This window comes from Pogoniulus pusillus, chromosome 26, assembly GCF_015220805.1.
Source record: "Pogoniulus pusillus isolate bPogPus1 chromosome 26, bPogPus1.pri, whole genome shotgun sequence".
Lineage (NCBI taxonomy): Eukaryota > Metazoa > Chordata > Aves > Piciformes > Lybiidae > Pogoniulus > Pogoniulus pusillus.
In genome coordinates this window covers 5,472,101-5,977,451 of record NC_087289.1, presented here as the reverse complement: position 1 = coordinate 5,977,451, position 505,351 = coordinate 5,472,101, and the positions used below count along the sequence as shown (strand labels likewise).

Below are 505,351 nucleotides of genomic sequence, written 5' to 3'. Positions count from 1 at the left end.
AAGAAGTGCATTTTTATTTAGAAGAGAGGTAAAAATTGGCAGCAAGTTTGGAGATAAGCTGCCTTTTGTTGACACAAAATAATACTTCAGGCTACTTTGTAGCAAGCTTCACATTGACAGGCAAATTAGACTTAGATTAAATATAAACTATTTCTTTGCCTTATCTTTGGTATGTTCATTTTGGAGTTGTTAGAGTAAGATTAATGCAGCAAACTAGTTTTATTTAAGCAGGTGCTAAGAGATGAAGTTACCTTCTTGATTTTGAATATAAAGGCTTTTTATGTGATTGCAGCCTTGAGCATAGTGACACAGGACCTAGAAATACTACTGTGGAAAAGTTCTGAAGAGCCAAACTCTTTAATAAAATGGAATATTAATAGCAATTTTTTCAGCAAGCAATCGGCATGGCGGTCAATATGTTAGGTATGGTTCTTGTTAGCTGCACACATGACTCCATTTTGCTTGTATCAGTAATTTTGCTGCTATAATCCATTGCTTGATCCTAACCATGCACGCCATTAACCAAGAACAGTTCTAGCAAACACCTCAGACGTTCTGGTTCAAACAATGTTTTCTCATACTGCAATGACCTTGGCCATTGCCCTTCTCAGATAACTCAAGATCTTCTGTATGTCTGTACTGAGCACATGTGCTGCACAATTCACTGAGGTCAAGTCTGCTTTACCTGCCTGTGTTTGTCCAGAGATAAAACAGCACAATATAGCCAGCACCTGTAAATCCCATGACACTTGTTTTCACGTTATGTACGATAGATTGTTAAAAGCTGAAAGCCATTCTGACCATAGCAGGACTTTGTGCATAAAAGAAACTACAGCAGAAACCACACTGAGGGTTTATCAAGCCACTACCCCCTGAGACTCAGAATTACTTTTCTGTTAGAAGGACCCAATTGAAATGACACTAAATTTGTTGAAGCTCCAGGTAAGTTCAAGCTTTTGAATACATGCATTCCTACAACTGCATACCTATTTTCTAGTTTGGATTTGTCTATTTTCAATATCCACCTCTGGAAGCTGCTGCTTTGTGAAACAAACTGCTTACTGTTACTAACCTCTCTCCCGTGTAAATATCTTTTAATTCTTAAAGGGAATGGACTGAGCTGTTTGCTTTCTTGCTGCAAGGTATGTCCTCCCACACAACATGTACTGCTTTGGCTCTGGGGTGGAGCATGATGTTTCAGCATCCTTTTAAAGTGGAAATTGTCCATTTTCTCAAAGACTACCTCACATGCTGCTGTGTATTCTGCAACATTCACTTTTGTGAATGTAGGGTATTTATCTTGATTTTTCCTGGGAGCCAGTGAGATGTGTCTTAAATGGATCTGGCAACCTTTTCTTTTATAGATGAGGGTAGAAAAGCTATTCCATACTCTGGAGGTGACTTTCCAATCTATACAGAACTAACTGGTTGCATTGAATGATAGGGCTTGTGTGACCACTTCCCCTGATGACCTTATATGCATGCACTTTCTGCACTGAAATATTTATACCTTCGAATAAGAGGTCAAGAGAATTAGGATTATGTTGAGCTGCATGCTCCCCACAGAAGATGTTCTAATACATTGAAGAAAAATCTCTCTAAAATTTAAGAAATGGCATTAATGAATTTTGCAGAGCATTGGACCACTTTCCAAAAGCATACTTACTGGGATCCAAGGTCTTAAGGAAGAGCAGGAGGTGACAGGAAAGAGTGGGAGATGGGATATTCTTAATATTCCCATGATTTGGTGGATAGTGTCATGAGGGTTAAGTCATAACAACTGGTTGACATTCCAGGTGTATGACTTAGGCAAGCATCAGCTTTATGTATTGCTTTAATTTTGGGGTCTGGTATCACCTTGTGATTCCTGCACTGGTTTCTGCTAAAAAGGAAACTGACAAGCGGGGTGTGTGTGTGTGTGCTGTTGAGAACTGTTGAAGTTCCCGCAGGGGCAGCTGCTCTCAGCCGTTTCACAAACAGCGATTCTTCAGTTGGAGTTTGTTTTGTTTCTTAAATTAAGGACCTTTTCACAAAGTGAGACAAATATGCCAATTAGTAGATGGCTATGCCTTACCCTTTAGGTGTGGCAGATCTTCCTTTTAATGCAATGATCATAGCAGATACCAGAATTTAGTGGAGTGCTCTTCAGAAGGTAATTGTAGTGAAATACAAGGAGTTGTTTAGAGCTTCTAACCTTCCCTTATTGTTCAAGTTTCTAAACATCTGAACTTAATATCCTTTGTAAGTTAGCTGTCCTTTAGCGTAGCTACACTGAGATGAGAAGTGCCCTCTCTGAGATCTGTATTCTGATAGTAATATTCCATTTGGGTTGTCTTGTAAGCCAGGTTGGATGGGGCCTCAAGTAACCTGATCTAATAGAACCACAGCAGTTGGTTGGAACTAGATGATCTTTAAGGTCCCTTCCAACGCAAACCATTCTGTGACACAGATGAGAGCTGCACTGTTCTTCAGACAGAGGCCTTTTTTTCCCGTTTCCCTCCCCCAACAGACCTCTCCTGTGTCAGCTTGCACACAGCCTGCACAGCTGCAGCTCTTGCATGAACTGTAGACAAGAGGAGTCATTCTTATGGATGGTAATGTTTCTTCTACTCCTGAAAGGGTTGAAATTCAAACGTAGAAAGTCTTGTTTGTTGATTAGCTTTGCTGTATGCAGGGGAGAAGCCTTGTGTGTCTGTCCAGCAAGCATAAGCAAGGGGCAGAGAACGTCAGTGGTTGGACAGATGCTGCAGTGACCTCTCAGTGTTTCTACTCTGCTAAGATGCAGGTTTGAGAGGATTCCTGAACTGGAAATCCCCACTCTGCTAAGGTGTAGGTTTGAGAGGATTCCTGAACTGGGTATTCCCACTCTGCTAAGGTGTAGGTTTGAGAGGATTCCTGAACTGGGTATTCCCACTCTGCTAAGGTGTAGGTTTGAGAGGATTCCTGAACTGGGTTTTCCCACTCTGCTAAGGTGTAGGTTTGAGAGGATTCCTGAACTGGGTATTCCCACTCTGCTAAGGTGTAGGTTTGAGAGGATTCCTGAACTGGGTATTCCCACTCTGCTAAGGTGTAGGTTTGAGAGGATTCCTGAACTGGGTATTCCCACTCTGCTAAGGTGTAGGTTTGAGAGGATTCCTGAACTGGGAATCCCCACTCTGCTAAGGTACAGGTTTGAGAGGATTCCTGAACTGGGTATTCCCACTCTGCTAAGGCATAGGTTTGAAAGGATTCTTGAACTGGGTATTCCCACTCTGCTAAGGCTTAGGTTTGAGAGCATTCCTGAGCTGGGTTGCTGGTGAAAAGGTAACAGGGAAGATCTCCCTTAACTAAAAGACAACTTCTCCACTGAGGGACTCTGTGACATAACCCTTAGACTCAAAATCATCTTTGTGAGCGTGAAAAGTAGCCTTCCAGACACCCCTCATGTCCTCCCAAACTACCTCAGCCTGTTTGTCTCCTTTTGAACTTACTGAGAGACACTAACATAGGAGATCTACGCGAGAAGGCAGCCTGTGTCTTGGCTCCACAACCTGTGGCAACGAAGGAGGGCCAGTAAGGGGCCTTGCATTGCTGCATGTCTTTCCTTTGCTGTTGTTGTTAATAGTGTCAGTAACTTTCGATGTTTTTCTCTTTGGGCAGTATCAAAGTATGAGAGCTGACTTGTTTCCTCTATCCGCCTAGCCCTTGGACAGCGCTTTAGCGATAAACTCTTCGGAAACGTGGTCTTTGGCGTTGTTTCAGGACACTGCTTTGTGAGGGTCGGCAATTTCTCCGACGGTTTCCGTCAAAACCATCGCGGAGACAGTTTGGTTTCGTTTTCTGTGGCTTCCGAGAGCTGCTCGGGTGTGCACGTCAGAGCTGACCGCTGAGCTTTCCTCCCCCAGCTCTTCTCGGAGCCTGTGCAGCGCCCGTGGGCGCCACCGCGCCCCAGCCTCCCGGCGCCCACCCCACAGGGCCGCCAGGCACGCCGGGACCTGCCCCCTCCCCACTCCGTCGGCCGCGGCGGATTGGTGGAGCGCATATCACGTGCCCAAGCGTCGCCTCTTCATTGGCTGGCGGCGCAATCCGTTACCTGTGGGCTGGGCAGGGCTTGAGGGGCGGTCAGAGGGTGTCCGGCGTTGCCGCGGTAACGGCCGCCCCGGGCATGGCGGCGGGGCGAGCCCCGCGGTGAGGATGTGGCGGGGAACGGGGAGGCTCCAGGGTGGTGCGGCATGTGCGCAGAGGTGGTCTGGTCGAAGCATATTGTGGCGAAGGGTGTCTGCGGCGAGGAGGGGGAGGTTGGGTGGGAGGAGGGCGTGTGGAGGGGCCTAGTTGTGAAGAAAGGGGTGTTGATAGAGGGGGCTTTGTGGGGAGAGGTACAGATTGCGTTGGGTTGGAAAGGGCCCTCAAAGATCCTATTGTCCAGCCCCGGTGCAGTGAGCAGGGACCTCTCCTCGAGGAAGAGATCTAACTGGGTTCCTGCATGTAGGTCACTCCTATTTTCCAGCAAGCAGGGAACCTCTAAGGTGTTATCGGATGCTGATCAAAGACAGCAGTGGCGTGGTTCAGGGTGCTCCGTGGAAGAAAGGAGAGGTCTCCTGTTACTAAATAAATCTGTCTTGCCTATTTGTTTCCTGGTCATAATTCTTAAGTAATGCTTGCTTATATTATAGGTTGGTGGTTGGCAATATAAAGTGGAAATAGCAAAGCTACTTAGGATTGTGCTGAAAATGCTGGGAGAGAAAAATCAAGACATTGTGAAAAGAGACCTTTACATAGACCCCACGTTTCCAGCCAGTGATACCTCTATATTTTTTGACTATTGTACCCCACTTTCCCAATTCAGAGGTGAGATAAGTTGGTTGAGACCTAAGGTGAGTTGTAAGATGAAAATACTGTGGTTTTAGCAGAACTTCACTTAAAAATGGTGTTGAATGCTTGCTTTTGGGTGGTTTTAATTTTTAGGAATAAAGAAGTTGTGAAGCCAGTGAATGTCAATGTTAAATATATTAGTAATGTTAACAATATTTTTAAGTCTGAGTGCTTTGTAGGTTTGAATTAAACCCTGTGGTAGAACTTCTAAATTTCATGACACTAGTAGCAATTCAGGTATTTTTTAATGGATATGTTTCATTAGGCAGGTAACTTGCATACCAGCTTAAAACCCAGCATTGTGTCATTCCAAACTTTCAGATATATTGTGTAACTGTCTTGAAGAACAAGTAGCTGGATTTTAGAGTTTTTCAGAAGTGTGTTGCTGTTTGTGTGTGTGATTGTTGCTTTCTTTTATAATGAGACAAAACTTCTAAGATTCTAACTTTGCTCGTGACTTGCATTGTATTTTAAACATAACAAATGGATTTCAGAGTAAGCCAGGTGAGAGCTGAAAAGTTTAGAATGCATTTCTGCAGTGCTTTCTTTTCAGGTGCAGTATTTATGGTACTGCCTTTGTGTAGAGGGGAAATTAAAAGGTGATAAAAATGTAAGGGGGAAAAAATGCCTTGTCTTTTGTGGCATTGTTTTTATGCCATGCATCTGGGGATGGCTGTAGAACAGTGATTGAGCTGTTGGTTGTCAAATAGAACTGGCAAACAAATGACTTCACAAATCCCAGTGTGCAATTTTCTGCCTTTGTACCTCATACCTTGATTACTACTGAGGACTGAAAGTCTCCATCTCTTGCAGTGCTTACAGGTGAGAGAAGAACCATTTAAAAGACTCATTTTCAGGCTTGATTAAGTGTTCAGACTTTGCTTTTGAAACTACCTCTTTTGCTACAAACAATCTATTTTTATTGCCCTGGGAAAGGTTTTTCTCTCATGCTAATTTGGAGATTTTTTTTGAGCTGGAGATGTGCAATTCAATGTGAATGACATCAGTTCTATCAGCTGATCATGCATCTATCAAAGAGCTGATGGATTATGTTGCGTTCCACTTATTGGTGCCTCTGCTACAGCTGTGTTTGATGGTAACATTTGTGTGCTGAAGTTCATGTGGGAACTAGAATTGCCTCACTTAAAGTACTTGTAAAATAGCTGCAAGGCAGTAATTTCATACTGTTTGCTTAGGCTCTATCGGAAGAGGAAATGTTCTAGAGGTAAAAATTCCCTGATTTTGTGGGAGGTTTCTGGAGGCCTCCCATTCCCTGAAACACAGACTTCCTTGGAATGTCATGCAGGATTTAGCTTAACTTGTTTTCTTTTAATTTTAGGACATTTGTTCTAGCCCTCGGTTATTTTCAAATGACCTGCAGGATGTGCAAGTAAAGCAAGGGATTTTGGGAGACTGTTGGTTCCTGTGTGCCTGTGTAGCTTTGCAGAAGAGTAAATACCTATTGAATAAGGTATAGAGAGGTTTCTTGTTTCACATTTCAGAATTCTAAGCCTCCATATGAGTATCAGTTTTGTTATGATTAGTTTTACTGGTTTTGCTGTGGTTTTTTTTTCCTGTTGTTATTACATATGGTTCATATTCACCATATTTTATACTGGCTTTGTTTAAAAAAATATAATAAAATTGCACTATTTCTCTTGATTTTTGGCTTTTGGCATCTAGGTAATCCCTCCAGGTCAGCCCAGCTGGACAGATGAGTCTTATCAAGGCTGTTTCACCTGTCGAATCTGGCAGTTTGGACACTGGGTAGAGGTGACCATCGATGATCGCTTGCCTTGCCTTGGTGGGAAGCTCTGCTTTTCCCAGTGTCAGACAGAGGATTTGTTTTGGCTTCCACTACTTGAAAAAGCTTATGCAAAGTATGTGAATACAGTTATCAAGAAAAGGGAGTTAAAATACTTGTAGTCCTTCTGCTTACTTTTCTCTGACTACTTTGAGCATGGATCTGTGGATTACTCCATATTAAGTACAACAGCTGATATCATTCCCACACTGGGTTGTGCAGAAGTCACTCTTCAAATTGTAGGTCTGTAAGATGTGTTCCCAGTTGCACGTGAGGTATGATAGTCTTAGGAAGAGAATTATGGAAAGAGCTGCAATGAATTGCCAGGATTCAAGTGGTGGTCTTCAAGTCACTACCCATTGGTCAGTTAATTTTGTTATGGGAAATATTTTACTGGTGTATCTTTTGAGGGCAGCTGAGGGCTCAGTGAAAAATAGACAGCATACAAGTATTTTCATGGAAAGCAATGATATTATCTAAGTTTATGCTAGTAAAACTCCGGCTGTATATGAGTTTCACTGCTCTCTTCTTTGATTGTTAGTTTGTTTTTTAAGAAGAAGAAAACATGTAGCTGCATTTTCAAACATATTTATGTTTTACAATATGTCCATCAAAATGCTCTCCAGATGGCCACAGCAATTTGGAGGCAAAGCACACTGGAAAAGTAGCAGATGTCCAAAGAGCTTGGACAAAAGATTGTGTGGTTGTCAGCAGAGGGCAGAAAAAGACTTTTAAGTATGAAGTAATTGATTCAAGTGTAGATACGTTTTGCTGAAGTTGTGAAGCAGCATGGTAAAGCTTCTGTGTAGACTTGAAAAATAATATTTGCTCTTTTTGGAGATTTTTATCATTCTACCATATTTTATAATTCTGTTAACAGTTTTGGGTTCTTTTGCATCCACTGTGTTGGATAGGGTAGTCTCTTGATTTAATTAAATTATTGAAGGAAGCACCATTCTGGTTTGTCATGTGTGGTGAATGAAGAATAATTGAAGAAGAGGAAGAAATGTCATTTATTTATACAGAATGCAGTTAGTATATGAGAAACCATGATGTGCTATACAAATAATAAGGTACAAATGACTAGCAGAAGACTAGAGCAGTTTCTGTATAGAATGGAATGAATTGTAATAGAATTCCCATCAAACAGTGGAATGTCTGATGGCTTACATAGTTAGATGCTGTATTCTATATGAATAAAAGAATATGTGCTTTCTCTTGCCTGCTTGGAAATAAGAAGTAGGGCATAGTCATGATGGTGATGCAGGGTAGGGTTGAAAGTGATGAAGAACCATATTTCTTTAGTTCTGCTGTATGTAGAAACACTTTTTGGTTGCTGGGTTTATTTGTTTGTCTTCTTTTTTCTTAAAAATAGAGTACATGGGTCTTATGAACAGCTGTGGGCAGGACAGGTGGCAGATGCATTGGTTGATCTGACTGGAGGAATTGCTGAAAGGTGGACTCTGAAGGACCCTGGAAGAAATGCAGAGAAAGAGAAGACTGGCTTGGTTTTGGAGAAAGCAGTGTTTAGAAGACTGATGAATCTGAAGGAACAGTGTGTAATAAGCTGTGCAGTCCTTAATTCCAGACAAGGTAATAGTAAAGTTCTAGAGATTTTCAAAGTAAACATTCCTATTTAACAAGGTTCAGAGCACAAGGCAGCCAGCAAGTGCATAGTGCTGATTGTAGCACTCTACTAGTTTCATAGTGCAATTTGATATAACCTTGGATAAATAAAGATTTAATGATGATACTTGGTTGAGGTTGAATGATTTCTATATTTGATGCTGATACGGTCAGTTCTCAAAAACAGATGCACACTCCCCACCCTTTGAAGAAGCACCTTAAAAAACGTGATGAATTACAACCCTAAGAATTTGTAGATGTTTGAGATCAAATAGTGAGTTCTTCCAAATTTTCATTTGCTGTGTTTCTGTGTAGTCACAAATAAAGTGAACTGTTTGGGTTTTTCAGTGCTAAATTTCCTTTTGTCTCAAAATGGCCTTCTTTCATAGGCTAGTTTAATGTCTATCATTGTAGAATATGGACCAGACTTTTGTTTACTCTCAAATACCATTTTTTTTTTTCTATTCAGGTACAAGTGAACTAGGAGAATTTCATGCCTTCATTGTGATAGACACGTTGAATCTGTCTGAAGTGTCAGGCAAGGAAGTCTTTCTACTACGAATACGAAATCCCTGGGGGAGGCGGTGCTGGAAAGGTCCCTGGTGTGAGGGGTGAGTAAGCTTATTTTCATCTGGAAAATGGAAGTTTTGAAACACAAAGCACATCTGTGAATAGACAAATACTGCCAATAGGCTGCAGCAGAGAAGAGACACTTCAGTTAATGTGCATCCATCAGAGAGAATCACAGTATCAGAGAGGATCATCCAGTTACAACTCCCCTGCCATGGGCAGGGACACCCTACCCTACATCAGGCTGGTCAAAGCCTCATCCATCCTGGCCTTAAGGACCTCCAGGGATGGGCCTCAACCACCTCCCTGGGCAACCCATTCCTAGGTGTTGCCACTGTCATGGTGAAGAACTTCCTCTTCACGTCCAGTCTGAATCTCCCCACCTCCAGCTTTGTTCCATTCCCCCATTCCTGTAATTACCTGATATCCTAAAAAGTCCTTCCAGCTTTTTTGTAGGCCCCCTTCAGATACCTCCTTCAGAGAGGTCATTAGTTTATACTTCTTGTTGGTTCTAAGGCTAATAATTTTAATATTTACTTCTAGAAATTTCTGTTTTCTTTTCATATTTTTTTTTGTTTTATCGAAGCATCTTTTTGTAGAGGTAAACTTAAGACATTGATTTATTTTCTTTCTGTGATTTTTGTGGTCCTTTTTTGTTTTGCAGTTGATCTAAATATTGCTTTTGATGTTTGTGACATAATTAGTCACTTGGCTTTACTCAACTTTTGTCTTTTGAGCTTGTTTCAGTTGCTGAAGACAGAGAAGTATTCTTAAGACAAAATACAGCGTAAGGAAGGATGCCTATTTTTTGTACTTCTGTGCTTTTGTTTCTGTAGATTAATATGAGTAGGAGAAGCTGGAATCCATTAGATACATGAAGAGATCTGTGTGAAAGGAAATGCTGAAATATGTTCAGCTATTCATATAGCAAAATAACAGGAATGAAAGGGCAGACCCTACTAGCTTATTTTGAAAAGCATTAGCATATTTTGACTGTACAAAAGAACATTCAATTCTTGACCCAAGGAGCAAGCTTTCTGCATTCAAATATGGTAACAGTAGGATCCTGCTAATAAAACATGTTAGAGAAATAGGGTAGATTTTTTTGGTTTCCCCCCTGAGTTAGGAAGATTGCTTAATCACATTAATGGAGACTTCAGTTTGGTGTTTTGCTTTCAGCAGAGTTTTGCTTATGCACTCTGTCTATTGTAGTTCCGTTGCCAAATGGTAAGTTGCCATGATGTTGCAAGAGGGTAGCATTGCACTGGGTGGCCTTAGAGCCCAGTTTTATTCAAGTGCAGATCTGTTGTTTGCTATTAATGAAACAAAAAAAATTGAGAGTATTAGCTTTTAATGGTCTCTAAGCATAATGAGGTGTTTTAATTCTTGGTTTATCAGAACTTAGCCAGCAGATTCTTGGGGTTAACCAGCTGCTTCCCACAAAGTGGGCTTTATACTCACTGTGCAGCTTTACAATTCTTTCAGTTACTGTACAGCTTTTACTTTTTTCATTGCTTTTTAAAATAACTGTTCAGATTTTTATTTTCCTCTCAAGCTTCAGACTGCACTGTGTTGTAAGCAAAGTATCTATTTCACCTAGAATTAGGCTGCTGTATCCAATCTGGTGTTAGGTTGTTTCTAAGTTTTCTTTGATATGTTGCAATTTATACTTCATTATCCCTCTCACTGCCTAGCAAAGTACATACAGAAATATTCAGTTCAAGTATTTGACAGTAAGATAAGGAAGCTTCTTTGTTGCCCTACTCCATAGGGTATTTGATGGAATGTGCTTATGGAACTTTATTGGGCAAAGAACTAAATGTTACGTTTTGCCTTCTGTGCCAGTGGTCAAGGATGGAATCAGCTAGATCCAGTGCTTGCCTCACAACTGCTCTCGCAGATCCAAGAGGGAGAATTCTGGGTTGATGAAGATGAGTTTTTCAGGGAATTTGATGAGATTACCATGGGCTTTCCAGTCAATGAGGAAGGACAACTTCAGAGCCTCTATACAGGTGTGGTATGGAAAAACATCTCTTTCATTCAGTAATATGTCAGTAGGAAAGACCAATTTGAATTGCGAATTGATACAACTAGACCATTATTTCTCAGTCCTTCCCTCTGCTACAGACCTGTAGGCCTTTTCTGTACCTGCTGTGAAGAATAGAGGCACAAGAGAAACTGAAGGTCTGTACAGGGGTCTGTGGTATTTCTCTGAGATCTGGTTACTTGCTAGTTTGTTAGTGTTTTCTATGTAGAAGGCTGCTCTTTTGGACACCTTTGTGACATTTTTTTAAAGGTTAATGTTTAATTTTAAAAAAAATCTTATTTCTAGAAACACTTTAATTTTATAAAGATGATATCAATCTGCCATTATCAGTTGGGACATTTAATTCTCACATCTCTTAAAATCTTGGTCATATCTGCTTGGAGAAAGTTTCAGGACTACCACAACATGATTTCTTTGGCTGGGGGATCTCTGTCATGTATCTGTTGTATAAAATTAAGTAGCCCTTAGTGTCTGAAATCTGTATTGTGTTTTTCTTCTTTTGTTAGAGAAAGTGCTGCATCACTCACAGAATCTTTTTGGATCCTGGGTGAGAGGCCAGTCTGCAGGTGGCTGCCGTAACAACAGCAGCTTCCCTACCAACCCTAAGTTCTGGCTGAGAGTCTGTGAAAAGAGCGAAGTGTGCATTGCTCTGCTGCAGAAACATAGGAAATACAGTGCCGACTGGGCTGGAAGGATTCAAAAGCTGACTGACTTAGTAGAGGAAAATCTGTCTTTGACTGAGGGCAGACAGAGGAAGAATTACCAGGCTGTGGGACTGCATGTCTGGAAGGTAATAGGGGAGTGACTTTTTTGTTGTGGCAAACGAGTTTTAAAGCATTAAGAAACATCTGAGTAAAATCATTCACTCCCTGTAGCAGTGACGTGATTCTGCTGTTCACTCATTTTATATCTCTGATTTACATGGAGTGATCCTGTTTTGCTATGCAGCTACTGTGTGTATGAACTGTTAGTGGGCAAGTACTTTGTTCTTATTGTTAAGTGCCAAGTAAGGGAAGTTACCAAGTTCAACTTGGCAACATAAGTGCAAAGTTCCAAACCAGTGCATGACGTTTTGGGCTGATTGTTTGATGACTATAACTGAATTAATTTCTGCTTCTCTCTGATGTTCCTCATATCTGCTGATACTCTTCTCCTTACTTGTTCCATTTAGTAAATATGTGCATGCCTGAAAATGTTTTAAACAATATTTGATCATCTTTAGTTGTATTAAAAACTCCTTATTTTTCCTAAAACACCACACATCATTATGCGTCTATTCTAGGTGGAGAAGAAACGATTTAACCTTCCAAAGACCCTCTCTGCTCCTCCAGTTGTAGGTACCGTCTGCCATTCCTATGATAGAGAAGTGCATGTGTGCTGTGACCTTTCACCTGGCTTTTATCTTGTTGTTCCCAGCACTTTTCTGAAAGATGCTGTAGGAAATTTCTTGCTTCGTGTATTCTCAACAGGAAGGATCTCTCTCAGGTAGGTTTAAAAGAGAACAGAAAATCTCTCGAGTTGTTGCTATAAACCGGTAGATGAGATATAGCCCAAAGTGTAAATATCCACAATGTTCTGAAGGGTTGTGTCAAGCTCCAAACAGCAGCACTGCTTTGTCATTTAATTTACCTAAGTAGTGTTCTATTGCCTTGACTTTTTTGTGAAGCTGCTACTACCTCTTGTTAAAAGTCATAAGTAATCAGTTGAGTAACTTCTTGACTCTGAACTGCAGTGTTTTGAGAAAGTGCCTGTTTTGTAAAAGCACTGAAAAGATTTCAGCAGAACATGTTTCTCAGTGTGTGGGAGTTCTAGCTGGAATGTATTGAAAAATTGAAGATGTACCACAGAGGTTAAAAGCAGCTGTGGTCATTATTGCCCCCAGTGACAGAGGAGGAGAGGAGTATTTTATCAGGTATGCTGGAAAACAAATGCTAACAGATCGTGTGACATGTGAGCATTAAAGCTTTATCTGCAAATAGTGTCATCAGTGGACTCATGGCATAATGCTCACAGCTCATTTTGGAGCAGGTGTACAAAATAACACTGCTGTTTTTGCTGTCTTCTTCAACTGAACCAAAAATTGGTTTTTGAATTAAAGCATTCAGTGCTGACAGTACAGCTGAACGTCTTACTTTTGAGTGCCTCAAGAAATTTTCCAATATTATTATAAAATTCTTGGAAGGATCTCTGCATATTGTGTTCTGGTTGATCTTTTCTTATAACTTCTGACAGAAAAATAGACCTTTATAATACATAGGGAAGATTGTTTCTAGTCCAAGAATGCCTACTTATCCAACAGAAAACATCAGCAGCGTCAGTCCAGAGCTTCTGATAACTTGAATCTTTTTGAACTGTAGCAGACTCAAACTTTAACCATCTCAACATTTGAGTCAATTATTTGTGAGCAATTCTGTGCTAGTGGCAATGGCCCTGAAATAAATACTTAAGAAGATATAACAATGAGTAGTTGTGTGCAGTAAGCAAAGTTTTACCTTTTTTCCCAATAAGCCTGTAAAAATCTGCAGTTTTCTAACAGCTCATGCCAGGTAAGCTGTGTACAGAGATAAAATGTACCTTTGGCAACATGTTTCAAAGCTATTCAGATATTTTTATATTCTGCTAGTACACTATCATCTCCTATCTCTTTGGAGAGAACCTAGCAAATCACACTACAGAGACAGATCATACATTAATCATTTACTCTCCAGAATTTGGGAGCAAGGTGGCATCAAATTTTAGACTCAATAGAAATCTGCAAAATTATCAAGGCTAGTTTTGCTGTTTTGGTGCAAATTGTGTACTTTTAGCATGGCTTCTGTACATGTTTAATCTGTAGGACATGTTATATCTTCAGTGATGGATACTGGAATGGGCTGCCCGGGTAGGTGGTGGAGTCGCCGTCCCTGGGGCACTTCAAGGCAAGGTTGGACGTGGCACTTGGTGCCATGGTCTAGCCTCGAGCTCTGTGGTAAAGGGTTGGACTTGATGATCTGTGAGGTCTCTTCCAACCCTGATGATACTGTGATACTGTGAAAATTTCTATTATTGCTGTTAAGTACAACACGTCTTGGACTAAAACAGAGGTGCCAGTCTGGATGTGTACTTGGAATGGGCAGTTGCAGAATACCCTAACAGCTGTTTTGTGTTCTTAGCTGAAGCTGAACTGGCAATAAGAACAGACAATCTGTTTGAATTTATGCTTAAGTATGGTTCCAAAAGTTGCATAACTGATAATGATGCTAAATGGTTCACATGGCTGTGAAATGCAGTGCTGGGCTAGGATTAAAACAGGGTTAACATTACAATGATCAAGTTGTTAGGTACAATGGTAGTTTCCTCTGACTAAAGACAGAGGGAATACAAAAAAGAATGCAATGTATGCTTTGGATTTGCTGAAGTGCTCATGCCTACTCCAGAAGTCCCTGCCAGCTATGTTGCATTCAAATAAGACAAGTGGCAGAAAGGTATTGAGGAAAAAATGTGGAGGCTGCGTTGCTTCATCAGTGTACAAAAATTTGAGCTGGTTGTAGTGCATGGTTTGTATGGGCTGTGTTCTTGTGGAGTGTTCTGAGTTTTCTAAGGACTTAGAGCTGTAGAACTCTGCTTTTTGCTGTGTTGAAAATTTGGAAGAATTTAAGCTTATGCACTAATCGTTATTTTTTGTGAGCTGTGTTCTAGATTTAGTGAGATTGTGCAGGGTTTGTATGTTTTATTTTCTCTTCTCTTTTCCACTTGGTAGTGAGCTAAAGCTGCCACCCACCAACGCTGCTCTCTGTGAAGAACTCCCAGCAGGTGAATGGGAGACAGTGCAGCTGCACGGATGCTGGAAAACTGGGCAAAGTGCTGGAGGTAGCAGGAACTTCCCCTCCTTCTGTATCAATCCCTGCTTTCCCCTCTCCATTCCTGCAGGACAAGGAAAAAGCAGTGTGAAAATTACCCTCCGTCAGCACTGCCAAGATAGCAAGTGTCGTCCTATAGGTTTCCATATTTTCCAGGTAAGACCTGTGGCCAGTTTGCTGATTTGCCAGGGTGTGAAGGTGAGAGCCTGTCATTTCTGTGCTCCTTGAACTTGGCAAGGGACTTGCTGCTTCTAGGAGAAACACCGACTGGTCCTGTGTTGCATAGCATAGTAACCAGATAACTGGTTCCACTGGATTCTTCCAACTCTATAAATTAGTTTTAGAAACGATGAACTCTTCTGAGGATTGGCAAAGAATTTTCAGTGTCTTAGCGACTCAGGGTCAGACTTCACCATCTAAAAAACTTATATTTTTTCATCTCTAATTCGTTCATTTGTTCATTGGCAAATTGTGTTGGAAACTTAGACAAGGTTAGAACTCAGAAGGACTGTATATGTCGAGCATGTGATCTGACAAACAAAATATGAGTTGATCTGGGCAAGTGTAGGTTCTACATGTGTGTGCCAGTGATCAGCTGCATGAATGTAGGATGGGAAGCTTCTGGTTAGGTGGCTGCTTTGCAGGGAAAGAAAGTTTAATTTCAGAAAGAGTGCTTCAAAAAAAGTGTGTCTTAAATAAGCATTCCTATAGCTTCAAATAAATGATATGTGGAGAATGATTAGCATTTTTCCTGCTTGTAGAGACTGAGAGAAGCCTAATATGATTTTTTAGTACAGGAAATGCCACTGGAAGGAGGAGGAACATAATGTTCACCTTCTCTGTGAGGTGAGAAACAAGGGCAGTAGGCTGTAGCAAGGAAGAGTGAGGTTAGACAACAGAAAAAGCTTTTAAGCTAAGTGGGTAGTGGGTTGTGTAAACTGTCTACAAATATGCTAGGAATGGTTTATCTGTACTTGATACTGCCATCTGGGTTTCCTGGAATCCTTCCCATTTCTCTTCTGTAGCTCTGTGCAGCACAGTGAGTATTTGAAGGTGGAATAGATATAGAACTTACCATGCTATGGTACACCAGGCATTCATTGTTGTGGAGACTGAAATATATGAAGAGATAGGAATGTTCTTACTCCTTTTTTGTAGGTGCCTAACAGCAGTTGGAAACCACATACTTCCTCTTTTCTACACTTGGAGCCACTGATTAGCTGTGTACCTCATTGCTACTCACAGGAAGTGAGCCAACTTTGCAGACTTCCTGCAGGAAATTATGTAATTATACCTTCTACCTACTTGCCCAATACAGAAGGCAATTTTACAGTGACCATAGCAACCAAAATAGACAGGTAAAAATATGTTGCTGTCAGTTTGCATTTCCAGTATTTCTAGTGCATGTATTACAGAGTATTTGGAAGCAATAACTGTAGTGATATGTTATATCACTATCATTATTATATCTGGGTATTAGGATTTATGCTGAAATCTTCCTAAGCTTTTTAACAAACGCTTGTTTCTGAGAAAATGCAGTGAATAGCAGGCAGTATTCCAGGCAGTTCTTCCTGATGTGCATAATAACAGATCCAAATCAGAGTTTTGTAGATTCTAGATTGCATCAAAATTCCATAAGAGAAGGGATGTGGAGCAAAGCTTAGCATATAATGGTCTACTTCTCTGGAGACTTTCACAGCCAGCCTGGACATAATCCTGTGTGGCCTGCCCTAGGTGATCCTGCTTTGGCAGGGGGGTTGGACCTGATGATCTCCAACCCCTAACATTCTATGTTTCTGTGATTCTATGATACTGCTTTTGAAGTGGGGTAAATTAATAATGTTTACAAGATCATTACATTAGAAGTAATAAATTTGGTTTGGGTTTTCAACAGGAAGCGGATTCACAGCCGGGAGACACTTGGACAGGTATTGCAAGAAGTAAGTGATAATGTTTTTAACTTTGAGTGTTCTAAAGGTGCTGCAGAGGCATCTTCAGGTATTAATTAATACTGAGAATTGTACTGGACTGGATTGGAGTGGACTGGACTTTGAAAATACACCATTACTTGCTGCAAACTGATAATCAGTGAAGTAGGTAGTCTTTGATGTTTTGTTTCTCAGCCAGAAAAGTAACAATTGCTATCAGCTAACAAAATTTGTCTTCTCACGCCACTCACATATGAAAGCTTCTGTGTGGCTGTTTTATTAAGTCATTATTTACTCCCTCAAGTCATTCCACAGTACCTTCTTCTGCTGTACCATCTGTGAGAAGTTGGACTATTAGTGAGTAGGTGATAGTACTTGACTTGTACATTCACTTTCAAGAGTGTAAACACTCCTTATGCAACTGGATGTGTGTATTCATTCTTGATGTCAATGTAGAACTGCCAGCTTTCATTATATATTGTATTATTCCTCCCTCTGATTGGCTTTGATACTGAGTTCCTACACACTGTGATTTAGAAATTTTAGTTAATAATATGATGTTGTAAAACTTAAGAAAACACCACTAAAAGAGAAGAGCAGAGGAACAATCCAAAGCTTAGCACTCACCACGCTAGAGCTTAGATTTTCATTTGTTTTCTCACAGCAAGCCCATAAAGCATCCTACCCTTAGAATCCTTCTCAGTGTGTGAGCCATTCTGATCAAGTTAATGCCACCTATTTACTGTTTTGATGTTGTCTTTGCTCATTTAAATGTGCATGTAATAGTGAAGGGATGGATGGTGATTGCTGGGTGCCTAACACTTAAAGTGTTTTTACTAGGTAGGAAGGAGACTATTGAGTGTATTATTTTAACAAGTATTTATGAACCTGATTTGGTTCAAAGCATGTCCTTGATGATACCCTGCATATTAGGTGAGAACAAGACCACCCAGATAGTTGGCTCTCTTATTTTGAGGTTTTAATAAAAACAAACCAAAAAACTTAAGGAAAAGCTTTTCATCCAGGATTAGAACTGGTTTACTAATTTTCTCAATGTAGGTCATTGACCAATGACTACATTTTGTCCTTAAAACCACACAGTGTGGATTTTATGTGCTTTGCAAAAATGGGTGATGACCTGAATGTGCTTTCCCCATGGTGGTTATTTAAATATTTAGGAGCTGAAGTATGTCATGAAGTCCTTCATTGCTCCTGTTTTGCAAGTCCATTATTGCTTAAGGATATATTGAAAGATAACACTTATGTTATCCCATGAAAGTGGTTGAACTTGGACAAAGGGTGCTTTTGGCAACAAGGGAACAAGCGGATTCTTTCAGACTTGAAACTTTGAAGACTTTGGAAATGGCAGTTACAGTTGTCTCATCAGAGGCAGAAATTAATATCTGAAGCTAATCTTCAACAGCATAGTCTTTTCTAAAAGTTGGATTTTAAATCATTCTTGGGACTGGCCCCAAAGTGTGAAAGAACTCTGCCTTACAGAGCAGCAGGGCAATTGATTCCTAAGGGGTGATGATAACAGGGCTGGATATCAGTCTGTTTTTCTGAGAGGTAGTCTATGTGTTTTCTGTTGCTGAGATGATGGGGTTTATGAGGATTAGGGTGTTTTAAGATGTTTCATAGGAAAAGCTTGCATTTTTGCCTTAATTTCTAAATCTTCCTTTTCTCTCATTCACTTTGGTTCCTTAGGACTTTCTTTTTTCTTAATGAAAGAGTTAATTCATGAAATGTGGTGGGTTTTTTTTTTACACTGCATTGTTCATTTTCTTACAGATTTCGTTTACAACTGTGATGAAAAGATAATCTGGAAATCTCATGCTGTCCTTTTGAGAAACATCAGAAAGGTGAGGAATGCCTCACCTCTCACCATTGTCAGTTTCAAATGGAATAACAAGATGCTTTCAGCCCAGCTGATTTTTCATTGGTACGAACTATCAGGCCTGCAGTCACTTCTTTGTAAAAATACCTCCTTAATCATGTAAACTCTGCATACTTGCTCTTTGTGTGGTTTTTATGCAACCAGCATTTTACAGTAAATCTTCATAAGGTACCTCAGTTCTTTAAAAGTACAGGTGAAGAATGCGTGCATGTTCCAGCGGTTTTAGAAGAAACCCAGAAGACATAGGTGCATTATTAAATAATCCTTGGGGAAAAAAGAAACAATAATAATCAAGCTGACAGAATAACTTCAGGGGACACAAAGGAAAGAAACTGGAATCTTTTTTTTCAGGTAGGACTTACCTCAAGAATGATTAAAATACACTGGAGCAGAGAAAGTCCAAGTTTGTATTTTACACTGCCAGTCATGCTGCTGAGCACTTTATTATATGGGCCTTTCATTGAGCCATGCAAATGGTGAGTTGAAAAGAAGGATTTTTTTGGGGTGAGTTTTTCTTTGATGAACACCACAAAGGAGTAAGATAAGACTTGAAAAGTTACTGTTTATGAATTATCCCATCAGACTGCTTTTGTAAATCTGCAAGAATGTTTTCTGCAAGGTCTGCCCTCACCCTAAGAATATGAAGTTTGAGAGTTTTTTCTTAATTTATGCTTGAAAATATTTCTTACTCAAGGAGGATTTTTTAGATGTTATATTTTCCTCAATAAAAATGGAGTAATGTTGAAAGCTTTATGGTGTCTTTTATTAAAAAGGTGAAAGCTGTCAATGATGTCATCTGCATTTGTCCTGCATAGCAAACTTTACTGTGTTAGAGGGAGGGAACAAATGGAAATATTTGAGAGGAGAATCAGGGTTTATGTTCAAGAAACATAACATTTTACTTCTGCTTTTAACTAAATCCTAGCATAATTTATGCTTGCTCCTGTTGAAGTTTGAAAATTCAAAGCATCTGGGATGCTTGCAGCTGAATTTTAAGTGATCAAAACTTTGAGCATCTCTTGTGAAATGATGAGACAACAAAAGAAAGCACTGTAATAAATCTTTACTGTGCCTGCTCTAACAGCTGTTGGCATCTTTGTTTATTTGCTTCATTTCGTGATAGGCTGTTTATTTCCTTTCCAAGAGGGAGTGTATAAAAATCATTTATATATAATAATATATTAATTCCTTCTCTGGACACACTCTGGAACCTCAATATCTGTCCTGGGCCTCCTCTGGTAGACTCATTTACCACCTGTGATAGGAAGTTATATTCCACACACTCCAGGAACCTCTTGGATTGTTGCTCCTCCACTGTGTTGTATTTCCAGCAGATGTCTGGTAAATCCAAGTCCCCCATGAGTATAGGAGCTGGTGATTTGGAGACTTCTGCCAGTCACCTGTAGAATGCCTCATCAGCTTCCTCATCCTGGATGGGTGGTCTCTAACAGACTCCCAACAGGATATCTGCCTTGTTGGCCTTTTCCCCTAATCCTTACCCATAGGCTCTCAGCCTTACCATCGCAGCTGTTGAGTCTACACAATGCAAACACTCCCTAATGTACAGTGCCACCCCACCGCCCCTCCTTCTCTGCCTATCTCTTCTGAAGAGCTGTTCATTGCACTTAGTCCAGTCATGACAGTCATGCACCACATGTCCATGATGGTAACTGTCGTAGCTATCCTGCTGTACAATGGCTTCTAGTTCCTCCTATCTGTTGCCCATGCTGTGTGCACTTGAGTTGGGCTTTTGATTTCACCCCTGACACCTCTAGTGAGCTTGGGTTTATTTCCTTCTCCCTCTGAATGTAGTTTAAAGCCCTATCAATGAACCTCAACAACTTGTGTGAGAATGCTCACATCTTTTGAGATAGCCCAGTGCTGCATCGATGTTCCCATGATCACTGAGACCAAAATTCCTCTTGTGGCACCAGCCCCTGAGCTATATGTTCATCAGCTGTGTTTTGCTGTTCCTTTCGGTGTTAAGTGCAGTCTTCCCTGCTACTAAAGGTGCTGAAGAAAACACCACCTCTGCTCCTCATGCTTCAACCAATTGCCCCAGTGCCCTTAAGTATTTTTTGGTTGCTTTTGCACTTCTGTACTTGGCCTCGTGGCTTCCAACCTGTATGACCAGTAATGGATAGTAATCAGAGGGCTGTACCAGACCAGGGAGTTTCCCAGTAACATCTCTGACCTGGGCTCCATGGAGACAGAAGACTTCTCTGTGGGATGGATCTGGTCACCATATGGGGGCGCCTGTACCCCTTGGAAGGTAATCACCTACAACAATTACTCTCCTTTATTTTCTCAAGTAGTCCTAATTCATATATCTAAACAGAAGGACAAAATGTTCATAAACCCCCTCTGGATCCAAGAGCTGTGATAAAGAATACAAACAGATACTGAAGCTTAGAAAAAAGGCATAAAGATTTACAGATGGGCTTTGTTTACAAGAGGCTCTATTCTGCAGTCATCTGTGTATGTGAAGTTTATACCACGATATATAGTGCTTCAAGGAAGTATGAAAGCAGGAGTCAACACTGTATACTCACGTCCATCTTCAAGGACATGCAAGACAAGATCTGTGAATGCAAAAAAGCAGCACCATACTGAAGGTTTGGGTTTTTTCATTCAGGCATCCTTGCTCCATCAAAACAGTTGTGTCATTTTCAGAGTGTGACTGAGCAGGAAATTCTGCTTGATACAGATCACTTCCCTAAAATCCTACATCTGAGACTTTGCTACTGTGAGTGTGAAAATACAAGTTTTTGCTAAGATATTATTGTATGTTTGTATATGCCTAAGGTATGATTATATGAGCTTTGGCAAGTTCCAGATAATTTTAAACAGTTCAGCTATATGAGGCCAGACCTCCTAAATAAAGCACTCTGCTATGCTGAGCTACCTACAGTTGAATACAAGTAAGAAAGTGATACATGGTTTTAAAGTATCTACAATTATTGACTGGTTGAAGGCCCTCTGCACTGTGTTATGTGGTAGTCTAGCGTGGAATAGCACAGAGCTTATATGGATGTGGCTGCAGTATTGCACCCAAAATGTACTCGGAATTGATTTCCTTCACTCCCTCAGGGAGCTGGAAGGTGAATGCCCGAAGGAGGTTGGTGAAGAAGATGAACAGTTCAACTCGTGCCATCTGTTCCCCCAGACATACACGGTGCCCTGCAGAGAGAAGGTAAAAAGAGTTAGCTGTAACAAATTAAGTTCTGAGAAAGACCTAATTATAAACTCTTTGGTTTTGATGGTTAAGCTCCTAGTTTTTATTTTCTCCCTGGAGCACGAGATTCCCCTTTTCCATCTTTGCTTTCTTGCTCAGTGAGAACCACAAATGGCTTCTCAGTTAAGCCACGTTTTAAAAGTCTTTGTTTACTTCAGACTCTTTTCTTTGGTTGTTGAGGAGGGAGGACTGGAGCACTGTGGGATGCAGTTCTGAGGATAAGTAGAAGGCTGTAATCAGGCTTTCTTCAACAGAAATTAAGGTGGCTTTATTGAGTCCTTATGGATGTCTTTGATACTGTTAAGGAGCAGATATATGACTCAAAGGAATGAAAGATGCATGTGTAGTGATGGATAGACTCAGTGACTCATTTTGGCATACTGTTTTCACAATATATAGTGGGATATCTATCTGTATATTCCAGACTAAAACATCACAGAACAAGGGGACACAGTCTCAAGTTGTGCTGGGGGAGGTCTAGGCTGGATGTTAGAAGGAAGTTGTTGCCAGAGAGAGTGATTGGCATTGGAATAGGCTGCCCAGGGAGGTGGTGGAGTCGCTGTCCCTGGAGGTGTTCAAGAAAAGCCTGGATGAGGCACTTAGTGCCATAGTCTAGTTGGCTAGGGCTGGGTGCTAGGTTGGACTGGATGATCTTGGAGATCTCTTCCAGCCTGCTTGATTCTGTGATAAAGAAACATACTACCTTCAGGATATATAAAAGCTCTCATTGTAGAAACAGAGAACAACCAAAGCAAGTTAAAACCCAATTCCTTTTACAGATTGAAATGTTAACCTAAATTAGTTGTCTCAATTCATGTGAATTAGTGGACGTTTGGTGAGTAAAGGAGGCAAGATGCTAAGTACCTGTTCCTGCAAATACAGTTTTATGATTTACAGGCAGTTTGGGCAAATGCTTTTAAAATCTGGAATTACTGTGTTTAATCTGACTGCTTTGCATGTTCTTGTTTGCTTTTTGTCTGCAGCAAATGGGTAGTAGTATAATGTGTCACAGCAACATGAAAGCCCCTTAGTATTTTTATTGCTTAATTTTTATGTACTAATTTTCAGTAAATAATGCCAGTAATTCCTGTTCTGTGCTGCTTTTCTTCATAATCTGTTTATTGGAGAAACTGGTAGCCTAGGAAAGCTTTTGGATTTATGTTTTAGAGTGCTTTTCACTTTCTTTTTTCCCTCTCCCATGTCTTTGTGTTGCTGCATTTTGCATTGTAAATTAAGTAAACTGCACATTGTGATATGCTTTTTAAAAGTCACAAATTTGTTCTCGTTGCTGAGTAATATTCTATTGAAAAGACTGGATTTTGCTGGGTTTCTGGAGATAAAAAAGAACCTGGTACTAGACTATTACTGTAGGATGTGGGAGACTGAGGTTTGGTTTCCTGCCGTGTCACAGGTTTTGATAAATCACTTTGACAAATCACTTTGTCTTTGTGTTCCCTTTTTGTAAGGTGAGAATAAATTGATTTTCTGATTTGAGGTTGTGACCAGGATTTAATACATTAGGGACTAAGGAACTCAGATACCCTTATAGAAGGAACCATACATCTGCTAAGGAGACAGCATTATCTCTCTTATACAACCCAACAAAGGATTAGTAAAGATAAGAAACATAAAATGCAAGGCAATATGTTCTTGCAGTAGAACACTTGACTAAATCTTTGTGTCAAACATGTTTTAATAGAAGCATGTTTAAAAAGTTTTAGAACCTAGAAATTATGTTTTGGGTTGGGTTTTTTGGTTGTTATTGTTGTTTGCTTGTGTTCTTTTTTAGTTTTGCTGCAAGACACAGCAAACAGGAATATTCAGTATCAGAGTATTACCTGCTGAGAAGGGTAAAAATGCATCTTTGTTCACAAAGTTGCCATCCAAATCAAGGAAATGATTCGGGTTGAACTTCCATGGAGTCTCCCAGTGCTCAGAGTCATAGACAACAGAGTGCAGGTTGGGCAATATGAGTGTGCCCTGCAAGAGGAAGCAGAGGTTATATTTTTCATGTATGATGGATTCTTCTTTTGGACTTAGACAGATAATATACCATCCTATGCCTGCAACCCAGTGTTTGGCTTCAATTTGTTCTTTATCAGTGCACAGGCATAATAAACCCTTGTATCATCTGCTCATCATAACACACTACATGTTTGCCTCTTCTGTCATGGCTACTGAAGTGTCTTCATGCTTAGGCTAGAGTGGAGCATGGATTGTTTTACATATTTACCATAACACCTTCCTTTTTGTTTTTGTACTCTTCCCAGGAGCTTTCAATTCCTTTAAAGCTTAGTATATTTGGGATGTTTATCCATGCTGATGTGACTGTCAAATCTCTCACTGTACTGAGCTGCCACCACCTTAATAGTGTAAGGTGCTCTTTTTTTTGTGTGTGCATGTGTTTTGTCAGGGATGACTATAGGTTGCTCCAGGCTGTTTCCTTGCCTGTGAAAGTTAGTTAGCTTGACAGTCACTAAACCTCATTTCTTTGTAATTCCTTAGAAAACATGTTTGATTTTGATGCCCAGACATCATCCATATTTGACTGGTGGGAATGAAAAAACAGTTTTGTTTCTGTCTGTTTGCTACTTGTGTTGTTAACCTTTCCCAAGATTTCTTTTGCATCTGGTACTGTAGGCTTAGTCCTGGTTCAGAGCACTCAGTTTTGTTTGTGACTTGCTGCCGCATGCGAAACTGGGAACTGTAGAAGCTAATGTGATATGAACCACAGAACCACACATGAAATATCAATAGCACAAAGCTTTAAGAAACATGGAAGGTATACCCTGTACCTTTTTAATGTGAAACCCCAGCAAAGTTGTATTCCTCACACATTGTCGAGGGACCCCCACAGAAGTGATATTGCTGTACCGCAAAGCCTCGTGAATCACAGCGTTCGTGTATGGCAAACGCTTACGGTCTTCGTAGCTGATGAGGTGGGAGGGTTCCAGAACAGCCTCTATCTCTCTTTGAACTTTTTCTACAGAAAAATGGAAATATTTTAACTTCCCCCCCCCCACACACACACTTTTATCCTGCAGGTTTTTGTATGAGTAGGGCTCCAGGACTGAGTTAAAACAAAGAAATGGTGCTTCTGTGAAACACATTGCTGTGTGATTTGACTGCTCTCTTGAGTTTGGTTCATCAAAAAAGTGCATGTCCCCAGAGCACAAGGTGATCTCTCATTTAAGATAAATCCCACTTGGTGATGGAGATAATGCACTTCTGTGTTTCAGAAAAAAAGAGGATTTAAATTTGAAATGACTATTGTAATTTCTGTTATGTTTCTAAATACACATCAGACCAGGTATCTCTTTAAAGCTTTTCCTCTTTGAAGGTTAGGAGGATTCTAAGCTGCATATGAAATGCCTGTAGTTTGTTATTCTGTCTTTGCCATCTCTTTCCAATGAGATAAAACAGTGGCTGCTCCTCAGTTCTGTTAGTGTTGCTTCTTAGTGACCTAGTGAGGAGGCACACATTGGTTTCATTAATTAAACTTTCCTTTTCCTGAGCTCAGTCGTTGATATACCACCATTTATAGTAGTTGTTCTGGGCTGTTTTGATGTGTTGCAAGTGACTGAACCAATACTTACACTTTGGTGATGTTTGTTAGATAATCACAGGATGTTAGGGTTTGGAAGGGACCTTGAAAGATCATCTAGTTCAACCCCCCTGTTATGATGTAATGTTGAATGTGGTTCTCTCTGATTATGCTATTGCTTACCCTGTATTTCTGGATATTGTACCATATACAGCAGTGCCCAGAGAAGGGTGGTGCTTGTAGTTTCTGTGCCTCCCAGCAAAAGATCAACCACAGTCTGAACCATGTTGTCTTCATTAAATGTAGAAGCAGGATCATCTTTGGTCTGTAGGGTATATTCACAAGAAGACTATGAAGTGAATAGTTTTGAGACATTTCATCAGTCAGGGAGAAGTTGTCATTGTTTGATGAAAACAGTGAGCTGCCCACCAAAATAAAATTCTTCAGTGCTGAACAAATGAAGTATCCATATGAGAATTCTCTAGGAGTTACTTGTACAGCAAGTGTTTGTAGTAGGCATTGAGGCCAAGGGGAAAATAGTGTGATAAACATATACTTACTTTTGTTATTCGAGCCAGATAGAAGTCAATGAGATCTTGTGGATCATCTGTGTCCTTTCTTTCATGGGTCTGGACCTCCTTCATGACTAAATTGTGCATGAAGTCATTGTATGAGAACACTTTCTGATGAGGTCCTGGGAGATGGTGCATAAGCCATGGGAAAGCATCATACATCTGTGATTTTAAACAAAAAGGAAGGAAGATGAGCTCCTTCCAATTGAGAACCAGTTCTGACTTCCTGATAACTCTGAAGTCACTGCAATGCATGGGCTCCTATTGAGGATGAGAGGCAGTAGGCACAAGTCAGAACATGGGAAATTCTGGCCAGACATAAGAAAAAGTTATGTAGTTATGTACTTTGGTTTTTTGTCCTTTCTTGTGTTTTGTCTTGTCTTGCCTTTTGGCCCTTCTGTCTTGTTTTCTTCTTTATGGGTTTTTTTGTTTGTTAGGGGTTTTCTGTGATTGGTTGTTTTTTTTCCCTCTGGTTTGGCTTTTTTGTTTGTGTTGTTTTTACTGTTAAAAAAATTAATTTTTACTAGAAGAGAGATTAAATACTGGGAGGAAGGTTTGCCAAAGAGTCTGTGTGAAATCTTCATCTTTGAAGACTCAAAGACTTGACTGGACCAGTCCTGATACAACCTGATCTAATTTGACCTGCTTTGAGGTCATTTGAAATAATGAGTTGTACAAGGTAAGTATTTCTTACTGCACATTGGCTCATAATGACATATTGTTGGAACACAAACCCTATGAGGAGAGGCTGAGGGAGCTGGGGTTGTTTAGCCTGCAGAAGAGGAGGCTCAGGGGTAACCTCATTGCTGTCTACAACTACCTGAAGGGACATTGTAGCCAGGTGGAGTTGGCCTCTTCTCCCAGGCAACCAGCAATAGAACAAGGGGACACAGTCTCAAGTTGTGCCGGGGAAAGTACAGGCTGGATGTTAGGAGGAAGTTGTTGGCAGAGAGAGTGATTGGCATTGGAATGGGCTGCCCAGGGAGGTGGTGGAGTCACCGTCCCTGGAGGTGTTCAAGCAAAGACTGGATGAGGCACTTAGTGCCATGGTCTGGTTGACTGGCTAGGGCTGGGTGCTAGGTTGGACTGGATGATCTTCCAACCTGGCTGATTCTATGATTCTATTCTATGACATGGAATGCTTGCAATAATCATCACTAACTTAACTTCTTTGTTGTAATGCTTGAAGCACAAATGACCTTTAGGGAACATGAATGAGAAAACCAGACCTTTAGGGAATACGAATGAGAAAATCAGGTTCTTACCCTGCCCCAGATAGTAGCTTGAAAGTAGATCACAAAATAAATGGCTTTGATCAGCTTGTTGAAAGCTTCATCATCGCTGGAGAAGCGGTGACCAAAAACTACAGCGCAGATTATGTTTGCGACAGCACGGACAATGAAGGTGCGGGGGTCGAAAGGTTTGCCTGGGAATGTAGGAGGTGCCATGACTATTTTGAATAGACTCAGTGAGAAAAATGAAGAGGAAGCCTCTCTTTTTTTTTTTTGTTTTTCTAAAAACTAGAAGTATTAATAGTTCAGAGAGTGTGTTAGACGAGATACATTTCACACAAGTGAACTCTGATATAGATTACCTGGCTGGATTGTAAGTGCAAGGAATCTGTGTTTTCAATCTGCTTTTTACTCTTGTAAAAGACAGCAATTACTGCTTTTGAGGAGAAAAGTGTTAGGTCTCTTTTCTGACTTGTAGGACAAGGGAGGTTATTCTTCCCCTGTACTCAGCACTGGTAAGGCCACACCTTGAGTACTGTGTCCAGTTCTGGGCCCCTCAATTCAAGAAAGATGTTGAGGTGCTGGAACATGTCCAGAGAAGGGCAACAAAGCTGGTGAGGGGCCTGGAGAACAAATCCTATGAGGAGAGGCTGAGGGAGCTGGGCCTGTTTAGCCTGGAGAAGAGGAGGCTCAGGGGTGATCTTATTGCTGTCTACAACTACCTGAAGGGGCATTGTAGCCAGGTGGGGTTGGCCTCTTCTCCCAGGCAACCAGCAATAGAACAAGGGGACACAGTCTCAAGTTGTGCCAGGGTAGGTATAGGCTGGATATTAGGAAGAAGTTCTTCACAGAGAGAGTGATTGGCATTGGAATGGGCTGCCCAGGGAGGTGGTGGAGGCACCGTCCCTGGGGGTCTTCAAGAAAAGCCTGGATGAGGCACTTAGTGCCATGGTCTGGTTGATTGGTTAGGGCTGGGTGATAGGTTGGACTGGATGATCTTGGAGGTCTCTTCCAACCTGGTTGATTCTATGATTCTATGATTCTAATTGTGCTCTGGGTTGCATGAAAACACGAGCAGTTAATTAGACTGTGTGCATTCAAGCAGGTTTTGCAATTAAAAACAAAAAAGAACTCCTCCTTCTCTCTAACCAGAAAAAAAATGCATTCTAGAATTTCAGTTTCTTAGAGATGCTGAAGTGATTTGCCTTTTGGTTTTCAGGTACAGCTTAACAATTCAACTACATAAATGATTCTATGAAGGAAGTCTGTAGCCAGGTGGGGTTAGGCTCTTCTCCCAGGCAACCAGCAATAGAACAAGGGGACACAGTCTCAAGTTGTGCCAGGGGAGGTCTAGACTGGATGTTAGGAGGAAGTTCTTCACAGAGAGAGTGATTGGCATTGGAATGGACTGCGCAGGGAGGTGGTTGAGTCTCCATCCCTGGAGGTGTTCAAGAAAAGCCTGGCTGGGGCACTTAGTGCCATGGTCTAGTTGACTGGATAGGGCTGGGTGATAGGTTGGAGTGGATGATCTTGGAGGTCTCTTCCAACCTGCTTGTTTCTATGAAATGTACATACATTTCCCCTCTGCCCCCTAGACAGGAGAGGCAGAACTCCCACAATGCTTATTTTACAGGATTAAAAGCAGTTCTCTAAGTAGACAGAGGCTAAATCCAGAGAAAAATAAATTAAGTATGCATTTCAATGTCAAGGACAACCTGAGAAATGTACTACTATGGAAAATGGTGGATGATAAATCCTGACTGCAGTCCAACATTTGTAGCCCTTCTTGGAAAGAGCAAATATGATTATTGAGTTTAAAACTGAGGAAGGATTGCCTTCATGGAAGGTAAATATTGGGGCTGTAGAGGGATTCAGAGTTGGTGGTTTGTCCATCTCTTGTATTTTAAGACCTGTGTGTATGTTGCTGTGAGAGGAGAGAAGGACCATTTTGCTGTGTGTAGCGCAAGAAGAGATGGAGAGAGACCTTAGGCAGCTCCTCCTTTTTTTTCCCCCCATCAGTATGGGACATGATGTGGGTGAGGGATTTGGCTGGTCAGATTATTTATATTTAATTGCTTTATTTTGGCATCTTGCTAAAATTCTACTGGTTTTTATTTCATCCAAACCTCAAAAAGAAGTTTTGTTGGACAAGTGAATGATGCATTCCTTGTGCTGGGATTCTTTCTTTGCCAAATCCTAAAGGCCTGCTGTCCTAGAATGACTTGTGGCAGGTCACAGATTGTGTATTTCATAGAGCAGAACATAGGGTTTTTCTTATAGTCCTTGAATGTAAGAACTGTTACCAGCTGTCCCCAAGACTGTTGATAATGAACATTTTTGTGCTATCCTTATTAAAAATAAAACACAACAATTTTACATTGGCCACTTTTGCAGACAAAACATTTTTTCTTGCAAGGAATGCAATTAAGAAGCCAATAAAGGTTCCACGGATATAGAAAGTAGTTATATTGCTTGTTAAAACGTATTGGGGAACTTCTTCTTCCCTAATCAACTGCATTTCAGAGAAAAAAACCAAACTTCACAAGTGTTGTTCTTCTAGAGAGTTTACCTTTTGTGTTTGCAAAGATATTCACGAGGTGACAGGCTTCTGTTTGAATTTGCTGCTCCAAACTGTTCTTACCAAGTGCCAGGCGTCTTATAACCGTCATGCCAAAGCGTCTCTGTTGCTTCCACGTGTGCCCACTTGTCAGAAAAATACCTGAAGAGCACAGGAACATATATTTTGTTACTGGGAAGGGAAATCATTTCACTGAAAGAGGTAATATTTGATTTAGATTGGGGTGCCAGGCTTCTTATAACTGTCATGCCAAAGCATCTCTGTTGCTTCCATGTGTGCCCACTTGTCCGAAAAATACCTGAAGAGCACAGGAATGTCTATTTTGTTACTGGGAAGGGAAATCATTTCACTGAAAGAGGTAAAATTTGATTTAGGTTATGTTTCAATAAAAAACAGAATATGCCTTGATTTCAGGTATTGACTTGTGGTCTCTCACTTAGGTTTTTATGACTCCCAGCTCTACAGCTGCTTAGCAATGTGACCCTGGATGCTGAGTTATAGTAGGTTCTGGTAAGAACAAACCAGTGTTATGTGTAGATGACCTGAACATCATCTAGACACGAACACATACTTGAACAGTCTTCTGTTTGAAAGTGATATGACTGAAGGGCAAGTCCTCCAGAAATATGTTCCTTTGAATCTATTTAAAATAGAAGAAAGGAGGAGAAATTTGGGGGGGTTTGCTTTTCTTAACATGCCAGCTCTGCACGGAACCCTTTTGCTAAGTAAGCCCAGTTACATACTTGTGTAGCAGTAACTCAGATATCTCATATATAGCAAAGTGTCTTATGTTTCAGTGTTGTTAAATCTTGTACCTTTCTCACCCATCATATCCCTGTAGAATGGGGTGAGAGGTCTTCCAGAAGTTTCCTCTGAATGGGTGATGATGCCATCTTTTACTGCTTTGTATCCATTGAGTACAACCATAGGTGTCTGTCCCATCCACAACGTGAAGATGTTTCCATAGATGTTGGTTAACTGAAGAGTTAGTACCACCAAATTAGTAAATGTAAACCAGGGAATGCATTCACTCAAATACTAATTTAAAGAGTTTTCTGTAGCTACAACTAAACCTGTTTGCCAGCACTGAAATGAATTACAGGATTCAAAAACATTTAGCAAAGTGCTTTGGGGACACTTCATGGAACAGATACTAAAGGCACCTCTAAAAAGTCCACAGAAACAGAAATGGAGGTCTTCTCTGTCAGCTCGGAGTCAAAGAAAGAATGAACATTGGCAAACCCCCAGAGCTTTTATGTTTATTTTTGGTGGTTGTTGTTTTTATTAATGAACCAATATTATTTTCTTGCCTCTATTGAAGAAAGCAAAGAAATGCTTTTGCCTTCTTTCTTATAGCTTCCATATGATTCTTATTTTTCTCTATTGTCTTTCCTCAGATTGTGCTGATATTTTCCCCTCTAAAATAGCTTTAAGCAGGTTTATTAATTTTCTTTAGTAGTTTGAATTGGTTTGTAAAGGAATCATGCTGGGAACATAACAGCAATCAATGTTTCCTGCTCTGTTTTAGGAATAATTTGTTAACTGCTGACCATAATTCTTTTTGCTGTACAAATAAGGAAAAAAAAAAGAGTCAGTTTAGAGTATATGTTTGGTCTCCTAATAAGGACTGCACCACTTGTGGCCTGGAGATGTCAGGCAAAGGAGGTACAGGGTTAGCTACCAGCGCAGAAGTAGAGAGTGAAACTGTCAATGGAGTGTTGTGGTACTGACAGTGCATGTGATAATGTTATGCAGGATGTTGCTGTATCCAAAAGAGAAAGAAAACAGCAAGGAGCAGAGCAATTATGGTCTTCATTTCTCAGGAGTATTTTTTCAGAATACAAAGTCTTTGGATTCTTTGAAATTGGCAGGTTGTCTAGCTTGATGCTAAATGCAATAACTCCAAGTTTAGGCTATCCCTATGCAACGTACAACCTCAGTTAAAACAGATCCAGAGTGATTTTCAGCTGTAGAGATAAATAAATACCTTAGTGAGAGTTTCTCGGTGAAGCTTGAAGTCCAGCAGCCACAGGTTTCCAACGATGGGGAGAGGAACTGGTCCTGGAGGAAGCTGGGTCCGCATCCATTGCAGCTTTAAGAGCTGCAAAATGAGGAGACATGCTGCTAGAGCTACACAAACCTCAGCAATCCACAACATAGCAAAAGTTTAGCTTCTCCTGGTTTGAGGTTTGGTTGATTGTTTGGGGTTTTGTTCGCGTATCACTTCCTCTGAAAGTTCAGAGCTGTGCAGATGAGTTTGACTTCAACAGAGACAAACTCAATCTGAAGAATGTGTGTCTGCTTTAACCACCTCTCTGTCTCTGCCAGTCTACCCTTTTCCCAAGCTGAAGTCTTTAGGAAACTGAACTGTGTGATCCCTCAGTTAGCCAAGCCACACCTACTCTCTTTTATCATCTGTAATTGTGATCTCTCTCTCTCCCTCCTCCCCCCCCCCCCCCCCCAACTTAGACTGTTGTTTCTTTCCTAGTCTCGGTTCTGGGTCCAAATGCTGATGATTGAGCAGTTATTGAAGGACACTAAGTGTCTTCTTTGATGGTACCACTTCAGTTTCCCATAGTTAAACACCAAGATACCAAGGGTGAATGACTTGTTCTCTTTCTAAAACACTACAATTACTATGTGATTTCTTTTCTAGAAGAAGAGGCATCTACACAATGCCTGTCTGCTAGGATATGGTCTCTGAGATGAAAAAGAATTAATTAATATCTTTCAAAAAAAGAATAATTAGGTGTTAGGTGAGTATTGACTTTGCCCTTTCATCATATTTTAGGTGAAGTTATGATAGTCTGTGGAGCACAACTGAGAGATTATTGTCCTGGCTAGTGGATTGCATGATGTTTTAAAAGTTTAGTTTTGTTTTATTTTATTGGAATTAACATTTGGGAGGTGAGAAGATGAACAAGTTCTATCTTATCTGTGAAAAAAGACCAAATAAACTGAAGGTAGAAGCAACGCTTTTGGTCTTTATTGATTTGTGGACCCTGTATACCTTTTGAGACAGGTTTGTACCTGTGACAACACAAGAGATTTACATAATGCCTTCAGTCACAGGGATTTAGTTGTTATTGTTCATTCAGGAAAGGATTTCAGACCTCATCTCCCATGCTGGGATGGCAAAATTTGTTTTCTCATAAAGCTGCTTCTACTCCTTTCTTTTTCAGCCCCTAGGCGATGTAGCAATTGGAGTTCTTGCTGATTTAGAAGTGCCAAAGCAAACCGCAGTAGTGAGATAAATGGAGTTGGCTTAGGATGTCTCTGTCTGCTGAGTGAATTGTCAGGGAATGTTTGCCCCTCAAAAGTGTGGGAGATTTCCCAGGTTCAGTCATTTTAACATCTATGGTGCCTCAGACTTCGGTCCTAAATATTGTTTAGCTGAACACAAGCCTTAGCTACAGCAGTTTGCATCCCTTATACTGTGGCTGTGAACCAGCTTGCTTTATCACTTGATTATTTGGTGCTTTGTGGATCTCTACGTGAAGTTTTACTTTGTATAATTTAGTGGTTGGTTTGCTCGTGGTTTTTTGTTTGTTTCTATTAGCTGGTGCATTTCTTGATCAAATAGTTGAAAAACCCACTGTACTCAGTTATGTTGCAGTGTGTCTTCCAAGAAGTGCAGGAGATTAAGGGACTCCACGCAATTGCAGATCTGCCTGCTTTAGAATCATGTCATGGTTTGTCTCAGAGCAGGCTTGTTGAACTTTCTAGTCTGCAGCTTCCATCTCAAAACCTTTCAGCAAAACCAAGGATTCCAACGATGGGGAGAGGAACTGGTCCTGGAGGAAGCTGGGTCCGCATCCATTGCAGCTTTAAGAGCTGCAAAATGAGGAGACATGCTGCTAGAGCTACACAAACCTCAGCAATCCACAACATAGCAAAAGTTTAGCCTCTCCTGGTTTGAGGTTTGGTTGATTGGTTGGGTTCAGAGCTGTGCAGATGAGTTTGTTTCTGTTGAAGTCAAACTCAATCTAAAGAATGTGTGTCTGCTCTAACCACCTCTCTGTCTCTGCCAATCTACTCTTTTCCCAAGCTGAAGTCTTTAGGAAACTGAACTGTGTGATCCCTGGTAGCCAAGCCACACCTACTCTCTTTTATCATCTGTAGTTGTGATCTCTCTCTTCCCCCCCCTCGCCCCCCAGTTAGAATGTTGTTTCTTAGTCTCGGTGCTGCGTCCAAATGGATGTTATGAGCACGAAATAGGAAGGTTTAATGGTACCCACGGGCTTTGCAAGAACACCTGTGAATTCCTTTAAACTTCGAGCAGCTGTCTGACAGTTGCAGGCTTGGATACTCATTTCAGTTTGTTTTCTAATCAGTTTGGTTTCTATAGATTATTTTTATCTGGTAATAGAACTATAGAATCATTTTGTTTGGAAAAGACCTCTAAGATTACTGAGTCCAACCATCACCTAACTCTACCAAGTCAGATGCTAGATTGTGTCCCTTAGCACCACATCTCTGTGTCTTCTAAACACCTCCAGGGCTGGTGATTCAATTACCTCCCTGGACAGCCCGTTCCAGTGTTTGAGAGCCTGTGCTGCAGCGTATCCCCTGTGACCTTTTGCAGTGACCCTGTCCTGCTTACTGTCTGTTCTCTTAGACCTTTGTGCAAGAGAAATCTGGGTCCTTCTGAATAAGGCTCCACCCAACAGGAGATTTAGTCTGCGTGTGGCCTTTTGGACACTGTGGGCAATTGTTTTCCTCCTGCTGATTGCTGTGGGTGTGCTGAAGTATGGTGAGGCAAAGTTGTTTCAGAAAAGCTTAGGCTGAAGCTCACAAGGACGGGAAAAGCGAGGGAAGTGATTTAGCAGAATTCAGTATTCCTGATGTTAATATTGTCAGTGTATGCAAGCAGTAGCTCTTCACATAAATCTTGCTTGCTGTCCTGTGACACAAATTCTATTACGAGAGCTCACCAGTCAAGATGACAGATGTTAAGTTTAGTTGTTCCGAACAGAGGAGGAAATCTGCTTTTTGTAATGGAGGTTTCAGGCCATAGGAGTGGGAAGAAAATGCAGCAGTTGCAGAGGACAGGGAAAGAGCAACATCTTCAGAGAGATGTGAAGTAAACAAATGATCAATGTGGTGTACTGGCCGTGGAAAGAGTTCCTGATTACAGCTCTGCCTGAGATGTGTGTCATCTGTTATTCCATAAGTACCAGGGCTTGGATTTTTCCTGCTGCAGGAACAGGCTCAGTGTGTACTAGAAAACAGTGGCTGGTTGCATACTGTGCATATATTGCTTGCCTCGGTGGTGTTTGCTTGCTGATTGGCTTGGTGTCAAGCTAAACAGAGCAGAAATTGCTGAGCAGATGGGTTGGACTCAATGATCTTGAAGGTCTTTTCCAATCTAAGAAATTCTGTGATTCTATGATTCTGGTTTTTTTCAGTGGAGACACTAATTTGTCATTTTTCAGCTTAGCTCTTCCTTCTTCCCTTGCACCCTCTGGTCTTTCAAAAGCTTCATAACAGGAGCTGTTGATTGGTTGGTGGTGTTAGAATTCCTCTGTGGGGAGAGAATTAAATAAACACAGTATGTCCAGACAAGCCCTGAGAGAGGGAAAATGTTGCTTAGAACACAGATCTAGTGTGACCATGAGACTGGGAAATGTGAGCAAAGGAGTTCCCTATTCTGTGTTTCTATTCAGTTTGGGAAAAGAGAATCATAGAATCAACCAGGTTGGAAGAGACCTCCAAGATCATCCAGGCCAACCTAGCACCCAGCCCTAGCCAGTCAACTAGACCATGGCACTAAGTGCCTCATCCAGGCTTTTCTTGAAGACCCCCAGGAACGGTGCCTCCACCACCTCCCTGGGCAGCCCATTCCAATGGGAAATCACTCTCTCTGTGAAGAACTTCTTCTTAACATCCAGCCTATACCTACCCTGGCACAACTTGAGACTGTGTCCCCTTGTTCTATTGCTGGTTGCCTGGGAGAAGAGGCCACCCCCCACCTGGCTACAATGCCCCTTCAGGTGTTATGAATAAGCGAGATAGGTTTTTGCCCCCTACTGTCATCTGTGTTGTTGAGACCTTAGAATCATAGAATCAAGCAGGTTGGAAGACACCTCCAAGATCATCCAATCCAACCTATCCCCCAGCCCTATCCAGTCAACTAGACCATGGCTCTAAGTGCCTCATCCAGGCTTTTCTTGAACACCTCCTTGAACACCTGAAGATTGATAAGCTGTTAAGGCTGCATCAAGTACTGGAATGAAACCTGGGAGCTTCATATTCTGTTCCTAAATCTGGTCTTAGCTTGCTTCTGACTCTTTGGAACTTGTATTATCTCTTTGAGCCTAATCAACCCTGGCATTCACTCTTCAAAGGAGGGTTAAGACCGACTAATGAGAGCCAAGATGTTGATGGCAGCTATGGCTGTTTCTGTTCTGTTCTTTCCCTGTCCTCTGTGTTTCCTTCACTGGAAAAGAAGATTCTCTGAGCTCTATTATCATAGAATTATTGAATTGTTTCATTTGGAAAACACCTCCAAGATCATTAAGTCCAACCTTCAGGCTAGGACCATCATGGACATGATCCCATGACCCAGCCATGGTGGGTCTGAAGTAACCCTTCTTGATCTCCTTCACCAAGCATCCTTTGCAGTGTAGGGAACTATGTGAGGCACTTGGCTGGCTTCTTCCAGGCGCACTGTGCTTGCAAGCTGGCTCCTCTGCTGTATAGACCTGAGGAGCTCAAAAAAGCACAGATCAGGGGTGCAGCCAGGCCTTTGGTGAGTGGAAAGAAGTTCTGATTCCACCAGAATCTCCAGAATCTTTCCAATGTAAGCTCAGTGACGTCCCCTGAGAGGAGATGTTGTTTTGCATAGGAGATCTGCTATGCTTTTTGTCAGTAGTTGTAGGTACACTTGATTCTTCACTGTGCCTTTTGCACTTCACCTCTATTGTTTACTAATGAAACTCGGATTACCTTGCTCCTCATTTCCAAATCTGCATTTGCAGCCACTCTTATACAAGGCTTCCTTTTGCCTCTGGCTGATAATGCTGCCTAATGAGTTTTGTCTGTGTATGTAGTGCACAAATGACAGTTGCAGCTTTGTGTCTGAGCTCTTGGCTTGCATGTAGCCAACGCTTTGAGTGCCATGCACCATCAAAGTGATTACTCAAAGGGGTATTTCTGAATGAGCTGCCTGCCTTCTAGCCTCTACTAGATGTTCTTAAAACAATGGTAGCTATTAGCATATTGCAGCATAGTGATGCATTAAATACCCTCAAGAGTGGGGTCACTAATTATTTTCTGGGATCAGGAAGTGTGGTAGGATAGAAGGCAGGAGCAGAAAGCAGAAAGTTTAAATGTGCTAGGGGAGAGTCAAGAAGAACAGTACAGGTTCACTTCAGCTGACAGATTCATAGCAATTTTCTCAGAGTAGTTTTGGAGGTGTGAAATGATGCTAAGTGTAGTTCTCATTTCCTTGGGTTTGTTTCTTTTCAGTGTGCAGTTCCTGAACTTGCAATGGAGAAGTCGTGGATTTCCTCCTGGACCAACTCCGTTTCCCATCATCGGAGGCCTGTGGCAGATAAATTTTAGAGCTGATCGTGGGAGTCTGAAAAAGGTATGCATTTGCAGCTGTGAACTGAAAGAGCTACTGAGGCACAAGCTGTAACAGGCTAGTGAAGGCTGTTGATAAGCTAATGTGGTAGCAGGGAAAATTTAATCCTGAGGGAAGGTGAATTGTGGAAGTTAAGTAAGTCCCTGAAAACATGAAGTAAAATTTGCAGAGAGTCTGTCTCACAGGAAAGCTACTATGTGTGCAAGCTAAGCAGAACTGAGGACAAGAATTTTGCCTCAAAAAAGATTTCATTTTTTAAGGGAAGTTTTTTACCTTGAAAGAAAAAAAACATATCTCAGATTTCCCATCACAGTCATGTATGGAAAATCTCCTGAAACTAGGTGTTTTGAATTCAGGAGGTGTGAAAAGCACACTAGTATGTCTCCTGCTGTAATGGGATGGAAATGAGATTGCATCCCATATGCAGCAAAAACCTTAGATCTGTTGTTTTTCTGAAGACCAGTCTGGGAATTGCCTCTTGCAGATAAGCTAAGGATGTAAATGATGGTGAAAGGAAGGACTTGGTGGCAATATATAGATCCATGCTAAACATGTTAATAAAGTCTCTTTCAGTGCTCTTCTTCTTCCACTAAGCCAGAACTTCAGGAAAGAACCTAATGTGTTGATGTATTTTTCAAGTTGAAACCTTTCCTTGGGTGCTAAATACAAGCTACATGTCAGAGGATACCTGGCTGCAGCTGAATAATGTTGCTTTGGGGAAAAGAAACTTAAAATACCTTGATATTAAGGTTTGCTAGTGGGTACACATTCATCACTGGGAAAGGTCAGTGCTCTACTGTTTCTTTATCATAGAATCTGGAGTCAAAGGCTTTGTGCTTGCTGACCACCCCGAGGGTTGTCTGAGACCAGTTCCCATCACTGGTCAAGCTGAAGTGGGATCTATGTGGGAGTTGGTCTCTTCTCTGAGAAAACCAGCAACAGAACAAGGGGACAAAGTCTCAAGTTGTGCCAGGGGAGGTCTAGGCTTGATATTGGGAGGAAGTTCTTCACAGAGAGAGTCATTTGCCATTGGAATGGGCTGCCCAGGGAGGTGGTGGAGTCACCATCCCTGGAGGTGTTCAAGAAAAGCCTGGTTGAGGCACTTAGTGCCTTGGTCTGGTTGATTGGACAGGTCTGGGTGCTAGGTTGGACTGGATGATCTTGGAGGTCTCTTCCAACTTGGTTGATTCTATGGTTCTATGCCAGTGGAAATTAGTTCTGTATAAGAGAGGAAGAGGTCCTACCATTGAAACTTGAAATCTGCACTACTAGAAGAGGAGTTACACCCAGAACATGTAATTTAAAGAAGTTCTAGCTGTTGGCTGAGGAAGTGAAATGGAGAGTTGAAAAATGTAATCAAGAACAGGCAGGTGGGTGAAGTTTTGTGTGAGATCAAAGATGGACCTGTAAGCACTTGGTCAGGGGCATTTCCTAGCTGTTAATACTGCAAAGGCAGCATAAGGCAAGTATTAAAAAGAGGAAGAGCATCCATTCTTTTAGCATTCACCATGCTGGGAATAGTGGGCTCCCAGAGAGCACCCAGAACCTTACTGTGGTAAGAACTCACTGCAAAACAAAATTAGTCTCTTTTCACTTCCTAACCCCGCTCAAGTAACATCATGTTGGAAGAGAGCCTCACATCATGTGTGCATTTTGATTGATACTTCTCCAATAGTGATTTGTTTGGGTTTTTTTGGCATTGATCTAACCTACAGCTGGCAAAAATCTATGGCAACATCTGTACCCTGTGGCTGGGTCACACACCTGTAGTGGTGCTGTACGGGTTCCAAGCCGTGAAGAATGGTCTCGCCACCAACTCAGAGGATATTACTGGGAAACTAGAGTCCTTTGTCTTCAAAAGAGTGACAAATGGAAAGGGTAAGATGTTCATACCTTAGGAAGAATTTAATCCTAAGTTACCACTTCACCCTTTCTGTCTGATTAGGGTGAATAATGTATTTCTACAGCATTATAAGTCCCACTGTCACATGTGTTTCGGAATCTCATCAGAAGACCAATATTTGTACCCAGGTCTTACTTGTTCATTTGTACTGTTATTGAAGTGTGTGTCCTGATTTGGAATAATCTGGAGATTGCAGACTTCTCTGCCTTCTCTTTATGCTCCTAGTTGTTTGCTTATAGCAGAGCCTTCTGTAGGAAAAGCAAACCTGTTGAACAAGGTCTAGCCTTTTGAGAACGCCAAAGACAGAAACATCCCTGGATTTGTCAATGTACTGATCAGATTGTATATGCAACACATCTTTGTTTAGAGCTTCTTGTACCACCATTTACATTAGACACTGCTGAATTATGGTGGATGGAATATAAAGAAGGTGCTGTGTTTAAAGCAGAAATGATTGAACATGTTTCCACCTCTTAACCAGAGCATAAAGATGCTCTTATCCTCAGTCAGGCTTTGTTGCATGTGGACTACAATCTGGAAAGATTTCATTTATAATGCTAGCTAATGTAAGTAGAGAAAAGCATGTGTAAAGAATAGTGATGTTTAAGTCTGGGGCCATTTCAGTCCATTTTGAAGGGTCTCTATTGCCACCTTTTGTCTGGGTGATCTGGAGTTAGCTAGCTGGGCTATGACAAGTTGCTAGTGCTATACTAGCAATCTGTAGCAGGGATGGCTTTAACAACCGCAGCACAGCTGCAAGTTGGCAACTCTCTGCAACATGAACACCTGTCTGTTGGGCTGCCTCCTTTTCTGCTAGCCCAGGGTCCCATGATAACAAAAGGAGTAGGGGAGAGCTATTCCAGACTGGGACCAAGCTGGCTTTCCAAGGGGAAGTATAGGCTAGACTGGTAAAGGGAAGTGTAGCGAATGGTTTATGCTCTTCTATTTTCTAGAACACAGGCTCAGAGCACTGCAGCCTGTCCTGCAGCAAGACCTCTGATTCTAGGAAGCCATTTGTAGATGCTCTGCTTCTTGCTAAGTGCTTCTTGCCTTGGCTTCATTGTCTTTCTAGAAAGGATCTGGAATAGAACAAGAGCTCATTCTTTGGTGCAAAGAGCCTGGTAAAAGCAGGATCCCCTGAGCTACAGAGACTCTGTAGCTCAGAACCATTTATTGAGTGTAGTCATCAAAGAGGTTTTGTTTTCTGCTTTTCCTTTTTTTTTTTCCTTCTTATTTTTCTTTTTGTCTCCCAAGTCCTACCAAGAGGGAGATGTGTTGATCTGCAAAAAGTCTGTGTTAAGTTAATCAGCACAAGCATAGGTAATGCTCTGACCTCCACAGTGAGCTGCACTGTTGGCTGTGAGCAGCTGGGTGAGAGACACCACTGTATTTCCAGATGGTAGGAACTTGAACTTAGTTTGTTGGGGAAAGCTGTCATTGCCCCTCCTGCAAAAACACCATGTCCATGTGGGTATGTTGGCAAGCACAGCTTACAAGTAAGGATTAATTGCATTAATGGCAGAGTTTTGAGCATTGACCACTGCTTTTGGATGCTTCAAAAAGAACAGGAATAGATCTGGAAGGCAGATGTGTGTCAGTCCTGAGATTTGAGTCTGCATAATGCAGGGGTGGGAATGTATTAGTTGAGATGTTTTCTCTGTCTTTAACAAAAACAATTAAAAGAAGGCTGCTCTGATGTGGCTGCCCTCTTCATGAGTGGCAGCATGATGGGAAGGTGACTCTTAGTGTGCATGCTCTTTGTTATTGTATGAACATTAACATGACACGAAATTGATTCATGATGGCTGCAGGTCTCCTGGCCTCAAGTGGTCTTGTCTGGAAACATCAAAGACATTTTGGAACTGGAGCTCTCCGAAAACTGGGAATGGGGAATAAAGGAATAGAACGTGGGATACAAACAGAGGCCTGTTTTTTGGTTGAGTTCTTCAGGAGCAAAGAAGGTATGTCCTAGATGAGAGGAATGGGAACTGCATTTGGGCTTTTTACATGGTCTACATTACTCTAAAGGTAAACACTAACTATTTCTGCTCCAGAAAATAAGGACTTTGGAGCACAGTTTGGATTTAAAGTGCAATCAAAGCTCTAGAGTGGACTCCAGCAATGTGTTTTTTGATCCAGAGAAGGGCAACAAAGCTGGTGAAGGGCCTGGAACACAAACCCTATGAGGAGAGGCTGAGGGAGCTGGGGTTGTTTAGCCTGGAGAAGAGGAGGCTCAGGGCTGATCTTATTACTGTCTACAACTACCTGAAGGGACATTGTAGCCAGGTGGGGGGTGGCCTCTTCTCCCAGGCAACCAGCAATAGAACAAGGGGACACAGTCTCAAGTTGTGCCGGGGTAGGTATGGGCTGGATGTTAGGAGGAAGTTCTTCACAGAGAGAGTGATTGGCATTGGAATGGGCTGCCCAGGGAGGTGGTGGAGGCACCGTCCCTGGAGGTGTTCAAGAAAAGACTGGATAAGGCACTTAGTGCCATGGTCTGGTTGACTGGCTAGGGCTGGGTGCTAGGTTGGACTGGATGATCTTGGAGGTCTCTTCCAACCTGGTTGATTCTATTCTGTGATTCTATTCTATTCTATCCCAACACCAAGGTCAAGGTTTTTAATTCTTTCGTTTTAAAGCAAACAGAACCCCAAGGCTGGAAGCTGGAACTTGAGGCCTCTTCCTTCTCATTTTGAATGGGGTTTGTCTGTTGTTACATTTGCCAATGAATTTTGGACAGTTTTGTCTAACAGTCTAAATAACATACAGAATGTCTGATAGAGAACACCTCTTAAAAAAATAATGTTGTGATCTTACTTCCAAGCTAGCAAAGGAAGTCAAGGAAGTGCTTTGGAGCTAAATGCTTCTCTCTGTCTGTAGGCAGAGCTGTCGACCCTTCCTTCCCCATTGTTCATGCTGTCGCTAATGTCATCTGTGCCGTGGTGTTTGGACATCGGTTCTCCTCAGAGGATGAAACCTTCCAACAATTGGTTGAAGCATCCAGTTGCATGTTGGCTTTTCTAAACACCCACTATTACTATGTAAGAAAATGACATATTTAATATGCAAATTAGTTTTCAGAGCATGCTATCTTTTCACTATTATGCAATAAAATTCTGTAGTTGTAGTTGTTATTATGGATATTGCATTACTTGATATACATTGAATGCTCATTTAAAATTCTGACTCTGAGTGTGAGTGCTGCAGTGCTTTGGGTTTGATTAGTCTATTGCTGTCTACAACCACCTGAAGGGAGGCTGTAGCCAGGTGGGGGGTTGATCTCTTCTCCTAGACAACCAGCAACAGAACAAGGGGACACAGTCTCAAGTTGTGCCGAAGGAGGTCTAGGCTGGATGTTAGGAGGAAGTTCTTCACAGAGAGAGTGATTGGCATTGGAATGGGCTGCCCAGGGAGGTGGTGGAGGCACTGTCCCTGGAGGTGTTCAAGAAAAGCCTGGATGAGGCACTTCGTGCCGTGGTCTAGTTGGTTGGACAGGTCTGGGTGCTAGGTTGGACTGGATGATCTTGGAGGTCTGTTCCAACCTGCTTGATTCTATGATTCCATGTTACTAATCTTTAGTAGAGTTTCTCAGCTTGAGATGCTGAACCTTGAGATGCTGAGCTTGAGATGCTAGTGAGCCTTGTTGAGGTCAAAGCATGATACTCTTTGCATTAGAACAGAAGAGAATGATACTTTTCTGTGTGCTAAGGTAATATATATAAACGTTTATTGACATTAAATTTGTTAACATTAATGCATGTTAAATCTATATAGGAAAGCTGATTCTTTTGTTGGTGAATTAATAGGGCAAATACAAGTAGATAATAAAGAATCCAGGGTGGAAACTGCTTTGCCTTTACTTTGTGGTTTTAAAGTTTGTTCAGGTACTCAACACTTTGCTTCAATGCCACAGTATTTTTCCTAGAGGCATAGATTAATCAAATTAGCACCAAAAATGCCCCCTCTGTATCTCTATAATAGCCTTGCTCATGCTATCTAACTTACATCTGTATCATTCACGTATCAAATACTTGCTCCACAGATATGTGAAGTTCTCCAAGATGTTGTAGAGTACCTCCCTGGACCTCAACACAAGGCATCGTATTCTTGCGAGTTTCTTCGGTCTTTTGTAAGGCAGGAGATCAAAATCCACAGGGAAAAGGGCAAAACAGATGAACCAGATTTCATTGACCTTTACCTGGATCAGATAGAGAAAGTGAGTCATGTATGCTGTTTGTGACACAAATCCTATCACAAAGGATTCCCTGTGCCTTTCCTACTGTTGTCTGTACATCACAGAGCGAATGACAGAGCTCTACAGAAAGCCTTTAAACACTCTGCTGTCAACTTCAAATATGAAGTTTCAATAATGATTTTAATAATTTGGTTTAGAAGTGTAAAACACATTTTTTTCTTGTTGTGCTGTGGGATCTCTAGTGCAGGCTGGGCAGTGGGTGGTAGGGAAGAGTTTGAAGAGATGCAGATATTTGGGTGGCTAATTCTGATTCTTTGTGGTTTAATATTTGCATTTATTATCTTTCTGCTCTTTACCAAGCTTTTGTGTGCTTAGTACTGTATGGTTGTCATCATAATCTTAAAATGATGGCAGTCTTTGCTCTGAAGGAAAGCATAAACTGTTTAAAAGGTTGTTACATTCTTTAAGTGATAGCTGCCATCAGCAAATCTGCACAAAGTGACAAGGGTGGAATAAAACTGTTTTTTTTTTTTACTCATTCTGGTGTGGAAGTTTGCAGCAAGACGAGAAGTCATTTTGGAAGGCAGCATAACAGGATCTCAGACACCTGACAGTTTCAACAGCACCTGTAATTTAACAGTATCTGTACACTTATCTGGGGAATACTGTTGTATAAATCTGTGGTTTCCTGTATTTTCTCTGTCCCCTAGAAATACTGTTTGTGTAGCTCCAGTGATTGCTCTCTGTCTCAGTGCTGTTACACATATACACCTCATTTTACCTTTCTCATTGACTCCTGCAGGCTAAAAATATCCCAAATTCTGCATATGATGAGGACAACATGGTGCAGTGTGTTTTTGACCTGTTCCTGGGTGGCACAGAGACCACTGCCACCACTCTGCGCTGGGCTCTGCTCTATATGATGGCTTATCCTGACATCCAAGGTGAGCTGTAAACAATGGACCCAGGAATGTTTGAAGTAGAACAACTGTCTGTTAAAATCTCTGCCCAGGGAGGTGGTGGAGTCACCATCCCTGGAGCTGTTCAAGAAAAGACTGGATGAGGCACTTAGTGACGTGGTCTAGATGACTGGACAGGAATGGCTGCTAGGTTGGACTGGATAATCTTGGAGGTCTCTTCCAACTTGCTTGATTCTGTGATTCTAAGATCAAGATTTTTTTGAGGATCAAGCTTTTTCTTTTTAAGAGCATGGTTTTGAGCATTGCTTTTAAGAAGCCAGTGTAGTAAAAAAAAACAACCCAAATCAGTGTTATTCAGCTTCTGGTGCTGTGTTTTGTCTAGTGGATTTTTGTCTATTTCAGTACTGTAAGCATGTAGTGGAAGATACAGTCCAACTGAAAACACTCAGAGTGGAATATGAGCTTGGATATTAGGAGGAAGTTCTTCACAGAGAGAGTGATTTCCCATTGGAATGGGCTGCCTGGGGAGATGGTGGAGGCACCATCCCTGGAGGTGTTCAAGAAAAGTCTGGATGAGGCACTTAGTGCCATGGTCTAGTTGACTGTCTAGGGCTGGGGGATAGGTTGGACTGGATGATCTTGGAGGTCTCTTCCAGCCTGGTTGATTCTATGATTAGGGAACAATGATGCTCTTCTGGGCTCCAGAATGTATAATAAGAATGTTTTGTTTGCACTCATTAACTGAGGCACCAGTTGGATTTCTGTATAATAGGTGTATCTGTTGTAACCTATGAGAATGCTAAGCAGAGATGAGGACAACACTGAGCAGACAAAAAGACGACTGGAAAATTCTAGATAAAGCCATATTTGTACACTGGTTTCAGAATTATTTGAAACAGGCCTTTAGGAGGTGATGAATGGTTAAGCCAAGTACATGCTTTCAGCTCTCAAGTTTAGAGCTAGACACCCTTCTTTTTGTGCTTTTGGTTTGGTGCTAGAACCATGGAAGGACAGAATACCCTGCACACAGATACCTTTCCAATTCTAGTGGCACACAAAGCAAACAAAACCTCTTAGGTTACTAACCTGGTTTTCAAGCATGAAATCTGCCCCTGAACCTGGGGACTGTATAACCCACTGTCCTTACTGAAGCCTAGATAGCAGCCAAAAAGATGAGCAGTTGATCATAGAATCAAGCAGGTTGGAAGAGACCTCCAAGATCATCCAGTCCAACCTAGCACCCAGCCCTAGGCTCTAAGTGCCTCATCCAGGCTTTTCTTGAACACCTCCAGGGATGGTGACTCCACCACTTCCCTGGGCAGCCCATTCCAATGGCAAATCACCCTCTGGCAGTTTTTGTCATATTATCCTGCTCCAGTTCTCAGCATTACATAAATGTATCAGCTTAACAGAATGGCTTCCTCGCATCACTCTGATTAATGTGCTGTAAGCCTGTGTTTACCTAAAGCAAAAATAATAGCTTGAGTAACTCAGTTGATCTCTTAAGAAGTTATTGCTTTGTCCACAGTTAACTGCCCTTCCTTTAACAATGAGCTCAGTAAACCTGTTGGGCTTGTGGAAAGATGAACTGAACATAGAATCTATAAAGTAGGCCATAGTAGAATGTAGTGAAACCATAACTAGGTGGTTGTGTAAAAGCATTTTCATTTAAGATATGATAAGCAGAAGTTATTTACATACTGTATTTTTCCTATGACAACTATAACCTGAGAAGGAAAGGAAAGCTTTGTTTCATGAAAACAGTGTGTTTTTTGTATCTGTGATGGACTTTTTGTGTGTGCAGAAAAAGTCCAGAAAGAGCTAGATGCTGTTCTGAGTCCCTCCCATCTCATCTGCTACGAGGACCGGAAGAAACTGCCTTACACAAACGCTGTGCTTCACGAGATCATGCGCTTCAGCAGCATCATCTTGATCACAATTCCCAGACAAGTGCTGAAGGACACAACTTTTTTGGGGTATCAGCTTCCAAAGGTTAAGATTCTTTCTATTCTTTGGCCATGCATTAGGCTCCTTGCAGTCATGTTTCACATTTCACTCCAGTTTAGGTCAAATGAGTGATGGTGACACAGCAGCTTTACCCTCCGGTGCCCCCTGGCCCATGGCTTTGTTTCATAGAGGGTAAAATATAGATAAGACACTCACTTCTCACACACATCAGAAGAGATGTTGAGAGACGTGTCCAGAGAAGGGTGATGAAGCTGGTGAGAAGCCTGGAACACAGCCCAGGAGCTGGGGGCACTTAGCCTGGAGAAGAGGAGGCTCAGGGGTGGCTTCATTGTTGTCTAGAACTACCTGAAGGGAGGCCTCAGGTAGCCAGGTGGGGTTTGATCTCTTTTTCCAGGCAACCAGCAACAGAACAAGGGGACACAGTCTCAAGTTGCACTGGGGGAGGTCTAGGCTGGATGTTAGGAGGAAGTTCTTCACAGAGAGAGTGATTGGCATTGGAATGGGCTGCCCAGGGAGGTGGTGGAGTCACCATCCACCATCCCTGGAAGTGTTCAAAAAATGACTGGATGAAGCACTAAGTGCTTCTAGTTGACTGGCTAGGGCTGGGTGCTAGGTTGGACTGGACGAGCTTGGAGGTCTCTTCCAACCTGGTCGATTCTATGATTTTATGTAAATGCTTTCCAGAGCACAGGTCCGCTCACTGTGAGAGTGCTACAGACTCTTACAGTCCAAGAACCTGTGTTTTTTAAATGCTTTATAAGCTTTTGGGCTCTTATACTTTCAAAAGACCTCAGAAGAAACTTATCAGGAGCATACAGTGTTATCAATAGAGAAGGTGCAGCACACTCTTAATAATCCTGGGATGTTTTGTGCCAAGTGGACAAACAGGAGATGGAATGTTTTCTCCATTGGTGATGTCTGAGACAATACCAAATGTCCACTCACCTTCACTGAGCTTCTGATTATCACCAAGATGGTATCACATTTAAAATCTAATGAGGATGCTTCCCCACAGCTTCTGAACTGCCACCTCATCTCAAATAAAAAGCTCCTGCTAGGTGCTTTTAAGGTGTCCAGCCTTTTCAAACTTAACCTCATCAGAGGGACACAGGGAGGCATCTTGCTGCACACCCCTGTTCCCTAGTGGTTGTCACACACACCTTTCCCTCCTTCACCTTGAGGAAGATAATTTGAAATGCACTATTTTGTTTTCAGAGTGCTTTGTTCTTCCCCTGTCAGAAACTGTCAAAGCTTGTCAGAAGTGGGAAAATCTCTGCTAGATTCCAGATAAGTTGCTAAGGGGTGAAGGAATACGGCAGGGAAACTCCTGAGCTTGAAATACTGATGTTTCTTTTTTTTATTATTATCATAGAATCAAGCAGGTTGGAAGAGACCTCCAAGGTCATCCAGTCTAACCTAGCACCCAGCCCTATCCGGTCATCTAGACCATGTCACTAAATGCCTCATCCAGGCTTTTCTTGAACACCTCCAGGCATGGTGACTCCACTACCTCCCTGGGCAGCCCATTCCAATGGCAAATCACTCTCTGTGAAGACCTTCCTCCTAACATCCAGCTTTTTTTTTTAAAGACAGAAAGCCCTCAGAGCAGTATGATTTAAATTCTTTTTCCTAATAAAACAACCTTTCACTTCTGCTGCTGAATTATAGCTGGAATCCCTGTCCTTTTCTTCTTGATGTGTGAGACAGAACTGAGCCAATGCATCTTCCTTTCAGGGCACCCTTATTATGGCAAACTTAGATTCAACTCTTTTTGACCCTGAATACTGGGAGACCCCTCACCAGTTCAACCCTGGTCATTTCTTGGATGAGGATGGAAATTTTGTGATCCGAGAAGCCTTCTTACCCTTCTCAGTAGGTAGGTGCACTGATAACTGAACCCATTTGAGTGGGTTAGGTTGTGAACATGAAGCTGTATATTTCTACTGCAGAGAAGGCCAAAGACTAATCCCAAACTATAGGAGCTTGTGGTTTTCCCAGCTGAGAAAAATGTTTGCCTACCAAAATTAGCTGTCTGGTAATTGTATATATGCAGATCTTCTGGTGGAGAGGAAGTAAAAGGAGTAAGGCTCTAGAATTGTCAATAATTAGGGGATTTGGGTCCTTAGAGCGTTGTCCTCTGCCATCCTCTGCATATGCCACACAATGCTATTGCAGTGGCTGTTCTGTGGCAGGCTGCTCTGCTGGACCTGATTTATTTGGTGTGAATAATTTAATACTCATTGGTGCAGCAGTGGCTGTGTCTTTCCCGGGGAGCTTCTAGGGTCACTCTTTCCCTCAGTGTGTGAGTTTTCAGAAGGTTGAACAAATCTTCTCTTGGAGATGGTGCCAGGATGGAGTAGCATGGTTGTCAGAGCTTCCAGCTGACATTTAGAAGAGTCAGACTGAGTTTCCTGGCCTAAACTGGGCAGAAGAGAAATTTGAACATTGGTTCTTCACATCCAAGTTGAATGGCCTAACCACTGCATTTCAAGGTCTGCCATGGTCTTTGCCTGACTGGAAATTATATCCTGGACACAGTTAATTGATAAATTGAGAAAAGTGGTTGTGGGTTTTTTTTTTTTGTGTGTGTGTGTTTTTTGTTTTTTTTTCTTCCAGTTTTCAGGGAAATTGAAAGCATTATACAGGAAAATGTTTGGTCAGATGTAAAATGTCTTCTCTGTTGCTGTTAGTGAGGAATATATGCCTGTACTAAGTGGAATCTGTGAGGGACCCTAAAAATGCCTTCTTGTCATTCTCATTTGAAATCAAGAGACTGAAACTCAGGTCACAGAACTGGGGAGTCCTACAGGTGAGGAAGTAAAGCATGACACTCTGAGAAGCACCTCTGGTATCTTTTTCTATTGCAGACATCTCAGCTGTTTGATTAGTTGGATTGGAGAGGAAAATGTCACATTGAGCAGAGCCTTTCGTTCCTTGATGAGGCTGAGCTGCACTCTTTTGAGAAGCTGAGATGCAGGTGCTGGTTGCAGAGCTCTGTGGGGACTGACTGCTCTTTTCCTTCTCCCACTGCAGGCCAGCGGGTGTGTCTGGGAGAGGTGCTGGCAAAGATGGAGCTTTTCATCATCTTCTGCAACTTATTGCAGACGTTCAAGTTCACTCCACCAGAAGGAGTTAAGGAAGTCAACACAGAGGCGGTCCTTGGGGGCACAATGAAACCCCATCCGTACAAGCTCTGTGCAGTTCCTCGCTAGCTTGCAGAGTATCAGAGCTCTGAGAGGCAGGCATCAGCACAGGTTTGCCAGGCTCCTGCTCTTCTGCATAGGCTTTCATTTCTAGCTCAAACTCAGTGTGATCTGTCCCTGTGTTACATGTCAAAGAAGCCAGCCCTGAAAAACATTCTGCTGTTCTAGTGCCTGCAAAAATCCCTGTGCATTGGTTTTCTGCTGCTTTGCAAATTAAATAAACATAGCAAACTATTACAGTGTCTACTACTCTTGCTAGAAACTCATCAGGAATCTTACTGGAGAGGGGGACACCGTTAAAGGCAGGTGTTCATGGGAGGACTTCCCCTCACTTCCATACGTTCTTAAATCAAGAGTGGAGTACAGAAATGCTCTGATCACTGAGTGATCAGTGTTGTATAAAATGAAAGAACTCTGCCCTTAGTCCAGTGAAAGCTTTTTTGCTCATTTCCCACCATGGCCAGCCCCAGCATCCCCTGTGTGCCAGGGAGCATGCTTCCAGCCCGAGCAGATGCGCTGCTTTTCTGGGCTTGACTTTAGGGGATGGCACACGAGGGCTCTGGTCAGGTGAAGACATTGGTCTCAGGTCTGTGGAGGAACTGTGAATGTGGCTGCTCTCTCTTCTTGTTAGAAGCACAACCTGAAGCTCAGTGTCTAAGTTGACAGTCGGGTGATGCTCTTCCTCTCTTCCCTCTCTCTCTGACAAGACACCTGCCCTCACTCAGAATGGAGTATAGCAGAGGAGCACATCCTGCTCCTGTGACTTCCCCTGGCCGTGCATGTCCTGCTGCCAGATGCTGTGTGGCACCGCACAGGTACTTCAGGTTCACAGAAAAGGTGCTGGGTGCAGGACCCTTTCCGACCTCAGTTTCTCACAGGTGCCTTGCAGGCGAGGCAGCTCCTACAAAGTGGTGGTTTGGTTTGGGTTTTTTCCTTCTAGAGCCACTCTGCTGTGCCCCCAAACAGTCAGTGGTGAGCACTTTTGCAGTGGATGAAAAAGTGTGATGAGGAAGTGGGAGAAGTTTGGCTTGATCCTGTAGGGGGGCCCTCTGCTCTCGCCAAGGACTGTGTGAATCCAGGGTACTGCTGACTGTCCCCTTCCAAGTTATGGGAGGCGTTGACCCTCCTCAAGGGTCAAGTCTTGTTTGCATTGTTCAGCTGCCCTGCTTCTCTTATGGCTGTTGAAGCTCATCCATCTCAGGTGGTATCTAAAAAGATGTGATTTCCTAGAAGCACTCCTCAGGGTAGAGTGAGACACAAGCGAGTTAGGGAACGTGTCCTGAAACCCTGTTAATAGCCCGGGAGCTTGAGCTCCTTCTCTGAGTAGCTGTCTGTAGCACTTGCCTGGCAGACACACTTGCAGCTGTATGCTTTGTGGGTGGGAGGTGGAGATTATTCCTGAAACTGAGTTTGGGACATAGAACATAAGTGATGGGATGCAGACAGGCTGCCCTCAGGCTGCTAGGGCACAGGTCACAGCATCTTTCTTTCTGAAAGTCTAAGTAGAGGTAAACAGATCCTTTGAGAGCTGAAAGGAAGATGGCAGAAGAGAATGGATCAGCAACTGTTCTGGGGAGAGGGAAAGAAAGAGGTGTTGCTGTTAAGAGGGGAAACTCTTCTCAGCTTGACCCAAATTCTCAGTTCAATCTCTGGCCAGCAAGGCTGTGTAAATATTATATCTCTGCCCCACGTCTGCAGTGATCCAACCTGCTCAACATGTTGCAACTTTTGTGTTTAGCTGTTCCAGCTCTGTAAATTTGGCCAGTAAAAGCAACTCAGCCAGCTAGGTGACTTCCCAGAGTGCCACATGCTGCTGTATAAGCCGGATGAGCTGAGCCTAGGCTTGTGCCCTGCCTGAGCAAGTGCTGAAGACATGCCAAAGCCTAACTGTCTGAAATGACCCTGTTTGCAGGGGCATAGGCTCTACTTCCATCAACAAAAAGCAATCCACAGCTCCTAGTTGCATGAGTGCTTGTGAAAGAAGCTCACAGAGACAAGAGTATGTAATCTTTACTCCTGCTGCAGGCAGTACAGTGGGAATTAGCTGGGGTGGCTGGGAAGGTGAAGAAATTTTGCTCACTGCTTCATCAACAAGGACAAGTGCAGAGTCCTGCATCTGGGGAGGAATAATAAACTCCACCAGTACAGGCTGGGAGGTGATCTGCTGAAAAGCAGCCCTGTGGAGAAGGACCTGGGGGTCCTAGTGGCTAACAAGTTACCCATGGCACAGCAATGTGCCCTTGTGGCCAAGAAGGCCAAGGGGATCCTGGGGTGTATTAGGAAGAGTGTGTCCAGCAGATCAAGGGAGGTTCTCCTCCCCCTCTACTTTGCCCTGGTGAGACCTCATCTTGAGTACTGTGTTCAGTTTTGGGCTCCCCAGTTTCAGAGGGACAGGGATCTGCTGCAGAGGGTCCAGTGGAGGGCTACGAGGATGATTAGGGGACAGGAGGACATGGCTTGTGAGCGGCTGAGGGACCAGAAGCATTTCAGTCTGGAGAAAAGAAGACTTGGAGGGGATTTGATAAATGTCTGTAAGTATCTTCAGGCTAGCCAGGAGTGGGGGGACAGGCTCTGCTCACTTGCTGCCTGGGATAGGACAAGGAGCAATGGGTGTAAGCTGCAGCAAAAGAGGTTCCACTTCAACACAAGGGGGAATTTCTTTACTGCGAGGGTCACAGAGCACTGCAACAGGCTCCCCAGAGAGGTTGTGGAGTCTCCTTCTCTGAAGACTTTCAAGTCTTGTCTGGGTGTGTTTCTGTGTGATCTGTGTTAGATAGTATTGTTCTGCTCTGGCAGGGGGGTTGGACTCAATGATCTCCTTGGGTCCCTTCCATTCCCTAACATTCTATGATCCTGTGATCCTATGAAGACCTTGCAGCTCCACTTCTCTGTGCAGCTGAAGAGGGACTATGTGAACACTTGAGTGTTATGCCATTATAACCATTGTCACCCAATGACATATTAAAGCCTTTTTTTGGTTGTTGTTTTGTGTGCTCTAGAAACAAAATGAAAAGGTGCAGACATCTCCTAAAACCTTTACAGTTAAAAGCATACTGAAAAAGGAACTATTAAGGGAAGAGCAGAAAACAACAGAATCAAGGTGTGACATGAGGAGAGAAAGGAGAAGTGCCATGTGGTTGATGCATGTGATGGCTGCTGGTGAGTCTGAGCTTTTCAATGATCTCAAGGGATGGGTGTGTAGTCACCTCTCAGGAAATCTCATTTAAATGTCTCTGCTCTTGCAAGAGGCTTCTTATGAAAGCAGTACTGTGGGCAGGGATTTTTATCATGGCACCTGTCACGGCACAAGGAGGCATATAATTAACCTGCATTTCTTATCCCTTGAAGAGCTGAGGATTGTTACATTTGTAGCTGCAATAAGAGGGATGATATCATACATGCTTAAGAATAAGAATGCTTTGCTCTCTGGGATGGGAAAGTAAAGTGATAGAAAGAGAAGGGCTGAGAGGCACAGAAGCTTCAACATCTTTTTCTCTTTAGGGAGGTGCGAGCAAAGCAAGACAAAGTGGATCTATCCTCTGTCTAGAGGATACAGAGGCAGCACAGCTTTGTAAGTTAGAAGTGCAATGTTGGCAGTAAGTGTGGCTCTGCTGTTTTTTGTGGTGTCTCTGCTGGTTGCACAGGTTCTGAAATGGCAGTGGATACGAAGACAATATCCTCCTGGACCAACTCCATACCCCTTCTTCGGAAACCTGCTGCAGATGAACTTCAATATTCACCATGAGATCCTTAAAAAAGTAGGTATTTTCTGGCAGTTTGTGAACAGGCTTGTCAGCTCCTTGCACAGCAAGTGTGTGAGTGTTTCAGCAGGCTGTTGCTCTGAGTGCTAGGGAGGGTTTTATTCTAAAGTGTATAAACGTTAAAACAGGCAAGGACCATTCAAGTCATCGATTCTTGATATGAACATTTCCATCTTATTATGAAACAAGTCCTGAAATCCTGATGTGCATGCAGACAACACAACGCTGGTGATAATATCCCTGTCTTGCACATAGGAAAAAGATCTGTTTTAAAGCAGAGCCTTTAATCCTGTGCAGTCTTTTGCATCTTTATGGCCGTTGTTGCACTGACAGGTTCTGAATGTCCCACTACTACAGCTACTGAGCGCCAGTGTGTTTCCAGTAGAGAGAGGATGATTGTTTTAATACTTATTCAACAGAATTTTTGAGAGATCCTCAAATACTATTATTTTTTTTCCTGACATACAATTTGGTCAGACTTGAGACTTCAGTTTGCTGAGTTTGACTGAGCTTTTAAGTAGCTGAATTAATGTGTTGTGTGCCAGCACTCAAACTCTTCTTACTGCAGTTGTAATAAGCAGCATGTCCAGAGTGTTTGTCCTAGTGTTCTATGTTCCTCATACTTACATATTTAAATGTTAAGTAATTAATATATAAGTAACAGCACTTTCACTCTTTGTTCCCAGCCTCCCTTTCCCCTGGTTCTTTCCTGTCCTGCCAGTTCTTTTCTCCCGAGTGGCATATTGCAAGGCAAAGCAGTGTGGTTGCATGACATAAAATTATAGCCAGCACGTCTATTGTGTTTTCTCCTACTTCTGACCTCCCAGGCCTGAAACCTGAAGATTGCTCATCCCAGGACCTCAAAAGCCATGAATTTGCCCTTCCAAAAATGAAATACAAATGCATGAGGATGTGTGTATAATTTTTTGCTGAATGTGCAATCACTTCCCTTTTGTTTACTCCCAGAGAGCAGTCTGGCTACAGTTAATACGCAAAAGGGGTTCTGTAGATGGTTCACATAAAGCTCATGAGCAAATGTTTTGGTCTTACAGACACAGAAGAATTTATCTGCAGTGAGTTTGAATTGTAAGGCCTGCTTTAATAGTGCCACAGACACTGTCAGTATTGTCTGTCTGGCATTTTGGAAACGTTTTCCTCTTTAGGGGCTTCAGATAGAAACTTGGCTTCAAGTTCTGTTACATGTAAGAACAGGTTTGATGCTGTCTTCTCAAGGTTAGTCACTCCCTGAGGCATCTGCCAAGGGAAAAGATCTGATTGGCTTTGTTTGATTTAACTACTCTGGTTCTTGCCTATGTGGGTCTGACGCTGCTTTGTTCTACAGATGGCCAAAATTCATGGTAATGTCTTCACCCTATGGCTTTCAAATGTTCCTGTAGTTGTCCTGCAAGGGTTTCAAGCAGTGAAGGAAGGTCTGACTGTTCATGCTGAAGACGTTGCTGGAAGGCCAACAAGCAATGCATTTAACATTTTGACTCATGGGAATGGTAATTATTATCACCACAGATTCTTTTCATGTGTCCTAACCCTGGCTTTGGAAACTGATTCAGAGCCATAAAGTAATTAAAGTGGAAAAAAGGCTAATATTTTCATGAATTTTTATACCTCTTGTTAAATTTACTGAATCAGAACCAAAAAAAAAAATGGCAGAATGCAGCTGTTGTAAGAGCTTCTCTGCAGGGGCTAGGTGGCTGGACTAGAATAAGAAAGGAGAGGAGAGAGGAAGGTGAGGAAAAATGTGAAAAAATAAAACTGAGAAGCTTCTTTGACAGATTGAGAGCATCAATTCACTTTTAAAACATCACCAACGTAGTTCATTGTGATTCTAGGTGTTATGTTCTCTAATGGCTATCTCTGGAAGCAACAGAGGCGTTTTGGACTTGCAACAATGAGGAAAATGGGAGTAGGGAAAAAAGACCAGCAGCACTGGCTGCAAGAGGAGGCCCATCACCTGGTGGAGTACTTGGAGCAAACAGCTGGTATGTGACTCAGTGTGCAGGTCGGGCTCTGCAGTGGGTGCTTTCCCTGAAGAATGGCTCACCTGTAGCTTTTGAAACTGATGACAAAGATGAATGTGAAGTGTGCATGCAGAGCTGAGTCCCGTAGCTCTGTATCCTATGATCTGCCTGAGACATTTCCTCACAGAAGTGCTCCATGTGAAACCCCACAGCGTGAACCTGGAGCTGAGACTTCATGGTGTCTGTCTGTTGGTGATGTTACCACTCAGTCAGTTGTCCGTGGCTTGTGGTCATGGAATCAGGGTGACAGCAAACCATAGCAAGTGTCACTGCCCCCCATATCCGTCTGCAGAAAAGAAAATCAGGGCATGGAGCATTAAAAGCTTTGGTCAGGCTGCAGTCTGGCAAGTGCAGTGGAAAAGGCTCACCTCAGATGGCTTGTGGAAGCCCCTTCAGAAGAGAGGGAATCTATTCAGACTGCAGTGCTGAGTAGCAGGCTGGATCTCTAGGTGTGCTCAATTATTCTGTTGTTCAGGTGTAAAGGATATGAGCAAAGAATTGAAGGAGTTCTCTTCAGTTCAGCTGCTTATTAGTGCAATGTCTCAGCTGACCTTTTAGTACCCTGGTTATTGCCAAGCACAAGATCATTCAGTGAAACCTGGTCATTTTTGGGGCCACTGCTCCTCATTCCATTGCCACCAGCAGTCTTGCCTGTTTTTAACCAACAGCGCTGTTAGAGATCTGAAGTGGCTTTTTACTTGTGACTTTGGCCAGCAAATTGCAGTTTGCCACCCAACAATCTAATTAATGCCAGAAGTGTTTGTAAGATGCTATCAGGTCTGCTCAAGGTCCTGTACCTGGGTGGGGCCAGTCCCAGGCAGAAATACAGGCTGGGTACACAGCAGGTTGAGAGTTGTGCTGATGAAAGAGGTGTAGGTGTATTGATTGATGAGAAGCTCACCATGAGCCAGCAGTGCACCCATGCAGCCCAGAAGGCAAATCGTGTCAAGAACAGTGTGGCCAGCAGGTCCAGAGGTGATTCTGCTCTTGTGAGATCCACACCTCGAATATTGTGTCCTGTTCTGATGTCTCCATCATGAGAAGGACACAGAGCTGTTGGAGTGAGTCCAGAGAGGGGCCACAAAGGTGATCTAAGGGCTGAAACATTTCTGTTATGAGGATAGGCTGAAGGAACTGAGATTGTTCAGTCTAGAGAGGAGAACACTCCAGGGGGACCTGATAACTGCTTTCCAGTATCTGGAAGGATTCTACAGGAAGGCTGCAGAGGGACTTTTCATAAGTGTGTCTAGCAACAGGACAAGGGGAAGTAGTTTGAAGCTGAGGGAGAGCAGGATTAGGATAGATCTTATGAAGAAGCTCTTAAGTATGAAGGTGGTCGAAATAGGCTGCCGAGGGAGTTTGTGGTTGCCTTCTTATTGGAGATGTTCAAGGCCAGGTTGGATGAGGCCTTGAGCAGCCAAGTCTAGCTGAGAGGCATCCCTGCCCATGGAGGGGAGATTGGAGTAGATGCTTGTGCTGAGCGAAATAGACAGGAGTGGATTGTGCTAGTTTGAAGCTAGTTAGAATATTTTAGTGAGAAGAATTGGATTGCAGGCTGTGAAAAGGAAACAGTGGTGATGTCTACTTCACTCATAGGCTTGCTGAGATGTATAAAACCAAGAACACAAACATAGATAACAGAGTTGCTCTTTGGCTTTGGCTGCCTCCCTTCTCTCTCTAACCTGCTGTCTGTGTAACTAATCTGTCTGCTTCCTAACCCCCCTGGCTGATTCTCCAAACTCACCTTGAGCGTAAGGCAATGGCTGAGATAAGGTAGAGGGGTGGAAAGGTGGTGGAAGGGTGGTTGGGAGCCCCTCTTGGGGACTTTAGTTTCTGGGAGGGCTGTTGTGTTTCTGTATTACTTTTTAAACTTGTCTATTTCTGTCTATAGCTGTAAACATTGTAACTATCTGCTTGTATATTGTGCTAAGCTGTAAATACAAAGGTTCATTCCCTAACTCCCAGCTTGGCTGAATCTAGCCTGGGTGATTTCTTAAGTGTATGTGTGTGGGGTGAGTAACACCCAAACCATCACAATGCTCTCTAAGGTTCCTTCCAACCTAAGCCATGAAGCCATTCTGTGATTCTATGCAAAGCTGAAGCAGTAAGCATCGATGGTGATTGCTGTTCCCTGTGTTGACAGGCAAACCTCTGGACCCCACCATGCCTCTTGTTCGCACTGTCTCAAATGTGATTTCTTCTGTGATCTTTGGGCACCGCTTCTCTGAAGATGATGAGAATTTACACCGCCTGATTGACTCCATTGACATTGTAGGAGCCTTTGGGAACAGCATCATCTTTTTTGTGAGGAAATTCATTTGTTTGTTTGTTCATTTCATACAGATAGACAAGGAAAAAGGCAGCTTGTATGGGGCTTTTATAACAAAAGTAATTATTGCTACACCTGGAATTGCTGCTGTACTCTCCAGAACAATACTTCCAGGTTCCCAGTTCAGAACTTGTTCTAATTTCTTCTGCTTTATCATAGCACAGAAGTTTCCCATGTTTGTTGGGCAGGGGTGGAAACAAAAAGACCTGTTAGATGTTTAGGAGATGTACAAAGACTTGTTATGTGTTTAGGAGAGCTTTTCTTGCAAAAGCTCTAGCTGTACAGCTCCTGTGTTTGAAAGTAAAACTGAAACTCAGTAGTAAAACGTAGCAAAAAATGTCAGAAAAGCTCTGAAGTAGGCTCCTCTTGGCTTCTGGCTGACAAAGTGGGTTCCTGCACTATATGAAGTTCTATGGCTGTCATTGAATGTCAAGAGTAATATGGGACTTCACTGCTTCCTCCTTCACTGCTGTTTGCTAGCTCCACAGAAACTTCAGTAGGGCAATGGGTTTGTGTAAAGGTGACATATCATGGAATTGCTTAGTGGTAGCTTTCTCCCTGTAGTTTTTGGCAGCAGCACCTCTGTACCACCTCTGTGTGTCCTTATGAGAATTCAGCAACACATGCTGGAAGCCCTTCTCCATTAGCTGCTGGATGGTATTTGTCTCCATTCAGGACAACAGCTCCTAACTTCACATCTGGTCCACTGGACACAAGTTGCTATCTTGATTCTGTGTGAAGCTGTCACTGCAGCTGCAAAAACAATGGGAAGGGTTGCCACAAACAAGGGCAGTTTTATCATTGACCATTTATGAGTGGGAACCACAACACTGGCTACAGCCACAGAGTCCATTTTTCCAATGTACAGGGCAGCATGCTTCTACAGAACTTGCTGGAGCTCACCCAGCTTTGTGTCTTGCATCGTTTCTCATCATCTCTTACTGAATGAAAACTGCAGTTTGCATGGCCTAGAGAACTGGAGGACTAACCTGATAATTTTGGGTAAAATAGAACTACTTATGATATTTCTCTCCCAGAAAATGCAGGTGGAATGATTCCTGGAACACAAACCCTATGAGGAGAGGCTGAGGGAGCTGGGGTTGTTTAGCCAGGAGGAGACTCAGGGGTGACCTCATTGCTGTCTACAACTACCTGAATGGACATTGTAGCCAGGTGGGGTTGGCCTCTTCTGACAGGCAACCAGCAACAGAACAAGGGGACACAGTCTCAAGCTGTGCTGGGGGAGGTCTAGGCTGGATGTTAGGAGGAAGTTGTTGCCAGAGAGAGTGATTGGCATTGGAATGGGCTGCCCAGGGAGGTGGTGGAGTCTCCATCCCTGGAAGTGTTCAAGAAAAGCCTGGATGAGGCACTTAGTGCCATGGTCTGGTTGATTGGACAGGGCTGGGTGCTAGGTTGGTCTGGATGATCTTGGAGGTGTCTTCCTTGGTTGATTCTATGATTCTAAGCTATCTTTAATCAGGGCAATCACAAGATCAACTATTTGGGAACTGCTCTTAGTAGGTATTGTGTAAGCTACTCTTTAGAGCTCTTAATACTGTGTCCACAGATAACACAAAACATTCAGGTGCAATATTTCGTTCTGTCCTGCTCTTCACAGTGCTTGCAACGTGTTGTACAATCCTTTAATGATGATCTGTGCTAATCTAGTTCCTTGGGAAATGGACACTTAGTTTTAAGCAACGCTGTGCAGTAGGACCAAGAAGAAATGCAAGCTAGGAATCGGAATAGGTTTGTGGGGAGAGAAATCTTTGTAATGGAGCTGCCATTTAAATAGGTGAGCCCAGGAGTTATGACCTAGTGCACAATTTAAGATGCAGTAATTCTGTAAACTGGAATCTGTACCTAAGGGAAAAAGAGAGGGAAATGGAGCAGAGGACTGGAATGAATGTAAAATGCTTTCTGTTTCTTTTCTGCTGAGATGGGGGCTTATAGTGGTATAAATGCAAGAATGTGAGCAGGTTTAGAACATTCAGCAGAGAATCCACAGGACTCAGTATTTCTACTTTGTCACATTGTTTTGCACATCACACAGGTGTGATCTGTTTGCTTATCTATGAGAAGGTGTATCACAGTCTCAAGTTGTGCCAGGGGAGGTATAGGCTGGATATTAGGAAGAAGTTCTTCACAGAGAGAGTGATTGGCATTGGAATGGGCTGCCCAGGGAGGTGGTGGAGGCACCGTCCCTGGAGGTCTTCAAGAAGAGACTGAATGAGGCACTTAGGGCCATGGTCTAGTTGATTGGACAGGGCTGGGTGCTAGGTTGGACTGGATGATCTTGGAGGTCTCTTCCAACCTGGTTGATTCTATGATTCTATGAGTAACATCCCTGTGCATTCTTCAGTAAGAAAACGAGCCTGAGTTTGGAGATTTCTGTTTTCAGTTAACAAATGTGCCAAGGAAGTCAGCCTGGATCTGGTTTTGCTGTGAGATAGAGAGGAGAACTGAGAACAGGGCAAGTTTTATATGAGGTCCTTACTACTGAAGTTCAGCCTAGCAAAGAAGTGACAGAGGAACTTCATTTATTCTTTGTACATCACAGTGCAAAATTTATAGCACTGAACTAGGAGACATTCTGCTTAGTGGAAAAGTGGAAGGATTTAATGAATCATGGGACAGGCACTATCTCTTCAAGGTAATGGGGAAGGTGCACTCATCAGAATTTTTCATTTGCCTTCTTTCCACTACCCAAAAACCTGTATTGGGATTCAAATTCAGTTTGCTAATGTCAGTAAACCCATGCCTGTGAAATATCTCTTTTATAGGTGTATGAAATGTTTCCCTGGTTTTCAAGACTTTTCCTAACAACAGTTAAACAGTTTGTGTCCAGCATAAATTTTATGAATGGGCTTTTAGCAAAGGAAGTGGAAAGCCACAAAGGAAAAAGAAAATCAGATGAAAATAAAGATTTTATTGATTACTATTTGGATCAGATAGATAAGGTGAGTACCTATGAACTCTTCCTATGCTCCACTACAAGAGATTTTAAGGGTTTACTTAGTGCCATGGTCTAGTTGATTGAAAAGGGCTGGGTGCTGGGTTGGACTGGATGAGCTTGGAGGTCTCTTTCAAACTGGTTGATTCTATGATTTCTTCATAGAAAAGCTTATAGGTAAATGGATTTAATAATAAAAGTAGACACCAAACAATAGCAAGAGAAGGGTGAAATAATGTAAACAGATTTACAGGTAGATTATAATAACAGACCTGCCTATTGTTAAGGTACAGCAGGAAATGACAGTTATAGGGTTTGCAGCAGGAGCAGAAAGAACCTGCAGTTAGTAACTTTGTCATAGCTGATAGCAAAAGCTGTGTGTGAGTAGGATAAACTGACAAATGCCTTCATATTATTCACCAACTTTCATTTTCTAGCCCTGTACATTTTAGTTTAGTTTTGTTTTCATTTTGGATGGTACCAATAAATATTCCTGTGATGCAGAGAGGTTTACTTCTTTTTTTGTTGTGTGTGTGTGTGCCATAACTTGATCTTTCCAATTCATGTCTGCAGACCAAAGGAGATGCTGATGCTACTTATGATGAAGAAAATTTGATCCAGAGTATTTTTGACCTCTTTCTGGCAGGTACAGAAACTACAGCCAGCACTTTACGCTGGGCATTGCTCTATATGGTGGTTTATCCTGATATCCAAGGTATGCACACCCAAACCTTTTAGAAATTATCCATGTTCAAATGGTAGTAGAACTTGTTCAAAGAATAGCAGAGGAACTAAGTAGTAGGTTATGAATCAGGTGAACTGCAGCTGTCTGTTTCTTGCTGTATTCTTTCTAACATACAGGCCAATCATTTTGGCTTTCATTTCTAAGAGATGTATCCAGACTGTGGCATCTGATGATTCTAGTCTCACATGAGATGAATTGCACCACTGCCCTTCCAATGACTTCAAGTCATCATTTTCAACTTGTGACTGCTATTCTTTGGTATGCTCTTGGCTTCTCTGCAGCAGAATGCAGTGGGAGGTTGCTCATGTGTGTGGCTATTCCACAAAGCTTTGTATTTCAAACATAGCTATCTGCCTGTAAATTAATATTTAAAAGAAAAGGAAAAGTATTGGGATGAGTAGGCTGAAGCTGTTTGCTTTTAATATTGATATTCACATAAGAAAGATACAGGCTGGCAGAGCTAAAAAGGGAAAAGTCAGAGTGTGCAGGATAGAAAGGATTAAAAGGTATACAAAAGGTATACAAGGCCTCATAGTTCAGAGGACAGCAGGAAGCTGGCAGTTTAGGAGGAAGTTCTTCACAGAGAGAGTGATTTCCCATTGGAATGGGCTGCCCAGGGAGGTGATGGAGTCTCCATCCCTGGAGGTGTTCAAGAAGAGACTGAATGAGGCACTTAGTGCCATGGTCTAGTTGACTGGATAGGGCTGGGTGCTAGGTTGGACTGGATGATCTTGGAGGTCTCTTCCAACCTGGTTTATTCTATGATTCTACAATAAGAAGAAAATGGTGGAAGTGGTAAGGAGAAAGGCTCTCTCCCACTGTTCAGAAGACTTGATTGCACATTCTGAAGGTTCACAACATGATCATTCACCCTCTCAAGACATATAAAAAGAGTCTCAATGACAGGGTCAGTCTAATTGCAAAGATAAAAGCTGTACTATTAATTAGACCATTTCAGCTCAGAAATTAATCAGATATTTAGCATTTCAGCTCAGACTGTGAGTGAAAAGTAGGTCCTCCAGGACAATTAATTTGTGTGCTTCTCAAAGCAGGTAATCATGAAACAGCAAACAGGCCATCTGTAGATGTGGTTTTGAGTGAAGAAACAATCCTCAGTCAATTACTAAACTGGTGTCTGAAGAGATAATTAACATTTAAATTTCCAGTTGATTCCCTGCCTCTGAAAATAAATACTAATTGAAGTATAGTTATGAATTACCTCAGAGCAGCACACATAACAGAAACTTCAATATTCTTATAGAAGGTCTTTGTCTCCTACCATTATTTTTCAAGTGTTAACATATGTATGGAGCCTATAAAAACCTTTCAGTGTCAAATTCTGTTCAGGTCATCTGCATGGGAATTTGGAGGCATTCTGATTTTAGCAAATACCTTTTTCTTCTTGTTTGATGCCATTATTACTGCAAAAAGAAATAGGAGAAATTATGAGTATAGAGTTTGTAGATTGTTTAATGACCTGGATTGTTTAGTGGCTGAAGCACCTCTCCTACAGAGACAGTCCAAGAGAGTTGGGGTTATTCAGTCTGGAGATGAGAAGGCTCTGAGGAGACTTGTTTGTGGCCTTCCAGTATCTGGAGGGGACCTACAAGAAAGCTGGTGAAGGACTTTTTAGGAGGTCAAGTAGTGGTAGGATTGGGGGGAATGGAGCAAAACTAGAAGTTGGTAGATTCAGCTTGGATGTTAGGAGAAGTTCTTCACCATGAGAGTGGAACAGGTTGCCCAGGGAGGTGGCTAAAGCCCCATCCCTGGAGGTCTTTAAGGCCAGAGTGGATATATCTCTGAGTGACCTGATCTAGTGTGAGGTGTCCCTGCCCATGGCAGAGGGTTTGGAGCTAGATCATCCTTGAGGTCCCTTTTAGCCCTGACTATTCTGTGATTTTATGAATGTGTATTTAAAACTGAATATTCCTCCTTAGAGAAAGTACAGAAGGAGCTGGATGCTGTTGTGGGTAGATCTCATTTGATTTGCTATGAGGACAGAAAAAAGCTGCCCTATACAAACGCTGTGATTCATGAGATCCAGCGGTACAGTAACATCATCTTAGTTGCACTTCCCAGACAGAGCGTGAAGGACACACAGCTGCTGGGGTATCCTGTTCCAAAGGTACAAATGTGCTGCCTCTCTGAATGTCTGCTATCTGGTATGCTTGGAAATGGATCTAATGTGACTTTTTTAAACAACTGAAGCCACCTCAGCTGGCAGTTCCCCCAACACAAGGCTTTTCAAAGGTCCTTTTTGTTTAATTGCTTGTCTATCTGAAGAACAACTGTGATTGAGAGCTGCTGATATCAGTAGGGCTTGGATACATTAAATTAACTTCAAAAGCCTTTGGAAGGTTTTCCTGAGTGGGGTCATGGACTCTTGGTTTTTATTGGTTCTAGCAGTGCCCCTAAGCTGTGATTGTCTCTAAGTCTTTTCCTTTTGCAAGGAAATCTGCACTTTGTCCTGAGCATTTCTGTTGACAGAAAACTTGTGAATGGTGACTGGAAATAAACATCAATTTCCAGCAATCTCAGGTCTGCCCTGTACCAAAACTCTGTATCTGCTGGTGAACAGAGGCTGTTCTAGAGTGGAATAGAAGTGTGGCTGAAAAAACTAACAATTAGGAAATGATTTTCATATCACAAGCTTTAAAACACAGCAAATTTCCAGTGTTGAAATGTAACTGAAGTGTTTTCAGGTTGTGTAACTGAGAGATACATTAGGGTTCCTTTTTAAATACTCACCCATCACTGCTTTTCATGTTCATTCATTTTTTTTCTGGACCTACTCAAAGCACCTCCAGTGTTGCAGAAAAATTCAGCTGATGCTCATGAAACTCTGTGATCCAGAAGCTGAATATGAGATAAAATTACTTAGTGCCAATGGGGAAACTAAAAGCAACTCCTATTAACAATATGAACACTGTAAAACTCTATTTATTTTACTGCACTTGTTGGCAGCAAGTAACAAAGGAGAGGAAGTTGCAACATTCTTAGAAGTTTAAACTTCTTATGAAATGTTTTAAAGCTTGACCTAGTTTTTGGAGGAAGCCATGACTTCAAATCAAGACTTTAAATTCTTTGCTCCTTTGCCATTATTTGCTTATCTGATGAATATGAATGATAAGACAAAGCTGAAGCCATCATTCCTTTTTCTTTTTTTCCCCCCAGAACACCATCATTTTAGCAAATATTGACTCTGTTCTGTCTGATCCTGGAAAATGGGAGACACCTGATCAGTTCAACCCAGGGCACTTTCTGGATGAAGATGGAAACTTCATAAACAGAGATGCATTCTTAGCCTTTTCCGCAGGTATGTGCACTCAACACACTCCTTGTCATAAGATGTTATGGTCCATTTGTTCCCCAGCATAACTAGGAATAGGTATATAAACACTTTCCACTGTATTAAAGATTTCAAGGAAGAAAGAAATGCAGTGGGGCTGGAAGGGACCTTGAAAGCTCATCCAGTCCAACTTCCCTGCCAGAACAGGATCACCTAGAGCACATTGCATAGGAACGCATCCAGGCTGGTCGTGAATATCTCCCAAGAGGGAGACTACACACCCTCCTGGGCAGCCTGTTCCAGTGTTTGGTCACCCTCACGGGGAAAAAACATTCTCATGTGCATGAGTTTACATGAATGACACAGAGAAAAGTTTCTCTTGGAGGACAGAGTGCATGAATTTACATGAATGACACAGAGAAAAGTTTCTCTTGGAGGACAGAGTGCATGGGTTTACATGAATGACACAGAGAAAAGTTTCTCTTGGAGAACAGAGTGCATAAGTTTACATGAATGACACAGAGAAAAGTTTCTTTTGGAGGACAGAGTGCATGGGTTTACATGAATGACACAGAGGAAGGTTTCTCTTGGAGGACAGATCCTTTTTTTCTTGGAGGAGAGACCTTGTTATCAAAATAGTAGCAGCAAAATGCATAGTGACAGGAGGACTGTAAATGTAAGCCATGCATGGCTAACATGCCATGTATAGAGATGTGATTATCTCTATAATGTCTTGCCTCTTGCACTAAATCCAGATTAAGCCTTCTGGTGGAAATGCAATCAGCCTTTCAGTTCTGAATTATTAAATGAGAGTTAGCTAAGGGAAAAGAACACAGTCTGCAGAAAGCAAGCAGAAATCCTTGGTCTGATGTCCTTTCCTGTTTTTTCCACAGGGCACCGTGTGTGTATGGGGGAGCTGTTGGCAAGGATGGAGCTCTTTATTGTCTTTTCCACCCTGTTACAGGCATTCAGGTTCACCCTGCCAGAAGGAGTGAAAGAAGTCAGCACAAAGTTAGTTTTTGGGAGTACAATGAAGCCACCTCCCTACCAGCTCTGTGCCATTCCTCGGTAGGAATTGGTGTCCCACAGATTCAGGGAAGGCTCTGCAAGATTGTTTCTTTATGTGAATTCCTTTTTGCATGTCTTAAGAGTTTTGCTTTCCTCTCCATTTGGTTAATCACTACCCTGAAGGATACTTTCCAGGCAGTTGCATCCTGCAGATTCTACGTTCAAAGAGTTAATCTTTCATTCTTGGCTTCTGTTTGGAAAACCTGGGTGAATTTCTCCTGATGCATAACAAATAAAGACACTGAGGGAAGGATTACAGTTGAGCCTTATTTATTGCTAGCTGGAAAAAGGATTTACAGAGACAGATCTTGAAGTGAAGTCTGTACATTAAAAGCCTCATAGTTAAAGGTCTGTTCCTTCTTTCTCATAAGCCACAGTTGCATTTGAGGAGACAGACTTACAGGCCTTTCAGTCTGTTCCAGGATATTAATGAGTGCCAGAGCTGAAAGAAGCTCTTCAAGGAAGGCTTCTAGAGAGGCAGATAATATGATCTGAGATCATCCGTGTTGTGCAAACCTGATGTGTACAACTCCATCATTGACACCTGGCAAGACATTTCAGGGTATCAACCACTATAACAGCCCTTCAGAGGAAGAGAGGAGTGGCTTTGTTGGCCAGCTTTTCATACAGGCAAGGAGCAAGGACTGGAAGACAAATGACAGCAGGGAGCAGACAGAAAGTGATGACAAATTGTTCATTTTTTTGGTGAGCTCACTGGCTGACAGCAACGTGAGCACATGGCTTTTTCATGGCAGGTAATCTTCTGACACTGCTTGCTCCAGATCCTCCAGTAATTTATTTGGCTTCATTTACCCTCTCAGTTCTTTCCAGGGTTCTTTATCACAGTTAGCTGCCTTCAGCTGTCAGCAGAAATTAGCAGATCACACACACTCAGCAGAAGATTTGGTCCCGTCAAAGACTTCCTGAAGCCTTTTATGACCATGGTGCTTAAGGACTTGGCAGAAGTGGATATTCAACGTTTTGCTGGTTTGGTTACTGACAGTTAGCATGGGAATGTTTTTGTTTTGACAGCATTAAGAGTGTGTTGTTCCTGTGTGACATACAAAGTGGATAGTGTATGCCAACACAGGAAAGATTGTTTTTATCCACTGGTCAGCTGAGAGTTCTGCTTATAGCTCTGAAGTCATTGCCAGCTGCATTTTCTCCAGCTGCCTTTGCCAGCCTTGTATTTTAAAGCACTCCAGTCTAACAGGCAGAGATGTGTGAAAACAGTGATCTGGGTGCAGGACTGGTTGATAGTTTCTTCACCTCCAGGATTACTTTTGTGGAATAACTCAGCTCTTTTTCGTGGCTGTGTGCTGGACTGCAGTGTGCTCAGAGAGGTGGGCAAGTGGTGTGAAGTCCCTTCCGTGCTGGAACTGCAAACACCTCCCTGAGAGTAGTTTCACACTGGTAGGGAGATGCTTTGTGTGCCTCCAACTGGGCAGCAGAAAGAGAGGCAATATAGCAGCAGTTTCTTGTCTTTAGCACCAAAGTATAAAATCACTAATGCTAAAGAATAGCTGGCAGATAGCACTGAAGTAATGCTGCTGCTGTTGGCTGCATTTAGAACTTGCAAGGAAAATGGAGCCTCAACAACCTCATGAATATATTTTTCATCAAATAAAGTAAACCAAATCCAATGTCTCAGATCTAAACGAGCCCACAGTCAACTTCCTTTTCTAGTATGAAAGAACCATACTCCAGGCTAGGTCTGGCTGCACAACTCATCATCTACTGATCTCAAAAAAGAGTAAGGTTTGAAGCTATTGAGTGTCAACAAATGCTTGTGGGTTTCTTCCCTATATGTGCAACACTGGTTCCCTCCAGAAGCTCTGCTTTCTCTTCTTCCCTACATTTATCTCACCTCTCCAAACTGTTCCATTATGACTGTGGGTTTCTTTCCTATATGTGCAACACTGGTTCCTTCCAGAAGCCTCTCCTCATAGGGCTGTGCTCCAGCCCTCTCACCAGCTTTTGTCACCCTTCCCTGGACACATTCCAGTACCTCAACATCTCTCTTGAATTGAGGAGCCCAGAACTGGACATAGCACTCAAGGTATGGCCTGACCAGTGCTGAGTACAGGGGAAGAATAAGCTTCCTTGTCCTACTGGCCACACCGTTCCTGATGCAGGCCAGGATGCCACTGGCTCTCCTGGCCACTTGTGCACACTGCTTGCTCATGTTCAGCCTACTGTCTACCAGCACTCCCAGATTCCTTTCTTCCTGACTGCTCTCCAGCCACTCCATCCCCAGCCTGTAGCATGTTGTGGTCAAAATGCAGAACCCTGCACTTGGCCTTGTTAAATCTCATCCCAAACACAAGGCTATAACTGTTGTAGTTCCATAGTGCTCAGAATCCTTTTCATGTGGTTTTCACTGTGTAATTGCAGGCCTGTAAGTTCCCCTGATGATGCTTTGTACTTCCTGCATGCGTTGGGGCTTGGCAAAGAGCCTCGGCTGCAAGCTGCATTTGCTCTTCAGTTAGCAGGTATGGCACACACATGCCATGACTAGCTCTTGCTGGGGCTTGTAGTTCTGGTTGTAGCTCAAGATCCCCAGTAGGCTTTTCCCATGTGCTTGTTTTGGTTTTTAATGTGTGTGTTTGGTACAAGATGTACTTTCTATATGCATATGGTTTGTTTTTTTCTGGCAAGCTCTCTGGCTATTACTCAACTTTTCCTTTAGGGTATCCACACTTGGATGTCAAGATTGAAAGGGAGAATTCAGAGTCAGGCAAAGCCCTTGGAGAAGTTAGCTACTGCAGATAGGTTAGGAAAAGAAAAGAAGTTATGCATATTAAGCCAGCTATGTCTTCAATTAAACTTGAAAGCCTAAGCAATGTTGCTTTTTCGTGTTAACCATCTGACAGTTGTATATGCATCCTGAGATAAATGTGGGCTTTTACATTTTACCAGCCTTGCCATTGCTGGGTACCCTGGATTTAATACCCACTTACACTGGCACGCCTGAGCTGTATGTATGGCTATTGCCTTTGCAAAAGCATTCATGAAAGGTTTGTGGGAGCATGTGCCATCCACATCTCTTTTCCCCCCACAAAAAAAAAAATTAGATAGGAATTTGCATGTGGATAGATTAAAGGTCACAAACATACAGAAACGTCCAGATTAGCAAAGCCTCTCAGGACCACCAAGTCCAACCTATAACCCTACTCTACAAGATTCATCTTAAACCATACCCCCAAGCACCACATCCAAACGACCCCTAAACACATCCATCTCTATCTGCACTCAACCACCTCTATCTACACTGTGTAGAAAGTGTTGACACCACTCCTACAAACACTTTAGTCTTGTAATGGGTTAAGAAACTTCTCCCCCCTCCCCAGTTAAAATTTACCAGACCAGCTCAGACAGCCTGGAAGTAAGATAAACCTATATTTACAGCAAAGCTAAGTTTACAAGCATATATACAAATACATTTACATGGCATTTACAGTTATATGCAACTTAGAAATAATACAGAAATCCAAATTCCCCTCCTGGACAAAGAAAAGAAGCCCAGAGAGGGCTCAAAGCCACTCTCTCTTTCTCCCAGACAGAAAACCAATCGGCAAAGCTTACTTAGAATCATAGAATCAACCAGGTTGGAAGAGACCTCCAAGATCATCCACTCCAACCTAGCACCCAGCCCTAGCCAGTCAACCAGACCATGGCACCAAATGCCTCAGCCAGGCTTTGCTTCAACACTTCCAGGGACAGCGACTCCACCACCTCCCTGGGCAGCCCATTCCAATGCCAATCACTCTCTCTGCCAACAACTTCCTCCTAACATCCAGCCTAGACCTCCCCCAGCACAACTTGAGACTGTGTCCCCTTGTTCTGTTGCTGGTTGCCTGGCAGAAGAGACCGACCCCACCTGGCCTCCCTTCAGGTAGTTGTAGACAGCAATGAGGTTTGCACTGAGAGTCCTCCTCTCCAGACTAAACAATCCCAGGTCCCTCAGCCTCTCCTCACGGGGCTGTATTCCAGGCCACTCACCAACTTCATTGCCCTTCTCTGGACACCTTCCAGTATCTCAATATCTCTCTTGAATTGAGGAGCCCAGAATTGGTCACAGTATTTGCTGTCTGTTAGCCAAGGTTAATGGAAGATGTTAGAGTGGGGCATAGGAGAAGTGAAAGGAACAAGGGCTCTGAAGCAAAAGAGAGCAAATTGTTCATCATTTGGCTTTTAACCCCTTTTAGCAAACCAATGAATGATGTAGCCTTTACCATTATTTTCTTTTGGCTACCAATGATCTAATTTCTCTCATTAGAATATTCCAATTAGCCTCAAACCAGCACAGTTCCACAGTTGATAACTATATTATAAGTAAGAAGAGAGAGAGTGACATGCATCTGTTAAATATGTTTGAGCATGAATGTAATGAGCAGAGGGGGGAAAAAAAAAGGGAGTGGCTGATAATAAAGAGGGAGGGTTAGGGGCGGGGAATAGTTACTAGCTGAAATTTAAACACTTAGGGAAACAACTGGCTGAGCAACCAGCCTTAATACCTTCCACAGCTTTTTTTATGCAATAAACACAAGCTGGTAAGGGCAAGCATTAAAATGCTGGCAATAGGTGAGGTTCTCATAGCCTTAGCTGTATTCCTCTTCGTTTTGAAGTTTGTGAAGTTGCAGCGAGCGCGGAGACGGCTTCCTCCTGGACCAATCCCTCTCCCAGTATTTGGGACCTTGATACAGCTGAACTTTCAGTTTAATCGTGATCTCCTCATGAAGGTATTTATTTTCAGATACTCCTAATTGCTTAGAAGTCTCTGTAATGTCCCATTTCTCCTGTTCTTTGCTGTTTTAAAACATCCTCTCCCCAAAGGACGTTGGTAACGTGGTGCGATCGTTAACTAGCTGCTGCAATAGTGCACTAAGTTTGGCTTGGAACTGCTGCCTTGGTTGGCAAAGGAAGAGAAAGTTATTGCAGCATAGTTTGCCAAGCTAAGAAAACTTGTATTGGAAGCTCTCAATGTGTAAAAATCATTCTGATGCTTTAACTTACCACCTCTAAATGATAAATTGGAGAGATTCATATGAAGCTTGGTATCCTTCCGCTACCCCTTAGCATTAACCTTGACAAATCCGTGTGAAACTTGATATAATTCAGGGTTAAATACCTTTAGGGAGCTAAGACATCAGATTTGCACTCAGGGAAAAGAAATACCATGTAAAAGCAAATCATTTTTGCAGCACAGGTTTTTAGCTTTCTGAGCTCTCTCGCTCTCTCGTTGGAGTAGTAAATGAACACTTAAGATGCACTATGAGTGTATCTATTTGTACTGGCAGCATCTAAGAACACCCCATGAACCTTCTCTTAGGTGGTTTTGAGCTGTACATCTGCACACAAAGCTACCCCTGCCTCATTCTTTTGGTTCTTGCCTTGCTTTCAGAATTCTCAGTGGACAACTCCAGTGGCTTCTGTCATTGGTATGGACAAGGCACACTGATTATTCCGACTAAAAGGCAAATTCAGTTGGGAAGTAAGGGCACTGCAAGACAGAATGGCCTTAGTTGGATTCTAGTATCTACCCAAAAGGGTAGAAGGAAATAAGAAAGTAACTGGTCCAGTCTCTACAAGCTACTTACTCCTCTGACACTTTCCTCTGTGACCTGCATTAGATTAAAGCCTTGCTCTGACAAAGGGGTTGGCCTAGGTGACCTCTGGAGGTTCCTTCCAAGCCCTAATATCCTGTGATCCTGTGATTTCTGTGTTCCTTCTGCAACACTTTGCCAGCATAATTGGTAGAAACCTTGTTGAAAGAAATGAATTTATAGAAAACATCTAAAAGGATGTTTATAGAAAACATTCTTTGTCACATGAATCCTTCTGAACTGAGCCTTCTTGTTATAAAAGACACCTAACATTTCCTGGCATAGATAAGTGACTCTGAGAAGCTGGAATGTTCAGATGTTCCCACCAGTGGATGCTGGAAAAGGCATTTGTGCTTCTCACTGATAATTGCAGTCTTGTGGGAAAGATGGAGAACACCATTTCACCTTAGGGCTGGTTCCTGCAATCTGTGTGAGGACAGGTTCAACCTTGTTTGCAGCATGTGGGATTTCATCCGTGCTTTCCTGGCTTCTCTCCCATCTGCAGCTGGCGAAAGTTCATGGCAACATATTCACCTTGTGGTTTGGATGGGCCCCAGTCATCATACTGAATGGATATCAAGCAGTTAAGGATGGTATGACCATGCACCCTGAAGATGTTTCTGGGAGGTTAGTGTCTCCTTTCTTCAGAGCAATGGCCAAAGGAAAAGGTGAGGATTTCCTGCTACAAATATTGCACAGAATTATCAGCTTGACAAACTGTAGCTCTTTGGTAGCCTGCAATCATTTCCAAAGATGCTGCAGGAGCAGGGTTTGTCTAGGAGCAATGGCAGCCAGCTGAGCTGCCAAGTGCAGAGGGCTTTGGATAGTAGCAGGAGGAAAAGACCAGCAAAGCAAAAATGATTCATAATACCTTGTGTGAACTATTAAGAGGAGATTCAGAGATGACAAAATGAGGCAGTGGTAGGTTGTGGCACAGAGAAGCAGAACAAGCAGGAAAGAGCATATTTCCTTGTGCTGGACTACTTGTCTCCAACCATTACATTTTCAGTTGAAAAGTGAGCTCGCTGGTGGGATCTTCTTCCCCCACCCTTCTTTGTGTGACTGTTTCCTTAGTGACACAGGTTCACCTAGAGGATCAATGCACTTCTATTTCATCCTTGCTGTAGACTGTTATGTCCCAAACCATACTGGAAATTCCCAAGCTCCTAATTTCCACAGACACATTATGAAGCAATTTGTATTTTATCTGTGGCCTCAGCTTTTTCTGAGCTAACTCCCCAAACATTTCTCATTTGAATTTGTTTCAGTCATTGGTGACTCTCATACCACACTAAAGAGCCTCCTGGTGTCTGACGTTTATTTCTCTTGAAGAGCTTTGTCACAAAGCCCAAGTACAGAACTTCTCTGCCCTGTGGACAGGAACTTTCCTTCCTGACTGTGGACAGTCAGGTGAGGTCCAAGCATAGAAGAGAGTGGGAGGCAAGCACTTTAGAAAGTGTCTAGAGAAGCAGCTGCCACACTTTCTGAGATAACTGGTGGCCTTGGATGGAGTTTAATCCTGCAAGTCCTTTTGTTAGCAAGCTGAGTTTGTCCATGTTAGCCCTGCCCACATGCTTACAGTCCAGCGGCTGTTCCTTTGTGTCTTTGCATTCATAGGCAATGTGATAGTCCTTGTCTGCAGTAAGTACTAGCAGGATAAAGAGCTCTTCTTTGAATGCCTGCAGGGATTATGTTGGCAACGGGGCACACCTGGAAGCAGCAGAGGAGGTTTGCACTGAGGACTCTACGCAACCTTGGTCTGGGGAAAAGAGGTCTAGAGCATCGAGTTCAAGAAGAGGCCCACTACCTGGTAGACTTCTTTACAAGTATGGAAGGTATCTCTGCAATAAATACCGATTCATTTTTTTCTCATTAGCCTCATGTCTTTAGTGCATGAGTTCTCTGAAAGCAGAGGCAACTTTGCTCCACTAGAGAGTGAACACTGGCCACAGAGGGTGTCCTACTGGCCGCACTGTCAGGAACAGTGTAGCCAGCAGGACAAGGGAGGTTATTCTTTCCCTTACTCAGCACTGGTCAGGCCACACCTTCGCCACAAGAGGGCGACAAAGCTGGTGTGGGGCCTGGAGCACAAACCCTATGAGGAGAGGCTGAGGGAGCTGGGGATGTGCAGCCTGGAGAAGAGGAGGCTTAGGGGGGACCTCATTGCTGTCTACAACTACCTGAAGGGAGGTTGTAGACAGGTGGGGTTGGTCTCTTCTGCCAGGCAAGCAGCAACAGAATAAGGGGACACAGTCTCAAGTTGTGCTGGGGGAGGTCTAGGCTGGATGTTAGGAGGAAGTTGTTGTCAGAGAGAGTGATTGGCATTGGAATGGGCTGCCCAGGGAGGTGGTGGATTCACCATCCTTGCAGGTGTTGAAGAAAAGCCTGGGTGAGGCACTTAGTGCCATGGTCTGGTTGACTGGCTAGGGCTGGGTGCTAGGTTGGGCTGGATGATCTTGGAGGTCTCTTCCAACCTGCTTGATTCCATGATTCTATGATCTAGAAAAAGTTGCATCTGATATGGTTGTTGAGTGGGTAACTTCACCCCTATGAATACCTGTAAATTTGGTTTATCATATTAAAAGGTCACAGGATGTCAGGGGTTGGAAGGGACCCAAAGAGACCATCGAGTCCAACACCAAATGTTACCAGATATTTCAGACATCTGGCATTTCTTCAGGGACTGTGAGATTGCACCACACTTGTAAAGGATCACTTTGGTGCTAGACTTTTGTAAGAAGATTGCTGCTTCTCTGTGAAATGCAATGCTCTCTTGGAAGTTCTTCGGGTAATCTCCAGTACTGCCTCATGCCACTAAAGCAGAGAGGAGACACGAACAGTGACATTCCTTCCTATGCTTGCAGGGAAACCGCTGGATCCGTCGTTCCCTCTCATTCATTCCGTCTCGAATGTCATTTGTGCCGTTGTCTTCGGACATCGCTTCTCTAGAGACGACGAAACCTTCCGCGAGGTGATTAGAGCCACGGAGCGTCTATTCAAATTTGGAGGCAGCTTCATCCATCACGTAAGTGAAGCATCTGTGCTCTTCTGAATCAGGCAGGCTGCGAGAAGCGCAGTCTGGCTGCAGCCAACCTCTGCTTTGGGCTGCAGCCACAGCTGCAGCCGCACGTCCTAGCGAGGGCAGTTGGCAGCAGCTTCGCCTCTTCCTTCCTGCTACTCTCCACTGGAGGGCAGGATCTCACCTTTTAAACGCCAGAATTCACTTCATTGCAATCGAACACGTGAAAATTGAAGGCTGCAATACAGCTGATTCCAATTATGACCGTTCTGCGGTTGAACCAAAGGTCTGTGGAACTCCGGATCTCACTACCAGCACAGCTAGACATTAATAGTGTGCTCTTTCATGGCTTGAAACCAAGACAGAGTTCAAAGAGTGGTGATCAATGGTGCTAGGTCCAGCTGGAGAGCTGTAATGAGTGCAGTCCCCTGGGGATCAGTGCTAGATCAGTCCTGTTCAAAATCTTCATCAATGACATTGAGGGCACAGAGTGTCTGCTCAGCAAGTTTGCTGATGACATCAAACTGGGAGACATGGCTGATCCAGCTGAAGGCTGTGCAGCCATCCAGAGAGACCTGGACAGACTGAGAGCTGGGCACAGAGGAACCAAATGAGGTTCAACAAGGACAAGTGCAGAGTCCTGCACCTGGGGAGGAATAACAAACTGCACCAGAACAGGCTGGGAGGTGATCTGCTGGAGAGCAGCCCTGTGGAGAGGGACCTGGGGGTGCTAGTGGCTAACAAGTTAACCATGGCATAGCAATGTGCCCTTGTGGCCAAGAAGGCCAATGGGATCCCGAGGTGTACTAAGAAGAGTGTGTCCAGATCAAAGGAGATTCTCTTCCCCCTCTACTCTGCCCCGATGAGACCTCATCTCGAATACTGTGTTCAGTTTTGGGCTCCCCAGTTTCAGAGGCACAGGGAGCTGCTGGAGAGAGTCCAGTGGAGGACTACAAGGATGATTAGGGGACAGGAGGACATGGCTTATGAGGAGAGGCTGAGGGACCTGGGGCTTTCATGTTTGGAGAAGAGAAGACTGAGAGGGGATTTAATCAATGTTTAAAAACACCTGAGGGCTGGTCAAGAGCAGGGAGACAGGCTCTGCTCACTTGCTGCCTGGGATAGGACAAGGAGCAATGGGTGTAAGCTGCAGCAAAAGAGGTTCCACCTCAACACAGGGGGAACTTCTTTACTGTGAGGGTCACAGAGCACTGGAACAGGCTCCCCAGGGAGGTCATGGAGTCTCCTTCTCTGGAGACTTTCAAGTCTTGTCTGGATGCGTTCCTCTGTGATCTGTACTTGATCGAGTGGTCCTACTCTGGCAGGGGGGGTGGAATTGATGATCTCCTTGGGTCCATGATAGAGACTTGTGATATCTCTTGTGTGTTACTCCTGCAGCTGTATGAAATTTTCCCCTGGCTGATGTGCCATCTCCCTGGTCCTCATAAGAAGGTGTTGGCTTGCTATGATGTCCTGAGCTCATTTACAAGGAGAGAGATCAGGATGCATGCAGAGCGTGGGATGCCAGATGAACTGCAGGATTTTGTTGACTTTTACCTGGATCACATTGAAAAAGTAAGTATTTGTTCTGCCTGATCACACATTGCTGATAAATAAGGTAGAAGAGACCTTTAACTGGTCTCTTAAAACTGGAACAAAGCTGCCCAGAGATGTTGTGGTGTTGTCTTCTCTGGAGATATTCAAAACCTGCCTGGATGCCTTCCTGTGTGACCTACCCCAGGAGATCCTGCTCTGGCAGAGGGTTGGAGCAGATGATCTTTCAAGATCCCTTCCAACCCCTAATGTTCTGTGATTCTGTGAGCAAACCATCCAATTTAAGCCCTTCTATCACTGTGTCTTAGCTTTCATAGCCATCCCAATATATGTACAGTAACTGGGGACTTGCTAGATCCTTTCTAGTTATTGATATGCCAGAGTACCTTGCAAGCTTTCACATATAAGCCTCAATAGCTTATCATTTGCAGTCCAAAGATGAACCCAGGTCTACATACAATGAAGACAATATGGTTTGTTCTATCAATGACCTTTTCTTGGGTGGATCAGAGACAACAAGCACCACTTTGAACTGGGGCCTGCTCTACATGGTGACAAATCCAGACATCCAAGGTGAGTGGATAAGCATGGCACAAATATCTCTTATGCAACATAGCATCCAAGGTGTAATATTTCCATAGATCAGAGATTATTCCTAGGCACTGATATATGGCTTGTGGCACACGGAACCTTTTGTGCTGGTAGGCCTGCACTGGGCAGTGTTGGTAGACCCAGAGTGTCTGCACAGAGGCTCAAACAATAGTCACAAGCATAAGGCAGATCCCAGAGGGAGGTAACAGTCTAGGAAGTATGCACAGGGTTACGTGTGGTTGTGGATAGCTGAAACGAAGAGGTTGAGTTCCTTGAGGAAATAAAGATTACAGCAGGGTGGTCAACAGGGTAAGAGGACTGCTGTGGCTCTTTGGGAAGCCAGAGGGTTTGCTTGCATAATCCTTGAAGGAGCAGTGGCCACTTCTGCAGCCACTGGTGAGGTGCTGATGATACTTCAGGATACTGATCTGGGTTCTGACTTAGTGATAAACATGAATGGTGGCTGGAAATAATTAACAAGAAACTGATGTGTGATGGCAGGGATGTCACTCTGGAGAGTGACATTGATTCTGCTTCATATTGGCTGTATTTCAGTGACAGAGGTCCATTTATGACCCCAAGGTATCAGGGTGATTAAGCTAATTCTGTGTTGTATTCGACTTTCTTGCAATAGAAATTCTCCTATTGAGATACTGGAAAGTGTCCACAAGAGGGCGACAAAGCTGGTGAGAGGCCTGGAGCACAAACCCTATGAGGAGAGGCTGAGGGAGCTGGGGGTGTGCAGCCTGCAGAAGGGGAGGCTCAGGGCAGACCTCATTGCTGTCTACAACTACCTGAAAGGAGGCTGTACCCAGGTGGGGGGTGGTCTCTTCTCCCAGGCAACCAGGACCAGAACAAGGGGACACAGTCTCAAGTTAAGCCAGGGGAGGTATAGGCTGGATGTTAGGAGGAAGTTCTTCACAGAGAGAGTGATTGGCATTGGAATGGGCTGCCCAGGGAGGTGGTGGAGTCACCAGCCCTGGAGGTGTTCAAAAAAGGCTGGATGAGGCACTTAGTGCCATGGTCTGGTTGACTGGCTAGGACTGGGTGCTAGGTTGGAGTGGATGATCTTGGAGGTCTCTTCCAACCTGGTTGATTCTATGATTCTATGAAATGGTTCTACTTGGAAAGGGCATTCAATGGCTCACCTGTTATGCCCATGTGTATTTAAGAAGTTAATTTTTAAGTCTAGCTTTTAATACCTGTCATCACTTTCACAGAGTACTGAATGAAAACCAAAGAAAGAATGATGTCTTATGGTGGATAACAGAAATCTCATTGTTAGATAGCAGAACATGTGCAAGTAACCACAGAAGAACAGGATTTTAAATGGGGGGAAGAGATGAAGATAAGAAAAAGTTGCTCAACCTATGGCTGTCGGACAAGAAGAACTACTTAATCCCATGCATGTTTATTATCACACAATGTAATTGAGGTTATGAAAGGACTGATTCATGCAAAGAATTTTATTCTGTGTATATGTAATACCTGGCACTACTTGGGAAAGCAGGGTGTGTGCAGAACGAGCCTTCCTGGCCTTCTTGAGTCATACACTGCATCTAAGCTCTCATCATGAACTGATATCAGTGTATCTGTCCTCATTCACTTGGTGGCTTCTTTTTGAACCCATTTCTGCTTTTGCCTTTGTATATTCCATGCAGAAAAGTTGGGCCTTTTGCCTCACCACTCAACCAGGCTCTCCTTGTTCCCTGAGCCACTGAAACAGTGATGCATGTTTGTACTCTTGCAGTGACTGATCACTTCAAACTATGCTGCATCCTGAGGTAGCTGGGCTTGATTTTGTGAGCTAGGTCTTCATAGAAAGAAATGTGCTTCCCTAAAATACTTCTGAATATAAATTTGAATTCTGTAAGGTGCTTAAATCTCTGTTGTTAAGGTCTGCCTAGCATAGTTTTGTGAAGGGCTGCTGGCTGCTGAGAGCTGATGTGAACGAGCACAAACCGATCAATGCAGGATGGGCTTGCTGCGTCTCAGTGTTGTTCAAAAGGGTCTGGAAAAGGGCAGGATCATTTTTTCAAACCCAAGGCACTTTCATTATGTGTGTGCTGCCTCTCTTGAAGATTGAAAAAAACAGGTTTTATACTTTGGTTAGTGCTGCAAACACTCCTGTGCAGTCAATAATTTCAGTCATGCCATTCTTGGCCTAAGGACAAGCACCAAGAAGCAAATTCTGGACATTGTTCTATTTGGCATTGCTTCACTTAGCTGATATCCTACATAAGACTCATTTCCCTTCCCTATAGGAATTAGGCTTTTTAAGGCTGAGATTCACCTGTCTTAAACGCTAGAGAGCTGTGAGTCTGGTGTTTCTAACTGGCTGTAGGTGCCTGAAGCAGCTAGCCAAAAGAAAGCATCAAGTTAAATCTGTTATCTCTTGTATTTATCGTAGAATCATAGAATCAAGCAGGTTGGAAGAGACCTCCAAGATCATCCAGCCCAACCTAGCACCCAGCCCTAGCCAGTCAACCAGACCATGGCACTGAGTGCCTCAGCCAGGCTTTGCTTCAACACCTGCAGGGACAGTGACTCCACCACCTCCCTGGGCAGCCCATTCCAATGCCAATCACTCTCTCTGCCAACAACTTCCTCCTAACATCCAGCCTAGACCTTCCCCAGCACAACTTGAGACTGTGTCCCCTTGTTCTATTGCTGGTTGCCTGGGAGAAGAGACCAAACCCCACCTGGCTACAATCTCCCTTCACATAGTTGTAGACAGCAATGAGGTCTGCCCTGAGCCTCCTCTTCTCCAGGCTGCACATCCCCAGCTCCCTCAGCCTCTCCTCATAGGGCAACTTCTGGAGAGTCTTAGAGTGTTGAGCAACAAATACCTTTTCTTATTCTACATTCCAACAGCTTCAGAGCCAGCTGTAAGGCTCTCATGTATTTAACATATTGCAATGCTGCTGTTTCTTTACAGAAGTTACTTACATTTGGACAATAATTTTGTTGCTGTCCTCGTAGCTGTGTATGAGAAATGGCTTTGAAAATGGAATAAGTGAAAATACTTGATGTATTTTTCCACCTGCAATGGTAAATGCTTCTCCACAGAGAAAGTGCAGAAGGAGCTGGATGCTGTTTTGGGACCTTCCCAGTTAATTTGCTATGAGGATCGGAGAGAACTGCCCTACACAAATGCTGTGGTTCATGAGATCCAGCGCTTCAGCAACATCATCTCAGTCGGCATGCCCAGGGTGTGTGTGAGGAACACGACTCTGCTTGGCTTTCCCCTCAAAAAGGTACAGTTTCTTAATTGCTACAGACCTTTTCTGCACTCAGTAGAGCAGAATGTGGATTAATATCCGTTTGTGTCAGGGCGCTGTTCCCAACAGCAGCAGGGTTGGATGCCTCTGGGAGGTAGCTTGAACAGGAACAAGGACAAGAAACCAGAGTGATGTGGCTTTTGGGAGTAACGAAAGGTGATCCTGGGTGGAAGAGGGGATTTTCAGAAGGGTTTCTACAAACAAATGAAAGCAAAACCTTAGAGACTGATACTGAAGGGTACCGTGGCTGATTTGTGTTGATAAGGCACTGGAAAGGTTTCTGACTGAAGTTTTGCCTGTGGAAAGCCTGTACAAGCTACAGGGTAAAACGTGAAGGTTTGCAACAAGCTTTTGTCCAAGAGGCCAAAGCACAGAAACTTCTCAGGTCAGAAGAGAAAATGGGTTTGGAGCAAATGAAATTGTCAGTTTCTATTGACACCACCACTTTCACTGTCAGGCTTGGACATGCATTCTGAAACAAAAAGACTTCATGCTCCTCACAATTCCTGCTGGGGAAATGCACCTGCAAGCACATGGCAGTAAGCTCTCAAAGTTAAACTAACGCTGGTCTGACCTAGCTGGCTTGGACTGCCTGAGGGACACCTGTCAGCCAGGATTGAGTGAGGGTTTTTCTCCTTACAGGGCACCATAGTTGTTCCGAATATTGCTTCATCTTTGTATGACCCAGAGCAGTGGGAAACACCTCGACAGTTCAACCCTGGCCACTTCTTGGACAAGGATGGGAACTTTGTGAGCCAACAAGCCTTTCTGCCATTCTCAATAGGTAATTGGACTGACAGCACAGACATTAATCTTTGGGTTTGGGGATGTAGAACTAAGATGTCTATTGAAAAGCTATTGGTTGTTTATCTCAAACCTCTTTGTGGAAAACAGTGATGAGAATTAACATGATTATCTTCAGTAATGTGTCCCAGTCCAACTATAAACATTTGTTCTACTGAGCAAATAATAACAGGGAAAATCAGAGATGCCCATGGAGGGGGGTTGGAACTAGATGATCCCTGTGGTCCCTCCCAACCCTGACTGATTCTATGTCCTGACAGCATCTAACTTACTCTATTTTGGGGAAGGAAATCCTCTGCTAGTGATCATGGTTATCGATCTGGGGCACACATTTCAGCACCAGATATGCATTTGGGAAGTGCTTGCAAGCAGCTGCGTTGATGCTTTATGCTTACAAAACTGGAGCACAACATCTCCTGGGAAGAACAAATTATTCATCATTTACAGGGTGGAATGAATTCCTTTAAAGTTGTCAGTCAAATGAAGATGAGGTTTTTAAGGTAATTGAAGTGAAACTCCAAGCAGGAGGGCTACATATATCTATAGCTGCAGCCAGGATTCATTAAAGGAAGAATTACATTAAGTTTTATGCCACTGATTGCATTAAGCCCTAAAGAAATTCTGGACTCAGCAAAAATACTTTTGCACTGTGTGAGGATGAATGTCTTTGCCTTTGAGGTCAGGGTCATTTCCTTCCATATAACACATTTCTGTGTTAGATAGAATTGTCCTGCTCTGGCAGGGGGGCTGGACTTGATGATCTCCTTGGGTCCCTTCCAACCCCTAACGTCCTGTGAGCTGTGATCCTGACTGTCCTTCCCCTCTTCCTCCGCAGGGCACCGGGTGTGTTTGGGGGAGCACCTGGCCAGGACCGAGCTCTTTGTCTTCTTTGCCAACCTGCTGCGGGCTTTCACCTTCCGGCTCCCTGCGGGGGCGACACAGATCAGCACAGAGCCCATGCCAGGGGGTACACTGCAGCCCCACCCATACAGGATTTGTGCTGTTCCACGCTAGGGTGGACATGTGCAGCATCTCACAGCCCAGCTGATAAGCAATCTTACTTGCTTCTGTGAAGGTGTATCTTGAGAGCATGTGTGCTGGTTTGAGGCTAACTGGAATATTTTACTGAGAGAAATTAAATCCTTATCTGTGAGAAGGAAGGAAGGAAGAAAGGAAGGAAGGAAGGAAGGAAGGAAGGAAGGAAGGAAGGAAGGAAGGAAGGAAGGAAGGAAGGAAGGAAGGAAGGAAGGAAGGAAGGAAGGAAGGAAGGGAGGAAGGGAGGAAGGGAGGAAGGGAGGAAGGGAGGAAGGGAGGAAGGAAGGGAGGAAGGGAGGAAGGAAGGAAGGAAGGAAGGAAGGAAGGAAGGAAGGAAGGAAGGAAGGAAGGAAGGAAGGAAGGAAGGAAGGAAGGAAGGAAGGAAGGAAGGAAGGAAGGAAGGAAGGAAGGAAGGAAGGAAGGAAGGAAGAAAGGCAACAGTAACCTATGTCCCTCATTTTTTCTGCTGAGAAATGCAACTAGTCAAAACATAGGTAAGACACTCACTTCTCACACTCTTCAAGAGAGATGTTGAGATACTGGAATGTGTCCAGAGAAGGGCAATGAAGTTGGTGAGAGGCTGGAGCACAGCCCTCTGAGGAGAGGCTGAGGGAGCTGGGAGTGTGCAGCCTGCAGAAGAGAAGGCTCAGGGCAGACCTCATTGCTGTCTACAACTACCTGCAGGGAGGCTGTAGCCAGGTGGGGGTTGGTCGCTTCTGCCAGGCAAGCAGCAACAGAACGAGGGGACACAGTCTCAAGTTGATCCAGGGGAGGTCTAGGCTGGATGTTAGGAGGGAGCTGTTGGCAGAGAGAGTGATTGGCATTGGAATGGGCTGCCCAGGGAGGTGGTGGAGTCACTGTCCCTGAAGGTGTTCAAGAATAGACTGGATGAGGCACTTAGTGCCATGGTCTGGCTGATTGGACAGGGCTGAGTGACAGATTGATCTGGATGATCTTGGAGGTCTCTTCCAACCTGGTTGACTCTGTGATTCTCAGCTTGCAGTTCTGTTCCTTCTCTCTGGTGTGTCTTTGTGGTTACCTATGCCCTAACTCTTTAATCTGACCTAACCCTTTTCCCTCTAACCTCCTTCTTGTCGTTTTTTTTTTTTTTTTGAGATCTCACCTGATATCTCTCCAGATTTACCACATGAGATATACATGAGTTGATCTGGTTATTTCTGAAGGGAGGGAGGCGGGAGGAGGTTTGGGTCAGGAGCCCTCCTGGCAATCTGATTGTTCTCAGAGGGGTATTGTGTTTCCATATTACCTTTAACTTGTGTAGAACTGTAAATATTGTGTATGTACCTGCTTTTAAATTGTGCTAAGATGTAAATATAGCTTCATTCCTTAACTTCCAGCTGGCTGAGTCTAGTCTGGGTGGTTTCATTGCGTGTGTGGGGTGGGTAACTCCCAAACCATCACACCATGGAATGGTTTTTTTTTGTTGTCTTGAATATGAATTTCTTTTGTTTACAGCAGGTAGTTTTGTTCAGGTTCTGTTACCTACTCTTTAAGGTGATCCTTTATTTGGTTAAAGTTCTTTTGATCTGTAACACTCCATCATTCTCAGCCATAAAGGCATCGTGCTGTCTGGCCTGACAGATTTAAGCATTGGAACAGGCTGCCCAGGGAGGTGGTGGAGTCTCCATCCCTGGAGATGTTCAAAAAAGCCTGGATGAGGCACTTAGTGCCATGGTCTGGTTGACTGGCTAGGGCTGGGTGCGAGGTTGGAGTGGATGATCTTGGAGGTCTCTTCCAACCTGGTTGATTCTATGATTCTGTGAGCTAACTCCTGTCAAGATCAGCACTGGATGGCTGCTACAGCATGTGCAAGGAACTCCTCCAAGGGGTTGTTCAGCTGAGTACCCTGATGATAAACTGAAAAATACACATGGAAAACACCAGAGAGACCTTTTAATCACCTCAGAAGTTCAGCAGTATACCAGAAGGTAGGAAGTCTTCTCATGTACACAAACTGCTGCTCAAGTTCAAGGGAAGAGTCTATAATAGTAGAAAAGGGGAAAAAAAATTCCTGAGGAGATTCTAAATTTATTTATGTTGTCTGGAAAAGATTTGTAAAGTGTAAGTGAATTTGTCCTTCATTAACATTCCTATTTTTGTGAGGGAGAACAGAGCAGCTAAAAGGATGATCATCTGTTAAATCAGTTGTCACTGCATGCTGGCCACTGTGTGATTAGGATGAATTTAGGCAGTTTACCATGAATCACAAATTTAGACCTGTCTCATTTTTTCTAATCCAATAGCTGATGGAACACAGCATCAAAATAGTAAGCACTTGATATTTAGCTGCTATTAAATTTAATCAGGGAATCATAGAACACCAGGCTGGAAGAGACCTCAAGGATCATCTGCTCCAACCTTCCTTGGGAAAAACAGGGTCTTGGCAGTGGCAGAATAGCACTAGTGAAATATGGGAGATCACATCCTGACATTTTGTTTGGCAGCAAACTGTGTGCCCTACTAAAAACTGATGCCAAAGTCTCTTTGGATTTGCATGTGAGGGCAGACAGATAAGGCAGGGCGGAGAAGGCGGTGATGTGGGGAGGTTGGACCTGCCGCTGCTGCTTCAAACGTAAGCTGGAAGCATGGGTAGCACTGCAAGGGTTAGCATCACTGCTATGTGATGCTGCCACTCCTGGCTGCCACATGCTTCCCAGATACCCTGCCGAAGGAGCAGCTGGTAAAGAGGCCTGATGGTACTGTGTCCAGTTCTGGGCCCCTCAAGTCAAGAAAGATGTTGAGGTGCTGGAACATGTCCAGAGAAGGGCAACAAAGCTGGTGAGGGGCCTGGAACACAAATCCTATGAGGAGAGGCTGAGGGAGCTGGGGTTGTTTAGCCTGGAGAAGAGGAGGCTCAGGGGTGATCTTATTACTGTCTACAACTACATGAAGGGACATTGTAGCCAGGTAGGGGGTGGCCTCTTCTCCCAGGCAACCAGCAATGGAACAAGGTGACAGAGTCTCAAGTTGTGCCAGGGTAGGTCTAGGCTGAATATTAGGAGGAAGCTCTTCACAGAGAGAGTGATTGGCATTGGAATGGGCTGCCCAGGGAGGTGGTGGAGGCACCGTCCCTGGAGGTCTTCAAGAAAAGACTGGATAAGGCACTTAGTGCCATGGTCTAGTTGACTGGCTAGGGCTGGGTGCTAGGTTGGACTGGATGATCTTGGAGGTCTCTTCCAACCTGGTTGAGTCTATGATTCTATGATTCTGTGATGGGAAGCTTGTCTGGGAAGGTCCATAAGCAGCTGGAGCAGGACGAGTTGCCTGAACCAGTGGGCATGACACAGCCCAAACCAAGGGGTGCAAATACCTCTTGTCTGGAGGCTCGAGGGGAGGGATGCAGAGCACCTCCCAGGAACCAGACTTGGTAGCTGGGGGGGGTTGTTCGTGTGTCACGTCCGTGACAGGAGCTGCTCACCGCTGAGTTGCAGTCCTTTGCACACAGGTGCCCAGGAGAGGAGAGAGCAGAGCATGAGGCCTGGCAGCAGGATGCCAGTGAGAGGCTCAGAGCAGGGAGAGGGGAGAGGTCTGCTTTCCAGAGCCTCTGCATTTCTCTTCTTACAATCCAAGTCCGCCAGAACACCGTGTCCCTCAGCAGCACATCTACATGGCTTTTAAATAGTGCCAGGGACAGTGACACCACCACTGCCTTGGGCAGCCTGTCCCAAGGATTGACAATCCTTTTGGGGAAGAAATGTTTTCTAATGTCCAACCTAAACCTTCCCTGATGGAACTTGAGGCCATTTCCTTTTGTCCTAGCACTTTTCACTTGAGAGACCAACACCCACCTTGCTACAACTTCCTTTCAGGTAGTTATGGAGAGCAACAAGGTCTCCCCTGAGCCTCCTTTTCTCCAGACTAGACAACTCCACTTGCCTCAGCCACTCTTCATAAGACTTGTGCTCTAGACCTTTGTGGTAGCTTTGTTGCCTTTTGGACATGCTCCAGACCTCAATGTCTTTCTTGTAGTGAAAGACCCAAAAGTGAACCTAGTATTTGAGGTGTGGCCTCACCAGTGCTAAGTAAAAGGGGACAAAGTATTTTTGCCTGACCTATTTTAAAAGTGGTTCACTTCAGCCTGTCTTCTAACAAAGCCTGAGCTGTCTGAGCTTGAAAGACCTTTTAAAGCCTGGCTGATATTGCCATAGAAGGCCAGCGAAGCTGAGAGCAGCTCTGAGGGGAGCCAGGTGCTGCTCACATGTTCCTAACATCCAGCCTGGATCTCCCCCAGTGCAGCTTGAGACTTTGTCCCCTTGTTCTGTTGCTGGTTGCCTGGTAGAAGAGACCAACCCCACCTGGCTACAACCTCCCCTCAGGTAGCTGTAGGCATCAATTAGGTCACCCCTGAGCCTCCTCTGTGATGTTTTCAGACTGGCTGGGCTGATTCCCAGGGCACTGAGGGATCAGTGCCAGCTTCAGAGCTATTAGCAATTATCTGTGAGAACCTGTGGAAGATAGGAAAAGGTCAAGCTTTTGCTTGTCTTCAAAAGGTAAGAGAGGTTGCAGTGTTATAAATCAGTCAGCCTGATTGCACTGCTCAGAATGTCCTGCAAAAATAATCAAATTGTAAGCACTGGGAGGAAAAGAGAAATCAGAGCTCACCAAATAATGTCAAAGCTACTTAGTTTCCTTTGATGGCATAGCTAGAGGTCTGTTTGCAGGAGAAAAGCCACTGAGGTAATTTACTGCTTTTTAATGTAGCTTTGACACAACCTCAGAAACTCTAGGGAGATGTGGGGTCTCTGGAGGTTTGCAAGGCTTCATGGAAACCTCAGGAAACACAAATGAGTAGTACCACACCAGAGTGGAAAGATGGGATTCTGTCCTGCATCTAGTACTGCCCAGCACTTAATCGAGGGCCCTGATCATGCATTTGTATGAACACTAAGCCTGGGTAATGTCTACTTCCTTGATGAAATCAGTTCCCAAAGTGATACCTGCAGCAAGGTAAGAAACAGGTATTCCCAGACATAAGAACAGGACCATTTAACCTGGATTTATTACCTTTGTGAAAGCTTGAAGGCTGTCATAACATGGCTACCTCTTCTTATCAGCTTTGGTGTCAGGTAGCTGGGGAGGTGAGGATGATCCTGTTACAGCATCTCTTGTTCTTCCCTCCTTCCTTTCTTTGTGGAGTGACAGTTTTGTCTGGGGAGCTTCTTTCCCCCTTCCCCCTTTTCATTATGGTTCCCACAGGGCAGAAAAGTGCATTTTGTTTTTTGCAGTGCCTCAAAACACCTCTACAAGCCACAGTATTCAAACTCAGGTTTGATGTCTTCAGCTGAAACATTCTCCTTAGATTTTCTTGACTGAAAGATTTAGTGGGAAGGATAAAGTTTTCATTAAGAGATTTCTGAGAAGGGGTTGTTGGAAACTGTATTTATCCATTGAAATCATTGGCCTAAAAAACTCCCCAGTGAGCTAGATTAATTTGAAACAGTAGTCCAGCTGACTTTTGCTTATCCTTTTTTTCCTTTGTGACAAGCTTGTCTTGGTATCTGTGAGGAAATTTCAGCCTGTGGTGTTTTAGCCAACACTCCAGGAACTATTTATTTGCTGTCCTGTGGTGTGAGATTCTAATGTTAGAAGAATGACACTAATAAAACTGCAGCCTTTCCCCTGAATAGCTCATGAGATGCAGCAGACAAAGCAGGGAACAAACTAATAATACAAGCAATACTCTGGGGTCAGCTGGTGGTGTGATGATATTCTGCAAGGAATACGTTTTCAGGGGCATTACAGAGAAAGTTAAACAATTGCATCTATTCTGTCTGATATTCTTTCTGAAATAACTTGCTTGAATGCTGCAAAAATGCTGATTCCAGTAGTGCAGCCATGTGAGCATAGGCTCTGCCTTGTAAATTCACCTCAGGTGGACAGCTGTAAGGCATAGATGACGCTGGTATGTCATATATTTGTGTCTGTAGCTTTCCCTTGACATGGTTACTGCCTTGGTGACAATAGCTCATGGAAAACTTCACGTGGTTGTTAACTGAACATCTCCATAGCTCTGAACGTACCTACTGATTTTATCTTCTCAGTAAACCCAATGTCTTCATCGTGTTTAACAAGGTCACTAATGCTCTGTGCACATGAAATAAGTAGGAAAACCATCATTGAGCAGGAGAAGAGCAAGACTCCTTAGCCAGTGATCTGTTGCCTCCTTACATAGTCTGGCTTTGTGTGCAGAGAGTCAAAATTACTCTGAGGTTAATAAAGGCAGTGAAGTCTGTTGTTCTCCTGCTGTGAGTTAAGGAGTCGAGGTGCCACTCAGGCTGGACAAGCCAGCACTTGCAGGGAGCTGGCAGAAGCTATCCATGTTGTGGTAGAGAAGCCTGCAGTCCTGGGAGCTGCCCACTGAAGGACCTAACACTGAGTTTGCCTTTCCTTCTGGGAGGGTAGCAGTAGGTATCTTTGCCTCCACTCAGCATCTCCCTACAGAGAAATGATACAGTTCAGGAAGAGCCAGGGGTCAGCCCAGTCCAGTTTGGTTGAGGTTGTCCAACAGGATCAAAAAGGGACAAGGAGCACTGGAAGGCAATAAGGCAGGGAGATGCCCTTGCTCTGCTTCTGACTAGTTCTAGGCAAAGAAACACATCAGAGCCACCACTGCACTGAGGGTATCAGCAGCTCCAGTGCTCATGGACTGGAGCCAGCATCACACGGAGAGGCAGACCACTGCTGCACTTGGAAGGAGGTTACAAGTTTTAACTCTGCTGCTGAATTATGAGACCTGCAGGCAGATGTGTAAAGGATTGCAGCAGTGATGCTCTCTGACATGGTTGCGGCATTGGCCTGAGTCACGGCAGAAAAGGACACATCTTTGTAGGAGTTCATTCTTTAGCTGTCCGGTCCTAAGGCACGTTCTCGATGTGACACTGTAGTTAAGGGAAGCTTCTCCCTGCGCAGCCCTCAGCCTGCTCAGGAAGGGCATCGAGAACTGCTAGAGAGAGCGCTGGTTAATTCGGCACAGGTCGAGTGACAATTCTGCAGCTCCACATTACCCAGTTGATATTATTTCAGCAGTGCACCCTTCGAGGAGCCAGGCAGAGGGCAGCAAAGGTCCCTTTGAAAGGTCTGCGCTTGCATGGCTGTCACTATCTCAACAAGATCTGCCTTTAGACCAGCCGGTTTCACCAGTGTTCGCTGGAGTTCATAGTATGCTCATTTGCCTTCATTATAGGGCTGGCTGAAGATGAGATTCAAACGCTACAATACAATGCCCTTAATAGAGTTCTTGGACAATTCAGTAAAATACAGGATCTGTGCACTTTCTTGATTGCTAAGTACACGGACATTATTCACCATCACTCTGCTCTTTTGCTCTCTGATCAGAAGAGGAGATCCATCATTTTCTCTGTACTTCCAGTCTTTGCCACAGAAGGGAATGCAGTGCACAGGGGAAGCTCCCAGATGAATTGCTGTGTCTCTCACATTAACCCTCATTTTCTTTAGGTGAGATGGTGGCATTAGATCAGGCCAAGATGTTGGAAAAACAAAACAATTATACCATTTGAAATGTGAGGATTGCATCCACGAGGCTGAAAGCAGAACGTTTGTTCCATTTACCCTGTCTTCTGCCTTTCCTCGTTGTTAAGTACAGCCAAGAGAAGAAAGAAAATTCAGTTTCAATTAACAGAAACCCCAACCACCATCAAACATCCCCTCCCCTGCATAAGAAAATGGACCAGAAAACATTGAAGAGATTAATTCTGCCTCTTGTTCTTCAGTTTCAGCTCACTGTTGGGTTTTATTCAGCTTTGCAGATGAGCTTCTGCAGGATGGATATCAGCTAGGACTGAAAATTACCTGCCTTTTGTCTTCATCATGTGTTTGACAGGATAGTTAATGCAGAGCTGACCAAAACGATTCTCCTTGAGCAATGCTGTCACTTGATCAGAGAAAAGCCTATGCTCCAAGAATATGAACAGTAGAAAGCATCTCAACAGCTCAACCCAAAGTGCTTAATGAACAAAGACAGAGGATCTATCTTTCCATCCTTCCATTTCTGAGAGGTGTGTGTGGCTTACACTAAATGCAGACCTTGGGAAGAAGATTTCCATGTTGAGGGCAGGTCACAAGGAGTGCAACCCGTTGTTATTGTTCAACATCTTCTCTTGCCTGTCTATGCCATCCTCCATCACTCCCCACTGACACCTGTTTGGTTGCAGGTTGTGTTATGAATGCCTGCTTTGTCTGCGTGGTGGAGTTTGCAGGCTTTGGGAAATTCTCTGTTCAAGACCATTCGTGGTCTTTACTTAGTCTCTTCACAGACCTGTGAAGCAAAATTTCCTTGCTGTTTGGTCACACATTGTGTTATTCACAGGACCCCCCAGGGGCCGGGTGGACATTGCTAAGGACAAATGTTGTCCTCAATTTCTCTACACTCTTATCACCCAGAGAATCAAACACTGCATGACTCAAGCACCCACAGCTTTTGCCGTGGCTTCTGCACTGTATTGTCTGAGTACTGCACAAAGATAATGACTGAATCTTCACATCTGCAGGCTCCACCACCCTGAGACAACCAGGAACAGAACAAGGGGACACAGTCTCAAGTTGTGACAGGTGAAGTATAGGCTGGATGTTAGGAGGGAGCTGTTGGCAGAGAGAGTGATTGGCATTGGAATGGGCTGCCCAGGGAGGTGGTGGAGTCACCATCCCTGGAGGTCTTCAAGAAAAGACTGGCTGAAGCACTTAGTGCCATGGTCTGGTTGACTGGATAGAGGGTGCTAGGTTGGAGTGGATGATCTTGGAGGTCTCTTCCAACCTGGTTGATTCTATGATTCTATGACTTTGCTTGCCAGGGAAACATTCTTTATAGCTCAAATGACAACACTGCCAAATAGCCTTGTATGCTGCACTGGATAAGCTTAGAGCTTGAGGATTCTTTCACCAGCTTTAATATAAAATAGTGAAATAAATATGGCATAAACCATATAACATTAAAGTAAATATACAATACATAATACATGAAGATATAGAATGCAGCATTGTATAATAAATATTAAGATAAAATACAACATTTATATTCAAATCACAACAGCAGTGGCTGCAAGTTGGGAGTCCAGTATGCGTCTGCAGACCTGAGCTTTGAAGCCTGAAGACAGACATCAATGAAGGGAGTGGGTAATTGGCCATCAGCACATCTGAAGAGTAGGGGCTGTGACCTGCCCAGCAGTGCAAAGGCATTCAGGGTGAGAAGCAAGCTCTGGAATGTGGGTTTCTGTTGGCTTGCAGAGTTTCTTGCTATTCTCTGTATATTCATGCCACCATCAGGATTCAGCATCAGCGAGAGATGAAGCCTGAGACAAGAGGCAAAGCTTTGTCTAATGAGAGTTTGCTCAGAGAGCAGGGGCTGCCAGGCACAGTGCTGTGTGTAACGTGCCACATCACTGAAGATTTTAAGCACACTAAGGTCTGAAGTCAGCTTTACCAAGGGGAAACTAATCTTTGCTCTTGGATATTGTTATCCACCTTTCACTGAACTTGAAAAAGAAATTCAAACTGATGTAGAATCATTCAGTTAGTTTTAAATTAAGATGTTACCTGAATTACTGAACTACCTGAAGAGAGGGCTGGATGTTAGGAGGAAGTTCTTCACAGAGAGAGTGATTGGCATTAGAATGGGCTGCCCAGGGAGGTGGTGGAGTTGCTGTCCCTGGAGGTGTTCAAGGAAAGACTGGATGAGGCACTTGGTGCCATGGTCTAGTTTACTGGCCAGGGCTGGGTGCTAGGTTGGACTGGATGATCCTGGAGGTCTCTTCCAACCTTCTTGATTCTATGATTCTATGATTCTATGTGGTTACATGCCAATGTCTGCAACTAATACTGCTTGGATGAAGACAATTATACTGGGACCTAGAGTAAGGGGAGGGGTGTTAAGACTTTGTTACAGCGTGTGATGGTTTGGGTGTTCCCCACCCCTCCCCCACTTGTGAAAATCACCCAGACTAGACTCAGCCAAATCTGGAAATTGAATGAAGCTTTATACTTACAGCTTAACACAACAGACAAGCAGATATTTACACTATCTACAGCTGTATACAGAAAATTACAAGTTAAAAAGTAATACAGAAACACAACAGCGCTCCCAGAAACCTCAGTCCCCAGGAGGAGCTCTCAACCACCCTTCCACCTTCTCCCCACCCCTCTACCTTACCCCAGACTTTGTCTTATGTTCAAGGTGAGTTTTGGAGGGTCGGCCAGGGGGTTAGGAAGCAGATGGATTAGTCACATAGATAGCAGGTTAGGTTAGAAGTGCAGTCCCAAAGACAGAGAGCAAACAACTGCCTCATCTGTGTTTATGTTCTTCTTATACATCTCAGCAAGCCTATGAGTGAAGCAGACACCACCACTGTTTCTTTTTCCCAGCCTATAATCTAATTCTTCTCACCAAACTATCCCAGCTAGGCTCAAATTAGGACAGAGTGCTCAACTGACAAGCATTTGTTTCTTGCTCTCCCAGTTCTGTGATCTAGCATTTCTATGCTCTTGTTCAACTGCCAGTCGAAGCACAGAGTTTTTGAAAGCTCAAGTTAAAAACAAACCCACAAACCTGTCTTTGAAAACAGCACTAAAAGCTTTTCATAGAATCATAGAATCAACCAGGTTGGAAGAGACCATCAAGATCATCCAGTCCAACCTAGCACCCAGCCCTAGCCAGTCATCTATCACAGTATCACCAAGGTTGGAAGAGACCTCACAGATCATCAAGTCCAACCCTTTACCACAGAGCTCAAGGCTAGACCATGGCACCAAGTGCCACGTCCAACCTTGCCTTGAACTGTTTAGATCACTGTTTTGAACAGTTAGAAGTTCATGCTGGTTATAAAAGCAGCTTCATTATTGTGTCCAATGGTAGATGGTGTTTTTCCCAAATGCAAGGCAATTCCTCCAAAAGCCAGTGCTTGCACTATCCATCTGTGATCCCAGTGCTTCTCTGGTCATGCAGTTCTCTCTCCTGCATCCATAAACTGAACACCAGAAGGATCTCTGGAGGTAAGATATGAATTCATTAAAAGGAGTCGCAAATGTGTCATGCAGTTGTGACCACATGGCTTAGAAGATTGTGCCTTAAAACAGATCAGACAAGGCACATTTGAGGAGTAATGCCTGCTGTGCTGGAGTAATTTGCTTGTGACAGAATTAATGACATTCTCTTCAGCCTGGAACGTGTTATTAAAATGGGTGAGGAAAAGCTGGGCGGTAAAAGAAAGGTGTGAGTGATGCACATATTGAACAGGGTTGAATCTCTGCAGGAAGGGCTAGCAGGGAGGGGGGGGATGACAAGTTTGGCCTTGAAACTGCTGTAGGTATTTTCTTAATACATAGACAACTGGAGAAATCCAGTGGTGAATTCATAGAATCATAGAATCAAGCAGGTTGGAAGAGACCTCGAGGCTCATCCAGTCCAACCTAGCACCCAGCTCTACCCAGCCAACCAGACCATGGCACTAAGTGCCTCCCCCAGTCTTTACTTGAGTGCCTCCAGGGATGGCGACTCCACCACCTCCCTGGGCAGCCCATTCCAATGCCAATCACTCTCTCTGGGAAGATCTTCCTCCTGACATTGTGAACGATTCTTTGGCCTTGCTTTGTGTTTGCTGCTTGTACAGTTTCAGGAGTTACAATGTGCAGATATGAACTCCGATGTTGTCTTGTCTGGGGTTGCTGACAGGGCAAAGCAGTCAGTGCCATCCCCTTGTGAAGGCAGAGAGGAAATGCAGAGTGCAATAGCATAAGGAATCATCCTAGTGTTTTTATAACTATTTAGTAGGGGAAAGAAGGACATATTCCTTCAAAACAAAGCCTCTGAGGCTCATAGGTCCATGGAGGGTTCTTGCCCTTCCTATTTATTCACATATTTATTGTGTTTTCTGGAAGCTGATCCAGCTCAAACTGCTTCTAAATCTGCAGGATATCTTCACTCTGGAGAGGATCCAATGACTGAAGTTTGTGTGGAGGGAAGACACCTGGTTACCCATCCCAAACTGCAGTGTGAGCTCTGCCTCCTTCTAAGGAAGCCACGACAAGTGGAAAGGGTGAGATCACTTTGAGGCAGAAACTGCCTGGAAGTACTCAACAGTTCTCTTATGTTGCTGCCCCTGCTTTTTCCAGAACTGCTGTGTAAACGTTTGCAGACTCTTAGAGCAGCAGAGCTACTTTGTGCTTGTGACTGTTGTGAGAGAGGGCAGTGTTGTGAAGAGACACAGAGGGCACAGGGGAACCAAATGAGGTTCAACAAGGACAAGTGCAGAGTCCTGCACCTGGGAAGGAATAATAAACTGCACCAGCACAGACTGGGAGGTGATCTGCTGGAGAGCAGCCCTGTGCAGATGCACCTGGGAGTGCTGGTGGCTAACAAGTTACCCATGGCACAGCAATGTGCCCTTGTGGCCAAGAAGGCCAAGGGGATCTTGGGGTGTATTAGGAAGAGTGTGTCCAGCAGATCAAGGGAGGTTCTCCTTCCCCTCTACTCTGCCCTGATGAGACCTCATCTTGAATACTGTGTTCAGCTTTGGGCTCCACAGTTTAAGAGGGACAGGGATCTGCTGGAGAGGGTCCAGCGGAGGGCACTGCCCTTGAGGAGAGGCTGAGGGACCTGGGGCTTTCATGTCTGGAGAAGAGAAGACTGAGAGAGGATTTAATCAATGTTTATAAACACCTGAGGGCTGGTCAAGAGCAGGGAGACAGGCTCTGCTCACTTGCTGCCTGGGATAGGACAAGGAGCAATGGGTGTAAGCTGCAGCACAGGAGGTTCCAGCTCAACACAGGGGGAACTTCTTTACTGTGAGGGTCCCAGAGCACTGGAACAGGCTCCCCAGGGAGGTTGTGGAGTCTCCTTCTCTGGAGACTTTCAAGGCCTGTCTGGATGTGTTCCTCTGTGATCTGTGCTAGATTGTGTGGTCCTGCTCTGGCAGAGGGGTTGGACTTGATGATCTCCTTGGGTCTCTTCCAACTCCTAACATCCTGTGAGCCTGTGAAGAGCAAGAAAAATGAAAGCAAGGGCAAATCCTCCAAGCAAAAGGATGAGGTCTGAGAAATGTGTTTGAATGCTTCACAGAAGCTTAGAGGAGCTCATCTTTCAAGGGCATATCCTGAGAGTCTCTGCAGGCTGGATGAATCCTGCAGTAAAATAGTTAGTAAAATAATTCGTAAGAGATTCCAGAAAAAAATCTTTCCTGAAGCAAATCAGCCTGGAAGAAGTTGCTTCTCCCACTCCCTACTTTTCTCCACTTCTACAAGAGTTCTGCAGCACTTCCTTACCCCTTTGACACCCAAGTCCAGAACTGCAACCTTGTGCTGTCCCATACATGTTTGTCATCCCTAGTCTCTGCCCTAGATCCTCACTCCAGCTGTCACACACAATTGGAGGCTGCAGAAGAGCTGACAGGGATGATGATGATGATGATACACATTATTTCCTGTGGTGGAAGATGTCTTTATATGAGAAGCTCTAAGGCCTCTCTCAGCAGTACAAATAGTGACCAATAACATTTCCTGCAGTGTGACATTTACAAGAAGTGCAACAGTTTTAACCTCCAGTGATATTTCTACCTTTTAATTCAATACCCATGGAAGAATTTTTTTTGTGGGAGACAAAAAAATACCCAAACAGTTTTGCTGGACATTGCTACTGTAAAAACCTAACAACAATAACAACAACTTTTTTTTTCCTCCCATCTTTATTTTTCTTGCTTAACTTTAAGGATGTGTCCACATAGCGCAGTTGCCTCATGTGTGATTGATTGAGAAACTGGTGTCTAAAGGACTGTGTTTTCTTTGCCAAGATCAGCTGTAAATCTCTTGCATATTAATTTGGTATATAGCATCAGTGGCTGCCATCCAACTTAGGCTTTGTCCCACAAGTAACTGGCAAACGCTAAAAGCTGCTGAGTCTGTTTGCCATCTTCCTTGAAAGTCACACTAGCAGAGTTGCTGTAGGTGCTGGAAGTTATTTCCTGAAGGCTGGCACTGAATGGCAAATCCATAAGCAGCATTGTCCAAGGGCTTTCTTCCACAGGAGGCTTGGGTGAAGGTGGAGGGGCATTGATTAGATGTGTCCCTCCCTCCTGGGGCAACTGGCAGAAAAGTGACAAAGAACCAGCAGAGAGGCAGATGATGAGAGAGAGGGCAGATTACTAGGGCTTGTTGGGGCACTGTGATGGTTTGGGTGTTCCCCACCCCCCCACACTTTGGAAATCACCCAGACTAGACTCTGGAAATTGAATGAAGCTTATATTTACAGCTAGCACAATATACAAGCAGATAGTTACAGTATATACAGCTGTAGACAGAAATATACAAGTAAAAGGTAATACAGAAACATAAAAGCCCTCCCAGAAACCTGAGTCCCCAGGAGGGGCTCCAAACTGCCCTTCCACCTTCTCTTCCCCCCTCTCAACCTTACCCCAGTCCCAAGGAAGAAGGGAGGTTCAGCCAGGGGGTTAGGAAGCAAAGTGGATTGATCAGAGAAATGGCAGAGAGGCTAGAGAGAGACATGCAGCTTGGAGCTCCCCAGCAGGAGAACTGCCTTGTCTGTGTTTTGATTCTTGCTCTTATACATCTCAGCAAGCCTGTGAGGGAAGTAGCCATCACCATTGTTTCCCTTCCACAGCCTGTAATCGAATCCTTCTCACCAAAACATTCTTGCTAGCTTCAAACTAGCACAATCCACCCCTGTCTATTTCGCTCAGAGTATTGCTGAGATCTGATCTAATCTAAAGCAATGTTTACACTAACGAGTATTACAAGCTCAGTTCACACTTCAAACTAGCACAGGCACAGGCCCAGCTGTAAAATCAATTGTGAAGGGAATTTCTTGCCACAGATAGTGTGCAGCCCTCAATCCCTCTGTTCTCCTCGCGTTAGCACCTCACAGTGCAAGTCCTTACCGCTGAACTCTCCTTGGAAGCATAAAGAGAAAGCTTCCCTGATGAGGAAAGAGAGGCATGACTCAGACCTCTGCCTGCTGCACTTTATCCACGGCTAATTGTCACATTGCTACTTTAGCAAAACAGATGTTCTCTGTTAGCAGCTTAATGCAATGAGTGCTATACTTCAAAAGGTTGCTGTCCCTGCCACCACGCAGGAGATTTAAGAGTGTGTATGTGATGGAGCATTATTAAGCTTCTGTGCTGCTGCTTGCTTGCTTCCCTCCCTTCCCCCTTAAGATATATAAAATCAAATGAAGAAATGTCACCTAAATCTTTCTTCAAAGCATTTGTGGAGGCTTATTTAGGTTGCTAAGTCAACTTCTGAAATCTGAAATGTTATAGAAGACAGCCCTGCTTGAGAAAAAGCCTGCATGGAATGGTGGTGTATTTCAAAACTGACCTGCCAGTCACCATTTCAGGTTTGCTCAGGTTATCAGCCAGCCTGACCCTTCTGTAAAGCTCATGTGGCTGCTTCTATCTCATTATTCCCTTGGTTTCTGCCTCCTGTTGCTTGACTTGTGCTTGCCACACCCTAGTTAAAGACCTGGGGGATTTGTAAATACCTGACTGCAAAGGATTTCTGGTGAGAAGTGCAAGGTGGAGGTAGGTAATGGGGTTGGTATGGCTCCGTTTATACTAATCTGGGATAATATATTGCTATAAGTTGAGTGTAGTGATTGTAGAACATTACTGAGTTCTGCAGATTCTGCCTTTCATGTTCTGCATTCAGATTCCACCCATGTAAATTTAGGAGTGCTAATAATTGCCCGATTAGCAAGCCTGCTCCGTTACACATTTTAGGCATAAACAGTCCTAGAGTGCTGTGCAATTTCCTGCCTTCATTTGCAGCAATAGATAACTGTGCCTCGACAGAGCTAAGATGTAGTTCATCACAGTGAAGTGCCCAGAGACACTTAGTGGAGTGTGAGCTAAAGGAAGGAAATCCTTGCATGAAGCACATAGGTCAGTGCTTATATCTTGGGGGTTTTGTTGTTGGGTTGGGTTATTTTAAATGCTACTGTAGAAGAACATATATTGTAAACTGGATGACCTAGTCTAGAATGTATGTATGGTTCAATGACAAAGGAGGGTGGAGGTTGTATTGATCTTCCAGTCTTGCAGTCTTTATTAATTATCTCCTTTGCTCATTGTTGTACATCACTGTTCTCAGCTTTCTTTGTCTGCAAGGCTCCTCTTTTAAAAGCTCCTTATTTGCAACCACTGGTACCTGCATCTCTTTAAAATGGTGTTTCTTCTCCATGAGCTTGTGCCCTTTGAGTTTTCTCTTGCATATGGCTCTTCTTGAAGCTGTGGGGTTTGAGTTGCTTGTTTGTCTGGATCTGAGGGCCACATTCCTCTCCGTGTTGTTCTGGGCACATATCTGCCAAGCTTACCCAGTGAAGAATCCACCCAGACTGATGTGCTTATCTGCAGACTTCCTTGCTGGACATGTTGGAACTAACCATCCTGAGTAAGGCAAGATCTATCTCATGTGACATTGTTGTTTCTTGTGCTGAAAAGATGTAGCTATGTCAGGGTAGAACTTGAAGATGCTGCTTTTGGTTTGGAATGACTCTGCAATGTGTCTGTTTTAAACATGAAGACAAACTGATCATGTCACTTCAGACTGTTAGCACCAGTTCTGGAGCCCCCTGTGGGAGAATTCTCCCGCAGCAGGACATGAGCTGTAAACATGAGAACTTGTGCTGGGAGATGTCCTTGAGCTGGAAGCTACAATGAGCAACCCACTCACACCCACAGGGGGCTGAGCCTGCCAGCCCCCTGGGGTGGACACTGTGGGTTGTTATTGACACAGGGTAACCTATCTGCACCTTGCATGTGGCTCTGGGCCAGTCTGTACTGTCCACTTGTGCCAGCCCCAGGCTGATGGTGCATGCCTTTTTCTGAGTACTATATAAGACATTGCACTGTCCTAATAAAGTGGACTGATGCAGAGAAGCTGCTGAGTGGACTCGTCAGCACCCCGATCTCGCCGCTCACCAGCCTCCCGGCTCCGACAGCCCCATTACAAGAAGGATGTGGACCTGCTGGAGTGTGCCCAGAGAAGGGCCACGAGGATGATCAGAGGGCTGGAGCAGCTCTCCCATGAGGACAGACTGAAAGAGTTCAGTCTGGAGAAAAGGAGGCTCCCAGGTGACCTTCTTGTGGCCTTCCAGTATCTGAAGTGGGCTACAAAAAAGCTGGGGAGGGACTTTTTAGGCTATTAGAGAGTGACAGGACTGGGGGAATGGAGAATGGAGTGAAGCTGGAGATGGGTAGGTTCAGACTGGACATGAGGAGGAAGTTGTTGAGCATGAGAGTGGTGAGAGCCTGGAATGGGTTGCCCAAAGAGGTGGTTGAGGCCTCATCCCTGGAGGTGTTTAAGGCCAGGCTGGATGAGGCTGTGGGCTGCCTGATCTAGGGTAGGGTGTCCTTGGGCATGGCAGGGGGGATTGGAACTGGATGATCCTTGTGGTGCCTTCCAACCCTGACTGATTCAATGATTCCACCTGCTGCCCTACAAAAAGAGACCCTAATGTCAGAATGTCAATTTCAGCCTCTTTTGTGACAACAGAAATCTGTGTTTCTCTCAGGCTTTGGAATTTATCCTCTGACCTCTTTTTTTTTTTTACATCTCTTTTACTGCTGATTTTCTTAACTCTTTGTGCAATAGGTGGGGCTTTTTTGGGGGTCTTTTTTGTTGATACTGCTGGTGTTTGGTTTTGTTGTTGAGGTTTTTGTTTGTTTGGGTTTATTGATGTCTTGGGTCTTAGTCTGCTCATGAAATTTATGCGATTCAGCATTTCTTCTGACTTCAGTTGTCTGCACAAAACTCATTTTCTTCTTCTTTTTTTTTTTAAGGGGGGGCTTTGGTTTGAGTTTTTTGTTTGTTTCCTTTTTAAAAAAAGTAAACTTCATACTTTGGTTTGAAGAAGCAAATTTTCCCTGCTCTTGTATTTTGATGATTTCAGCCTCATAGTGTGTGGCTGAACCCAACTTACACTGCTTTGAGCAAAGCTGTGAAGCTGGCCCCAGCCCACTGGCCACACAAGCTGCCCTGGTTAGTTTTGCATTGATAAGTCATAAGCCCAACTCTTCCATGCTGCCTCCACTGTGCAATGCAGGTACCTACAACAGCTGCAATGGTTGGTCACATGAAAGAGGAGGATTAATATCACTGAGTCAGTTTCTTAATGTTGGCAGATTTGCCAAACAATGCCTTTACTTACGTGTTGGAGGGCAGGGATATTTCTTGTTCAGACTTGTACTTCAGTTTTAGCAAAGACAATTTGTCCTTGCAATGCAAGAGAGGATCCTCTGGTAAATGACAGGCAGTGCTTTCCCTTGTCTGTGTTCCAAACTGGGCATGAATCCCATCATTGTCAGAGAACTTTCAATCTAATAACTTGCTGATACCTTGGCAATAGCCAGGACTCTGAAATTGATGACAACAAAACCAAAGGAGAAAATAAACCAAGCTGAGTGAAGGCTTCAACTAGGTTAGATGCTACAAAAGGAGATAAACTCCTAATTGTAGTTCTTCTACTTAAATTCATTTAAAATTGCAACAAAGTTAATATTCTTGTTATTTTTACTGGTATGTTTTACTAATAAACCAAGGCAAAGCAAGGCTTCAACTAGGTTAGACACTAGAAAAGGAGGCAGAATTGTGATTGTAATTCTACTTAATTCATTTAAACTTTTAATAAAGTTAATATTCTTGTTATTATTACTATTTTACTTACAAACCAAGGCAAAGGAAGGCTTCATCTAGGTTAGATCCTACAGAAGGAGATAAACTTCTAATTGTAATTCTTCTACTTAATTTAAACTTTTAATACTTAATATTCTTGTTATGACTATTATATTTTACTAATAAACCAAGGCAAATGAAGGCTTCACCTAGGTTAGATCCTACAGAAGGATATAAACTTCTAATTGTAATTCTTCTACTTAATTTAAACTTTTAATAGTTAATATTCTTGTTATTTTTACTATTATATTTTACTAATAAACCAAGGCAAAGGAAGGCTTCACCTAGGTTAGATCCTACAGAAGGAGATAAACTTCTAATTGTAATTCTTCTACTTAATTTAAACTTTTAATAGTTAATATTCTTGTTATTTTTACTATTATATTTTACTAATAAACCAAGGCAAAGGAAGGCTTCACCTAGGTTAGATCCTACAGAAGGAGATAAACTTCTAATTGTAATTCTTCTACTTAATTTAAACTTTTAATAGTTAATATTCTTGTTATTTTTACTACTACATTTTACTAATAAACCCAGGCAAATGAAGGCTTCAATCAGGTTAGACACTACAGAAGGAGACAAACTAATTGTAATTCTTCTACTTAATTCATTCTTCACCTTAATTCATTTAAAATTGTAGCAAAATTAATATTCTTGTTATTTTACAGTTTAACTATTTAAGTTCATATTCTTGTTATTTTTACTATCAAAGTAAGTATAATAATTCCCCATTTACTGAGGGGGGAAAAAAAAAGTGGGGGCTGCACACTCAAGGCCAATTTTTCAGGATTTTCATGTCACAGTTTTGTTTTCTAGCTGCAGACTCAGACTGCAACTCCTGTGGGTCTTGCCTATGTGAGCTGTGTACTGACAGGTGAACCTGAGTTAACAATCACATTTAAAGAGAAATGAACCAGTCTTAATGACTAAAGCACCTGGAAAACCTAACTGAACATGTAGCACTCATCATCTGAATATGGTGATTCTGAGATGAACAGCTGTTAAGTTTTCAAAGGTCCCAAGGCAGATGAAACTGAGTTTCACTCATCTCACATAGAGGGTTCGACAAAGGCTCTCTCAGCTGGTGTCACCCCAGTCCAATACAGATCAACAGTTCCCTAGCACAACCTTCAGGACAAATCCCTGGAGAACAAGCAATGCCATGTTTTCACCCCCGGGGGTTTGCGTTTAGTCGGCTTGATCTGTCTGTGTATGTGTGCAAATGTATAGGTTGCAGGAGAAGGGCAGGAGGTGTTAAAGAGGGAGGGACAGAGGGAGGGAAAGGCACTGAGTCTTTACAGAACTCAGTCTGCAGAGACAACTGGCGGAACGAGAAGAGCACCTGTTCCAAGCTCCAGTAGCTCCTTTTTTGGATAGAGGCAAGCTGACAAATCAGCTCTGCCATGCTGACAATAAGTCAAGCTCTTGTAGTCCTGCTCATTTTTCTGCTAACTGTTCAGTTTTTCAAAGTGCAAAGGGCACGCAAGCACTTCCCTCCTGGACCAGCTCCTCTCCCGCTGTTTGGAAACTTGGTGCACCTAAACTTCCAATTTCACCGGGATCTTCTGATGGAGGTATTTCTTTTGAGATGCTCTTAGCTGGTTAATTTTAGTCACAGCTTAACCAAAACCTCGTGTGTTAATAGCAAGGTGAAGTGGTTAAGTCTGTGGAAGTCATGGACGAGGTGTAGACGTACAAAGATCAGCTTGATTCCTAAATTCAGGTCACCTTCTTATGTAAATATGTCATCTTTACGAGGGATTTCATGCCCTTAAGGCTCACATAAACTTGGGGACATGGTTTCTGACTTGTTATTAAAGTCAGAGAATACCAATAATTGAAAAGCTGCTTCTGCAATGCTGGTAACTCCTGCTGTGTGACTTGCACCAATTCTGACACGCTGGCACTGCCTCTTTGATCATGATCGTGTGGTGCATACTCACAGAATCATAGAATTGGTTTGGTTGGGAACAAACCCTGTAAGATCAACGAGTCCAACCATAGACTCAGCACCACCACGGCCATTAAACTGTGTTTATGGATGTTTGCAATGCAGACAGGGCTTCTCAGCTGCCAACACCTCCTTCAAACTACATCTTTGCCACTTGTGTTTGGAGACAGCTGCTCCTGCCTCTGTACTCTGGAAGTCATTCTTCCAGTGGTTTACAGATGACCTCTAATTCAGATCTGTGCTTGAGGCACTACAGACAGATCATTGAATCAGAGAGGCAGTGGAAAGCCAACATCTAAAGAATTATAAGGAGAAGTGAGTGGCTGATGTAATTCTGGTGGCACCTTAAACACTGTCTAGTACCTCTTTGGTAGCACCATGATTGTATTGGAGCAGAGTCCCATTCTTGGACAAAGCTTTTTCCAGAAGTGGTTGAACTTCATCTGTGATATATCTGTCTCTGCATGGACACTTCTTCTGCCTCCAGTTCTCAGTGCTCTCCTCAGCACTGTGGGTTCAGCTGCAGCCCTCTGGCACTTCATGCCTATTGACTAGTTTTTGGCTCCACTTTCTCTCCTGTAGAACACGGATGGAGCAGGGCTAATCTGTGTTTTCCTCTTGCAAAGGAAGGGCTGCCTGGAGGCATAGAGCCCCAGAGAAGTGCAGATTGTGGCTGGTCAGATAATGAGGTACAAATGTTGGGGTTGGATGCGATGCAATCTGAAATACAGAAGTCTTTCTTTGTCTGCAGCATCACTGCAGCTTGTGCTTTGGAAAAAAAATATATATATCACCTCCCCCCAGGAAATAAAATTGGCTGCTGAAAGCCTTCTTCTCAGAAAACCAGTGTTTCTGCTTCCAGCTATAACACAGCTAGAATATATGCTGCATATGTGTATTCGTGGGGATGATGGTCTCAGCGCAAATTTGCCGCTGGGCTGGTGAAAAGCAGCTGCAATGTCTGAGATGTTTGAAGAGTTTCATCACTTCGTTCTCTTCTGGCACCTTTTACACTTACAGTTGGCAAAGACTCACGGTAACATGTATACTCTGTGGTTTGGGTGGTTCCCAGTGATCATCCTCAATGGCTATCAAGCAGTTAAGGATGGCATGACTACACACCCTGAAGATGTTTCTGGGCGGATGTTGGGTCCTTTCTTCGTAGCAATGGCCAAAAGAAAAGGTGAGGTTTTTCCTCTCGTAAATAGTGCACAGGAGTGTTAACTTTGCCAGCTGCTCTGCCTTCTTGGACTCTCTACTCTCCCACTCTGATGCTCTTTTGTCAGATATTGTCCAAGTCTTCCATTAGCTCTTGAGAATAACTTACCACCTGCCATTATGCCTCACATACTGAGCTTTCCTAAGCCTGGGAAACACCCCAGGTCAGATTGTTTCTAGGTGACCTTTTTACTGTGTTCAAGATATATGGGGTCCCAGCTCAGAACTAAGCAGTCTTGCCCTCTTGACAGGATAATCCAATTTGCTGCACATGATTTTGCTGTACATTACATGAATGCAAACCTTGTTTATATGTTTGGTAACCATAAATCACAGAGAGAGTGATTGGCATTGCAATGGGCTGCCCAGGGAGGTGGTGGAGTCACCAGCCCTGGAGGAGTTAAAAAAAAAGACTGGATGAGTCACTTAGTGCCATGGTCTGGCTGATTGGATGGGGCTGGGTGCTAGGTTGGACTGGATGATCCTGGAGGTCTCTTCCAACCTGGTTGATTCTATGATTCTATATGTTGTGGCTGCCAAACACCTTCCAGACAAGCAAGAGACCTGTAACACCATCCTTAAGGAGTCTCATTGCTGTTTGCAGCTGCTCTTAAAGATTTGGTGAATGCCCCTTGCGAGAGTGCATCTGATAAATGAAAACTCACCTCTCCTCTTCTGCTTAGTGTATTTCATAGAATCAACAAGGTTGGAAGAGACTTCCAGGCTCATCCAGTCCAACCTAGCACCCAACCCTATCCAGTCAACTAGACCACAGCACTGAGTGCCTCAGCCAGGCTTTTCTTGAACACCTCCATGGAGGGTGACTCCACCACCTCCCTGGGTGGTTTTTTCATCAGTCTGAAGTATTTTATTTTTTCTCCTCTCTATTTGTTATACCAAAGCAAACACAGATTGTTTAAGGATAGGTAAAGGATCACCATCACAGCAGCAGTTCACAGCTAGTGCAACTTAGTGGTCTTCCTTTAGGAGGAGAATCACAGACTCAGAGAATGTTAGGGGTTGCAAAGGACCTCCAGGGATCATTGAGTCCAAGTCCCTTGCCAAAGCAGGATAACCTAGGGCAGGCTGCACAGGAACACATCCAGGTGGCTTTGGAAAGCCTCCAGAGAAGGAGACTTTGCAACCTCTCTGGGCAGCCTGTTCCAGTGCTCCATCACCCTCACCATAAAGAAGTGCCTGCTCGTGTGGAGGTGGAACCTCCTGTGTTCTAGCTTGCACCTGTTGTACTTGTCCTATCACTGAGCACCTCTGAAAAGAGACTGACACCTCCCTCTTGACACCCAGCCCTCAGATATTTATAGATGTTGATAAGATCCTCTCTCAACTTTCTCTTCTCAAGACTAAACAGCCCCAGGTCTCTCAGCCTTTCTTCACAGGAAAGATGTTCAAGTCCCACAATCATCCTTGTACCTCTCTGTTGGACTCTCTCCAGCAGATCCCTGTCCTTCTTCCATGGGGAAGCCCAAAATTGGGCTCAAATGTCACTTATCCTTCACCTTTGTAGCTTTGACCTACAAGCATAACATTATTTGATCTATATCTCATAAACATACCACTGTAGAAAGTCTGAAGAAATTCATCCAGCTCTTCTTGTCTGGAGCACGGCCACTCGAGTATGGCTAAAAGCAGATCTAAAAAGACATGTTAAGGTCTGAGGGGTTTTGTTTGTTTTGTTTTTTAATGAAGACACTAATTAAGAGCAGTCAGCAAAACCTCAGGCTGCTCTTTCCAAAGATTAACTACAATCAGCATGAAGAATATGTGGTCTAGTTAGAGTCCGGGGCTGTGATTTCTGATCGCTGATGCTTTCACCTAAAGGTAATTGCATCACAGTGTAGACCCTGGTTTACTCTGTGTAGTTTACAATGTTTTGCTGACTGAATCATGTGTGTCTGTGGCAAATAGTAACATGCCAGGGAATGTCTTCAGGTGTTATACTGGCAAGTGGTCACTCCTGGAAGCAGCAGAGACGCTTTAGCATAATGACTCTACGCAGAATGGGAATGGGGAAGAAATGCCTGGAGCGTCGAGTGCAAGAAGACGCCTCTCACCTGGTGGAGTTCTTTATGAGCCTAAAAGGTATCTATCTGCTAAGAAATCAAACAGCTTTGAGTCCTGGAGCTTTAGCTTCAGTATGGAAACTTACCTACCCTTTTCTGGTGTCAGGGTAGGTCTAGAGTGGTGCATCCAAGCTTGCCAAAGCCCAAAGAGCACAAAGAGTGTGGTATTGTAAGAGGGAAGCTGTTCATAAATGGTGTTGGGAACCTCTGGTATTCTACCTCCATGTGTTTATCACTGCTCTATGATATGATTATACAGTGATATGTTGTCACTGAACTGCACAGCCAGGCCACCCTCAGACTGCCTACAACAGGTAACTAAAGAGTGTTGTAAAGCTGAGTTATTTCTCCCTCTTTCAACGACATTAGGTGCCATGAGGTAAGCTGGATAGGTTACTGGCTGGCTGGCTAAGTAACTATTGGCAAGAGAATCCAGAAAGTAGGATTCAGGAGGGGATTTCAGTGGATTATCAAGTCCAACCTAGAGTCCAAGCCAGGATCATTTCTATCCAAACAATTCTTTCTTTTTGCATGGATGTCTCATAACTTTAACAAACTCATCAGACACAGATGTGATGATAATACTGTTCACAGCTCAGACTGGAATAGTTTTAGCCTTGTGTGCTTGGCAGTTCCTATCAAGCTATTCTGCTTCCTGAGTGTTCCTACAGTCCTTCAGCTTTTCCTCTGAAGTAATTTGTTTTACATATTTGAATGTGTCTATCACTGCCTTCTTTCAGTTCATCTCCAGTGACATTTCTTCTTTCTCACATTCTGGCTTATCTTTCTTCCACACAGTTGAAGACAACAGAGTCTGTGTAATATCCTCTAATGGATCATAGTTGTATGTCATTTCATAGAATTATAGAATCAGTCAGGGTTGGAAGGGACCACAAGGATCATCTAGTTCCAACCCCCCCTGCCATGGCCAGGCATACCCTAGATCAGGCTGGCCACAGCCTCATCCAGCCTGGCCTTAAACACCTCCAGGGATGGGGCCTCAGCCACCTCCCTAGGCAACCCATTCCAGGCTCTCACTACCCTTATGCTGAACAACTTCCTCCTCATTTCCAGTCTGAATCTCCCCACCTCCAGCTGTGCTCCATTTCACAGGAAGGGCTATGCCTCGTAGAACTACAAGGAAACAGTTTAACAGTGTCCTTGGCTTTCAGACTATGTTTATTTTCATTAACTAATGCCTCATCTCTGTGCCCATTCATGCCTTGTCTGGATAAAGAGGACGTTTGATGTAATCTCTAACAGTATCTTGTCCTATCTGTATATGGAACACCTGAAAAACCCATTGAGGGTGAATAGCAGTTAACTGTGTTTGCAGGAAGACCTGTGGATCCTTCTTTCCCTCTTTTCCACTCTATTTCAAATGTGGTTTGTGCCCTGGTTTTTGGATATCATTTCTCTGATGAGGACAAAACCTTCCATGAACTGATCAGCGCCACAGAGAACATATTCAGATTCGTAGGCAGCTTCCTTCATCAGGTGAGCAAATAATCTGCTGGTTTGTATTCTGAAAGAGGGAGAAAATGAAAGTGTGGATACAAAAATGAGTCTTCACTAAACACAGAGCAACTGGCAAATGCAAACTGGGAGCTCAGTGGTATCCTTGGGGAGCTTATTACCGACGCCTTGGTTTTAAGGAATCAGTTTCCTTGCAAGTTTAGGAGACATCTCTCTGCCAACTCCTGGCTTGAAGTCTTTCAGCAATTCTGAGACTGTTAACAGAAACCTTTAAACTTGAGAGTGGAGTTTGTTATAAATTTCAACTCTGCAGTGCTGCTTCACCCACCTTCATTTACTTCCCCCAAAATAGGTATCGTTGCATTTGTTTTCCTGCATTTCACTGCTCTGCAAGCTGTATGCTAACAATTTGGGTCTTTTTCCTCCCTCATAGATAATAAGATATTCTTTATGAATCTTTCCATTAGTTCATGATAGCTTCCAATTCACACATTACAAAACCAAGACATGCATTCTCTGACAGTCTGACAATTCAAGTTCTGTCAGAGAGTTTTCAGTAGCTACCTACAACAAGGCCAACCTTGCATAGAATCACAGAATCAACCAGGCTGGAAGAGACCTCCAAGATCATCCAGTCCAACCTAGCACCCAGCCCTAGAACAACATTGTTGGACTTGCTGATCTCGGAGGTCTTTTCCAGCCTCAATTATTCTGTGATTCTGAGATGCTCAGCTCCTCCAGTGGGCACACTTATGTTCCAGTATTTCAGTGCAAAAATTAAGAGGAAAAGGACTGGTGCAAGCTAGCAGATAACAGGATGAAAAAGGCAAATAGAATAGTTTCCAGCATTGTTTTCCCTTTAGGTCTGGAGAAGTGTTAAAGCAGGTTCTGGTGGGGGGACTTAGCAGCAGTCTGTTAGACCTACTGTAAGGTCTTGGACACTTTATGTTGTGAGTATGAAGTGAAAGAAATGTAGGCAAATGTTAAGGGGATGCTTGAATTTAGCAAGACTTCACTTGTTAGAACTGAAAGAGCAAAGCAGGGAGATAGAAATATTGTTTGCTTGGCAGGGTGGAGTGGCAGCTGCTGCAGAGGGAACTATCCAAGCTAGAGGACAATCCTCTGAGCCTACAAATGTGTGAACAAATACACTCATCAGACTGAAGATGAAAGATTCCTTACCATCAAAACAATTACTGGTCCTGCAGCAGTCACAAGGGAAAATTCTGATGGGGCAAATGAAATTAGCTCTTGCAATGGTACCTGCTTTACACTTTCCTTCTGTGACTTCCATAAATTCAACCAGCTACTGGAAGCTTCAGACTTGTTAATCTCAGTAGCCACTCAATATCCAGCAAGGATGTCCTTACACTTTGAGTATGTGAAGGCTAGGGTCTCCAACTGTGCAGGAGTAAGGTCTTCTAGCAACAGAAGCAGCTTACTGGTATGAGCAGAGTGTTGTCAGCACTGCCTTGACCCCCAGGAAGGAGTGTGTCCAAATTGCTAGTAAAGTTTTCCCACATGACAGCAAAAATCTACTCAAAGCAGTGCTGATCTCTTTATTCTACCATCGACATTCCCCAACAGGACAATTCAGCCTTTGATGTTTCTAAAAGCTACTGATGGGTAACTCATAGTGCCTCATGTGTCGCTCCCGCAGCTGTATGATCTCCTGCCCTGGCTGATGCGCTGTCTCCCCGGTCCTCATAAGCAGGCATTGTCTTCCTATGATGTCCTGAGCTCCTTTGCAAGGAAGGAGATCAGAAGGCATGTGGAGAGAGGGATACCAGATGAACCACAGGATTTCATTGACTTTTACCTGTCTGAGATGGAGAAAGTAAGTGTTCCTTCTGCCTGGAGTAGAAGGCTGAACAGACCACTACATCACCCAGTCTGCCCTCCTCTGTCATAGTGTCTTACATTTCATAGGCCTCTCCATGTGAATGTAGTAGCCTGGGACACATTAACTCTTACCCATCTTTGTGTTTTGGTTACATGAACAAAGTACCACAAAGTCTGTTTGGGTGTGAACTCAGGAGCCATCATTTGCTTCCCATAGATACCCATCAGTGTACCACAGTCCAGTGGTAAATATGAAACAGTTCATACCTGTAGGTTACATATTTTGGCAGACTACCTCATCTTCTGCAGCAGGGTACCTCGTGTTTGCAATGAGATTAAGCACACACACATAGACAATTAGCCTGAAATTGCTGACATCCTGCTTTGGGTTTCAGAGTGCTGATGCTGGCATCTGCACGCCACACAACTGTGTGGTTCCACCTCTGAGAGGGAATTTCATGGTTACTGGAAAGTCTCCTTATGTCCTCATTTGAGGAGATTCTCTACTCCTTAAAGAATGAGGCAGATGCTGAGGGAGCTGGGGATGTGCAGCCTGGAGAAGAGAAGGCTCAGGGGGACCTCATTGCTCTCTACAACTCCCTGAAGGGAGGCTGTAGCCAGGTGGGAGTTGGTCTCTTCTGCCAGGCAAGCAGCAACAGAACAAGGGGACACAGTCTCAAGTTGTGCCAGGGGAAGGCTAGGCTGGATGTTAGGAGGAAGTTGTTGGCAGAGAAAGTGATTGGCATTGGAATGGGCTGCCCAGGGAGGTGGTGGAGTCACCATCCCTGGAGGTGTTGAAGAAAAGCCTGGGTGAGGCACTTAGTGCCATGGTCTGGTTGACTGGCTAGGGCTGGGTGCTAGGTTGGAGTGGATGATCTTGGAGGTCTCTTCCAGCCTGGTTGATTCTATGCTTCTAATTTTTTGACATTTGTTACTCCCTAATTATAAGGAGAAAATATGTAGGTTTGTCTCTGCCACCAGGTCACAGCTGTGCTGAACAGAGAGAAGAAATGACTCTCAAGGTGTTCTGTTGAGATCCTTTTATTCAGTTGGGTTTTACTCCAGTATTTGGTAGCACACTGGAGAGAGCAAGGCCACACTGTGGGACACTTGTTTAGGAGTACACTCCTAGGCTAACAGCACAACTTGCAGTGTGCTGTAAAGCTCTCATGATTAAGTCAACAGGCATAAAACTCCCTGGTTTTTAATGAAAGAATATTCTACTTCATGACAAAGAGCAATGCAGATTTATCACTTCTGCCTGGGAAAATATGAATCTCTTAGGACTTAGCAAAACCTGCACTGTTGAGTATTCTGTGTGCCCATGCCTGCTGTGGGAATAAGGATTCTCACACAGGTGGCACACAGGATCAACTAACTTCTATGCTTTCTCTTCAACTTTTTATCATCATCTACAGTCTAAAGATGGGGCCAAGCCCAAGTATGATGAAGACAACTTGGTGCACATTATCTGTGATCTTTTCCTTGGTGGATCAGAGACATCAAGCACAACATTGCACTGGGGTCTGCTCCATATGGTAGTGAATCCAGACATCCAAGGTGAGATGTGCTGTGAAATGCTGTGGGTACTACAAGTGTTAATATAGATGAATATAATGAGTTGCAGGCATAAAAGCCACTAGTTGAAGCTGTCTCTCACTCTCTGAAAACACAAGAATGGGAAAAATCAAAGGCCCATCCTTCGACCTGACCAAACCAGGTGGCTGAAGGCACTTGCAGTGAGACAGAAGCTGTCACTTGCAGTGGGACAGAAGTTTGACCTTTGCAGTGTTGAGTCAGTGAGGCACTATATGTGGGGAGTTTTCAGGCTGCTGGCAGCCAGAATCAGAGCTTGAACATGAGTCCTGTCTGCACCAGACATTGATCAGGTATGAGGAGTGCTAAGACAGATTTACTGTGTTTGCCACACAGTCAGCCTGCTCTCGCTTCCCCTCCTGGCACAGCGCTCCCTGCTCAGCACACCAGTACTCCTAACAACCCACTGGGCCCCTTACTACATGTGATGGTTTGGGAGTTCTCCACCTCCCCACTCTTATGGAATCACCCAGACTAGATTCAGCCAAGCTGGAAGGAATGGAACTTTGTATTTACAGCTTAGCACAATCTATTAGCAGGTATTTACAATAGCTACAGCTATAGACAGAAATAGCCAAGTTAAAGGTAATACAGAAACACAGCAGCCCTCCCAGAAACCAGAGTGCCCAGGAGGGGCTCCCAACCACCCTTCCACCTTCTTCCCACCTCTCTACCTTATCCCAGACTTTGCCTCATGTGCAAGGTGAGCCTGGAGAGTTGGCAAGGGGGGTTAGAAATCAGAAGGATTAGTTACATAGAAAACAGCCCAGGGAGAAAGCACAGGCTCTGACAGAGACCCCCCACACTGTCTTGTCTATATTTAGGTTCTTGTTTTTATACATCTCAGCAAGCCTACGAGTGAAATAGACATCATCATTGTTTTCTTTTCACAGCCTATAATCTAATTCTTCTCACTAAAATATTCCAATTTGCCTCAAACTAGCACAGTGGACAAACCACCTGCACAGATCTTGGTTGCCCTAAGGAAGGTCCATGGTCCTGGTGGAGAAAGCTGTCTCTTCCTCTGCATTTCTTCTCATGGAACAGAGATGCAAGACAATTTGAAAATCTATATAGTTCCTTGAAATGAAGCATGGGCTCCTTTCTGTCATTGCTGAGTACTTCATTCACAAGGCTAGGCAGCAGGCATCCATGGGATAGGAGCTGCTGAGGGCTGACCTCATGCCTTCTGTGTGTTATTAGCATCTGGCCCTTAAACACAGCCACTAATGTTTGTTGTAGATTGTTCACACAACAGCACACAAACCTCAGGAGAAAACAAACAAACATCTGCAAGGGATGGGGAAAAAAAAACCCAAACAAACAACAGAAAGAGAAATAGATGTTTAAGAGGAGGATTCTGGCTGCCTGATATGTAGAAGTGATGTTTCCAGGCAAGAACTGCTGGCAGCACACACAGGCTGTCCCTGTCTGAGTTAATATTGCTTATCTCATTAACAGCATTGCTCATCCACGTCTCTGTCAGGAGAAGAAAGGCTACGTCCAGGGTTTCAGGTTTTGGGTACTCCTGGGGCTGGTGGCTTTTGCATCTGCTCTGCTCAAGCCCAGAGAGCAAGGCAGACACCTGTATTCCCTCAGCCTCAGCAGGGGGCTGAAAAGGCTGTGTCGTTGAGTACCTAACTGCATCCAAGTGTTCAGGCTGATTCAGATGTTGTTTGTTCATGCAGTATGTTGCCATACTTGGACTGACTCTGTTCAGCTTATCCCTTGCACTGGGAGTTAACATCTGAGGTATTTATGTCAATTTTGCACATGAGATTTAGATTTTGAGATAAGATCAACTAAGCAATCCCTAAATACCTTTAAAAGCTGGAACTAAGTGACCCGCCCTAGACTCATTAAGCGTTCTGTAAGGTGATTGTCAGAGCTGCAGCAAACAAAGTCCTTGTTTGTGATTCTGGACCACACTCTTAGGTTATCTTCCTAATCATATAATCACATTACATCACAGGTTATAGATAATAATTCACAGAATCATGGAATCAGAGAATCAGTCAGGGTTGGAAGTGGCCACAAGGAACATCTAGTTCCAACTTGCTTGCCATGGGCAGGGACACTTCACACTAGATCAGGCTGTCCACAGCCTCATCCAGCCTGACCTTAAACACCTCCAGGGATGGGGCTTCGACCACTTCCCTGGGCAACCCATTCCAGGCTCTCACCACCCTCACACTGACAAACTTCTTCCTAACATCCAGTCTGAACCTACCTATTTCTAGCTTTGTTCCATTCTGCCTGGTCCTATCACTACCTGACATCCTAGAAAGTTCCTCCCCAGCTTTCTTGTTCCTGCTTCTCCAAGAAAAGGGACCTGCTACAACACTTCATGCACTCCTCCCATCTGAAATGGCGAATATTTCTCCACAGAGAAAGTGCAGAAGGAGCTGGATGCTGTTTTGAATCCCTCCCAGTTGATTTGTTACGAGGATCGGAGAGAACTGCCCTACACAAACGCCGTGGTTCATGAGATCCAGCGCTTCAGCAACATCGTCTCTGTCGGCATGCCCAGGGTGTGCATCAGGGACACAACGCTGCTAGGATTCCCTGTCAAAAAGGTACAGACCTCTTTCCAGCCTCTCTTCAGCAGAGAGGTATTTAGCTTTTATTCCTGTTTTGTCAGTCGTTTTCTCTCTATAAAATCTTCTCTGTATAACCCAGGGACATGGTGCCTGGGGAAGAGTTACCGCTTTTGGCTCCAGGAATGACTTAATTCTCTCACTTCAAGAGCTGCAGCTGATGAGACCCCTGCTTAGGATGAGCTCCTGCCTCACTCATCCACAGCACAACTGCAGAGACCAGCTCTGCGAGGCTGCAGATGGACTGACAGGAGAACCTGCTTTGCCAAAGCAGGAGTGCTTACTCTTGCCCAATTTGGCACTGACAGCACTCTTGGGATGGAGGAAGACTTGGGTTGGACTTGATGATCTATGAGGTCTCTTCCAACCTTGGTGATACTGTGATACTGTGACTTATGAGAGGATGGCTCATAGCTCCAACAGACTGCATGAGCTAAAGGACCTGACTGAGTCTGTAATAGCTGAAGGACTGTTGGTCCCAAATACTGCCTAAAACACTTGCTCACAGCCAGTAAGGCTGTGTGACAAAAGCTATGCCAGGTGCCAGTTCTCACTGCAAAGTACTAGCAGGAAGCAGGAAATGGTTGCTTTTATTGCAAGAGAAATAGGAGAGGCCAGTACTATTATTGGCATCTGGGACTGGCCCCACCTAACTCATTTTGTGGTGAAGGTTTCACTCTGTTTTGTCTGCTTCTGACAGCCAGGTAGCCAGGGCACGTGAACTGGCCTGCTGAGACTGACCACTAAAGAAAAAGGCTGAGGTATTACTGCTAAAAGGGCTCAGAAGTTGTCAACAAAGTATTGCAGTTATTTCTGACTTCATTTCTCTCTTAAGCCCAAAAGAAATTTTCCAAAGCTATTACCTGAATACCAATAGAAGAGTCCTACTAGAGGTGTTAATAAGATTAGTAGTAAAAGTGACCACAGTGCAGTTGTACCGACACCACTAACGCTGTTAGCACTCACTGACATAGCTGTGGAGCTGAGAACAGCTCATTTCCAGCACAGAAACTGACCACCCAACTCCAGTTTTCCAGGCAAATGGTCTTCTGGCCACATGCTATCTGCTCACCACAAAGAAATGGCAACAAGCAGCAAGTTTTATCCACTGTCACAGAGGGGTATTCTGCTGCATACCCTCCGTCGATTGTGGCGGAGGGGAGAAATTAATTGGGGTGAGATAATATGCTATAAAAACAGATATTTATTAAACTCAATATTCTGAACTCTCACCACCCCCAAGCACTGCATATTAATATTAAAAAGGATTCTACATGGTCATGAGAACATTCTAGGATTAATATCTACAGTAACTTATTTAATAATTAGCAAACAATTCAACTATAAACAGAGAGAGTTTTCCCTGCGGCTTAATGCCGCTTGGCGTCTATATGCTATTCACCCAGTAGAGTGGGCTGGAAACTGTTTCTGCTCTATGGCAGAGGCAACAGATATTACAGAGGCATTAAAGCATTCACTTACAATTCTTATTAATTACCAATCACCCTCCAGGGCTATGTCACAGCCTGTTACTAATGTCCAAACTTCAGGGGAGATTTGCCCGTGGACTTCGAGGCTGGAATCCTCCGGCTTCTGGGGAAAGACAGTCTCTGACCTTGTGCTGCTGACTTCTTCTGGATGCTCTCTCCAGGGATACGTAGGCAGGACCTCAGGTGCAGAGGCAGGATGCTGTGCTGCCTCAGCATGATGTAACGCTGGCCAGACAGGCCGATAGCGTGCAGACAATTCAGAGTCTGCTCCTGGTTACTCGGTGGCAATGGCACTTCCCAGGTAATGATAGGCAGCAGGCATGCAAGTGTGCATGGCTGCCTGGGAGTCTATAGGCTCCACATACATATATAGGCAGGTTTAAGTGAGCTCTGCAAATAAGTATGCAGGCAAGGGAGTCTGAGCTGCAAGTGAGTCAGAGCAATGCAGGGGCGTCCGAGCATGTTGTTTACCTGTGTACCCCTATTTATTGAATGTGGGCTGAGATTAATGGCCCTTTGACCACTAGAATGACCAATCAGGTTGGCAGTCAGCCAAACCTTCCCATAATAGGCAAAAGTCACTTGCCTGGACTTCCCAAATCTGGTGATCACATGGGCCTTACACCAGGCTGGGTGTGGGGGGGCTTACACAACATGTTTCCAACCACCTTGTATGACATAGACCCTAGGCAGGCCAGACTTTGTGGCACCAGGTCTGTTGTGCCCCTTTTATCTGTTTACCTCTGGTTTAGGCAGAAAAACATGTCCAGGCAGGGCAAGGCATAAACAAGCCTATTTTTGGCCCTCCACGACATCCCCCAGGCAGAAAGTGGCAGGCTAGTTAGGACTTGCAACTGAATCAAGTTCTTCCCTTGCAGGGCACCGTGGTTATGCCGAACATAGCATCTGTTCTGTACGACCCTGAGCAGTGGGAAACACCTCGGCAGTTCAACCCTGGGCATTTCCTGGATAAAGCAGGAAATTTTATACCTCGAGAGGCCTTCTTGCCATTCTCAGCAGGTAAATGCACTGACAGTTTGAATCAGCCCAACAGATTAGATGGGGAACGCAGAAGTGTGAGGCTGCTGCTTTTGATGAACAGTACTGGCTTGTTTCTGCCAAGGGAGGTGCTTCTGTGCTGCCAGACCCCAAACTGTTCTTAGGACACTCTAGTGGGAACCCTGCTCAAACTCCTAAGCTGGGTGCATGCTGCAGTTATTCACAGTTAGTGTCTGTAGCACTCTTTATCTGTACTTTATTTTTACTGAGAAGAAATGTGTGCCTAGTTTGGACTGGAGTTCCTTGCAAGCCCTTTTAAAGGAACCAAATGAAAGGAAAGCAGAGTGCATCCTACTATACAGAGGATGAAGTTCTTGCTTGTAGAACTGAAAATCCAATTGCAAAGGAAGGAGAAAATAATGCACAAAGATCACACTTAGCAGTAAAGTTTCTACTCTGTTGGCTTTGGTTTGGTTTCTCTGTTGATGTAGCAGACTAGTCAGCTGTCCATCCAAGAGTGGTTTCCTCATGTAAATGGCTTTTTCTTGTATTTGTCTGCTAATCCAGAAATGTGGCTGCATTATTCACCTCTTCTGCTGATGCCATTGGTTCCATCATGGAACCCTTGGAAATTGACAGTAGGCCTCTTGCTTTGCCTTTAAAGTGACCAAGCCTTTGTTCAGTTGCAAATGTCATTGCTAAGTCATTTTTATCCACTGACTTGGACTTCATGAAGAAGGAGTATGTAAACAGCTGGCAGATTCTTGGTCTATGTGACCCTGAAGCTCAACACCTGTAAAAGAAAAACAATTTTCCACTAGGTCAAGAGAGAAATGCTGGTGGGACCTCAGGGATTTTCACTGCAACTCTCATTTGTTGTCTCCTAACTCAGGGCATTGGATGGGATCATTCTGAGAAAGGATCTGTGAAGTTTTACTTCTGTGGCTTTCAAGATTTGAGCCTTGAACAAAAAATACCCTCCCCCAACCCCAGCTTATAAAGAAGAATGAACAAAGTTATTATGACACTGAACAATTCCCAGCACTCACTGTCCTTGCTCTCTTCCTCCGCAGGGCACCGGGTGTGTTTGGGGGAGCACCTGGCCAGGACCGAGCTCTTTGTCTTCTTTGCCAACCTGCTGCGGGCTTTCACCTTCCGGCTCCCTGAGGGGGTGACACAGATCAGCACAGAGCCCGTTTGTGGGGGTACACTGCAGCCCCACCCGTACAGGATTTGTGCCATTCCACGCTAGGCTGCAGCACGTCACAGAGGGGCACGAGACAGCCACCCTTAGCTCTGTGGATTTTCTGTGTGCAGACCACCTTCTGCTAGCCAGGATATTGACACTAGCCTATCCCAGGGCTATTCAGAAAGGAGATGTAAGTCAAGATCCAGACCCTCACTATTTTTGGTCTGGGCCTTGTGAAGTTCTCAGATATTCTTACAAGGATCTTAACCACTTTTTCCTCTTGGAGAGCACCTGAAGCTCGATGCTGTGGCTCCTGGTCGAAGCCAAGGTGCTGCAGTTTCTGGCCCTAGGCAAGCAGAATCATGATGATGCTCAGTCTCAAGTAAACCTCAGTAAAATGCAACAGAGGATCTCAGCAAGAGCTGAGTAGGTGTCATTCCTGTGAGTGCTGTGATGGCCTCAAGTCATCTGACTTTGAAAAATACACTTTAAAGCACTACTTTGGCTTTACTGTTCTGAACTTGCAGACTTTAATTTGTTGATAGGCTGCAAATTAAGAACCCAAACCCAGGAAACACACTAGAACGTGGGTGCATTAATGTCTGGATTTGATGTGTCTCTCATGTGGAAGACAGAGCTAAGCTGAAGAAAGAAAAACTGGAATTTGGTGTATGCCAGCACCGTGCAAGTGTGTCTTGGCAGCCTGATCGCTGTGGTGAGGCATTGCCAAGTGGTTTGTTTGGCAGTTGCCTTTCATGAGGCTTTTAAACATGAAGCTTCTGTGATGTGGAATCACACTCATTATCAATCCTGTTTGGATAGAGTGTAAATGTGGGATGAGATATTCACTTTGCCAGTGGGTTTCACTGCTGACTTTGCAGCAGAGGTATGCAGAGGCTTTGGAAGGCAGTGTCTACAGGCTAGCTGAACACTCAGGTGTTTCCCATTTTCTCTGGGGTCTGTTCTGGTTTCATTAATATATATATACACACACCAGACTTGCTCTTTCCATTCAATCTTATTCCACTCCTCCCCTAGTTTCCATTCCTACTCCAAACTACTCTTTTTCAGGTAAACTTTGTTTTGGGATTCACCTTCCCTTTTGGTTTCTCACCACTTGCATCTTTCCATCCTATCAAACTTCTGCCTCCTTTCACTTTTTTTTTGCATGAGTCTTAGTAAATGAATCAATGACTTTTCAGGAGAGATATTAGAAGCTCTGATTTATTTGTTCTTTGAGGCTTCAGCCCTTGACAAGAAGAGTACAGAAACTATGGAGGGTGCACTGGAGGCAACTTAGTGTAAGGAAAGACATAAATGATGATGTGATGCAGGGATACTGAAACAGCTATTATTAACATAACTGCTCACTGGCACTGATTCAACTCAAGATGAAGGCAGTTCAAGCATACAGCTGGAGGTGACTGCCAAGCTCAGCTGTGGCTTTGTTAAAGCAAAGTACTGTAGTATTCTTGAATACAAATCACTTTTGGAAGGGATCCAAATGCTGGAATGGAGTAGAGCTGTCTGTAAACACTGCTGTAAACTTGATTGAATTGGTATGAGGACCAAAAGTGCTTTCATGTTGGAATATAAACTATTAGTAATTAAATCATTGTGGTACATCTGAACTTCCTGAATTGAAAATGGAGGAGAATGTTACTAAAAAGAAGTGAGAACTACTGAAAATCAGGCTGAGCTGGACCAGATCCTGGCATGCCTTGTGGCTCCAGCAGTGTTCTGCTCTAGCGTAGTCCAGTGCCTACAAGCTTGCTGAGCTGGAAGGGAAATCAGAACAGCAATGGGTTTCACAAAAGCAATAGGTGTCACAAATAATCCAGACTGTTACATCACACAGCACATCCTAAACTGTTCCAGGGCCCACACACTTCTGCTCAGCCTTCTTTTCAGCTTTATCTGCACTTGTCCTCCACCCTACTCTCCCACACCTCCTCCTTTCCACTCACCTTGCTAGAGATGGTGTCCGTCACTACCTCTGCCCACTCCTTTTGTCATTCTGTCACTCACTGAAGCTAATAATTAATATTAATTAATAATAATTAATAACAAGATGTGTGTGAAGCTGGTTGTGTGAAGGGCTGGAGCATTACATCCATTGAGACTGCAGCTGTTCTCAGCACTGCTGATAAACAGCTTCTGCATGATTGGGCAGGACTGAGGAGTGGCACAAGTTGAAAAGAGCTGGCAATTCACTGCCTGTTTCAGCCATTCCAGGGCCCTGTCTCACCAGACCCCTACCAGGCATTACAAAGAAGTACAGAAGACTTTGAAGAGACTCTACTAAAATCTTGGCTGAAGGGCAGGAGCCCCCAGCTCTCCCTTTGAGGAACTGAGTTTCCAAACAGTCTTGCACAAGAGTTTGTTATGCCTGAACAGAGGAGCCAGTGGGGTGTGTGTAACCTCCTGTAAGGATCAGTCCACATGGGTTGTGGAGCCAGAACCTCTCTGCAGATGTCCAGACCTATGGCACAAATTTACATTCATGCATTCCCGAAAAGATTTGAAGATAGCTGATGGTGGAAGGCAAACAGAAACTCTGCTCTCTTGGGAATGCTTCTGAGATGGAGAGCAACATGGTTTCCCCTCCCAGAGACCATTCTCCCAGTACTTGTCTAGGGTTTATGTCCTGGTAGGGCATAAATCCTGCCAGGCTGTTTTAACCCTTGCTCTCCTCCTCCAGTTGTGGGTCTGGGAGTAGATGAGCAAACGATGGAGAGTTTGGCACTGGCAAAGCTTTGAGGGCTAGGGGCTTAGCACCATGTCTCAGGTGTCTTGTGCTGCCCCTCAGTGTGCCTGCAGAAGCTTTGAATTCATTGGCCAGGGCAATGGTGCTACTGTCTAGTGGCCAGTTCCATTTTCAAAGGAATGTATTTAATGGGAGGTGACTTAGAAACCACCTTTCTGTGCCAACTCTCTACTGGCACCACCACCTCATTCCCACCTCCTTACCTGGAATCATGGCAGCCACGTGCTTGCAGCTAGCACTTGCAGCTTAGCAGCAACTCAGCTCTTCTCTCCTTCCCTCTGCCTGGAATATTTAGTATTTCATCCCGGGGTCATTATAGAGGGTTTTGGAAGCATCTTTGCACAGGAAACTTAGTGACAAAAGCATGGTGAGTACATCTGCTGGAGTTAATGCTAAGACTCCATCAGCACAGTTAGATTTTCTTTCCTGTTCTTTGTCATTCTTATTTTCCGAGTTCTGATTGTTTAAACTGTTTAATTCCATGCTTGTAAATACCCTTCATGCAACTACTTCCTGTCACCCGAAAATCCAAAGGATCTCAGGGAATTTTCCTGAGTTCTGGGATAGGAATGAAAAATATGAGTCACCTAGAAATTTATATTCATAACTCATAACAAGTTATTAATTTCCACACAGACACACATCTCCAGCTTCTGGGCTGGCTGATCTCTGTCAGTGGAGAATCATAGAATCAAGCAGGTTGGAAGAGACCTCCAAGATCATCCACCCCAACCTAGCACCCAGCCCTATGCAATCAACCAGACCATGGCACTAAGTGTCTCATCCAGGATTGTCTTGAACACCTCCAGGGACGGTGCCTCCACCACCTCCCTGGGCAGCCCATTCCAATGCCAATCACTTTCTCTGTGAAGAACTTCCTCCTAACATCCAGCCTAGAGCTTCCCCAATACAACTTGAGACTTTTGTCCCCTTGTTCTGTTGCTGGTTGTCTGGGAGAGGAGACCAACCCCATCTGTCTGCAGCCTCCCTTCAGGTAGTTGTAGACAGCAATGAGGTCTGCCCTGAGCCTCCTCTTCTCCAGGCTAAACACCCCCAGTCTCTCCTTATAGGGTTTGTGTTCCAGCCCTCTCACCAGCTTTGTCACCCTTCTCTGGACACATTCCAGTATCTCAACATCTCTCTTGAATTGAGGAGCCCAGAACTGGACAGAGTACTCAAGGTGTGGCCTGACCAGTGCTGAGTACAGGGGCAGAATAACCTCCCTTGTCTTGCTGGCCACCCTATTCCTGGTCCAGGCCAGGATGCCATTGGCTCTCCTGGCCACCTGGGCTCACTGCTGGCTCATGTTATGGCGAAAGAGCTGAAGGGGTCCCTGACCTGTGAGATGAACCCCAAGACTCACGCAGACATCTGAAGTAGGTCTATTTTATTACAGCGCTGGGTGCAGGCAGGATGGCTCCACCAGTCCTGCACACCCCATGCTGGCACAAGCCACAGTTTATGTTACAAGAGCAGGCACATTCATAATAAGGGGTAGGGTTATTACAAGTATTTCTTGCAGTTCATTAGCATAGATATTTTTCCATTCTTGCCCCAGTTCCAACCCACCTCAGCTGTCTTGAATGATTATCTGAGATAAGCACCAACACAGTCTTCCTCACAGGGTCTTTTCGTCTCTGGTCAGCAGACCCCTCTTTATTGCTGATGTCAGGGTACCTCTGCTCCTCCTTTATCTCCTTCCTGCTTCCCTTAGTCCCTGCAGGTCTGGGCCTTTCCAAGATAGCATATCACAGACCTCCAACAAGTAACTGCAGGCACTTCTCCAGTAACCATGGCTTAGGTTTGCATATTATCAACTGATTACTATAAGCAAACACTTCTACAAAGTTTGGTATTCTATGGTTTGCCACAGACACCCTCAAAATGTGCATCTGGTCTGTAAGGCCCTTTACCAGCACTGCTTGATTTTCCTTCTCTCACCCCAGGCCAGGTGCTGGTAAGGATGACAGCTGGGTCACTTCTGGTTGATTCAGCTGACTCCTCTGCCCACAGTCCTTTCTGTCGCCCTCCAAGTGCTGCTTTGTCTCTTGATCACCATCTCATCAGCACTTAGCTGACCACTGGTTAGGCTCCTAGGTGTGTGCCTGCATTGTGCCATCCAAAAGCTGCCAGATGAGAAGGTGTCCGCCCTGGTGCTGCTGGCTCAAGTGAGGTAATGTTTCTTTTAACTGCAGTGACTAAACTTTCTTTTGTTTGCTTGCTTTTTAAACAACTCAATGTCAAGCACAGCCTCGGGTCTCTGAGCTGTGGCAAAACTGTCATCCTTAATAACACGGTTTGGAAGGATTTGAAACCAGGTTGCAGGTGTCTATCCCAGGGAAAGAGGTGAAACTGGGTGTTTTGCACTGCAATTCCTCTGGGGAAAAGCGAGGGCATGTCACAGGACTGCAGAGGTGGTTGAGTTGTCTCACATTTGCAGGACAGTAGGACTGTGAGAATCCAGAAAGCAGAAAGTAGTTGATGGGTATGAGAGAGCTGCCTAATGTAGCCCTGCTAAGTTTACACTGAAGTATCACAGTATCACAGTATCATCAGGGTTGGAAGAGACCTCACAGATCATCAAGTCCAACCCTTTACCACAGAGCTCAAAGCTAGACCATGGCACCAAGTGCCACGTCCAATCCTGCCTTGAACAGCCCCAGGGACGGCGACTCCACCACCTCCCCAGGCAGCCCATTCCAGTGTCCAATGACTCTCTCAGTGGAGAACTTTCTCCTCACCTCCAGCCTAAATTTCCCCTGGCACAGCCTGAGGCTGTGTCCTCTCGTTCTGGTGCTGGCCACCTGAGAGAAGAGAGCAACCTCCCCCTGGCCACAACCACCCCTCAGGTAGTTGTAGACAGCAATAAGGTCACCCCTGAGCCTCCTCTTCTCCAGGCTAACCAATCCCAGCTCCCTCAGCCTCTCCTCATAGGGCTTGTGCTCAAGGCTTCTCACCACCCTCGTCGCCCTTCTCTGGAGGAAAACACTGCCAAGTTGTCTGACAACAGGATCCTCTGCTCAGTTTTTGTCTTGTTGTGCTTTTCTCTCTGTCCCATGGCAGGGCTCTCCTAGGTAGCAATATCAGTGCCACAACCACAGGGCAGGCTGCGTGCCAAGCCCCAGGGAAACTACCCCAGCAAAAGGAAAAAGCAGAAACTAGAGACAAAGACAACCTTGTGCAAAAGTTTGGTGGATTTTGTACCCATCCAAGGATTAAAAGCAAGAGTTGATGTGGGCTTTTTTCTTCCCTTCTGTTCAAACAAGTTGTTTGGAAAACTGGTTTGCCTCAAAGGCTTAAGCTAAATTGTCCCTGCTGATGCTGCAGGGGATGAAACAGTGAATCAGTGGCACATAGAGGGGGAGCCTGACATTCATGGGATTCAAGTTTGAAACAAAATATTATCCACTGTACCAGCATGACACATTTGGGAAACCTATTTCTGTACTTCCCAGGAGGTCTAGAAAAGCCTGAACAGACAGGAAGGGACAGAACATGAAGTGTTCCCTGTCCCTCCAAATGGAAGGGCTGGCATGGTATCAAAAGTGACAAAAAGGCAGACAGCTCAAAAGAACCAGAGGGGATTGCACTGCTTGTGCCTTGGTGGTGGCAAGCTGTGCCTCATCACAGGGCTTGTACTAAACATTTGTTTCTGCTCAAAAAGAACTGGACAACTTTTAAGCAGGAAGATTACTTCGAGGCTGTTCACTATCAGCAGAGAGTTTCTAGTTTGTCCTGTTCCTTACAAGCTCTTCTAAGGCATCTGCTGTCATGTGCTGCTAGACACAGAACATGAGACTAGCTGAACTTTCATCTGACATGCCATGGCTGTGCTGCAGGTTTATGCCATGCACTTAGAATTAAAATTGTTCAATATTTAGCTTTGGTCTGAACATTTCTTGTCACAGTCCTCTGCTTCCCCTTTGAACAATTTGCTCTTCCTGTCAGACAGTGCCTTGACTAAGTGCTGGCTAAGGCATTACCTGGGGGACTGGGAAAGGATACTCAGTCCAAGCAGCTCCTCAGGCTGGAATATGAGCCAAAAGGCACTTGATGATATTCATTTGCTTCTGCTTAAAAGTCTTGCTGCTGCCTCTTCTCAAAGATGAACTTATTAGTTTGCTAGATGTCTTCAGGTGAGAAAAATGCCTTGTGAACTGTAAATCAGATTTTCTTCAGGACTAGAAGGCAACCTCTGGTTAAAGAAAGAGAGATAGTATGCTAATTGAACTGGAGTTACACACAGATCCTTTAATGCCTTGTCAAGGAGTAACCCTATCATCAATGTCAGATCTGCACTCAAGCCTGTGCTGTCAGGGTAAGCCTTGAACTGGGAATTGGGGTTAACTCAAGATGAGGAAATCCATCTCCATAAAGTCTTCATGCTGTAATAGTCTTTATCTGCCCACTTCTTTATCTTCAGTATCTCCACTATATGTACCATTGTGAAATGCTCTATTAATGCTTACAGCTGAATTAAATGGGAAGGAGCAATAAGCTTTAGCATCATGAAAGAACAGATCTACGGAGAATTGGAGACAGGTGAGTTTCAGTGTGTGGAACCTACCTGCAAAAATCACTCTGAACTCTAATATGCACTGGAAGTGTGACAGAAAAGTCTGGGGTTGCATGCACAGAGTAAAGGAAGGGCACCCACTCGAGAATGCTGCACAAGGTGGGGCTTGTGGGGCTGCACAAGGAATATTTGGGTTGCTTCTGAGTGTTTGTTGCAGCTAATCACACAAGTCTGACAGGTCAGGTAAGCCATGCCACAGTGACTGGAGGACAAGAGATGGCAAGCAAGGTCTGGAGCAGAGTTTTGTCATTTCACTCGGGCAGCTTTGTGTGTAAATCAAATGGTGGGAGATGTGAGTGCTGTGGCTTGAATCAGCTTGTCATTTTCTTTGGTTAGATTTCTAGACAAAAGCTGTGCCTGAGAGAAGAAACCTCAGCTCTTTAACCTTTATCCACGAGGCATAGGTAAGCTTCATTTCATCCTTGTCCTCTAGCCCTTTGAAATGGCTCTCTGGTTGAAGTCACACTGTTACAAATTGTTCTCATTCATTGGGGTGACTTACACAAGGGAGCCTTTTGGCTTTAAACAGTATTGCAGAACCAGAGGGCTGGTCTAATCAGCTCTGCTAAGAGGCTGTCATCCTTTAGACCACATTTTACAAGGCTAACAGCTTTGCCTGACTTTCTTTCTCTTTCTTTCTTTCTCTCTCTCTTTCTCTCTCTCTTTCTCTCTCTCTTTCTCTCTCTCTTTCTCTCTCTCTTTCTCTCTCTCTCTCTCTTTCTCTCTCTCTTTCTCTCTCTCTTTCTCTCTCTCTCTCTTTCCTTCTTTCCTTCCTTCTTTCCTTCCTTCCTTCCTTCCTTCCTTCCTTCCTTCCTTCCTTCCTTCCTTCCTTCCTTCCTTCCTTCCTTCCTTCCTTCCTTCCTTCCTTCCTTCCTTCCTTCCTTCCTTCCTTCCTTCCTTCCTTCCTTCCTTCCTTCCTTCCTTCCTTCCTTCCTTCCTTCCTTCCTTCCTCCCTTCCTTCCTTCCTTCCTTCCTCCCTTCCTCCCTTCCTCCCTTCCTCCCTTCCTCCCTTCCTCCCTTCCTCCCTTCTTTCCTTCCTTCCTTCCTTCCTTCCTCTTTCTTCCTTCCTTCCTTCCTCTTTCTTTCTTTCCTTCTTTCTTTCTTTCTTTCTTTCTTTCTTTCTTTCTTTCTTTCTTTCTTTCTTTCTTTCTTTCTTTCTTTCTTTCTTTCTCTCACTCTTTCTCTCTCTCTTTCTCCCTTTCTCCCTTTTTTTCCTTTCTCTCTCTTTTTCTCCTCTTTGGTCATCTGAGGCAATGACAATTCCCACGCCCACTGCAACAGCTCAGCTCTCTGCAGATTCAGGCCTGCAGGCTCTGGCTCACTGGCACTCGTTGCAGTGTTGTCATTTGTTCAGGCCCAAAAAGCAGCCTTGTTAGATCTGCTGTCCAACTTCTCTCCAGTCTGACAGTCCACTGCTCACAGAAGACCAATTTCTGGCCTTCCATAAGGTCTTGAGCATGCAAACACAGCACCTGGAAGAAGTTACACAACTCATGTGCTTAAAGTAAGTATCAGACAGATGATAAAATTGCCACAAGATGCCATGAAGAGGGGGTTGGACTGGATGACCTTTGGAGATCCCTTCCAACCCAAACTGTTCTTTGATCCTATGCATCTATGTAACTGTTCGATGCATTCAGTAATCCTCTATCTGCAGCTCACTCTTCTGAAAACACACATTGCTGCCAGCCTCCATGGAAGGAAAGACTAGATTCAGAGGAGCCTTCTGAACCTGAGAGGGAGTATTTGTGACTCAGCCAAAAGCCAGCTAGGAAAACAGTATTGTCAGCCTCAGGGAACAATTAAGTCAATTTGAAAACCTTTAGTTTATTGTTGCAAGCAGAGGCAGCCTAACAGAGACACTTCCAATTGCAAACAGTTGTAAAGGTAAAGTGCTATGGTATTTAGCTGTACTGAGCTTCCAGAGAAATCCACAGTGCTCCACACAGTCATTATGGATCATTTAAGCTTCTCTGCTTACAGAATGCCAGCCTGGATTACACTGGCATGCCTGCCTCTCTTTTGGCATATTTGGTGGTAAGCAATACAGTCACTAGGAGTTTTCAGTGGAGGGCTTGCTCTTCCCCAGCCCATTAGTCTTCAGGTGACCTCATGAATAGGAAATTCTCCATCAGAAACTCCCTCCAGAATGAGGCAAAAAGAGAGAGATGACTTCATGGTGTCATGGAGAAACCTGGATCCTCAAATAGCTTGAGGAGGGGCAAGTGGCTGGCAACTTTGGTGTTCCATGAGGTATGTGCTTTGCCTTTGAGGACACAATCCAGCACCCTGAGTGGCAGTTCATCAGAAGTGTCACCTAAATCATATTTTTCCTAATGCAAATGTTCTCATGGAGTGCTTTGCTCAGAGAGGAACAGAGAGTTAAGAGACATTACCATCTCCTATTGCTCTTCACATTGGTTTGCTTTGGAGAACCAGATTCTGCAAACCATTGCTTGCTGAAGTCATCTGGAGTTAATGACTGCACATGCTGTAATGTGTGCTGCACTCAAAACTTACCCCTCTCTCTCCTGAAGATTAAAGGCAACCCCCCAGCTCTGCAATTTGATGAAGACAATCTGGCTTGGGTTCTCCTCAACCTAGTTTTGTCAGGAAGAGAAACTGCAGTGACCACTTTGCACTGGGCACTGCTCCATATCTTGACTTAGCCCAGAGAAGAAGGGAGACTAATGAGATCACAGGCAAAACCACTTGGACTGCCTTCCCAGGGAGCACACTGAGCTTGGCACAAAGCGTAAAGGTAAAAGCCTGTAAAGCTGCATCCAGCTGGAAATTCACTCTCTGTGAGCTGACAAACACATCCTTGATTTATTTGGACTCACAGATTCACCCAGGCCTATTAGCTTCACCTTGCACCTTGGTAGGAAGCACTAATTCTTCCCTTCCATGAGAGTCAGAATGAGAGCAGAGGGAGCCGAGCATGTAACAAGCCCAGGGGTGGTGGTGCAGTGCAACTGTGCTGCTGAGCACAACCAGTTGTCCAGGCTGGACCTGGAGTGGTCCTGATGCTGTCAGTTGCTCATTCAGTGAGATAGGTGAAGCTCCAATCTTTAACATCCAGCTGCAACACAGGATCAAACCATTCTTTCCTATACAGGCCACCACTGCCTTCCCTCACTACAGCCTCTTCCAAGCAGGGGCAGACACCCTGAATGTCCTTCATGTTCTTGATGCTGAGAGTGGACAAAACCAAACAAATCTCTCAGAGAAAGGTTTCATTTGGGGGAGAAAACACTGCTGGCAATTGTGATGCTTCATTGTCTTTCACAATATTTCTGAAGAATACCAAATGTATTAGATTTGTTTTCAGTCTTCCATAAAGTTCTCCCATTATCCTGTCTCTCCATCCCTCAGCCATCCAGTTCCACTTACTATACAATCTTATTAGGCTATTAGCTGAGAATGTTTTAGTGCATTAGAAGGAAACAATCATCAGAGAGCATAATCTAATTTCTGTGCATTTCTCTGTCTACTGTCACTGAAGTGGTTAACTGAGGATGTATTTGTGACAGCAACAGCCCCGGGAAATCAAACAGCAAGGATGCTGAAGCAGAGAGGACACAGATAAAGGTTTGCATTGCAGCTAAAATGATCAGTGACTGACAAAAGGGATGGTCCTGTTTCTTTTGTCCTTGGCCGTGTTCTCACTCTACTTGTCGAGACAGCAGCCAGCAGGTGACTGTGTGCAGACTGCTGAGCCAGCAGAAAACTCTTTTGCAACTGAAAATGAAATGCTTTACCCCAGACCAGCCAAACAAATTCTGTCACTTCACAGTTCTGTGGTGGTTAGATCCAGCTCTGGTAAAAGGCAAGACGAAGGCATGGGAAGAAATTTATTCACTGGAAAGGTTATTACACACTGGAATAGGCTTCCCAGTTGGTGGTGAATCACCATCCCTGCAGTTGTTTAAAGGACACAGAGATGTGGTGCTGAGGGTCGTGGTTTGGCACCAGACTTGGTACAGTTAGATAACAGCTGGGCTTGATGATCTGAAAGGTCTTTTTCAACTGAAATGATCCTATGGTTCTATTTGTTGTGAAGTCATCCTGTTTATTCATAGGTTACTTACTTGCCATGACACAAAACTGTATGAAGCAGCTTGCCCAGCATCACAGAGATCTGTAGCACAGCAGGACATTGAACCAAGTCTGCAAAATCTAAGGTAATGTCTGCAGCAGGGCACCAGCCTTGTTCTCACTGTGGTAGTTGAAAACCAGCCAGCCCACCTCAGCTCACCTCACCTCACCTGCTCTTGCTGCTTGCTCTGTGCACAGCTCAATGGACACACTCCACTGAGGCCCAGCTGCGTTCACTTGGGACTAGATTTGGTTCTTCTGCTTGTGCTGTCCAGGAGCTCCAACAAGGCTGATGCCTGTGGGAGTCTGGATCTAAGAGCTGGTGGCTCTAGGACTAGCAGATCACAGCTGAGTGAGGAAGGACATGAGGACAGTAATGCTTTCTGAAAGTCAATTTTTTGGTGAGTGTTGTTCTACTTCTCTGTGGCTGGATTTTTCTGATACTTGTGAACATCTAGAGGGCTCAAGGGAAGCTGCCTCCAGGACTGACACCTCTCCTGAAGTGCTGCAGTTGCTCAGGAAATGGTCACACATTATACAGACAGTTACTTAAGTACATATATTTGCAGTTACCTATGGCTTGGTGTTGCAGGTGACAGAGACGTGCAGTGCAGAATGACTGAGAACCTGAACTCGGGCAGCAGCCAGCAGGATCTGCAGGAGCTCAGTGCTCCCCAGGCAGCACACCTCCAGGGATCTGAGGCATAGGAAGTTCCACATGAACTTGAGGAAGATGTTTTTCACTGTGAGGGTGACAGAGCACTGGAACAGGCTGCCCAGGGAGGTTGTGGAGTCTCCCTCTCTGAATCATAGAATCATAGAATCAACCAGGTTGGAAGAGACCTCCAAGATCATCCAGTCCAACCTAGCACCCAGCCCTATCCAGTCAACTAGACCATGGCACTAAGTGCCTCATCCAGGCTTTGCTTGAACACCTCCAGGGACGGTGCCTCCACCACCTCCCTGGGCAGCCCATTCCAATGCCAATCACTCTCTCTGTGAAGAACTTCCTCCTAACATCCAGCCTAGACCTACCCTGGCACAACTTGAGACTGTGTCCCCTTGTTCTATTGCTGGATATTAGGAGGAAGATATTCAAGACCCATCTGGATGCATTCCAGCGTGATCTGCTGTAGGGGATCCTGCTCTGGCAGGGGGGCTGGACCAGATGATCTTTCGAGGTCACTTCCAACCCCTGACATTCTATGAGACACTCCAGGTCAAGGGCTGTTGGAAAAGTTTGGCTTAACTGCCTGGCTCTGCCGGACTTGCCGAGCAGGACGCCCAGTGCAACGGTGAGCAAACATTACCATCTAATGGCTGCACCTGTTAATTACAGCCATAATTCCTGCTCTAACGAGGTTGCTTGTGCAAGCACCGAGACCCTGGGAAAGCTGCGTGACTGGGAAACAGATGAACACGCAGAGATAGCCCCAGCAGTGGTTGTGATGTGGCAGCATCCATCGGACACCTCTGGCGGGCCAGCGTGAGCCGAAGGAAGCCTGCTGAAGGACTTCTGGCGTGGTTGCTGCGCTGCTGCCTGGATGTGCTGCAGGTATGTGAGCAGTAGCAGCATAAGTAACAATGTCTGATGCTTTGGGTGTTCCTCGCCCCCCACACTTTAGAAATCACCCAGACTAGACTCAGCCAGCTCTGGAAATATGAATGAAGCTTATATGAGGTGATGGTAGATAGTAGGCTGAAGATGAGCCAGCAGTGTGCCCAGGTGGCCAGGAGAGCCAATGGCATCCTGGCCTGCATCAGGAACAGTGTGGCCAGCAGGACAAGAGAGGTTATTCTGCCCCTGTACTCAGCACTGGTCAGGTCACACCTTGAGTGCTGTGTCCAGTTCTGGGCCCCTCAATTCAAGAGAGATGTTGAGGTGCTGGAAGGTGTCCAGAGAAGGGCAACAAAGCTGGTGAGGGGCCTGGAGCACAGCCCTGTGAGGAGAGGCTGCAGCAGCTGGGGTTGTTCAGCCTAGAGAAGAGGAGGCTCAGGGGTGACCTCATTGCTGTCTACAACTACCTGAAGGGACATTGTAGACAGGTGGGGTTGGTCTCTTCTCCCAGGCAACCAGCAACAGAACAAGGGGACACAGTCTCAAGTTGTGCTGGGGGAAAGTATAGGCTGGATGTTAGGAGGAAGTTGTTGTCAGAGAGAGTGATTGGCATTGGAATGGGCTGCCCAGGGAGGTGGTGGAGGCACTGTCCCTGGAGGTGTTCAAGAAAAGCCTGGATGAGGCACTTAGTGCCATGGTCTGGTTGACTGGCTAGGGCTGGGTGCTAGGTTGGACTGGATGATCTTGGAGGTCTCTTCCAACCTGGTTGATTCTATGATTCTATGATTTACAGCTGGCACAATAGACAAGCAGATATTTACAGTATCTACAGTTATATGCAGAAATATACAAGGGAAAAAGGTAATACAGCAACACAACTCCCCTCCCAGAAACCTGAGTCCCCAGGAGGGGCTATCACCCGCCCCTAACCTTCCCCCCTACCCCTCTCAACCTTACCCCAGTCCCAAGGAAGAATGGAGGTTCAGCCAGGGGGTTAGGAAGCAAAGTAGATTAGTCCAAAATGGAGGGTGAGGTTAGAGAGATGCAGCTCAGCCAGCAGCCCGAGCGAGAGTGGTATCTATGTTTTGACTTATGTTTTTATACATATCAGCAAGCCTATGAGTGAAGCAGACATCACCATTGTTTTCCTTCCACAGCCTGTAATCTCACCAAAACATTCTAGCCTGCTTCAAACTAGCACACAATGCAAAGCATTAACAGCAGTGAAAGCCTTTCGAGAGGTCCACGGCAAAACACGATTCCAGCCTCTGTTATGTCTTAACAGCAGCATAAAATGTTCCCAACCTCTTCCTTGGGAATGCCAAGGGCTGAAAACCAGCCCTTACTTTGTTGAAATGGTCTTGATCTCTGGCCTAACATCCTGGTCTGGGCTACAACAGAACTAACTCTGTGCAGTGATTTGATTTTTCAGCTCAGTCTCTTCTAACCAGCTGCACTTAATGCAATGCTTTCGCAGGCAGTGTCTGCTCCCAGCACTGATAACACTCAGTGTTTATAGTTAGTGCCAAGGATTGGTGTCACTGCTAACTCCTGTGTGCCACATTGGGAGTGCAGAAAGTAAATGGCCACATCTGTGGGGAAGAGTGGACAGGAGAGGTGACCCTAAACTGACCAAGATGTTATTCTGTTCCATATATTTAATATTCAGTATTATTCAGAGGTGAAGCTCCCTTCTTCAATGGTGAGTATGTGAGGAGGACTCTGTCCCTTCTGCTCTGTCTGTTCTCTGATCCCACTGCATGCATTTCTGCATTCAGTTTCTGAATCAAGCTCCTGAATCCAGTTCCCAAATCCAGGTCCCATCTGCTGTTTAGTCCAGTCTGGGACTTCTGCCACAGCATCAGTAGTGACAGTGATGTAACTGCCATCAGAGGGGTTGGGTTCAATGTTGCTTTTGTATATATTTGAATACATTTCATTTTATTGTTATTATTTTCATTCATTTTAGTTTCCCAATCCAGAAGTCTCTCCTTCTTATTCCCTTTCTCTTCCCTTTGGGAAGGGAGAGGAATTAATAAAGAGTGTCTCATCCACTCATTTAGTGGGTGGCCTAATCTAGTCCCTGACACCTAACAATGCCACCAAAACCTAACCATACCACTTAACAATACCACCACTCTTTAGATGTCTCATATCTTTATGCCACCCTGTGTCTTGCTGTTGCTCTAACTGGCCAGGATGTAGGGAAATATGTCCTCACTCTGGCTGGGAAAGAACACCAGTGACTGGCTACATGGGTTTTAAGCAGTGAAGGATGCCTTGACTAGGCATGTAGAACAATTTTGTGAGCATCCTTTTTGAGGGACGTCATGGGAGGCCCCTAAGCTACTTCCTTGTGTTGTGCACACTGAGATATTTTTAGCAGAACAAGCTGCTCAGAGAATGCAGTTTGGTACAGTGCATCTGCTCTTAGTGCCTCTTTTGAGATGAGCTGCTCTTGGCAGCCAGATGAATGCTGCAGAACCACTGTTGCATGTCCTCGAATGCTGGGCCCCAAATATACATTCAGCACACAAAACAAAACTGCTTCCCATCTATATACTTGCTTAGCCTGGGCAATCTCCAGTGGCTGAGCATGTAACCAAGCCATTTTGGTATCCACTTATGTCCAAGTGGAGGCCAGTGACAAGTGGAGTGCCTCAGGGATCGGTTCTGGGACCAGTCTTGTTCAACATCTTTGTGGGTGCCATGGACAGAGGCACTGAGTGCAGCCACAGCAAGTTTGCTGATGACACCAAGCTGTGTGGTGCAGCAGACAGGATGGAGGGAAGGATCCAGAGGGACCTGAACAGGCTGGAGAGGTGGGCACAAGCCAACCTCATGAGGTTCAACAAGACCAAGTGCAAGGTCCTGCATCTGGGTCAAGACAATGCCAAGCACAAATCCAGGCTGGGCAGTGAGTGGCTGGAGAGAGCCCTGAGGAGAGGGACTTGGGGGTGCTGGTGGATGAGAAACTCAACATGAGCCAGCAGTGTGCACTTGCAGCCCAGAAAGCCAACCAGAGCCTGGGCTGCAGCAGGAGAAGTGTGGCCAGCAGGGCTAGGGAGGTGATTCTCCCCCTCTACTCTGCTCTGGTGAGATCCCACCTGGAGCACTGCATCCAGTGCTGGAGCCCCCATTTACAAGAAGGATGTGGATGTGCTGGAGTGTGTCCAGAGAAGGGCCACTGGGATGCTCAGAGGGCTGGAGCACCTCTCCTATGAGGACAGACTGAAAGAGTTGGGGCTGTTCAGACTGGAGCAGAGGAGGCTCCGAGGTGACCTTCTTGTGGCCTTTCAGTATATGAAAAGGGACTAAAAAAAAGCTGGGGAGGGATGTTTCAGGATATTAGAGAGTGACAGGAGCAAAGCTGGAGGTGAGGAGATTCAGACTGGAGGTGAGGAGGAAGTTGTTGAGCGTGAGAGTGGCGAGAACCTGGAATGGGTTGCCCAGGGAGGTGGTTGAGGCTGCATCCCTGGAGGTGTTTAAGGCCAGGCTGGATGAGGCTGTGGGCTGCCTGATCTAGGGTAGGGTGTCCCTGGCCATGGCAGGGGGATTGGATCTAGATGATCCTTGTGGTCCTTTCCAACCCTGACTGATGCTATGATTCTATCTCAGGAAGTTTTGGGGGTGAAATGTCCAAAAACACCAATCAGCAGGACCCATCATGGGTCGAGTGCATGGTTCTAGTTGAAAGAGAAGAAAAAGAAAGACAGGTATAGAATTTATTTCCCATTACAAGTATCAAGTAGATATGAAAAAACAAACAAAAAAACAAAAAAACAGAGCATAAACTCCTCTGATTTGTCATGTAATTACTGTCAGGGATCCTTCCAAATGAATCCAGCCACTCTAGTTTCACCAGTCCCACTTATGGAGATTACCAGTCCCATACTTCTCCCCAGTCCTCCTCCATTTTGTTGCAGGCATCAACTTTGCTGATGGGCACACATGCAAGGAGTGGAGACAGTTCAGGCTGATGACTCTGAGGAACCTTGGACTGGGGAAGAAAAGCCCAGAAGTCTGGATCCAGAAGAAAGCTTGCTGCTTGCTTCAGGTGTTTGCCAGAGAAAGAGGTGAAACATCGAGCTTGTATGTGGCCATGATGTGGGCTCATTCTCTTTGTTTCCAGCCCTGCTGTCTCTAATGGAAGTTGTAATTCCTGCAGGAGGTCCAATAGGAGGTTTGCACAGCTGATGCCTTCACAATTCATTTTGCATTTGGCTGGAACATCATGCCTGACTCATTGCTTTCATGCTAATCCTGTATGGAAGAAAGCAACAGATGAGAGACTCCTAAACTCTGCTGATGATGCACTTTTCTATAGGATGGAATCTTTCCCTCACTCATTATAAAGGTGCCTGAAGAATGATCTCCCAGTTAGACTCCTGCATCTTGATTCCTGCAGGCTCAGCTATTTGTGTAATCCCATGCAAATGAAGAGCAGGCTGGATGGGAGCTCAGTGCAACAAAGGGTCACAGCCTACAGCAGAAGTTGATGACTCAACTTTCTCTGTTTGTAAGAATGGATCTCTCAGTCCCACTCCCTTCCTCCATCAACATCATGATTGCTGATGTGCTTTTTGGACACTGCTTCTCCACAGAGGCTGCCATGTGCCAGAGGTGGCTCAGAGATTCCCAGGAAATTCGTAGAATTCCATGGCAGCTCCAGGTGAGCATGCACTGACCTGTTCCCTCTACCTGTTTCAAAGCCTGACAGTACTCCTCAGTGAGCCACAGCATGAAATGCTCATTCCTTGCCAGGGAAGAGAGATTAAGAGCTTTCAAATAAACACTGAACTCTGACAAAACCAATACTCACTTCAAGAAGTTCTTCAGTACAAGGGTGGCGTGACTCTGGTGTAGGTTACCCAGGGAGACTGTGGATGCCTCCTCCTTGGTGACATTCAAGGCCAGGCTGGATGAGGCCTCGAGCAGCCAAGTCTAGTTGAGAGGTGACTCTGCCCACAGCAGGAATGTTGGAGGAGGTGACCTTTAAGGTCCCTTCAAACTCAAGTCATGCTGTGATTCTCTGTTTCTGTCCCTCTCTTTCTCAGTAATGAACCCCCTGCAACCATTCCTGGCTTATTTCTTCTACACACACATCGAATCTCCTGTCACAGCCCTCTTCAGAGAGACTGATCTGACTTTAGTTGATATCATTCAGTACCAAGTTCACCAGAATCAGGCTTTTCTTCTTAGCTTGTGTTTCACAGGGTTGTGTAGTAGCCCTGATTTCCTTTGTTAGTCTGGGATGCTGGAACCACCCAGAGAAAAAAAGGACAAGATAACATGCTTGTGGCTTCAAGAACTAGAGCTAAGTGTTGACTTAAGGTTTAGAAGGGAGCAGGTCAATTTGGGAAAGACTTCACTTACAAAACAAGAAAAACTGTATTCAGGGGCACTTAAATTCCACAAATGTGGCAATGGTTAGTGGAGAGTAGACAACCTGTGGAGTTAGCTGTGCAGAAATGTCACCCTTCACACACTGTTCTTCATTTAAAGTGCTCATTCATTTCAAAGGGTCAGCTAAGTCACACACCTGGATCCTAGCAATGGTTAGGCACAGTTCAGCTGGGAACATTCAGGCTTTACATGCACTCCAAAGCCAAGATGCCATGGTGGTCCTCGTGCCTGTGTTGCCAGGTGCAGCTCTACCACACTTTCCCATCACTGCTTAGGTGCTTATGCACTATGTTAATGAGGACTGCTGGTGGCACTACCACACTTGCAGGACCTATGAATGCTTATTAAGGATGAGATCAGGAACCACCAGAAAAGCTGGGTGCTGGCAGAGCCACAGAATTTCAGTGATGCATACCTAGCTCAGATGTTAAAGGTAACAAGCAATTGTCTCTTGTGCAGCTGCAGCACATTTAAAATGCTTGTAATTAAGATGTTTCCAGCTGTGCTCCTACTTTCTTCTCCTCCTTTTACCTCATTAGAGGAGCTCCTGTTGAGCTGCTTCTTTGAAATCAATCTGAAACATAGAGTACTTTGAGAAGGTACTGAGGACGTTCCTTAGCAGTCACCACAGAGACAGTAATATTTCACCCTGGACTGAAAGAGAGCTTATTGTACTATGTCTTCCTCAATCAGTAAGATTATTTAACAGGGCTGTCTTATCAGCTTTATCAACTCAGTATGGACTCTGTGATGACAAAAAGCTGGAAAGGTGCTTAGCTATTACAACAGTCTTAAATTCTATTGTCTGTCTCCCGTCTGCAGGCAAAGGATGACCCAGTTTCTACATTCAGGGAGACCAGCATGGTGCAAGAGATCACAGGTCTCTTCATAGCAGGCTCAGACACCACCACAGCTCTCTGTGGTGGTATATCTTGATGCACAAGTTGAGAAAGGTGTGTATCTGCACTTACACTTGCCTGTGGCAGGGTAACAGGCAAAGTGCAGTTGACTCAGCTGCCCTAATTCTGCAGGCTAAGGTGTCTTGGGGATGCTGAGTTTCTGCATAGAGTCTACACACCAAGTGCTTTCTTGAATACTCGTTGTTAGTCCTTTTATTCTGCAGAACAAGTTCAAGAAGAGTTCAATGCTGTCGTTGATCCATCCTGAGGAATTGACCAAAGGATCCTGCCATAGGCACATGCAGTTCTACATGAAAATATGCATCAAAACAGCACAAATGCAATAGCATTTACATGCAAGTGCACCCAAGACACCATGCTGCAAGCCTTCCATACTGCTAAGGTATGTTAAAGACACTAAGCTTTGGGGACAAACCTTAACAAAGCAGAGGCAGGCAACAGACCCTTCTCAACCATTTAAATACACATACTGTATTGCAGCTGAAAAACTACCCAAATGGAGTTTGAACAACTTGTGAGGAACTCTTCACTGTAAATAGGAAGCTGAACTTTCTATAACATGGATAATCTACTAATTTCCCTCCTAGTTTTGCACAAATGTTAATTTAACCTTTATTCTGTACAGGGTTCCAAGGGTTAAATCAGTATTGTAATGATGTTAGACTTCGTCTAAAGGGGAACAAGAGGAATATAAACCTCACAGAAGTTCTGCATTAACAGTGTCTGCATACACAACACATTTTATCAGCAGAACACATGAAACCATGTCTAACCTCATGTCTGTGGCCTTCCATGTGAGTCAGAATTGTGTGGGTTTGGGGGAAGATGTCTTGGAGTAAATCATGACCAAAGTCAGGGGGCTTGATCAGTGTGAAGCCTTCAATTCAGTGGGGTTTCTCTCCAAAGTTTCTGATTACTGTAATTACTGCATCCTCTGGTGCCCTAAAATCAATCTTTAAGACTGCCTAACAATTGCTAAGCAGGCTATTCTGGAGGAGATAGCACAGTGTGACCCTGTTTCTGACCCTATAATAATTAGTTGGTACTTGCATCGGGCAGTTTCAAGAGAGCAATTGCTCTCCTGGCAATTTCAGTAATTAGTTTCCCACTCCATGAAAAAGATCTTTGTACATTCATCTGGTCTTTCAGTCAGACACCTTCACTTTCTCCAGCCTATTTTCTGCCCTTTATGATCAAGTGCAATGGGAAAGTCTGTGGCAGTTTGACCCTGGTCATTTCCTGGGCAAGAATGGAAACTTTGTGAACAGAGAAGCCTCTATGCTGTTTTCTGCAGCCAAAAGCAATGCTCAGTATTGCATACAGTCCTACAGTGACTGTTTCACAGGCCAAGACTCTCTTAACCTCTTGTGCTAGTTTGAGGCAGGGTAGAATGTTTTGGTGAGAAGAACTAGATCAGAGGCTGTGAAAGGAAGACAATGGTGATGTCTGCTCCCCTCAGAGTCTTGCTGAAGAAGAAAGGAAAACATTAGATAACTCTCTTGCCATTTTGTCACTCTGCCTTCAGCTTCTGGCTGAGCTGCATCTCTCTAACACACCTTATGGAAGCACAGAATCAAGCAGGTTGGAAGAGACCTCTCAGATCATCCAGTCCAGTCTAACCCTTCTCATTAACTAACCCATGGACTAAGTGCCTCATCCAGCCTCCTCCTAAACACCTCCTTCCACTCACCTTTGCTTCTTAACCTCCTGGCCGAACCTCCATTCTTCCTTGGGACTGGGGGAAGGTTGAGAGGGGCAGGGGGAAGGTGCAGGGGTGGTTGAGAGCCCCTCCTGGGGACTCAGGTTTCTGGGAGGGGAGTTGTGTTGCTGTATTACCTTTTACCTTGGATATTTCTGTCTATAACTGTAGATACTGTAAATATCTGCTTGTCTATTGTGCTAGCTGTAAATAAATAGCTTCATTTATATTCCCAGAGCCAGCTGAGACTAGTCTGGGTATTTCTAAAGTGGGAGGGGGCAGGGAACACCCAAACCATCACACCTCTATCTCCTGCCACGAGTATCGTTAATTCATCCCCATAATAAGGTCTCTGTAGCAAATAAAGCTGAGGTATTGATTCTGGAGACCTGCTGCAACTTGACTTTCTTAAGGGAAAGAGGCTAAGGCTAGTTGGTGTATGAGAATCCTCAGTGGAAGGAACCAGCAGTAAGGTAGAATGTCCTATGGGAAAACGAGGGCTGACCAAAGCTCCGTCGGCAGGCAGGGGATGCAAACCCACTTGCTAAGTAAGAACTCCTGGCCTCTTCTGCCAGCAATCAGCAATAGAACAGGGGCACACAGTCTCAAGTTGTGCTGGGGAAGGTCTAGGCTGGATGTTAGGAGGAAGTTGTTGGCAGAGAGAGTGATTGGCATTGGAATGGGCTGCCCAGGGAGGTGGTGGAGGCACCGTCCCTGGAGGTGTTCAAGCAAAGCCTGGATGAGGCACTTAGTGCCATAGTCTGGTTGACTGGATAGGGCTGGGTGCTAGATTGGACTGGATGATCTTGGAGGTCTCTTCCGAGCTGGCTGATTCTATGATTAGGTAGGGCTGGGTGCTAGGTCGGGCTGGATGAGCTCGGAGGTCTCTTCCGAGCTGGCTGATTCTATGATTAGGTAGGGCTGGGTGCTAGGTCGGGCTGGATGAGCTCGGAGGTCTCTTCCGAGCTGGCTGATTCTGTGATTAGGTAGGGCTGGGTGCTAAGTCGGGCTGGATGATCTCGGAGGTCTCTTCCGAGCTGGCTGATTCTGTGATTAGGTAGGGCTGGGTGCTAGGTCGGGCTGGATGAGCTCGGAGGTCTCTTCCGAGCTGGCTGATTCTGTGATTAGGTAGGGCTGGGTGCTAGGTCGGGCTGGATGAGCTCGGAGGTCTCTTCCGAGCTGGCTGATTCTGTGATTAGGTAGGGCTGGGTGCTAGGTCGGGCTGGATGAGCTCGGAGGTCTCTTCCGAGCTGGCTGATTCTACGATTCTAAAACCGTATGTAGCAGACATAAATGATCGTTTATAATACAAGGGGAGGCAGCGGCAGCCGCCGGCAGGGGCCAGGCCATACGAGGCGCCAGCTCCCGGCGCTCCCTGCCCGCGGCGGCGGCCGCGCCCCGCACCGCGCTCAGCATGGCGGCGCTGCCGGCCCGCCACACTCAAGATGGCAGCCGTCGGCCGCTGGCATCCCGCCCGAGTCCCACCTCAAATGGCAACCGGGAGCCTTCTTTGTGCCCTTCTCTCCGTTCCTTCCTCCGTGCTCGTGGCGCCGAGGGGAAGTGCGGCGCAGGCGGAAGCGTTTGGAGAGCGGACTCGGCGGAGCGGAAGTCGCTGAGGCGGACGGAGGTGGCGGCGGGCAGCGACGATGAACAACAAATTCGACGCGTGAGTTACGGCGCGGCTCTCCCCGGCCCCTCCCGCCACTGCTGCGGGGAGCTGCGCGGCCCCGCTCCCCGCCGGCGGCTCCCCACCGCCGCCTCAGGGCCGGGCAGACGAGACGCGATGAGTCACGGGGCCGCGCATAGCCCCTTTCCTTCCCCCAGCGTCCGGCCCGGCCCTGCCTTGCTCGGGTGCCTGGCCCTGAGGGGATGCGGTCCCGAGGGGTGGGGGCAGGACGCCGGCAGCACGGGCTTGTGGCGGACAGCCCTTGCCGTGCGCGGCCGTGGGGCGGCCCGGCGGTGCGGTGGCGGTGGGGTGAGGGGCCGCCGTTTGGCCGCGCTTCTCGCTTGTCTTTTCCGACCCTTCCCAGGGAACGAGGCGGGCGGAGAGACCTGTGGGGTGCTGTTGTGTTGTCTGCTTGTCAGAGGGGCTGCCTCTGCTTAAGGCGTGGAGAGCCGAAGGGAAGTCAGCAAAGTTACAGTGACAGGTCTTGGTGGCTGCTGCCTGAGCAGTTAGAAACCCTGCCAAGTAGTTGGAGTTTTCTATGACAGATCAGTATGTAGTATGACCTGCTTGAGTTTGTCCTAAAGAGGCATTTAGTCGCGCACTTCTGCTTAAAAATGTGTGCCTAAGATGCCTGTAGTGGCCTCTGGGCATGCAAGGTAGTACTCGTTTTTATTGCATGGGTTGAGCCGAGAAGCAGAGACTATTCGGACTTGGCGTGAACCTTCTCGGTTGTGCAGTGTAAGACTCGCTCTCTTCTCGCTTTGTCAGATTGAAAGATGACGATAGTGGAGACCATGACCAGAATGAAGAAAATAACACACAGAAAGACGGTGAGAAGGAAAAGAACGATCGGGAGAAACCACAGACCACTACGAAGAGGAAGGTACAGGGCTGGCATCTGCATTCCACCGCCAAGGCGTGATGGGGGAGTGCTAGATGAAAGGAAAATAGGTCTTGGTGGGCTGTGGGTGCTTAACGAGCTGTTGCTCTTGTAATGAAGACAGGAGTGCTACATTAGCATTTGGATAATCTGGTGTGGCTCTTGGAGGTATGCAATCTGAGGGGTGAGTGCTTCCTTCATAAATGCAGCTTGTACTCTGCCAGACTTTGGAACAGAAATTACAAATAAAGCTTTATTTTCCCCCAAAAACCATTTTTCTCAGGAAAGGATGTGGAGAAAGGAGTGATTGGCAGGGGAGCAGTGGCATGCTGCCAGTGTACCAGTCCATGTTTGTGCTGCTCCTGAAATAACTCATAAGTCTGTGTGGCATAGCCTACTCAAGGAGGCATGGATCCATCCTCCTCTGTTGTTTTTTCTCTTTTAATCTGGTGCTAGGGAAAACTGTGGTGTCTAAAGTAATGCAGACCTTATAAAATGATCACAGGCAAGAGAAGAGTAGAGATTTAAGTACCTCCTGTGGCCAGTACCAAACAATACAAGATAACAGTTTTTTGGTTGGTTTGTTGTTTTCTGTCAGTTTCTGCTCTTGGGGAATGAGTTCTCATTAGCCTTTTTTGTGCTCCTTATTAGAAGTCTTTTTAATCAGAAAGGGGCATTTTGGAAATGATGAAATGATCACTGGCCACTGCTAGCCATGAGTTCTGCCAAAGGTGACATAACAGGTTCTAAGACCAATCATCTCAGAGCATTGGGATGTTGGTTGCTTAAGGGAGTTGGTGCCACCAAAGAGTTATAATTGCATTTGAATCATGGTTTAATAGGGATGAGTTTTCTTCCCAGAGGAGGAGGGCCTTTTTTATCCCTGACATTGAGAAGGTTACAATTCTCATATTGCCCTTTTTATTTTGTCTTCTTCCTCTGAGACAGAAACAAATACTAAAGGAAATTCTAGTATTACAGCCTGTTACAGTTGCAAGAGTTGCTTTTTTGATGCTTAAGGTTATTTTTTTTTCCTTAGTCATCCCTGCTCAGCAAATATCTACGTTCTTTGAAGTAGTCAGCTGCCATTAGCCTAATCATCCATTTCAGACACTAAGAGGTAGTATTTCTCAGTAAAAACGAAGATGAGTTGTTTGGTTTATGGTCCATGAAGGCAGGAACACGTGGGCTTCTGATGCTGTAGATGTAATTTTTCTCATTCCCTGTTTGGAGGAGTGCTTCAGGGGTAAGCAGGTGTTTGTGTTCTGCAGGCTGTCGTCCCAGGGCCAGCAGAGCACCCCTTACAGTATAATTACACCTTCTGGTACTCCAGACGAACACCCGGGAGGCCAACCAGCTCGCAGAGTTACGAACAGAACATCAAACAGATTGGCACCTTTGCCTCTGTGAGTATACCCCTGTTCTTGTGTCACTTGGGCATGGCACGGTCAGCATGGCTGGCTTGATCTCTCTGTGCTGGGTGTATGCATGTGCAGGCTGTGCTCTCGGAGCAGGAATAGAGAAGAGTGAGTGGTTTGCCATGACTTAACATGTGAGTTCTTGAGTTGCCTACAGCAAGTGACATGTCTTAAGCAGTTCTCTGCCCTGTGCCAGACATCTCTGCCTGCAGTAATGATGGTAGCTGGAATAATAATAGAAAAAGGAAAGAATGTAGTATAAATCTTCCATCTGGAGCAGAGTTTGAGAGGTATGCAAGAGAAGAAAGGAGCACCTTTTCTGGATGCAACAGAGATATGAAGCGAAGACCGTACAGTTGTATGTCTCCCCACTTCCCTCCTACATGCTTCCCCTGCTTCTTCCCTGCTCCTGTTTCTACCACATAGTCTGTGTTTGGAACAAGCACCTGGTGTGCTGTGTATACCCGTAGCTGGTGGCCTGTAGTGTGTCTGGAAGTCATGACTGACATGCAGTTTAATGTTGCAGTGAAGTTCATTAAGTGGCAAATTGCTCTCACTTTTCCACCATTTGTGGTTGTTCATTCCTGTAGTAAAATGACTGTATCCTGGAAAGGCAGTATTAGGTTCTTGCATGGTACCAGCAGTGCAAAACCATCTTTAAAATGCCAGGATACAAAAGCAGAACATGTCTCTGTTGCAGAAGCAGCACATACAAGACCATTCTCAAGGCCAGCAATTCTGCTGGCTGCTTTGGGGTTTTTGTTTCTTTGGTTTCTTTTTCAATCTAGTGTTAGTCCAGATTTTCTTCACAACCTTGCAGATGCTAATTTTGCCCACCAGTAAATCTCTATCTTCTGTCGTGTGGGAATTTATGAAAAGGTCCCTTAATCCCTTCTGGAGGCTGTGAAAATATGCCTGACCAGGTATCTGGGTTGCATTACTGCAGCCAACGGGATGAGTGTGGGAAGAGCAGCTTTAAGCCTATCATCATGGGTAGTTACTGCTTCTGTTCCCCTGTCTGAGTGAGTGCTTTTAGTTCAGTGAATGAAAAGTGTGGCTGCTCTTTGATGATCTGGCAATAACTTTTCAGTCTGTTAAATCAGTGTAGACTTAATGTTGATTTTTAACTGCTTAGTGGAAAAACTCCACACGTTTTATTGTCTTCTGCAAGTAAGTGCTAGAGTTGGGCTAGGATGGTGAGAGACTGGCGAGCAAATGTCATAATGTGTTTGGGTCCAAATTCTGTTTGAGGATGGGTTAAAAAACAAGCTTCAGAAAAGAATTGTCTGAGCCTAAATCTGGGTTCAGGTTTCCTCTTCGCTTTTCAGTAGAAGGCTCTGAACGCTTTTGAGCGCTGACCACTAGAGGGCATACTCAGGCGGTGCTAGGAGATAATTTGCACACTGCATTTAGATGTGTCTGATCAAAATAGATTGCTTCTGACCCCACCTCAGTCTCGGCTGTCAAAGCAAATTCCTGCTTGGGTGGCAGAGGTCAGACACTGGAACAAAATTCCAGGTGCTGACCAAATTGCTAAGGTCACTGACAAAGTTCTTGGGGTGGTGTCTTGATTCCTGCAGCTTCACTGCATAATAGCCATTTTCTTACTGAACGGAGTATGTAAATATGTGAATTAGCATAATCTCTTCCAGTGCCTTGTTTTGTTTTGGAGATCCGACCCTCCAACATCCTTTCATATTTGGAAATCTCAAAGGATAAATATGTTGCTTTTAAGAATTAGAAAAGATCATTTCCCTCCCTTTTGGCCAGACTGTCTGAGGTAGATGCAGTGGTGTCAGAACAGAGACTGGTCAAAGTGAAGTGGATAATCCAAATGGACCATGGCAGATTGGAGAAGGAAGTAAGAGGTATTTAAATAAATGCTCTGAATGGTGCCTGAAGATCTTAAACCTGGATACAGTAAAATTAAATTAACAAAACCAAAATTTCAGTCTCCATGATCACAGGAAGCAGTAGTAAATGCAGGGCTGATGTGGCTGCCTGGAGAGGCTTGGCTGTAGCTTGTGCCCTTGAGACATCCACTGACTGAAAGTTCAGGCAGTAGGATTTACAAGATATGCTTGAAAGTGTTTTTTCAGAGCAGCAGTTATCTTAGCAGAGGTTTCTTTAGACAAACACCAACTGACTTTGGAGGAACCTGATGCTTGTTTCAAGTCTTCTGGTAATGGATCCAGTAAAAAATAGACACCCAAGCTCTGATCCTACCATTGCTTTCTGGATATATTAGTTGATGCCTTCATGAGAAGAAATTAAAACAGAAGAGGAGAAAGTGGTTCTGGGCAGCCTGTGTAGAAGGGGAAACCTGTCTCTGCAGGAATCCTGGCTGTGAACAGTTTGATCAGCCTTGTTGTGTGGTTCGTGTCATTGCAGGTGGAGCAGTTCTGGCGGTTTTATAGTCACATGGTACGTCCTGGGGACCTGACAGGCCATAGTGACTTCCACCTTTTCAAAGAGGGAATCAAACCCATGTGGGAGGTGAGTTGAAGCTCTCATTTCTGCCTTGATGTTTTCACAGAGTACTCTGGAGAGAACCTCCTACAGTGACGGGTCTCTTGTCATTAAATGGCACTCCAGGCTTCTCTAGGGTGCAGTCCGTTCTGTGTTCCCTGTAAACTTGTCCTCAGAACTTTGTCCTATAGAACCAGCAGTCCTGTGACTTGCTGGCAGAGGAGAGGTAAGATGCAGGGAGTAGTCAGCTGCACTTCTCAAAGGTTGCAGACCTGCCTTTTCCTCTGGGTCCAGAGGATCTCTGGGCAGTATTGCCTACAGCCCGACGAGAGGGGGACTCCAACTAAGCTCTGTGTCTCCTGATATAGGCACTTGCCATTTATTATAACTTTGTCAAGTGACAGCAGTGTGAGGCTTTCCTCTAGAGGGGCTGGACTTCTCTAAGTGGAATTCAGCAAATCTTATAAGAAGCCAACCTGCCTTTTTCTGACAAGGAGGGAAGAGAAGGCGCAAATGACAAAAGCCTACAGCTGTATGTAGGTGTGGAGATGGAAAGAAGATTTAGCCCTTCAGTTGCTTCTCTTTGTTCCAAGGCACTTAGTTTGCTTCTGTTCATTCCTATCCAAATCTGTTTTAAAAAAGAGAAGGGAAAAAAGATACTCTCTGCCTAGCAAATCATTCTTCCAGTTCCTGGCCAGCTTCCAACAATGACCAAAACCATTCTCAGTATGAGGATTTTATGTGTTGCGCTCAAGTATCTAATTAGGCTGCTTGGTCCTGAGAAATTTATATGTGACCCTAGTTGGCAATTATTTGAAGCAAGGTGTTTTATAGCCAGTTACTGCAGCTGCAATTTATACAAAACGTTTAACTCTCTTTGGACTTCTGGTGAGGGAGTTACTCTGATAATGTGTCAGCCAGAGAGTCCACAAGTTAATCATAACAGAATTCCTTTAAAGCGTTTTCCTGTAGCCACTTTAAGTGGGAGGTGGAGAAAATCTTTTGTTTCTTTGCTTCTGGCCTCATTCCCTTCTTGCATTTTTAGAAGAGGACCTGGGATCTTATTGTTGGCCTTCCCTTTTCTGCTTGCTTTGTAGGGCTTTGTCTGCACTCCTTTCCTCATCCAAACTAATCGTTACTTGCTGCTGTTCTTGTAGGCACATATGTGTGTATTTACCTCTTATCTTTTTCTGGATCCATCTGTGCCTTTTCTGGGTAAAGTCAGAAGCACTAAGCATAATGTTCCCTGGTGATTTACTGGGCTGCAGATCATTATTATTCTGGTAAAGGGAAATCAAATGCTTGACTGAACCGAAGCTTGTTTAACCTAAAAGAAAACTAACAATAACTGTAAAACACACAATACAGCATCTGCCTCCCAATCACTGTTCTCTTTTTAGCCTTGAACCTGCTTAAACCACCTTTGAAATATTTTGAGCCAGTGTCATTTTCTCTTCTGACTCCCAGTAGTCACACAGTATCACACAGTATCACAGTATCACCAAGTCATTGCGGAAAGTCTAAGAAGTTAAACTCAACTCCCTCCTTAAACTCTGAAGCCTTGACAGTATAATTCTTAAAATGAGATGTTCACAACTTGGAGAACAAGGACACTTATTCAGCAAGTAGTTTGCACCTTAGGGGATTGCACCACATTCCTGGAATTCATGTTCATTTGAATTCTTCACCATGCATGTGGCTGCTGTCATGCTTTGAGGCTTATCCAGAGCTGACACCTTCCCTTTCAGTACACACCTGAAAGCTGGGGATCTGAGTTCTGCTGTTCTACTGCACTGCTGTATTTGCTCAGGATTGCTTCGTTAGCACTCGCTCTCTCGGAGAGCACACAAATATTAGTTCTATCCAAGCTCTAGTGAAGCTTTAAGGCTAAGGTAAAGTTAACTTTGTTTCATTAAGGGTTGGGCTGCCTTGCCTAGCATCTTTAAGGTGTGTCCCAGCTTGGCAGAGGGGATTTGGCCAGGAACGTCTTGTGTTTTGCAGTCCCCTCTGAGTTCCCCTTTGTTCTTCTCTGTTTCTGTCCTAGACCTGTCTTTCCTTTCCTTTCCTAACTGCCACCTCTTTGGCTTGTTCCTACCTCTCTCTCCTTCAGCTTTGGATGGAATTTGTTACCTTCTCACCTTGTAAGATTTACAAGAGAAAGCCACAGCCTTCTGCACAGAGGAGGAGCTGCTCTTTGACATAGGTGTGCATTCTGTGAAGCAGGGGAGTCTGTAGAAGTTTTCAGCTCCTTTTCAGGTGCAACATACGGAATCACAATATTGAGGTGACAGACTGAGTGCTTAGCATAATTTTTATTCTTTACTCTCCCCTCATTTTTGGTTGTTTCCCTGGGTCACAGCAGCCTGGAACAAACATTCAACTGTATGACAAGTGATAATGTCAGTGGTTCTCAGAATGGACTGGTTCTTTCTGAGTTAACACAACTTGTGACCCCGTGCCTGGAAATGTGAAAGAAAAGCATTTGTCAGCTTTTCACTTGCTTTTAAATGCCACTTTGCAAACTCTTTCCCTGCCTTTCGTGTTCTGTGTTGAGGGACTTTTCCTGATTTACAAGCAGACCTAAAGATGATTAGGCAAATAGGTAGTCAGGATGTGATGATTTGGGAGTTCTGTGCCTCCCCACTCTTACGAAATCACCCAGACCAGACTCAGCCGATCTGCAGGTTAAGGAATGAAGCTTTATATTTACAGCTTAGCACAATATACAAGCAGATATTTACAATATTTACAGCTATGTACAGAAATATATAAGGTAAAAATGTAATACAGAAACACAGCATCCCTCCCAGAAACCAGAGTCCCCAGGAGAGGCTCCCAACCACCCTTCCACCTCCTTTCCACCCTTCTACCTTGCCCCAGACTTTGCCTTACGCTCAAGGTGAGTTTGGAAAATTGGCCCAGGGGAGTTGGGAAGCAGACAGATTAGTTACACAGACAGCAAGTTAGAGAGAGAAGGGAGGCAGACAAAGAGCAACTCTGTTACCTATGTTTGTGTTCTTGTTTTTATACATCTCAGGAAGCCTGTGAGTGCAGTAGATGTCACCACTGTTTCCTTTTCACAGCCTATAATCTAATTCTTCTCACCAAAATATTCCAGCCAGCTTCAAACTAGCATGCAGGCTCAGGTTTAGGAGCAGTTTTAGGGCCCTTGCCTCTGTTTCTGTGTGCAAATTGGTAGGCTGCTGTTAGTCTGTGGTAGTGGGATCGAAACACTAGAGCTCAAGTCTTCAGTGCATAGAGCTTCTTCTGGAATGCTGAGAGTCACTGTTTCAAATACTTTGTATTCAAAGTAAGTGGTGTACCTCTGGCTCTGCTTGTAGGAGGGAGAAGTGAAATGCTTTTGCTTAAAAATGCCTCCACTCTGTCCCTTGCCCCACCCAATCAATATCTGCTCCTGTCTGTGCCTCTGCTGTCTTAAGGAAAGCAGAAAAACAGCTAGAAGAAAACAAATCAATTTCTCGCCCCTCTCCCTAGGACGATGCCAACAAAAATGGTGGCAAATGGATTATCCGCCTGCGGAAGGGCTTAGCGTCGCGGTGCTGGGAGAACCTCATCCTGGCCATGCTGGGGGAGCAGTTCATGGTGGGCGAAGAAATCTGTGGGGCAGTCGTCTCTGTCCGATTCCAGGTGAGCGCTTCTGAGGGCCGGCTTGCGCTTCCATTGGACAGGGCTGCCACAAGTGCCATCTGCTTACCCCTCACATGCTATTCTGTAGGAGGATATCATCTCCATATGGAACAAGACAGCCAGTGACCAGGCCACGACAGCCCGGATACGCGATACGTTACGAAGAGTGCTCAACCTACCTCCCAACACCATCATGGAATATAAAACACACACTGATAGCATCAAGTACGTGTGGTGGCAAGGGGAGGGCCTGCTGCTGGTTGCATGCGTGCTTGAGCAGTTTAATGCAGGTCACAGGAGCTGGTAGAAGCGCTCACGTGCGTTAGGGCTTCGCTGCAGACGGTCACACAAACAGCAGCGCTTGCTGCCAGCGCGCTTGGCAAGGCAAATATCTGTGTTGCTTCTGTGCTGTTGTTAGGGACAGTTGGTTCTAATAGCAAAACCTTCTCCTTTTTTTTTTTCAGGGCTTTTTTAGTGATCCACCCAGCTTGTCGTTTGGGAAATGGGAGTGTGTGGGGCTCTGGCTTGATGTATTTCAAAGACAAGATTGTAGTCGGGGCGGGGGGGACACACACGAGATCATTTGAATAAACAGAGATCCTAGGGAATAAAGTGCGGAAGCTAACAGGGATTTATAGTGCCATTAGACTTATAAATGGTCTTGGGAAAGTGCTGTGTGAATTTACAGTGCTGTACAAATGATTTCTAATCATAGTAAACGTCGTATATTAAGTCTTCCAGGCCCTGGTGACAGAGGCTCTTTAACAAGACTGGAAGATCACGGTACGCTGAGAGGACAGCTTGTATTTTTAAACAAACCTATTAGAGCTTACCATACCAGGCCATTCAGGGTGACTTTTATTTCCCACAAAGTGACAAAAAAAATTGCATCTATAGGTATTAGTTAGAGGTTAAGAGTGTAATTTTTTTTTCTCTTAAGCATATTCTAGACCAATAACGCTGATTAGGTCATATTGGTTAAATTAACACTTCAAAAGGTGTCCCCAGAAAAAAGAAGAGAAACAAATTAATATAGCATTGATGGAGCAGTGAGCTTTCTAATCTAGACCATAATCAGGGTGCAAGTACCTTTCATGACTTCCTCTCATTATGCTAGCTTGCTCTTTGCACATGATCACCCTGTCAGCAGTGTGCTGTCAGACAGTTTGGCGAGATACAGCTAGCTTCCAGTTGAGGCAAATTTTAAGTGTGGGTCACTAGCAGCACTGTAAAAGTCTCATTTAAACTGCCTGTAGGCATCTAGCGTTCCGTGTGGCACTCCTTTCTGCGTGCATGGGAAAGAGAAGGGAAGGAGAAATTATTAAACTGAATCTTTTCCAAGCAGCTTTGGTTTCTGGAAGTTCTCGCTTCTGTTGAAACCTTGTATTCGTGCTTTTGCCAGTAACGTTTCTCATGCCTTTTGTGCCAGGAGAGGGCACTATCGACTCTGTCCACATTAGGAGATAGCGAAGTGCTCCAGTGGACACAACAAAGTATTCTGCTCCTGTTCAGCAGTAGCAGTCTGGTGATACCGCTTTGTCATGGGAGCAGGGAGGTGTTTGCCTTCCCTCAGTCTCTGCAGGGGAAAGCTGTGTACTGAATCACCTATCCTATGTAGTGGTGGTTCATATAGCAAGGTTAGAATGGAAATGAGATGACCTTTCCCTTATAAGCTATTACCACCGGCACTTCCCAGCACAGAGAATGCTGCTATAGCAATGTTTGTATCTGTCCTTGCTCTGGCAGGTGTCAGTCCTTGAGTTATGGTGTATCCAGAATTGTGGTCTTATTTCCCTCTACAGTGTAATGTGCCATACTTGCTGCCCTCTCTTCCTGCATAGCATCGAAGATTTGTTTGTGCTGCTGATGTGTGGTGCAAAATAAGCTTGTCCAAGAGTAACAGGTGTTTGTGGAATTGAGTTCAGTAGTTCAGATTACAGCTGGGAGTAATTTTTAAACAGGGGCAGACTGGTTTGTCTCCCACTTACTCTTCTGTGAGTAGAAGAGAGATAGTAAGGAGCTGGTTTGGTGTCCTAGAAAGATAGACCCTAAGCAATTAACGTTTCACCCTGCAGAGGATCATGAGAGCTCTTTTCTTCCATTGCCTCTCTTGAGCTCCAGCACTGTGTTTGCAGTTTTATGTTGCCACCAGTGTAAATTCAGAGCAGAACTGCTTGTCAGTGGAGTTTCTGTGTGGTGATGCATGGACAGACTTTGTGTGCCTTGCTTGCCTGGTACCAGTGGGCAGCAAGCGACAGCAGCTGCAGGGAGGTGACGATGCCTGCTTCCTTGACAGAGGAGAACAGGACAGCCCCAGCTTTCAGTCTGACTCTTCTTGGCTATGCTTCATATCATTAAGGTTCTCTCACTAATGAAGACTCTCTTGTGTAACCAGTTCTATCCTCCATATAAGCCTGGCTCCTTTTCCTCAGCCATCTATCAAGCCCTGTTGAAATGCTGTCCATCATGAATAAACCCCACTTATGCTGCGTGTGTACCATGTGATTTATGGCCGGGGAGGGCTTTCCAGCAGCACTCCGCATTCGCGCTCTGGCTGTGTTTTATGAAAGGCTCTAATGGAAGAGCTGTGCTGTAGGCTTTGTCAGGGCTGCCTTTCTAGGGGGGCTCGTAGCATTTTTCATTTGTATGGGCCGCATCTCTCCACTAGAGCTCTGCTCATGTGCAGTGTTTGATTGGCATTGATTGTGCTTCGGGGAAGGGAGCACGCTTAGCAAGAAAAGAACAGGCGTTTCTCAAAACCTTGACTTTTAGGTAGTGCATTGACCTGGATTAGCTTTTGACACACTGTAAATGAATGCTTCTGTAGAAATTGCCAGCACGGCCCTCGCTGTGGAACCTGAACCCTGTGTTTCAGGTTTTATATATTCCTTTTGTGATAATGCATTTTGTATTAACTCATTTTTAGACACCATTTTTCATGAGTTGTCAGTGAGGCTGCAGTCTCTTTTGTTTCAGAAAGTGGCGGTGCTGCCAAGCTGTGTTTGAAAAGTATCTGTTGCTTCACAGCTATTCCAATGAGCTGTTCTGCATTCTGTCCTTTCTGCTCTCAGCAGTGGGGCTTGTGCATTTAGCTAGATAAGCAGATCTTTCATTGCAATTTTCCTGTGTTTGTCCTTTCTCTTGCTTGTGATATTGACAAGCTGCCTAAATCCCAGTGAGGGGAAGGGTCAGCCTAGTCTGTATTAATTTCCAATCTTGCTAGAAGAGCTAGAACAATCTCTTGGACTTCACTTAATTCCAGGGGGTTTATAGTGTCTTAGATGCTACAGTGCTGAGCACCTGAAAAGAATGTGTGTGACATTGTGTGGGCTACCTCGTTTCAGTAGCTGGAGAGAAATAGCTTCTCTTTGTCCCCTAAGAGGTGGACTGAGAGAGGTGCAGTCAGATGTGGTGAACCATTTAATAGGTTCTGTTCATCAGCGCTGGTAATCTTGGAGGTGGCCTGGTCCAGCAGTGACCAGTGGGTTGCGAACAGTGCTGCTCCCTGTGCTTTGGAATTGAGAAGAACAAACAAAAAAACCTCTTAGTCTCTTGCCTTAGGAGGTGCACTGTGCATTTTTTGAAAGCGAGGTGTTGCCAGTTGCAGCCTGCTCGTGTCTCAGTGAGTGCACTAAATATATTCAGGTACTGTAGGGAGTAAACTGCAATTGAGAGAGGGGTGGAGGAGAAGCGATGGATCTGGAGTGTGGGTTTTGAGCGTTGCAGTGGGAAGCACTTGGCTGTCTTGCATAGTTGTTTTGCCCTGCTTGGGGTTATCAGCCTTTCTTTTCCACACTGTTAACTGTGTGGTCAGTGACCATTTCCTGTCCTGGGAGCTCTCACCTGCAGCACCATCCAGGAATCCCAGCCAAATTAACAACGTCACTTTGCATGCCAGGAGACGCCAGACCCCTGGCTGTACAGCAGGCTGCTGCTGAGAGGGCTGCTCTGGAAATATTTTGGTTGCTCTGTGACTTTATGAATTGTCCTGTCATCTCTAAAGCAAGGTTGCTCTTTTTGAAAACAAAGCTTCAGTTATTTGTAAGTGCCTGCTGCAGTGAGAGCTGAGCAGGGTTATAAAACTATCCTTTCCTTTCAAAGTCACTACTGATAACTAATGGGATGGCTCGAGTAAATGAGAGGAATAGTTGATCTTAATAGGGCTGGCACTGGGTTCATTTCATTGCAGGCAGTTGGAGGAAATGGCCTCAGACTATGTTGTAGCTGGGAAAGGAGCAGATACTGTGTGGAGGAAGTAAGGATATGTCCTGTAAGAAGACCACAGGGTCAAGTTTCTCAGGTTAAAAACAGTGAGGATTGAAGAACAGAAATCTGCATGTAAATGGCAGATGTTGGACGAGAAGATCAGTGTCTGTGAGACAGTAAGCTGGTGTTGGAGTCCTTGTGAGGTGTCCCTTGTGGTTACATCAGAGTTCAGCTAATTCTGTAACTCATTACAGTTCCTGTTTGCTTGCTAATTTCCAAGACCGTAGGAGAACTCCTCAGTGCTGCTTAGATGCATCATCTTTGTCTTTGACGGTAATTTAATTGGCGTGGGCAGAGTTAACCTTGTCTAAAGTCAGATGATTTCCAAATGGGACCTATACATGTTGTCAGTCAGAGAAAGGTAGGTTGCCTTGGGTCTTACCAGCTCTAGAGAGCTGTGTTATTTCACTCTCATTCCTTAAAGTCTCAGAGCAGAAATAAAAGGTAGAGAAGGGTGATGAGGTTCTAGATCTGAAAGCTGTCCTCCTCTCCTGAGCCTCTGCAGTGCTGGCTTGAATTCATTTATCACTCCAATTCCAGTAATACTTCCAGGTGCTGCAAGTCTAAGAGCACTTCCCTAGACCTGGGCTTTGAAATAATGGATTCATTGATTTGTCCTCTGTTGCCATGGTATACCTTATTCAGAAGTGTCCACAACTTTGTAAAAGGTTTCATTACCTCATTGGCCTGTCTCTTATCCAAAAAAAGTGACTATAAACTATTTATTTCATGTTTCTTTTCAAGGAGGTCACTTCAGATGTGTCCATTTCAAGGTTGTGATGTTGTCCCTGTTTGCCTTTGCTACAGATACTTACAGATATGTGATAGAATTGTTTCAGGCTAGAGGAATATGCTAGGGTGTTTTTTTTAAGCTAGTAGTTTTCAGGTCTGTCACAAAGTCCTTGATTTTCTTTGAACCTGGGGAGCCCTCTGGAAGAGGCTGCGCTGCTCTGGACACTACCTGCAGAGTGTAGTGAGTGATTACTGTGCTGGCAGGTTGCAGGCAGGCTGGTGGAAGTGGGACAGCCCTTGGTGAGTGTTGTGAGGACAGCATGCACCATGATCTTGCTGTCTCCTGTTTTTAGCTGGGGAAGGAGCTGATAAGGAAGCAGAACTGCACAGGGAAGTGCTGAAGGGGAACCACTGGGACTTAAAAGATTGAGGGTGATTGGAGAAAACAGAGCTGCTTGCATGGTAGTGATTTGGAAAGTCCCTTGAAGTGGCTGTGGCTGCTCTTCCTCTTTTTGCTGGAGTCCCCAGTAGTGGCTCCTTTTTGCTTTTTTCACCCCAACTTAGTTGATAAGGATAAGGGAAGCCCTGCTTGGGCAGTAGGGGAGAAGGTGGGAAGTGTCAACAGTCCTGAGTCAGGAATCATAGAACGGTTTGGGTCTGACTGGCTTTATTTAGCCTACTAATGTTTCCATTTCCCATCTGTTTGATGGGAATAACCTCAGTGTTGGGCATCAATTCACTGAGTATCTGATCATTGCACAGACAGTATAGCAGTAAGGTACTAAAAATGTCTATACATAAAAATAACCTCTTAGAGTCTGGCACTGTGCCTTTGGCACGTCACAGGTCATAAAGATTCTGCCAGACAAAATTAACTGGCAGCCGTGTTTGGTACGAAATGTGGAGCAGTTTGCTCTGCTAGCACAGCTTAGGTACATTAGGGCAGACACATCCTGGTGAATTTTTTCAGTCAAGTCAGCAGATAGTTTGAGTAATTAGTACTATAATATGTATGAGGGTCTTGGCTTAAAAATTCTTGGCTGGAAGAGCTTTTTCTCTGTGAGAAGGACTTGGCAGCTGAAGGACTATGTGCATGATATTATTGGAATGTTGGAACAGGGAACTCCTTGGTTTGAAAGGGGTAATAAATTATCAATTATGTTGACAAATAATCTGTCCTTGTGATCCTTCTGCAGAGAAAAGAAGTTACGAGTTTGGGGAGAACTGTGGGAGAGGAGAGAGAAGATGTGATTATGGGTGATGGAAATGTGGTAGAAATACAAGACATGGTAAGCTGGAGGGAAGACATGAATATGGAGACTTTTTGACAAGGTTGAAGCTGTGCATTCAGCAGCTAAGAGGCCTTTGTATCCAGAGTTTCTCTTCCATCTAACTTTCTTGTGGACCCACACTGTCTAGTACTGTGTGCTGACTGGGTGACATGGGCACTTTTCCTTTCTGACAAATTTAATGGCCTTGTGGCCTTGAAGGGTGCTGTGTCTGGGGAGACTTGGGAGGAAAGTTGACGTTGAGGGGCTTCTGTGCTTCCTTCTTACTTAGAATGAGCCACTTGCAGGTTTCTGTCCTCTGAGCAGCATATTGCTGTAGGTCAAGCTGATTTACAGATCTGACCTTGTGCACTACAGCTGTGCCCCCTGTGCCATCTTGTTGCATCTGTGGCACCCTTTGCTGTCTTTCTCCTTCTCATTTCCTTTGACTTCCAGGGGTCGTGTTTGAGATAACCATGGAGCTTTGTGACTCCCATGGATGGCTATAACTCAGTTGTCCATCCCAGTCAGTATTAGGAGGATTTTGAGCTACAGTGGGTGGAGGGAAAGAGAAAACCTAGCCAGATATAAGCAGGGCTTTCTTAGAGCTGATCACTTTCATAGTTCACAGGAGCCTGTGCTATGGGGCACTGTGGAGATTTAGTTTCTGCTTGGAAGTTTTGTACTGGAAAGAACTGGAATGTTTTGTCTCCAGATTTGTACTGATGGTGCCACAGTCAATGATCTTTAGGATTTCACCTTTGGGATTTCCAAAAGAGGGATTTGCTGTACTTTTGTCTGAGAAAGCAGTGTGGCAAATTCCAAGCTGGACATCACAGTGAAAAGTTTTTTGCTTCTGCCCCCTTTGCTGGGTTTCCAATGTATATGTGCAGTCTTTTGGAGTGCACAGGACAGGCACTCTGCTAGGATACCATGTGTTTATCTGGGCTATGACTTTGCTGGGGCAAGAGTACATGACACCTGAGCTGCTTTTTGCAAATGCTGGTTGTGATTTTGGGGGGCTGAGGTAAGAGCCAGACTGTTGGTCTGGTTTTGGCACAGATGCTGACTAACACAAAATTCCTGTTTCTGGACTCTTACGTTCGCTTGAAGTGGCCTGATGAGGCAATGCAGAAAATGTGAGGTAGCTGCTAAGTACCAGCAACAAAACCTGCAGTGTAGTCTGGGTTTATGACTGACCTGAGTTCCCTATAAGGTTCCTCCAGCTCCATTGGGCTCTGGGTTTAGTAAATGGCTAGGCATGTGGTGTAGGCACCAGTGCTGTTTTGCTGGGCATGGAGAGAGCTGTGAGGTTCTTTGATGTCTCTGATCCCAGAAGATAGTAGTCATGCTCGCACTAACCTTGGCATCTTTTCCCTGAGAGGGCTTTCAGTATTCTGCCTTCGTAAATCAGACAGCAATTTTTCAGTCTGCTAGCTTCGTCCGTCAGTAACATTCTCCACCAGGGAATGCAGCATTAGGCCTGGCCCTCTAACTTACCTGAAACCATTTTCATTTCAAATAGCTGTGATGTTTTTACTGGGTTGTCATTAACAATGCAGGTTTACAATAGGAAATGAGGCTTTCTAATAACAATTGGATTCTGCTGCCTGATCGAAGAGTTTTGCGACAACTAAGCCGTGTGGCATTAAAAGAAGCCCCTTCTGGGGGGGAGGGATTACTCCGTAGGCATGTGTTGAAGCATGAGGCCAGCCAGTGGCTGGGTTTAACCAGCCAAGGAACATGATAATCCTCCAGAAAGATGTAGCATTGGCTATTTTATTAGCAATAGGAAATGGATATTCCATTTGTGACTGGGAAGGTCATACCTGCCTCTGGGTATTAGTGTAGCTCTGTCAGCAGCAGCCAGTGGGAACGCTTCTTGTCTGCGCAGAACGTTGGAGCTGCCTGGCGCTGTCAGATGTTTGGCTGGGTTTTAAGGATGCTTCTATCCACTAGGGCTAGCAGAGAATATTGCCTTGCTCTCTGAAGACAAGTGCCTTTCAAACGCCATTGAATGTTTCTGCTCTTGTTAAAAGTTAAGAAGCCTTTGATCTGAAGTGCTGCTGGGTTTTTTTGGGGGGGGAGTTGTTTCATTTTTATTTTATTTTACTTTTTTTTTTTTCCCTCTGGCTTGCCAGGGCCTGGGAGGAGTTTCATGGCCTGGTGAACAGCAGTGGCCGCTGATTGAACGCTCCCCCTCCCTCTGTCACACACAGGGTAGGGCCTCATCTTTCTTCCTATGTGACTTCACGGCATACCTCTCAGCTTCCAACCCTCCTCCCGTGGGCTGGCATGTTTGTTCTCTTGCCTTGTGGGCCTGATGTTGGGCCTGTTGTGCTATTGGATCTCTCCCTAAGGTCAAAATGATTTTTTTCCTCGTTTTTGGGTTTTTTTTTTTTGACTGAAGACTGCCACATTCACTGTGGTCTCCATTCACACAGCGCTTTCCGTGGCAATGCTGTGTGCTGCTTTGCTAATGTGTCTTTCCTTTGCACAAGGCACTTTTATCCCAGACCTGATCCTGGGAGGCTGAGAGGTATGTCTTCAGCTTGGGTCTGCTGCTTTAGGATTGACTGTAAGCAGATATGGAGTGGTAAATGAATGCTAAGCACATCCATGTGATGGACACTGAGAGGGGTGCCTGGAGCTTGGCATATATGCCTTTGCTCTTGACAGTGGGCTGGAACAGAATAAATTAGCCTGTCAATAAAAACTTGTGCAGGAAGGACACACAGTAGCTGCTGTCTTCTGAAACAATAATGCTGTGGCTAAAGAGATGAAACCACCTGCTGCTTCTGGTAGGGGCAACCCATCATGTGCAGAGAAAATGTTCAAGGTGAGCTCAGGGCTGTTGGTTTTCCCCTCCAGTGCATCTTAAAAAGGGCTAGCAGGAGGCCTGGCAATGCAAGTTGTGTTTGGTTGTAGCCAGGCAGGATTGCTGTGCTGCCTCATGCCAAAGCAGAAGAACCTGCTGGAAGGAAGTGTTACAGTGCCCGGTCCCTGCCCTGTGTGGTAGGTGGCTGCTCCAACACAGCCAAGTTCTGAGGGGCCATTAGGCATACCAAAACCTCCCACCACAGCTGTGGGCATGCAGTGTTCACAGAGCTTGTTATGGGTGAAAATAATATCCTTCTTGCCTCACAACTTTTGCTTTTGTGAGGATCAATGTTTACAAAACATTGCACAAGTACCTAGCAGTGTTGTGGTTAGGTGACATTCAAGTGACCTTGCAGGGGAGGAAACCAGCTTGCTTCATGAAATACCAGTTTCAGAAGGCAGTCAGTGTGCCAAGTGTGTAGGAAAACAGTAAGAGAGTTGATTTTAGCTCTCATCTATATTGGGCTGCCTGTGCTGAGCAGGAAGAGTAGCCATGAGCAGAGGGCCTGGGGCACCCCAGCAAAGGCAAAAGGAGAGGAAGTGTGGAAACCTGTCTGAGGAAGAGCTAAGCAAAGTGTGCTGTCCTCCTGAGGTAGATGCCATGGGTGAAAGCACAGTGTGGGTTAGAAAGCCAAACCACTGTTGCAAATTAACCAGAATCCAGTTAATGAATCCTGAATCATGTTCCCAAATGGAAGCACAGCCTGCTTTGCTGACAAACAAAGAGGTGAACCCCAGTCTTCTGCAGATGGCCTCCAGCATGGTTTTTGCTGTCATGTCATAGCAGAATAACTTGCTTAACTCTCTAAAGAGTGTTGTTTACTTCCTTCTGCTCCTCCAGCTCACCTCCTGGAGGTATTTCAGCGTGCCCTGAGCTGTGATGTTGCAGCTGCCGTGCAGCTCTTAGCAGCATGCAACGTTAGCTCAGGGGGTTAATTTTACACTTGTTGCAGCACCTTGCTTCTGAAGCTGCTGCCTCTGCTCTGCAACACAACTCTGCCAATTTGGTGTGATACTTGCTGTAGGTGTTTGGTTTGGACAACTTACTGCCTTGTCCCTGTTACGGGAAGAGTTGCCAAACCTATCATCCCAAAGTAATTGTAGTCTCACTAACTCCCGTTGGAGCTTAGAAAGACAGACCACCTTTCTGCTAATGTGTAAACAGGCTTTGCCCTTGCTGCTGCTCACAGGCTGGCAGCAAGCATCAACACAGGGTTCTCTCACCTGCCCCATCTTCAATTGCCATCATGTGCTGCGAGACTCTGCAAATGAAGGTCCTTTCTTTGTCAGTAGCCTCTGCAACTCATGTGACTGCACTCATGTGAGTAAAAGCTGGTGAAGAAACTCTTCTATATAAACTGGAGGGAAACAACCTCGTCAGGTCAGATATTCTTCTAAGGTAGGAGAGAGCAGAGAGCTCTTGACAGCATGACAGTATGAGGGACAGGCAGGAGAAGGTCGGACTGACAGGGTATTTGTACTCCATGCAGAATCCCTGAAGACAAAGGTTTGGATTAAAAAGGGATCATGCAAGTTGTTTAAGCATCAAAATCTTATCAGGCAGGTTTCCAGAATCTTACCATGTGCTTTGCTCCCAGGAAATAACACTTACCCTGATGAATGGGGGTGAACCAGAATCTCCCCATGTTCCAAGTGCTCTGGAGCAGCAGGTTGACCTGTGTGAAAAGTCTATAGTTAGAAAGATCTGCTTGGGATGCTTAATGAGCGTTGGTCTGAGTGGCATACTGAGATGGCACCACTGGTAGCCATGGTGGGTGGAGCGGGGGGAGTGCTGTGGTCTGTAGGAATGCACACCTTTAACCTCTCTCTCCCCTTGTTTTCCAGGGATAATTCAAGCTTTCGAAACACAAAAATCACATTGTGAGAACAAGAGCTGGCACTAAGCTCCTCTCCCCGTGTTGAAAGCACTGAGAGGTCTCCACCAGTGCCCTCTGACCTCTGAAGGGACTCATGGGCCACTCTCTCGCACTCCTCCCTGGAGGAAGGATCCATCTGAAGCCCTCCAGCAGCGGTGTCAATAGAGGCTGATTTTGTCAAACACAAACTTTTTTTAGCAGTGGGGTGGGAGGCCAACCTTTCAATTAGCAGCGTGCCCTTGGGGCCGCATCTTGCAGCACTTTGCTCTCTTTCTCTGCCATGGCATGCAGGATCTCTGGGATTCTGCCTCAGTGTCAGAGCCTTTCGCTGAGGGATACCAGTATTATAAATCTCTCTGCAGCTGGGAGGAGCTTCCCAGGGGAGAGTTGGCCCTGTGGTTTTCAAATGCCCCCTTTCAGCTCTGCCAATAAATTATTGGGTCTCTTTGTTTCTTTCAATCTCTTTCTTTCTTTTTTCTAAATTTTGGTGGCATGGTATTTCTCCAGACTGTGTTAAAGCCCCAGGCCTGCTTCTCTCAAATCCATAAAGTGTCTTCCTACAGGCTGCTCATCTACATGAGGCAGCAGAGCACCTCAGCAGCCAGTGGTGGCCAAACTGTGCAGTGTTTGTGGAGTTACAGAGGAGTTGAGATGTTTTGCTTGAAAAATGAGGTGCTTGCATAGTCTTTGACCCTTGTCTGTACTCCCTGGCTAGTAGTACATTCCACCCAGCCCCATTTGCTGGGGAGAGGGATGAAAACTTCTCCTATAGTAGGGCTAAGAGCTGTTTGGTGTCACTGAGTTCCCTCGACTATGGCTCGCTGGAGAGGCAGCAGTACTGCAGTGTATGAGATCCAAGGAAGGGCTGAATGCAAGACCTTGCCTGCTTCTGTGCTGCACTGGAGTTTGCAAGTCCTGCCAGCTGGCAAACCAGAGCTCCAGTGAGTGTAGCAGAAGAGAGTGTTGGCCTGTACTGTCCCTCATAGCTGCATGGAAGCTATGAGCAGAAGAGGGGCTGCAAGCGACCCTGTCTCCTGTACTGCAGGGTTGTTGCCTGGAAAAGCATCGTGGCTACGACTTGGATGCCACAGAAGATAATCGGAGCTAATGATTTCCTCTGATTCTGCTTTGCTACAACTCTAATTGTACTCATTAACAGCTCCATCCTTTTCTTCCTTTCCCTGGGGAATCAGCACAGTTGCCTTTTGATTTTAATAGAGCCTTTACCTTGGGCCCAGGAGGGGAGGCTGCGGCCAAGCGTGGGACACATCTCCTGCCCTACGTGCTGTGTACAGTCCCCCAGGAGAAAGGGTTGCTTGGGCCAATCTGGTTGTGACTGCCGAACTAGCAGCCCGTGTCTGGGACAATTACCAGCCTTTGGGACCAGGAGACCTTCAGCCTCATGACTCCAATTGCAAATTCCTTGTGTTATTATTGAAGTCTAGACTGAAGGCAGCCAGGACTGGCAGAGAAAACAGGTCAAAATATTCAGTCTTCTGAAGAGCTGTTTTCTGCATTGAGGGTGTCAGTCCTAGGCTGCCTCTAGAAACATTGAGCATGCTGACAGTGATAACTAACTGCTCCCCGTGGTCGGGTGGTTTGCGCCTGCTGGCACCTTGCTGGGCAGAGAACAGGGCAGTTCCCTGGGCTGTGGTGGCATTGCTCTTTTTCTCAAGACCCTCACAGTCTTACTCCTGTTCTTGCCTCAGGTTTGTCCCCAGCTCTCAACCAAGTGCTTCTTTCCAGGCACTGTGTGTTTTCCTCTCTGCAATCAGGTACTCTTACGGCTGCTGCTTAAAATTCTTTTTAAATGCAACTCTCCCCTGCTGCTCTCCAGTATTTGTTAGGGGGGATTTAGTTGTAATTACATTTTGGCAATCTAAGCAAAAATAGCCTTGCAAGGCAAGGCTGAAATACTAGCTGCAGGCTCCTTTTATTCACAGTGCATTTAGCTTCTTGCAGATGACATCACTTAAGGCTTTAGTCCTGTTGTTGTGCCCAGCTGCGTGTCACGTCCACCTCTGCTATTTCATGTACTCGCCCACTTCTTGCCTCCCATCTCCCATGTCTAAGCTGGTGCTGATGAGTGCAGGCTTGCCATTAGATCTGAAAATGCTGCAGTCCTGCTGTGTTCTCCCTTAAATGTGCTTTGCGAGTGAGCTGCGGAAGAGCTCTTCCCTGGGAGGCTGTACTCCTCCCACTGCCATTGTGGTTGTGATTTGGAAGAGCTCGATGCTGGTTCCTTTGTCAGCCTCGAAGGGAACAAGCTGGCCAAGGCATGGTTTGTCCTCTAAGGTTACAATCAGTCCAAGCACAAGGTTTGGTGCTTCCTATGGCTTGGAGAAGGGTAAAGGCAGACTGTTGAGCAGTGCTTTTGGGTTGCAGTCTACTGAACCTCTGGCAGCTGCTGAAAGTGGCAAAAAGACATGGGGGTGTTTGGGAGGGGAGGGAGCCTTTGTCAAGCTCTAAAAATTGGTTTCAGATCCTCTTCATTCAGAAAGCAAACCTGAAGCCATGGGGACCATGCCACGTCTGTGGTGAGTCATTACCTTCTCTCCTCTTCCTGAAAGTTTTGTCCGCCCTTAAGCTTCCTCAGGTCTCTGTGCAGTGGCCTTTGGGGGGAAACCAGCAAGCCTTTGAGCCCTGGAGTCCAGCCCTGGGGCTCTTCTTTCTTAAAGGAATGCTGGGCTATGGTGGGCTTACAGGCCCTGAGTGTCCCTGGTCAAGTGGGGGCTAATGGCTTTGCTGGACTTGGCCACGGGGCCCAGGGAGTGGTAGGGATGGAATTCATTGATGGTCTCCAAGCTAGAGCTAAGGAGAAAATCTGCTTTCAGCCCCCAGAGGGAAGGGAGCCCTTAGTTTTGGAGGGGAGCATTTGGGGGGTGCTTGGAGAATGGTATTGCCTCATTTAATGCTGCTTCTTGGGTCTTGGTCATGGGGAGCTGTTGCTGGGCTGGGAGTGCATTTTGTCTGTTACTGTTGTCCCATCAACACCCTGATAGCTTTGGACAGGGTGACCTCCAAGACCCTTCTTAGAGCCCCCTTAACCTGATGACATCTCCATGGGGTGGTTGGGGTGGGGCAGGAGTGCCATACAATGCTGCCACTCACCATTAAGAGGCATGTGGCTGGGACGAGTATGGTGCCCCAGGACCTGGTCACCTCACCCAGGTCATGGCTACAGAGCTTCCCCCTTAGGAGGCAAACCATATAGGGGGACAGGAGGCAGGACTTAACCAGGGCACTGGATGCTTGGTGAGCTCCCTGGGCACCCCTGCCTGCTTTGAGGTGCCAGCTGGTAGCACAGGATCTACCTGGTCTCAGTGTTGTGGGCATCATGCAGTGTCCAGAGGTGGGGCAGGAAAAGCCACCTTGCAGAGAGTATTGCTAGGCTGGCACATCTCTAGGCCATGACCAGGCTTCAGGCATCCAAGAAGTGTAGTCTGAGCTGCTGGGTGTTTGCCTCCATCCATTCCTCCACTGCCCTCACCTCTGGCAGGCAGTGCCAGGAGCCTCTGGGCAGTAACCAGCTGTTTTTCTCCCAGCAGCAAGAGAGGCAGCTAGTGCTGGGGTGGTGAGGTCGATGGAGACACAATGCACCCTGAAGCCAGACATAGGTGGTGTTAGCTAGACCCACAGAGGAGCAGATGCTGCCCACTCCCATTCCCAGGCTGACCTCCTGCATCTCCCCCACCAGCACGGACAAAGCCATGGGGGCCCCAGAGGTCAGTGGAGGGCACAGCGGGAACGCAGCATTGCTGGAATGGGGGAAGTGGCTGTGCTCGACCGAGATGATTCTGTGGAGCAAGGAGGGCTGGCAACAGAGGGAGTCGTGTAGTGATGCTGGGGACACGCAAGCCTGAGGGTGTTTGGGTGCCTGATGGCTCACAGGCTTCCCACCCCAGTTGCTTGCTAGGGAGCAAGGACAGCAATTCAGCTGCCCCTAAGAGCCATGTGTGGAGCATAAATGGAGAGAAGGATTAGGTGGAGATGAAGCATCCCGTCCCTACCTCTGTTGCTGCCCCAGGATGGAGGGCTGTATTCATGATTCCTGTTGTGTTGCCAGCATTGCCATGGCAAGGGATGCCAGGGGCCCCACTTGCCCTGGGCTTGAAGCTGGAAATTTGCAGTGAGATAATGTGGCTTTTGCTGTCAGTTCTGGTTCACAGCCCATCATATGCCTGACCCTGCTCTGGTTCCCACCTGTCTCTCAACACCTTTGAGGGATGCTGGGACAGGACTGTGTGGCTTAGGGGGCCAGCCTGCATGGGTGGCACATCCAGCCTGTCCCAGAGTGTTGACCACCATCAGTAGGCATGCAGCATTAACACCTCAGAGGCTTGCAAGGCTGTCACAGGATTTACTTCGATGTTCAGCACAGCATGGCCACCACATGTTACCCACTTCTCCATCACTACCCCGGTCCTCCTCCAGAGCTGTGCGTGGCAGCAGGAGCTGCTCTGCCTACAGGAATCTCAGCCTAGCAGGTGGGTTTGGGGGGTGCCCAGCCCCTGGTTCCAGCAGCAAGAGGGCTGGTGGGCACCTGCAGGGATCACTGTGGTAGGTATTGCTTGGGGTCCCCAGGGAAGGGCAGAGCGGGTGCCTGGTTGAAGTGAGCCATGAGGAAGATGCCGACAGTGCCACACACGAAAAGGGGAGCCATGATGAGGAAGCAGACACGGTCGATCACCTGTCCCACCATCATCCACTCTTCGCTCTCCTGCCAGTGAGATGAGAAGGGTGAGGGCTGGCCCTGCTGCCCCCGTGTCCCCCCCTCCCCCTCCGGCCCTGACTCACGCTGCTGAAATCATTCTGCTCCCGTGTGGCGTTGGCGATGTGGTTGCAGGCATCCACGCAGGCACGGATCTCGGGTCCTGCCTCCTCCAGGCTCTGGCAGAAGTCTTGGGCACTGCCACTCTCTAGGCCGTGTCCTGTGGGCAGCCAAGCAGGCGCAGGAGACACTAGTGAGCACCTCACCACTTGGCACATCACTCGGCCTCTGAGCGAGCACTCACCGATCTTCTCCAGCACAGTTTTCATCAGCCCGTCCCTCTCCTTCTGCTTCTCGAAGAGCAGCTCTGTCCGGGCTTTCCACAGCATGTACTCATCAGCCTTCACCATCAGCCCCAGGGAGCTGCGTCTCCGGGCAGCCCGCGGGGGCCCTGCCGTCTCCGCAGGTATGTTCATGCCCAGGTAGCGTGGCAGGAGGTGCAGACACACCTGGGCACAGCATCACCTGTGGGGACCTGTCCCCCACACTGTGCTGCCCAGAGCACCCAATGGATGCTATCAGGTGCCCTTGCATCACCTGAAGCATCTCCATGGGGTACTCTGTGCCTTTGGGATGCTGGGTGTGTTGGCACCTGCTGCTCCCCAGTGTTTGGAGTGGCTTGGAGCGGCATGGTGGCACAGCGTGGCTCCTTGGGCACATCTGAAGGGGCCCTCTTTGTGCTAGAACTTACACTCAGATGAAGGCATGCCCACCACCTCGCTCTGCCAGGGACACGGCCTCATTCCCCAGGTACCCACCCTATTCCCCACCTACAAAGGGGTGGGAGGGCAGTGGCAGGTTACCTCGCGCACTCTGGGGGGCATGGAGTGAGTGTTGGGAGTTCTCAGGGAGACGTTGAGGACGATGACAGCGTTCACCACGATCACCACTGTCACAACCATGAGGAAGGTCAGGTACCTGGAGAAGGGGCATGGGGCCTCATCTGAGGCTGCTGGGTCACAAGCCATGGGCATGTGAGGTCTTTCTCTGTGTCTTCCTGTGATGGAAGCTGGGGACTGTCAGTGGGGCACAGACACGTGGTAGCTCTGTGCCAGCTCTGCCTGGACTGGGGATTATGTCTGTGCCAGGATCCTGTCTCTCTGAGTGCTACACAACACCCAGAGACCCTACTGGCACCTCTGTCCCCATGTATCACTTACTTCCCAATGAGTGGCACAGCCTGGGAGGTCTCAGGCACCTTCTGGGCAATGAGGAAGAGAAAGACAGTCTGGGCTAGGAGGACGTTGATGGAGACAGTGCATTTTTGCCCTCCCGCTGCCAAGGAGAGGGGAAGGCATAGGTTGGCATAGGGCAGTGATGTGGGCATTGCCTTCCTTTGGCAAAAAGCCCCCACTCCACACCAGAACTGGCCAAGTCCTGCCACGAGGCTTTAACCATGGAGTACCTGGAAATTCACCCCCACCAAGTACCACAGGAGTGGATGAGAAGTGGCACTGGTGATTCCCAAGCACAGAGGGATCAATGAGCCCTTCCTCACTTGTCAGTGCCCCCTTTGCACATCCCTGCGCCCCTCTGTGGGCACAACACCAATGCATACCTTTGGCAGGCAGAAAGTAGACCAGCACAGCCATGGCAGAGATGAGGACGCAGGGCACGATGATGTTGATGATGTAGAAGAGTGGCTTGCGCTGGATGATGAGGTAGAAGATGACCTGCTGGTACTGGATGTCGTCTGGGGTGAATTGCTCCGAGTTGATGATCTTCCGAGCAGGGCGGTGCTTGATGGCCCATTCACCGTTCTCTGTTGCACAGCAGTGCCACCTGAGTCCCACCACCCTGCCGGAGCCACCGGGGCTACCAACACCCCAGCCCAGGGGGGGAGGAAGAGGAGTGCTGGTGATTGGTATGGGCTGTATGGCTGGTGTGGGAAAAGGTACTGAAGCTTCTGGAGACGGAGATGGCACCACGGAGCATACCAGGATGCCTGGACAAAATACTCCAAAAAGGTATTGGAGCTGGGCATGTGTGTGGCACTTGGAGCTGCTTGGGGGCTCCTAGGACATTCCATATGGGGCTGGGGTCCCCTATCTGCCTGCAGCAAGGGCTGCAGGGGAAGGCCAAGAGCGAGGCTGGGTGGCAGCCCTGCTGCTTTCCCTGCTGTCTGCCTGGGCAATGGATTTTTTTTCCCCCCCAGTTAAGATCGCAGCAGCTCAGGCCTGTAATGAAAAAATAAATCTCACTGCCTGAAAAGCATTTTGTTCCTTCAATATGCAATTAAAATGTGATGGAAAACGTCATCGTTTGGCCGTGACAGCTACGTTCCCAGCATCAATCAAGCTCCCAGGAGCGGCGCTCTCCGAGAGCACAGCGGCTGCCAGGCGGTGAGAGCCCTGAGCTGGGCTGGGGTGGGGGGGGGGTTAGGAAAACAAACCTCTCCCACATTCCTGTTTCCGATAACTTAAGTGCCCATGTAATGGCAGGAGCTGCTAACAGCCCCCACAGTCCTGCTTTTGGCAGCCACCAGCCCTGTCGGGTGCCCCCCAGGGTGGGATGTTCTTGTGCCGTGGCTGCAGCCGTGGTGTTACCTGTGAAAGCCTCGGGGTCGATGGAGATCCACTCAATGGTCTGTCCCTCCTCCACCGTCAGGAGCAGGTTGATTTCGTTGGCGCTGTAAGTCTGTGACCTGAAGGTGGACAAGGTAGCAACACAAACTGGCATGCAGTGGATTGGATGGACAAAGGGTGCCAGCATGGCACCAAGTCATGCCATCCCTCTCTGCTTTGGGGTGCTTGATGTGGCTGAGATGCCTCCTGCTGCCACTCAGGGGGCAGGTAGTTGGCACTTCTCTGCCTAGGGGCTCACTGCTCCAGGGCAAACACGAGCCGTGCAAATCCTTTGTGTTCCAGGAGGACCCACCACAGTGCCCACGTGTGCCCAGCTGGTGCTCACTGGAAAACCATGGTGCAGTTCTGCCAGTCAAAGGGGAAATAGGTGACGTGTATGACGCAGACGCTGCGGTAGATGGCAGGGGGCAGCCAGTAGACACTGCCATCGGGGGACACCAGCACGTTGGCGTAGAGGGTGATCTCAAATGTCCCATCGATGCTGGAGGAAGGAAAGGGTGGGCTTAGCTGCAAACCATGCCTGGGGAGCAGCTGCCACCCACTGTGTGGGAATAGGTTCTTGTCTCATCACCTACTTGTTCTCCAAGACAACATCAGGCAGCCAGACCATGGTGGAGGGCACCCGCAGCGTCTGGATGTCGTCGTATTGCTCAGGGTCCCACCGCAGGCGGTAATCAGACCATTGCTGGGGAAGGGGAGCAAAGGGGGAGAGTCACGGTGCTCCCTGAGGAAGGAGACATCGTGACCTGCCTGTCCCATGCTGGGAGCACCCATGAAAGAGGATTTTGATTACAGTGCCAGCCCTTCACAGGGTGACACTCTGAGAAGTCAACATGGCCCAGGAGAGGGTCCTGCCTGAAGGTGTCTCACCATCTCGATCCAGACATTGGTGGTGAGGGTCTCCTCCCGCTCATTCTGTCGAGGAAAGAAGAGGGAGGCAGCTTTAGCACCCTGCCTGGCAGGGCCTGCTGCCCCATGTGTGGGGGCAAGTCCCACCTGGCTCTGGGGACCAAAGGAGGAGGGTTTCTCACCAGGGAGATGAGATTGGTGAGGGTGAGCTTGAGACTAACATCGATGATCTGGTCCCCGTTTAGGGCTGGGCGCAGGTTCCGGTTGTAGTTGGTCATGAGGTCCTGAAGCAGCTTCTCCTCCTGGTTCCTGCAGCCCACCCCTGAGAAGGCCATGTGCCATGAGGACACCCCCGGTGAGGACAGTGGGTCCACCAGTGCCCCTGGGACCTGCTGGCTGAGACCCCTGGAGCCAGGGGCCACAGGGTGCGCATGGTAAGTGTGTTACTGTGGGTGTGCACATGGCTGTGCCCGCCTGGTGGCGTGTGCCAGTGCCCCAGCATGCGAGTGGGAGGGTGTGCATGGCCCCCACGTACCCCACCCACTCATCCCAGGGACCTTTCCAGGGCAGGATGTGGGGACAGCAGGCTGCCAGCATGGGGATGCCCTGGTGAGACAGTGCACAGCACTGTCCCCAAGGACAAAAGCAGGGGAGGATCGGGTACCCTCCCAGACCTTCCTCCCGAGTGGATACCCCTTACCTGCCAGGGCACAGAGGGCAAGGAAGAGGCTGATGCAGCGCATGGTAGTGCTGTGGGGCACAAGGGCTGGGACTCCTCTCGGGCGCCTGCAGGACGATCTTCTGGGCCTGGCGCCCGGTGGGACAGGACAGCTGTCCCCTGCCGCTGTCAGCTGTTCCCCACAGCCATGGGGGCTGGGAAGGGAGAGGTGATCACCCACGCTCCTCCCACCCCCCCCCAGCGGGGTGATGGCACTTTGCTGGGAAGGTCCTCTGATGTTTTGTGCCGGGGGGTCCGGAACGGAGTCTAGAGGCAAAATGGGTTCTGTGCCTCAGTTTCCTCATGTCCCTCACAGAGGGATGTCTGCCACTGCAGCAGAAACCCAGGCACCCATGGGCTTATGGAAAAGGGTGTCTCCCCCTGCAAGCACCCCAGCAATGCCCCGTCCTCCACCCTGGCAGTCCCCCCGGGGGTGTAGGTGGGGGAGAGTCAGGGAAGTCCCCCCACATCAGCCTGAGGTGACTATGCCTGCTTTGGGTGTCCAAATCCCGCCAGACCCTGTGGCTGGGGGATGGGGGGAGTGGGGGTTGGGTATGAGATTCCTTTCTCAGTGGAGAGGATGTGGCAGCTGTCCTGAGCCACTACCGGTGAGGCGGTGACAGTTGTGCCCCCTGAAACTGGAGCCCTGGCATCCCCCTGCTGAGCCAGGAAGGCGACACCGCTGTCGGCCCCGGGTGCTGCGGGATGGGGTGTGCTGGGCAGGGGCACTCGTGCGTCTGGCTGGGGGGCTAGGGAGATGAGGGATGGTGTGGGCACTGGTGGAGTCTCCTCCCACTGCAGTGGGTCCGCAGGGGATGGTGCCTGGTTGGAGGAGTTCCATGCCTTTCCCCAGTTCACCCTGGCCCGAGTGCCCAGCCCAATAGGGGTAGCAGGGCTGGTACCACCATATCCCCTTTGGGAAACACTGCTCCCAACCACAGCTGAGGACCAGCGTGGTCAGGACACCCAACCACACTCATTGCCTGCAACGTCATCATCCCCCCAGCACACACCCAGCGCTCAGCCTGGGCGCCGTACCCAGGAGGGACACCAGCTCGGAACTCCCGGCAAGAAATACTCAGCTTTATTTTCCCAAGTCAAGGCAGGTGAGCAGGCGTTGGCACATGGGACACCCCCTGCCCCCTAAATAAAGCGCTTGTTCTCCTCCTGGTAGTCATAGGGGTCTCCTGCAAAGGGCAGTGGTGGTGGGTGGTTGTAGATGCCCATCAGGAAGATCCAGAGGGTTGCCACCACCAGCGTGGGGGTAATGAAGAAGAAGCAGAGGCGGTCCAGGGTCCTGGCCACACGGTTCCAGTTGTCCTTCTCCTGGAAAGGCAGCCAGAAGCTGTACAATGGGCAATGCAGTGGGCACAGAGAGGCCCCTGTGCTTCCTCCTCTCCCACGACCCCCACCTCGTTGTAGCTGTTTTCCTCCCGCATGTGCTTGATGATGAAATTGGCACCGTCAACGACTGGCTTTATGTGCTCGTAGAGCTGCTCCTCACCCGCATCCAGTGGTGTCAAACCTGGGGGCAAGGGGGATGGGTGAGACAGGTTCCAAAGGGCTGCCACTCCCGGCCTCTGCCCTCCTTGGCCGTGTGTCTCCGCAGAGCGGCTGAGGCTCACGGGCGGGGGTGATGCGGCTGGCCAGCCCGTGCCGCTCCGACTGCTTCTCGAACATCAGCTCGCTGCGGGACTTGACGCTGAAGTACTCCTCCGCCTTGGCGATGTAACCAGCCGAGCTGCAGCGCCGGATGCATGGGGCACCCGATGGGCTCTCAGCCGGCTGTGACATGCCCAGCAGCCGAGGCAGACTCTCCAGGAAGACCTGAGGCACAACAGAAGGTATGAGGTCCTCTGGCCACCTCCCTGGTACACCACCACCTGCTTTCTGCCCCGAACTTGGTTGTGCAACCCCTTAGAGCAGCAGAGGTGGAATATCCAAATGCAATGTTGGGGCTATACTGTTCTGCTGTCCCATGCCCTCCCTGGGACGTGGTGCCACCCCTGTACCCACCAGCACAGCACCTCACTCACCTCTTTGACCCAATCAGACATTATGTGGGTGCTGGGGGTACGGAAATGGAAGTTGAGGACTATGACACAGATTATCACCACAGCTGTCACCAGCACCATGATGAAAAGCAGGTACCTGTGGAGGGCATGGACCTGGGACTGACGTTGCCACAGGGCCTGAGCACAGACTTCTGGCACTATGGGGACTGCTCAATGTCCCTGCTGCACCCTGTGGTGTCCAGGACTCACTTTCCAATGAGGGGAACGGCAAGGGATGTGGCAGGCAGGCGCTGGGAGATGAGCAGGAGGAAGACAGATTGGGCCAGGAGCACTGAGATCACTAGAGTCATCTTCTCACCACCTGGAGAGCAGGTGAGTAAAGGACAAACTCTGTTCCAGGTCCCCTTACCAGTGCTCCCTGTGCTGGGATTGCCTTTCCAGTGTCCCACCATACGCTGTCCCATGTAAGGTTTTCTGCTGTGAGTGTACCCCAGGGTCCCACATGGGGTGTCCTGTGCCTCTGCCCAGAATGCTTGGCTGAGACAGCGGTGCCCCAGATGGGGATTATGTGTCCCTGTACTGGGTATTGGGGTGTCCTCTTGTCCCAGGACCTGATGCAGGTGGGTGCAGGACACAGAAATGCCCATGGGGTGAACCTCATGCCAGATGCAGGTGCTGCAGGGCTCACTCACTGTCAGCAGGCAGGTAGAAGACGAGGATGACCATGAAGGCAATGAGGATGCAGGGTGTGACAATGTTGATAACGTAGAAGAGTGGCTTGCGCTTGATGATGAGGTAAAAGGTGATGTCCTGGTGCTCACTGCCCTCAGGGGGTTGTTCAGGGTGGATGTTCTTGCGGGCTGGGCGGTGGATGATTTCCCATTCCCCATTCTCTGTCAGGGCACATCGGATAGAACATAACACAAAAGACCCCTGCCCATGCCCATCCCTACCAGCCCCACCAGCACTTGTCTCTTCATCTTGAACGTGGGAAGCTCCAAGCCTGATGGGATGGAGACAGAGTGCCAAAGTCCCAGGTACTCACGTCTGTCCACAGCAGAGTGCCTCAATGCCAGGGTGCCTCCAAGCCCCATATGATGTGTCCCACTGCCACAGGATGTGGCAGAGAGCACAAGCATTACCTGTGAAGCCTTCAGGGTCGATGATGATCCACTCCACTGGGTAATTCTTGCCTGTGTCTGGGTCATTTTCCTCCTTCAAGTGCATGCTGATCTCTAGAGCACTGTAAGCCAGCGAGCTGGCCCATGGCAGAAGGGAACAGGTGGTGAGAGGCTTCTTGGTACCCACCACCCAGCCCAACTTCCAGCATGATGGACTTGGGCCAAAATCCCCACCTTGCTGTGCCCCAACAGGTGGAAAGATGCTGGCAGCAGCAGGCACTACAGAGGACCAAGTTTCCCACCCTGCTGCCCATCCCTCCCCTGGTCGAGCCAGCCCCTGGCACCTGAATTTAAGGCTGCAGTTTTGCCAGTCGAAGGGGAAGAATTCCACGTTGATGGCGCAGGTGGTGCGGAAGATGGCAGGCGGCAGCCAATAGACAGAGCCCGTGTCGTAGATGAGGACGTTGCAGTAGTAGGCGATCTCAAACAGACCATCATTGCTGCACCAGGATAGAGCCAGGGTCGTGGGCAGCTGCTGAGGGGCAGGGCAAGCCCTGGACACACACTGGGCACAGCTCAGGGGGGTTAGGAGAGGAAACTGAGGCACTGCTTACTTGTTCTCCAGGACTATCTCAGGCAGCCATATCATGTCTGGTGGCAGGCGGAGCACCTCGATGTCCCCAAACTCGGACTTGTTCCACTGCAGGCGGTAATCAGTCCAGCCCTGGAGGTGAGGGCCCCTAGGTCAGCCTCTTGCCACGCTGGGCCACACTGTGCCCTTGCCTCAGGCACACTTGTGCTGTGACATCTATCCTTACTCACATGCTCGAGCCATACATTGGTTGTCAGAGTCTCATCCACCTCTTTCTGCAACAACAGCGTGGGGCAGTGAGATGCCTGGGCCATGCCCAGCAGCTGCCCTTCCAGCCCAGGTCCCCCAACCCTCACCAGACAGGGTTTGGGACACTGGCCTCAGCGTTCTCCTTTCCCCCTCCACCCTGCCCCAGCTATCCCCAGGGATGAGGCATGGCTGTGAGGTACTCCACAGTGGGCACTATCCACTGGGGCTCACCAGTGAGATGAGGTTGGAAAGAGTGAGTGCCAGGTAGACGTCCACGACCTGGTCTGTGGAGACGACAGGGCGCACCTCCTTGTCATAGCCTCTCTCCTCAAAAAGGTGGTGGATGAGACGCTCCTCCTGGTTCACACACAGCCCGCCTGGGAGTGTGGGGTCAGGCAAACTGGAGGGGGCTTGGACTTTACTGGGCCCACAGCCACCCCTTGCAGGTGTTTGGTAGGGGCAGGGTGATGTAAGGATGGAGGGGACAGTGGAGGGGACAGTGGCAGACCTGGACACTGCAGATTTGTGCTGCACAGGGACACGGACACAGGACATGTGGGTATGATGGACATGCAGGGGCATGTGGCCATGCGTGGGACAAGAATGTGGGCACAAGCACAAAGGTACATGCACATACAGACCCAGAACACACCGGAACATGAGACACTTGGGTACAGAGAGTGGCACTGGGCATACAGGAGGACAGAGGTACAGACGGATGTGGGCTCGGTGTATACAGGTACACATCGTCATAGACATGGTGTCACTGCACACAGGAACACACAGAGTGACACTGTGCAGACAGACAGACAAACACAGGGCCCAGGCAGGGACACAGATCCAGATAGCACAGCCAGGGCAGATGTGTAGGATGCCCAGTGATGGGTCTTTGCCAGGCCATATCCAAAATGCAACCCTGGGGACACCTGTATCCAGCTTGAGCCCTGCCATCATCACCCTCCCCAACCTCATAAAGGGGACCCAGAACCTCCCAGCAACAGGGCAAGCCCGTTCTCAAGACCCCAGGGACCCCGCTCACCCGACAGCACCAGTGCCCCGAGCAGGGCCAGCCGCCCCAGCAGATCCCCCATGAGGTGCCCTCTTGCTTTGCCAGGCCCTGGCTGCCTCCCCGCCTGGCCCGGACGAGCGGATGTCCGGCTGCCGGCTGGAGCAGGAGATGGATGGTGCCAGGTGCTGAGGGGGAAGGGTGCCAGCACGAAATAGTTGTCGCCACCCCTCTCTTCCAGCACCCCTGTGCCTGGAGAAGAGGAGATGGGCAGGCACAGGTGGCCTTGCCAGCCTCACGGGTGTCAGCCTGTGATCCTGTGCCTGGGCACCCCAGTACAGGCATTGCTGGGTGCTGCAGGGAATGGCCCCTTTCCCACTGCTCAGCAGCCCCATTGATGCACCTCAGGGGCAGCACTCTCCTCACAAGCAGGAGGGGTTGATAGCCACCAACATTCAAGACAGAGGTGGCACCTGCCCAGTGCTCACCTGTGGCCCAGGGAACACTCAGCCCCTTCACCACCCATGTGGTTTCATGTGGGTCCCTGATGGAGTGGCACCAGAGGTGGGCAGTGGTGCTGTTGTAAGGGTGCTGCAGTGGGTAGAAGAGGTGCCTGACCCTGTTGGAGCAGGCTGGGGAGTCTGTAACAGGCTGAGCACAGCATCAATGCCAGTGACAGAAATCAAGGCTGGGGATATCAATTTGGGGTACAGGAGGGGGGTTGCAGTGGGATGTTGTATTCTCCAGGGCGAGTCCTCTCACTGGTGCCCAGCTCACCATCATTGCATGGCACAGCACTCAGGTCACACTCACTGGCTACTGGAAAATAGAGCCCTTCTTTATTGAAAAATAAACCCTTCTCTGTACAAATAAATAGCAGCCCAGGTGCCCCTGGGGAAAACGGAGCGGGAGTGGGCTTGCCAAGGCGGGGGTCCCAGGGGAGAGGAAGGCCATGATCCCTGGCTGAGATGTTCCAGGTGCCTGCCATCAACCAATTGCCCTGGGGACACTGGGCAGTGCTGGTGGGAAGAAGGAAACTGTGGCATGGCGAGGGATGAAAGGGTGGAAGATCTTGAGCTAGGAAGGAAACTGTGTTGGAAAGACACGAGAGAGCCCTGCCCCATCACCCCATTCCCATGCTGGCACACTGCCCCAGAGGCACCATTACGTTTTCAGTGCCTCAAGTGCCAGAGCGACGAGGCCTGGCATGCTTCGGGCCAGTGAGTCACTCTCCAGCCCCACCAGGCCAGTGAAGGCTGTGGGGTGGCCTCCCACTGTGGCGCGCACCTGCGCCCGGTACAGCCCCTTGGCGTTTTTGGAGCCCAAGTCCACCAGGATCTGCAGGGAGATGGCAGCACTGTGAGTCAGTCTCACTGGAGCCAGGGGCGCAGCAGGACAGGGACGGGCTGCGGGATGGCACCGCCTGGCTGCCAGGGTAGGGGGCTCAGAGCAGCTGGGTGGAGCACTCACCTCCTGGAAGGTCATGGCCAGGTCTGCCTCGGGCACTCGCAGCACCCAGGCATACAGCTCCTTCACCGTGCCCACTCGCACCGCTGACTCGTGGAGGCCAGGGCAGGCTGCCAGCCCGGGCACAGGCAGGAGAGAGGCAGAGGCAGGGCATCAGGGACAAATTGTGGGGGCATCATGCTGCCACCCACCCCAGGGAGGAGCACCCATGGTCAAGAGATGCTGGGGGAGCAGGGGCAGAGGGCTCCTGTGGAGGGGGATATGGCCAAGGGCTATCCCACTGGCATGGGACCATGGGGCCTGGGGTGCAAAGCAGAGGTCAAGCTTGCCACTGTGTCCATGGTGGCACATAGCACTCTGCAAAGGTTGGGAGCTGCAAGGCACTTACCTCTGCCTGCGTCTGCCCCCTCTTCCTCCATCACCCCTGGCAGCTCTGTGGGCATCAGCTCACGTTTCTCCCTTGGTGCGGGCCCCGCCACTGAGAGAGGTGTGAAAACTGCAGTGAAGATGAGGCAGGTGGGCACTGCCCTGGCACAGAGCTGGCCAGCAGATGGACATCCTGCTGTCCCATCAGCACCAGCCCCCCCTGGACTCACGCCTCTGCCTGGGGGTCTCTGCTAGCTCTCCAGATGCCCATTGTGTCCCCATGGCTTCAAGAGGGGTGCCAAGGTCCAGCTCTAACTGCAGCTGGGTGAGGAAGGCTCGTCCCTCTCCCACCAGTTCCTCCACCACCTCCTCACCCTGCACAAGGGAAGAGGGGACAGAGTGGGCAGTGGAACATCCACGAGGCACTTGTGGGTATGTCCAGGTGCACAGCGGCAGAGCTCAGGGCACAGCTGGGCTGGTGCTGGGTGAGTCAATGGGGACATAACAACATCTTTGTGCCTGTATAGGGTCAGATCCTAAGCTGTGAGATCAGATCCATAGCTGGCACAGCCCTGTTTGGATTGGGTTTCAACAAGAGGGGGTGAGATGTCACCTCCAACAGAGTGGGAGATGCCAGCTCCATAATTGGATAGGGAACAACGGACCCAAAAGGTGTCAGAAGGAGACAGTGCCCCTCTAGTGGCACTGTCACCAGAGGCGCAGGGGCTCCCTCTAGCCCCTCCATCCTCACATACCTGCAGGAAGAGCCACATCTCCCCGGAGAGCTGCTCCTTGTCCAGAGTGGGTGCTGAGGTGCTGCCCACCACCATGGTCCTCAGTGCCTCTACCCAGTCCTGCAGCCGGGGCCCCACGTCCTTAAAGAGCACTGCAAAGGGGGGTGGTTGTCCAGCCCCCAACCTGCAAGCACCGCAGAGCGAGCTCAGGCAGGCACCTGGTGGCAATGCCACCTCATGCACCACCACAGGGCACGTGCCCACCAGCAGGGCCTGTGTGCTCTGGGCACCCTGGGGGCCTATGTCAAGCTCCCTCTGAGTATGCCCTAGCTGCAGGAGGAGCAGGACCCCAATGCTTTAGGCTGTCCCCAGAAAGCCATGTAGTGCCCACTGGATCATATGCCCAAACTCTTTAGCCCTGCCGTGGCCTTCTGTGCCTTACTTGGTAGGGAGCCTCCAGGGTGCCTCTGCTGTAGGGCTGGGCTGGCTCCCTGCCACAGCTGGGCCTGTGGGCACAAGAAGGGGACAGGACAGATGTGGCACAGGAGAGCCCTATGGAAGTACCAGGGCAGGCTGCTGGTGTCCCAGTCACTGGCAGAGGGGGATTTGATGGGACCCCAATCAGGCAGAGGGTGACCCAGCCCAGGAGGGTACCTGGGGCACTCCTGCGAACACGTCTGGGGAAGAGATGTCCATAGATCTTGCCCAGGAGCTGGGGCAGGGTGCGGGTGAGGAAGGAGAAGTCGAACTGATTGCGGATGAAGTCCCCAGCCCGGTGCAGAAGATCCACCAAGGTCTGGGCGTAGGAGTGCAGTTCTGTGAGTGCAGCAGGAGGGTCATGGTCCCACCACCGCACTTGGACCCATGCCACCAGAAACGAGGTCCCTACCCCTGCCTTTGCCCCATAGCGACATCATGGCTTACCACATCGTCTAGTCCTGGCATGGCAGGTCTCCTCAGCTAGGCGAGCACAAGTGGCCCGACCCTGGGGAGTTCGGCACGACCCAGCATAGAAGGAGCAGAGACGGGCACGCTCGAGTGGCTGCTGTTCAGGAGGCAGCTGGGCCAGAGCCAGCAGGTCGAAGCAGCTCGGTTCCCGGCTGCCGGGAGCAGCTGCGAGGACACCAGGGCTGCCATGAGATGCTGAACTACCTGCTGGGGCAACATAACCCCACGGAACCTTGAGCACCTCCAAGCCCACTGGTACGGGCGGTGGCACTCACAGTCCATCTGGAGGCTGAGCCAGTCCACGAAGGCAGCGACGCGGGTGTAGACACCTGGTTTGCCCCGCTCGCCGCAGCCGTCACCCCACGAGGTGATGCCATAGAGGACAAAGCGGTGTGAGGAGGGGTCCTGGCATGCTAGTGGGCCCCCCGAGTCACCCTGAAGGGGGATGCCAACACACTGGTTGGAGATGGCACCGTGACCATGCTGCCGGGCTGTGGTGTATGCCCAGCACCACATGCCACGAGAGATTTTCATATGTTGTCTGTGGCAGCCCCCCCGCCCCAAGCATTACCTGGCAGGAGTCAATGCCTCCAGACAAGTACCCAGCACAGAACATGGTGCTGGTGAGCAGGTCTCTGCCCAGGGCACCTCGGCATGTCTCCTGGCTGAGCAGTGGCACCTGTGCTTCCATCACCACATTGGCTGCTGGCCCCTCTGCTGAGCAAGGCACCCATCAGGGAGTCCTCCATGATGGAGCACCTCCCTCTTTTTTTACATCCCCCTGCCCTGGCTTCATGCAGTAACACTGGGCACTGGAGAGGGTACTGAAGGGGATGCTTAACAGATCTTGTAGGAGATGGGGTGGCACCCACCTTCATAGAGGGACCCCCAGCCAGCAATGTAGCAGGTGGTGCCAGGACTAGGCTCCCCAGGGCCGCTGGGCAGGCATACAGGGCTGACAGTGGGTGACGAGGCCAGAGGCACTGCCAGCTCCAGCAGTGCCAGGTCCCCATGAAACGTCTTGGGGTTAAACTGAAAGAGACAGAAGGGTGTTGAAGAGATGTTGCACAGGGAGTCAGGTGGGTGCCCACCTCCACTGACCTTAGGATGAGGCAGGATGCGTCGGACAGGCACTGCCCTCTTGCCCACGCCTGGCTTGTCCAGCTCATGCTCTCCAACCCCCACTGTCCACGACAGCTCATTCTGGTTCCTGGTGGGGTGGGAGGTAGCAGGTTAGGAGAGAAAAAGGCTGTCACCCCTTGCCCCGCTCCTGCAGGGACAGTGTCCCTACACTGCTGCACCTGCCACCGTACCCAGCAAAGCAGTGGGCTGCAGTGAGGACCCAGGAGTGCCCCACCAGCACCCCTCCGCACATCAGCTCCCCACGGAGCCGCACTGACACCAGCCAGGGCCAGGCTCCCGGAGGGGCCACACTGCCGCCCATGATCCGTCCTTGGGGGACTGTGGCGTTGGCTTGGGCCCCCCCGCGGTGCCCACAGCTCCCTGGGGAACAAAGCTGGGGTGAGAGGGGAGTCCTGCATCCGCACTGCTGGGACTCCCCCTCTCCCAGGTGGGCACAGCAGTGCCGGGACGGCCATGGCAGATAGAGGGGGGTGGCGGGTGACCCCGGGGGGTCAGGCCGTGCCGGGTGCGCTGTCAAGCCTCATCGTGCTCACGGAGGCGAGCGGGCGGCGGGCAGGGGGCACCCTGCGGCCCGACAGCTGCCGACGCTAACCTCTGCCCCCGGCCCAGCAGGCAACTAGGGGGCCAGGGTCACCCGTCAGAGTGGTGGAGGGGTGATGCTGCTGCTCCAGCTCACCTGGCATCACCACCTCTGCCGGTACATCAGGGCCCAGGGTTGAAGCTGCCATCCCTGCGAGGATATGCTGTCACGGCACGTGAGGACATCCCCCCTCCCAATAGTCATCACCATGTCCTGCTGCCCCCAGTTCTCCCCGGATCCACTCAGATCCTCAGCATCCTGAACAAGAACCTGTCTCCCACCCCAGGTGTCCTTGTCATCCCCAGTGACCCAGTCTCTCCATCACTTCCCCTGTCTCATTCCCCCACTGCCCCCATTCCACCCCCAGTTCCCCATCACCCCTCAAAATTCTGTCTTTCCCAATCTGCTCCATCAGTCCCAGTGCCATCATTCTCCAAATCTCCCCATCTCAACTCAGATTCTTCCATCCTCTTCCATCTTCCTATCCCATCAGAGATTCCCCATCACTCTACCATACCTCCCACAGCTCCTTGGTCTCCTCACCCCAACCCAGCACCTCCTATCACCCCAATGTCCCAGCTGCCCTCCAGACAATCTCAGGCATCTCTTGGGGATGCCCTATTTGTTGCTGCAGGATCTCCCCTCTCTGGAAGGAGCCAGAGATCATGTGGATGCCCACTCACGGCACTCCTGGAGGCGATGGTGGCAGAGTTGGGCACTGAGTGGAGTGCAGTCTTGCTGGCCCCCCTCAGGAGGGCATAGTTGCTGGTAGGGGGCACAGGCCTGGCTCAGTGCCCAGTTGCGGTGGGGCAGCTCAGGCAGTGCCTGGGCTTCCAGCAGGTCCTGGCAGCTTGGGGGCACAGTGAGGGGCACGGCTGGTGCTGCAAGGACAGCAAGGCTGTGGGCATCTCTTTGTCCTCCCTGCCCACCTCCACTCAGGTGACCCTGGGGATCCACTCTGGAGCATATGGGAAAGGGGCATGATGAGACTGTGGTGTTGGCAAGGTATTATAGGGTCTCCTGGGTCCTGGGGTATGTTTTGAGGGAGATCTCTGGGGAGGAGACAAATAATTGGACAATGTTTTTGGCAGGGCTCCAGGAGATGCCTGGGTAGGTTCTAGGAAGGATGGAAATTGCTTGGGTAGGGTCCCTGAGGAGAGTTTTGGTAGCATCTTTACCAATTAGGATGTTTGAGGAGCCTGAGCATTGTTTTCTGCCCAGGCTATGGCCTGTAGGGTAAAGCTGGTGATACTGTTTGGGTCAGGTCTTGGGGTGTCATTTTGGCAGGGTTTCTTGGAAGTGGGGTGGTGCTGTGATGGAGACCCGAAGTGATATTTGGGCAGTCTCCAGACATAGGCCCATGTTTGTGTAGGGTCTCCTGGGCTCTAGGTGGTGTTTGGATAGCGACCATGGGCTCTATTTGAATAGAGTCTTATGGGGATGGGGCAATGGAGCCTAAAGACTTACGTGGGCAGTGGTAGGTGATGTTGGCACATGGAGGGAAGAGGCAGGGAGCACAGAGCCCGCAGGCCCCTCGCTGCCGCTGCTGCTCAGCCAGTGCCCGCTCCAGAGCCAGCAGTGCACTCCTCAGTGCTGCCTCCAGCACCAGTGTCCCCCGACTTGACAGTGCTGCCAGGCAAACACAGGGCAGTCAGGCCCCCAGTGTCCCCACCACTGCCCCCCACTTTGGCCCTCACCCCACTCAGTACCCCAATATCTCTATGGTGGGAGCCAACTGGGTACTACCTGTCACTTGTTGGCATTATCTAGGGTGACAGGTGTAAATGTCACTCACTGTTGGGGTTGGCACATGGTGTAGGGAGGGTGTTTGCCTGGGCGTGTGTGTGCCTGCTGCACATGGAGATCCTATGGATGCACACATGCAAACATGGGCATGTAGAAGGGTGTGAACCTGGACAGAAGTGCCCACTGCTGTCAATGTGTGCACCTCTGTGCACATTTATGCCTGTGGCCTGGGTGTTTACTTGTGCGTGTCCAGACCTGTGTGCAGGAGTCTGCATGTTCATGTGTCCACGTCTGTGTGCCCCTGTGCCTTTAGTCCTGGGTGTGCCCTGTATGTGCATGCACATGTGTGCCTGTGTCTGTGCTCACCTCTACCCACACACAGTAGCCCTCCTGCTGGCATGCCCTGGCAGAGAGCCCCTCAAGACTGAAACAGGTCCCCAGGACTGGAGAGAGAGATGGTGACTGTGGGGCACGAACCACACTACTCCCTGCAACCCTAATGTCCTGAATGATAAAAGCACCATTTGCCACCCACTCCAGGCAACAGGTGTATGGAGTCTTTGCCAGGGAACTGGACATCCTGCTTGCACTTCCCTCTCTGTTCCAGAGTGTAAACTGCAGAGTCCTGGCTCCTACAGCCACCCTCAGTGGAACCAAGCCCTCCCTCAAAGATGCCCCCGTCCCCGTGCCCCACTGACCTTGCAGGACGCTGGCCGGCATAGGATACAGCCCCTGGCCCAGAGGGGCCCCCCCTACCAGATGCAGCAAAGGCAGCAGCGGCAGCAGCACGGGAGGGACCAGGCAGACCCCAAGGAGAGACACCCACGTCCTCTTCTCTCCTCGCTCCATCCCCGAGCGGGCAAAGGGGGGCAAGAGGGGGGAACCCCCGAAATGCCCAAGGCGGGTAAACAGGGATGGATATATAAGGTGCCCCCCGGGAGGTGGGAGGAGAGAAGGGGCCGGGAGGGTGGGGAGCACAAACAGGCGAGTTCATTAATGTCGCGCCAAGATGCCAGCTCGGGGCGGGGGGCGTGGGGGGGGCCCAGCCGGGGCTTCAATGCCGCCTTTGTTCGACGGGGCCTCCGAGCGGGCAGCATCAGACGGGCGCTGTGCTCCGGCGCTGCCCGCGGCCCTTGATCATTTTCACGCCAAGCCCCGGCCTCGCCACCCTCCCTCTCACGGGCCCCGGGCGGGGGTGACAGCGGGCGGGTGGGAACGCACCGGCGGCTGCGGGACGCGGGGGGCCCGGGCCGGGCGTGGGAGACCCGCCGGGGGCTTCAAAGGCAGGCAGCGGTCCGAGAGCGGCCGAGGCAGATGGAGGGGGTGTGGTGTGTATTATTGGGTCGTGGAGAGCACGGAGCGCATGGTCCCTCTTCTCCGTGCCAGCACAACTCCGGCTGGACAGGTCGCCCCGGGCAGCTGTCCCGGAGGACCTCGTGTCCGGGGACCCTCCCAGCACCCCGTGTTCGCACTGAGGTCTGAGGTGTAGGAGAGGGGTCGTGCTCCGCGAGGACACCTGGGGCAGGGGGAGCAGGTGGGGCCATTTGGCTAGGTATGAGGGAGACTAACCTCACCTGCCCAGCTGGAGAGAATCCTCCACATGCGTGCATCTCAGATTGTCATTGGCACCACGCTTTTGGCTTGCCCGTGCCACCCTCCTGCCCCTACTGCCATCTTTCTGTGCCCATGGGCCCAAGCCTTCACTCCTGCAGCAGGGCAGGGTGCGGCTATGTCGCCATCACCTTTCTTTGGAGAGCGAGTTCACCTGCCCCCATCTCTGTTCCTGTAAGGGCCAGGGGTGCCTGGGTCCCCATGTTCGTTCAGGAAGTGTCTCTGTTAGGGAGCAGGGGCGTCCATATCCCCGTCTCTGTCCCTGTTAGAGGGTGGCAGGGTTCCCAGGTCCTTGTGTCCGTTCGGGGGGTACCCCTGTTAAGGTGCAGGGGTGGATGCCTGTGTCCCCGTGTTCCCTGGGGGAACAGAGGGTGTCCGTGTCCCCATCTCTCTCCTCCTTAGGGAGTATCCACAGCACGATCTCTGTCCCCATTGAACTGTCCGTGTCCCCATCCCCACATAGGGGCCGAAGGGTGCCTGTGCCACCATCCTTGTCCCCATTAGGGCCAGGGGCGCCTCCGTGCCCGCAGCCCCGGCCGTGTCGCTCTTTATCCCACCCTGGCCTCGATGGTGCCAGCGAGGCTCGGACAATGCCGCTTCAGTGGCACATCAAAGGCTCGGCGTTGTCCGCGGCTGGCACGGCGACAGGCCCGCCGCAGATGAAAGCCTCGGCTCCGCCGGGCTCCCACCTCGGCTGTGGGGACACCGCGGGGCCACGCTGCGCCCCCGCCCCACGGGCGACGGAGGAGTTGGAGGGGAACACACGGACTCAGCACTATCCGCCACGGTGTGTCCGCACAGATCCCCCCGACTTGTGTTCGGGGTTCAGCCGTTCGATGGACCATGGGTGCTAAAGGCCGGTGTGGGGTTCGCTCCCTGGCCTCACCGTGTCCCCCCCCCGTCCCGGCCCCGGTGTCGGTGCCAATCCCATTAACCTAATTGGCGAGGCGCTCGCGGCAGTGGGACCCCAGGGCCTGGGTAGATCCCAGCCCCGGCGGCGGGGAGAGGGGGGGCAGGCAGCCCCGGGGGCACCGATTGTCCGGTAATTGGCGCGGGCAGCAGAGCCCGGCCGCCACCGGCGGGGGAATAGGCACCGGAGGGGGCTGGGGCGAGCAGTACAGGGGTCCCTAAGGGGATTCGGGGGAAGCTCAGAGGTACCAGGGTCAGCTTTGGGGTGCTGGCTGCTGGGGAGGTCGGGGAGAATGGCACGGGGCTGGTTTTGGGGCTCCAGGAGCAATGACGTGCGCCTCGGGAAGGCACGGGGGTCAGTGCTCAGTGCCGGGAGCGGGGAAACGCAGAGAGAACAGCGGCCATCCGTGGGATCGGGGTGTCGCTGGGGGCCAGCATAGGCGTGTTAGGCTGGGACACCTCTGGGGTTGAGGGGAGCGACTATTACAGGGGTACGCTTCGGGTCGGGGGCGGGGCAGTAGGCGGGTCTGGAGGCGGGGCCCCCTGGGGGATATGGGCGTGGTCAGACCGGGGCGGGGCTCAGCGGGTCGGGCCCGGGTCGGTGGGCGGGGCGGCGGGGGCTGGGGCCGGTCGGGTATCGGGGCCGGTGGGGGCCGGGGCCTTGCGGGGTCATGGCGAGCTCGGAGAGGAGTGCGCTGCTCACGTATCGCCTGTGCGGCGGCTCGGGCGAGGAGGAGCGGGGCCGAGCTGCCGCCGCAGCCACCCCCCGCAAGCTGCCCACCTTCCTGGGCGTCGTGGTGCCCACGCTGCTCTCCATGTTCAGTGTCGTCCTTTTCCTGCGCCTTGGTGAGTGCCGCCTGTCTCCCCTCCCGGCCTCGGGCCCCTGAGGCTCACCAGCTCTGCCTAGTACCCCCCATTTGGGTCCTTTGTCCTCCCGGAGCGCCGTGTCCTCCCGAGGCCCCCCGCATCCGTAGCACCAATGCTTACCCCAAACCCTCCAGTCTTGAACCCCAGTGTCCTCCCTTTGCCCTCTCGGTACTTACCCCCAAGCTCCCAGTCTAACATTCCAGTGCTCCCCCCCAGGCTCCCTCAGTCTGGGTCTTCAGTGTCCTCCCATCGCCTTCCTGAGTCTCCCTCTGGAGTCCCCAGTGCTCCACTGAAGTGTTGACCATAGTGTCCCCAGTCTGGGGCCCCACTGCCCTCTCTTGAGGCCCTCAGCCTGGAGTCCCAGTGTCTTCTCAGTTTCCCCCTAGGCTGGGGTCCCAGTGCTGTGTCCCCCCTCCTAACTCCTCCGGTCTCCCCAGGACTCCTGCTGTACCCGAAGGACAGTAATTTAGTCTGAAGCCTTAGTACCCCTGGGTCAGGATCTCTGTGCCTTCCCAGTTGTCTTCCCTAAATGGGATTCAACTGCCCTTGTGTGTCCCCCTGCCCCCAGTGCTAGGGTCCAGCTGCTCCCCAGGCATCCCCCAGTGCCAGACTCCCACATCCGAGTACAGCAACCTAGTTCTCTGCTAGATTTACATGGTTTCCTGAGGGCAGGACCCTGTTGTTCCCCATCAGGCACCCATCTCTACCCCCTGCCTGTGCAATTTGGATTGAGTCTGCTACTAGGCAACCTGGGAGGACTAGGGGAGCAGGCTGGGCATGGACTGGGGGAGGTAGCAGCCCTTTTGGGGGCCCTGGATGAGAGATGGACCAGCCCGACCTGGGGCAGGCAGTGCTTGCACTGGTTCGGGAACGGGGAAGGCTTTTCCTCTTTCACTTTCCGCCCACGAAAAGCCTGGGGCGGGAGTTGGCTGCGTGCCTGCAGGGCCCGTGGTGGGCTACAAACCCCTTCCCTGCCCGGGGAGAAGAGCACGCCCGCAGCGCTCCCTGCCTTTGCTCTCCCCCTCCTCACTCCCCTGCTTGGCTTCCTCGCACCGGCTCTGACTCCGGACCGCTACCCCATGGCGGGCACCGGCACCCACCCACCGGGGCTGTGTTAGGGCGGGGGGGCCGCCGGGCTGGAAGGGAAGTGCGGGGCGGAGGGGGAGGGAGCTGCTGGGAAGAGGAACCGTCCCGCTGTGGCGGGGCCCGTGGCTCCCCCTGCAGCCTTTGCCTCCCCCTGCAGCCTTTGCCTCTCGTCCGCCTCCAACCCCCGCTGGATCTCCCGGCCGAGCAGCCCCTCCTGTTTCTCCCCGCACTGCTTTCCAGGACACCCCTTTACTTCCCTCCCCCCTTCCACTCCGGCTTTTGGCGCTTGGGCACTCTACCGCCTTCCAGGGATTGCAGGAGGCGCCCCCGAGCTCAGTCTGTCTTCCCGAGGGCTTCTTACGTGCCCCTGCCGTGCCCCACCACCCCTTTTGCTGCTCTCGGTCACGGCTGTGGCCTGCGGCCGAGATGGGCATCTCCTTGTGGCTGCGGACAACCCTGTCCTGCCCGCGGCGCCAGGCTCGCCTCAAAACCCCGGGCATGGTCCTGCGGGGAGCGCTGAGTGCCCTATCCTCAAAGACACACACACAACAGGGAGTGGTGCCCCAGCTAGCAGGGATACCCTGGGCCTCCTTTTGCTTCCTGCTTTGCTGCCAGCAAGCAGGGTGGCCATGTGAACCCTGTGGGGAGTCCTGTCGGTTCCTGGTTCCCAAGCTAGGCTACAAGGCAGCCCCTGCCTGCTGAAGGTAGTCCTGGTGCCCTCCCCTACAGTGCCCCGGGCCTGGGTGGGCAGTAGAGCCCCTGCCCTGTTTGATTGCTTTGTAGGTGTGCCCTCTAAACTGCCTGTGCCCAGGGTGTGCCCAAGCCTGAGCCAGCACAGCTGGAGGATGGAGATGCCCTGAGGCAGGGGACACAACAGCGCTAGGTGCTGCTGCAGGTGGGAGGGAGCAGCTCCCCACATGGGGACATCTGCACCTCGGCAGAGAAGGGGATGGTATCATGTCAGAGAGGAGCTGTGGGCATGGGGATGGGAGCAGCCCACATGACTCAGTGTGGTGACCTCTGGGCAGTGGCCGTGCCCAAGGACCCTGTCCTGGGAGTGGTCCATGCCCAGCTAAGGGGCACACTGACCATTACCCTGTCCTTGCCAGGGTTTGTGGTGGGCCATGCCGGGTTGTACCAAGCTCTGATCATGTTTGTGGTGGCATACTTCATCATTGGCATGACGGTGCTGTCTGTGTGTGCCATTGCCACCAATGGGGCGCTGGATGCTGGAGGAGCCTACTGTATCCTTTGCTGTGGTGCTGCTGGGGCAGGGCAAGTGGGCCAAAATCGGGTGATGACCCAGTGGCCCTGGGAGGAAGGAGTGGTTTGGGCTGCTGACGTTTTCCCTTGACTCAGGCAAGATATGATCAGCCGTGCTCTAGGACCGGAGTTTGGGGGCAGCATTGGCATCATGTTTTTTCTAGCCAACGTGTGTGGCAGTGCCCTCTATGTGCTGGGGCTGGTGGAGGCAGTAGTGGACAGCTTTGGGATCCCTCCTGGTAAGTACCCCCACATGTGGTGGCAGAGGACAGCAGTTGTCCCTTACCCAAGCAGCCCTAGCACCCTGCCAGGTGTGCCAAGCACCATGCCTGACACAGCTAGCACAGCTTACCCAACCCTCTGGCTAGTGAGTTGGTGCTCATCATGCCTGGCACAATGCCAGTGGCCCTCAGCTGCTGCCAGTGGCCACACTGAGCCCCACTGATCCTGTCTTGTCTCTGCCCAGGGCAAAAAGCAGGCACAGGCATCCATGTCCTGCCCCAGAGCTACTGGTATGAACTACTCTACGGCACTATCCTGCTGGCCCTCTGCCTCCTTGTATGCCTCGTGGGTGCCTCCATCTACGCCAAGGCCACCTTCCTCATCTTTCTCATCGTCGCAGGCGTTCTGGGCACCATCCTCATCAGCTTCTTTGCAACGCGGCCCATCGAGGTGTCCATCCTCCTGCCCAACTCCAACGGCTCTGAGACAAGGAATGGCAGCTTCACTGGCTTCTCCCTTGCCACCCTGCGAGCCAACCTGGGGGGTGAGGAGGCGCTCTCTCCACACTGCCCACCACACCCATCGTGACACTGGCACCTCCACATTGGCAGGGGCTCACTGGAGGGTGAGGGGAGCTTGTGGGCACAAAGCAGGTGCTGTGGTTTGAGTATGGGGGTATTGAGGAAAGGCCACCCCAGACAGCCCATCACAGCCTGTGTCCATGTGTCCTGCAGGTGGGTACGATGTGGACTACACCACCGGGCAGATGATGAGCTTCAGCTCTGTCTTTGCGGTGATGTTCAACGGCTGCACAGGCATCATGGCAGGTTCCAACATGTCAGGTATGGGCAGAGGGTGCTGGGCTGGGTGGCACAAGGAGTGGGAGCTGAGGCTGTGGGAGAACAGAGTGGTGTTTTGCCTATGGGCCCTAATTCTGCCCACTCCTGCTCACAGGGGACCTGAAGCGCCCAAGCTATTCTATCCCACGGGGCACCATCTCTGCTGTGCTCTTCACCTACCTTGTCTACAACCTGTTGGCTTTCCTCATGTGTGCCACCTGTGACAGGTATGCCACCCAATCCCCTTGCCAGGGCCATCAGCGCTAGGGTGTGCTGAGTGACCTGAGCCAAGGCAGGTGTGTATCTCTGTCTCCAGGACCCTGCTGCAGAAGGACTACGGTTTCTTGCGTGACATCAGTATCTTCCCACCTCTGGTCACTGTGGGCATCTATGCTGCCACCCTCTCTGCAGCCATGAGCAACCTCATTGGGGCATCTCGCATCCTCTATGCCCTAGCTCGGGATGATCTCTTTGGTGAGTATCTGGAGTGCACTGACACCCACTTGAGTCCACTTGGCAGGTTATCCCTACCAAGGACCAGCCTTGGCACCAAGGAGCTCCCTTCTTGGTGTGTGAGTGATGCTTTGTGCATTGGTGTGTGCCCATTTGGATCACCCTGGTGTTTGCCTTCACCCCAGCACCTGAGGTGGGTGCAGGACTCCTGGCTGGTGGCCAAGCTTGTGGGTGCCCATGGGTGTGTCCCAGCCCAACCTCCCCTTTCTGCCTGCAGGCCGGGCACTGGCACTGGCCAAGAAGACATCTGCCAGTGGGAATCCAGTGATGGCAGTGATCCTCTCCTGGCTGGTGGTGCAGGTGAGTTTGCTGGCGATGCTCCCTTCACTGTGTGAAAGTGGGTTGGCACTGTGCTGGGCTTCATGAAACTTAGTGTGTGTCCCTGCCCCTGGGTATTTCCCTTGAGCCTCCTGCCCAGATGTCCTGCTGCAGCTCTGTCCTTCCCTCCCTGAGCTCGTGAAAGAAGGATAAATCTCAGTGAGGGGCAGGCATTCCTACCTGTGGTGTGCCCCAGACTTGGCAGGAACAGCTCAGGCATGTACTGGGGGAGCCATCCTAGGAGGGTGCATTTACCCTGTTCTCTCTGCAGCTGGTGCTCTTCTCTGGGAAGCTCAACACCATCGCAGGGGTTGTGACCACCTTCTTCCTGCTTGTTTATGCCACTGTCAACCTGGCTTGTCTGGCACTGGAATGGGCATCAGCCCCAAACTTCAGGTACCCACTATCACAGGGGAGGGAGGCTGCTTCAAGATTTTTAGGACAAAGTTCTTTACAGTGAGGGTGGTAAAATACAGTCACAGGTTACCCAGGGAGGTTGTGGATGCTCCCTCCCTGGACAATTTCAAAGCTAGGTTGGATGAGGCCTTGAGTGACCTGTTCTAGTGGGAGGTGTCACTGCCTATGGCAGGGGATTTGAGCTAGGTGATCTTTGAGGTCCCTTCCGACCTAAACCGTTCTACCCTATTCTAGTCTAAGATGGTGGCCAAGCCCTTGTCTACCCACTCATCTGCAGTTCCCCTGCCATCTGTATGCCCACTGCAGCTCTGCAGGGCAGAGATGCTGAGCACTCGTTTCCTGGGTATTAATGGGAGCAAAGAGACCTCCATCCCTGGAAGGGGAGAAGGGGACAGGTCTTAGTGTTGCGCTGACTTGGCACAGTCCCCGTGCCATGGCACTGCTTTGCTGAGTGTGTGAGATAAACCTGGGGTACCACCCTCCCCCCTCTTAAGCTTTACAGAGGTAATTTATAGCCTGTGCCCGCCCGGCATCCCTCGGGCAGCTTGCCAGGCAGTGATGGAACCCACTTTCCATTAGTGCTAATTAAACTAACAGAGAGAGGAGGAGGAGAGGGATCCTAGGTGGGGGGGGAGCAGAAAAGATCTTCCAGGAAGGAGGAGTGTGTGTGGCAGGCAGCCCTAGTCTGAGGTACGGGGTACCCTGTTGTGGGGCTGGCCTGGCAAGACTGCCCAAATTTAACGGGGAAGTGGCATGGCAGATCAGCTGCAGGGAGCCTGATCCCCTTACTGAGCTGTGCCCACTGCCCTCGTTGCAGGGTGCTGTGACACCAAAGCAGGGAGAGTCTCCAAGGTGGTCCATAGGCAATGCCTGATCCGGGCTGGATGGCAGTGTCATGAGGGTGCCCCAGAACACCCTGTTCCTGAGGAGAAGCTGGCATCTGAGCCAGTCTGGGCTTTGCCTCCTCCTTTCTGCTCCCTTGACTGTGCGTGGATAGGGCAGGCTCGGTGTCTGGGGGGAGGCTGCTGGGGTGGGTGGTGATGATTCCCTCACTCTGCCCGCATCTGGAGGTGCCCATCCCCTTCTCACACTGAGGTCTTCGTTAAGCCCCGCGGAAAAGGATTTTAATTACCTTTCAGCAAAAACAACAATTAGAGAAAATAACAGCTTCCCGCCTCCGCCTCCCTGTGCCAGCCCGAGCGGGCACGCAGCTGCCAGCGCTGCCACACGCTGCCCAGCACTACCTGCCCCCTTGGGTCTGCCAGGGCAGTGCCAGCCTCGCAAACATCATTGCCCCTCTTTGACAGGGGCTGCCAGCAAGCGGCTGCCCCATGTCCAGGGAGGTACCAGCTTCACTCTGTTCTGTCTTTCAGGCATCTGGGGTTCCCAACATGCTCTTGACTGGCACAGTGGGGTTCAGTGGGGGGTGCTGCTGTGGTGTGTTGTGCAGCTTCCTTTTTCATGCCTGCCCTGCAGCTGGTGTGGGAACCATGCAGTGGCAGGTATCTCCTTTTCTCCAGGCCTACCTTCCGGTACTTCACCTGGCACACATGTCTGCTGGGCATCGCGGGCTGCTGTGTCATGATGTTCCTCATCAGCCCTGTGTCAGCCTCAGCAAGCCTAGGCTTCCTCCTCCTCCTCCTCCTCGCCCTCCACTACCTCTCACCGAGCAGCACCTGGGGCTACATCAGCCAGGCCCTCATCTTCCACCAGGTGAGCCCCATCCTCCTTAGATGTCCCCTGATGGGGTGCAGAGCTGGCAAGCGCAGGGTGCTGTGTCTGTGGCCAAGGCAGTGTGTCCTTTTAGTGGCACCTCCATGGGTGGTTTGTTGAAGGAAGGGAAGTTCCTTACCTGCTACCCTCACTCCCTCCAGGTGCGGAAGTACCTGCTGATGCTGGATGTACGGAAGGACCACGTCAAGTTCTGGCGCCCGCAGATGCTGCTGATGGTGCAGAACCCACGGGGCAGTGCCCGCCTCATTGACTTTGTCAATGACCTCAAGAAGAGTGGCCTCTATGTCCTGGGCCACGTTGAGCTGCAGGACTTGGGTGAGAATCTGCACTGCTCCTGGTACTGGGCTCCAGGGATCATTAGGGTGACACTGTTGCCCAGCTCCTGACTGGGCAGGAGGGGGCACAGCAAGGGAACATTTGGGGCACACTTAGGCTTAACTTGCTGTGGAGGACTTAGGTGGCTTGTGTCTGCCCCGTGCCTTCTCTGCACACCTTTCACATGTGTGCCACAAGCTTGCACACGTGTGTGCTCGAGTCTTTGTCCCTGCATGTGTGCGTGGGGCACCTGCACACGTTTGTGCTGGTGTGTGCAGATGCCACCCAGGCTCTTCTGGGCCCCTGTGCAGCACTGTCCCATTGCACAGGTTAATGCCTATGCACAGCTAGCACACGTGTGGGCACGAGGGAACCTTGCACACGTCTGTGCCTGCGTCCATCCTCACCTCGTACCTCTGTGCCCACCTGCTTCAGGCTGTTGCCCCCGATGCGTGTTGGTGTGCACATGCGTGCTCCCTGTCCTACTTCGTGGCCGTCCCTGTCCCCACTGCAGCGGACGCTTGGGCTCTGCTCCCCACTTCGCCCCCCTCCGCCGTTGCCGTGGTGACTAATGGCCTGCAATTGGGGAGGGGGGATGGGACCGCCTGGGTGTGTTTTGTGTATTTCTGTATAATTTTACATCTCTGGCTGGAAACACCTGCTCCACCTTCCCTGCCTCACGGGTGCGGGGCTGGGCACGGGGGCTGGCACTGGTGTGGAGGCAGGGTGGCGGCCATGCTGTGGGGACACCAGGGAAGTCCCCAGTACAAGGTACCTGACCCCCTGATGCTGTTGTCGTTCCCCAGACATGCTGCCCTCAGACCCACTGCAGCCTCAGCAGGACTCATGGTTGAGCTTAGTGGACAGATTGAATGTCAAGGCCTTCGTCAGCCTTACCCTTGCGCCTTCGGTGCGGCACGGTGTCCGGCAGCTCCTCTTCACCTCTGGCCTTGGTGAGTGGCTCTTGGGCTGGGTACAGGTGAGGGTCCACCCTGCTTGACCCTGCAAGGCGTGAAGTGCCAAGGGGTTTGGAGGCAAATAGATGGGACAGGCAAAAGCCGAGTTGGAACATGGTGGCATCTGTGGTGTCAGTGTTGAAGGGGTTGAAGACACCTGGATGGGCAACACCAAAGGGTTGGAAGCACCTGGTATAAGCAAGTATAAGAGCCAAGATGGAGCTTGGAGAGGTGTTGGGTGGGCTTTGCTAAGGCCAAGTTTGTTCTTGGGCATCTGAGGGGTCTGGAATCACCGGGGTGAGCAATGATAAAGCCAAGGTAGGGTTTGTTGACACCTGCAGTGCTGGGGGGCACTGGTAGGGCCCTCCGGCTCTGCTGAGGGGGCTGCCATGGTCTCTCTGGCAGGCGGGATGCGCCCCAACACCCTGGTGTTGGGCTTCTATGATGATGAGGCACCGCAGGACGGTCTGGCCCGGCACCCTGCCTTCACCAGTGCCCGTGAGGAGGTCCCCTTGAGCTTCCCCCCAATACGGGCACCCACGGCCCCCAAACTGCTGTCACCCCGGGAGTATGTGGGCATCGTGGCTGATGCTCTGAAGATGCTTCGCAATGTCTTGCTGGCCCGGCAGCTGGAGAGCCTGGACAAGGCCTGGGAGCTGCGGAGGGCTGCCAGCCCCCCACCCACCATCCACGTCTGGCCCGTCAACCTGCTGCGCCCCGACAGCGCCCGCTACGCCGACACCTGCAGCCTCTTCCTGCTGCAGATGGCCTGCGTCCTCAACATGGCACGGGCCTGGCGCCGGGCGCGCCTGCGCCTCTTCCTCTGCGTGGAGGCGGGTGCCATGCCTCATGCCCAGGAGGAGAAGCTACGCCAGCTCCTCAAGGACTTGCGCATTCAAGCCCAGATCCAGTTGGTGCCGTGGGACACTGTCACTCGTCTGCACTGGCAAACCCCCAGGGGCCCCCCGGGAGGGCCGGCGCTTGCTGGAGAGGAGGAGGAAGGGACGGTGAACTTCCCTGCCAACACCACCCAGGTGTCAGATGAGTATGTCTGTGCCGCCAACAAACTTGTCCTGGAGCAGAGCCCTGCGCCAGCCGTGCGTTTCCTCTACCTGCCGCGGCCTCCAGCTGACACCAGCCTCTACCCTCTCTACCTGCACCAGCTGGAGCTGCTCACTCGCGGGCTGGGCCCCACTGTGCTGGTGCATGGAGTGAGTGCCGTCACCAGCACCCAGCTGTAGGGCATCCCCCCCTCCCCCTCCCGGCTCCCTGCACCCTCCTTCACCCAGTGCCTTCAGCAGCCTGAGCCTGGGGATGTCCCCAGCCTCAGTGTCCCCACCTTGGCAGGCAGGGAGGTGGTGGTGCCCCACGCTGGAAGGTGGCTGGGGTGTTTTTTTGAGGGGTGTCTCCTGCAGAGAATTAAAGCTGTCCTGGCAGGATCCGGGCACAGCCCTGGCAGCAGCCAGGCAGCACAGTGCATTCATGGTGCCTTTTCTTGGTGCTAGTGGCAGGGAATAGCAGGGGTCCCAGGGAGTGTCGAGCAGTGGGAGACCCAAATGGTTGCTGGGAGCCCCCTGGTTGCACCCAGCACCCACCCTCCTTATGCTTCCCTCCTCCTGCAGCCCTCAGCTGCTCCTCCGCCAGCTCCTCTGGGCTCCCAGCCAGCAGCAGGGATTGATTAAAGGCAGCCTCGACCTTGGTGCCCCAGCTCCCCGCCATCTTCCCTGCCTTTCATTAGGAAAAATTAAATGGGATGGGGTGGGGGAGGGGAGCCTGGATGCCTGAGTTCCCTACGTGAGGCTGGGGGCGAACAGCTGGCTGTTGGCCCTATTGGCTATGGGGTATGGCGCCCCCGATCCTGCTCAGTGCTCCCGGTTCTGCAGAGGGCGGGGCACCCAGATGCTTTAATCTGTGCACACACATCCTGCTGTGGAGCCTGAGCCCCTGCCTGGGACAGGGAGGGGGAAGATGATTCAGGGAGAGGTGCTGACCCTGCTCTGGGACTTGCCTCATGGGGCATTGCCATCTCCCTACAGCCATCGTGACCTGCACAGGGGAGCTGGCACTGCCCCCTGTCTCATCCTTATTGATTAGAGGAGGGCAGGAAATTGCATAGGTGCTGGGTGATAAATCCATCGGGTGCCTGGCAGGTGGGCAGGATGCCCAGGTACTGCCTGATGGATTACTTCTTATTAGCCCTGGCTCAAGGGGGAGGGGCTGCTCCGGACCAGGCTGGGCTCCAGTGAGGGGCACAAGTGTGGCACTGCTACCTGTACCTGCCCTCTCCAAGCCTGGTGCTACCAACTGGCAGTTCTGCTCAGATAGGGGTGTTACTAGCAGAGGGGAAAGGGGGAGAACACCCTTGCTTCCCCACATTTTGCAGCATGTTATGACCAAATCCCCACCCTGGCAAGTGTGTTGAGGGCTGGGTCTGGCTTTGCTCCCCGCCGTGGGAGGTAGGTGCCCCGGGCTAGGCACCGTGTGGCCCGCAGCATTTATTTACAAACAGACAGGAGCTGGCACAGGCCAGCCGGGCACCAGCGGGACCCAGCGGCCTATAATGTTAATTATCACCACGTAATTAAAAGCCCATAAAAAGCCTCACACTTCATTAAATTAAAGCTTCCCCACACCATGCTGCCGGGCTTCAGCAGAGTTAACCTTGGCCATGCCAGGCACCAGCTCCAGTTCAGCTGGGGACCCATGGCTGGGGCTGTATGCTTTAGGAGGGTGCAGCACTGCAGAGGCACAGCCCAATGCCCTTCACCACCCCTGGACACGCATGAGGACCCCAGGCTGCACCCTGTTGTCGCACCTGTGGTGCTGTCGCCCCTGCAGCCACGCTGTGACATGTGCTGCGATGGCAGGGAGGGGGCTGACGTGGGCACACATGTGCACACCCAGATGTGCACATGCAGCACGCATGGTGCCAACGGCAGCTCCGGTGCGGCAGCTCCGGCACACAGCGCCCACGCGGCGCACACCTACACAAACAGCATTTCTTCCTCCCTCCTAACGTACAGACATGCAGACAAACACACCCTGAGTCTTGGGGCCGTGGGGAGAGCACCCAGCTGTACCTGCAGCCTCTGTGCCTCAGTTTCCCCAAGGCTGGGCAATGCTGGGGAGCGGGGAAGAGGGGTGCATAGGGGACCTCCAAAAGTGGTGGCTTTGCACCCCTCTGGCTGGATGCCCTGTGTTGGGGGGGATATAAAATGGGGTGGGGACCCTCCCAAGACCCAAGGAGGGGAATGTGTGCACAGATGTGTGTGTGTGCACACGTTAAGGGGGCATAGGCATGGCCTGGGGGGGCTCTGTGTGTGTGTGTGCACAGAGGTGGGGAGTGCTGTGCTGGGTGTGCAAGGGATGCCTGTATGTGCACATACGTTGGGGGTCTATATATACCCACCCCGGGGTACGATTCACTGATGTGCACAAAGGGCTCAAGACAAGGCAGGGGCGGGGGGGAGGATGTGTTGTGAAGGGAGCACACACATCTGTGATCAGCGGGTGTGCAAACCGGCACACGCGTGTGCCCAGCACCCCCGGGCATTGCTGCCAAGCGGGGCCTTGGGCAGGGGCCGGCCAAGGGGTTGCAGGGAGGGGTAAGGGGTGGGCGTCAGTGAGTGCCCTTGTCCCGGCCCCGCGGGGGTGGGCAGCCAACGGGGCCTCGGCTATTTCTTGGAAATTTCGCAGCATTCATTTCAGTGCAAATAAAAGCTGTCATTGCCGGAGAAATGATACTGATCGGGGTCTGAAAAGACAGCAAATTACCCGCCTGAAAATGCACCGCTGGAAAAAAAAAATGCATATTAAACACACAAAAAGGCACTTTGCCATCAGCCGCGCTTCCCCCGCCGCTCCAGAATAACCACACTTTACATAATTCTCCCTCTCCACCTCCGAATTAATTTCGCAGACAGAGGCAGAGGCAACCCTCTGACAATAGTGGAGGGGAGACGTGGCGGCGGTGGCGGGGAGTGGGGCTGAGCAGCCGCCTGGCTCTGGGCTGGGCTCACCGTGGGTAACAGGATAGCAGGGTTGGAGCTGGGGGGCACCGAAGGGGTTGGAGGGGACTGAGGTGGCTGGGAGGGTTAGCTCCATGAGTGAGGGTAGTGGGTGCCAGGTGGATGTACTCACCTGTGGGGTGAAGTGCTGCCCTTCTTCCCCCTTTGGGTGCTGGGGATGTGGGTCTCTTGGGGTGGGGTTTGTGGGGTGATGTCAGCTACAATGAGCACGTCTTGGGCCAAGGGTTTCCTGAGGGAGACCAACTCTCACCCACCAACAGTGGAGTGAGCCTGGCGTGTGCCCACTCGGGCAGACAGGTTGGCAAGTTCTGCTTGGGTGCCCATACCAATGTGGCAGGGATGCAATCCTTGTCACTGTGAGGCTGTCCACCTAGGGTGACCCCGCCCCCCAACTAGCACCCGTCTAAGAAACTCCCCAGGTATCTGCACCACTGAGCATGGGGGGGGCACCATGCCCAGCATGCCCAATCTGTCAAGCAGGAGCAGTGAGTGCAGTGGGAGTCCATCAGCGATGTGTGTGTGTGTTCAGCTGGCCGGGTGCTTGGCACCGAGGGGCTGCTGAAGGGGCGGGTGGGTGGCGGAGGTTGGCACCACACTGCTTTGCATTTTCAATGACAGACCCATGCCGGGTGCTCGGGAGAGTGGAAAAATCTTATTTGTCACCTGCTGGCGGTGCGCCGAGGCTCCCGCGCCGCAGCTAATCTTGGGGAAAATGAGGATGCCGGCGGGGTGGCCCGTGGGAAGAGACAGCCGAGTGGGGCCGGCGAGACGGGTGCTGCCCTCAGCCCTGCTCGGGACTGAAGCCACGGCCCGAAGGATGAGCTGGATCCCGGCGTTGCACCAGCCCGGTGATACCTGGCATCATGACACAGATCCTACCAGCTGGGGGGGTGTGGGCTGGGCAGCTCTTGTGGGCATCCTAGGGTGAGTGCCCTGCACGCCCAGCCTTGTCTGCAACGGCACAACGTCTTTTCCTTCCATCCCACCTTCAGGAGCAGCTGCTTGTCTCTAGTGCCCACTCCACAGGTTGGCACTGCCCACACATCCTCTTGAATCACTAGGTGGAGATTTTTTTGGGGGGAGTCAGATCCTGGAAATGGGTGCAGGCACCATCTGATGCCCTGTGTGTACCGGTAGGTGCTTGTCCTGCACTGCTGTACCCCGGCTTCTGGAGATGCCAGCTCCCGAGGGGTGCTGCAGCACTCTGCGGCCGGCTCAGATTTATCCCTTATTTTATATCCACACGCCTTTAATTTTTACAGCCTGTTGGAGCAATACCCAGGGCTGTTAATAATGCCAGCCCCCCCTCCCCTGTGTGTATCCATCACACCCTCACCAAGGTGCCAAGCAGGTCTCAGGGCTGAATAAGTGCAAGCATGGGGAGGCCAGTGCATGGCACCGAGCTGGGTTGGGCTCATGGAGCAGCCTGGGGGCAGGTTGCATTCTCTTTTTGCACCCCACTGGTGCCTGACTATTGGAGGTGTCCAAGCCAAGGACATCTCTCCAGTGGGATTCATGGAGCCATTCTAACCTGGTGGGTGCCCCAGGAAAGCTTTGCTGCAACACTCAAGAGTGTGCCAAGGTTTGGAAGGTGGATGGCAGTGAATGTTGGAGAGCCTGAGTATGTGTGTGTGTGGGTGCTGTGCATCTGCACTGGTGGGTGCCAATGTGCACAGTTGTACACGTGTGCCACTACCTGTGCACGTGATGGTGTATCTCGGTGCTGGAGCAGTCACTTTATCCAGCACCCCTGGCACTTCACAGTGCCCTAGCACCGAAGGGAACAGACTCAGCTGCTCAAGGCAGCATGGGCTGTGCCTGTGGCCAGGCCATGGTGCCCATGAGGCAAAACAGTGGGTCCCTCACCAGCCAATCAACCCATCCCATGCCAAGCAGGGTCCCCAAGACATATAGCACAGTGCCCACTATGTGCTGCCTGGGGCTCCCACCCCAGCACCCAGGAAGACCAAGAGACCCCTCTGAGCACCCAGGAAGGTGCAAGCATGGGGACGGGGGCCGGTGTGACAGGGCACCCTGAGTGTGGCAGGGCACCCTGAGTGTGGCAGGGCACCCCAATTTTGGCAGGCCTGTGTGACTGTGCAGGGGGCTACAATGGGCAGTGGGAATTGCTGAGTTATAAATCTCCTTGCTGCCCCCCCCTCCCCCCCGGCAGAGCAGCTCACGATATTTATGTTGGGGATTTATCTGCAATGCAGTTTAATATTCCCAGACCTTCATGTGTGTGTGTATGTGAGTGTGTGAGTGCACAGCCCCTTCCCCATGCCACCCCCTGCCCCCCTTTGCCGTCTCCATATCCGTTCTCTCACCCGTAGCCTCCCAGGCTCCATCCCCTGCCCACCCAGAGCCCTTTCCTCCTGCAGCCGTTCTGGCAGGACTGGCCGGGCCCCCCAGGATGCCCGGGCAAGTCAGGAGATGCTGAGCCTCGAGGATGCTCCTGGCACAGCCCACTGGCCATGTCCACTCGTGCCCCTCTTGAATGCTGGGCTACTAGCGGTTGGCAGCAGGGTCCCCGGACGGAGGATGCCAGGTAGTGTGGCACTGCCACGTCCACTAGTGCTAGCCTCCCGGGGTGGGGGGCTCGGGGAGCCCCCCTGCCCTGCCTCCTCGCCGGCGCGGATGAGGTAAGGCTGGCGAGTGGCACTGGGCTGCTCCATTTGCATAATAATCTCGTTAATGGATCCTGGCCTGCGGGAGAGCCGGGCTGGAGACACCACCCCCTCCCCGCCCCGCTGCCTCCCTCCGGCCCTGCCGCTCCGCCAGCCGCGGCGCGGGGCGCGGAGCGGAGCGCGGGGCGCGCAGCCGGACGGGGAGCGCCAAGCTGGCCCGACAGCAGCCCCAGGAAGCCTGCTGACTTCCCCCGAGCAAGCTGGTGAGCACTTCCGAGCACCCCCCGAGATTCCGGGCAGCGTCCCCGAGCATCCCGAGCAGCGTCCTCCAAGTGTCTCGGCGAGCAAGCGGTGAGCGACCCCCCCGAGCAGCCGCGAACATCCCGGGCAGCATCCCAGAAGCATCCCCTGAGCAGCCCCGGCAGCAACCCCTGAGCACCCTGCGAGTATCCCCCCCCCCCATTACCCCGGCATCATCTCGGGGAGCTCTTCCCGAGCATCCCTCGAGCATCCCCCGAGCATTCCCCGAGCACCTCAGACATCATCCCGGCGAGCCTCTCCCGAGCATCCCGGCAAAGCACCTCCCGAGCATCCTGGGCAGCATTCTCCGAGCATCCCGGGAAGCTTCCCCGGTGAATTCTGAGCAGCGTCTGACCGGCATCCTGGAACATCTCCTGAGCATCATGGGCAGCATCCCAAGTAGGATCCCCCGAGCATTCCGGGCAGCTGCCCCGACCCCGTGCCCCACCGTGCCCACTGCCGACTCCGCAAACTTTCCCGCAGGAGCAGCTCCCTGGCACGGGCATTGCCAGGCTGTGGTGCTGGGGCGCAACTTTGCCCAAGTTACGGAGCGAGTGGGAGCTGTGGGTCTTGGGGGGGGGGGGGGGGGGAGGGGAGGGGCGGGTCTCACCAAGGGGACACTGGTCACCTCCTGACCAGCTCTTTGTCCCAAGTCTGTCCTCCCTCATCTGCAAATCCATCTACCATTCTGCACCGAGTAGGTCTGGGGTTCCCCTTTTGAAGCGCCTCTCGAACCCATCTATGCCCCCACCCTCCTTTCCCCACAGGCAGAACCCCTCCTCCCCAGCATGGCACCCCTGTCAGACACCCCCGTCTGTAGGGCACCAGTCAGCACAAAGGGGTTGGTTAAATGGCAGTGGCGATGGGCGGGGGGGTGGGGGGGGTGGGGGGGAAATGCTGTGAGATGTCCGTGGGGTCCAGGACTCCCCCTGGACTGGGATTAACTTTGCGCACACAACGCTCACCACACCACGAATTGACACAACGCAATGCAACGCAGCACACCACGACCCAGCCCGACACAAAGCCACGGTGCGACGCGATGCAACCTGACGCAGGGTTGCACAGCCCAACCCAGCCCCCTAACACCCCAGTATAACGTCTTACCCTGCAGAGCCCCCCCAAAACCCTCTCATCCAAGCTGCTCACTTCCCTCTATGCCCCAGCCAGAGGCACTGGCTGCCCTTGGTGGGACCGGGATGGGAAGGATGCTCATGGTCTGTTGTGAGGGTGGGCTCCTTGGATCACCCCGGACATCCACTGAGTGTGGATGCATTAGGACGAGCGTGTGCATGTGGGACAAAGAGGTGCTGGGGACTAAAACATGCTTAGGATCGTGCAGACAGGATTCTGTCACCAGAGGGGCTGGCAGAGGGGATAGCTATGGGGTATAGCTGTCACCCAGCTGCTAATACCAGAGAGAGTCCCAGTGCCATTAGCAGGGCACACAAGCAGGGACAGTGATGTAGGCAAGGATGACGGCAAGAAGCATTTTTCCCCCCCCCCTCCTTGCTCCTCCCAAACTCTATCTCAACCACCCCCTCTGCCTCTTCCAGGAGCTTCCTGACTCACTCGGGCACCCTCCACCACTTCCTCTCAGCAGGCATGGCTCCAGCATGAATTGTGGGGTGCCCAGGACTGCCCCCTGACTGCCCCGGACCCCTTACATCCACACTTCCTGCGGGGAACCCCATCCCTGGCCATGGAGAAGACCTACTCGTTGACGGCCCACTATGATGAGTTTCAGGAGGTGAAGTACGTGAGCAAGTACCAGAGTGGCACCCTGCCCAATGGCTTTGCCCTCCAGCTGGGCACCGGGACCAAGAAACGCCGTGGAGGGCTGCCACGCTGGAGTCGCCGGGAGGTCTGCCTGCTCTCGGGGCTGGTGTTTGCTGCAGGGCTCTGCGTCATCTTGACGTGCATGTTGGTCCTCAAGTACCTGGCTGCCGAAGGGGATAGCTACTGCCTGGAAGGGTGCCAGGAGAAGAAGGCCTTCCTGCGAGCATCCCGCTTCCTCAGTGCCAACATGGATGCCACCATTGACCCCTGCCAGGACTTCTACTCCTTCGCCTGCGGTGGCTGGCTCCGGCGGCATGGCATTCCCGAGGACAAGCTGGTGTACGGTACCATCGGGGCCATCGCCGAGCAGAACGAGGCCAAGCTGCAGGCGCTGCTGAGCCGCCCCGTGCGGCGCCGAGCCCCCTCCTCAGCCGAGAGGAAGGTCAAGGAGTTCTTCCGCTCCTGCCTGAACCGGGCTGAGATTGACCGGCTGGGCCCGCGGCCCATGCTGGAGGTCATCGGGGAGTGCGGGGGCTGGGATGCCACCCCGGGTCGTGGGGACCTCAATGAGCTGCTCTACAAGACACAGGGGGTCTACAGTGCTGCTGTGCTCTTCTCCCTCACCGTCAGCCTGGATGAGAGGAACACCTCCCGCTACGTCATCCGGGTGAGGGCACCCTACCCCTGTGGCTGTCCCCTGCAGCCACCCACCTGTACTGATGACATCCCTCCAGTGACACCGTCCTTGTCATGGTGGCACTGAATGCCTGCCCTGTGCATGAATTTGGCTGCAGCAGGCAACCAGGCCAGGCACAGCCCATCCTGCCCCCTGGGCTTCTCCCTTCTCCCCATTGCGTGGCACTGATTGTCAGGCTGCTCCAGGGTAAGGGGGGATTTGGGTGGGGGGACACAGAGTGAGGCAGTGCTACCCACCTGGCTGCTGCAGACAGCCCAGAGAGGCACCAGGGTTTCCACAGAGAGCCACTGGCCAAGCCCTTCACCTTGGCATCCTGGCTGCCATCTGCACACAGGGACCAAATCGTAGGAGGTGACAGGGCCATGCCTGCTGCCCCCTTAGCACCAGTCCAGGGTGCTTTGTCAGCCACCCTCAGCCTTGCCAGCCTGTGCTCTTCACCCTGTGGTGCCACTGGGGCATGGGTAGGCTTTGTCTGGGTGGCCAAATCTCAAGCAGCTTTGGTAGGTGTAAGAGTCTGATGGGAGCATGGTGTGGGCACAGCAATGGCATAATGGGATGCCATGGGAGGATGTCAGAGTGGGGGCCACAGCAGTGGCACAGCGGGGACACGGTGGTGGGCACAGCTGGAACATGAAGGTGGGCACATCAGGGATATGGTGGGCATGATGATGGGGATGAGGTGTTGGGGATGACAAGGGCACTGCGGGGGGACACGGTGGTCGGGATAAGTGTCTCTATCCCCTGTGAGATGGTAGGGTTGGGGGTGGCCGCGTGTGAGTGAGGGTCCAGGAGGAGCAGGTGGGTGCTGCCGGGCCGCGCCGCTGTACACTAGAGGGAGCGTGCGGCACAGGGAAGGGCTGCGGGTGGCGGCTGCGGGCGGGGGGCGCCGGGGGAGCGGGGTGTGACAGGGCTGGGTGTCAGGGCTTGGTCGGGGGTGCTGTCAGAGTGTGACGGGGTGCGGATGCTATAGCTGTGATTGTGACAGGGGGCGGGAGGAGGCCCTAGAGGCTGTGGGCTGTGTGTGGCAGTGCCTCTGAGGGAAGCCAAAGCAAAGGGGAGGGATGGGACTGGGGAAAGGGTGGGGGTGCCTGGAGCTGTGTGGACGGAGGGCAGACGGGGCGGGACACGCGTGTGTGCGTGAGCCAGCGAGAAATGGGGAGGGCACGTGTGTGAGGATGCGTGCATGGAGAGGGGTAAACTGGAGAGTGGGTGCAGAGAGGGGCGGGGGGGTTACAGAGGTGTGTGGGAGCGTTGCTAGCGGCTGTGCCTGTGACACAGGATAGCAGCAAGGGTGGTGGTGTGGGGGGGTGTAGGGAGGGGTGTGAAGGCAGGCGTGCCCATGCAGCATGGCTCATCCCTGCAGCTCCCCATGGGGCAGGCTGCAGCCTGAGCAGGGTCAGCCGCGGCGCCAGCATGAGTCAGGGATGTGGCAGTGTGGTGCCAGCATAGGTCAGGCCACGCCACAACCTGTGCCAGGCACGAGTCAGGCCGTGGAGCAGGAGCCTGTCCTTTGCCCTAAGCTTCCAACCCATTGCGTGCTGCCTGCTTCAGCTCCAGCACCCTCTAGCAGGAGGGAAACCGAGGTGCAAGACCTACCTGTGCCCGAGGCTGACTCACCACGCTGCCACTGCACAGATCCAGGGACACCTAGCAATACGGGTAAGGTGAAGAGTGCCTTGCCCAGCACCAGCCCTCACCTCTCCCACTGTCCCCGTCTCTCCCTGCAGATTGACCAGGATGGGCTGACTCTGCCCGAACGGACACTTTACCTGGGGCAGGATGAGGAGAGCGAGAAGGTGAAGAAGAGGCCACACTGATGCAATAAGAGCATCAGGAGAGGGACCAGCACTCAGCATGGGGTGGCAGACAGAGGCCACCCCAGTGCCAGCAGTGCCAGGGGCTGGGGTTCCTGCAGGGCAGAGCAGAGTGTCACTCAGTGTCCCTTTCCTTGGCACAGATCCTAGCTGCATACCGGGTGTTCATGGAGAGGCTGCTTGCCCTCCTGGGAGCTGAACACGTGGAGCAGAAGGCCCAGGAGATCCTGCAGCTGGAGCAGCATCTTGCCAACGTGAGGGAGATGCTTACCCTGGGCTTTGGGGTGCCCTGCTCAACCATTGGGCAACCTGGCCACAGAAGTTTAGGGACTTCCATGCCTGGTCCTTAGGGACCTTATGCCAGTCACTTTGGAAACCTTCACTCCCAAATCTGGAGCATGTCAGCTCCCTGAGGATCCCATCACAGATTCTCAGGGACCCTAAACTTTGACATCTTGAGAACATCCAGTCCCAGCCCTTGGGAAATCATTTCCACATCCCGTCCTTGTAAACCCACTCCAGGCCATTCTGGACTCTATGCCCAGATCTTAGGGACCCCAGGCTCAGCCCTGTGGGAGCACAGTGTCCAGGTCTCAGGTACCCCAACTCCTTGGAGAACTCCCTGACTGGCCCCTGAGACCCCACTGACAGCAAAGGATTCCCAGGATAGAGAGCAGGCAGCGATGCAGGTCAGCTTCTGTGTCCTGACCCTGTGCCACCCCCAAGGTGGGTGGCAGTGTGGTGACAGCCGTGCCCACTCCACGCAGATCACGGTGTCTGAGTACGATGACATGCGCAGGGACGTCAGCAGCATGTACCACAAAGTGACCCTGGGCGAGCTGCAGCGCATCACCCCTACAGTGAGTACCCCCAGTGCCCAACCTGCTACCCCGTGGCTCCCGACTGCCCTGCGCCCCACACCTATCTCTGTCCCCCTGCTCCATGCCCTTGCTGATCACCCTATGTAAGTTCCCCTGAGGGTGATGAATCCATCCTGAACTCTCCATGTTGGGAAGGGGTGGTGGGAGGCTGGAAAGCCTGAAAGGGGTTACCTTCATTGTGGAATGGTGCCCACCCTGGCAGCTCAAATGGAAGCGCTTGCTGGACCGTATCTTCCATGACAACTTCTCAGAGGAGGAGGAGGTGGTGCTGCTGGCCACCGACTACATGCATAAAGTGTCTGACCTCATCCGTGTGACGCCCAGCAGGTGAGGGGTCTGGCAGCACATGTGCCCCTGGCGCCTTCCCCGGCCTGGCAGGGGATTGGCAATGGGGGTGGGTACAGGGTGGCTGTGGCTGGTCTCCTGCCATCGGCTCCGTCCTGAGGAGACCAAGCTGAGAACTGGGATATCAGGAAAGGTCCTGCAAGCAGGTGCTGTTGTGAGCAACTCTCTGGGCCTTTCCATGCCAGACTCATCACCCAGCAGGAGGGACACAGCACTAGCATGTCCCTGCTCCCCCCATAGCCCATGGCCTCCCCAATGGCCTGCCTGGTCCCTGAGCAGGGTATCCTTGTCCTGGCATGTGCTCACCACCTTCCCTGTGTGCCTGGGGACATACCTGGTGGGGGGTCCTGCTCTTGCTCCCTGTCACCAGGATCCTCCACAACTACATGCTGTGGCGCATCGTGGTGGTGCTGAGCGAGCATCTCTCCACACCCTTCCGCGATGCCATTCATGAGCTCTCCAAGGAGATGGAGGGCAATGAGAAGCAGCTGGAGCGGAGCAAGATCTGCTTGAGCCAGGCCAACAAGCACTTTGGCATGGCCCTGGGTGCCCTCTTTGTTGAAGAGCACTTCTCCTCTGTCAGCAAAGCCAAGGTAGATGATGCTGCCTGTGGGCACAAAGTCACCAAGTCCCTGCTGTCACCTTGCCAAGGTGCTACCTGCTACTCCCCCACTGAGGGCTTTCTGGTGGGGTGATGGGTGGTAAGAGCACTGTTTCAGCACCCGTGGTGATCCACTGTAGGTGCAGCAGCTGGTGGAGGACATCAAATACATCCTGGATCAGCGCCTGGATGAGCTGGACTGGATGGATGAGGAGACACGGAGAGCAGCCAGGGCCAAGGTAGTGGCTTCCAGTGTGCAGCCCTGCTCTTGGTCCTGTGACAGCCCACTGGCAACTGGGACGGAGGGGGCTGACTCCTCCGTTCCCTTCGCCCACAGCTTCGGTACATGATGGTGATGATCGGGTACCCTGATTTCCTGTTGAAGCCTGAGGCCATTGACAAGGAGTATGAGGCAAGGCATGACCCAGGGCCATGTGAGGGCATGGGCATGTGGATAGGGGACATGGGCACTGTATCTGCCTCGGGGTCTGTGGAGACCAGGATGGGGATATGATACTGCAAACAAGCCACCTCCTGGCAGCTCGTTATTCCCACCACTTACACGCCACAGCCACATGGGCAGCCCCATACTGTTCCTGGGGTCTGGAATGATGTCTCCTTCCCCATACTGTACCTCCTAGAGCTCAGCTCCACTCTCAGCAAGGGGTGCCACCATGGCCTAGGGGTACCACTAAGGTGATGGAGAAGCAGCTGCACATATGGGCACACAGCATGGGGCATGAGGACAGACTCATGCCACATCCGTCCCATGGCCACAATCCCACACTCTCTGTCCCCAAGGCTGGTGGGACCCCAAGGCCTTGCTCCTGTCACTCCTGGGGATGGTATTTGGAGCTAGGACTTCCCCTGACATCTCTATGTCCCCTCAGTTCGATGTGGATGAGAAGACCTACTTCAAGAACATCCTCAACAGCATCGCCTTCAGCATCAGGCTCTCAGTGAAGAAGATACGGCAGGAGGTGGACAAGTCTGCGTGGGTATCCCCTTGCCCTAGGGCTGGCACAGGGGGCATGGCATGACCCCACCAACACCCTCAGTTCCCCATGGCCTGTTGGACCCCACAGGGTGTAGGCAGGAGGGCAAAGGTGAAGCCAGGAATGCCCCTTGTCTCCCCAGATGTGCAAGTGGGTGGCATTTCTATAACCCTCAAGGTGTCCCCTCACCCTGGCACCATTGTTTCTTCCTGCAGGTGGCTGCTGCCTCCCCAGGCACTGAATGCCTACTATCTGCCCAACAAGAACCAGATGGGTGAGGCATTGCCCAGTCCCAAGAGCTCAGCCTCCTGGGAGTGAGGGAGAGGGCCTGGGAGGGGGGAGGCACAGTGCAGGGTCCCCTGCTGCCAAGTGGTGCTGCAGGGTACCCAACTGCAATATTCTCCTGTGTCCCTAGTGTTCCCTGCTGGCATCCTGCAGCCCACTCTCTATGACCCTGAGTTCCCACAGTGAGTGTGGAGATGGGGCATGGGTGGGGGGGTGCTAGAGCAGGGGAGGGAGCTTGGGACAGGTGCATGGGTCAGGGGCTGCCAGGGCAGAGGAAAGGGCAGGGGCTGGGGGGTGCTAGGGCAGGGGATAGGGCTGGGGACAGGGCTGGGGGGTATAAGGGCAGGGTATGGAGGTGCCAGGTCCTGGGGTCACTACCATCCCCACCAGCACCATGCCCTCCACCCTCTGCTCCCTACCCAACAGGTCTCTGAACTATGGTGGAATCGGCACCATCATTGGGCACGAGCTGACACACGGCTACGACGACTGGGGTGAGCGACCCCCCCACACCTCATGCCAGGGTGCGAGATGGGTGGGCTGGGGGCAGCCAGGTGGGACCCCTGAGCCTCTTGGTGGCGTCTGCCTTGGCAGGGGGCCAGTATGACCGCCACGGGAACCTGGTGCACTGGTGGACAGAGCGGTCCTACAGCAAGTTCCTGAAGAAGGCGCAGTGCATCGTCAACCTCTACGACAACTTCACCGTCTACAACCAGCGGGTGAGACCGCCCTCGCCCACCGGGCAGCGCCCCAGCACCTGCTGCCCCGTGGAGGGGTGCCCAGCGCTCCAGCGCACGGGCTGGGTGCCTGCAGAGGAGCTCTGCCCAGCCCTAAGACCTGACAGCTCATTGCATCTCAGAAGGGAAATTTCTCAGGGCAGGGGGTGGAGGCAACTGAGGTGCCAAGGTGGGGGTGCCTGGCTGGGGGCACATCTCTGCACATCCCACCACCTCTCCTCTCTTGGCAGGTGAATGGCAAACACACCCTGGGGGAGAACATTGCCGACATGGGAGGCCTCAAACTTGCCTACTATGTAAGTGTCCACCCATCCTGGGCTGCCGTAGCCATGGCAGGGTCATGGGGCAATTTCTGATGCCATCCCCACTGGGTGGACAGGAGATGCCCCTCTGCAGGCCCATCTTGTTCGCTGCAGCAGGAAGAGGGCATGAGCCTCCTTGCTGCTTGCTGGGGAGTTTGGGGGGGTGTTTGTGGCCGTTTTGGAGGAGGTCTCAGGCCATGCTGAGGGCACTCTTTGTTCTCCAGGCCTACCAGAAGTGGGTGCGGGAGCACGGCCCCGAGCACCCTCTGCACCACCTGAAATACACTCACGATCAGCTTTTCTTCATCGCCTTTGCCCAGGTGAGCCCCTGCCCTCCCCGTGCCAGAGTGAGGGGGTCTCCCTATGTGGAGCCAGTGGCTCCAAGAGATGGCGTTGAGAGCCATAGGGGACCTGGTGCCCATGGCCAGGAGCCAGGCTTGGCTGCATCAGCAAGTCCTCAAGGTATGAGGTTTAGCCCTGCAAGGAGCACCCTGCTCCACTGCTCCTGTGGGCCCTACGATAGCAAATGTGTCCTCTCCATCACCTATAGAGTCCCCACAGTACAAATGTGTATGACATCATGCTTCCAGGAGACCCTGCAGCCAGGCAGCTCACAACCCCAGGGCACCCTACAGTGACAATGCCTCTGTGCTCTCTCACCTGTACCATGCACAGAGGTTCCCAGGGCACCCTACAATGACAGTGCCTCTGTGCTCTCTCACCTGTACCACACACAGAGGTTCCCAGGCACCCTACAATAACAACGCCTCAGTGCTCTCCCAGCCCACCTGTACCATACACAGAGGCTCCCAGGAGACCCTCCAATAACAAGCAGCCAGAAAAATCATGCCCTGGTGGGTGCCAGTGGGTGCTGACACTCAGGCTGCCCCAATGGGACCCCTTCTTGCCTGCAGAACTGGTGCATCAAGCGGCGATCCCAGTCCATCTACCTGCAGGTGCTGACGGACAAGCACGCCCCGGAGCACTACAGGTACCAGCTGGTCCCGGCACGGCCGGGGGAGCACAGTGGGTGCAGCTTTCCTCATGGCTGGCAGTGCCAAGCAAGGTGGGATTTGCACCAGTGCAGCACAAGAAGGGGGCAGAGGGTAGGGTGCTGCTGGGGTGAGTGGATGCCTGGAGTGGGGTGCATGGGAGTGGCAGAGGTAGGGCAAGAGGTGCTCAGCTGAGTTGTTCCTCCCTCCTGGCAGGGTCCTGGGCAGTGTCTCGCAGTTCGAGGAGTTTGGACGGGTTTTCCACTGCCCCAAGAACTCACCCATGAACCCGGTGCACAAGTGCTCAGTGTGGTGAGACCAATCTCCCCGGCAGGCTGGCACCCCCATCTCCATCCCTTCCTGAATGCCACTCTGTGCCTGCTCCCCACCTCCAGCCACTTCCCCTCCTACTCTCCAGACAAAGGGAGCACTCCTGGGTGACACGGGGGGGGTCACTCCTGCCAAAGACAGGCATCGGCCAGAGGGGTGGAGGCAGCAGGGAGACGCTTGGAGTGGGCAGGATCTCCTGCCCAGAGGCAGATGACTCCTGCCCCTCCTTTTCTTAGCCCTGACTGAAAACTAGGGGACCCTGAGTCCCCATCGAGGACCTAGGCAATGCAGGGCACCCTCCAAGCACCTGTGTACTCCCTCTTCTGCCCACCCCAAATCCTTCACCCAGCCCTCCCACACCCGGCCCAGCACTGGCCGAGGCAGGAATAGTGATCCAGAGACACCATGGGGCTGCCCCACACCAAAAGTCTCCTGCTGCCTGGTGCTCTCCCCAACGTTCCCTATGCCAGACCCAACCTGTGCCCACATCTGCCCTGCCAGTGGGTGGGCACAGGTGGCAGAGCCTGGGAATGGGTGCTGCCAGCCTGCCCCAGGAGCAGGGGAACACAGACACTTGCTGTATTGTTTGCTGCTGTTTCTGGTCAATAAAGCACTGGACATGCCAGGCAGGTGCAAGGGGCCGTGGGATGGGCAGCAGTGGGCAGCACCCCCAGCCTTGCCTGCACAGCACAGGTACCTACACCCTGCTTACACACCTGTCCCATCAGCCTCACACTCTATTAAACATTGAGCACCCCATGTAGGTGGCACAGAGCCCACTCATACTCAGGATTTGGTGGCCCAGACCAAGGATGCTCCAAAATGCCACCATCCACCTGTGGGTGCCACAGCCACGGGGAGGAGGGCAATGAGGGTCCAGCAGTGCCTGTGGGATGACCTTGAGCCGTGGAGTCAGTTGAAGAGAGGCAGGAGAAGGGTGGGCAGCAGCAGGGCCAGAGGGGCTGCACGAATGCCAGGGGCAGAGTCGCGCTGGCGGCAGGCGGTGTAGGGCTCGAGGCAGGCGGCGTAGGCCATGACGTGTGCCACGTAGGTTTGCTCCTGCACGCCATGGAAAAGATGGGCCATAGGGCCCTTGGCCAGGATGGCAACGTCCTCACCGCCGTGGGTTTCAGAGTCGAGCGGCACAGCTGCCTGCTGCTTGTAGCTGTACATGGCTGGAGAGGAGAGAGATGGTAGTGAGCGGAGCAGCAGTGACCCCCAGCCCTGCTCCACCACCCGGCCATGGTCCCTGTGTCCTCACCAGCTGTGCTCTCATTCACGTCGGGCCGCGTGGCACCCGGGTAGCCCGGCCCGTTCCCGTAGAGGATGGACGTGTAACTCTTCTGGTCAGCGGCTCTGCTGGGGGCCAGGCCTGGGAAAGGCAACGATCAGCCAAGAAACCCCTCTGCCACCCCTCCAGCTGCAGCCAGAGCTGGCAGCAGCTGGCACAGGGTCGTGCCCCACCCTCAGCAGCCAGGCAGAGCCCTACCGAAGATAGAGGAGCCACGCAGGGTGTAGCCACCAAAGGAGAAGACGTGCGAGTGGTCGGCGGTGATGACAGTGAGGGTCTCTGCCTCGTCCGTCAGGGCCCCTGCCCGGTCAATGGCCCAGTCAAACTCCACCGCCTCCTTCAGTGCCTTGTGGGCTTCACCGCTGTGGTGGCCATGGTCAATTCTACCACCTGCAGATGGGCACCCGTGGTGGGCTGGGGACCAACGGCAGAATCCCCAGCCCTTACCCCCGCCCTAGGATGTGTGACCCCCATCTCACCCACCCCCCGGTAAGCCCTGACTTACCTTCCACAAAGAGATAGAAGCCGTTGGGGTTCCTGCTCAGGATGGTGATGGCTGCCTCTGTCATCTCAGTAAGCGACGGGTCCAGGGTAGAATTACTCTCCAGCACGTACTTCATGTCCCCAGGCTCAAAGAGCCCTAGAAGGGGACATGTTGGGGACAGCCTGAGTGCCTGCATGCATCGCAGTGGCTGACAGGTCCCAGGACGTGGGACATTTGTTACCCATCAAATATTGCACGTCGGGGTCCGCAGCAGCAGCCAGCATCTCTGTCTTGTTCCAGACATAGCGAGCATGCTGCAGGCAAATCCCAGAGGGAGTTAGAGCTGGTGCCCAGCCCTGTGCCTGGGGGCAGTGGGCAGAGGACTGTCCCTGACGCATCACCCACCTCCCGGCCCTCCAGCCACTTGTTGATGAGGTTAAGCCCATCCTCACGTGTCCCATTCTCAGATGGGTAGTTGGGGTACTCGGGGTCTGGTGTCCCCACAGGGGTCATGTATTTTCGACCACCTCCCAGGATCACCTAGAGGGAATGAAATGGGTGCAATATTAGCGGGGGTGCCTGGGGTGGGTCTCCCTCTGCTGCCCCCTCACATGCATGAATGCTCACGTTGATGGGGACATTGTTGACCAGCTGCCAGGCGATGTCCTTGCAGCCCTCGTCCCGGGCCTCCTGAGGCATGTTAGCATCTCCGTACCAGTTGCGGTTCACCACATGGGCGTAGGTCCCCGAGGGTGATGCGTGCTGCACCCGCGTCGTCGTCACGATGCCCACTGCCTTCCCTGCCGCGCCCCCAACCGTCAGGCCCCGCGAAGGGTGATGCAGGGGCCCCCCCCCACCAAGCCCTGGGGTGCTCGTGGTGGGACAGCCCCTGGTATGACACCCCTTGTCCACGCAGGCTTCCCCCAGCCCTGTGCCACTCGTTACCGGCTTTGTGAGCTCGCTCCAGCACCGAGATCACCTCGTTGCCTGCCGTGGTGTTGCACTGCCCGTAGCGGGCAGCAGCGCTCAGTCCTACCGTCTGGTAGTTGCCCTTCACCCCGCAGAGGTAGGCTGTGGCTGTCCCCGCGCTGTCGGGCACCTGCCGGTCCACGTTGTACGTCTGCCAAGGACAGGTGCTGGGCTCTGGGAAGGGGCAGCTGGCAGAGAGGTGCTCCCCACCCAGTGCCCCTCGCCATGCTCATTCCCTCACCTGAGGTCAAGTGAGGGCTGGGCAGGGATTCTGTACACCCCATACATGCATCCCTGGGGTGCTTCTGCACCCACATCCCCACGGGCATCTCTCTGGCTCCATGCCCAGCATCACGCTGGCCCTGTGCCCCGTGTGGCAGAGATTTACCTTGGAGAGAGCCACATAGGGGAAAGCATCCAGGGCAAGGGGAGTCTCAGGGCCCAGCTTCCCCTGCTCCTGCCCCTTCAGGATGCGAGTGGCCGTGATGCTGGGTAGCCCAAATCCTGGGAGAGAAGAGTGTGGCTTGGTCACTACTCTCTGGACCAGGTGATCTCCCTGCATCCTGCTCCACAGGGCATGGGTTGTGGCAGCCTGCCCACTGGGGATGCCAATGAGACTCACCGTCCCCAAGGAAGAGGATGAGGTTTTTGGCTTGGCCTATCCTGGGCTGGAGATTGAAGGAGGCCTCGATAGCTGCAGCCGCCTGCTTGTTCCAGAAGGATGGATTCTCCTCCTCCACTGGGACAAGGCAGTACCCATCAGTTCCAGCTCACCAGCACCTGCATCCCTGAGGTACTTGCTTCCCTGGGGCACCCACATCTTTGGTGGCTGCTCGCTTCCTGGACACTCTCATGCTGGGACCTCCTCTAACATGGCCTGAGCAGGTCAGGAGTAGGGGCCAGTGCATGGCACAAGGGTCCTGGGACAGGGAAGGAGGGGGGCAGCAAAAATGCATATGATGTGGAGTTTTCTAGCAGGTGGGATGAGACCAAATCCATGGTTGGAGGTTGAGGCTGCAAGGCAATTTCCATAGACCCTTCCAGCCCAGAAACAAGTAGGAACCTGGCCCCAGAAGGGAAAATCATCTCAAAGAGTCCAGAAAAGCAGGAATGACTCCCTGTAACCCTTGCAGAGCTGAGCAGCCCCTGGCTCCTCTCCCCAAACTTTCCCTGAGTCCAGCCACGCTGGTGCCCTGTTGTGAGACCCACTTCCCCAGGCACCCACTGCAGCCAGCCCAGCACCCAGCCCCATCCTTGTCCCCACCTGGGATGACAGCAGTGCTGGGCCCTGCCCAGAGGACCAGGCAGAAGATGAAGGGTGCCAGGAGATGCATGGTGAGATCCAGTAGCCTGGTGTCACTGGCAGTGACTGCAGCTCTAGCAGAGGTGGGGAGGAACTTTGGACCAGGACCAGCCCTTGCAGGGTATGTGGAGGAGTCTGTCACATCTCCAATAGCCTGACATGGTCTTGTACAAAGTCAGCACAAAGGCCGTGGGGCTGGGTTGCTGGCACGTTCTTGGCATACTACCGTATCGCTGCTAGAGGATTGACAGACCTGGGGTGCAGAGGGCAAGAGGATGGGCACTGCCCATCCGGCATCAGTGCCTGCCCCAGTGACAGTGCTGCAGTGTCAGGAAGGGTCACGCCTTGATCTGGGGTGCCACAGATAGCACTGAGCATTGGACCTGAGCAACAGCAGCCACTCATGCACTGAGCATCCCTGCTCTCTGCCCTGCTCCTTGCTTAGCCCCTGCTGGGAAGGTGTCACTCCCTGTGCAATGTGCCCCAGTCTGTCAAAGCTGGGGACACACACGGCCTCTCCTCACTCTCTTTTCACCACCTCCTTCACCCCAGGGCTTCCAGTGCTGGTTGCAAGAGGAACTGGAGGCACTGCCATCTGGGGGATCCAATGTGTGGGGCAAGATAGAAAGGTTTAGGTTGGAAGGGACCTCAAAGATCATCTAGTTCCAACCCCCTGCCATAGGCAGGGACATTTCCCACAAGAATATCTTTGAAGGTGACTACTGCTGCAAACCCATGTCACCACAGAGAACAACAACCTGTGTTTTATTGCATCCCTTGATCCTGGCCACAGTGCAAACCTGTCTGCCAAGCCCCTCAGTGGGGTATCTCAGGGTAGCCCAAGCATCTTGCCTTGACCTGAGGCTTGGCTGTCAGCCCCCCACCATCTGGACAACCATGCAGAGGGCCAGGAGGGTGAGAAGGGGCTGTGAGGAGCACTGGGTGCCATGAGAGGCCCTGCGGGCTGCTCCACACCCGGGCTCAGCAGCGTAGGGCTCGATGCAGGCAGCATATGCCATGGCATGGGCGATGTAGTGCTGCTCCTGCACCCCGTGGAAGAGGTGAGCCATGGGGCCCTGGGCCAGCACCACCACATCTTCTCCACTGTGGGTCTCTGTCTCCAGGGGCACAGCTGCCTGCTGCCTGTAGTCCTTGTCCTCTGCAGGAGGGGTAAAAGAAATGGGTCTGAGGGCAACTCTCATCACCCTACTCATCTCAGAGACAGGGGGCAGCTCTCATCACCCTGGCATCAGGGTAATTGCTGCTCAAGGGACTCCTCAGCCACATGGTGGCACCGGGACCCCATGCAGCCCCGGTGGTTGTGCCTCTGGGCTGCTGCCCCGGTGGCCCCATGCCCCACCCAGCAGACTCCTACCCGTGGCAGGGAGGCTGGGAGCCGGGCGGCCCCCATTGCGGATGCTGTAGCCAGGCCCATTGCCATAGAGGATGCTGGTGTATGCTTGCTTGTCCTTGGCTTTCTTGGGGGCCAGCCCTGGCACAAGGAAAGGCATTGTCACTCCTTGTCGCAGCCAGGTACCTCTCCCCAGCTCCTCACCTTGGTCAGCTCAGCCTTTGGTGGAAGCAAAACAGGAAGGAGGGAACAGGCATTCACACTCCCCCTCCCTGAGACCCACCAAAGATGGAGGTGCCACGCAGTGTGTTGCCCCCAAAGGTGAAGACGTGGGAGTGGTCAGCTGTCACCACAGTCAAGGTGTCAGAGGGGGAGGTGAGCTCCCCTGCCCGTGCCACTGCGCGGTCCAGCATGACTGTCTCCATCAGCGCCTGCTTGGCCTGGCCGCCATGATGGCCATGGTCGATCCTGCCACCTGCACAAGGAACGTGGCTGTCACTTTCTGCCTGGTCCCCTGGGACACCTACCTGCTCCCAGGGCCTGCCTCCCAGCCCAAGCCATGCTGCCTGCCTAGGGCTACTTGCCTTCCACAAAGAGGAAGAAGCCGTTGGGGTTCCTGCGCAGGATGCGAATGGCCTTTTCCGTCATCTCCACGATGGAAGGGTCCGTGGAGGCATTGCGGTTCAGCTCGTACTTCATGTCCTTGGGCTCAAACAGGCCTGCAGGAGCAGGGCATGGGGAGTCTCTGCCAGTCCTACTGCATGCCCCATCAGCGTCCCCAGAGCAGGGAGAAGGAGGCAGCATTACTGGTGGTGCAGGCAGCAACGTGCTTACCCATCAGGTGGCTCACAGAGTCATCCTCAACTGCATCCAGGCCCTTCTTGTCCCAGACATAGCGGGCACCCTGCCAGCAAAAACCGAGCCAGTGCCAAAGGCACATGCCACATGCCCACAGCTATCTCCCCTTTGCCTGGTGTGGTACCTGCTTGCCACTCAGCCACTCAGCAATCAAGTCAAGACCATCCTTCCTGGTGCCATTCTGAGCTGAGTCTTTTGGGTACTCAGGGTCCGGGGTCCGCTTGGGGGTCATGTACATCCGCCCACCGCCCAGGATCACCTGCTGGGGAGCTCAGCAGAACATTCCAATGTTCCCAGTGCCCCCTCCCTCCCATACCTGCTCCCCAGCTCACATTGATGTCTGTGTTGTGCACCAGCTGGTAGGCAATGTCCTTGCAGCCATCTCGCAGCGCCTCCTTGGGCATGTTGGCATCGGCATACCAGGTCCGGCTGGCCGAGTGGGCATAGGCTGCCCCAGGGGACGCATGCTGCACCCGTGTGGTTGTCACGATGCCCACGGACTTGCCTGCAGTGCAGGCAAGGTTTTTACAGGGAGCCTGTCCAGCTCCTGCGTGGCATGGGATGCATGTGCCATGCCAGGCTCTCTGACAGAGCTTCCTGCTGCCCCGTACCCGCCAGCCTGGCCCGGTGCAGGATGGAGTCCACCTCGTTGCCAAACGTGGTGTGGCATTTGCCATAGACAGCTGCCCCGCTCAGCCCCAGCGTCTTGGCATTAGACTTCACCCCACAGAGGTAGGCTGTGCCTGTGCCAGCACTGTCAGGTACTTGTCGGTCAATGGTGTAGGTCTGGAAGCAAGCAGGGGCCAGTGGGTTTTTGGGCAGGGCAGCAGGGCCAATCCCCTGTCTCTGCCCCACTCACCTTGGCCAGGGCCACATGGGGAAAGGTCTCCATGGCCAGGACGCTCTCCTCGCCGGAGCCTCCAGCCAGCTGCCCCTTGTAGATCCGAGCCGCCGATATGGTGGGCAGCCCCATCCCTGCGGGCACGGCAGAGCCGCCCAGCGGTGAGGGGCTGGGGCCAGAGGCCAGTCCTGCCCTCCCCAGGCATTGCCAGCCGCAAGGAAAGGAGCTGGGCTAGCTGCGCCTGCTCGTCAGCCACGTCCCCCGGCTATAGCGCAGCCACGGAGCTGCAGGGGCTGGCTGGGACTCGGGCACTCACCGTCACCCATGAAGAGGATGATGTTTTTGGCTCGCCGTGCTGCTGGCTGCAACGCCAGCGCCAGCTCTAGCCTCCTTCTGGCCCCTTTGTTCCAGTAGTCGGGGGTCTTCTCGGCATCTGGAGGTGAGAGCAGGGCTGGGGGAGCGCAGGGTCATTGGGCACCCGGAGGATCCCAAGGGGCAACTATCCCTGGGGCCAGTGTGGTCATCTCTACTCAAGGCGAATTGAACTGCTCTGAGTCTCCTCCGTGGAGATCAGCCTGGTCTTTGGCATCCCCAGCACTGCCCAGAACCCATCTGCAGAGGAGGAAACTGAGGCACAGTTTGTCGGGAAGCTGCCCGTGCCTCTCGGCAGAGCGGATGAGGTGCCTCAGGTGCCGCCTGCTCCAAAAGCCACTCGCAGGGGATGAGAGAAGCAGGTCTGGCGGGGGGGGGGGACCGGGTCAGGGCCTGCTTTGGCAGGAGCGGAGACAAACCCATCCAAAAGCTGGGGACTGAAACCACCTTGAGGTGCCCGGGAGGGTTTGCCGCTGCTGGTATCCCATGAGGAAGTAGCAGGATTCCCAGAGACCCCTAGAGAGGTGGCACCAGTCCTGGCCCCCACCAAGGGCTCCTACCCCACCCTGTCCCACCTGTGCCCTGTCACCTGAGGCTGCGGCAGCAAGCTGGGTGAGGAGACAGAAGAGAAAGCAGGTTCCAAAGCAGAACGGCCGCCCCACGCTGCCCACCATGGCTTCCTCCCTGAATGTCACCGCTGCCCAGGGCAAGGGGACAGCTCTTTATGGCCCTTCCCTCTTCAGCTGGAGGGCTGCGCCCCGCCGCGGGTGAGAGGATGGGCTGATAACATTCAGGGACTATCTTCCAGCCCTGCCCAGGGCCCTCCCAGTGCCCCCAGCCCTCCCTGGGGCCATCCCTGCCCCCACCAGCGAGGGAGGACCTCCAGCCCATCCCTGGGGAGCAGGGCAGCTGGTGGCCCCCAGCTCAGACGCCTGCCTGCAGGACACGGAGCAGCAGGGAGGGCTCGGGGCAAAGTGCTGTTTTTGCAGACAAGCTGAGCTGCGCCTGGCTGGATCAGCCTTGTTTACTGAGACAAACCTGAGGAGGGGGACACAGGGCTGAGGGGCAGAGGGAGGACATCTTGCCCTTGGCATCAGTGTCCTCAGGTCCTCTATTCCAAGGGACACAGCCACGTGCTACATGTCAGGACCTCGGTGCATCAGTTGGTGCCCGACACACTGGGCACACCGAGGTAGCCCATGCCAGCCCACCTGCAGAGTGAGGTACCTGCTGCAGGCAGGGAACAGCCTCACAACACCAGCACCCAGAGAGGAGCAAGACACCCAGGGAGGAATAGCCTGCTACCACATCTGAAGATGATGTCCACATATGGTTGCACCAGGCCATCTGGAAGGACACCAGCAGCAGCACAACCCCTAGTGATTGCAGGTCACCCTGCACAGCTTGCACAGCTTGCACAGCTTGCCAGCTCCTGGGGAACATGTCGTACCCTGCCCTGACCCAGCAAAGGGCCCCATCCCCCACTCTGAGCTGGGCAGCCTGGGTCTGCCCAGCTCCTGGCTCCTGCAAAAGGCAGACCTGTCCATACCAGCGTCATACCTGTCACCGACAAGGAAAAGTCAAGCAGAGACCTCTCCCTCCTTGGCACAATGGGTCCACTCCTTTTCACCAGACGCCAATCCCTCCACCAGCCACCACTTTTGGCTGCCTGTCCCCACTGCTGGTGCAGCCCAAGCTCATGAAGACAACCTGCATGGTGTGGGTGGGGAACACGGAGATGTGGAGCAGGCAGAAGTGACTGGAGGCCGTAAAGGGGCTGGATGCACTCTTGAGAGGCAGAAAGAAGCAAGAACAGTGCTGCAGAATCCTTGAGTGGGGTTAGGCTGAAGGCCAGGGTGTGAGGGGCTGAAACAGACACCTGGTGACTCCTGGTGAAGGAGAGATTAACTGCCAGAGCAGGAGGCAGGAGCACAAGTCCACTCGAACCCCCAGATCCCCCACACCCTCGGGCTGAGCATGTTCTGGGGCCATGAAAGGCACTGAGGCCACTTCAACTTCACATCAGGCAAGGAGAGGCAGAGAAGGGCATAAAGCTGCCTGGAGATGAGTTATTGTTGGGATTCCCAGCCAAGGGAACATGGAGGAGACAAAATAAAACCTGTGTGAGTCCCTGCCACGGCTGCTGACTCAGCTTTTATTACACGACACACAACCCTGTATGGAACCCTCCTGCACGGCCCCACAGCCCCCCACATCCCATCTGGGATGGTGGAGCCAGCCCCTCTCCACTGCTGGGGACATGTGCCCCCACCTGGCCCTCACCACAGGCACCCAAGTCCTGGAGCTCAACACTGCTGCCTTGAAGGAAAAAAAAAAAAAAGAAAACAGAAAAAAAAGGGCAAGCTTCAAGCTAAAAATATCCAAGAGCAGAAACACTCTGCCTGAGGCAGGCTCAGGCCCTGAGCCCCGCTCCCAGGTGGAGCTAAAATCAAAAAGAGAAATAAAACAGCACTGGTTTCAAAACTGAAACCCCCAAACTCCCTGTGGGTCCTGTGTCCTTGGCAGGTGCTGGTGAGGGGCCTGGGAGGCGAGCGAGCGCTGGCAGCGGGGAGCACACCCAGCCTGGGCTGCTCACTTCTCCCAGCTTGGTCTCTTGAGCAGGGCGCTGTACTTGAGCGGGACCCCGTCCGACGTCAGCACGACCTCCACCAGTGTGAAAATGGTGATCACCTTTAGCAAGGGAGAGCAAGACGAGAGAGAAGAGGAGTTTTAAGGTGGCACCACACCAGGATTTGCTCAGAGCCGTGCTGGCTCCACTGCAGCAGCCGTCAGGAGCTGGGGAATGGGGCAGGGCACAGCATTGTCAAGGGCAGCAGAAAGCCAGCCAGGGAACCCAAACTGACTAAAAGGAGCCTCCGAAAACAACCTCACTTACTGCAGCCTGATCAGGCCCTAGTCTTGCTCTCAGCACAGTCTGGGAAGACACATGGGGGACTGTGCCCTCAGCTGTGGGTCCCACCCTCTCCTGAAGCCTGCCCATGTCTCCCTTCACCAGCCACAGAACGCACAGCGCCACAGTGAAAAAACCTGGGCAAGTGGCAATGGTGAGCAGCAGCGAGAAGGCTTTTCCACATGATGCTGAGCACCTTCTCAGCAAGGAGAGAATGACTCCACGTGCCTGCAAAGTGAGAGGAGACCAGGGAAGGGAGTGTGATGGATGAGAGAGACACAAGAGAATACAGGCCTCAGAAAATCAATCTGTCCTGCTCAGGAACGTGCTGCTGCCCATTGCCACCTCTGACTCCATCTCTTTGTGCAACTGTGTGCATTAGAGGCATAAAGCATTGATCAGCTCTCTATCCACGGGCTGGGCACTGCCTGGGACATTGGAAAGGGGCTGCCCTGGGGCCACAGCATTAGGGGACTTCGTTTGCTGCAGCCCATCCCCAAACCCTGTGCTGTGTCAGGGCTGGATGGGGCCATCTGTTCCGGGCTGGCCTGCAGGAGGGGTGGGCACAAAGCCATTGGCATAACCTTGTCAAACCCTCCCCAGCTCATCCAGTACAGGCTGCTCCAGATTAATCATCCAGAGCAGGAAAATCTCATTGAGACTGAAATGCACCAAACTGCCCAGCAAGGAGCAAACCACGGGAAAATCCTTTTGCTTCCCAGAGAGCCACTACCTACCTCATGCCAGCCCTGTGGCTGCCCCAGCTGGCATGAGCATGGGGGGTGGTGGCCATGGGGCAGCCCCTCACCTCTGACGAGTCAGACAGGGATTATTTGAGCTCTCCTTTGCAATCCTGCCTCATCTCTTTGCTGACCCTCAGGGAACAGCACAAGTTCACATCAAATTCCCCAAGTCTTAGGTCCACTTTATACTCAAGCCCCGAATAACACTCACTGAGGTCCCAGTTATCTTCTGGAGCTCAGGGAGAGATGGGGGGCAACACTTCCCCTCCGTGGCAGGGACAGACAGCCCAGACTCTGCAGAGCTTCACACACACAGCCTTTCCCATTATCTGGCCAAGCTGAGCCAAACTGGGAAGCAGAGGCCAACTGCTGGGGCCAGGAGCTGGTTGTGCTTGGTGCTGCCGAGTGTCTGGGTGACATCTCCCACGGTTCTGTGTGGCTCATCCCAGGCCTGGGGATTTATCAACTCAGGGTTCTGCTGGTTCAGAGGGCAGCTCTGAGTCTGCTCCCAGGGGAGGGCTCTGATGTTTTCTTAGGAGGTATGGAAGGTTTGTGGAGGAGTTTCCTCTACTGCCAAGTGTTTGCTTAACCAAAATGGGCCCTCCTCATGCTGTGGCATCATTTTTCATGTGAGTCCCTACGAGGATGTAAGTGATACCTGCTCCTCTAGCTACGAGGGAACTCAGGCCACTTCAGGCTGCAACCAGGAGGCTTCTTTGAGCCGAGCTGAGAAAGGAAAGCTCAGGTCCAAAAGCAGGGAGGGCTGCAGAAACACCTGCAGCATTTGGGAAGCTCAGCAAGCTCTGACCACTTGTAATCTGAGAAGGGCTCCCCAGGACAGACATCACGCCAGCTGGGAGCATCAGCCTAATCCTGTATTGGGAGCCTTTTTCATCCAGCCCGAGGTGGACAAGGAAGGCTTTTGCTGGGCTTGTTTGGAAATGGGTTGAAACACAGAGTCCCTGGATTGGTGCAGGGAGAGGTCGGGGTCGAGGCCGCCTGTCCCCACCCAGGCAGCAGGCAGAGATCGGCACAGTCAACACAGCTGTGACTTGATAGAGATGCCAGACAAAAGTTGGCAAAGAAGCAGCACTTCATCAAGCCAGACAAATGTGCTTGCTCCCTCTGATTGAGTTACCAAGTTAATAGATGACAGGGACACAAGAGAGAGATTTTCAGAAGCTGTTAAACCATTTGACATTGCATCTCAGGAAGTCTGACTTTAAAAACCCTGCCTGATTGGGCCTGAACCTTGTCACAGGGATGGCAACCTTAAGGAAGGGCCTTGTCAGTGAGGGGGCAAGGGATGCCAGCATTGGGGGAAGGGTCTTGACAGTCACTGCCTTAGGCCTGATCTTAACATCTTAATTGATGATCTGGAAGAAGGAAGTAAACAGCCAGTTAATTCAATTCCTGGAGGAAACTGAATTGGGAGGCAGAGCACACAGCAGGCAGGACAAAGTCTGAAGTCCATGGAGGGGTCAGATGTGGGGGCAGTGACAGGATGGAGAAGGGCTGGATGGCTGAGCTCAGGCTCACTGGGGAGGGAACACAAAGGGAAAGAAGGGATTGACAGCCTGCAAAGCAGTCCTGCTTCCCAGACTTGTCCATGGGGATCATGGGATCCACATGTTGCACACAGCCTCCACACTAACCCCATAGTGTGTCAGCCTGTCCCGTGCTGGGAGGGTCTTACCTGGGGCACAGACTCCTGCTCCAGCTCCTCTGGCTCCCACATGAGCGTGAGCTCCGGCTTCCTCCCCATATTTCTGAAGTGGAATCCCAACAAGGGCAGTGCCTATGTGGAAGAAGAGAAGTGGGAACAGCCCCCAGCCTTGACAACATCTCCCATCTCAAGCTCTTCCCCTCCACTTCGCCTATGGATGGGGATGGTGCCACTTTTTCTGGCAGGCTGCCTCTGCAGGTCTTTAACGACTGGAATGCAGCAGCCTGTGAGCCTGAGCCTGGCACATAAAAGCAGGGGCTGCTGTGCTGCACAAACAGCCCATCCATCACACTGTGTGTCCTGTTTAAAGATGCCATTGCCAGCCATATAACCAGGTTATTAAGAGAAGATGCTGCCACTGACCACAGCTGCTGGCCTACAGTGGTGCTGCCACAGCCCCAGACATACTGTATGGTTAAACAGAAGGAAAACCAGCCTCACTCCCCCTCCTTGCTTCAACTCTCTCTTGATCTTCATCCTGCTGAATCTGCCTTCATTCCCTTTTACCTAGACTAGATCAAATCCAGCACACCACAAGGAGACTCAGCTCTCAGAGACAGGACTCCTTTAGCTCCTTGAGCCTCCTCAGGGCCAGGGCATGGAGGGGAAACTCCATGAAGGTTCCCCCTCTTCCAGCTAGCCCAGATCAAGCACAGCTCTGTCAGCTTCAGGGATGGCACAGAAGGGCACCAGGACAGCCACTGCCTCCAGTGATGCCAGCCTGCTGCAGTAATCTTTGGTGAGGCAGTGCTGGGACTATCTCATGCTGGTGAAATACTTACATTGCAGTAGATACGCTTTTGGACTCCAAACTTCAGCACCAGGACATCAAAGGCTTCGTTCAGCACACCCATCACCATGGCCTCTGACTCCAGAGGACCACACTCCTGCCAAGGGACAAGGCTGTCACCACACCAGCATCCCCCATCCAGCTGTCCACAAGAGTAAGGACAGTGTCTCCAGGTACTGGAGCTCTGGTGGTTGCCCAATGCGTCCCTGCACTGTTTGCCTTCCTCAAGACCAGCTGGGCAGCCATACAGGCCCCTACCCAGTGACACTCAGGCTGAGTCTTCATGCAGAAATCCAGAGATACCTTGGGGAAAGATGGCCTTGGCTCTTACCCTGACAAAGATGGCAAAGAAGAGGTCAGCACTAAGCTCCTGCACTCTCTTGGAAGCCATCTTCCGGTCATTGCAGTGATCTGCCTGTCTCTGGATGGCCTCTTTCTCCATCTTGATGGGGGAGCTGGCACCTGGGAAGGGGACAAGTCACAATGATATGTCCATGCTCCCACCTGCTCCAGAGCCATGCCATTGTACCTTCGACCCAGATGCTCAGCTCACCTCTGTGCCCATGTTATTTGAGGGTACTTACATGTCAGGAGCTGCCCCGTGGGACACAGACTCTGAGCACCCAGCACTTGCAGCAGGCAAGGCTGGATCCTGGGAGTCCTGCCTGTGCTGGGCACAGCCCCTTGTCCCCTGACCGCACGCAGCGCTGCTCTGCAAGCAAGCAGCTGGCACCTACCGAGCGAGGCGGAGAGGAGACGGTGCACGATGACGTCGGCATAGCGGCGGATGGGCGAGGTGAAGTGTGTGTAGAAGGGCACGTTCAGGGCATAGTGGCGAAAGAGAGTCTCATCCTCCAGGACACCGGTGCAGAAGTAGAGAGCCATCTGAAAGGGAGGAGTAGCAAGGGTGAGCAAGAACGGTGGTAGGACCCTGCGTGAGCTTGGAAAGATCTGTGTCTGCAAGACAGAGCCCAGTGGCAGATGGTCCTTCGCCTGCTGCTCAGTTCAGGCTGTGCAGGGACAAGGTGGGCACTGTAGGGACTGTGCACAGAGCAAAGGGGGCAAAGCCACTGCAAAGACCTGCTGACTGCCAGCTGACCCTGCCTGGCCCCACAGATTGCATCAATTTCCACATCATGCAGGGGTTTGAGAAGTCTTCTGCATCTGCTCAGGCCCTGGGGCTCATTCACTATCCCCTCATCTTCCAAGGAAGAGTTGAGCCTGTCCTAATGTCCCCCACGGATTCTCTCTCAACAAGGGGTCTTGCCAACCATCTCCTGTGCCAGGCTCTATGGATCTGGATTGGGCTGCAGGCTCTGCACACCTGTTATGTCTGAATGAAGAGCAGTGGTGGCTCCTCCATTCACTGGGAAGGCAGCCCCACTGTGATCCCTGCTGCTCCATCCCAGACAGCAGCTGGGAAGCCGAGCCAGGGCTGGGCTGCCTGTCTAAGGCAAGGCTGGGGCTTCACACCGCTCAGCAGCCTCTTCAGCCAGAACTTCTGCCCCTGCCGCCGCTCTTTACATCTGTGAAACTCCAGCCCTCGGGGCTGGGAAAACAACAGGACGGGGAGGGGAGGCTGCACAGGTCAGGGGGGTTGTGGCAGGGTCACGGCACAGTGGCGATGGAGTGAACTCGTTTAAAAATAAGAGCAAGTGACTTAAAGAAAACAGGAGTAGCCAGCTCCAATTACAGAACCGTCCTGGGATCCACGGTTTGGGCAGCTGCATCCTCTGCTCTCCAGCCCCGCAGCACAGCCAGCTCCTGCTGAGCAGCAACACACTGAGCCGGGCAAGTAAACACAGGAGGTTAAAAAAAGCAGCGTCACTCCTGGCCTTATTATGAGACCCAAAAGCTGGGATAGGAGCTGTGGCAGCTGCCAATTTCCACAACCCAGCATTAAATTGTTTCTGATGGACTCCATGAAGTACGGTCCCCACTCAATTAGCTCGGCTCCCGCCGAACGAGGCTCTGCGCGGCCGGGCAGGGAGACGCGCCCAGCGCTGGAGGCTGCTCCGGGAGATAAGTGCCCTTGTGCAGACACACAGCGTGAAATTACACAGCGGGCTTACGGGCACTTATGCCAGGCTCCTGGGCAGAAGGGAGGAAGGTCCTTGCAATGCCAGGCAGGTAGAGAGCAGAGCACAGGCCAAAATCCCTTCTACAAGACAGCCACTGGGGCTTTCTTCCCTGTGTCAATTCCCTATGGCCAGGAGCATAGGGCAACCTCTGCCTTGTCTCCAGTTAAAGATGCTGAAGGTTCTATGTTACTTGCTGTTGCCTGGGGCACTTCTTCCTGGTGGCTGTGTAGGCCAAACTCAACTGCTGCTGGGTCCAGCATCATTTCTGACACCCTTTTGGCAGCTCATGACCCTCACTGAGGTTGGCAGCAGCTTGGGCAGCATAGCAAAAATATTCTTCTGGGCTGTGGTAAGGTTACACACTGCGTGGTGCCCAGTCCAACACGTATCTGATACTCGTGCTCAGCACCACGAGAGTGCTACCCAGTGACATCAGCCTGGTATACAGCAGATGCTTTGTCATTAACAGCTTTGACTCACAAGTGGTCTCAAATCCTCAGGGTTTGCCACAATCCTCAGAGAACTGCAAGGAGCCTGGAAATAAATCAGCCTCAGTCAACCAGAGGCAGCTTTACTCTTGTGGACAGATTGAATCCCCGAGTGACTGAGCCCCTGAAAAATGGTACATCACTGCTCCTTCAGCTGTTACAAGGCTCCTGGCACGGTGATCCATGCACTCCCCTAGACATAAGCACTACCAGTTGCCTCCTACCTCCCTCCTCCTCCAAGAGCATGATGTCTTGACCACCAGCATGCAGCAAAGACAGAAGGCACAGGCTTGAAGTGACCATGGGTTAAACCAGTGGGCAGTTTGTTTTGGCTCAGTGAACTGCTGCCCTGTTCCTGAAACACCAGCTTTATCACCGAGAGCTGAGGTTTGTGCAGGCACACAGGTGACTCCTCAGGACCCTGACCAGATGGGCTCGCCATGCCATCTGCCAGAGCAATGGCCCAGCCCTGGACACCAGCACGGGCTCCTGCACGGCTGTGCTCCACAGCTGTCAACACTCAGATCTGTGCTCTCCCCCATGAAGGACCCCAACGTTCAGGGCAGGATGGGGCCAGTTCTTCCATCTGTGCTAACAGTGGTGGCAGCCAGCAAAAAATCCTCCTCCCAGGGAAGGCTCCTTCCACGTGGGAGCTGCCTGCCCTTTTTAAGGGACACTGACACAGCTTTAAACTACCCATCCTCTGCGCTTAGCACTCTAGGGAGATATGAGTGCACTGTGCAGTGAGTGAGGCCAAGGACTCAAGACCACAGAGAGAAACACTGATGTCTCTGGCTCCTGCAGAGCTGCAGTCCTTGCTTACAGACTGGAGGTCATGTGGATCCACCACTGCAAGCACATCCTGAGTCAGACTGGAAAACAGCCCTAAAGATGGGACAGGAGCATCTGCTCACCTGGGCAAATCAGTAACTCCATTTACAAACAGAACCACAGTCAAGCAAACGGCCAACTGCACAAGCTCACTCCAGGACCAAGACAGGTTTCTGTTGCTTCTGGCTCATGCACCACTTTCAATACTGAAAACTGCCCACCACAGGCAGCAGCACCACCCTGCTGGGGAGTGCTGGCAGATGGGAATGCTGCTAGCCAGCCAGACGTGGGCAGCCCTGTAGGGCTCGTGGGCTCAGCTGTAAACTGGGCTTTGTCTATTATGGGAGTATGCCAGACAGCAGGTTTGCCAGGCATGAATGGACTGCACAGCACACCTTGGTCTTCTGATGATGAAATGAGTCTAGTTCCTGCCAAAATAATTTCATGAAAGATATCCTTTCAAAGCTCCTCTTTCTTCCTCTCCAAGTTCTCAGCATGGTGTCTCCTCCGCAGAAGACTTCACCCTCAAAACTTTGATACCTCTTTAACATACAGATCTATTCTGTATTCACAGGGCTAAACCTCAACAAGAGCCACTTGGAGGCATCTCAAAGCACACCCACCATCCCTCCAACCATAGCCTCAGGAAAATAAGGAGGAGAAATCTCACAAGGCAGCGGGTCCCAAAAACCCATCCTCTTGGTAGCACTTCAAAACTGAGTTGATTTCTTGTTCATCCCTCCTGGCCAGAAACCAGGCTTGCTCTACATGCTGCTGCTGGCAAAGCCCAGGCTTCTGCCACAGTCAGCAGCATGAGGGAGGGACTCCAAGGAATTTCTGTCACCAGTGCACCTTCCACCAGAAAAGGAAGGTATGACAAGAAGAGACCAGGACAAAGCAAAGCAGAGCATGGGATCTGGGACAATACAGCCAGCTCCAGAAGACACTCCCTGCACTTGACAAAGCAGCACTCCTGAGCTGGAGATAGAGATGAGGAGGTGATTTACTAAAAGGCTTTGGTCCCCAATCCCACTTTCAAGCAAGCATTAAGTCACGGAAGTACAGCAGGACTTCAGGCAACTGCTAATGAGTAAATGGAGCAAATAAGCTAATTAGAAGAATGACAGTCAAATGAGTGATGTTGGGAAGATGATTCATTCCTGCAGCGATAAGCAGGCCACAGCAGAGAGACTGTTTCAGGAACGTGCCCCTTCTCCCTGTGGGGTAGGACTTCCCCCAGAAGAGGCTGTGCCATGCCCAGCTGCAAATGTAGAAAGGCAGATGCTTTGTGATGGTGGTAAGTACTTGGGTAAGTGTCCTGAGCTGCAGAAGCTCCAAACGTGACAACCAGTGTGATCAGCACATTACAGAGACCTTCACAGAAGATCTTTGGGTCTGAAAGGAGACCAAAGGTTTCCAGAGCTTCCCTGCCTCTGTAAGTTTGTGTCTAGGTACCAGACTGTGTTTATGGCCAGCTGCACACCACTACATTATCCTCAGCCTTGAGTCTGGGCTTTTTTTTGGACCAGCTGGGATACCATGATGTGAAGAAATGGCACACATGTGAACCATGGAGCTCACCACCAGCTCTACACAGAACAGGCTGTGTCCTTGTGAGCCTGCTAACATTCCACAGGCAGCTTCCTAATTAGCAATAACAGGAGTGCTACAAGGGGCAAGGAAAGACTCAGCCTGCCCCTGCTATCCAGTTGAAGCTCTTTTGCCCAGGGGATGCTACCAGATGCATGGGGGCTGGAGGCACTGGGTGAAGCTGCTGGCAGACCCACAGCACCATGCTCTGGGTCCATTCACTCTTCCTTTAGACGACAATCAGCTATGGTAACGCAGAAGGAGCAAGGGCAGAAGATGGAGACAAGCAGACAGCTACAGACAGATGTGTCTGACAGCCCAGTGCTGTTCTCACCCGCATGGGCCTGGAGAACATGTTGGTCAGCACTTCTTTCCTGGCTTCGGAGTATTTGTCAGCACCAAACGTTTCATTTAAGCTTTTCTGGAGGAGGAAAGAGAGACAGCATTCAGTGTTGGCAGGCTGTGGTGGTAGGGGGACTCAGACAGACCTTACTGGGGAAACAGCAGCTCATCAAAGCCAGATTCTTCCTTTTCCTGCAAATCCTTTCATGAACCAGAAAGTGCATGCAAAACTGGGCTCTGCTCCCCAGCAGCTCCAACAGGACTACACAGAGTCCTCCTGAGCACAACCCATCTCCTAGGGTCAAGGGAGGGGGCACTCAGGGCACAGAGATCACTGGCTCAATTCCCAGAGTAGGAGAGTGCTCACAGACTCTTCCTAACCTCTGCCTGGCTCCCACCCAGCTTTTAAGAGCTTCGGTGCATGGACTAATGGGACTCTGGGGAGACATGGATACAGGAGGTTACTGCCTGGGGCTAGCAGCAAGGAAGGGCTGGAGGGTTCAAAGTGCAGAAGAGGAGCTGAGTGTGCAGCCCTGTGCCTGCTGACATAGCCTCGGTGCAGCCAGGAGGCAGGGAGAGCAGTCCCAGCTGACAGAGGGCCACGCGGGAGGCCAGCGGGGATGGGATTAACAGAGGATTATCCACAATCCAGTTGCTGCAAGTAAAGAAAATCCTGGAACCTGTGCTCTGCTGTTCAGCTGGAGTTCAGCCTCAGGACACGCTCAGCAGAGGATCGGTCAGATACCTCCTGTGCTGGCTATGTCTGACCTTTCCCAGCACTGCTCTCCAATCCTTCCCAGTCACCCTGCTCCCTACCCTGCCCTCCCCAAGACCTTCAGCTATCCACACAGAAACACCTTCTCACAGAGCTACTTCTCCCCTGCAAATGCTCTGCCAAGAGAAGGCAGAGTAAGGACATCTGAGTGTCCCAGTGAGCGCTCCTGCACTGAAACATCCTTCCCATTGCAGAGAGGGCTGTGCTGGGGTCGCTTGCAAGGTTCTCTCTGCCCTGCTTTAAGCTCTGTGTACAACATGACTGAAGGGGATGGGCTAGATCCCACTTGACCAGCACTGGTATGGTCAAGAGTGCAACAAAGGAGGGGTTTTCTTTTGGCACAGGATAGCTATCAGCTCTTCTTAGGCAGAGTGGGCCAGAGAATAAACCACACACTGCCAAAACCATGTCCTTACGCAGCTGCACACCCTTCACCCCCATGGCCCCACTCCCTGCCAGCCCAAGGCACTCACGTGCAGGCTCCCCGCACTGCTGAAGTCGATATTGAGGCCAACTTGGTTGCAGAACTCCATGAGATCTTTGAGCAGCTTGGTCTGGGGCGGGGGGTGGCGGCGAAGCAGGGCCTGCTCAGGGAAGGAGCGGTAGATCTGATGGGCCACGGCCATGTTGGCGAGCAGCATGAACTCTTCCACCAGCCTGCAGCACGAGAACAACAACCCCAAGCCCCAGTTAGAGAGGGCAGTCCCTTGGGAAGCCAAACCAGCCCAGAATGATGAAAACTCATATGCCATGGGAGGATGGGGAGCAGCTTATAGTTGCTGTTCTGAACACAAATTAGATGTGAGACTACAGCAAATCTCCCCCAAATTCTCACTTTTAGCTGAGGTTTCCCAGAGGACTCAGAGCAAGCCACCCTGCTGGTGCAGACAAGCAGAAGTCAGTAATAAATTGACAGCTAAATTAAGATAAAATAATCTCCCTTTAGGTCATTTTATCTCCTGAAACACTTGAAAAGCAAAACAAACACTGTGCAAGGGATTGCATGGAAAACAAACACACATGGGCTGTCTTCCCGGGCCAGGGAAAACAGTGTCTCACTAACTGCCCCAGCCTGAGCTCAACATGTGTGGTCAAGCCTAGCCACTGAGCCCTGCCTCAGCTGGGCTTCTGTCCAGAGCAGGATGCCATATGGACCCCAAGCAGAGCAAGCCACCAGCACAGCTCACTGCAGGGCTGCCTCAGGCATCCAGGTGACGCAAGGACTCTGGATGCTCCTCCGCACAACCCATAGACTGCTCAGGGTACCCCAGGCTGGGGTGAGCCACTCACTGTCCACGTCTGAGCATACACACGTGGTGCAGGGCAACACACTGCAAAGAAAGGCAATCACAGCACTAAAGATCACCATTACAGCCACCAGCTGTAGGCTTTGCCACAGGAGACTTGTTTAACTGGGCTTAGATAAGCAGAGAGATGTGCTTAACTGGGCTTCCTGCTCTTTGCTGCATGTAATCCCAGGGCTGCCAACTGGTGCCAAAAGAGATAACAGATTTACAGCAGTAACCTCATCCTCCATGCAATGCCCCAGTGAGCTGTCACCATGCTGGCTCAGCCCCGTGGCTCCTGCAAGCAAAGGGGCAGTTTTGCAGGGCTGGATCTGGTGGTCCTGTTGCTCCCAGACCCAGCTATCACTGGGGAGACTGGCCAGGTGAGGTGTGCTTCGAGGCTACCTGCAACACTGCAGCAGCAACATATGCCCAGCTCAGGAGTACTTGCCAAGAATTTGAAAGGGAAAGGAAATAAAGACAAGTGCAGAGGAGGAACAAGCGCCTGGTGATGACAATCAGCAGTGGACATGTTAGCCTTTAATAGGAAGGAGCTCTCTTGGTAAGAGTCTTGTGCCTTCTCCCAGAGCACGTTGTGCCAGAGGCCAACATTCCAGACCCTGCAGGGAAAGCAGGAGGACGCTCTGGTGCATGGGCAGTGTAGGAAGAAGGGGTGGGAATGGGCCACCCCACCCTGCCCCCTCAAACACTTGCCAGTAGGCAAACACTGCCAGAAGGCAAAAGGCTGGATCAGGGGGTGGGCAATGCGCTCGCAGCCCAGTGTGGGAGCAGGGTAAGCAAGGGGTGGCTTCATGTGGGAGCAGGGTAAGTAAGGGGTGACTTCCAGGAGGGTAGAGCCAAGCTCTTGCTCCTGTGCAGCTAAGCCAGCAGATGGCAACATAGGTCCCTCTATGGCTGCCGGCACTGGGGGGCTGTGGGACAGCATGGGCCAAGGGTGCTAGGCACTCTGGCTGCACAGCACCAAGGAGAGGGCAGGCAGGGCAGCAGGTAGCCCCCAGGGGGTTATGGCACTGCCATCCCCATCTCCTGGGTGTGGGGGTGGACCCACTGGCTCTCAGCCAGTTGCCATGCTCGTAGATGACATATATGAGGCAGTGCCAGTCTGTGCTCATACCTGGCAAGACCTCTTTGCCCACGGCAGCCTGCAGCAAGGCATAGCAAACAGCAGGGGTTGCAGAAGGCAGTGCTTCTCCTTCCTGTGGGCTTTGGTGACAAGAAAAAGGGAGACACTTCCAACACTGGCCTCACCCACACAGGTGGGCACATGGGACAAGGTTGGCATGGAGTTCTTGGGGCTCCCTTGAAACATTGAGGTGCAAACTCATTTTTAAAGACAAAGCAATGAACACCCATGAAGAGCACCTCTTTGGCACTGGCAAAGCACGATTAGCTCCTGTCCTAGAGAGGGACCCAGAGAGTGAGTGCTCAAGCAGCCCCTGCCACTCACATCCTGTTGAATACTGGAGCGTGAAGCCTTCACCTCTTACCTCCAGTGACACTCTAGGCTAGATGCAGTTTCCACCTGATTATTAAGTTCTGCATTTTACCATTCTGGGACTTGTGCTTTTCCATTTTCCTGGAACTATCCTTCTTCTGATGTGCTAGGTAGCACTGAATTAAGCTAATAACTGAGCATCCTCCTGCCAAGGATGCTTTTACACCCAAAGGAAAACTAACAACACAACTCCTCCTTTGCTTTGCTCTGCATCCTCTCTCCCTTTGACATGTCACAGGTGGAGCACCAGCATCAAAGATAGCCCCCATGAAGATGAAGTACCCAGAACATGGTTGGATAGACTGCAAGGGCAGGAAAATCTTATCAGGAAGCACGAGAAGCTTGCATCCATGACAAGGTGGGAAGGATGTAACTGTAGATACTCAGAATTGAAAAGGTACTCATTTTGCTCTCTCTCTCCCAAATGCAGAGACAGGCTCTGGGAGATAGGGCTGCAATTTGGGCTTCCATGGAGCAGATACCATAGACAAGGTCAGACACTGTCCTATATCTGGGGGGGAAGAGAAGCCCTAGGACCCAATGGGTTGGTTTGTGTCAGCTCAGGTCAACAAACCACAGTGCCCTCAGGAAGGCTGCAGTACCCTGTGGGTTGATGTCAAAACACCCTGCAGAAATTGAGGGTCCTGGATCACTTAGGGGTCAGAGAACTGCTCCACACACATACCCCACTGCAGCAAGCAGCCCTGCAAGCATGAGAAGGATAAAGAGCATGGAGTTGCTGCATGTTAACTCCTAGACAGATTTCTTTTAAATGTCAGGATTTAGTCCCCAGTGAGAAGAAAGCAGCTTTGAGAATGGACAAGTCACAATCAAGCTAATCTGGAGCATATGAGAGCCTGCCAGGTTCAGAGGGAATAGGCTGGGGGCAGTGAAGGAGCTGGCACCTGTTACTGGAGTTAAGCCAGGTCACCTCTTCCAGCAGAGCAAAGGGATCTGTGTCTCAGGACACAAGGAGGGAGCCAAGATCTGCACCAAAGAGCTGAAGACAGTGGCCTCAGTACACCTAGGAAGAAAAGTGCATTCCCAAGAAGGGCTCTCACTGAGCCTGCATGGGATGTTGGGAGACTCAGGAGGGTGAGCCAGGATTGGGACAGCCCAGAAAGCCAGCAAGGACAGCACAACAAAGCTGCTGCCCTCCTGCCCTTCCCATGTGGCTTCCTGGGGCACTTCTAGCTGGTGTCCTCCCCAGGGCTTCGCTCGGCAAGCGCTAAGCTGCAGCTTGGAGAAAAGCAATGGATGCTGGGGCAGGTGGGAGCGGAGGCTGGGGGCCAGCCCAGCGCCTGGCACGGGTGTCGCTGGAGCCGTGCTGAAGGCCTGCTCATTTGTCAGCAGGTCAAATGACAAGAGGGTTTGGGTTTGTTCTTTTTTCTTAAAACAGCCCAGCTCGGAGTTTGGCTCGGTGTGGCTGGCAGACAGGAGTGCAAAGAAAAACATTTCATGGCTAAAAAAATGGAGACAGAAAGGCTGGTCCATGTGAGCAGGCTGAATGGATCCCATGTGAAATGCATTCTAACGCCATCACTAGAGTTTCCTCTGGATTAGCTGAGCTATCCTTGGCTCCCAGCTCCACAAAATCCCATAAACAATCTGACCTGAACTTTTGCCCTTGCTGTGCTGATGCGAGGTTTCCTCCGCTGTCCCACAGAGAGAGTTGGGGATTAGCAGGTGGCTGTCCCTGCTGTAGGTGCCTGCAGATGCTGGCTGTCCTGCTCAGCTCAGCAGGGTTGCAGGAATGAGCATTTCCAAAGCTCTTTGATGCACCACAGAACATGTGCACATGCAAGAGGGAGGAGAGGCAAGGATAGCGAGCTCTGTAACGTGCATAAGTATCTTCTGCCTGCTCTTTCAATCCCAGACTTTGCTTGTGAGTTATGGGCTTGGTGCAGGAGTTACTGGGTGAAACTCTATAGCCTGTCTTATGCAAGAGGTCAGCTGGAGTGTATGGCTGGCAAAGGCACTTGTCTCAGAGTTTCAAATGTAATCGAGGCATGCTGGCTCCCAAACTCCACTGCCTGCTGGGGAGATTTCAGGCTCCTGAGATGCTCTTAAACACCAGATTTGGTGCTTTTCAAAGTACCTTCAATGACTTTCAGAGCTCCTGTAGGGAACAGACATCTACAAAACCATATGGTTGAAGAGGACTCATGACATCTCAATGGCAGCCCTGACTCCAAGCTTCTGGGCTGCAACTCCTCTCTTACAACTCCTACCACAGCCAAACATCCATGTGAGACAGGAAGAGGAGCTGCACATTCAGAATCTGGAATTGCTTTAGTAGCAGTGTTATTATTTGCTCTGTAAAAGGTTAGCTAGACCCTTCCCAAGCCTTGAAAACCCACTCACATCCTCAACAAGATGGTTGTTCGACAGCAAATCAAATATTGGTTTCTCATGCCAAACCTCTGCAGAGTGAAGCAGGGCAAGTGAAATGCCTGTTTGGCTGCTCGTCTCCATGGCAATGCGGCCAGGCTATACAGAAGCCATCAAAGTACCCACTCTCCCTGATTAACTTGACAAACGACATTAGCTAAGCAAGGTTGGCTGCAAGGGAGAGACAAGGAGCACTTTGTTTGCAATCCAGTAAGTGCAGGAAGAAGGCAGGCAGCTTGGTTAAAGCAAAGCAAGACAAAACCATCTGCTGCTCCACCAGTGCAACAGATCTGCAGCACTCAGATCAAATGGCAGCCAGACAAACAGCTCTTCTCCCATGCTTTCTTCTTCACCTCCATCCCCTCCTACAAGATATAACCACTGGGTGTATCTAGGCACTGGAAGTGCTCTCTCAGCTGAGTTGTGAGCTTGAGATAACCCCAAAACACTGACCAGCTCTCCCATGGCAGGGATTTGTAACAAGATGAGAGGAAATGGCTTCAAGATGTGCCAGGGGAGGTTTAGATTGGGTATTAAGAGAAGCTTCTTCACTGAAGGGGTCATGAAACACTGGAATAGACTACCCAAGGAGGTGGTCAAAACACCATTCCTGGAGATGTTTAAAAGATGCAGAGATGTGGTGTGAAGGGACATGGTTTAGCACCAGACTTGGTCGTTAGATAAAGGTTGGACTTGATCATCTTTTCCAATTGAAACGATTTTCTGATCACTTTTTTTGCCTCTGCCAGTCTGGAGAATTTGGGCACTCTTTCACATGCATCTCATTGTGCAAATCTCCTTTCAATCAGAGTTGAACTGTCCTAAGCTGGAGCCTGAACCTCCTTCCAACAGTGGTCCATCTGTTTGGGTGAGCTGCTACTAGATAAATCCCAGCATCTTTCCAGGACCTCAGACCTGTGACCAAAGTATTTCTACAGAGGTTACCAAACTTTCTTCTGCTGTCCCATTGCAAAATCCCATCTGTTCCTCTCCACCTCATCTGCTCCTCACAGCATGTACTCCCTTCTGCACAGGGAACAAGCCTTTAGCTGCTCAAATTCCTTCCCATCTCCAGACTGGTTCACTATCCTGCCTCAGCATGGGTTTGTGCTTTGACTATCATTCAAGACCTCTGGTCTCTCAAGCCATAGCTATGTCTGCTTCAGGTGTCCAGCTCCATGCTGGATCCAAATAAGGTTAGGACAGTATAGCTTTGAAACCATCACACTCAGTTTGGGTTTGAACCAAGCAGTGCCATGAATCTAGCACTGAGAAAAGTCTCTGTGTTTGAGAGAGCTCAAACGGCCCTGCTGCAGAGGCATCCCCACACTACAGGCACCACATTGCTGACAGCCCTTGCTCTCCACTGGCTTGAAGGGGATTATTGCTGCAGTGCATTTCATAACAAACAAGAGATCTACAGCCACCTCCTGGGAATGGGACTCTAAATCCTGCTGCACTGACCAAGAGAAAGTCACCTTCCACAAAAGGCTGCAAACAGTCCTGTGCACACCCAACAGCAGCTGAAAGAAAATGGAAAAGAAACAGCACCAGAGTTCAACCAAGAAGCTGCTCTCTGCAAAGCACTAAATCCAAGGACACTGGATGTGGCACAACTTTTCCTTCTTTTCTTTAAATCATCTATGTTTATTTTTGATTACAGCTCTTCCATGAAGCAAAGGAACTTGAGAGGTTTCTATAAAAGCCCTTCTAAAAGCAGCATTAGCTAATCCTGCATCCCCTGAGAGCGGAGCCAACAACAGAATCATGCTTTTTGGCAAGTGGCTGGACTGGCGCCTTCTGATGGCTCTTCAACACAAAAATCCTGCAGGAATGCTGCACTGTCTTCCTGGTGACACTCTGCCTACCCAACAGGAGCATCTTCAGCCATCCACCCTGCTTAAGGAGTTCTGCAAAGCGAATCCCCTGTTATCCAAAAGAGCTGGAGCGCAGCGTTACATACGAGCTGCGCAGCGTCGGTGTGGAGCTCCCTTTGCCAATGACAGTTGCCAAATGACCAAAAGCCCTACTTTTTTTTTTTTTTTTTTGGAAGAAAAAGTAGTAAAAGGCAAGAATGCTGGCAGTTCCTGCCTGGATCACAGTCAGTTTGTGCTCCTTTCGCAGCTAGTGGTAGCCCTGAACAAAGCACAGCTGAATAATGGAATTACTCCACTTTCTGAGACTGCTCAATTAGCTCTTGGTTAAAACTGTTAACATTGAAACTTGATGAGAATAGCAGCTCTGAGGCAGTTTTAGATTCATTTCTCCCTCAGCTAGAATGCCTTTTCCCTCTAATGAACTCCCTTTCCGGGGTATAATGAATGCCCTTTTTATTAGCTATGGTGCCTTTCCAGTAATAGATGCCTCCAACACAAATGCATGGGAGGGTTTTCTGAATACAAATGTTACTTACTGGCCACTCTCACACCTTGAGGTTGGAAATATCACGAGACCACTCTCTCTGCTTTATCCAAATTAACTGCAGTATGATGGAAAACCATTTAAAGCTGGGCTACTGAAGGCATTTGGCATGATTAGGAATTAAATGCTCAAAGCCTGATGTACTGGGTTTGCGCACGAGGATTTAGACCGCTAGAAAAACCTCAACCATTTGCCTAAGATCCTTTGAAATGACTGATGCCAGCTTGCAGCCCTGTTACATGGAAGAACTGACTTATTCTGGCAGGTGAGTTGCTGGGGTGATGGAGACGGCACAAGCAGCTGTGAAGCCTCTGACACCCCTTGGTGATCAAGTGCATGGATGACAAACACTCCCCTCCTGGCCTGGAGCTCCTCAACCTCATATGTGGTTCTTATGGCAAGGATTAAGGCAATGCCCATTGGTCCCTCCACCTTCTATCCTGTCTTGATCTAAGTGGCAATGGAAACGTTACAAAAATGAAGGGTGAGTGATGCAGAGGACATAGTCCCTGCAGGCTGCATCTCTGCATTAAACGTTAATATGACTGCAGTCTGCTCCTTTTCATGCAAATTGGCAACAACCTTCAGACTCCTGGCATGAAGCTGAAGTGCTCCTCTGTGCCAAAGACAGCATCCTTCAGCCACTGTGGTCCAGGGATGGAAGCCTAGACCTGCACCCATGTGCTGGGCCACGCAGGACACAGGTACACACTTCAGCAGGGTTCTTCAGTCCCAGCTCCAGTGTGTTCTGAAGTTTTCTCGGGACTATCACATTTTTGAGTCCAGGGCAGAGGACTTCAACCTCAGCACTGCAGACAGAGGAAGATCTCCCTCCAAGAATGGCCCTCCTAGGTCAAGAAACCTGTTTTTCCATGGGCCCCAAGAGGCCCACAGAGTGCTGCTCACTCAGCATGGACACACAGTCCTACCTACACCTGCTCCTAGAAATGCCACCAGTGGCTGAGGCTGCCTGCACAGCCCCCCCTACTCATGCTAGATGTCAACATCAAAGTGACGGTGCTGCTCAAAAACTCTCCTTTAAAACACAACCCCTTCACCCTGTCTGAACGTTTCTCCGTGGGGAAGTCAACAACAGCACTGGAAGGGGTCTGTAATCCCTAAGTTTAGCTTCAGGAGCCATGTGGCTGGGAATCCTAGTCCAGCTCCCCAGGGATCCCCATCAAACCTGGCTTCTTTTTCCAGGGAGCCCTGTCTCACTGAGATCTCATCTCTCAGAGAGAGCTATGATGGCCAAGGCCCTGCCTGCTCTCCACAGAGGCACAGGGGAGGTGTACACAGTGACCACTAAAGGGCACAGCTGTGCAGGGTTCAGCTAACAGGTCTCACAGGGGCAGTCGCTGCCTGGGCTGGCAAGTCTTACTTTTGGGAGTGTGCTGGGATGCTCCCAAGCAGGAGTGCTCTCCAGGTTCCAGGCACAGAGCAGGAATCCAAGACAGTTTTCTCCAGCCTGTAGGGACTCCCAGTGGGCAAGAATGCCCAGAGCCAAAGCAGGTCTGAGACAGAGCAGAAGAAAAAGGAAATACCTCACAACCTGCACCCAAAGCCAGACTGGCAGCCTGCATTCCTGAGATGTGCAGCCTGATGAGCCACTGGCTCTGAAAGCAGAGCTTACGACAAGACACACAATATTAATGTCATCCAGAACCTGGCTAAGAGGGAATGGAAAGAATTCCTGCAGAAGTGCAGACAGCCCTCTCCTGATGGGAGAGCCTCCGGTGGCGCACACTGGGCCAGCACTGCCTGTTATCAGGCTGCATTTGCCACTGAAAGGAGGAAGCAGGAACGAAAGGCACTTTTCCTCGCCGTTAAAAGTTTATGCAGGTGATTTATGGGTCAGAAAAATTAGCAAGTCTGTGACTGAGTGTTCCACAGAGCCGCATGTGTTACGTGGCTGCTGACCAGAAACGCCAAGACCCATTAGGTGGAAGCAAAGGGCAGCACGATGGAAAGTTAAAGATGCTTTTTGCCCATTTCATTAATTAGCCAGGTCTTTTTTTTTTTTTCCCCCCATCCCCTGCAGCCTTCATTAATGTAACACTGAAGTGAAGGAATATTAACAATTCAGGCAACACATTAATATTAACACAACACCTGCAAAATGCAAATGTAAGTCCATTAGGTAAACAGATGATCTTAAGCCATTGAGGCAGAAATAACATTCTGACGTTTCCTAGCATGAGTATCCTGCAGAGATACTGTCCATCACTTATGCTCCATTATAAAGCCATGGCCCCTTGTACGTAGGAGGCTCCTCATCTGTTACTAGTCCCTGAAAGGATGAGAAAAAAACCTTACATTGCCATTAAGACATTTGCCAGTTTCATATGGGAAGTGCCTTACTAAAGCCATGTCATGAACCAGAAAGATCAAAAGGGATTTTAAAAAGGATTTTATCTCTGTGCTAGCAAGGGATGAAGATAAAACTTGAAGGTGATAGCCTGTAAATATTATCCTACACTTGGGATGGCTCCAGAACCTGAGCCTTCTATTACAGTTTAATCTCAGACAAGTTTTCAGTAAGGGATAAACAAACAGTTAATCACCCAGAGAACTGATAGTACCGCAGGGAGTCACAGGCTGCTAGAACCAGCCTTCCTGTACCATATTCCTTCACCAGCTAATGCTCTCACAGATGTTTCAGCTGAGATGTTCACATCCTCCATATGTTTCTCCCTTTAGTCTTTACCTTTGCTTTTTCCTGGCTTATGGCATCCTGGCCTGGCTCAGGAACAGTGTGGCCAGTAGGACAAGGGAGGTTATTCTTCCCCTGTACTCAACACTGGTCAGGCCACACCTTGAGCGCTGTGTCTAGTTCTGGGCCCCTCAATTCAAGAGAGATGTTGAGATACTGGAACGTGTCCAGGGAAGGAAGATGAAGCTGGTGAGAGGCCTGGAGCACAGCCCTGTGAGGAGAGGCTGAGGGAGCTGGGGGTGTGCAGCCTGCAGCAGAGGAGGCTCAGGGCAGAGCTCATTGCTGTCCACCTGAAGGGAGGCTGTAGCCAGGTGGAGTTGGTCTCTTCTGCCAGGCAAGCAGCAACAGAACAAGGGGACACAGTCTCAAGTTGTGCCAGGGGAAGTATAGGCTGGATGTTAGGAGGAAGTTGTTGTCAGAGAGAGTGATTGGCATTGGAATGGGCTGCCCAGGGAGGTGGTGGAGGCACCGTCCCTGGAGGTGTTCAAGAAAAGCCTGGATGAGGCACTTAGTGCCATGGTCTGGTTGACTGGATAGGGCTGGGTGCTAGGTTGGACTGGATGATCCTGGAGGTCTCTTCCAGCCTGGTTGATTCTATGATTCTATATCCTCAGATGGCCAGCAACTGGGGAAGAGTGTCCATCTAACAAACACAATGAGACCCAGGGACAAACAAGCAGGACTCTGCAGAACTCATGAAGAGATGAGCTAGCCAAGCAAGTTTAAAAGATCAAAATGATAAAAGTAATTTAAATAATCTGGCAGCCAAAGGCCATGGTGGCACAACTCAACATGTACCCCCTGATGTTCATGAAGTGAAAACCAGGCAGTGACTTGCTAAGTAATGCCCTGTTTCGCTCCATGTCTCTGGTCTAACCTCCTGCTCAATGCAGGATAACTTCCAAGTTGGATGAGGCTGGCCTTTTCCAGTTGAGCTCTAGCAATCTCCAAGGTCAACTATCTCATAGCCCCTCTCAGTCCCAGTTCCAGTTCTTAACCATGCTCAGAAGTGCTATTTGGGCTTGAAGGAAGAGACCTCCAAGAGAAGCAATCAGCCGGACTGGCCAGCCTTCAGCAAGAGCCTTGCCAGAGGAGGACTGCTCGGGAGAAGCTGGCTGCAGGGCAAGGGAATTAGAGCCACCACTGTGACCACTGGTTCTGTGTGTCAGGAAAACAAATTCAATTTAGACAGGTCCCCAGCAGATAACACTCAAACACAGCTGCTCCCTGGCTGCAGGATGCTCTGCTAGGGCTGCTGCTTTCCAGGCAGAGAGGTGTACTCACAGCAATGTCCATCACTGCTCTGGTTCAACCTCAGATTTGCAGTTGTAGCACTGAGTGTGGGCAGGGAAATAGTTGTATCAATACGGACTGAGGGATCCAGCTGGCTCCAGCTGTATTATTCTTGGTCTGAAATGACTGCAGAGCACAACACATGAACCTTCTGGTTACCAGGACTTTCAAAGACATGGAAACCCTAGGGGGAGGAGAGCAAGGTACCAGGGACACTTGACAGCATATCAGGATTAAAACAACCAATACAAACTGTCAAGGAGGTGAGAAGGAAACAGACAACAGAAGATCTAGGGGTGATGTTTACTAAATAGGCACTACCAAAATACTCTGGATAGCTTTTATTTTCAAGCAGCCTCTTGGCAGATTAAAACATCCCAGAAGGTTTTATATCCAGCTCCTACAATCTTAAGCTGAATATTAGGTGAGAAAAACATGCTTCTAAGGAAAAGTCAGGCACAGCCCTGAGTGAAAAGCAAGGAGCAGGAGAAGGAATGGATCAGGTTTGTTGAATACACAATCAACAGCAGTTTTCTTTCCCAAAAATAAAGCCAAGGGAATGAAATGCAGAGATGAGCAGGATGGAAAAGCTGTAAGAAATTTAGGCAGTCTCGCCCCACTCCACACCTCCCCCAGGCACAACTCTCACCCTGCCTGGCCTCAGCTGGCAGGCTTGGAGCTATGCCCTGAATTCCTGAGAGTGCCTTACCCCCTCTGCAGCAGGACAGACGCAAGGTCCAGGAGGTCTTCTCCATCTGTAACTTCTCTCTCTTGACTCTTTTATGTGCATCAATTCAAAAGCTATTTGATTTGCTGGCGTGAGGGCTGTGAAGAGTCCAGCTTGGTTCTAAGGACAGGCTGAGGTTAAAGGCAGCAATGCAATTTCACCATTCTGTCCATTATGAGAGAATGTTCAGGTCTAGATTTATAGTCACATTCCAGCGAGCCCACAGATCATGGCAGGCTGAAATTAGCCTCATTTATGCAACGGGATCAAGGAGAAACAGCCAAACATCTACTAGAGCTGGGCACACAATGGAGAAAGAGCAGCAGCGTGGGAGCAGGTGTCAAATGGCACATGCTTGCTGCCAGAGAGAAGAGCACACAGTTGTGGTGACAGAGGGCTGCTCATCTGCAGCTGGAGCTATTTACAGGCAGACAGCAGATGAGGTAGCTTCAATGAGACCATAACCGGTAAGGATGGGTGATATGGCACCTACTGCTGTAAGCAAGGGAGAATCTTATCCTTAAAGCCCAGTAACTCTCCAGAGCTGGGTTACTAAGACAGGACTTTGTTTCATGCCACAGTCCCTCTGCTGAGATCATATAAAAGACAGAACAAGCTCTGTTCACACTGAAGTCTGCAAAACCTCACACACTGCTGGATGAAGGTGGCAAAAGTCTCTGACCATGGCTTCCAGAATCAATGGGTGAACCTGGTTACTGCTGCTAGTTCCTTCACTGACTTTTACAAGTCCCTCAATTGCATCTAAAAGTAGAGGAACCAAAGCTAAATCCCCCAAGATGCCCTGAAACTGCTCCTTTCGGCCAGGGTTCTACTAGACCAAGGCAAGTTTGGTTAAAACAAAGATGCCAGAGTGATGAAGAAAACCTCTTCCAATGTTACTTTCCAGGTTCTGAGCTAGGAGCTGCAATCACAGGTCAGCAGCAACAACCAACCATCTGATCTCAGCACTGGATCATGGTCAGACTTGCAGCACTGTCACCTTGTGGTGCCTTGGCAGTGCCTTTTAAACCTTGGAAAAAGGGCATTTCGGGCACCTGTTCTTGCCTTTGTATGTACATGTGACAAAGCCAAAACAAGAGCCTCTCTTGGAGCATGAGGCATATCCTAAGATGTCCTGGGGCTTTCTTGTCCTACAGACTCTGAGTAGTAATCTCCAAATGACAAACCAGAAATAAATCCATATATCCTCCTGTTCTGGTGAGCCTCCAGTCCCAGGCCTGACAGATACCTGGCTCTTGGTGCTGCACGTCTCAGACTGCTTAACCCTTGACTGAACAGGTTAGCTATGTACATTTAGAAGGAACCACAACATTAAATCTGTCTTTTGCTTCTAAATCACCATCCTGGATTGGATGGCAATGCCCACCCACCTTCCCAAAGCCCAGATTTGTCAGTCCACATTGGGAATCACTGGGGCATGCCACAGTCTGCAAGGATCCTGCTGTCAGAAACACAATGGTGGCTTCATTCATGGCTTGGAAGGACCTCAGTGGTTGGATGTCTTATGGTGATTGGACCCCAACCAGCCATGTTCACATGGGAATCCAGTTTGTCATGCCTTCAACAGTCACATGTGAATGACTTGGGTCTTGGACCTCTGTTTGGCAACTAGGTTTACATGCTAGACCAACCATTTGCAGATTGTGTGGTTGAGATGTGCTGCAACCTCCAACCTCAGACTGAGCAGAGAGTTCCCTTGTCCTTCCCAAAATAATACTGTGAGATGGGAGAGAGCAAACAGCCATGATGACTGTTGCCTCCTAGCAGGTTCCTGATGCTCCAGTCAAACAGGTGGGAAAATGTCAAGGTCACCCGGGGAAGGCAAATGCAGTGCCATGACTCTCCTGGACTGTAACACCAGAACAGCTGCCCAGCTTGCTGCAAGAGTTATCAGTAATACTAGAGTAAAATCTTTGGGAGCCTCCTCTAGCTGGTTAAACTTGGAACTCCAGACAGCCAGAGAGAAGACCACTGCAGCTCTATCACAGAGTCACAGAATTGTCAGGGCTGGAAGGGGCTCAAGGATCATCCAGTTCCCTGTCATGGGCACAGACACCTCATGCTAGATCAGGTTGCTCAGAGCCCCATCCAGCTTGGCCTTAAAGATCTCCAGGGATGGGGCTTCCACCACCTCCCTGCCCTTCAATGACCAGTTTCAGCAGGGGACAAAACCACTCAGAACCACTGCTTGCAGCAGCAACACAACTGTGCCAAGAGATGTTAAGAGAAAGGAGACAGACACTTGGTAAAACCACCAGTCCCAGTACACAGGGAATGGCAGGGACTGCACGAACTCAGTCAACCACCACAGAGGATACAGCAGCTTCTGGGTCTGCCCACATTTCACGTTTGCTTAGCACTGCCTGGACAAGAGAGACACCAATAGCCTCTGTGGACACTTGTGGCAGCATGGCCCTCCACAGCAGGAGAGGTATCAACCCTATCCCAGCCTGAGCTTGCTCCAAAACACACCAAGAGAGATCCCACACTGAAAGGCAGTTCAGGAGCGACTCATGGGATGGGCTGAATGTCAAAAGCATGGGAAATACAGCTTATGGTACGTGCAATCTAGGCTCATTATACCCTCCCTGAAGGCCACTCTCTCTCCTATTGTTATTTAACATCCTGCAAGTTTCAGCCAGAGACGCAGTCTCCCATCCGGGCCCTGAACTGGCCTGGGAATGGCTGGGAAGAAGAAAGGGAGCTTGAAATGAACTGTGGAAAGATTTAAGTGCTCTAACTGCTGGTTTCCAATACAATTTTCCACTTGGGGCAGGGGAAGGGAAGGAGGAGAGTCTGACAGTAGTTTTAAGCTAGTCACAATTGTGACAGGTTCTTCTCTTCCATTTCCAACCAGCTCACAGGCAGAAAGAACACTTTAACCTCCATTAATTATCACAGCCTTATTCCAGCCCAGGGTTACAGAGCAGCAGAGCAGTGGTAATCTCTCAGGACCAGACAGGAGCAAGTCCTGCCTCAAATTGTGCTGTTTAGCTCAATTCAGTAAAACTCTGCTCATTCATGGTAGCAAGAGCTACTGTGACTCTTCCTGGAACAGGCTCCCCTGGAACAGGCTGCCCAGGGAGGCTGTGGAGTCTCCCCCTCCGGAGACATCCAAGACCAGTCTGGATGTATTCTTGTGTGATCTGGTGTAGGTGATCCTGCTCTGCAGGGGGGTTAGACTGGATGAGCTTTTGAGGTCCCTTCCAGCCTCTGACATTCTGTGATTCCTGCAGTGCCATAGTTTGCACTGAAGGACATCTCACACAGGCAGCACCACTGCTGCCAGGGAAGAGGATAACACAAACAACTTCTTGCACTCCAGCCTTTGAGAACAGATTAGCAACCACTTAACAGACAGATCTGTTGTGCAACCAAGCCAAACACACAGATAAAAAAGGAGCTTAACAGAGGAATATACCACTTCTGCCTCCTCTCTGGTTATCAGAGACTCCTGTTGTAACTCTACCATCATGTGAAGTTTATGGCATTCATCAGTACCGACCATGAGATGTGCAGCTTGCAGATGGTGTTTAGGGAGCCAGGGACAGCTTCAATGCCCTCATACAACTGCAGCAAGATGAAAGCAAAGTATTTCTGTGCTGTTTCTCCTACTTCTTGGCTTAATTATGAGCTATGAAAGATCCTTATGAAAAAACCCAGCTATAACGGAGATGTGCCTGCACAGGGATTAAGCATGCCCTAGCTCCACAGTTCAGCCCATGCTGCCCTGTGTCTCTTTCACCCTCAGCTGATCTGCCCTACTGAGACCTGGCCCCAGCTCCCACCCAGTCCCAGTGCCCGGCTGCAGGTATTTTGCCTTCATGCTCACTGATGACAAGATGTGCCTGCCATTCTCCCTTCTCTGGTCACACAAGACCATAACACATCTGCCCCCTCTGATACTTGTGGCTTGCAAACTGCTCACAGGTATTATTAGGATTACTCTTTGTCACTGAATAATAAAAGGAGGTAGATGATGCTGCAGATGCAGCCAGAGCTCTTCCCAGCCACCCTGCAATCCTACCAAGAGATGCTGGTGAGCAGCTGTCCTGGGGCTCAGGTGCTTTGTGGCTCTGAGCCAAAAATGAGCCCAGCCACAAGCGAAGCAGACCTTTGCCCATCTTCACTGCCTGGAACAGCTGAAGGCTCCAACCATGGCAGGTAAGAAGCAAGTGATGTGCCTGAATCTGCACAGACACTTCATAAAGAAGGAGGGAGGACTGGCTGTGAGTTCAAATGTAGTGATTGGGACATAATGCACCAGGATGCTGAGGTTCACACAGCAGCAGCCATCAGCAGCTCCACACTGAGCTGTGAGTCACATGGGAAGCAGCCTGAGGAGCAATTACTGGTGTATAAATGTTGTTAAACGGCAAAATAAGAGAAATAAAGGAGGGCAAAGGAGTTTCCCATCAAAACCCCCTTGAAGCCTTTATTTCTCCCACTTAGGTTTGGGAGGATACTTCCTCCTGCTTAGACAAGCAAAGGCTCCAGTGACACGAATCAGGCGTGAGCAGCAGCCCCCACGGCACAGCAGGTCCACCCTGCCAGCACCACCAGCCCCCCTGCCAGCACTTGTGAGTGCAGGAACCACGGCCCGTTACCAACAAGCTGTTCCTCTAATTCAGCCCTGCTGACTCCTCAGCTAAAGATTTTCCAGAAATTGTCTGGGGCTTTGATTAGCCAAACGAACTTCTACATCAGACTTCAGTCCTCCAGTTGCCACTGCACCACTCCCTGCAAGCCCAGCCTCTTCTACTGAGAAGCACAGAGCAGGGAAAAAGCCCTGCGCCACAGCCTGCTCCAAACCCCAGCTCTGCAGCACCAGCAAGCTCCCCACATCTCTATCTTCACACATGCACAAGCTTTTTGTTTGAACCATAGACTATCCTAGGACTGAAAGGGAAAAACACAGCAGCAAGTGCACCCCCAGATGATCATTTTGTATGTGCTGACAGTTTCACTTTAATCCTACTTTCCACGTTTAAGGTGTTAATGGGAACCTTGATGCATTTCAGAGGGAACGTGCACAGATAGAAGATAGATGTGTTGAGTCTAAAACCCTGCTCCTAGATTTCCTATCAAGAGCTGGATTTGTTTATATCCATATGATACAATCTCCATAAAAGCAATCAACCACCACTGAAAGGAGATGTTTCAATATCTGCACAGCCTTCACACAGACTAAGCATTAGGTTTGTTTTTATGATGCAGAATAATATAATAGATTCCTTCCACAAGTTCCCAAATGTTGTTATTAAGTATTGCTTCTCTAATAAAATATGCTGCAACATACAGTAGGACATGATGTGGCATTTACACAAGTCTCTTCTCTGTATGGAACTTGCTGGCTTTTAAACAAATCTGTCTCTTCTATGCACTACAGAAGCACAAGATGAGTAATTATGTTCTCTGCTTAATAATGTTTTTGCACTGGCCAATTTAACAGCTAATCTCCACAAACCTCTGAGATAGTCCCCCAGCAGCTACATTTGCATGTTGTAATCAAGTCTTGCTATTAAATCACACTTTGCAACAATAGCTGAGCTGTCAACTACAAGCAGTGGCTCTCATGCTGCCACTGTGCAGGCAAAAGCCCTGGATAAATATGCACAAACCCACACCACTCTGCCACCCTAAAGAACATCCCTTCCCTTTTGGAAGCTTGGAGATGGTTGTGCCCACCACGGATCTAAGGACAAGCACCCTTTGTCTCTGCTGTCTGAGGAGCCAGTCAGTTGGCAAGTTGCCTTCTCCAGGTCTGCATGCTGCTCCCTGCAGTGGAGCAAAGCTCATCTCCTTTGGTTGTTGTGCTCTGTTTTACTCGTCAGTATCCTTGAGTACTCCAGGTGCAACACAGAGATCCCTTCCTTGTCCCCTCGGCTGTGTGGGCAGAGCGGCTTGGGGAGCTGTGCCGTCAAACAAAGCACTGCAGTCACCAGGCTTAACTACCCTCCTTGAAAGAACTCTGTCCAATTATCTGGTTTCTTTGCTATCTTTGTTGACCACGGTACAGCATGAGGATGCATCTGAGAGAGAGGGCAGCCCAGCAGTCAGCAGGAGTCCCTGTTAGTGCCATTGTGTCCAGGCTACAGAGCATGGGAATGGCTGGTGTGACACACAGCATGAAGCAGATGTTTCATTTTCCTCTACTGGCATCTACCAGGACTGATCCCCTGCTCCTTGCTGTTTCAATTCTCCCTTCCAAAACCCCACCCCCAAGAGACCCATAACCTCCAGCTTAGCTCAGTACCATACTCCTGCCCCTGTACATTCACTAAAGCAACATGTCCCTTCTCCTCCAGTCTCCCACGACTTCAGGTTTCTCTTGATGGGAGTAAGGACTGCAAGGCTTTGAGTGACCTGAGCGCATCTGTCAAACGGAGGCAATTGCTATGAAGTCCCTGTACAAACATCGCTGCGCTGGCGCAGGCTGTTACCAGCACCAAACCCTCTTCCTCTGAATCAGGTTCAGCCTCTCTGCACTCCCCTGCAACATGCTGCAAATGTGCAATAACTAGCAGAGCCCTTGTTGAACTCTGCCTTTTGCAGCAGCTGTACCACAAGGCAGAGTTTCAAGGCAGTGATGCAGATCAGCTGCAGCCTGGCTGCATCTCCGATGTCTTTCTGTCTTAATGATTCTTCCTACACATTAGCAAAACATTTATTTCTGCCTTGCCCTGTACTTCCCATTTATCCAGAAATCTGACAAGGTCTCCTTCCTTTTAACATGGTGATAGAGGGAAGGGAGAATTTCTTGCTGGAATCAGCTTTGTGAAAGTAGACAGATCAATCCAGATTCAATCTGTCTTGCTAATTGTTGGGGGCTGGAATTGACCCTAGACTGGCCCAGCTGGGAGCGAGTGCATGAGCATGGGCAGCCTGCTTCCAGCCTCTCCAGCAGCTTTATGCTGCAAACAAGTCACACCAGATCTCTTTGAGTATGATGGACCCTGCCTGCTCCTCTGTAACATGGACAGTTGTGCCCAGCTCCATGTCACCACCCGAGTGGCACCACACAATAAGGTGCCTGTCTGGCAGCAAGACTGCAAATGAGCACTGAGTTTAAACAAAGCATGAAAACTTCATGAATGAGATTACTTCTCCAAGAGGTGCCCTGTTATACTGCAAGAGAACTGCCTCCCCACCCTTATTTGACCACAGAGTCCTTCCTGGGGTACTCCCAGTGGGGCCAAGCCAGTGTGGCCTATCTTGTCTGCAGGACAACTGCATGTGTAGCTGCTCACTAAGCTGATTATATTGAGAGGAGTAGGGTTTGCATCAACTCTTTTACTACATCAGGCTGTTTAACCTGCACTGTCTGAGCAAAATGAGATTATGCCAGAGACACAACGTGTACATGAGTTCTGCCAGGGCTGCTTTTCCCCAGGAGGATGGGGAATGCAATGAGCAGTTGTGATGTTAGCCTCTGCTCAGCACAGCTGAAGATGGAAAGAAACAGCTACAAGCAGTCCAGGAGGAGGCAAGACCTCTGCTGAATGAGGTAGGAGCAAGCAGTGACTAGACCAGGGTGAGATGCTCAGTAACAGTTAATCAATGCCGTGAACAAGCATAGTTGAGAGAGGACCAGGAGGGCAGTGAGCAAGGAGAGATGGAGGTAAAGCAGAGAATACTGAATTGCTCAGCTCATAAGGCCAGTGCCAAGAGTAGTATGGCCCCACAGAAGCAGTAAAACCAGCCCAGATCTCAGTCAGGCTCTGCTCTGCACCAGCTGTGCCAACCAAACGAAGTGGGACAAGAAATCATGCCCAAGGCAACAGAGCTTTGCAGCAATTGAGACTTGTACATCAACAATACAAGTTCCTTCATCACCTTCTGTTTGATGATTTCAAAGTGCTTTATAAATGCTAAGAAAAAGTCCCAGAGGACTCTTGTTCTTCTCTGATGTAGAGATAGTGGTGGAGGAGAGATAGAAGTGACTGGTCAGAGACCATGTGAGGGACACGCTCTGAGCTGGAAGCTGATCCTGGACATTCTACCCTGATTGTGGTGAGCTGGTGAAGGGTCCAGGAGAGTCACCAAAGATCAGAACATTTCCAGAGAGATCATCAGGAGCAGAAAAACCTGCAGAACATCTTGGCCAATAATGATGCTGCTCATTTAAGGGTGCTTCTGCTCATCAGTCCCCGTTTTAGATGAGACAAGTAAAGGACACAAAATTTAAGGTGTTCAAAGCTGTTCTGAGGAATTTAGAACCATCTCCCATTAAAATTAATGGAAACATTAATGCAAAGTACACTTGGATCCTCAAGCAGGTTCTTTCCAAGCAAGAGCTTTCCATTAAGTTGAAAGGAACTTGTGCCCAAATCCTCTTACTTCGCTGGGAACATCTCAGACTGTACAGGCAAAGTCAGGTCACAAATCCATTAGGCTCCAGATTGACTAATGCATGGTAAATTGAAAGAGGTGAAAATGCTAAGATGTAACAGGAACCCCACTCAGGGTGACCTTGACATGGTGAGGAGCTGAGCACATAAAACACACTTCTGATTTGAAGCTCTTTTTTTCCATGGAGGAGAAGCAGGGAAGTGTGGAGGAACAGAGTCTGCTGCCAGACTGATTTAGCTGCTTCAAACTTTGGAAAACCACTGAAAAGCAGGAGGACCCAGACCAAAGCATGGCAGCAGCTGAAAAAGCAGAAGTGCTCACTCTTGCTGCTCAGGAGAGAGTAAAGAATGATGCTTCAACTCTCACCTTCTGATTCCTGAAGATGAAATTTCCATGAATAAGGCAGAGTGAAGGTACCATCTCGGCAGAGAACATGGAGAGAGGAGAGAGGGCAGGATTCAAAGCAAACACCCTGTTCTTCCAGGCCCAGCAGCTGGCAAAACCCAGCTTTCCAAAGCAGTGAGTGGTGTCAGCACAGAGCCATCCTTTACATTAACACAGAGCAGTGTGCCAGATTATTCCAGCAGCTGACCTCTTGTGCCCAAAGGGCTTCAGGCAGCTACTGCTCTGTGAAGTTCACTGACTTGGGTGTAAAATACCCTCCAGAAGTACATTTGTCCTTGAGAGATGGAGGATTTCCCTGCTCTTCTCTTGGGATGTTTTGCCAGTGGTTAATCTCTCTTGCCTTTCAAGTGTGTGCTTTGTTTCTAGGCTGAATGCTTCAGCTTTCAGCCAGTAGCTCTTTAAGAGAGAGCAATCCCAGCTGGCTGACAATCCACCCAGTTACTCCAGCTTACACTGCCGATCCCCTGGGGAACCAAGGTACTTAGTGCTTGGTTTCAGTGCAAACTGAAAGCCCTTCCCCTCTCCAGGCTAAAAGCACAGATCAAACAGCAGGTTGGCAGGCAGGACTGGAAGGTCTGTCTTCAAGCAGTGCATCCTTTATTACCACCAGCACAACACATGCTCTGAGCACTCAACATCCCCTTCTCATCATCTTTGGTTTTGCTCCACTGCCTACCATTCCATGCAACTTTCCACTGTTAGTTTGTACTTAAAGCACATCCTGACAGAGCAAAAAAAAGCCTGTATCTGCATTTGCCCACTGGTCCCAGTTCTCCCTGCTGGTAACATCACAGCATGGACAGCAAAACCTATACCTGGCAGAGAAGTTGCACTGTGCTATGACTTACAGTGCACTCAGGGACATAGAAACTAAGCCAAAAAAAGGACTCCTTGTTTGTTACAAAAAAGTATGCCTAGAAATCCTGCTGGGAGAGGGATGGCTAGGGGGTTCTTGTGATTTTCTAGCCTCATCCCAGCTCAAAAGGGGGCTTTCCTCAACACAAAATCGATTCAGCAACTTGGCTTCCAGATGAAACTGAGAGGTGATTCTTCTGGAAGGATGATTATTCACTCTTTCCGTGTCAAATCTGCTCTCCCCCAGGTGCCTAAGGGCTAAGGAAGGATTCATGATTCATGGCTTCTAATCAAAACCCAAATTCAAAAGGTTGGCAATTCTAGTACAGATATAGCTCACCACCCTGGCATTAGTCAGACATACACGGGCCAGAGAAATGGTGCTGAAATGCTGCTGAGGGGTTTCAAACATATTGTTAAGCAAATGGCTATATAAACAGATCTCCAAGGATGACACACAGAGACAGCAGCTCTGACTCAGTTACAACTGCAGCTGACTTTTTCACCTACTTGACTATCACCAAATACCCAGACACCTAACACTGACACAAGGTTTCACAGCTCCTCTCCAAGCTGAACACTTTGAAGTAGGCAAGACAACAAACTCGCCACATTCAACTCAGGGAGTGCAGGGAGGCCACAGAATCATCTAGGTTGGAAAAGACACTCAGCATCACCAAGTTATAGAATTAACCAGGTTGGAAGAGAACTCCAAGATCATCCAGTCCAACCTAGCATCCAGCCCTGTCATATCAACCAGACCATGGCACTAAGTGTCTCATTCAGTCTTTTTTTGAGCACCTCCAGAGACAGCGACTCCACCATCTCCCTGGGCAGCCCAATCCAACAGCAATCACTCTGTGAAGAACTTTCTCCTAACATCCAACCTACACCTCCCCCTTTGCAACTTGAGACTGTGTCCCCCTTGTTCTGTTGCTGGTTGCCTGCTCTACAAGATTTACCTTAAACCATATTCCTAACCACCACTTCCAAACGACCCTCAAAGACATCCAGGGTGGGTGACTCAACCACCTCCCTGGGCAGCTCATTCCAGTACCTGTCCACTCTCAAACTTTTTCCCTAATGTCCAATTTAAACCTACCCAGCCTCAGCTGGAGGCCATTCCCCCTTGTTGTCTGAAATTATCTGTGAGAATAGAAGGTCCTGCACTCATCTAGGTTTAAAAGCCCAGTCCTTCCTCCCCCTTGAAAGTGCACATACTGATTGCTCTGTTACCCTGCCGAGGATGAGAGAAAGCTATTGGTGCCCGTGGGATATTGTGTAGGTCACCAAAGTAAGCTTCAAATGCTCATTTGAAAGAGGTCAGGTTACCTTCAAATCCCTTCTGCTTGCTGAGAGCACAGACAGATTTCCTTCATCACCTTTTCTGTGTGCAGCCCCCCACGCTGCACTGACACCACAAGGAGCTGGCAGTTACTATTTCTACAGCACTGGTGGATTGCAAACCTGTTATTAAGCAGGAGGGTGACAGAAGAAGGCAGGTCTATGTCAAGAAAATCAGCTAAATAGTAGGTAGGCAGAGGCTTTTGCAGGAGCTTCCTCATCTAGAAATAAGGGCCCTTCTACAAGGTAAGAACAATGCTCCACTCCTTAAAGTCTCAGTGGCAAATGCTATCCTGCAGCCTATGTCCCAGCAGCCTTTGGTTGCAGCACACAGAAAGCAGAGCTCCTACCTCAGGCAGGAAGGCTTACTTATATTTTGCAGTTTAAAGGTCAACCTTAGGACTTTTTCTCCTGGACAATTTACCCCACGCTGAATCAATGCCAAAACCAAGAGGCCTGGCTTTATCTCTCTGTGCAGTGACAAAGTAATTCACCAGCCTTGCCTGGCAAGCTCCAAAGATTGCCCTTTGGCAGGTGATACATGGACATCGCCTGTTGACTTAAGCAAAGTTTAGTGCCAGTAAGTCAAACAAAAACCAAGACATGGTATCAAAAGAAAAACTCCAACTCGTTTAGTCATCTCTTTTGTGGAGTATATCTTCTGGCCATTCCTAACTCACACCCAGCCCTGTTCTCATCCACACAGACACCACTTCCACCAGAACTCAGTAGGGCTTTAAGCCCAGAGAAGGCTGGATTACTCTAAAACCCAGAAGGTGGCTACAACCAAAGTAGTGGTATTCCTTTTCAGCAATGAAAATGTAGGCTTGCTTATACCAACCAGCTCTAATGCATTCCTGAAGCCTCCAAAGACAGCTAAAGCTTCCCACAGTTCAGGAAAGAGCTGCGGGGCATCTCAGCCACCTGCAATCCAACAAGTCCCAGGCAATGCACACAGAAAACTACTCATGCACAAAGGTACACCCACAGAACTGTGGTACATCAGCACATGCCTCCTCCCAGCTATGCTACCTCGTCCAATGGGGCACCTAAACTGAAAAATCTCACCCTGGAGAATTTGATGTTGGCTGGCAAGTTAATTTCTGGGAATTGAATTGCTTTTCTTCTGATCTGAAATCTAAAGAAGGCACTCCATAAGCTTTAGGTGAGCAACTGCTACTAGACAGCATCCATCTGAGCCTGTGATGTCAAGGGATTACATGCATATGAATTTCCCCATGAAGTCTCAGCCTCCTAAATGAGACAAATGACAGCAGAGGCCACCTTCAGAGACTTGCCTGGCCATGTAGGTCAGGGCATGTATTTTCTGGTCAATAACCAGAAATTCAGATGCCATCAAGGGAGACAACCACTTGCCTTACACCGAATACAAGCAGTCCTGCTTGACTGGGATGCATATATCATGAAACAACCAGGTCAGACACCCAGCAAATCTGTGAGCTGCACAGCAGGTCTCTCTTACAAACAATCCACTCTGCAGGCCTCGATTTCTCACAAGGAACAAAACATGTTACGCTAGACCTGCCAGCTCATTGCAAAAGAACTAGCTCCATGCTAAAGTCCAACAGCTGAGCTGTACACCTGGGAAGTAGCTCTGAAAACAAATCAGTTATGCTGTGTCAGCTGCTTTGCATATTTTCTTCTTACAACTCCCAGTCAACAGCTCTCTGTGCAAGAAAGGATAAACTCAAAAAAATTCTGCTTTGCTCTGTTCAGAAAAATAAACTCCCTCAAGCCCACTCCCTACCCCTCCCTCCCAGCTCTATTTACACCCAACCTGCTGCAGCCCTGAACTGTAGCAGTAAATGGAGTGAGCTAATGTATTAGTGACAAATAACCCGTTCAAACAATCCAAGCATAATTATAGGCTGGCTACCCTGATGTAACGTTGGGTACATCACTGCAGATATTACATTCACCTTATGAAAAGATTGCAGAGAGAAGCTCAGTTGGTAACCCAAACAGCATTATACATCACGAGCCTGTCAGCATCGGGAGTGCATGCACCCTGGCATTTGAAGCCCTGGTGTTTTAAGTGATAATCCAATGTACCAGGCATCATTGATCTCTATATAAAAGGGGGCACCACTTTTCCTTTCAACTGGAGCTATTTTTCACTTCTCATCCTGAAGAGTTGTGTGGTGCTGCCCGCAAGTGGTTACACTGCACAGCAGCTCAATCTGTAGAGCTCTGGGTCCCTAGAGAGAAAAAAATGATCAATACTCCAACGCTGCCTTTCTAAGAGGTCTCTAAGTGCTTCTATGTGAGATGCTGCTCCTCTGGGTTTAGAAATTACTCTGAAGAGAACATGAAGCCCCCAGTGCAAATTCATAATCCTGACACAAACCTCAGCTGCAGCAAGGAATTAAAATGAAATTCATTGCCAAGCTGAAAGCTGGTCTATCAGCAAGGGCAGGGATCTGAGATGTGAGGAAGGGATCTCAGAAAGAGACCAATACCTGCAGGTTAAGGGAGCAGGAACATCATGTTAGAAGACAACCAGCTGGGGTCAAAGAAGCATCACAGTGCCGTGCAAATATGGCCCACACAACAGGATGAATCTTGACAGGGATTTATAACTCCTCAGTGGGTCTAGGACGGCAGGGACCCCAAGCACTGCAACATGTGAGAAAGGTGACAGCAATCAGAGAGTCTTGGGAGGGAAGGCAAAGGCATCTGAAGAGTCAGATTTGCAATGTGTAGGTCAGCAGATCTCAGGAAGTCTCCAGAGTAGTGTCTGGGTAGTGCCAGTGAATGCAGAAAACAGCCTGAATCTCCTGTCTCTCAGACACAGACAAAAGAAATGAAGCTTCTCACAATGAATTCCTTCCAAGCAGATCTCAGGTTGGCCAGAAGAAGCCTTTCATGATCAACTATAACCTTTACTGGTCTTATTCTTCCCACTGCCTGGTGGCCCACAAGAGGATCAGCCATGCCAGGCAGGCTTCAGTGGGCAGCCAGCACTTCCTTGGCACAGCTGGCATCACATCCTAGATCAGGGACCAGTGAGTGCATGTTGTAAGGTGGGATTCACAAAGCACGCCCCATGTCAGTGGCCTCGTACAGCCTGGCTGGGCTTTGCAATTGGATCCTGTGCAGAGGCAGAAAGCCAATCTCAGCCTCGACGCCCAGCTCATGCTGCAGTCACACCATGGGACAGCTGGCAGGGCTGGCTTCTCCTGGCTAGAGCTGCTCTGCAGCCACATGAAGGATGACAATATGTTCCTGTTCTGAATGCTACCCAGCACGCATCACTGGCCGTCCCCATGTCATAGCACAGTGCTCCAGTCACAGGACAGCTGTCCCACCACAGCCCAGTGCTCTGTCAGTTACACTGACTGATCCCTGTCAGGCAGAATTTAAGTAATGTGGCTTAAAAATGAGGAATTCAGCTGCTTGCTTCTGATGAGGTCAAGTTCAAGGCAAGATTGGACGTGGCACTTGGTGCCATGGTCTAGCCTTGAGCTCTGTGGTAAAGGGTTGGACTTGATGATCTGTGACGTCTCTTCCAACCCTGATAATACTGTGATACTGTGAAGTCATCTCCTTTGGGGCCAGGGAGGACTGACAGCTAAGGGGACAAATGCATCCAGGTCTGAGCAGAGAAAATAGGGAGAAGTGATGTCCCCTGGCCTTACCCCTGTAACTACAGGGGCAGCAACAGCTTTTCTCTCCTCCATATGGCTTCAAGTACAGCAGTGGAATGGCTACTGGAACTATCAAGGGCCATTGGATACCAATATATGATAGCATGGGGTGGAGGGGCAAGCAGATGGCTGCTCCACACCTCTGCTCTCAATACAAGGCTCCCTAGGCTCTGCTGAGTGGTCTCCCAAAGTGCTTGGCACCAAAGGTGTGACAGTGGAGCAGGCAGCTGGTGAGCACTGTGCCTGTAAAACCCTGCTGCAGGCAGGCAGTGGGAAACGCCAGGAGCGTGCAAAGATTCCTTGGCATGGTTTTATAATTTCAAAGGGAACAAATTCCAACTGATTACACTTGTAAGAGCCTGTATGGTACTTGCACTTCTAGCTAAGCAGGAGAAATTAATTGCTCTAGTAATTACACTTTCAGCAATACTGCAGTCCTTTGTTCTGCAAGTGGGAGGCCAATATCCACTGTTCTCCGGTGGCCCCGTCTGGCTGCAGCTTGGAACAGCATTTGTCACTTGGAGGGGAAGGGCTATTCCGTCACTGACCAGGGTGACACTGAGCTTTGCCATGCACAGCCCCACTCATGCAGGTCTCTGGGGTATGCTCTTCAAGACAGAATGGGTTCCTGAGTTCCCACTGATCATGAACATCTCAGATTCCTTCTGCTAAAGCTGCCGCTTGAGAGACTCGAGCACCTGCGTTCCTGCCATAAGTTTGTCCCAAGCATGGGTCCCAGCCCCAACACTGACAAGGGTGCCAGACTCTGGGGTGTGCACCTTCCCAATCTTTCCCATGCATGAGCTTGCAGTGTGTTACCAATATTTCTTCTCTGGGCTAAATGGCTCCAAAACACAGCACAGACCCAACTGTTACATTTGGCTTTAACTTCCAGATACCTCTTTCAAAGGGTGCAGAAGCAGCCTTATCCTCTTGGCTCCTGTTGAATACTGTCAAAGCTTGACTGGGCTTGGGAGAACACACAGCCTACAATTTACCCTGAGAAATTACTAAGGAAAAATTATCATGACAACTGCCATTGCTATTGAATGGATGACAAATTAACCCTATGCAAAGCCTGGTCCTTGAGAAATGCAGTCTCTGCTTGGCTGAGCAGGAGCCATGTCCATCTGTCTGCTGCTCCACTACTCTGTTCAAATGCAATGCCAATAGAGCTGCAGTGCATGTGAGCTCCTCCAAAATCACCCAGGGAACAACCAGAACCAAGTGCCCCTGTGGCTCAAGGGCACTTTACCTGCAAGGATACATCAACTGTAGCGCAGAAGACCTTCATGCTTCGGTTCACCAGCCAAGGCTTATTGGAGGCACTGAGCTGCACGTACAGGATTTAGAGGGAAAAGCGTGTGTGCAAACAGCCAGGCTCTCCCTGGGAAATGGGATCTTGCTCCTCCCGGGCTGGTCAAGCAAGCTATGAAATATAAAGCACAGGGCCCTGCAGGGAGGTATAACTGCAGATTGGATCCATCAGACACGCACAAAGTCTGGGTTTACTCGCAATCTCACTCGTTCTGCCCACACCGTATTTTTCCAACCCGTAATCCCAGCTGGCGTGGCTGGGGATGGCTCAGCTCCCACGCTTGCCAGAAATGCAGGTCACAGCCATACATCTCTGAAGCAACAGCTGCCAACATGCCACAGCTACTTTGTCACCTGCTGGACCACTCACAGCAAAAAGCAAGGTTTCCAAGCAGAACTGCCGTTGGCCTTAGCGCTTAAACAAAATAGCTCTAATCCCATCCCTGGAGTTCCTCAAACAAAGGCACAAAACTCACTGGAGCCTGGGGAGAGCAGGGTCTGTGGCTGCTGATTTTTGAGATACACACCACACAATTGGAAACAGTGGATCTATAAATATCCTCAACAGACCCCAACGGGTCTGGGAGTTTTCTTTTCCTTGCTGTCCATTGTGTGCTGCCCGCCTATAAAAACCTCAACCCTAAATGCTCTTCCCTTGTTGATTTTAAGTTTGGGCACTGAACCGCAAGTTTCCCTCTTAGTTTGGTGGCGCTGGAGGTAGTTAACTGCTCTTCTGTGTCTCTGCAGCCAGGACAGCTGAGATGGGATCATGCAGTATGTGCTAATGGCCCATCCACTGGTGCAAAGGATTCTTCCAGAAACAATCTCTCTTCTTGCTTAAATACAGATTTCTCAGTTGAGAAAGAGGTAGGTGATGTTTGTGGATGTCTTCCTTCCTCTTCAGGACTATTCTCATCAGCGTTTCAGTGCAGATCTAATTACAGGCTGCTCCATTCACTGACAACTTCATATACCCTCCTTTTTAAGGTCAACATTCAATGACAGGCAAGAAGCAGAACTATATATGGGTGGAGGTAAAAGGCTATGGATTTATGACATGCTGGTATTCAGGCAAGGTAACCCAGCATGAATACAGAAATATCTGAAAGGTGCTGCTGCTGCTGCTGTCAATTTGATAATGAAAATGTGATTTGAAATAAAAACATCTTGGGTGCCAACTCACTACAGCAGCTAGTAAAAACAGGCAGAAAACTTATAAATTGAGGACTCTGAGCTCCAAATACATCCAAAGCTTGAATATCATATGGTATCTTATAAAAACAGAGTATGTGGCTGCACTGGGACTGCAGCACCACAAATGAAAGGTCTCTTAGTGAACCCATGCATGAGCTTTAGCAGAGAGAATCAGGTGCTGTGTGTCTCTAGCTAAGCACAGGTGAGGGCTCTGACTTCTTCAGCACTCCAGAGCCTTTTGATGCTTACCCCAGCCCACACTCACAGAGTCACCCCAACACAGAACAGTGCAGCATTTGAGTTGCAAACACCCCTGGGCAAGCCTGACTGTGTTTGGCCCAGAACTGGCCTTTTAGCCAAATAAAAGCAGCTTTTAGATGCTGCAGCAAAGAAATGGGCTGCAGGGCCTTGTCTATTTTAAAGGCTCTGGTCTTCAGAGGAGTTGCTCCCAGGTTCAGATCAAGCTTGAAGCTTGCTTTAATCAGTTTTTAGGTGGTACAAGCATTTGTGATCCCTCTGCCAGAAGGAATCATAGAATCAACCAGGTTGGAAGAGACCTCCAAGATCATCCAGTCCAACCTAGCACCCAGCCCTATCCAGTCAACCAGACCATGGCACTAAGTGCCTCATCCAGGCTTTTCTTGAAGACCCCCAGGGACGGTGCCTCCACCACCTCCCTGGGCAGCCCATTCCAATGGGAAATCACTCTCTCTGTGAAGAACTTCTTCCTAACATCCAGCCTATACCTACCCTGGCACAACTTGAGACTGTGTCCCCTTGTTCTATTGCTGGTTGTCTGGGAAGAGCAGTCTCCTTTCAGTGCACCTTCCTCTATGTTTTGCATGTAATCATCTGCAGGACTTACTTGTTGCTGTCCCGGTACTGATAGATGTAACAGCCTTGAGGCATCCCACTCTCCTGGTCCAAGGTAAACGAGAGCTTCAGCTGCAGAGAGACAAGGGTGTGGGGGCAGAGAGGGGGGGGGAGAGAGAGAAAAAAAAAGGCAACATTTTAGGCTCTTGGTCATCACAGCAACTTCAAGTGAGGCTTGTGGGAGAAAGCTTAACTCACCAAGGCTGACACGCAAACACCAAGGCCTGGAACATACCGCGGGGCTCCAAACCTCAGGGAAAAGTCACATGCGTTGCAGAAACCTCTGGCTTTTTCCACCCTTTGTTACTATAAAGTGTTTGTGGTTCTTCTGAAATGCATGGGTCGTAACAGTTCACTCCTCCCAACCCACCCACACACAGCACCTTTCAGCAGAGCGACTGCGGTTCCCCTCAGACACTGGAGCAGTGAGTCCTCTCCAGCGGCAGCTGGAGTTCCCACGAGTCTTTCTCTGCAAACCTTCCCGGCTGCCTCTCGGCTCTCCAGCGCAGCACAACAGAGCAGAAACCGCAGAGGGAAAGGTGACAGATTTTTCCTTCTGTGCGGAGTTATTAAAGAGCTGTTAGAAGGGTTTGCAGTTTGGACCCGTGTCCGGCAGGAGGCTATGATGTGACCTGGAAGCTGCTGTCTTTGCAGCTCCAAGAATGGCATCGGCAAAGGCTTTCATATTTCAAACACGGCTCGTTTTGTTTAAGGGGGAAAATTAATCCTCTTTCAGCAGGCAAAGGAACGGTTCTGCAGGAAGGCTTTTTTTTGCTGAAGTCGGCTCCAGTGATTTTCTATGCTGAACGGTCTGAAAACTGGCACGGGGTTGAGCCCTGCAACAGCCCTGCATGCCTGAGCAGCTCCTCGGTCCCAAGGAGAAGGCTGCTGGCCCTCAGACCAGCATCCTACCAGCACCCTACTAGCATCCTACCAGCCCCACAGCTCTGCAAAAGGGCTGCAGACCCTGAGCAGGAGCCAGCAGACTGGGTAAGAAGGGCAAGCATACTTCAGAGGACGTAGCTCTGGTGTTAATGCACTGAGCACTTTGGCTTTTTGTGGTCAGAGAGATTACCAACTGCAGGGCTGTTACCACTGCTGGATCACGTAGGACTCCTCAAACCGTTTGGGAAGGCCACTGCAAGGGCTAGAAGTCAAAGGAAGGTTGTTATGATGAGCCCAAGCTTTTTTAAACAGGGAAAGGAAGGGAGAGCAACATTGAGTCACTCCATTTGATCACAGACTCCTCTCCTCTGGGCTGCAAGGAAATTGCTAGCTCAAATTAACAGCTTATTCAGAAATGAACACAGAATTAAAACATCTTTCTCCCGCAGGCTGTTAAGAAACCCTGTGTGCTGAATCATTAGACGGTGCACTCATTTTCCCTTCCCTAAAGAGCAGCAAAGTCATACACTGTGCTCTCACTGACCCAAATAAAACTGCACAGCGTGAAATCAGCAAAAAAATTCACCATCTTGAATACCAAGCTTGGCACTGACTATCAGGCTGAGGCCAAATCCAGCTGATCTCCCTTGCCTGCTACGCCTCAACTCTGTCAGTGGTTTGGAGCCACGGCAGGTAACACGTGTCCGTGCTCCGTGTGCCTCTGTGGCACATGTATCGCCATAGTGCTGGCCAGATGGCAGCCTCCTGGGCTCCCCACAACTCTCCCTTCCACAAAACTCTGATCTTTACTACAGCTTAGTAGATTACTCAGATCCATCTCAGAGACAGATGTCTTAGGCCGAATTAGCAGGGCCGGCTAGGGACACTTCTTCTGGTCAGAACCCATGAAGATGGGCTGTGGCTCCAGCCTCTCCAGATGCTGTGAGGGCACATGGCAGCTACCTAATGGCAGCAGGGGGTCAGCAAGAAACAAGCAACCTTCTCAAGGGAAATAAGTGATCATTCTGCTGGCCATATGTGGTCTCAGCACATGAAAGATAGGAACCTGTCGGAGCAGGTCAGAAGGAGGCTGCAAAAATGATCAGAGGGCTGGAACACCTCTGCTGTGAAGAGAGACTGAAAGAGTTGGGCTTGTTCAGCCTGGAGAAGAGAAAGCCCAGGGAGACCTTATTGTGGCCATTTAACACTTAAAGGGGACTAAAGATAGGGACAGTCTTCTTAGCAGGGCTTGCTGTGACAGGACAAGAAGGAAGGGTTTTAAGAAGGAAGATTTAGAAGAGATATAAGGAAGATTTTTTTTTGACAATGAGGGTGGTGAAACATTGGCACAGGTTGCCCAGAGAGCTGCTAGAAGCTGGAAACATCCAAACTTCAGGCTGGATGAGGCTCTGAGCAACCTGACCTGGTTGAAGATGATCTGCAGGGTCATCACCTGTGCACTGCAGGGGTGCTGGACTAAAAGACCACTAAAGGTCCTTTCCAACCCAAAGCATTCAATGATTCTATAGACAGATTCCTGTCAAGTGAGCATGTCTGGTTTGGGCAACTAAAAGAGGGACAGGGAACTGCTCAGAGCCATTTTTCTGAGCAGGGTTTTCCAGAATGTCAGGAAGCAGCTCTGAGGTGAAAGGGACAGCACAGTTCCACTGCTACTGTGCTTTGAGGCATGGGCATTGCACTGCAGATCACTAGAGAAAACACACAAAAGAAAGGGCAAGAACAGGCAAAAGTGTGGCTTTGACCACTTTCAACAATAATTCTGCTCAGAACAAACTCAAAGTTCCCTATTCCCTTGTTTCCAGCTTTCAGCTAAGAGAGCTTTGGGCTTGTAGTAACTGAGCATCTATGGCTCACCTGGGCTCTGGGCCCCCAGCACCACCCAGGGCTGGAGTCAGCTCTATGCAAGATGACAAGTCCAGGGAAAGGGAAGGAAGGAAAAGGGTTGAGAAGGAAAACAACCTTGTTTGGACAGGCTGCCAGAGAAAGCTGTGGGGAAATAAGGTATGGGAGGTGACCTCTTCACTATCTGGGGGAATGGGGTCCCATGGAACCTGCCTACCCAAAAAGGAAAGATCACACTTCCTGAAGATAACAGGTTTCCAACTTTCTGTTATTTTAACCCTTCTTTGCCTGCTCACAGTATTCCAACAAATCAAACACACCCTGCTCACCAGGCTCTGCTCTCTCTGCTGCCCACCAGTGCCAGCAGGGCCTGCTAACAGGGACCATACACAGCTTGACCACCTGGGGCAATACTGTCATGGAAGAGGACACCGCTGTCACCCACAGTGACAAGAGAACGCCACTCAGAGAAATATTAGGGTTAGGGCATCACACGAAGAGATGTGTAACTAAAGGTCTGTCCTGGAATCATAGCTCAAGGCAGCCATGCTGTTGCTGATGCACAAGCCCCTGCTCTTTTGCAGATCTGCTCTGCTGATGCATGGTCATGGCCAGGCTGCAGAAGGAAGAGAGGATCTGTGATCGTGCTCCAGGCTAAAGGTCCTTACAGACCTCAAATGAACAGTCAAGCTCTTGCTGCCTCTGCTCATTTGGTCTCTGAGTGAGTATGAAGCCAGGCAAAACTCATCCCAGGGCATGAAGAGAGCAGACAGAGGAGTAGCTGAGCACTTCCAGGAGGCACACTGGGATGCAAAGACTGTAAGCTTCCCACTATGCTTGAAAAGGTTGTTCACACCCAGTCAGTATCATGTAGTTGGATCCTCTATGCTGCTGGAGCCACAGCAGTGCTCCACTGACAACCCTCAGGTATATGCTCACTTCTACATGGCTGTATTCATCTGTAAAGGTCCCTCTGCTTCCCAGCACCTTGGTGCTTCAGAATGTCTGCTCTGCAGACTTTTCCTCTCATGATAAAGCTAATCCATGAGGCACCTGCTGCCACAGATCATGAAGAACAAAACTCAAGTGTCCTTTCCCAGCATTCTATGCCATCTGCACTGCAGAGTCTCTCTGACCCCACCTTTTCCAGCAGCTGCCCATTCCTTTTGCCTTCATACACAAATCACAAAGCCTCTGGTTACTTCTGAAATAAAGAAGGTTGCAAGGAAAGGTTAGGAGCCCAAGAGATGTCAGGAGTAGATCAACCACTTTGTCATTCCTCCTATCTGACTTAGGCTACAGTAATGTCACAAGACATCCCAAGCCTCCCAGAATCATGAAGCCCTGCAAAACAAGTGGGGTTTTGCACTCATCCCTCTGGCACAGCTTTAACTCTCAGCCAATTTGACAGCACTGCTCCAGCACTGTCTTCTGCTTTGCAGCTCCTCTTTTTGCCTATCAGTGCTCTCTGTCAGAAAGTAAAGGATTGCCATAAAGCCAGCAAACAAACACACCAAGACAGAAGAAAGGGCACTGCTCTCCAAAACACCAGATTTCATGCCAACAGGGCCAATGAGGGACTGAGGTTTCTTTCAGAAGTGCAAGGTGACTCCATCACAAGGAAGGCTCATCAGACCAAGGGATCTTCAACATTAAACACAAGAGATCATTTTGTTTTACAGGACACTGCTGGGCAGGGATGGGGAGAGGAGATTTTCCAGTGCCATACACTGAAGTGTAATTTGGCTTGCAGTGCCCCGTTCGGCTGCACAGCCCTGGAGCTCCCATGCTAATAAAGATCCCTTTCCACTTCAGCAGCTTTGCACATAAAGACACACTTGGCATGGTGTGTGTGTGTGAGCTCAATGGGAAGGGGAGCTGGAACGTAGCCATGCTGAGAACAGAGTGCTGCCTACCAGGCGAGCCCCATCAATAATTGAGATGTCAGAGGCACAAGGAGGTGTGTGAATAAGAGCTGTCAAAAGGAGTAATTGGGATCTGTGCAGATACAGTGATGGATAGGCTCGCTCACCAGCAGACACAACTGCAACACACCCAAGAAGACGAGCAGGACATTGAAATTCAAAGGCTGTCTGATAGGCAGGACATTGCTGCCTTCGTGGAGGGAAGCACTGCACCTAAGGTACCAAGCAGGTGCAGGCACACTATCCCAAGACTGGCCAATGGAGTAAAAGAATGTACTCACTGCACATAGCTGATCCTTGGTAATGCTGGGTGGCAGATACTGCAGGCTGGAGATGAAGGTAATGCCACCTCCTTGAAGAAAGTCATCTCCAATCCACAGTAATCTCTGGGCATTGAGGGCTCTGTGCACGTGAACACCTGCTTATGCAGTGGCTCCACCCTTTGGGTTAGCAGCATCCATTCTCTATCCCTCTATTCTTAAATCCAGCGGAGGATGCAGTTGGCTGACAGCAGGATGCTCCTTGCTCTTCCTTGTAGTTCCATCCATCAAACACAGAGACACTTCATCTGCATCCAATGCTGCCCACACGGCACTCCCACAGTGGTGAGCAGACACCAAACGAGTGCACAGACACGGATGGACACAAGACACCTGCAGAAGGGCTCAGGGCAGCTGTCATTCAGGCACACTGAGCTCTGTGCTGCTTGATCCCTGCAGGGACCCAATGACCTGCTCAGGCAGACAGGCTTTGGTGGGAAGTGTTGGCAAAGCTGCCTACATTATGAAGTTCTCCTCCACTAAGGCCAGAAAGGAGCTTTTCTGAAGAGGGGAGCAGTGCTTAATGCTGTCATGGATCGTCAGGCTCGCTGGGACTTCAGTGCAGCCAGCAGTCATCCTAGTCTCAAAGTTTCAAACCCACAGCAATTAGGGGCCCAATCATGCGATAAAGCCTGGTAGCTCCAACAAGGAGAAAGGACAAGGAACAGCCTTCTGGCTGCTGAAATGCTGTCAGTACCCATACTGAGTTGACTGGGCAAATTCTTCATGCCCTCTTGAGTAAGTGGTTTGTCTTGGCTCCTCCTGGGCTCCAAGCACAAACCCCTATCACTAGATGAAAAGCCTTCTCTACGCATGCACTGCATGACAGAGGTATTATGGGTTCAGCTGAGTAACCCGGTCACAGATTTCAGACGTCCCAATTCTGGGGCAACCTAAGGGCATGCTTCGGCCAGCCCTGGCTATAACTGTTCAAGGTAATTCCACTGATGTAGTGAGGTATTCAAGCAGAAAGACTTCACCTAGAGCAAGGAGGAGAGACACAAGCCTCCAAGACAAAGCCAGAGAACTGGATCTAAAGCTCACACTGAAAGGCAGGGGTAGTTTTCTGCCCTTGGCACTCATTCAATTTAACCCTGTTTGCATGGAAGTCCAAAAAGTCCAGTACCAGCTCCCTCTTGGAATAAAGGCTCCCCTCCAGCAAGCTCTAGAAAGCTTTTTAAGAATAAACTTAGTCATCAGGCAGGTTTGCATGCACTGCCCAAACTTTGGTTTTCACCCGAAAAGAAAAAACAATATAGTCCTGAAGCCCTGACACTCACTTCTAAAACCACAGAAAAGGAGCCATGCTCCAGTAACGTAATCACAGAGCCTTCTGGCACCTTGTCCCTTAAAAATACATTCATCTGCCTCCACGCAGGCCATCAAACTCAATCTTGTTAACAATGGATTTCCCAATTCCTGCAAGCTGGAAGGACTGCAGCGGTGCTGGCTGTGGCAGCTGGACGAGCCCTTACAGAAGCACAGGCTGCAAACCTCACAGCTGTGTTTTCACTTAAAGATGCTGCTCTTGAGACCAAAGCACTTCTCCTTCCACAAGCTTTTCTACTTGTGCTGCAGTTTGAAGTTACTAAAGACCCTGGGTAGAAGCTGAAGAACATGTAGTAAGGACAGGATGAGGATAATAAGGGTGAGACCAAAAGTCCTACAGTGCAAAAAGAGAAAAGGAAATTTGCTGTCAGCTCAACTAATTACCTCTCATGTTGGGTTGGGGTGGTCCTTCCCTTTGCACTTTACAGACAGTGAAGGCTTGGCCAGTCCCAGAACCTGGTTACGTGGCTGCTGTTGCTACTGGTTGGAAGTCCTGAACTGGTCCCTTTCACTCACTGCCTATTCAGTGAGACCCCTTCTCTTCATGAACATTTTCCAGGTGAAGGCTTACATTCTCCAAGAGGCATCTGAAGCTGTCTCTGTTGCCCTGTGTCCTCAGCATGGTCTATCCTCAGGAGGCAGACAAGAGCAGAGAGGCAAAACTAGCTGTCCCCTTAGCCTGCTCCTTGGGTAAAGGGTACTTGAAAGGGGATGTGACTGGAGAGCTGCTCTTCTCCCCTCTTCCTGCCTCACTCACCACTCCTGAAACATCTTGACCTCTGAAGTGAAACACAGGCACAGGAAGGAACCAGCAAGGAACGTGCTGGAAGCTCAGTGTGCTTCACAGCCAGCCAACTCACACATCTTGGGAGCTCCTGGGTGTGAGACAACAGTGTTGTGTTTGACAGAAGCTCATTGCCAGCCCTGGCCTCACTCACAGGACAGAAGAACAACTGAGTGTAAATCAGCAGCAGGGCAAAGGCTGACTTATTTCCAGAGGTAAGGCCTCCTCTCCATTCATGCCTTACTTTGCAATTTTGAGATCTCCTGTGCAGAAGGTTTCTCTGTTACTTGCAACAATACAGAACATCACTCATCCTCTGCATCTGCCAAATGTCTCTTCCCTCTCAGGATGTTACCCAGCAAACTACCTCTGTTAACAAGCTACAAGATCTGTGCATGCAGCTGGAAGAGAATGTCACCTTGAAACCCAGGGTCTGGAAAGTCAGCACATTTTTTCCCCCTTTCTTAAACTATTCTCCAGGGCCAGAGGTTCCCAGCCTGGGACCCAAAGCCAAAATGACCTATTACTAAAATATCCCACAAGCTGCAGCAGATCTTGCCCTCCAAATATCTCTTCTAGGATACAGTGAGAACCCTGAGGCTTTTTCATCATGGAAGTGAAGTCAGCAATTCATTTTCCCTAGTACATATTTGGGCTGCTCTCTTGTCAACTAGCAGCTCTCAAAACCTCTGCCACAGGTGGTCAAGCAGCGCAGCAAAGACCAGAGAGAAGTGTGGCTGGATCCTATGCAAAGACACAGAGATGCTGTCATCGAAAGGGCAAGCTGGCGTCATACCCTTGGCTTCTATTTCACAGCTGCAAGTCAAAGCTGAAGAGCCTTTCCAGAAAGATGGGGAAGGAGACAACTTTCACCACTTGGCAAAAAACCCAAACTGCAAATGGATTTATTTTTAAGCATTCACACTTGCCTGCACCAGAGGTTTCGAACAGAATCCACAAGGAAACAGATCCAGATTTATATAGAAAGAAGAGCTGAACACTTCCCCTCACTTTATAAACTGTGTGAGCTCATTCTCTAGCTGCATGATTAGGAAACCACAGGACCAAAATACAGATGATACAACTGCGAAGGGTTTATGTTGGTGGATTAAAAACACCTTCAGAAGCTAACGAATCGCAACACTGCACTGCACGCTCCAGACTGGCAGGGAACTGCCAGTGAAAAGTGTTTTTTATTTTCTACACACACTTCAATTTTCAAATAAAAGCAAAACATGCCCAGGAAATGCCACATAAAAACTGTGTCACTAACAAGGCACGGGCCAAATTTCACTGCTTGGCTCTCGCTTGCAGCCTGTCTCCCAGCCTCTCTTTAAAACACTCCCAGTTGTTCTCCCTCTTCCAGCCCCACCACTGCTCTGACAGAAGACAATTCCACTGGTTCCATCCTGTGGAATAACCAAGCCCTCATGAGCTGAGCTTTATCAGTCTCAGCTGAGGTGAGAGGCTTTGGGCTGCAGACAACTCTTGCATTTTGAAGAAGGATGATGTTCCACACAAGGGAACAGTTAGGTCCTGAGCAGTCCCAATGGCCTCTTCTCACTTGGCAGATATGGAAACTCAGAGGATGAGCAAGACTCTAAGAAGAGGCTAGATTGCAATTAGGAGCTTGAAACAATCCCCAAGACTCCTGTGGAGACAGGACCGACCCTTCTCTAAGCAACTAGAATTGCCAGCAAGTGAAGCTTCTCTGTCCATGAAGAAGTTGATGGCTGGAGGGCAGCGCTCAGACATCATGGACCTTATCAGAGAGTTAAAATTCCTCGGGAGACACCAAAGGCCAACAGCCAGAGGCAAGTGCAGCAGCACAAGGACTTGTAACTGGTGTGAACAGGAAAAGGTAAAACAAGGGTCTGCTGCATGAGCAGAGAGATTGAGAAGTGCCACCACTGACACTCCACTCCCAAAGCTCATGGGAACCAAGAGCTGGTGGAGAGCCTAAGGGAAGCACAACATGAGCAGCATCTGCCACTGATATCCAGAACTGACAGACCCCAAGTTTCAATCTTCATCTTATCTGAAAGTTCTCCGTACAGCAGCAAATACACCTACTGCTCTGAAAATCCTGGAGCAAACAGACCAACCAAGTTAAAGCAAGCACAAAACAAGGACAGCCTTTCTCACTTACTGACAGGGAGGAAAACTTGAAGTGCACAGCTGATGTGAAATTTGCCCTATGCTGGCAAGCATCAGCCAGCAGTCAAACAGATTGGTGCTTCTGCACAGTCACTGCACCTGCAGCCTCTTGGCTGGTCAGACCCAGGACCTGGAAGGAATCTGCAGGACCACCACCAGCTGGTTTAGGGGTTGGGAAGTATGGAAGTCCATATAGCAATCTTGATCTTATGAAGAAAAGCCTGATCAGAGAGGAATCCATAAGGCATTTCTGCTACAGAAGAACATATGAGAACCTGAAAGACTTCAGAAAAGCAATTGGTGTGTTCCATGTTTGCTTTAGATGAAAAGTGATACAACCACGTGCAGACCCTCTCTAAACTCACTGCCTGGTATTAGAGGGTACTACAGGTAACAGCTCATTATTCCCCTCTGTTGCTTACTTCAGACAACTGACAGGTGTCAACTTACTGACCCTAAGTTTAAGTAGCCTGAAATGTAGCACTTCTGCTTTAAGAGAGCCTGTGGTCAGTAGAGAACAGCGTTGCAGAAGTCAGCAGCTGCCAAGGAGAGGGCTGTTCCTTCCACTGATGGATGCCCAGCTCTGCTCAGGAACCCAGAACCACAAAGGAAACAGTGCATGGCTTGCAGGCCATTTCTCTGATGGAGAACAGAACAAGAACACCAGCAATGCTTCATCTGATGAAAAGAAAGGGGCCTTCACAAAGCACCAGGTGGTTTCTGAGAGCTCTTCCAAGCTCATGCCAGTGACAGAACACAAGGCAGTGGTTACCTGAAGAAAGCTGGGACATTGTACTGCCTTCAAATGGCTCAAGTGACAGGGAAAGGCAAGGGCTGGGGGTGCAGATGTTCCACACACTTGGCAGGAAGAAAAATGGTTTGGTGTCTTTTATTGCACCTGCTGTAGCACAGCTTTTCCCCCACCCTCTAGAGCCATGGTTTTACAAACCAGCCTATTTTGTGTCTCCCCTATGATTATTTTGTGTCTTCCCCTAACGCACCCAGTCTGTGTCATTGCTGTTGGGAGGACACAAGGAGCTGAGGGCAGATCAAACACAGCAAATCCTATTTTCTTAAGTTTGTTAATGCTAACTGCTTCCCCTGCTAAGCCACTAATGGAGCTGTGAGAACCCAGGAGCACAGATTAATTCACCACCCAGGTACTGCCTGATGCCTGGAGGGATTTCCGTAGAGCCACACTGGAAGACAGAGGAAAGCTTGTAATACCCTCCACACGAGAGATAAAGCCATTAAAGTATGAACAGCCCCTGTGTCAACAGGATGAGAGCTCTGCCAGGTAACAAGAGAGATCACAGCAGTGTTTCTAGCTTTAGATAGATCTACGAGCAAATGAACTGGAGCAGGGACTGTGAAGATGCAGAACACCCTGGTCACACCATGGTGATCTCAGTTTGCCAGCCACACCATTCTCTCCCATCCTTTGGGGTGCTGCTGTGAAATACCCAGTAGTGCTGAAGTCCAACCCTAGCACTGCTGACTCAAGCATTGCTCCTTCTCTCTCACAGCTTGTTAAAACTGGCCAGGACTGCAGGCAGCAGTGCTGTGTCCTGGCCAAACTTTCTCCCAACACTTAGCAGTACAAGATGAGATGTTATCCCCTGCCATACACACTCAGAGAATCACAGAATCAACCAGGTTGGAAGAGATCTCCAAGATCATCCAGGCCAACCCAGCCCTATCCAGTCAACTAGACCATGGCACTAAGTGCCTCATCCAGGCTTTTCTTGAACACCTCCAGGGATGGTGACTCCACCACCTCCCTGGGCAGCCCATTCCAATGGCAAATCACTCACAACACTGCCTTCTGCAGAGCACCTTTTCTGCACACTGCATCCTGCCACGGCAGTGCCAGCTCCCTCCTCCTCTGGGCAGAAGCAGGCCATGTACCATGACCTGCTCTCTCATACTTAACTGAATCTCACAGCATCTAAGCATGGTTGCTTGGTGCACAAGCAGGAGATCCAGAGCTTTCCAAGAACATCCCTGCCTGTTCCCATGGACAACAAGAGCTGCTGCTGTTAGCACAACCACCAGATTCCCTTGGGAAGAGGCTGACTGTGACTCAGTTGAATTTCTCTGGAAGCAACCTGCTCCTGCTCACACTTTCCTAGGGACCTCACAGGTCCTGTTACAGGGAAAAAAGGAAGCAAGAGTGGACGGATGCCAGGTGACTAATTCCAGCAAGTCAAGACTGCAGGCACCCTACCCACTGGCTAACCCATGGTTGCCCATCTTCCTCTGGCTCTGACCTGGCTGTGCTTCAGTGGGGAAGTGATTTCTACATGTAGATACTTCAGAAAGGGCTCTGGCAAGGTTCACACTGAAAAGCTGCAGTGTAAAAGGTATTTTTGTAGGGCCAAGTTGATGTCAGAGCCCATAACACCGCTGCTGATCCCCAGGGGGTAGGACCAGTCATCGTTTTCCAGCATTAATGCACAGCAGGCTGTTTATAGCCCTCTATTCCTCACCATTATTTAACATATGTAAGGGGCTTGACATGGTTTATGTTCGGTAGTTGTGGTTTCCAAGCAGTACTGCATTTCTTCAAGATGAAGATGCATAATATTTTAGAACTACTTTTAAAGCCAGCCACAAATCTGCAATCTTTTACATCATTCCTCCTGCCTCCTATCAAACCCAGTCCATGAGACACAGGTGATCAGCAAGAAATCCATGTGTACATGGGCACAGAGACACATGGAGAGAGAAACTCAAGGTTGTAATTGGTACAGGCTATGTTTAAGGTTTCAAAGTCATCCGGGATGCAGTTCACTCTTCAAAAGCTGTGGGTACCAGCACACCACATGTGGAGGAGAATCTGAGGGCTGAACCAAAGCATGAGGTACTTGCTCAACAATCTGCCTCAGCAAGTGTAAGGAAACGAAAATGTTTCCTGCCCCTGGGAATTCCACATACTAATGACCTGACAGTGTATCATCCTAAAAAACTCATCACTGCCTTCCCTCGCCAAGCCTGACCCTATCCACTCCTACAAGCAAGTCAGAACACAACTGAATCTCCAATTCCTGATTCTAACACACCCCTCCACAGGGCAGAGTCAGCTGGCACAGGGAAGGATCAGAGAAATCTGTAGAAACTGCCCTTAAAGGACAGCCTGCAAAGCCTGGCTTCTGCACAGCATGGCAGCTTTTGCAGAGCTCTCTGCTTTTAGAGCTAGTTTTGCATAAATCAAACTTTCCAGTTCCCCAGTTTGATGGGCTCGAGCCTTTGCTAGGTTAATTTTGTCCAGTCAGTGCTGGAATTGGACTTGTCCATACCAAAGCTGTAAGTTTTAAAGGCAGAAACCAAGACTATATTTTACAGAGACAGTCAAGTTCTTAACATCAGCTATTTATTCCAACAATATTAAAAGGAGACACACTGCTTTCTCAGTCGTTTTTCCATTCGTAGTATTTTGTTGGGTTTGTTTTTAAAACCCAGGAGCCTAATCCTTAATTTCTCTATGGAAAAGCTGGAAGAAAAAGATCACAGGAACAAAGGCTCAGCCTTCTAGAACATCCACTGCTCTCGCTCCTACTTTGGAGAGGTTGCAGGGGTTTGTGGTCGAGGTTATATTTTGGGTTTGAAATACACTCTGAAAGTAAACAAACAAATAAAGCTATCTGCAGGCATCAGTATTAGCTTGTGAAGGAGACCCAGACAAAGCACAGGAGGATAGAAAGAAGCCAGTAAATTCTAAGGGTGTAGAACAGGAGAGGGGATTAAGCCTGGTGATTAAATTAGGTGATGCATGAATACATTCCAATGCACAACATCACTCAAGCACTGGACAAAACATATGGCAACAATGGTGAGCACTGCCCACAAGGTCACCTTTAATATGATTAGCCATGGACGCCTGAAAGGAGATCTCCCAAGTACCAGTGTGCTAACCCTCCTTTGTGCAGGGTGGAGAAGCACCCTCTGAAAGCCTTTGAGGCTCCCTGAGCCCCGCACAAGCGGCTGCTGTGTGTTCAGGGACGTGGCCGGGTCCATTGAAAGCAGGACACACAAAAACACGAGCCTCGAGGCTGGGCAAACTTGCTGAGAGTGGCTTTTGTTCCCCGCTTGCGGGACACCGGGGGAGCCATCCCCAGGGTGCCCTGCCTGGCAGCTGGGTCACCCCACGGGCTCTCCTGCCCTGCCTGGACTTTTCAACCCTGCTGGCCCGCATTCAGCGGCACGGCTCGCCTCTTTGAAGGGGGAGAAAGCGCCTCATCCATCACTGCCACGGAGGGAGCTAATTCACTTCTTTACAACTGGAAAGGCTTTCGCTGTGAGCAGGAGGGAGTGCAGGAAGAGTAATGAAATCCAAAAGGGAGCCAAATGATGCTTTCCTCTGCAAGATGCCAGCACTGGCAGTGCTCGCTGCTGGCACAGCCAGCGGTGGGTGAAAGGAGACTCTTTTGTGGTATGCCATTAGCTACTTCCAAGGCCTCAGTTCATGTTTACCACAGCCACTGTGTTACTTCATTTGGTAGTTTTTTCCAGTCCAGTCGATTGTGCTGCAGAACTGACCAAGTGCATTTGGAAGCCTTGGTCGCAGAAAACAGAAACAAATTGCTTTCTGAAAGGACTTCTTTTTTTCCTTCCCCAAACTAAACCTCACTCTGCTTTCCGTAAACTCAACCTAAGGCTGAAATCCCCACTCAAAGCTGAAGAGTGAAGGTCCCTGTTGGGTATTGCCCATTCTGGTTACTGCCCAGCCATGCCACCTGGCACAGCAGCAATGCCTCCAGTCACTGGAGCACTGAGGTATGCCTGCCCTGGCTGCACTAGAGCCCATCTCGCACAGTTGCATTCCTCTGCAGCACACAAGACTACATCATGTCAAGTAAAACCCTGTTACAACAGCAGCCAGCAGGCTGTAATGGGAAAAAACACTCTGTGACATTTCAAACCATCCTGAGTGAGCCCCCTTGTGTGACTCCTTTGCTGCAATCAGGTGAGCCCTTCAGACTGCTGAACTCTATCCCAGAGGACCTTGGCACACCCAGCTGAGCAACTTACAGTAATTTTGCAGGCCTTTAGTACTTCAGATTCCAGGCAATGACTAATCAGGGACACGTGAGGGACAGGTCCAACAGCAAGCTTCTTCCACACACTTTGTATCTGCACGGCTGGGTGGGTTAAAGTCATGGAGACAACCCCAGGAGGAACTCACTCTGGTTACACAGGTCCTAACAGGTACAAAGGCTCAGTGACCAAGCAACAACAAACATGGCAAAAGACTGCTACCAGCTGAGCTCCTGCTATTGCTAGGAAAAGGAAGGGATCATCTCCTAAAGCCCCTTCCAGCTTTACATTCCCAGGATGCCATAACTACAGCTCAAGCCTTGGCACAGCATATCCCAGGCACTACACTATCACAGCAGACATTCAGCAAGCTGTGAAATGATCACCCTCTTGTTCTGAAGAGTCACTTTAGACCCTTGTGATAGATCACACAGACTCTTACAAGAGCTGTCAAGACTGAATATGAAGGCAGTTTCTGATCAGACAAGGTAGACCAGGCAGCTGCACACTGGATCTAAAATAATTTGGGGCAGAAGCTCCATGAAGGAGGGTAAAATTTCATTCTTTTAGAATCATAGAATCAACCAGGTTGGAAGAGACCTCCAAGATCATCCAGTCCAACCTAGCACCCAGCCCTATCCAGTCAACCAGACCATGGCACTAAGTGCCTCATCCAGTCTTTTCCTGAACACCTCCAGGGACGGTGCCTCCACCACCTCCCTGGGCAGCCCATTCCAATGCCAATCACTCTCTCTGACAACAACTTCCTCCTAACATCCAGCCTGGACTTCCCCTGGCACAACTTGAGACTGTGTGCCCTTTTAGACAAAAGAAACCTCAACCCTCCCCAAAAATGACTCTTTCAAAATGAAAATGAACAAGAGTTGGGAGAAATCCCTGTGGTGGGACCAATTTCTTGTCTATTTAAACTCTTCAGCAAGTCTCCCTCCTTTAAATTGTATTCTGTACCCATAGCTACGCTACCACTATTACACAGGCTACTTGCAGCAACACCACTGATTCTGAGGCACCTGTAGAAATGCTGGAGAACTTGTAAAGAGATCACTCTGTCTCAAGGCTGTTTCTCTTCTTGAAAGGCTGTTTGACAGCAGCACCCCCTTGGCACCACGTTATGGATCCATCAACATTCCTATCTCAACAGGAGGAACCAGAAGCTGCCCTGCTCATTTAACCACTTCATTAAAAAAGTGAAGAGCAAGTGAAGAGCACAGAATTAAAGGCTACCAACTACTGCTTTCAGTAATGGTTGGAAATAATAAAGAACAGAGAGCTGAAGTGAAAATTCAAAACCTCAAAGTAATTTCAACCACACATACATGAGAAGGGAAGTTTACACATGATGCAAGAGAAAAAATGACTCACTTTCCTGAATGCCAAAGCCTGCTTTAGTTCATTCTGTCTTCTGTACCTGTTAAACACATCAATGACAGAGAAATCATCTAATACATTGATTTTTTTTTTTTCAATCCCATTTACCTATTTAAGCATTTTATTTCCCAGTATTGTGGATCAGGTTCTCCTCTAAGATGCTAATCAGAAGTAATGTGCTAGCTGGATCAATGTGATTTCTTCTCAGAAAAAAACAAGGAGAGTCTTGAGATTAAAACAGAGACCTTGAAATTGAGGTGATGCTGCAGCCTTAAAGCTAATTCAAAACCTCCTGTTGATTCATGGGACTGAGAATTTCTCAGCTGGAGGGCTGATCTCAGCAGTGCCATGAGACACCAAATAAGCTACAGCCCTGCAGTCCCCCAGGGTCAGCAGGATCAGTGAGTTCAAGCCCATGACGCAACAGGTTTACTGCAATTGTCAGGGAAGGCACAGATTAAATTGTGTTGCTTTCAGGCTAGACTAGTTCTGGGGGAAAAAAAAGAACCCAACAAAAAAGCACACAAAAGCAAACAGTGGCTGCTTGGTTAGTTTGTATTTATGTGTCAGCAGCAAGTTTTTCAAGTGCAGTTAAAGGAATTACCACAAAACCCCTCCACAGTGATTTTGCATGGCTGGTTTCTTTCAGATGCCTCAAACCACCCTGGCCCAGCAGACTCCTGAGGCTGCTTTTTCACTGCCTTTTGCTTACTTTTCAAGTGACCATCACAGACAGGCAATGAACTGTCACCACCTTGTTTGGTAACTAATTAGCTCTAATGCTATGTATCTCTTACCAGCCTAGATCCAAACTGGAGCAAGTGCTCCCCTCAGAGAGCAAAGCTTCATAGCCCTGTCAGGCTTCAACACCACTTGGTGCCATGGTCTAGCCTTGAGCTCTGTGGTAAAGGGTTGGACTTGATGATCTGTGAGGTCTCTTCCAACCCTGATGATACTATGATACTATGATGAATGCAAGGTGTCCTTGGGGAGAGAGGAGTATTTGTGCCTCAAGAAGCAAGCAGGAAGCAAGAGGGAATCACACTGCCTCCCACAAACACACACAGCTCTGCACAAAGATGAAAGACAGGAAGGAAGGAGGTCTTTCTCAAATCTCAAGCATGGACAAATCTCAGAAACAAGTGCAACGTGGATCAACCACCTTATCCGAAATGCTGTGCTTTGTGCTCCCATGTCAGGCAATTAAACACTCTGGGGAAATCTATGTCCTGAATTATGCCTGTATGCCTGAACAGCTTCCTTATTGCCATGTAAACATGGCAAGAAGGGCAAGATAAACAGTCTAGACTACTGAAGACAGATTAACAGTCACTTACGTTCGAAATAAAACCAAGTGGTTGCTCAACAAAATGTACTCCCAATGAGTCCCTGCAAATGCTAGCAGGGCATGTAACTTCAGGAGATGTGGGCATGGACTTGGAATGTTTAAAGAGAAACCCAGAAGTAGACTTCTGCAGGCACTCAGAGGGGGCAAGATCAGCTTCATCCTTAGCTTGGCTGCTGAGATCTTGGCTAACAGGTGCTTTCTGACCTTCTTTGTACTTCACTCTCTGCACGCTGTAGATAAGACAAAACTTCCCAGGACTCAGGAGGAGTGATCATACCCACAGAGATCTGATGCTGTGGTTATGGGAAGTAAAGAAGAATTTTCTCCCCTCTCAACTGCAATGTCTGAATCTTTCATCTCCTTCCAAATGTTGTCTTTTGTCATCATACACTTAGCCTTTCTTCCATTTACTTCTAGGTGAAACAGAACTGGCTCTGACAAGAAGATGCTACATCTTCACCTATGGCAGACCGATCACATTTGAAGTTACATCACTCAACACCCTGTGACTCCATCTAAAGAGAGTGATTGATTGGCCATGCAGTCAGCTATAATTAAAACCTGAAAAAAAACCCTGTCAAGTCTCTGTTCAAATATGTGATAAACGGAATCTGAAACAGCAGGAGACTTTCTTATGACGTCTGACATTACTGGGGGGGAAAAAAACCTCACTGGAGGGCAAGACTCAGAGCAAAGATTTCCCCAGGAGAAAATGTAAAAGAAAAACTTCCTCCCAGCACTCTCCCCAGATGCACCTCTGTACAAACACATGGTCTCCTGGTTTTTATCTGTCTTGCTATCAGAGAAACTGAAGAACCAGTTTGTTTCTGCTTCATTGAGAACCATTTATTCCTACCTGTACCTCTTTTTAATACAACCAGCAGAAGTTACTACTCTCCTTACCAGCCTCAAAAATACCAGTGAACAGCTTGGTCAGCTGGATCAAGCACTCAATTCTCTATTCACCTTAGCTATCAGCTTCACATTTAAGACACCTTCCATCACACTGAGCCAGCACTTGCCACAGATGCCCTCTCTTTCTCATAGAGATGCTACCTGCCACTGTTTGAAGTCCCAAGTGACTATCACACAGGTATGGGCATGATCCATCTGTACCCAGCTAGTCCAGAAAACTAAGATATGTGTAACTCATGCGAATTGGAGCACCTGCAAACACCTTCAACCCAATTTGCAGCTCAGGACAGGATGACTTTCAGCACCTCCTGCTTCTGCAACAGCTGATCACAAACTAGGTTCAATCTATAAAAGCAGCCAAGCAATTTGGAAGGTATGATGAACCTGCTGCAACTCTTTCCTATGCAAGCGAGAGAGATTTCCATGGGACAGTGGCACAGAGGCTTGGTCCTGGGCACAGTAGGCAAAGCCCAAGACCTGAAAAGACTGGGGAAGAGACCATTTGCAAAATACATGGATAGCTTCTGCACTGCAGAGACAGGCTGGCCAAAGTTCAGCCCTTGTTTCTCTGCTTTGCATTGTGAGAAGTACCTACTGGGGAACTGGGGTAAGAAAACCTGACCGTAACTGAGCCAGCAATAAACTGCAGAAACAAATGAGCACCAATTCTTATTCAGTAGCTGTCAGTAATAAATGTGAGAGGAAGAGAACAGCCAGTGTTGGCCTGACACTGGGTTTGGCCTGGGAACCTGAAAAAGGCTGTCCTGCAAGCTCCACCACTGACTCACCATGTGAGCTCAAGCAGCTGTTTCACCTCCTCACACCACTCCCTTCGCATGGAAGGATGGAGCTGGCCTCCACTCTGATACTGCTCTGAGGTTGGCAGATGAAAGAAGTCATTGCTGTGTCAAACAGCATCTCAAAGTTAAAGTGCAAGACCTCATTTTCTTTGAGGAGTTTCTGAGCTTGCAGGTCTAGGGTAGACTTAATAAAACTCAAGAGCTAAGCTGTGTTTGTTTAGAAGAAAAACACTTGTACATGACTAGACAACTTCAATATCTGAGCTGGTGGCTGAAATACTCCAGGAAGAATAAAGTCATAACCCATTCTTGCATTACTGATGGTAAATTAATGCCAGAGCACCACTGTGTGGGGAGCTCCTTCCCGGCTGTGTTTGCCCAAGCATCTGGCTGCGGTGGCTCCCAGCTTGATTCTCTACAGCCGAGTCGTGTGCTCCAGTGTCCAACTCTCCCCTCCTGTCAGAGCCAGCTCGACCACTTCACCACCTGCTCCTGCTGGGACACAGCTGCTCAGCTCTAAAAGAACGATTGGGGAACGGCAGGACATGTGCGACAACATCAATCCTACTCACACCCCTGGGAGGGCTTCATTTAAAATCCCAGGGCAAAAGATTTGAGTGGAAAGCCCTCTGAATCAAAGTCCTAATTTAATCAAAACATTTTTAAACCTACTGGCAATGCACACATCTCCAAGCAAGCAGAAAGATGCTCGGGCAAACAGATCCCCCTCTGTAACACAGTGCTGCAATATCTCCTTCCTTCCACACGTCCTCCGTACGCGAACAAAGTGCCTGACCCAAGCCGTTGGCTGCTCCTGATGGCAATGACAACACTTCACATTTGCCTGCAAAGCACCACGTTCTCCTGTAGTAATCTGTCTAGAAAAGATACTCTGAAAATCATTGCTGCTTTGCTAGTGCACCTTTGCAAATGCCATTCGATTACCCCTGCAGGGAAGAGCAGCATGGCCCAGCAGAAAGCTGTGGCTGTAGATGCTCATTTTGCTGTACTAACTGGGGCTATACAGAGACATAAAATCCCCAAAGGAAATTAATCTCCAAGTACATCCAACATCCCCCCAGCTGCCTTATGTATCACACTGTATAAGCAACTGTCCATAATGATAGGATAGCACCTGCTGTCCCCATTCTGGGTATCAGTGATGTCTCTTTAACCAGACATCAAAGAGAAGGAGCAGACAATGGTGGAATTGTGATGGGAAGTGAATAGTGAAAGCTCCTTGTCAGTCTGCACTCCCATTTATCTTACAGCAGCATGCACACAGCCCACCCTGCACTGTTGCTGTAAAGGCCTATTTAGGAAGGTACCATAGCAGTTTTGAGGACTTTATCATGGGCATTTTGGATTTTTTCTTGGGCCAAAGCAATTGCCAAAGTAGGTACAAACCTCAACCTACCCTGAAGGAACCAAATCTGAGAGGAATTTGGTACCAACATCACACCCGAGGTGATGAGCACCTGGCTTTCACTGAGAGCAGCCAAAACCAAAGCAACACTCCCCAAAGAGATGCCACCAAGTGCCAGGATTGGAGTAGAACCACACTCCTCTCCAGAAAGATGCATATGCTGAGTGCAGCTCACGCAGAAGCTAGTGGCTAGAAAACCTAGCATCACACCAAGGAGTACTCAGCCAGGATGGCCTTCCTGCCCCAACAATGCTTCAAGACAAATTCAAGACAAACACAATCAACAAAAACATAGGCACAATCAGTTAACTGAGGCCTATTCAATATTATATCCCTTTGCTATCCCATCTAAATGGTTCCTCCAACCCAAGTGCCTTTCTTTCCCATATTAATCTATTGTATTTTGCACACGATTACTGTTCAACCAGAGTAGAAATATTTATCACTTCCATGTAGCAAAAAGAAAAGAGCTGAATACTTACTATACAGATAAGAGGCAGGAAATACGACAAAACAATGTCCCATAATTATTTCCAGCAGTCAGTCATATTGGAAAAATTTAATGGTGACAGCAATTAATCTGTGGCTCTGGAGATTTCCATTAAATAGCATTAGCAAGAGCAACTGTCTAAAACTACGTGCTTCTGTCCTAGCCCACTACCCACAACTAAATGTGCAACTTCCCAACGTCCAGTGTCACATCCTGCACATACAGTGTCCTTTTCCCTCTTCGTTTTCCATGGGTTACTGGCTTGAGTCAACTTCTCAAAGCTGTTTGCACCAAGTAGGCAGAGTGAGTTCTGAGAGCTCTAAAAACTACACCAAGCTGGTTAGCATAGCCACTAAGTCATACACCTGGGTGGTTTGGAGCTGCTGTTCTGCACACATTACAGGATCACAGAATTCATCAGGTTGGAAAAGACCTTTGAGATCATGAAGTCCAACCTATTACCCAACACCATCTAATCAACTAAACCATGGCACCAAGTGCCACATCCAGTCTCTTTTTAAACACTTCCAGGGATGGTGACTCCACCACCTCCCTGGGCAGCCCATTCCGATGCCAATCACTCTCTCTGCCAACAACTCCCTCCTAACATCCAGCCTATACTTGCCCTGGCACAACTTGAGATTGTGTCCCCTTGTTCTATTGCTGCTTGCCTGGCAGAAAAGACTGACCCCCACCTGGCTACAACCTCCCTTCAGATAGTTGTAGACAGCAATGTGGTCACCCCTGAGCCTCCTCTTCTCCAGGCCAATCAGCCTAGCATTCTTGTGCCTGGGGCCATTGTGCCTGTTTCCCTATATCTCCTGCAGCAGAAATACTTTAACCCTTCAGGAGTCCCACCAATCTTAGCTAAAAAAGATCACTTATTTCCTTATCCCCAGCTGTCATAGGACAGGACCATAGATAAGGTCTCCAGTGTGATACAGTGTGCAACAATACAACTTTTACTATCTTTAAGTTATTCAAAACAATGGACACCCACAAAGGAAAGCAACTCCTGCTCAGATGCTGAGACAAATAGCACAGCATGGCTGGGAGCAAGCAGGAGCAAGACCATTTCGCTCTCATTTCAACCCTTAAATTTGCATAACATTCTCATCTTTGCCATTTTTATCCTTCTTTTTTTCCCCCCTTTTTCCCTTTTTGCACACACCTGCAAAGCTGAGTGTGTGTTGTGCAGAAAACAAGGAGAGAAACTATTCTAGCAACCAATTCAATGGCATTAACTGATCTACACAGTTCGGGTTGCTCTCACAAAGAACTTTGGTCAATGCCCACGCTTTGAGCACCCAGGTATGAGCACGCTGGCAAAGGCAGAATCACTGAGACAACAAAAGCCACTGCTCAGCTCACAGACAGTTGTCATAGAGACAGATCAGCATCCCAGGGTATTCTCATTTTAAATATGCACAGAAATTCTTTTTTAACCTGTCTTCTTGCAGGCATCTGTCCTCGTAATTCATTTATAAACTGTTGAGGCCAGAAAGAGAATAATTTATCAGCAGGTCTCCTCTAGGCAGGCTGGAGCTAAGGAGCTTTTCTGCAAACTTGATAGTTTTTGTTGAAAGCAAGTTTCTATCTGATTCTCTGGCTAGCATTTCTAAAAGCTGTGGTTTGGGGAAGGGATCCAGCTTCAAAGTAACCTGGCCAGGAAAAAAACAAAAAAAAAGGAAAGCTGTGGGTTGTGCTCACTTTGGTTTTTAAACCAGGTCAGATCCCTGCTCCAATTTACAGTGCGGGTGCACCACGAGCTAGGGGAGGACAGCACAGGGGTGGCATTTCATGGTTCTGGCAGGAAGAAGGCAGAGGTGGGAGAAGACAATATTGTAAATACCTGAACAGTCTTTCTCAAAGTCACAGCACAAGGCACCTCTTGCCTTTATGTTTAAAAGCTGAACTCCAAATGAGAAGGAAAAGAAACACATTAATCTCTATGTGGACAAAGTTTCGTAAGCTCCTTAGCCACTGAAGGTGCAAAGACTTTAAAACTCTAAAGCTCAGTGCTCAGCTGGCTTTTGGAGCTAGTAAGCTGGCAAGCAGCACAGGAAACCATATTCTAGGGGAAAAAGCCCCAGAAGGGGCCTATGAGGACAGCAAGATCCCACAAAATGACAAATGTTTGGCTCCGGTTGCAAAGAAAGTCCTTAGATCTAAGTTCCTACGCGGCAGGATTCCCCTACAGACCTCTGCAGCAGCACAGAAGAAACTGGGAGGAAAAAGAGTGGCAGGTATGTTGGCTGTCATGGTCAGCAGCAAACAGAGGCAAGAGTTCAGAATCACACAGCCCCAAAGAGACACACATGTAACAACATTGAATCCACACATCTGAAGCTTTCAAGACCGTGTCCTACCGCTGCCATTTGTCTCCAGGTCTTCTGTGACAGATATGCAACCCTCAAGTCATTAAAAGAAAAGATTATATACACATATACAAACATTCTTCATCTGTTGGGCTAGAGAGACTCATGTGCCTAAAATTACTGCTACAAGATGAAACCATGGGTAAGCAGATGCTGCTCTCACACTAGGTGATAACAATTCAGCAGCAATACTCAAACAGCAAACGTTCCCCTCACCATGGCATGGCCAGTCTGACACTGCTGCATCTTACTGAAGCCAGCCTATGCCAGGTGCAAGGAGCTCCCTGGCCAACCTGTATTTTCACTGTTAAATAGATATTCCCATGAATACCTTAATCTGAGAGATGTTCTTAGATTTTGGGAAGGAATCTTAAATTATACAGATACTACAGAGAAGATCAATATAATTCCAAAGAGGAAACTTATTCAGACAGGGAGACCACCAGCCTGAGACCACTCCAGCCAGTGACAAAGCAGGATGTGAGACTTTTTTTTTCCCTACCCACAATTTTCTTAATACCAATAGGAAGCACAAGAGCAAGCCACACTGAAAGATGGCAGAGTGGATGGAAGTGAACAAAGAAAGTCCTAACTGTTCAATCAGGAGTGACCCTGGAGTAGCAGCTCTGCAGTGTCATGCAATGTATAGGAAGAGGGCTCACATCCCTTGGAAAAAATCCACAGGAGTCATCCATTCCCAGCCACCCCTCCTTTAAGACTTGTGGGATGATCATTTCCTTTGCTCATGTATTTATTTGCAATCTGATAATTCACTGCCCCTAGTTTCCTGCTGGAGTTTGTGTTCCATTGTTCAGGATTTACGTTGCTCAACAGGAAGTTGGTGAGAGGTCCAGCGACTAGCAAGGTGTGTTTCCCATCTGGATCCACCCTGGTTCACTCATTCAGGGCTGCAGGTCAGACCGAGCCCACGACTGCATCCATGGGAACTCAGGGGAGCAAAGGCCTCCTCTCCTTCTGTTAAAAGCCACAGATTGCTTTGTCCAGCCATACACCACCATACCCTGCCCTCCTACACTGTTTGCACTCAGGCATTAGAGTAGCTGCTTCCTCCAAGCGCTGGGGAGGGCACAGCTTATCAAAACACAACTATTAAGGCAGTACTTGAACAGAGGAAGCGTGGTCCTTTCAACTGAAATGCACTTCCTTCTCCAAGACCATTACATTTGCTCTGACACTTGCCAGAAGACAGAGATTCTGCTGAGCATAAAGTGCAACTTATGAGTTTGTCACCTCGGTTAGGAACTAGGCTTAAGCAGGAATCAGCCCTCTCTGGTGCCCTTAGCAAGTGATGCTCCAATACGTTCTCTTTAGAACAGGACAGAGCAAAACAGAACATTGCTAATCTTTGATGGAGTATTGCCGGAATAAGATGCATCCCTGGCTAGATCCTCCCACTGAAAATGCCACAGCTGGTTTAAAACATTTTTCCCTGTGGTCAGTTTGACAACAGATACTCAGGCACATAGGGTGGCTGCTCTGCACTACACCGTTAAGTCTCACTTGTGGAATGCAGCTGAAGACCTTTCTGGGCCACAGATCCCAGTCAACATGGACTGTTGTTCCACACCAGACATCTCCAAGGCTTCTCAGCTAGCTCATCAAGTGCAAAGGCTGGAGTTTTCTACGTTTCTGCAGCATTCAGAGTGTGCTTGGGAACAAATGCACAGCTTATTAGCCATTGTATAAGAAACCTCAGAGGGAAGCCTCTGATACAAAAGAGGTTTAAGAAAACTCTGCGTGACTTCAAAGTGAGAGTCTGATTTCCACTAAATATTTGAATGTGATTACAATAAAATATTATTTCCTTTGAGCAAGAAGAGACCCTAGGAAAATGCCTTCTCCCCACTCTCACTTGTATGTGCCTAACCAGTCCTCCAAGGCCTCCTACGGCAGACACAGGCAAGACAGTATCAGACACCACAATGCCTACACCAGAAAGCTTATCCTGGTGTACGACCCCAACCTCCTCTTCAGGATACAAGAAATTCAAGATACACAGGTGTGATCCTGTCCCCCTTAGCTACAGGTGGAAGCACACTGCCTCTTCTCCACAGCAGCTCTGCCAGACTAAGCCACATGCTTTGTTGGGGAAGGTGACAGATTACAAACACGCTCTGCTCTTGTCGCTCTGCAATGGTTTCTCTAAAATTAGACTTTCCTGCAACTGGAGACAAAGCTACAATACCAAATAAAATGGAAGGGTTGCACCAACCCCCTTAGATACAATAGTTGTGTTTACATATCTCGGTAGGCTAGCTTCTCTCAGCAATATCCTTATGTTGACTCATGTTCGCTTTGCACAATGAAACAATGAAGCCTCCTTATGTGAAAGAGATTATTCTATCTCCTGCTTAGGAAAGTCACTGGGTTCTGTAAATTACTGGAACACTCTATCCACAAAAACTGTCAGAAGCCACCTCAGAGCAGCTGAACTTCAAATGCAGAAGTGTTTTTGCTGTGATAGTCTAAAATATCTGTATCTACTTGTAAAATAGAAGTAACACATATCACAGCTGATACAAGATTACTTAAATCACCCCAGACAGAAAGCCTCCTCACTAGCACTTAATCCTCTGAGACACACCCAAGACTTGTAAGTACTAGCTTAGATAACATTTAGTCATTTTGCCTGTGCAGAGAACTGCAATGAAAGCTGTGGAAAACATGAGTATTGCAAGCACAGAAATAAACCTGGAGGATGAGACTCAGGCAGTGAAATGTGCGTTAAGGATACCTGAGCTGTTTGACAATGAATGACATTGTCACAATTTGTTTCACTGGATGAGTTACTTACCCAGCCCATGAGGGGGTTAGGATTTTGAAAAATGTTGAAAGATGGAATACAAGAACTTTTTTCTTTTTATCTTAGTGCTTTTGGTGCATAACTTGATGATTCTCTTTAAGACAACCCTGGCACACAAACCTGCCTTTCTGTTGCAGCCTTCACTTCCCCCTTTGAGGTTTTAGACTGATCAGAGAATTCTACTCCAGCCTTGACTTTTCCCTTTGAGGTTTTAGGCTAATCACAGAATTCTTAAGGAGCACAAAGGGAAATTGTTCAGCAGAGCAGGAGCCCCTCAACAAGGGCTGGACTGACTCACCTGGTCTAGGCGCAGAGCACCGTCGACGAAGCGCTGTCTGCGGAGCTGCTGGGCGATCTGATGCAGGTTCAGCACAGCTTGCTGGATCTCAGCTACTGAGTGTTGAGGGGAGACAGGGGGCAGCTCTTCAGGTGAGAAGACCTTCCCAGGGCTTTCAATCATACTCTGTGCATGGTCATAGCTTAGCTTCACACAGGAGCAGATGACTGTCCGCCCAAACCATTCCTCGAGGATCTGCAATATTGGAAAGCATAAACTGATCTGAGGACGTTCTCTCCTAGTGCACAAAAGCTTGTGAAGTTGTACAAACATCAGCAGGAATGACACCAGACCTCACCACTGACTGTGATCTTCATGTGAGGAACTTCTCATACTGAAGTCATCCAGTCTTTTGCCAATATAGATTCTCTAGTGTCTAGTACCATGTATATGCACAATACACTGTGCTTGGGAACTGCTTGGATCTCCCTCCACCTGTCTTCCCTCTCTCATAAAACCCAAAGATTTGTGAACTGGAATCAGCCAGTTGACTCAAAGGTTTCGAGGTGCAGGAGTAGAAACAGGCAGATACACACAGGCAAGAAAGGATTTCCTATCTAAACCACAGCAGATTGCATTCCACATCTTCAGTTAAAGTGCGGCCAGCAAAGCAGGACTTTAAAATACTGTCTTCAGTACTGCAGGCACTCCAGCGTCTGACTCCCACTTGTGAAAGTGCCCAAGTAGGACTTTGGTGGCTCTGGAGGGGATACAGCCAGCCACTGACCCTTTGTTTCTCTCCTCATGCCCGTGGTCCTAGGTCCAAATTCAAGCCAGGAACCATTCTGAGCTTCCAAACAATTCTGGAATCTAGAGGAAGGTAATCTGTAAATCACCTGTAAAATTATTTTGCTTTAAGAAGCAAAAAACTTCCATTTTAAACTCTGTAACAGAGCATCAATTTAAAGGTAGCAATTCAGAATTACTCCTTAATGCTGAAAAGAAAATCTATTTTCAGCTGAGATATGTAAGAGTCCAAAAGCTCATTCAGTCAGTGAGAAAGTGCAGATAGAAGGCTCTACAGAAAAGTCAAGAGCATTGGCATGACGGCTCTGAAGATGGATGTAGGCTGTGATAAACCATTCAAAGCAGAAGCGCTCAGAGAATAAAAAGAGAATTGTAATTTTGCCTTAGCTACAAGTGCCAGCTTACTCCTTCAGCAGCACAACAGGAAAAGGTAAATTCTGCAAGTGATGGTGTCCAGGCAGAACAGACAGCTCCCTGACAGGCTAAAAGATACTGCTGCAGAAAGGCAAATCCTTTCCTTAACTGCAAAGGACTGATCCCCAAGATATCTTTACTGCCTCCCTCCCCTATGTCCATAGAACGTACATGCAGCATAATTCAGCAGCTCAGACCTCTAAAAGTCACAGGGCATTTAAGCTCATTTCTAGTTCAGAAGTGTCCTAATAGCAGAGATGCAGCAAGTGATGTATTGCAATGTAAAATGCCCTGATCCTGGCTCATAGTTATTCTGTGAGGGACCCTTTCTGTGAGCCAAGAGGAGAGGAAAAGTCACAAAGCCGAACAGAGATGCTGCAACAGTGCTGACAGCACCTGCTCTGCACTCTGCTGCATCTTGTTAAGTAGGGTTCAGCTTCTTGTGGTGATGGGGGATCCATATCCATCAGGTCAGCAACACCTGCTAAAATCTGCCAAACCCAAACCCCTCCCAATATCAAGCCAGCCATATTAAGCCTCTGGTGTGGAAGAGGCTGCACTGATCTTTAAATGATGCACTTGAAGCAAGTTGTAGACTATTAGCCAGTTGGCAACAGAGATACTTGAGATTTCAGTAAGACATGGATGGTACTTGGGCAGCAGAAAGATGACATTGCTTGTTGAGATAATCTTTGAGGGTCCCTTCCAGTGCAACACATTCTGTGATTCCATGATATGATCTGGGAGCACAGCTGAGCAGCTTTCATTTCAGCTGAGCACTTCTCCAGACACCCAGCTCTTTAAACTTGTTGCTCAGACATTTTCAGACACTACTTCTATTTCCTTGCTAGTTATTCTACCTCCAGCTATTAATTTCTGCATCAAAGTGCATTATCAATTCTAGCCCTCACTGTTACGTAACCCCACGCTAAATATTTTGTGTTTGGAAAGCACTCTCATTTTGCTTTATAAACTAGGTGAGTCAATTCCATCATGGACTGGGCAGATATCAGAAGGATGATTCTGAAAAGAAGCACTTTTCCCAGACTCCAAGTTCCTGCTGAAAGCCACCTCTGAGGATACATGGTACTTTCTGCCACCAGCTTCCAAGGGACCGCTCTGTCCCCTGCAAGAGGCAACAGATTGGATTTCTACTTCACTGTCTGACCTTGAAGATTTAAACAAAATCTGGGGGTTTTTTTGGCTTGCTTAGAAGAGGCCACATATTTCAGACTTCCACTCACTTCCTTGCAAGGTGAGAGATGCAGCAAGTTGGGCCCATGGAATACAATTAGAATCTCAGATCTCAGGCAGGCTACGCTCAGGACAAGCAGCCTATTGCCATTGGAATGGGCTGCCCAGGGAGGTGGTGGAGTCACCATCCCTGGAGGTGTTCAAGAAAAGCCTGGATAAGGCACTTAGAGCCATGGTCTAGTTGACTGGATAGAGCTGGGTGATAGGTTGGACTGGATGATCTTGGAGGTCTCTTCCATCCTGGTTGATTCTGTGATTCTATGATTTCTAGCAGATATTAAACTTCTTTCTTGTCTCAGTTTCCTCAATTCCTTTCTGTGTTTCAGTTTCTCTAACCAAGCAGCATGATGCAGAGCATTCCATTTCCATTCCTATAATGGTTCTAACAGGTGCAAACTGGACAGTGAAAACCCTGGGAGATCTCTCAAGGTTGCCTGGAGGCACTAAACATATGTTGTGTAGGCAAGGGATGGCGTTTGGATGCATCTTGCTCCATGCAGCACAGCGATCCCCTGTGTGCAGTGAGCAGAGGTGCCACACTCAGCCTTGCTGCAGCAGGGTAACTTTTCCCACCATCCATGTATCTCCCAGAAACGCCCTACATCTCTGTCTTTAGCAGCCATCCAAGCAGACTTTGGGTAACCACAGCCTTGAGTCCCTGGTTTGGAAGCTCCACCAGAGGAACAGGCAAGCCCCACTTCCACAGGGAAAGCTGCACAAGACTGACTGGCCCAGGTAGTGGTGGTTGATGGATGGGCACAGCAGTGTGGAGAAGGGTTGTGAGCTGGGACTTGGAGATTACAAGTGGCCCAAAAAACTGATCTGCAAGATCTCCCTAGTCACAGCAGCCAGACTCCAGCCAGGCTACCATATCTGAAGCATTTCTAGGGTTAAGGATTCTCCCAGCTCTAGCCTTTGAGAAAAAGCTCTAAGTCCCCACCCCATCGTGAGATGGCAGCCAGTGTGGCTCAGCTGACACCCTCCCATTAGTACAGTCCCTAGCAGTACAGGTATCCTGGAGGCTGTGACAGGCTAAGGACTTTCTCCATGCAAGGTGGTGTCTGTATCCCATCCTGGCTGGTGGCAACAGTTTTGAGCTTTGAAGACACACTGTTTGCATAGGTTGTTTCAGAATGAAGCAGTTTTTCTTCCTCACTGGTAAAAGGAATGAGCAGGGCTGTGCTTCAAACATCAGTGGACAATAACTTAAAGAGCTGCATCACTTGTTTTCAAATCTCTTTCTGCTGAGTGCATCTGAACAAGGATGTGGCACGTTGCTCCTATAAACACCCAGCTCTGCTTCTGAAGAGCAGCACAGATACAACAGTATGGTTAACACCTCTGCCCTTGGAAAGGCATCTCGATGCATCATGTCACGCTGCACCACTGGAGTCCGTGCAGCTATGTGTAGTGCTGCTCAAGCAACATTTTGTTACACTCAATGAGAGCTGCAAGAAGCCAGAAGCAAGAGAAACAAGTGTCCATCTCCCAGAACAGGCTAACCCTGGGATTATCTTTCTAAAAGAAACAAGAATTAAAAATCCCAACAGCCTCACAGGCACGTGGGGAAGCTGCATGGCTTTTCTATGAGATCCATTGGCTCTTCTGCTTTGGAACGCTAGGAGTGAGAGCTCAGAGCAGCTCTCACCTCCAGTAGTGCTGCTGGGCCCTGCTTTGCAAGCTCAAGGTTACAATACTGATGTGCACATGGAGGTACAAGGAAGTGCTCCTTGGCCTCATGGATCCCTTACTGAGGAATGTCCTCTCATCATCCTCAGTGTTCTTAGAGCTCTCCACCACCAGCTGTTGTTCAAAGGCCATGTTGGAGCCTTTGCCTCACTTCCCTTTCACCCAGCAGATCCTGGGAGAGCATGTGATCCTGTTTACACTGAGATTAGGCTATAGTAACACCTAGAAACACAGGAGTCACATTCTGTCCCAACTCAGAGATAAGCTTTTACAAGAATGCCCTGCTGGGCAAAAGCCCCACAACTACTTTTCCTCTTGGAAGGAGTAAATTCTTCTACAGCTTTCACCTGATAGTCAAATCAAGTGACCTCAATTCAGACTGCAGTCCTGAAAGGCCTCTTTGGAGAAACCAGTTTGCTGAGATGGCCTCAGGCAGTCTGCTTTCCAAGGGGCAGCATGGCCATGACCTAGACCACTGCTCCTCCACAGATCAACTCCCTAAGTAAAACAGATATTGCAGCTTTTCTATTTTCTCCTTGGCCAGACAGGGTTGGTCTGAACACTGCTTCAAAAGCAAATGATGTGCACAATGCAGGGGACAGGAGACAAGATTTCATTAAAGGCTTATTTTAATTAAGACTTGACTGTTAGCTGTTCAAAGACCACTCAGAATCAATAAAAGGCCCACCAAGTGGCTACTATTAGAAGGTCTCATGAGTAATCATGCTGTTGCTATAGGAAATGGAATGCTTCTCACAATGAAGAAATACAGCCTACCACAGTGACAGAGCAGGGACCTGATGGAGAAACACAGGATAGGACTGCAACTATATTTTGCTAAAGCACAAAACAAGGCTCAGCATCCTTTAGAGCAGTATGGGCAATTATAAGGAAGTAAAGTTAATCTTTGGGAAAAATTGCCAAATTAGCACAAGAAATACTACCCACAGAGAGCTTTACATGAGCACAACCCTGGTTAAAAACAATCATTCTGAGTAGGAAAAGCTTCATGTAGGTCAGTGAGTCCTCTGGTAGAAGCCCTCCTTGACTAGTGAGAGGATCCTGTGGTCAGCAAAGAGGAGATTGGTAGGGTTACAAAGAGTGTGGGAGAGGAACAAGGAGAGGAATGAAGACCTGGGGAGATCTGGAAAGCAGCAAAAGGCAGCTCACTGAATTGGCAGCCTCCACAACTGCTCCCTGGAAATAACACAGGCAGAGGATGGAGCTGTGCCTTTGCTGAAGAGCTATCACACTTCATTTGGATCAACATAATTTGCAGCTCTGAAGAAGAACCAAATAGTCTGTTTCTACCAGAGAGGCCACAGAGAGATGCTGCCTGCATCCACTGCATTGCACAACTGCCTATGAGTGCAAGGCAGGGTTGGACTAGTGGGGAGCATCTTGTCCCACCCAAAGTGTTAGCTGTGACTTGCTGCCAGAGGTAAGATATTAAATGAATGGATGACCTGGAAAAGAGTGGGAAATTCTCCACTTCTGAGATTCATACAAATATTCTTCCTCTCCCCACCACAGAATCATAGAATGTTTTGGGTTGGAAAGGACTTTTAAAGGTCATCTAGTCCAACCCCACCCTGCAGAGACATTTTTAACTAGATCAGGTTGTTCAGAGCCCCATCCAACCCTTGACTCTTTCCAGCTTCTACTATCTCTCTGGGTAAGCTGTACTAGAGTTTCAGCACCCTTATTGTAAAAACAATTATTGCCAATCTAAACCTACTCTCTTTTAGTTTAAAACCACCAATTTCTCATCCTTGACAGTGAGATTATTCCATTTGGGATGGTAACACAACAGCAAGACAAGATACAGACACAATTTCAGTGCTGTTCACCCACAAGTCCTCTGCTGTCCACCTGGTTGTTGAGGGACAGTATTTTTACTACTCTGTTTGCAAGAGTAGAGGCTGGCCACTGAAGGACTGACTGGCAGCATGACTGCCTGCTACTTGAAGTACCTTGCCTTCTGGAGTCATCTTCCACATCACAGAGAACGTCAGTCTGTCTCTCATGGGATTGAGACTGCATAACTCCTCACACAGCAGTTTGGGAAGCATTGGGATCACCTGGAAGAGAAGAAAGCCTTGGTGAGATATAGCCTTTTAGTAGATGACCTGCTGGTCAAGTACATGGCCTGCTGGTCAAGTTTCCCTGACCACTTGGTAGAAGACAGGCTCGACAACCTTGGTGATACTGTGATACTGTGACAATGCACAGGAGAAACCGCATTAATGCTTCAGGATTGCATTCTCTGTGGCAGGAGTGGCTACACCATAGCTATGGGATGCATCAGCCATGCCAGAGCTACATCACATGGTGAAGAGCATGCTGGCATGGAACCAGTAAATAAACCAAGGATGCCAAGACACAGCTAAGGCCAGCAACATTCACATCAGCCCAGCCCCTCAATGAAACCAGGAGGAGCTGCCAGTCTCCAACCTAGCAATTATTCCAGTGCTCCCCTCCGCTGAATGGAGTAAACATGCTGGAGCATCCTGCATCCTTGGTTATAGCATCCTGCATCCTTGGTTAGGCAAACATTGCACTCTGCAGCTTTTAAGGTCACAAAGTTTGCTCCGTGTTCACTTTTTTCCCCACTGCCATTTTGGCACTGGGAAAAATGAGGAAGGCTTAGCACATCAGGAAGCTTGATGTTGAAGAAACATGGTCCTGGCAGTCAGGAAGTGAAGAGTTTGGACCTGGGAACCGTGTCTCTTGCTTTGCCTCCGAACACTGCGTAACCAGGCAAGTCATGCACTTCTGCTCCCTGCAAAGGATAATGAAACTTCTTTTATGCACCACCAGAGTGGTGCTTGGCTTTAATAAAGACTAAGCCATGCTTTGTAGCACAGCCCAGAACAAGGGGATGTTGGCAAGATAAACAAATGCACCCGGTTTATGAATATTGAACATGATGGTTGCAAACAGGGAGAGCAATTATTATTTTGCTATACTCAACTCTGAATAAAATGTCAGACAACAGAAGTTTTTGGCAGGGATTTCTTTCCCTTCTGTCCTAATTCCTTGCAATTAATCAATATTTCTCCTGCTGAACTCTGAATTACCAAACTATGCATTACTCACCTGACTGCAGAAACAAGGCGAAAGCTTTGGAGCATATTCACACTAGAATAACCTGGGCAGCTCCAAGTGTTTCTACAACCCCTGAGCTATTTCCCAGGTGAAGTCTGCTGCAAAGATAATATTTAGCAGCTGTTTAATGAAGCAAACCTAATTATAAGAGTTCCACATTCTTATTTCCCTTCTCATTATTTACCTCTGTGAGGATGCAGTAACTGCCTTCAAAGAACCACCACATTACTCCTCTTGTTTATTCCAAGTGAGAGCACAGGCTGCTGCATTCCAGAAAAACCCAGAAAATGCTCTACTTGGTTGCCATAAAATAGTTTAGCTATTTAATTTAGTTCCCACTTTGGTTGCTCTCTGCCCCACTCCCTAAATATATGGTCAGCAGGAAGCTGACTGGCATGCAAACCCCATCTCTTCCAATCTCCATGACACCAGCTGGGTGATTCCAGAGACAACTTTTTTTTCTATCTGGATACCAGAGAAACAAAAGTTCTTCAAAACAGTAAGAAACAAAGCTTTAGGTGTCCATATTTACCTTTTGCTTTGAAAGACTCTTAAAATATTTAATCACATTTGTGTTTTGGCACCAGATGATGGCTATAAATCCATCCTAATTGCAGTGCACGCTAATGCCAAAAGGCTAACTGTACAGTCTGTGATTGTGCAGGAGTCCCTTGCAGCATGAATCAGCAGCACTAGGTCAGCTGGAAGGCCACAAGGGTAAGATTATGATAAGCTGTTTCCCGCCACACAAAGGCAGTTATTCCAGTTGTTATTCCAGTTGTGAGCAGTGCATTAACAATGCTGCTATACTCATAACTCACAGGTCCAATACGTGAGCTCTGCCATGCTGCCTGGAAGGACCCACACCACAAGGTTATAAATTTAGCCTGAGTGGTGCCAGCCCATACCAGAAAAGAGAGAAAATAGTTTTATATACCATGGGAAATCCCTGCCTGCCTAAGATCATCCACGGTCACCATGAGACCCTGAAGTTCAGGTCACAAAGTGCCAGTAATTTAATAAAAGCTCCCATGCCCTTTTCCAGCCAAATGAAAAGCTGCAGTTAGAAGCTGTTCTCTCCCTCCCCCTTTCTGTGATTGATTGTCAGACAATGGTCCACACATATCGAATATTTCTGTGCCTTAGCACACCCTCTTTCCCTTCACATCTCCTGTAGCAATAACAGCCTGCTAGAAAAATGCTTACATGAAACATGAAAGCCCATCCACAAAGAGTAGCCTGAATGAAACAACAGGATGCTTGTTTTAAGTGTACTTGAGCAGGATTAATACCTGATTCAAGAGGCTATAATTCTATAGAAGGGCTATCAAATGATGTGAAACACAAGCAAAGCTTTAACTCAGCTCCTAATTACAGCACTAAACCGAGCAATTAGCTGTAACAAACCCACTGTTAAATAGGGAAGCATCAACCTGCCTTACTCTTGTTTTACAGGAGAGAAACTTTAGGCAAAGCAACTTAACCCAAGGTAGGGAGGAAGCCTCAAAGGAGGAGCAAGATTTCAATCAACCTTTTCATGGGCTCATCAAATACATGTGTAAGATAATGTGACCTTGCACTGAAGGTATTTCAATTTTTATCTACCTTACTGAAACCTGGTTTCAACATCACAGCAGCCTTGGCGAGCTGCCTCCCTCTGCTTTAACATCGCAGTTCCTCCTCATATTCTACACAGAGAATAAGCCAAATATCAGAAGGCACAGAAGTTATAAATACACATTTCCTTCTTCCTTAACACGATACGGTCACAGGCTGAAAGGATTCTCAGTAGTTGCAAGACCAGCATTTAGCACAGAAAGATGTCACAATTGTGTCACACTTGGAGAGCAAGATGCTTCGGGAGTAATCGCAGGGGCTGCCCAGAAGGAACTTTCACAATAGGATTAGCTTCATCTTTTTTTCTGAAGGAGACCCAGGAGGAGAGGAGATTTCCCTAAGTACATCTTTAATGCCCAGACTTGCAAAATATCAGGGTCGTGTAGCATCACCTCAAATAATCCAGAGGTTGCCTGGCATCTTTTAAGTGCTTTGCCCTTCCCATGACTGTCTGCCAAGAGAGAGCAGCGTCTGCCAGCTGCCCTGTGGAGTGCCTGGGCAGGCAGAAATCTGGCTGGCTGCAATGCTGCTGAGGGTATCACCTCTGCTGGGAAGTGGTTTCCTTAGCCAATTGCTAAGGATGTGCCCGTGTTGGGGATCACATCATTCAGCACGATTTTATTGCAGGTGGAAACAAAGTCACTCAAGCTTACAAAGGGATCATAAAGCTGGAAGAGGGGGATGTAGAAACATAGTTCAGTCCAGAAAGGCAGTTGGACACCCCCAGCAGGGCCAGAATAAAAAGCTTTCACAATGGAAAAGAAAGGACCTACAGCCCCCAGGAAATCCTTTCTAATGAATGTATTACAGAAACTGGGGCTGAAGAAAGGTTTGAGTGGTGACAGCTTGTCTGGTTTTCATCCCTCTCTATCTGACTAATAAAAGATCTCATCTCTCCTCACAAGCCTAGCAGGGCCCAGGAGATCCTGAAAAGAGCACTTCTTTGAGAGAAAGGCTGATATCCACAGTGCTCACAGCCATGGTCTGCATTTCAAATCAAATCACAGGCAGGATTTCTCTCTCCCCATTTCCAAGTCCTGCATGTGATATCTCCAGCTCCAGACGCAGCGCCCCAGCACTGCCTGACAGCTCTGCTCCATGCTACCAGCTCTCCCCACAGGCAGCCATGCACCCCAAAGCAGTGGGCAGAAAGGGAAAAGCAAAGTAAGAAAAGCCTCTGCCTGGGCTGGGGGCCTTCCTACTTTGTCATCTCAGTGTTATGTGCACCTGCAACCATGGCTGACCACACTGCTTAGCAGCTGACTCCTCTGCATGGTGCATTCAATTTGGAGACAGGAAGATCTAACCTCCTGCTTGTGAGAGCTCTTGGGTTTGATTTGTTTTGCCACTTGGGCTAATAAAGTGTTTCCAGAAACCATATGTCAGTTTCCAGCCTCAAACTCATTCCTAGGAAGCCAGGCAGTGGGAGGGAGCACAAACATACTGAGATGATAAAATTCCCAGTTCCCTTTAAAACCAAAGCATCTGCTGCAGCCAGGAGCAACTGACTGGCCAGGTTCAGAGCGAGTTAGCCAGTGAGGTTCTCATCAACAGACTCACTGTAGCAGGTTTTCAATGAACAGAAGGGTAAAATCAGTCAACCAAAAGAAAAAAGGGAGCAAACCTGATTAAGGATAACCTCTTATTCCATAAAGTTCCACGAAGAGCTTTTCTCCCTTTAACAAACCCATTCTGCTGATGCCCTGCTTTGGCTACCTGCTCAGGCTTGGTGCAGTGGGACATGACCACTGCTGACTCCAGGGGTGACTCCTCCTTCCAGAACCATTCTGATGGGAAGGGATTGTATTAACTTAAAGTTTCCATCAACTGCTCTCTCTCCTCAGAGCTGGGAAGAGGACGAAGAGGTCCAACAACGGGGTGGGCTCAGTGAGCCTCTTGCTTACACACTAAAAGACACTCAGAGGAAATAGGCAATTTGTTTATGAGCCAAGATTTCTGCTCAAGACTTGTATCAACACTTCCATGAATTCAGATTTTGAGCAACTCTTTGTTACTCAGTCTGAGATTATCAAAATATCAACACCCTGACAACCTGCTGGTGTCAAAAGCGAATGCCTCCAAGTCCTTGGACTCAATGTGAAGATAGGCTTACAGTTCCCATCTTTGATCTCCAGTATAAAATATGACCAATAAAATATTATAGGGATTTATGGCTGACCTCTCACTCAAGCTGCTTCACACCTAAAATAACACGACAAGATGTGCCAAAAGAGAGGAAACTGTTTAGGTTTTCTTGCTTCTTAAAACCCGATACAGGATTACTTCAAAAACTTCTGACTTTTATTAAATGGCCTGCTAGCAATTACACAGTAACTCCCCTTCTGGATACATGGTTCAAGAAAACTAAATATGTGGCTTTATTTAACTTCTTTGGGAGGATTAGCGTGGTGCTAACCTCTAGCAGGATCACAGCTGTCTTAGGAAACAGCTCCATCAAAGGAAAGCATATTTTCTCCAAGAATCACGATACCATCTCCTTTCAGACAGCCTGGCCACTCTCCTTTGCCCATCCCCTCTTCACCTTTTCATCTCTTGCAACTAAAATATTGACCATTTCATGACCTAACCCATCTTGCACTCTCACTTCTGCAGAGTGGAAGTGTGGCTGAAACACTAATGCTGACTGCTGGGACAAGGAAGCTGAAGAGCAATTCGAGATTACTGACAACAGGTAACTTAGATTGGTATTGCACCTGACTGGTAGTGCTGAGGGGGAGAAGTGCTTTGAAAGAGAATTCAATTAGCTTTTGAATTCAACTAGATTTTTATGAAAAAATGTCCTTCTACATAAAAATCTTCCTTAGCCCTTTGAAAAAAAATCCCAAGCCAAATCACAATATTCTGATTTAGAAATACTGCCACAACATCTTTCCAGACTACAGCTTTGCTGCCCTGCAGTGACATACCCCTGGGCAAGCCCTCATCTCCCATAGTGAGCTACAGCCATTGAGGGGAAAGCAGAGCACCACATAAGCCAAGGGTTTATCACTGCACAGACTGTAGGATTGGCAAGCCTCTGGTGCCAGAACTGCTCTTTCCATGTGATAATCATTGCTTCCCACTCGTGGGGAACAGCAAGTCACTGGTAACTGGCATTTCCCAGTGTGGCCATTCCTTGGTGCTGCACTGCTGTCAGCCTCACTACCACCAAATCCATCTAGGGCACTTTCTCCACACTAGGGATATTCTGACACAACTCATACTTAGAGATGTCAAATCCACCAGGATTCACTGAAGTCCCCTGAATAGCCTTACTGTTTCCACCCAGGAATCTTATGCAACAGCTACTAAGCTTAACAGCTTGACATCAAAACACTAATTTGATTTCAGTAGCACAAAATACAACATTTTACCATCTGGAAAGCATGAAGTGGACACAGGAAACTATTGGAACTAGCATCACTACAAGATCCTTCCCAGACAGCAACACCAGAACATCCAGGAAGCATTACTCCTAATCCTCAAAGTAGCAAGAAGGATATCATAGACTCACAGAATGGTTTGGGTTAGAAGGGACACTAAAGATCACTTAGTTCCAACTCCCATGCCAGAGCAGGGATCCCTTCCACTAGACTGGGTTGCTCAAAATCCTATCAAACCTGACCTTGAACAGCTCCAGGAAAGAGGCATCCACAACTTCATTGGACAACCTGTTCCAGTATCTCATCACCCTCACAGTAAGGAATATTCTCTAAAAGATGTCCTATCATTCCAGAAATGGCTGTATAGACCAAAACTTCAGCCTGACTGAATGGTAGCATAGAGGGAGGCAGATTAGTCTGCTCTTTTGAGACTGCCTCGACCCTCCTCTACATGCAGCTTCAAGCCATAACAGGAGGCTAACAGCCAGTGCCAGCAGTATCTGATGAGATAGAAACTGCTACTGCACATTCAGTTGAAAATGAGATAGCCACAGACAAAACCTGAATGTTTTCTTTCCCACAATGAACTTGAAGCTGTTCTATTATAAAGTATAGACAATTTTAAACTTGACTTTAACACTTAAGAGCTTCATGCTTTCAAATATCTTTTCAGTGCATGACAAAAGGACAATTTCTGTAGCACATGGATAAGCAGATAAAAGGGTGTGGAACACCCTTGCACCTCAGGATGCAAGACTGCACAGTATGTTTTACACCTTACTCTGCCTCTGGGAGGGATAGCTGCTACTACCACACTGAAGACAGAATCCTCTGCCACCACACCTGCAGATTTCAAGCTCACAACAGCAATTCAGACAAGTCAACCTGGCTCATCTCAGGGCAGCACTGTGCAAGGGCAGCTATGAGGCTCCAGAGTAGTGAAGCCCTGTTCACACACAGCTGCCCCTGAGCTGAGCAGCCCTGGCATACCAGGGTCCCTGCTCAGAGACACAGCATCAAACTGCTGCCTCACATCATGTTCTCTCCATAAACTCTGAGGTAGTCAGCAGCTATGTTAGCTCTTGAGTTTGGATCGACTTGCTCTCTTTTGTAGATCTGCAGCAATAACAGCCAGATTTTCATCATAGACATCTGAGAATGAACCTGTAAAGTGAACTGATGGTAAATGGCAGGCAGTGTTGTCAGATGAAAAGGAAAAGCTGTCCTTACCTTTTGCACTAGATAGACACTGGTTGCTCTTTCGCTTGCTACTTTATCCAGAGCTGTTTCTTCCAGCACAAAGTAGCTGACATCTGCGATGTGAACGCCTACTTCCAAGTTCCCTGAAATTGCAGGAGGAGGTCAGTAGGCTGCAGGTAGGAACAAACCGCTGACATATTTCACTCTGGCCCCTCTCCCCTCACTCCCAGTTCTAACCATAATCTCCTCACCTTATGCCTAGATCTCAACAATTCTACTTGTTTCCGCCTCTTCCATCTGAGAGGAGAACTGTGGGCTCTCAGAACACTACCAAATTCACAGGCACTGTGGCTACCCTATACAAATGGATACATGTGTAAGTGAATCCTTGAGCACAGAGGTGATTATGTGAAAACCCTTAAAACCGTGTGGGTAAGTCTTGCCAAATAGCAGTTTGTAAGAGTGAGCCCAGTTTTCATTCCTTTGCTGTCAGACAACGGGAAGCAAGAACTGTGGAACCCCATTTTCCAAGCACACAGGCAGTGCAGGACACCATTACCTGGGTATGGAGCAGCTGCTCACACATGCTTTTGGCTTTTCAGAGCTGCACTTCTTTCCAGTTCACCCTGGTTTAGCCCAAATTGCTGATGGCAACCTGGGAAGTCCTCAATGACTCTGGATCAGGGCATGCAGAAGTGCAGCTCTTCCACAAGTAGAATATTCCCAATGATATTTCTGTTTCCCCTTCAGATTAGGCTTTTCATCTTTTAATTAGAGTCCAGTCTAGAAGTGCCTCAATTTAAAAGTTAGGCTAGAGAGGAATACTCTTGAAGTTTATCATGAGGCTTTGGCAATAATTTGGATTAAGAAGTAGGGATCATTCCCAACTTTGGAGGCAATTAGTATCTTGGTCCAAGAAATTCTGGTTTGCTAATCCTCACAGAAGTCTACTGACCTTTGTTTTCTCTGGAAGGACTGGGCTAGATTTGAGGTGCTTATTTGTAGAATAGTTCTAAGTGCAGCAAGTTCCTAATTATAACATTTGGTTCTTTATAGGAATTCACCTAACTTCTTGGTATCTATAAATATTTTTTCTTTCCTAATTTTCTTTTTAGTATATAAAGGCAATGTAATAAGACACTAAGCTGGTGACAATCCTGTTTGTTTATACACCTTGCAAAGGATATTATCAAAGCCCTTCTCTAGAATGTCACGTTTTTGAAGGACAAAATGGTTCATAGCTGCATTCATGTGGTGGATTAGGAACTTTTCCCCCCCATCACTACTGGAATTTACCAGAACAACTCAGATGGCTTGGAAGTAAAAAGAAGCTACATTTGCAGCATGGCAAAATTTCCAAGCATATATATATATATATATATATAATATTTACAAGTATCTAGAAGAAGTTACAATTATATACAAATTAGAAATAACACAGAAATCCAAACTCCCTCCCAGACAAAGGAAACTGCCCAGAAGGGCTCAAAGCTACCCCTGTCTTTCTCAGACAGGCAAACAAACCCAAAAGCCAGCAAAGCTGACATTGTTAGTTGTTAGCTGAGATTAGAGGGGAGATATTAGAGCAGATCGAAGGAGAAATGAATAGAGCAATGTCCCAGGACAGAGTAAGGAAAAATTGTTCACATTTTGGCTTTTTATCCCTCTCAGTAAACTAATGAATGATATAGACTTCATCATTATTTTCTTTTCACAACCAATAATCTAAGTTTTCTCATTAAAATATTCCAATTAGCCTCAAATCAGCACAACTCATTGGGCAGTACATCTGCCTGTGCACCCTTCTGATGGGTACCAGGTGCTAGAGTCCAGCAGAGCAGAAACTGAAATGTATGCAAGTGAAAAGGAAGCATTGGAAGGTTCAAGCTGCTATTAGGAGAGCCACCTAGCCCACTGTGCTCTCACCTGTGAGTTCAGGTAAGTGAGCACCCACCCAGCCTGTGAGACTGTTTGAATTCATAACAATCTTTAACAACTGTCTGTTTGAGTCCTTTTGTACACTTGGCAGAGCACAGATGTAAAAGCAGCAGAAATGCATATGGAAGATAGGAGAGCTGAGGTTTAGATTCATCCATGTCACCTACAGTCACTGGAAGGTCCTGCAGAAAGTAAATATGATGGCAGCACAGCGAGAGGGCAGTAATTCCATCTCACACCAAGGAAGAAATTCCACCAGTCGTTAGGAAGCTGGGAGAAAAGGGCTGCAGATTAAATGGTTCACCTCAGAAAGCTGCCTACAGCTGTGTTGTGATATTATCACATGCTTGAAAGCTGCTCGACATGGATTAGGCATCCAAGCCTGAAACTACTTAGACAGTAAGTCTTAGACCAACACTTCGACCAACAGGTTTAGTGTTACACACACTCCAAGCCAACATACTCAGAAGGTAAAAAAATACCAACTACTTTGAAGTCAATACTGTAATGTATTGACCCTGCAGGCAAATATTGACTAAAGGAAAAGGAGAGAGGGTCATTACATCATGCCTTTAACTGTCCTTTAATTCAATATGTGCACTTTTACATACATGAACTTTTCGTCCTCGATAGAAAAATCGACAGACCAAGAAAGATCTCAGTGCATGAGATGATAAAACATGGAGCCAGCCAATGAAAACACCTTGAGTGGAGATAAATTTCATTCAGGTTTCCCACCAGAGCTTCTAAGAGCTGGGGTCAGTGCTAGCCCCCTGCTTTTCAACTTCTAATGGAAAGTCTATCTAAATATTTTCTTACATACATTGACATAATGCAAACTGGCAGCTCTTCGGTTCGCCTTGCTCGAGTATGTATCTCCCTACCTCCCTCACCCCCCAACAAGTCAGACTATGAGAAGGTGAAGATACAGCACAGCAATCAACCAATCTGATTGCTCTCAAATCACTGCTTCTGGGTGTGTTAGACAAAATACCAGCCTCAGTCTGTACAGAAACACCTGCCTACTGCTCTCTCCTGCTTTATTTGCTAACTAAAATGAAAGACCTCTGTGGATAGAGAAATACTATTCACTAGGATTCTCTTCCAGGTCCACAAACCATTTCTCTAGTCTCATTAATTTTTATGACAAAGTCACAAAAGGAACATTTCATGTTGTAAGCCTTCTGTTATTTCCCAAGGAGAAAAAAAAAAAAAAGAGAAAATGTGGCCTGAATGAAAAGAGAGTTAAAGTCATTTATTAAAAAGAGTCTTGTCAGAGAGAGCAAAGAAAAGGGGAAAGGGTGGGCACCACATGGACCACACACCACAAGCTCTGCTCCACCTTCATCTGGATGAATAAATCTATTTTTCCAGCAAATAAAGGCTTCATATCTTGGCAGGTAGCTCTGCATCATGATAAGACTTTGTACTCTACGTTTCTTACAGAAACAAGTACTTTACAAACCATGGACTTGCTTCATTCCAAATTTAGGAGTCTCCTAGAGTGAAGCTAACAACCCCTAAAGCTAGATATATACTGCCAGTGTAAGGATTTCATTTTTCAAAGAGAAACTTATGTAAGAATGTAGAGAAGATTTAGCCAAACACTTCATATGCTGCTGTTGAAGCCAGAGCTGAAGGGAGCATCATGATGAAAAATGCTGAAGGCACTCGGGTGGCTTTACAGTATCACAGTATCATCAGGGTTGGAAGAGACCTCACAGACCATCAAGTCCAACCCTTTACCACAGAGCTCAAGGCTAGACCATGGCACCAAGTGCCACGTCCAACCTTGCCTTGAACAGCTCCAGGGACGGCGACTCCACCACCTCCCCGGGCAGCCCATTCCAGTGTCCAATGACTCTCTCAGTGAAGAACTTTCTCCTCACCTCCAGCCTAAATTTCCCCTGGCGCAGCCAGCAGCATCTCTGGGACTTTATTCATATAAAATAATTTCCCCTGGAAGTGGGTGCAAACTGTCATCCCATTTGAAGTCTGCCATCACAAGGCTGCTATGAGGGAGATGTTTAACAACAGAGAACGAGGCACCTTTTATGACCCAGCGGTACCCTATTAGCTCCTCTCTGCGACTACAGAGACACAGCAGCAGAGATGGATGGGAGACAGCAGTATGACATCAAATTACACCGTGGCATTGCAAAGCCTCATAATGAGGCCCTTTGCAAAGAGGAGATCTCCTCTTGAGGCCTGCAATAGAAAGAGGGAAAGGGCTTGGCACACAGACATGAAAGCTCTCTTGGGCCAATGCTGTGCACAAGAGGGATAGGATCCTTGTGGTCCTTTCCAACCATAGTGATTTATAGTGATTAGATGTTTTTTCATAGAATTTCATAGAATCAACCAGGTTGGAAGAGACCTCCAAGATCATCCAGTCCAACCTAGCACCCAGCCCTAACCAATCAACCAGACCATGGCACTAAGTGCCTCATCCAGGCTTTTCTTGAACACCTCCAGGGACGGTGCCTCCACCACCTCCCTGGGCAGCCCATTCCAATGGGAAATCACTCTCTGTGAAGAACTTCTTCCTAACATCCAGCCTATACCTACCATGGCACAACTTGAGACTGTGTCCCCTTGTTCTATTGCTGGTTGTCTGGGAGAAGAGGCCACCCCCCACCTGAGGGATTTGGTTTAGTCAAGGACTTGTCAGTGTGAAACTGATGATTGGACTTGATGATCTTGAAGGTCTTTTCCAGTCTAAGAAACTCTGATTCTGTAATTTGGTGCCACCTTCCTGTTCACAACAGAGCTCTGATGCCCTTGCTGCACTGCACACAGATGAAACAACTCCCCTTTATGTTTACCATCTTGTAGGCTGCCAGAATAGCAGAATATAACAGACTTGTACTTCTCCAACTTCCTAAAAGCCTGGATCCCCCCCTCAAAGCTTACCAAGTGATGGAGCTACGATGCTGCCCCAGGCACATAGCAGTTTTGTGGAAGGTTTGGCTCCTTGATCTGAGAATCTGGTTTGTTTGAACCCACTCCAAAACTTTGTGTAACACTGATATGATGCTAAAAATTAAAGGAGAATGGTGGCACCTCACAGAAGAACAAAGAACAAGCTGTTCCTTTTTTTCTTATTATTATTATCACTGATGAGCTCATTCTCTACGACAAAACAGTTCAAAGAACTTCTTTCTTTCGTGAGGAAAACTATAAACAAAAAAGGATTAGCAAGAAAGAGCTGGAAGAGAAGGGAAAAAACCTTTCAGTCTGTAAATGCTCCACAAAAAAACTGCCAAACCAGCAAGTCCTATCAAGTATTTGCCCCAGAAATCAGAAAGCTGAGTTGAATGTATTCGAATAGTATGGAAAGCAACACACTTGGTCCCTCCTGTCTTCAGCCATCCCACTCAGCACTAGCACAAATACGGACAGAACGACCAAGCAAGTTCAGCTTACACCTTAGCATATGTGAATTCTAGGATCATGCAAACTAAAAATGCATCTCTTCATGGACAAAACAGCAGAAGGTAATTCTCTAGCGTGCATACACACTCCCCTTTATTTCTATCTCATCTTCAAGCAGCGTGATTCTCAGGAGAGAAGACAAACAGTAGCAAGAGCATTGAGAGAACTCAAAACCTAATACCAAGCTTTTTGCATTAATCACTATTTCTCGCACTGTATTCAGCCCTCAGAAGAGTGCAATCTGCTTTTCAAAGTGTTTGGGCTAGCCAGAAAGCCAACTACCTACTTGCTGTCAGCAGGTCAAAGCAGCTGGCTGTTCCCTGGCTCTTTGTGGCAAATAATCACAGCTCTTTCTCATTCCCCTGTCCTGGGGGGTACCATCCTGCTGCTCTTATCTGCAAAGGAATACTTAGCACCTTGCAAAAGTATGAAAAACTTGCATAAAGAGAGATAAATGAGGCCTTTAGCCTACATGAATATTTTGCTGCCATTACAAGTGCTACAGGAGAGCATGGGTCTGAGGTGCTCATGTGTGCTTGTAGGCAAACAGGCAAGGACAGTGTCTACAGAGGAGGGTCTCTGTTACAAAAGGCATAGCCAGAGGGGCTGTAGACAGTAGCACGGCTGGACACAAACCAAATAATTGCACTGAGTCAGAAAATGCCTCTGAGATTTGGGGAAGCTGCTGGAATTAGCTAGAGGCCGTCACAGATATGCCTTTAAATGAAGGACTTGATCCGAACCCTAAGATTCCTTTTTCTCTTTAGCATGTGTTAAGTACATTGAAAGCGAAACAGAAGTGGCCCTCCTGGGATAGAGAGAAGAAGAAAAAAGAGAGAGAGAAAAGACAATGACTGAGTGGGAGAAAAGAGCAAATGGGAAAGCAAAAAAAACCCCAAACAAACCCAAAACCCAAGCAAGAACAAGATGGAGAAGAGTTCAATACAAAAATAAATGCCAGACCATGGAAAGAGGGAGTTATTTGCCTGCTCTGGAGCCTGAAGACAAAGGTGGGTGGCTTTAATTCCCAGCTGTTGCTTTTCCACCACAGGAAGCCAAGCTATTGTTCAGAAAAATCAGGCAGTGTGTTTTATTTTACCTATTTTAAAACAACAAGGCAAGTGCTTAAATCTTACTTGTGTGCCCCAGGGCCATTTGCTTTCTGAAAGTGCAATGCAGCTGAGCATAAATCCATTAACTTGTTTACCAGGAAACCAAATTTTTTTGAATTATCACATGATGGTCTCTAGCCAACCCAAATGCAACTAATTACACCTTTCTTTAAGCAAGAAATAGCTTTTTCTTTCTCTAAAGGTCTCTTCCTTGACATAGCCTCCTGAAAAGACTCCGGCAAAAGGAAATCAGAGACCTGTGTCTCAAGAGAGCAGGACAAGTCCCTGGGGCACAGAGCTGCAACTTTTCCATCTGAGCAGAAGTATGACTTTAGTAAATTTTGCAACAACTTCAAAAGAGGAAAAACTGCCTGCCCAAACAAACAACAAGCATGTCTAAAGGGGAACAATCCACAAAACACTGTGTAGTAGCATTATGTACTACCAGGCGCTGCAGCTAGGAGATGTCCCAATCCAAGCTCCTCTGCCATTGGCTTGCATGAAAAATGTACCACAGAAACAGCTCCCTCAAACCTCAGGCCACATAGAGACTTTGAGACCACCAGGAACAGCCTGGTCAGGGTTTCAAGACATTTGAACTCTTCTTTGAATAATGCTTCATAACTTTTCTCTGTGTTTGTAGCACCTGGAGAGGTGCTTCCCCATGATCATAGAATCATAGAATCAACCAGGTTGGAAGAGACCTCCAAGATCATCCAGTCCAACCTAGCACCCAGCCCTAGCCAGTCAACCAGACCACGGCACTAAGTGTCTCATCCAGTCTTTTCTTGAAGACCCCCAGGGACGGTGCCTCCACCACCTCCCTGGGCAGCCCATTCCAATGCCAATCACTCTCTCTGTGAAGAACTTCTTCCTAATATCCAGCCTATACCTACCCTGGCACAACTTGAGACTGTGTCCCCTTGTTCTATTGCTGGTTGCCTGGGAGAAGAGGCCACCCCCCACCTGGCTACAATGCCCCTTCAGGTAGTTGTAGACAGTAATAAGATCACCCCTGAGCCTCCTCTTCTCCAGGCTAAACAGCCCCAGCTCCCTCAGCCTCTCCTCATAGGATTTGTGCTCCAGGCCCCTCACCAGCTTTGTTGCCCTTCTCTGGACATGTTCCAGCACCTCAACATCTCTCTTGAATTGAGGGGCCCAGAACTGGACACAATCCTATGCCAGAACCTGTTTACCCTGCAGAGGGTCACAGGGAAGTTGGGTTCCTCTGTACCTGCACAGGTGAGATGCCAAAACTGCAAGTTCCACTTACAGGCATTATAAATCATATTGATGTCTTCACAAGATTCAAGTGTAATGCTCAAAACGGAGTTAGAGACCTCAATCAGAATACTGAATGTCAGTATTTGCTATGTGACTGTCTCTGGAAGAACCTCCAGATGACTCATGACCTAGACACAAGTCTTTGCTACTCAGAGTAATCCCAGGCACTGGACAATGGATCTCCAGCTCTTCTCCAGTTATTATCAAGCAGGATAGCAAGGCAATGACTGTGCTGCTGCAAACTCTGATTCCTGTCTCAGAAAGCATCCTTTGCTGGCAGAGAGAAACTACCAAGGCAGATTGTGCTTAGCTCTCTTAAGCAGTCTCTTAACAGTGATGTTTCCAGCTAACATGATGAAGGCAAAAGGACAATCAATTTATGGTATTCCTGTCATTAATTGTTTTTATCACTATCCCATGACCCACTTGAGAGGCTAACTATCAGGAAATCAGCAAGCTTTGAATTTAAAGAATGGGAAGTGGCACCCAACAGCTTTCAAGATGAGTTACAATAATTTTGGGTGTAGGATGTCATCCTGTTCCTGAAATGGTTTAGAGTGGGGAGGGACCAGCATCTTCCTACTGTGAGGTCAGTTCCTTTTGTGATCTCTCTCTACTGATAGCTGAACCAGCACTCCCAGGCACTCAAGGTGACCTTGGGATTTAGTGTTAGGCCAAACCCACTGAGCAGCCTTGACATTTCAACTTCTCTGAGAACAGAATGCAGCTGCTGAGATGTCACTTGTAGCCATCCGATTTCTTGGTTTGTTTTCTGAACCATTTCCAAAGTATTTCCCTCTGCACCTGACTTTACTCTCTCTGTAACTAGCATTACAGTCCACAATCAAGAAACACTGTCGTGAATTGCACTCTAAGATGTTTTTCCTGTTCAGCTGGGTTCTGAAACTCCTGCATTGCAATAAATTAGAAGCTAAAACAATAACCCAGTGATTCTGAGGGATCCTGCCATTTAAGAAAGCTGACAATACAGAACATATACAGCAGTAACTTCTTTCCTGCCTGCATGCAACAAAACAGAATCACAGTTGGAAAAAAACTCCCCAGGATCATCAAGTCCAACTGTTACCCCTACTCTTACAAAGTTCACCTTTAAACCATATCCTCAAGTACCACATCCAAACAGCTTTTAAACACACTCAGGGTTGGTGATTCAACCACCTCTCTGGGCAACCCATTCCAATGCCTGCTGACTGAAGTTAACCATGTGGGAATGTACCCTCATATATCTTCTGATGCTTCTGTGCTAAATGTGCTCAAAAAATCATGTTTTCTCTGTCTCTATATGGATATCACCTATCATATGTGGTTCCTCTCTAAATACTTTCCTCATCCTTGAGGTCCTTTTTAATGAACAGCAAAGTGCTTGTAGATCTGTTTGCATGGGAATTTCTACCCATGCCCCAGCTCCTTAAAGGCATTTGCCCTTTTTTACCCCCCTTCAATGTGATCTGCCATTGGAATGGGCTGCCCAGGGAGATGGTGGAGTCACCATCCCTGGAGGTGTTCAAGCAAAGCCTGGATGAGGCACTTAGTGCCATGGTCTGGTTGACTGGATAGAGCTGGGTGCTAGGTTGGACTGGACAATCTTGGAGGTCTCTTCCAACCTGCTTGATTCTATGATTCTATTTTATGAATATACAATCAGCCACTATTGTTTTTAAGTCTGCATCCATAAATATTAGTGAGATCTACCAGGACACAAAATCCTGTGGCTCTAAATTTTTGGGGAATTGTCCCAGGTCCTGAATTTATGAATTGAGATGATCTGGAAGGCAACTTCACCCAGAGCAACTCTCCTTCCTACACCAAAGTAAACTTGCTTTTATGAGTAACCCTACTGGTATTTGCATGGCTGTTTGGACATTCTGCAGTCATGGTCTTCATGAGATTAGTCCTTCACAGGCAATCTACCTTTTATTTTGTTCTAATCTTCTGTCTTTTTCCCCCCTTTTCTTTGTGTACCATCAAGGTAAAAAACAGGAAAGCTCATAAGATAAGGATGGAATCTCTATAAAATATCTATACTTGAGAGAAAAAATCAGGGCAATAAAACATTCATTCCTCACAACAAATCCTGCCCATTTTTGCTTCCCTAAGCTTTTAATGAATCTTCTCACAAGCAGCTCTCATATATATGTAAAAAAAAGTTTTAGCAAATTATGTTCCAACAATCAATATTCCAACCAAACTCAAACTTCCTTAATCTCCATCCCAATACCTTATTACTCAGTTTAATATGCTTGTCTGGGGATAAGGCTCAGTCTATTTTCCTTTCAATCACCATTAGATTGGAGCAAGCTGCCCAATTTCCACTTAAGCTGACAGAAGCCCTATGTTGTTATCTGACTGATTTGAAGAAAGGTGTTTGCTGGAGGAAAGGTTGTGCAGTCCAGCCCTCTGTTTCCATTCAACATGCACAACCCCAAGTCACTTTAACAGAACAGGCACACCATGCAGCACATGCTGCAGTTCCCCAGGGCTACACAGGGGCACGCTGTGGGACACAGCAGGCATCTGACTTGGCACAGGCCAGAGTGTGTTTTGCATATGTCAAAGCATGTGCAACCACAAGCCCATGGTAGAAGGGAAGGATACAGACCTGGTTTTAATCACTGCAATATGTCTTTTTCACTTTCCTAGTGACACAACAGACTAATCAGCAGGTAACAGGAGAGCTGAGTTAATTATGTCTGATACCAAAGTAAAGCTGACCGAATGCCCACACAATCCTACTCCTTGTGGCTCTTCTTTATTTTCCCTTATTTGACTACTGCAATAAATTTAAGGAAATTGAAGTTTATGGTCATTTTACATTTGGCTCATATATCACTGTGGAGTTTCTGTCATTTTCTCCCCAAGCCTGGTCTCTGTTAATCTTAAACATCCCACCAAAAAAAAAAAGAAAGCATAGCAATTCCATAATGTAACTTTTGATTCAGCACAGTGTTTACCTTAAGCAAGCCAGCCCAGCACGATTCCAATTACAAGCTCTACCTCTACTTTGTGCTGCAGGAACCAAACAGATTAGCTGAAAGGTCCTGTATCAAGTGTTGCTCAAGAAAACTTCCCCTACAGTCCTTAAGTACCCAGAGGGACAAAGCTGAATAGAAAAAAGGGAACATTTATGTTTAAAAGCAAAATATAAGTGCACACAACTTTGCAAAAAACAGAACAATCCAAGTGTTTGTGACCTAATTTCAGGAAAGAACAAGGACAGAAGAAGGTGACCAAGCAGTCACCTGAGATGGCATAGTGTGCCCAGGTGGCCAAGAGAGCCAGTGGCATCCTGGCCTGTATCAGGAACAGTGTGGCCAGTAGGACAAGGGAGGTTATTCTTCCCCTGTACTCAACAATGGTCAGGCCACACCTTGAGTACTCTGTCCAGTGCTGGGCTCCTCAATTCAAGAGAGATGTTGAGGTGCTGGAATGTGTCCAGAGAAGGGTGACGAAGCTGGTGAGGGACCTGGAGCACAGCCCTGTGAGGAGAGACTGAGGGAGCTGGGGGTGTGCAGCCTGCAGAAGAGGAGGCTCAGGGCAGAGCTCATTGCTATCTGCAACTACCTGAAGGGAGCTTGTAGCCAGGTGAGGTTGGTCTCTTCTGCCAGGCAACCAGTAATGGAACAAGGGGACACAGTCTCAAGTTGTGCTGGGGGAAGTCTAGGCTGGATGTTAGGAGGAAGTTGTTGCCAGAGAGAGTGACTGGCACTGGAATGGGCTGCCCAGGGAGGTGATGGAGTCACCATCCCTGGAGGTGTTCAAGAAAAGCCATGGTCTGGTTGATTGGACAGGGCTGGGTGCTAGGTTGGACTGGATGATCTTGGAGGTCTCTTCCAACCTGGTTTATTCTATGATCTTGGGGCTGTCAGTTCTCTACAGCAGTCTTTCAAATGCACCATACTGGAGCTCATGATGCCTAGGGGATGCCTACTAAGGTGTTCACAAGCCTAACAAAGCAGCCCCAGTGTCCATAGGCCCATAGCACATAGGGGATAATTTTACCAAAGTTTGGCAAGGTATTGGTTGGTTTGCCCAAATGCATGAAGTAGGCTCCTCAAGCAGATTCAAGTTCTCACCCTCTGCAGATTTGTTTCTGCAAACTGCAGCCCACAGGCAACTGGCTGATGTCTGCTGAGAAGAAAGATCACACTGCACCCTTCCCAAATTTGGGACACTAAGAAAAGCTCTTTTCTTTGCTTATACCTCATTTTCATGACTCTTATAGAAACCCAGTGTGTTTAAGGGTTTTATCCCTTTTCCCTTAGGTATAATTGATTTAAATTCACCAACAGGTTGAATGGAAAAGGAAGGTCAAAAAAAGGAGCAACATACTGCAGAAGTCTCATTTGCTTAGGTCATCAGGTAAGCACTGGGAAGAGTAGATGAATCTGTTTCTATATGATCTCACCCCAAAGGCAGACAAGCAATGTCACTAAGGACACAAAACCCAAGGCAAAGAGTCCATAGACCATATTTCTATTCTGCAGTAGAATTTCTCCTAGAGCAAAATTTAAACTACTTGAACTCCTTTGTGAAAGAATGCAGGGATACAGGAAGGAAAGAACAACAGTGAGGAGCAGGTTAATCATCAACAGCACACAGAAAAAGATGCACAGAAGCTCTCTCGGTATGGCACAAAGTGCTGCTCTGAAATGAGCATCAACAGCCCTGCATGCAGACAAGGCAACTCCTCACAAACACACCCCACTCTATTCTGCTGCATCCTTTGCCATCACCACCTGACATTTCACTAGATGGATTTGTCTGCCTTTACATTTGTCACATTTCACTTCTCTCCCTACCAGTTGTGCTAGTTTGAAGCTAGCTAGAATGTTTTGGTTAGAAGGATTAGATCACAGGCTGTGAAAGAGAAACAAGGGTGATGTCTACTTCACTCATAGGCTTGCTGAGATGTATAAGAACAACAATTCAAACACAGATAAGGCAGTTGCTCTTCATCTGAGCTCTGAGCTGCATTTCTCTCTAACCTCACTCTCCATCTCTCTGATTAATCCACTTCCTTCCTACCCCCCCAGCTGACCCTCCATTCTTCCTTGGGGCACAAGGCAACGTCTGGGGTAAGGCAGGGGAGAGGGAGAAAGTGGAAGGGTGGTTGGGACCCCCTCCTGGGGACTCAGGTTTCTGGGAGGGCTGTTGTGTTTCTGTATTACCTTTTACCTTGTATATTCCTGTCTATAACTGTATAGACTGCAAATATCTGCTTGTCTATTCTGCTAAGCTGTAAATATAAAGCTTCATTCAAATTTCCAGAGCTGGCTGAGTCTAGTCTGGGTGATTTCCAAAGTGGGGGTGGGTTGGGGGGGTGGGTAACACCCAAACCATCACACCAACAAGCAGCCTTCAAGCAGAACTGCAACACTGGTGTACATCACTGGAAACACAACCACCGCTGCCAGACCATCCCCCAGGAAACGCCTGGCAAGCGTGGGAAACTTGCCGGGTGCCACTGGGACACACAGGTCACCTGGTGTGCTGTGACACCATGAGCTCAGGAAGAGTCTTCCAACGGCTGCACCCTGGGTGAAAGCATTTTGGGCTGGAAAGCAGCGCAGTGGTTTTCTGTGAAAGTCTGCAACATCTGCACAAGCTGGCACCAGCTCTGCCGTGTGCTCCTGGCCGCAGCGCTTTGCTAGAAGACGTGCAGAAAGGATCACAGAAGAGCATCGACTGAAATGAACTTGCTGAAAAACCTCAAGCTACCCTGAAACGGCTCTAGAGAGCTGCGCGGTCCAGAGCCATCCTTTACTCCCAGATTGTGCTGAGTCATCTAAACGGAGCACAGTTTGTTCATGCTTCTGAAGCTGTTACATAAATAACTCTATTTTCCTTCTTTACTGGAGCTGATCTCTTTTCAAATATACACTCAGGAAGGCAAGCAGCAAGCTCACCTCCCTACTGCTATCGTCGAACAATAACAAGGAGCATGCCCGTTAATGAAAAGCAGACTCCCAACACCAAACCCTCTCAAAACCAGACTGGCCCACTTAAGACATATAGCCCTGAAAAGTTTCCAACTGCTGCAATATCCTACTGTGAGCTCCATTAAAAACACAGCTACTCCCACAGCCATCCCGTGCTTCCTTTAGAATCACAGAATCAGTCAGGGTTGGAAGGGACTACAGGGATTATCTAGTTCCAACTCCCCTGCCATGGCCAGAGACACCTCACACTAGATCAGCCTGTCTAGAGCCTCATCCAGCCTGGCCTGAAACACCTCCAGGGATGGGGCTTCGACCACCTCCCCAGGCAACCCGTTCCAGGGTCTCACCACCCTCACAGAGAAGAACTTCTTCCTAACATCCAGTCTGAATCTACCCATTTCTAGCTTTGTTCCATTCCCCCCAGTAGTCCAATCACTACCTGACATCCCACAAAGTCTCTTCCCAGCTTTCTTGTAGCCCCCTTAAGATACTAAAAGGCTACAATAAGGTCACCTCAGAGCCTTCTCCTCTCCAGACTGAATAGCCCCAACTCCATCAAGCCTCTCCACAGAGAGACTGATCAGAGGTGCTCCAGCCCTCCAATCAACTAGGGTCACTCCCCTCCCAGGTATTCTTCATCACAGATTTGTGGGCTACTACTGCAAAAAAACTCCTTCCCACCTCTTACTGAGGACAGAGCATGGGTGAGACCTCCACCCAGCCCCTGCAACTGATAAGGGTTATATTAAGAAGCTTTAAAACCATGTGGAGGTGCAAAACCAGTCTCTTATCTCTGCTTGTTGCCTAAAATCCTTCAAGGTAATGAGACTGTCAGTCTTGAATAAATTAGCAACGAATGCTTGAGGACAAAGACGAGTCCATTCCTCAGAATCCTCTGAAATGCACTGACTTAGCTGCCCGATAGAAGCGGTGCAGGCAGCAAGTGGTTTTTCCTGTCCCTTTTATGGGTGCTCTACATCAACAAAGAGACATTTTCTGAGTCGGGTTCTGCATTCTGTGCTGATTTTTGGAGATCTCCTGACATCATGAGGATGCCAGATATGTGGTTTGCTAGTGTTGGGTTTGGGGTTTTTTTTTTTTGGTGTTATTTTCTTTTTAAAGAAGTGTTTTACATATGGGCAAAATAGATGGAAAAAAGAATCGGTTTTTTTTTGTAACCACATTTACATTTGGAATAAAAGCTGTGTTAACTCTTGACACAACTTTGCCCTCATGAGAGATGCAGCCTTGCCAGCCCTGGATAAGCTCTTAGCCTCTAAACTAACTCTTTGTCATAATAACTGCAGCTACCATAGCAACTCTTAAAGCCAAAAAATCCTCAGGGTACCTCCAGAATATATCAAGAGGCTCTATTAAGTGCAAGATTGAGGTTCCCATAGGGGCTGTACTTAACACCAAAGAGATGGGAACAGCTGTAGCTTTGCAAGCAAGTGAACACAAAGAAGTGAACCCAAAAGACTTCCAGAACTGGTTTTGGACCTTTCTAAATTTGAAAATTCCTGAAGAACTTTAAGTATAGAGCTCTTAAGAAAAGAAAAAAAAAGCTTCTTGGGTTTATAGCCCTGCTTTTGCAGCTACATTTCATGGGCTTATAATAGTAGTCTGTGTAGTGGTCCAGCACTTAGTGGACCACAGGCTGAAAAATCACTAAGCAAGGCTATCAGCTCACAGTGGGCCAAGAAAAGCAACACATTTACAGATTTGGTCTGCATGCAAAAATATGTCCCAGGAACTTGTGATACAAGATGAATCTGAATGCCTCTCACCAACTGCAATGAGGGTTCAAGACCCTCATTGACAGGGGAGCTTGCTCCCTGTGATAGGACAAGGAGCAATGAATATAAGCTGCAGCACAGGAGGTTCCACCTCAATGCAAAGGGGAACTTCTTTACTGTAAGGGTCACAGAGCACTGGAACAGGCTCCCCAGAGAGGTTGTGGAGTCTCCTCATCTGGAGACTTTCAAGGGACATCTGGATGCATTCACGTGCTAGACCTGAGCTAGACTGTATGGTCCTGCTCTGGCAGGGGGTGTTGGACTTGATGATCTCTTTGAGTCCCTTCCAACCTCTAACATCCTATGATTCTGTAATCTGAAGTCTCCCCAGCTAGAGCCCAAATCCATCCAGGAACAGGTTGATGCAATTATCTCTGAATGCTAATTTGCCATCAGGACACAAAATAAGGACTGCAATAAAGAGTACATCAGTCAGGTAATACAAATATACATTTCTATTACTTTTCCCTAATAAGAACAGAGACTATGTGATGCTCATACCCTGGATGAGCACACTGTCTCTTGGGCAACAAACTTTGCAGCTGTATCTCAGAGGTGAGACCTTAGAAAGGGGCACAGGATACAGCTTATACTGCCAGCTGCATGTGAAACAGATATCTCTTACAATAAGCTCACAAAATAACGTCCTGATTGGGTTCTTCAGGTTGGGAAGTATTTGAAAAGTGCAACCTTTGGAATTTAGTATTTCAGTACTGAACCAGAGTTGGCAGAAGAAAAGGTTTAAGAACTGCTGGATCAAGCTTTTGCCTCAAGCAGCAGCATGCTGAGAGGATAATGAAGAGGAGTCAACCACTATGGCTTTTGGTTACTTTTATTACTTGCCTTCACTGAAATGAACCTGCAACATCTCCCTGCATGACATCAGGAGTCTTAAAACTGGAGATGACTCCAGCTACCAGAAGGGACATCTCTGCTTCAGAGATATCTCATATTTCAAACAGATATTGCAATGTAGATGCAACACAGATTTCCTTCCTCTGCCTGCTCCAGGACCCATGCTGAGCTAGCTGGCCAGCTGCCACACAGAGGGGTTTCCTGCAACCTTTTTATGCCACTGATTCCCACTAAGTTCCTCAGCTCCCTCCCTATAACTGATTATAACTGCCCCGAAGACCATCAAGACCTGGTTTCCTGCCTGTACTTCCTTCTGAGCCACAAGGTCTCCTCCCAGTAAACACCACAGATTCCAAAACAAAAGAAAGGGTATTTCCACTGCGGTTCTTTCCACATCAGTTGAAAAACCTGGCCCCTGGAATATTCACCACCATCAAAACTGGCTTTTCCAGGGACTGACTCTCCTTAGCCTCAAGCAGTGCAGTGATGGAGCATGAGCACCACTACCTCAGAGGAGAGTTTGAAAGCAGAGGCAGACTGCATGATCCCCAGGACAGGTACAGATAAGATTGCTCTTAAAGGTGGCTCCAGCTTAGAATATCTTCTCACTGAGAGGAGTCCTGGATGGAACAAGCATGTTGGAGGATGCATAGCTCCAGCCAAAAGACAGAGACTTGGCACACAAAGTGCTGCTGCAAGCAGGCTCCCACTTAATGGTTCATGGAAAATTATAAGTGGGGGTGAACAAAGGCCTTTGGGTAAAGACAGCCATCAGCAGGTGCATCTTGGACTCATCTGCCTCTTGGACTTTCTCCTCTAAGGCTCATCTAAAGGAAAGAGAAGTGTGCAAAACGATGATCAGAAGCAACAGAGCAGTGAAGACTGACAAAGCAGGTGAATGAAATCCACTCAGATGGCAGCTTCTTTAAAGAAGTCTATTTGGTTTTTGTTTTTTCTTTTCCTCAGTTGGGTTGCATGAGAAGAACTTGTTCCAAAGAGATCTGATCAAAGTTGCAGGCACTCTGTATCACAAAGGGATTTTTAGCAGTCACGCTACAGAGCTCCTGCAATCCAGTACCATCCCACTGACACCTAGAACCCTCTTGACTGGACATTACAAGCAGAGGATCCCTTCTGCACTTGTACATCTCCTTCCCTATAGATTAGAGCAAGAGCTCCAATACAGCGTTTTCTGTAACTGGGGATGGAGAGACAAGGCAGACTTCAAAGTGCAGCCACAGCCCTGATCAGCAGATAAACCAACAGGCCCCAGGTAAGAGCAACAGCCCTGCAAAGGCTTTGCAGGCTTCCTGGGAAAGAAGGATTCTTGTTCTAACAGCTATTTCCCTTGAATACGTTCTTGAAGTTGCTTATGGGTAAGATTTTTATGCAGATGTATGCACCAAAAAAACATCTCAGTGAGTGGTTCCCTGCAGCATCTAAAACCTACGCATATGTGAGCAGTAAAGGCTCAGAAGCCAGAGTTTCAACACTACACATCTGAGGGGTTGTGGGATTGTAGCTGTCATAAATGTAGAGTAATTCAGATGACAAAGAGGAAAAGAGGGAGAATAGAGTTCAGCATAGGATCATCTCAAAAGAATTCTGCAAAAGAGAACAGCAATTTTTCCTTAATCTTGCCTCAAAACTGCTCTTGTACAGTCTAATTAATTGCATCAGCCTCAGATTTTCTTTAATCTCTGGTTTTTAAACCAGTTTTATAGCACTGCAATATTATCCTTTTAGTCTAAATGACGTGCCAATTCATTGACCACATTGCACAGAATGAAATCAACCCCCTTCCCCCCCAAAAAGAGGATGATGTCTTTTGTATCATCATACTGTGATCACTAACAAGAAAAACTAACATGGACACTAAAATCACTTTATCTTCTTTATTAGTGCTGGATAGGCTAATCAAATCATCCAATACTTCTAACCAAGCCTGTTACTGGATTTCATCAAACTAAATGAGCAGAACTTGGATGGCAAAGTAAGCTTACAAAAGGGAAGTTCCCTAAGTCAGAATCATCAAGATTTGGCTTCTGGAGCATTACTTTCTGTTGTGCTGGCTTACAGCACAGTAAAAGCACAAATAAGGTAGAACAGAAAGCTTAAGAGGCAATGAGAAGAGTAACACAACTTAAAAGGCACACTCTGCTCATCTGACAATTCCCAACATCCCATAAACACCAAAAAACAATTCGGCCAGTGACCTTTAAAAAACTGGATTCCCCTAGCCAAAGACTGCAAATACAAGGTCAAAGTTTCACTAGCCTTCAGTCTGCTAGAATGCCATATCAGCTCTTCAGCTGTAACTCCTGTAATGATGGGAGACAGCTGAGATCTGCTCAAATCAAATTACAGCTCTGGTTAGGCAAAGCACTATGGTTCTGCATTTCCCAACATCAAGACTACTTCAGAGTGCAGCTTGAGGGTATCTGCTCTCAGGTTTCTGGAAAACAGGCAATTAAACAACAAGAAGGGGATAAAAAAAAAAGGCCTTAGTTTATGACTTTACTCATATTTGGTAAGGAATACTTCTTGACAAATTATATACACAAATGTGTCAACAGCTGAGTATAAACACTGAGAAGTATTTAGTAAAACATATCTCATACCGTCAGGGAGTTGTTTACAGGACAAAGCATCATCAAGATCTTTGGCAGTTGATGGGTCGATGGTGAAAATGCATTCTTTCCTATCCAAAGGAAAAAGAAGAAAAGGAACATTTATCTTCCAGTCATGAAGAAGGTATCAAAACAGACCATCAGAGACACCCAGACCACAACAGCTATGTTTTCAGGAGACTCAGTCTGTTGAAATATCTTCCAATCTAATCTGAAAGTCTAAATCTAATGAAAAAAAAAAAAGTTTGAGATGAGTGAATCTCCTTGGGGTTTCTTTCATTTTTATGTTGGGTTTAACTGCTTGCTCTTAATAGCCTTTACCTCATTACTGATTTTTCCTCCACAAAAACTAAACAATTTAGACCATCAAGTTCACTGCAAAGAAACAAGCAGGAAAAAGTCTTGATGCCTTGCAGCTAGAGTAAAAATAGATTGTTCCTAACTGCAGAGCTAAAGGGAACACAAATAGGCCCTATCCCCATGCATAAGAGTAAAAAGCACAGCATCTGAAACTCCACGAGCACAGCTAGTGCAGAACAGAGGCACTAAAAAACATTCACCAACCAAGCTGCACGGTAACGAAACTGAGAGAGAGTTTTGGTCTCAGTAAAGACACCCAAGAGATGCAATACTTTGTAACACCTGCCCACAATAGTCTCCTTCCCTGGAGATAATAAAAATCCATCTGGAAGTGATCCTGTGCAACCTGCTCTGGGTGATCTCCAGAAGTACCTTCCACCTCCTACCGTTCTGTGGTTCTATGACCTCCATTGCCTATTAGGCAGCAAAGGGAAATGCAGGTTCAGTTGGGAATGCTCTGAAAGTTGCAGAAAGGAAGAGCTCCAAAGCAGGTAATTAGATCTAGCAAACCAATTTGGTGCTTAGGAATAGCCTTTTGCATAAGCACTACTAGGCAGCCCCTGGAGTATGCAGCCCTGCATACATGCATCCTGTAGCACTGGGTGGCAGGACCACACCAAGATGGACCACAGACACGGTGTAGGGCCACAAAGATGAGATAAACTAGAGCATCTGACTCAGGAATCATCATGTTTAATAGAGCAGAGCCTGACACGAGTGAGACCCAAAAATCTAAAGCACTCAACAAATAAAACTTCCTCAACTCCTGCTTCAGTGCCTCACTCATCCCAGGCTGTCCTTCAGCAACTTCTTGCCTGGGCCTCTGACTATAGCAGGATTCACTTGAGCAGTGTACAGCATGTGGGACTGGAGCTGAAGAGCAGTGAAGACAGTAAATTAATGAGTTTGCTGGTGTATTTTGCTTTTATCTTAACCTTTAGAAGAAGTTTGGCCCCTCCCTAGTTAAGAGCACAATGGTATAGGTTTCATCTGCAAAGGAAGAGATCAGACACTTCTTTTCTTTTGGCTGCAGAAAAGCTCTCATCATGATGCCAACTCCCTTCTAGAGACAGATAACCAAAACATATTCTTTCTCTTACAACATAACCCCTGATATACTCCTAGGGTAGAAGAGATGGGAGTGGAAAAATTACAGCAAACTTTTGCAAGGAGCCTGTGTCACATGGAATTAGCAACTCTTAGTCTTTCTGCCTGGGTGCTCACAAAGTGAGAGCAATGCCTCTATCTTTGCAGGCCTACCACTTCGGTACTTAAATGCTCCGGGTGGTATCTGCTGCTGTCAGACAGCTGGCAGCATGTATTTATATAATTCCACCAGGCATGCTGAATAGAGATTTTCAAAGAGACAAAAAAATCAGTAAAGCACTTCACTGCCTCCTGAGACTTTGAAAATCTTTGAGAATATGCTAGCTTTCAGATTGGAGAGCAAAGCTGCCTTAATCCCCAGATGCACGTTAAGTTTCTGATCCTTCGCACGCATCTAAACAAATTAGAGACTGTGACACTCAGAGATATAAAATCTTTTCAAACACACCAGGACTTTGATCTGTTTGCTGCCTTGCTAGCCAGCATCAGGAGTCAATCCATTTTTAAAGGCTTGCAAACCACCTTGCTTCCATAAGCATATATTCCTTAAAATTCCACTCAAGGATGGAATCCCACTTCAAGGTGCAGTGCAACTTGCTTTGTGTGCCTGCAGGCATATGGCTCCCTAGACACCTATATGAGCCAGCAGTGTGCCCAGGTGGCCAAGAGAGCCAATGGCATCCTGGCCTGCAACAGGAACAGTGTGGCCAGTAGGACAAGGGAAGTTATTCTTCCCCTGTACTCAGCACTGGTCAGACCACACCTTGAGTACTGTGTCCAGTTCTGGGCCCCTCAATTCAAGAAAGATGTTGAGGTGCTGGAACGTGTCCAGAGAAGGGCAACAAAGCTGGTGAGGGGCCTGGAGCACAAATCCTATGAGGAGAGGCTAAGGAAGCTGGGCCTGTTTAGCCTGGAGAAGAGGAGGCTCAGGGGTGATCTTATTACTGTCTACAACTACCTGAAGGGACATTGTAGCCAGGTGGGGTTGGTCTCTTCTCCCAGGTAACCAGCAATAGAACAAGGGGACACAGTCTCAAGTTGTGCCAGGGTAGGTATAGGCTGGATGTTAGGAAGAAGTTCTTCACAGAGAGAGTGATTGGCATTGGAATGGGCTGCCCAGGGAGGTGGTGGAGGCACCGTCCCTCGAGGTGTTCAAGAAAAGATTGGATGAGGCACTTAGTGCCATGGTCTGGTTGATTGGATAGGGCTGGGTGCTAGGTTGGGCTGGATGATCTTGGAGGTCTCTTCCAACCTGGTTGATTCTATGATTCTATATGCCACCTAGTGTGGGGGCACGCATGTGTGGCGACCTGCAGGTACTGCAACACCAAGTCCCACTAACACAGAGGCTATGAAGGCAATAGCATCCTGGCATTGTGACTCCCCCCTGAACCCGTATCTAGTAAAGCTTCCTTTAAGTTACTTCATTCAGAACAACAAACAGCACTGAACGGACAGTAATGGCTTGCTTTATCTGACAAGTGAGCAAGAAAAAGGTTTAAGAGCTTCTTCAAAGAGAATGTGAGCTGTGCCAGTGTCAAGGGAATAGAGACAGCTTAGCCCAGGTGCTGGGGCCTGCAACCACAAGCTTCTGTCACCTACTGCAAATTATAGCTCCAAGTAGTTCAAAAATTAACTGATGGGTTTCAAGGAAGTGAATATTCACAGTCTGCCCTGGAAAGAAGTGAGGATAAATAAGCAGGTGCTGGAGTCTGAACACATTTGAACAGAGGCTGCAGCTTTGCTGAGCTGCATTTGGCCAGTCATATGTACTGCAGAGGCCAGTGGTGGCCCCGGTTCAGAGAGATCAAACCTGCGGGGCTGGTGGGGCAGCCCCAGCCTCCCTGGGCAGTGCTTCATGCAGACTCTGCTGGCCAGGCTCCGAGCAGCCTCTTAGCATGCAAACAGCAGGCGCAGACACAGCTTGCTGTCTGAGAGACTTAAACTCACAGATGCAAAGCTGAAGAGGTGTCCAGACAAGGCCTGATTTAGCATTTCTCACCAGCATTTCCATGCGCCGCACAGCTGAGATTTGTTTTACTACCAGGCTCAGATCCGCTTCTCCTTTAAAACTGCTAGGGACTGGAGCTTGTAGCTTGTCACAGGCAGTTTATTCTGGGCACAGACTGCAAGGTGAGGTAAGAAAGTCACTGAGCAAGTAACACAAAGAATGATACTCCCTAGCATAAGGGCTCTGCCGAAGTACTGCAGAGCCTATGGCCAGGTACTGAATGGGACAAGGGAAGCTGATCTGCAAGCAGAGCTTGAAGTTCATAGCACTGAGATAAATCCTGGCACACAGGAGTACACCTTGCTGATGTTTTCTAAGTGAATTCTGCTCAGCAGAAATTGCATCATTAAGTGTGATGAATTTTATTTCTGATTTTCAGCTTTTACGACTGCAGAAGTTTCAGATGACTACAGGAATTGGGGCTGGCAGGCAGGAATGAAAAGAATCCATTTAGTGATGGGACTGCACAGCTGAGCCTGAGGGCAGCACCCCACACTTGTGCTATGCCAGGGCAAGGTCTCCAAGGAAGGCATGCTCTCAGCTATCTCCTTCTGCTTTGCCTCCAGCCCAGCCCAGCCTCCAGTAGCAGCATCTCCAGCATGCTGCAGAGTCACCTCTTTTCCAGAGAGAACAGGCATAAGGCAAAGGAAAGCCAAGGGAGGAAAGTTTGGGTGTGGGCAGCAGAGCCTGACTGCTGCTCTGCCTTCTGTCCCCTCCCTTGGCACCTAACTTCAGCCACTCTTGAACAAAATGCCAGGGAGGACCTTGAAAGAAGCTGACAAAAAAACATCTGGGTGAAGAAATAACATTGCTCCTAGCTATGTGGCAAGTTCACCATGTGAAAAGGAATAAACTGCTCAAGTCCCTCCTCTGACCACTGTACAGTACCCCAAAGGCTGTGGCACAAGGCATCTCCAAGAGACCAGCCCACATTTCTGACCCTAACCAGGAACAAAACCAACCTGCAGTGGTTTGTATGACTAAACCTCAAGGCAACAGTACTTTTTGTGCACCTGCTAACAAAGATGTTGCACAAGCAGGTAGCCCAGCTATGTGCATGCACATTTGCACTGACCACAGGTAAATAAAACCAGTAGCTGTCTCCAGCTTCTGAAGGGCCACCAAAGCAACCATGTAGGTTAAGGAGCTTGATGATCCTCCTCTCTCCCTTCTTTGAAAGCCCCAAGTGAGCCACCTCTCATTGTCATTACACCCAATAAAATCTGGTTTATTCATTTGAAATTGTCAAAACACACTTCGTAGAAGTAATTAGATGTTCTGAGCAAGCTTCTTCCAACATACACAACTTAAAGGAAATTAGTTCAGGAGACAGAGATGCACACAGAGTTAAGAGATTTTCTGGTCTTCATGCTAGAAAGGATTAAAGATAAACATATACCTTTAAGAAATCTACAGCACTGAGTGAAAACAAACAATTCAGTCTGGAAACTTCCACCTTTTACAGGAGCCTCTTTGTCCAAAATCTATGTTTAATGCAGGTTTGTGGAGGTGAACTTGCTCTGGCATGGCATTTCTGTCAATGGAAGAATAAAATCCTTTCTCCCTCCTTAGGAACAGAGGTTTTGTGCAGCAAAGCAAGGCAATGCCTGCAAGAGTTTTGGAGAATCAGCGAAGCAGCTCACACTGATAGTGGTGAACCTACAAACAAAAGTCAGGAAAGCACAAGCCACACAGACTGACCAGTAGGAAATGCTCTAAAAGTTGCAGAAAGTAAGAGTTCCAAAGCAGGTAATTAGATCTAGCAAATCAATTTGGTGCTTAGGAATAGCCTTTTGCATAAGCTGTACTAGGCAGTCCCCGGAATATGCAGCCCTGCATACACGCATCCTGTAGCAGGAACACTGGAAACATACCAAGATAGACCACAGACATAGTGTAGGGCCACAAAGATGAGATAAACTAGAGCATCTGACACAGAAATCATCATGTTTAATAGAGCAGAGCCTGGCACCAGTGAGAACAAAAAAACTAAAGCACTCAAAACTTCCCAGAACCTGCTTCAGTGCCTCTCTTTGTTCCAGACTGTCCTACAGCAACTTCTTGCCTAAGCCCCTGGACTACAGCAGTGTCAAGCAGTGTGTAGCATGTGGGACTGGAAATGAAGAGCAGTGAAGACAGACCCTGCTAGTCCCAGGCAGCACCCAGCAGCACTGACCCAGTCACCTCTAGCCCCAGGACAGCGACAAGAGCACTGCTAAAGCCAAAGCTCACATACTGTCTCTGTCCACCATCTAGTAAATCAACCACCTGGGGGAAAAAAACTGCAGGATAAGAGCACTTAGTTTATTGGACAGTAACAGCAGCATCAACATATGCAGGCTGGTATATCAATCCTAATTTAAGGAAAGCTAATTAAGTGCAGTTTCTCTTTGCACAGCTTAAGGAAGACTAATTAAAGTGGACAAGTATATGTGCAGTGCAGTTCATCTTTTTACCTTTAATGGGACCCAAAATAAATGGCCAGTGCAGCAGCAGAGGTAAGACAAGTAGTCTGTTGGCGAGCAGGAATTACCACCAGGGTAATTAAAACGTTCACAGATCAGAGGACTGGAACAGCAGTTTGTTTTTCTTTGTACAAATACATATATCTGTGCACAGGTGTTGGCAAGAACCAGCAGAGAAAACACTGTACAGTTGGTGTTTGCTTTTACACATCCATTTTTGCCACTTAAACTGTTCAGAACCCACACTAAAGTTTAGCTATAAAAGATAAACACCTACGACACAAATCAATTACAAGTGCCAGTGGTCAGAGCTCCATTTTTACTCAAGTGGAAGGCTACTTGGATCAAGATGAAGCACTGCATTTGTAAGCCACAGGTTCAAGCTTTGTTAGAGACAAGGTTCCTGGCACGGCCAGGTGGTGGGCAAAGTTTGGGTGAGATCTGCTGCAAAAGTAGCTTGGTGCCACTCAAGGGGAAAAAAAACCCAACAGTTTGCACAAATAGACAAAGCAGCACTCTGCAGCCACGTAGATCCTCCTAACACAAGTGGACAGCCTTTCCAGCCAGCAGCACACAGATGAGTCAACTTGCCAGCAGAGAACACGGCGCCTGATTTTCGCCACTCTAACGAATGCCAACAACCATGAAATAACCGTTCAGAGAACTGCATGTACCCACTGGAGCATCAGAAAAACCTTGCTGAAGCAAAATGTTGTCCTCACCAGCTGAAACAATCATTTGCAGGAGGCAGAGTTCTAAGGCAGAAGTATGAACCAACTACTAAAGAAAGAGGGGGAAAGGGAGGATGAAGGAAAGACATCCCTGGCACCACAAACAGAAGTCAGCTCAGCAGCCTGACTGTCCATACTCCTGCATGCCACAGATCCATCACCCCTCCTGACCCTGGCTGCAGCCACCACCAACTGGGTCACAGAGCACTAGCACAGGCTCCCCAGAGAGGCTGCGAAGTCTCCTTCTCTAGAGACTTTCAAGGCCTGTCTGGATGTGTTCCTCTGTGATCTGTGCTAGATTGTGTGGTCCTGCTCTGGCAGGGGAGTTGGACTCGATGATCTCCTTGGGTCCCTTCCAACCCCTAACATCCTGTGATCATGTTACTAAGGGCATTTGTCCAACTATCTCAAACACTGACTGGCTTGAGGCATCAACCAACCTCTCTAGGAAGCTTAATCCAGTGTTTGACCACCATCACAGTAAAGAAATGCTTCTTAATGCTCCTTTGATGCAGCTTTCAACTATTCCCATGCATCCTATCACTGGATACCAGGGAGAAGAGATCAGCCACATTTCCTTAGAATCATAGAATCAACCAGGTTGGAAGAGACCTCCAAGATCATCCAGTCAAACCTACCACCCAGGTGTCTGAACTTAACTAACTTACCTCCCCATCCTGACTCTCTCTCCCAGTCAGCTTTCAGACTGAAGCAGTCTCTCACACTGTTAACTGGTGATTCACAAAAGCTAAGACATACAGAGCTACAGAAGAGAAGAACACATGCACCAGCAGCCACAGCACTCACTAGCCTGGAAAACCTGCTGCTTGTGAATTCCCAGCACACAAACACTGCACAACTGAAGAATCAAGCAGCTCTGTGGCTACCCACTTGCTGATCACCCTGCCCAGCCCCGTGCTTGGTGCCCACAGTCCCTCTCATCATCCTCCTAAAGCCCTATGCTAAAACTTTTGCAGAAGTATTAGCCAAAGCCCAGCTTGCTGCAGCTGGAGGTGGGTCAGGAACAACCATCACTTCCTTTGCTGAAGTTTAGGCAGTGCAAAACTTCTTTAAACTTGACTATGTACGTGCTAAGGCATTTACAGTACAAGTGACTGCATGTCTAGACACTCGCAGCGCATTTACATTCTTCTAGGGACTCCTTAGATTGTCCTGTTCTCTCCACTTTGTGAGTAGATACAATAGCCTGGTGGGAGTGAAAGCTCAGCCTCCCAGTTTACCCTTATTAACTCCAGCTCCAAGTTGACATTTTAAAATTAAGCATAGCAAAGGCACTTTTAGAACCTTTAAGCTCTTTGGGTCATTTTGAAGACCCATCTGAGCTTCATCTTGCAAAAGTTAAACCAGACATCATTTCTCAGAGCTGGAAACAGTTGTTTTAGTTTGGAAACAGGCATCCTAGAGCTGTAAACTCACTCCAGAGAATGCTACTAACGTTTTTTCACACAACAGTCTGATTGTTATGGCAACAGCAAGAATCAATCTCGCTCTTCAACCACAAGCAAACCCAGCTCAACCACGGTGTCGACACAGGTTTGTTATAAAGTGCCCATAAGCATGGGACCAATTCCACTGATGTTCATCACTCAAATGGGAATGAAGTACTCTGAGAAAGAGACCATTCAGAGAACAATCACTGCTTGAACATTTCAGAGACTTCAACATCCAATTCCTAAAGACATCTGTTACATGGAGCATCTACCACATTTGTCACACTTGATGCTGGCAAATTTTAGTTAAAGCCCCAGAGTGGCTCCTTCCAAGACAGATTCTTAAAAGGAATATATACATATATATATTTAAAATAGGCAAGCAATAGAATAACCCTGACAAATCTCTGAAGGCACTCTGAATTCCCTGTAACACACTGACAAAGACACTTGACACACCACAAAACCTTTTTTTGCACAGTGCCTAAATTTTAAAACAAATGATGAAAGAATTGGTAGTAAAAACTGTCCCTTCCAAGCATTCATTTTTAGAAGCCCCATAAAAATCCATCATGGCATTAAATGCACTGAAAGCCCAACTTTCTACTTCAAGTCACAGAGAAATGAAAAAGAGAAGTGGTATTTATATTTTAGCTGATGTCCTGGTTTGGTTCAGAAATCAGACCTTGGTGCAGGAGAGTGGCTGACAGTGAACCCCAATGTATTACACATCTATAACTATAAACCTTCACAGTTTCACCAAAAGCAGCTCATTGGATTGGCAAACCAGAATCAATGATTCCTTCTATCCATTTATGGCCTCCAAGTAAGGAAGAAGAGAGAAAAAAAAGCACTGCAGTCTTCAACATAGCTAAAGAGCTTGAAAAGCCAACACATACATAAATGAGATCAGAGTCTGTGAGACACCAGGCACCAGCAGTATTTCCTACAAGCCACACTGTAATTGTGCTGGAAGTATAATGAAGTCTTTGCACCACCACAATCCCACGCAAGAAGGTGAGGTGTAATTGAAAATGCACTTGCCTTCTATAAACTGCTTTAATCAGAGAGGCACAGAGCTAGAAATGGAAGAGACATTAGGTCATCCCCCCCCCCATAGGTCAGAGCTGGACTCTTCATGACAATACATTTCCAAGGACTTTCTCCAGTAAAGTATTAAGCACCTTTAGCACTGGAGTTTCCCATACCTTCTTTAGCAGTCTAAGCTACAGTCTATTTCAGGTTGGACAGGAAAGGTTTCCTCTTTGTTTTACCTTACTTGTTCCCCTAATATCTCTTTGTATCTTCCTACCACTTTAAATGATTCTCATTTTTTTCACTTTGGTCCACATATATTAGCTACCAACCACTGTATCTTTCAAAACCTTTCAGCATTGGCGTATTGAACACTCCCTTGTAAATCAATCCTTTGCCTCCAAGAATAGGGTTTTCTTCAGTCTTTTCCAGATTGCCCTCATTCCAGTGACAGCTCCAGTACAACCTTGCCTCATACACCTGCATGCATGTCATCTGCATTTTTATTTTCTCCTTACAGAGTGAGGATCTGAGAATAACTTGGGAACAATGACCCAACCAGCCCAAAACTTCAGGGCAGATAATGGGTCGAAGTATGCTTCATCCAGAACCACAGAATATTAGAGGTTGGAAGGGACATCCAGAGATCATCAAGTCCAACTCTCCTGCCAGAGCAGGATAATCTAGGCTAGTGGCTCCATCAGAATAGAGCTATGAGGAAGATGTTGTTCCTCCTAATGACAGCTTGTCCTGGTGATCAGCCCCGAAATACCACCGTGGGGATATACTGCCTCAGTTACTGAGTAAGTTTTGGGTTTCTGCATCCACAGCATTGAAGACAGACACCTGAACTGACACCAGCACTTGCATCTTTCATGTACTATCTACACCTGTGCTATGTGGCCTGTGGCAAGAGAAGAGCACCAGCAAAGCACGGTGATGTCAAGGATAGAGGCAGTATTCAGCACACCTGAACTGGGCCCCCTAACACACATAAACATGACAGCCCAGGGCACTCATCAGAAGGCTACCTTGTGATCCAGCAAAATCTAGCAAGAAATGCACAGGTTTTCAAAAGAGTATGATTGCATCTTAATCTCCCTCTGTTGCTTTCTATGTTTCTCTCCACAAAATCAGCAGCCAGACAGGGATAAAACTGTTTCTGTAACAATCTAGTTGCAGAAGTTATTACTGCTTCCCACAAATGAAGAGATTCTTAACAAAGCAAGCTTAGTTTTGATGGCCTACAAGATCAGAACTCAAATATCCTGTCCAACTACACACCACTGGTTCTGCTTGACACTGCACTTCCAATGACCCTATCTGCCTTCCTACCCACCAAGCTGCCAGTGTGTCTGTGTATACCAGCCACTGGTAGCAGCAGCATCTGAAAGCAAAGACCATGCATCATTCTGTACAAAACAGTGTCACCACAACTGCTGTAACTACAGTGGAGTAGAAAATGCTATGCAAACAGAGAGGACCAAAGAAGCCAACCAGAAGCAAGGAGAGTGATCTCTGACAGCAGCACCGCATCTATTCAGAATTTTACTTACTTAGCTAATGGGTGAAGATGGAGCTGATGTCAGCCTTCCTTCCTGATGCATGAAGGCTACCATTTCCCGGACTGCCTGGACAACAGAAGTATCTAGAGCAGGTACAGACATTATCAGCACCCTCTGGAATCAATCCTGTTAGAGAGGGACTAGATGCAATATCCTTAGAGACCACTGAGCAATCCCTTGTGTGCCTTGTATCTTCCTATGGAGAAGATTAAATTAGACACAGAACAGCTCAGTGAGAGGGCTGAGATGATAATCTGGCCCTCTTTGTGTCTCCACTCCACGCCAAGAGAAGTCATATCTGTAGCAATGTTGCTTATACACTTGCTAAACAAGTGTCATTGCTCAGTTTCCATCAGAAACCAGAGCTTTTTTTATATATCCTATTATAGCTGAGTAAGTCTTGCTCTACTTAACACTAGCTTTTTGTAGTGGAAAATCTCCAGGGAACAAGTTGTTTAATGATGTTTTATCTGACTTGAACTCATTTCTAACTCAAGTCATCCACCTGCCTCGAAAAGACATCTGTTTCAGAGGCTGACTCCAACACTCCTTGCACAGCTCAAGGCTACCATTTTTACTGTCACCTCTAATTTTAACTGCCAATAATCTCCTCAGGCATCTACAGCAGAGAGCATGCTGTCAAACCTTTACTATAAGCACTGTTAATCCCTGTTACCAGCTGTGAGGCTCCCCAAGAAAGAAAGAAATAGCAGGCAGAACTGCAGAGCAGGCAGTGCCCTGCTGCCAGTGCTTCCCAGATACAGAGTGAAACGGAGCTTCCCTCCACGGTGGGCACAGAGACACAAGCAGAGCCTCTCCTCCTCTTATCAACAAAGGGAAGGATGCTGCATTTCTGAATGGGCAGCCAAAACTATAATTTAGCCTTCAATAACTTGGATAGCTTTAGGTCAGTTTGGGGTCAAATGCTGAAATACCACGATACAAGTTTTAAGGGAAAGCTTTGCTGCATTAGAGCTCTTTGCCTGCAAGAGAAGTAGTTCATTAACTCTGCCCTGCAAGGGAATTAAGTGAGCATTAATAGTCTCCTGCCTATGCAGTGGGATCCCTGCTGTCCCCTGGTCTGACATCCTCCAGGCCTTTTAGCTTCATGAAAGGAACAGTCAGTTTTGCTGCCATTCAGAGGGACCTCAACAGAGAAACAGGCTGATGGGAATGTCACAAAGCTCAAAGGAAAAAGCAAAGGCCTGCACATGGGGAAGAATAATCTTATGCACCAGTACAGGCTGGGAACCGACCATTTGGAAAGCAGCTTGGCAGAAAAGAACCTGGGGTCCTGATGGACAAGCTGAACATGAACCAATGACATGCCATTGTAGCAAAGGCAGCCAACAGCCTCCTGGGCTGCATTAGGAAAAGTGCTGCCAGCAGCTTGAGAAATGCATCTCTTCAATCCTTCTCCTCTACTTGGCACTTGTGAGACCACAGCTTGTGTGCTGTGTTCAATTCTGGGCTCCCCAGCATCAGGAAGTCGTCAACATACTAATGCCAGTTTCCTAAGGGTTTCAATGATGACAAAGAAACTGGAGCATCTGACCTACAAGGAGAGGCTGAGAGCTGGCACTGTTCAGCTTCAACAAGGCTCAGGAAGGGAGATCTTATCAAGATGAAAATACACCTGATAGTAGGGAGTAAAAGAAGACACAGCCAACTTCCTCCCAGTGGTATTCAACAGGACAAGAGGCAACAGGCACAAAGTACAAGAGATTCCATTTAAAGGTAAAACCCACTCACTTTTTACTGTAGGAGCAACTGAACGTGGTCCTCAGAGGAGTGGTGGAATCTCCATCTTTGGAGATATCCAAACCCCAAATGAACACAGCACTGCGAGCCTGCTTTAGCTGACCCTGCTTAGAGCAAAGGGGTTGGAGCAGATGACCTCCAGAGGTGCCTTCCAACCTCAACCATTCAGTGATTCTCAGGAGTGCAGAGCTGCTCAGCTGAAGTCAGGCAGTTTCAGCTCCTCAGCCCACATCCATCTTGCAGATATTTCAGGGTTTCTTGCCACAGCACCCTTTCTCTGCTCAGTATTTTTAGCTCATTGTTTTGTGTTTTGCCAGCTGAGAAACTGCAGTTTGTAATTTTACCTTCAGCTTCATATTTCTTCTTAAAAGTGAATACAATGTCCTGTTTATAATAATAAAATCACTAGTTGGCAGGATGACATCAAATGGAAAAAAGAGAAAGCAACTGGAAAATTTAGAGCAAGCAATTTTGAGTGCCAAGTTTCACATTTGTAACAGTCCAGCGGAGGTCAACAGGCTCGCTTTTATTATTAGGCAAATGGTAAAGAAATAGATATCCTCAAGTTCTTCCATGTTAGACTACATAAACCATCTCCCCTTGAACAGGCTCTAGCACTTTCCAAAAGAGTGATGTTAGACATTTTCCACAGTAACACTGACAATGGGAGACAAGCAAAAGGCAGAGCTGCTTTGCAGAGAACAGCCTTTTTTCTCTCTCCAATATTTCAGTTTTTGTTTCCCACTATGATCGGACTTTCCTGGCTTTAGTTTCTTGTCCCAGTTAAGCAGTAAAGGAAACAAAAAGATATGAATGAAATTAGAAACATTTGGAATGAGTCTTAGAAATAGCTTTTGGGTTTCTTAGATTCCTGGCTACACCTCTTCAAATGGCCTCCTCCTCCAGCCTCTGTCTCCTGCACCCACCAATGAAATTTGCATTTCCTCCTTTGCCCTGACCTCTCTTCTGCTCAGGGGCTGTTATTTTGTCCCGCACCATTGAAACACTAAGTGCAAAGCAAAGCAAACAAGGAAATGAAAATTACATGTTGAAATACTGGAAAAGTCTGGAAAATGGCTGAAACTTTGCACCCATCAAAATTTGTCTCCATGACACTAATCCGCCAGTGTTTCTCTAGAAGCAGAAACCAAACACTTCTCAAACTTCAACTGAAAAAAAAAAGACAAAGAACACCAAACCAACTCCAGCCAACCTGAGTAATAAAATGAAAACTCTGGTCCTATCTGTTTTAGCCTGGAGAAGAGGAGGCTCAGGGCAGACCTCATTGCTTTCTACAACTACCTGAACGGAGGATGTAGCCAGGTGGGGGTAAGTCTCTTCTCCCAGGCAACCAGGGACAGAACAAGGGGACACAGTCTCAAGTTGTGCCAGGGGAGGTCTAGGCTGGATGTTAGGAGGAAGTTCTTCACAGAGAGAGTGATTGGCATTGGAATGGGCTGCCCAGGGAGGTGGTGGAGTCACTGTCCCTGGAGGTGTTCAAGAAAAGCCTGGATGAGGCACTTGGTGCCACGGTCCGGTTGATATGACAGGGCTAGGTTGGGCTGGATGATCTTGGAGGTCTCTTCCAACCTGGTTGATTCTATGATCTATCACATTTGAAGCCTCTGGAAGGGAAGTTTCCTCAACCAGACTACACTGACACTTTATGAAACTTTATGCTCTATAAAGTTGACTGCAGCATACCAGGGCAACACCTAATGTTTGCCCAGGGCTTTTCTTTACAAGGTTTTGGTGCTCTTTACAGACAAGTGAGCTGGGAGCGCCTGTGAAATGCTTGCCTCATTTTACAGATAGATAAATCCATTCAAGTAAAGAGCAGAGGTTCATGGCAAAACTGTGCACTAGTGGTAGAGAACTAAACTAGCACAACTAGCTAAAAGATTTCAAAGCCATCCACAAGGTTTGGATCTTTGCTGCCTTAAGTAATATTAAAATATTATGTAAACATTTCTCTGTGAGCCATTACTGGAGAAATGAGAGAAAAAGATCTCTTGGAAGAGATTCTGCACAGGCTATGTAGGTGAGATCACAGCTGCTATCCAACCAGACTATGCATGGCAAGAACAGGCTTCCTGTAAAAGACCTGTAAATACATTCCTTGATCTTCCTGAAAGATGACATAGACAAAATATCCTTTCCTTCTCTTGTCCAGCCTCAGAAACTTGGTGAAACACATTGTCTGGTGCTTGAGGCTATGGTCTAGTGATTAAGGATGCTGGAATGAGGGTTGAACTGGATGATCCTGGCAGTCCTTTCCAACCATAGCGATTCATAGCAATGAGATGTTGTGCTGAGAGATTTGGTTTAGTCAAGGACTTGTCAGTGTGAAACTTATGATTGGACTTGATGACCTTGAAGGTCTTTTCCAATCTAAGAAATTCTGTGATTCTATGATAGACTCTGCCTCCATGCTCTATAAGCTGATGTGCAAACAGATCCAGCCACACCTGGGACAATGCTTAGCAGAACACAGAAGTTGCTTTATGAGAAGGAAAGGCAATTTGTTTCCCATCATGAAAGGAAACATGGAAGTGTTATCCCAGGAAGAGGTAATTCTGGGTGCTGTAGTATTGAAGACTTCATGGTCCTGGAGAGTGTCCAGAGTAGAACAACAAGGATGCTGAAGGGTCTGGAGTGCAGAGTGAGCTGGGGTTGTTTAGGCTGGAGAAGAGAAGGCTAAGGAGAGATCTTATTGTTCTCTAACTTCCTTGAAGGAGGTTGTAGTGAGGCTGGTGTTGGTCTCTTCTCTCAAGTAGCATGAGAAGAAATGGGTTTAAGTTGTGCCAGGGGAGGTTTAGACTGGACATTAGGGAAAACCTGGCCTAGGCTGCCCAGGGAGTCACCATCCCTGGAGGTATTCAAGAAGCATGTAGATGTGGTGCTTCAGGATATAGCTTAGCAGTCGTGGTAGTTGGGTTATGGCTGGACTTGATGATCTTAAAGGTCTTTTCCAGCCATAATGATTCTATAAACACCTGAAAACCCAAGACATTGCTTGGGTTTCAGTTTCAAATCCTCCAAAGTTTAATGCATGACACTAGAAAAGTTACAGCACTGTTGCAGAACTGGTGAGGACTTACTAGAGATGGAATCGTTTTAAGCCACTCTCAAGTAAGTGTTTAGTCAAGTGAGCAATGCGTAAACTGAATTAGTATTTAGGAGTATTAACATGTCTGCTTCAGGAGAAAAGCTAAGTCATTATTTCACTGTAGTTTATCTTGTCTTACACTCTGGGAGTGCTGCACAGTAGTCTGGGGAGCCTAACAGACCAACATGCACAAATTACAGCAAGGATGAGCACCTGCAGAGGAAGATGCACACAGCATGAGCTCTCCAGATAAAAAAAGGAACTCAAGAGCAGATACACACTCGGGTGTCTTTCTCTGCATGCCAGCCTGGGCATGTGTACAGCTACTTGTACAATACTGTTCCTGACAGTATACAAGCTACTATGTAACACCAAGTCAAAGCTGAACTAACTTGGGACGTGTTAAAAACAGGCTCTCCAAGTCAGATGGTTGAGAGCAGAAGAGATGGCAGACAGGTTTACAACTGCAGGACTCCAGTCAGCTATGATTCATGCCACATTTACTAATTAAACTCATCCCTTTCTAGGCAGGCAAACCTCTCACTGTGACAAAGCAAAAGAGAGGACTAATCTGCATTTTACTTTCCATAACTAGAAGTCTCATGCTATCTCTGTATGTGTTTGGACCACAGACCAGTTAGCTGTGTGGCAGTTGACATTAAAAGGATTAGTAAATTAAGCTCAAGTAATTGCCTTAAAAACTTTGACTGTTAAATGTTTATATTTGAGAGGATCAAAAGGAAATCTACTTTGTAGTGTGCACTGTGGTCAGGAAGGGGCAGAGAGGGATTTAAATGGCTTAACTGTGAAACTGTTATCACCTTGATACGTCTCAGTGTAATAATTCAGCAATAAAAGTCAAAAATGCACTTGGAATTTGTTCCCAAAATTGATTGTCTGACTAGAGGCAAGTCAAGCTCTTTATTTGCCTGAAAGAACTTGGTCAGGAGAAACAGAGAATACTGCTAAAACATAGTCAAGAATATAAAAGATAAGCACTTTCCAGTTACTTCTAAACTGCAGCATTCAGCGTTCTTTTGGGGATTTGGATTTTCATTGTTGTTGGTTTGGGGGTTTTGTGGTTATTTTGGGGTTTTTTGTTTAGGGTGATTTGGGGTTTGTTGGGTCGTTTTTTGAAGCCTAGTCTGGATCTGGTACCTGAATGCTACACTCAAGAGTCAGTCAGGAGTGTGCTTTTCCTATGAAAGATTCCATTTTATTGCAATGGAAATCCAGTAAAGCCAAAGCAAGGAAGTTATAGGCTACAACGCAAGACTAGGTCCCAAGTAACATGTGGAGTTCAGGTTCAGATACAAGTGGCTGCCATTTATCAGCTTATCTGCTCAAATTGCTGATGACCATGCCATTAACACAAACAACTACACATATGCAGGTGTGTGTACCAGAGCAGTGTCTTGAGGAATCAGACTCAGGAGGTTGTTTCACCTCAGCAACATGCGAGATAGCAACAAGTCTGCTGATGGAGACACGATGCTCTAGCATAAGCAAGCGTGGGAGCAGAACACATCATATCATCTTCATAATGCTCTTGTTTTGCTTTTTTGCACCTTTCTTTATTCCAAAGTAAGGTTCTAAACCTTTGCTTTTGCTTTCAAATATTTTCTATGATATATGTCTCTGAAATCTGACACTTTAAAGCACAGCAAATCCGCTAGTCCAGCAATGAGGGAGTGTCTACCTCTCAACAGACTGTGGAGCTCCCAGGCTAGTGGGAACACCACTAAGTTGCAGTGATGGCTAAATGTGAGGTAGGTGGGCAACACAGAGTTGCCAGGCTGCAGCGAGAGACTGCGTTTGCCAGCTGCTAATCTGATCAGGAGCCGTCATAAACTCCACAAGACATCAGTGCTTCAAAACAGAGAAGAATGTTGAGACTAGACAGGAAAATGCAGGACAGTCTCTACCTGTGCTTAAGTCTCAAAGTAACAGTGTCCAAGATCATTTGATCTGCCAGGCATTCAGAAAATCTCTGCTATAAAACTACCACTAAAATACGTAATACATTCCAGACAAAGACATAAAGCTTTCAGATTAGGTGCCAAACACCCCATTTTCAGTTTGCAATAGCTCTTCTGAGAGAAAAAGTCTCTTTGCTCCATAAAATGCTTCTTCAATTCCTCTGCTTTCAGGTGTACTTTCAAAAGCAGTTTCTGTGCATGCTAGCACAGGTAACATACAATACTGTATATGTAATAAAGTCATCACCTTTTCAAAGTGTGGTGAAGCTGAAACAAAGTTGCACAACCCTGCTCCCACCTCAGAAGGAGCATCAGACCACAATTTCTGTCATTACCTTAAATCTCTTCTTTTGGCCAGCTCTCCTGGTGAGATAACCCAGGGCAGGCTCTGGGGAAGGCATTCCAGGGCTTCGGGAGGGAAGTCTGAGAAATCCACACCATATTCTGTCAGGATCCCTTCTGTTTCTGGCTCAATCTCTCCAGCCTGCCCAAGACTTTTGGCCAACTGCCTGTAGAAAGAAAGAAAATGCTGCTTTTGTAAAGTGTATAATTCTTACTGTCATGTTGTGACTGTCCCTGCAGAGCGGCTGCGAAGCCCTCAGACGTGCTCCTTCACATATTCACTTCTCCATCAGTTTTGGCAGAGGACTTTGAAGGAATTCAGACCACAACATGACTTACATCTGCTGGAGATGCAAAACACTATCCAGACAGTACCCTGGGATGTTTTGTGCATCTCATTTTAGGGAAGCATTTTATATTACTAGGTTTTTGCAGAGGTAAGAAAATACATCTAACAGGGCTAAGAAAAGCCCAGCTCTCCACACAGGCAGCTCTAGCTCTGCACATGGCTAGTTCCCTTGAGACCCTTCTTCCTCTCCTCATCACTGAAAAAAGATGATTCACCCCTAACACCCAAAATAGAAAACAGATTCCCACCAGATCCCAGACAATTCCACAGAAGACAGCTCCTTGGAAGCCCAGCACACTGCTCTCCTCAAAAGAGGACACACACGTCTGCCTGGGAAAACACGTGCCCTGTGAAAACAGGTGTGAAGAACTCCTTCCTGCCTTCCTGCGAGGTGCTGCACAGACAGACATGTCCATAGATTGCCTTTCCAACCATTTTCCAGGCTCTTCCAGGACCTAAACATTCTCAGTTTGCCCCTCCCCTCCTACCTAAGCAGAGGTCCCTAAACCAGGAGCTGAGTGCAGAAAATCCAACGATCTAGAAGCAAATCATAAACGGAGGAAACTGTCCCCTACATGCTAATAGTCTTTGATGAAGCATTCTGCACATGTGTGGATAAAGCTGCTGCTCCGTTATGCTTACAGAAAGTTTCCATCTGCTCCAGTGCAAACCTCAGTACACATTTGTCCAAGAGCTCTGCTGTCAAACAAGCACTCTGCTCTGGACAAAGTGTGCAACCCGGGTTTCCAAAGGAGCGGGACATTTGTTCCCCTCCCAGCTGGTTACAAATATCACATGATGAGAACCTATGCCCCATGGTGGCTTTCCATGTCCCCTTCCTCACCTCAGATGGCTTTACAGTACACAGAGGCTTTTTTTTATATATATATATATATATATATATATACTGCCATTAGGGCAAATGGCACATTACAGCCAGAGAGATAACTCTCCCAACCCAAGAAAATTACAACTGAAATTAAGGCAAATCTATCAAAATATGACACAGAAGAGAGGGGTAATAACACAGCACAGAACCAGTCACTCTAATAAGTGGTTTTTTTCCACCACATAAAATACACAATCATTATATTGATCCTTCTGCTTTAATTCCAACGAGCGAGAACAGGCACTAATTACTTTCTGAAGCGGGGGCCAAAACAGTGCACTTGTCATTTGGATGAGCCAGACGCTCTCCGGGCTTCAAATGTGCCATAAAGCCACAGAACAAACCCCGTCCGCGCGGCGCGAGCAAGCCCATCTTCTTTATGGGAGCGTGGCTCCTTCTCCTCACCGCGGGAAGGGCTGTGTAATAAACCTGTCACGCTGGGTAATATGCTGGAAAGGATTGCGCGCTCCGTGGCCTGCTAAATTGCACAGCTCACGTTGCCTCGCTTTAAAAGAAGAAGGAAAACAAGGATAAAAGATATTTCCCTCCATTGTTTCGGCTTTATGTGCAAACTCTACGGCAGAAAGGCGTGCGCGCCTGGCGTCGAGGTGGGGTTCTCTGCTCCTGCAGCTCGGTCCTGGTCTGATCCTTGTTTTAATGTAAGCAAACAGGGCATGGGGTTTATCTGCCTCTCTTTCAGCAGCACCAATAAACCAGAGAAATCATCACACTTCATTTCCAGTCCCTAGTGTGGAGCTTGGGGGCTCTGAGTGAGGAACACAAGCCCTATGAGGAGAGACTGAGGGAGCTGGGGTTGTTTAGCCTGGAGAAGAGGAGGCTCAGGGGGGACCTCATTGCTGTCTACAACTACCTGAAGGGAGGATGTAGCCAGGTGGGGTTGGTCTCTTCTCCCAGGCAACCAGCAATAGAACAAGGGGATACAGTCTCAAGTTGTGCCGAGGTAGGTCTAGGCTGGATATTAGGAGGAAGTTCTTCACAGAGAGAGTGATTGGCATTGGAATGGGCTGCCCAGGGAGGTGGTGGAGGCACCATCCCTGAAGGTCTTCAAGAAAAGCCTGGATGAGGCACTCGGTGCCATGGTCTAGTTGAATGGATAGGGCTGGGTGCTAGTTTGGACTGGATGATCTTGGAGGTCTCTTCCAACCTGGTTGATTCTATGATTCTATGAAGAGCTTGCGGGCTTGCAGGCCCAATGGCACCTAAAGGGATGGATTGAAGAAAAAACAGGAGGGGAAAAGAGAGGACATGTTGCCCTACCTAAGTGAAAAGGCATGGGCTTGAGGCTCAGGTGGTCCTTCACTTGGAAGGGTAGAAGTGCCAAGTGCACCAAAGAGCAGCTGGACATCTGCACAAGTCAAGGAAAGCACCTTTGAATGCTAGAGAGCTTTGCAGCTCAGTCTTGAAACCCATGTTCCCTTGATCCGTTTACTGAAATTAGATTACGAACCATAAGGGGTTTACCCAGAGGTTTGATATAGGACTAATATCTTTTTAATAGTAATTAACATTTGATTTACAGTGTTCCAGGGAACAGTTCCCAAGTACCTTGAAATAAAAAGTGTACAACTGGCTTTAATTGGGGCCATGTTACAGTTCATGCAGACACGGTGACTTGCATCAGAGCAAAATCTGACAGCACAGCATGTGATCAAAGGTAAGCCATATAGGATCACCAGTGGCCCTGGAGTAACAGCCAGGCTCTAAAATCACTCACGGGGCTCCACGGCCACCAAGGGCAGCAAGAATAGTTCAAGAGGCTTATAAACAACAACAGGCACAGGGCCCAGTGGCAGTCAGACGTCTGTGACACCCCAGGCTTGCGTAGGTCTTTTATTCTCAAAAACATAGTGTTAAAGAGCAAAAATACCGTGATGGATACAGACGTCAGCAGGTCTTGTCTGGGACGTCGGTGGGGGAATGCTACCGTGAATGCCTTGGACTGACGTCAGGCTCAGGGGCAGCGTGCTGCGGTCGGGGCACGGGGCAGCGTGCTGCGGTCGGGGCACGGGGCAGCGTGCTGCGGTCGGGGCACGGGGCAGCGTGCTGCGGTCGGGGCACCGGGCAGCGTGCTGCGGTCGGGGCACCGGGCAGCGTGCTGCGGTCGGGGCACCGGGCAGCGTGCTGCGGTCGGGGCACCGGGCAGCGTGCTGCGGTCGGGGCACCGGGCAGCGTGCTGCGGTCGGGGCACGGGGCAGCGTGCAGCTCAGGGTATTCCTCCAAACCAGCTGTGGCTGTAAGCTCACTGAACTGGTTCAAGATGCCATCTCACCAGAGCTTGACCGCCCAGGTGTGTGCCCCTGAGGCAGAGTCACACTTGTGCTGCCATTCTCCCCTTTCTGACAGTGATCACATCTGTTTGGCCATCCATTTCCACAACCATTTGGGCCCTCTCCGTTCCTCATACTCAGAGGAAACTGTCTAACATGCTCCAAGTTTACACGATACAAACTCTCCCAAAAGACAAAGCATAATCACCTAAGGCTTGTTTCCTTTGGAAAGCCACAGGCTCCCACGTGCAAGTGAATAACTTAAGGTCATCAAGCTGGGGACTTAACAACCTTCCTCAATCTTTCGTGGAGACTGAGCAGCCATGTCCATGGTCATCCTACACCCAGAGAGCATCCTACACATCAATAAGCCACCATTCCTAGAGGAAGCCTGTACCAGAGCAGGAGAGGGGACAGCAAGGAAGGTCACATGGCTGCTCCGACTACCCAAGATCCAGACATTAAGGCAGAGATGCACAGGCTTGATAAAGCCCAAAGATCTCAGTGGAGAAGAAAAGATGGCTGCAGGGCTGCACATCACAGAGAGAGAAAACTGTATCATGGGAACCCACAACACCCAAGAGCACAGTCCAGTCCCACTCCATATCACAGAGCCACCTTCCTTTAACTGCCAGGTTAGTACTCACTGCCAGAGTACAGGAGCAGCACGGTGCGCCCCATGCAGAAGAGATCATCCCACGCTTCAGAATGGTATGATGCCAAGGGCACACAGCTTTACTGAGAGACAGACCCACCTGCAAGAAGGTGTTTTCCAATAGTTATGCTGCTCAGGAATTGGACCTCCCCTTAAGCTTTACACTGAGATGGAGATGAAAGGAATTCAAGCCGCTTGGGTGGCTTGGAAAGAGCATGAAGTGAAAGAAGATCTTGCAACATTTCATTTCATCATACGTGGGGACAAAAAGATTCCACCTTTGTCATCTCCAAAAGCACTGAGAAGTCTGAACTAAGACTCCCAACGGCCCTGTGCTCCAACACTGATAAAAGGTCCCCAGAAAATAACTGCACATAATGTAGCTTGTAATAGTCATCTAGAAAAGGAGAATATTTTGGAGTTATTTTGCTTTACCTGCTACCTGAAGCAGGTACAGTCAGATGGCATTTCGCTGCCGCACTAAAAATCACTTTGCCTGCACAAGGGAGCACAGCAGCACACACTCAGGGCATTACCAGGTGGACATGAAGCCCTTCGGCCCTGCCTGCCCCTTCCCTGCAGTTGGGGTGTCAGGGTAGCCTTCCAGAGGGGACAGTCTCTCACTGGTGACCACCAGGTGGCAATCACGACACAGAAACGCACCCCCTCCCCAAGGACACCTCTAGGGACTGTTAGGTTCCCCCCGTGCAGGTGACTACTCTAGGTGGCTGCTGTCATCACCAAACTCTTGCCCAGGCCACACCTGGTCACTGTGAAGGCTGGACTATGCCATTAACTTTGCTTGGAAACCTGGCACTGAACTTCCCACGGGAAAAGGAAAGCTGAGCAAAGTGCATGACCAGCCTGAAGGAGCTCAGCTGCAGCAGGAAGAGTACCTGGAAACACCCAAGGCAGCCAGAGAAAATGACTGCCAACTATGGAGGGAATTTCCCTTGTCATACTTCCAGCAGACTTAGACAGTGCACAGTGCTGACCTCTATGCTCTTTAGTCCAGACACCTTCAAAGCCATGCTGGTGATGCCCCAAGGGTATCATGAAGTCAGTGGGCAGAACTAAGGGGACCGCAAGTTCAAAAAACTAAGCATGCAATGAGCTGCAGTTCACTTGCTCTTCTCTCCTCCAAGTGGCTCATGACTAGCAACATGGCTTATAACCAAGCCCATCAACCATCCCAAAAGCAAACAGGAACTTTTGGGACCTTCAAGAGGTTGCTTCCTTGTCTTTTAGTGTTTAAACAATCATGCAATAATTATAGTTAAAAACAAAATGGGTCACCAAGGTTTTATGCTCCCATCTCTACGAGGCACTTACTGAAGTGCAATCAAATCCCAGAGGAAATGGCAATGTATGAAGACAAAGATGGATATTTTATTTCCTGACAACACCCTTTACATCTTGGAAACTACCTAAACAGCCAGAAATATACAATGTTGTCAGAAGCAGAGATTAAAGACGTACGTATCAGCCAATGAAAGAAGACATTAGCCCATCCTCCTAATTTCCCTTGTTTCTGCTGAAAACGGGGGTTTGTTCATGACAGGAAGCCAAGCAGTACAATCACCCTCCAGTCTTTTCTCTGTTGGAGTCAAAGAAGACAAAGAAAATCTCTTGCCAATAAGAAAGTTAGTCACAGTGAAGTTCACGGCACAGCCAGACCCTAGTTAAGTGAGGCTCAAAGGGAGGCCACTTCAGTTCATGCACTGCAGTTTAACTGGGAAACACTGAGTGACTTAACAGCTCATGTGGCTCTCAAGCAGTACACGTGAAATTTGCTACTACTGGGCACATAAAACAACCACAACTGATAATGAACTTAAATTCAGGGAAACAGGGACTGCAATTTAGCTTACTTTTTAGTTCTAGGGCTGACAGATGTGCCAATATACTTACTCTTTAAAGAAGGGGGAAAATTAAGAAGTTCATAGAAGTTATAAGCATTACCAGGATTTACCAAAACACCCCACGATGCTGACACTGTATGTTAGCTATGCTGCCCTGTCAGAACAGCTCTCCAAAGAGAAAACCTGAGCTTTATGCCCACCTCCCATGAATGCTGCAGGTTTTATCCAGATTCTTCACCTGTAAAAACTGACCAGACTGCCACAGGTTAGAGATCACCAACTAAGCCAGGATTACTCAGAGGTTTTCCCACTGTAACTGAATAGATTTATCAATGTCCACCTTTTCTTACTGAGACCTCCTCAATGGAAAACAGTGTGGCCACACCAAGTGGGAATGCTGCAGCTGTTCCCAAAAGAATGAAATCGCTGAGACAGGTAAAATGAATTTGCAATCTGGATCCAGTCCAGCATAGATCATTTGTGTAGCCCTGTCTTAAAACCTCCTCCTTCATGGCAGTGCCTGCAACTGGAACTCTAGACAGTAATGTCTTGACAAGTGCCTCCTGAAATGTACAGAGTGCAACAAAATTCTCATCTGTTTCTCTGGTGAATTAATCTTCCCATAGTTTCTACTTTCCTCCCTGCAAGCAATGCAAGCCTAAACCCACAAAAACCTCTGACTTCTTTCTATTTGTTATCAGTAAAAGACAGAAAACCAAAGGTGAGCCTCACGGCTACTGACCTTCTTCCACTGCCATTAGTGAAATGCCTACACACTGTGTACTACTCTTACACAAAGGCAGGAAAGACTGAAAGGCTGCCCAGCCCCCCACAGTGCTCATGTTGGTCAAGGCTAAGCACCTGTGTGTGTTTCCTCTAGCCTGCAAGCTCTTCTGAGCAAAAGCCACAATTCATTCATGCTGTGATGTGCCAGCACACTGAACCAAGCAGCAAAAGAAATGATCATTATGTCCCCACGAGGTACACCAGTGAACAACTCCAACTAGAAGCATCAGTCATCTCTGCTTCCAAAGGCTGCCACATACCCTGTTGCAAAGTTGCTGTCCTCTTTCCAGTCCACTATGCGACAGATGAAGAGCATATCTGAATAGTCCTCAGGCCTGGTCACAAAGTCTGGAGGGCAATCAGCCAGGGATACGTAGACCCTGGGTACTCTGTGGTCCACAGGTGAGAACATGGCACACCTCTTGAAGAGTTCACTGTTCTTGTCTGCCAGAAGCTTGATGAAGCCAGTAGCTGCTCGGGAATGCTTCTTCTCCAAAATATAGACCACCTGAGAGAGATAAAGGTTTCCACAGTTAATATCTTCAGAGGCACTTATTTCAGCAGAATACAGAGGCTCGGTAGAGTATCTGAAATAATCGTGGGGCCTAGATGATGTTTTCCCTCTGTGTGTACCTCTGTGTGCCTTTTTTAACTGAGTACCTATTCACAAAGTGCTTTCCTTGCCATCTTGCTCATGGCTATAGAAGTGCTAAGTGTCTTCCAAGTGCTAGCTCTCTGCTGCAATTTTCTTGATTACAGAACAAAACCAGACAAGAAGCAGATGCTTCCAAACGCAGGGAATTAGCCACGACATACAAGCAACTACTGTAAAAACTTCAATTTGTATCCCCAACCTGTGATTTCAACATTCAGCACAGAACAGGCCAGTCCAAAACTGGTGCCACTGGCAGATCCAACACTAACCACAGGAAAGGATATGCTGTGGGGAATTTGGCAGCTCTTCTCTCTGTGCTTTCTGAAGTTAGGGGTTATTTTACCTTTATACAAGATGGCTTTGAGAAGAATAATAAATTACAATATCACTAAATAATTGTTCCAGAGAGGTGTTCATCCAGGCTATATTTTTTTAGACCACAATAAATCATGGATAACAGAAATATTATAGCTGATTTCCTAAGCTTATGCAGAAGAATCCTTCCAGAAGGGTTTAGAAGCTACATCTCTGTGCAATGCTGAGCACTGGAACTGCCATGCTGGATAAGACTAGAGGACAGCCTAGCCCACAACAGGGATCAGAATCAGAGGCTGTAAGAGAAAGCATAAGAAGTGGAAGAAGAGACCTGACCCAGCCTGACCCAGTAGTCCTTTTCTGGTCTCTTAACATTCAGAGATTGATTCAAATCCTGAACCAGCAGCACTTTCTGAAGTCTGTACGAATTAATTCTGACAAGTTTGGATATCCTTGTGCTCATATTAGTTACCCAATCTTTCTCCTGAATCCTGCTAAGTAATTTTGTGTAACAAACAAAGGGAATTTAAACCAGCATAATTGGTAAGAATAACAAGACACTTGATTTTTATCAGATTGGACTATTACTCTCTTTGAAATGGGGAACGAGATTCCACAATCAACAGATGGAGACTACAGGGAAGTCAGGGCTGGTCTCCTTCAGCAGCACATGCATGCTTGCCTGTCACTAGCCACAGACTTACTTTAGCTGTCCTTTGAAGAGACTTATCTGGGAGGAGCCTGGGATCACTCATCTTGGGTCCATCACCTTGCTTGGCTCTGTGCACGCCACCAATCCCAACAGTCTTCGCTGCATCAAACAGACACAACAGTTACTGCAGAACATTGCCATGACAGCCTTCTGTTGGGCCTTTCCTGTAAACTACAATACAAGGTGCAAGAAACAGACTTATTTGAAAGGAAAAAGACCACTCCAGTGTCAGAAGAGCCAAGCACAAAGCAGCTGTTATTTCTCTAGACTACCACAGAGAGCAGATACATACTCACTCGAGATGCAGCTCTGCTGAAAACCAACAAAAAATCAAAACAAACCTTAACCTAACAGATAGAACTACAGCAGCCACAACAGATTGGTGGAAAACAGATTGTATTTGTTAAATACCAAGAACTAAATGAATTTCCTAGGATTCCTTAGTTCAAATCATTAGCATTATATAAGTAGCCCTTTAAGTACATGTATTTAATTTCACATATTTGAGTACACATATTTCATTTCCTTTAAAAAACATTATGTAGGGTTATAAAATGCATGTTTATCTTTAAAGCTGAAACTACATCTACTATGCTGACTGTCTTTGATGAAAAGTAATCAGTATACATGACAAACAGCTCCCTCCCCCTGAAATCTCCTGTCCAGGTACCAATAATATTCTCATCAACTGTCAATTAGTTTCTGGGTTGCAAATCAGCTATTTAAGTATCTGAGTTTGGAAGCATCTGGTTGGCACACCAAATGCACTTAGTGTTTGCAAACATTCCATGTGATCTTCGACAAGGAGAAGGCTGCAACCAGTCCCTTCTTGCGTTGCATTCCTGCTAGTCTGCGGTGGATGCTCTGATGGCATTTTTCAGATGGAAATATCCATGAGCTGCTCTCTGGAAGGCTCATGGAACATGGCTGCTGTTTTCCACTTGTACACAGCCACATCAGTCTCAAGCATACGTGCTAAAATCCAGCCTAGAGCCTTCAAAGGAACTCTTGATTTCTTAAAGAGAGACCGTGGCACCAAGTGCAATTTCCAAGGGATGCAGCTGTCACTGCTTCCCTTGGAAGACAGGAGATAAAGCAGTGTTTTGCTGAAGACTCTGCTCCGGCAGGCCAGCAGTGCTCCTGCACGTCAGCAAGTCTCAAGGAGAAGAGCATCAACATGCAGACCCTGGCCCCCAGATGACACCCATCTGTCCCACAGGGGCCCTCAACGGAGGCTGCTGGTGACATGATGGATGAAAGGGGCCAGGCCGCAGGAGGGGAGGCTGCAGCTGCCAGCAGCAGCGAGCAGTGCCGGGCGCTGGGGAGCCAGGGTGGCAGCAGGGAGCAGCAGCTTGCCCGAGGGGAGCGGCTGTGCACCAGCATCATCAGGGCACGTTCACAGATGGTGGCACTGCCGTGGACTTTCTGGGTTGCCTTCAGGCAATGTTACCCCAGCAGTCTTTTGACAATGACAACTATCGCTCTAATGACGAACTCTGGTTCTCATATGCCATTAATTAGCCCCAGCCTTGCCTTCCGATACGAAACTCTTCAGACTCTCTAGCCAGAAATCCTCTTTTTCAGAAGAATTTAAGTGGCTTTAATTTTATTTTGGTATTTTCCTGACTTGCTAGCGAGGCTGAGAGGAGATTGGTCGAAAAAAGCAGCAAACCTATTTCTCTTTCTGCCAAAATGAACCCAGATTTGTGACAACTGGGGTTACCAAGTAATAAAAAACCACCCAGAGTTTCATGGCAACAGACAAGCTAAGGAAAAAAAATCTGAATAAACATGGGGATAACCAGGTTATACACCTCATTTGCTTACCTCCTCCAGGGTCTTTGCCAGGTAAAGACTGTATCAGGCAATCAGTTAATAAAGAATAAAGGCAAGGAGCTGTTCTGTTTACTTATACATTTTAAAGTCATCAGTTGGTGGTCATAGGTTTGTGGTGTGCCAACTATAAAGACAGCTAGGACAAAGAACAGGATGACCTGGGACAAAGACACAGCAGCAGGAACAGAGGCCAGGGGGAGGTTGGTAACCTTTCCAAAGGCCATGCCTTCAGGCACACCTGCTACAGGGCTGAACTCTCCCCCACTGGTTGGAAGAGAAACCAGATCTAAGGAGGTTTGGGGCAAAAGCAAGAGCTTGATTAGCTGCTTTCCCAGCTGAGCAGAACAGCAGCAAGGACTCGAGATCCAGTAGGGAAGAATGAGAAAAGCACCACGAGCCATGCAAGGAACCAGCCCTTGTTATCACTGCCTTCTTTCCACTTATCCTTCCAACTCCCACTTCTCAAAAAGTCACTTGCATTTTTTCACTGAAGCAGCTTTCCCTGTCAAGAAAGGACCCAGAAGCGATGTCCTTGGCAGGTATCACATACCAGCACACAAAAGCACAGAGGCACCAGGAGAGACCTATCATGGGGGACATAGCAAAGGGGTGACCAGGGTTTTCTTTGTCTAGGATGAAAACCATGCAGAGCCCCAGGTGAACCCAGTGCAGATACTTGAAAGCATCTAAATTCTCTGTGGTGGCACATGGTAGAACTTGCTTTTCCCTCACAACCATCATCAACCAGGGCCTCTGGTTGGAGGGACAGCATCTTCTTCTTGAGAAGTCTCTCCAATTTCATTGTCCCTTCAAAAAAAAACCCTGGCAATATTAGAGGCTCCAGCAGACAGATCCTGGGACCTACAACTATGTCATCATCAAAGAAGGAAGCAAGTCCCAGCCATTTACTTATTCCTACCCATCTTCCCTAAGGAACTTCACTATGTAAAAGGACATCAAACACATTTACTAGCAGTGAATGCTCCTGAAATAAGAGTCGGGGAAGACAACATACAAAAATCTCTGTACTGCTGAAGCCAAGAAATGTGGACTTCTCTACAGCTTGTAGCTGCTCCTTCTTAAGTCAAAGTTCTGTCAGTTTCAGGGGGAAATCTAATGCTCAGAGGTTTACAATAGCAGACCACCATCAGTGAGTACTCCCTGTGATAAATGCCTCTGCTCAGAAAGGACAGCTACACAGATCTGGTGCCTACCTGCCTGAGCTGTCAAACTACTGCACAGAAACCTCAGTCTCAACAGGGATAACCTGCCACAAGAATCTGACACCTGAGTCTCCTAACTACCCTTCTGACAATCCTTCACTGCACATCCTTCTCCCCTCCAGTGAAGCTGAAACTTGGTGGGTGGGCAGAGACAGGAGGCATCAGGGCCCCACTGGAGACTGGTGGTCTAGAAGATGTGAGCTGGGAGATACTAACACCTCCCACAACAGTGCAGAGCCACAGGAGTTAAACTGGGAGAGGAGCAGGATTTTGAGCAGGGGAGGTGGGAAGAGACTCCTTGCATTATGCCAAGCTTAAAATTAATTATTCTGACCCCTTTACTGCAGTGGTTATCCAATGGCCATTCAATATTTCCACCCTGAGCAAAGACATGTTTTCTGAGAAAGATTTACTATGTTAGCTTGGGCACTACTTCATAAGCTTATCTTACAGTGAAAACACACTTCAGCAGCTAGGATCCAGTAAAACTACATTATAATCTCCGTGTTTTCCTTTCAGCAATTATCTGACAAACCAAAACTGTAATAGTCTTACTTAGGAAAAAAAAATTAGGCACAAGATACAAAAAGCAATTCAAATTAGTTATGTTATTACCAGCAAAGTAGATCCAGGACACTTGGAATTTGCCTCCCTTTGTAAGTGATCAGCTTAGGCAGCTTCAATATACACTTAGGTCTGCCTGACAGGAATTCCTGGGTCAAACATTTAAATGTGTTGGTTTTTTTTTTCCTAAGTCCCCCCAAATTTCCTTTCACAATTAAATTACCATGACATTAAAATGTGGCCAAAGTGGACCAAAAGTCAGCAGACTAAAATTCTAATTACTTGTGACAGATCAAAAAAAATTTATTTTCACTAAGTTTGCATTGGTCACTATGGAAATTTGCAGCCCTGTCCAAAAAGGATACAATTAAAGATGCAATATCCACTTGCAAATGAAAACACATCAGTTTCAGATCTCTAAAACAACTCATTGGAAAAAAAAATTAAAAAAAAGAATAAATTTCCCTCCCTGGATGGAAAGAAACAAGTTGGGTTTGAAAAAAAAAAATTCAACATTGGCTACTTTGGCTAGAAAAAAAAAGAATCTACTTGAGAAGTTAGTTGGCTTACTCTAAATGGGCATATCTAAGAATCCCAGCAGAAGGCATTAGTGATACAAAGCTTTTAGAAAAGAAAATACTGCTCTCCAGCCCAGTGCTCAGATACCAGCTCATCTGTACTCCTCTCAACAGCAAGGTCTGCTACTTACTAATGAAGTAATAACACTTCAGTTCTCTGATGGCTGCTTCAAAAAGCAGTGTTTAGTATGTTTTAGTACCAGATCTGTATGGAAAGTACTGTAAAACAAAGTAATTCATCTTAGTGCCATGGTCTAGTTGACTGGCTAGGGCTGGGTGCTAGGTTGGACTGGATGATCTTGGAGGTCTCTTCCAACCTGCTTGATTCTGTGATTCTGAGTATTTTAAGGATTGAGTTTCACACTCAAAAATAAATGTTCTTGCATGTTCTGTCTATATCAACTCAAGAGACCTATGGAAATAGAAGCTTCCCCCAACCAAAAGGCAAGACACTCAAATGCATGCACAGATGTGCCCTGGATTATGCTCTTCTGCTACAGTCTTCATTTTTAAGGACAGCGAGAAGGAAAAGTGAGGGTGTTTAGAAGACAGCATAAAGGTTCTCCATGTTCTGTCACCAACGTTTATCGGCACAGAACAGCTTCTTCTCCCAGAACACAATACTGATGGTAGGAACCAGTGGGTTCCTCCTAACTTGGCCCTCCCTTCACCAAGTACAGTAAAATGCAATTTTTTTCTGAGGATCAAAGAAAAGAGATCTTTTCTCTTAGAAACACCTGTCCCAAACCAGAGGATTTCAGATTCTACTACCAAGTTACTCTGGTACCTAAAGAGGTAGGAGCTCTGAGCTGCTCCTGATCTTGGCAGATTTCTTTTTTCCCCTCAGGGAATCCACAATACAGATGTCCAGTTGAGCTCTCTGAAATCTCATCTAGCAGGCTGAAAAGCCTCTCCTTTCTACCCAAAAGGTAGGAAGGGAAGCAAGTGCCATTTTGCTTAGTGCTATTCAAAAATGGCATTTACCTTAAACAGGCTACAAAGAGAGCTTCCCACCAGAGATGGAGAGAAGACAGGTACTTCACTGGGATGAGACTGTTAAGCCAACAGCTTTAGAATTTACCACGTGCAGCCTATCCAAAAATCAGCCTAATAGCTCCCATGTGCAGTGCAAGAGGGTTCTGCCAGGAAGAAGCAGCACTGCTCCGAAGCATGCAGCATTGCCAGGCTGTCCCATCATGGAGCTGGGTGTCTGATGAACAAAACTTCCTTAGAGACATTTACTCTGAATTCTCAGTTAAGCAGACTCACTCTGACAGTTGGTTTAGCAACTTCATTTGCCAGTTCCCTCAGGACCCATGGGTGGATCTTGTCAGGCCCCATGGACTTATGCACATTCAGATTCCTTAGGTGCTCATTAACATGATCTTCAATTACAGAGGTCAGATCTTCCTTCTCCCAGTCCTTACTTTTGCCCTTTGGGACTTGGACATCGTGGCTGGAGCCCTTGCCATTGAAGACTGAGGCAAAGAAGTCACTGAGCACTTCAGCCTTATCCATATCCTTTGTCACCCTTATCCATTTCCCTTCTGGAAGGGTCCCACATTCTCCCCAGCCCTCCTTTACTCACTAATATATCTGAAGAAGCTCTTCCTGCTGCCCTTAACGTCCCAAGCCAGATTCAATTCCAGCTGTGCTTTGGCTTTCCTAACCTGAGCTCCGGCTGCACAGACAATTTCTTTGTATTCATCCCAGGTTACCTGCCCTTGCTTCCACTCCCTGTAGGCTTTCTTCTTGCATCTAAGTGTGTCCAGAAGCTCTCTATTCATCCATGCAGACCTCCTGGCATTCTTACCTGCCTTCCTCTTTTCTGGGATGCATTGCTCCTGAGCCTGGAGGAGGTGATCCTTGAACACTGACCAGCATTCCCAGCACCCCCCTTCATCCAGAGTTTATTCCCCAAGACATCCTGCCAAGGAGGTCCCTGAAGAGGTTGAAATCTGCTCTTTTGAAGTCCAGAGCAGTGAGTTTGCTATGCACCCTCCTTGACACCTTGGGGATCTTAAACTCTACCATCTCATGGTCACTGCAGCCAAAGCTACCCTTCAGCTTCACCAGCCCCTCCTTGCTGGTGAGGACTACCTAAAGGTTGGCTGTAGCCAGGTGGGGTTGATCTCTTCTGCCAGGCAACCAACAATAGAACAAGGGGACACAGTCTCAAGTTGTGCCAGGGGAGGTCTAGGCTGGATGTTAGGAGAAAGTTGTTGGCAGAGAGAGTGATTGGCATTGGAATGGGCTGCCCAGGGAGGTGGTGGAGGTGTTGACTAAAAGCCTGGATGAGGCACTTAGTGCCATGATTCAGTTGACTGGATAGGGCTGGGTGCTAGGTTGGGCTGGATGATCTTGGAGGTCTCTTCCAACCTGCAACTACTTAGTAGTCTTCCTCCCCCCCCCCCCCCCCCCCCCCCCCCCCCCACTGTTGCCCTAGACCTTGCAACTACAACCCACAGCCATGATCTTCTCATGTCCTTAAGAAGCTGCCAGGCAACAAAGGGTGGAAGCTTTACTGTAACAAAATTGAACCAAAAGTTGTTGTTTTTTGGTTTTGTTTTTGTTTGGTTTTGTGTTTTTTTTAAGGGTACTGTTGCAGTCCACACAAAGTTGTATTACATTAACAGCAAGTAAAATTAAGACGTTACAAACCCATCTCCATTGAGTATTTTGCCTATCTACTTAATGTCCTTCCTTCCTGCACGTGTATTTGCTCCCAGAGAGTGTGTGTCCACTTTTACTATTGCATGGAAAATATATTAGCTGAATGAATCCTAAGCTGATTCATCCTGGAAACCTTGCTGCTAACAATGACTACATTTCAATATGTTTATCTTCACACCCACCATTTATTCCCATTATCATGACCTCTCACTTGACCTAAACTTCTAGCTCAAAGGAACAAAGATGAACTCAAGAACCTATGGTAATATGGAAGAACTTAATCTAATTCCTGTTACCTAATTGTCTCCCCCCCCCCTTTACTTAAGAAGTCATTTGAGGGTTAAGATAATTGACTAGGGAAGAGGAGCATAAGAAGCTTTCCCAACATTAACTTCCATTGCAGGCTTCAGCTGCCCAGCAAAAGAATAACTGTAGCATTTAATCAATGCAACCAGGGAGCCCAATTTGTTCAATACCAGAGGAACACTGAAACTGCTACACTATTTATTCTTCCAGAAATCTACGCTGTCACTTCAGAAAAGTTATAGCAACAACCAAAAGAGCTAGATCCAGAGATTCGCAAACATGAACTCAGGATAAACTAATACAGAGCTGTCTTGAGCAGCTGAAACAGCTCCAGCTTCTCTGCTGGTTTTCCAGGCTTCAAGCAGAGTGAAACTGATCTGATTTTTGACAGTTCCACCTCAAGGATTTCTATTAAAAGCCATGTAACCGAGATGATTTCCTGGTGAGCTTTCGCTCTGCTGTGGCCTAGAAATGTTAAGAGCTATGCGGTGGAGACAATCCATATCCAGAAACCTGCAGGCTAGGAAAGAAGCATGAAGACTCCTTAAAAACACTGAGTGAACAGGAGCCTCTGAAGAAGAGTATTTCATTCCTTTCAGCAGCCAGAGATGTTGGTGGGCTCTAAATTTGTCAGAGATTTCATGGCAGCTAAAATCAAAGAAGCAGGGCAGAGGGACAGCATTCCAAATTCTTGCCACCTCAACCTTCTCCTGCCAGCCTTGGCCAAGGAGGAGGACAGTGATCTCTCTATACTCTGCCTATGCCAAGAGAGGACACTGCTAACTGCAGAAGAACTCCAGGTGCTAGAGGAGGGCACAAAAGGCAGGTAGGCACCTTGTGAAGCTTAGAAGAAGAGAAGACAAAAGCACGAAAGAGGGTGTGGAGGTTGCATGAGAAGGTGTAGAAATCCAAGAGATTTTAAACTCTAGGCTACAAATACATTTTTCTTCTTTGGTGGAAGGATCCAAAAGCCTTTCTAGGCATTGATTCTAGAGCATCATCTTGAATAAAGAATGGCTTCCTGCGTTATCAACTGATGTTACCAAATGTCACCACTTCTGTGGAGTCAAGCAATCCTCAAATACTCAATAACGTCCTCCAGTCAGCAGCAGTGTGGACACTGAGCAATTTTAGGTTATCATTTCTGACCTTACCAGGGCTATTAGAGACTGACAGTCACATCTGATTTGAAAAGAGACTGACCAGCATCCACCTGGCCAAAGCTGAACAGACAGGGAGACAGGAGCAACTTCTAGAGCAGCAGCTCTAACCAACATTTTGTTGACTCTACCTAATAACCATCAGGTGCTCAATTCACTTTTCCATCACACAACTGGCTGAGTTAGCTGCCAGTTTGCTCTGCCTGTAAATGGCCTATTTCTATTCAAACATTATTACATCAAGGCAATAAGCAAGCCTCCAACAGATTCAAACACCAAACTGTAGGTGTGAGTGAAAATCCTGAGTAAACACAATTATCTGCTTGCTGTCAGGGCAGCCAGTCCACCAGCTTGATGACTTCTGTGAGCAACCCCATGGGAAAGAGGATATTCTGTGTATGTGGTAAAGTAAGATCTCCCATGAGAAGAGTTGAAAAAAGCTGACTTTTGAAAACTAGTTTGACAAGGATAGCTTTTGGCATAGTGACACAGTTTTACCAACTTCTATTTCAATATCCTTCCACTAAGAAAGGCTGAGCAAATTTCATGAGCACAGCTGCCATTCTCAAGAGCACAAGGAGCTGCTACTGTTCAGTTGCTGCTATTTCTTTATCAGAGTAACCTGATTCCAACATCTAACAACAGACAGTTCACACTGGTATAAAATCTCATGTGACATGCAAGTCTCTGTAGGGATACAGCATTGTAAAACATCCTGCATAGAACATTCTGCACTCCTCCTGGATAGGATGCTCTCCCTGGGAGAATACAAAGAAGTATCTAATTTTTATTACATATTGAAATAGAGCATAAACAAAAACTTCCTACTGCAGTGACAAGCCATGGGAATCTTGTATTCCAGCTCAGTACTAAGCGATAGGATAAAAGTTACATTACCTCTGTTGTAGTAGTTGGTGTGAACAAGGATTAAGGCAAAGAATTACAGACCCATAAAGGTCATGTTGACTGGTGGATGACTTTTCTGGATAGCATTGACACTGAATAAGGTGAGGGTGTCAGACCCAAAGACCTTGCACATCAATACCAATCACTGTTGAGAAGGAATCTTTTCTGCATACACAATGTTGTTCAGACTAGTGTCTGCTGCCCTCTTCTTTCCCTGCATTTCAATAGGGCATGGAAACCCCAGAGAGGGTTTGATGGACATTAGTTAAGGCAGCTGAGAAACCTTCTTCAGAGTGCTCATTCTTACTGTCTTTATAAAGAGAACAATAAGGGGAGGAAAAGGGCATAAAAAAGGACATTGGTTTACCCTGTAGAGATGTTTACACCTTGGAAATATATCTGAGAATTCAAGAGAAGAGAAATTTCCAACTTGGCTAAAAAAGACCTACCTCCAATGACCAAACTTAACACTAAGACAGTCTAAGAGCCTGTGTAGAACAGCATGCTGGAAAGGAAAAGGGCTCATCTCTTCCTAGATCAGAGATTGCTCTGAAGATAATCTTTAACCCAACTTCTCTGCAAGAGGAGTTCAGAAAAGCAGAGCAAACTCGTTTGACCAGGACAGCTTCTGGCAGAGTGGTTTCAGTTATGAACTTTTATTTAACTATCCTTCAGCAGAGCAAGACACAAGAACTTTCAGACAGTACATGGGCTGAAAATTTGGCTGAACATGATGGCCTCTCTTCTTCCATGCACTTCTCCCTTGCCTATCCCACCTCTAGGAAGAGAGGGGCAGGGAGCGCAGCTCTCATAACTGGGGCACTTAGTGACAGATCCAACGTCTTGAGTTTCAGCCTGCAGCCTCATGTCTAACACTTTCTAGCCAATTGCTTTAAGCCCCACAGAGGCAGAAGCAGAGCAATGTACAATGGCTTCAGGGAAATGCAGTCGAATCTGGGCTGTAATCAGCATACACAATGTTTCATGCTTCAGAGCTGCTGACAGCGAGAGCCAACCCCAAATTCTTTGCCCTGGTCTGTAACTAGAGATGGAGGGGGCGACTGTGCTCTGAAGAGGAACACAGCCACAAGGAGGGATGGGACACAGGCCAGGATAGAGAAGATATCAGAACAGCCTGCACTCCCAGCGTGACCCAGAGTGCTCTTATTCGAATGACACGTCTACTTTTCTTCTTCATGGTTCATTCTGACCATTCACAGGAGAACAAATGAGCCAGCAAGAGAGTTACTGCCTAATTCTACTCCCCCATCAGAAAGGACAAAAGCCATCTTGCAACTGAGGGGCTGCAATCTGCAGAGCTTTGTGTGTGTGCACAAAGATTTGCACACTATTTTCACGTGGCTTTGGGGTTTTTTTGTCCCAGAATGAGTGACATTTACTCTTGATTCTATTAAACGAGGCATAGATATTTTTCATCCCCATAAATGCAGTCATTTTTGTGCTTTATCTGGAATTTTATTAGGTCTTATATATGGATCATATATATATATATATATATATATATATATACACACACACTCATTGTAGAATGGCTTAGGTTGGAAAGGATCCTAGAGATCATTTGCTCCGGGCTTCCTCCCATGGGCATGGACACCTCTAAACCAAACTCAGATGTTTAAGGCCTCATCTAACCACCTTAAACATCCCTAGGAAGGAGTCATCCACAACCTCCCTGGGTAGCCTAATACCCTGTACTGAAGAACTTCTTCCTAAGATCCAAATTAAACCTACCCTCCCTCAGCTTAAAACCATTCCCTCTTGTCCTGTCACTTGACACCATTATGAAAAGTCCCTCTGCAGCCTTCCTATAGAATCTCTTCAAATATTGGAAGGCAGCTAGAAGGTTTCCCTGCAGTCCCCTCTTCTCCCAGCTCCCTCAGCCTGTCCTCACAGCAGAGGTGTTCCAGCCCTCGAGTCATCGTTGTGCCCCTCCTCTAGACTCTCCAACAGCTCTGTGTTCTTCTCATGATGGGGACACCAGAACTGGACACAGTTTTTGAGGTGTGTGTCTCACCAGAGCAACGGGGCAGAATGACCTCTTGACCTGCTGGCAACACTCTTCTTGATGCAGCCTAGGACATGATTTGCCTTCTGGGCTGCCTGAGTGCACTGCTGGCTCATGGTGAACTTCTCATCAATCAGTACACCTATGTCTCTTTCTTCAGAGCTACTCTCAACCTGCTGTGCATGCATTTATGTGTGCATATACATAAAGTGCATGAGAACATGATAGACTGTTTCTTGACTTTAGTTTATTAAATATGATACCTTTGGTAGCATCCTTGACCAGCTTGAAACCTTTAGACTTCCCTACCTTAGGGAAAAAAGAACAAATCCAACCACAAGGGAGGTGGTGGAGGCACCATCCCTGGAGGTCTTCAAGAAAAGACTTGATGAGGTACTTAGTGCTATGGTCTAGTTGACTGGATAGGGCTGGGTGATAGGTTGGACTGGATGATCTTGGAGGTCTCTTCCAACCTGGTTGATTCTATGATTTAAGATGTACTGGCTACAGATTGTTTCTCCTGCATAAGCAACACTCTCAGGAAAAGTGAGTAAAGTACTGCTTTTGGTGGGTCAGCAAGGAACGCCCCCATGGGATCTCATCTCCCAACCACATCTGTGCTTCACTGCAGTAGTTGTTTCCAGCAGAAGGGATGTAACGAAAAAAGAAATGCCTCACTGGCAATTACTTTGAAAGGAATGCTCAACAACCAGCATCAGCCAAGCAGCATTCCCAGGAGAGGCCCATGTTACAGAGAGGGCACCTCCACTCACCACAGTCCAACCCTGCCAAGCACTCTGCCTCCCAGTGCTGGTACCACATTGCAGTGGACAGCCTTAGGAAGTCCAGCCCATGATACATTCTAAGGTCTGCCTTGGAAAAGTCTATCTTTGGTTGTTTAAAAAAAACAAAAAGCACTTTAAAACCACACCTGTGAAGGCTGAATTTGGCAAGATTTAACTTTTTTTTTCATGACAGTTATCACTGATGCTAGAATAACTATAGCTGTTTTCCAGGAAAGACTTAAAATCTGGATAAGTGATGATATGAGAAATTGCATGAAAGACAGGAAACAAGCCAAAGCAATCACTGACTGCTCAAAAACACCTTCAGAGAAAGCAGCATCGTAAACTTTATATGTATTAAAAAAAAATAAGGGTATTACAAAGCAGAGCAAGAAGAAAGTAGAGAAAAATCCATATGGGTTATATGACCAAAGAAGCTGAAACAACCCTTGAAAGAAGTGATAGCAAAATACAAACTAAGCAGAAAACTAACTGGCACACCCACACCAGCCACAAGGCTTGTTAAGGATGAGCGAAGGTAGGCTTTGAAAACAAAACAGTTGGCTCAGGCAACTGCAGTAGAAAAGTAGGTTAAATTTCAACTGTGTAGAACAATAAGCTGATCTAATATTCGCCCCACAAATCTTCTCCAAAGATAGACTTAAATGGCAAAAACCACTGAGATGGCAGAGATTTTAAAAGATGACTTGATAACCTCCAACACAGGTCACACCAGGGCATCTCCTGCAAGCCAAGTCAAGCATGGTCATACAGGTAACAAAGTATTGGCTCGGGTCAGTATTTAATACAGGTCCTAGTGTCAAAAGAGTATTTCTCCAGATTTTAATTTGGCATTGCTGTCAGAAGCAACAAAGATGCTGAAGTCATGACATGTGACTCAGGAGCATTTTAGGGGTTCTAGAATTGTGGAGTCAAAGTGGCAGCTCACCACTGTGCAGCTATAACAGAGCATCCAAAACTGCAAAAGGGTCAAGGTTAATAGGCAGCTGTGCAGAAACATCCACAGACAAGAAGAGTAACTCCCAGCTCAAGTCTTGTGCTGGACAGTAATGGAACAGGATAGAAGTCAATTCACATACTTTGGCAGTAACTCAGTGGAGGTACCCAGAAGGAAACAGCATCATGAACTGGTGAGGTGGCAGCTCCACTGATGCACAGAAAGCAGTGTTTTGTCATAAAAACTACAACATTTCCACTCAAATGCTACTTCCAGTTTTATTAATAATTGAGTACAAAAAATGGAAGTCTGCCAATGGTATAGGCAGAGGTCTCTGCATCTTCAAAAACAATGCCTCAGGAAAACAGGAAGCATTAAACAGAACAGCTGTATGACCATCTCCAAGATTTGTCAGAGACCAACAACTACTTATGTTCCAAGTTACTGCCATCTTTTCTGGACAACTAGGGCACGCATCAAGAATGCACCAGAATATCTGCCCTGCCAAATTTTCTGCCAGCAGCCAAAGGCACATGTTAAATGTGCCAATTGTCAGAATTCTTTCAACACACAGCTCTTCAGGAAAGGATTTCGTACTAGAAAGGACATGCAAAGAGCAGCAGAAGAATTGTTTGGGACAGGGGAGCCTCTTTCCTTTTGCCCTAAGCAACACTTGATGCTTTGGATGGAATTCAGATTCAAAATAAAATAGGTTTGCCTTCAAAACAGATAACATAACTGGCTTGAGGTTTTAGTGCCATTTGGGTTTTAAATGGACCAAATCTTTAAGTTGCCCATAACTCAACTGTTTGAAAACAGCAACAAACCTAACTGCCCCCAAGGAAATATATTCTTATCCCCAAACTGAGACACATAGATTGGCCAAGCTGCGATGAAGGAAACTGCTACAGCAGCATCTTGAATCAAACAGCAACCAGCAGTCCCCAGACAACCCTGAGAATTGCAAATCTAAAGGTGTGACTTTTGTTTCATGGATTTACTTTGTGTCAATCAAAACTACATAAAACCTACTCCTTAATATCCTTTGGAAACTAGGAAGGCAGTTTAGCAGAGCGGGATAGAGGCGATAAGGCATTAAGCTTTTATGCCTGTATTTTATGTCTCACGGCAAAGCAAGGCAACAAAGCAATACTTCAACAGTTTGCTCAAATAAAGGTTTAAATCAGCAATCTCATCTACTCACCCTTTTCACCAGCATCCAGGGAAAGTGTCTTCATGTCATCAGTCAACACATCCTGCAAGTGGTCTTGTCCATGCTCTGCATCATTATCATCAAACTGAGCTTCTATAATGACATCGGGACTTTTAGAGGCGCCTTTCGGTGTCTCTGGAGGGATGCAAGTCCCCAACATATCCTCGGGGACATCTGATTCATGCGTGGCTTCTGTTTCTTTGTCACCACCATCTGGCTTTATTACCTGAAGGACCAGGGGATTAAAAAGAAAAAGGCAAGCTAAATCACTGGACTGAAGAAAGAGAACATTATCTTTCCTTTTTCATCTGCATCCCCAAGGAGCTGGCAATGAATTGTGGGTGGCTGGTGGCGCACTGCAATTGCTGCGTAATTAGCCACAGATATCGCACAAGCTCAAAAGGTACCTCACTAGGATAAAGATGGGAATGGTGTGGCTTTTGCAATACCTCAACTGTGACAATAATGTATCCAAAGTGTATTTAGAGCATAACCATACAGTTCCTGCCAAGCCTCTAATCGCCTCTACAGAAGCTGGGAGTAAACACAGAGAGGGAGGAGGATACACTTCAATTTAATGAGTTGTTTAAGCCATTGTTCACCAAGATACACTAATCATCCTGGGAAGTCCCAAAATTCAAGCAGTTCCAGTGAGTGCTAGAACCATGTCCAAGCACATCTCTGGGAGAGCTCTTCAAGACACAATTAGGAACAGACTGAAAAAGTACAGACCAGAGAACATGGTGCCCTGCGACCTGCAGAGGAACTGGACTGTGGCAGCTTGGGAAGGCACCAAGCTTTACACTTATTTTAGACTCCACTCCTTTTGTTAAAGGCACTCAATAATTGCTGCTACTTATACAAACCCCCTAATGAAATTATTAAGAGGAATGAGATCAGTTAAAGTTCAAGTTACTTAACCATTAGCTTCAGATAGAGAACTAAGTGTTGCTACAGATTTGTCCCCACAATAGCACAGGGAGAGGAGAAACCATGCAATCATGTCAGACAAAATCCTGAAGTATCCATGTCCCAGTAAAACAGGCACCAGGACTGGATGGCCAAGTGACAGAGGCAGAAACTGCTCCATCTCAGGACATGATGATCAAAATGGTGCATTCTTGGATACATAGGCATTCACCAGCATCCTTCATGCAACCAACAGCAAGTTGCAAGCACCTACCCAGCCCTGAAACCTAGATTCAGGTTTTAGTTTCAAACATATCTAAGTTTTGCTCAAGCGAAACTGGTGCTTCAATGTGAGATTGAAACCAGCATGGACCAAGACATAAGCTAAATCATAGAATCAAGCAGGTTGGAAGAGACCTCAAAGACCATCCAGTCCAAAGTCACACAGAGAAACTGGCTGACTCCATTCAAATGCCTCCTAGAAAATAAGCTCCTCTCCAGGTGGTGCTCCCAGGCAGGTAACTCCCTGAAGAATCATAGAATCAACCAGGTTGGAAGAGACCTCCAAGATCATCCAGTCCAACCTAGCACCCAGCCCTATCCAATCAACTAGACCATGGCACTAAGTGCCTCATCCAGACATTCCTCCAAGGTCCCCAATCCTCAGTATTGCAAGCAGCAACTCATGCCACCAGCAAAGCATGTGAAGGGTCTCTTAAAATGCAAAAAGCTTCCAAGTTTTCTGGGTTTAAAAATATGGAATATAGTCAGTAGAAATAAGCATAAATAGGCTCAACAGGTCCTAGCTGAAGACAACCCTTCCAAGTAACAGAAGCACAAGCCACAAAAGCTCCACGAATCATTTAGTAACTGAAAAGCAAACAGGTCAAATTAAGACCTGCACTCGGTAGACTTCCACGATTTACATGTACAGAGGCAGTTATGCTTTCAAGCAGTACCCATTTCTTTGCAGTCTTTTCACAATGCATAACAATAACAAAAAAAAAAAATCAATTTTAAAATGGGGTTGGATTCAAGTCTTTAAAAAGAAAAAAATTCAGATGACATTACAGTGAACTCTTGTTACCTTTTGTGACTCTGCTTTCCCTCTTTATTTTCATTTTTAATATGTATATAATTTGTTACCATAGCAGATCTTGACTCAAACATTAAATTGTGACAAAAAAAAAAGGGGGGGGGGGGAAGTTTGGCAGAAGAGGGGAAAATGGTGCATTATTAAACCTGGCTACATCTGGTACATAAAATACTGACACACAATGGTCTGGGCAAGAACAGTCTATTAGATTAGAGAGCTGACAAGGCTCCACGCGCTTGTGACTCTGCCAGTGTGCCTATCCAAAAAGAAAACCACTGTCAACAGTAATGTTTGGACCCTACCATGGTCAGATGTGGATGTACTCAGCTCTTAAATTTCAATTGCACCAGATGTGTGCAAGTGTGCCACTGCAGCAGGAGTTCATTTTCTTCAACCTCTTCAGGCTTTGCCTGAATTTCTCCCTCTCCAAGTTGGTCTTGGGGTGCTAAATTACAAAGTTTTCTATATGTGATGCAGTGAACAACATCAAATATATCTGAATGATAGAAAGTGCTTCCCTAAAGATGCAGCACTGAAAAGCTTATGCTTCAAGAGTTTATGCTGCATTAAAAGAAAGCAGTAGATAAGGATTTCTTTTTAACTGCTATATGCTGAAGTTATTGAGCTTCCCCCAAGCTAGAGGATCCGTACTGCTGTTGCTAGCTAGCACGATACTCCAGCTGTGACTACCTAAGCCCTCAGTCACACATTTCCTTATGGATTTGCAAATGGATTTTTAAGTAAAGTTTTCCAGAGTCCACAAAATCACCTCCATGCAGCCTAGAGCAGCAAAATGTCCAGATGCTGGCAAGCATGGGCAATAGGATTTGTTTTCTTTTTAAGGCCAAGACAGATCATTTAGGCTGACCTCATGCATAACAGAGCTGAGAATTTCACCCAAGATTTCTTGCATCACACCAAAAAATCTGGGAAGCTGTGCATCACAAGACTAGAAAGCTACATAATACTTTACAAAATCAGGAGCTCAATGGATACAATTACTCCATTTAAGATGATCAGAGGTTCTGGCCAACATGAGCTCATCACACAGATTCCAAAGAGCAGGATCCTTCTGTTAGTGAGCAGCAGCATGTTTGACCATGACAGAATGAACATTTCTTACACACAGTATCTCTGAAATCAAGAACTGATGACATTGCACTCTCCTATTTCTCATGCACTTGAAGCTCATACATGACATAATGCATTCAGCTAGAACATACCAGCACTTATCAGAGGTGCAGAATAAATCAAGCACACAATTGGCTAAGTCTGTTGTGCAATCATATGTTGAGCACAGAGCATCATTCTCCACCAATGCAGCTGACATTGCATGGACCCAAGAGGAGGAGATTCCCCCTTGCTGCATATGCATGAAACACATGATCCTACCACCATGCACACATCTCAGGATGCATGGTTAAAACCCCTTGAAGGACCCTAACTTCCCAACCTGGGGAGTCAAATGCCAACTTTATGGTTCATAGTACATTCACATGTTCTTGAGCAATATTTTGTTTCAGTTTTAATAAGTAATTCGATGGAAGCCAAATGATTTATTTACATTTCTCATCCTTAAGACAGTGCCTCAATAAAGATGTTTTTTCCCCGACTTTAAACAAACATCTGTCACTGAACCAGCATCAAGTTTCTGCTCCACAGTGACTGGTTTGTAAAGTCACAGCTGACCGAGCACAAGCTCTCTGAATGAAAATCCCATTTCAACCATAAATATAATAAAAACCAGCTAGTGGGCAAGAACATCCTGGCATGAATCCGTACAATCTGGAGAGCAGAGTGATTACCTCGCTGCACTCAGCCCGGCCTTGCAGCAGCCATCAAGTGAACAATTGTCCTTACTAGGGAGGAAATTGTTCCAACAGAAAACTCAACCAGGGTCTGAGGATCTGAAAGCACAAAAGTGACCTCTTGAGCTGCAGGAGAAAGCGGTTCCTCTGCCAGAAGCAATCTTACATCCTCCCTGCTAGTTCTAAGCTTTTCAGGGATTTCTCACCCAAGCCCAGGTACTCTCAGACCAGGTATGGGAGTTTTGTTGCTGCTTTCTCCACGGCAACAGCCATCGACTCACACGTTAGTCTGTACTCTCAAACTGCTGAGCCAGGTTGGTGATCTTCAATCACCTTTGAGCTAAGAACCCCCAGGCTTTTTCCAAATGAATGCACCAAGTCCCCAGAGTGTTTAAAGCTTCTCTTTCTTATTCGTCTCTGATCCTTACAAGCAATCCATGAATCCTCATAGATCTGAAGATGAAACACGGGTGATTGCTGGACTAGACACAGTTGGATGGGTGCACTTTGCACAGCTAGAATCTTTACACGTAGGGTCACTGTTTTCAACAGAAGCTTGCAGAGACCTCCCTTCACTGAAAGCACCTTGCTGAGTAAGGAAGCAGCATCAGCTTCACTACAGCTGATTTGGACACATATGATAAAGTAAGCCTCAAGAGAGGCTCTCCTCTCCCTTTACCCAAGCAAGGCCATATCTGGAGTACTGTGTCCAACTCTGAGCTTCCCACTTCAAGAGAGGCAGGGAACTACTGGAGAGAGTCAAACAATGGGCTACTAAGATGACTAAGGGTTTGGAGCATCTCTCTTATGAGGACAGGCTGAGAAACCTGGGACCCCTTAGGCTAGAAGATTGAGAAGGGATCTCATCAGTGTTTATCAATATCTAAAGGGCAGGTGTAAACAGGATAGAGCCAGACTCTCCTGTTGGTGCCCTGTGATAAGACAATGGCTAACAGGGACAAGCTAGAACACAAGCTAGGAAGTTCCACCCAAACATAAGGGAAAAACTTCTGCACTTCAAAAGTGACAGAGAACTGGAACAGGCTGCCCCAAGAGGTTGTGCATTACTCCTCTGGGGACTCAAAACCTGCCTGGATGAAATCCTGTGCAGCCTGTCCTAGGTAAACTTGTTTTAGCAGGGGAGGTGGGACTAGATGATCCCCAGAGGTCCCTTCCAACTTCTACTATTCTGTGATATTCTTCATCTCCCTCAAAATGCTGGTATTAAAGAGTATTTTTGCAAGGATACCAGGGAAGAAGGGAGATGATACTTCTCCATAAGTCAAGACTCAGCAAAATGCTTCATGTTGAGTGATCAAACCCAAAATGTGTAACTTATCCAGAAGATTTTAGAAGTGACAAGCCATTAATGGTAACTCTCTTCAGTGGGGCAGAAAAATGATGCATGATGAGGCTCCTCACAGGGCTGCAAAAAGGTGCAGTACATTTGCCAGTAAGTAGAAGCTGAAGACAGCTTCAAAGGAGTTCATGTTAAACAGGGAGGTCTAAACGTGGGAACAGCTATAAGGACAAAAAAGGTCTTCAGCTCAAGTCCATCTTCTGTGGTTTGCAAACCAAGATAAGATGCCTTTCTTCTGAAAAATGCTTTGGTCAAGTACAAGTTCTGCTTTAGCTATAGACAAGTTATTATGGTTAGGGAGACAAAGCTCAGGTCAGAGTTGTTGGTCCTGGAGAAGGCTCCAGGAAGACCTTACAGCCACATTTGAATATCTGAAGGGGACCTACAGTAAGACTGGAAAGGACTGTTTAGAAGGGCTTGTAGCAATAGGACACAGGGCAATGATTTGAAACTGGAGCAGGGGAGATTTAGGTTGGACACAAGGAGGAAGTTCTTTACAGTAAGAGAGGTAAAATACTGGAACAGGTTGCCCAGGGATGTGGCTGAGGCCCCAGCCCTGAAGGCATTCAAGACCAGACTTGATGTGCCCTTGGGCAGCCTTATCTATCTGGAGCTGTCCCTGCTGCCTGCAGGGGGATTGGACGAGATGGCCTTTGAGAGTCCCTTCTAACCCAATTCAATCTGTGAATCTGTTCTCTCTGCAGTCAAGCCTTAAGTTAAGCAACAAGTCTGAGAAAGAGAAACAGGTTGAAAGTGGTGATTTCAAAAGGAAGACAGCTGAAAACAGGGCCTTTGGACCAAATGACCATTTCACCATTAAACAGACCGTTGCTACCACAACACTAACACAAACACCACATTTCATACCAGCACTGTGAACACCTGCATCTATTAGCCTCCAAGCTTTGCCATATTAAACAGGCTTCACTTAAAAGCCAGTTCCCTAATGCTCCCTCATGAGGGAGTAGGAACGGAGCCTGGCTAACATGAGGATGCTGTCACAGCTCAGACACACACACTTGAGCCAAGCTACCATAAATATTGCAAGGAAGAGCTTTGCTTTGCTGGAAAGAGCAACCAAACAAAAGCTAGCTCTCTGCACCTCCTTCTTGGATAGAGAAAGGATGGCACATCCAATAAGAGAAAAACCACCTGTCCCTATCTCCCTTTCTTCTCTTTGTGATTCCACATACAGCAAAGGTGCCAATGCAGGAAGGTGACTAGCATCAGTAAGTGCAGCTATGGCCTTACTTTCAAAGTAACAATAAGGTTAGACTGAGTTTTTTTCTGTTGTGGATTTGCACTGGGGTTTGGGTGGGTTTTTTGTTTGTTTGGTGGTTGTTTGTTTTGTTTTTAACAATCTTTTAAGTCTAAATCACTAGAAACACTCACTAACAGCCCACAGGGTAGCTGTTTTCTACTAAACAGCACATTACACTCTGCATTCCAGGCATCACATTTGATGCAATAATTACACAAACATCCCAACTAAAAGCTTTCCCTCTTGGTTAGGAAAAAGCTGCTTGCTCCTCCCCAGTGGGCTGTGCTGTTCCCAGATACCAGATGCAGGTCTGTCACAGCCCTCATGACGAAGCCACCCTGCTTGTTGAATCAAAGGGGTAAAGGATCTGAGTATGCAAAGGCTCTTTGGGAACAGTAACTCTTCAGAGCTCTTCTCTGAGTCGCTCACATTGCAGCAGATGAGATGGCAGAGGAACAAAAGAAATGTAAGGCATGTATTTTCTGTATGCCCACCAAGCCTGCTGAATCCACAAAGCCATCTCCCCTGCCCTCAACAGCATCCTACATACTCCCTGCTCAGACAAGCCTGCAAAGTGAGCTTTTACTGCGCAGTTAATTGGAGCAATCAAACTGAGCATTCAGATGTGGTCCAGTCAGTGTTCAGGTGGAGCTCAGTCTAAGCAGACACAGCAGATAGCCCTTACACCCCAGCTTGTCATGCAGCTGTGCAAGAAACAGAATTCACTGCAGAACATTTAAAAACCTACCTCCAAGCAGCCACCTTTTCTCAATACTTCATCCTGAAATATACCTCATTCCTGAACCTTTCCCCCACCTTGCTGTGCTTCAGGCTGTACCTAAATATCACAGGTGACAATGTGTCCCCTCTGAGTCCAGCTTAATCTCTTCTCCTACCACCTTGCACAAACAACCAGAGTTAACAAATGGAAATGTATCAACGGGGAAAATTCTCAAGAGTGACCTTTCTGAGTCCTAAAGCCAAACCAAGAACTGCCTCCTTATTATGTACCTGTCATTTGCCTCAACCTGACGTTGCACTGTCCCTTGGCCCACATCCACAGTCTGCTTCTAAACATGCTGATCAACACTTTGTTGTCACCAAACAGGAGACAGTTGCCTCTGCCATGCCTCAAGTATACTCCTGCCTTCACACCCTTTCTGCCATGTGTCTGTGGTCCCCTCAGAGCCATGCTTCCCATGTCTGGGTCTTGCACTGCTGCCTGTAGGACACACAGTCCTATGACAAGGACCATGTTCCCCCAGATTTATTCCATCTGGTTCTCCTAAGAGTATAAATTAAACAGTTCCATCTGTATGCTCCTGTCTTTTGTACCTTCTAAAAACTGCTGAGAAGCAGAAAAAGACAAAGCTGTCAGAAACAGCTGTTCCCTGCTCAGCACAGGTACTCCACATACCATAGCACCAGTGGCATGGATCACATCACTCCAAAAAGAAGCCAGTCTTCAGGCCACAGGAAGAAGACCTGGGCTTAAAGAGGATCCCTTGCCCCAGGCTGCTTTGAAAGCAGAGCTGGTACATGCACATGGGCTCATAATAAGCCTCTGGTAGGTCTGTACAACCTTTCCCAAGGATTACTTGGGGAAAATCTCTGAGGGATACCTCTCCAGGCAAGGAGATTCACATTTTGGAACTACTCTGATATATCCAGGCATGTTAAATATAATGGCATCAAGGAGACACTGCAAGGAGAGCATCTCCATGCCTGCTCGCAGGCAACACCGTACAATCTCCGCTGTAGACAACTCAACATGGTAAGCACTCCCAACAGCACTAGGAGTGCTGCTATAGCCTGATCCACAAACTTGTTCTACACTTCCCACTCCTGCTGCCACTGCTGGGATTTGCTTTGGTGCTGGAAGAACAGCCTCTGTTCCCAGAACACCTTCTGCTATTGCACTGACCTTCCCACACATGCTCCACAAAACACAGGAGCCCCTGGGGCAGAAGCAATGCAGCAAACCCCCTGTGACCCAGCCACAACTTTCCAACCCACATGCTGTTCTTTCTGCAGCTATATGTAGTTGCTTTAAAGCACTGATGAAATACTTAGTCATAGCCCACCACCTGTAAGCAAATCTCTCCAGGGAAAGAAAGCTGAATCCAGAAAGGTGGAAAGATCAGCATCCAGCCCTTAACAACACCCAGGAATCAACCTCTTCCTAGACACAGAAGATCTGATGAGACACAAGCAGTTCCTCCATCTCCTACAAGAAAATGCTTGTTTGCAAAAGAGGCCCTTAAAACTGGCAGCCTCCCTGCTGGACCCCAGTGAAATGTTCCTTGTACCTTGGGTCTTTGTATTGCCTGCTCCTCACAAGACCTCCCACCTTGGTGCATCTCATGAGCTGTGTGTGTTGCACTCCAGGCCACAGCGAACTGGAAACGAGAGTATAATGCACAGGGCCCAGCTATGAGGTTGCCAGAACATATTGGTTTGAAACATCACAGAAAATATTCAGCTCCATATTTTCAACAGTAGCCAGGAAGAAAATGCATGGAACAATTTTGAGAACTGTTTTTCAAAAGTCATTTAAATCAAATTATGCCCCATCCACACTGGCAGAAAATCCCTCTCTGCTAACTGGAACTGCTTTGCTTTTCTTTGCGTGTGCGTTCTTTACTTCTTGGTTTAACATTTTAGTTGGGGGGGGGAAGGTGTGTGTGTGTGCTCATTTTGTTTTGTTTTTTAAACTGTCTCCCAGCCATCTTTTTTCTGGTAATGTGGACAGGCACTGCAACCCTACAGGAATGGTTGCCAGCACAAAAACCTATGCTACACAGTCCCCAGAATAAATCACTCAAGAGGAGCGTATTAGAGGAGGAGAGCAACGTAAGGTTACGATCCTCTGAAATCACTGCACTTTCAGCTAACTGCTGCAGAAAGATAGCCAGTTTGTATCTGATGTAAAGAAGCTGACAAGCTCTTGGATTATTTGCAACTCCAAGACACTACCATGAATCAATATATATGCTTTAACAGACGTAATTGTTCTACACTGCTCACATGTAACCAGAAAAGAATCTGCCTGTGCCGAGCGCGTAGCGTTTGAAAGCTGCAAAGCCAGGCAAACCCACACCACTGGCTCACACAAACCTGAAACATTACCCATTGCTGCCTCTTTTTTTCTTTTTAAGCATGTATGAAAAACCTGTTTCCTGGAAGCATTGATACCCTTTGAAGACTTATTCAACACTTCACAAACCAAACAAGCCTGCACCCGCACGTGCCTGTAAGAGGTGGGTTGACGATGCGAACTAATCAAAATGTACTGGAAGGGCTATGCAAGATATTTGCATACCTACACTTCCCAAGGTTATTTGGAGCTTTGTTCAGATCTGGGTAAAAATCACCCCCCTGTGTGCCTGTGAAAATCTCTTACTGGTGATCAGCACTTTAACTCATTGAGGCAGGAAACAAACGAATCAACCAAGAGTTATACATGTTGGGGCTCATGCTCTAAGCCACTCACTTTCCTTTTTTTCCTTCCTTTAGATCGGGCTGCAAGTGCCAGCTCCCAGGGGTCTCAGCCCTGCACATGTTCTGACACACTTTCAAAGCCCAGAATGGTACACCTGGGACAAAGCACACACTGCTCAGGAAATGCATGGAGGCCAAGAAAAGCAATAGAAATTTCCACAGTTAACTTGCATTACTGTTTGCCAATAAGCCTCTTACTATGAAAACCCATAATTGGAAGCTGTCATATTACAGAACAATTTATGGAAGTTTTCAGAGTATATATGTCCCCAGTGGGAACTTCCTTTGACCTGTGTGTTTCAACAGACCAGGTCTGCTTATTTATTTACATAGTGAGACAAAAGCATCAGGAACCTAAACAAGTCATTGCCGAAGCATCACTGAGAGTCCTGGATCTAGAAGTGCTTCAGATCTTTGCTCCTTCATCTTTTCACTCATCTGTCTTTAAAGAATCATAGCAATCTCTTCCAACCAAAACAATTCTAAGTTCATGAGTCTAACCATCAGCCTAACACCACCATGGCCATTAAAACACATCCCAGAGTGTGCCATGTCCACACATCTCTTGCACATCTCCAGGGACACATGGTTACATTCAGTCAGCAGCTGGACTCCCCTATCTTTATTTCCTTTTATTTTCTGCAAGAACATTCTTGCACTTGCATTGTGATCAGCTGCTTCTTTGAGGAACACAGAAGGCAAACTGCAACCACTCTGGGCAGAAGGCATCCAGTGATGCCGACCTCAATCCCATCAAATGAGCTTTGCAAAACTAGATTCTATTCCTGCAGCCCCTACCCTGTCACACCAGGGAAACTGTCACTTACATTAATTCCTAAATCAGATTTCAATTGTGTTAAAATATGGGTCCAATCAAGAACAAGAACCTCCCCTCAGTGCCAGCAAGACAGCATTAAACCGCACAAAACCAGCCAGTGCTTTGCAGATAGTTACATTTCAGTGTGAAAATAAAGGTGCTGGAGACACCTCCCAGGAAACACAGACACTTTCAGACTGGAAGTCCCCTCCACATTAAGTTTTCTGTAGAGGAGCCAGAAGGTACCATCTGCCAGAGTGGTTTCTTTCTATGGGCAGCTCCATCCTCTAGGAAATGAGTTGAGACATCAACTGACCATCAGGTTAACTATTTCAGCACGCTGTGCTGCTGCCAGCTCCACACACGCACAGCAAGACTGGAGTGAATTCAGCACCCTGCCCATCACCCTTGGACAGGCACTGAACAAGCTTTGTGCTCAGAGGATGCTCTGGCAGAACAGGGGCAGTCACGGCTGAAGAGGATCATCACCTGCAGAGAAATGGAATTGGAGGAGATAATCCCTGCAAACATGGTAAGTGGGGGAAAAGAAAACCAGGTGATTCACTGAGGATAAAAGACAACAGCTTCCTCTACTGTTGAGAGATTTCTGTATCCCTTAAATTTCTGAGGAGAAGACAAGCTGGGAGCCAAACTTTTTCCTTCACACTTGATATCAGGAAATTCTGACACTGGACAATCTCATCACAGCATAGAGCAACATGTGTCTGTGGAGGAGAAGAGGGAGATGACAACAGCATATTATGCTCAAAGATTCCTGCAAAAACACAGGCTGGGTTATCAGACTGGGAAGATTCCCCACCTGTGACCTAAGCCTGCTACAAATCCAGTTATTCAGACTTTCTGACTTAGAGCTGATTCCATTCAGATGCACAGAGGAGTCCTTGAATGCCTGGTTAGAAAGTGCAGGTGAGATTGCCTTGATACTAAATCAGTACTGCAGCCAGAAATCTCAGACTTCCATATCTATCATACCCTCTCAGTAGGTTCCTTATTAAGTGCACAAGGAAAGTCATCCTGCACAAAGGAAAGAGTTCTACCCTCGGTAAGTCATTCAAACCATCTCACCTACTTTGCACTACTTGACCTGTGCTAGGCAGATTTGCATATTCTGCCATAAAGATGTTACAGCTGACTCTCACGTGGCTAGCAAAGTCAGAGGGCAAAAAGAGGGCTGAGAATAGCAAAGCAACTGCATGGACATAGAATCATGTGGTACACATGCCAAAAACAAATACCTGAGTGGTGTTCATAAAGTAAATATCTTAGATTGCTCTGCTTTACAGGTTTCAGTCACTGTCCCTGGAGGTGTTCAAGACTGGATGAGACACTTAGTGCCATGGTCTAGTTGACTGGCTAGGGCTGGGTGCTAGGTTGGACTGGGTGATCTTGGAGGTCTCTTCCAACCTGGTTGATTCTATGATTCTAAGACTAGTTTATTTACAACTGCTGGTTGAAATTAGGACAAGATATGAACAAGTGTCCCAGTGTTCCAAAAACAAAGCACTGGGGAGGCCACACAGAGTACTGTGTTCAGTTCTGGGCCACTCACTACAAGAAGGGCACTGAGGTGCTGGAGCATGTCCAGAGAAAGGCAGCAAGCCTTATGAAGGGCCTGGAGCACTTGGCCTACAAGGAACATCTGAGGGAGCTGGGTTTGTTCATTCTGTAGAAGAGGAGGCTGAGGGGAGACCTCATCACTCTCTACAACTGCCTGAGGGGAGGTTGGTGCAAGGAGGGAGCAGCCTTTTCTTGGCGGCATGAGACAGAAGCAGAGGAAATGGTTTCAAGCTGTGCCTGGGGAGTTTCAGGCTGGGTATTTGGAAATATTTCTTCACTAAAAGGGTTATCAAATATTGGAATGGTCTGCCCAGGGCAGTGGTGGAGTCACCTTCTCTGGAGGTGTTTAATCAGCCTGCAGACCTGGCATTTAGGGATGTGGTTTAGTGTTCGCCCTTCAGTGCTGGGTCGAGGGTTGGACTGGATGATCTTTGAGGTCTCTTTCAAATGGATGTATTCTGTGATTCTTTCTTTGTCTTTGGGAGGAAACCAATTCTTACCTCTACACACAAAGCACTAATCAGAACAGTTACTGAATTCCTGTTTAAAGATGACCTGAGACATTATTCAGTCGCATCACACCTGGGAACATCACTACAACAGCAAACTCACAAATCACTCCACAATTATAACCACATAACAGCCACCTCTCTATAGGTTTCAGACACTTACTAGTAACAATTTTTCCACCCATGCCTATCCAAAATTAGGTCATACATTGGTCAAAACATTCAAAACTGACATTTCAAACAGTTTTTGAATCACATTACCTGATTCTGAAATGTTCAGGTAATTGTCTGTTATAACAACAAAGTTTCAATGAAAACTTCTTCAATGAACTAACCTCCACTGGCAAAACTATCTCACTGAGGTGCTCTCCATAACTACCTTTTCTGCTGTGATTTTTTGTTATGTAGCTTCATCACTACAGAAGCAAAGGTACCAAAGAAATTGTTTGCTTCCAAAAGCTGCCACAACAGAGGACAGACTAAAAGGAAAGCCACAAGAACATGCTTAACTGTTCTGTCTCCACAGAATCTGTCTTCCAGTTGGAAGGCAGGGAAATGTGCACTGAAAGCACAGGTTCTGCACACTGCTACCTCTGACAAAATATACCCTTTCCAGGGCTGCTTTCTAGTTATGCTTCCTTGACCCAGTCAGAAACTTACTGAGGGCTGCACCAAAACATACACAAAGTTGTTAATGCTCAGCAGAACTTCTAGGACATCAAAGACAAATTGCATTAAGATGAGGGAACAGATGAGAACAAGGTCAGCAGGTCTAGGGAGCTTCTTCTCCCCTCTACTTTGGTGAGACCACACCTGGAATACTGTGTCCAGTTTTGGGCTTCCCAGTTCAAGAGAGACAGGGACCTGCTGGAAAGAGTACAGCAGAGAGCCACGAGGATGACTGGAGGACTTAAGCATCTCTCCTAGGAAGACTAAGAGCTCTGTGGCTGTTTTGTCTGGAGAAGAGAAGGCTGAGAGGAGATATTATCAATGTATACAAATAACTGAGGGGTGGGTGTCAAGTGGATGGGGCCAATCTCTTTTTGCTGGTCAGCAGCAATAAGACAAGAAGCAACGGCTACAAATTGGAACGTAGAAGGTTTCACCTCAACATGAGGAGAAACTTCATTCCAGCAAGAGTGACAGAGCACTGGAACAGGCTGCCTGGAGAGGTTGTGGAGTCTCCTTCTCTAGAGACTTTCAAAAGCCATCTGGATGCATTCCTGTGCCAACTACCCTAAGGGATCCTGCCTTGGTAGGGAGGTTGAACTCTATCTCCAGAGGTCCCTTCCAACCTCTAAGGTTCTGTGATTCTGTGAAGGCAAAGACTGTCTTTAATGGAAGAAAACTAGGGGCCTGTAGTAAAGATGCTTCTTGAGACAGCTGAGTGATACTCAGCATTTGGCTGAGGGCTTCTTTCACTGCAGTGTTTTCTCTCCTTCTAGTGAAAACAACCAGTACCACCAGGCTTCCTCTGGAAATGGTGGCAGGGAAACGCCTCTTGGCATTTGCGTCATCTGGAACTGCTCACATTACTCAGTGACGAATCCTACTAGACAGCAGCACCTCAAGCCAAACAGCCTATAGCTCAGTTTGCTTGCATTTACCTTTAGCAATAAGGTCTGCTTCATTAAATTTTGAAGCAGTGTTTATTAGAAGAGTAAAAAACATCAGCATCCTCCACCAGGCTTCTTGGCTTATTCTCGTGACGTCAATATTCAGGTTTCTTTAATCCACTGAAAATATACATCCATTAAACATGGGCTCAGAGCATCTCCTGCAGCACTGAAAAATGCAGTAAATAGGAATGGTATATTTTTACTTCTTTGCTTCAGAATAAGGTTTATCATTACCATAAAGAGGGAGTATCCCACCTTTGCCATCAGCAATTTACAAAGCCTCTCTCTGCAGTGAGCACTGGGAAGGACTGGCTACCACAGAATTCCCTGCTTCTTGATGCCAGGTACTTTCTGGTCCATTTTTCCTGCCTGGCAACAAATGCTGTGCTATCAAAAGGCTTTTCCACAGAATAAATCAAAAGCTGACCTCAATTGTTACAACTCCATTTAAAAATCTAACACAAAGCAAGAGACTAACAGTGTGGAGTTTCTGTTGTACTACTTCTCTATAAGCTTTGCAGCACAAGAGGTTCTGCCTCGACACAAGGGGGGACTTCTTTACTGTAAGGGTCACAGAGCACTGGGACAGGCTTCCCAGAGAGGTTGTGGAGTCTCCTTCTCTAGAGACTTTCAAGGCCTGTCTGGATGTGTTCCTCTGTGATCTGTGTTAGATAGTATTGTCCTGCTCTGGCAGGGGGGTTGGACTCGATCTCCTTGGGTCCCTTCCAACTCCTAACATCCTGTGATCCTGTGAAACTGAGTACTGCTAACAAGAGATTTCAGTGTATGCTTCTTTGGAACCTCACAGTGCAGACCAGGTTTTCCTTCCCTCTCTCAAATTCAGTTTAAAAAAAAAAGTCCTATTCAAGCTGAGATTTTGTATACAACTTTTCTGCCAAGAACAAATTTTTACAACCGAGTTTTAAGCTCCTTTTAAAAAAACCCACCAAAATCCAGAAATGTATAATGGAGATGCTGACAGTGCCCATAATCACAAGTACAGAAATGTTATTGCCATAGGTAGCTCAGATCCTATCCAAAAGGAAAAGCTGGTCTCTCAGCTAAATTCCATGGTCATCTGTAAAAATAGCCAGTTAAGAGGTAAGTAAAAGCAGGTGCAAACAAAAGCATACTGGTGGTGACCAGGGGCAGAAGCACTGATGGTGACAGCAAACAGCCAGCACCTTGGTCATTAAACTCTGATTCTGCAAGACTTTTTGGAATGTCTTGAATTACTTTACAGCTCCTTTCTCCTAGGCAAAGTCTTTTTTTAGTGGTCATCACAGGCTAAACTTGGCAAATGTGTGAATTGTGCTTCCAAATCTTAACAGCTTGGCCACTGACAGAAATTATTCAACTCCATCCAGCTTTAGTCAGTTTTATCTGCTGATTCAGTGCGATGAAGCCTATCAAGCAGCTCAAAAAGTCACAGCTATTCCCTGCTGACAGGCTAAAGCTCTGCTCCACAACTTGCCATGAGTTCTTCCCTCTGCCTCAGGCTCAACTCTGTGCTCCAGTAAGAAGTGGATGGCGGCACAATGTAATAAACTGAATCTTGCAGGCTATGCAAAACCTGTGGCATTGCCTTGAAGAGTTACACCTCAAGCAGAAAGAATCGGTGTCCAGATGTAGCAATAAATTCCTCTTGATATTCTGAACACACTTCCAATTTTCTTAATAAACATGCAGTAAATACCACAAAGCAAAGTAGAAATACAAGAGAAAAACATGTGCTCAGTTGTATTAGAGAGGTAGAAAGCTGAGGGGCTAACAGGCCACAAGAGGAAGCATCACAGCATCAAGTGTTAACCCCATTCAACACGCTTGCAAAACGGATCCAAGAATGGCAAAATTCAGAAGCATGGCTCAAAAGCATGTGACTGTGAACTAGCCTTGACACCTGCTTATGTCATTAATAAAACATTTGATATATGAAGAACACTGGGTCTCCTAAAGTGCCTTAACTGGCGTTGAAATGTGTTAGTCATCCAACAAGAACTCTCACTTCAGCACTGGAAATTACAGAACAAGGAAATCAAATCAAACCTTTACAAAGTTGCCAGCTCAATCTCTTAAGTCTGGACTGTGCTACCTGCAAACATTTACCACTAAACGTTTACCAGCAAGGGACTATCTCTCCCTTGAAGTACATCATGTATGGTTATCATAAAACCAACCAAGTTGGAAGAGACCTCCAAGATCATCCAGTCCAACCTATCCAGTCAACTACACCATGGCACTAAGTGTCTTGTCCAGTCTTTTCTTGAACACCTCCAGGGATGGCAACTCCACCACCTCCCTGGGCAGCTCATTCCAATGCCAATCACTCTCTCTGCCAACAACTTCCTCCTAACATCCAGCCTAGACCTCCCCTGGCACAACTTGAGACTGTGTCCCCTTGTTCTGTTGCTGGTTGCCTGGCAGAAGAGACCGATCCCCACCTGGCTACAGCCTCCCTTCAGGTAGTTGTAGACAGCAATACAGCAATAAGATCAGCCCTGAGCCTCCTCCTCTTCTTCAGGCTAAACAACCCCAGCTTCCTCAGCCTCTCCTCAAATGTGTCAATGATTAATCATTTAAGCAACTTGACAAAAGAAAAGGTAAATTTAGACCCTCAAAAAGGCAGGCAATTGCAGGAAACAAAGAAAGTAAAACTGTGTTCACTACAATAATTTAACTGCACTATTTAATTAAGCTGTTTTCCTAACAACTTCTCTCATGTAACTTAAGAGAAGTCTTGAGAGCATATTCTTGAAACTCCACAGGTGACAGGACTACATCTCAGCTCCACTTCGTCGCAGGGAAGTTTGGAAAGCAGCCTCTGGAAACAGTACTGCTGCTCTGCAACTCAACAAGTAAGTTTATGTTTATCTTGTTAAAAAAAGGAAATGTTAGCTCTTTCATATACACACACTTTTAAGATAACAGGATTTTCTTCACAGCTTCGAGTTAGGCACTGAAGTACTTTGTTATGATTAGTTTTATCACCCTGAATCCAAATACTCCAGATTATTAATCAACTCCTCTGACAGGTCTCCAATAATGAAACATACCATGCAGCTAGCAATGACTCACCATTCATCTGAAGCTGATAAAACAGAAAAGGAAGACAGGCAAGTTCTCAGATCCTACCCAGGCAACCCACAGCTTTAGGAAACCCTTTCCACTTGCTTTCCCACCAGCAAAACCAGGTATTTGTTGGCTTTCACATGGCAAACTTCCCACTTGTCTGCTCCCATTCTACCCATAGATGACAGCTACCACATCAAAGACTATTAATACCCAAAGCATCTACTTGTCTCAAGGGCTGAGAATATGTGAACAGCAAGTTAATGCTCTCTCAAGTACAACAGTAAGTCCTTCACTTCCTTTCTGCTTAATACCTTCCTATATTATCTGCCTTGTTTTGAAATGTCTGTTCATGCTTCAGGCTAATCCACTGCTTTACCATGTACCATGCTATGCCTATGCCACAGCACCATCATCACAAAAAGAAACCACTTCATATAGCAGCTTGGTTTTGAGCTGCTGGGGATCCACATTCAAATCTCACTTCTTCACTTGGGACCCAGAGTCACTGCTTCCACCTTCACAGTTTGGATACACTGGGCCGTGGAGGCTGTGTAGAGAGGCAGTTAATGAAAGGGATAACAGAGGGGTAGATATCAGCCAAGTGAAACATCTGAAGCATGAACACACTCCCCCACCTCGCTCTACAGACTACTGAATCAAGTACTTCATAAGCCCCAGGTCCTTAGTTAAACAGCACTGGGAGAAGTCAAATGACACCAGGAGGTTGAACATCAGGCACTGGGAGTAACCAGAGTTACCTGCTCCATGCCTTGCACACGCATGCTGCTTGCTGGCAGCAGCATCTCCACAGGCGCTCTGCTGGGGCAGCATCCCCAGAAATCCCAGCCCCCCTTCGTTGTCCTTTTCAGCGGTTAAGTTTTTGCTCTGTGTGGCAGATGATTAAATGGCTTTTACAGTCCCTGATCCAAAACAAATTGAAAGGGATACAAGTCCCAAAATATCCGGAGATAAGCCTTTTTTCCACAGTGAAACAATGAAACGGAAGGATTTGTCTCGTTAAACATACAAAAGGTTATCAATAGCCTACCAGTTCACACCATGTCTTCCAGTTTCAGGGAGGGACTGGTTCCACTCTGTAACAACACACCTGCGTTGCCAGCCATGAGCAGACACAGCGAGTCACCTCCACCGAAAGCATCCTTCCTCTAGGGAGCACATTCAAACCGAGTGAGAAAGGCTTCTGAAGGAACAAAGTCTATCTGCAATGCAAACTTGACTTCAAACCAAGTACATGATCAAACCTGCTTCCCTGTAAAATCTTAACAGGACTCCACCATAATAAAACTAAGCAAGTTGTTCAATTCTTAACTAATAATTTTCTCTCTAATTTGAGCATGTTGTAAAGTTGCTTAAAACCTCCCAGAAGTTATTTTACTACATTAAGTACGGTCCTGTGAGTACAGTTAAAATGTTCTACCCAAGCTCTGCAATGTGAATACTTTCCACAATTCCTTAACAGAATGTTGCATTCTTTGCCCAGCACTGTCCATACACCCCCAATTTATCAAACTCTTAGGCTACTTAAAAAACCCAAACAAACACCAACCCTAACTTCAAAAACTGGATGAAAGCCAGTTTCACTTATCACATCATTCAATTGTATGCCTCCAATTTCATCCTCTCATCGTGACTTTATGAGCTGCTCCCACCAAATTGCACTTCAAATGACATGGAAGAAAACTATGAATGTAATTGAAAGATGCAATGTTTAATAGCTTCAAAACTGCCAACAATACAGAACAATGACTCAGAAGCAGCAAGCTCTAAAAGCACAGAACTCACCTAAAACAGAAACTTCATAGACTCAGTAAGGGTTAGAAGGGACTACAAGGATCATCCAGTTCCCAACCCCTCCTGCTATGGGCAGGGACACCCTACCCTAGATCAGGCTGGCCAAAGCCTCATCCAGCCTGGCCTTAAACACCTCCAGGGATGAGGCTTCAACCACCTCCCTGGGCAACCACTGTCATGGTGAAGAACTTCCTCCTCACATCCAGTCTGAATCTCCCCACCTCCAGCTTTGCTCCATTCCCCCTTAGTCCTGTCACCACCTGATATCCTAAAAAGTCCCTCCCCAGCTTTTTTGGAGGCCCCCTTCAGATACTGAAGGCCACAATAAGGTCACCTCAGAGCCTTCTCTTCTCCAGACTGAAGAGCCCAAACTCTTCCAGTCTATCCTCACAGGAGAGGTGCTCCAGCCCCAGTTGCTATGGTGCTTTCAAACCAGGGGTCAAGATAAATTAATACACAAACCAGTCTCACTATAGACACTGTTCTCACCTGTATACATATCTCACATATGTGACATATGTCACATAAAACATAGGAATCTTACAACAGATGCACAGTGAAACAAGGATGCTGTGGTCCCCCACACAGAAATTAGTCTGTCTGATTTGTTGTTTTAACAGTACAATGCAGACCTTTAAGCATTTACTCCGGCATATTTTAGCTCAGAATCTTGCAAGGTACATTCCATGTAACCATACATTGTTTGGGAACTGAAACTGCTCTTGTTCCCTTCAAAGACTCAAAAATTGCCACACAAATATCAATGTACTCTTGACCTCCATGGGGAGTGGCTCATTCCTGTCTAACATGACAACAACTGCTTAAGATGAAGTGTCCTCATCGCCTAACAAGCTCATCTATCATCGAATCAACCAGGTTGGAAGAGACCTCCAAGATCATCCAGTCCAACCTAGCACCCAGCCCTAGCCAGTCAACTAGACCATGGCACTAAGTGCCTCAGCCAGGCTCTTCTTGAACACCTCCAGGGACTGTGACTCCACCACCTCTCTGGGCAGCCCATTCCAATGCCAATTACTCTCTCTATGAAGAACTTCCTCTTAACATCCAGCCTAGACTTTCCCCAGCACAACTTGAGACTGTGTCCCCTTGTTCTATCATATCAAAGCTTCCACATGCACTTGCCTGATTTGCTGGATTCTAAAGATATATACCTTTAATGAGTGCTAGCTTTTCCAAAGCAACCCCTACATGTTTAAGATCATCCCAAAGATTCTGGTCCTTTCCTTTTATTCTCCCCCACAGCTAAGTGGAAACACGTGCCAAGTTTTCATCCAGGAGCCATCAGCTGCAAAGCCTCAACCTAAGAGGAAATTCTTCAGACAAGTCATAGAATCAACCAGGTTGGAAGAGACCTCCAAGATCATCCAGTCCAACCTAGCACCCAGCCCTATCCAGTCAACTAGACCATGGCACCAAGTGCCTCATCCAGTCTTCTCTTGAACACCTCCAGAGATGGCAACTCCATTACCATCCTGGGCAGCCTATTCCAGTGGCAAATCACTCTTTCTGTGTCCTCCCATAGGTACAATAACCTGAAATGAAGCCATTGCAACACACAGTGTTTTACTGAAACTTGAGAAGACTCACGGAAGAGACTTACCAAATTCTGTCTATAAAACACTGACTTCAAAACAAGCCTGTAAAGTCAGTTCTCTGCCCAAAACAAGTCTTACCATAGACCTGCACTCGACTCTCTAAGCTTGCAACAGTACAGTGTTTACACAGCCATAAATATCTTGTAGTGTACTAAGGCAAGATTTAAACCTTCAGGTTAAAAAAAAACCTTCCTCAGGTTTTAAAGCCATCTCTGTCAACCTGTATTCACTTTCATTTATCAAAGACACAGGAACTGGGATGGCCTAGCCTCAACTCACTCATTTATTCTGCATTTACTTTCCTACAGTGAGAGCATCAGAAAGACTGTGCTGGAAAAAAATCTGACAGTTTTGGGGTAGAATTTTTTTTTGCACAACCATGTACCAAAGATAATTAATACTGGGAGGGGCATTACTTTATTGTGAAGAAAACCTTATGTAAAGAAATAAAGCAAGCTTCTTGGGTAAGATGTGGGAAGCCCACACTATTTTTTGTTTCATAGCTGAGGGGACACCACGCAGGCAGGAAGATCTTTATTCCAACGCTGAGCTGACAAAGCCTGGAAAATAAGGAGACTTGGAAAAGTTTTTACAAGTGCAGCAACTAATGAAGCAGCACCTGTGGCAAATTTGAAATTCAATGGTGATGGTTTTCACCACTTTTGTTAATATCATAATCCTATGACACATGCAGCCATGGACTCAGCTGGAAAAACACTTTACACTAAAAATTGTCAGCACAGTTTAAATGAAGAGCATTTAATTGAGTTTCTTCTTAACCAGAGAATAGAATCACAGAATCAGTCAGGGTTGGAAGGGACTACAAAGGTCATCCAGTTCCAATCTCCCTGCCATGGCCAGGGACACCCTACCCTAGATCAGGCTGGCCAGAGCCTCATCCAGCCTAGCCTTAAACCCATCCAGGGATGGGGCCTCAACCACCTCCCTGGGTAACCCATTCCTCCAGGCTCTCACCACTCTCGTGGTGAAGAACTTCCTCCTCACATCCAGGCTGAATCTCCCCACCTCCAGCTTTGCTCCATTCCCCCTAGTCCTGCCACTCCCTGATAGCCTAAAAAGTCCCTTCCCAGCTTTTTTGTAGGCCCCCTTCAGACACTGAAAGGCCACCATGAGGTCACCTTGGAACCAGGACACAGGAACCATGCTATCCACCTCCTCACATCTGCAAAGGGGAAGAGATTTTCTGAAGCAGACACAAGGTGTGATGGTTTGGGTGTTCCCTGCCCCCCCACACTTTAGAAGTTACCCAGACTAGTCTCAGCTGGCTCTGGGAATATAAATGAAGCTATTTATTTACAGCTAGCACAATAAACAAGCAGATATTTACAGTATCTACAGTTATATACAGAAATATCCAAGGTAAAAGGTAATACAGCAACACAACTCCCCTCCCAGAAACCTGAGTCCCCAGGAGGTGCTCTCAACCACCCCTGCACCTTCCCCCTGCCCCTCTCAACCTTACCCCAGTCCTAAGGAAGAATGGAGGTTCAGCCAAGAGGTTAAGAAGCAAAGGTGAGTGGAAGGTGAGGTTAGGGAGATGCAGCTCAGTCAAAGCCCAGCCAGAGAGTGCAGACAAAAATGGTGAGAGTGTTATCTAATGTTTACTTTCTTCTTGTTCAGCAAGCCTCTGAGGGAAGTAGACATCACCACTGTTTTCCTTTCACAGCCTATAATCTATTTTTTTCTCACCAAAACATTCTAGCCTGCTTCAAACTAGCACACAAGGGCACAGCCCTGCTCATTCCAGGCAACTATTTGCTCTCATTCTGGCAGAGCATCTCACTGAAGGCTGTGGCACAGCGCAGGGCACGGCATTCGGGCCACGAGGACGGTGGAAAGGAGCACACCCAGCGAGCTGAGCAGCAGAGGTGTTGAGGCAAGTCCATGAAGACAAAAGGATCCGGATGTGAAATATCCCAAGGAAGAGTATTTGCAAATACTTAGCACTTTCTACAGCAATCGATCCTTGGCTGGGGAAACCACAATGTTTAACCAGGCTGACGTGACAGGGTCGGAGGCTCTATTTCCTAATTCCATAAAGAGTTATTTATATTTTGTCGTCTGTCAGTTTGTACAACACCCTTCCCTCAAGCACCAGTCCTCCAGAACACATTCTACATTGTTAGAGGAGATTAGCTTCACTGCTGCTTGGGTTGGGTTGGGTTTTTTTTTTATTATTGTTGTTATTATTTTTGTCTTTCCTTCGCAAAGCGCTTGACGGAAATCACTTCTTGGGAACTCGAGCTCTGAAGCACAGTCTAACAGTTTATTTACAATCATAGCAACTAATTGCTCAAAGAAAAGCCTCAGGCCCCAGGATCATTCCCATGTCACCGAATTTGGCTGCTGCAGTGACGTGCCACTTGGCCCTCAAAAAACCCCACAGCGCTGTGAACTCGCTGAAGTGACTCTGCTGGTGGAGGAGGGCAGACAGATGAATAAGTGACCCCTGACTATGTCAGTGACAAAAGACAATAGCAAAAAAAAAAAACTTCCCCCCCCCTTCCAACAAAAAAAGAAAAGAATCAATCAATTTTGACATGTGGTAATGGTTTTGTTAGCAAGAAGTCTGCCCAAGGTCTCAGTCAGCCCATAGGAAATTGCTGGATAGATGGAGACACTGCCCTGACAAGGCAAACCTCCTCCCAGCCTTTCCTTTACTTGACAGTGCTGGCTGCCACCACACCTAGTCTGTGGGCTCCATTATATCTTTGCCACTGATAGGAGTCACCTCATGGGAAAGTAGGATAGTGGGACTAAAATGATGTCAGGTACCATGAGGAACATTTCCCTCCTTCTTTTGCTTTACAAACTTTTGAACCTTACACAAGAGGGGAGTCATCTGCTTCCGTGCACTTCTTTTTTCCCCCCCTCCAAACGAATGTTAACAATGCACATCCTGCCAGGAAACGTCACCATGCATCAGTGATAAAGCCCTACATAAAGAGGTAAATTAAGTTTCTGATAAACACACCACATCCACAGTTCAACAATTGTGCAGGGAAGAAAAAAGAAAAAACAGTTTTAGAGACAGATTCAGGAATGTGAGGTAAAACCCAGGAAGGGTAGATAAAGTAATGTTGTGCTGGCAAAACACTGCTTGGACTATGCATGAAGCGTGGCTACTGAGCTAATTAAACTAATGACCATCCATTAACCTTGGGTATATCTACACAGACTCAAAGAGGTGAGCTCAACCACCAGACACCTTTGCCAACACAGCACCTACCACGGCATTAGACCTCCTGCCTAGCTAGATAAATAAATTAGAGCCAGCTGAGCCATTTATTCTCACCCAGGGGCAGCAGCTGTTTGGTACAAGAGGCAGCAACTCTGCTCCCAGCTGGGTGATACAGTTGGGTGCAGTCACCAGAAAGGATGGCTGGGATGCTCCCTCTGGATACTGCTGTAATACAGCTACTGAAATAAATTAGCAGGGAGCCCATACACTGCCTCTGTAACACCAGCAAGCCAATTACACAGCCGAGGAACAACTGTGAGACACTGGCTGAACGGAATGGCATTTGCAAAGCTCCCCAGCTGCAGGGCTGCTTTGCCAAGAGAGTGAGCTTAAAAAGCCAGGGGATAGCACTTGGTGACAGAGGCTGCTGAAAACTGGCAGAGAGTTGCTCTCGAGGCAATTGGACAGTGCAGAGGTCCCACAGAACCATAAGACACAGCTAGGCTCTGCCCAGATTTGTTTGTGACTTTGGCCACAACAACCCCAAGCAGCACTACAGGCTGAGGACAGAGCATCTGGAGAGCAGCCAGGAACAAAGAGACCTGGGGGTGTTGGTAGATAGTAGCTGAAGATGAGCCAGCAGTGTGCCCAGGTGGCCAAGAGAGCCAGTGGCATCCTGGTCTGTGTCAGGAACAGTGTGGCCAGCAGGACAAGGGAGGTTCTTCTTCCCCTGTACTCAGCACTGCTCAGGCCACACCTTGAGTGCTGTGTCCAGTTCTGGGCCCCTCAATTCAAGAGAGATGTTGAGGTGCTGGAATGTGTCCAGAGAAGGGTGACAAAGCTGGTGAGGGACCTGGAGCACAGCCCTGTGAGGAGAGGCTGAGGGAGCTGGGGGTGTGCAGACTGCAGAAGAGGAGGCTCAGGGCAGAGCTCATTGCTGTCTGCAACTACCTGAAGGGAGGCTGCAGCCAGGTGGGGATTGGTCTCTTCTGCCAGGCAATCAGCAAGGAAACAAGGGGACACAGTCTCAAGCTGTGCCAGGGGAGGTCTAGGCTGGCTGTTAGAAGGAAGTTGTTGGCAGAGAGAGTGATTTGCATTGGGATGGGCTGCCCAGGGAGGTGGTGGAGTTGCCATCTCTGGAAGTGTTCAAGAAAAGCCTGGATGAGGCACTTAGTGTCATGGTCTAGTTGATTGGATAGGGCTGGGTGCTAGTTTGGACTGGATGATCTTGGAGGTCTCTTCCAATCTGGTTGATTCTATGACTCTCTTTAGAGAGACTGTTCATTACTGGACAAGCTCCATCCTTGTACCAAAGGGAGAAAAGCTGCCAGTCCAAAACCAAGCCAGGCCATCACAGCAGTTGTAGTTATCACAAGGAGCTACAGTTGCAGACCTGATCTGTGCAGAAAATAATGTTGAAAATTAAACATAATGGGGCAGTTTGTCACCAAAAGGGTGACAAAGTTCACTTCACTGGAAATGAAAATATCGAGCATAGAGGTTGGATATTTGGCTACTGCACTTGAGGCTTTTACCATAAGTTTCAACCTCACTTTACCCTCTTGAACAGTCGAGAAGAAAAGCTGCTGGAAGCCTCTTACTTCACACAGCTCCTTGGGACTCTCCCTGAACAGCACCAACCTGGCAACCAAGATGCCAGGTAGGGATTTAAAGTGACCACGGGAAAACAGATGCCAACTCCTTCAGAGCTTACAGATGAAAGTAGCCAACACTCATTCCAACAAACAAGCATAAAAGCAAGGAGAAGAAGAACAGAAGGATGTCCTGGCAGCCAGCTAATTAGCAAAAGCATTACAGTCAGGACTTCCAAGCAGCAACAAGAACTAAGTAAGATATGCACCTTTATGTGGGATTATTTTTTTTTTTCCAGACAGAATAGAGAATGAGGTCTGGGGAATTCTTCACCAGACACTTTCTGCAAACAAAATACACAAGTGCTAATTAGATCATGCCAAATGCTCATTTTCACACTTCCAAAGCTGCTCAATTAAAAGTATGTCCTTTGGCACTGTTCTCTGTTTTAAAATAATTTAGATGATGCTAAAAACAAAGGAATGCTTCAACCCCAGGAGGTGATACAGCTGAAGATGAATGAATCATTAGCACACTGGAAACCTAAAAAATCCCAACTCATAAGACACACAGACAGGCCTACTGTCATGAAACAGTTGTTGCCCAACATGACAGAACATAGGATAGGAAAATAAATGAATAGCAACAGTGAGAAAGGAAGGAAACCCAGAACTGTGACTGCCTTTTTTGGCTGACTGAGTAGATCAGCACTCTGTCCTGCAGTACCTTCTTAAGAGTCATTATCATCACTTTGTTGTTGGTTTTTTTTTACGCCTTCAGGTATTTAAGGCTGAAAGAAAAACTGGGAAGTGCAGACAGAATCTGGGACCTTCAAAAACCCTCACTGGTTGTCTTATCAGTGAGCACATGCTGAGCAATTCTGTCAAGTACACAGCTACAGAAGCAGGGAGGAATTTGTGGGAAAACTTTATCAGAAGGAATTTTAATTTAACTTCAGTGTTTTGAGTGGCACCACTTAAATAAGAAACCTGCCTGAAAGCATCACTTGCAATTCTTCAAGATGCCGCAGAAAGATGCTGCCACAGCTACAGGTTGAAAGGCACTGATTTGTCTGTTAAGTGGGTGAAAGATAACAGCAAGTAGCAAGCAAATAAAACTTCCTACGTTAGCACTTGAAAGAAAACTGCTGTTGAGGCATATATATCATTGGCCACCTTCCGCTGCACAACAGTGCACCCACTCATGCCCACTTAGAATCATAGAATCAACCAGGTTGGAAGAGACCTCCAAGATCATCCAGTCTAACTATCACCCAGCCCTGTCCAATCAACTAGACCATGGTGCTAAGTGCCTCATCCAGGTTTTTCTTGAGCACCTCCAGGGATAGGGACTCCACCACCTCCCTGGGCAGCCCATTCCCATGCCAATTACTCTCTCTGGCGACAACTTCCTACTAACATCCAGCCTAGACTTACCCTGGCACAACCTAAGACTGTGTCCCTTTGTTCTGTTGCTGGTTGCCTGGGAGAAGAGATGGATCCCCACCTGGCTACAGCCTCCCTTCAGATAGTTGTAGCCAGCAATGAGGTTCTTGTGATGTGCTTAGCAGTTAGCATATCAGCTACAGAAAGGTGAGGAGAAGGGAACCCACTCATAGCAAATCATGCCACAAAGCTAGGACAGGAGGGCATGGGAGGTCAGGAGATCTCCTCAGCCAGGCTACACTTTGCCTTATATCCAAATGAAGACATGGAGAGAGTGTTTGCAAGAAGGCACAACCATCTCAGCCCTCTGCAGCTAGCAGCACTGACAATAAGACTTCAGACATCTTTATCTTCGATGGTAACAAATTACTTTTGCCAATAACAAATTTAAGACATCCCATCCCTGATGACAAACATCTTCCTTATCTCTATCATGTGGTTAGAAATGAGGCCCCTCGTCCTGTCCCAAAGAAGCTGTAGAAAAATCCTTGCCACTCCTCCAGCTGCTGCAATCCTTCCTCTACATAAATCACCTCTCTTCTAGATTCCTTGTCCTTCTGATTTACAGCTCTAAGTAAAATAAACACGAGTTAAGGAAATAAGGGAAGAGAGTTAATGAGCCAACCTTAGTAGCTTTGACCACATGTAAATACTGCAGCCAGTTGTTGTTGCTCTGCCAACCGATAACAAGAACAAACATGCAAACAGATATGGAGCACTCTTCCTTTTCTTCAGAACGTAGGACACGATCCAAAACCACCTCACTTAGGGACTTTAAAGATTAACAGCATTTTTGTGTCATAGTAGCTCTTCCTCTTTGCAGCTAACAAGCTACATTAGGGGCACAACCAACAACAAAGGTATAACAATGTACACTCTATTTAAACTTATTCCTAACTATGTAGATCTGAAACAAACCCAAACTGTTGAAAAACCTGGACAGTCTCTCAAGAAAGCAGTTTACCAAAAGTTAAGTGAGTTCAGTGTGACATTCCAAATCCCAATTCCATCACGACAGGTATCCTGACTCTCTCTTTAGAAGGTGCAGGCTCCAAATACTCATGCGATATCATCAAACGAGTCTCCAAGCTGGCAAAAAGCAAACAGTTCTAAGAAATGCTAATTCCACAGGAACCAAAGACTAGGAAAAGTCAAAAAATGATAGTGGTTATGTAAGAGATTGGATTAAGAATAATCTACTGTGACGTGTGAGTATTTACAGAAGGCTTGGAAGAAGAGAGTTTAAAACAATCACTCGAAGAAAAGGGAGTTGTTAAAGGAAACAATTTGCTGTACTAGATTATATTCATGTGACAAAGGAAAAAAGAGCAGGAATAGAAATCTGGTATTGAATGTTGGCTTGACTGCTATTCTAAAGATCAGATGCCCCCACAAGCACTTCCTTCCTTCTAAAACACAGCTTTTCCAGGAACATGCACTGAAATTCAGTGGTATCTCACACAGCCTGAAGTCAATCCCATTGCAAGAGGCTTATTTGCCATTACTCCATTGGGGATGCAACAAGAGACCATGTGTGAGCTGAAGGATTATTTAAGGCCTGACTGTTCACCTATGGATAATGTTTTTTATCTGCTTCTGTGCAGCCAAACCACATCTGCAATGTAACTCTGTGTTGGTAGGGCAGGATGCAGACAGTCAATAAAAAGAAGTTTGTCTTCTTATGTAACTAAACATTTTGTCTTCTAATATCACTCTTGCCTAACATAGGAGGAAGAAAAGGGAAACCACGTTGTTCAAAAACTCTCTTCCTTACTTGTGAGCTTATTATTTGGGAGCCTGGTTTTGGCTTTCTCATCAGAAAAACAGAGGCAGGTATTGACAGAACAGGTCCTTCTCAAGAAGTTGAAGTTGCCAAAAGCTGGTATTTCTGCCTCCTTGCTTCATACAACGTGGAGAGACAAGGGCTGAATACAGCACTGGGTTCAAAACAATCACACACAACCCAGATCATTATAACCATTTTATCATTATATACTACCACCCACACACGTGCCAGATCTTGTTATCAAAACTCTCTGCATTAAGATGGCATTTGATTCACTTCAAGTGATACTTCATTAACAAAATACGGAAGCAACATCTTCAAGAGCAGCAAATTTAATGCCACACATGTCTCAGTGAGCAAGGTTTCCTACTTTCTCAGCTGTTTTTTTTACTATCAGTCTACTGTATTGCTATTCCATACCCTGCCAGTTTGGAGCAAAGCAAGGCCTGGGAAGAGCCATGCCAGCTCTCAGTGAAAGTCCATTAGGTGGAACAACATGTGGCCACCTCGAGAATGGCACAATCAGAAAGCAAGCAGGTAGTGAAGTGTCTCCACATTACACCAATTTGTGGTTTGGGGATATTCCGAGGCGAGGCAGGCAGCGCAGCGCACGCACATGCATGCAAACACCATCCTACAGCCCTGCCTGTAAAGCCTATAGCAAAGCAAACTAACACACACACACACAAGCTTCCTTCCATCAGCTTTTCAGACTTGCTAGAGTTCTGCTTTTCTGGACATCTTCCTAGCTGGCTTCTTAGGCTTCCCACTTTACTCCTGGATATCATGAATTACACTTGAACGCTTTCAGCGTGCCAGAACACTTACTATTTCAATAATGACTTCTCCAGACCTTTTTTTATTGTTATTATTAGGAATGTAATGTTTCCAAACAACATTCTTGATTGTGAGACTCAAACAGTATTGCTGTGATAACCCTCTAAGAACCCCATCTCCTCCTGAGATACTGTTATCCTTACATTAGAGCTGGGAGATTTGAAGAAGAAATCAACTCTCAGAAGAATTTGGTTGAACTAAATCATTAGTCACTTGGGCAAATCCAAAGCTAGCAACCCCTCTGGACAACTAATGGTTCATAGACTTTCACCAGCAGTTGGAAGCAGTAGCTTGCCAGGATCTGTAGCCCTGTGCAAACTATAAATGCTGATATTTAGGATGTCTGCTTGAATCAAATTGTTCCTTCTCTGCTTTCGTTCGTAGTTAAGCCAACACCAGTCACAGCTGGGAAAAGTGAATTGTAGTTTATGTCTTCTGTACTCAAAGTGTTTAAATATTTATCTCTGACGTATGGCTCTAGAAGAGGCAGCTCTAAGATTTCCTGCTGCACTCTGTTGCATCTGACACCTCTGTGTTGAACAGAAAGTGCCTTCAGGAGCTAGAAAGCATTACTGTTTCTAACCCTTTCGGACACCTCATGACTAAAACGCTGGACCTGTTATCTTATTATCCAGCAGCACACACTGTACATAAATGAACAGTTCTACCTCTTTGGCCTTGAAGACCTTCTGACAAGATCAAAAGAACTGAAAATAGGGCAAAGGAGCATTTTAAGCTGAGGAGGAAATGATTCATGAGACGACAAAGATACTACTGTCAGGCATTGATTTTGAGAAGCTGGCAGATGAATCAGACATGTTACATACGTTATTACATCCACATCTAGAGTACACACTGCCATGCTTCTCATGCACCACTGCTGCAAGCAGACGCAGAAATACAGATCCCTCCTGCAACCTGCAGGAAGCAATAAGGAGTTGGACCCTCATAATCCTTTCAGCAGCTCTGAGCAGCAAAAAGTCCTCGTCTGGGTACTATTTTCAGACCAAGACTCTAAAATTTCAGCCATAGCATGCAATGCGTGAGACGGTTGTCATGAAAAACATTCCCTGTTATAAACTACTGCTCTAAAAGCACCAGAGATTGGGCCAGGAATCCAAGCCCTGAGTGATATCAAGTGACTTATTATGCTATTTCCTTCCATCAGAGAAATTACATCTTGCAAGAGAAAACCAAAACAGATATCTGAAATTAAACAAATTCTGTCTGGCAATTAAGCAGACAGTAAAAAGAGCAAGGAGAGGCTGTGAGGAAAGATGGGTTAGGTTTATCTTTTACACTGGCACTCTGCTTCCCTCCTTGGTGAGCCTGAGAAATATTGGTGTAATCACCCCATCAACATTCTTTTGCCTTCCATTAATTATGCTACTGTATAATTGAAGCTCCTGAAACTGATGTAAGCACAATTCCATAAAATATAGTAAGAACCTATGGGTGGAAGTTATAAAGCCGTGAAAAACCAGTCAAGAAATAAAGTACCATTTTTCTTCCTTATCAGAATAGCTGACAAGGGACCAAGAGAAATCCTCTGTCGCTGGCTATCTTATATCATGATGTTCTTACAGAAGATAAAGGCACAGATTCAGGGAAGCCCTACAACTTGAAGCAAGAAGGGGACAGCCTAGCTAACTGCAATTGCTCTGACTTCATTTGCTAAGAGTAGGTTAAGTACCTGGAAAAACAGCCTAAGTCAAATACCTTACTTTGCAAAAGCTAAATATTTGAAAGTTACCATAGCACCTCAATATTCCCAAGATGTAACACAAGAGGACAGGAGAGGAACTTGGGAAATACAGCCTCCAAATGTGGTCACCACAACGCATGCTGCTCAACCCTGGCAGGAAGCTGATGGCCACCTTCTTCAGGAGCTCAAGATAACAAATTTCAGGGACAAAATGTCTCTCCCTCAAGCCAGTGGTGCCACACCAAACTTATTGGCTCCTGATCAGAACTAATAGTAAGCACAGAAATATGAACTCACAAACTGATCATCACTGAACAGCAAGCAGCACTCCCAGAGGATGTATGAACAAACAGAGCTTTAAGACCAGACAAAATAATCACAGGGAGGACCATGGTAGCTCATCCAAGCATTTGATGCACATGCTGGGAAGGACATGATGTTGAGAAATTCAAGCCTGATAAATTTCCCACCACTGAGCCAGGAAGTGGAGGCCTGGAGAAAGAAAATATTGCTGTCCTTCTTGAGAAGGCATTACATAAAGTATTGTGACACAGCTCGAGTATTTCACCATGCCCTTCCACTTCACTGTGGCATTTCTACCTGTGTGTAAGGTATCACCATTCCAGGCTCAGCACTATACAGTAGGCCCCTGGAGAAACTGCTCTCCAGATGGTGATTTTCTCTCACAGCACTTAACCCACAAAGACTGACTCACTGGGTACAAGGCAGCTTAACTTTCTCAACTCTTCAAGCAAGCACATGGATTTCCCTATCCAAACTCCAGTTTTACCTGTCACAGGTTTTCCCTCTTCTTCCCATTTAACACATACACAAATTGAACCAAGGTTTCAACTAAGTCTTGACATGAATGGGATGCAGCACTACACTGCACAGAGAAGTCCAGGGCAGGAATCACCTGCAGCATCCAAAGGCCACCCAGGGTGCTTGAAAACTCAGAAGGCACACACTCACCGTGCTGCTGTAACAGCAACCACACCTTGTGCAAGACATAGAATCAACCAGGTTGGAAGAGACCTCCAAGATCAGCCAGTCCAACCTAGCACCCAGCCCTAGCCAGTCAACTAGACCATGGCACCAAGTGCCTCATCCAGGCTTTTCTTGAACACCTCCAGGGATGGTGCCTCCACCACCTCCCTGGGCAGCCCATTCCAATGCCAATCACTCTCTCTGCCAACAACTTCCTCCTAACATCCAGCCTAGACCTACCCCAGCACAACTTGAGACTGTGTCCCCTTGTTCTGTTGCTGGTTGCCTGGGAGAAGAGGCCAACCCCCACCTGGCTACAATGTCCCTTCAGGTAGTTGTAGACAGTAATAAGATCAGCCCTGAGCCTCCTCTTCTGCAGGCTGCACACCCCCAGCTCCCTCAGCCTCTCCTCATAGCATTTGTGTTCCAGGCCCCTCACCAGCTTTGTCACCCTTCTCTGGACACATTCCAGCACCTCAACATCTCTCTTGAATTGAGGGGCTCAGAACTGGACACAGTACTCAAGGAGTGGCACAGGTTTACAAGTAAAATCTCCACAGGCTTAGGGGCTGGGAACAGCCAACCATAAAGATGTTCAGCATGCACATCTCAGTCCTAACAAACCGAGATGTACAGAGCCTGCAAAGTCTCCTCTGAGAGCCTCAGTTATACCATACAGCACATTTACATTTGTCAAGGAAACAGCTGAAGCTGTTCGGCTCGCTCCAAAGGCCCAACGCGAAGGAGAAAGCCCTCAAGACACCTATGTGGCAGCCTTGCAGCAGCATGAGACTAAACAAATGGAAAAACCTAAAATAGGTTGCGACAGTTTGTCATTAATCAGTGTGAATTACTTGGCAGAATGCACTATCATTCAGTGCACCTTAGTGGCAGCTTTCCCAAAGAACTAATACAAACACGAGCGCAGAGCAAGAGCTTCAGGGAGCAGGGGAAAAGGGATGTCAGCGCTGATTAAGTTGCTGATGGCAAGAAGCAAAAAATGAGACTACATAGGGCAGCACCTGTGTGGCTCAAAAATATGACTGGTGTGTTCCAGCTACTTCATTTGGCAAGGTTAAACTCACCACAGAAGAATCATACTACAAAACACTGAACTCTTCTGAATTGTCTCCTTGTGGTCAGATATAACTTCTCCACCAGTTCTGTTTATTCCAGCGTGTGCCCAGGACAAAGAGAATAATCAGAATTCTTCCTCTTGTATTCATAAAAGAGCATTACTATTGAACACATGGAGGTGTAAGAATATAAGAGAGACTGGTGTTATCTTTGTTTAGAGTCAGACATAAATGGAAAACTGCAGACAAAGCTTCCAGCTCAGGCAACCTCTATCAAGCCTACAATGAGGCCCTTGTGCTGGCAGGTCCTGGCAAAAGATCTAAGCATCCAAGCTAGTTCACTTTTTCAACTAGAGAAAATGGTCTAATAGGAAAGATAATTTGCATATATGGATTTGGTGATCTAAAGATACAGTAATCATCAGTTTCAGTGAACTCTAATTTGGATTCTTGAACAGTTATCAAAGAAATTTTGCACTGGCCTTCGAAATCTGTTTGCAAAGTAGTCTTCTTTCCTATGTTTGGATAGAGCTGTAATATCTTAGATCCCTCTTTTGATTGTCTTTTGCATAAGGGTAGTTTCATATTTACATATCAAGAAATACTTAGGTCATTTACTCATTTTATGAGTACTTAAAGAAGAGGCACTCCAATGTGTTTCAAATCATCAGTTCCATAAAAACAGGAAAGGTAGAAGGTTCAGCAAATGACTGAAGACAGGCAGAAAGGACAGCTAGAATGAGCAAAAAGTACTGGACCTAAGTAGTTCAGACTAGTCTCCATCCTTCTGAAATGACCCTCACTACTAACTCCTGTCCATAAGATACAGAATAGTTATTAAGTTCTCACAAAGAGTTCAAAAAACATGTTTCAGAACCAATTTGTGGCAGTTCTGGCATGGTAACATGTGAAAATCAAAGTTAAAATTGCTAACTCTACCTTATATTTCCCAGCAACTGGAGGAAAGAAGTGAGAATTTTCCTTGCATAGTAGCATTAAGAGATAAATTAGTGAACAAGATAAAATTATTCAGATGTTTGAAAGGACCTTGTGCTTGATCAGTTAACAACAGACCAAAAAACCCCCCAAAAAACCTCCAAACCACACCCCAAAACGAACAAGCAAGCAAAGATCCACAACACACACAAAAAACAACTCAAAGGGAAAGTGTTTTTTGTGAATTCTCAGACATGAAAATGAAAAACCAGATTGTCCCACATTTGTGCTGCTCCAACTGTGTTATTCTTCATTCATGGAAAGAAAGGTGATCACCACAAAATCTGGAGCTGTGACAAGATAAGCTTTCCATGGACTGAGGACCCACATATTGGAGAGAGTTAATGATTATGAAAGCTTTTGGAACAGCACTTGTCAAATGCAAGAGCAATTGCAAACACCTACACAGAACTGTCCACTGCCACAGCGTGAAGACAGATAAATAGCATCTATCACATCACCTCTGACAACCCCACTTTGAACCAGCCTTGCTGTCAAACTTCTCCACACAGTGCCAAAGAAGGCCATTCCATGCAAAGATGCTGAGGTATCGCTTCTTTGAAGGGACAAAAATCTTTTCATCTACAGCCTCATCAGCAGAAATTCAGCTAACTAGATTTGTAAAAAATTATCTATTAGAATCATAGAATCAACCAGGTTGGAAGAGACCTCCAAGACCATCCAGTCCAACCTATCCAGTCAACTACACCATGGCACTAAGTGCCTCATCCAGGCTTTTCTTGAACACCTCCAGGGATGGTGACTCCACCACCTCCCTGGGCAGCCCTTTCCAATGGCAAATCACTCTCTCTGGGAAGAACTTCTTCCTAACATCAAGGCCTAAGCTCAGTGGAGAAAACCCCAACAAGCTCTTTGAGTTAAATCACAGAAAAAAACCATACTGAACTGACCTTCCATTGCTCTTTGGGAAGTAGTTTCACAACCACGATGTCACCATTCAGGGCTCTGTTGCGAGCAACAACTCCGTCAATAAAGATATCACGAGTCCCATCCTAGTGAAAGAGGAGAAAAAGTAAATGCCAGGTCAAAACAAATTACAGTTGTTATGAGGTTTAAAACACTGTCATCGAAAGAGACACACACCCTGGCGAGACAAACATCCTGCAGTTGTGCACAGTAATGAAAAGGATTCACCACATGCCCTTCAACATGCTCCTTTGTACGTCTCTGCCCGCACAGTAGCTGCACTATTTACTCAAGACAGAGCCAAGCCCTCAAGATGTATTGTCTGCAAGCTCTACTCAGTTACTCCTGGGAACGGGTAGGTTTTTTCTGCAGTTGCAGCTCTTCACACATTACGTTCCCAACTCAAGCACTCAAAACTGTTGTTCAGAACATGTTTACAAGACAGGCTCTGTCTGCATGCAGCTGCCTGCTGCTCTGCTGGTGCAATGGCAAAGCAGGGACATGCAGCTCTGGGGTAAGCAGGTCAGTCTGTGAAGGTGGCCTGGAGAGAGGCTGGGGGTATGTTTATTTAAATGCATTAACATCCTATGTGCTGCATTTGGCTCAACTACTGTTAGAAGAGATTGCAAAAAAACAATGCCTATGGATGCCAACTGCAAGCCAAAAAATCTTCAACTGTAACAGACGTGTTGGGACACCTCCTCTCAAAATCCCAGGTTAACATCCTTGCTCAAGAGCCTCTACTAATTATGCACATTATGATTATCCACCCCAGACTAGATTTAGTTTGGAAGATTCTCTTTAGGGGCTGGATAAGTTTCCTAAAGATCCCAAAGGTTTTTAATTTTTTCTATTGGCAGTGCTCTTGCTGCTTTCCTTTACTTCCCCATAACTGAGCACACAAAAAAAATCCATGTGCCTGTTTATAATCCCATGAACACATCAAACAACATGAGCATTTAACACAGACATCAGAGGTTAACATTTTCTTCTAGAGAGAGCTCTTTGCATAGTTTTAAGGCACAAAAGAGGATGAATTGGTTTAGATCAGTACTTCATTGTCTTTCGCTAAGAAACAAAAAGCCTTACAAGAATTAAAATCTTCATGATGATTTTATTTGCTTCTCAGATACACGCTCCTGATTCTCATATGCTTGAGTAAATCCAACCAGAACTACCAGTGTGCTCAGATTCCAAGAAAAACTTTTTATAACCTGCAAACTTGAAGCCCTAATAGCAGACAAATATCTCACTCCACTTAAATACCGAAACAATAAAACGGCAGAACCCTGCCATGATGCAAAACTAAGGCTGTCCTCCAAGAGGCCAAATTACTCTTAGAAAGAAAAGCAGCAACTCAACAGCTGTGTGAAAGCTGCCTCCCATGACAAGATGCAGAAAAATTGCAAAGCCTCTTGGACCAACATAATTCAAATTAGAAACTGTTCTTTTCAAAAAGCCTGATTTTTTACACATGGGCATATTCCCTGCCTATCCTCTCCCTTTCTGCCCCAGCTCTTTATTCAAATCCACCACAAACAGAAGAGGAAAAATCCAAAGTCACCTTTAAGGAAATTGCTTTCTTTTTGACTATACCTGTAACTGCTTTGCATGGCAGGACACAGGCTGTCATTCAGGACAAATTGTTCTACACTTCTTTTCCTTCCCTCCTGTGTCCAAGAAAACACGAGGCAGACCCTAACCCCCACCCCCAGTAAAGGTGCCTGATGCATTACACCAGCAAGTTAAAGCTGCATCTTCATACTCTGAGAGAATCTTGAACTGCAGCCAGTCACTCTCACCCCAAACAACACACATCTGAACACCTGAGTATGTGTATGTGCACCTATTTTAGAGCGGTTCATCTCAATGCCTGCAACAAAGCTCCAATCAGAAAATTGCCATCAGTTTCGGTTTTGCCTCCAAAAAGAAACATCTCCACATCTTGAACTCTGGGCTTGCGGATTGTTGGGTGAGCTTCTGCACTTCCAAGAACACTTGTGCATCCCACAAGTGTGCAGCGTGTCCCACTCTGAACAGCTGGCACTGTAGATTACTAATGCGATTAGAATGGCACCGGATCACAAGAGAACACAACCACTTGCAAAGTCTCAGCTGCCTCCGGGATGCGAATCTCATATTGACCACCATGGCTTCAACACTTCCGCAGCCACATCCAGGCAGCACAGAGCTTTCACTGCTCCATGGCCACCTGTGACCATCACCAGCACTGCTCTTTATCCCACTCTGACAAGAGATCTCCAGCACAGCACAGCCAGCCCATCGCTCATGCTCAGCAGCATCACTCTTCGCCCTGACAATGCTGCCAATTGAAACCACGCTACCCTGTGCAGGAAGGACATAAGGTGCAAGGCAGAGATTTCAATGCTCAAGTCCATTCTCCAAGTACCTTTCAAAACAAGGCATCTGGGCCTTCCCCTCAACTCTTCATCCAACCACGAGACAAGCAGACAGGGCACATTTGCAGCAAGAAACACCCTAGGATTTCTAGTGTTAGAAGGTGAACAACTATTGCATTTGAACTTCATGAAGCCACAGATGAGGCAGTGCTGAAGAAAAAAGGGTACAGTGACCTAGTCAACAGCAGGAGAGAAACGGTGATTTTTCCCAGCTGCAACATTTGCAGCCTCTCACAATGATGGAAAGTTCTGCATAACATGAATGCTGCAAGCCCTCCATAATGGCAAACAAAGCATAAACTTCATAAAGCATCTGTCTTACAGTGAGAACTGTGCTCACCACAGCCAGTCACCTTCATCTGAGTGTTGATTGAGCTCACTATCAGTGACAAGGCTGATTCTGGTATTCAACTCCAGAAAGAGCAGAAAAACAGAAAGATAGCTGAGGTTACAATCTCTGCTAGCCCTCCTTAGTGTTTGTATTCCTGCATGCAGAACAGCAACCAGTTGTCTGTGTCCTTAAGGCACCAGCTGGACACTGGGGGTAATTAGCAGTAAAGCTGCACATTCAGTTAATCTCATGTAAGTGGCTGGATTTCTCACTTCACTTTGCATTCTGTAATATCAGAGAACAACAGCTTACACTTGCCACACCTACAAGGACACCTATAAAGACAAGACCACAATTCTCTTCACTTACATTGACTGCTGCTCTGCTGATGTATCAGAGAGCTGCCCTGTACTTCTTACTCCAGGTAATCCACTTTGGATACTCCTGATCCTCCTCCACCCCTGCAATGCCAGCCTTTGCGAACAAAGTGGGCTCCAAAACATTATGCCAAATCAATACAAACTGACACCACCACAGATTTCAAAGCTTTCAATCCAAGCCCCAAAACAATAGCACTGTCAGGAGCCTGGACAACAACAGTCAGTGTTTGGCTGTCACAGGGCAGGCTCTGCCTTCTCTCCCCCACACCAACAAAACATTTCAATGTGAAACTCTCTCACTGACAATGACATTCTGACTGTCAATTCCAAACAAAAAAAAAACCTCTTGGCTGTGTGAGCTGTGAGGTCACCTTCTCTACTGGAAGTCCCTGAAATAGCAAGAGTCCTTCTTTTCTGACAAATTAAGGGAAAAAAGGGAGAAGGGGATGCAAGCCAGGTCCATGTGACCAAAGCACATCCCCGGCCAAGCGAGATGCAGCTTTCGCAGAAGCGGGCAGATGAAAAGGAATCACGCATATTATTTCTGGAATGACTCTGTGAATTAGCTCATGCAGCAGATCGAAAATGGAGAGCATATTTGTTTAGGGAAGATTAACTTAAATCAGTGGAAAATCTACAGAACTTCTGCAGCCATAAACCAAAGGTTTCTAGTTACACTTTCTGGTGGTCCTCAAACCTGACTTCAGCGGGACCCCAGCAGTATCCCCCATTTCAGCACAAGCTAAATAAGTAATTCTTTGAAGCACGAAAAGGCAAGATTTGTTTGGGAATATTTGACTTAAAAGAAAATTCAGATCATGTTCATTTATTCCAACTCATTCACCTCTGAGCGACCTTCTGTGCACAGCATAACTCCTACCTTAATGCACCTTTACTTATGAACTTTAAAGCATTATAAAATTACACTTACTGGAGATGGAATGAAGGCTTCATGGTACTTCTTAGGATTTATTCTCAAGGGTCCCTTGGAAAAAAAAAGGAAAAAAAAAGAGAGAAGGAGAAAGATTATGCCTGACTCTTATTAATTTTATATAACATCAGTTAAATTAGAGAGCTGCAGGTAATATATCTACTGTAAAACACGAGAGATACATCTAAATTTCCATTATGCATTTCGAGTCTTGACAACTTAGCATCCAAGCAATTTCAAGCCAAAAGGCAGTTTCATGATAGGCTTATGCTGATCTACTCCAGTCTGCCATCAAAGAGATGTTGAATCATCAGTTGTTGCTGCTACTAGGTGAAGATCCAAGCCCTCCCTGTTCGCTTCATACATTTTCTGCTGAGCATCCACCAACTTCATTTACAAACAGGTAATAGAGACAATTTGTTTTGCTCTGTTTTGGAAAAGTAAGATGTTGGGTTTACTTTGGAGGACGGGAGGAAAGAGGAACAGTTGACCCACTGAGCTCACACAGCAGCAAGTATGAACCTTACAGGGCTCTGGCTGCTCAGGCTGTTCCTGCAAACAGACAGTAGCAGCAACTCTGCGACACAGAACATTTCCAAAGAAGAATCAAAAGGATTTTCCAAAAACAAACATCTAAATCCTACAGGATTAAATTCTGTTTAAACATGTTTAAAGTCAAACTGTCTTAAATACATTTGAAACTCCATGGTCTATCTATTTCTGCTGTGTTATCTGCCAACTTAAAAGCTCCAGTCACCTGCCACAAATCCAGATCACTCCTCCAAAGTAAACCAACCAGCTTTGCTCTTTGCACTTAGGTCCATCCAAGAGAAAGGGAGAGCCAACCAAGGACTAACAGGCTACACAACAGTGCTGTTCCCATCCCAAGAGGGTCCTGGGAATTGTAATTCAGGCAACTGCAGTTAAAACTGACAGCTTTTAAATTCTATGGAAATACAACTGGGTATCTGCCTCCAGACAAGCTTTGCTTTGGGCTGGATCTTTAAAACTTTCTCCACTTGAGGATTTGAAGTAACATTGGCCCATTCGTTACATGAACAGATTCCATCTGTTTGCACTTCTGTGTTAAGCAATCACAGGAACCTCTCACAGGAATTGCTTCCTTAAAAATTTACTGCAGCATATAATTTTTTTATGTATTCTGGGAAAAAAAACTCAGACGACAGGAAAATAAAGCTGATTACATGTGAAAGTTCTGCTGCCTCGGAGAACAACTTGCAGATATATATTGAAGGTTTTCCATTGTTTTTATTTGCTTTGGAAATAACCATTTCCATACATTTTATATTCTATATTAGGCATTGTTTGAATATTTTGCTGCCATGCCTTTTTTTATGCCTTATGTAACCAGTATTAACGAGCACACTAGCCACATGGCAGGCACAAAACCAAAGACAACCCACTGGGAGCAACTCTAGAGATACTTTATGCTTAGGCAAAGTGAGAGCTACCTCACTCTCATCACAGAATTAACCAGGTTGGAAAAGACCTCTAGGGACATCAAGTCCAACCTAACACCTAACCCTTCTAGATAACTAAACCATGGCACTAAGTGCCTCATCCAGTCTCCTTTCAAACATCTCCAGGGATGGTGACTCCACCACCTCCCCAGGCAGCCCATTCCAGTGGACAATCACTCTTTCCATGAAGAATTTCTTCCTTACATCCAGTATAAACCTGCCCTGGCACAACTTGAGACTGTGTCCTCTTGTTCTGTCACTGGGTGCCTGGGAGAAGAGACCAACCCTCATCTGGCTACAGTCTCCTTTCAGATAGTTGCAGAGAGCAATGAGGTCTGCCCTGAGCCTCCTCTTCTCCAGGCTGAACAACCCCAGCTCCCTCAGCCTCTCCTCACAGGGCTGTTCTCCACCCCCCCTCACCAGCCTTGGTGCCCTTCTCTAGACACATTTGTTCACGCACCTCAACATCGTTCTTAAATTGAGGGGCCCAGAACCAGACACAGCACTCAAGGTGTGGCCTAACCAGTGCTGAGTACAGGGGAAGAATGACTTCCTTGGTCCTGCTGGTCACACTATACAGGCCAGGATGCCATTGGCCTTCTTGGCCACCTGGGCACACTGCTGGCTCGCGTTCAGTCAGCTGTCAACCAGTACCCCCAGATCCCTCTCTGCTTGGCTGCTCTCCAGCCCCTCTATCCCCAGCCTGCAGCAATGCATGGGGTTGTTGTGGCCAAAGTGCAAAACATGGCACTTGGCCTTGTTAAAACTGGCACCCACCGATGGAAAACTTACAATGGTCTTTTCTTTCCACCTTACTTCCCAGAATAAGCCATCAAAATCAAGCAAAGGAAGCCACTAGGGAGAGAAGTGAAAAGGGGTGGTTGCTCTGCAACTAGTTAAGTCTCACACCAGCTTCTCCCCAGCAGTACAAACTAGATGAGGGGACAGAGGGCAATGGGTAGAAGTAGAGGCACAGGAAAATTTCATGTAAATATGAGGAGGAATAGAACACTGGAACAGGCTGCCCAGGGTGGGTGTGGAGTCTCCATCTCTGGAGATATTAAAAACCCACCTGGATGCATTCCTGTGTGATCTGGTATAGGTGATGCTGCTCTGGCAAGGGAGTTGGACTGGATGAGCTTTTGAGAGGCCTTCCAGCCCCTGACATTCTGTGATATCCTGTGCTACTCTGCAGAATCTTTTTGAGTGGTTTGGGACAGCTGTCAATCAGCCAGGTGCAAACACCCAATACACGCATGGAAAATCAGGTTTTGTGTCCGTGGCCCACACGACGCCGGAGCGGCTACCGCACACGGATGCCCAGCTCCAGCAAACACAGAGCAGCAAAGTGTTACCACACTTACTCTACGTTTTACATACACTACCTCAGCATTAGCATTCTTACATCAAATAGCATTAAAATGCTTCAGGGCTTTCCTTTAAGCAAGTTACTCCCAAAACATATCTTGGAAAGCAGATGGGCTCTATTATCTGTGCCTACGAAAATCCTATTGACGATGTTGTGCATTTCACGCTGTGACATCATCTCTGGAACCAGTCACTCTCCCCATCTGCAACCAACAACTGTTCTCATATGTGTTAGGGGGTGAGGATCTGGCTGCAGAGCCTCATGATGTCACACTAATGTATTTATTTTACAATAGCTTGCAGATAATAGCTGCTATATTTACCGGTGGTTTTATGGCAGTGGGGCCTTTGTTTTGAAAGGAAAGAAAAAGGTTTGCAGGAAGGTTTCTAAAACACTTTCTGATGATTCAAGTCAGTTTCACCGAATCTTGCCAAAAAAAGTTTCTAACCTTATTGAGCTTCCCTAGCAAGATACAGAAATGTCATGATTTATCAAGCTGCTCTGCCAGGTCTAGGGCAGACAATACTCAGCATCTCAACTCCAGCAGTTTGTAACAGCTATCCTAACACAGACATCTAGATCATTTTGCAACATCAAAAAGGGTCAGAGTTCAAGAATCTGTTTGCTACTAAGGCTAACTTTGAAAAAATAATCCATAGGAATAAGGAAACCCCCAGCATTCATGCCCACACAAGAACTGCTTTCCAAGGAAAAACATCCTCTTAACAGCAAAGCAGGCTCTGTGTCTCTACATGCTGTGCACTCTCACTCCACCTGACCCCAGCAGCCCTGTAGGGAGGGTCTGGGAGACACTGGAGGCGTGGAGCAGACATGAGTTTCTGGCTGGTGCTTCACAGGATGACTACGGTCCTTTGGGTCAACAGTCCTTAATACATAACTCGACCATCTGTTGTGCGTAGCCGACACCATCCGCTTACTAACTCCGCAGAAGCTATTCCATTTTGTTTGCCTTCGGAGCAGCCAGTGTGATTCCAGCCAACCTGACATGCTTGGTGCTTGCTCACTGCAGGCAGTTATACAAAAGGGCAAGTGGGAAGCCTGTGCACTCCTAAGTGCCTGAGCTCTGATCCCCTTTCTTGTGGAAGGACACTTCCGCACATGTCACACAATTAAATGAGTCCAGGAATCCTGCAGGGCACAATTCTCTGTGCTGCTTATCAAAAGCTGAGTTACATCAGATCCAGCACAAAAGCCATTAGGACTTTACTATAGGACTGTGCTATTGACAGACATCAGCACTCATAAAGATAACACTTCTCTTCTTCCTGATCTAGGACTGCCTCATCTTCATGGCACTGATCTTCGATCTGAGTCATCCCCCTGTCTGTCAGTGGCTTCCCTTGAGTTGAGCTATCAGGAGCACTTAGTTGCGTAGCTGCACTGCCAGAATCCAGACACATCCTCATGGCACAGTCTTTTTTCCCTAGCAGATCTCTCAAGTTCTCACACAATTATATGCAGATCCCATGGCTCCAGAATGCTCCAGGGGGAAGCCCCTGCTCAGAGCATCATGCTCTGCCTGTGCACTCAGGTTTGCTCAAGACCACCAGACACAGCAATAAGGTTGTTCTTTTCCACAAGCTCCTGTGGAGCATCTTTGCAGGTTACCATGCCAGATTGATGCCCTGCTTTTGCAGACTGATGCAACAGGTATTTGTTCACTGCATCTCTTTCCGTGGTACAGAACAAAACTAAGTATTTGTCCATCCTCTGAAGTTGCTTTCAGAATCCTGGTTTAGACTACAATGATGAATGGCCTTAATTAGATCATAAGGATGAAAGCTGCAGATGAGCGATACCGAGTTGGGATGCCCATGATGTGACACTCAGGCCTAAATGATTAATTCCAGCTTCTACAGCCTCAACCATTTCCCCAGGACGTGGAACTGGATGAAAAACACTGAGACACATCCTAGGAGAGCACACATGACTCTTCCAGTTACGCAGCACATGACCTGAAGGAGACACTACGCACTTACAAGAATGAAGGATTCTTTTGCCAGAGAGCATGCAATCACAGGTCCCTGGGGACTCAGCATTTCAGTGGGATTCTCAGGTAGTACTCATAGCCTGATGTGCCTCATCTGCAGCTGCACTTGATCTCATAGGCAGCCTATGCATGTTGCACTTGATGCTATCAGGCTGTGTTACCAAAACTGGGTGCCAGAAACACTCCTGAATGTGAGGTAGTTAAGCTTTAGTTGCTGCCATATGTCATGGTAGCCATGGGGAGGAAGCTACAGTTTAAGGCTCCCCTCACCATTTGCTTTCTATTGTGGACATTTACAATGTTTTTCAAAAAGGCACTGGCCTAAGGTCTAGGTAACTCAGTAGACCACTCTGATCATCAGCTGCATAGTCATGTTTCTGAAAGCTAAGAGCTCATCAGATCTCTCCACTGTGAGGGTTGTGAGGCACTGAAATGGGTTGCCCAGAGAGGCTGTGGATGCTCTGTACCTGGAAGTGTTTAAGGCCAGGCTGGATATGGCTTAGAGAAACCTGGTCAAGTGGAAGGTGTCCCTGCCCAAGGCAAGTGGGTTGGAACTAGATGACCTGTAAGGTTCCTTTCAACCCAGGACATTCTACACTTCTGTGATAGGTCTTTAGGATGGAATCAGGCAATCTTATATGTGGAATCCTCACTGTATCTCCAGAAATGAAGCCATTATACTGTTATACAACAATCACTACACAATTATAACAAGAAATCAGACAAAAACTAAGTGATGCCATTTGCAACTGCAATGTATTGATGAAAGGATTACAGCCTCGCTGGCATTACAACACTAATTAAATGACAACACACCAACATGTGCTTGGGTAAGCAATGCCTCAGCATGAGGCACTCATTGACTTCTTCCTGCCTTTTTTTCCCCAGGCACTCTGGTCTTACTGGGATGCCAGGCATGGCCTGAAGAGCATTACACCATATTGAGGACCATACTGCAATACTGGTTCTAGGATTCTACCCATCGACTCCTCAGTGAAACTCAGCTCTGCCTGTCCTCATGCAAAACCCCTTCTGAGATACAGATACCCACACACACAACAGGCCCACCCTCACATTTAGATAGACATTCAGAGAAGAACTGCTGCCTCACTATGGCTGCAGTTTTTCTGCTCCATATAGAAACAGAAAGTCTGCTCTTTGATCTTTAGAATCTGCAAAATGAGAACATGCTTATTGCCATCTGTTCAAGGCAAATAACCATATACACACAGGCAAATCATTTTCTGTATATGGATAGGCTCTTCAGTGCCATTTACTATCAGTGCCTTACACTGCAAGCCATACACTGTCACCAGTGGCTGGGTCAGCCCTGTGGCCTTAGAGCAGTGCAAATAAAATTATGGAAGCAAAGGGTTTGGAAGCACTGCCTGGCCATTTGATACTGATTGAACCATCTGCATCACAGCTTACAAGTTACAGCAATACCCTGGTAGGCACAGCCCTGTGAGGTCCCAGGGACCACACTACCTGCACCATCACTCTCCTGCACCATCATTCTCCTTCTTTTGTTTTGTGGGAGGGAGACTTCTAGGAACTGAGTTTGGATTGAGGGAAACAAAAAAAGTAGATCTGAAAGCAGAGGTATCTACACCTCATTGCTGTGGACCAATTAACATGTTTGTGAGTAATTTCAGCAAGAAGTATCTTGCTGAGGGCACTTGTTTGTTTTTACTCACATCGACAAAGACAGAGGTTGCCAGCACCTGCTGTGGTATTGAGTATCATTAGTAGAAGCAAGTGTCTTCACAATAACCACTGCCATGGTTAGCAGACCATCCACCCTGAACTCTGCAATTCATCAAGAGTGTGCATCAGCAGTTTTACAGAACACCCAAATCAAACAGAAAAACTATACTTCAGCTGAACATAGAAGGCTTCATTCCATTTCCAGAGCATTCTGAGAAAAGGGGGGAAAAACCTTCCTCTAGCATCTACAAGTGGTACATCAAAACCCTGTCATGTAACCAATTGACACTGATTTCCACCAACTGCCTGTGATTTCCACAGACTCATCACAAGAGCACAGACGCTGAAGTTCTAAGCACCTGAATGAGCTCTCCTCTTTTCAGTCCTGCTGAAACATCTTCTTTTGACATGTAGGCTTCAAACACACTCTTCTTCCTCCCTCGATTTGGTTTATTTAGATTCTTTCTATCACCTGATGTTGAGACAGCAGCATAGGATCCTCCTGCAAACAAAAATTCACAAGTGTTATCTTGCCCACCAAACTTGTCCATGTATCTTAACAGCAGCTGTACAGAGGCTTTGTTTCCAAAGTTGAACTCCAGAGAACAGCTTGCTTAGAAACACTGGCACCCGACTCAGAAGCACCAAAAAGCTTGGGATAATCATATTCTACAAAGAATCAACAGTCTTTTACAGCTCATTCTGGAGTTAAGAGCATTCATCCTGGCCCATCTTTTAATAGTGCTGAGCACATGCTCCAAGGCAGCTTATTCCTGAAGCCTGTATGCACTCTGCTTTAATACCTCTGGGAGCTCTCGGTTGTCTAGGATTTATTCTGCTGTCTGAAGTGTTCATTGTTTCTGTCTGTGATTCAGAGAGTTGCCTCTTCCTATCGATGTTGTGGGGAGTTCTTGCAGATTCAGAGTTGTTTCTGGTCCTTGCAAATCCTCTCTTTTCTGCACCTGAAATCAAACACAAGTTTGAAATAACAGAAGAGGAAGCTCACTACCAGTTTGTGGTCCTGATGAGAATCATAGTCTGCAGTACTTCAGTAAGAGTCACAAGTGTGAGTCAAGCTCTTGATCCAAAAGATATCTTCATTAGTTCATTTTCAATCTCTTGGATCTTCGAGTCTTTTAACCCACCACTAACTTATTTTAGCATAAATAAAGCTCTGGAAATTACGATACTAAAAATTGGATACAACCCTTCCAAAACCCTGGGAAATTCATTAGAGCACATAAAATGTGAAATTGTTAAACTGTTTCCACAGCCTCCACCCCATTAAGCCCCCAAGTAGTGAGAAAATACAACTTCCCTACAACTTAATTAAGTGGTTCAGGAATCATGGGGTGAGGGGGGTGGGAAGGGAAGAACCCACTCTGGAATAATCGATTTCCAAGCTACCAGAGGCAGAGTATGGTACACAACAGCACAAAAAAAAAAAAGGCCAAGGCTCTAACTGTGTAGCTTGCTCAGAACAGGCCACAATCATATGAAAATATTCTGCAAAGACTCACCCCTTCCTTCCCTGCCATCACCTCAGCCCCTTCCCTACAGCCAGGCGAGTAAGCAGCAGCTTCCAAAGCGTATGCCAACGCTGTTCCACGGATCAGCACATTGGAATGCAACCCAGCGCCGCGCAGCTGCCCTCTTGGCCCTCCACCTGGAGACTGAGCATGTCATCACAGCTTTGCCTTCCAGCCCCTCCTGGCTATGCTCCCTGGGTACAAGCTTGTACCTGCAAGTCAGAAAAACTCTGCAGTGCCAACTTACTTGCTATGGGGGCTATCCAAGTTACAAGGCACATTTTTTCATGTATCCTTCACAAACAAAATTGCAGTTTGCTTCACACAATTAAACTGAAGTAGCAAGGGAAAAAAATGTTTAAAGAGCTGTACTTAAGCAGAGACTAGTAAAAATATGGCACAATAAGACAAAACTGATACTTTACCCAGACATAGAGAAAAAGCAACTTCCTTATATAGTAACAGGCAAATCAGCAGGAGAAGGGAGGGAGAAAAGGAAGGAGAGAGGGAGGGAAAGAGGAATACTTGATGATCTATGAGGTTTCTTCCAACCTTGATGACACTGTGATACTGTGAATCTTCCTAAATCAGGAGTGAAGACACTAAGACAGGTCAAAGGATGACTCAAGGTGCCAGCTCAACCCATCCAGGAAGAGATTAAACAGCAGAGTCTCCAAACAGGACTCTGAAATGAAGAAGAGGCCTCTGTGTTTGGTGACAATAAGGCTAAGGGCACCATAGCTTGGCCTCTTTCTACATAATCAAGCTTTTCACCCTCTGCACACACTTTCAGGGAAGAGACTGTCCCAGGGAGGTTGCAGCTGTATTACAGCAAGAGTACAGACACTAATTTAGGCTTCAATTGATGCAAATAAGGCAATACTACCTGCATGGACCACATGATGAGATGAACTGAAATTAGCTGATATGCAAATGCCCTAAGGGTCACGATACAAAGTTCAAAAGCAAGACACTGAAAGTAAAAGTATGGACTAGATTTGAGCAGAATAGCTTCTGAATTGGCAATGTGGTCTGTTCTGGATAGGGTTTGTCAGAGACAATGTGGTGACAGAACAGGAGTTAATCTGCAACAGGCAAGATCTTAGGAACACTATTTAAAAAGCAAGGCACTGGACTGGTCTCTCAGAGAGGTCACACAGTCTGCTTCGTTGGAGGCTCTTAAAAGTAGGTGAGACATGTGTCAGAGTTGGTCTAAGAAGAGCAGTTTTTTCCTTGAGATTGTGAAATGGATTACACAAGCTTCTAAGGTCTTCTAAAGCCCCCATTTCTATGGCAGCAAGTCATAGAAAATACTACTATGAACTGAAGAAGTTGGAATAAAAAGGAGGCTAAACCTTAATGTGTAATTAAAATGAAGCTGAAAAAAAAATAAAGTGGAAAAATTAAAACTTTTAGTGAGTTGGAAGAGAGTTGAGAGCCAAAATTAGCACTGCAGAGCAGAGCTGCCCCAGCAGCCCCATTAGTTCAGAAAATTTAGGGTCCCTACTGCCAAAAATAATGCACATCAACAGCAAAGGGTGGAGAAGCACCTTCTGATGCTGAAAAGACACACAGCACAGAGAGGCACTTTTCCAACACTTAAGCCTTTGGCTTGCTCTCCAGTGGGATTTTTCACCCACTCAGCCTTGGACACAAACTCCATGCAAAAAAAACTTACTGAAATGAGCAAAGTCTGTATTGATATGGTTGTCTTGCAAGCCAGTTTGCACACAGCCACTTGAAGGGGGGGCTACAGGAAGGCTGGAGAGGGACTATTGACAACGTCTTGTAATGACAGGATGAGAGGTAATGGGTTTAAACTGGAGGAGGGGAGATTCAAACTAGATGTTAGGAAAGGGTTCCTTATAGTGAGGGTGGTGAGACACTGGCACAGATTGCCCAGGGAGGTTGTGGTGCTTGAAGGTGTTCAAGGCCAGGTTGGATGAGGTGTTCCTGCCTATGGCAGGGGGTTGGAACTGGATGATCCTTGAGGTCCCTTCCAACCTAAACCATTCTATGATTTGATCTCTTTGGGTGTGACATTCGTAGCTAAACAAAACCACCCCTGTCATAAAGCCACAGACAACTGTCACAACTAGCATTCAACTGGAACACATCAAACTCTACCTGACTCTAATTTCTTGTATTTCTTTTAGAAGAAAGCAAACCTTGCTACAGCTTTCAGTCTGTTTCAGCCAGATTCAGTATTTCTGTAATGCATCTGTCCCCTAAAACTTGAAACTAGAAATATTTCTCACGATGGGCTTGTCTGCTGCCCAGCATTAATATTCTGATGGACAAACATGACACCATTCCACAAAGCAAACTGTAACTGGACTACTCTATAGATAGCATAGGATATATTGAGGCTATCTGAAATGACTCTTATCACAGACTGACTTCAACTCCATTCCAGCACAAGGTGTGCAAGAAGTCTTTGTTTTTTCTGTAGTGTTGTAAAACACAAAATCTTGTAGGGTAAGATGTTGCATAAAGTAGCAACATATCACAGAATCATAGAATCAACCAGGTTGGAAGAGACCTCCAAGATCATCCAGGCCAACCTAGCACCCAGCCCTAGCCAGTCATCTAGACCATGGCACTAAGTGCCTCATCCAGGCTTTTCTTGAACACCTGCAGGGATGGTGACTCCACCACCTCCCTGGGCAGCCCATTCCAATGGCAAATGTATTAACTAATCAATAACTAAATTAATTATTAAGTGAACAAATAATAATGAAAAACTTCAGTAGAAGGGACACTGAAGTGCTATGTCTAAGAGCTGAGGCTGGTTTATAGTACATCCTCACAGAAGGCTTGAAGCAACCACAATGGCCCAAACACATTTACATGTGCAGAATCACTCAAGCTTGGACACAGAGCAATTGCAGTGTGAGAACCAAGTACCCACAGCACACAGTGAATGCAATGTGTGGGTATGCTCAGCTGGCTCTGCAGAGGCTGCAGAGTTGCTCTCCTGGGATTTCTAAGTGTCCTACCCTTTCCAATGGGAAATAACACAGGAGTAACAATCTGAGGAAAGGTTGACTGGTCACTACTTGAAACCCTCTGGAGGGAGACTTGGGTTGAAACAACCCCATGAGCTGTATCAGTTAAGGAGGCTTCCTACAAAGGTGACAGAGGGACAGCTAAACTGGACCAGCACTTTCACATACAGAGCAAGCAATCCATTCAAACTGGTCATGTGGAAGCACTTGTGGGAAACAGCAACACAGGAGCCCCATCTCCACAGCCAGAGAGACAAGAAAAGAAAAATGAGTGGCATTCATGGGGCACAGTCTGTGTTATTCCCCACATGGGCATCAGGAAAAGGGGCAGGAAGGATGGAGCTGGGCACTGGCCTCAATGCAGGAGCCCAGTTTGGGTGTGCTGCCTGTTTGAGCCCTGATGGAAGAACAGCACTGGAAGTACATCTAGAATCCAAACCATCACACTTCATCTCTGTCACAAGAAGTACATCTAGAATCCAAACCATCACACTCCATCTCTGCCACAAGCACCCCGACATCGTGCAACAGCACGTTTTGGTCTTTAAGCCTAAGCACCAATTAATCTTCTCTTATTTTCAAGAAAACAAAATGCAGGCAGGCAGCTTCCCAGAAAAATTGATCTGGCTTACAGTAAGAGAGGAGGTTAGATGTTTTAAATCAGCTTCCTTTGACATAATTTATACAATATCACTCTACAGTTTAGGTTTTTAAAAGTACTGCATTTAATTAAATTTACATCTATTCGTCAGTTGATCAACTAGATGGTCAACTAAATCAACTAAAATGCTCAGCTAAACACAAAGTCTTGAAAGGCCAGAAAGTCATGAAGGCCAGAAAGTCTTTAATTTTATATTCAAATTTGCAGATTGCTTTACACAAGAAAAAAAGATCCTCAATTTTATTTACCAAAACTGAAATATTTCTGACTGCCCACGAACACCTGACAAGCCATTTGATTACTACCAGCACAGAAGAGAAGTGCTTTTCACTGTATTTTCAGCAGCACATTCATAATTGCTTGGACATTTCCTACCCAGGACCCAGCAAGAGCTAGTTTAACTTGAGTGATCTAAGTGAATTCCAAGATATGGACATCTCAGGAATGCAGAATCATTAAGGGTGGAAAAGAACTTTAAACTCATTGAGTCCAGTCGTAAGCCAACTTCCACTAAACTATATCCTGAAGCACTACATCTATACACTTCTTGAACACTTCCAGGGATGGCAACTCCACCATCATGATATGGCTTTCTTCTGTCCTATCAGTGGGCATCTACCTTGTCACTAGGCATTTTATCCTCTAACTGAACTTCTAGCTTTGTTACCATCTATGTTACTTGACTTTAACCCTGCTTTATGAGCTGAACAGGACTGTGAGAGCCTCACAACTGTGCTGGCAACATCTCTATAGGCTTAGGACTCTCACTCCACTGACAGTTACCTCAACACACAGTGGTTCCTTTCACATTTGAAAAGAAGGAATTCTGTTGAAAGCATTGGGTGGAACAACATTGTTACAAATATTTCCAACATTAAAATACTTCCATCTACCGCTTACCTTTATCAGCCCATGACTGGGCATCAACACCTCCACCAAATCTACTATTGGCAAGAGGATTTTCCATTGCTTCCCTGCATTAGATCATCATCTCTATATGCAGAGGAATCTTTCAGATGCCCTCGCTCTACATTCAGCATGAGAAGAAACAGAAGCGTGTGGCCAGAACTGATACCGTGCAATAGAGCAATCTACTATCAGATAAGGAGACACTCTCAACACAATTACTGAGTATTTCTGCATGCTCATATCTCTACACTATTTCACATCACTGCTGACACACTTCAATGACTTAAACCAATTTCCTTCAAAACCTTCCAAGAGGTTCCAAGACAATACAGCTATGCACTTAGTAACATTGCTAAGATACATCTATGAGCCAGAAGGCACGGCAGCTACCAAATGAAAGGTCACACGATACTGCCTTACCTCCAAAAGCAGGTATTAACCAACTAAAGGCAATGAAAACTACTCTGAAGTCAGCCTCTGCTTAGTTCTACACTCTCATTTAAGTCAGACTAGGTTAGGCATGGTAAGAAAGCTAAATAAAGAATGTTCTTTCTCATCCTTACTCGAGACTTAATGAATTAGTCCAACTATGTGGCAGCCCAAGGCATCACATCACAGATCCACAAGTTCAAGTTAGCTCTTGGCTCCTGGCAGACTTGGCAAAGTGAACTTTAGAAACCATGAAATTTGTTCTTTTAGCAAATGAATACTCTCTGCAACCTGCCAGGAAGTCCTATGTGCAACTTTATGAGCCACTATGGATGCTGATGTGTAACAGGGCGTGTTAACATCTTCAGCACAAGAGTTCAGCTGATGGAAACTCTGCCTTGTTTTGGAAAGACATCTGGGAACCCAAAAAAATTCCTAAATCCTACATAGTCCCTGAACTTTTGTGAATCTAACTCTGCAAGTTTCAGTGAGCTGGGGGTCCACAGTTCCTGGCTGGTAGGTCTGGACAGGCACAGACCTTGTGTTGCCACTGTTGCACCAGGCCACTATTTGTTTCATTCTCCAAAGGCAAATAAACTCTACCAGCAAAAGCAACCTTTGCCAAGGCAAGCTGCATGAACACCAGAGTGGCATTGCAAAGATCCCCATGTCTTCCCCTTCCATATGCTGAAACAGGCAGTTGAAATGCTATTTGATGTGTTCTGCTGCTCAAAGAAACCTCTAAAATAAATCCTTCTCAAACATTAGAAGCCAAAACAAGTTTGTAAGATTGTTTTGAATTTCTAATGCACCAGTGACATCCAGCACAGGCCATGATGATCAGAGAATCACAGAATTAATCAGGTTGGAAAAGACCTTTGAGACCATCAAGTCCAACCTATCACCCAACACCATCTAATCAACTAAACTGTGGCACCAAGCACCACATCCAGTCTCTTTTTAAGAACACTCTCTAGAGCTAATTGTCCCTCCACAAAAATCTGCTAGTTCTGATGCTTTTCATTACCTGTTTTTATGGCTTGTGTGCCCATTAAGATGACTTGCTGAAATACTTCAGAGGCCTTTGTTACTTAGAAGAAACTTCTTGCACATTAGAGACAATATGAAGTACAGCAGGACTTCGGAGAATGTTGATTTGCAGCTCTCAGGCTGTACAGCAAACTTCATACTTCTCAGATTGTGATTTGTTTTCTCTCTTTGTTTCTTTAACATTGGATTGGAATCATTCAGGAAAGAGCCTCTCAGTTTTGCCTGGAATCAGGTTTTGATGAGATACTTCAAAGATCAGTGATACCAAGACTAACTCCAAAACTCCCAACATTTAAATGACGACTACAATACCCGGGATCAAATCACCACACACAGGCAAAAACAACAGGCAAAACCCAACAAACACCACTGAAGTGATCTCAAACCTGAGTTATGTCAACAAAAACCACTGGCCACAGCCAGGCCAGGAGTAATCAGCTATTTATGTTTTGCAACCTATTTTGCAGATTGAAGAGATTAAATGTGCCGCTAATGGTAACAGCCGAGTGCTTTTTTGGTCCTAATTTTCTTTCTAAAGGAAAAACAAAGACAGCTGTTGGTATAGCTCCTCAGGGAGAAAGATCTTTATACCAGGAAAAGACTCTTCTTGGAAGGTATCTTAAGCAAAACTCTGTGCTAAGAGCCTGAGTAACACAAACAGGATCAATTCCCATCCACCACACTCCCCGTGAGCTCAGCTCTGCTCCAGCCTGTGCTAGGAACAGCCGGGCTTCAGCGCTGCACTCAACATGAATTAAATGAGTTCAGAGTTCCCTGATAGCCTTGGAACAGAACCACCTGCATACGTTTTACTTAACCTCTTTGCTTTGAGATACTGTAAAGTAGATGGCTCAAGATTAAAGACAAAGCAATAGAGAGAAATGAGGATGTCATGGGAAAGAATTCATTAGGGCCGTAGGAGTGGAAAGGCAAGACTTTGGAGATATGTTATCAGTGCAGCGAGATTTCATTGCAGCAGAGACTTCCAGCAGATAAAACTCTGGTAGGCAGTATTTCAGATGCTCAATCTGAGGTCTAAGAGAAAGTCTGAGTGCATATTCTCCTTAATATGGGCAAATTAAAAAACAACCAACCACCCACAATCTAAAAATCCTTCTTCTCTGATGAAACAAACTCAAAGAACCATAACTCGAGGTTCTACAGCACACTCCTGTGCTCAAAGCTAAAAGAAGCTCCTGCAATATTGCTGCGAGTCCTCCTCAAAAACATCCAAGAGCAAAAATTATTTGAAACAATCTTCACAATCGAAATGTACAGGTAACTTCCAGGGAAGGGAGTACCTCAGAAGTGGAAAAGGGTGGAGATATGACAGCACTGTAGGCATTTAGGCAGATGGCAGATTGCATAATTAAGTTTAAAGTTAATTAAACAGTCAAAGAAGAGAAACCATGCAGACCTACGTTTACATGCAGAGACTCAGCCAAAACACAAATTCTATGCAAATATCCTAAACTGAGAGGATGCTGCACTAAAATCCAGCTGCCAGAAGTAGCTCCCATGCCCACCAGTCTCCGTGAATTGACCCATTACGATGGGCCACCAGTGTCCAGCCACAGTGTCAATCTGAGCTGTGACTTTCCATCAAGACAAATCAAAATGAAAAGACAGTGCTTACAGCTGAAGACCCCTTCATACAGCTCCTAAATGGGATCTCAGGAGTGATCAAAGTAACCAGTCCCTCTAGCAACCGCTCACCTGGTTACCAGCAACTCTAAAACATAGTAACAGCTCCGCCCGTGCCAGCCAGTAGCTTGTCTACCAGCATGACTGTAGGACAGACCAGACTGGCTGTGAGCCATCCACATACCAATGAATGTATGTGAAGAGCTCTCACACCCTGCCCCTTTGGAGAAGGTGATCCTGTAAACAATTTTGGCCGAAAGACTGCCAAACCCTGCACAGAAGACCTGAACAGCCTAGGAAAAAGAAGCACAAAAGGAAACTTTGCCACACAGGGGACAAGCTGGCTGCAGGAAGGGAGCCAGTGACTCCCAGATGGGGAAACAGAGACTGTCATGGTTTGTGAGTTCAGAGGGCCATAAGCTGCTTTTAGAGGTGACCATGTCACTGTAGCTGGTTGTAAAATATTTAGACATTCAGCATCCTTACAATGAGCTGCTGAGGAAGAAATGTTCCTAGGTAGGAAGGAAGATAACCAAAAAGCGAAGTGGCATATCCACAGATACTCAGGAGAATCAGCAGCAGAGACAGGCACTCATTTCCAGACCCACAAAAATGAGGTTGGAAGCACCTGCTTGGTGAGAAGTCTGTTGTCACTGCTCCTCTGCTTGAAGCTCTAACACTCCTGCGCTGCACACCCCTAGATTTCAATATGGCACTGGGGAAAACAAAAACATTCTTGCTGACTTTGGCTTTCAGCAAGTGCCTGTGCTTTGACTAGCTGACATTTTCAAAAAAGCACAATGATTTCTTTCTGCTGTGGAAGCTGCTTCTGACCAAGCCAAGCTCACGTGCCCACCACACCACACTTCCTCTTCCAAAACACCTCCAAGCATCCTGATGCTTGCAGGATTTTGACTTCAGTAACTCAGGCAGTAATTGCAGTTTTATTCAATTCCTCAGCAGGGTTTGTGTTGTATGAATACTACATGAGTGCAAGAGCCAAAGATACCATTCCAGGCTCTGAACTAAGGGCTGGTGACGAAGCTCATTTAGTAGCAATAGACTAAAAGTTTATCAAAATAGTTACTGTGCTCCAGCTGCGCGCAGCAGCAGCACAGCGGTGTTGTCAGGGAGGGGAAACAGCTCTTCTGGTTTTCAGGACTCTCTGTGAACCTGCTCCACCCTGCTTGTGACCTCCTAACTACCTACTCCGCCTGATGATTGCACTCCTCAAGGCTTCCACTCCTGCCTCAGGATGTGGGTCAGAGCTGCTTCCACTGCCCTTTCATCCTTCCATCCTCCCAAAGAAAATTCCACAAAACCTTTTGCTCTTTGCTTTATCCAGCAAGCACACTGCAAAAAGACTTCTTCAAGACATTCACTCTAGAAACATATTATTGTGAAATTTCTCTCTTTGATTACTCTGGACTTGAGCAGCTTGGAAGAAGCAAGTTGTTCAAAGATCAGAGGAAATCAAAAGGCTTGCAAAGACAAAATACCTGATGGGAGGTGCTATTCACTAGAAGACATTAACAGCTGAAGAAACAAACAAACTGCTTCTAGATTCACACATAAGTCACCCAATGTGCTGCAGAATACAGCAGTTTGCTGACAGATTGTTCCCCATGCTGCTCAGTCAGGGGAACAGGTACCCGATTCACAACCCTGAGCAGTGTGAGGGGGAAAAATGCCTGAAAACACAGAAACTGAACAAAAATGCACCACTGGTGCAGGCTTACATCTGTAGAAAGCCTGATACATTCTCCAAGGAATGACTTGCCCCATACATCTGTGTGGGCTGCAGCTACCAGTGCCAACGTTTTCTTTCAGCATCCTCAAAGCTTTTGGGTTTGTCACAGAGGACTTTTTTTATGCAATAGATCCCAACATTTTGTTTTCCACCTTGCACCATCCAAGTATCAACTCTCCATAGTTCGAATTTCCCCACAAGAGGGAGTGAGGGACATGCAGACCACAGCGTTTCATGGAGACACTTAGGAAGGGGGGCTTGGGGTGGGAGAGCAAGAGATGGGCACCAGCACATAGGACAGGAGAGGCAGAAGAGCAAAGCAGCAAGCACAGCCTGGAGAAGAGCTGCAGGTAGCCACTGAAGCCAGATGCAAAGAATCTGTCCTACCTACCTGTGATGAAGACACTTGAGAGATTATCTGAACCACAAAGCCTCATGGATAGCAGAGGACAGAGGGCTTTTTCAGCTTAATTCCTGTGTGAACTACAGCATGTTTCAGGGGTAGAATTTGTTATTCAGGGCTTTTAAATGTGCCCATGACAGCCTACACACCACAAGCCTTGGTAGAAGCGTTCCAGTGGTCATTCACATTCACTCCTAAACCATGCTGCATTTCAGGCCTGGATTTGTTCAGCCTCAAATGTGTTATATCATAATCTGCTCCACTGAGTAGCCTATTATTGAACATCTGTTCTCCATGTAGGCAATTTACTGAAAGCTCCCTTTCCCCTCCTCCCCCCCAGCATCTCTTGGATAAGTAAAGCAGGGTTCCTCAAATCATTCACTCATGATCCCAGCATTTTAATCTTTCTTGTGGCTGTCCTCTGAGTACTCATCAATTCATCACCAAACAGAGGGCATCACCACAGGATACAACGCTCCAGAGGCGGTTTCTGCTGCTGTGCCAAAGACACACGCAGTCCATACTCCATCTTCCAATTCCCATGCTCATACATTACCCTTTTGGCCACATTTCACAGGATGGGGGATGTTCAGCTGATTAATCCATCAAAAGCTCAAAACTTTTTTTCCAAGCTGTTGCTTCCCACACTGGGTTCCTTGCACTGCTAACAGGGTTCGACACTGGCCCAATAAATAGATTTTGTTTTGTCCACCAAGTGGATCCGGATGGCTGCCAGCAACCACCCCCATTATTCAATACTCCCTGTGGTCTCCAAGTCATCCAAAAAACTTTCAATCCTGCTTGTATGTTTTCCTCCTGATAACTGACAGAAGCATTAAATAGCAGAGGGTCAGAGCATGACGCTGCAGGAATCAGACGCACCTGTTGGTAACTATTCTCAATTTACTGTTGCATTTAATTAGCTCAGCTTTCAAACAGCAAACATGTCCTGTGACTGTGCTGCCAAGGTGCTAGCATCCACACTTGCACCTTTATCAAACTCCTGATCTCATAACTGGCACTGAGGGAGCTCAACAAGACTTCTGCTGCCTAAACTGACAACAAGTAAACAAAAAAAAAAACAAACCTAAAAATCAACTCAATTCTTGTACTAACCTATTTTCCTAAGACCAAAGTGACAGGCATAACCACCTGAGCTACATAGCAGGAGGCTAAAGAGAAGAAAAAAAATCAGCAGGTGAACAACAAGTGTTTCCACTGATGGAGCATCTACATGAGCAGTAGAAGGTGAAGAAAGCTCCTTCATGGAGATGAAAGCTTTGCTGCCAAATGCAAGGCCTCCTGCTGCAGAACTCAATGCAGCTGCAGCACAGTGTGCTCAGAACTCTGGCAAAGGGCATGGAGGACAGTCATTAGATCACACACAAACCCCACAGTGCCTGTAAGGCAGGATCTCATCTCCCCAGGAGAGGATGCATCAGATATTAACTCACATGCTATAGCTGATGTTAGCCAAAAACATTAGTTGCACAAGATTCAGGAATGCAACATTTTTTTCTGTCAAGAGCAAGAGAGAAATTTATGTTTGTGATGATGTTGCTAAACCATTAGAAAAAGGAGCATCCTATTTTCCATGAGTGTCTCTGATGGGGCCATACAGTAAATCCAGTATCTTATTACTATGATTAACGTCATCTAAGGAACATCACATTGAACCTGGCAAGATTAGCTACTTTAAGACTTCTACAGCAACCAGCATTCTCCATTTACTGAGTCGATTCTGTGGCCTTGGGTAGATTGCTGGCTTCTATCTGCTGGTGCCAGATGAGGAGATAACGGCATTCTTAAGTACTGAATTTCACCACACAAGAACTGCAAGCCACACCACTAACAAGTAACATAACCTTCAAGTCTTTATTCTTTAGAGGAAAGCAGAAGCTGTGTTTTTAACTCCAAAGTTGCTCCACATCCCCCCCGAAAAAAACAAAGCTATTTACTACAGGACCATGGAAAGCCAAAACCCTTAAGATTTTGTCATCTTGGTTAAAGCTGACATTTCTTGAGCAACTGCACCCATCACATCTGCACGAAAGCCATTCCAGGATATTTTCTTTACCTATCCTGAACCTTTTTAATGTCAGGTTGCAGCCACAAACACAGCACCATCATCCAAAACCAATTGTTTTTAAAGCTGTGATGCTAAGCATCAGTCTGCTTGCCAGCAACACTCCTCCATGGAAGCCACCCAAGTTGGTTAAGTACCACAGGCTGGGCAAAGCAATGCCAAGTGTCAGACAGATAATAAATCAGGAAAGGCCATGGAAATTTTACACCGTTTCAAATGAGGCTTGCTGTTACCCAGAAATTCTCTGTTTCTACTCAGGGGGCATGCTGACCCTGACAGATGGGCAAGATGCCTCCATCATACCATAAACTCACGAAGCTTTTAGTGAGAGGATCTTCAGGAGGCTACTTTCTGAAGCTGATTGCAATGTTCCTCCCAAAGAGGATGTCTGCAGGTACAGACTGAGATGGTACCTTCAGTCCTGAAAATTCTGAACCTATTTCATAGCAATTAGCCCTCACAAGCACCCCAGTCTCACTAGAGCTTTCAGCATTAATAAAGCCACCTCTCTCCCAGACACCCTAGCTTCCAATATCCTCTGAAACCAAGCATGGTCAGGAGATTGGTGCCATGGTCTAGCCTTGAGCTCTGTGGTAAAGGGTTGGACTTGATGATCTGTGAGGTCTCTTCCAACCCTGATGATACTGTGATGATTTTCCCAAAGACCATACTGCACCCCACATTTGGAGGACAGTTATCTTCTGCAGATGCCTGGCTTTCAGGTGTTCCAGCAGAGTCAGGAATACGCTGTCAAACAGCAACATTCCCTCAAAAACAGGCTGAGAAGTGCACGTGCTCAAAACTCAGCTGAAACATAGCTGTCCCAAATAAAACCCACAGCCTGGTCTAAAGTACTTACTGACAAAGCCACTGCTTTATCATAGATATTTAAGTTCCACTTAGCAGCCATGCAAATCTCAAGTACTACCATGTAATAGACATAGAGGCAATATTTCTGTCCTCAAGGAAAAGGGGGCTTTAAGCCCCTTTCATGACACAAACATCAGTTGGCCTGAAAAGAGACTTTGATGACTAACTCTGGATTGAAGTGGGAAAACCTTTAAAGCCTTCGATCAAAAGCAGAAAATAACCCAGGGGACTTCATGAAAGACTTTTGTTAGGAAAGTTTAAACCAAATTTTAGCACCCAAAGAAGCTGGGGGGCTGGGGATTTAGGGGGAAATGACAACAGGAAAATTGTATTAGATTAAAAACTACACTCATCACATTTTAAGGTGGCATTTGAGGATCTTTTTTTGTCCTATTGGTGTCTGAGAACACACTTCAGAACACAAAACTTTATGGCAATTCTCCTTGCAGAGGTTTTAGCTGCATAGAAAGAAGCAACAATTTGTGGAATGCACCTACAAGCAGCTTTGTCTTCCTGAATCCAAGAGTGCTGATACCACAGAGTGAATCCAGCCTGCAGTTCAGTTCCACAACGATGTCACATTTCAGACAGAGTGCTTCCAACCCCCAAACCTTTTCTTGTGGACTCACGATACAGAATAAACCAGGCAATGCTCAGTGCTTATCGTGGACAGTAACATAACCACTGTGAACCCCAGGCCTCAGTGCCAGGTGCTAGGGGCTCCACAAACCACTCTGCTTCCTCCCAAGGGCACAGCAACTGCTGCAGCGCTGGAAAGACACTAACGGGGACCCGTTCCTTGATACCCACCCACAGCCTGCCCTGGGGCATTCAAAAGGCTCAGTTTCAGTTCTGTCAGCTTTGAGGTCACTGCAAACCTGACCATGGCTAAGCCTGAGCTGAAGAGCTGTTAAGAAGAGGACAATAAAAAGAAGTAATATAAAGAGAGATGCTTGGCTTTAAGATTAGCTCAAAGAGCCTCTTGGAAAGCCTACAGCTGCCTGAACAGAGTTCATTTGTGAGGAAATGTCACTACTGAAAAGATGATATGCCACTGCTATGACAGAAGCAATTCCTGCCATCACTTTCACAAGCCTTGATTTAAACTGATCAAACCAGACACCTGCCTAGGCAGAGTAATATGACTTATATCAGCATCAAGAGAGAAAGACAAGCTTTGAAGTGAGAAAATAATAATCTTGTACTGTGATGTGCGAGTACTTATGCCTAAGTGCTTGCACACTGTAAAATCTTCATTTCACTTAAACAAGAGTGCTAAAATATACTCAAACTGAACAAGAGGGGGAAAAAAAACCCCAACACTTCTCTGGATCAGATGACACATTATCTCCCATTTATTTTCTCCCCAAGAAACTGTTTTCATGTCCCTGCAAGTGCTCCGGAGTGCAACCGCTCTCAGCTGTGCAGCAGGGTGGCTGAAGAGACATAGAGAGGGCAGAAGAGGAAGGGTGGGAAATTAATTGCTTATTGGTGCCAATAATCTTTCCCACAGTCTAAGTTTTCCACTTGGGAGGTCAAACACGAGGACCAACATTTTCTGCTCTAGGTTTTTACACTAAAGAGGCAACTAGTTTTCAAAAGGTTAATGCAATCCCACTCTCAATTAGAGTAGGAGGGAACTGTGTGTGCTGGCTTTTTAAAGCCAGGATATTTTCATTTCATACTAAAATCCATGTAGCTCCTATAATCTTCATGGCAACAAACCATAAACCTCCTAGGCTCTCCATAACTGCTCTTCCCTGCTCTGCAAAAGCTGAAGGGCAAAAAGTAGCAAAGTCCATTATAATAGGCCAGCATAATAAAGAGTATTACAATGAAGCATGCAAAAAAGAAAATCTTCTCCCAAAACATCAAGCCCATCCAGAAATTTCAGCAAAATCTGCTTGTGTTAAATCTCCAACTCTGATCTGCCATGCAAGAACTCATGAAAGTCTACCAACTTTCACACATGGTCGACTGTCACAGCCTCAAAAATACCCCAAATCCTGAGACAAGTATATTTCTTGCCACTCAAGTGATAGGGCACAGTTTTATAAGATTGATTTAGGTAAACATTTACTTGATTTCCAATTCAGGAGCTGTGATAGGCCTCGGGCCCATCTTAGCCAGCTGAGAAATGGATCTCTTTTCTGCTTGTTACAGAGAATTTAATATGGTGACATTTATGAGCTCCTCCAGTAGCAGCTCATAAGATCAGGCTGTTCGAGTATTTCACCATAAATAACGTTCAGAAGAAGTTTTAACCCTTTAATACTGAGACCCCAAATTTAAACTGCCTGGCTTCTCTCACTTGTTGATGCTGTGTTTGGGGAGTGGGGGCAGGGTGCTAATTTATCTATGTGGGCTTGTTGTCTTGAACATCACATTTTAAGAGACACATTCACTTCACTGCTGCAAGATGTGGTCTCTCTGTCACTAACAGCAAAACGTACTGGAGTCAACACTTTGTGTCAGGAATTAGGTATTACACAGGCATCTTAGCTCCCGAGTACCAGATGGACTTGGACACTCTGCAAAGGCAGCACTAGAGATCCAAAGCGGCAATGCAGACAAAAGCATGACTCCACTCTGAGCCAGCTCAGATCCAGCAGTCTTGTTAATTTGGACTCTACACTACAGAAATTAGACTCTCCTAGTCTTAAAGTGATCCTGGAAGCAATACAGTCACATTCAGAGAGCTTAGGCCAGGGGATTAGGTCCTGCCAGCACCGAGCTGGCTCCACATGAAGCCATTCACGCATGCTGGACAGCTAACTTGTAAGTCAGGACAAAGCCACTCACGAGTACCTAAGGGCTGACTAACTTGGACAGAGTAGAACTGGCCTATGTTAACTCACTCATGGCTAAAACATCACATGCAATTCCACAGTAATTGCAGAAATGGACCAAACAGGTCATTAGTGTGAGCTCACCTTGGACTTGGCCAGGAGACAAGTGACTGTTTTTCCTGGCATTTACTGCCAGTGCATCCTCAGTAAACTGTTCAGTCAACAAGCATCCAGCTGCTGTGTCTGTATTGGCAGGACATCTGCCTCGCTTCTTATGTTTCTTCTTCCACATGTCCTCCTCCTCCTTTTCATCAGAACCAGAAGACTTCTGCAGAGATGGACAATGTCTCAGGCTGTTTGATACTCTCCCACCCAAGGCATCACTCAGATTTAACAAATCAGATGCAGCTCCACATGAATGTAGGTAATGGTCTTCCTCCAGATTCAAGTCTCCTCCTGGACCAGCGATGGGTTTTTTTTTATGAGGACATCTATTCAGAGCAGTTTGGACATTATCATTCTCAAATCCTCCAGGCAAGGGCTGTTCAAGGTGAGATGTTCTGACCGGGGAGTAGCTGTGCATATTCAACCCATTCCTGGCTGGACTATCCTTCACCAGGACTCTCTTCAGAGGTGGGTCCAGATCTGAGCTGGGGTCACTGGCACTGCTCTCTTCCAGCTGCATCTTCTGCGCGATGTGATTCAAATAGGACCGAAATCGGCCGCTGTGGTGCTTCTGCACTAGCCTCGCGTAAGCGTTCTTCTGGGGAGCCACAGGCTTGCTCATTCCCTCCTTGGCACTTTGGGCAGAAGCAGTATTTCTCACATACCCCAGCTGATCCATGGTGTAGCAAAAGGCCCAAACTTCACAGTTGTAAATAGACATAAGGGGGGAAAAAAGTATTATTTTCTTGAAACAAAGTGTCAAACAATTGATCACGCTACAAGACACCAAACCCTGCTAAACTGAGCTCTACAGAAGTTCTGGGTTGGTGAGTCACTCTGCTGGGGGAATGGCTTCCATGATGTACTCAACAGCTGCCCTGCACCAAAACCCTGGCAGCGACCTAGAGGTGACCACAGTCACTGTACCTGCCAAGATGCCACACAAACCAGGGATTTTTGCCACAAGACACTACAAATACAAAAGATTTCTTTAATCTGCTCTTTCCTACCTTTGCAAAAGTCATGTCAATTAAAGCAGCGACTGACAGACTGCATCAGACATCATTTCAGCAGCTATCAGAAGTAAAATGCCATGCCCAACCTCGGCTTCAGAAATAACTGCATCCTCAGTGAAGCGGCTCAGTGCTGCTGTGAAAAGCATACATAGCCTGTTACTTCCCTCCCACAGTGACTTCCACTTCTGGATTATATAGGACATCTGCTTTAAAAACCAAGAATAACCATTTCAGCTTGTTTTTCTTGTCATAAACTCACTCCCAGCACGATGGAAATGACATAAATTCCCTAGCACAAGTAACCATCTTGCAAGAGCTCGTAACTTGTAGCGATTGAGACACACTGGCTGCCACCCCATCCAGCACCACCTTCTGTAGATGGTGTCACGTCTCCACCTTCACTGCACAAGTGTGGAACTTCAGCAGAACAAGCCTCTGTCAATCAGCTTTTTCAGCAGCTCTAGCTTTGGAGGTTTTGGACTAAGACTATCCAGTAAATTGTCCTCAGCTACTGTTAAGGTAAATTATAAGCACAGGCAGGACATAGCAATGATTTTTGTTATACGTAGCAATCAGAAAGGAATAAAACAGTATCTAGTGACAATGGAGCTCAGCACAAGTGCTGTCTTCTGTGGATGTTCATAAAAATGCCTTTTTTTTTTTCCCCTTCAAGACACATTTGAAGCCGAACAGCTTCACTTCATCCCAGCTGGTATGTTGCGAACTTGAGGCTTTGCTGTCATCTTTTCTTTATGCCAGAACTAAGAGTCAAAGAACTTTAAGCCAAAATAAAGGATACTGCCCATTAAACCTCTTTTTTTCACTTCTCTAAGAGCAGAGGTGCTGGCAGGGCAAGGCTCAGAAGAAAAGAAATTTCGATCCTCTATAATATTCCCACATCTGGAATTTTTCTTCAGCCTTACCCTCTTCTCCCTTCTGCTGCAGATGCACAAAGGATGTGCACCCAGGCAGTCTCCTCCATGCACACACTGCCTGGGAATGGGGCATCATCCAGCAGGGACCAAGGACTCCAGAGCCAGCTCTGCTGACTGCTCTGGCCATTTCAGAGAAACAACATGTGCTGCAGTGGGATTTGAGCACTGATGTGAACAGGCTTCACGATACAAAGCAACAATTCTAAATCCCTGAATAAATAGGAACAATTCTTTGTGTGGTTTGTGATTCTTGTTCCTAAGATTTTCCACTAGCGTTGGCCAATAGCTCAACTTTTCTAACAGACTGACCTGCTCCAGTGCTATTTCAAAAGCCTCACAGGGGTAGGTCTACAGCAACTTCTTTCAACGTCACCACCTCCCATTGCCAGGACAATAGAAGCAGATAACATTTGTCAGAGCCAGCAGGGCCACTCTTCAAACACTGGTTCCGGGATACAGGAGTTTAACAGCTTTATTCACAGGTAAAGAATAAACATTCACACCTCTCCTCCGCAGCAATTTCTACTTTAATGAAATCAGCAATTGGAGGACAGACCAAAAAAGGGACCTACGAGCCCCCACTCATCACAGTTTCGTTGCTCTACCGTGGGTCACCAGAAATCAACAGCTTCCTAACAGGCAGGGTGCAGAGGAAAGGCAGAGGTGAGTAGCAGGGACACAGACCCCGCCTCGCCCCCAGACGGGACAGCGATGCTTAGGGTTGAAACGCCGGAAAGAAAGCGCCAAAGGATGACAATGCTTTCGCCAGGCCTTGGATGAAAACTGCCCGTTGTTTGCACAGGGTGCTTTACGAGGAGAGGCAAAAGCCTTCACTCTCAGCCTAGCACCACGGCGGGCACCGCGCTCTGCGGGTGTCCAGGCCTCCCAGCTAGCAGCGAAGGCAGACGCAACTGCTTCAGCAGCGGCCAGCAGCAAGTGCGGGACCGGGGCTGGAGGGGCCCCCAGCAACCCTCGGCAGCGGGGCAGCCCAGGGGCAGCCTTTCCCCTACCGCCTCCCCTGCCAGGCACCAGCGCCAGAATTCTCACCCGGCGCACCCTCGACCCCTCAGCCTGGGCCACCACTACTCCTCCACAGCCGGAACAGGAGCTGATAACGCCCGAAGCGAACCAGTAAACAACCGGATCAGCGCCCCGTCACGGCGGCGGCACCGACAGGGCCTGAGTGCCGCTGGGACCGGCCAGGGCGCCGCTCCCTCCCTCCCCCCCGCTCAGCGCCCCAGCACTGGGCTCACGAAGGGGACACCGAGCTCGACGCCACCACTCACCGGCCGCAGGACTCCCCCCGCCGCGCCGCTCCGCGCCGATTTAAAAGTCCCTGCGCCCCCACCGTCCGCTTCCGGGTCAGAGGCTGCTACGGGCCGCGGCAGGGCCCAGAAGGCCTCACGCGAAGCGTTCAGCCCGCACTCGTTGCTGCTGGAGCAGCCGCCTGCGCTTCTCGCAGTATTGCCAGGCTGCCTTCAGTGGCACGCAGCGAGCCTCCAGCTGTGGGCCCTCTGCGCAGCGCAGGGCGCAGTTTGCACCTGGGGATGGGCCCGGGAAAGAGTCCTGTGAGGGAGGTATCAGCAGGAGGATAAACAGGATCTTCCAGGAGGGGACGGAGCGTCTCGGTACAAGCAAGGCGCCCGAGTCCTGCTCACTGCAGAGGAATATGCTCCCCCCTGGCAGGGCCCGTAGGTGCCTATGAGAAAGGACACTTCCAGACAGAGGTCGGGCTGGTCCTGGGCCCCTGCTTTGCTCGGTCGCAGCAGGTAAGGGTGGGGAGGCTGGCCAGGGTGGGGCTTCTGGCGGGGTCCTTAGAGCCCAGGGCGCTGCAGGGAGGGGGACACAAGAGGTGTTGCCACCACAGCAGGGATGCAAAACAGGCTGTCCTCAGCCTGCGAGGTTTGCAGGCATTCCCCCTTTCCAGCTACAGCCAGCTGAGGTTTCTGTGACGGTTTGCTGCAGTCCACTGCCAGCACTTCTGCTTCCACCAAAGTTTCTAGCCAGAGAGGTGAGAATAGCATTGCTGAGCCAATTTAGTATTGCAAAGAGCTGTGACTGCTGTTGTCCCAGCAGAAACTAGGAGCTATACCTCCAGAAGCTACACAGGAAAGGCTCCTTCAAGACCTACACATCCTCATCTTCATTGCAGAGGAGAGCAGACTTTTGGGGCCCTGCTGTCAGAGCTCTTCATACTCCTCCAGCACTGGAAGCTGGGCACTAGGCAACCTGCTGATCCTCCAGCCCGCCCTTGCCACAGCACCCAACTCCCAGCGCTGACCAGTGGTGACCTGAGCTCTGCCAGGGTAAGCCAGAGCCTTCACATCAGAGGGTGACGTTTGAAGCACAAGAGCGGAGTTAGGAGCTGGGTGTTTTACTCCTTGTTCCTTCTGTGACTGCACACCTCCCAGTGGGGCTTTACAGCAGAGCCAGATCCAGGCTCTGGCTGACTGGGAGTAGGTGTTTTGGTCCCTGATGTTACCTGCACACTCAGGCTGAGTTTGACGAGTTTCTACCACAATAAAAATGAGAGCAATAAGTTGGCCTCACGGCACCCTCAGTCAGCCTTGCTTGAGCTGTCTGCTTGGAGCAGCACCTCAGGGTGGAGGAAGGACCCAAAGGGACTGGTGTTTCCCAGAGTGGCTCTGATGGGCAAAGGCTCTGTTCAGCCTTCACTTTGGCATCCCCAGCAGTGTAAGACTAGCCCATGTGAAAAGTGACAAGCTCGCCCTCCTGGTAGAATGGATGAGGGTACAAGAGGGACCCAGGAGCTCTCAGCCCCACTGTCCCCCTCTCTGTGCCAGCCAGATGGGAGCAGAAGCTCCTCTTCATGATTCAATCTGAGATGTCCCTCCTCTCTACTTCACCACCCTGCAAGCTTGGCAAGGCTCCCTTCTGCACCAAGTGGTGCCACCAGCTGCAGTGTGCCCTATTCCTTCCACAGGAGATGATAGATGTGGGGAGAAAATGTGGAGGATTTGGTGTTTCTTAACACTACTGCCAGCATCGGAGCCTGTGGTTTCACAATGGTATCATGCATGGCAAGAGAGATACAGCTCCACAGCTGGGTGCCTCTGTTTGAGCCCCTGCTACACACAAGACTGTGAGCATCAGCAGAGTGGCAGAATGTTTCTCAGACTCCTTATCCTGGTAGTAGCCAAGGATCTGGAAATCTGGTCTGGTCCATGGGGCAGTCTTCATTTGTGCCCCCTCTGCTCTGCCTCACCACTGACCCAGACAAACAAAATATATCAAGTACATGTCACATTCCCAGCACCCGGTGGGCACACAGCAGATCTCTGTGTGCCCAGAACCAGCTGGGCACCCAGGACCAGCACACTCATCCTTCACACCCTTTGAAAGAGGCTATGTGCAAACGTGACAAGAAGCTGGTGCCTCATACAGGATCTCACCAAACATTATTCCTCCCAGGGAAGGGCTGGACTGATTCAGCCTCACCTTTGCCTCCGTCTTCCATCTGCACTGTCCTTGTGGTTGCTGAGCAGAAGGGAGCAGTCACCTCACTGGTGCCTCCACGACTCTCCATGACAGCTCATGGGCTTTCCTAGATGGGAGTGAGTCCATGGGCAGATTTTTTCCCTGTGTTCTCGTTTCCTGGGGTCCTGTAGCAGCAAGCCCAGTCCAGTGTCCCAGCTTGCTTTCCCACAAAGAAGGATTATCTCTCTATCTTCCCCCAGGCAGTAACTGGTAGCTGCTCCCCAACGTTGGAGGCTGGAACGTGTCGTGGCACCTCAGCTGAGGCGAGATCACCGCGTGGCTCCTTGGCCAGGAGCGCTGTGCTTACGAAGGCTTTGGCTTCCCTGCCTGTGGTTTCAGTGAGGAGCAGAGGCCCGCCTGGTGCTCCTTTACATCAGTGTTAATCAGGAGTGACTGGCCAAAAGGCTGGAGCCGCCCCGAGATGACTCAACAAGGGGAACCCTAGCTGGGAGCAGGGCAGTTCCCCTGATGCCTCCATCCGCTTCCTGCAGCCCACCCTGTGCGAACTGAAGCTGCGCATGGAAATGTCACCCTGCTAACCTGAATGTCTCCTCTTGTTGGTGCAGAATATTTCAGGCTGCAGGCCATGGCAGGGGGATGGAGGGCAGTGGGGTGCTCTGCCTCTCTGCTTTTGGCCAGAGGGTACACCCACATGGCATGAGGATATGCTGAAAGGCAGAGCAAGGCTGTGGGTTTGCTCTGGATCCTCTGAGCAACCTTGGAAATGTCTTGATCGCAGCAGAAGCAACCAGAGTTGGGCCAGAGCCTCACTGACTTGATATTGCTCAGGCACTGAGAGCTGTCAGGACACTTGACTTGAGGACACAAGCCATGCTTGGTGGGTACAGAGGGGAAAGAGACAGGTTTGCTACTATAAATAAGCTAAACAAACATCTCTCTCAATAGTAGATACCCATCTGGTAACTGTGCCACAACACATGTGGTCTTGCCCCACCCATCCTTCAGCTTCTTCAGTCGTCTCCTGAGCCCTCCATATGACTGGTTGGGAAACACACCACCCAGAATCAGGACTGATGAGTTCCTATCTCCTTCAGACACAGCAGCACCTGAAAGAATGCCTGCAGCTCACTTCAGCGTGGCAGAAGGCCTGTTTTCAATGTATTTGCCCAGCAGAGAAAGGGAGAACCATCCCCTAGCAAAGAGTGACAGGCAGCCAAGAAAGAGATGGAGGAGACAGTGGAGAAAAAAGATGAGGTGCAAGGGTAGGACATTGAAGCAGCAGTGTTTAGCTGCTTTGGTTTAGCTTTGGTCTCATGCATTTATCCCCTGGATACCCTTCAAGTCTCCCTCCCTAGTTATAGATGGCCAAATCTCTTTTAAAACCCAGTTTTCCTGTAGCCTCCTGCCCTGCCAGTGGCAGGACTGAGCCTCCCAAAGGTGCTCAAAGTGGTTTTGAATGATGAAGTTCTGAGGTCCCAGGGCACTGGCGCACCTCATGGGACACAGCTCCACGGGTCCCATCAAGAAACCCAGGCAGGAAGTTGCTCTGCACATACCAAGCTTGTGGGGAGCAGGAATGAGGGACAGAGGCAGAGTGCACAGCACAAGGGATTGAGGCACACAGGTGGGGCAGTGAGTTCAAGCCCCATCTGAAGCCCTCGGGGAGGTGTAAAAGGCACCTGCAAGGCAGGCAGTGACTAACAGGGTTAGGGGGATATAGGACTTCACAGTCCTCCATCGTTGCCACCCAGTCCCCATCCTGACACTCATGAGACGGGATTGGAACAGCCCCCACAGGAACCACTTTGAGGCTGCAGGCACACCACGAGCAAGCAGGAGGTGATGCTGCAGTGGAGACCGCAGGGCCGAGGGGACAGTGGGCACGTCCTAGCAGCTCAGCGAAGGCGAGTGGGGGCTGCTGCTGGCCCTGCTGCCGGCTGGCAGGCGGGGCAGCGGCTGAGCGCCTCACTTATCAGCATTAGCTCATGTGAAAGCCCTGGGCCTTTGTATCTCAGGCAAACACCGGCCATTATACCTCAGCAGGCCAGCATTGTTATTCTGTCTGGTAGCAAAAGGTTAGGGCTGTGGAGCCCCGCACGTCCACACTGGCTGCCCGTGCGGCAGGCAGCAGCGGGCTCACCACGACTGCCTGCCCCAGCACCGCTCCTCACTCCCAGCAGGGGCAGCCCCGGCTGTTCCCGGACCAGCCAAGCTCCACCTGCACCATTATCTGTGCCTCAAGACTGCCTCACCATCCGCGGGGCTGAAATCTGCCCCTTCCTCCCCAAGCTCTTGGCCTGGCTGGGCTCGTCCCGTGCTGCTTAGCCTGGCCCCAGCAGCAGCTCTCCTGTGGGGTACAGCCAGAAAGAACAGGGCGGGGGGAAAGAGCAGAAAGCTCAAATGTGGCTTCGTTGGGATTACGACCCTGGGCTCAACTGTCAGCACTTGCATCCCTGTGCTCCCTTGGGGTTTCCCACATCTGGGATGCTCCAGGGAAAGGCCTGTGAAGCCCGAAGGCTTTGTCTCGAAATACAGGTGTCAGAATGGACTTCCCACCTCTTGGCACTGCTTTCCCAGGACGCCAGCTCAGAGGGGCTGGGGGGCATTTGGGGTTGGCAGGGGGGCCACGAGGAAGCTCCTGACGGCATTGTCAGGGGTGATAGAATGTTGCCCAGCCAACCAGCTGGAAGCAGCTCCTGCCAAGGCAGGGCGTGCGCTGCCACCGGAGCCGCAGGGCTAGTGAGGACCTGCTCACCTGGCCCGGATGTGCACGTAGCACGTTACAGCACAGACACCCCCCACCCCGAAACTGCAGTGGGGTGACACGATGCACTGGTGGCTTCTGGCTCCAGCACCATGATGAGGCCCCTCCTAGGTATAGGTTAGGCATCCATCCCTGATAGCCTGCTGGATCCCTGCCTGGGATCTGCACAAGGCACGGCTCCCTGTGGGAAGAAATGTGGTGACTGTAACTCATCCTTTGGTCTTTCCAGGCCATCACCTCTTTGGGTAGTACCTCTTCCCCAAAAGGATGCTCAGTGCCAAAACCAGCAAGCTGGGATTGGTGTTGGGACCTCCAGGTTGCGAGCAAAACACTGCCAGACCCACATTTCTAGGGAGAAGGCATCTGAGGAAGGGAGGACAAAGACATCTGTCATGTTTATCTTGGAAAATCTCAACAACCTGCCCTTGCATTAGCTGTGGAGCTGATGCTGCCAGAAGTTGGAGGCAAAGCAGTTTGCATCCTCCAAGGACTGATAGAGAGGGAAGGCCACAGCCTGAACTCACTTGTACATTAGAATTGCTTCATTTCCTCAGTACTCTACAGAAGTCTGAGATGTGGTGTTCTAGCTCCCCTTAGACCACCGAGGCAGCCTGGACTTTCTCTTATCTCCTTGCTCTCACCAAACTGGGAGGTTTGGAAAGGGACAGAGATGCCATATTGGTCTCATTATGTTGCTGTATCCGCAGCCCAGTCCACCCAGCCTATCCATGCAGGTCTGTGGGATCAATTCCCATTGTAGTCCCAGTCTGGGAGCAGGGAATATTGGCTCTGTGTGTGTCCTGAGGCAGAGCGCTCCTCCAGCCCCAAAGGAGACAGAGGAAAGTGTAAAATCATGAAGTGTTTCCTGTAATGCCTCATTCAGCAGCAACATCCAAAACAAACACCAGGGATGTTCAAACAGGCTGAAGCCTCCATCAGCATTTCAGACTCAGAGAGCTGGAGGTGAAGTAGACACTGATGTGGCTGCAGCACCCAGCAGCATCGCACTGTGGCACGCAAAACCACCCTGTCCCCATAATGTCCTGGTGTATGCCTGGGCCCCTGGGCTGTTAGTGGCCACAACTGAGCTTCCAGCTGATACTCCTGCCCTGGGTCCTGTCAGGTTATTCCTCAGAAAAGCTTTCTTCCCTGCATCCTCAGGAGCACATCACCTCCTTCATCCTGCCACAGTGGTGGGACAAGATGGTCCCCTGCCACTGTATGAGCTGAGGGTGGATCATTTGCCCCTGCAGCCAAAATTTAAATCCCCACCGGAAACCTGCTTCTTGCTGAGCCTGCTGTCACCAGACCTCTGCAGAGGTACTCTGAAATCTGTGGGGAAAAAAAAACATAAACTGTAAAAAGTCCTGTAGGGGCACATTAAACCATCAGTGGTGTTCTCTTGGCAAACACCAGCACACATCTTCCTGGAGACTGGGGGTTGGTGGCTTTGCTGGAGGAGAAGTAGCTACTCCATCCTTGTAACTGCTCCACTCACCTGGCCCTGCCCCAGGCAGGCAGAGAGCAATGCAGGCAGGACGAGCAAAAAGCAGCAATGTTTCCAGGCTTGTTCCAGAGCCACTGATGAACTCTGGGACAGCACTTAACCAACAGCTCTTTGGGCTCGGCCACGGGTTGCAGGAGAACTTTGGATGCTCCAGCATCTCTATCACATGCACAGAGCCTTCTGATGTCTCTTTTTGCAAAGGGACAAACAGCCTTTATGTGGAATCAGCTGGAATTCCTCAAAATACAGGTACTCATCAATCCATCCAGAAATGCTCCCTGGTCCATGGCAGCAGAAGAGGCATAAATCTGGGCTGCAATTTCCCCCAAAGGAATATTGAGACACACTCCCTAATGAAGACCAAGTGGAAGATAAAGGGGATAGATAGCTGGCTTTTGGATGCTGCAGTGGCACAGCTTTCATCAGGCTTGAGTCCATGTTTCTGTACTGTAAACCTTCTTGGAGTTATCTTCTGGAGGGTGCCTGGAACCTGGTTTCTGACTTCAGCTAAGAGAGCTGGGGCCACAGCACCATGTGACAGGATCCAGGCTCTCCCACAGCATCACTCAGCCCTTCCTTGTGATGGAGCCAAACAACCCATGCTGCTGTCACACGTACCCCTGTGACCTATCTCCTCCCACCCTCCAAATCATGCTGGCACCAATCATACTTTGATGAATCCCACTCCACCTCAGGCACAGGGACTTGTGTGCTCTCTCACACGTGCACCCTTCCCTAATCCCTACACACTGACAGTCCCCCTGGGTGTCCCTTCTCAGGGGGTCACCCCCACTTTGGTATCTCAGCATTTTCAGCCCTACAGCAGCAATGTTCTCTGCTTTTGGGCAGTTTCCAGCACGTGCAACTTACCAGTCCACCCTGAGAGTGGGACTTAGTGGAGGGCAGGATATGTCCTGTCTATGGGTGATAACCAGCAGGACCCAAAGGGGTGAAAAGCAGCTTGAGGCCAGGCTGGAGGGAGCCAGCACCACTGCCACCATATGGACACCTTTGAACAGCCCTTAATCTGCTGCCTCACGAGAAAGGGTGCTGGGTACATTATGTGGCATGAAGAGCAGTCAGGTGTGGGTTTTCTTGCCTTTTTTAGGTCCCACTGAACCACTCCCCCACCAAATGCACCACAGCCTGTCTCCCCAGAATCCCTGATTCAATACTGGTTCAATTCCTCGGGGGCAGACCAGACCCGGAGCCCACTTTCTCCCCCCAGCTCTCTTTGGTCCCACGGGTGCAATGGGGAGGGGTGTCACACCATCCAGCCCATCCTGTGGGTCTCCAGCCCTCCTCATCCCACATGCAGGATCCCGTTTGCTCTCCAGCACCCAGGAGAAGCCCCCAGGCAACACAGACCTCTCCATCCCGTGCTCTCTGCTGTCATGTATGTCCCGAATGTCATCTAAGTCCAGTTCTCAACCTGGGCAAGCATCCTGCAGGGACTGGCTAAGGAAGGCACATCCCTTTAAGGGTTAAAAGCTTTCAGGCCCCCATCCCATGAAACAAAAGGGCTTAATGCCCTTAACCCCTTCCTGCTCACACCTTTTTCCTGCTCTGAGTTTTTGCCACCTCCAGTGGATCCGATCTGGTTTGAGTTAAAGGAAAGGCTTTCTGTGCACCGGGCTCTGACTGCAGCGACTTACAGCAGAAAAGGCAGACTCATTTGAATAACAAGATTAATTGGATTTATAAAGCACAGCCTCCCCCCAAACCCGAGGCCCTGCACAGTGTGACAAAGAAAACACACTAATGAAAACCACGCTGGTGAAAGCCAAGGGCACAGGACGAGCCTCCTTCGGCTGGGCGCTGGCTGAGACCTGGCTGCCTTGTGACATTTATGGCAGCTCTCTGGGGAAAGGGAGAGCTTCTCTGGTGGAGAAGCTCGGATACAGCTCCCAACCCCACGTCCTACAGTATACAGGGGGCTTGGTGGCAAACGTAGCTGCCCTTCCTCCCCACACCATGACATTTCTTGTCCCATCCCCATTTATGGCTCCCCCTGGGAGAAGCTGTGGGGCAGGGCTGCCTGCAGCATCAGGGCAGGAGCCAGCACAACCAGGATGCTGATGGCAGGACCCTTTGTCAGATGCCAAGCTTCTGGTGACTTTGGACACCCTGACAGCCCGGGGTTGCAGAGACACAGTATTCATCTGCCTGCTTCTCCTTTTTCCCCTGCACAAGCCCAGCTGAAAGAGGTAGTGCTTGCACCCCCGTGCACCTCAAGAGGCTGGATATTACCTCTCAGCTAAGCTTTGGGTGGGACAAGAGCTGAAGCCCAAGAGAAGGGGCCTCTCTCTGCTCCTCGCCTGCACCCACAGAACCCTGGCACCCGGAGTCGGCTCTAATCCCAGCTCCATCACTTCACTCTGCCTGCATGCAGACAAATGCCCAAGCACAAATTTACACTCCAGAAAGTCCAAGTTGTCTCCACCTGGCAGGCACGATGGAAAAACCACCGAGACCTTCTCCTTCCAGCTCCCGTTCACGTGGAGCTGCAAAGCCAATCTCCTTTGAAGTGTCCTCTGCCCAGTAGCCTGGGCCATGGAGAAGGAAACATCTCCCTGCTCCCCAGAAGGGAAAATATGGACCCCCAAAAAGCCACAGCACACTGGCAGGGACAGCTCCCTAGGGATCAGGAGAGCAATATAGCCCAGAAAAACCAAGAAAAGGGAGGAGGAAGAAGGGAGCAGGTTAGACCTGACTCCAGGGAGAGGAGAAAGGGCAGAGAGCATCCCAGGAAAGGATTCGAGATGTAAATCCAGTCTGGTGTAATTCAACCCTGTATGCTTCTGCAAAGGGGGGGGTGCCTTTCCTCTGGCCTGATCTCAGTAACAGAAAGCTCTTCGGCCAAAGTGCCAGGAATGGTGCCCAGCTCCATTGGCAACAGGTAACTGAAACTTCAGAGCTGCAGGGTGCCAGGCATACCAGCAGCAGTGGCACAAATTCTGTCCTCCTGGCTGCTGGAGGGGAAGGGTGAGGGCAGAAGAGGCCTCCTACTGTGTCTCCAGAGCCTCTGTGAGCTGCTGGGGTTAACTCTGGGATCCTCCTCCCACACCCTCCAGCTCCAGGAGCAGGTCGGAGGAGGCCAGGCTGCACAATCCTGCCAAGGGTCAGCCCTTAGGGTCCTGTCTGCAGCAGGGTTCCTGTGATACTGATTGTGCCCTACAAAGGACTTCCCAAGCCCATGTGAAGAGCCCCATTTCTAAATCCAGGGACACCATCCAGCTCCCCCCAGGAGAGCAGAAGGAGCAGGTTACCCAAGCCAAGGGACACACCTAGGTGTCTTCAGGCATCCCTATGTCCCCGATGTCCCTGCTAGGGATGGCAGCGTCCTCATTCTGCCAGCTAGGGACCTGGGGGACATATAGGTTCTGATTTAATCTTGGGCGGGAGGGGGGCGTGTGTGTGTGTGGAGAAAAACAGTTCTTTTGGTGCCGTTTTGGGGGGGGTTAACCCGGCCACCACTACCGGGACGCCCCCTAGCCTGAGCCAGCCAGCCCAGGCTGTCCCGTGTTGCTCTGCAGGGGGTTACTGGGGAAGCTGGCGTGTGCGCAGGGTCCGGGGGGTAGCCGGGCAAAGCGAGAGCAAACAGGTTGCAGGGGGCCCGGGGGGGTTGGGGGATGCGTGAAGCCGAATGCTCCCCGCACTCTCTTGCTGCTCTCCAACTCCCCGCGCCGGTCGCCTCGGGCTGTTGTGTCATTCGTTCCTGCCAGAGGAGCGGGGACACCCCCGCACCCCCCACGCCACCCCCTCCTTTAAATTCCTGCTATTGTAGAATGAAGCGGGTTGGACCTGGGTTGTTTTAGATGACATCACAGCAGGTTGGGTTATAAAATGAATGAAGCAGAAAGCCCAAGTTCAGTAGCTCGGCACTTCGCAGGCGGCAGGAGGGGACCTCGGGGCTCCGCTCTGAACTTTGGCTCCCGTCAGTGCCGACCTCTCCCCGGGGCTCCCCTTGGCTCCGCGCTGCCCTCCCGGTCCCCTCTTGCTCGGTTCCGCAGGATGCAGATCTCACCCTTGCTGGCTGGCGGACTTTTACTCGCTCTGCTCTCCGTCGGGCTGGAGGCGAAGCCGGTGTCTCAGCTCCCACAGAAGGTACGCTCCCTCCCTCTCTGCCCTCTCCCCGGCTCGCTGGTGGCACATGGGGGGAGGCGCGGGGTGACTTTGGGGCGGCAGAGGCATTACAAAGTGGGGTCTTCCTTCTCATGCGCTTTTTCGAGTACTAGAGGACTCCCGGCTTGTGCAGCCTGTCCCAAGCATGCGTGTCCCGGGGCCGTCAGCCCCAGCGCCGGGGCTGGAAGGGACGCTGCCTGCCGTGTGCCCTGTGCCGTGTGCCCTGCCGGAGCGGCTGCAGCAGTCTGCTCTTCGGCGTCGCCCCGGGACCCTCTCTGTGCGGGCCGCTGAGGAAGGAGAGCGGACCCTGAGCGGGGTGGGCAGCAGGTGCATGGATGTGACGCCAGAGCCTTGCGGGCAGCCCTGCCCGAACAGGCCGGGGCGTCCCCTGGGGATGTGGCACCCCAAATGGGAGTGTCCCGAAGAGCTGGGTGTCCCCACGACGCTTGAGCAGGAGGGGTGCAGCAGAGGCGGCTGACACTGGGTGGCACTGCCTGGAGGGCACAGAGACAGCGACAGGGACTGAGGAGTGCCCCAGGACAGAAGTAGGATGGAGCTGGGGGGGTCCCTGTACAGAACTGGAGTGTAGGCTGCAGAGAAAGGCATGATACAGAGTGAGAGGGCTGTCAGGGAGATGAATGGGGGTGAGCAACCCCAGGGCTTGGGCAGCAGCATTCACGAGCGGGGAGATAGATGGGGGGCCTGGGAAATGTTGGGGGCAGGGGGTGAGCAAGGAAGAAAGTGTGCCCCCGATCACTGTGGCTTAGAATTGGAAGAGTAGGGGAACCCAGAGAGCTGTAACTACAGGACAGTGCAGTGGGGAAGGGGAACTCTGGTTACCCCACCACTGTTTGGGACACTCTGCAAGGTTGGGGTGTAAGGAGTGCTGCTCAGAGTAGTGTCACCCACTTGGAGCTGGGCTGGGGAGCAGGAGCATCTCTCTATGATCTGAAGGCATCTGAAAACTGCCAGGGGACATAGTTAGCAGGGGATACAGTGACCAAAATGGCCTGAAAGATGCTAGAGGAATCAGTGCCCTACCTGCCCAGGTCAATGCGTCCCCTGCCCAGGTTTCAGAACCCTTCTGACTATTGGGGAGTGTGGTGGGTGTGTGCAGTGACAGCAGCACGGCTGGGGGGTGCAGCACCATTAGTGCTTTTAGGGGGCTGGAGGGAGCATAGAAGGACCTGGGCAAGAGCCGAAGGTGGAAAGCATCGCTGTTTTGCGGGATGGGGGGGATGCTCCGAGGCCAGGACAGGGATTCGGGGAGGGAGAGGATGCCTTGGGCACGTAGTGGCGGGGCGGTGGGCTGCACTGCTAGGGTGTGCACTGCAGGGTGGATACGTCGACCCCGCCGCGGGTGTCTGGTGGGTTCCTCAGACCCGACACGGGGAAGAGGACGACATGGGGGCTCTGAGGGGCAGCAGCGCTCTGACCCTCTCCCTCCCCACAGGCCTCCCGCGGCTCGGCGGCGGCGGGTCCGCCAGAGGCGGCGGCAGCGGAGCGGGAGAAGGAGCGGGAGAAGGAGCGCAGCAGCAGCAGCGGCAGCAGCGGCAGCAGCGGCGGCGGCAGCGGCGGGTCGGGCCCGCGGGAGGCGCGGGAGGCGCGGGCCGAGGCGAGAGCGCGGGCCGGCTGGGCGCGGCTGCTGCAGGACCCGCCGGGCCGCCGCCACAAGGGCCTCCACAAGAAGGGGCTGGGGAAGGGCTGCTTCGGCCTCAAGCTGGACCGCATCGGCGCCATGAGCGGCCTCGGATGCTGAGGGACCCCTGGCGGTGAGTGCCCGGCCGGGCGGCACGGGACGTTCCGGGGATGCCGCGCTGCCCCTCCGTGCTCTGCGGGGCGGGGGTGCCGGAGGCAGGGCTGCAGATAGTCGGCTGAGCCAGCTGCAGACCCCAGCGTTGCTGATGGGTAAAGAGCAGGACTCTGAAGTGGGCTTTAATTACATTCCCATCGCCCCAGCAACTCTCCGGCTTTCTCACCTGCCTCTGCAAAAGAAACAGGCCCTCAGCCATAGTTCATCACTCCCGCAGCAGCTCAGGGTGGGTTGTTCGTAGTGTGAGCCAGACCCGCAGGCTCTGAGGAGGATGCAGAAGGAGCTCCAGTGCAGCCATACATTCACAGTAGCTTCCTATGCTTGACAGACTCAGGTGACCTAAGGACAGGTGTTGGGAAGGTAGGACACTCCCTATCTACCTGTCTGGGAGGGTTAGCAAGGCACCTTTCTCAGCCATGCTCCACTTCTTTTCATGTAAGGAAAACCAATACAGAAGCTCCCCATCTGTCTTCTGGCTGTGGTGACTGACAGGCAAGGGTAGCCTTTTCCCAACTCAGGCTTTGCATGAGAGTAAGTGAAGGGAAAGCTGGGAGAAGTTCTTCCTACAGCACCCCATGGCCACTGTGCTTAGGGATCAATGGGCAAGAGAAGCTTCACTTCCCCATCAGGGACAAGAGAAATAGAGTGACTCCTCCACTGATGGCCAAGGGTGAGCAAAGCACTGCTTTGGCTTGGTCCCCAGCTGCAGGTGAACTCACACTAGGGGAAACATTTGCCCAGTACAGCCCAGGGTACTTGCTCTTCATCCTACAGAACAGCACAGCCCCACTAATGGGGATGCACCTCAGCCCCACAGTAACATAATCCAGCATAGAAGGGACTGGACCCAGGTATCCTGTTGTGCTGCAGAGCAATGGGAAGAGCACGGCCCAGCAGTACCAAAATACCAGCACTGGTCCAGGACTCTGCCTGGACAAATAGGTGCTGTTCCTCTGCTCCCTTGAGTAGTGACCCTTCATTATTCCCAAAGGTTCACCCAGCTCAGACCTCCACAAAGTGCAAGCAAGTTGTGTGGCCAGATTGCACCCATCCTATTGTTAAAATCTCATTTCTCCTAGGGCCAGGAGGAGCACCACATTTCCCTCTGGCTCTTCCCTAAATACCAAATAGCCAGGAAGCAGAGAGTGAGCTCCTTCCTTGCTTTAGCAGGAGCAAAAAAGCTCAGGGTGGCCTTCTATTGTCTCTAGCATCCCACACCAGGCTTTTTCTCACAGTAGGCTTCAGCTTGGGATCACAGAATTTCTTAGATTGGAAAAGCCCTTCAAGCTCATTGAGTCCAATCATTAGTTTCACACTGACAAGCCCCTAACTAAACCAAATCCCTCAGCACAACATCTAATCACTACGAATCACTACGGTTAGAAAGTACCATCCAGTCCAAGATGGGATGGGTAGCAGGTGTTTGTATGGCAAGTACTAACAGGCACTTTGTTCTTGTTCCTCACAGGGCTTTGAATCCATAGTCCATTTTTTCCTACTGTGGCCAGGCAGGGCCATTCCCCAGGCAACGCCTAGAAGAGCAGAGACACCCCCCACACCCTCCCCCCGCTCTGGAGTGGACAAAAGATGTGGCTGTGTTTTTCTTTTTGGTACGAGGAGTCATGGCACCAGCTGTTTTGGGTTTGTTATTTTCTAAAGAAGTGCTCTCTATCTTATATATATATATATATATATATTATATATACAAACACTCACTGAGACAAGGGACAGTGCTTTTCCAAGAGACTGATGAAGCCAGCTGTATAACGTTGCTGTTTGTAAATTCATGTCATGCATAAATGTATTTATGTTGTAAAGCTATTTATATATTGTTTATAAAGAGATATTTATAAAAGAAAAAAGAATTATTTATGTAACTAAATGAAAACAGAAAAAAAAAAAAAAGTCAAGCATTGTAACTTTTTTTTTTTTTTTTTTTGGTCCTAAGTAGTTGACAAACTTTAAAAAAAAAAAATCATCATTTCCATGTGGCATTTTGTAACCTGTCTTTATTTATCAAATTCACATCCAGTTGAAATGTCAGATCCACTGATTTTAACAGAGTTTGGGAAGGAGTTGCTCAGGTGTTTGACAAAAGTCAAGAGCAAGAGAAAGGTCAGCTGATTCCATATGCAAAAGTAGACTCCTGCCCAATCCTGCGATGCTCTGAGGGACCAACTCCTGCCCGGTGCTGTGTGCAGCTGCAGGCCTCTGCAGAACCCAGCTGAGCTCCTTGTGAGAGTACAGCCTCAAGCAGCTTGCCTATCGCCCAGACCCTGAGTGACACCCGTGGAAATAAGCCCATCATGTCAACAGCCTAGACACGGGTTCATAATGGAGTGACAAGAGCAGCACTTGGCCTGAACAGGGTTTAACTGCTTCCAGCCTGCAGGTTTGGGTCCAGATCTCATCCTAGCACTGTAGCTGCATCACCCGGTGCTGTACAGAGATGCAGTCCCTGCTGACAGCAACAAAGAGACCTCACTGGATCTGGCCCCTGGCTGCACTAGTGGGAACAGAGCTCTGTGCCAGAGGCACTGTTATTCCAGGATCCAGCAGCAAAAAAAGTGTCCTGTTGATATTCCTATCCGCCAACCTTGTCACTAGTAAGCTGTAAGCCCCTTCCCCGAGCAGAGATTTAACTGTGCCTGGGATGATACACAGACCAAAACATACCAAGGGCTGTCTGGTAAGGATTCACGGACACAGCTGTTGATGCAGCTTCTTGCTATGTAAAGTGCATTAAATAAATCCTTAAAATGAGTTGGAGCTCTAAAGGAAACAACAAGCAAGGGAGCAGGGAGCGCAGCAAACATGCAAACTCCTGCATGAAGGCTCTTTGGTCTCATTCTTCAAAGAGGCCTTAGAAAAGACAGAGCGGCAGGCGCCGAGCCCAGTCGTGACAGGAGTCACAAATTATGCCCTGACCATTGTAGTGGGCTGGGAAACAACGAGTATTATGTTCTGCTGGTCTCCAGTGCCTAGGACAGGGCAAAAAGGAAGTCACCAAGACCTAGAGGCAGAGATCCTTTTCCTTAGCAACCACCAGGAAACCATAGAAACCTCCAGTCAGAATCTGCCCAACTATTAGAGAACAAGAGGATTCGGCCAGACACTTGACAGCTCAATCAGGGCAGGAGCACATCTGTGACGTTTTCAGACTTGTATGAGCAAAGCCTCTGTCAGAGATGAGTACCAACCTCAGAAGTCCACGGAGTCCAGCTGCATGGGAAGCAGCGGCTGATGGACCACGTAAGACATTAACTATGTGGAACAAAATTAAGACCCTAGCAGGCTGAGCTGGGAGGGAAGGAGGCAGGCAGGCAGGGCAGCTGGTAGCTCACAGTTGGCTAAAGCCTTCCAGAGGTGCCTATAGGACACTGTGAGGCAAATACAACACCGGTGAAAGTCACTCTACCAGATGTGCACACTTTTAGAGGGAAGGAGGGACTGTACCACGAGCTCCTAAAGAGATGCCCATCAGAGGGGACTGTCCACTGTCATCTAGCAAACCTAAAGGACAATAAGGAATCACTTACTGTGCAGACCTTGCACACAAAGGCCAAACAGCCATGTAAGATGGTACTGCTGGTCCCCCTCAGGGTAATGGTCCTTGAACATGAAGCAGCAGTACTGACCACAACAGTGCCAGGCTGCAACCAAGGTGGGGCAAATTCCCCTTCCAGTTTCAGCTCTTTGCTGCAAAGCCAGAGCTGGAATGAAACCATCTGCCTGGTGACAGACAGCTTTTCCTCAACCACGCAAAGGGAACTTGGTCTCAAGAATTTGGTCCCCAAAATTTGACCACCTATGAGAGACACAACCTCAGCTCAGGTTGAGAGAGATCTCAGAGGTCATAACCTGGGTTCACATATGGTCTGGGTCTCCATTTGTCCTTTGCAGTGTAGTCAGAAGTGCAGCCCCACAGCACAGGTTCTTTCCATCCACTGGGTTTCCTTGAAAAGGGCAAGCTCAAGGAAAAGGACAAAGCTGCATTGCAAAAGGACACCAGTTTGGCAGAAGGAGAGAGAACAGAGTGAGAGCTCCCTGTGCAGAAGGGAAGGGATAACAGCTTGGCTCCTCACTTTACTGCCTCTGCTCTCACCAGGAGTAAGTAACCCTCTCCCTTCTGCAGGACAGTAACGTGGTAGGGCTGTGAGCTGATGTGCAGGAGAGAGGGCAGCACTTGAGGGTGAAAGCACTTGGGAAAGCTTTCAGATCCACTCAACCTTAGCACCCACACAGCACAGTCCTGACAGGCCATGGCTGGCATTGGAAGCAGAGGTCACTTCTCCAAGGCTGACAAGCACCTTCACTGGGTGGGTGGCCAAGCCAGAATGGGAAACAGAAACAGCTCATTGGAGCACAGCAAGCACCCGATAAGGCCACAACTGGGTGTCCCTGATGGGCTCAGTAGGAAAGAAGGCCAGCAGGAAAGAGAGGAGCCACAGGAATCTAATTAAGAGGGGAGGAGGCATCAGTGCAGCAGAAACAAGTTTATCTCACATCACTGCCTCCCTTGTGGGCCAGCTAGGTCAAATCCTCAGGACATCCAGTAAAAGGATCCAGGGCCAGCACTGGAAAACTCCCCTGCTGCATCCTAGCCCACAAACAGCAAAAGTGAACAGCAAGAGCTGTCCCGAAGGCAAGCTGCAGCCTCAGGAGAGGTTGCATCTCACACCTCAACGGTGAGCTCAAAGGAACAGCATCTAGTAGAGACGTACCCACGCCCCTGGAAGTGAGGCTGGAAGCAGTCCCAAGGTCCTTTGTCAACACCCAGGTCAAACTAACAACCATAGGACCTACACATTTCCTGCCCTGCCAGCTGGACGAGTAGTAGCCACATTCAGATTCCAAGTGGAAACACTTGTGACAAAAACAGCCTTGATTTCCCCTCTTCAGGAGCTATTCCTAGCAAGAGAGCTACAGGTTCTCAGCCTGAAAAGCACTCTATTCTTTAGCAAAAGGGGACAAGAGCTTTCCCCAGCACTGTTGGACAAGTAAGTGTCTTGCAAAGCCCGAACAGGCCAGAGGAGAATTTAGAGCTCCCACAACAGGGTCACAGTTGCCCTCTACCATGTGGGAAATCAGTTCTGTTTCCCCAGCCAACACTGCTTGTTTTTCCCTGGTACCATTAATACAACTACTCCAAGGTATTTATTACTGAAGGGTTACAAAGCCCAGCTCAGATGACAACAAATCCCAAACCAATGAAGAAAAAGAAAAGCTCAGAGCCCCAGAGCGGGAGAGCAGTGGAATTTTCTAGCTGGAAAGGAACTTGAGGCATTGAGCTGGGACTGCTTGAGGCAGCAGCACACATGCCCCTGCACTTGCTCTAGGACTTCTCCAAGCATGGGCTGCTTCCCTCAGAATGCAGAAAAACAAAGGGAGGGGATCACAGGGCAGCTTCCAGAGGGAGCCTGCGCTTGACACAAGTGCAAGTCGAAAACAAGAAGGGAATTGAATTCAGGCCCCTTCCTGTCAGTCAGCAACTAACTTTGTCAGAAGGGATGGCAGTGCTAACCGAATCAGGCAATTCATTAGGTTGGGGCACACAGCAAAAGCCCAGGCTCTCTGGAGCAGAACTACAGTGAAAATCCAGGGTAATGAGTTGCAAACTGCCTTTGTAAATGACACTTCTGCAGCGACTCTGGCAGGCTGGGAAAAGAGCTAATAGGAAAATCATTAGGTAGCATCCCTTTGATATTGTTGAAAACAGCACAGGCTATTTTTCCTGCCCCTTCCATAATTAACCTGGTACATTACCCATAATACTCCAGGATGATATTCCCACAGTGGACCACCTTATTTGCATTAGGGGAAAAGAAGGGTATGGTACACAGGAGGCAGATGACTTCTAGAAAAGCTTAAAAAGCTTAAGATTCTCCCCCACCCATACACACACATCTCCAGTTCCATTGGCAGTGAAATCTCTGCCCAGCCAGGAGACCAAAGCACTTCACAAACCTCTGTCATAGAGCCAGCACACAAAAGAGAGGCTGTCCTAGGAAACACAGCTGCAGAGGAGCCAGTTTGCCCAAGGTTGCCTTCTGCAGCTGGGGCAGAGCGGGAATAGGACACAGCTCTGTGCTTTGCCCCCCGTTTGTAAGACTGTCCTTGTCCTTGATTCTCATTACGCTAAACCGGGCAACAGCCTGCATCTCCCCAGATAGAGAACAGCTCTGAGGAGCAATGCCTACCCACCTGGCTTGTCTGCCAGCAAAGAGAGGTGTCAGCTCACAGTTATGATGTAGTAGGAATAGCATCACAGCTGGCAGATGATCCTGTAGGAAACTTGTGCTCCCTAACAGCTGTGAAGGTGACAATGAAACGCCAAGATGTTACTCAATGCAGCAGTGCAAACCAGCCTTAGGACTGTGCTAATCATGAGACAGTGACTGAAGCATCAGGGCTGGTGAGATAAACAGCATCTTCAGGAACAGTCTGGAAGGCTGGGCAGCACTACTTTCAAACTTCATACCCTTGAAGGTACAGCCCTGTGGTCAGACAAGCCCAAAATACTTGCAGAAAAGGCTGATCTCTGGTGGAGTGAGGCTTCATTTCACCCACCACAGTCAGCTCTTCTGGAAACAGAGGCATCTTCTGTGCATCAGCATGTGTAAAACACCCTAATGACACAGATTCACAAGCCTCTATAGCAAACTTGAAGCTGTAGGTATCCTATCTTCTACTAAAATGACACCAAGCAAGGACTACAGGCTCAAATTCCTTTGCACTCTGTGGAGAAATAACACGTTTCAGGACTGCTAAAGGACCTTATGGCATCCTATTACTACCTAGAAGTCCTAGAGCAGGGACATCTCCTTGTCTTCTTGATATCAAAAAGCCACGGTCACAGCTATCACACTCGTGCAATTTTCAGCCTGCAGAAAATACATCCAAGCATCTCGTTACTACTGTACACTGCAGAAAAAAAGTGTGAGTGCCTGAGTATTTGGAGACAGGAAGCAAAATGCTGCTCTGCCTAATGCTTCACATGGTTCACTACGGCAGATGGAGGTACTACCACAGCGTTGCTAAGAAGCAGGGTGCAGCCCAAGGTAGGGGTAAATATGCTCTCTTTAAAGCACACCTCTTTAGCTTCCATCACTTACCTCTGGTAGCTCTGTGGCAGGGCAAAATCTGAGACAGTATCAGCAAAATATCATCAGTCCCTGAGAGACACCAACCTTGAGCATCGAGCACAGTGACACAATGACATATTTCTAAAAGCTCTGCTGAGAAATCCAGTCAGGCTGTCAGGTTCAAAGTCCATAAGGAAAACACAAGGTTCAGGTTACACGCAGAAGCTGAGATCAGTCTAAACTTAATTTACCTTTCTTAATGTCCCTGGGTTACTCTTTCTCAGCTTACATCAAAATAAGCAAGAAGGCTTCAGGTTTTGGTTCTCTTGCATTAGGCCAGATGCTATAAAGGACTTAGTGTATGTGTGGAGGAGAACCAACACAGAACTTTGCACGAGGGTAAGGGCCAGAGATCTGGGGAGGTGAGTCTGTATACTTGGGAGGCAGGTTCTTCAATTTCTGTATTTCCCCATTATTCAGAATCACAAGGGGCAATGCTATTTCCCTTGGTTGCAAAGTCTGCAATCAGCTCAGACACTGAAGTAACAAACAGCAGCACCAGGAGTGCAGCAGCTTTGACCATGTTACCCCATCTGGAGGCTGGCTTTAAGTGGTTTCCAGAGACCTTTCTGAACAGCTTAGAAACACAATTTAGGAAAAGTCTGGTTTACCCTTGTCTGGTTTATCCTTGTGATTTGTAACATTTCAACACAGTTACCAAAATTGGTGAGACTCTCCCTTCTGCCTCTCCTGGAAGAAAGTTAAGCCCAAATTCCTTTTTTGCACACATGGAGCAAAGCATTTCTCCCTTACAGGACAAGCAGAATGCTAACAACAAACCCATCCACTTTGCAGCAATGGTAGGACCATCTCTTACTACTGCTCTCTTCTACAGGCACAAAAGCCTCACTTTTCCTCAGCTTCACTTGGAGAGCAGCTCTGCAGGGTCCTGCTCCTGTAGCTGACCCACAGAAAAACATCTACAAGCCTGCATGGAGCTCTACAAGCACCCATGGGCCTTCACTCACACAAGACTGATTGCAGGATGGGTCTCAAATTTGAACACAGCAGGACCTGTCAGCATCACTGATTTTCCCTTCTGCTCTCTACAGACTAAGCCAGCATTCAACATATCTGAGGAGGTGTGAAGCAGAAGAACAACAGACTTCAAGTAAACCTTTTTTTTCCTGTAAAAAGATTGACATCGGCACTGCTTCATGATGTTCCAGAATTGCCTGATGTTAGCTGGTATCAACTGAGTCACAGCAGGAATGCCAGGGACATTTGTTAGCAGGAGGCACAGCTTTAGGGCTAGGGCAGTCTACCAGCACTGCAATCAGCTGAGATCCTCTCTTCCATTTTCCAGCTCAGTGCTCAATTCCATATTAAACAAGCACTAGTACAAGTGGAGCTGCAGAACACGGCAATAAAGCCCTGAAGAGCAGAGGGAAGGCAGTTCCATCTACTTTGTCCCCCCCCGGGTAAGAGCAGCAAACAGAAGTTCAATAGCTCAAACTTTGTCCTGCTGCAATCTTCAAGTGAGCTGCAGCTGGAGCAGCCCATTGGTGCCATAAAACGAAGTAAGGCAGGAAGCTCTCCCCACATCAGGGAGCAGTGTCCAGTAGTGCTCTGTTAAATGCCTCCAGCAAGCAGAAACAATACATGGGAGTTTGCATCAACTCCACCTCTGCTTTGATTTCCCCATGGCTCAACTAGGCTCTCTAGGCACCCTCCCCTTGAAACTGTCCACAATTTAGCCCCTGCCAACCCCTAATTCACACAACTGCTCCAAGTTGCTGCAGTCACAGAAAGTCAATGGAGGCTTTATCTGTTGTCCTTCTCAAACAGCACAGCACCTCCTGCATTCTTCCCTGTTAACAACTATGCCTTCTGCTTCATTCCTGGAATAGCCTCTAACTCTTTCTTTCAAGCCAGATTCATTAACCAGCTGCTGCAGAGCTGTTTGCCTCCCCCAGGTACTCTGTGCATGTCATTTGTTAATGACTCATCTCAGACTGGGCTCATTGCAAAGACACCCTCCTCCTCTTGCGGCACCAAGTGCAGTCGCTGGCACACCAGGAAAGCCAAACATGCAAACAGCTCAGTTCCCTCCAATACTCCACTTCCTTCTCTGTCCTCTATCACCATCAGACACGGGACAGCTCTTTATTCAAAGTGCTATTTCCTCCCTTGTTTCTTTGTTGATCAAAGGCAATGTGTACTGAAGCATAAATAAGAACTTCACCCCCAGCCAGGCTTTGAGAACAGCAAAAGCGTAAGAACAACTTAAGAACTTCCACTACCCTAAAGAAGCTTCAGCAAACTAATGTGACTTCTGTGACTGGCAGGGAATAAACACCAAAGACACCAAATTCACATCTATTTTCCCAGCAGATTGTAGCTAGCTGAGGAGCTAAAATGATTTCCAAAGGCATCTGTATTCATCTTGCCTCTTTGCAAGACTCATATTAAAAATGGGAAGGAAATGAAAGAGCCAGTGGGGACCACAGAACCTCTTGTTACCAGTCAAATCTAGTCAGGAACTGGATGACCAGTACAGTACAGCTACCCACACAAGCCAGGAAGACTCAGTTCATCTCCATCATACAGATCTATTCGGCCTGGGTACATAGAGTCCACCTACACCTCCTAGGGAGCTGTCAGCTAAACACTGGGAGAAGCAAGCACAGAAACCAGTCCTGTCACTGCTTAGGAAACAGTTCCCTTGAGATTCAGGGGAAGGCTTTGAGCTCTGGGCTTATTCACCTGACATCCTTCCCTAGGATTTTTTTTTGCTAGCATTTCTAGGGGGAGAGAGAGCTGGCAAAGGATCTGAAATCAAGGGATGTGATCCAGGCAACTGGATGGGAGATATTTAGATCTACCTTTCAAGATTAATAGCTGGTGTGTCTGCACTGCAGGAGAAGAGGAGGAATTTACTTTCACAAGTGTCCAATCAGTCCCGTGACTGAAGACTGAAAACACACAGATGGCAAAGAATTCTGGTAGCAGTAAGGGGAAGGCACGTGCATTGCACAAGCAAGTGCAGGTGACAGCTGGCTGCAGGACTGGGGCACTGTCACAGTCCTCTGCTTAAACAGCTCCCCTGCCTGCACACAGGAAGCCCTTCTCTTTACAGCATGGAGTGAAATGCAGGGGCCAAACCACAAAGCAGTAAGTACTCTGCTAGACTAAGAGGGTGGAATCAAACGGCCTAAGACAGAGCACAACTGCAAACCTTCCATACTTAGGCAACAAAGGTCAGGGCATTTGGCTCAGCTACCAGCTTTGCCACAGATCCTTCTGAGCAAATTGGACAAACCACTGGCAGAATTGGAAAACCACTTCCCTGCCTCTTGGAAGCATCAGGGAGATTAGTCAGACCCGACCACGTAAGATCAAGAATGAAGTAAATGCTCAAGTGAACAAGTGCTGTGGGACTACAAGCCTAAAACAGCCTCAAAGCCAAGACTCAAGACTCTGACATTAAATCAACGGGTTTAATTTCTTTTCCTAAAATGTGCTTTTTTTGTGAATTGTGGTTTCAATGCCAACCCCATCCTCCCCCTTAAAAAAAAATAGCCCCACACCTTGCCAAAATAGGTGCAAACCACCTGAAGTTAGACCGTAACAAAAAAAGACCCAAACAAACAAAAAACAACACAAAACAAAGGCTGAAATGCTTTAGAATCACAACAATGTACAAAAAAATGGAGGAAAATACAACCTGAAAGTGTTCAGAATTCAGAAAGACTGGTCAAGTCCATTGCTTCAGCAAGGGGATGCTGCTGCGACCCCTGCCAGTGGGTCCTGGGCCACCAGCCTGCCACGGTGCTGCTAAATGGGCTCTTCTCCCACGCAGCCCTTAGCGAATGCATTACCCTTTGAAGGTATCAATGGGGGAAACAACTCACAAGCAGCTCTGGGAGGTCACATCACATTCAAAAGGAACAGTTTCTAGTATGCCCCTAACTAGCCACCTGCAAGAAGGAAGGCTTGAAAGAGCAGCCTGCTTTCTTCCTTATTGTATTGGTGCCTCAGAGATGCAGTACAGTGCTTTAAATCTGTGAGAGATTAAAGGGCTTAGTAAGGGCAGTAAACAGACAGTTAAGTAAACAGCCCAGCACTGAATCTCATCTTCACAGAGCGAGGTAGTGTGAATTTCACCCCAGTTTAAAATAGACAGGGGCAGTGGAAAGGCTGAAGACTTCCATGTAAAGCAGTTCCTGGCCTAGAAACCTTTCTGCGCTCCCTTTGGGAATGAAAAGATCTGTGTTGATGGCTTCCTCGCTCCCAGCCTGGCTTTGGTAGCCACACTTCAACCCTGGGATTCAGACACTTGCTACAGAAGTTCTGCCAAGATCCCATTTTGTACAGCAGCTTCCTCAAGGTTAAGCAGCAATGAGACTGGCTGGGAGGGAGCAAAACTGTCCACAGATTTCTTTTTTTTGTTTTGCTGCCCCTTTTGGTTAGTCTCTCTCTTCAGAAGTGCCTCTTTATAGGACCAGAACAGGGACACCCTGGGAATTCATAGGGGCTGCACAGTGTAACTTAGCCAGGTGCTGCTAACTGGGAGCTGTATTCAAACAGGGCTTTTATTTGCCAGTCTGGAAGTGACTGGCCCAGAACCCACTGAAAAAGGAGACACAGGCCCTTTTTTTGCTCGTCCTGTTGTCATTCCTAGCTGAATGACATTTAGATGGTATGTTCTAGTGACGGCTGGAGACCAGCCCTTTGACTTTGGACATCTTCTTTGTGGGCTGCCTTTGTTCTGTGTGTGGAGGGCACTCTCGCTCTACCAGCTGCTGTTCCATCTCCTGTGCCGACGATGAGGCTGTGGCTTTTAATGTTTTCTTTATGTTTGTGACCTGGCCAAGAAGAGACAGTGAATCAACACCTGCTTCTTCCTCCCCTCGCAGCAGAAACTCTGTTGATAAACATACTGAAAAGCCCCTGGAGTACAGAGCGCAGACTATGAAATAAACTCTCCCACTAGAAACGTGCTCTGCACTTGAGTTTATTAAGGTAATGTTTCATCCTCACTTACAGCCAGAGTTGTTAGTATTTCCATTCTGGGTCCAATACAGAGTAACCAGAAAATACTTTTTTTTATTCCTAACAGACAATGGCACAATATTGTATTACATTTCTGGCTGGATAGAGGGACCTGCTCCTGCCTTAGTTAAGAAAGCAGCCATCCTACCATTCTGTTGGCCAAGAAGCAGGAAAGACAAAGCAGACTGAAAGAAACAGCACTTAGGACAGCATTTTAGAAGGGAAAATGCCTTTTGGCCGTGCAGGCTGAGCCACAGCTACGAGAAACAGAAACTGGTTTAGTGGGAGGCAGCAGTAGTGCTTCTGCTGCTCTGGCTGAAAAGGAGAGAGCATCAGGCACCATACTCTGTCCGGCTCACCAGAAACACGAGGGAAAAAAAAAAACCACTCAACCAAAGCAAAACAAACGAAAAACCCCAACCAAACAATAAATACAGGGCAAAACAAGTTTTGGGTGTGCCAACTCCAGGCCAAAGGCATCTGACAAATCAAATGCACTGTGGATGCCAATCAAGCTGTCAAGTATATGCTGCTTCAGAAGTCGAACATAAACCTGCAGGGATACAGCACTCTGCAAGAAATAAACCCTGAGCAAGTGTCTCAGGAGGACCATTTTCACCTTTACAGCTGTATTAGCCAAGATTTGTTCTCACAAGTAAGTACACATCAGTAGGTGCTGAAATCGCGTGCCCGTGCTGCCATCTACTGTCCAGCTGCACATGGCACAGCGGCAAAAGCCGTTGCTGCTGGACAGTGTGAGAGAGCCCTGCCCGGGGGCTTATCTTGGCCCCTAGAAGGAATCTGCTGAGGGCACTTTTTGCAGAAGCAACGAGACTCGAGAGGTTTTGGTACTTTCAGGTTTAAAATAAAGAGAACTGATTTATCCTTCCTGCCTGCCTGATACAGAAGGAACAGAACTTCATCAAAGCTCTATGTTAAAAGCACACTTTCCCTGAACAATCAGTTCAGGAAACCAGTAGCTGGTGCAGTTACCTAGCCTAAAATCATGAAAATGTATAAAGACAAGGTCAAACCTGCTCAGAGCAGGCAGATTTGATATTTGTGGTGTTACTAGCACATGAAAACAGATGTGTTTTCTTCTTACCCCAAACTACCACATCTGATTTGCATGATTGCTAGCCTGCTTCAGAGAAGCCATGATCATTAGCCAGGTGTTAGCAGATTATTTTCTTCCATAAACAAACATTTACCAAAGAGCATAGAGCAGTCTGAAGCGACTCTGTACCCACCTCCATCTCTACCTGCTGTTGAGTTCGGTGATGGTTCTCTTTGTATTGGTTGGCTCTAAGAACTTGCTGCTCAATTCCTAAAAGAACTGCCTCACAGCCATCACACCTGCAAGATACAATCCATGTCAAGCAGCGTTTTCAAGTCCTCTCTGGATCAGCTCAATCAGGTACTCTGGAAAGCCATACTCAAACATTTAGGAGATTGTAATACCTCCTGCTTAAATGTTACCATTCCAAAAAGTTGGCAAGAACAAGCTTTGCAGCTTACAGCACTCTACAGCCACAGAATCACAGAATTAACCAGGTTCGAAAAGACCCTCAAGCCCAACCTATCACCTAACATATTCTAATTAACTAAACCATAGCACTAAGTGCCTCATCCAGTCTTTTAAACAGCTCCAGGGATCATGACTCCATCACCTTCCTAGGCAGCCCATTCCAATGGACAATCTTTTTCTGTGAAGAACTTCTTCCTAACATCCAGCCTAAACCTGCTCTGGCACAGTTTGAGATTGTGTCCTCTTGTTCTGCCACTGGGTGCCTGGGAGAAGAGACTGACCTCCACTTGGCTACAATCTCCTTTCAGGTAGTTGTAGAGAGCAATGAGGTCTCCCCTGAGCCTCCTCTTCTCCAGGCTGAAGAACCCCAGCTTCCTCAGCTGCTCCTCATAGGGCTGTGCCCCAGCCCCCTCACCAGCCTTGGCGCCCTTCTCTGAACACATTCAAGTACCTCAACATCGTTCTTAAATTGAGGGGCCCAGAAATGAACACAGTACTCAGGGTGTGGCCCTACCAGCGCTGAGTACAGAGGAAGAACGACTTCCCTGGTCCTGCTGGTCACACTATTCCTGATGCAGGCCAGGATACCATTGGCCTTCTTAGCCACCTGGGCACATTGCCGGCTCATGTTCAGTCGACTGTCAACCAGGTCCCTTTCTGCCTGGCTGCTGTCCATGTTACTCTTACTGTCAGAAAGCAAGTGCCCATGAGATGTACTTTTGACTTCCCTTTTAATCTGACTTACTGCCTTAAATAGGGAATTTTTCAAAAGTACAACTTTGAAATTAAACCAAAATGTCAGACTGAGAGAATTTGCTACATGTTTAATGTTCAAAAGACAAGAGCACTCCTCCAGCACAGAACTCATAACTGCAGAAGAGAGAAAGGAATTGGCAGAGGGTTTTCTGTTACCTTCCAAACAGTGCTGTAAGGTTCTGGAAGCTGCCAGAGTCCTCCTGCTGTGACAGGATTGATGGAGTTGGAGAAAAGAAGCAAAAAACATGTCCCCACCTCAGGGCAGTGTATTTGCCCAACAGTTTAATTACTTTTCATATACTCATTACCACAGTGGCTAGGAAGCAATTCTTAGTCAGCTCAGAACCTGCCACAAGCTCCACACTTTACATGGGAATTTCTTTAGGTGGGAAGAGAATCTTACAGAAAACACAAGAAGCAGCTTCCTGGCAAAGGTACAGAAATATAGTATGACAGTCCCAGTATGGTTGCCTGCAGCCTGCATTTTCAGGAACAAAGAGAAGGCAAACAAAGGCAACTGAGACTTCAAATTTGTGATTCTCTATAGTTTTCCAATTTGGTATTCATCACAATGAAAAAAGGTAGAAAAGTAATGGACAGTTCTATTTTGATTATTCAGTGTAGCAGCAGAAAGGGGAATAGCTCTCACAAGATCATGTTGGTATGTCAGTTTGAAAAGGCCTTAACTCCTCACTAGGGTTCTACCATGTAAAAACCTACAGAGAAAGCAGCATCCTAAGATCTAGTATAGTTTGACTTCATATGTAACACAAATTGAATCTCAGATGGGATCTCTGAAAACTTCTCCAATAGACTCCTCCAAATGCCTGCTGAAGCTATGAGACTCCTGATTAAAAGAAAATGGGTAAAGAAAAAAAAAAGGAAGCAAGCTATGGACAAGGAACAAAGGCACAAGGAAGAGACTGCCTTACCATTCCTGGAGTGTTTTGACAATGTTACTAATGTCCTTCCTCTGAATGTCTCTGCCAATACAAAAATCCACCTCTAGCACTTGGTTTCGTTGATCCAGCTTCCCCTGGATAATATCTGTATAAACCGCTTCAATAATCAGATCTTCCAACTCCCTCAGATTCCTCATATCCAGGTCCTTCAGCAACACAGAATAGGGAATGCACTAAAAACAGTAAGTCCAAGAATAAGTTAACAGTCCCAGCACCAAAATGAACAACTAAGTCTCAGAAGGTCAAAACCCAAGAGTTTCTTGCAGCCTAGACTTTTTAGCTCTCAAGTACAACAGTGACCGGTCATGGCAGAACAAACACCTGCCACTGGGCTACGTAACACTCTGCCACTGCTTCAGTAATTCCTGAAGCTTTGGCATAGCATGCTCTGGAGGAAAAAAAGGTAATGGGATTGTGTACCAAATTAAGAACGTTGTTTATTTTAATCTTGAACAACAAGTCAGTGTTTTTAAGAATCATTTTCCAGCCCCCACAATGAAAGAAGCCGTACAAAGTCTCCCAGCCCTTCCTGGTTAATGTGCATGTCAGTGCAGACACCTCCCACATCTCATTCCATGGAAGTCCACTAGGTTAACATTCCAAATGCACCATGAGGGAAGGCTGTGCATTACTGGTACTTTCCTAGTTGCAGGACTCTTTGTGAGTACTTGGGCAGTGCCATACAACTTCAGTGCTATGGAAGTGATGTCATTTTCAAAACCAAAGAGCCAAGTACTCTCACACACAGTGTACTTTACCTTCATTCTGGAAGCCAGGCTTACAATTGTCAAGTGTTTCAGCTTGTTCTTCTGAGTCACTGTTAATTCAGGCAGGTTATCTTTGTTTGCTGTTAATGTTAAAAAGACAAGATTCAGGACTTTCCTTCAAGGATTATACATAATCCAGGCTGTGGAACACTACTCTCTGAGAGGCTGGACAATTCCAGCTACTGTGGGTGCCAGTGAGTAGAGAGAGCTGCTGCTGATGACAGATTAGCACATCCAGGGAGAGAGGAGAAAAGTTAAAAAACAAGTTGGCCTTTCCATTATTCTCTGCTATTTTAGTCATTCTGGTTTTGGAATTAGAATATAATTCACATCTACACAAGTGGTGTCCTGCCAAAACAGTTAGCCAATGCTTTGTTTCTACCACCAAGTCATTTTTATTTCATTAGTGAGTTGACAGAATAAAATCTTCTCCCTTTGCTGATTAGGCTGTAAGGACAGCTGGTCTTATTCCTCTGAAGAACTGAATGATTTAGAATTGAAAGTGTAAAGTAAATTTAGGGTTGAAAGTACCAGGCTGAGGAAGAGGAAAGAAATTATTAAATCTTAGATGGCTTGACTGTTGATTATCTTCATGTACCTCATGAATATTTAAAAATGGGGAGGAAACAGACAGCTTTCCAATGCAAAGATACTCTTTAAAAGATCTGCTTTAATAGAAATTAGTATTTCAGAGCCACTCAAGTTCTCTCATCCATCCCACCACATCCAATGCTCTACATTTGGACTACTTTCCCCCTTTTTATCTCTTCTGTAGAAAAGCAAGAACAGACTTTGCTGTCACATGTTGGGACACAAGACCCATACATAGCAAACACATCCTCTAATCAGACACAGAATTCTTGAGGTTCACATTGCTCCACAACCACTGAAATTTCCAGTCCTTGCACTTATAGATGCAACCTCTCCTTACAGGAATTAGACATCTCATCCACCACAGTGATAGCCAGCAGTATGACAGAATTATTTGTCACACACTGTAATGGTCTGGATTAGGTTGCCACCCACAAATGAAGTATTAAATTGTAGCAGAATGGAAGCATAAGCACCAGAGATAAAAGCACATCCCAAAAAATACTAAAATGATTCACACATAGTCCTTCTGAAGCTGTATCAAAGTAATTATTGCCATTTGTATTCTAGCTAAGAAATGCTTCAGTTTCTTTCAGCAATGCCATCACAGAATAAAAGGTTATTCTTTAAATTTTTTGTTATAAATAATGCAGAACAATTTTGCCTAAGTTTTCTGCAGCTTCCAGAACTGATGCAATCTAAATTTCAAACCAGATGTCTGAAATTGCACTCCGCAGAGGTAAGCAGCCTGTGAATATCAATGAATACTGCTACAGACCAATACAACCCAGTGCTGCAGTCCAATCTGAACCAGTAAGACACCACAGTCTCCAGTCCTTCCTTCACACTGCACTAATTAAAAGCACCTATGACCAAGAGATCACTTATGAACAATTCTCCTCCCACACAAGTTCTGTTCTTGGACATTTTGACCCAGCCACACTACATCAGAAACCACAGAAAGCAAAGAGTTGCCTCTGACAGTTCTAAAGGGCAACTCACTCTCATACTCTGCAAACAGGCATCAGTCTCTTACCTACATAGTCTGGGTACGTTCCGTATGCAAACAGGTTCAGCAGCTGGAAATAGGCAGCATTAGACCCTTCAGCAAGCTGGATGGGAAGAAAACAAAAGCTCCATGTAACATGGTAACAACCAACATGACCCCCACTAGGCAACTTCTCCAGAGAATGTTTCAAGTCTGCACGGGGCAAGCAGCACCCAGAAAAGTAATTATGTCCCAATTTTAAAAAGGTAGACCCTCATGGGCCTCAGGAGCAGCAGCAAATTTCAGAAGCTTTAATCAAGGTGATCCAGCTATTTCTATGCACCTGAACTCAGCCACATTTTGGACTATCACCTGCTTTGTGTGGCACTTCAGGAGCTCAAATTAAAAAAAGTGACTCGTGATTTCAGCTGGCATCTTTCTGGACCAGCTCTTCTCACCATGTGACAAGCAAGCAGGCAATAGTGTGCTTGGCTGCATCCATGCTCTTACTGAGAAAGCTAAGACAATCTACCTGCAGAGCCACAAACTTCAAAGCGAAGCAAGCTAGAACACTGTAAATACATTTGGAAGCCACAGCACCCTTCTCACATGCAAACACTTCACTGCAATAAGTGCAACATCAATCAGTGGGTTTTTATTGAGCAAGGTTTATTAATATCATTTGCTGCACATAGATCCAGGAAATAAAACCCACATTTGTAAGTTGATGCTGAATAACCATAGACACATTTTTTGGCATATCCAATAGGACATCTGGACAGCCAGACTTGCTGTATGCCACATTACCATAGCTGCAGAGACACTCAACCTAGATTCCATCATTGTAGTAGAGGCAGTCGCTAGTGAGGCATGCTCAGAAGCTCTGGAACTTAATTTCCACCCTGGTTTGCAATGTTTTGGATTTGGTTACCACCCAGGCCTAGACATCTGTTGACAAACACTTTTGGAGAGCACTGAAGTTGTGCTTTCCAGGACACTCTAGAAGTAAAAACAGTGGTTTTTTTGTCCTTGTCTGGCTAAGTGCCTTGTTAAAATTGTTACTGTACTGCTGCTGCCAGGTTTTTGCTGTATTAGTAACTGCATTAAAGAAGCAAAGTTTTACACAGGTACTTTTTAACATCTAACATATACAAGCAAATGCAACCTCAATCTTTCATATGCAAACATCTCAGAAACAAGGTAAGGTGCAGCAGGCACCTCCTGGCACAGAAATTTTAAGCACAAGCCATCTGTGGAAACTTCTAGAGACCCCTTACATTGAGAGTGCAGAAGGGGCATTGGGATAGAAACTCATCTCTTACCTCTTGTACATTTGTTAACTCCAATAGCTCTCCAAAGACATAAACCCCAGGAGCCTCCAACACTTGATTTATAAGAGCAGTCAGAGCTGAGCCACTTGTACCTTTGGCTAGTAAAATAAACTGCTCTAGAAGATTGCAGGACGGTTTCTGTTCTCCTGCCATTCTAGGTTTTCAATCTGTCAATAAAAGAACATAATATTAATACATCTTTTCTCCTCTGCTGGGTTCTGTCTGGCAGTGGATGAGAAGGTATGCCCAGCATAATAATATTTCCAGTCAGCAGAGCCAGGGCTTTTTTTCTGTAAGCAGATAGCAGGCCAGGAACCCAGCAGGTTTGAATGCAGATTTATCTAGGGAACAACAATTATTTACACAGTATCTCAGCAAAATTCCTGCAGACTGTCTAGTCAGTTCCCTAAAAAGATCTACTTCTGCTAAGAGGAAAGGAGTTAAGACTTCTACTGATGCTGACAAATAATGCCAACTGCAAAGATACTTGTTATTATGTCTATTAGAGGCCAGAGAAGACCTCCTCCTTCCTCATTACATTGCTTCAAAATAACAACTAACTTAATTACCTGTTAAGAATTGATCTGCCTTGTAGGCCTGTGCATTGCACCTTTTTCTTTGACACTGGCTATAGATAAAACATGCATACATAATTCCTGTTGCTTTCTGAGTCTAAAAGGCAAAAAGAACTATGGCTTGTAAGTAGCTTACCAGTCTACATAGTAGAGTTAAAGTGTTTTGGGTTAACTGGAAAGCTTATGTGATAAAAATACCCTCTCTACAAAGGCTCTGTTTAATTCCTTGTAAAGAGAGGTCTTTGTCTTCAGTGGTTGACTGACATTTCTGGTGTGCATGTTGTCTCCCAGCACCAAAAACGTTGCTTTTGAAATGTAAATCACTGTTCGGTAACAAGTTCAACAAAATAAGTTGTTTGTTTACAAACAACTGAGAAAACAACTTCTGAACACTATTCATACATTGAACAAAGAACTTAACAGGTAAGGGTGTTTTGTGTTGTGTTTGTATTGGTTCATTCTCAAGCATAGCAAGCAACCTTCACCTCGGTGAAGAAAACCAGACACCAGAACACTTGTCTCGTTCTGTGAGACCACATCTGTCCATGTGGGACCGGTATAGTCACACAGGTGTCTGCACTTTTCAACCAGGCCTAACCAAATTAATACTTGTGAAGGAAACAGAGCCAGCTTCCTTTATTAGTCAACTTCTAAAAATACACTTTACCCCATTCCACCTGCAGGTACAAATGATCCCAACCTGAGTAGGCAATTTGTTGCATTCTCCACACAAAGACTTCTCAGTGTAAAGTCTCTTTGGGACTCTCCGTCAGAGATATGCACACAGCCTGGCTGAACAGCATCTCAGTTTTGAGTAATGCAGTAACACTCAATGTGAGGGCACATCAGTACTAATTTCCATGGTCACAAGTAAGCAAAAGGCACACAAGACAGGTGATTTTCACATGAAGTGACTTAGCTGGGAAATGAGAACCAATTTCAGAGGTTCCTTATTATTGTCCTCCCTCTCAGGTAATCGAAAGAAATGCTGGTGTATAAGGCTGGCTTTATGCCCCGCTAAGAAAGGAACGCCAGTTCTTTGCCCCTTTACAAGTTAACGTTCAGACAACTGCACTGCTATTGCAACCCATCTGCACACCCGTGTCACCAGGGACACCGCTGGCTCTTTTCACAACGGACTCACCCTAGTGAGAGGTGACTGAAACACAGAGAACACTTTAACGGAGCTTACTCCAAGGCTCTATTGACCCCACATGGGGACAAATCGGGGCTTCTCTCCGCGTCATGCCTTGCTGCAGCCCTCCTTAGGTGTATGGAGGGGGTTCACGGCAGGCAGCGGCGCAGAGACCCCACAGGCGGGAGGCAGGCTGCAGAGCACGGAGGCGCCCAGGTCCCTCGGCCCTCCCGCCTCACAGACCCCCGGCAGGGCGCTGGGGCCCGCCGGGCGGCGATCTGTGCCCTACTGGGCGGGCCCAGCCCCGCCGCGGTTGGGCATCTACCCGGGATCCCGTCACGAGGCCCTCTCGCCCCTCGCCGCCTCCCCGGTTCCCGCTCGCTTCTCACGGTTTCGGGAGACGCATGCCCGGTAGGGCCGGGACGCAGCCGTGGAGCAGGGAAGGGAAGAGGTCGGTATGTAGAGGGGCGGGCAGGCCGCTCCTCCCTTTCCCGGGGTTACCTCTCCGCTCACGGCCTCTCCGCCCGGCCTCCCGCCCTGCGGCTCCCGGCGCCGTACCCGCCGCGCCTCAGGCCGCCATGATGGCGGCGCCGGTGTCCTGCGCGCGGCTCCTTCCCCCGGAACGCGCGGCCGCGTGCGGAGCGTTCCGCCCCCGGGCGGCCTGGCCCCGGCCCCGCGTCCCGGCGTCCCTCGGCAACCGGGCCGCCATGGCCGCGCCACGCCCGCTGGCGACGGTGCGGAGGCTGGCCGGGTCCCCCGAGCCGGGGACGGGCGGCCGGCCGTGCTGGCGGCGGCTACTGCGGAGCTGTGGCACAGCAAGCGCCACCTGCCCGGCTCCACCGCCGCCCCAGCACTGCTTAGTTACAGGAGAGGGAAGCTTCTGCCGCTGTCTTTTGGACACATGAGGTGCCCTGCAGCATCGCGGGGTTTTTGCACCCCGAAGGGACCCGTGCGAACGGCCAGCGTTGCAGGACCACACTAAAGCGTGTCCTTTGTTCTGACGGCGCGGCGGTACGGGTCTCGCATACGAACAGCTCCCATTCCCCCTGCATACATCACAGCCCTCGGAGAGGAATAAATCTTCCAGTTTATGACAAGAACTGGACAATGCCCAAGAAGCTGAAGCAGGGCCATTACTAGATTGAATGGTTGTGCAGGGCAGGAAAATAGAGGCTAACAGCCAAGCCTCTCGGGCTCCTTGTGGAGAGAATGGAAAAACTCCAAGGGATGAGACAGAAGCTCACAAGGTGCTAGAAGTAATTTTAAACTCCATAGGACAATGGCCCACACATATGACAAACCAAAGGGCAGAGCTTATTCTGTATTGTGGGGAAGCAGAGAGGTAGCTGCTAGGGTTGAGAACCTCTCCAGGACACAGATCAAGAGCCAAAACACGGTGTAGAAGTGCATGAGTGGAAACAAGAGAGTTTGCTGTCCTCCCTGAGATCTGCACTCTCATCTGGACCACACTGGGAATAAAGCACACTTCTCTTAAAAATCCTTTAGCCAAGAGTAAAGTGCTTCTGTCTTTCAGTCCACTATTTGCTAAAGATCAAACCCTAGACCGGCACTGTGAGAAGAGAGAGCTTTCAGGGAATGAACATCAAAAACTATTAGGAAAACTGATGGGGCTTAGCCAGCACCTCAGAACCATCCATGGTGGGTCCCCCGGGTCCTGTCTTCCAAAGGAGTGTCAGACACACACAGAGATGCAGATGTTAGGATGCTGTTCTGACACCGCGCTTCAAAGCAAATTGGATATAAAAAACCAGACCCTGCATAGCAAGGGAACTCAGCCAGGGCTATAACAAGCCAGTCAGTAATTTACTTAAGCCACGCTTAGATCTCATCTGCATGTGGAGGGAGAATTACCTCTTTAATCACATCCTAAACAGGCCCTCCACCACGGTTTGTGTCACCCTACAGACACACTGGAATGGCTGCCTCAGGCAAGCAGTGCGTGGTGTCATTTGTCTCAAGAGCTGTTAAAAGCTGAAATCCCAGGCTGAAATGGAAATGGAAATACAAGATCGTGAACTATTTCCCATGCATCATTTTTGCAACCTCTTGCTGAACTCTGCAGGTGAAATTCAGCTGCATTTATAGTCCTATGTAGGTTAGCCAGGAGGGTCTGTTAGTCAGGCTGTCCTGACATGTCCCAACTGCCAACAGCCAGCCTGGCAGACTGATGTGAACTTTAGAGGAGAGCATCAGCTAAGCTCAGCTTTTGGGATGGATTTCTCCTTTTTTTCCCCCCTTTTTTTCCAGAGAAAAATACAGAGATGCCCAGCTGGCTCATCCCCTTTTAAACAGCTAGTGCAGCCTCTTGCTCCACCCACGCGGCTTTCTGTGTGCAGGGAGATGTTAATCCATTTTATCTTTTAATGTTGGCATTATCTCTTGACTTACCCTGTCTCTTCCCCTTGTGATTCTGCAGTCTAAGTCCCTTTTAGGCAGCAGATAATTCACCTTATTTCCCTGCATTGCCTGAGAAAGGAAACCATAAATTCAGAGTAACCTCCTCAAGCAGTGGGGTCGTGGAGCCAGCAGCCAAGGCATGAGGCTGTAAAGTCACCTGTAAGGGACAGAGGCAAGGAATAGTGTGATTAATGCACAGTGACACCCCTCTGCCCTGCAATTCCCATCACACCAACCTCAGTGTCTGGTTCTGCAGGCTTCTCGGCGCCCTGTGCCTCCAGATGCTCATCCTGCTGGTGTTCACACCCTGCCTGTCTCTGCCTCCTGCATGCCAGGCTGGTGGCACCAGCTTCAGTCCTTGTAAGTGTGTGCTTTGTAGTGCCCTGGGGCATGATTCCAGAGCTGGTTCTTCCTCTTCTGAAGTTCCAATTCTGATGTGTTATTGACAAGAAGATTATCATCTGACCTCACCGAGGAGAATGCCACCAGTGAAAGCAGTGACTTCTGTGTTTCTTATATTTTCCCTTATCTTTCATAAATAATGTGTCTTAAGTCAAAAACTCTTGTGAAAAGAGGCATGTTAGGGGACTTAGGACCTTATCCATAACCCATAGACTAGACATTACATTCAGAAATCACACGCTAGGCTAGATTATACACCAGGATTAAGAGCTGTTTTCTCAAGTGTCTACAAGAATTCTACTTCCCAACAACTTAAAGCAAAATAAAATTAACTTTTGGCACCCTGGCCATTTTAGCAGGTATATCTGCATATGACTGAATGGTTGGCAGCTCTAAGGGTAAGCTCTGCTTTGTAGAGGCTAACACAGTCCCGGATGCAGTTTTGTTCTTCATCTGTGAGTGTGCTTGACCGTGCTTCATCCATTTAACCTCTCTTCTCCCAGAGTTCTGACCCCCACAGCTGCCAGCACACATCTCCAGAGCTCAGGATGATGGGAGCTCCCACACTTTGCTGAAGAGGCTGGAAAGCTCCCTGCATTTCCCAACATCCGAAGACTATGCTGCTTGCTAGACTTTCATCTCACACCTTGTTTTGGCAAGGAATGATGTGCATCTGGGTGGCTGCAGATATGCAGCTGTACAATCCTGTCCCTCAAGCACGAGGTGGGATGAAACTATCTCCTAGTTATTCTCATCTGCAGAAACACCAGCTTGTTTATTTGCACCTTGAGAGAACAGCTTCTACAGAAGCAGAAAGCAGGCTGGAGGTGTCTTCTCACCTGCAATGGTAGCTCAGAAACTGTCACACCTGCTAGAGATGTGAAAGCAAAGGTGAAGTTTTCAGCACAAAGCAGCACCAAGAAACAGTGAGACTTGCAGCATCTTTCTTGCAAGCAGATTGGTAAGACAATGTGCTCAAGGGTGGTTGGCGTTTGTGCTAATGCAGCCACAGCATTTTAAGAGAGAGATCCCAGGGTTTCTGTCACATTTTGAGTTATAGCATCATGTATTCTGCTGTAGCTTGTGCCCAGAGCAGTCAAGAACTTCACACTTCAACCATGAGCTCTTTTGTAATTTCCAGATGTTGAAAAAATCTGGAAACCCATATGTTAAAGAAGCCTTTCAATGCTGTAAAGGTTCCATGTGGTCTCTGACTTTTTCATATATAAAGAGGCTGAACAGAAACAAGATTGAGTTCCTTATGTCTTGTGTAAACCAGCATGTCAATACTTCCACCTGGCTGGTTTTTCTCCCACACACAACCATTTATCTCTGCCTTCTTCAGGTCTGCTTTTATTTTTGCTCACCATTTCCCCCTGAGTCTCTTCTCCCCAGTGGTCTTTAGTCCATCTTCCTTAGAGAGCATGCAATTACACAGCCTACGTAAATCCCAAGAAGGACTCTTAACAAAACATATATATTAGCATAGCATGTACCTGGCGCTCTGCCCAGATTCAAAATGATCTGTTCATACACTTTGAAACTGATGGTGTGGAACTGAGCATGGGTCTCATACATTAGGGAAATAAACGCTACTTATTCTCATTATTAAGATCTCTTGTTGATTATACTGGCAGTAGCCTCGTCCTTATGCATTAAATGTGACCTTTATTAATGTTTGTGTTCTCCTCATTTGTACAGTGGCCGAGCTGGAGGCAAGTGGAACCATGAATGTATTGATGGCACTGACTGCTCACTGGTCTTATTCCAAGCCTGTACTACAACCAATGCCTTTATTTTTCTCATGAGTTATTATTGCCTAGCATTAGCTGCACAGGAGTTAATTTGTTGTGCTCACACAAAGGAGCAGCCTGGCTTTGTGGATGTCTTAACGAACCAGAGACTTTCCTCCACAATGTGCTTTGTTGCACAAACACAAAGCCCAAATTTCTGCAGTACCAAAAAGGCTGCTTTTGTTCCAGGGAACACAAACTACTTGTTTTAAATGTTGTCCATAATGCTGCTCCTGTTAGCTCCAGCCCCCAGTGCATGCAGAATTTGCTGTATACTTCAACACGGTAAGAAACCAGGTCCCCAGTACAACTCAAATTCACGTCCAGAGCTTGTCTGGACTCACATCGAGCAGCCCAAACATAAACTCACTGTCCAGCATGTGAATTCGCTGCAGCAGCTCAAGCACGGCCCAGACCCTGTTCACCAGGTAGGGCTGGCGTTGACCAGGCCTGCTTTTGCTTCTCGATGACACCCCCCTGAGGACTCCTCTCGCCGAGGCCGCTGCCAGCAGGAGCGCCCTCTCCCTCTGCCGGTCCCAATCCGTAGCTCAGCTCGGAGCGGCCGGGAGAGGTTTGTCCTGCGGCGACTCCCGTCCCCCGGCGACGTCAGGCCCAGCCGAGACGGACGCCTTAACGACCATTGCGCAGCCGCCCTTGAATAGGGAGGAGGGGCCGGCTGGCGGACGCGCCGTCTGATTTGCCGTCTGCGCCGTCCTTCCTCCGCTGGGAGGCGGGTTCTAGGGCTTAGGCGATGGGTGATTGGCCAGCGCTGCGGGCCGGGGGGTGGGGTAGCTACAGGCCGCCCGGGTTGGTTGCGCCGGCCAGTGGCGGGTGCGAGGGAGTGAGGGGGGAGGGTGGGGGGGTCCTAAGGCGCCGCTGTCACCGCTGCCTTCCCGCCCAGGCCCGCGCAGCCAGCCCGGCCCGGCCCAGCCCCGTCCGCCCGCGGCGCGGCGCGGCAGGACCATGTCGGCCACGGACGAGCGGGCCAAGGAGATCCTCCGGGGCTTCAAGCTGTATCCTCCCGACGGGGGCCGTGAGGCGGGCGGGACCCGGCTGGGAAGGGGCGGGGGGTACTGAGGATCGTCGCCCCGCTGTGGCACGGGCGGGTGCGAGGCCCCCGGGGCGGGGAGGAGGTTGTCATGGAAACGCGCCTCTCCCTGGGCTGTCCCCCATGGCGCTCTCGCCTCCGGTGGCGGCGCGGGGAGGTGTCCCATCTCCCGGACGTGGCTGAACTCCCGCGGGGCTGAGCTGCCAGGGAAGGGGGGAACGGGGCGGGGAGGGAGCCTTCGCCGCGGCCTGGCTTCCCCGTCACTGCTCCGCAGGGGACTGCTGATGTGTGGGAGGTGTCCCTATCGGGGCGGTGGCAGATGGCCAAAGTCCCCACCTGGGTCGTCTCACCGCGCCGGAGCTGTCCGCCGGCAGCTGCTGAGCGGCGGCCGTGGAGCAGCGCAGCGCCTGCCGCGTTGGCAAGCACCGGTGAAGCAGCTCGGCGCCTGGTGCTCTGGATCCCAGGAGGATCTGATCCTTTCACCTCCGGCCTGCGCTTAGGTGTTTCGGCTTGGAAAGGGTCTTCAAGTCCAAACCCAACCAAATGTCGTATTCTTTTTCATACCATGAGGTACTGGCACACCTTGTGTTGCTCACAGTTGGTCATACGGTGTCTTTTATTGCTAATGCTGACATGCTGTGGGTGTTAATGCCTTTCTGTGCAGTTCGTTTTACAACTTTTCATGGTATGGCTTTTAAAAAGCATTCTCATTTTGTGTCTGATTATCTTGAATATGAATAATGCTGACGAAATGAGACAGGTCTGATCTTGGAAGGGAAGTGAGATCCTGTGCGCACGTTTCCAACCCAAGATTTCAGACAACTAGAGAAAGGCTTGGCCCATGTGCAAACTAAGGGTGGAAGAAATATGCCATCTGTAAAAGAAAGCTACCATGTTGTACTATAGTAGATTATTCTACACTTGTAAGACAAATGCAAGCTTGCTAGCTTGATCTTTAGACACTAAAAATTGTTGTGGGTTGGTTGCTTTTTTTTTCCCTTTTCTTACAGTGAAAGGACAGAAGTGAACAGAATACTCTTCTGGATCTAATATTATGTCACAGTTTGACCTCAGCCAGCAGCTAAACACCACACAGACGCTTGATCCCTCCCCCCTCAGTAAGATAGTGAGAACTGAAAAAAAGTAAAGTTCGTGGGTTGAGATAATGGTTTGATGACTAAAATGAAATAGAACAAGAACAGTAAAATGTGATAGGAGTATTTTAATGTAAAGGAATAAAAAAGAGAAATAAACCCCCAAGACTTAAGTGATGTTAACAGTGCAGTTGCTCACTGTCCTCGACCAATGCTCAGCAAGTCCCCAAGCAGCAATCCTCTCCTCCAGCCAACTCCCCCCAGTTTATATACTGAGCATGACGTTCTGTGGTATGGAGTATCTTATTTGCTAGCTCAGATTAGCTTTCCTGACCATGTTCCTTCCCAGATTCTTGTGATCCTGCATGCTAGCAAATGATTGGAGGTTAGAAGTCCCTGATTTCCTAGCAACCACTGAAAACATCAGTATATTCCAGCATTCTTCTCATTCTGAATCCAAAGCATAGCACTGTGGCAGCTACTAAGAAGACAAGAAAAATAAGCTGTATCCCAGCCAAAACCAGGACATACTTTTATTTCTAAACATTTTTTTTTTTGGTCCATCAAGATGTTCATAATCTCTGTGCCAGCTGCAGCAGGATCTAGTTTTCTAGGTTGGATTTAGACAGATGGCTGCTATCGAACTATAAAAACAGATGCTTTTCTTCACTTTTGAATCTGTTAATACTGCATCTGGCTCCATTGTTTCTGCACTAGCACTACTGACAGTGCTTTTTATTTCTGGACATGTAGTATTTTAGCTGTCAGAGCATGATCTGTAAACATTTCGTGCTGGCAATTAGAAGAATAAGCTTCTGACAAGACCAAGCTAAGCTGTTGGTAGAAGTGAGAAATGACTGGAAAATTAAGTGTAGGGAACAGACTTTTGAGTGCTTTTTGCATGTGTTTGTATGGTCTTTGCTGGATATTAGAATTTACATAAAAGCCTTTGTCCAACTTTGGTTGAAGGAACCCATCCTATCATTTGGTGGCTTTTTGCCCTTTGAGAAGACAGATGTTAGACAAACCTAGCGTAAACTTCTGATATCTTGAGCAGCTATAGCACAGACAAGAAGCTTCAATAGAGTTAGTCTGTATTTAAGTGTTGGAATACCCCAAGTCTAGAGTTTATTTGCTTGCCTTTTCAAAAACTGATACCAGCTTTCCCTCTTGCAGGACATCTTTAGACAAAATCTTGTCTGTGCTTCTCCAGAAACATTCTAGAGTACTATGATAGTTGCCATAGGGGAGAGGTAGCATGACGTCTGAGAAACAGGGAAGTTTGGAGAAACATTTAGTAATTGGAACTTTTAGCAAGTTAAAATACCAAAAAAATGTCTATGTGTGCTTTTAAGTAAACCAGAAGAGTGGCTGAACAGACATTCCACATTTATGAGAGGAAGCTTTGAGACACTGTGCCATCCACACAGGAAGCTACTCATGCCCAGCTGTGACCATGGTTTGTACGACAGCCATCAGCTCAAACTTCCTTTTCTGAAAGCAAATGTATATTCTAGACAGTGTTATGTTTTACAGATGCTTTATCTTCCACTTACTCTACTGTTGTGTGTGCTAATTTAATTTGCTTAACAGAAAGGGAGAAACGTGTTGTGAGAAGTTGTAAAGTTCATACTTTGAGTAGTGGAAAACTTTTTTTCCTCTGCTCCCAGGAGGGAGGGAGTTCAAAACTGCCAACTTAAACACACCCAGCAAACTTGGCACTTCAAACTAAAGTTGCCTTTAACACAAGCAACTAGCACAGTATTACATCTATCGTCTGTAGGTATTAGATTCCTTGTGTGGCAAGATCAGCTGATAGGGCAGAGAGCATTCTTGAGGAAGCAGACTTCCAAAATACTTGCTTTAACACAGGAGGAAGAACTGTAGCTGGGAATCCATTTCACATTGAGTAATCAAACAAATTGTATACTTGTGGTTCCTGAGATGTTAATTACAACCTTTCCAACTGATTGAGACATGTTGCTGTGCAAGTTAAATCATAGCCTAACTTAAATGCAGAGATAGGCTTCCCTTCCTCTATGACACTAGTGCACAAACATGTTGTGGTTAGTGTCTGAAATTTAACCCAGAAACATTTACTCCCTCTTCAGATGGATTTTAGAAAGATTAAAACCAAAAGGAGATATATTTGAGCTTGTAGGCAAATGAACATATTCATCATACTTCATTACACTTGTGCTAAGCATTTTTGTGACACCAGTTAAAAGTTGGACATTGACAGTCCAGTAGGCATGGTGCAGTAAAAGGCTAAAGGCAACCAGCAAAATTTTTTATAGCTTGTCACTTAGAGTAGTATTTGTTAAAGAGCTTGTAAGTGTGTTCATTAGCTCCTAGTTTTGAAGGCACTTGCCTGAGCAGCAGGTGTTAACAGGTAGCCTACTGTAACTGCAGGTAGACACAGCATCTACAGGCAGCCTACTATGAAAATGGAAACTCATTGTTTGACTATAAGTGACATCAGTTTGTAACTGAAGATTCAGTCCTCTGGAAAGTTAGCCAAGTCATGTTTCTGCAAGTATTTATGCACAGTTGGTTTTGTAATCTCAAGTGCATGAAATTTGATTATGCTTTTTTCTACTAGAAGATGGGACAGTTACTCTGTCAAGCTTTTTTACTTGACCTCACTTATCCTTTCAACACATTCTCCAGGTTTCATTCTGTAATTTTATCTTTAGAATGTGTGTACTATTAAATACATGTATTTAGCTTTCTTTTTCATAAGCTAGTAACACTGATAATGTATTTCCCTAACAGTCAAAACTCTGTTTTTTTTTAATAGCTTCCTCTTCTCTGTTTATTTTGTTCTAAAACAAACTAGCACACATGTTTTTCTTGGTCTGTGTTCATTAGAATGAGGATACTGTAGACATCCTATTTAATCTGGTTTCCCAGCATTTGGACAGCATACATGCCTTACTTTCTTACATAGCACCCATGAAGCAAGTCAGTTGGGTCTCACAGCACAGCTAAGGTGCCAAGCTGAGCCTCTCAGCAAGTGAGTGACAGCATCCATTTGCTATTTTAAAAGTCAAACAAGATACCACCTATTTATTCACTTCTGTATGGAGGAGTCTCACCAGAACTGGCCCATAGATGTTTATCAGTTTGGATAATATTTTTTTCCATCAACTTCCATTTAAGGCTACGCAGTATATCTTACTGTACTTCGTAAGGCTGAAATAAATAAGTGTGGTGAACATAAGCATGAAGAGATAATATTAACTGTAGGTCAGAATAATTATGGAGTTATGAAACCAGTATTTGTGGTCAGTATAAACATATACCTGTAGCTCAGGCACTCTGACATTTTTAGGTAAAGGTTTGTGAAAAGTTATCTGGAACCCTCAAAGTCCCCTGTGCAACATCCTTCTAGCATCCAGAACTTCTTCCAGTCCTCTTCTTACCATTGATTTTCTGGCTAGAAAGTCATTCTTGCAGAGCATTCACTTCTTAGAAAAAGTGGATAGAGCTGTAAGGAAAACAGTTATACCAGAAGCCATTAAGAGCTTCTACGAGCTTTATATCACTGCAAACAGAGACTTCTATTTCAAATTGCCACCTGGCTTCTGCTGTACACACAGAAACCATGGTCAGTCACAACCTTGTCTGTCAGTTCCTTGAATAATCACTGAAGTTTTGAACTAGTTGGATGCAGCATTCAAAAGATAAATCCAAAGGGAAGCTCCATCAAATTGAGTTTCTGTGGTTAGTGCAGTAGATCTTTAGCTGCTTATTCACTTAAAATGCTTGTCTGTGGCAGTGTTTACAGAACTAGCAGCTTTAGTTGTCTTTAAAATTCTCCTTTGAGTATTTCTCTGTATGCTTCCTCAGGTCACAGTTTGTTCAGACATCTTGTAAGGGATTTCCAAATGCGTGGGTTAAAAGGAGACAGTGGCCAGCTAAAAGAGGTAACAGGACTGTCCAAATATGAGCTTGTTTCTGGCTTCTAGAAAGTAGAATATTATTCTATCTAGCATGTGTAGTTCATTACTTATATGAACTTCAATTACCACTTTCTTGTCTATGTAGTACTTTACAGAGAGCTGTCACAATCTGTTGAGTCTGATTGCAGAGCAAGTTCCTGCCCAGGCAGCATCGAGAGATACTTGTTTCAGAGGCCAGCATTTCTCACAGAAGCTTTAGCCAGGCTGTACTTGGTAAAGTGTCACTGTAGTCCAGATACCATTACCATATTAGAGTTGTTTCCAGCACTGACAGAAGTTCCACAGTGTGTGGTCATTGACAGCTCTGGCATGCTAAGCACAGGCTCATCATGTCTCATATGCCTAAGTTATGAGGCATACCTGCAAATAAAACAGGAGCAGTTTTACCAGGTTTGGTTTTACCTGCCTGGCTATTCAGTGAACATCAAGAGCTTCATGTCCTCTCCTTGTTAATTTTCATTGAAAAAAAGTGTAAATACTTAATTATGCTCTAACACTGATTTGCATTAACTTGATATCTGAGCTACAGTGTGTTCTATGCATTTTGGATTTAATACATCCCCCTTGTAGTGTTGGAAGTAGTGCTTTGTGCCCTTGACAGTGGAAAGGATATCAAAAGCTCCACCATCACAGGAAACAAATGGGTTGCCAGGTGTTACAGAGAATTCATCTAACTTAACACTGATTTAAAAGTCTAAGTTGACATCGAAGTAGGTGTTTTTCTTTTTAGTCAGCAATATTGCTGCAGCACCTTGTGGTTAGAATTGTATTTCTAAGATTTGTCCTTTCATCTCTTCAAAGCTTACCCATCCAGCATTTCACTGGAATGATGGTTTCAGTGTTTAATTGCTTGCTTTAGTGCTGACCTAATAAGGTACCTAAAATAAGGCAGTTGTCATTAGCAAAGTTATTTCCTCTTCTTTGCTTTCTATCATATTAAGATCGTATCAGTTACTCTTTGCATCCTTTGGAAGTCACTGGTGCCTTATGCATTAGCTGTTGTTACAGCATTTGAGTTTTCCACACAGCACAAGGTAGTAATTTAATCCATCAAGTGAGAATTGATAGAGCTTCTCTCATGCATCTTCACAGCCAACATGCAGGAAAAAAAGCCAACCTTACAGATGTAGACAAGCAGGGAAGGCATCTAGAAATACTCAGATTAAACAGACACTGTTTCAAGTAGGGTCTTTTTTGTTTAGTTTGTTGGTTTTGGTTTTGTTTTTTAATAAAAATGTTTGATATGTCTTTTATCTGTGAAAATAATAGTTTTCTGCTAGTTAAAACAGGCTTAGCATGGAGGCCAGATCAAGTGGCTCTTATATATATATGTCTGAATTTAAGCTGATCTGGAAAGAACACTGAGTTTGTAAGAAAGCAGGCCACTGTACTTTAACTCCTGCCTTTGACTTCCACAATTCTTGCAATTTGTATTTCCCTTTCTCTAAGCCAGCAAATTAAAGTTGCTTCAAATTTCAGCTCAAACCCTCCATTAAAGATAAACCAGTGCTTTGTTTGCATTCTAGTCAAAGTTTAGATGAGGGATGCTAGGTTCCCAGCTAGACATAAAAAGCAGAAAGTGCACTGGTGAGCCTGTACCCCAAGTACTGTGTTCAGTTTTGGACCTCTTACTAAAAAAAGGACATTGAGTTGCTAGACTGTGTCCAGAGAAAGGGTACTAAAGCTGGTGAGGGATCTAGGGAACAGGTGTTATGAGGAGCAGCAAAGGGAACTGGGATTGTTCAGTCTGGAGAAGAGGAGACTGAGGGCAGACCTCAATGCTGTTTACAGCTACCTCAAAGGAAGTTATTGTGAGGTGTGAGTTGGCCTCTTCTTCATAATATCAAGCAACAGAATGAAAGGAAAAAGCCTTAGGTTGTACCAGGGAAGGTGTAGGTTGGCTATTAAGAAAAATCTCTTTACTGAGTCAGGGATCAGGCATTGGAACAGGCTGCCCAGCGAGGCAATGGAGTCATTGTTCCTGGAAGTGTTTGAAAAATGTGTTGACATGGCACTTCAGGACATAGTTTATTGGCCATGGTGGTGTTAGGTCAATGGTTTGACTAATGATCTTAGAGGTCTTTTCCAACCAGAACAATTTTATGCTTTTATGATCTATTAAGGTCCACCTGATAATATTGAATCTTTGTCTTTGCACATTAGGTATATCAAAATTTATCAGAAGTTAGCTCTGCAAGTACAAGAAAGGTGATTTTCATGCATCTTAAGGAGCAGATCATGTATTTACACTTGATGTGCAAGAAACTACAGTAGTGAGCACTGAGTGCTATAAACCATTTGCAGAGGCTGCCTTTTTGTCTAGAGACTGCATCAGGAACATCCATAGGAACAAAAGGTTTGTCATCTGCCTGGTATCACTCCCAGGGCATAACCAAAGAATAGATTACAATTTTTGAGGGAACACACCTATACACTCATTACTTTGAGGTTTTCAGAGCCCTTTGACATCACATCCAAGTAGAGAGAGGAGGACCATTGAGAGACTTTGTCCAGAGACACCCAGAAATACCTGAGGTTCCCATGAGCAACAGTATGAACCACATCTCAGCTGCATGTTGCTAAATCCCAGTTGACAGCCAGGAATTTCAGCTGTGATTATGAATTAGACATTCCATTGTCAGATTCCCCCTGAGCAGAGTTCTCATTGTGACAGACCTGTTAGATATAGAGAAGACTTAAGGATTATCAGATTAACTCAGCCATGAGTGAACCATTGGGTTGATTGTGTTCATGACTAGAATGTAAGGCAATGTTCTTCTTGAAGAATGGCAGGCTTAGGTAAAAAGAGCAACAAAATACAGTGTTTTATTTTTAGTCAGCCTTTGGGTTAAGTGCACAGAAGCATCACTGTAATGAATTTATCCACTCCTATACTGAAAGGTTTGCTTAACTAGGAGCAGTGCTGTCTTCTGTTAGAGAACAAGAGTGCAGGAGTTTTCAGTCCTTAGTAATTCTATAGAGGGGTGCTTAGATGGGTAAGCTTGGATGCTTGCTATGCTGTGTACATAAGCTGCATCCACATCACAGCCAAGTCAGAAGCTCTTTTGGTCCTTGGGACAGATGATTTTATGCAACTTTTTCCAGTTATTGTGTCAAGGATGTGGAGGGAACCTTAGCAGTGAGTGTATACCCAGCTAAGCAGATGGTCTGTGTGCATCTTTCCTCCTCACTTGCTTTAGACCTTTGCAAAAGGAAGGTAACACCTGCTTGGAACCAAGGAACCATCCAGTATTTTGTTAAGAGTGTTAGTAATTCCTAATCAGGGACATCCTGCTGGGCATGCAGATAGTTAACATCAAGTCAGTTTGGTTTGGAATGTCAAAGGAAATTCTATTTTAGGAGACAGTAAAAAAAACAGCTATTTACATTGCTTTAAATAATTCTGTGCATGGGAAAATGCTTATAGAGATCTTCACTAAGGAAGAACCTGTTTTCTGTTCATGTGTTGGCATGGACAGTTGCTAGCTCTGTGCTTAAAGAGAGTTCTGCAACACCCCCAACTGCTCTTGAAGGAAGAGGTTTGCAGAGAGGGGTAGATGAAAAATCATTGTCCTCATTAGTGTACTGTCATGTGCTGGACTAGGCCAACTCATCTTGAAACACTGGAGACCAAGAAATGCTTACTGACCTTTAATGCAGAGTGATCTTCTGGAGATACTTTAGACATTTAACTTACAGTTTAAGTCCTTAGGGTAGACACTTAAGTGCATCAGAATTCTTGCCTGTCAGTTGCAGTCCAGCTTAAGTCTTCATTGTTTCTCTGGCACAGTCAACATTCTTTGCCAAAGCTGAAATAGAGAAAGAAAACCTCTTCTGGTAGTTATTTCACTTGAACATTAACAGCCTTTAAGTGACATTTAAAAGACAGCTGAATCCAGGAAGTGGTATGACTTTATTGCTTCTGAGGAGAGGAAGACATCTGAAAGATATCTGCCCTTATATTCTCCTCTTGGTATGTGCTTCTATCACAGCAGCTGTGCAGAGCCCAGATTACCATCCCCAGCTGCTTGTTACCTCATTTTCAGATTTACTAGCTGAGCTGCTCAGATGAGTGCTGCAGCCTCCTGTTTCAGTCTGAATGAGGCACGCTAGCTTAAACAGCTTAAGCAGTAGGTTAAGGAGCAGAGACCTGTGCTGGTCAAGTAGATCAGGTTAGCAGTTCTACAGACAGCTCAGCGGTGAGATTTGAAGTAGAAATCAAAAAGCAGCTGGGGAGTGTTGTCCACTCTGAGCACTGCTGTTGTCAGGTGTTATGCCCATGGCCTCAGTCTTAGATCAGATGAACTTGTTTGTAGTGCTGCTGCACACTGTCTTCCCCAGCAGTCAGCACCAACTCACCTGAAGAGGCTTCTCACATTACTATGCTTACTTACCCTTGCAGCATCGATTCTAATCTTCTAATGTAGCTTCTCTAGGTGAACGTTGTCATTTCATGTTAAGTCTGTGGTCACATAACTCCTGTTAAGAGAAATGCATTTGAGATTACTTTGGTAAGAAAGTCTTTTCTCCTTCCCCTTGTTCTCTGCAAGATGTGTAGGATTACTGTGTTGTGTGACAAGTTACTGCCCAATCAGCTGGCAAAGTCACAAGCAGGGTCTGGTAGCACGTAGCAAGTGCTATTAGAGACTTTATTGTCCCACAGCCAGACATAGGAAATTATTGGCTGAAAATCCCATGCAGCCTTGGAGCACAAATGCATGCTAGTTTTTAAATACTCTTTCCAGAAGGAGGGGGAGAAGCCAATAAGTTTCCTCAAGCCAGTTTGGGCTGTTAATTTATGGCACTCTCATTAATCCACAAGGACTCATTACAGTTACACTGTTGCCATAAAAATGTAATATTTAAAGAGCTCCAGGAAGGATTTTTTTTTATGTGCTTCCCCCATGATTCTTTCAAAGGGAACTGCATTATATTAATGTAACACCAATAAGCTCAGCTTCTGCAGGAAAACATTCAGCTGCATGGAAAGAAAGAAAGAAAAGAGGGGTTCTCATAGCATCTTCCATTAGGCTCTAAGTTCCCCACAAACCTATAAGTAGTTCAAAGTAAGTTGAATTGAAGTACTGCTTGCAAAATTAAAAGAAAGATTCCTCATGGCATTACCTCTTCAAGGCCCTTTTCTGCTCTCAGAGATCAAAGCTCCCTTCTCACCATTGGAAGTCCCACCATGACCTCCTTCTCCCTGTCTCTACAAAGAAGAGGTAAGGTATCACTCAGACAATTGCAGAGCAAGCCTCTGCTTCTCAAAGACCTCACTAAAGTCTTCTGTCATTTCAAAACAGCCTTGCCAGTGGCCGGGTTAAAATGGTTCATGATGCATTTGTGACACTGATAAAATAGAGTTTGCTTTTTCCTTTCTTAGCAGCATTGTTTGCCCAAGTGCCAACTTTGCCAGCTTTTCTGAAAGAGTAAATGCAGCAAGTGGGGCACAGGAGTGTTTGAAAAAGTACAAATTCAAATCACTAAAGGCTGTATTTCAATGTGTGCACACCAGTAAAGGGTGCTGATAGTGACAGTTAGGGCTTTTGTTGAGGTTTTTGTGTATAACTTCGCAGCAGTAGCATATTCACCTTAACATGATCATGAAGTTCACCCTTTGAAACACCAAAATAGTGTTTTAAAAATGATAATATTTGTACTAGCTGTGTGTAAACCTAGCTTTTCAATAACTAGTTTTTAATTGCTTTGTAATTATTAATCACTAAATTGAAAGAATTCAGTTGTAAATTACAACTGATTGTATTATTTATACATGCTGGTCCTTCTCACAGCAGAAATAAGACATTCCATTGCTTTAGCTGAACCAAAACATTTTGGTTAAAAGTATAAAAGTCAAATTTCAAGTACTCTTAACATTTAACATACAATAATAACATTTAAAACAGTATAAGTGTAACTTCAGATTTTATTGACAAGGAAATTTATAACAGCTGCTTGAAAGTAGTATAGGTCACTACTTCTTTGTCATTTCAGTGGAGATTTCATTGTTGTACCCCCACAGAAATGCTTTTCAACTGAATTCTAGTGTGAGCTAAAGCAGTGATGCTGGTTTGGGCTCCTAGCATCTTCAAGAGGTACCCTAGTGACATGCTCAGAGGTTCATATCAATGTAGCTCATACTATTATATCCATAGAGACTGATTAAAGTACATCATTGAGAACTAAATATTAGTATTTTATCTATTCTAACCTAATTTGGAACTCAGTTTTGTACTCATCCATGTTTTGCAGTAGTGCTTTTCCAAACGACTTGCTCGCATTTCAGACTGCCACATTGTCTAGCACTGCCTAAAATGTTGGGATAGTTACACAAGCAGACCACTAAGCCACACTCCAAGGTGTAATCACTTCCCAGATTCTAGAAGGTTCCTTAAAAAAGCACAGTAATTCTGATCTGGAGTCCTTGTTTTGCCAGAGTTCTGCCTCAATCTGCATAAATCCCCCTTCATTCCTCCTCCCTGCCTGTGCTTTCAGCAGCCTCTGGTCCATTTACAAGATTAGTTTCCTCATGCACCTGCCAATCATTCCCTCCTGACTGTATGTTCAAATCTGTTTTTATTCTCTACTCAGTCTACATGCTTTGAGTTTTCTTCTCTTCCTGAGAAGAGACAAGATAATGCTGTGAATACTCTTAGTCCTATCAGTTTTAAGTGGAAAACAGAAAAAAAAGAGCTATATTGCAGCCAATGGTCCTGGCATTAAGCTTTGTTAAATAACTTACATCCCGTGTAGCAGCTACTGAGTTTTATATCCTATGTTTTTAATAACCAAAATGAGTCCTCAACTTCTTGTTTGTGTAGCAGCCTCCTATCATGTCAGCAGAAATTGTTTCTGGTGCCATGTCAGCAAAGGAAAGACAGATTTTTAAGATATGAAATGGTTCTTTCAGTGTCTTGAGTAGTGCTCCAGACATAGAACTGCTTTAGCCGCTCAGATCCATGACCTATTTTTATCTTGTCCCCTTGAGAACTGCATCTGGTTTGCACTGTGGCCTTGTCCTGGGAATCTAGAGGGCTGCTGACATCATGCTTACCTACTTCTCCAGGTTGCTGTTGAGAGTGTTCAGAATCACTTCTTTCCAGTTCATCTCTGGAAAAATAGGGGAGCTGGCAGTGACGATGCTCTTCGCGTTTAGTCACTGAGGCCCTGGGTGCAGGGTTTGTGCTGTTTGCAGACTAAAGTGTGCCTGTTCCTCATGCACACAGAGCCCAAACCCAAAATAATGACTAGAGAACAAGTCTTATGAGGAGTGGCTGGGGGAACTGGGTTATTTAGTCTGGTTAGAGAGGGTTCAGAGGAGACCTTCTTGCCCTCTACAACTACCTGAAAGGAGGTTATAGTGAGGTAGGACTTGGTCTCTTCTCTCAAGTAACATATGATAGGATGGAAGGAAATGGTCTCAAGTTGCATCAGGGGAGGCTTAGATTTGATAGCAGAAAAAAATTGTGTACTGAAAGAGTCATCAGGCCTTGGAACAGGCTGCCCAGGATGGTGCTGGAGTCACCATCTCTGGAGGTCTTCAAAACATGGTTTAGGGGGCGTGGTGGTGTTTGGTTGATGGTTCTTCGAGGTCTTACACTTAATGGCCTTAGAGGTCTTTTCCAACCTTAATGATTCTATGATTGGAAGGACCTTAATGGTCCTGCCATTAAGCTCATTTACTGCATTCACTTTGTTAAATAACTCACGTCCCATGTAGCAGCTACTGATTTTTATATCCTATGTTTTTAATAACCATGTGTCCCAAAATGAGTCCTCAACTTCTTGGTTGTGTAGCAGCCTCCTGTCATGTCAGCAGAAATTGTCCCTGGCTCTGACGAATAACAGTGCCGTGTCAGAAAGGAAAGACAGAAGGACCATCTGCCTTCCAGTACCTGAACAGCTTCTACAGGAAGGCTGGAGAGGGACTTTTCATAAGGGTGTCTAGCAACAGGGCAAGGAGAAATGGTTTGAAGATGAAGGAGAGGAGGTTCAGACTAGGTCTGAGGAGGAAGTGTAAGGGTGGTGGCGCTCTGGTAGGGGGTGCCCGGGGAGGTTGTGGATGCCTTCTCTCTGGGAGTACTCAAGGCCAGGTCAGATGAGACCTTGATCAGCCGAGTCTGGTTGTGAGGGGAGGTTGGAGTAGATGATCTCTAAGGTCCCTTTCAACCTAAGTAATTCTGTAATTCCAGCCATTATTGTCCAAATGGATGTATATCCAAGGAACCATTTAAGCTAATGCCAGGGAAAGGGTGTCTTGTTCCCCTGCTGTGCTGTGTCACAAATAGAAGATTGCCATTTGGCTTTGTGGACCTCATGAAAGTGTTTGCCACAGCTGTTTCTGTGGCTGATTTGGATTTTTAGTTTGATTATTAGGTGAGGAGTGTTAGTGCCAGTGTTAGTTCAGTCCCCTTGTGATTCTCTTGTTTGCATTTCCAGGATACTGAGTTGCTTTCCGAGAGAACCTATGGTTGTCTTTAGATATATCCCTGCTTAGGACAAGGCTGGATTGAAGCAGGAAGGGATACTCTGTGTGAAAGCTGTTGTAGCAGCAGTACTTGTTTCACCTTTTCCCTGGAGGCTGCAGTTGACATCTGCTTTGTAAAGAGTATCTTTTCAGGATTGCATTCATTTTTGCAGTAGTTTATCATTACTTGTGAGAGAGCACACATGAGCACACCTGGAAAAGGAAGTTCAGTTGTCTGGCCTAAATTGCTGAATAGCACAAGGAGCTGTAGTCTTCCCCCCAAGAGAATAGACACCATCCTTGTGCCAACTGGTTTGGCCAACGTGGAGCTTGTCAGTGTCAAGAGTTGCTGAACAGATGCAGTTACACTCTGTAATTGTACTGCACTGAGATAAATGAGTGTCTATACTTTTATTCCCCAGTGTCAAAAAAGAGGTGGCTGTGCTGTTGCAAAAAGCTCTAATCTAGATAAAACCATATGGGATTTATATACCTAAAGTTTACTCCACCTTAACTATTCTTGCTTTCCCTACTATGCATACCTTTATCCCAGGGTATGTGTCCAGTTCCAGATCACAAAAGTGACTTGAAAGCTTTGAAATTGGACTCTACTGATGCTGCAGAATAAGAACATCCAGGCAAAGGTTAAATAAGAGGTAGTTAGCCCGACCCTAAATTCACTCCATGCTTTAATCTGGATTGGCTCCTGTGCATTGACAAACTCCTAATTAATTCAATTGGTGGTGAAAGGTACTGTTTAGAAATGAACATTGTGTTGATAAGGTGTTGAGGAACAAATTATCTTTTGGTAGTTAGACAGAATCAGCCTGTGAATGTGAGAAATTCAGTGCTTGACCTTTTATTCCTACCTTCTCTGAGACTGCCAAGAATCTCTAAGTGCTCCTGCTCCCGTTGATTTTGCTGGTGTGAACACCTGCCTATTAACAATTAGAGAAAAACTCACAAGCTCATTTCCTGGAAGGCAGGAGCTCTCAGACATAATGACTGCAGGCTTTATTGATCTGATGGGGATTTGGAGTGCTAACAGACAGCTTAAAGTTTCCACGGCCAAATAAAAATCCCTGAGTCCCTGAAGTCCTTTGCACAAATAAATTCTCCCTCTTTTACAGACTTCTCTGACATGTCTCTGTAAAGACTGAGCTGCAGATTTTTCCCTTAGACTTTCTGCAAACAGGCTTTTTCAGTAGTGATTTTTTCCCCCCTTCGTTCTGTCTAGGTGGACATCTCACTTAGGAGTAACTTTGAAGTCTCTCCTGGCATAGTTTCTGTTCACAAGTTAAACTATGCTCTGGAAGACAGTTTATATGTTTCTTCTCATCCTTGATTTCCTGGAAGAGCAAGAGGCTAAGCAACATCAATTTTATCAGAAATGTAAAAAGTCAAGTACAGGACATTCCCTCCAGGGACAGCTGTCTGCCCCTCGTGTGAAAGAGGTGGTGAACAGCTCCTGATACAAAAGATGCTGGCTTTCATGTACCAAACATTCACTGATTATAGAAGATTGCTGGGGAATAACAAACTACCACCTGAGAGTTCTCCAGACTTACAGCTCTTGAAGACTTGTGTGGTAGCTGCTGTTGCCTTGGGTATCCAGAGTTGAGGATGTCTGTCCTGTACATTGAAGAGTATTTTAAGGGCCAGCTCAGAACAGGATCTCTTCCCAGTAACTATGCAGCATGCTTGTAGCTTCTTCCAATCTTTGGGCAGTGAACCAGAATTAAGAAATCTTCCAGATGTACTCCTAGGCTCTGCCCTGGCCAGACTTGCTGCTGAGGAATGTTTTAAAAACTGGCAGTCCCTCCCAGTTGCTAGATTTGATGGTCAGGGCCTTGTGTCACAGTCCATGCTATTATGACTGCATGTTCACTTGTCATGTCATATATACAAATTCTTATTTGCTCCTTTTTTCTTCTGGCATCTTATTATCCACTACTAGCATCATTTTGGTGTCATATTCTCCTTGCTAAGCTGGGAATATTTAGGAATCCAGTTTCAGGGAGTCTGAGTCTCGGAAGTCAGAGCAAAATTGTGGACCTTTTGTTTGATATGGGACAGATGCAGTTTGTGAGTACTTCCTACATGCAGAGGGCATGTACCCTCTGAAACAGAAGGTAAAGGCAAACCTGCTTATCAGAGGTCTTAGGATACAGAGAAGAGGTTTTTCAACCTAACATCATCAGTGACACCTTTTGTAGATAAGCCACTGAGTTACCAGATCTTGTTGTATCCAAATCATAGATGTTAAATGAATTACTGTGTGGAAGCAGGTGGATATCGCTTCCTCATCTCTTTCTGCTGGGATGTAATCAGTGTCTGAACCATAAGGAAGATTGGCTGGGCACAGTAAATGTTCTTGTAAGTCCCAGGAAGGTCTTAACAGACCCTGATCCTGTACAGTTGGTCTCTGAGCCTCTGTGTTCACTGCCCTGGCTTACAGATTTCTTCATGCTGCTTGCTCATGAAAGAAGAAATAAGTGTTCAACATTGATTAGGATTCCTATGCCATTAAGTTAATGTTTATTTTGTGTATATTAGTTTTTCTCTGCCACACAAATGTTTGTGGTCATAGTGCTGCACTTCAGAAGAAAAAGTACCCCAGTAATCTTTATAGATGTGTGTACATAGATCTGAAGAAGTGCTTTAAGTTTAGTCCAGAGAGGATAACTGAAAAAAGCTTGATAACAGGTGACACAGAATGATCTTACTGTTGACACTGTCACATTCCAGAATTTAAATGTAAGGACCTCAGGAATTTCAGAAGTTCTTCAAGATGCTTCCTAGATTGCTTTAGAAATCTGTCATTCCGCCCATTCATGGGTGGAAACATCACTTCTTGCTGTGGCTTCATTGTTTTAGTTACAGCTTCAACAAGGAGAATCCTTTTCATAGAATCATAGAATTGTTTTGATTGGAAAAGACCTCCAAGATCATCAAGTCTAGCCATCAGCCTAACACCACCATGGCCATTAAACCAAGTCCCAAAGTGCCTTTTCTGCATGCTTCTTGAACACCCCAAGGGATGGTGACTCCACTACCTCCCTGGGCAGCCTGTTCCACTCTTTCAGTAAGGATTTTTTTCCTAATATCCAATCTAGACCTTCCCTGGTGTGATTTCAGGCCATTTCCTGTCATTTTATCACCTGATACTAGAGAGATCAACAACCACCCCACTACAACCTCCTTTCAGGTAGCTGTAGAGAACTATGAGGTCTGCCCTCATCCTCCTCTTCTCCAGACCTAACCATTCCATTTCACTCAGCCTTTCCTTGTAAGACCTGTTTTCCAGACCCTTCACCAGCATTGTTTCCATTCTCTGGACATGCTCCAGCAATTCAGTGTCCTTCTTTCAGTGAAGGGCCCAAAACTGAACACAGCACTGAACACAGCCTCACCAGTGCCAAGTACAGAGGCACTATCAGTTCCCCACTGCTGCTCACACTATTGCTGATCCAGACCAGGATGCTGTTGGCCTTCTTAGCTGCCTGAGCTCATTGCTGGCTCTTCATTTTAATGGGGCTTGCCATTGTAATGGCACTAATCAATCTGCTGCTTTTACAGCAAGAAAACAATGTTCCCAGTGATAGCTTGAATAAAGATGAAGTATAAATCTTGCTCTGAAATGTATAGGTAACACGAAGTAACAGATATTCTGGGACTTAAGAAGGTTTCAGACTTAAAGCACAGCTGACTCAACTAGAGTTCAAAACAAATGTGTTCTGTTTTCAAGACCCATCTCCTTTAGGACATGTTCAGTGTGTATGTCAACTAATGATGTGAGTCTGTCACTAATGTAGTTGCTTGCTGCCTTCATCATTGGACTAAAGTAAGACTGTAAAGAGATTTGGTTTTGAAATTAGCCTTTATTAATGATTTAGACTTTGAATAGATGAGTTGTTAGCTTCATTGAGAAGAATACTGGGACTAAACTATTGCAGACAACTACTAGTTTTACTATCCAGCTTTTCATTCTCCCATGTTAATCCTGTGTTCTTTGCTCTGTATCAATGGGGGACTTTGGCAGAGAGGAGGGTCACAGCTGCTTCTGTGGTAAGTAACCTGTTCTCTATTCTCTTAGCACCTGTGTGAGAACATTTTCTTGGAAGGCACTTTATTTCTCTTACACACAGTTCTCCACAGAACACTGTTCCTCCAAGGGATATTTCAGGGGCATACAGTTCAGTTTAAGAGGGCTGTATTTTGGAAGATTCTCCTTTGATTTCCAAAATTTATGGATCTGCAGCTGCCACAAGTTTGGGATGGTTTTTTTTTTCATCTGGTTGGTTTTGGTTGTTTAATGATGACTAAAAGAAGGGATGTATATTTGTTCTGTGTGGAATATTTTGCCACAGAGATTAAAGTTCTTAAGTGAACAGTATCACTCTGAAAGAAGGAACCAAGCCAGTGCTAGCAGGACTGTTTTCCTAATCACTTCTAATCACCTACTTAATGTTGATTTTTGGCAGTACAGGAATGATGAATAGGAAGCTTCATAAACATAGGTGTCTAGGTATGTGAATCCTACGAGTGGCACTGATCTTTGACCTGAGCAGTAGTCCAAAGGAATGGAAGTTTGAAGCACTAGGTGTTGTCGACCTGCTAGACATCCAGAGAGTTAGTTTTAAACCACCACACTACCATATCCTACCTTTTTGTCCTTGGAACATTGAATTAATAAAGGTTCTCTAAAGAGAGGAAGCACAGTTGAGTTTCTTGGAGTACACACACAAAGGGTCCAGAATAATTGTTGGAGTGTTGAGGATGACAGCATAGTAAAATAGTGGGGTTTGAAATTAGAGTTCTTTTGGGTTAATAAGAGGAGCTTTTATGCAAAATAATACTGTAATTGCAGGCTCATTTTCCTATTGCCTTATGGAGTCATCTTCAATGGCATCTTTGTTTTCTTACAATGGAAGGAGATAGGAAATCAGCAATTAAAGCAGACTTACTTAAATGAAAGGCTGTGTAGATGTCACAAGTCTGAGCATTCAGCTATGCACTTCTGGCTAAGATTGTTGGTTAGTTTCTTTATTAAAACCCCTCTAATATATTGCTGCTATGTCTACTTACTGCGTAGCGTGGCCAGGCTACTGACAAGAGGTGAAATTTCTCTTTTTGTTTCAGCTGTGATCTTTTCTCTCTTCCCTCTTCTCACCCAAAAGCAGTTTCTTATGAATGTGAACATAGAAAGGTTAATTACTTCCACTGTATTCTTGGGATCCCTGTTAGACCAATGGATCTTGTAAGGAAATACTACAAAAGCTGGTACTAGTCATTTAGAAAAGACAGAGTTTGCTCTGAACATGTATCAGTTGACATTCTAGTAGGGAAAAGTGAATTTATCAAGCTTTATGAAAATAAAAACCCTAGCTTGTGGTCTGAGTGTCAGCCAGACATGGGCAAGTCCACTGTTAAACTGGTGTCTCCTAGGAGAAAAATAATATGAGGGAAAATCAGCAGACATCTTTTATACAGTAGTAAATATGTTTCCAAAAGGAAATTGCTTGGGTTTATCCTATAATACCTGTTCCTAATAGCAGTCTAATATTAGGGGAAGATTAATGTTATCTGGTCACTTAAATGTAAAATCTTCATGGCAAACCAGCATAGATTTTGAGTTAAATCTCAAGACTCTTGCTTTCACAGTGTGTGTGTGTGTTGTTTAATCTCCCTGGCCAGTGTAGAGGATGTTGTGATCTCCTTGTTAAAGACGTCACACTGAGAAGATTGTAGTAGAGGAATAAATAGAACAAGTGTTAGGAAGCCAAGCAGCTCATCTTGCTTGGACTAAAATGCACTCCACACAAACTGCCTTCCCTATAGGTTTGTTTCTTCCAACTTTCAGTAAAGATGCAGTGACCATTTTGAAATGTTGCCTAGCTCATTTGAAGCTCTTCTAAGTACATTTGTATCCTTTTCTGGAATGTTTTGGGGGTTTTTTTCACCTATTTGTACAACTAAACTAAGTAGCCAATCTTTTTTTCACAAGTGTTTCCTCTGAGAGCAAATGTGGACAAGGGCTTCCAAAGTGCAGGAGGCTCAAAATTTCATTCACTACAGGTGAGGTTTGAGGTTTGAATGTTAAACTGTGTGTGTTAATACATTGCATAAAGGCAATCAATGAATGAGTGAAAAATTAATCCTTGCTCATTCTCAGCTGGGTCTGGTGAAGCTGGAGCTGCTGGAAAACTTATTCAAGTGAAGTTAGAAAAAGCCTGCTGCTGGATTCTGTTTTGTTCTAGAAGCTTTTTTTTTTTCATTCCAGGACTGTGTTCAAGGCTTTTTTTCTGCTCTGATCTTGACAGAGTCTGAAAAAAAAAAAAGAAACAAGACAAGATGCAAAAGAGTGGATGCTTCCCTGTAGTGACTGCCTGCTTGCAGTCCAACTCTGGGAGGCTTCAGTGGATGTAGAAATAACTAATCCCAAAATACAGTCCAGTGTGAGGGAATATCTCAGTGTTACAGGTCTGATTGTGGATCCTTGTAATAGAACTGGTTGAGTGTCATTCATTCTGGAAGCACAACTCTGCCTAGCACAGAGAGCTTATTTTTAGCATTTTAACCAAACCAGTTCAAGACTTGGCATTGTCTATGAAATTCAGATGAATGGCTTGACCACTGGCTGCCCGTTGTTACAGGAGTCTGAATGCAGGAGTGCTGGAACAAAGGTGGTATCAGGCTGTTTGGACTTACTTCAGCAAAATATGTTTATATTGGTTCGGCTCTTAGAAGCCCTTGAGTCAGTGTCGTGGAGTCAGTCATCAGCAAGTTTGCAGATGACACTAAGCTGGGGGCAGATGTGGCTGGGTTGGAGGGCAGAAGGGCTCTGCAGCGGGACCTTGACTGCCTGGACAGATGGGCAGAGTCCAATGGGATGGGGTTCAATAGCTCCAAGTGCAGGGTGCTGCACTTTGGCCACAACAACCCCATGCAGAGATACAGGCTGGGGTCGGAGTGGCTGGAGAGCAGCCAGACAGAGAGGGATCTGGGGGTGCTGATTGATACCTGCCTGAACATGAGCCAGCAGTGTGCCCAGGTGGCCAAGAGAGCCAGTGGCATCCTGGCCTGCATCAGGAATGGTGTGGTCAGCAGGAGCAGGGAGGTCATTCTGCCCCTATACTCTGCACTGGTTAGACCACACCTTGAGTGCTGTGTTCAGTTCTGGGCCCCCCAGTTTAGGAGGGACATTGAGATGCTTGAGCATGTCCAGAGAAGGGCGACGAGGCTGGGGAGAGGCCTTGAGCACAGCCCTACGAGAAGAGGCTGAGGGAGCTGGGATTGGTTAGCCTGGAGAAGAGGAGGCTCAGGGGTGACCTTATTGCTGTCTACAACTACCTGAGGGGAGGTTGTGGCCAGGAGGAGGTTGCTCTCTTCTCTCAGGTGGCCAGTGCTAGAACAAGAAGACACAGCCTCAGGCTGCACCAGGGGAGATTTAGGCTGGAGGTGAGGAGAAAGTTCTTCACTGAGAGAGTCATTGGACACTGGAATGGGCTGCCCAGGGAGGTGGTGGAGTCGCCGTCCCTGGGGCAGTTCAAGGCAGGATTGGACGTGGCACTTGGTGCCATGGTCTGGCCTTGAGCTCTGTGGTAAAGGGTTGGACTTGATGATCTGTGAGGTCTCTTCCAACCTTGATGATACTGTGATACTGTGATTGTGTACAAAATGGATGAGCACTTTGTGCAGAGTGGGCCCTGCCTGTCCCTGCCAGCAGTGCACAGCTGCAGCATTCGTCCTGAGACTTTGTCCTTTCCGATTAGCTGCTGACTGCGCCTTGCAGAATTATTGCTGCAGTTCCCAGAGCTGGCAATTTTGAGGACAATTTGAATACATGAAAAAGTGCTGTGCTTCCACTCCTTCCTTGGGCTCCTTTTTGCAGCTAATGAAATGGTGCAGAAGGAAACCTTGAATATGAGAGGATGTCAGAAACCGTCTGTCAGGGCAGCTCTCATGTTTAGAGTGGGGGAGATTCTTTAACTCAGCTGTCTGCTTGAAGAAACAGCCTGTGATACCAAGCATGATCTATATGAGGACTTCATTGAAGCACTTCATGCTCAAAATATACCTGAGTGTCCAGAGTTTAGAAAAGAAATCAAGTACTTTCACAGGAACTGTGCTGGAATCAGTATGAACCAAGAAAGGAATAAATGCACTATTTCCCCCCATGGCTCCTATTTTATATCTCTGGTGGGTTTAAGTTGTCTTAATGAACAAGAATATTATTGATAAGTTTCAGTGGGGTTTTTTTTTCTGCCTAGAAGCATTTTGCTTAGATTGTCAGAGGGGACACGGTCTCAAGTTGTGCCAGGGTAGGTACAGGCTGGATATTAGGAAGAAGTTCTTCACAGAGAGAGTGATTTCCCATTGGAATGGGCTGCCCAGGGAGGTGGTCGAGGCACCGTCCCTGGGGGTCTTCAAGAAAAGACTGGATGAGGCACTTAGTGCCATGGTCTAGTTGATTGGTTAGGGCTGGGTGATAGGTTGGACTGGATGATCTTGGAGGTCTCTTCCAACCTGGTTGATTCTATGATTCTAATCTGGTTTAGTTTGTGAGGGTTTTTTTTTTTGGTCCTGCTTTAAAATGCCATTTTAGACACAAAAATTACTTCTAATCCTGTAAGCAGTCATTTTTATTTCCTTCCTGTCCCCCCCCCCCCCGTCCATTAGTAATGCTTGGCAGTGATTCAGAACCACCCTGCTTTGTTGGCAGGATAAATGAGAAATCACCAAAGGCAAGAAGAACATGGAGCAGAGGGAACCACTGGCACCTGCTCTGTAGCATGATTGCAGCAATCTGTGCTACTGCAGGGTTGCTCCAAGTTGGAGTAAGATTTTCCATTAGCTGGTGAGCAGAGTTCCTGGCTGTTGAAAGAAAGCAGCAGCATTGTCTTTTAAAGCCCAAGACTTGAAGCCAAACACCTCTAGAGATGTCTTTTACTGCTGCACGATGTGGCTGTGGGCAAGTCTTTGCACTTATTTCCCAGTTTCTACAATAAGCAGTTACAAAAAAGCTGCTTTGAGGACATGCTTGAAGTTTTTGAAGCACAGTGTAGTACTAGGAATGAAGTTATTAGTCACAATGTCTGTTCAGTGGGACATGCTGCCTTCCAGTTATGTTCTAAGATTCACCTCCTGTCTGGGGCAGCCCAAGGTAGATGGTAGGGACAGTTTGAAGCTGTGTAAACTGGTGGCATAGTGAATGAATTCATGTCAAAACCCTGTCCCCTGCCAATTTCCAGTATACAGATCTGCTCTTAGGAGAATGTGATGTATTAGTACCTCCAGTAAATTACATAGTCTTCTGAAATACATGAATCTGATAAATCTGTGAATTACCAGAAGCAGGCTTTGGAGAGGAGTGATAGAGAGCACTGTGAGAAGAGACATGAGGCAAAAAAGGGGGGAAAAAATCATTAATTGGATTTGGGAGGGGAGGGTGTCAAGCGTGTAGTCACAACATAAGCACTGGCAGTTGGAAGTCATCTAGGCTTTTTGTGTTGTCAGTTGCTTATTTTACCAGGGGGACAGTTTCAGACCGAGATGTTGCTTGGAGTTCAGAGGACAGATAAACGGAACAGCAGGGGGACCTGCTGATGCTCAGCTGTGCCGTTTTCAGTAAACATCACTTTGCTCAATAGAGAAATGATGGCAGAGGCCTTCAAGGAACAAAGGCATCGACTGGCCACAAACAGTGCTGTATAAAACCGCCTTTTAAAAGCCTTTTAGCTTTGCCTTTTGGTTGGTTTGTGTTTTTTTTTCCCCACCCTGCTCTTCACACAAGGCTACAGGTCATTCAGGTGAAACTCTCTGGAAATGCCAGCTAAGCAGCCATGTTCATCTCATTAACATTTTTTGGTCAAAGAAGTCTTTGTTCCTCTGCTCAGGTCTGTGCCCTGTCAGTATGGGGAAGTGTGAAGATCCTTTTAGACGTGTGGAAAAAAAATATCCACTCCTAGAGTGTTGCAAAAATGACATGAAATCAAGCCAAGCTTTCTTTTATAAGCAAGCCACTATAATGCACATTTTAAAACTACTGAACGATGGTATGAAATAAAGAGGCATGTCAGGGTTCAAAATGCAGCATTCCATTACAGCTAATTCTGTTGCATGACTCTCCTGACATCCTGTGTTTGGACTCCGTAAAGAACAATAGACCATCGCAATATACAGGGAGGTGAATTCCTCTGAGGGCTTCTGGTTACAACCTCATCCACAAAAATGAAGTTACTCTCCAGACCCCCTTGATAGATTATTTCCATGAAACTCCCTCTAGTTCACTTATTGCTGAGAACCTTGAAATATTATCATAATAGTTCAGCTGTGCTGAAATGATTGAATGTTCCGAAGACGAAATGAAATTGTTTCAATCGCTGCATCGCTTTCAGCATCCACTCACTTGCAGCTGAAAATTGTTTGATGTGCTGAGATTAAAAAGTGGGCAAACTTATGCCAAATTATTTTGGAGTTTGAAGCATTTGACTTAATTTTAAGCATTCTGGATCAAAAAAGTCTCTATCCAGCCAGATTTGAATTGCAGGAAGGTTCTTTCCGTTGCCTTTCCTTCATCATAGAGTTTCTTGGAGTAGCTTCTCGAGCTGTCCTGTGATCTGTCTCACTTTGTGATATAGGTGAGGCATCTTCTGTAAGGAGGTCCCAGTGTTTTATATTTCAAGTGTATTTTTAAGTTGCCCTTCTGTATGTGGTGCCTATTAGCTTTCTCCTTAGTTACATTCAGTTTTGCTCTTTCCACTGAGCTACAAGCAACCCACTTCAGAATTGCATTCTGTGTTTTAAAGGTCACATTCTTTTCTCAGATGAATGCATCATCCCCCTTGATTCACCTGCTGTTTCTGCAAACTCAGAGTATTACTGATGACATTAATTATGTTAATATCCAAAGGGTTCTTAGCATGAGCTCAAGCTTTTCTAACACAGTAATTTTTTGAATCCATTTAAAATGCAGGGTAGGTGGGGAAGAGCTGAGTGTTACCACACTGGAAAACAGGAAATCATTTTCTTTGTGCAATTTGTGCTTCTGAGATGGTCTTGCAAGCAATGTTGAGGTTTTCTAAGTTATTGATTCTTTTACTACCTAGGATATGAAACAATCTCCAGATGCAATTGCATGATGTTTTTCCTGCTGAGGCATTAGTGCAAAGGAATTCTGTCAAGCCACTTCAAAACCAAAGAAAAGCCTGGAAAACAGGCATCAGAAGGCAGCACAAAACCGCTACATTGCTTCAGCCTGCTTTTATTTTGGCACTGTTATCTGGTTCTAGGAACCATTTTAACATCTGTTTCTAGAGAAAACAAAACACATTTCTAATAGTAGCAAACAAAGCACTTCTGCAGATCTGGTACAAAATGCAGCTGTCTCTCTCTCTGATAGGAGAACCTGCCCCATAGCTGGCTATTTGTCCATGTAGGTTTTATTTGGAGCTTATTCCCACTTAAACAACATTGTATTCTATGTGCCACAAGTCCACTTTGGGGTTTGCTTTAACTTTCATTGTTAAAAATCTTAGGTTTTCTTTTGGAATTTAGAAGTGCTTAGTCTTTTTAGGTTGAGCTTGCCTAGCATATGCTCTGAAAGCATTGTCTAACATGGCCTGTACTGGGCGGTCTTCTCATCAGCTGCAGACAGAAGCTGCTGGGCAGCATCTTGTTGGTTTTGTCTGAAAAAGTTAAAGGCTATTTGCCAATGCCTAAATTTTTTCCTACTGCTCAGCAGAGACAAAAATTGCTGGCATTTGTAAGAGAGATAAGCTTCTACAAGAGTAGGTTCATGGGCGCAGAGGGGTGAATCTTGAAACTATAGTGCCTGTATCTGTCCCTAGTTCAGCTGTTTGCAATCTACTGTACTGGATTTTCTTTTTTACCTTTTCCCACCCTGAGCTTCATCTCAGCAGGTCTGTAGCACTTGCCTTCCAAATCTACATCCATTCACTTCTTGCTCCTTTGATTTGAGGAAGAGAGGGAAAGCCAGTGAAATGGAAGCCTAGCAATAGTTTGCAGTAGCTCCATGTATTCTCCCACCCTGCCTGCCCATGCTGGATACATTTCTTTCCAGAGTTTAGGAGCTCTCCTTCTGCATTGTTTTTGTACAAGTACCTGCTTTTGTTAAGTCTATGACAGGTGTCACCAATTCTGATTTAAATAGTGAAGATCTGGAAAGATTTCACTCTGAATACTTTGAGGCAGTAAATTGACAAGAGTGAAAGCTAAATATAAACTATCTGAAAGCAAACCCTGTGTTTTACTTTGCTACAGGATTGCACTGGGGGGCTGTGGAGTAGAGATGTATGTTAATTGTCTGTTTTGATGGAAATAGTCAACAATCATAGAATGGTTTAGGTTGGAAGGGACCTCGAAGATCATCTAGTTCCAACCCCCAACACCTCCCACTAGAACAGGTTGCTCAAGGCCTCATCCAACCCAGCCTTGAACACCTCTTGGAAGAAGCATCCACAACCTCCCTGGGCAACCTGTTCCAGAGTTTCACCACTCTCACTGTAAAGAACTTCTTCATAACATCTAGTCTGAATCTCCCCCCTTCAAGTTTAAACCCATTGCTTCTTGTCCTGTCATTACAAGACCTTTTAAATAGTCCCTCCCCAGCCTTCCTGTAAGTCCCCTTCAGATACTGGAAGGCCACTACAAAGTCTCCTTGAAGCCCAACTCTCATAGCCTGTCCTTGTAGGAGAGCTGCCCCAGCCCTCAGATCATCTTTGTGGCGCTCCTCTGGACTCGCTCCAACAGTTTGATGTCCTTCTTGTGTCAAGGGCTCCAAAACTGTACACAGTAACTGTACACAATGATTGTATTGTTCAACCTAAGCTGTTTGAAAGCAGCTGTTAAACTGGATTGTCTGCATAAAATATTTATTAGCAAATGTTGATGTGATTTTACTGATTTTACCAAGGTATGCAAAGTGAAAGCAGCTTCTGTACTCGTTTGATTAGCATCTCCTTGCAGCTGCTCTGTTAATTGACCTATGGTGCATTTTTGTTGTAGGCCTTTGTAGGGTGCCTCAACATGAGCACTCCTAAGACAATATATATTAAGAGGTTCCAGCAGAAAGTTCTTTCATGATGAGAACATTGTTGATCTTCACAACAGTTACCCAAGGTGCAGAGTCTTTGTTAAGTTCCTACGAGGAGAGTGTGACATGGAGCAGTAAGTGCAGTAGTTTAAGAACAGGACCAACCTTACTCCATAGCAGAAATGATCTAAGGGGCTAATCAATTTCATCTAATATGGCAATATTAACTTCTACCTTACTAGCATCATTTTCTAGTGCAATCAAGGTAGGGTTGACATGGCTTTCAATAATATGTGTGGCTACCTCTCCAAGAACAGCTTCATCCATGCCTGTCTGATGTTGGGTGAAAAGAGGTGGTCATGTAAGATCTATATGGACAGCATCTGAGAGTAAAGATGTAAGGGAGAGAACAGAAAGGGAAGTCCAGAGTGTATGAGTGTATGATATTCTGTTGCTTGTTTTTTTCTGTGATGCCATAGCTGTTAAATATATCCCTCTGATTACATAATTTACTGTGAAACGACTTTGTTGGTTGCTGAGGACTACTGCTGCATTTTGTCATGTGGTTCATGTTAATCTGTGGATTTCCCCTGGCCTCTGTTGCACAGCAGTTTGTTCTGTGCAGGAGACTTTAAAAGCAGACTCTTTTACAGGGAGTACAAGAGTGTCAGGAGTGCTTTGAAGGGATAATTGGCTTGCTTCCATTTGAGGATTTAATGGAGCACCTTTCCAGTCCCCAGCACCTGCTGTCTTTGGAGAAGCACAGTAACCCATATTTTGTGCATCACTCCAGGAATGCTGGCTTATAAAAATACCTGCTCCTGTAAGAGCTGTGGTAGCACACTTTCTGACTAATCTGGAAGCCAAGACACTGTGCTGCTGTCTAAAAGTAGGGGAAGTTGACAGTGCTATACCCCAAGGCTCGAGTAGTGTTTGAGGAATCACTTCTAGTTTGTCTGTTTGGTTTGGTACTTCTGTCACTAGTCAGAATGCATAGATGCTTGTTCCTTCAGCTATGATTTTGTACTGGTTTTCAGCCTTAGGCTGGGAGGAAAGACTCCTCTTATCACACTGCCAATATGTATTCTTATGGTTTATTAAGCACCAAAGAAAGCACCATTTCTCTTGAGTGCAGACAGAATGAATTGAAGGACCTGATCCAGCAGAATGTCTGTGCGTATGCTTAAATTTAAGCACATGATTAAGAGTTCTGTGGGAAGAGGGATTTGGGAGATGTAATAAAAAGTGAGATTAGAGATTGGAAAGATTAGAGGTCAAACTGTGTGAGTGGAGCATAAGGCTGTTTGGGTGGTCTGTGTAGTAATCTCGTAGTTCGGTAGTTATTTGGTGTCATTTATTTTGGTCCTCAGACTGAATTGAAACAATCGAGATGCAAATATTCTTCTGCAAAAGTGTGTCTGATAAAAAGTATAATCTGCAAAGGTTGATCTTTATTTCCTGATAATGTTCTTTAAAGTTACAGGCTCATCCATGTCATGAGTGCCTGGTTGTGTCTGCTTTTCACAACAGAGGATGTCCAATCAGGAGTGAAAGCTGAGTAATCCAGATCAGAAGCTTTTCTGGGTCTGCAGCAGAGGTGTAAGTCTGAATCGTTCAGGGCTTTCAGCTCCACCCTCTCAACCTTCTCTCTCATTTATCCCATAGAACAATTCTTAGTAACAATTCTTATTAACACAACTGTTGAGATCCTGTTTGCACTTGGCTTTTAGTGAAGTGTGCTTAATGCTGCATTTCATGTGCAGAAAAGAAAGAAAGACAAAAACCCAAAAAGGCTGGCTAATATGGTGAAGGGACCTTCCCTTCCAGGACAGGCTGTGAACGTTAGGTTTGCCTTTATCATGAAAAATAAAGAGTGCAGCAGTGCCTAAGATTTTAGAATGGTGTAGCCAGCAAGGAATAAAATGAAAAATGGAGCATTTTAGTGGAAGAGATTACACCTACTGTTTGCTGCAGACTTGGAGGTACTCAAGAAGTGCTAAACATTACAACAAATAACAGGCAGGGAGAGGGGGGCAGAACTTCTTTAGCTTCATACTACTTTAATGATTAATTATCTTCCCACTCATTCTGTTCCTTCAGGGTTATTCTTAATTAGGAGTTTGGTGATACATGAGAATCTTTTGCAATGCTAAAGCATTTAAAGATAAGTATGTATATTGTGCTTTGTTTAAACAAAGTGATCTCTCTGACAGCTACAAACAAACAAAGAATTTCTGTTCTCAGAGCAGATATATTCAAAACAGCAAAACCTGAATTTGGCAAGGCACAAACCATTTCCCTTCATCAGACTAAGCAAAGTAGGTCTGTGAGGAAGCTAATTCATGTCATGTATATAAAGCAAGTCAAATTCCAGCTACTATAAAGCTTTTATGTAAGACTTTGCTGACCCAATAGGTGGTGGAATATAAATAGATCAACAGTACACCCTTCCTTCTGCTGTTCTACCTAATCCTTCCTCGCCTTCAGGATTGAAGAGCATTTGATCTATTGAATCTCAAATCAGACATTGTTTCCTAGAGAAACAATGAGAATGAAATTGTAATGGTGTAAGAGTGTTTGTGTGATTTTAGAATGAGAAGCTGAATCAGGAATACATCATTGTTTTCCCTTTTTTCCCCCATATATATTAACTTCACAAAGCTGTAGTTGCCTGTCTCTCTACTGCTTCTCCTTAGCTACCCCTGCCAGGTGGCTTGACATGAGCCTTTTCAAAAAGAGTAATTGTGTTAAACCTACATTAATTTACTTTCTCCTTTTCAGTAATACTTAAAATGCCCTCTTCATCCTGCCTGCAGGCCTCCACTGCAGCTCAGAAGATAGAGCACTTTTTATTTTTAGTAACAATGTCTCTCATGCTGGGATGGAAGAATCTTAAACCAATTAAACACATTAGAAGATAACAGTGTGTGTGGGTTTGGTTCAAGATCTCCATTTTCTTCGCTCTGGGGTATGTCCTAGTATCAAACCTTTCTATCCAAGATGACAGAAATCATATGATAAGCTGCTAACTAGGTAAGCAGTGCAGCTGCTGTTTTTGTCAGGTATTCCCTTGCCAAAAAATCACTTGTGATGGCTTTTGCCTTTTTATTTTTTAATTCCATTACAGCTCAGTTTGATAAATGATTCCTTTTTTTTTCTAAGGAAGTTTTTTTCTTCAGATGCCTGTTTCTTTTTATACATTGATTAAAAAATATAATCTCTTGAATGTGTTTCTTTTTTCCAATAGAAGAGGATTGTGTGTGTGCACTTCTAAGATGGGAACATTTGTCTTTCCCTTATAATAATGAATAATTACTGGGAAAAACTTGTGAACTGGCTGGAGTATTCTGATCTCTTAAGATGTGTCTGGCTCCACATATTTTAACTCTGTGTATACCCTCTGAATAGCAGGTTGATTTAATTGTTGAGGGTTTTTTTATTTGCAGAAATTGGAAAAGCATGTCCTGAACTTGCACATGTGTCTGTCTAGGCCAAAAAGCCTTTGGCTACACAGACACTAAACTTTTATTTCATTGGATACAGAATTTGCATGGATTGACAGTGTCCAGATTGCTTAAATATGAGAGATTTTCTAAGAACCATGGCTTGCTGTCATCAGCAGGGATGTCCTGAGCTTTTAACTTATTCTTCATCTTTAATTTGATCAGGCATGGGGCAGGCTGTCCTGCCTGGTTTTATTCTTACAGTGGAACATTAATACAACTGAAAGTCTGATAGCACTTTATAGAAGCCTTAATACCTCAAATATTAACACATCTAGCACTGTTCAGCATGGCAGCATAACTTGTATCATCTTGGACTGAATTGAAAGATAAATCCTTGAAAGGAGAAGTGCAAGGGCTGAGTGGTCTGCGATAGTGTTTTCTCTCACCAGTAGTAGTAAGTCACTATCACTCTGTAACTGTGTATTTCAAGTAAGGGTAGTAATTAACCTGTGAGGCTACAAGGGCGACAAAGCTTGTGGGGGGCCTGGAACACAAACCCTATGAGGAGAGGCTGAGGGAGCTGGGGGTGTTTAGCCTGGAGAAGAGGAGGCTCAGGGGGAACCTCATTGCTGTCTACAACTACCTGAAGGGAGGCTGTAGCCAGGTGGGGGTTGGTCTCTTCTCCCAGGCAAGCAGCAATAGAACAAGGGGACACAGTCTCAAGTTGTGCCAGGGGAGGTATAGGATGGATGTTAGGGGGAAGTTCTTCACAGAGAGAGTGATTGGCACTGGAATGGGCTGCCCAGGGAGGTGGTGGAGTCACCATCCCTGGAGGTGTTCAAGAAAAGCCTGGATGAGGCACTTAGTGCCATGGTTTAGTTGACTGGCCAGGGCTGGGTGCTAGGTTGGACTGGATGATCTTGGAGGTCTCTTCCAACCTGGTTGATTCTGAGATTCTATATGGACACTTCTTATATAATGCTTTTGAAAATGGTGAATGTAGTTGTGGAGTTCTCCAAAAATGGATAAGGGAAGAGGGATGGGAATAGAAGACATGGCAAGTTAAAAAGAAGACAGTCTGTTAGTTGCAGTACTGTCACAGCACTAGGGAGGCTGTATCAGTTCCTGTGTAGTGCTGGGTTTGCTGTTCTGGTTAGAAGTGTTTCATCTCCAGTTCAGAGGAACTCGTCTAGCGTGTGGCCAGACCTGTGAGCTCATAACTCTTAACTGCTATTGTTAGTGAACAAACTGCAAGTAAATACTTTTGAAAATGGTCATTTTTTTAAAAGGTAATAGAGGTTTTTGATTATCAAGTGCTCCATTTACTGAATTACTGTACAACTAACAGTTGAAAGTGTTTGCATCGCAGGGTGTTGTGAAGATAAATGAATTGATCAGGGAGATGTTCAGACTGTCTCATTTGTTATTTCTCCCTTGCACATGGTGTTTGATAAATTGCACACTTGCTTTCTATGCAGATTGCTTCACCCTGGCTAGTTTGTATGTCTGTCTCTGGGAAGATTATCAAAAAAGCTTGGGGTTTTGGGGACATTTTAAATTGCAGTTAAACTCCATCCTGTGGGTTTTGTTGGCTGAGGATTTTGGATTTTTTCACCAAGTGAAGTGCCCAGCCTTGCCACAGGTTCTTCTTGCCATGCTGCTGCTCATTCTTCTCTCTCTGATTTGCCTATCTATAGCCCCCATCTCCCTTGGTTTACTAGCTGGGGAGCTTTCTGCCAAAACACAGAGGTGGCATATGGAATGTTCGGATCTGAGGATGATGCTTTCTGTGTTCTTCTCCTTTCACTTTTGCCTTAGTCCCAGAATAAGTGGTAGGTATTATGTGGTTTAGAACAAGACTAGAAGGACACGAGCAGGCAGCCCTGCACTCCCTCTTGCTGTGCTCCAAGTCAGTTTTGGAAGAGGTAAGGCCGTGCCGTGTAAGCAGACCCTGTGCACACATTCCCACCTTTCTCCTCCCTCTTGCCCTTTCAGTGGAACAGGGAAAGTCTGGCTAGCCTTCAGAAAGGGAAAAGCTCCTCACATCTGTGCTGAAGCTGCCATCTTCCTTTCCCTCCTCCACACACACAATTTTAAAACAAATGTTACACTGTAATGCAAAATTTGCTAAAGCATCTGTTTCTTCCCTGGAGCTCTGGAAAAATGTGATCAATGTGACAAGTTTGTGTGAGTCTGCCTGGAAACTGTGTATGTTAGAGGATGAGTTCAATATGCATATTTCTGACAGCTCCTATTTATACCCACATCAAGGTCCATATTGTCCCTCTTCTGTTTCTCTACCACCCCAGCCAGTTGATCTCTGCTACTTTCAGATAGTTTCTTGTTTAGGAAGAGCTGAGAATGAGGGGTGCAGTGCTGTAAACCAGCAAAAGGAAAGGCCTGGAACAGCACTGGTCTGCCTGGCCTTGTCTCACAGACCATGCTCAAACTGCATAGAATCATAGAATCAACCAGGTTGGTAGAGACCTCCAAGATCATCCAGTAAAACCTAGCACCCAGCCCTAGCCAGTCAACCAGACCATGGCACTAAGTGCCTCAGCCAGGCTTTTCTTGAACACCTCCAGGGATGGCGACTCCACCACCTCCCTGGGCAGCCCATTCCAATGCCAGTCACTCTCTCTGTGAAGAACTTCCTCCTAACATCCAGCCTAGACCTCCCCTGGCACCACTTGAGACTGTGTCCCCTTGTATTGCTGGTTGCCTGGGAGAAGAGACCAACCCCCACCTGGCTACAGCCTCCCTTCAGGTAGTTGTAGACAGCAATGAGGTCCCCCCTGATGCTCCTCTTCTCCAGGCTGCACACCCCCAGCTCCTTCAGCCTCTCCTCATAGGGTTTGTGCTCCAGGCCCCTCACCAGCTTTGTTGCCCTTCTCTGAACACCTTCCAGCACCTCAACATCTCTCTTGAATTGAGAGGCCCAGAACTCAAGGTGTGGCCTGACCAGTGCTGAGTACAGCATTTGTGCTGGTGACCCCTCAGAGCCACTGCAATGAGCTGTGTAGCAGGAGGCTGCTGCAAGGCCTTGGGCTTGCTGATGACTCCATCCCTATGCAAAAAGCTGATGTGCAAGCTTCTTGTTCTGATCTGCCATGTCTGAGTTGTTATGGGAGACATTTTTCAAAGGCATGCTTAAACTTATTATTAATTGCCCCTTTGAAACTATGAGCATTTCATGCTCAGCTATAACAGTGACTGAGTGATCCGGGCTTTCTGAAAGCCAGCACAGCCCCACTTCCTGAGAGTGAAAAGACAGGATCTCTCTTTGCTTAGCACTCAGCAGCTGAAGAATTCCCAGGAGTGGCACTTAACAGGTCAACAGCAATAGAACAAGCCTTGATATCAATGTTTCATCAACTAGGAAAGAAAGCTTGATCCAGTGTTACTCTTTTTCTGATGTTATCTAGCAAACACTTTTTTTCTAGCATTCCTTAAATGCTGGAGGACAGAAATTGTTTATGTGGAATGACTTGTAATTGATAGCAGTGTTCTTGCTTCTCTGCAGCACACTGACATTGCCTTTAGCCTTTAAAAGTGATGAAAAATGATAAATAAGGTTAACAAGCTTTAAACCGAAAACTAAATCTATGACTGTACAACTCTTGCTGCATCTATTCTGGTCAGAGGTTGGTCTGTTGATTTATTTTCTGTGGAAAAGCATCTCTTTTCCTTGGCCTCCAGAGAATCAGAAGATGTGACTGGAACTCAGCTGGTGCAGCCTATTTCAAGGCTTAGTGAAGAGTATAGCATTTAGGGATGTAAAGAGCTTGTTTTCCTTAATTGCTTCCCAATCAGAAATTGGATGAATCTTCGAGATGCAGAAACAGGGAAAATCCTCTGGCAAGGAACAGAAGACCTGTCTGTACCTGGAGTGGAGCATGAAGGTACTGTGTAGCCTTACTGTGTATTTTGGGGCTGAGTGGTGCTGCATGTCTCAGTTGCTGGTGTTGTGAACATACCCCTGCTTTGAGCGGCAGATGTCCTGACTGTGACTTCACACCTTCAGAAGCTTCCACCTCGGGACACATGGGAAAGGGTAAGAGTGGGTCAGTGGCTTGCAAATAGGACAAGTTAAACAATGGAAAGCAGGGAGCTCAGCTGGGTAAGGAATGAGTGGCTGAGCTGTGCTAGGTTGAGCGTAGGTTACAAGCTAAGATCAAACAGAGACCCAGTGGAAAAGCAGCATATACAGTTACCACCTTGCCTGGCCACAACTGTCTTAATATTCTTCTGCACTGGATTTGACCACTCTTTTAAAGTGGTAAATGTGGCACATTTGCCCTGTTCTCCTGTCCTTCTACTGTTGCTGGGATGGCCTGTAGCCCTTCCACTTCTGCCCTATCAGAGTAGCAGAGGCTATCACTATCCCCATTTGTGACTGTGATACGTAGCATCTCCTGCCAAGAGCTCTGCTTTGGCTCTGTGGAGAGTCTGAGCTCACTAAATTACTATTTTAATTGTTTTTTTGTATTGTGTGAGCTGATCTCCAGTAAGTGGAGTGAACTTGATCATTTAATTCTGCTGGTGAGATGGATGTGGTTTTGGTTAAATGGAAACACTGAGTTCTGCCTGGCACTAGTAGGACTTCTCCCACAAGCTGGAAAATCCATTGTGTCTGAAGGAGGCAACCAGTGTATAAAGGTTGTCCTCTGCTCAGAGATCTGTAGCAAACCAGTGTGAGGCCAGTAGTCTTCCAGCAACACACCTGGTTTCAAATCCAGCTTAAGATGCAAGATAAACAAGTTGCATTCTTCTCACTTGGTCCCCAGTCAACATCCATCTGCTTTATGGCAAGCTTTCATTACTAGGACTGGTAGGTTGTCTCAGCTTAAAAGGGGCCTAATGCCAGGCAGAGAGGATGCAGGTCAGAGCCAGGGGAAAGCAGAACTGTCAGTAATTACTTAAAGTATTTCCCACACTTTGTGCTCTTGATACTTGCTAACCTGTATGCCCATTCTCATACCAGCAGTTCTGCTGATAGGCCTTAACAGATATTTACTCTTGCCAACTGTACAAGAAACAAAGGGAAACATTCCAGCACCTTCATCTACAGTTGTAGGAAAGCAACTGAAACACAATTTTCAGAAGCAATGTAGCAATTCAGGAGTTCAATAAATGTCTTTAGCTTAGTGATGCTTTGCCTTCTTGAAATAACTTTATTAGGTGAGTTAGGAGAAATGAGGAATCAGGCCTTAGAGATCAGAAGAAAATCAGCCCAGAAGTACTCCCAGACTTCTCTTTTGTGCTGCAGAGGCCTCTCCTTGGACCCGTGGCTGGTCTTTGAACTTCCTTCACAGAGTCTCACCAAACTGGTGTACTGCCATGGTTCAGAGCAAGCTGCAGCAAGGTGTGCTTTGGGGCAGTGGGGACAGCTGCAGATGGGTCTCAGGAGAGTCTGATGCATTGCCCCATTTCCCTCCTGCCATCTTTCTCACTTTGGCAAATCATGCCACCTCACTGTGCCTCACATTTCCCTCACATATAAAACAAGAGCCCTCACCTCCATCAAAGGAACTTGGGAATTAATTAAAACATACTCTGGCATGAGATTAATGCCCATTGTACAAGGAATTGTTAAGACCTTATCGTCTGTGCGCTTCAGTCATCCATCTAGAAGATGGATCACTGCAAACTGGAACAGGTGCAGAGAAAGAGCTATTAGGAGAAGGCCCTGAAAGGATTACGGATGGGAGGATAGTCTTTCTTAGGGGAAGAGAGAAAAAAGCCATTCTTTGTTTGGCTTTGAAAGGAAAGGAGGCTGAGCTCTGTGGATTATTCTCAATAAATAGGCCAAGAAAGGGGAGAGGTGCCCAACAAAGGGGGATAATCTGACTATGAATTAAAAGAAGGTGTGGGGAAATATGGTTCGAGTATATGCCTGAAACAGAAACAGTGAGGGCAAATGGTCAAAATAATTGTTTGGAAACAAAGGCCACATTTGCCTCACAGTCACTGTAGAGCACTGGTGTGTGTGTGTGCATGTGCATGTTCTGTGGCCCTTTGGGTCATATCACAGTTTAGACACAGCAAACAGATCAGATACAGAGGAGAGTGAATAAAATGCAGTTCCTTTAAACAGGGCTTATGTTTGCTTTTTAGACAGGACTTTGATTTGATTTAAATACAGCTTTCTTTAAAAAAATAAACTCCTAAGTTTCAAACCATGATACTGTGTTCCTGCCTGAACTTAGCACTTATATTAAATAAAAGGCTGTTAATGCAGTGTTGAATTGCTGCCAGAATCTTGACATTAGACTGCTGAAGGTAGTGAAAATCACTGCCTGAGCACCTGAAACTGGAATTAACCATCTAAATTGGATTTTGACAGCGGGAACTTTTTCATGTGCCCAGTCAGCTCAGTTCAGTGACAGTGCATTCGAAACTGGGAGGCAATCTGGGAGATGCAAATCTGTAACGTTTGGTTTCTTCCCATGTATGAGCAAACCTTGGAGTAAGCTGCTGAGGTCAAGCACTTGTCGAATCCTAGTGTTGCTCCCAGTTACCACAGCCAGCTTTCATTCAGGAAATGCAAACAATCCTTTCATTATCTAAGGAAAGATGTGGCTTAAAAGATCAACTAAGTTTGGGTGAGATAGCTTGCTTTCTTACATGTCCCCAAAGTTTTAGATGATGCTTTGAATAAACTATATGAGAACATAGAATCATAGAATCAACCAGGTTGGAAGAGACCTCCAAGATCATCCAGTCCAACCTAGCACCCAGCCCTAGCCAATCAACTAGACCATGGCACCGAGTGCCTTATCCAGTCTTTTCTTGAACACCTCCAGGGACGGTGCCTCCACCACCTCCTCGGGCAGCTTAAATGCAGTTGCACCCCCAAATCACTTGCTTAATAGCAAATAAGAGCTGTGCCACTCATCACTTTCTAATCAGAATTAATTATCTGAGAATTATATGTTACCTGTGTAAGTGCTTAAGTAAATGTGCAGCAGTAGCATATCCTCAAGTCAACAAAAAGCAGTAGCAAACTTAGGATGAGATCTGTGCTTGCCCACATTTCTGCATGTTTTAAAGTGGATCTAATTTCATTCTCTTCTTTTTAATAGGGGGGGAAAAATGCTTAAAGGTCAAATGAACTTAAAGTACTTTCAATTAAAGTTTCCTGTTTGATGGCATAAATATCAGTTAAAATCTCTTAGATCAGAACTTTAAAGACTACACAGTCCTACTTTTATTAAAGGTTGGTTTCATACCAAGGTTTGCTGTCTCTGGAGGTGTTCAAGAAAAGACTGGATGAGGCACTTAGTGCCATGGTCTAGTTGATTGGATAGGGCTGAGTGCTAGGTTGGACTGGATGAGCTTGGAGGTCTCTTCCAACCTGGTTGATTCTATGATTCTGCTCTCTGAAGCTAATTTACATTAGATGGATTTGCCTGAGGTTTGGTAGAACCTTTCTTTTATCAAACAGCAGCCTGCTGTCACCTCATGGGTGTTTTGATAGCCTCCTACGTAGTTAGGAAGTCTCTGGCTCCTAAAGCCCATGCCAGCTGTATTCCCTTCCCTCTTTGTTTCTAAAAAATGTGTGTGAAACATTTTCTGCCACGCAGGCAGGATCATGTACAGTCACACCACTGGAGTATGACAGGCTTGAGAGAGTCTCAGTACATTGACTCCCCCCTGTATTCTCCTGATGAAGACCTTTCAGCACATTAATCAGTGCTCACAAACTGTCCCTTCTTTTACTCCTCCACCTCTAACAAAGTCCTCATGAAATGTCTCCCAGGTACAGTTTGCCACTTGCTCACTTGGAGGGCCTAGAAACCCCAGGCTGCCCAAATGCTCTCTCTTTTTAACTCACCGGTTTGGCTCTGATTTTACTGCCTCAGTGTTTGGGGAACAGATGTTTTGTGCACCTTTACAGGACCACTTCAGAGCCGTGTGAGATGTCTGGAAGAGTGCTGTTGGGCTGACAAACAGCCGTTTGTGGTTTGTTGGGGATGGGCAGCCTGAAAGGAGAGAAGGAGAAGTGAGAAGGGCTGACACGCTCGGTGTACCCAGCAGTCTGTTGGCTGCTTGTGGTCTTCAGCACACTTCCTGCAGTGAAAATTCAAGTTGCATCTCCTATTTTTGCCTGAAGACTTATGAGGGTTTTGTAATGAACTGTTGAGAACCAGGAGTCTGAGAGATCAGTGTTGTATCCCTGGTTCTGTCACAAGTTTGGTTCCTGCCTCTGGGCAAGGTGCTTAACCTATTTGCATCTTGTGTTTGGCTCCTGCAGATGTGAAAACAAAGTCCTTTGTGTTTGCGTTTCCCCTGCTGCTGTTGCTGTCCTACCACTAACCATTATTTCAAAGTGTGTTCCAGTAGCACCTGCAGCAGCTGCGTTTGTTTCACTGTGTCCAAATAATGCTTCTTTGTCTGTTTCACAGCTCGAGTTCCTAAAAAAATCCTCAAGTGCAAAGCAGTGTCCCGGGAGTTAAACTTTTCCTCAGCAGAACAAATGGAAAAATTCCGACTGGAACAGAAAGTTTATTTCAAAGGGCAGTGTCTAGAAGGTAACCCAACTGCTTGCCCTGCAGCCCTGCTGCAGCGCAGGGGGTGACCACCACCCCCTCCCCACGGCATGGCAGGGATTAGAGACACTCAGCTGGGCTGAATGGGGGGATTTTAATTTTTCAGAGTACCGCTGAAGCACTCATCTTGTCAGGACTAATGGGCCACAGCATTAGGGATAGCATTTCATAAGTGTATTAACACTTTGTTATGTAAGCAAAAAGTCTGGGTAATCGTGCTGCAGGGCATCAATCCACCCCGGGCTGCCTGAGGCCAGGAAACAGGTTATGTGAGAGTCACCCATTATGGACACTCCTGCGTCTTCCTCACAGGCTGGCCACCACCAGACTGGAGGCTGGACTTAAGCAAAGCAAAGCAGAGGCCCCTTACAGCGGTGCCACCAAGCATTTTGTCTGTGTGACTCCGCATTTGATCTCTCTCATTACGATATTACCCTTAATCTGAGCTGAAGGAGGGGGAGTTGACTTTCTTGTCCTTTGGGCAACCAGTTGTACTCTTGTCTCAACGGGATCTGGGGAATGCCTGCAAGAGGGGGAGCATGGTTTCCCTGTTCCAAAGGAGGTGTGATGACATTTCCACTGAATGCTAAGGAAGTGGTGTGGCTTTATCATTACCATCAGCTGTTTTAGAAAGGGAGGATCTGCTTTGGGAGAAGGGCAGGATCCAGTGCAGTTTAAGCTGCACAAAGAAGTTTAAGTGGCTTTAAATGTAAATGTGAAATGTTGGCAGCACCGTGGGACAGTTCAGGGAGTTCCCCAGTCTGTCAGGTGAAAAGCAAAAGGACTGTTTGTGGATTTTGTCTTCTTTCAGCTGCCTTTGGATCTTCTTTTCCTTTGCAGAATGGTTCTTTGAATTCGGTTTTGTGATTCCTAACTCCACAAACACTTGGCAGTCCTTGATAGAGGCAGCACCTGAATCACAGATGATGCCAGCTAACGTTTTAACGTGAGTGCCTTGGGTTTACAGAATCTGAGAGCCGGCAGAGAAACAGCTGCGTGTGGTATTTCCTCGGGGGCCACAGTGAGAACGAAGAGAGGGAGCTGCTACCAACTCTGATCACCCTCACCACTGTTAGCTGTTGAGAGATAAAAGGGGCTAACCCAACCTCATTACCTTCTTTCCCATAGGTCCAATTTGCATTAATATAACACCAAAAGTTTTGAGAGAGTGGAACTGATCCTTCATTAGAGTTGCTTAGGTTTTTTTTGAAAGGTGAACTGTGAAGAGAATTTTAAATGCTTTACAGCTAAATACCCTTTAAATCAGGGGAGAGGGGGGAAAGACATGTTTGGGTCATTTTCAGATCCAGCTGTTGATCGCTGGCTCTTGTCCAAGGTGGCTGCCTTTTCATGCAGTGTATTATGCATAGGAGCTGCTCTAGTGTTTGTTTCACCATTTTGCCAAGCTTCATGTATCTTACACTGGAATATGAACTGTGCATTTAGACACACGGAGTTGTATCTGGGGATAGAATACTCTTAACAGGTAGGAAACAGTCACTTTACAGTCACCTGTACTTTCCTCAGAAACATCTTGTCCTGGCTGCTGTTTGCTCGTTGTCTTCTGATTAGATCAGCAGTCCCTAGGACTGGTGTGTCAGAATGCTGCATGATGAGCATTGCTCTGAGTTTGGACAGCAAGGCACAAGCTTTGGTAGGATGATGGAAAAGGCTCCTGGGAAACCATACTTGCTGACAAAAAGCCACCTTCCCTGCAGTGCTAGATGGGTGCTGGCAAGCACAAGAGGAGCTTCTTGCCAGCAGAGACAGAAGGGGGTGGAAATCTTGCGCCAGCAAGAGGCAGCAAGGAGCAGCTAGTCTCACTGCAAGGTCACTGTGTCCTCTGGAAGACCTCTTTCTCCAGCATTTTCCCTCTCATTCCCTGCCTGGAGGAAAGCCAATTGCATAGAGCAGGCACTGGGATGGGAACTACCATCACTGATGCCTATGCACAGAGAGTGGACTCAGAACATCAGTGTTCCAGCGGTGCTCCCTGGCACAGTCTGCTCAGAACCTTGTAGGTGCTACATGTGTTGGCAGCTCCCAGGCCTGGTGGCTTTTCAGGCAGTAAAGGAGGAGCTAGATTGGGGAATCAGAATAAAGAAACAGACAACAGGCAAACTGGTTTTGACCATCTCAGGAAATCAAGATATTTTCTGGACTGGGAGTTGTGAGAGTCCAGTTCTCAAATGACCTTCAGGATTTTCCAGTGTCTCATTCTTTCCCTGGAGTCTGTCCACTTGTCGTGGGCAGCCCAAATCTCTCTCTTATTCATGAATATGTTCTGAAGTTATTCTTGAGGCTTTTCAGTAGAATCCCTAGCCTAAAAGAACCAGCTTTTTTTTCAGGTACCAAGACTTGGAGAGCCCCTCACTTTCTGATATTCTCAAAGACTTCATGTCTCAATGCTTCCAGAGCAGGAGAGAATGGAGATGTGATACTTAGTGCTCATGAAGGCTCTCTGTGTGAAGGATTCCCAGGATGACTGAATATCAGAGTGAGAACAATCCCAGATGCTTGAATTCAGGCACTGCCCACATCAGGGCAAAATCCTTATGCTTTGCAGATACCAAGAGCTGCCATGGAGCTGGAACTTTTTTGGTTTTCAGGAACTAGGTTATTTAGCCATGGCCAGACCACACTGCCCACACCAGTCCTAAAGTTGTTAATTTTTGTCTACCAAAATCTCCCAAGCCAGCAAGTTCAATCGTCAGAGCTTTTGTCACACCCAAATCTATATATAATATATAATATTTCCATTATAGTTTGTGTAAAGTATGCTTGTGCTTTTTTTCATTTAAGCATAGGAGGGAAATGCCATCTTCAGTTGGCTGAAGTAGCTTGCTCAGCACTAGAGGACAGAGATAGGGAATAAAACCTGAATTCCCAAAGGTTTTCACCATTTGCTGCAAGAGAGAGGGGCCTGAAGGTGCTGGGGCTGCTCGTTTATTTTTATCCCCAGAAGCAAGCAGAAGTTTGCAGTTTGTGAGCATTCCCTGCAGTGCGTGATGCTGTGCCCAGAAGAGGAACAGCAGGGGAGGGTTGGAGGGAGCTGCTCCACGTAGGAATGCAGCGGGGGGATCCTTCAGCCACAGTGGCCCTGGATCAGGACACAGTGCTTACCGCATGTGGCTCCAAGCCAAAGTGTGTGTGGCAGGGAGTGAGATGTCAGCTCGGGTTCATGGGAGCATTGAGAGGAGCAGTCATTTTCTACTGTGCAGGCACTCTTCTAATACCTTTTCTTTCTCCTCTTTTCCTTCCACAGTGGTAATGTTATTATAGAAACTAAATTCTATGACGACGACCTTCTTGTAAGCACTTCCAGAGTGAGACTTTTCTACGTTTGAGATGGGGCTTTTTGGAGCTGTTTTAGTTTTCCTCCATACAGTTCTTGGTGCAGAACCCCCCTGACTATCCAGTGGAAGACACTCCTGTAGGCGGTGACCCTGGGGACCAGCTCAACGTGGGTTGTGACCTTTGCCCATCAGTTATTTTGCTTTCTCCTCTGACAAGACCAGACCAAACCCTCAGAGACAGGACCATGAGCTCAGCAATGCACTGGAGAATAGAGGCTGTCTCTGAGCATGGGCAAACGATGGTCATGCAGAACCAATACTGTAAATTGTTAGTTGCATCCTTTGTACTTCTCTGGATCCTGGTATAGCCTCCCGTTTCCACTCACACCAAACTCTCTGTGAGTTTCATCTGGGGAGGGAATTAAGTTACCCTTTTAATTTTCCCCCACGTGGTAGGTTTTTCTCCTTTGGCTGGGTTTCTGTGTAACTGGTTGACACTTCCTCTTTCCCTGAACCTGTAAAATAGACTGTGAGATCACCTAATGTAATTAAACTGATTTCTCAATTAAAACATTCCTACCGTCCAAAGAAGGGAAGCGATGGCAGTGCTGTGTGGTTTCTGTTACAAAGGCTCCTCTCGCTCCAGCCAGCAGCAGAACAGGCCCCTTCACAGCATTGCTTCTTCCACAGTCCCCAGAGCCTTGGTAAAAACTCTTCCACCAGCTGACAATACAGGAGGGGGTTCCTGACTGCTCTGACCAAGGTTTCTCCTTGCCTCCTTTCTGTCTGTCAGTCCCTTGGAGCCGTTTGGCCTGTCAGCCTGTAGTGCTGCTCAAGAAACCTGGGCACTGCTGCATTTCAAGTTCCTGGGGATGCCCAAACCCCTCTGGAAAACTTGTGTTCCCCTGAGCCCACCAGCACCAGTCCTGTGCTGGGCTGAGCTCCCTGAAGCGTAGCTGTGGCTGTGGTTGCCAGTACCAACAATCTCCACACACAGAGTGGCAGTTCTGCTGTGACAGGCTCCTCAAGCCCTGCTGTGTACTACCTTTCCCCTTGTCGACTGTCATTAGGCCTA

The 505,351-nt window shown here is 47.2% G+C and overlaps 18 protein-coding genes and 2 long non-coding RNA genes across 36 annotated transcripts; 11 read left to right on the top strand and 9 right to left on the bottom strand.

Moving 5' to 3' along the window:
• The first annotated feature begins 4,088 nt into the window (after positions 1 to 4,088).
• Positions 4,089 to 19,309, top strand: CAPN10 (calpain 10). 3 transcript variants are annotated; one of them, XM_064164866.1, is made up of 14 exons: positions 4,089 to 4,167; positions 4,653 to 4,853; positions 6,191 to 6,322; positions 6,535 to 6,731; positions 8,031 to 8,248; positions 8,751 to 8,892; positions 10,697 to 10,863; positions 11,405 to 11,688; positions 12,181 to 12,383; positions 14,638 to 14,690; positions 14,808 to 14,893; positions 15,896 to 16,021; positions 16,632 to 16,677; positions 18,457 to 19,309. In XM_064164866.1, exons 2-14 carry the CDS (start codon positions 4,710 to 4,712, stop codon positions 18,663 to 18,665), a joined length of 2,007 nt encoding a protein of 668 aa, XP_064020936.1. In that variant the 5' UTR covers positions 4,089 to 4,167; positions 4,653 to 4,709; the 3' UTR covers positions 18,666 to 19,309. The 3 variants fall into 3 exon arrangements, with proteins under 3 accessions (XP_064020936.1, XP_064020934.1, XP_064020935.1); XM_064164864.1 differs by having other exon boundaries at positions 14,638 to 14,893; XM_064164865.1 differs by having other exon boundaries at positions 14,638 to 14,893; positions 15,896 to 16,095; positions 18,457 to 18,586.
• Positions 19,310 to 21,563: 2,254 nt separating this feature from the next.
• Positions 21,564 to 31,881, bottom strand: LOC135186745 (cytochrome P450 2J2-like). The gene is made up of 9 exons (XM_064164729.1): positions 31,711 to 31,881; positions 30,539 to 30,701; positions 29,715 to 29,864; positions 27,179 to 27,339; positions 25,902 to 26,075; positions 25,525 to 25,666; positions 24,593 to 24,780; positions 23,636 to 23,777; positions 21,564 to 21,742 (listed from the first exon to the last, which is right to left on the bottom strand). Exons 1-9 carry the CDS (start codon positions 31,879 to 31,881, stop codon positions 21,564 to 21,566), a joined length of 1,470 nt encoding a protein of 489 aa, XP_064020799.1.
• A 5,268-nt stretch (positions 31,882 to 37,149) lies between these two features.
• On the top strand, positions 37,150 to 49,509 carry LOC135186744 (cytochrome P450 2J6-like). The gene is made up of 9 exons (XM_064164728.1): positions 37,150 to 37,314; positions 39,027 to 39,189; positions 41,026 to 41,175; positions 42,095 to 42,255; positions 43,257 to 43,430; positions 44,212 to 44,353; positions 46,134 to 46,321; positions 48,032 to 48,173; positions 49,331 to 49,509. The coding sequence occupies exons 1-9, from the start codon at positions 37,150 to 37,152 to the stop codon at positions 49,507 to 49,509; spliced, it is 1,464 nt and encodes a 487-aa protein (XP_064020798.1).
• Positions 49,510 to 53,087: 3,578 nt separating this feature from the next.
• LOC135186809 (cytochrome P450 2J6-like) lies at positions 53,088 to 65,840 on the top strand. Its single transcript, XM_064164863.1, has 9 exons — positions 53,088 to 53,258; positions 54,604 to 54,766; positions 55,109 to 55,258; positions 57,441 to 57,601; positions 60,410 to 60,586; positions 61,153 to 61,294; positions 63,262 to 63,449; positions 64,499 to 64,640; positions 65,507 to 65,840. Exons 1-9 carry the CDS (start codon positions 53,088 to 53,090, stop codon positions 65,683 to 65,685), a joined length of 1,473 nt encoding a protein of 490 aa, XP_064020933.1. The 3' UTR covers positions 65,686 to 65,840.
• A 4,412-nt stretch (positions 65,841 to 70,252) lies between these two features.
• Positions 70,253 to 82,058, top strand: LOC135186765 (cytochrome P450 2J4-like). Its single transcript, XM_064164763.1, has 9 exons — positions 70,253 to 70,423; positions 71,793 to 71,955; positions 72,973 to 73,122; positions 74,152 to 74,312; positions 75,705 to 75,881; positions 76,292 to 76,433; positions 79,521 to 79,708; positions 80,375 to 80,516; positions 81,372 to 82,058. The coding sequence occupies exons 1-9, from the start codon at positions 70,253 to 70,255 to the stop codon at positions 81,548 to 81,550; spliced, it is 1,473 nt and encodes a 490-aa protein (XP_064020833.1). The 3' UTR covers positions 81,551 to 82,058.
• Positions 82,059 to 94,994: 12,936 nt separating this feature from the next.
• On the bottom strand, positions 94,995 to 96,534 carry LOC135186967 (uncharacterized). Its single transcript, XR_010307154.1, has 2 exons — positions 96,490 to 96,534; positions 94,995 to 95,676 (listed from the first exon to the last, which is right to left on the bottom strand). It is a non-coding gene; the product is annotated as an uncharacterized LOC135186967 (long non-coding RNA).
• An 852-nt stretch (positions 96,535 to 97,386) lies between these two features.
• LOC135186966 (cytochrome P450 2J4-like) lies at positions 97,387 to 118,796 on the top strand. 4 transcript variants are annotated; one of them, XM_064165208.1, is made up of 10 exons: positions 97,387 to 97,494; positions 101,756 to 101,859; positions 103,257 to 103,419; positions 105,405 to 105,554; positions 106,872 to 107,032; positions 108,672 to 108,848; positions 110,272 to 110,413; positions 112,838 to 113,025; positions 115,415 to 115,556; positions 116,609 to 118,796. In XM_064165208.1, exons 1-10 carry the CDS (start codon positions 97,482 to 97,484, stop codon positions 116,785 to 116,787), a joined length of 1,419 nt encoding a protein of 472 aa, XP_064021278.1. In that variant the 5' UTR covers positions 97,387 to 97,481; the 3' UTR covers positions 116,788 to 118,796. The 4 variants fall into 4 exon arrangements, with proteins under 4 accessions (XP_064021278.1, XP_064021279.1, XP_064021280.1 ...); XM_064165209.1 differs by having other exon boundaries at positions 101,746 to 101,859; positions 103,309 to 103,419; XM_064165210.1 differs by lacking the exon at positions 103,257 to 103,419 and having other exon boundaries at positions 101,746 to 101,859.
• Positions 118,797 to 139,263: 20,467 nt separating this feature from the next.
• On the top strand, positions 139,264 to 159,311 carry EIF4E2 (eukaryotic translation initiation factor 4E family member 2). Of its 7 annotated transcripts, none has more exons than XM_064164798.1 (8): positions 139,264 to 139,414; positions 140,183 to 140,297; positions 141,566 to 141,700; positions 144,104 to 144,208; positions 147,677 to 147,829; positions 147,918 to 148,054; positions 154,024 to 154,116; positions 156,237 to 156,315. In XM_064164798.1, the coding sequence occupies exons 1-7, from the start codon at positions 139,395 to 139,397 to the stop codon at positions 154,076 to 154,078; spliced, it is 720 nt and encodes a 239-aa protein (XP_064020868.1). In that variant the 5' UTR covers positions 139,264 to 139,394; the 3' UTR covers positions 154,079 to 154,116; positions 156,237 to 156,315. The 7 variants fall into 7 exon arrangements, with proteins under 7 accessions (XP_064020868.1, XP_064020869.1, XP_064020864.1 ...); XM_064164799.1 differs by lacking the exon at positions 154,024 to 154,116 and adding an exon at positions 158,821 to 159,311 and having other exon boundaries at positions 139,273 to 139,414; XM_064164794.1 differs by lacking the exons at positions 139,264 to 139,414; positions 156,237 to 156,315 and adding exons at positions 139,447 to 139,599; positions 158,821 to 159,311.
• Positions 159,312 to 163,325: 4,014 nt separating this feature from the next.
• On the bottom strand, positions 163,326 to 167,392 carry CHRNG (cholinergic receptor nicotinic gamma subunit). The gene is made up of 11 exons (XM_064164702.1): positions 167,240 to 167,392; positions 167,079 to 167,123; positions 166,784 to 166,893; positions 166,534 to 166,689; positions 166,170 to 166,267; positions 165,182 to 165,385; positions 164,784 to 164,898; positions 164,427 to 164,541; positions 163,868 to 164,072; positions 163,650 to 163,783; positions 163,326 to 163,572 (listed from the first exon to the last, which is right to left on the bottom strand). The coding sequence occupies exons 1-11, from the start codon at positions 167,390 to 167,392 to the stop codon at positions 163,405 to 163,407; spliced, it is 1,503 nt and encodes a 500-aa protein (XP_064020772.1). The 3' UTR covers positions 163,326 to 163,404.
• Positions 167,393 to 168,918: 1,526 nt separating this feature from the next.
• CHRND (cholinergic receptor nicotinic delta subunit) lies at positions 168,919 to 172,843 on the bottom strand. The gene is made up of 12 exons (XM_064164837.1): positions 172,792 to 172,843; positions 171,984 to 172,129; positions 171,734 to 171,778; positions 171,526 to 171,635; positions 171,256 to 171,411; positions 170,933 to 171,048; positions 170,483 to 170,683; positions 170,040 to 170,151; positions 169,812 to 169,926; positions 169,401 to 169,602; positions 169,188 to 169,300; positions 168,919 to 169,101 (listed from the first exon to the last, which is right to left on the bottom strand). Exons 1-12 carry the CDS (start codon positions 172,841 to 172,843, stop codon positions 168,919 to 168,921), a joined length of 1,551 nt encoding a protein of 516 aa, XP_064020907.1.
• A 750-nt stretch (positions 172,844 to 173,593) lies between these two features.
• PRSS56 (serine protease 56) lies at positions 173,594 to 180,665 on the bottom strand. The gene is made up of 17 exons (XM_064164901.1): positions 180,441 to 180,665; positions 179,464 to 179,625; positions 178,680 to 178,877; positions 178,106 to 178,146; positions 177,587 to 177,789; positions 177,375 to 177,483; positions 177,146 to 177,305; positions 176,845 to 176,987; positions 176,549 to 176,708; positions 176,250 to 176,438; positions 175,980 to 176,141; positions 175,768 to 175,831; positions 175,347 to 175,509; positions 174,810 to 174,966; positions 174,608 to 174,694; positions 174,229 to 174,335; positions 173,594 to 174,096 (listed from the first exon to the last, which is right to left on the bottom strand). Exons 1-17 carry the CDS (start codon positions 180,589 to 180,591, stop codon positions 173,923 to 173,925), a joined length of 2,430 nt encoding a protein of 809 aa, XP_064020971.1. The 5' UTR covers positions 180,592 to 180,665; the 3' UTR covers positions 173,594 to 173,922.
• A 2,252-nt stretch (positions 180,666 to 182,917) lies between these two features.
• Positions 182,918 to 193,393, top strand: SLC12A9 (solute carrier family 12 member 9). Of its 2 annotated transcripts, none has more exons than XM_064164971.1 (13): positions 182,918 to 183,108; positions 185,325 to 185,459; positions 185,580 to 185,717; positions 186,101 to 186,244; positions 186,435 to 186,542; positions 186,655 to 186,766; positions 186,856 to 187,013; positions 187,270 to 187,352; positions 187,642 to 187,766; positions 189,308 to 189,500; positions 189,662 to 189,836; positions 190,643 to 190,789; positions 191,198 to 193,393. In XM_064164971.1, exons 1-13 carry the CDS (start codon positions 182,934 to 182,936, stop codon positions 192,031 to 192,033), a joined length of 2,529 nt encoding a protein of 842 aa, XP_064021041.1. In that variant the 5' UTR covers positions 182,918 to 182,933; the 3' UTR covers positions 192,034 to 193,393. The 2 variants fall into 2 exon arrangements, with proteins under 2 accessions (XP_064021041.1, XP_064021040.1); XM_064164970.1 differs by having other exon boundaries at positions 185,945 to 186,244.
• A 4,196-nt stretch (positions 193,394 to 197,589) lies between these two features.
• Positions 197,590 to 208,218, top strand: ECEL1 (endothelin converting enzyme like 1). The gene is made up of 18 exons (XM_064164932.1): positions 197,590 to 197,798; positions 199,304 to 200,193; positions 201,951 to 202,019; positions 202,181 to 202,291; positions 202,805 to 202,897; positions 203,121 to 203,245; positions 203,634 to 203,856; positions 204,005 to 204,103; positions 204,202 to 204,276; positions 204,755 to 204,858; positions 205,075 to 205,133; positions 205,275 to 205,326; positions 205,571 to 205,638; positions 205,739 to 205,863; positions 206,112 to 206,177; positions 206,408 to 206,503; positions 207,098 to 207,174; positions 207,392 to 208,218. Exons 2-18 carry the CDS (start codon positions 199,450 to 199,452, stop codon positions 207,489 to 207,491), a joined length of 2,286 nt encoding a protein of 761 aa, XP_064021002.1. The 5' UTR covers positions 197,590 to 197,798; positions 199,304 to 199,449; the 3' UTR covers positions 207,492 to 208,218.
• LOC135186726 (intestinal-type alkaline phosphatase-like) lies at positions 208,100 to 211,583 on the bottom strand. Its single transcript, XM_064164701.1, has 11 exons — positions 211,514 to 211,583; positions 210,872 to 211,018; positions 210,638 to 210,753; positions 210,226 to 210,400; positions 209,908 to 210,080; positions 209,686 to 209,820; positions 209,522 to 209,594; positions 209,302 to 209,436; positions 208,995 to 209,186; positions 208,767 to 208,877; positions 208,100 to 208,680 (listed from the first exon to the last, which is right to left on the bottom strand). The coding sequence occupies exons 1-11, from the start codon at positions 211,581 to 211,583 to the stop codon at positions 208,418 to 208,420; spliced, it is 1,590 nt and encodes a 529-aa protein (XP_064020771.1). The 3' UTR covers positions 208,100 to 208,417.
• Positions 211,584 to 212,343: 760 nt separating this feature from the next.
• On the bottom strand, positions 212,344 to 214,675 carry LOC135186750 (intestinal-type alkaline phosphatase-like). The gene is made up of 9 exons (XM_064164740.1): positions 214,621 to 214,675; positions 214,373 to 214,547; positions 214,094 to 214,266; positions 213,886 to 214,020; positions 213,738 to 213,807; positions 213,488 to 213,622; positions 213,187 to 213,378; positions 212,928 to 213,044; positions 212,344 to 212,711 (listed from the first exon to the last, which is right to left on the bottom strand). Exons 1-9 carry the CDS (start codon positions 214,651 to 214,653, stop codon positions 212,425 to 212,427), a joined length of 1,317 nt encoding a protein of 438 aa, XP_064020810.1. The 5' UTR covers positions 214,654 to 214,675; the 3' UTR covers positions 212,344 to 212,424.
• A 2,434-nt stretch (positions 214,676 to 217,109) lies between these two features.
• DIS3L2 (DIS3 like 3'-5' exoribonuclease 2) lies at positions 217,110 to 423,658 on the bottom strand. 3 transcript variants are annotated; one of them, XM_064165709.1, is made up of 22 exons: positions 423,584 to 423,658; positions 420,326 to 421,045; positions 403,857 to 404,015; positions 403,413 to 403,555; positions 396,486 to 396,539; positions 392,408 to 392,509; positions 356,903 to 357,137; positions 342,676 to 342,782; positions 341,262 to 341,509; positions 334,166 to 334,339; positions 316,248 to 316,327; positions 297,277 to 297,389; positions 289,912 to 290,019; positions 283,796 to 284,029; positions 257,620 to 257,699; positions 227,725 to 227,908; positions 226,469 to 226,555; positions 221,882 to 222,029; positions 221,476 to 221,606; positions 221,137 to 221,241; positions 220,325 to 220,426; positions 217,110 to 217,665 (listed from the first exon to the last, which is right to left on the bottom strand). In XM_064165709.1, the coding sequence occupies exons 2-22, from the start codon at positions 421,023 to 421,025 to the stop codon at positions 217,567 to 217,569; spliced, it is 3,393 nt and encodes a 1,130-aa protein (XP_064021779.1). In that variant the 5' UTR covers positions 421,026 to 421,045; positions 423,584 to 423,658; the 3' UTR covers positions 217,110 to 217,566. The 3 variants fall into 3 exon arrangements, with proteins under 3 accessions (XP_064021779.1, XP_064021780.1, XP_064021781.1); XM_064165710.1 differs by lacking the exon at positions 423,584 to 423,658 and adding an exon at positions 421,357 to 421,459; XM_064165711.1 differs by lacking the exons at positions 420,326 to 421,045; positions 423,584 to 423,658 and adding an exon at positions 404,574 to 404,760.
• A 26-nt stretch (positions 423,659 to 423,684) lies between these two features.
• LOC135187182 (uncharacterized) lies at positions 423,685 to 427,813 on the top strand. The gene is made up of 2 exons (XR_010307224.1): positions 423,685 to 424,066; positions 425,996 to 427,813. It is a non-coding gene; the product is annotated as an uncharacterized LOC135187182 (long non-coding RNA).
• Positions 427,814 to 433,836: 6,023 nt separating this feature from the next.
• Positions 433,837 to 437,956, top strand: NPPC (natriuretic peptide C). Its single transcript, XM_064165090.1, has 3 exons — positions 433,837 to 434,134; positions 435,606 to 435,924; positions 437,434 to 437,956. The coding sequence occupies exons 1-2, from the start codon at positions 433,874 to 433,876 to the stop codon at positions 435,909 to 435,911; spliced, it is 567 nt and encodes a 188-aa protein (XP_064021160.1). The 5' UTR covers positions 433,837 to 433,873; the 3' UTR covers positions 435,912 to 435,924; positions 437,434 to 437,956.
• An 8,580-nt stretch (positions 437,957 to 446,536) lies between these two features.
• Positions 446,537 to 461,952, bottom strand: COPS7B (COP9 signalosome subunit 7B). 3 transcript variants are annotated; one of them, XM_064164743.1, is made up of 8 exons: positions 459,393 to 461,952; positions 459,148 to 459,313; positions 455,020 to 455,195; positions 453,746 to 453,821; positions 452,110 to 452,198; positions 451,322 to 451,524; positions 449,356 to 449,461; positions 446,537 to 447,918 (listed from the first exon to the last, which is right to left on the bottom strand). In XM_064164743.1, the coding sequence occupies exons 3-8, from the start codon at positions 455,179 to 455,181 to the stop codon at positions 447,760 to 447,762; spliced, it is 795 nt and encodes a 264-aa protein (XP_064020813.1). In that variant the 5' UTR covers positions 455,182 to 455,195; positions 459,148 to 459,313; positions 459,393 to 461,952; the 3' UTR covers positions 446,537 to 447,759. The 3 variants fall into 3 exon arrangements, with proteins under 3 accessions (XP_064020813.1, XP_064020812.1, XP_064020814.1); XM_064164742.1 differs by lacking the exons at positions 459,148 to 459,313; positions 459,393 to 461,952 and adding an exon at positions 457,240 to 457,397; XM_064164744.1 differs by lacking the exons at positions 459,148 to 459,313; positions 459,393 to 461,952 and adding an exon at positions 456,748 to 457,215.
• A 241-nt stretch (positions 461,953 to 462,193) lies between these two features.
• PDE6D (phosphodiesterase 6D) lies at positions 462,194 to 504,867 on the top strand. Its single transcript, XM_064165010.1, has 5 exons — positions 462,194 to 462,364; positions 496,242 to 496,330; positions 500,837 to 500,962; positions 501,821 to 501,926; positions 504,246 to 504,867. The coding sequence occupies exons 1-5, from the start codon at positions 462,315 to 462,317 to the stop codon at positions 504,325 to 504,327; spliced, it is 453 nt and encodes a 150-aa protein (XP_064021080.1). The 5' UTR covers positions 462,194 to 462,314; the 3' UTR covers positions 504,328 to 504,867.
• The last annotated feature ends 484 nt before the right edge of the window (positions 504,868 to 505,351 follow it).

Bases quoted from the DNA above. Each gene is read 5' to 3' on its own strand.
- LOC135186726 (XM_064164701.1), bottom strand. From the start codon at position 211,583: ATGCATCTCCTGGCACCCTTCATCTTCTGCCTGGTCCTCTGGGCAGGG. The intron at 210,754-210,871 runs GTGAGTCTCATT...CTTCTCTCCCAG, and splicing joins CATCCTCTTCCTTGGGGACG to GATTTGGGCTACCCAGCATC. The intron at 209,595-209,685 runs GTGGGTGATGCG...ATTTGCCTGCAG, and splicing joins AGTGGCTGGAGGGCCGGGAG to CATGCTCGCTATGTCTGGAA.
- LOC135186745 (XM_064164729.1), bottom strand. From the start codon at position 31,881: ATGTTGTGGATTGCTGAGGTTTGTGTAGCTCTAGCAGCATGTCTCCTC. The intron at 26,076-27,178 runs GTAAGAACCTGA...TTAAAATCACAG, and splicing joins AAGCTACTATCTGGGGCAGG to ATGTATGATGCTTTCCCATG. The intron at 23,778-24,592 runs GTACAGGGTATA...TTCCTCTTGCAG, and splicing joins TGGGGTTTCACATTAAAAAG to GGCACACTCATATTGCCCAA.
- CAPN10 (XM_064164864.1), top strand. From the start codon at position 4,710: ATGCTGGGAGAGAAAAATCAAGACATTGTGAAAAGAGACCTTTACATA. The intron at 4,854-6,190 runs GTGAGTTGTAAG...TTTTAATTTTAG, and splicing joins TAAGTTGGTTGAGACCTAAG to GACATTTGTTCTAGCCCTCG. The intron at 8,893-10,696 runs GTGAGTAAGCTT...CTTCTGTGCCAG, and splicing joins AAAGGTCCCTGGTGTGAGGG to TGGTCAAGGATGGAATCAGC.
- LOC135186966 (XM_064165207.1), top strand. From the start codon at position 101,689: ATGCTGACAATAAGTCAAGCTCTTGTAGTCCTGCTCATTTTTCTGCTA. The intron at 108,849-110,271 runs GTAAGTGTTCCT...CATCATCTACAG, and splicing joins ACCTGTCTGAGATGGAGAAA to TCTAAAGATGGGGCCAAGCC. The intron at 110,414-112,837 runs GTGAGATGTGCT...ATTTCTCCACAG, and splicing joins AGTGAATCCAGACATCCAAG to AGAAAGTGCAGAAGGAGCTG.
- LOC135186809 (XM_064164863.1), top strand. From the start codon at position 53,088: ATGTTGGCAGTAAGTGTGGCTCTGCTGTTTTTTGTGGTGTCTCTGCTG. The intron at 55,259-57,440 runs GTATGTGACTCA...CTGTGTTGACAG, and splicing joins GTACTTGGAGCAAACAGCTG to GCAAACCTCTGGACCCCACC. The intron at 63,450-64,498 runs GTACAAATGTGC...TTTTCCCCCCAG, and splicing joins TGGGGTATCCTGTTCCAAAG to AACACCATCATTTTAGCAAA.
- ECEL1 (XM_064164932.1), top strand. From the start codon at position 199,450: ATGGAGAAGACCTACTCGTTGACGGCCCACTATGATGAGTTTCAGGAG. The intron at 202,898-203,120 runs GTGAGTACCCCC...CCACCCTGGCAG, and splicing joins TGCAGCGCATCACCCCTACA to CTCAAATGGAAGCGCTTGCT. The intron at 205,134-205,274 runs GTGAGGCATTGC...CTGTGTCCCTAG, and splicing joins GCCCAACAAGAACCAGATGG to TGTTCCCTGCTGGCATCCTG.
- PRSS56 (XM_064164901.1), bottom strand. From the start codon at position 180,591: ATGGAGCGAGGAGAGAAGAGGACGTGGGTGTCTCTCCTTGGGGTCTGC. The intron at 175,832-175,979 runs GTACCCTCCTGG...TTGTGCCCACAG, and splicing joins TGTTCGCAGGAGTGCCCCAG to GCCCAGCTGTGGCAGGGAGC. The intron at 174,097-174,228 runs GTGAGTGCTCCA...ATCTCCCTGCAG, and splicing joins TGGCCATGACCTTCCAGGAG to ATCCTGGTGGACTTGGGCTC.
- EIF4E2 (XM_064164794.1), top strand. From the start codon at position 139,532: ATGAGTCACGGGGCCGCGCATAGCCCCTTTCCTTCCCCCAGCGTCCGG. The intron at 141,701-144,103 runs GTGAGTATACCC...GTGTCATTGCAG, and splicing joins AGATTGGCACCTTTGCCTCT to GTGGAGCAGTTCTGGCGGTT. The intron at 144,209-147,676 runs GTGAGTTGAAGC...CCCTCTCCCTAG, and splicing joins GAATCAAACCCATGTGGGAG to GACGATGCCAACAAAAATGG.
- LOC135186765 (XM_064164763.1), top strand. From the start codon at position 70,253: ATGCTGGCAATAGGTGAGGTTCTCATAGCCTTAGCTGTATTCCTCTTC. The intron at 73,123-74,151 runs GTATCTCTGCAA...CTATGCTTGCAG, and splicing joins CTTCTTTACAAGTATGGAAG to GGAAACCGCTGGATCCGTCG. The intron at 80,517-81,371 runs GTAATTGGACTG...CTTCCTCCGCAG, and splicing joins CTTTCTGCCATTCTCAATAG to GGCACCGGGTGTGTTTGGGG.
- PDE6D (XM_064165010.1), top strand. From the start codon at position 462,315: ATGTCGGCCACGGACGAGCGGGCCAAGGAGATCCTCCGGGGCTTCAAG. The intron at 496,331-500,836 runs GTACTGTGTAGC...TCTGTTTCACAG, and splicing joins ACCTGGAGTGGAGCATGAAG to CTCGAGTTCCTAAAAAAATC. The intron at 500,963-501,820 runs GTAACCCAACTG...TTTCCTTTGCAG, and splicing joins CAAAGGGCAGTGTCTAGAAG to AATGGTTCTTTGAATTCGGT.
- SLC12A9 (XM_064164970.1), top strand. From the start codon at position 182,934: ATGGCGAGCTCGGAGAGGAGTGCGCTGCTCACGTATCGCCTGTGCGGC. The intron at 189,501-189,661 runs GTGAGCCCCATC...CACTCCCTCCAG, and splicing joins AGGCCCTCATCTTCCACCAG to GTGCGGAAGTACCTGCTGAT. The intron at 189,837-190,642 runs GTGAGAATCTGC...GTCGTTCCCCAG, and splicing joins CGTTGAGCTGCAGGACTTGG to ACATGCTGCCCTCAGACCCA.
- LOC135186750 (XM_064164740.1), bottom strand. From the start codon at position 214,653: ATGGAGACCTTTCCCCATGTGGCCCTGGCCAAG. The intron at 214,548-214,620 runs GTGAGTGGGGCA...GCTTGCTTCCAG, and splicing joins CCCATGTGGCCCTGGCCAAG to ACCTACACCATTGACCGACA. The intron at 213,808-213,885 runs GTACCACACCAG...TTTTGCTGGCAG, and splicing joins AGTGGCTGAGTGGCAAGCAG to GGTGCCCGCTATGTCTGGGA.
- COPS7B (XM_064164743.1), bottom strand. From the start codon at position 455,181: ATGGCAGGAGAACAGAAACCGTCCTGCAATCTTCTAGAGCAGTTTATT. The intron at 452,199-453,745 runs GTAAGAGACTGA...TAACATTAACAG, and splicing joins AACGTACCCAGACTATGTAG to CAAACAAAGATAACCTGCCT. The intron at 447,919-449,355 runs GTGGGTACAGAG...CTTCTTGGCCAG, and splicing joins AACAGCAGGTAGAGATGGAG to GTCACAAACATAAAGAAAAC.
- NPPC (XM_064165090.1), top strand. From the start codon at position 433,874: ATGAATGAAGCAGAAAGCCCAAGTTCAGTAGCTCGGCACTTCGCAGGC. The intron at 434,135-435,605 runs GTACGCTCCCTC...CCCTCCCCACAG, and splicing joins TGTCTCAGCTCCCACAGAAG to GCCTCCCGCGGCTCGGCGGC.
- LOC135186744 (XM_064164728.1), top strand. From the start codon at position 37,150: ATGCTAAGTGTAGTTCTCATTTCCTTGGGTTTGTTTCTTTTCAGTGTG. The intron at 42,256-43,256 runs GTAAGAAAATGA...CTTGCTCCACAG, and splicing joins TAAACACCCACTATTACTAT to ATATGTGAAGTTCTCCAAGA. The intron at 43,431-44,211 runs GTGAGTCATGTA...TGACTCCTGCAG, and splicing joins ACCTGGATCAGATAGAGAAA to GCTAAAAATATCCCAAATTC.
- CHRND (XM_064164837.1), bottom strand. From the start codon at position 172,843: ATGGGGGATCTGCTGGGGCGGCTGGCCCTGCTCGGGGCACTGGTGCTG. The intron at 172,130-172,791 runs GTGAGCGGGGTC...CCACACTCCCAG, and splicing joins CGGGGCACTGGTGCTGTCGG to GCGGGCTGTGTGTGAACCAG. The intron at 171,636-171,733 runs GTGAGTAAGGAT...CCTCACCTCCAG, and splicing joins CCAATGTATGGCTCGAGCAT to GGCTGGACTGATTACCGCCT.
- DIS3L2 (XM_064165709.1), bottom strand. From the start codon at position 421,025: ATGGATCAGCTGGGGTATGTGAGAAATACTGCTTCTGCCCAAAGTGCC. The intron at 297,390-316,247 runs GTATGAGATATG...CTGCAATTTCAG, and splicing joins CTGTAAACAACTCCCTGACG to GGAACTTGGAAGTAGGCGTT. The intron at 290,020-297,276 runs GTAAGGACAGCT...CTTCTCTTCCAG, and splicing joins GTGTCTATCTAGTGCAAAAG to GTGATCCCAATGCTTCCCAA.
- CHRNG (XM_064164702.1), bottom strand. From the start codon at position 167,392: ATGGCCTTCTCAGGGGTGGGCTGCAGGAACCAGGAGGAGAAGCTGCTT. The intron at 167,124-167,239 runs GTGAGAAACCCT...TTTCCTCGACAG, and splicing joins TCACCAATCTCATCTCCCTG to AATGAGCGGGAGGAGACCCT. The intron at 164,899-165,181 runs GTATGCATTGGT...TCTCCTTGGCAG, and splicing joins CTACTTTCTGCCTGCCAAAG to CGGGAGGGCAAAAATGCACT.